Below are 540,840 nucleotides of genomic sequence, written 5' to 3' on the forward strand. Positions count from 1 at the left end.
CTTAACAGTAAGTTAATACCCACACATATCCTTCTTTAATACTGACATCCCTTAAAGTTTTTCATTGATATATAATATACCCTTTATTTTCTCAAATTACCAGGTAAAAAAAGGAGAGCTACACAAGCAAAGGGAAAAACCCGACTTGGGCTGCATTTAGCGTATGCATATTTAATATTTTCCCGGCAAGTTGCAGCCAAAACAACAACTGAAAGTCCAGAAACTCCATGGTTAAAGGGGAAAAAAGGAAGCAAAACAAAAAAGTGAACACAGCTCTCATACTCGTATATCATTTGACCCTGCTAGGAGTTACCCCTTAAGTCCTTTTTCCCCATTTTCCAGCTAACAAGAACCCAACAACAGGAAAACCAAAAGAGGGCGAAAAAAAAATATAAAGTTTTGAAATGAAAAAGCAGTCAGCATATGAAATGAGTTTATTACTCAAAATGTGTGTGTGTGTGTGTGTTTGTGGATGTGTGTGGCACGCTTTAAGTGGAATGCACCATGTGTGTGTGTGTGTGTGAGGGGAGCATAAAGAGGGGCGTGGCACATAAACAGGAAAGGGCTGACGTCCTTCTCCGCTGCAGGCAAATAGTTAACTAGATTTATTTATAAATAATTTCCAAGCATAAATCGCTACGCAGCTTAATCAAATTTTTGCAACAAAACAGTGAGAGGCAAAGGTATATGGCCAGGATGTAAAAGAAGAAATTTTAGATTGTTAAAATGTCTTGGAATTGCTTAGAATTATCTTAAGGATATTATATTATATAAAATGATATTATTATAATTAAAAATCTCTTTTAGTGAATTATTCCTTCTTGTTTAACTTATTTCCTTTTTATATTCCTGCTTAAATTTCTTTTTTCCTATATTAAATTTATAATAATTGTTTTATAATAATATGTAGAAATAATATTAGTATTTATTTCTACCTTAAAATGCTTAACTTTTACCCACAAAACCCTCAAATAAGAGCAGAAGTATGCTTATCCACCATTGCTATTCCCGCCTAAGCGAAACAATTTCCGGTCTAAAACGATTACAGCTTTGGCGCGCACTGTAACCCATTTCCCTTACTCTTTTTTCTTCTTGTTTGTCATGATATTCGTAATATGGCGGAAATACTTATAGCATCATCATCATCATGATCCTTTCGCATTCGGTTGTGCAGGAAAGGGAAATGCACTGGCGTAAAGGGAAATGCTCCAAAAACACCAAACTGCGTTAATTGAGCGCGACAGCAGTTGAAACAACGTCGAATTATATAATGTAATGTAATGCCGGGTCATTGCAACACTGCAACAGCAGGAAAGCGCAACGGAAATTGGCTTATAGATACCAGGTCATAGATAGTCAGTTCCGCCTTCCGTTCAACCAAATTGCAGATTGAAGATGCAAATTTGAACGTGCATTGCATATGCTCTATTGAAAGGTGTGCTGTCGAGTATCCCAAATTGCTTTTAGTGTAGAAAAGTATGCCGCCATCAAAAAAACATGTGACTTTCGGTAAAGGGAAACTCAATAAGAAGGAAAAGTAAAAAGAAGTATATCAATCGAATGCTAATTGTCTTCTATATTCTATTTAATTTTTAAATGAGTAGAAAAGCCAAAAATTTGAATATTTTAGGCTTTTCAGGATAGTTAAGAGATCTATTTTAAAGTATTTATGATTACCTATAATAATATTTTTCATTCTTTTTCAAATCTTCTTTGAATTTCCAAGTAATTTTAGTACCAAAATATTTTCCAATTAAAAAGAAACCCCATTATTAGATGTTCTCAATCGCCTCTCCTGTGTTTTTCAACCATTTGACTAAGCGCATTAGCTTTAGTTTTAGCATTTTTTTCCCTCCCAAAACTTCCGAGCCCAAAAATAGCTTTTAGTTGAGGGAAATAAAGGTGCAGAACATATATATATATATCTATATAGCCAGAGTGCTAGGAGAGATGGTAGAAAGACGCTCTTCTGCATTAGCTCGCTTGCAAGCGGCTCAAGTGCAAAATCGAATTTAGCTAACGGAATTTCGTCTTGCTTGCCAAGAATCCCGCAACCCCCTTCCTTCTTTCACCTGCAATGAGTACCTTTAACTCTTTAGCCCACACTTTCCCCTACCAAAAAAAAGGAAGGAAAGGAAAAACTGGAAAAATAAAAAGGAAAAAATTCCTCTAACCTCTTTTAGCAGAAGCCGACGATGCGACGATGGCGATAAGCGCTTGGAACATGCGTGCTAAAAACACATATAGGGGCAACCAATAGAATATCATACACTGTGAAAAAATATCTATAATTTTTTAATAATTTGTGATAATTTAGGGAGTGGAAAACAGCAAAGTTTCTCATTATTTAAGTTAAATGTAGCTGGTTTCCTTAAATAACATAAAGTTATATGGTTTTTAAATTAAATAGTTATTGAAATATATCTCCCTCTTTAACTAATTTATTTATTATGTTATTTTACTATATTATTTATTATTTACTGTACTAATGAATCATATTTCTCACTGCAATAAAATTAGCTTTTCAGGCTTAATTAAATCCATTATATTCTATAATTTAAAATTTTTATTATATCAAATAGATTTCTTCCAGTGCATGAGTGCACCTGTCTTTTCCCTAATGTTGGTCACAAGACCAAAAAAAAAAGTACCATAAAAAATACACCCGAAAAGGGTGATGCTTTGGGGTGACCGTGGGAAGGAGCTGCTTAGTTTGGGGCCAAAGGGTGCTGCAAATTCAGCTGCAACAGCAGCAGGAGCACCAGCAGCAGCATCAGCACCTTTGCCATTAACCTAACTCGGTTCGTTTTGGTTCGGTTTTTCCTGGCTGCTGCTGCTTCTTCTCCTCTTTTTTTGCTATTAGTTTTCGCCACATGTTTGTGTGCTCCACCTCCCCCCTTCCACCTTGTCCTGTTGAACAAGCTGCCCTGGAACACATACCTGAGCTCACCTGTTCGTTTTTTGTTTTTAAGTGCAACATGAAATGTGCATACCAAGGAGCAGGCCAAACTAGACACGGACCACGAGCCTGGACAGACTCAGAAGGCTTCCCCCTCTGACTTTGTCCTGCCCCCCGCTAGACACATCCTTAGATCCTGATACCTGCTACTTCACCGCAAACTAATACACTCCCAGTGGCTTGTACATGTAAGCAGGTATATGCGTTCAATGTTTTCATAGTCTTGTTCAGAGTCCAGAAACTAAGATATATGGCAGCTGCCAAAATATGCAAAACATGACTTCAATATATATATGGGTCTTTGGTAAGACCTTAGAGAACTCTAAGGAAATACTTAATTTGAAGCAAGAGTTCGTTAAGAATATTATATTTTAGTCGACACCAACATAAAACAAATCAAGGATATCAAAAGTAAGGTTTGTATTTTAGTTTTCTCCTTCTTCTATTACTGATTCCACTTGCGATATTTTTCTTATGAGGCGATTGTGCTCTAATCTCAGTTTCTGAATAACCTTTTGCTTGGCCTGAAGATGCTCCTTTGTGGCATCATAATCTCTTAGCATTTCCGGATAATGCATTAAGCTACCACGCCGGACATTTTCTATTTCCTTTTTAAGACTTTTTCTCCTGATCATTCCAGTATAGAGAAGATCTCGGAGTTCCTTTTGCCTTAGCCTCTTGGACTTTAGTTTCTCCTTCATCTCTTTCAGCTGATCTCGACTTGATCTCTTCTTTTCCTTCAAATGAGCCATTGTGTGGACATCATAGGTAACGCGATCCTTTAGACGGTTAAGCTCAGCGTCCCTTTCTTGAATTACTGAATTAATAAAAACATAATAAAAAATATAAAGAGTAAATTACCATTAATCTTGGCGCATATTTTTTGAATGACTGCCTGATTGGTCAAATATTCACTAACGCCAATGCCCTGGTCTTCCATTTTCTCAGATTTCTAAGATATATATATTATTATACTATAATAAATAAATAAAACTCACAATCTTAATGGTTGCCAGCTCATGTTGAACAAAGGCCAACTTCTGTCTCGATTTGGATACTTCATCGCGTACTTTGTTCATCTTTTTGAACTGATCTTTGATCACAAAACTCAGACGATCGTATCCATCCTTCAAGAGAGTTTTCCTAACTTTGGCCTCGAATTGCTCGACCTTTTCAACTTCAAATCTTTTGGCAAATTTCTCCTGATCTTTAAGTTCGCCCAAAAGTTTATCGGTGAATAATTTTGCCTCCTTTTCACGACCCAACTGAAAGTCTAGCTTCTTAATAGCTTCCATGAAACGAGGTCTCTGTATCTCATCATTTCCCCCATCCATATTGATATATGCAAAATCCTTTCGGAGTATAAAATACTCAAAAATTATGACATCGAGATTGTGATTTTGATGCAAAAACTCTTTATATTGATCTACAAGTTTTTTCAGTTCATCTATTAGTTTTTCAGTATCCAAAATTCGTTGCATACGAGGCCTAAAGGCCAACTTTGCAGCCTGTTCGAGTAATTCATCAAGGAATGCGTCCAACTTTTCGATTAATAGCAAACGATATTTTTGGTCTGCACTCGACGAAGAGCTCTCAAGGTCCACATTAATTTTTTGATCGCCAATGTTCTTCATAAGGACAGATATATCCTCCACTTGGGGTTCTTCTACATCACTAGGTTCTTTCACCGGTTCATCTTCACTTTCAATTAGATCATCCAAACTAATATCTGAACTTTGATAGCTTTTGGTCTTATGTATTCTATAAGTTTCAATTTCATCTAGAGAACTAATTGGTGCCTCTGATACATGGGATTCTTCGCTATAACGATCAACGGGTGTTACATACTCAAAGTCAGCTTCTGCATCGGCTAATTTCAATTTTTCCAGAGTTTCTGTACTGGAAATGGCTTCGATATCTGGCACACTACCAAAAATCCTTAGAAAAGCATTTCGTTCAGCTGTTTCATCTATCGATTGCTCCTCAGGTTCCCTACAAGGACTCTCTGCTTCGAGCATGTACTCTTCCTCATCGGAATTCGATAAAGGGATCAAATCATCTACTTTCGAAGGCTTCTTTGGCTCTGACTGTAATTGGGTTTTCCCTAATAGAACTTCAGAATCCTTTTTTTGAGCTTTCAGTTTGCGAATTTTGTTTGGACCCCATAATTTATTCTGCGATTTTTTACTTCCCTTCGAGAATGTAGACAATTGAGTTTTATTTGAAAATATAGTCAGGGCAGACCCTGAGGAGCTTAAGCCCGAACCCAGAGAGTAATTTCTAGAGATATCATCCCGATTGAAACTCCTTAGACTAACATTTCGAGTTGATATCTTTGAAATTACCGACAGTTGGGACTTGCTTTCAGAGAGTTTAAATGTTTTGCCTTTTGGTTTTTCAACCACTTTAAAGGTGGCTTTATTCAGGTTCCATTTATCGTTTCTGGCATATGAATTTGAAGAATCTCGTATTGTTCTAGTTTGAGTTTCCTTCTTTAAAATGGGTTTAATAGATTCTATTTGCTTTTTGGTTTCTTTCTTAGTGATCTTCGTCTTTTTATCAGTTGGAAAGGTTATAGGATACGATTTGAAATCTGTTTTTTTGGGCTTATCATCTTTGTTGGGCTTCTCAAATCGAAGTTTTTCCTCAGCACTTTGCTTAGTGGCCGAGCTGTCTAAGGATCCCGATGTTTTAGAATCCAATCCTGAAGTTGTGCCATAAGTAGACTGAGATGAGATTGTGGAAAACCTTATGGTATTTTCACTCATTGCGAAGTAAAATATTAAAATCCGCAAACAAAAACTCAACAAGAACAAAGAACAATCAGAAAATAAATAAGAGCAACAAACGAGTATGGTAATGAAACAAAAGTAAATGTATAATTGACATAAAACTGAAATGTCACCAGGTTTTTAGAAGAGAGTTTTGTATTTTTAAATTAGTAATTTGTGCGCATTTAATTTCTTTGGGATTTTATATTATTCCTCCCTCTTTTAGCTTTCACTTTTCAGCATTTCAAACTCCACTTTGCACTTCAATCATCAATCCAAACATCACCCATAGACAGTATGCCAAACACTTGGCAACTTCTTGTGGCTCCACACATTTACCTGCTCCCAAAACTACAAAAAAAGAAAGGAAACAAGGATGCTGGGAAGAATAAATCTCTCTCTTTCCAACCGATTCTTCCCTTTTTGGCTGACTAACTTGTCAGTGTCTCGTCTCCCCCCCTCCCCCCTTTTAGGCGCCTTTCCCCCGAAGGAAGCTGCCTGTTGTTGGTTAATATCATCACTCATGTATGCCGCATACTAAAGAGAATTTATCATGTCTGTAGCTGCTGCTGCTCCTGCTGTTGATGCAGGATATAAAAAATAGTGCAAGTTTGGGGGAAGGAAGGAAGGACCTGGAAGGACTGGAGGTTTCGGGTTCGAGGCTTTTGGGCTTTCGTCTGCATTGCTTAGCCCCGAGCTGTGGCGCCTGCCATTGTCGCTCAAGTGTTTCGGCAAACTGGCTTCCCATCTATAAGGAAAAGTGTTGGTGGAAGAGGAAAAAAAAATTGCAGGTGATGGAGGTGCAAAAGGAGGGGGAAGGATAGAAGGATTGTCGTATTCAGGGGTAGCAAACTTGTCAAAGGATCATGATAGACTAGACTGAGATAATTGAGGATTTTTATAATAAAAGATCTTGAAGAAGCTAGTTTTGATTGCTTAGAGAACTTTGCGTGTTGGGTTTTCTTTAAGGATAAGTTAATCAATTAATAAAATGATAATATTTAGTGAAATATATATAGAAAATTTGAGATTAACTTGTAAAATTATTTGTTGCTTTGTTTCTTCTTGTATTTTTTAGTTACTTTAAAAAAGTAACTCTGTTAGAGATATTCTAAATCAAAACTCTTTGAGTTTGCTTTAGAATAATACTTTATTATTGTACCTATATGTTGATACATAAGTTTTTGATTTATTTTTTAATGAATTGAAATAAGTATTTCTACCAGAAATATTTCAGATAAAATATCGTAGAGTGTGGTTAAAATAATACCTTCTTATTGAACCTATAGATAGGTTATCATAGTTCTTTTCTGTATTTTTTAATTAACTTAAATGAGTACCTCTATTTATATTTTAGATAGAATTTGGTAGATTTTGCCTTAAAAAAACACCATCTTTTTGAACCTTAATCCAAGGTGTTGATTTTTATAGAGTATTCTCACTTTCGATATCCTTTTTAGAGGCATTAAGTTTTTCGTTTGATGTTGTTGCCACGGCTGCTGCTGCATATTCGCAAATTCGTTTACGTTTACCTAGCCACCTAGCAGGGGCACCACGCCCCCCCTCAGTTACCTTTCCCCCTCCCCGCGGGCGACCACGCCATCAGCTAAGTAGATTTGGGCTACCTGCATGCAGCTATGCTGCAGGTGCAGCATTTGAGTGGGTTTATATATAGAAATATATAGTATATATCATGATAGTGGGAGAGTTAAAAGGGGTTTTCTCTCTTTCCCTGGCAAATTGCCTAAAACTTTCTTTATATTTGATGTAATGAATTCCTGTGAGAATGGCATGGAAAAGAGATTTGAGATAGAATGAGGTTGGTGCTGGTCTGCAGAGAACCATAGAAAAAAAACACACACACACAGACACTGGGGACTGAAGCATACACTGCGTATGCGTAATTTGTAACAGATATTCCACATACGCCATGTTGTACACTCTCTCTCTGTGTCTGTGTGTGTGTGCGAGTTCCGTTTCCGCAATTAAAATGTTGATTACATGAAGTACGACTGCCGCTTGTTTGTTTCCCTTTTGGCCACGCCCCGGCCTTCCCATCCGATGCTGTGTGTGAGCGCCTACAAAGGGAAAAAGCGGAAATTATATGTAGATGCGGGCGTTTTGGCGCTTAGCCGAGGCTTTTCATTCAAAAACAGAGCGGTAACAGCACAGTAACAATGAGCAAAACACATAAATTTCAAACATTTGGTTGGATAGCGATAAGCACTCCGAAGAGAGGGTGGGATGAGATGCTCAGCAAGTTTAATGACTTGCCACAGAGTTTAAGCCGAATCGAGCAATCATAAAAACAAGTCGCAGAAAAAAAGGTCTGAAAATAACCACAATACTCTCAAGAGTAATTCATAATTAACGAAATGATATTTTTAGACCACAGACAGTTCTCAGAGTAAAGCGAGTTCGACAAGCAGTTTGTTGAATAAATAAATTGTTTACAGAACTAAAGTGAATAATAATAATATAATATAAGAAAAATACAGGCAATTTAGACTAAGTAACAAAAAAATAAATACTTATTCAATTAAATTAATGGTTAAATGAACAGAAATGTACTATTTTTCCATAATTTCTTTCTATAATAAACATCCCAGTTAACGATTTACAAGTATACCCATTCAGTAAGGTAAACAATATATAAACAACCTGTTAGTGGATCCTTATAATACCTAAAAATAGGTTCCATTTGCACCTGTCTAACAAAAACCCAAAAGAGAGTGAAAGTTTAATGCTCCGAAGACTGACAAAAAACACGCCTTACACCGTAATTAAATCAATCATACGACCTGTTGGTAAGGAGGCCAAGACAGAAACAGAAGCGAAAGGAGCAGCCCAACAAAAAGAAAAGGTGGTGTGACGCGACAAAGGTAACACCCCCGCAGTACACCTGGAAAAATTCACGCTGCCCTTGTCCCCCAACCCCCTCCCCTCCTCCTTGGTTTTTCCCCAGCTTGCTTAGCATAAATGAATATTTATAATTCAAACGCCTTTTCCCCTCACCATCAATTTTCCTACAGTATGCAAAACAGCGGCGGCGACTGAAGATCCTGCAAAGTGCTTTCCTTGACGAAGGGGAGAGAGTGATGGCCAAGTGTGGAAAATGCGTGGGAAAAGAAAGAATAATTTTTTATGAATATTTATTTGTTTCTTTTACGAAATCGAAGTTATGCATTTGCTGCTCGCTCTGGAAATAATGCTCTGTTAGACCCCCATTTTCTTTGTGATTTTTCCGCACGCTCAAAGTGGCATCAAAGTTTTTTTCCTCCCTCTCTCTTCGACTGCTGAAAGGTGCGTAAGACAATTTAATTTATTTGATGCATTAAAGCAGAAATATTAACGCAATAAATCAATGAGCACAAAAGTTTTTCGTTATATATATATTACTTTTGTTCTGTTTTGCTGCTCTCTCCTGTTTAAGTGTATTTTGTATTAATTTATGTGTGCGGCTCCTTAACCCTACCCACATCCCTTGTTCCCTTTGGACCCGGTCGACACAAAAAAAATACGTTCGTTACGTTCTTCCTTTTTGCGCGTATTTTTTTTATGACAGCTGCGGGTAAAGTTATGGAAGTGAAAGTTGACTTTTGGTAAAAGGGGAGGTGATTTCTTTGGAAATGGAAAGCCACTTTGGAAACCTTCAATATGCGAAACAATAAGCTACAGTCCTATAAAAATGAATATCATAACAACTCTATCAATTCAATAGCAGAAGAGAGCTTAAAGATTATACTTATAATTAACTAATAAATTTACCTTTTCAATAATTTTCTAAATCTCCCTAACTAACCTTATCTATACATTCCTAAATAGTTTGCTTTATGGCTAAAATTAATCCAATTGCTTGGCAATTAGTAGGTACTTTCCATTTCGTTTGTATTTTTAATATTTAATTTTCATCTTTGTGTCTTTATTAGGCAGCATTACGATTTTGTTATTTTTACCGCAAAAATGTTTCTGGTTGGAAAGGCATCTTCTGCTGAAGAGCTACATAAGCCAGACTGAACCATTAGCTAAGCACACAAAAGTGGAGAAGAGCTCTAACCTCTCCTGCAGGCTCCTCTTAAATACCCCTCCTCTATATCCTTGAACCACGTAAGCTTAAAAATTTCAAGTGCTTCACCGATTTCAGTCCGGAACAGGATTTAAGTGACCACACAGACATTTGCAAATGAAAACGAGGAGCAAGAATAAGGATAGTGAGAGGGGAAAAATTGAGTTTAAATGATTAAATTGTTTAATATTTTTAAATGATTATAATTGTGTAAATATGGTTTTTTAAGAAAAGATTAATTAATGTTTACAATGAAGATAAGTTGTATTAAAGTGGCATTATTGTTATTGGTTTACAAAAGTGAAATCTAAGTTTAAATTTTGAAAGGCTTTCCAAAATTGTATAGATTTAAATATAAGTTCCAATAAATAAAGATTTATATTATTTTTCTTAGATAAGAAAGATAATTTTGCAATTTAAATTAATATAAGTTGCTGTATTACTTCCCAAAATCTTAACCCTGTCTAAGACATTCTTCTATTTTGTATTATTTCTATTATTTTACTCTACTCTTATAAAACCTTAAATAAAATGAACTCTTTGGTATTTGCATTTAATTTCATTTTCAATTTGATTTCCATTTTTAACTCATTGTCATTGCTGTTGGGCAAACAAAAAAAAGCCACTTATTCAGTTCTGTGTGTGCATCGCATAGATAAAGTCATATATCAGGGATAATTTTTAAAAGCCCTTCCAGGACCCCTTTCCCAGCATCCTTGTTGCACTGACGTCATCAGTTGGGAATTTGGCTTTCTGGTCTGTTGGTTCATTAAATATTGTGATAATTTTTCATATTTATTTTTAAGTGGTTTACAGTGACAGTTAAATTTACATTTTATTTCATTAAGCATAGCGTCCATTTATATTTGATTTTCGTATCTGCAGTCATTTGTGCTTGTATGGCTGTGTGTGTATATATATTTATGTATTTGCTCGATGCATTTTTATTATTTTTATATTTTTGTCCTTGCATTTAATGCCGCTTAATTGTGCAAAAAGTATTGTGAAAATAATTACAATTTATTTTTTGGTTTGCAATGCATTGGGCTTGCCTTGAAACTCTTGTTTGGTCAACGGGGCGTATGATTGATGTTGAACAGTTTATATATATAGTTGATCTGTATAAGAGATATTAACGATACTTTATCGTCAAGTATTTTTATTGTTATTTTTTTGTGTATATATTCAATTGTTTTTAATTAGTAGTGAGCGAGTAATTTTCGACTATATGAAGTATATATATTCTTGATCACCAGTCGTAAAGTCGATCTAGCCATATCCGTTTCTCAATTATGAGTTTTGTCTCTATCCCCCTCTCTATCTCTTTCATTCTCTCTCTCTTTCTCTCTCTCTCTCTATCTTTCTCTCTCTTTCTCTCTCTCTCTCTCTTTCTCTCTCTCACACACTCACTCTCTGTGTATTTCTATAAATATGCTTGTTACTCTAGCTTTCTCTGCCTATCCCTAGAGAAACCTCTCTCTCTCCCGCTCTCACTTTCTCTGTTCTCTTTCCTCTGGGACTATAAATAGAGGCACTTCTGCCGCACCGGCCTCAGTCTGTCCGTGGCCTCCCCACTGTTTACATCTATAGTGATAGTGTTTAGTGATAGTGATTGCTCTTCGACCCCAAAACTATTACTTGGCCAATGCAAAACATCTGGATAAGCAGATGAAGAAGATCACTTAGATGAAACCATGATCAGCATAATTAAAGTCGCCAGGAATATAGCTCTACACTGGCTGAAATTAGGCTATGGCAACAAAGGGATAACCACGTGTCCTCTACTGCGGTAATTCAATCATTCAGAGTATTATAAATTTAGTCAAAAGCTTGCAACTCAGTGAAGGAATCATTTCCGACCATATAAATCATATATATTCTTGATCAGCATTAAAAGGCGACGCAAACTAGGCATGTTAGAAGAAAAAATTTATTTCCAAAATTTTTTCAAAATTTTATAAGGGTTTCAACTCATATTTAAAATTGGAAAAAATGACAAATTTTAGACTTGTGAAAATTTGTAAATTTTTAACCTAATAAAATCTAGTAGAGAACTGTTTTCCTATTGGAAATTAATGCATTTTTAGCTTAGTTTCTACATCAGTGCGTATACGTAATTTTTATTAGGACTGTTATCGAAATTTTTGTACTACATTTTCTGGGTACTATAAATTCATTCAGAAGCTTGTAATGATGTGAAGAAGTCATTTCAGACTTTAAAAATCATATATATTAATGATCTGGATTAAAAACTGAATCGATCTAGCTATGTTCGAAAGCAAATTAAATTTTTAAAATTTTTGTGAACTTTTTATGGAGAGTTACATCGTTAAATTTGACAAAATTTGACAAAAATTTTAAATTTATTCAATTTTAAAATTCAGTATACAGATTTGTTAGCATTGTTGCAAGTAGCACAGAAAGACTCTCCCAATTAAAATTAACTTATTTTTGGCTTAGTTATGATGCATAAAAACTTTGATTAACCCAAAAAACTAGCGTATCGACTTTTACATAAAGTATACATAATTTATTTATTTAGAAGGCCAAAATGGTAATGATTCCAATAAATCATACTTATTTATATTTTCAATCAACGTATAGAACGTTAAAAACGTAACAGTTTTAACGCTGCTTATAACATAGCACAAATGTAAGGAAATATCCCTTTATTTTGAAAAACTGAAGCGAAGTATAACAGCTTCCTGGCATGTTAAATGCTCTGCTATGTTAACTTACATAGTCATGAATAGCTGTTAACATTTAAGTTAATAAATAGTAATTTATCATAGAAAATATATATTTCATTTCTATTAAATAGATTTTTTTTTGTTCATCAATTAAATAAATTAATTTTAAATTTGTATTAGCACCAATAATATAAAAGTTTGAAAATTATACCAGCAAACTCAGTAAACTCATTTTATAAAACTTAGAATGTTTTCTTTCTGAAATATGTTAAGCAAATCATAAATTTATTCAAAGTACTGTTTTAGTGCGAAGAGGTATGTAATTTTTCGCTTTAATTCGTATTTCAGTATCTAAACCATACTCTTCTTATTGAAGTATACTTTTTAGTGCCAGTAGATATTATTTAATGTTAGTTTGAACTTCACAACAAAACTCCTTCTGCTAACTGCTAACTGACCTACACTCTGTTAACAATTTGAAACACTTTGGAAATGAAACAAATCTAAAGAGAAATGTATCACTTCTCTCTTTCACCACTTTCCTTTGCTCTTTGTTAGCAAATAGAAAAGCTTTCTACTCTCGCTCTCCCTTTCAGGCCACGAAGGTCGCTCCATCTACTGAGGTTCCGCCGCTGGCCGTGTGATGGCGCCACTCCAGCACTTACCGCCAGCAAACTTGAGTTTTTTTTTATTCACAATTTCAACTTTGAGACGAACGCACGTCGTTTTTGTCGCGCGCGCGGAATTTCGAAGTCCTCATTTTTGTCGTTTTCGAAGCGAACCGAAAATTCAGACGAAACGCACAGAAACTGAAGCACGCACACCCGACCCGACCACTTGGTGTGTGTGCGAGTGTGAGTGTGCGAGTGTGAGTGTGCGAGTGTGAGTGTTGTGTGTAAGAGTGAGTGGCCACTAAAAGTAATTCCATGTTTACAACAACAACAGAAAAAATAAGAGAGAAAAAACGAAAAACAAAGTCAAAAGAGAAACGAAAAGTGCAAGTGTGACGGCAAAAGAAAAATAATAACAGAAAACGCAACATAGCAAAAAAAAATCATAAATAAAATCAGCGGCGAGGGGGGGAAAAATATGCAGTTACAAAAATATTAAATCTCTTTGCAGACTTTTCCTTTTGCTGGAAAATGCGGCATTTGTTGCGTGCCAAGAGCATTTGTCAAGCATTTGCTGTTATTATTGTAAAGAAAAGTGGGGGAAAATTGGAGAAAACTGAGGAAAACTAAGAAAAACGGGGGAAACCGAGTAATTCCTGAGGAAAACTCAGGAAAACTGAGCAAATCTGACGAGACTGTTGCGGTTAATTAAGGCGCGAAAGTGGAACACAAGAAAATAATTAAAAGGCAACCACTAAGTCACTGAAAACAGCTAAAAATATTTAAAAAATCTATTGAAAAAGAGCGAGAAGTAAATATTAAATACTTAATTTTAAAATGTAAGATAAATAAGATCAAATCAGCTGAGTTTAACAGAAGATTATTACTTGAAAGGTGACCACTAAGCCAGAAAATTTTTCTAAATAAAACTACTGAAAAAGCGGATAAAAAAAAAATATATATACTCAATTTTAAAATTTGAATTTAAGGTATAAATTTAATAACTTTGTAATGTTATTTTTATTGTAAAGTTTATTTTTAATTGCTAAATAAGCAAGACAAATATCAGTGAAAGCTATTGAGTGAGAATAACTTCAAAAATTATATAAAAAGAAATGTTTATAAATAAAATGTATCTATTTCTAAATATATTTTTATATATTGTACATATATATGCACAAGCCTTTGTTTTCAATTATCAATATTTTTACAAATTGAGGGCCCTTTTTATTAACTATTTTTAAAATTGTTATCATATCTTAAAACATAGCTTATTAAAGGAATAATAATAATTTAAGATTTTATTATTTTTTAATATATATAATATAATATAAATAATAATGTATTAAAATATATTATAATGTTTTAATCTAGTCTCATTTCATTTTGAAACTCTTCAGCAAAAGTTTTCATTACTTTCCTACTGCCTTCCGCTTTGCCATGTTTTAAGTAGCAAAAGAAATCCAGTTTTTTTTTAGTTAAAACAAAATCTGGAACACAGCACGGAATCCTAGCCAGAAAATTTGCCATCATAAATTCCACTTTCAGCCGGAGAACATTTTAATCTTTAATTATATTTTGTCATTTTTTCTTGTCTCGCCCGCGTTCCTCCTCGCTCCCCACTCTTACTAGCTTCTGCTTCAATTTAGGCTAATTATGTTGCTTGGGTGGATTGCTATATAGGATATATACAGTCTATATATATAAAAAATATATATATTTTTCATGGTGCATATTTCTAGGAGCTCCTTGTTCGCACTTCTATTGTTGTTGTAATTATATTAACAGCTCAGTCTTTTTGTTGCCTTTATTATCTGCACCTGACTTGTTGGCCATTTTATTTATGCCTTTTCCGCCATTGTTATTTGGTTTTAAAAAACAACTAAAAAAGGGGAAAGTTAAAAAATAACATGACCGTGGAGGTTGAATATTATTGTTAGCTGTCAGGCAATGACAATATATTTATATTTATAAATATTTATAAATATTTGTTAATTGCTCTTGTTGTCGCTAGATTTGTGAATGGCCATAAATAATGTCCAACGATGGCAGAATGCGGGGGAATATAATAAAAACATGTATATTTAAAATATATATTTGTTATTTGGTTAAAGGGACAGTTACACGGACGACTGGCAGGTGGCATGTGCAGGTGTCCTTTTAAATATTATCAAATATTTATAAAGATTTAATTTAAATAAAATAGAAAGCCTTGATTATGTTTTAATTATTTAGAATGAAATGATAATTATATATTTTAAAACTGTTATAAAATAGTTTCTTTGACTAGCTTAAATTATACTAGGTTTTAAAATTAATTTTCATTATAATACTAATCATTTTCTTTGCCAATTTATTACTCCAATTATTTGACTTATGTTTCTAGTGTCTAATTTCTGGCATAGTTTAAATAATTATTATGTGAAATAATTTTCTAAATATATGCATAAACCATAGCTTCAATCCTTTAGATGCGGCCATAATTTCAGCAATTTGATGTATGAATATTGCTTGAAACTAAAAACCAAAAATTCCGGAAAAAATATAAGCCACAATAAACAAATATTTTTAATTGCCTATCTGGGTGACCGGACTGCTTTTGCCATTATTTCCAGCACATGTATATTTTTTATTTAATCCTTCCGTTTATGGGCCATATTTTGTTATGTGATTTGCTTTATTGTTTTTTTATTTTTGCTCAGAGTTATGGAATTTGTTGTGGTTTTTGGAATTTACTGCATTCTTGAAAATAATTTGTATTTGTGGAATTGAATCGATTTTGGTGACACACATTTTTTGACTAGGCGTTAAATTACTTCCTTTCGATGGTTTTTGTGGATTTTTCTTTTCAAAGTTTCAAGTCCAACTTTGGACTTTATGTTAGCAACTCAATTGCCCGGCAAACGTTCTCCCGACGCACTAAATCAACCAAAAGGGGTTAAGAGGAGTTTTGGAATTTATGTGGCTTTCTTTTTCTCCAGTTTTTCACGCTTTTCCTCGCCGAGACACCGCCGCCGACTAAAGGCTGCTGTGTAATTAATCTTTGGCCAAAATGCTTGAAAATTTATGTCTTTAACTTGACTGCAGTGTTTGGGTGGGAGGCAGGAAGGACGTTTAATAGTTTTTGCCTTTAACTTTGCCGTTGTTTTCGTTCGCGTCGCGATTAAAAGTGATTAATAGCCAACATTTTATTACCGCACAGAGGCAGCACTAAAAAAGGGGAAACCCCCAAGAACACAACTTAATGTCCAAATGAAATAAGTGAAATTTTCACACCGAAATTAATAAAGACATTAGTGCGTGTGGGGGCGTGGCACGTTGTTTGGCCAAAATGTGTGCCCAGGATCCATTTATTCAGCACCAGCTGCCGCACCACCAACACCACCACCGTAATAAAACCGAGCACCACCATTGCCACCAGCAGCGAATGTCGGTTGCCGTTGAGCAACAGGCACCAGGGACAAGGAAATCGCTTACAGGATGCGTAGCAGGTCGAAGGACAACAGCCACAAGTCTACAGATTTGGTATATGCTACATGTGGTACTAGTCCTAATCGGTGAGTTATAAATCTCTCTCTTACTCTTACTCTCTACTAAATATATAAATAGGATACCCTTTTTTTATAACAGAATGCATCCTAAATGGTTCGTAATTAATGAAGGGTTTGCTGGTTTTTATTTTTTCCTGGGGTTATGTCTAAAACATTAATAGCAAACATGTGCGTAAGTTTGCTAGAGTCAAGTGTGCTGCTATTAATTTTAATTGGGGTTAATAATAGCGGAAAGTTCACTCAGGGGATTAACTTTAAGGTACGATTTTAGCTTGTGTTAAAAGGTCGTATAAATGAAACAAGAGTTTAACAATTGAAAAATGAATGAAAGTTAAACTCAGCTTAATATGAAATAAAATACTTCATATGACACTTTAAGCTAATGGAAAATGGGTAATTAACCATTTAATTAGTCATAATTTAACTTCAACTGCAGCTCTGATTTGTGCTTTTAGATTTTTGGGGAAGCAGTAACTAAACTTAGTAACTTTTGAGTTTAAAATTGTACATTAAAATATATTTTGCTGGTCAAAAGCTATTCCATTTCCAAACAAACAACACACGTTGTGCAATATATTAAAAAAGCGCTTTAAAAATCTACTCAAAAAAAGGAAACGATCAAGATTCTGCTTCTCTGTGTTACTTGTGCTTATTTAGATATAAAATAATGGGTGGCATTCCTCTAGAAAAGCAAGGAGATGAGAATGGCTTTGAGAATTTCAAACAAATGCAAAAGAGGAAATGGACCGAGCCTTTGCAGGTGATGAAAATAAAACGCGTTGCCTTAGGAAATTTAGAAAATCGTGATTTAAATCGATTCATTTCCATCAAGAATGCAGCCAAGAAAGAAACCAAATATCTTAAGCTAACAAATACTCTTAAAAATAACAAGACTGGCATGGAAACGTACTCTAAGAAGGAACCAGATGCTCCCAAAACCAAATTACTTATAAGCAAGAATTTAAAAGTCTTCAAAGATATCGATGCAAATGACAAAGATAACCTATTTCTTGTCTCTGAATATGTAAACGATATCTATGACTATCTTTACCAGTTAGAGGAGCAGCAACCCATCTTCAAGAATCATCTGTCAGGTCAAAAGGAAGTTTCACCCAAAATGAGAGCGGTGTTAATAGATTGGCTTAATGAAGTCCACTTGCAATTTGAGCTGATTCCAGAGACCTTTCAGCTGGCTGTGGCTATCATTGATCGTTACCTTCAAGTGATCAAGGACACTAAACGCACCCATTTCCAGTTGCTTGGAATTACAGCCCTTTTTATAGCCACCAAATATGAAGTGCAGTTACCATCTGCAATCGAAGATTTTGTTTCAATCACCGATAAAATCTACACAGCTCGCCAGATTTGTCAAATGGAGCTGCAGATCCTTAAGGCCATCGATTATAGCTTGTCGCGTCCTTTGCCAATTCAATTTTTGCGTCGGTATTCGAAAGCTGCCGAGGCAAAGGACAAACATCATTCCATGGCCAAGTATTTTATTGAACTGGCTGCCTTGGATTATGATCTCTGTAGCTACAAACCCTCGGAGATTGCCGCAGCCTCGCTGTTTTTGTCCCTGAATTTACTAAATGGAAACTATCGGAATAGAGAGGGGTTTAAGGATCACCACTGGTCGGATACATTGTCCTTTTATTCGCGATATTCGGCCATCCATTTGCGACCGATCTCTGGGAAAATTGCAATGCTGGCTCGGGATGCACCAAAGGCCAAGCTCATGGCTGTTTTTAACAAATACAAGGATAATAATTTCCAAAAGATTGCGCTGCGACCAGAGCTGAGAAGCCATTTGATGCACTCTATGATTGATAAGAGTCTGAGGAAGTTGTCTAAGGACGTCTAGAAACCATCAAAACATCAAAAGTTTATTTTAATTTATTTTTTATTGTTAAATTTGTAGCGTATTTCTTACTCTGTTTGTTTCGTTTTTGTTACAATTGTGAATTATATTTGTGCACATTTTATTTTCTAAACAACTGAATGTATTCGGAGTTTAATTTCAATGGGAAAATATTTGTTCTAAGTTTCAAGAATATAATCAAAACTAGTTCTCAATCAGGGAATGAAAATAATTAAATATACTTTAAAATCCTTCTCAATTTGAAATTCACTTGTTGGTAATTAGAAACTATTAGTTTATGATTTATCCAGTCCTAATCTCATAAAAATGTCCACTCTTCATATAAACCAAAATCTATAAATAAAAACTATACTCATATCGTCATCAAATATTAATATACAGAAGTGAAAGCATTGCAAATATTTAAAATGTTTTGTAAGAGATTCTCAGGAATCTGAAGACAAGCAACAAAAAGTTTACCCACTTCATAATCAAACATTTCTACAAACATAGAAGTTTGGGAAAAGAAAAATCCAGTGCCCCCCAAATCGAATTCCTGAGAAAATCCCAAGGAAAACAATCAACAAATTGAAAGCCAAAAAGGAAAACAATCGAACAAGTCCAATGGCCAGAGACAAAAGAGAGAGAAAGACGATAAGGACAAATTGCAAGACGCAAACGGAATAGAAATTAATAAATTGGACAAGAGGTTGCCACTTTTGGGATTCCAATGATTTTGTTATACTCTTATATTTTTGTATTTAAATGAAAAGGTATATAGGAAAATGGTAGATGAATGTTTTTAGGGAATTTCAAACACAGAATTCATCAAGAAAAAATAGTTTTCCAACCGAAAAACTCACTATTAACTCTCAATTTATATGTTACTTTTAAATTGTTTCAATACTTGTTTATTGGTATATTTATTCGAAGCCTTCTGGTTAAAATATCAATTAAATATAGATTTCTTTCCTTAACTTTATTATAGTGTGTTATTGGTTTTGTTTTCCCAATTTCCCAACATTTTCTTGATGTTTTTGACACAGTTTTTTGGGAGGGTTCAGGCAAGTTAAGTTGACATTTCCGCCAAGAGCGACACGTGAGAGTCCTGCTAATGTTTGTGGTGTTGGAAAAGTCATTGGGGGAAAGCCCGGAAAAGTGAGGGGGGGGGGAGAGAATAACTGTTACTGTCTTTTCATTATTTTCAAATCATATCACAAAAGGCAGAGCAGGACAGCCAAAGGAAGATAGAGAATGCTTAGCGGCGGAAGCGGATATGGAACCGAGTGAATGTTTGCACACCAGCAGGAGTCCTGCTCCCCTCTCTCTCTCTCTCTGTATCTTAGCCACCCACTGTTATCCTTCCTTCACTGTGGGTGTGTGTTGGTGTGTGTGCTTTGGCTTAATTCAACGTCTCATTTGCATACATTAAAATGTCACATTTTACATGTCGTTTGTGCGTCTCGCCTTAAGCCGTAACAGCAGTAACGTAACACAGCATCCGCAGCAGCAGAAGCCAACGTCAGTTTACGTTAAGGATACTGCCTCGGCAGGACCTTTCCCCCTCCGAGAGCCCCTCCCTAGACATAAACTACATTAGCAATTGGTGGCAGCCGAAGGCAGCCATGTAAAAATGGCTTAACGCGCAAATCTTTCAACTAAACATTAATCCTAATGGTTTTCAATTTTGTTGCGCCTTCTGTGGCAAGTCAAGTTCGCTTTTCTTATATATTTTCTGCTATTTTCCAAGCATTTTTTTTTTTTTTTTGTGTTTTTTGCATACCGAACTCCTCCACTTTTCATTTTTTTTTGCGCTTTGACTTCGACTCTGGTTGTGGGCCCTGCTTTGCATGTTAATACGCTCTTTGATATTGCCGAGTAGCGCCTGCAGCCTGATTGCTTCTGACAGCGTCTCCACATCAACCCCACAGTGCCACCGCCCCCCCTTTGAATTTCCCCCCAACACCACCCCCCCTGCTATGGCTTTCCTCAGGCTAACTGTAAATATGAAATTCGTTAAAATTTCATTGGAAATTCAGTACGTTTTCATTGAATTTTGTGGAGAAAAATAATGCTTAAGCAGCAGAGTCAAAATACAAATAAAATAGCTCCACCTGCTCTGACTTTTCTTCTACATATTTATATATATTATAATATGTATATATATCCATATCCATCAGTTGACCCCCTCTCATTAGCTGGTAACACAATTTCCCATTAATCAAGTCGTTCCTACAGTGGAAAGTGCCCTTGACTCACTTTACAAGGGAAAGCCAAGCGGTAGGGCTTTAACTAGAATGTCTTTTAAATATAAGGAAAATATTTAGAAATTATTTAATCATTACAGAGGCTTTCGTTTTTGGAAGGAATGCATTGTGAGAATGCATTTTAGGTTGTTATTTATGTATCCAAAATTAAATGAGTTTTAAGCTTGGATTTAAAATTGGAAAACCCTCTCAATGTGTCATTGAACACACATAAATTATAACATTTTCTATGCTATATATTATTTAATTTTATAAAAGAAAGGATTAATATTAAATGAATTTCAATAAATATATATTTAAATCAATATATCTTGCTAGCATTTCAACACTTTTACATATAGTACCCAATATCCATGCTTTGTCATTTATTCAGGACAAAAACAACCCAAGAGATTATGGCAGCCTTATGGCATACACATGTATGTACATTATGCACACTAATACCCATGCTATATGTATTTAGTTATCCTCCCACACACACACACACACACACACACACACACACAGATATATAAACATTGTCATTAAATTGTTGCTGCTGACAAACTGAGCAAAAGCTCAAGTAGGCTTTTGTTTAAATAAAACTGTGTCGCCACAATGGCCAAGAGCAACTGTGTGTGGGTGAGTGTTGTTGTTGTTCTATTTTTTTCTCTCCTCCCCTGTTGTGTGTGTGTTTGTTTTGATTATCCACCACACACACACACTCACACACAGAGAGATTGCAACATTAGATACAACCACACAAGGTGGTATCAATGTCCTGTGTTTGTTTGTTTGCCAGACAAAAACATTTTGAGCCACTAAGCTTTTGTTGAAGTTTATCTCCACATTTGGCCAATTGATGGAAGCTCCTCGATTGTTTCTATTTTTCCTTTTTATTTCACTTTTTGTTTCACTTTGCACTTGACACATAAGCAGCAGCAGGTAATAGTAAAGGTGTCTCAAACACAAATAAATCATAGGAAAATCGGTGGGAGGGAAGCGGAATGTTCATCAGCACAGAACTGTAATCCAAAACATTCGTACATATTTCATGGCACTTTTCGGTGACAGCAGTTTGGCGTAACAAATTGTATAAAATGTATTTGGTGTCCAAATTGCGTAAGCATTAAATATAAATATAACAATTTTGATGGCATCAGAATTGTTGTGTGTCAAAAGCATTAATATCTTCTATATATATAAAAATATACATCTGTTCGTTAGTCTCGCTAAAACTCGAGAATGGCTGAACGGATTTATCTTATCTTGGTCTTGAATTATTCGTGGAGGTCTAGGGAAGGTTTAAAAGGTGAGAAAAATTCGATTAATTGCCGGGAAAATCCTCAAAACAGTATTTTTCTATTTCCCATACAAACGTTTTCTAAATAAAATGTACAGGCAGACAGCTGAATCAAAGCATTTCCTGTCAAACATTCAAAACATATTGAAAGAAGAAATTTATCTTATCTTGGTCTTGAATTATTCGTGGAGGTCTAGGGAAGGTTTAAAAGGTGAGAAAAATTCGATTAATTGCCGGGAAAATCCTCAAAACAGTATTTTTCTATTTCCCATACAAACGTTTTCTAAATAAAACTACCTTACATCTACCGCCCTCTACAGGCAGCCAAAGCATTTCCTGTCAAACATTCAAAACATATTGAAATAAGGAATTGGAGATAAAAATTTTATTTTTTTGTTCAGGTTCAGTAAGAAACGAAGTCCTGCCACCCAAGAAGTAGAGTTTGGGTCGTCGTAAGCGTAATACAGAAGCAAAAAGACGTAAGATTACGAATATAACTGACGAAGAACGGGCCTCCATCCGAGAGACTGAGCGGCTGAGAGCAATGCAGATGCACAAGGAAGAATCAGCAGAAAGACGAGCAGATAGGCTTGAGAGAAAACGATTAAGATCGATTTGATTCACTCTCAAAATAACGCGACAGGGCAAGGGTAGCTGAAGCGCGTTTACAGCTTGCTGAAGATCAGATATAATCCAACTATTGATTACAGCTCGAATCGAATGTCGTTATTGGCCGGATGCATCAGGTCTGCCTCTTAGATTGAATCAGACGAAATTTCGGTCCGAGGAATATATCCATTTGCGGGATGCTGTGATGAATGCTGCAACTCTTTTGAAGGATGGCAAAACTGCTCATTCTACTTTTAAACTTCCACTATTCGTCAATCTTGAACAACAATCTACATGTTCAATACGCAAAAATGGACCTATTGGTAAATTACTACAAGAGGCATCATTGATTATGTGGGACATTGGGATTAAGGACAAATATGAGAGCTCATCTTCATGGAATCACTGATAGCGATTTCCCACAGCAACTGCTAAAACTTGGGGAAGGAATTTTTCCAACTGCAAATTTAAGCGGTCATTGTGACATTCTTCTGGATGAGTCTCTAGGCCAAATACTCCATAATTTGGAAAATTTAATAGATTCTGTATACCCTGATATCGAGAATTTGCACGAAAGAGACGTCCATTGGCTGTGTTCTCGGGCTATAGTATCACCTAAGAATGATACTGTCAATGAAATAAATAATCTGATTGTTCAAAAAGTCCCCGGCCAAACAAAAACATACAAATCGATCGACACTGTAACGAATATTGAAGATGCAGTCCATTATCCACAGGAATTTATAAATTCGTTGAACCCTTCTGGACTGCCACCCCATGAATTGACGTTAAAAATCTGAATCCCAATCATGCTTTTAAGAAATTTAAACCCTCCAAGCATGTGTAATGGGAGGAGGCTGCTTATTAAGGAGTTAAAGGACAATTTAATTGTAGCAACTATTATCACTGGTCAACTAGCTCATATACCGAGGATACCGATGATCCCAACTGATCTGCCAATCCCATTTAAACGGCTTCAATTTCCGGTAAAAACATCTTTCGCATTAACAATTAACAAGTCCCAAGGCCAAACTTTCGAATTAGTAGGGATCGATCTGCGAAATAAATGTTTTACTAATGGTCAACTGTATGTTGGTCTATCGCGAGTCGGAGCCCCTGAAAATCAATTTATTTTGCTGCCACAAAATAAAACAACATCAAATATTGTTTACAGAGAAGCACTAACTAAATAAATGTAATAAACTCAATAATTGAAAAAAAAGGATGAATATGTGTCATATTATTATTATTATTATGAATGTGTTAAAATTGACTAATCTAAATGTAATGGGATCAGTTGTCATCATGCTGCGTAACATTAATCAACCTCGACTATGCAATGGAACAAGACTGGCTGTGAAAAGACTGATGAATAACGTCATTGAGGCGACAATCATAAAAGGAAAATACAAAGGAGAGGATGTCTTGATCCCGCGGATACCGATGATTCCAACGGACTTACCATTCGATTTTAAACGGTTACAATTTCCAGTGCGTCTGGCCTTTGCGATGACCATAAATAAATTGCAAGGACAGTCGTTAGAAGTTTGTGGAATCAACTTGGAGTTTCCCTGTTTCGCGCATGGACAATTATACGTCGCGTGTTCGCGCGTCGGAAAACCGTCTTCTTTGTTTATTTACGCACCACAAAACAAAACAAAAAATATAGTTTATGAGAAAGCATTAAATTAATTAACAGACTGTATTTTAACAGTGTGTGTCTGTGAATATCAAATTTAAACCTTATAAATAGCCAGTATTTCAGGATGAGGCAGTACGAAGTCTGCCGGGTCAGCTAGTATATTATATAAATACGGATTTTATTTGGATAAAGTTAAGTTTTATGCTGGTAAATGCATTTATTTTTGACTATTTCGGTAGTTTTTGTAAACTAAACCGATTAAATTTTTACTTGTTTATGAGTAAATAAATTATTAAATTCCAAAATATAGTTTTAATTATTTAAAGGCATATTCTTGAAGCAAAATTAAATAAAATAAATGTTTCTAATATTAATTTCACTATCTAAACTTCTAATTAGATATGTACATAAGTATTTCAAAGTTTAGCAATTAAAATCATTACTACCAACTTCCTTTTCGACATTAGGGAAATTCTATCATTTCAATTAGCTGAAATGGCTAAAATTCCCGGAAAGAAGAGACAAAAAACAAATACAATCGCAGGACATGACAAACAGGACCCTGTTTTGTTCGGTTCACTTAGGTTCAATTCAGTCCGATCCGGTCAGAAAACGCCCCTAAGCAAATTGAAACAAAATAAAACGCTCACCCTCCGCTGAGTTCTTTTGGCCTTTTCCTTCCTTTTTTTTCGTATGGCTTTATTGAAATCATTAGAGCGTAGTAGAAGCCAAAAAAAGTAACGTATATTTCGGCCTTGGTAGCATTAATGTCTGACGAGGCTCAGACGTAAGGAACAACCGACTGACGCCTATTAATCATGCAGACTTTACGTTCCATTAGGCAGTCAACGAGTGAGAGGAAAAGGGGCTGGTGAAGAAAATGCCAGGGAAATGCCTAAAGAAGATGTGTGACTACATATAACCGAAAAATATTCGAAACATAATTCCTCAACTTGCTGGGATTAGGATTGGGTCAAGTTTTGGTTCAAGCCTAAATAAACTGGAAAAATCAGTAAAGAATAAAGTTTGGTCAAAGAGATACCCTGGATTGTGTTTGCAATATTAAATATTTAAATATTTACTTTACAACTCAAAAACCTAGACGATATAAAATTTACAGACTTTTAAAATGCAGATTAAAGAGTCTCTGATATGTAAATAATATCCCTGGATTTCCAAAATCCTCAAACTGTCGAATTGAAATGTTTTGCAATTTGTATTTTGTGTAAACTCAATATCCTGCAAAAGTCGTCCTTCTCAATTTCTCACAGCACCCACCACTTGCGGCATGTGCGAGGGTTCAAAGTGTAAATGAAGGAGCCAAAGGACGAAAAGGAGATGGAGCTGGGCAGTAACAGAGAAGCGCAAACATTGCGCAGCAAACAAAGTCAGTGGCCGCTGGCTGCCACTTGGCCATTTGCCTGGCTCCTAATGGCGAAAATATTGTATTACAACAAATTGTGTGCAGCTACCCCGACATAACAAAAAAAGAGCAAAGAAATCGGTGGGCAAAACACCCTTTAAAATGGAAAACCCCTGAAAAGGGTCCTGCTCCTGCTGCTAACGATATGGAAAATTTATCAAAAAATCCAAGGGGCCGGCAACAACATGACACCGTCTGACCGCTCGTCCAGGCATAAAATAATCAGCACACTCAAGGATACGCAGGATACCGTGGGCGGTGGTCGGAGGGGAGCAAAAAAAAGGCAAAATGTTGAGCTAAAAGCCTTTCCAGGTCAGGACCTGGCCAGGACAACCCACAATCTCAAGGGCGTTGATGGCCAGCAAATTGATTTGGATTCACAGTCAGAAATTATCAAATGTAAATCGACCTTAGAGATCTTCGAATAAAATCTAGATGGGAAAGGAAAGATTAATGTGGTGACATGATTTGAAATGGTACAGAAATTTATATAGAAGTGTTTCAATTTTAAGCTTTGACCTGTTTAATTAAGTCCGCCATAAATTTATGTAAAGCCCATAAACCTAATTAAAGTTGGGTTAAATAATGCTGAAAAATATTAAAACTTTGACTTGATTTTCTTTTTATTTTTAAGCAAAAGTTTTCCCTATACTTAAGTAGAACCTGACCTTCGTTGAGCTATTTTTACAGTTTTATGCACTCTGCGGAAGAGAGTACTTGATTAGGAGAAAGCGCAGGCAAGCGAAAGTAAAGGCTTCAGGACCTCCAAGGAAGAAGAAGATGGTGGTGTGTGTGTGTGTGTAAATAAGATACTCACACTTGCAATCAGAGCCTGGCTGAGTCCTGTAAGCCGCTCACCAAAGCGTAAAGACAATTCAATCGATGCTATACACTCACTCGGGCCAAGTTCCTTTTGCTCACTTTGGGCCAAAAGTGTTTGAAATATTTTCACTTGTGTCATTTCCTTGGACACATTCCCACGGAAAATGCCTCGGAAGTTCTTGTTCTTGGGATGGGCTCGTGTCTCTGGCCAAGGAAACATTACTTACATGTGCCTCACTGTCTCTCTCTCTCTCTCTCTATCTATCTCTATCTGCTTGCAACACGAGCTGATTTATTCACGCGTCATTTGCCACGCCCCCTGGCCCCATCATGCGCCCATCGAGACGCACTCGAGAGCGGCCCTGGAAAATGGCAAATGCCAACTCAATGTTGGTTTTTCTTCTCTATTTTTCTAAGCTTAGTTAAAGAAGTGTTCAGGGGTACATTAGGGAGAGGAAAGGAAGTGTAAACTAAGTTATTTAAATAGATATTTACTAGGCATACATTTTAGAAAGTATTTAAGTATTTAACTAGTGTTTTATGTAGTGATATTATACAAGAAATTAGAGTTAGGATTATAAATTCATTTTATTTATTCAAAGATGCTATAATTCATGGTGGATAAACTTGTAAAAATATGTTCATTAAATAAACTCAGTAATAACTATTAATAATTTATTATATTAAACATTTACAGTCACTCTAGAATGAAATTTTCAGGGTATCAATTCCCACTCTATCTCTGACTAGTCTCTCCTTTCTTGTGTTAGTTGCCTGCCGAGTATTTTTGGCAGTGACTGTTTGCCGCAAATAGAGCGTAAAAATTCCGCCTCCGGTGGCAGCTTTTCTGCATTTTTTTTTCTGCTCTTGGTACCCAAAAAAAAGGGAAAGTTTTCCCGGCGAAAGTTTGCCATTTGACTGGACCAGAACCGGCACTGAGTTCCCGTAATTTATTTGGGCCGCCGCCGCCGCCGCTGGTAATCAATGCCTCCAGTGAGTGTGCGGATGGGTTAAGCTTATCGCATCCGCTTTTCGTTTCGCCTAAAGTGGCCCAGAAGGGAGAGAGAGAGAGAGAGTGCTGAATGTGGGACAGTTTTATGGCCGCCAGTTGAAAGGTCACTGCAGATGGTCGATTTGTGTGCCTCAGCCCCCTTGCCATGCCTCCTCACCAGGATTTATGACGAACATGCTGCAACATCCTGTTAACATACCCATTTGCATATCCTCTTGCACAAGAGCATATTCAATGGTTTCTCTTCCCCAACAAACAAACAAAAAACACTCGTACAAATAAAAATGGTAGAAATACTGCCACATCCATAACAATAAAACCGCATTAGCAGCTGGCCCTGCAACAAAAAAAAAAAAAAAATACACACAATGCCAGAAAGCCAAATTGTTAGCTAAATTATAACCATCATTTTAATGGTTACTTTCATTTTATTTCGCTGTTGCGCAAAAACCAAAAGCTCAGCGCAAAAATCGCCACGCAAATGATGCTCAAGATGGCCAACAACAACAAAAATTTCAGATTGTCAAGCCAAATTCTTTTTTGGCACTAATCTTTAAATGTTCTATGTTCTCTTTAGTGTAAATATTACAGGAAATATATCTAGGATATTTCGTTTATACTATTTTTTATAATAATAAAAGATTTTAAAATAATAAATTCCCTTGAAAGTAAGGAATACTAACCTTTAGATCATTTTTAAGGTAAAGTAGATTGTTCTGTTTAGCTTCAAAAATGCAAAAACTTGTAACAAAATCCCCTTTAAATATTTATATATTATTAGTAACTCCAAAATTAACATATAATTAAAGAATTTACTAATTTTTTCTTGACTTCCTTTAACTTAAATCCTCTGTGAAACATTTTCCACACTCTTTAAATATATTATTCCACTTTAAATAATAATATATTATTAGTACCTCCAAAATTAAAGAATTTACTATTCATTTCGTGACTTCCCTTTACTGAAATCCTCTGTGGAACATTTTCCACACTCTTTATAAAGCTTCAACATTTTGTTAGGGTATTTTCCGATTAAAAAATAAAAATGCGCAGCACTTGTGTGCAGTTGTCGCGGCCACAAAGTAAAGAGAGAGATAGAGAGTGAGGAAAAATCGGGGGAAAAAGTGCTAAAAGGCAAGGAAAGGGAGTGGAAAACTGCCAATGGCCTCAATGAGCCTTTGAGAGCGTGTGTGCCCCGTGTATGTGCATTCGGCGCCTTTCATTATGACAGCGAAATTTCCACACACACTTTTCCACATACACCCCCCGCTTGCTTAACTTTCCTTTTCCTTTTCTACTTTTTATGCGCTTTTTTTGCTGCTTTGTGCATATCATAAAATTTTAATTGAATTCTGACATTTTTACCATGTGGGAATGGAAGTAGAGATTACACCAACTTTACAGCTGTCAATAACTTTGATGTCGCCGAAAGTCTCCCTCTTGCACTTCTCCATTTTTTGTATTTATGCGCCTCGTTTCGTTATTTTCCATGAAAATGGGCGAACTACTTTTCGGCTTTTGGGCGTTGTTAACATTTCATTTTTGCCGCATTTCACTCTGACGGCGATGCGTTTTATGAATTCATTTATTCTGTTGGCTGCATATTCAATTTTTTATATGCTCTCCCACCGCAGCATCTCTGCAGCCCCAAACCCCTTTTCCACTTTTCCCAACCTCCTCCCACCCCCATTGGGGGTTTTCCCCCGGATTAATTCGGCTCTGTGGGTAAACGAAGAAGAAGGAAAAAAAAACAGAAAAAGAAACATTTCAATGACATTTTTATTGCAATTTTAATATGCGCGCGCAGCTTTTTTAAATATTTAATATTTAATATTCTCGGTTCTTTTTTTTATTTCTGTCAGTCGTCGTCTCTCAGTGCTGGTTAAAAGTTAATTACCAACAATATTTGCGCTTCACTTAATAAATTCAATAAAAATGCATCGCGAATTTCCTTTTACTTGTACTGTCCACAGAGAGAGAGTACGTAATATTTAAATTTAATCTTTGAATGTCAAATGAACAAAAATAAGAAAATAAAGTAGTGACACATGAACCGAAACGGAGGTTATTTAAAAAATATATATTTTTTGGGGAAATGAAGCAGTTTTTTCCCTTGCTTTTCCTTAGATTTAATTAATAAATAAATGTTGTATTATTTCTTCATATAAAATATATTCATTTGAGATCTTTTAACCTTTAAAAATGTATTTAATATTTGCACATATTTTCCCATTTGTGAAAACCTATTCACACATGCGTTCAACCCCCGCCAATTCCTTAAACAAATATCTATTTTATTATGCATTTGGCGCCTAATTAAAATAACGCAAGAAGGGACACAAAAAACTCCGGAAGAAGTAATATAAAAATGTAAAATAAAAGCCAAGTAGGAGAAACAAAAATCATAAAAACAATAACAAAAAGTAATCAAAAAGTGGGGAGCACTTTACTTTACTTTTTTTTTTGTGTTTCTTTGCCTTTACCGCACAGGGGAAGATAAAGCAGGAGATATCGAGTTGAAAAGGAGGGGAAGGATGCTCCACAGAAAGATGGCAAAGTCCGTTTCGGGCAGATGTTTTTATAGCTCATAAATTCGTAAGATGCTGTGCGGAATTGCCAAAGAAAAGGAGAGTCGTGGCAGTGGGGAAAAGAATCGGAAAATCGGGAAAGGGAAAGGGAAAGGGAAAGGCAACAAAACATCAGAATTCATTGGCTTCTGCCAAGTTTTGTTTATCCTTTCGCTGCCTTGGCATATAAACGCCTCTCTCTTCCTTCCCTTGCCCCAAATCAATACAAAATTGATGAATACAAATGATCATAAAAAACAATAAAAAGCAATGCCAAAAACAAAACAAAAAAACCAGCTGTAGGGAGGTCTCTGTCCTGATTTGGTTATAAAAATCCCAGCCACGTACTTTGCTCTGTTTTCCTTTTGGCCCACCAACAATGTTGGCAAATATTGCCTTGGTTCCGAGCTTTTGGCCAAGATTTCCAGACAAATGCATTTTCATTTATTATTCATATATGAGTCTAGATAATGACAGTCAGCCACTCATTTGAAATTAATTTCGCGGAATAAAGCATCAACTCAAAGATGTACGATATACATTATTAGAATATCACAGAGGGTGAGCATTGAAAATTCAGAAAAATAAGGTGGAAATTCGTGTGGGAAATAAGGGATAACGATGCTTGTCTGCTCCTGGCATCTATGGCAACTGCCGAAGGAGAAAACGTTTAGAGAAACCGAGAGAAAGCAAAGGCAAGTCAGTCAGTCTCAGCTTGATTTCAAGCATATCGCTATCTAATGGTATTCCTGTATAGTCAAAGATACAAAACCCTAAACTACACTGGAAAATATATATATACCAATAGTTAAGAACATTTAAAAAAGTGTTTTTCTAGATTTATTTATGGGATTAATAGTAGTTTTTGTGTTAAATGTATCTAAACTTATTTATGACTTCTTATTTCTTATATCCAAGTTCTATAACAAGTATTTCTTTCATTGCTGTATTCCTGTATAGTTAAAGATATAAACACCTAAACTACACTGGAAAATATATATATTCCAACAATAAAATACATTGAAAGACCCCTTTTCCTGGATTTATTTATAAGATTAATAGCAGTTTTTTTATTAAATGTATTTGTTATCTCCAAGTTCTATAACAAGTATTTCTTTCACTGCTGAGACTAGAGCAAATATATGCATAAACACCCCAAAAAACACTCACACACACACACAACCCACAGATGTCTCTGACGGGAAATTGATTTCAATCAATCAAATGTTGTGATTACTTTGCTGGCGAACAACTCCCGATACCAAATGCCAGACGGTGAGTGTGTGTGTGTGTGTGTGTGGAGGCCATTAGCAATAATTTACTTAAAGGCTTAAAGGGAATCGAAGACACAAGTGTCAACTGGTAAATAGACGCCTTTTTTGGGGTCAGACTTTCCTAGCGGTTAATCATTAGGAATATGACAGTTGAAAATGTTTTGCTAGAAGTAGCAATTTCTGAATGCACTTGAAACATAATCTTAGCAAATATGAACCAATTACTGTGTTCTATATGACGTTTAAGTGTCTTAATAATTAATTTATGATAGTTCATTGAGAACCTTGTTTATGCAAACATCGTTTATAAGAGCTACAAATTAATTAGAAATAAATGTAAGTTTTGTTGCGTATACGTAATTATGTTACGTATACGCCATGTGGCCCTCGAAGGTCTTTAATTAAATTGATTCCAAATAAAGCATAATCGATTTAGATTTTAAATTCTTAAATTCAAAGTTAAAATCACAAGACTCACTGCAAGATTCACTGCATTTCCATTTTCAATTGCATTTTAGATGCCAGGCAGAGAAACTTCAACCTGCGAGCCAGCTGCAGGTTCACTTTTTTTTACTCCTTTTTGACTTGGCTTCTATGTTGACGCTGCCATTCCCTTTTATGATAAATTGATTGATATTTGAATTTAATGATAAGCCCGCCCTGAAGCTGCAGAGTTTGGTGAGGAGGAATGGGCCAGCCAGACGACCAGTTGGCAATTCAATTTTCCATGGCCTTTCCTGGCCATTTTTCAACTTCAACGACAGTGGCAGCCGCGTGTCTTTGGCTTCTATGCTGTGTGTCTTGTGGAATATGCAAATTTCTTGCCACATTTTTTCAACCTTTCTTGCTGTCCTGTTGCTGTTGTCGGAGTCATCTTTGATAAGCAAACTTTTGCACTGATAATGATATTTTTATAGTGCGTTGACGAGCTCGAAAGGCATTAGGCGGGGTAGATATTGAATGCCGTGAGGGAAATGTATTTTTAAAGTATTTTTGAAATAATTTAATCTTGAGAAGTAAGGAAAGAAAAATTAAGTAAATGTAGCAAGTGGTGTAATAGTTAAATTTCATAGAAAACTATTGAAATTAACTTTAATTTTATGTTATATATATTAATTGATTTAAATAAAAACCAAATTGAATGGTTTTACATAAAGGGAATGTCTATAATCGGATATGACCTACTTTTCTTTTCGCTTTTTGTCACCATTTCCCCTTGGAGTAAACTAACGGCAATTTGTGGCAATGCCGACGATTGGCAATCGATTTATAGGCCAATTTGCATAATCATTAAGTTCACATGCCGCCACACAAACACACACACACAGATGCTTACCTTACACACACGTGCACACTCATACCCTTCGATATTAGCAATAACTTTTACTTGAGTTCCAGCAAAAACAGGAGCTCTTTTTTGGAAAAAAAAATAAGAGAAAAAAGGTTGGCATACAATTTTTGCTTGAATTTTTTATGCGAAATTGATTTTCCCCAACGCATTGCGGCTGCTTACCCTTGTTTTTCCCTTCTTTGCCATAGAACTTCCGCCCCAGACGACGGGGGAACCGCCCACATTTGGATATGTCATGTATATTTACCTTTATCGACTGCCTCGCATTTTCCTCAGCAAAATCTGAAACTGACTTTTTCAATTGCACTAAGGGAAAACGCATTTTACTGTGCAACTTTCTGAACTATTTCTAATTACTATATAACTTTATTTCATTTAAATCACACCATAATAAAACCTCTCTCTTTTATGAAACATTTAATAATGTAATTTGAATGGATTAATGTGATTTTTTCTTTCTTTTCTCTAAAACTATTTAGTTCAAAAATTAACTTATTATTATTTTATATAATATTCCTAAACTCCCTACTATTCACTTTATTATACAAAAGTAACCCCCATTTTATCCAAGTGTAACCCGGTATAAATAAAAATGATATAAAAACAAGTAAAAAAAAAGAAGGAAAAGTTTAGCTGAGAGTTAAATTTTCATAAATTTTCTCTCAACCCTCACCTGGCTACGAAAATTGCTTAAACTCCTGATGGCCAAAGTCCGTTTTGGCCTCATTAAAGCGCCTCCGGTCTGAACGGGGCCACTGAATTATTTATAATACTCTCGTTCAGCCCAAGACATCGCATATCCCTCAGCATGGTAATGTGCCAGGGCAAAGTTGTCTTTTCAAGTATATACTATATATATATATATATATATATATATATAAATATATAGTATTTCTTACAAGTCTTTCGTCTGAGGTGTGTGCCCATCCCCTGGGGCTGGTCAGAGAAAGTTGAATAGGAAGTTCTTCAAATTATGCCAAAGGCAGTCAAAAATACAAAAAATACAAAAAAAAGAAGTCATGGAAGGAAAAGCTAAGGAAAATTGGTCGGTGCTTTTGGCCTTTTATTTCAAACTCTCGGCTATGTATTTAGGCTCATATTCCACGGCCAACTAGAGGCAGCCAATATTTTAGCTTAACTTTTGGTCTAGGCCTCAAGGCAAAAGGCAAATTTTTATTCGGGGCTAAATGTGCGCTTTCCTATTCGAAAGAAAGTGGAATTGGGAACGATACTCAAATATTAATGCCCATCTTTTAAGAAAGTAAGAGAAGAAAATGAAATGAATGTGATACAAGCTAGTGCAAACATTATGAGGGAATTCATGGGAATACTATGGTCAAGGCATGTGAATAAATCATCACAAGGGAAATATAATATAAGATTCAATTAACAAAAGTGCAAGAAGCTCGATTAAACATTTACTTTTTGAGGGAATTTCTAGAAATATTTATAGTAATATTTATTCTGTTTATCTTAAATTTAATTTAATAAAACTTCATACAATTTATAAGCTATAAAATATTATAATTTACTTATTGCCTAAGCAATAATCTTGAGTAGAAATATTCCCTAAAATTGTAAAGTCTATAATCCATAGTAATAAGATTAACTCATAATTTTGCTATTTTCCCCAGGAAAATCCAAATGAATTTCCCGCACATTATACACCTCTTTAAGGAATTAAACCGCTTTTCATCTTATGTTACTCCCGCATTCCTCCTTCCTCCTTGACTGCATAATTCATATGGCAAAAGGGCCCGGGCTCCAAAGTAAAAGTTGGCCCGCCTTGCAAGTTGGCTCAAAGGTTCTCCGTGCTTGGCATCGCCTTAAGCCGTCTTTTCAGAGCCGCAAATTGCATTTAACGCATTAATTTGGCGCCTTTGCCGCGCAGCGAGTGGATTTAGGGCCTAAGAGAAGGCAGAGTTAGCTCACAACCTCCTTAATTATAGAGCAAGATGATCTAGGGGCCTATTCCGGCATAATGTTTCTTTTCAATTTCCAAGAGTCGAGAAATACAATTGAAATATTACCATTTGATAGCTAAGTAAACTCCGGGGATGCGTTCGGGGGTCACCAATTGTGGCATCCGGCGACAGCACAGGAGATGCACTGGGAAAATTAGAAAGCATTTCTATATAGTTCTGTCTCTCTAGAGTTTATCCTTTACTTAAAAAGGAAACAAGAAGAGAAGGAAGATATTTCTATTATAAATTGCAATCCTCTGTAAGTAAATTTACTGCCAAATCTGATTTAATTTTTTTCCCTTTTGGTTTATATATTTTCTGCAAGTGTGACATTCCTATGGCCCTATGCCTTTGCTTTATTTCCCATTCCTCACCTGATTCGCGTTGACTTTTGGCCCTCAGTGTGCGCGCACTTTTGATGTCTTGCGGTGGCTTTTCCGCCCCGGAAAATCTCCTGGGAGGGTAGGCCTTTGCCTGACCCCCCAACCCCCCCCCCCCCCCCCAACCGCGCGCGGAAATTGTGCGCCGCAATCTCTTAAGACCGGCGACAAATATACTTGGCCTGACGTTCGTTCGAGAATCAGGATTTAGGGTTTGGGGTGGAGTTGGTGCCTGGGCCTGGGCTTTAGGCATTACCAAGATTTAACAACAACTTCTGGGCTTTTGTCGTCGACTGTCTACCGTCGGTTGTCTTCCTGTCTGTCTGCGGGTTAAACGATGCGAGTGAACCCAGGTAGAAGAGAGAGGAGGACACGGCGCTCGTAAATAATTAATCTGCCCGCAAAGTGCGATTATCAAAGTGTTGGAAAAATGTTAAATAGCTCCCCAGGGCCAATGATGCCGCCAACAACATTAAAATGTGGCGACAGTTTAGCCCAGAGCACACTTAAAAATTCACAGAGTCTAAATTAAGATTGTAGCTTTGAGCAAATTAAAAAATTAAGGGAAATGAAACAATGACAGATTAAAAATTTTAATATTTCTATATATGTTTTGCATGTTAGTAAAATAAAGAATTTGTATGTCAACCCTTTTTTTAAATAAGCTATATTTTCTACCTTTCTGTACCCATTATTCTATATTATTTCAACGATTATTTATAAACTTTTCCTCAGTGTAAGTCCTTGTTGCAAGGACATTTACCCGCTGGCCATTCGACTTGAAGTTCTTGATATTTTTCGACTGCTTCAGTTGATGTTTTTCAATTATGCAAATAAAGGGATTAATTTGTTTCGGCTCTCGGGGAAAAGGGACGAGAGGTGGGTGTGGTGGGTGGAGATGGCAAAAAAACCCCATGAAAATTGTTTTAAAGAATGCGCCTGGCGTCTGATAAAAGTTTTGTCTCAGCCGAGTTTTCACCCCAACTCTGGCACGTTTTTCTTTTTTCTCGGAGATAGCAAACTGTGCGACAACTATAAAAATTTCAATTACAAAAAGGGGGTAGAAGGGGTTTCTTTGGGAAGGCTGGATACTAAATATGGGAGAATGGGGGTAGCAACTTCCAAAATTGACTTCATTAAAGTTGAAACAATTTTTGCGTGCGGACAAGAAGTCGTCGTATTTGGACGTGTGAAAATGACAAGGAAATATTTGCGAACTTGTGGGGTACAAAAGAAAGTTCTTAAACTTATTGTGTTTTATAAGGAACTTTAATATAAAGAATATATTGAATATTAATAATATATATAAAAAGAACTATTAGCTTAGATATTTATTGATTAGTATTAAGAGCAGAACAATCTCTTATTCTGGTTTTCCCATATTCCAAAGAAGTCTTAGATATCCTACATGAAATACAAAACACTTTCAAAGTTTTGCTTCATATAATTTTATTTGTCTTCCAATTTCGTTGTTGGTGTCAATTTCAGCTGCGTGCGTTCTGTGTTTTTCTCTGGTTTTCCTAACATTTGTCTTACCCCTTTTTACCCCTCATTTTCATTTGCTGTTTCAATTGTCAGTTCAGCTGGAAGTGGCTGTTGAGTATTAGGTCTAAATGGCGAATTACAAACATTCTTCCGGCAGAAAAGGGAAGAAGTGCCATCAAGGAACTCTTTATGGTGATATGGTGAGAATGGCGGGAGTTCGTTGGAATGGAGAGGGTTATATACGGGGTGGGCGTTGCACAAATTAAACCCGAATGAAAATTAAACGATGCATGAAATTACTTTGCTTCTCCTTTTTTTTTAACTTTCCCCCTCACTGCTGCTGTTGGTTGTTGTAGGCAAAGTTCTTTTACATTCTACACCCCCCCAACCCCCCTGCCAATATTTTCCACGCCTCAGTTCCGGACCTCCTTCTCAGACTTTGGCTTTAGCTTTTGGCTTTTGCCTTTGAGGAGAGTCAGGCTCAGGTCCTATCCTTTTCCACAGTCATGAGCGTAGGAAGTCTAAAAATACCCCTCAGAATTGTACAATTTTTTCTTGTGAATAAATAGATGTAAATGAATTGGAAATGTTATATATTAACTACAAGAAATATATATTATTTTTATAATTTTAAGCCGAGGTTTACTAACCTTTTAAGCGATATTTATAAATATTATATTATATTATCTTATGACATTTTAGACAAATTAAAACACTTATAACTAAGCCAAAAAAGCATAAAAATTGATTCGGAAAGCTGTCCTATATTAGTTTTTATTTGGTTTATTAATCTGCATACTCAATATAAAATTTTAATTAATTTCAATTTTTGTCAATTTTTGAAAATTTAATAGATATAATTTACCCCTTAAAAATTGTTGAAAAAATTACTAATTTTTTTTTATCTTCCGAAAATAGCTAGATCGACTCGGCTTTAAATGCTGATCAAGAATATATATGATTTATAGGGTCGGAAATAATTTTTTCACAGTGTTTTAAGCTTCTGACTAAAATGAATGCAAGGGTATAATTAATTTTATTAAAGAAGTTACCTATTTAGTTTTTCTGGGATTTAATTTATGGAAAAACATTTTAAAATAAAATCAAATTATAAATCAGAGTATAAAATATACTAAAATCAAACTCCCAGAAACCCCCTTAATAAACTCCATGCACTCCACTGCTGTCACTCTCTTGCTGGCTGTCTCAAGTTCCCTTATCGTTTTGTTGGCTTTTTTAATTTTTAATGTGCAGTCAGTTGCTGTTACAGTAGTCTGCTGCAGAAAAAAGGACACACACCATTTACGCAGCCAGAGTTGCACTCGGAAAAAAGGAAAAAAGGCAAAAAGAAAAATAAAGGAAGGGTAAAGGGCAAGGAGTAATGTCCCAGGCCAATTTGCAAAGTCAAATGCCAGTCAACTGCAATTAAGGCGGTAAAAAAGGATGGGCGTTTTCTCTCTGGCAGGACATGAGAATGGTTGCCTTAAATTACTAGGATCTTGCAATGTTTTAGGAATTTGTTAATTAAATATTTAATGCAAATGGGAAAATATTGTATGACAGTAATTATAATATACAATTGAATAATGTACATTGTTTCAAGGATAAAAACCAGCTAAGAAAACCGAAGAGTTCGTATATTTTATAAAGTGCCACAGTCTATCTTAACTTCTTTATCTTGAAAGATATACTAATAATTTACTTTAATAAATGGCTGATGTTTGATTTTAATACAGCAACTCTATAATTTATACAACAACTTCTTCTTGATTTCATATTATCGCTTCGAGTGGCACAAATCCATAGCTTATTAGCACATTTTATGCCGTCATCTACTCCATTTATATGCCTTTTTCTTCTGTTGGGCTAACAAAAATATGCCGACACGGAAATGAATTTATAATGCATGACTTTTGTTGTTGTTTGTTGGGACTATAAAATATTCGAGCCCAAATGGTGGGGCAGCAAAAAGGCAAACAACTAACTCATTTTGTGGTTGCCAACGCCGTATCTTCTTCTTTTTTATGCCAATTGTCTGCCACCAAAACACACACATGACAAAAACTCACACACATGACACACACACGAGGACACCAACACACACACGTGCCAACAAACACGCTGAATGTATTCAACGTATTTTTTATTGAAGGCGCGACTGCGATTCTGATTCCGATTGCGATTTTCCACTTCCTTTCCCCGCTCTTCTTGGTTCTATCCCCTTTTTGTGACTGGATAATGCACTTGAACAAATTATTATTTATTCCTGGCAGAATTGTGAAAGTGGAAATTTCTGAATTTATAATATTTTGATTAATTGAAGTGCAAAAAAAGTAAAATTATTACTAAAGTCTACAATATTCTGGTTTACTAGGCGTATACGTAATTTTTTAAATAATGTTAATATTACACATACGCCAAGTTAGCCGGATTATTTGTATTTATATATTTTTTATGTAGTTCTTTTGCACTGTAAAATGCTTAAAAAACTATACAATATGCTGTCTTACTAGGCGTATGCGTAATGTTATACCTTATGATAATATTACGCATACGCCTAGTAAGCAAGATTGTATTCATTTAAATTTTTAAATGCAGTTTTTCTTTCACTGATTTTTATAGAAAATTAATCAGATTTTTTTTAACTTTTATGACCTGCAATTTCTTGCAATAATACTATGCGTATGCGTAATTTTATAAATAATGATAATATTACACATACGCCTAGTTGGCCAGATTCATTTTATTTAAATTTTTGAATGCAATTCGTTTTTCATCTCTGTTTAGATTTTTAGAAAACGTTAACAATATTTATTTCTTAGTTATAATCTATAGTAATTTATAATTATATTTTGTACTTTTTAAAAGTGATGTATTTCTCCAAGTGTCTTCGACCACCGATTTGTGTTCACATTGTTCAATATTACCGATGCCACTGAGTCACAGTTCCCTGTGTATGTATGCCTGTCTGTTTGTCTGCATAACCTCCGGCTTGGGTTTTTGAGTGGGCCCTGTGACAGCTCAATATATTCGCCATTTGTCGCTGTATAAACCACACACACTCTCTCTTTCTCTCTTTTTCTGTCTCTCTCTATCTATCTCTTTTTTGTCCCACTTAAGGTGTGGGTCTGCTTGCCTTATCCTTAGCCGCTAGTTGTCATATAAATGTGGCTTTGCTAAATGTCGCAAAACTGTTGAACGATGCTATACACAACAGCAGATCCTTTCTCTTTGCACCTCCCAGTCTACTTCTATGGAAAAGATGAAGGAAAGAAGTGAAAAGGTATTGATATGAGGCTAATATGAGACATTGGTTCTACGAGAAGTAAAATTCTTGGTAATAAACACAAATAAGTTTATTTATTGTTCAACTGAATGAATAATTAAAATGAACTTAATACCCTAAAAAGTATGCTATGAAAAATTGTGTAATAAAATGTCACATTTAAAAACTTAGGAAATATGAATTCAAATGGAAACATTTCTCTATTAATTATATTTAAATAAGATATGCAAACAATCAGGTGCTTAAAAATATAACTTCTTTCATAACTTCACTAATATTGCAATATATATATATGCTGTTAACGTAAATAAACTCAAATCTCCCTTCACTAAACACTACCAATTTGGCCTTCTTATTTTCGCATTTACTGCTCTTTAATTCAGCAATTTAACTGATCGTGTAAGTTACACATTTCCGTGTAGTAATTCATTTTCCTTATCGGGTAACCACTGTGCCCACTACTAGTTCCTTGTGCATGAGTCCTCCCATTCCTTTTTGCCACTTTTCTTTCGTCTTCCTTATTCGCAAATGCAGGAAAATCAATTTCGTTCTCCATTTGCAGTTGGCAATTTGCATAATAATGTCGTTTGGCGCAATTTGCATGTGAATGTGATAAATTCAATGGCGGCGCTGCACGTTACACCACACACATATGCATATGCGTCTGGCTTTTGCTGTGTGCTGTGTGTGTGTCTGTGTGTGATTCTGCGGTGGTGTGCGTGTGTATTTGTTTTTTTCCTGCTCTCTCAGTCTCCCTGTCTCTTTTTCCCACCGAAACGAACTCAGTTTTTCACGTTTGACGTTTGGAAAAATGAAAAGTGTAGCGGTATATTAAATAAGTGGGCGTATCGCCCACCCACAACGACGCCAAAGCAAATACAACGGCTTCTGTTGCGGGTCCCCGTTACGGGTACCGTTAGTCTCACTGGGACTGACCGAAAACCCGCCAAAATGTCGCAGAAAGGCAAATAAGGCGAGTGGCGGGGGGGGAAGGATATTTTCCAGAGTTTCACTGTTTGTGATTTAAAAGCTTTCAGCTGAGTTTGGCTTTGATTCACTTTCAAAGGGTAAATTGTTTATTTAATAAAGATAAATGTTAGAAAATATTACCAATATTTGCTAATTGAAGAATATGATAATTGCTATCATTAAATGTTTTACAAAGATATAATTACTTTAGTAAAATTAATGCCAAAAATTCATTAATATTAGTTGGGAAAGCTTTCCTATATTAGTTTTTTTTTGCTTAATAAATCTGCATACCCAGTTTAAAATGTAAAAAAAAAAATTTGTTTAATTTTTAAGAAGAAACCTCTTCAAAAATTTCGAAAATGGAAAAAATAAAATGTTTTTCTGCCGAAGATGTCTAAATCGACTCGACTTTTCAAGCTGAACATGAATATATATGATTTATACGGTCGGAAATGACTCTTTCATATAAATACTTTCTTCTTTCTAAAATTATAAACCTTGGAAACGTATAAAAATAGATTTCGAAAGCAGTCCCAAAATAATTACGTATAATAAATCTGCATACCCAGTTTAAAATGTAAAAAAAAAAAAATTTGTTTAATTTTTAAGAAGAAACCTCTTCAAAAATTTCGAAAATGGAAAAAATAAAATGTTTTTCTGCCGAAGATGTCTAAATCGACTCGACTTTTCAAGCTGAACATGAATATATATGATTTATACGGTCGGAAATGACTCTTTCATATAAATACTTTCTTCTTTCTAAAATTATAAACCTTGGAAACGTATAAAAATAGATTTCGAAAGCAGTCCCAAAATAATTACGTATACGCCATGGTGTAAATATTATTTGATCATAACTCAGCCAAAAAATCATTGATTTCAATTCGGAAAACTGTTCTGTCTTAGTTTAAAAAAGGATAAAAAATCCGCATACTTAGTTTACAAATTTAAACAAATTTTAAATTTGTCAATTTTTAAAAATGTTAACAATGTAATTTACGCCTATAAAATTAAGAAAAAAATTTTCAAATATTTGTTTCTGTCGGACAAGGCTAGATCGATTAAGCTGTTGATGCTGATTTATAGGGTCTAAAATGACTCCTTCACATCATTACAAGCTTCTGATTAATATTATAATACCCTGAAAGGCTATAATAACATATAAAATATAATTTAAACCTTCCTGAAAATTCCTTTGTTAGGGCATTCGACATTTCGCACTCTTACTTGCTGTTCTTATCATTTTTTTTAGCAAAATGTCGAGTTTTTGCTGGCGTATTTTCATTTAGCCTTACACGTGAATTGTGGACTGCAGTGACGTGCACTGGATTTGCCCGAATCTAAGTGCCCAGAGTCCTGCAGGACAAGTCAAAATTCATGTGACAGGGGCCAGCAAGAGGTTTTTTGTGTTTGCTTTCGGGCCAGTTTAGGGAGAAGATATGGCCAACTGGAATCATAACCGTTGAAATATGAATGTGAGCTAGCGCATAAGAACTAAGGGGATAAGTTGAACTGCAGTTTGCAATGGGAATGGGAATGGAAATGAAAATGGAAAATGGCACTGCCAAAGGGATGCCATTAAAAATAATTTCGCCACAATAAGAACCTTTCTCAATGCTCTTTTCCCGCTAATTGCAGACATTACCAGCTCGCTGACAATGACCGAGGTGAAGATACCTAATCACATAATGCGCCTGAAGAGTGCCACTCTGGGCTGTCGTTATGCCCTCGACGGGGAGTCCTTGTACTCGGTGAAATGGTATAAGGATGGCCATGAGATCTACCGCTATGTGCCGCGCGATAAGCCCCCGGGACAGGCGTTCCCTCTACCCGGAGTCAACATCGATGTAAGTGCACTGTAACAAATATCTAATACAATACAAATAATATATAGAAATATGTTTACATTTCCTACAATTTATTTTAAAACCAAAATACAATTATTTTATCCCAGTGTTTACAAAACACGGCAACAGGTGTTGCTTATTCAAAAAGAAACAAAAAATATCAAGGGGAAGCGGAAAAAATTTAATTTAAAATTTTATTACAATTTACGGTACTGATTTCAGAGTTGCCAAGGGAGAGGTTCCTTTAGGATTTAGTGTTACGACCCCGATCATAATGATTATTTTAAAACATGTAATTGCCGCAATGGAGAAGCGCAACCCAGCTCCCAGCTCCTCCCACCACATTTTTCCGCCCGAGTTTTCCCTCCCGATTTCGCTGCTTTCCTGCTTGTTGCTGATTACGTCGTCGCTGGAATGAAAATTGCTGCCACGTAGTTTTGCCATTTAACTTTAATTTAATGTGGATGTAACCTTTTCTTTGTTGCCCATAAAAATGTGTGTGTCTGTGTGTGGGTTGTTTTTCTTGCACCGCCCCTTCCCTTTCTTCTGGCTTAGCTAAGGTCACGTGTTGGTCTGCTTCTCTGGCGATTGAAAAGGTTAACGGAAATCACTTAAAGCTGTCAATATCCCAGACAAAGTTGATATCCTCTGCAACATCCCCTCACTTCACTTTTAGCCGTTCTCATAATAATAATTTGCCAAAAAGCACTTAAGTGCATCTACTTTGTTGGATGGCGAGTCAAAGCAAAGCAGGGCTAGAAAAAAGGACGGCGGATACACAGAGAGAAAATGGGTAAAATGTTATCTTTCATTAAATTGGAGAGCAAAGTTAACCTATTAAAAGTCGACCTAATAAAGAACCAAGTAATTTCATCACTTAAATTAACAAATTGGTCGATAAACTATATATTTGTACGTTTAAAGCATAATTTAAATATAATATTTAATACATTTTGTTTTAATTTTTCTACTAATTTCCCACTCGTTTCCCTCTGTGCAACGCAAAGTAAATCCCGTCAATTGTCGGGGCTAACGTGGCGTATGAGCAATGTGCCAGCGTATTTTATGGCCTGTGTGCGTGTGGCCAAGCGGTTGGAAAGCGGGGAGAGAAAAGCGAGAAAAGGCAAAAGGAAAAATTATGTGTGGGCGGGTTGGGGAAAAAGGGAAAAAGTGCCAGCTAAAGGGGAGTCCTTCAGTGGAAGCATAATGCGTAATGCGGCATAATTTTCGTTTTGGTTTCAATGTCTGCATTTTGGTCTCCGCCATTTCGAAAAGGGTTGAAGGCCACGTTGAGTGGAGGGAAATGATTAGAACAAAAGTGAGAAGGAGCCCCCCAAAGGGGAGAGAAAAGCTTGATAAAGTGGGAAAATTTTCATAGAGAGCACTAAACCAACAAATTACTTTATATAATTGAGGGATTACAAAGGAATATGGATTGTGTAATAGAATTTTATCCTGAATAATGTGCATTGAATAAGATTTACAGACTACAAGGAATAACTTTTGTTGCAGTTGATATAAGCTTATATAAAGAGATTTAAGTTTAGGAGATACAATGTCATTACTCTATTAAAACCCCCCATCTTTATTCCATTTCACAAACGAACTTCAGTTGTTGCAATCAGGGCAAAATAAACAAGGTTAGAGACCAGATTCCTTTCTTTGGCTAAAACCAAATTTGGAATTACAAATAACAACTTCAATCTGCGGTCATGGGCAAAATGGCCGCGCATGTTCCAGCCAAGCCATTGGCAACAGAGGGTTAAGGCGGCCAAACGAGAAAGCAATAAAGGGAGAGACTGCAATTTGAATTGTGGCTAGATTTGGTTTTTTGGCGAGACCAGTCAGTCCCCAGTCCCCCCTCGCATCCTTTCGGAGAGGAAATTTTTCAATGGGGGTGCTGACAAGTTGAGCGTGCCGAAAGAATTGGCAAAAAGACGAAGACATGGCCAGAGAAGAATCGGCTTAAGTACTGCCAAGAAGCCAACAAACAAAAGCCAGTCCCACAATCATTTTAAGGGGACAGAGAGATGGGTGCTGTGGCAAAAACGACAACAGAAAAACAAGCAACAAACCAAAAATAATGTTGAACGTGACTTTTGTGATTGTTTACGCTGGAGTAAGGCGAAGGGAAAAGCCGAGGAAAAGCATAAAGCGAGGGAAAGGCAAAGAATTTTCATAAAAATTTGCTCGAATCAAATGAAACTTTCTGCTGCATGTGGTGTGTGTTTGTGTGATAATAAAACTGCAACTTAAAGAACTTGACTTGACTGCAATTGTTGCCCAGGGAAAAACGAGAAAAAGGGAAAACTGGTTGGAGTGACTTTTACAACATTCCTCACATGCGTATCTCGCATCTTTTATTCAGACTCCTGTACGATTGTTTCTAGATATTTCATTTTCCGACTTTTGGCTTTATGACTTTTGTTTTCCGTTCTATTTTCTTTTTCAAGGATTTCTTATCCATGGTTCTTGAGAAAATTACATTCTTTGAGAGAGAGAGAGGATGAGGCTTGTCCAGCTAAACTAATAATAAACTGTGTTGGGTTTTCCCTGTGATCATCAATCTTCATTTTGTGGAGAGAGTTTGTGAATGTTAAAAATCATCCATAGAAAAATCTTCAACTCTAATTGCATTTGATTTTGTGTCGATTCATCTTTGGACAATTTATCTCGCCAAGTTCTTGCACTGGAAGAAAGTACATTTTGGATTTTGCTTTTTGAATAGATTATAAAATATAGAACAAACTGAGTTGTTTCCTGATTAGTGACCTTAAAAGCAACCTTACTCCCAAATCTAAATCTTATTACAAAAAAGTACATTTTGTTCTATGAATATTTAATTTGTCCTTTAACTACTTATTATAAATACTTAGAATCAAATTACTTGAATCTTATGCTTGATGTTTTATTCTTTTCCTTAGCTGCGTAACTCATCGGACACTCAGATTCTCCTGCGACGCGTTACATTACAAAGTTCCGGATTATATCGGTGCGAAGTATCCGGCGAGGCGCCTGCATTCAACACCGTTTCAGAGTCGGAGACCATGACCGTTGTGGGTGAGTTTAACTTAAGAAATATGCCAGATGAGGAGGAGTGGGTCAGATCCAAGGAAAGGGTAAAGAAAAAATATATAGAGGCGACAGCAGAAAATTTAATTAAAATGCTAATAGTGCCGGGCAGCAGCCAAACAATGTTGTGAATGACAGTGGCAAGTGGTGCAGGAACTCCAGGGTATTCTGTATCCGGAATGTGCAACATAATTGTTGGGAGTGGATAAAGAGCGGGGGCCAAATGGCAGCCCACTCAGATTGACGGTGGCAAGTTGAAGGAAAAACTACAGAGAGGACGAGGCAGAAGACTTCTGTCACCGGAATGAGGGGAAAAAAGCATTTAAAAACGCATGCGAAGCAACTGAAATCTGAGGCTGCTGAATGTAAATTGCATGCAGGTTGTCAGCTCCCTGTCAAGGACTCTTTGATGGCACATGGACTGTACAAGGACTTCCCCCCTCCATTGCATATGCGGGATGGAATATTGAGGGGTATTTTCTTTTCTTTTTGCAGATTGACAAGACAGAGATATCTTTAATTGGATACAAGAAATGCGGTAACGTATGAGGGGGATTTTCGGTTTAAGTTTAACTTTAAAATACTTTTTAATAAGACAAAATGTAAAAAGATGAGCTTGATATATTGCTTACAGTAAATATTTGGCATATTACACACATTATTATTATAGTTACTATCCGATATTCTTAAATATCTTTAGATTTTTAACCCTTTTCCTTAAGAATCTTTCCTTAAAAGTATCTCTATAAATCTCATCCCCTTAAGAGCGCATTAATCATCTTAATGAAATTTAATTCCTTGGGTTTTTCTCCCCATTCAACTGGCAAACTGCTACCGCAAATGGGTAACAACTTAAAGTGCACCTGGCGGCGAAGGTGTTTCACCTGGCCTCCGAGGTCTCCGTTCTCCGTTCTCTGGTCTCAGGTCTCTTGTCTCCAGTCCCCCAATCTCCGGTCGCCATTCTCAACTATACGTTCTCCAGTTTCAGTCGCAGTTGCAGAGTCCGTAAATGGAATTCATGCAACATGGCAATGCGTTGCAAATGGCATTGTCGAGTCGTCGTCTCAACTCCCAGGCTCCTTGTAAACTCACTAGGTTTCCCCTTGTTCGCTTGCTTTTTTTTAAAGGATTTCACTCGCATTTTCCTTCTTTTTTTTTTTTTTTGTTCCGCTTTTCTTTGCTTTTCGCCTTGGCAACCCTAGACTGTACAGTGTTCCCATCTCTCCTTTATATTTTTGTATTATTTTTTTGTGAACCACCCTACTGCTCTTAATACAACTGCATAATCCAAGCAAACAATTGAAATGGAATTTTTGCAGTCGACGTTCGCAGTTTTGAAGTCGGCGTAGCGCCAACAAAAGGCGCACATGTGGGTACAGTGAAGGGGCGTGGCTGGTGGGCGGCGATGGGCGGAGGTGGGCGGAGCTTGGCTGCCACTGTCATTGCAATTTTGAAGTAAAATTATGTTTTCATGTCCGACTCTCAAGTGGTAAAAAACTGGGCTAAGACAAAGGCACCATCTGGCAGAGGCTGACTAGAATAGAAAGAAGAATCCTTTTACCATTTACATACATTGAATGTGAAGGATAACGAATGCACTGAGAAAAGTCATGACTATTTACAACCAGTGAGATATTAATGATGCAGTATATATATATTTATTTTAAAAGATATATATAAAAGATAAATTTATGTTATATATACAAATCTTTTGTTGTTCTCTATTTATGTATTGAAAAATGTATCCTAGTTTCGATTATTCTTCCTTTTCCTGCATATAACTCCAGGCACTCTTTTCTACACTTCCTGTATCGAACTTTTCAAGCAAACCAAATCAAGTTTTCCAACTGCGCCTCAAGTTAATCAGAAATTTATAAACTCATAAAAGAATCAAACGGTTATCAATATGTGCAAGGGAAGCAGTAGAAGCAGGGAGGGGGAATCCCCCTGGGGACATACTGTGAAAGCATCACCGGTTACGTTCCTAAAACCAGCACCAGCATCATCAATGAAAGCCGCAGGCCCCCGAGGGCAGAAACCTGCATTAACTTATGGCAACAAGGAGCAGGACATCGCACAGAAAAGGACTGCCACTGCCACACCCACACCCTCGCCCACGCACTAAGCACATTTCATGCTGATTTTCCTTTTGGCCATTTCCCTTAGCGCTCGCTCACCCCTCGAAGGCGCATCGGAATGTTGGGGAAATGGGAAATGGTTTTGCATATTAAACAATGTGTCTGGGCAGCCAAATTGAACGATATTCGAACCAAAGTCGCAAAGGAAAAACAGGAAAAAAATGTAGGAAGAATAAAAGAGAGTTTGAAGGAATAGATACAGTGAGTCCTGGCACTCGAAAGTCATTCAGTTGCATTGAAAAATAATCTTTATTTAAAAAAATTAAGCTATTTTACTAACTAAATGCATAAGATTACTTTTATATATATATATATAGTTATGAGTAAAGTAGACTGTTTATCTATTTATAAATTTCCCTTTAAAATGCATATTGCATAAGTCTGGGTATTCACTGTATTGTGGGCATTGCAACTTGAACAAAATAAGGGGAAAAAATACAAAAGTTGAGTAGGATGAAGCATAATCATCAACAACTGTGTCAGCACCATCGGGGAAATGAGGATTTGGCGGGGGTTTTTCTCGTTCTGCTAATGCAAGTGAACCATAAAATATGCTCCAGTGAAAGCCGACTGTCCCCAAAGGCAGTTGCCAATGTTAATTTAGCGATCGTAAAGTGTCATGCGACAACATTTGTGATGACGAAGAAATTCCCAAAAGATGGGATTTTCGCGGCCTTAAATTATGATTTCTATTAAAATATTAACCAAAGTTAAATCTGACTAATAAATAAATATTAAATGGATCAAATTAAATATTTATAGTAATTTTCTAGCAACCTTAACTTCACTTTACAATCTCCTTTATTGTTTTCACAAATTCCTATGCCTTAAACTTTAGTAAAAGCTTTGCCTTTGACCTCCTTTTGGATAATTTACAGCTCATTAGTATGACCAGGCCAGGGAGCTACAATAAATATTATGGCAGAAGACCTCATTTCTCCCCCCTGTGAGGCCCACCCTCATAGCTCATAAAAATCACATTCAACTTTACTTGCCAGTGGGAGGTTTTGCTTGCTGTTGTAAGTAAGGGGTCCTTTATGCAGGCAATTGCTTTTTTATATTGTAAAATCGATAAGCGATCACATTATATGTGTGTCTGTCCGAGATGGAAAAAAAAGGAGAGAGAGATAGGTCGAGGAGCGAAGAAACTCAGCGGGAAAAGTGAGTTATATATGTGTTTGTCCCTTAAAGTGCACTTAACCATAAATTCAGGACCGGGATGAGAATCCAGAGAGACACACAGAAAACAGGGATGGGCAGAAAGAGGGAGCCAGTGGAGCACAGGACATGTGCCAGCCGCTGAGAGCCTTGCGTGCTCATTAATTATAAAACCAACGCGAGATACGCAACAGATGCACAAGAAATAATGTTCAAACTTTAATTAGTTAAAGATAATTTTGTAATATTAATATTTTACATTGATTATAATTCATTTGTTTGAAAAACATGCGAGTTTTGACTTAATTAAGCTGTATATTCGTTTTAATACGATTGATTAGAGGAAAAATACTTATTTCTATTAGATCCTTATTCAAAAATTCTTATTCCTATTATTAAGCTTTCTTGTCTTTAATCCCTTTCAAATATTGTATCAAGATTTATTTCAGTTATCGATGATAACTTCATGATATTCTGTTTACAATTAAATATTTGTAATCTAAATGTACAAGTAGTATCAAAATTTTTCTCTCTCTGTGAACATAAGCACACACAATGGGACAGTGGAGAGTTCGATGCAGATGAGGATATGGAAGAGCCGCGGAAGTAACGGTTACTGTAATGTTGTCTTAACTCAAACATGCCGCAACTCATGCGAAGGATCCATGCGGCAAGGGAAAAGGACCCTCTGTACTCGGTACTCGGTATCGTGCATTAAAAATCGTTGCCATATGCAAAATTAAAGATAACAAACGAGAAATGTCGTGGGGCAAGCGAGTGTCGATGCAGGGGGGAAAATGAAACGGAGTGCGAAAAGCAGGCTGGAGGGACAAGTGAAAACATGGAGAGAAAAATGTGGAAGTAAAATGTAAAAGTCGAGTGGCAACTGAAGTACATCTGGAGTGCTTCATTACTGAGGAAAACTGTCGCAGTTTTATACATTATCACTTACTTACAAATGATTAAAATCTGATGATTTCTTTATATTTAAGTACTTTTAATATAGTTTATCTTTAATTCAATATGTTTATTCGTTTAAGATCGAAAGACTTTTCACTTTTAAGTCAACATTCTTTATTTTCTTTTTCTAATCGAATCAATTTTGTTTATTTTCGTAATAGTTTCTTCTATTTTTCTTTATTCTTGAACTAAATATCTTTAATATATTATAGAAATGCAGGACTCACAGGACTTGATCATATTTTAAGCTAAAATAGTGTCATCTTCATGTGCATTATCTCTTTGTCTTCAAATGGCTCTTTTACATAATTTTATTATCACCATTAACATTTTCCTTTCTGCAACACCACTGGCATATACTATTGAGTTGCATAAATTTCATATAACAAAGTGTAAATCATGGTGGAAAATGTTTATTAAAACTTTTTTTGTTAGACAAATATAAAGACGGAAAATTAAAAAAGTAAAAAAGACAAGGGGGGTAGAACCACTTAAAAGACAAAGGCTCAACATGTGCATAATCCACACTTACTCACTCCGGCGGGAAGTCGTCTACAGTTGTTCTGCAAATAGAACAGGTGAATGCCTGGAGGGATGGGCCACATCTACCATCTACCAAAAGCCCTCATTGCCAAAATCCCAGCCACCTGACCTGGCTTATCACCTGCTAAGAAGAAGCTGCAAAGTGCGCTTCAAGCCAAAAAAAAAGGGGAGGTTTGACAGGTAACAACAAGAAAAAAAGAATATACCGCAGCATATTACAAGAAGACCACCAGCTGAGCAGGAAAAAAAAACATGAAATGACGCCCACTTACAGTACTCACTGTAGTTGTCCTCGTTCTGGTTGCTCCACTTATCATTGGGGGTATATTAGCTTGAATAAATATATTTATATACTTTTTAAAGAAAAGATGATTTAAGAACTTTTAAAATTGTAATAAATGTATTGAAAGTAGGGCTTATTTACAGCAATAAATAAATTGGTTAAGGGAACCCTACAATGTTTAGATACTTTTAACAGATTTCAAACAATAAACGATCATGTTTTGTTAACACTTTAAGGAAATATACATCAATAAATGTTTGTTTATGAAGCTTTACATGCTAAAAAATAAATCTGGGAATCTAGATTCCTAGGGTATCTCTATCTTCCATTTAGAATTTTAGATACTGTATCTCTTGGTTGTAAATACTGTTATTTTTGTTTTTCTATTCTTGTGCATGTTGTTGCTGTGAAGTGCTTCAGACATTTTTGTACTTATTTTTATTATCTGGCTACTGCACAAAAGGTGTAGTATATATCCCCAACCCCCTTTTATTTTTCCGCTCTCTTCGGCTGCAGAAACTGCTTAGTCATGGGAAAATGCTGAAAGTATACTTGAGGCATGTGGCCATTCGACATTCGGCCATTTCCCTCTTAGCTTTTAGTTTTCGGCTTATTGCAGGTCCTGTGCCCTGCGGCTTTTTTCACCCAAAAAGAACCCACAATTTTCCTCCCCATCTGCTCTGATTTTTCCCCCTTGTTCCCCGTGTGTGTGTCCTTTATCGTTGCGTGCTAAGTCTGGCCGAAATAAATTGCCAACTCATAGGGTCATACGTGTCCTTTTCCCTCCACCGTCGGCACTCTTTCTCTCTCCGCTGGCTTTGTCTTCACAGAATAAAATTTAAGTGCGACAATAAGGCGTTGACTTAAAAAATGCTTGGAAAAAATATATATAAACAATTATTCCAAAAATAATTCCAAGAAAGGTGAGCCAAGTTAAGGATTCTTTAAGCCAGGAGAAGGGTTTAACAGAATTCAGATAATTGATATGATAATCATATGATTTTGCTTATTAATTTACATAAAAATGAGCACTTGATTGATTTCTTTTTATCAGTATAAGTGAATTTTCTAACTACAACTTAGTTCTTAGAAAAGAAATGCCAACAAAGCGAAATGCGTTTATCAAAAATGCATTTCTTCAAGCCAAATTTTAAGGATTGCTTTCATTTTGCCTTAGTACAGAGTTCTTTTACTCTGTTCTCTCTCCCCCCTGGAAAAATGGTTTCCCTGAGAAAATTAAGTTTACATGGCAGAGTGGAGAACCAAAGCAGAGCCAAGCTTTACTTTATAAATTACAAATAAGCAAACGAAACAGAGAAATTCAATCCCGAATAAGGGCAACCTGCTCAGGCACTCAAAGAAAAATATTTCTCCTACCAATCAATTGATTTGAACCACAAATATTAACCTTTAAAAATAGTAATTAAATAAGTAAATATAATGATAATAATAGAGTCAGATATACCCTTTCTTTAGTCTCTCTATTAAAAGCAATAATGTTTTTAGTGTATAGACTGGACCTCACAAAATCCAGCTACAAACTGACCAAAAAACCCACAACAAAACAAAAGCAAACCCAACAAAAACACTCTGCACTTTCTAAGGAAAATTAATTTTTTGAAACCATTAAAAATTAATTTTATTTTATGGCATCCACACATATACACACAGCAGCAGCAGCAACAAATGTTATGAGGATGAAAATATCTCATCTCGATTTTTTTTTTTTTGGTTCATTTTTGGTATGAGGGAATATTTTTAATGCATACAGAAAACACACATTCGACTTGGAGGTGAAGGGAATGCAGGAATAAAGGGGACATGGGCAGCCCCCAGAGAAGAGAAGAGTCCTGATTCAGGTCCTGTTTTGCCACTTGACTTGGTTTTTATTTCTGTACATTCATGGACAAATCGTATGGAGAAGAATCAAGAGGTAGCTGTGGAAGACAATGCAAAAAATATGGTAGTAACTCAAGGAGAGTAATAATTTATATATTTTTTTTAAACTTATACATTTTTAGCATATTTACTTTTTGAAAGAAAAACAGTTTTAAGTTAAGTTTCAATTAAATTAAAAAAAGTTTAAACATTTATAAAATCCAAAGCAATCAGCGAAAGCTTTCCAATTGTAAAATTTCTGTAATTACTTTACATTAATTAAAATTAATATAGTTTTATTAATCGGTGAAGAATCTACTTTTAAAGATATCAAACCTATATTTTCAGAGTGTCTAGACATCGGCTTTAGTTCCAGCCATGTATTGTTATGTTAACTCATTTATGCTTAGGAAATATGGCCAAAAGGCGTTGGGCGTGGGTGATGGGCCCCTTCATCCCTTCCCCCCTCATCCCGTATAAATTTCCCAAAACACATTCACAGATACACTTACATGTGAGAAAACAAAAAAAAAAAAAAACGAACACCAACACAAAAGTGTGGGAAACCCTGCAGGTCAGGCTAACACACATGGCCAAATAAACTTTGAATAAGCATTTCATGTGCCCCCAAAACGAGAGTCCTTTTCTCCTCCTGATTCCTTGTTTTTCTGGCCACCACCCCCGCATCGCATTTCTGGCGAAAATCTCCACATAAATCTTCAGAATGTTTTGGCCAGCCTCCAGAAGGAAAACGGCCTTTTCCCCATCTCATCTTTTCCATTACACTTATGGGGCAGTGGGGCAACTAAGCGATGCTGGATATAAAATAATAAAAATATGAAGGGAAGGTAATTTTCGGAAACCGAAATCACTATACCCTTGCAAAGAAATTTACCCAAACCTAAGCCAAAAATGCATTTATTTAAGTTCGGAAAGCTTTCCTATGTTAGTTTTTATTGGGTTATTAAATCTGCATACTCAATTTAAAATATTTAAAAATTCAAATTTTTTCGTACATTTTTGTCAATTTTAAAATGATAAAACTATGAAAAAATTTATCAAAATTTTTTTCTTTAAAACTTGGCTAGATCGACTCAGTTTTTGATGCTGATCAAGAATATATATGATCTATAAGGTCGCAAATGACTCCTTACGAAGAAACAAGCTTCTGACTGAAATTAAAATACCTTTTCTAAGGGTATAAAAAGCCTAGGGTAGTGGAGAATGTGGAAAAGGGAACATACAGGACGTTGCCTGAAATGGCCAGCTAGTTCACGTCTAGGAAATATTCAATTTCCCCGGCTCATTAAAATTAAATAACTGAGCTCAGTCGAGACTGCCAAGGAGGAGATCAAGGTATAGCCGTGGGAGTACTAACATATAGGCGAAGAGGGAGCTCTGGAGTCCAGGGAAATTTAATTAAAGTGCAAAAAAATACTTAATTGAACAAAATAGTAAAAGCTGTGGAATTTATTAATGATGAAGATGTGGAATGTTTAGAAAAACGATTTAAAAACAATGAGCAACTTTTACTTCATGCTATTAACTTAAAATAATATGGGAGAAGACATATGAAATTATGTATGTTTTTATTATTGTTATAGTTACTTTTAATTCGTTTTTCATAGGAATTTTTTTTAAAGCCCCCTGGGCACTACTATAATAATAAAATATTACAAAAATGTAAAAAAATTAATTGACAATTAATACACCTTAATTACCCTTTCATTTTTTTCTGAAAAATTTGAGTAATTTAACGTTTTTATTTTATTTTAAATTTTTGAACATGATCCTGTGTTTAATTTTTAAAGAAATTAACTGAAGGAAAAAGCTCGTTTAGCTTTTCATTCCTGCCGCAAACCGTCAAGAGCTTTTGTGGAAAATGAATGGAAAATGTGAAAATGAAAGCTTTTCCTGCTGCGTCAGCAAAGGTGCAATGAAAAATTTGCTATTAAGAATACAATCCCCTTCTTTAAGATTTAAAATAAAGTTAAGGAATTATGAATGCTATGACTCTATGGGAATTATTAAATTATTCCAACTTCAGCTTTTTTATACTGCTTATTTAATTTAAGTTCGTCATAATTCCTTTTTAAATTTTTTAAAAATCGTTTTCCTTTTTTTGTTTTCAGTGACTCCTAATCACGGACCGAAGATAACTGGCGGACAGCCGCGTTACCAAATCGGTGACACCGTCCGCGTGAATTGCACCTCATCGCCGTCCAAGCCCGTCTGTCACCTGAGTTGGCTAATTAACGGAGAACCGGTGCAAAAGACGCACCTGCGCCAATACGACAAGGTCGTTGTAAATCGCGATGGGCTAGAAATGGCCCGACTCGGTCTGGAGTTTCGAGTAAGAGCCTATCACTTCAAGCACGGCGATATGAAGCTAAAGGTGAGATATATAATCACAATTTTAATTAATTAATAAATAAATTAATTAATTTTTAAATGAATTCCCACAGTGCGTGGCCAAGATCAGCTCACTATATCTGCAGAGCAATGAGGAGAGTGTGGAAAGTGATCGCCAGCAGAGGGCACCGGCCCTGGAATCTCGGGAAACTGTGGCCGCCAAGTCCAGTACAATTGGTACATCCTTAAATAATATATATAATTCCTTAAGAGAATTTAAATCTAATTAACCTTCTTTCTTTCAAACAGGTGGAGCATCTTCCCAGCTGCCTTCCCAAGTCGTTTCACTATTGCCTCCATTATTCCTGCTGCTGATTTTTCAAAACTACTGGACCTGGCCCCGAGACAGTTAACTATCCCAAGAATAAGGATCGCAAGGACTAAGACCCATTACGCTGGCAGAACAGTTTGAAAATAAAAGACATATCCTATGCCAAAAAAATCTTTGAGACAGAAACCAAAATTCATTACTTAAAACATATCCTTTTTTTTTGGTTAAAATTCGAAATTCAATCGATATGTGTATGTGTGCATGAAATATGTGGGAAATTAACCCAAATTAAAAGACAGATATTAGGCCGAAAGTATCGGGAATCGTAACTACTCAATGCGAGCATTTAAGCAGAGGCTAAGAAAATGTAAATATTTATTAGTAACTTTTAGGCCATTATCGATAGAATTAAGGAACTCGTTGTTTAGGCAGAAAATTCGTTGACCTTTTTGTGATATTTTCTTCATTTTGAAAAAAACGAAGGGAAGTAGAAGCATGGTAGAATTTCATTTTGAGTCAACTGTTTCCTTCCTTTCTCGCATTTTGTCAACCATATCAAGCGCAACAAAAAGCATTTTAATTGTAAAAAAATACATATTTGCACTTTAATCTAGACTCCAAAATCAAAGCTAAAACATTAACCAATGCAAAACTTTGCAAACAATTTAAAACAAGCGGCTAGGTTAAGAAAGTAAGCAAGTGTAAGAAAAATTGTAAAGCAAAAAAGGTCTTTAAAACTGAGAGAAAATTAGGAAAATAACCCATAATGTAATATCAATACTTAAATATAAGTTTAAACTAATAGTAAGCAAGACATACGTTTGCATTCCAACAAAATCCTCAAAGAGAAATATTTAAGAATAAGAAAAATTTAAAAGCTGTAAATAAACAGAGAAAAGGCCAAGGATTGAATAAGTTTAAAACTGCGAAATTTTTTTGGCAAAAGTCTCGAATCTAAATGTGTGTGTAACTGAATGTAATTATGCCACATCAATGTCAAGCTGGTAGATATGTTTTGGTAGTATTAACTAATAAAGCTCCAGGGAAAACTTAAGGCTCAAACTGAATTTAAAACAATCTGAAATAAATGGCACTTAATTCGTTCAAGGGAATGTAATATTGTTTATGTTAAAATAATTATTTTAATAATTATTATAACCTCATATCGTCTGCTTTCTGTTTCCTTTCAAACTTTACTTTGCTTTCATAATCATTTCCCAACTTAAAATCAATACAAATGACTATCTCAAGCCGTTAACACACTTCCAAAAACTAAAAGAAAAAAAACTAAAAATTAAATAAATATATAAAAAAAGGACAACACATATCAGCCGCAATCATGAAGATGAACGAGGAAGTTATATTCACTGATCAGCTGCTGCATCACAGGTGTGTTGGTAGCCAGATTGAGAAAACCCGGGACACCTGGGAAAAGCAATGCTCTTGGTTTGTGAATGCACAGAATTCATTTTATAATCGATATGCCGAGATCTATGCAGAGTGTTTGGATAAATATGGGAACGATAATTTCGAATACTATGCCAGGCGAAATCGTCTCAGGGAGGATTTTTTGATCTACACCGAGACAGAAATAGAGCGAAGGCGACGGGACTCGGAGATCTCAATGGAACACATGAAAAACTGCCGGGCATCTCGTACTACAAATGGGGAATACGGAAGGGTTAAACCTATGAAACTTGCCTATTGTTTTCCCTAAACTGAATAACACTTTCTTGTGGCTTTAATTCATTTTAACGGCATTTGAGAGAAGGAAAAAAATTCATTAAATTAGCATTATGCAAGGCTTACACTATAAAGTTCATTTCAGATTGATTTATAGAATTCAATTAAATTCAAATTTGAATCTGGGGAAATCTTTATAGTGAAAACCTGGAATAAAATCGAATAGAGTTGTAAATAAATTGTTTATTTCTTATTTAATGTTTTTATTAATTAATGTTTAATTCTTTAAAAGATTTAAACGCAGATACGAAATTGTCAAGAGCATTACTTTTATGGTTCAGCAATTTTCAGTAGCTTAAACATTCGTGTCTGTTGAGTCAGCCATTTGAAAAAACAGAGTCCTAAATTTTACCCCATGAGAAATTAGCCCCGTGCATGATACTAATCCTTTGGCTTATGCTAATTCGGCTTAAACTGAGTCAGAGCCAAGAAGGTGGAAATTGTGAGACATGCAAAAAGGTGGCAACAAACCACATTCGAATGCGCTCGATTCCAAATAAAAAGAAAGAGTTCATGACTCATGCAAGAAGGGCTTAATATATTGCATGTTTTGCCAACTCAAATGGGCGTGGGAAATGCAATACATTTGCATACAAAGGCCGTTCGATTGTGGGATCGAAAACTGTTTACAAAAGGCCAACCAAACAGCTGCAGGTCGCGGCTTAATTTGCACACATTTTAGACAATTTAGCCGCCCAGCTTGGCATTGATGGACGACTGGCCCCAGACGGGGGGAGGAGAGTAAAGATCCCCCCCTCAAACTTAGCCAAAAACGAGTGTTTCTTGTACATAGCCAGCAATGTTTGAACTCAAATTTACCTAGAATCTAAGCATAAAGAAATCCTCGGCAACTCTCTAAGCATAAACTCCACTTTAGATCTAAGCGAATCTCTTGTGCGTGTTGTAAATTTACAAATAATAATAAAAAATAACAACATGAAAACAATGACGAAAACAATGTCAACAAGTGGTGGTTACTTCAACTACCTGGTTGATTGTAGCAAAAGTCAGAGAACTAAACCTTCCTCCATTTACCTTCATTAGAGAATTTTGTTAACATTTCATTTACCCATAATTTTTTTTGTAAGTATTACTAACATTAAATGTTTAACGGAGAAATAAAAACAACCTAGTTTGTAAAACTAAACATGAAAATGAGAAATAAACTAAGTCAAAATAACAAGCAAAAAGGGAGTTTGAATTTTAAAATAAAGGAGAAATGCATTTTCGTTTCCGGTTGACTGGCAATCTTATTTTTCATTTATTTTCATTTTCATTGCTTCATTGAACTTTTTGGTAACCAATTTTTAAATTAGTACTTGTTTTGTTATGCTAATTATTACATTAAAAAAATATTTTGCGTTTTTAGAATTAGTTGTTGGAACAAAATATATTTTTATGCAGACATAGCAGGCAATTCATACATTTGTCATACCCTAAAAGAGACTACAATATTTTTACTTTAAGAAATAATCAAATAAACAACAAAATGAATAGAAAAACATGTAGGTATATATATTAATATGATTATATTTCGCTTTAGTGTAATTACTGGCTTCCCTTTTCTAGTAAACCCAGCAGATCCCGAGATCACATTTGTGGATCAGCTCTTGCAACACCGTGCGGTACGTAGTCAGATCGCACAAACCCGTTTCACCTGGAATAGACGCAGTGCCTGGTTTCCAGAAGCTCAGGCGATGGAGTACGCTCAAATATCCGTGGTATTTAACGATTGTATTGAGAAATACGGAGCAGAAATGTTCGAGTACTATGCGAAAAAGAATCGTCTTCATAAGAAATATACTAAGGATAATTTGACTCCTGCTAAAAAGGCAAAACGAAGGTCGGATCCTTCCATGGACCATTTAGCAGGGTACAAAGTTCCCAAGACGACCAATGGAATATATGGAAGTGTTCGGCCATCTCATCTATTCCACTGCATGGATTCACAAAATTAATTTTCTAAATGTTTTCTTATTATTTTGGTAAATGGGAAAAATATACACATCGAAAATTATAATTTCTAGATTATTTTCAACATGATTTATATGATTTTTATGTTATTTAACCGCTTTGGTTATTTATTTCCTGCTTTTAACTAACTCCTATTTGTTCTGGAAGTTCTCTAGAATTGGAAAACACTTTTTTGAAACCCTTCATTTTTTTTTAAATCATTCATTAAGCAATTGCCCCCGTTTATCCCGCTTTGCACACACACTCACACATTATCAACACTTGTGCGCATTATGCAGGAAATTTATGGCGGAAACATTTAGGCATTGGAACGACTACAAAGAGACACTAAAAACTGCAGTAAACCAGCGGAGATCCATGGAAATGGCTTTTCCGGGGGACGGGTGCGAAGGGTTTTTGTGGCGTGTTTTAAATTAATTTTATATATACATTATACGCGACCCAGGGTGGCACTTTGGTGCCTCGTAAATTGGTAATGTTTGTAAGTCTCGTTTTTATGGGACGGCGGTGGCCCACAGTCTGTTTACCATAATTACCTGTTTATAATTAATTAAAATGCAATAAGCGTAAATTTGATAAAAGTGCCACGCACATGCTTACCCGGTGGCGTTAATTTCGTGCAATACCCAATTTTAGCTACCTTTTTGCACAACCTCAGCAGTTTTTAAACCAATGCACATAGATATTTTAATTAGTTTATAATTATACTTATTGAAAAAAAAAGAAATATGTACTTTTACATTTGTCAAAAATAGTTTATTAAAAAAGTCATGAATAATTAAATAAAGTATCAGAGGAAATAAGAAATAAATAAAAATAAGGGATGTATAAAACATTTATAAATATGATATAATTAATTACTGTTGATCAAAGCATATAAAATATTACATGTTAAATGTAAATGTATATGTATAGTAAAATAGAGCTTTGTAAAAGAAAGCTCCGCTAGCCCGTCGGCATTTTTTCAAATTCGAAGATCTACCAACGGCCAAGAAATAAAAAGCTAATCCACCTGCCCACATGCCAAAATTGAGAGCCACAAGAGTGGATCCTATCCCGCTCTTAGGTTCCACCCTTCACCGCGAGAGCCAGATAAAGACAGAAGAAAAAGCTTGACGAGCGCATGGGCAGCGAACCTCGAGGATAAAGCAAATAAGAAAGTAGTGTTGTTTCACTCACCCACATAGATTGCGCATTGCGCTAGATCCCAACGGCGAATTTGTAAGCGAAACGCGGACAAAAAAATAGAACGAAAAAGACCTTTTACGTTTTCGACGGCGTTGCACACACTTAACACACACTCAACACACACATTTCCTTCATATTTCTTGCACTTGCACATCCAAAAAAACAACAAAAAGGAATCAGCCAACAAATAATTCACTGATCTTGGGCTTATAATGAATTAAAAAACAAAAACAAGAGTCCGGCTCCGCTGCTCCCACTTTACTTACCTTTTTTACTGTGGGGCTCGCTGTTTTCACGCACTTTTGGCACCTACCACTCTTTTTACTGTGCTGTTTTCTATTTATTTCACATTTTACCGGCGCGGAGGTCTTTTCGTTCTTTTTTTTGTCTTACTTTTACGTCTGTTCTGCCCGGCTGTAATAATTGTACTAATTTCGATTGCTAGTATCGATGGCTAGTAGACGATGGCTGAGTATCGATCTAGTATTCTGAGTATCGATATTGACCGAACTTTAACATCGGTAGGTGGAGCAACTAAGTTCAAAAAGCCACCGGGAGAGGGAGGTTTTGCTCCACGATTCTGGGGGCGGCGATGTTTTTGGGATGTTTTGTTTTGTGTTTTATGTTTTTCGGTGCTGCGATGTTGTGAATATCAGCTGGCTTCCTCCAATAACTTAAATTTTCGATCTGAACTGGAAAAATTAACCAATTTATATCTTTTTATATCTAATTGTGTCAAATAAATATAGAAAAAAAATAAATGATAAATAATGAATAAATAAATAATAATAAAATACTGATACAGCATGAAAATATATGAAAAAACAAGCGATATTATAATTATTTTCTACGATTTAGTCGATATAGGGTATGCCAACAAATATAATACCTGTAATTAGTTAATGCATTTTACTAATTTTCAATAAAATACAATTCAAATTTTAATAATATTATTAAAATAAAATATTAAACATTTTTTTGAAGTGAACTGCAACGTAATACTGCAAATGAAATTAAATTGATGAACTAAATTACAATCGGCGAGATAAAGCGCCATAATATGAGGCCGGAACAAATGCATAAATTATTCAATAGTCCTGCGAAGGAAAGGGAACCCCCTGCCTTTCGTGGTATTAGTTGGTGGAAAACCGCGTGAAATTGCAGCATAAACACATTGGTTAATGCAATAACAACTGTGTTTCGGTGTGTTTGTTGTTTTTCCTCCCCCCACCCTGTCTGAGCCACGCTTATTGACCATGAATAACTAACGGAAATGCAACACGAACTGCGGTCAAACCCCCCCCCCCCAAAATAAACCCCTTTTTCACCCACCAAAATCAATGATTCACTGGAGGTGTCTGCTGTGTGTGCTTTTTGGGGTGTGAATACGTGTGAAGTTTAATTGCGGTGACATTTTGATTTATGACGGCTAAAAGGGAAAGCTGCATGACGCATCCGACTTGTTTCGGGGGTAGTAATAATAATAGTTTTGAAATGCACCCTTTACTGCTATTAAATTATACATTTTAATTACTCTCCGGTTATAAAATACAAGTGAAATTGATGAAACAATTACAACGAAACCAAAAATACCACCAATAACCTTTATATATCTCCCATCTTATCTAGATATTTTGTTCGTGAATTAAATTTTCTGCTCGTCACAAACTAATTAACTTAACTGAAGGAGAAATATGGTTAGCTGGGTTAGTTTTCCGAAATGTTTCATTGGGTTCATTTGTTGCTCAAAGCTGCTTACTTTTACGGCCACTTTATTGGCGTTTCCAACTTCGAGTTGAACTGGCAGACAGGACGTGTTTTCTCAACTGCAAGGAGCACCCTTTATGCCATTTTTAACAATGGCTTTATAGTGATTTTCTTGGCCTTTTACCTGTACGAGGGTTCTGATTTCACTGCATTTGCCTCGGCAAATAAACTGAATGAATATGTTTTGGTAATTTTGACTGGACTGAGGATTGCTGCAGGTGAGTTATAGTTTCCTTAAATTAAGTTTACTTACTCTTGTATTATGTTTTTCAGGAAGTATTACGGTTCTTAGCCGTTGGACCCGGAGGTGTGACTTACAGAATCTGGTTAGAAATGTGATTGGTCTTGTTTTGGCCAACCCACAATTGATTCAAATGTCTCGCTGGGCTATTCTAATCAAGATCTTTACCAATTCCATGATAGACCTGCTGCATATGCTTATTACTTTGGATGGAATCAGTACTTTAGATTCTGGGGTTTTCATTACTTTATGTCTGCAGTTTTGGATGTCAGATCTATTGAATTTGGCACTTTCACATCACTTTCTGGTGATGCTTCTTGCTCGGGCACAATATCAACTGCTCAACATTGAACTCCAACAGGTGATCAACGAGAGCAAACACCTGAGTAATCATCGTCTGCGAAAGGGCACTTTTATGACCAAGTGTTGTAACCTTGCGGATAAGTTGGAAAATGTAGGAAAAGTTCACAGTAAACTTCAGGAAATTCTCACACAACTTTCAGAAATATTTGCCATTCAGGGCTTAATGGTTTATTCCGGTTACTATATATCCACGGTGAGCGCCTTTTATCTGACCTATAGTATCCTCAGGAATGGTACTGAGAAATTTGAACTGACTCATTGGAATATAATCACCTCGTTTATGTGGTTCTTTTTCTATTACCTGGATGCTATGATCAATCTCTTCATTGTCCTAAATGTCCAGGATGATCATAAAAAGATGATTCGTCTTTTGGATGAGCGAACTCTGTTTGCAAATGGATTGGATATTCGCCTAGAAGAGAGTGTAAGTTATCGTATGGGATTAACTATTATTATATTAATATTATTATTGTAACTATTTTAGTTTGAAAGCCTTCAGTTGCAGCTTATACGAAATCCCCTTAAAATGCAGGTCATGAAATTATTTCGCGTAAATCGGAGCTCGACCTTTGCCATGCTTGGATCCATAGTAACTCATACAATATTTTTATTTCAATATGATATGGAATATTATCAGCAATAAAAATATTAATAATTATGCTTTAAAATTAACGAAATTAAAATGCCATTTTTTTAAATACTTATATGTATATAACAAATAATAAGTTCAAACAACTATTAAACATAAGAGAGAAATTATTAGGATCGTTCCATAATATATTATACTTTTTATATAATATTATTTTATTTTTATTAACATTTTAATATGACAACTTTATCGACAAATCAAAGGCTTAAATGTGCATAGCTAAGCCAAAAATGCGGTAATTTTAATTCGGAATGCTTTCTCATGTTAGTTTTTATTTATTTAATAAATCTGCATACTCAATTTAAAATGTTAAAAAATTAAAATTTTAATCATAGTTTTTTGTTTTAAAATTTACCCCTTAAATATTTGGAGAAAATGTATAATTTTTTTTCTGTCTGAGATAGCTAGATCGATTCAGTTATTGATGCCGATCAAGAATATATATGACTTATAGGGTCGAAAATGATACCTTCACACAATTACAAGCTTCTGACTAACAATTAAATACTCTGCCAAGGTAAAAATGGCATCTTTGCGTATACGTAATTTTTTGTAACTATAAATACCTTAAATAAAATTTCAACCAAGAAGGAAGTTAACTTCGGAAGGGCAAAGTTTTATATACTCTTGCATATTATAGTTGGCTCATTAATAATTAATTCAATTTATATTATGATATATTTACCCGTTTTTAAACAAATTTTACAAAAAATTCTACATTAATATATAATGGCTATATACTAAATTTTATAAAAACCTGTTAAAAACTGGAGAGGTTATAATATTTTTTCTTCCAATTTTTCGATCGTTTCTATGGCAGCTATATATATGTATATATAGTCCACCGATTCGCCATGCTCCGACTTATATACTAGTAAAATTAAATAGACGAATAACTCAATAGTTTCATCAAATTAGCCTAAATTTGTTCCAAAACAAATCTCGCACATCTGTGCTTATGATTCCCAACTGGTTCTAACATCCCCGGAACGAAGTGACTGCTGCCGGCCAAGTATCAGAAATGTGTTGTGATACAAAAGTTGCAAGTCATTGTTTATTAGTGTTCAAATTTAGTAACTGATCATACATACTTACTGGTCATAGATACTTAGTGATCATAGTTTCTTAGTGGTCATAGATACTCATTGTTCAGGGTTACTCACTGCTCATAGTTACTTCCTTCTTATAGTTAATTACTGGCCATAGCTAATTACTGGTCATAGTCCAATAAATTGTCCTATTGTTCCTATGTCAGCTATATATATGTATATATATAGTCCACAGATTTGGCATGCTCCGATTTATAAACTTGTAAAAGTATATAGGAGATCAACTGCATAGTTTCATTCAAATAACTTGCTCTTAAATTTGTTCCAAAACAAATCTCGCACATCTGTGCTTATGATTCCCAACTGGTTCTAACATCCCCGGAACGAAGTGACTGCTGCCGGCCAAGTATCAGAAATGTGTTGTGTTACAAAAGTTGCAAGTCATTGTTTATTAGTGTTCAAAATGAGTAACTAATCATACATAATCACTGGTTATAGATACTTACTGATCGTCGTTACTTAATGTTCAGAGTTATCTAGCAATCTGAGTTACTTAATGTTCATTGATACTTACTGATCATAGATACCTACGGTTCAGAGTTACTTACTTGTCATAGATACTTAATGTTCAGAGTTACTTACTGGTCATAGATACTTACTGTTCAAAGTTAATCATCATATCATATGATTCCCAACTGGTTCTAACATCCCCGGAACGAAGTGACTTCTGCCGGCCAAGTCTCAGGAATGTGTTGTGTTACAAAAGTTGCAAGTCATTGTTAATTAGTGTTCAAAGTTAGTAACTGCTCATACATATGAACTCACTGGACATAGATACTTACTGTTGAGAGTTAGTTCCTGGTCATAGATACTTACAGTTCAGGGTTACTTACTGATCAGAGTTACTTGCTGATCAGAGTTACTTAATGTTCATTGATACTTACTGATCATTGGTACTTACTTGTCATAGATACTTACTGTTGAGAGTTACTTACTGGTCATAGATACTTACTGTTCAAAGTTAATCATCATATCATATGATTCCCAACTGGTTCTAACATCCCCGGAACGAAGTGACTTCTGCCGGCCAAGTCTCAGAAATGTGTTGTGTTACAAAAGTTGCAAGTCATTGTTTATTAGTGTTCATAGTGAGTAACTAATCATACATACTCACTGGTCATAGACACTTACTGGTCATTGATATTTACTGTTCAGAGTTACTTAATGATTATAGATACTTACTATTCAGAGTTACATAATATTCTTTGATACTTGCTGTTCAGAGTTACTTAATGGCCATAGCTAATTACAGCTCATAGATAATTACTGGTCATAGATACTTACTGATCATAGATACTTACTGATCAAAGTTACTTACTGATTATAGTTAGTTTCTGGTCATGGATACTTACTGGTCAGATATACTTACTGTTCAGTGTTAATTACTGCTCATAGTTACTTAATGTTAATTGATACTTAGTGAACATAGTTACTTAATTGTGTTTGTCTGTATGCATCTCTCTCTCTCTCTCTCTCTCTCTGTGTAGCTCTAGAGGCATCGCTTTCTCTCTATCTCTCTCTGCGTTTCTCAGAAGGTATCCCTTTCACTCTCGCTCTTACTTTCTCTATTCTCTTTACTGGGAGAGTATAAATAGAGCCGCTTCAGCCGCACCGGCTTCAGTCTGTCCGTGGCCTCCCCACTGTTTACATCTATAGTGATAGTGCGTAGTGATTGTGATTGCCCTTCGACCCAGAAAATATCACCTGAGAAGCTCACTACGTCATCGAAGCCATGTGGAGCCTAATTGAAGTCACCAAGAATATAACTCTACACTCGAAGGAATTCAGCAATGCCGACTGCAGTAAGTCTTAATCATGACAATATTATTATTTTCATATATACATAGGTGCTATAAGAGGGATCAGGCCTATGTAGATCTAGAATCAGCTATTTATATCTTTCTTTTTCAATTAATTAACTTATTTAAATTGATCGCATTACTTAATTATAATTTAAAGTGATACAGCAATTTGTATAAGAGAGAGCCTAACTTAAATAAAAATTATTCGCGAATATTGACTTCTTAACCCAACTATAGTTTCTGAACTGACCCTGACTTTGATGTTGATCAGGAATATATATATATTTTATAGAGTCGAAAATGACTTCTTTACTACATTACAAACTGCTGACTAAAATTTAAATACCCTGCCAGCTTATAATTATATTCTCACTTAATTTGAATTCAGGCTCAAATCAATTTCCCTATACTTTAATTTTGGAAGTAATCTCAGCAAATTTTACTTATAATCATCTTAATTTAATACAATACAATTTAATACATATTAATTCATATTATTCGATAGGTAAAGGATATCTTAAAGTGTAACACACACAACTCCAACTTGTTTTTTCCTTATCAATCTTCATATGTATCTTATCAAGATCTTATTGTTGGAAACAAATGAATTAAGCCTATGAAATTCATCGATTTGGAATAATTACCTTACCTTACTACTCTCGCTTCGATAGTTCTTCGAAATGGTTGACTGGGTCGGTTTGTTGCTGAGGACCGTCTACTTTTATAGCAAATTAATTGGAGTTAGCAATTTCGAGATTGATTGGAGTTCAGGTCGCGTATATACATCAACTTTGACTACGCTATATACCGCCACCGTTAACATATGTATTGTGATACTAATGTGTTTCCAGTTTACTGGAAGAGCTCGATTTTTTGCAAGTGTCAACCAACTGCACGAATATGTTGTTATAGTTTTGACTGTACTAAGGATTGCTGCAGGTTTGTTTAAGTTAAGTTTAGTTTAATTAAAAAGAGGATAAGAAGAGGAGGAAAAGGAATATATAAGATATATTTTGAACCAAAAATATCGGCTTTTATATTTTAACTCTCCGAATTTTAAGCCACTCATTTACATTTTTATCATATTGATTAATGCTTATAAAGTTTTAAGTTAATACTTGTATTTAATTTTTTTCAGGACTCCTCACATTGCTTAATAGATGGCGGCAACGGCGTAAACTAATGAAAATAACCAGAATGTTTATCCCACTTTTCCTGAGCAGACCGCAGGGGATATGGAATTCTCGTTGGAGGATCCTTGGCAAGTTCCTGGTCGCTTCTCTGACCGACTCCTTTCAAATGGCAATCTTCTTGGAAGCTATTGGCCGTGTGGATTCCACTTTATTCCTGGGCATGGCATTGCAGTTTTGGATGTCCAGTATTCTCAATCTGGCAATAGCTCAGCATTTTCTAGTGACACTATTTGTTAGAGCGGATTATCAGTTGCTTAATATTGAGTTGCGAGAAGTGATCGAGGAATCCAAGGACTTGAGCTATTATCAAAAACGAAGGGGAGCCTTTATGACCAGATGTTGTTACCTGGCGGATCAAGTGGAGGATATAGCCAGGGTTCAGGATGAGCTCCAGTTAATTCTGAAGCATTTGTATGAAGTCTTTGATATTCAGGGATTGATCGTTTATGTCGGCTATTACTTATCTTTTGTGGCCACAACTTACCTGACCTACAGTGCCTTTAAATATGGTTATACTGAGCTGGGAATGACCTTGAAATCGATTACCTTTGCCATAATATGGTGCACCTTTTACTACCTAGATGCCATCTATAATTTTTTCACAACTTTAAGTGTTCAGGATGGGCACAGGAAAATGATTCGTTTGTTGGAGGAACGAACTTTATTCGCCTCTGGTTTGGATGTACGCCTAGAGCAGTCTGTAAGTTTTTATTGACTTAAATTAAATAAAGAAAGCTATAGCTAAAATTTTATATATTTTTTTTTAGTTTGAAAGCCTACAGCTGCAATTTATAAGGAATCCTTTAAAAATGGAAATAATGAAATTGTTTACTGTAACACGAAGCGGAACCTTGGTCTTGTTTGGATCTCTTGTAACACATTCTATAATTTTAATTCAATATGATATGGAAAACTTTTGAATATTAATTAAATAAATGTTTTACTTCTTAAGAAAGGGTTAAAGTAATTGAATTTGATGAGTACCTATAATATATATGTTCTGGCCTAAACATGTTTTATTCATTTATAATCTTATATCTTATCAAGAACCTTTTGTTTGGGATCAGTGCAAGTCATAAATCGATTAATATAACCAGAGAGAAAAGCAAGGCGAATTTTTTGTTTAGTTCTCCAAAATGCTTGACTGGGCTGGTTTATTGCTGAAGGCTGTCTACTTTTATGGCCATTTAATTGGTCTCAGTAACTTTGAGTTCAATTGGAGAACTGGTCGTGTTTTCACAGCTGCCAGAAGTACTCTCTATGCAGTTGTGGCAAATGTCATTATAGTGATTCTTCTGGGTATCCTTATTACCAGGGATATTAATTTAAATGTGATCTTTGGAAACTCAAACAGACTGCACGAGTTGGTTATTATAACTATGACTTCGTTGAGACTCATTGGAGGTAAGATAAGTTAACTTTTAAGGACCTAATAATTCAAGAAATCTTAATTACAGAACTCGCATTGAAGATTTGTAAAGATATTAATATTTATTCTTTGAATATATTATTATATATCTTGGAAATCATTTAGTAATATATGCAATAGAACAAGTACTAATCATTAATTATAATTATACATTGTGAAAGGTCTTACAACAGTACTGAACCGATGGCGTCAGCGCTGCCAGATGAAATACTTGGCTGGAAAAATTCTACGTCTCTTTTTGGCCAGGCCGCAGGTGAAAAGGATGTCTCGTTGGAGGATTCTGATCAAATTTCTTACTGCCGGTGTCACCGATATAATTCAAATGGCAATCACTTTCGATGCCATTGGACGTGGAGATTCTACCTTCTTCCTGGGAATGGGTTTGCAATTCTGGATGTCGGGTATCCTTAATCTGGCCATATCGCAGCATTATCTCGTGATGCTCTTCGTAAGGGCACAGTATCAACTCCTTAATATGGAACTAAAAGAGGTGATCGATGAGAGCATAGACTTGAGCTATCATCCACCAAGGAAAGGAGCCTTTATGACCAGATGTTGCCATCTGGCCGATAGGCTTGAGGATATAGCTAAGATCCAAAGCCAGTTGCAGGATATTGTTACCAAATTGGGAGACGTTTTCGGCATTCAAGGGTTAATGGTTTACGGAGGATACTATATATCTTCGGTGACTACAAGTTACCTCACATATAGTATCTTTAAACATGGCCCCGAGAAATTTGCATTGAACTACACAACTACAGTCCTGATGTTTGCCTGGTGCTTCTTTTATTACTGGGATGCCATCCTAAATCTCTTCATTATGCTATATGTCCAAGATGATCACAAGGAAATGATTCGTCTATTGGAGCGGAGAACTATAGTCGCTTCGGGTCTGGATGTTCGCCTGGAGGAGTCTGTAAGTTGACTTTTAAATTAATTAAATTAAATTAAAATTAAATTTTTGAATTTAGTTTGAAAGCCTTCAACTGCAGCTATTGAGGAACCCTCTCAAAATTGAGGTGATGCAAATATTCAGTATTAATCGGGATTCAACCTCAGCAATGTTTGGATCTTTTATAACACACTCAATAGTTCTTATTCAATATGATATTCAATTCTTTTAATGTGAAATGTTTATTTAAAAAATGTGAATTGGTTTATAGAAAGAAAATAATGAAAATGACTTTATTTTTGGGAAATAATCAATGTGTTCTTATGCAATTTATCCACGCAAATAATATAATAACTGACTGTCATTTCCAAAAGTTTTTACAGCTCTGAGCTAAACATAAAGGCCTAACTCAGCTCTTGGAATATTGTGTTCCTGTGTTATATAGTTAATGTGCATACTAATTAAAAATAATTACCCATAATTTAGGCTCTAACATAATACTTAATTTTCGAATTACAAATTAATGTATGTTTTAGTTTAAGTAAGACTCCGACGGTCAAAAGAGAAACATGAAATTTGGTGGCACATTATACAGCAAAGGACAATCTCGACTCCTGCGATGGTTTCTATTATCCATCTGCTGGTCCACATATATCCTTTATCGCAGCATCGTTGTTGGACAAATGAAATATGATCGGAAAAGTGGACTGATGATTATTAAACCTCGGAATATATTTACTTTACGAATTGCTCTTTTCCTCAAAATAGTTATTTTTATCACATATTACTTGGGTATAAATTACCTAGTAGCAGCAGCATATCCATTTTTTCATGATGGTCTAGATCAAGACAGGGAAAAGCGATTTTTGGAAGTCTTATTGGAAGCTGTTTCCATTTATATAACAATTTGGAATATATATCGTTTATATTCCTGGCTACGTAACCTATCCTGGAATCGTAGCTTTGTGCGTTTGGTGAATAAAGTTATTCATTTGGCTTCATTAGTTGAGGGTAGTTTGGGACCCGTTTCCTTGGAAGAATATGTTTTGATAATTTTCTATGTGATTCAATTCAAGTTGACTTTGTTAGAGTTGATCAATTATATTTGCGGGGGAATTCAGTTATTTGTGATCAGTATTATTTTACTGGAATTGTTTTATAATGCCTATATAGCTTACCTTTTTTTGGTGTTATCCTGGATTGCCGCCTTTAACAACTTCCTTGAGGTGAGTATTTAAAATATCAAGAAACCATTCGTTTCAGTATCTTTCTTTTATCAGAACTATCGTATGATGGGCTTATCTATCCTGGAGCAGCGTAAGAAAATCCTTAAGCTACTTCACTTGTATTCAAGGATCATTAATGGGCATCAGGACATAGTTATCCTTTGGCTGCCAGTGGCCAGTGTTCTCATCTCCAGTGTGGTAACAATGGTTGGCCATTGGGCTGCCATCATCTATATTGCCTTATTTAATCACGATTTGGATACGATTGGAAAGTGGAAATGGGTTCTTCAGTGGCACTTGGGAGGTGGATTAGCTCCCCTGTTAAGGATTCTTCTCATTGGATTGTGCAATGATCGATTGGCTCAGTTGGATAGATATGTAAACTTGCAGCTCCTATTCATCGATTTAAGGCACTTGGACAGCGAGGAGAGAGCGCAGAGTTTCACCAAGGAGCTTAGAAAGCTGGTAAATACTTAACAAACTCTGATTTAATGACACATTTTCTGACTTATTTTCCGTTTAGCAAACTTGTTTCGATCTACAGCTGAGAAGTCAACCTATTAGAAATCCAATAATGTGTAAACATCAGATATGTGATAGCTCTTTCGTTTTGGAATTTGTTTTCTGTACACTGGTGAATGCTTTAAGTTATGTTCAATATGGATTTTCAAATGGAACAAGCCTTAACTTTCAAAATGGTAAATAGTTTGAGTATTTTGATTTACCTACTCCGAAGGCTGTAACTTTAAGACGGTTTTTCCGGGTATAAAAAAGAAAAGGAATTATTATCGATTATATATCGATATATATATATCGATTATTTTTTTTTTTTTTTAAATTAGTTTTTTAATATTTTTAGTAACAAAAGAAGAGAACAATAAAGCCTAGCTTGTGTACTATTGTATATTGCAGTTCGATCTTGTCTTTCCTAAAGTATAAACATTACTAAAAGACCAAAACACTTTTACATAAAACATTTAGAGTTTCTGACTATTATAATGATAAATTATAAATGAAAGGCTATAAGCATTTATGTTCGACCTAATTCAATTTACTCCTACCATTTCAATACATAATTTAGAATAATGTTGCTGATAATGCCACATAACAAATAACACATAACAATTAGTTTTCCATTTCCTCAATTTTTCCACCCCTTACTCCGGAAAAACCACATACATTCCATTTTAGTGGGTTTGAGAATGCCAGAAGAGAAGTATGGGTCAACTCGTAGACATTCGTGTGGCAAGTGGAGTTCCCGTTTGCTGAGATGGTCTATCTGTGGCATTGGCTGGACTACCTATATCCTTTATCGCAGTTTCGTTGTGGGACAAATAAAGTACGATCCCCATAGAGGAAAGATGATCCTTCAACCTCGCAATATGTGGACTAAGCGGATTACTTTGCTTCTTAAGCTAGCTGCATTGTCTGCGGATAACTTTGGCTTTCATTATTTATTTTTTGCAAGTTTTCCATTGTTTTCCATGGCTTATGGGACCTATCATCCTTCACGCACATTCAAGGACCTGGTGGAGTCTTTAGTTTTCCAAATAGCTTTTTGGAACATTGGACGATTATATTACTGCTTGAGTAGAGTGTCCTGGAACAGGTCCTTTGTACTTGTGGTCAATGAGGTGATTCACTTGATGTCCTTAATTGAGGACACCTTGGGACCTCTCTTATTGGAGGGAACTGTCCTCTTTATCATATTTGTAGTGCAACTGAAACTGACAATTCTGCAGATCGTTGACTATCTCTACGATAAGATTTTTATTTTTGCGCTTTTTGTGCTTTTGCTGTCTGTGTTTTATAATATGTATGTTGTCTATCAATTGATACTTTTATCTTGGATGGCAACATTCAATCGATTTCTGGAGGTGAGCTATTAATTACTAAATGAAATTTTAACTTTGAATTTAAATTAAACCTTTTTTAGGCCTATCACAAAGAGGGAATGCCATCTCGGGAGCAAAAGCATCAGCTTAAACAGCTTTTCCGACTTTACTCAAGGATCAGCAATGGACATCAGAATATAATGGTGTTGTGGCTTCCAGTGGCCACCATGCTCTTTTCCAACATTGTGGTCCTGGTGGCTCATTGGGCCACTGTTATTTATTGCATTCTGTTTATTGATCGAATGGATGCAGTGGAAAAGTGGCATGATTTTCTCAGGGAACACCTTGGCGGTAGTGTGGCACCTTTGCTGAGGATCCTGATCATCGGTTTGTGCAACGATCGCTTGGATCAGATGCAGAGATACTTGAGTTTGCAGCTCTTGATTATTGATTTGAGGTATTCAGGAGGTCAAGAAATGCGAACAGGGGAGGACTTAAATGGAGAGGTAAGTAAAATTGATTTAATTTGGAATTTTAATATATATACTTTTGTATAAATGCAGCAAACTTGCTTTGATCTACAACTAAGAGCTCAACCCATAAGGAATCAAATAATGAGCATACATCAAGTATGCGGCTGTCCTTTTGTCCTGGAATTCTTCTTTTGTACTTTGTTAAATGCTTTGAGCACTGTGCAATATGGTATTGCTAATGGAATAAATTTGTATAAACATTAAGTAAACACATTTATAAACTCTCAAAATATGTTTAAAGTTGCCAAAAATATTTCCCCTACACTCAAATAAATATAATTACTTTACAAAATAAATTTGACACTCTCTTTTGTTCAAAATGTTGCCAAAAATTTAATTTTCTCTGTCGAACATTTAAATTGCATATTTAATTTGTTACAACGACCCGAATTTTATTGGTCTTTTGGCAAAAACAGACCGAATGTAATTTGATTTTGATTTGTATATTTCGATTTAAATTATAATTCAGTTGTGTAATGAGAAAGGGGCGAAAATTCTATTATTTGCCTTGATGCGAGTGTCATGAAAAGTTTTCCACTATTTTCCATTGGCCATTTCCATTTTCTCCAAAAACAAAAAAACAGTTTCCTTTTTTGAGCTTGAGCTGGTGCGGTCATCGCACATAAATTTCAATTAACATAAATTTAATGCCAGCAGACAAAGTTAGCACACACACTCGCTGCACTGGCAGCATTTTCAATTATTGTCTGCTGGGGGAAAAGTTTGTTTTTCGGAATGGAATAGTGGCACCCTTCCGCCATTATTCCCCCTCCCTCCCTCCCTCCTTCGAGTGCAGCTTTTCCGACAAATCTAATGCACTTGACTCGAGTGAAGGCCGGTTGGCATGGCACTTTAAGCCGCATATAGCAAATGGTCAGAGGCAAAGCAAATTGCTGAAAGGCGCTTATGCAAAGCGATCAAAATGCGAGGCGACATAAACACACACAAAAGGCGGCAAAAGGCTGGAGGAGAAAATCCCGTCCTTGGGGCAGTAAAACCAATTTGAAATTGTTATTTTAAGCGAAAGTAAATCGCAGGGAAAAAGGATTCAATGCGGGAGTTGGGGAATCGTAAAAGAAGAGAAGAAAAATCAAACCCATTTTGTGGCCAGATAAGCGGAGAGCTGAGGAAACTTTCCCTTTGTTTAGATATATGAAAATTGCCACAACACATGGCCAAGGACCATAAAAAAAAAACAAAATTCCAGGTAACGAAATGTATTTTCTGATGAAATCAGCACGAGATGGGGTCACTTGTTTCTGAGAGTTGGGTCCGAGCTGCAAATCTTTGGAAGCCAATAAAAATGGCCAACATAATGAGCCGAACAGCAGCTCGATAAAATGTAAATTGGGAGAAAGGATTCGCCAAGCAACTGATTTTATGTGTTTTTGCCTACTTTTGGGTCTATTGGTAAAGTATTCGATTTTCAGGTTTTGAAGGCTTTAAAGGAAGAGCTTGAAATGTATAGAGAAAGCGCTTTAAGAAATGAATTCCAGTACTTAAGAAAGTATCAAATGTACAGAAGAGTAAATTTAGTAATTGTAGTTAGTTGTTTTACTAATAATCTTAGTTCAAATTTATATTAAATTTCTCTCTCTCGCTCTCTCAAATAAATTTAAACCCCTTAGCTGCAGTTGAATACTAAAATGTGTGCAATTCTATGTTGATATTTTCACAAAACATGTAACTGCAATGGCACGAAATCATCTCCATTTTCCCCCCGAACAAAATGCCTTTTAATGCGACTAGCCTGGCACCATTTATATTGTATATCCTGCATTTGGTAGAAGTATAGAAATTCCATCCAGAATCCATATAATTTACGGCCCAAATGATGTGCCAGAAATTGCAGGCCCAAACCCAACAGGAAGGCGGCAATTTTTTATTTATTTTTATGAGTAATTTTGTTACGCTGCCACGCATTTTTATTGCAATGCAAGAAATATGAATGTAGCTGTAGCGACATTCTATGTTTTGTTTGTGCTTAGTCTCTCTGGATTTTTCCGTACCACCAGGAGCGGATTTCTAAGGCGCTGGGGTTTCACAGGACTTTAAGGAAGCTTAAAGGAAATTGTTGGACTTTAAATTGGGATTTTTATATTTAGATAACCCTTATTAATTATTATGTTTATTATTATTAATTTAACCATATTTTCATATTTTAATTTATTTATTATATACAGGATATAGAATTTAAAGAAGAGGGCTTCTATTGGGATTCCCCCTTTCATACGTTACGCACCTGAAAAATGCGTAAAAAAGGCAATGGCTGTGAGAAGAGAAACCAGAGTAAACAAAAGGCAATTACGTGACAGCGGCAAGGACAATGCCAACTCGTCCAACATGGCCAGGATAAGCAATCCCAAGGCTAGGATGGACAGGATCTGAAGTGGCACGTAATCTGCCAATGGGGCGTGGCCAATGGACAGTGGCAGACACTTTTATTGCAAATCATTTCAAATGCTGCAAATGATAACAACAACAACACAAAAAAAACAACAAGACGACAATGGTGGCAACAAACGAGTGGCAACAAAAGAATGACAGCCGGGGCAACATGACATTGTGTGAAGGGAAAGCCAGCTCTACATACGAGTCTACTCCCAGGACTTTCCCCCCATTTTCCCGCTTTTCCCCCTAGTCGTAGGGAAATCGATTCAAGGTGCAATCATCCCAACTGTCTGGTCTGTCTCCAATAATTTGAACGACTCGGCTAATGGATAAACAAAGTGCAGAGCTATGGAAAAGATTGCTGATAATTTAAGGTGGCAACTTGAAATGGAATTTGCTTTTTGAAGGAGTGTTTCTTTATTCCATATGAATAATAATCAATTAGATCTCTGGAATCTACGCAGGCAGACCTTTAATATATTTATGGTCTTGTCTCAGGTATAAATTCATATCTTCTTCATGCTAATCACTTCAATCACCTTAAATACATAATCTTCTAAAGGATATACTCCCTTTCCTTTCTAACCAAGTGCCTTTCCTGACCAAAAACAAAATGTATCTCAAGCTAAAATACACCAAAATGCATATTCCTTCCGATTGAACGAGCTCAATTAAACTTTCGGGCATATCGCCATCAGTTTTTAACAGCTTTTCCCTGCCCACTTCAGTAACTTTCCGACCGCCCCACAAAATTTGGATGAGCAGCAGCTTAATGTGACATTGGCCAGGGGGGCGGGGGAGGAGGAAATGGCACCTGCCACACCAGGTGTGCGGGGCGGGGGGAGGCAATCAAAAAGTTTACCTGTGCCGCAAATTGATGCCGTCTTATCTGTGCGAAATCAAACATGAAACTTTTAAGCCCCAGACAATTGAGCTTAATATGCCGAAAGTATCTCTCAGATACAGATACCGGGCGATGACATCCCGAACTACAGATTAAGTGAAGCTGGAATGGAATTATGGCAACCAAAACGCTGGAATTAGCTCCTCTATTAGCTCTCACACGAAAAATTTCCCGGTAAATCTTGCTGTTGTTTTCATTAGATGGCAAAATCTGATTTATGTGACATTTGATGGCCCCAGATAGCGCAGGTGGGAAAACTGCTCTGCTGTCTGCTCATTTGTGGCCCATTTGTCGGCTAGCTAATAAATCTGTGGAGTCATCGCCTGGCATCCTTGTATCCTTGTTATAATTTGTTTGGCTTTGTCCTTGGTATTTATCAAATGTTCTTATTTTGCTGGCAGCTTATTAGCGAGGTCCAGCCGAGGTCCTTTGCGACTAAGGTGCGACTTAGGGATAAGCCCACAGATATTTTCTATTTATTTTCGAGCTTTTTGTGGATGTGTGGCTTTTGTCTTAGTTTTGGGAAGGAAAAAAATATAGCTACGGCTTCCAATATGGAATAGAAACTAGTCATAATACCTTTTATATATTATTATGGTTAATTAAGTATTTTTAAAGAGTATGTTTTGGAAGTATTATCTTACTTAAAGACTTTATATTATGTCTCTTCTTTATCTGACTTTTCTTCTACTAATTTCACATCCTATAAATAGAAAAAAAAAAAAACAATTTAATGTGCATTTTCACACCTTTTTATATAAATTTCATGTACGCATAGAACCTCCTGCATTGCTATCCTTCTTCTTATATTTGGAATTTCCTTTTTTTTGGGGGTAAATGCTTCCTTTTTTACTGCTAAATGTTTCGGGTGCTGCCCCCAATCTCTCAGTCTCGATTATTTCTTTTATTTGTCGCCAAAGGTTGTTGTCACGTTCGCCGAGAACATTTTCACGTATTTGAAATATTTTCTTAAAATTACCCAATTTTCTTTGGCGTTGCATCTAGCTAAAAAAAAAATATAAAAAAAAAGAAAGAAATACACACGGAAAAGTATCTCCTTTGCAGCTGGACAGGTTAACTTGGCCTGGCTTTTGCAATCTAATTGAAGGTGAATTTATTAGAATTTAAGAGAAATAATCAGATAGATTGGATTTTGAAACAAATATGTTTTATTAATGAATTTTCCACTCGTTTACTTCACAATTCGTTTTTGTTTCTGTTTCAGATCATCTGCGAATGAGGATCGCACATAGAATGATGCTTAAAGATATTTACAGAGAGTTCTCCCCTTCGTCTGACCCACTGGCTGGCAGTTAAATTCAGTTGAAGTTACTTTATGGCATTTGATTTGAGTTGAGTTTTTTGTAAATAATTCTTAATCGCCTACGATGCAGCTTTTAAGGTTTCACATAGAGTTTATCGTATAGATTCGAATGCATTCTTGGTTTTAATTCGCTCTTGTTTTTTTACGGTTTTCTCTTGGCTTTTCTTTCTTTTTTATACACCTAAAAGTTTGTTATTTAAATACACAAATAATTTACACTTACAATTACCACACATTTATGTTTTGTTTTTCGAATTAACTTTTATGCATAGTTCTGGTTTTTTTGTTATGTTTTTAGTTCTGTTGCATTTATTTTTAAGTTTTACGTTCTTAGTAATTTTCACGTTAATTGCAGTTAATGGCATCGATATTAAATAAGACTTAAAAAACAGTTACAGTTGACAACAATGCTGATTTATATATGTATTTTATGTATGAGTGTGTGTGTGTTTAATGTATTAATCTATGCTAAAAATTCACATTCACACAGTCACACATTCGAATGCACTCAATTAGCATTTGAATGTCCACTCATCGATATTTAAATGTATAATTTATATATTTTATCCTTTTTGTTTTTGCACTTATAGTTAAAATTGGCTCTCGTTTTTTTGCATAGTTTTTCTTTGTTTTGCTTTATATTCATTTCAGTGATTTTGTTGTTCTGCTGCTGACACAATCTTAACATTAATTTAGTTAGCTCATAATATTATTTACACACAGAATTTATAGAGACATCAAGGGGGAGGGAGAAATTCAAAGGACAAAGCGTTCTTCTATTTACACAATAAAATTAATTTCATTCCATTTGATTTCATTTCAATTCGTTCAATTTGTGAATTGATTTCCGCTTCGTTATTAAGGCTTCATCACAATCATTTTGCTATTGTTAAAAATTTGTTTGTTGTTTCATTACATCGAATTGCTCTTTTGACCTTTCGCTATTGTTTTCTAACATTTGGCTAACTAAATTGTTTACGTTTTCTGTGGATGATGGCGAAGTTGAATCCGGAATGTTATTAGTTTATTATTTTGAGGAGAATCAAACACACACGCACACACACAGAGACACGCTCTCACTCATTCGCTTTTTTTTTAGTTAATACCCATTAAGACTTTGGCAATTCATATAAATGTACGATATGTTTTTGTTAGTTTTAAGACTTTTTCCAACAGTCACCGAGTTGTAATTTCTAACTTTGATTAGTTCTTTTCATATTTTCTTCTTTAAATTTAAAATTAAGTGCGTTTTTGGTTTATTTTTTGTTTCTGTCATGTGATTTTTAAGCATTATTCTAGTTTAAATTATTACAAATCTTACATTATTTAATGCGAGCTCAAAGAAAAATGAAATCAACCATTTGGAAAACGACTTTTTTTGTAGTAATTTTGGATGAACTTGTGACACGATTGTACAGTAGGTAACGAAATTATAACTACACCTATATATATCCGCTTTTACCATCGATTTAACAATAATGTTCGGCTTAATTTGAGACACATATATATGAATAATTAATTTCTACATTAGTTACACTTTCGTTACGGACTGTACACCTCTCGTCCAAGTGTTTTACTTGAATTTCATTATTCAACTTTGCATATTTACTCCTATATCATTATTTGTATTTATGTTTTTGTTTTGTTAAACTCGTTATTTTGCCTTAAACGCCATTTGTTGAAGGATTTGAAATCAGTTCCTTAACCATTCATTTTTGTGATATTCACTCTGTTTTGCATGTGTGTGACAGACAGTTTAGCTTAAAATTTAATAACATACAGTTACATAAATATATTTATATATATTTATATTAAACATTAACTATTTACAGTTCTTTCGTTCGATTCGCATTTTCACGCTTTTTCATTTGCGTACGAATACATTTAAGTTTCATATTATTATAATTTATACTCTAAACATTTTGTTTTCTACTGATCTCACTTTGTTTTCTTCTTTTTTTACAAATTAAATTCATGAAAGCTTTTTGTTAACGGCATAAATAAATTAGCTGCATAATATATACTTTTCTTTTTTTGTATTTTGTTTGTAGTTTCCTGTTTTTGATTTCCAGTGTGTGTTTGTTTCTGTTTTGTTTTGATGTGTGTTCTTTGTTTTTTGTATGCAAAGCGAAGACGGAAAAATCGGTGAAAAGTGTGTGTACTGTGGAGGGAAAGTGCCACGTGTGGGCTTAATGCAGCTACCGTGCAGCCATTGTGATTTTTCCCTGAAGCGTCGCGGATTTTCCATGAGCTTGGCAGCACTGCTCGTCCTTGATATCATGCTCATCCTTATCCTCATCCTGCCGGCCATCCAGCAACTCACTCGACCCTCCTCCACCGCCGGCTGCCCTCCCATCTATCGATAGCTCGCTAATATCCTTTCTGCTCGCCAGGGTTGCCACCGCCACCGCCAGCGGAACCAGGAGCAGGACAATGGGCGCCGGAACCGCTAATGGCGGGGCCGCGGAGCTGGCTGCATTTGGATGGACGAACAAAAACGATAAGATTTTGGTCACAAATAGTTCCCGATAGGACGTACCTTGGACGGGATCGGCGCGTGAGTTGCTGGCATAGACCGTTTCCCTTGATTCGAGCACCGGCGCCTTCTGTGGGCGGTCACCCTCCACGGACTCCTCGTTGCTCCGCCAGTATAACGTTGACAACGAGGCGATACACTACAAATGGAATCAACAGATTTCGGGAGGGTTAGCTAGCTAAACAACTATGCCATTGGCACACAATCGAACTTTACTGACTCAAAGTGATAACAAAAGTTGAAAAAAAAAAAAAAAAATGAAAACGATCCCTATTCATTGTTCAAAACAAAACAAAACAGCAAATAAATGTTACTAGCGTCATGGAAAAATATAACAATGGGTCTTTTACATCTGTAGGAAATAAAAATATACAAAGTAATTCAAAATAATACAAAAGGTTTTATATTTATCTTATAAATAATAAAACAAAAAGTATCTTAAACCATAAATGATTTTCTTTATTTTTATGTAACTGTATGAAATTATAAACAGAAAAGAAAACTAACTTTGGTAAGCCAAAGTTTATATACCCTTGCAGTTTTCTATTGAATTATAAGATATAAATGAAAAATTTATCATAACCAAGCTTTAAACATTCACATTTTTTGCTTAGAAATTTAATGATAGTTTTATGACTATTTTTTTGACTAATCAAAGTTTGAAAAACCCAAAACTAAGCAAAAAATGCATTCATTTTAATTCGGAAAAATATCCTGTTTGCTTTGAAGTGGTTAATAAATCTGCATACCCAATTTAATTTTTAAAAAATTCGAATTTGTCCCAATTTTAACATTGTAATCCCTTATAAGATTTTCCAAATTTTGAAAAAAATTATATTTTTTCCGGAGATGTCTAGATAGATTCGCCTGTTAATGCTGATCAAGAATATATATGATATATAGGGTCGGAAATGACTCCTTCATATCATTACATTCTTGTGGCTAAAATTATAAGCCTTGGAAAAGTAGAAAAAATAGATTTCAAAAGCTGTCCCAAAAAAATTACGTATACGCCCTGGTGTAAATATTATTTTATCATAACTCAGCCAAAAAAATAATTAATTTCAATTCGGAAAACTGTTCTGTGCTAGGTTTTATTAGTTTAAAAAATCTGCATACTTAGTTTATAAATTTAAACAAATTTAAAATTTGTCAATTTTTAAAAATGTTAACAATGTAATTTACACCAATAAAATATTGAAAAAATTAAAAAAAAAAAAAATGTTTCTGGCGGACAAGGCTAGATCGATTCAGTTTTTGATGCTGATCAAGAATATATATGATTTATGGGGTCGGAAATGACTCTTTCAGTTCGTTTTAGGCTTTTTACTGAAAATATAATGTCTTGCATGGGTATAATTTGAGAAATATAAATAACGTTGCATTTCTCACATTAATAAAAGTATAAATTCATATAAGAATAATATAAAATAAATAAATAAAATTATATATCTACAAAACTGGGTTTATAAAAACGAAATAAAAATGGAAATTAAAAGTTTAGTCATACATAATTTTCTAAATTTTGTTCATCACTTTTTAAGAGTGCTAATTAAAGCCAAAGAAGTTCGACAGTGTTTTTCAGTAATTATTTAAGCACTTACCTTCAGTTTCATGTCGCCGTTGCGAAAGTGCCTCTGTTCCACCCGAAACTGAAGACCCAAAACAGAGGTCTCCAGTCCATCCCGTCCCGATACGATGGTGTCGTACTTCCGCAGGGTCTGCGGATCCACTGGCTCCTCATTCACCTTCCAACTCAACTCCACGGCGGGTTTCGACCGACCGGCGGTGCAATTGATACGTACATAGTCCCCAATCTGGTAACGCGGACGACCACCGCTGATTTTCGGTGGTCCTTGGTCCGGCAAAGCTGCAAATCGCATACAAAGAATACCAAAAATCATCAGTTTTGAGGTTGCAAACGAGGAAAAAGTGGGAAAAGCGGGGAAGAACGGGAAATGGTGGAAATGGGAAATTTCATTTACGGCCGCAGACATATGGCGGCGACTCTTCTGGTAGCCGGAGGCTAACTGAATTTCGTAATAAACCCAAGCCACCGCAGGAGCAACAAGGCAGTCAGAGGCTCCCCAAAGGGGACACCAGCGCCGAGTCAGCGAAGCGCAACCGGAAATTCAATAAAAGTTCCAGCCGCTGATGCACTGACAGCCATTGGATGGCAAAAGAAATACAAAAAAAAAAGGACAACAAAATAATAAAAAGAAAATGCAATAAAATTAAGGGACAACAAAAGGATGTCTAGCTGAAGTGTCAACACTCTGACCCAAGGGTTCAGTTGCTTTAGTTTTTACTGTACAAAAAACATTAAAGGTTTTGAAAAATCATAGAAAATAAACGGAGTTTGTTTTAAGAAATTTCAATTCCATCTAATCTAAACCATTCTTCTAAACTCTAGGAACTTTCCCATCTCGATTTATATGGACTCTGTCAGCGGAAACGGAAACGGTTTCGACTTGTTGGTGCTTTTGTGTTCTTGTTGTTTGCCCAAAAAAGGAGAGCCTTCTCCCCCCCCAGAAAAATGTGAAAACTGATGGTCGGTGGGTGGTGTGGGTGGTGCCGGGTGAGCTGTGGCATATGCCCCACTCGTTCTGTTGCCGAAGCTTTTAAAAACTTTGATTGAAAGCCAAACAGAAACAGCCCAGGACAGCCGCAGTATGAGCAGTATGAGCAAGCAGGATAACAACTGGGAGCCCGAAAACAAAAGCACAACAAAAGCCCCCGGTTAGAACAAAGACACAGTCCATAGCTAAACAATAAAAACAGAACAGCAAAAAAAAAAAAACAAAAAAATATAAATGGGAGTGAGCAGAGGCTGAGGTTGGGAGGGATAAAGTGGGAGTGTTGGCACGCCCACGCTAAAGTTTTATAATTGAACAAACGAAATGTCAACGCCAGTTCAAAGCGCTCCACAGTGCACGTGTATTTGTATTTGTTAAGGTTGCCAAGGGGAGAGAAGGTACATTGTTTTTTTGCTGAATTGGTATATCTATGGGTACAGTGTTTCCAGAGAAAAAAATTATATAGAAATTAGTAAAGAATTTAAAAGAAATAAAGAAGTAAACATTAATAATAAAAGCAAGAGATTTGGAGAAGTTAGGAAAGAGCTAAATTGAACTTTTATATTTATCTAATAACATAAGTTAAAGTATGTTAAAGACTACCATATTTCATACTGAAATATCACTAGAGCGTAGTTTTAAAATGTATTTTTATATAAATTATAATTTATATAATAAAGTTTTTAATAATTTTATTACAGTGTAAAACTGCGTGGATATTTACCCACACTTTAAAGCTGCAGCTGCCCCAATGTTTTAGTTGTTGATTTGTGTACGTTTTCAGTTTTGTGGCAGCATCTTGAGGATTTTTGGCATTAGCCTGCAGGATATTTGGTACAAGACAAGTGGTGTCCTGCGATGGAACCCCCAGGACAGAGACAGACAGACAGAGAAGTTCCAAAATTGAGTTAAACTGTTAAGCCCGACAAGTTTTGCCAGGGGCTCAAGTTCGTGGAAATCTTGGTGAACTTCACTAAGCTTGTTTTTGGCATTAGAAGGCATGGAATCAAATGAAGCCTGTCAAATGCAGTGCAAATGCTTTTTGACTAAGTAAACACAGTACCGTTCCGATTCAATAAAGCTGATTGGTTCAGGTGAAGCTACCAAAAACAGTGCCAGGCAAAAGTAAGTGAACGTCCGGTCAAGGCCAAAGTTAAATCAATGCCAGAGCCAGGGAAATCAGGCGACAAAGATTAACAGAGTTACGTGTGTTTACCTGATTAGTTTCTTTGCTTAAAACGAAACTTTTCGCATTTTCTTTGGAAATATATTGATGGTGTCTTTTCTGGTTAAGTTAATTATTAAAGAGGGTTTAAATATAGCTTTTTAATTGCTTAAAAGGAAACTTGTCTACTTTTTTAGGTTGATAGATTATTATAGAAGTTTTAAGTAAAGACTGAAAGGCCATTTAACTACTTCTGTGATCCAATTTGTTAAAAGCAGCTTTCACTTATTAGCTTTTCTTTTTGACTTGCAATTAAAAGTTAATTAAATGTTAATTTTTATTACTTTTATATACGAGTTTTGTAAGAATTAACCTTAAAGGGAAGATTATTATTTTGTTATAAAAATAACAAGAATCTGAACAAATTATGAATATGTATAAATGGTTTTTAAAACTTATTCAAAGCCAAACAAGAGGCTGAAAAAAATGTGAGGTATTTTAAATTACTTTCTGCAATGAATTTAATTAAATAAAATATTATATACATAAATAAAATATACATTAATTATTTCACAAACATGAAATTTTACCCCAATTTAGATACATTTAGAAAATTTTATATAAGCAAAACAAGTTTAGGGGTTTTTCTGCATTGAAACTGACCATTTTAGGGTTAATCCCATCGCCCGTGACAAGTTTCAAGAGTAAAAGTCAAAGTCAGCATCAGTTTTCCAACCAAAGACGGGAGTAACTACCATGTACCCCTCTCTTAGCCACAGCATCTGGGCTACCAGCAGTCAACGCCAAATGGCCACAATTTCTAATTAGAGTTATAAGTTTTCGCCCCGACTTTCAGTTTGCTAGCATATATATATTATGTGTATATATATACATAAACTGTAGGTCGGTGCTGGTAGGGATATATGCATGTATATATATGTGGTACTTACACACAACAACCATGTCGCCATGTTCAGTGACCGTCTGGAAGGAGGGCGCCTCGCCAGAAACCTCGCACCGGAAGCGGCCCGTCGACAGCAGATTGACGTTCCGCAGTGTAACAATCGCGTCGCTCGAGTTGTGCAACTGCAATTAAAAACGAGAGCAGAAAGGAAACGGTCAGAATGGAGAGGGAAAATTATTTAAAACGATCGAAGAAATTAATACCCTTCTTTTCACAATCAAAAGGGGAATGTATAGTATAGATAAGATCTGAATAAAATAAGGGATTTAAAATATAAATACATTTAAAACTTGTAAAAGAATTTTGGTCATGAATACTAGTTAAAATTAATTTCTATGCGATGAAAGTATCTTTCTTTAAAAACATTTTAAAATAAAAAACTTGTAAAAAGGTGATTAACTAATGATCTCATAACTTTATGAACAATTTATTACATTTTTCGACTTACATACAATAATTCTATTCAATTGAATACGTTAATCTTTTCTAAATAATTCTTCAATAAAGATTCTTTTTATTTCTTTTACAATTTTATAGTTAAATTTTAATAAGTAAACTTTTATAGGGCTTAATATTCAATTATTTATCATTTTTCAATGTATGTAATTTCTTTCACAATTTAATAGGTTTTGATACTCACAATATTTTATTTTATTTATAATTCTTTAATAAAAATGCATTGTATGTAACTTTTTTAATAAGCACATTCTTATAAGGTTTAGTATTCACAATATGTCATTTAATCCACCTTTAAAGTATTTATTTCTATACAAAAAGAGTGCCTTAAATAGCTTAATTCATATAAACAAATGTGGAAAATGGTTTCCCCGCCTTTGTGTAGCAATCATTCCCCTAATTAGGGTATTAAACCAGAAAGCGTCCCTCGGCAAAGTGAAATTGTTGAATGATGGCGACGCAGAAGATGGAAGATGGTTAAAATTAATGTAACGAAAAGTGGGGGAGAAGTTGCAGGGATCCCCTCCATTGCTGCTTAACTCCCTGGCGTTGTCATTGGCAGTTTCAATACCATCAACCAGAGACGGCGAAAAGGGGGAGTTGGAGGTTTTCACAGGAGCCATGCGGCCGTGGGTCCTGCAGCCACTTTGGACGTTAATGTAACGTAATTGCTTTTGAAAACTGCCGCTGCTTGGCTTGTTTTTCATGCTGCCGCCTTCCCTTTACTCAGTTTTCATGTTTTTCATGTTATTTTTTTTTTTTTTTTTTCGTAAATGCCTTTTAAATGTCCGAGATGTCCAACAAAAATAACAAAAAACCTGCTAGGGTCAACGCTGGGATGTCTGCTGACCAAAAAAAAAAGGGTTAGGCAAATATTTCACTTGAACTTTAAGCCATTAAATCCGGGTCTAAATGTGGGGTTGGGGAGAGATTCAACGCGGGGCTTAAGGAGATCGCCCCGGCTTGTTGTTTAAACCCCTCCCGCACTTAGTTATCTGGCCAAGCAGAAAAGTGCACTTTGTTATCTTTTATTGCGCATTCCTGGCCCCGTTGCTGTTGTTTCAACCTAATTTATAGTTTACCACACAAACACACGGTGAGCCCAGGTAGACCGCATGTCTAAGTCCAAGTTTGCCTAGAGCCCCAACTATTCCCCAACTGCAATAAAACAAGACGAAGTAGCAAGAGTACCCTCGTATCGTATATATATGCATTACCTCTCCCTCTCTCCAGTCACTCAAATCGATTATGCTAAAACAATATCCAGCCAATGGAGTATAGTATACACAAACATACCCTGTACATCCGCATCAATTGGTTATCGCTAACTGGCATCTTCTGTAACACCCATTGTACTCCTCCCCATCATCAAAAAAGTTTGCCGCGAAGCAGCGAAAGGAACAGCGCACAGTGGTTGTGTTAAGGGAAGTTAGAGATAATATTTTGGAGGTACTATTATCATAAAGATTTGTAGCAATTAAATAATAGACTATTATATATTTCTGCTTTAAAATTTATACTAATCTTAGGTATCGAGACTTGTTTTTCTTGTATTTTAATTCCTTTTATAAGTTATATTCAAGTACACATATCTTGACAAAGATAGTTAAGGTTCAGTCTAGTATCTGAAAGATTTATCGCTGTAGTTCTCTAATTCTAAGTCAGATAAGTCATTGATTGTATATAATTTTTATCCCCCTTTAATAATGAAATTAAAAAGAAACTATTGTATTCAGTATTATACAAATTTAATTTAATCCATTTTAAAAATATTTATTTATATTCAAAGTAAGGCCTAAAGATCAGTCCAGTATCTGTAAGATGTATCTATGTAGTTCTCTAATTCACAGTAAGATAAGTTAACACTTTTCTCTATAATTCTTCATATATAATTATTCAATATAGATTCATTGTATTTAGCTTTCATCACCATTAAACTAAATAAATTTAATACAGGGTTTAGTATCCCCAAAGTTTAATTTAATCCATTCTTAAAATTATTTTATTTTCATTCCAATGAAGGCCTCAAGATCATTCCAGTATCTTTAAGATTCAATCGCTGTAATTCTTTAATTCTATAGACCCTGAACCCATTTTGAACCCACTGCAAACCGAAACGGAAATCGTTTAGCGGTAATGTGAAGCTTGGATTGTGGAAAATAGTATGGAATTCGTTGCGGCCCTTATGGACACTCTTCCTGGGCCACGCCCACAGCCGCCGGGAAGCGCAAAAGCGCAACTTGAAATATTTATTGCACTTAACGAGCGACAGGGACGGACTGCGTTTGGAGCTGGAAACCAGATTTCACTTTTTCGGTAGCCGATTAGAGGGAGGAGGAGGAGGAGGAGGAGGAGGAGGAGGAGGAGGAGGAGGAGGAGGAGGAGGAGGAGGGGTCAAAATGAGGACGGAAAAGCGAGCGTGTGGCATGTCGAATGTAACCATCAACTGCGACTGCGATTGTCTGCTCACGTGCTTATCTAAAACTCGCTTTTCCCATGCTCCCCTCCCCCGAAAACAACCACCTAAAGCCATCCCTTTTCTGGAATGGGAGATTTTCCGGGTTTTCCGGGGGAAGGTTGACGTCTAGTGCATTGTTACGTGCCAAAGTTTTAGTGGCTAAAATAATGGAGCAACGCCACTCGAAGTGCTCAATACTCATTCTCGTTTTGCGGTCGATTAAACAGTTCGATCTGCGAATGTTTTATCTATCTTAGCATATGTTTGACATGCCATCTGTATCTGTTCCTAAAACTTAAAACCTTTTGGCTTGAAGCGTGCTATGAAGTTCATAAAAATAGGATAAAAATGTGGTCTTTAGAATTGTCTAAGACTAAGAATTTATAAACTGAAAACTTTGTCGAGTGTATTTTTTGAATTTGTGTTGTATATATAGTGTGAAATATAGTAAAAGGTCAGGAAAAAGACAAAGATAAGGGAAAGTTTTGGTTATACCAACTTCTAAAAGTTTAAGAAAGTATTAAATTGTGTAAGTCTTTTAAGAAAGATCACTTGAATATTTACCTAATTTTAATAGTTTTTTAATTAATATGAACTTTATAAAATATTAAAAAACTTTAGCTTTAGTTATGATTTTATAATTTATAACATTCTCTTAAACTTGTTCAAAGTCTTTTCCTTATTTTTAATCAACTGAAACCATCTTTTCATACATTTTTCCCCAAGACCCCTGACTGAGGTCAGTCCCAAGTCTCTTGGCGTGCCATCACAACATCCAAGTACGAGGGCGTTCTGCTAAGTCTAGAAGTTCTTTTGTCCTTTAGTTTCTGTGTCTCGCAGACTCTGCTCAAAAAGGTAGTGCATTGTCTAGAGAGACAAGGACTCACCTATACTTGCCATGGCCATTCCCTTCCTGCCACCAAAATCACCTTTCCACAACCTCATTCGGGGCTGCGATAAACAATTCTCTCTTTTTTTTCCCCCTAGCACACACACAAGACCATAAAAGAAGGAAGATGGAATAAAAACAAGCAGTCAGAAAAATTTATGTTACATTTTCAATAATATAGAAATTGAACTTAATGTTTATATTTACTTTTTAGTTTTTAACAAGAAAAATAACCAACTTTTTGAAGCTAAAAAAAAATTACGTATACGTATACTGGTGTACTTCGTATTTGATCATAGCTCAGCCAAAAAAGCATTAATTTCAATTCGAAAAACTGTACTGAGTTAGTTAGGTTAAAATACATGCATACTTAGTTAAATTTAAAAAAAAATTAATTTTTTTGTAAATTTGTTGACATTTTTAAAGAGAAGATTTATAGGGCAGGAAAAATTGATTCTCTGTAAATTATCTCTTCTGATAGTTTTCCCTCAGTGCATGGACACAAGGGGAACCTGGCGTACTGCATTGTTATTTCGGCAGGCACCGCAAAAGTATGCAACGTTGTTTTTAATGCTTAGTTTTAGTGCGACACCAACAGCAGCAGCTACAAACTTCTCCTTTGCGGGCAAAGATACGAATGTGTAAGGACATAAGGACATAAGGATATAAGGACATGGGCACGGGTACTCACATCAACGTTAACACCTGGCAGCAGGAAGGTCTGCGCGGGCGGCATATCCCTGGGCACATAGCGATAGAACTCGTTGCCATCCTTGTACCATTTCACCGAATAGAGAGCCTCACCATCCAGATCGTAGAGACACTCCAACTGCGTCGCGGAGCCCTTAACCACGTATTGCGGAATGCGAATCTCGGTCAGTTTGAGGCCATCAACGCTGAAATCTGCAATGAAATTCAAGAGTAAACGCATTAAAGTTGTATTTAACCAACTAATTACTTATGGTTTAAATGCCATGACAGTATAACAGATGGAAAATTATTTATTCCTGTGATGTGTGCACAGGCTGTACATGGAAATAAAACCCAAGATATATTCGAAGGATATATAAATATATTAACTTAATCTTAATCATTATTATATCAAAAGCCTCTTAAACATATATGTTCTCCATTCTTTTTTGTTAATTTTCTTCATTAGCTTAATTTTTAAATAGCTCAATTAAGTTTGAATTCCCTCAGGCTCATACTTAATAAAATAAAAATATTTCGATAATCTTGATAGCAATTTTACCATACTGATAATATTTTTTTTGCAGGTGCTTTAAACCCTTAATTGATGTTGGGTTGAGCTCGCCCGGCGCCTGATTGATTTATGTAGCTGGAAATTTTTAATTAATTACCAAAGTTTATTTTCACTAGAGCCTGTGTCAACTCACGAACAAAATGAGCGATGGACTTGGCCCCACAAAAACCCTTTAATACAATATGTATATTCGATATAATTTATAAAAAACATTTCACCATCAACTCATTCACGTTTAATTTGCCAGAGTGCTGCTGTATTTCGGTATGAGTATATGTGTTTTATATTAAATTATATAGATTAATAAGTCAATGCGTTGACAGGAAATGATGTTTTGCTTTGGCAACATGATTGAGGGCCCATACATACATATGTATGAGGTGAGGCGGGACCCAATAACTTTGGTTCTTTTTTTGCCTGACTTGGCTGAGAGTCTTGTAACATTTTATGGCAAACTTGTTTATTGTCAATATTGACAACGATACCATCACATACATACACGATATAGTAGGGAGAATCTGGGGATATATATATATATATCTACGCCCACCTACTTTTTTGGCGTGTCCCACATTATTACATCGCCAGTGGCTGTCACTCCAAGGATGACTGCTCTCTTGCCTGTCCGCCTCCGCTCCGCAATCGTTGCACATTACAAGTGTAATAAAATGTGAAAGGATATTATTGTATACATAGGCAAGGAGGAGAAGCCTTATCATCTGTGTCCTTTGCCCTTATCCATCGATATGACTTGCAATTGTTGTCGCTTCAGTTGAGCTGACTTCGAGTCGAATGCATTGTCATGTTTGCCCGAAGACAGCACACTTTCGGCAAAGGGAAAGATGTTTAAGCAATGAGTTTTTCACTGATTTGCAATTAACTGATGGAATAGCCAATTGAATTGATTGAATTACAATTGGAATTTAAAGGTCAACTTATCAATCGATAAAATGGTTAGTTTAGGTAGATTACGCTTAAGAATTTAATGATTCAATTATGGCAAAGCTAACTTTACAAATTATTACAAAACTGATATGGATGCTTTGCTAATGATAGTAAATCCAAACATTTCAAGTAATTGAAAAAGAGTTCAACATTGCATTTACCTGACTTTAAATCTATATCAAACATATTTCCCTTTAGATTTTTATAACTTAAGAGCAAGAGAATTCATTTTAAACATACCTCAGTCTAAATGTATACTTCAGGCTTCATTCAGAATTACACAAACTTAAAATCAAACTGCTCTTGACTGAATAATTTTGGGTATTTGTAAAACCTTGAGCTTACGGCCACAATAAAGCTGACAAGTGGTAAATCAAGATTGCCAATAAACTTGGCCTGATATTCAGACATATCTTTGCACACTGCAAAATGTGAATATATCTACATATACGCTCTGGAGTTGTAGCCATGGAAATGCATTTTCTCGCCCCCCCGAAAACCATCTTACCACATATAAATACATGAGCAGGTGAGACTGTGAGCAGTACTTTAAGGAGCCACTTGCTGCCAAGGACCTTGCCACAATTTTGCAGGAAAAGTTGCGTCAAATGACAGTGTCCTACGAAGCAGGAAGGAAAGTCGGGGTGACGGTAGCAAACAGGGGAAACATTAATGAGACTGCATGGGTGAAGTTTTTCGGTAAGGACTCTACCCACAGAGCATCATGTCCTTGCTCTATGTGTGTGCGGCATGTGAACTCTACTTGGCCAACTCGCTGGCCAGCATCCAAAAAAAAAAAAAAAAACAAAAAACAAAAGAAAAATGCGCATAAGAAAAGGTAAAACAAATACAGGAGAAGGGAAAAACGGAAAAACAAATAGAGAAAACTTTCATTTTATTTGGTTTTCAAGCGAATTTAGGTTACATGCTCCCATTCTCTGTCTGCTGCGCTCATTAATTCTGCTTAAGAGTCGAACTGCAAATGGAACTGTGACGCAAAGCCAGAAGGATAGCAAAAAAATAAATTAAAGAGGTACAGTGATCACTTACATGAGTTAAGTAGATGTTAGTTAATACCTATTAATTAGGAGAGAGAGATTTGATGAAGATTTATTAGTTCATTATGGGAAAGTATGCAACTTGAAGTTTAATTAATACAATATCATTCTAAATTGTATTTAAAGTAGTAATTATCTTGGGTCTAACCTGAGCTATTTGAATATCTGTCAGAAGAGGTCCTTAAACCCAAGTTTTCCCATTTCGAGTGATCACTGTGACAGCTGGAAAAGCATCACTACAGCTGAAGCATCAATAGAGGCAGCAGCAGTTTCAACGAAACTTTCTCTTTTGGGTAATTTCGGTAACTTTGTCATTTGGGCGCCTTGACACACTCCCCAGCACACTAAATATATACACTACCGCCCGTGCAGGATGCCAAAAAGGACATACAATAGCTGTTCCTTGTATGTTCTTCGTTTTGTTGTGCCGGAGTTGGAAGTTTCGGGGTTTGAGTGGAATTAATATGCTCAGGCTGTGACCTTTGCCAAGTGAAAAATCAATTTCCCCCTCAGCCACACAACGAGAAAGAAAAGTGCATTTCGATTTTATAAAAACCTAATAGGTATGGAAAATGTTTAAAGGTTTTTTTAAATTTTACATACAGAAATAAAGGATTTATTATTATTGCACAAGATTAAAAACCCAACTCAATATAAATTTCTTTCCGTGCACTTGCCAGAAAAGTGAATTTCCTTTTTCCTTTCTGTATTGCTCTTCTTCTGTCAACTTTTTCTGTGGGCGACAAAAGTTTTCTTTCATACTTCATTGGGGTTAAGTGATTAAATTTGCAAAGGGCACACAAATACCAAGAAATATTCGGCGACGAACTAAGTGAAAAGGAGGATGCCCGTTAAGGGAAAATTGCGAATAGAATGAAGCAAAAAGAAACTTTTAGCACATATGACATGAAAATTTATGCGTAACTCAACCCTCTGTTCACGAAATGGCACACGTGCATAATTGCTAACAAGTCGAAACTTTCTGAGTCAAATGATGATTTTCAGGCAGTGCCTTTTATGGCTTCGAGAGGAAGAGAGATGAAGTCTGTAGTTGACTTTTAATATTAACATTTTACCACGTTCTTTGGTAGTTTAATGTCTCTGTGAAGAGAGAAAGAAGTTTGAAATGATTCTCTATTCAAATTAAAGACTTTTTAAATGAGTTTTTACTATTGAAGCGATACAAAGTTATAAAATATTTGTTAACTTCTATTATTAACCAAAAATGAACTGCAGGAAATGATCCTGTCCTAACCCACTGTACATGTTAATAGGCGACAAATCACATTCGATTCGCTTCCATTTCGCCTGAGGGGTTTTCTTTTGGAAAATGTCCTGGCTCATCTGTTGCTGCCGAGCCCCATGGCGGCTTGGTTGTTAAAGCTGTCATCGGTTTTTGGGGTGGTCCTTTTATGGTTTTGGGGATGGAGGAATGTGAATCCTTGTATCAGGTCACTACTACATCGCGACACTATTGCCGGACATCTTTAATCTTTGGCAAAAAGTTGGACTCGTTAGGAAGTTGGTTTGCTTCCTTGCTGTGTTCCTGCCTCACCCAGGAGGCTGGCCATTTCTGTTCTTGCCCCAAAGGATCCTCTATTTTTTTTTGTTTTTCTCTTTTTTTTTGAGTCCTCGGGGCTCGGTTCAGGCTTAATATCCGCTGCCAGCTCTACTGCTGTTGTTGTTGGTCGTCTTTGGTTTATTAGTAGTTCGTGCCGGGACACCAAGGATGCCCGGGATAGCAGGGCAGGATCTCGGCAGGCAGCAGATGAAAGGAGCCAGAAGCCGGAGCTGTTTGCCTATGTAAATGTCTGCACATGAGCCAGAGTCCAGACCATTCGCATCCCCATTCTCATCCTGCCAAAGGACAAACAATGGCCTGTGCGTGTCCATGGTCCTGCCATCGCTTATACTTGGCCACTGCCCGAGGTTGCAATATTTGCTTTCTCCACTCTCATCATTTGCATATAATGGCTCTGTAAAAGTTCATAAGGATGTGCGGCGGGATCCAAAGACTGCAATTCGATTTTGGAATTTAATAAAAACCGGTTTGCAGGCAATGCATTCTATGCTGACGTTAAAAAGAACCAGAGAAAAAGGCTTCACAATTGCAAAATCATTTCCTTATGCGATGTTTTCTTTTTTGTTATTAGTTGTATGGGAGGTTTTATTAGATACGTAAAGAGCAGAAGAAATGATTTAAAATTATAAAAATACATCATGACAGCTTAAGGAAAAATTAAAGATTCGTACAAATTTAATGTTTAATTTTAAAACCAAGTATTTCTTTTATTTGAATGATTGCTTTACCCCAAATTTGATCTAAGCCAAACTATAAAAGGAAAGGGTTAAGCTTCAGCAACCAACAATTTTTTGAGTAAAAATATTTTCTAAACCCCCTCAGATTCTTTGCCACTCTCCCCATCTCTCTCTCTCTCTCTAACTATAGCTCGCTATCTCTTTCAGGACCCAATGGGATGAAAAAATATTCGCGATTCTCGCTTGCCCTGACTTTAATGCGTCTGGGGGCCGAGCGGCCACATTCTGCCCCGGGGGCGTGGCAGGCAGCGCAACAATTACTTCAGTCCTCCCCGGGGCAACATCAAAAAATGGTGGGCGGAAAAGCAGAGGGGCAAAAATTGTATGGAAAATGAAAAGAAAACAAGGCAAAATGATGATTAGGATGAGCGTGGGACGGAGACGGGAACTGGGGAACTGGAACTGGACCCGGAACCCGGGATTGGGATTCCGCAGGGTCTCGGTTCAAATGGAGGTTAAGCTGGACCATGACTGTAACTACAGGCCAATGCCCATTCCTCGACCTATTCCCCAACCCCGTCGGCAGCATAAATATTAAATTGCTGAGACAATAAGATAAGAACACGGCCTGGACTTGATTAGGGCCAGGAAAATAAAAGAAAAGAAAAGGGGCGTGCCATGATTAGGGGGGGAAGCCCCTTTAAAATTTGTGTGTGTGCATTTTTCCTGGCTTCTGTTTGTGATTGAGGAGGACGGCATGGGAGCCATAATTAGTTTTGGGAGGAGCTAAGTTTAATTCCTTGGAGCTTGCATATTTTATTTACATTTCCTACAGTTAAATGTGTATGAAAAATTAGGTGTTTTCATAAAGAAATCTAAGGAAATTTATTTATATAAGAAAAATGTTATCCAGTTTTATCTATTTCTGCATTCACCGCATGAATAGTTTTCTTTATAAAGTAAGGATACTTTTTATAGCCAAGCCCTGAAGCAAACTAATCTTTTTCCTTATATCCTTAGCCCTTAGCTTTTTCTATTTGGATATCCATAGTTTTCCATCATCATTTTTATGCACATCCTCTACCATGAATTTCAATAAACCTTTAGCCAACACATGAGCCAACATATATCCTAGCCTTTGTCCATATTTATCGATAAACCATGATTTACGCTCATTATTTGCTCTACACACACACACACATGCGTAAGCAAAGGACTATTGGTGCTAAGCAATTTTCCCACACATCAATGCCAACAACAAACTGAATGAGTAGAAGCAACAAACAGAATCAACAAGGATAACAACAAATACATAGAAGTGAAACTGGTTGGGCCGTCGTTTGAGTAACGCCATTATATTCATTAGCTTATACACTGAAAAAATTATAAATAAACTGGTAAAATAATAAGAATAATTTAAGGTAAAGGAAGTAGTTGAAATTACTAGAAAAAGCTAAGTAATTTTATTTAGATTAAGCTTCTATCCTTTGAAAATATAGTAGAAGTAGTATGTAGTTTCATTTGAACTTAATAATTTTATATACAAGATATTACTAAATTACTTTCTAAGCTCTTTCCTTCACCTATTTTCTTTGAGTGCATTTAGCAAGCAAATTGTTGCTATTGTCATGCACTGCACATTTATCCTTCACTCTCCGTCTTCCGTCTTGGCTGTCGCTTCCTCTCTGCGATTATATTTTTACACATGTGTGTGTCTGTGTGTGAGTGCGCTGGCTTTTCCTTCCTTTGACTGTGTTTATTTTGGGTGCTTTTCCTAGCCGGCCACCTCCCTTCCCCCACCAAAAAATTGTTCCTTCTATCCGACTTTGCCTCTGTTTACTTTACTGTTTTTCCTCTTTTTTTCTGCCGTTGTTGTGTTGTATTTTCGCTGACTGGCGTCAGTAATTTGCTCCTTATTGAGATGTTTGTTTATTTACCGAGCAATTTGTATTCATTGTGCAGCTCAAAGGGGGGTGGCGGCTTGTATCCCTCAAGTTTACGATGTGCTTCTGTGTTGGCCTTGGTAAGTTATAGTTTCCGCAACTCATTTGGCCGCTTTGGTTGGCTGGAATTGATTTTTATGCCGCCATCAGCTGGCCTATCCTTTGGCCAATTTAATTGTGTATTTTGGTGGTTTTCCTCTGGATCAAGGGAGACCTTAGCCTGGGCAGGACCATTAGCCAGGCAAGTTAATTTATTTGCAATTAGTGGGATCTTTTTCTTTTTTTTTTTTGCGAGGACCAAAAGGATCAACAAATGGTGGAGTGCCTTTAATTATTTGTTATAGGGTTTTTTTTATAGGGGTTTACTAGGGAATATATAAATTGTGGGTTTTACTTAGTTATTAGAGAGTTTAAATTTAAATTTGGAGTGGATTTAAAGAAATTTTTACTAACTTGCATTAAAGAAATCTTAATACTTTCTTAAAGTAAGATGCAATGTTTATAAAATAACAACACCAATTTGTTTTATCTAAAGAGAAGCAGCATTCATATATATGTTAATTTCCCTACAAATGGTAGACTTTTCTAAATTTTTCTTTTTTTATATTCTTCTCCCATCTCGAGATAGTTCTGTATTTTATGCAGTTTTCGCTTACTTCTTTTAATTTATATACAAATGAGCTTTGAGCCTTGAGGTAAGCCGAAAGTTTTCACTTGAAATTGTTGAACAAAATTGCAGCGACTGTGTCATGTAATATGCAATTCACATAATACAACACCGCCCCCCAAAAACTTTTGCTGCACTTGAACTTTAGTCGGAATAAAAGGACCTTCTGCAGGACGAACAGGCGGAAAAGGGGTTTTGCAGAGTTGCACACGTCGCCTCTGGGCTAAAGCTGAAACATTTTGCTAATGGAGCTTAAAATTTATGTAAGCTATTGTCGGGCTCTAGCCGGGCATCCCCCTTGTAGCCCAGCCCCCCTTTTTCTGGCCCCAACGTCCATGTCATGCATGCATAAGTGCAGTGGAGCAGTGAAGCGGCTGCAGAGGGGGCCAGCAAAAACATATTGCATACTTTTGTGCATGCAAGCTGAAAATTAAAAGCGCTTACGTTAGCACACAAAAAAAGAAAACAGGGAAAGGAAAAGCCAGGGGAAATGCAAAGAAAAAGATTAAACGAGTGCGTAGCCAATGCCCAGCCCCGAAAATTTTACCTCTGGAAACCAAATGATGCTGTCTTCCCATTGCCATTTTCCATTGTTTTATTTTTCTTAATCAAAGAGTAAGCAAATGGCCAAGAATAAAAATTAAAATCGATTCCCCGCTATGGCATTTTAATTCGGGGCATCATAATAACAGATGCGGAATCAATTTAATGAAAATCACAGAGGTACCTCGACAATTTTACAAATATTCCTTAAACTTATTAAAGGAATATTACATTTTAAGATTAAAGCAAGTTCTAGTACTAGTAAAAATTCAAAAACTAGTTGCTGTGCCCATACAACACAGGTCTTTCCAGCTACTTAAAACCTTTGGTTAAATTGTTTAGTTTAAGTGTAAGAATTGTTTTAAAATTTTAAAGGAATATTTGAATTAACTGGGATCGAAAATATATAAGTAAGCTCAAATGAAATTTAACAGGAAGGAAATTATCTTCGAAAATCGAAATTTCTATGCCCTTCCAGAGAAAATTCAACATAAATAGCTTATGCAAAAATGCATTAATTTTTAATCGGAAAACTAAACGATGTTTATTTTTATTAGGGTAATAAATCTATATGATAAGAAAGTATAAAACATTCACATTCTTTGATTAGATATTTATTTATATTTTATATGACAGTTTTGACTGTAAATCAAATTTAAAAAAACTCATAACTAAGCCAAAAATGCATTAATATTAATTCGGAAACCTTTCCTAAGCTAGTTTTTATTAGGGCAATAAAACTGCATACTCAATTTAAAATGTTAAAAAATTCAAATTTTTTGATTGATTTTTTGACATTTTTAAATGTGAAAAAATTCTCAAAATTTTAAAAATATTAAATTTTTCCCGACCAGAACGATCCAGATTTAAACGCTAATCATGAATATATATAATTTATAGGGTTGAAAATGATTCATTCATTGAATTATAGACTTCTGATTGAAATTAGAATACCCTTCAGGGTTATAATAAGGTAATACTTTCTTTTATTTTATTTTTCTAAAGTTCAGTATATTTATACAGCATATTTAAGTTTTTTTATCTTTTCAAAGAAAAGAAAAAACACAGGCTTATAACTGCTTTTGACACTGGCTTTTTCCCCTACTCTATTTTGCTTTTCTTATGACTTTTGGCACGAACTGCAGCTGTTGATGCTAACGATGATGATAATGATGAAAATGCTGATGCTGATGACGATGACGATGACTATGGGCGACGATAATGTCGACGATTTGCCACATGAATACAAATACAACAAAAGGCGCCGTGGAGAGACACTGAGCTCATCCAATTTTTCTATAAGGGCAGGAATAATTTAGTGCTTTGTAGAATAAATGTTTCAGTTAAAATTTAGCAATTCGTTGCAGAAACAGGGAAGAGCAAAGGGAGTCAGGGCAGCAGCAGCAGCAGCAGCAGTCCGGAACCAGGGAAAATTGTTGAATTTTTCATTCCACTTTCCCCAGCAAACGGAAGGAGAAGGACTCACAGACACATGGGAGCTTTATCTCTCCCTTTTCGTCCTGGCTTCTTGCGGTAATTACTCTCCGGATCTGGTTTAAGCCATTTGTTTGACTTGAAATTTATCTGGATATTTGCCTGTAAGTTTGTTTCTCTCTGTCACTTTCCTCTTTCTTATCTCTTTTTCAGGATTCGGATACAAAAACTTGCACCCAATTTTAGTTTGAAATACAATTAAATGAGGAGAGAAAGATAGACGAAAAACAATTATTAATCTATTGGAAGCAAATAATCTGGCAGTTGGTAATCGATAAACACTGGAGCAGAAAATTAAGAACATAAAGTTTTAGGGTTGGTAAATGATACAGAAACTATCGAGTATTAATTTATGAAATAATTGGATTGGAAATATGTAAATTTAAGATGCAAAACTATTGTCAATTACTACTTTACTAGAACGTTAAAATACTTATTCCTTTCTATTGGGATTCTTTCAAATAACTATTAAAACTATTAAACTAATTTAATTCAATTTGAATCCATTTGACTTTTCCTTGCTTCACTTTTATTAATCTTGATAAAAACTTGTTTGCTTCCATTACAACCCCATTGGAATTCTATTAAAGGCATATAAACCCAATCAGAATTGTTGATTCAAGTTGATGCGATTAAGATTCCTGTTGCTCAGTGTAAGCGGAGGGCACTTTGTGGTAACCTCAAGGCCCCATTCCCCCCTCTCAGATAGCCATCAGCCCATCCTTGAGGAAGTGCGTCTTGTCGCTGGCTGCTTATTGAGGCTTAGATCCGATTTGCCAAAAGACAAGCCGCCCATGAAATTGTTTGTTTATTGAAAAATGATTGTAAGGGGAGACGCACAGGACACATACATATAAATCGAAATGGCTGGAAAGGGGGTTCCCAAGGAGGAGGATTTTGTGGAAAGGCCAAAGACAAGAAGCCGAAACCTAAACCAAAACAGAGAACAAAGGCAACAGTAGCAGGAGTCGAGGCAACAACAAAACCATTGCTACAGTGAGAGAAATATAATTGATAATAAAGGTATGTAAATATCCTTAAATTCTATTAAAATTCGATGATATTTAAAATTTAAATTCAAGTTTCTTGGTATTAATTTGTACTTTATAGATATAAAATTCATCACGCTGTTAATAAGAACGAAAATACTTACAGAGATTGATCTCCGTATTTATGTTTTCTTAGCATTTAGCGTTCTGTTAACTTGAGTTCTGTATGAATTAAATATTTTTGAATATTTATATTTTTGTATTATTAATAATTTCTCCAAGTGCACGAAGCTGGGTGGCTGGCAAGCGATGCGATTAAGCGATAACCCGACAGCGAACCTTAAGCCGCCAAATGGTCTGTGAATGCTGGAATGCTGCCCAATCTCCTTGGATCCCCATCACCGCGCCCCCCCTCAAAGCTCTCTGCTCCGCCTGTGGTTTTTTTTTTGGCCCTTGGCTTTTGTCGGCTTTTGGGAGCCCATTATCATTTTTGAAATCAATCTGTTTACAAGGCATAAAATTTTATGCATACAGATGTATATTTCACTCTCTTTCGCTTACTTTCTGATTGTATTCTGATTGCTTTGTCGCTGTTTGAAAAATCGTTTGTTGATTTTTCCATTTCGGTCTTAGCTTCTTTTTTTGTGGTTTCTTTTTTCCCACTTTATCTGCCGCACTATAAATTTGTTGTATTTTTTCCAGCTGATGAGTGCTTTATGTGTGTGCGTGTGCGAGTATCTGTGTGTGCTTTTGATTCGAGTGTTTGTGCCACAAAAGGCGGCGACTCTTTTCTGTTTGTATTTGTGTGCATTGATTGAGTGCATTGAGTTGTTGAAGTTTGTTGCCAACAGTTTGGCAAACTCCCCTCGCTTCTCCGCCCCCTATAAACAACAGTTGGCCAAAAAGTTTTCTGCCTTTTTGCGGTTTTGTGATATGGCCAACAAACAAAAGCTGGGGGAAAAATAGAGGAAACCAGAAATCGAGAAGAGTGAGAAAAAAATGTTGACAACAGATTGCACTGGGCCATGTTTAAATGCCTCAAAAGAGTGCTAAAAGAAAGGCTGGGAAAGTGATGGAAAATCCGGGGAAACTGAAATGGAAAAGAGAACTTTTTGCCTGTTGAACATCTGTGCGGAAAACTTTAAGGGGTCGCTGGAGAAGTTATAACTAATAATTAATTTCAGCTACTTTATAGGGTATTTATAAAAGTAAACTAATATATAATATCATATATATAATGATATATATAATCTTTTAATAAACAACCTAGAGAAATGATTAATATTTCCTCCAAACATTTTATACATTTTATAGTAGTTTAACAATATTTTAATTCAAAATCCTTTTACCACCTCTCTCTCTGTTTAAAATTCTCTTCAAATAATAAAAACTAAATAAAAGAAAAGGCTCTTCAACATTTGAAAACGTTTCCGGAAGTGGCACTCCCATTTTTTTTTTTTTACTATGCTTTCATCCAGGTGAAGTGTTCAAAATGGTTCAATTGAAATGGTTTCCCAGTTAATTGAAGTTTTGCGTAAAATTGTGATAGAGAAAAGAAAGAGGCAGGAAGGGGAGGTGAACACCCACTGTGATGAGCGCACACACACACCCACTGCCATAAAACACAAAGGTCACACCCCAAGGCTCACCCACCCATTTCCACAATTTGCATCAAAAGTTGAAAAGTCGTGGAAAAGAAATCCCCCAAAGGGCGGAGACAGTGTCGGACATTAGGCTAAGAGTCTACGATTACCGCAACCCAACACGGCACACCTGACCTCTGCCCCGTCTCCTTGGAATGACACTTGCTCACCTTTTGACTAATTGTATTAGATAAATTGTGAAACCTTAATCATGTAGACGCCTCCACCATTACTTGGCTTTCATCTACACTCCTCCCCCCTGATTCCTGTCATCAAGAAAGTGCAATGGGGATATATATATAGGTAAGGAGATATATATATCGGGCAAAGACAAGGAGGGAGCTCTGAGTAAATGACATTGCTCCCTTGAGGTGTTTTGGCTGAAAATTTGCCGTGTGCATTGGAAATTATATGTCTTCGGGGCTCATCAGTCCATTTCAAGGGTGGAGTTCCCCTCTTTTTTTTTCTGGATAATATACTCTCATTTGCTTCTTGGCGGTGGGTGTATACTTTTACAGAACAGTGCAGGGTATTTTATTTCAGTTAGAAGTAAAAAATTCAGTGAAGGAGTCTTTTCCGACCCCATATTCTTGATCAGCATCAACAGGCGGATCTATCTAGCCATATACGGCAAAAATTAAATTTTTTTAATATTTTGAAAATTTTATAAGGGGTTACAACATTAAAATTTATGAAAAAAATTGATAAAAGTTTTAATTTTTCTAAATTTTATATTGAGTATGCGGATTTATTAAACTAAGAAACACAAGCATAGGAAAGCTTTCAGAATTAAAATTAATGATTTTTTGGGTTAGTTATGAAATTTTTAAACTTGGATTTGTCCAAAATACTTTCATATAAAAATTATGATGAATAACGTTTCAAAGAATAGTAATATTTTAAGCTAAGTTGTGATTGATTTTCGATTCAACCCCTTACATTATATTTAAATTGAGTATGTAAATTTATTATCCCAATAAAAACTAATATAAAAGAGTTTTTTGAATGCAAATTAATGAATTTTTGACTTAACCATAATGGATTTTCTCTGCAAGTGTATAAAAATTATGGTTTCCGGAAGTTAGCTTCCTTTTATATTATTATAATTAAATTATCAAATACGAATACGTTTCAAATGAAATATAAATTAAATGTTTCAATTGTATTTCTAGAAAATGTTAACCTCTTTTGTATTATCCATTCACTTGAATAAATAACATAGCCTTCATTATTTCTTAAGATTTATAGTCTTTTGTTTTAAGAGGTATCAATAAATTCATTATTGGTTTTAATGGCTGGCGGCAATTTCTCTTTCCTTAAAGCTTGTCTTGGTTTTATATTGCATTTGCCTTGCCTTTTGTCTTGGACCCCATTTTCAGTGTTTTCTTTATATTTTTTTGTGCGGCACCTGTCCTTGTCTCTGGCACACCCCATCTCATTTTCCGCCTTGTCTGTGGGCTTTATTTAATTTCAAGTTTCGTTTCACTGCTTTTCCTCTCTTCTTGCTCCCCATGTCGCTGGGGTTCTGTTCCTGGGTTTGTCTTTTCCTGTTTTATATTTAACTTCTCGGTTTACCTTTTTTCTTATTTAATTAATTTCACTGTCTGCTTCTGTGAGTGTTTCTGTGTTTCTGTATGTGTGTTTTGGACATGGTCAGAAGCCCTTTTGGCCTATGGCCTGAGAGCTCTTTGCTGCGGGTCAAAAGCGAAATGTATTTAAGCTTCCATCATTTCTCACTGTCCCAACTTTGAAATCTCCCTTTTGTTGGTCCCCCACCTCTGACAGTCCAGAAAAGTTTTTATTTTTCATAGTTTGCAATTATGTTTCTCCCACATGCGATAACATTTTAATTATGAAATAATATTGTCGTAAAATTACATGCAAATTTGTGATTCCCAACCCGCATTTATCATTTATCGTTAATCGCCATGCGTTTCGGGTGTTGGGGATACAATTTAATCTAATATTATTGCAAAAAGACACATAAATTATGGAGATTTTTAATGAGCAGCAGGAGAAGGATAATAGAGAGTATGGGGCGAGAGGGGCTCAACCTTTTCATTGCCAATTAGAGAGTGTCTCAAGGCTTCCGGCTGTCGCAGCTGTGTGGCATTCAACATCCGCCCGCCATTTTGGGGCCACAATTAAAACATAAAAGTCACTCATACGTCATGTAAGCCCAACTGAATTTCCTAGCCCAAGCGATGTGCGTGTGTGCGGGTGTGCCTGTGTGTGTGTGTGGGTTTGTTTTGTGAGCATTTATGGCATTTTGTGCACAGCATGAGCCACGCTGATATGCCACACACTCCCTATGCCACAGTCCCCTTCTCCCGTGGTTGTGGTCGCACGCAGCACAAAAATCGTAGCCTATTTTTGTGGGCGGCTTTCACCGTGGAAAAATCGCGTGAAATGCTGAAAACGCCCGAAAAACGCAACAAATGTCGAATGCAAATAACAAAAGGTGGAGGTGGAAAATTACACAAAATGTATGTAATTTATGTGTATTTGTCTGCAACAAATATTCATTTAACGTTTCTATTTTTGGTGCATTAAATTTACCAGAAATTCGAGCGGTAATAGCTAACAACAATAGCTAAAAATAAATGTTTACTTTGTTTACTTTGCGTAAGTATTTTTAATATTCAGTCATTTAATTAACCATTGAAATATTTATGCATTTAATTGTTCGCCAAAGGCAAAAGCATTGTTTAGAATTTGAAAATGTGTGGCATTTTAATTATATGGGTGAAGGATATATGGATGTTCATGAAAAGGGTACAAGTTTTTATTTCAAGTACTATTTAGTAATTAGATATTTATTAACATTTTTTTGTTACATAAATTCCATTGCCCTTGGGCTATTTTTATTTGATTATGAATGTTGTTTTGTTTGCTTAAAATAATTAATTTATTAGATTTTAAAGAAATATTTTTATTTTGAATGATTCTATATTTTTCTAGGCAATTTCCAGTTGTATTATTTTAGTCTCTTTTTTTATACCTTGCATCATTTTGAGCACCTGAAATATTTATTATTTATTTTTCTATTCTTCCCACACTCTGTCAGAATGTAAGCCATTTCAATTATCCATTTGGGTTTTGCGGGTTTTTAATGCATAATTTACGCAGTTCTCCCATGGTACCTGTCCCACATTACGATATTTTATTTATATGCCAACATTTTTTCGCCCACTTTTTTGTTTGTTTATTTGTAATAGCAGCACACGCATACAGCCCCTCCTCGGAGTTTTTCCAACCCCACCGCCCCTCTCAGTCCTTGTTTGCTTTACAACGAAATATAATTTGCGCATTTCACCTCCCACATATATATATTTTTTTCTTTCCTTCCTGGCTTTCTTTTCCTTTATTTTTTGTTGTTGTATATTTTGTGCTGGGGGGGGGGGAACGACAACTTCTTTCACTTCCGCTATGCGACGACACTTTTCCTTCGTGAGGGGTTAAGGGGGTTAAAGGGGGGTGTGTGTTTTACTATGTAAATGTGTGAAATTGCTACGCGCCGTATGAAAATTCCCACACGAGGCGCCACACGAGACTTGGCTGCCAGTCGTCTCAGTTCGCTCTGTTTGCCTTTTGTTATTATTATTTCCCTTTTGCCTTCAACCTTTTCACCTCCCTGAAAGCTAAGAACTTGGCTACACTTGGAAAACTTGGCTAAAAGCAGTCCTTAAGTGGGACCCAACTATGATTTAAAATTGTTTAAATTATGTATTCTATTTTAAAGAGAAAGATATGAGTTTAAGGAAGCCAATAAAGTCTTGGTGGAAATTTATTTACTTTTATTAGCTTATCTTTTATTTAATTATTATTTCCAGTGCCTTTGTTTTTAGCCTTGTTTTATATCCTTATATTTACTCCTTTGTTTCGCTACTATCTCGCTTCTTTACTTTATGATTATTATTGTTGGCGAAGCTTTCGCACAGAAGTAAATATGAACGTCTCGCCTCGGGCTAAATATGTTGTAACTATAAAAATACTCGTTGTTGTCTCATTGCTTGTTTATTTCTTTTTTTTTTTTGTGTGAATTATTACTAAGGTAAACTTTCTGCAGTCAGTGTGCCAAACGGAGTAAACATTGAAATGCGTTTAAGTCCGACTGCGCTTTGGCTCGGGGCTTCCTTCTTAACTGGTTCCCTTTTTTCCTGGCAGTTCCTGAAGCTTACTTTACTATCTCCTTTTTTTTGTTTTTGTAACCCCTTATTTAGTGACTTCTTCAAAGGGGAACCCTGCTCCTTTTTTACTCTGATCCTGTTGGCAATGGCAAAAGTCTAAGCGGTTTACCGGAGAAGGAACTAGCTGCCGAGGATTCAAATGAAAGCTGACAGCGACTCGCGACGAGTCAAAGTTCAACAGTCTATCTTGGGGTGGAGGAGTATATACTAGTGGCAGTATGACACATTTGCTTGCTCTTACATTACAGCAAAGTAAACAAAGGATATGGAGAGGGAGCTACAAAACAGACACTGCACAATCCCTCAGGAAAGTCTCACATAGACTGCGACTGCCACGCCCACTTGATATCCTTAAAAACAGTGCCTCAAATACTCGTCCTTTTATAACAATTCACTCAATGTGTGTGTGTGTGTGTGTGTGTTTGGAGCTCATCAAGTGTCTGAGGAGAGTGAAGTGAATGTGCAAAAGAAAAGCGAACTGGGAGCTCTAAAACGCTGCAGGGCGGCATGAAAATGTTCAAGTGTGTAAAATGTTGAAATTGCATAATATTTTTTCACCCACCCACACTTACACACACACACATACACTCGTAAAAACAAACGAAAGGATAGACAAGGATCTCACTGCCTTATTGTCGCCAGACGCTTATCGGGTTAAGAAAAGTAATCCTATTGTGGATAAAGTTTTCTAGCAAATGAACTATAGGGATACCCTTGAAAGAAGGAAGATTTTAAAAAGATGGAGATTTTTGTTTATAATTAATAAATCTTCCCTGGAAGTAACGACTCTATGACTGTATTAATTCATTGAATTTAAATATGACTTTTCATTAAAGAAGAAAAAAGAAGGAATAAAAAAAGCACTGATAAAGCTTCCTTTTCTAACAGCTTAGAAAATTCTTTAGAAATTTAACCAACCTTTATTAACTGATCTTTTTTTTAATATAACCTTAAACACTATTATATATTACTTATATTAGTTATTATTATTTTAATTAACCCTATACACCCCGGGTGGCACAATACACAATGGGTGGCAGAGAAGAAAGGAAAACAAGTACCGCTGCGAGCTGTGCGACATAATCAGAAGACAGCGACACCGCCAAAGGCAAACAAAAAAAGGGGTTCGGGAAAAACCGGGAGTCACTGGGAAAACCAGCTGGAAAACGGACTTGAGGAGAGCTGAAGAGCGAAATTGCAGTAAAAAAGGCAACTCAAGTGCGCAGCCCTTAAATGAGGAAAGTTTAATGCTTTCATAAGCACAACAAATCCTAAAACAAACCCCTCTACAGCCGCCTCTCATCCCCAGCCCCATAGGAAAACCCCCATTTCCACCTCCCTCCCTCCCACTCCCCTCAGTATCCTTTCATTTCTTCCATTTTTTTTCTCCTAGAAACCGACCAAGTGAAAAATAGACGAACGCTGCGTGGAGCCTTTTTCCTGGCATATCTTGGCGTTTTATGAGCCTGCCTGCTCTATCCTTTTCCCTTCAATTCCTTCTCCTCGTCCTCGCGGCACTTGTGCTGCGGCTGCTGCAGGTATAAAAATCAAGAGTTTGTTGTCTTTGGCTGCGGGGCAATAATTTTTCCAGCCATTTTTGCATTTCTTGCCTCCATCTTCATTTCGCTGCCACCCATCCCCCGCCCCCCCCATACATTTTGCAATGAAAGTGCACAAGTTTTGCGCTTAATGGGTCATTTGTCTTTTTTTATAGGGTTTACGGATGGGTATTTTGGTGGTGGCGGAAAATTAGGAGGTGGCTTGGGTTGATTTTCCAAGGTCCTCATCGAGAGTATATCGGTCTTTACATGTAAGCGAATTGTGCAGTGTTGTATTTAGAGATTGTTTTTGGGATTACAATTAATCATAATATTACAAAACAACAAGAAAAGAAACTAATTAGGGACAAATCGGAAGTCCATCATAACTAATCTTTAAATATTCGGATTCTTTGTATAGATATTTATAGGTATTTTTATATGACAATTTTATTGACAAAATCAAAATTTAAAAATCTCATAACTAAGCAAAAAATGTATTCATTTCAATTTGGAAAACTTTTCTTTGTTAGTTTTTAATAGGTAAATAAATCTGCACTCAATTAAAAATTTAATTTTTTACCAATTTTTTTAAAATTTTAAAGATAAAGCCCCTTATAATATTTTAAAATTTTAAAAAATTAAATTTTTTTCAATTAAAGCTATATTGACTCGGCTGTTGATGATGATCAAGAATTTATATGATTTATAGGGTCGGAAAGGCTTCTGACTAAAACTATAATACCTTAGAAAGGGTAAAAATATGAATAGTTATGATATTAATAAGTTCTAAAGTTCTTTAAAAAGCATCCAAAAACCTTCAGTATTTAGTTGAACCAGCTTTAAATATTTAAATAAAATAAGAGATGTTTCCATTATATAATTAACTCTGATACAAATTAAAAACCAAATCCAAAGTATTTTAATTTCTGAAACAAGCAAATATTCAGTTAGCCCATAGTTTTAAAATGTCAAAATGATCAACAGCTCTCCGATTTAAAAAATATCTTTTGCCATCCTAGAGAATTGACATTTCGAGTGATTTTTGATCCTTTTTTCCAAACTGCCATCGTTGCTCTTTATTTAGTTTTATTTTTGGATGCAAAGCAGAGAGAGTAAAATGCACACCGAAGCATTTTAAGCCAAATCAATTAGATGCCAGAACTGTACCGCCTAGCCGCAAACAATTTGGCCAGGCTTAATGACCAGCCAATGGACGGTGAGAGGGAACGAGGAGAGGGGAAGCGGAGTCTGAGGGGTTTTGGCCACAATTAAACGCACGCAAATTGTGGAGCGCACACACACATAAAACAAAGCAAAAAAAAAAAAAATGCTGAGCAGAAATTATGGTCTCGAGTAAAAATTAAAAGCGAGCTTAACGAGCTCCTGCAGCCGTGTCCTTCTGGCTCCTGCCAAGCTGAAAAATTGATGCAGCTGACAGGCAGACGAAGAAGCAGCAGCAGCAGCAGCAGCGGCAGGAAACGAAGACGCCATTAAAATGCAGGAAGGAGCTGGAAAGGCCGGAGGAAAAGTCTCGGAATGGAGAAGACCAAAGTGGATATTAAAAGTACACGCAGCAAAGAGCAAACGAAATAATCATAATTTCTGCTAATAAATTTTATATATTGCCAGCTTCCCTTATCCTCGATTTGGCCCCTAACTCACTGTTCCACTGACCACCATTACGGGTACATATATACATATATAGATATATATATATATATATATATATCCTGATTCTGCTGACTCGACTGGAATGCCGCTTATGTGGCCATAAAACTTGAAGAGTTTTTCCTCCTCAACATGTGTGTGTGTTGGTTGTGGAGAAAAAATGCTAACTGACGAGTAAAAATAAAATTTTTACATTTTCCTTTGCACAAAATTAACTGCCACCAAAGAAAAGCTAGACTGGGAAAGAGCGAAAAAACTACCATAATGAGTATTGCAGACAGGAAACAAAAAAATAATACAGTTTTAAAAATATATATTTAAAGCAAATTTAAGAAGGAAAAACCAACTTAAACAATGAACATATTTATGCTAAAAGGTGAAATGGTAAATAAAAAGATAAGATTTTAATCAATTAGATATGTTTTAGTTAATACAATTGAATCGGGAGATATTATCCTATCACTCAGGTATATTTTATTCTATACAATTCTGGCTAAAAATAAAGACAAATCTTATTTTGCAAATAAATCCTGTTTTCCCTTATAAAAATCCATAAAATATTGCTTTAGAATCAGAGTTTGAATATTTTTTAGCAAATAAACTATGGGATACCCTTGAAATAGATGTAATTTATAAGATATATAAATTATAAAAATAATACAGTCTAATTGAAACTCACTTTCAAGGTTAAAGAAAAAAGAAATGATTAGGAACAGTTGAAGCTCCCTATGCTATGAGATAAAAAATACATAATGTAAGAATAAAACCTCATCAAATAATACCTCACAATCATTGTAATATTAATTATACATTGCCTTGGTTAATGCCCTTTAAAATTTTTGACTTTACCATCTCAATGGTAAATGGTTAATGGTTAATGTACTGGCTATCCATTACCTACTCCAAACTCATTCCATCATCTGTGTTGATTTTTGAGCGTGCTCTGTGCCTGTTTTGGTGCACGCCGAAATGCAAAATGTTACGTTTCATAAATTCCGTTGCCTTAATTACAAAAATTTGACTTTGCCTGGCTGGCTGCTGCTGTTGCACAGACCTCTCCCCCGAAAACCTCCCATCATTAAGGTGGGGGGGAATCCCACCCACCCACGCACACTCACACACACAGAGAGAGAGAGAGGGAACCCCCTTGGCACTTGGCTGGGCATTCACTCTAACGGCATGTAATTAGTGTGGCTCTATTAAAAGGCACCGCCTGTGCAGCTGGAGGATACTGGAGGCACTGGAGCTTCGTTTTTGCTACGTTTCATGGAAATTAGTGTTTTAATGTATGCTAAATGCGACCATTATCCTGTCATGTCCTCCGCCAGCAACTCTCAACTTAACCGAACTCGACAACAATTGCCCCGGCAGATCCAATGGCATTAAGTCTGTGTCTGTGAGGAACAGGGATTTGGATCCTAGATTTGCAGTCCCAGAAATGGGCCTCTCCACTTATCCACTTGGTGTAGGATAGAACAGCATTAAACCCCAGCTCAGTGATTATAAATAATTTTCAATTAGCAGGTACTTCTCGCTGTCTTCATCTCGAAAGCAATTGCAGCTTGGCAATTGACTTAACCGCCCTCCCGGGGAGTGGGTGTGGCATTGGCTAATTAACCCGACCATTGTCATTGGCCGATTGTCAATTGATTAGGTCGCCTAAGTCAAGAAACAACGCGACTTGCGGCCAGATACCACAAATTGAAATTCTAAACAGCGGCATCGATGTTGGTCGGATATTAAGTTAGAGGGATATATAGTGTAAATATTTAGTATGTAATGTCTAGGAGTTTAAACCATATATATAATCGGGTTAGGTAATGAAGAAGCTGTAATTTAAATACTAAAAATGTGTTAATCAGATTTAACAAGACTTTTCTTATAACTTCAAAACATTAAGCTAAAGTTTTTATACTTTAATCATTCTTATATTATTTCAGGAACTAATTTAACACATAAATATAGATGCTTTGAAAATATTTACAGAAGTAGTTTGCACATAAAGCTGAAATAGCTGAAATAGAAATTAACAAATGTTTACCAAAAATATTCCTATTTTGACTCATTTTAAGAAGTAAATTTATATTAAAGAATTTAAAGAGTTATCAATATCGTATATTATTTAAATTTTATTGATTTCTAGTTATGCAGCATAAAGTAATATAATAATAATAATCACAAGAATTCCAATTAAATAATTCCACACATATTAATTTACTCATTGTCCCCCAAATGTTATTGTAATTCATTTCCTGCTAAAATATATATAAATGTTTACTTTATATAAATATGATACTCAATTGTCCTTTGTACATATTTCCTTTTATTTTTTTTTATAGAATAATCTGTTGAAAATCACAATGGAATTTTTCCCCCTGTTAGAATGCCAATGCACATTGAAAATTCAGTGAGTTCAGAATTATCTCACAGTCTGATGCTCTATGAAAATGACACAAAGGAATTTCCCAGCAAACATTTCGCCTCGTTTTTTCGCCCAATATATGACAAGTTGCGAACGAGCAACAAGCTGCAACAATTGGTGGAAGAATCCAGAGTGGAGCCAAGTCCACAAGGGGATACCGAAGCGGAGTGGCCGTTTCCATGGGTAAGGATGCGCTGTCTGGGGCTTGGAGAAGATGCCCAGCTACCGATAAGCCAGAAAAAAATCAACAGGAAAAGCAGGAAAATCGTGCAGCAGTACGACGAGTATAGCGCTAAATGAAATATTTATGGAAATAGCCAAAGGAGGAAAAGGAATCCAAGGAGTCGAGCAAAGGAAGCGGAGTACGTATGTGTCCAAAATCCAAATCGAGATATCCACTGCAATGTGCAGCTCTTCTCTATTTATGGGGGGAAAATATCACCATGCCACACAGATGCTGCTGCTACAACAAAATACGGAAAAACAATTTTATTTATGAGCCAAAAGTGCCAAACAAAATTATGGACACTTGGCAGAGAGCTTCTGAGACGAGGCAATTGGCCAATTCCTGTCAATATTTAAATGCCAGCGGGATTCGCGGGCGGCATGTATGAAATGCAGAGAAAATAAATGTTAAAAATTAAAGAGATAAGAAGGTATTATCATTTATATTTCTAATGAATATGTTGTAGATTTTTTAATTAATAATATTGAACGGAAGATGTCACTGAGGCCTAGAACTTGTTTTAGTATCAAACTAGTGAAGATACTTCTTTAGTTTTTAGTTAATTTAAATGGTTGCTCTTTGTATGTTCTTATGCTACATTTATATACATTTTTTTGAGTGTAGATATATTTTAAATGTATCTTTTTTTCGAGTGCACTAACAATGCAACTGCGACCCTGACTCTGCCACTGATTTAGACTCCTTCAACGATTCTCCGCACTTCTTCGCCGTTCATGCTTCGTTTCACTGCCTCGCTGTCTGCTGCAGATAAGATACCGCACACTCACAGATACTCTGCACACTCACAGATACACACACACTCTGCTCTGCGTTCTCTAAGTAGCAAAAAACTTTAGCTCGGATCATTGCCAGCTACTTCATTCATTAAGGGGAGAAATATATATACTTTTTGCGCTGTCTTTTGTCAGTTGAAGAATATCGAGAAGGGAATATTGGTATCTCTTTTTTTTGTGTTTTGTAAAATCAATTTTAATTGATTTATGGCTTAAAGTGTTTTTTTTTTCGACTTGGGTCAGAGTCAAGTGCTTGGAACCGCAACGGAGACTGCAACTGTGGTTCGGTTCCTTGATTGACAGGCTTCTCTGGTGGGGTCTCGTGGTCACTTCCCCTTCCGGGGGAACCCCCTTTTGCGTACAACCCTGACAGCTGGCTTCTACCGGAGATTAGTGACGCATAAAGTCGCCTCTTAATTGCATTCGAATATTATGGGTGTTGATACTTGACCCAGGAATAGAGTGGGTAAGGAAGATATGGAAAATGCAGTAGATATCGCTCAAGTGCTCATCACTTTCCATCGATCTCTTCAAGTTCAAAAGTGTAAAGTGTTCATTATGATAGAGATTCTGGTACTTAAAATGATAATCAATCAAATGATTTGAAAGAAAGCAGATTTATTTAAAAATACATGTATTTAAATAAGTAAATTTATATGTATTTTTTTTATTTATGCAAATTATCACGAGCATTTCCCTAATTACAACGTTTCAGAATTTATTCCCAACCTTCCTGTGACATAACTACACGTCCGTCGATAAAGAAAATCTTGAGAAATAACAATTTAATCCTTAACGAAATGCCAAGAAAAGAAAATCCATGAAATTCCTTGTACTTAGTTAGGAAAAATCTACCAGACTGGCCTTCATTTTCCACCTCCTTCTGGGATTAGTCCTTTCCTCTATAACTTGCCATTGTCGAAGCTGAATGAAAGGCAGTCGCAAAAACAAAAGATATAACATAGAGACTGGGAAGACAGTCGTCGTCCGACATTTCGTCGCATGTTAACTTTGTTGACAACACAAATTAACACTCATAAAAGTTTTTCTCAGCCTGTGCGAAAAACCAACATAAACAACAAGGAACAACGAGAGTTTATGTGAATACTTTTTTTTGTTTCTGGAAAAGAAAAGAAAAGCGTACAAAATAAAAATGAGAAAAGACGAGGAAAAGGCGTTGCAGCTCTTGCACTTTCCAACATTGCAATTTCGTCTAATTGACGCATTTCGTGGCCTGACAGCCATCCACAAGATACTCGCACACATACTGTCACGCAACTTGATTTGGGAAATGTCGGAAAAACTACAGGGAAAAGGGTGCCTGGGTAAAATGAAGGAAGCGTGAAGAGGGGTGGTTAGCGGTCATGCTGGCAACTGTAATTGAAAATGTCTTACGCTTGTCGAACCGCAAGACAGAATACGCATACACATACAGCAGCAGCGGAACGGATAAACACAGATACAAAATACACACACACAAGCACACAAAGCAGCTAAACACACACACACAGATACTCAGCCAAATACAGCTGCACGTACTTGTCTTGTATCCTCAGCCATTTGGGGCATTTGTCGTGAGCCAAAGCTCGAAAAAAGGTAACTGAAAAGCGCGAGAGGATTCAAGGATCGAATAAGGATACCCTAATCAAAGGGCAAAATTATATATTATATTATTTTGAAATACTTATAGGTAGTACTTGTGCTCAACTATTTTTTGTAGTTTTTTATTTCATTAAGAAATTAAATATTCAGCTTTAAAGTCATACCTATGTTTGAAAACAGTCTATGTTACTTTCCATCAATCAATCAAATAGTTCTTAAAAATAGTATAGTACCTAAAGATACTCAGCACTTACCGAAACCCATTTCGAGAGTAACAAATAATCACCCAAAAACTGACAACTAGCCCAACGAGGGAAAACTAAAATCGCTGGGAAAAGCGAATATGAGCGTAAAGCTTCTGAAATGACAGGTCAGAGGCGTAAGGAGGTAACTAGGTGAAAAAAAAGGGGGTACGGCCACATGCCACTCGCAGGACTGCGAGGACTTGTTTATCTGGCAAATGCACAGAGGTTACCAAAAACCGTAACCGAGAAGAACAGGAACAAGAAACAAAAAAAATTGGGTAACCTCTTGATGACCCAAACACGGACTCTCCGTCGCATTGTAATTGCCCCATGGTATGAGAGACAATCCCCAGGACACAGACTTGGAATCAGAAGCGGATGGGATACCCAGGAGCAGCTTTGGCAACTTCATTTGCAACGCTTCCTAAGACCCAACCCCTCATCCCCAGTCACGTCATTCTGCGATGTCTGCAACAGTTTCTCCTCTTTGCTGCTGGCATTTTTCTTTTTTTTTTCTTCTGTATCCAGCTTTCTAGTTTGGGGGATGCAGCTGCCTTCAGAGATGAGGTCAACTAGTTGACACTTTTTGCGCCTTCGCCTTGTGGCGTGTTTTGTGGCAATTTCCTGAATTAGAAGACTCACCAGAGTCAGAGGAGAATCGGGTCGCATCTTGACAGACTTGAGACCGTGCAAATATGCGGAACAGTCAGACCGAGACACCAAATTGATTTCTATCTTAACAAAGTTGAAAAGGAGAAAAAAGATAAATGTAGAAGAAGAAAAGCGCCAAGATATAAATTAAAGGGGCGTCGAATGCGAGAAATACAGAAAATGTTGCGGGGTTTAGTTGAGAAATTCTTTTCCAAATTAACTCAATAGCTTCGCTCCACCTACAGTTTTGTGGTTTAATTCTCAGAACAAAATCTAATCATGAATCAGCCCAAGCTCTTCAAATGAATCGAGTTATTGAAATAAATAAGGAATATCTATGGGAGTCTCTTGAATGATGAGCTATGAGCTATGCTAAACATCTTAAAATGATCATCTAAAAAAGGTACCTCCAAAAAAATAATAAACTACAAAATTATTTATAGAAAATATCTTGAATTTAATTCACAATTTTAATAAGTATTAGGAAATTCTTCATTTAGAAAGCCTCCTTTAGATCCCATCTTAAATATGATTAATGGCAGTCATATTTCCAATTCCGTACAGGGCATTTTCTGGGCCATAAACTTTAGCTTTTCTAAGTTTTCTTCCATTGAATTTCATAATTTATTATTAATTGGTTTTCGGGTGCTGACCCAACCAATGTCGATTCATGGGGGAGTTACATGACCGGCGAAAAACCAGCTCAATGGACATTTCAATTAACAGAAACAAATGAAACAAGGGAGGACAAGGGAAAACAAGTGGAACATATTGATCAAATCACAATCAAAAGCAAATAAAAATCGAAATTGCACATAAAATTTTATGCAATTTTATGGCCCAAAATGAAAGTCCCAGAGGAAATCGAAGGCGGAGAAGGAGGAGCAATCCGAGAGATTGGAATTATTGTTGCGTGTGAAAATGAAACAATGAAATGACCGCAAAAGGGACGAGAGAAAGTTTCGGGGGGTGGAAATGGAATAGAATTGACATTTACGCTAAATTCCAAAAATTGGGAAAAAGGGGCGCCGGCAAATGGGGTTGCTACGAGTTGTGGGCGATCGAAAACAAACACTGCATTATAGTTTGTAATCGTTTTTCGATTTAATAGCCAAAAGTCCGAAGCTCGAAATGGGAAACTGGGAATTGTAGACAACAGACAGCAGAAATATATGGACAAACAGGACTTCCAACTTCATTTACTAAGGGGGTTTAGCCAAGGGGATGGCAAATAGTGGCGGTAAATAGAAATGTCCGTTGCATGAGACAACTGAAAAAATAACATGTAGTTTACAAAAGGTTTTTGTTAGCAAGCGGAAATACTCTAACCGACTTAATTCACAAAGGACTTAATATGGGTTAACAAAATTTAATTAAATGCGAAGTGAAGTTGTATTAAAATATGATTTTAATCAACAAAAACGGAAACTAACTTCGTAAATCAACGCTTATTAACCCTTGTAGCTTTAAATCGATCATAACTAAGTTTTAAATATTCACAATCTTTGAATCAATATTTATTTATATTTTTATATGAACATTTTTGCGACAAAAAAAACATTGATTTAACTTTGAAAAGCTGTTGTATGTTAGTTTTTATTAGGTTTATAAAGCTGCTTACTTAATATACAATTTTTAAAAATGACAATTTTTTTCAAATTTTTTTTGACAATTTTAACGATGTAACCCCTGACAAAATTTTCAAAATTTTGAACCAGACATAGCTAGATCGATTCGGCTGTTGATGCTCATCAAGAATATATATGATTTATGGGGTCGAAAATGACTTCTTCACTATATTGTGTGCTTCTGACTGAAATAATAATACCTTCTAAGGGTATAAAAAGAGGTATTTCATTTCATTTATTCATTTTGAAAGCAACAAGTCTAAACTTATATCTCTAGAAAAAATAGTTAATTATCTGAAGATTCAATTGTTAATAGGTTTAAATTGTTAGGGAAGTAATGACTTCACTACCAAAATAATTTGTGTGTCTATAAAAATCTATACTTTGATATAACGTATTATTACTATTATGATAGAGATCAATAATTTTCCCATCAGAGTTACATAAATCAATATATTTTATTGATCAAACCCAATTCCGTTAATCCTATACCTTATTTACTTTCTTTTCGAAAGGGTATTCCAATGTTTTGCGTGGCCAAACCCGGCGTGCTGTTCAGTTGACATCCTTTGGGCCAGAAAAGCTCTTTGGGGGATTCCCATTTTGGGCCTTAAATGAGTTTGCGTGCGTCTGGCTTGTGTGTGTGGGTGGGTGTGGGTGCTGTTTTGGACACACAAGTGTGTGCGGTGTGTGCGTGTGTGTGTGGGGGGGCTAACAAGGTCCAAACGCTAATGTATTTCACGCTCGGCTGGACATCATTCAAAGTGGATGAAGGGGGGCATTCAAAGGGCGAGTGACGTGGTGCCCAAATAAAGAGAGCAATTAAAGCGTATTGACCATGAGGAATTTATAATTGAAACACAAAGGCAAAAGCCAAAAAAAAGGGAGAGGGGAACAGGCCCAAATCTGGTCGGAAGGTCGGTAGCAATTAAGGGAATTTGAGGGACAAGGGGGAATTCGATCTGCCTACGGATTTTCCTCCCCTTCCCCAAACCATTTTCCTCTTTTTTCCCGACCAGTGTCATCTTCTTTATCAGGGTCACGTGTTTGGTTTATTTAGTCAGACTTCAAATATGTTTTCGGTTATGGTCATTTCACCCACCCTCGACCCTCGACCCTGTGACCCCTGACCTCTCGGCAGAGCCTTTAATGCCCTTGGAACAGATGTTTTCAATTCGAATTCGATGCCTACCGTCCTCCTTTGTTCTTGTGCCGCATCAGCAGTTGTGGGAGGGTTGCAATCGGATGATATTTCCATTGGAAAATGTTTGGAAAATTAAAAGCAAATAACTTGATCCAAAAGGTTTACTTCTAAATTTAGATGTGAAGTAAATATAGTACAATTTTCTAGGCAAACTCAATAATTTGAGTTAAGTTTGTGTTTCTCTGATTAGGAGTACTTGCTTCGTCAAGTGGACGAGAAATTTAATTAGCAACCCTGGCTGGACTTTCATAAATATAAATAATTAAACCCAAGCCCAAGTTATAACCGAGAAACACAACAAACCGAACTGAACAAACACACAGGCAGAGGTAGACCAAATATTGAAGATATCTGCATGTATAATTGCTCAATCCAGAGTCAAACATCGGGCCAGCTGTTTGTATTCTCTGGACTTCGAAAACAGACACCTGGAGTAGTCTTCCAGGTAGGCAGAAGCGAACGTACATATATTAATAAACTAGGTAACTCCCTGTCCACTTTCATACATATCCTGCTGAGCTGGACAGGACAGTCAGTCCTAAAAGATGGACCCTAGGCCACGTGCTGATTAATTCATTAGGGATTAATGAGCAGGACGCAGGAACAGGTTCGATGCAGATGGAACCAGATGACTTCTGGCCGGCATATGCCGTTCACTCCAAATTGTGTAATGCTCAACTAAATTGTTATTTTATGTGGCATCATCATAATAAGCGCATTACCAAAAGGCAAAAGGGAATATTGTGTGTGCATTTAAGGATATATATTAGCAGGCGCACACGTCACAAAATTCCCAGAGCAGTCATATGGAAAACTACGCACGTCCAAACTCGGCAGAAAGGCAAAAAGGAAAAGGATGTAGGATGGAGGATGGAGGAAGGACCGAAGGATTCTCGCAGGTCTCGCAGTCATTGAGACGATACCTCGGGGACATTGAACCCTCCTCATGCCCATACCCCCTAGACAGGACTCTTCATCGTTAGTGTTGTTCAATAAAGATTAGGGAAAAGAACTGAACAGAACAATAAAATATCAAAAGAAGGGGAAGAGATCATAGTTTTTTTTATCTATTTTAGGGAATATATTATAAAATACTAATTAAAGTGACTCCTCATATACTTATTTCAATGGTTTTTAGGAAACACATGTAAAGCAGCTCTTAAAAGGTTTAAATAATCATAAGAATATCCTGATTAGCTTAATTTAAAGCCAAAAAACAAGCCACAAATCTTATATTTATACCATTTATAGACTCCTTATTTAGCTATAAAATATCCCTACTGACAGCACAAATTCTTAGAACTTCATCTCGACGCGTGCCGAGAGTTTCCAAGGCTCAAAGGTGCAGACGTGCGACTGAACCGAAAATAGATACTTGGATACATTTCGAAGTGAAAAGGCTAAGGCGAGGACGAACTTCGACCCTTCGCTAGTCGAGCATCAAAAAATTATAAACATTTTTGTAAAAAACACTTGCCAGGGAATTTATAGCCCCGGATACGTGCTGCGGTCACGCATCAATTTTCCACTAGCTCCATCATCATCCTGCGAAGACAGTTCACATTTAATAATAAACTCAGTGTCCTGTGCCAGTTTCAATAAGAGAGCGGTCAAAGTTCATCTTTCGTCTCCAAGTTCTGTGGGGTCAAGTGCCGAAGGTTCGCAGGAATTTCTGTTTACCAGAGGACTTGTCTTGCACTAATGAAGAGCCAGGGAAAATGTTTGTTTTGGGGGTGTGTTAAAAATAATACATAGCAAAATCCTAAGACAATATAATAGGGATAATTATGAGAAAGTTCTCCTTTAAAATGTTCTAATTTAAATAACACTTGAACTTAATTTCTTGCCTTGCTTATCTTAAGAGTTTTGAAAATACACCTCCTTCTTTATTTTACTAAAAATAACCATCGAGTACGTATCCCTGTCAAGACCCAATCGATTTAACAATTTCTTTTTCATATTTGCATTCTTTAAACCGGGTCAACCGGACTCTCCACAGATTACACATCATTACACGGAATCGATGGCTCAGAATGGATCACGTGGGGGGCCCTGCTCAGGTTTATTTACATTAAAACATCATCAACATGTTTATATCAACATCAAACTCATTTTACGCATCACCAAACTTTGCGTAATCCTTTGATCCTATGAGTCGCAAGGGCACCCACAAAAAAAAAAAAGGTCGCCGAAATAAAATCAGAGCCAATCCGAAGGCAAAAGGCTCATAAAGCGGCCAAGGACGAGAGAGGGACGGAAGGACGACTGCAAAAAAGGGTTTCATATGTCCTGACGAGCTCCGGTTGTTGTCACAAATCCGAAATAAATCAGTTAACTTCCCAGAGTCGAGGGCTTGTTAATTTGAAATTTATACGAAAAACAATTTAAGCATTTCAACCGAAAATGTAGCCCCGAAATTGGATATGAACTCCTCCCCCCAAAAACCCACAGCCGCCACATCTCGAACCTTTTTCTCAAGTTGCTTGGTCCTTGTGTGTGACCTTGAGGGGTGTGTAAAGTGTTGGGATAGGTTCAATTCTGATTGGTATCTAGTTCCTCTAGTGTGTTTTCACTGACACTCGAGATCTTTGATTAAAATGTAGGAACATTTTGCAGAGAATGGGTTGGAATTTGTCGGCTTATTGTGCTTGATTTGTTTAATTTTCGAAGAGGAATGCAAAAAGGTACATTTCCGGTTTGCTATTTTATTAAATTGTATTTGGAGTTCAATAAAACTAAACCAGATTGGTAAAGAAAAGTAAAGCTTACTCATCGATCATCTCTACAATTAAATTTCTGTTACTTTAGAGACTTGAAACAATTTCCGGAGTTTGACGTAAAAGTTGTGAAAACTTCTTGATGATTAAGGTAAAATATTTCACTGTACGTACGGAACCAAATTCTCGGAAAATGTCAAACTTTTGCTTAACCATTTATCTATAGCATTGCACTCAAAATTTGGGGGTATGTTCGTTTGGGGAAAACTCCCCCCACATTTCCCTAATGAACCGACCTCAAACCCTTTCGTGCAAATATTTATTTGTGTGATACACACACCCACTCTGGCACACACACACATGACTTGACATATGCTGTGGAGAAGAAGTTTTGAGGCACCTGAAACTGACTTGAGCCACAAGCAGAGCAAACTTGACAGTTTCAATTAGCTCACCCCCGCATCCTTTCGTCTTTCGAGGATATATACAATATATATATATATATACTATGTATATGTGTGAGGATTTTGCAGTCTCATTACGAAATATTTAATCATATTTCAGGGCATAGAACAAGGCAAACAAATGTGCAAAACCTCAGGCGCCAGATGCAGAGAACACATTCGAATGGTATAGTTTGAGTGTATTTGTCAGTTGGCAATAATATCAAATTGCACTCCACTCTTGGCCTGAGCCCCCAGGGGGAAAAGTGTATCCAGGGGATACACAAATATCTAGCAAATGCCAACAAATGTGCAAATATCTTCCTCACCCACTCACTCTCTCTCTCTCTCTCTCTATATCTGTGGCAAACATTATCCAAGTCTTTTTGCAGTCGGGTTAAGTCCTCCTCCAACCCCATATACAATATACATATGTAGCCTCCTCATCCTCTTCTGGCTCAGCATTTTTCTGCGCTCGTGTTGACAAAGTTTGTTTCTTGTTATTTGATATGCTGCGCGGTTATTTGATAATAACAGCTGTCTGCCGGGGGAAAAGCAGGAGAGGATGGATCCCTCCTCCTGAATAGCTGTCCCATAATATCAATCGAAGTCCTTCGTCTGCTGATGAGGCATTCAATTGTTTGCCAACTGATTGTGAGACTTTGACTGCGGAATTTCCACGAGAGAAAAATGCGAATGGAATGACACTGAGCAGGGAAAAATTGTTGGATGTGCAAAGCGAGAAAATGTAATTCACTTTTGTCTCTGCGAATATAAAAAAAGGAAAAGAAAAAGGTATCGGACAGATATTTCTTCTTTTCAGAGGGAAAAGATTCTGTAAGTAACAGGATATAACTAACAAAAGGGGACTTGTAGTTTTTTGTTTAATTTTAACATTACAAATTTTAAAAAATCTATAACAAAGTTGCTAGATTAAATTCAAGTCAAGATTAAAACTGTTGTGAAAACACCCTTTTAATTTCCTAATGGGAGCACCGTGGAAAACGACAATTAAGTTCAATTGAAAATAATTTCATTCCGTATTTCCACATAGTTTTCACATCTTTTCCCTCAAGCCAAAGACAAACTAGAGCCACTTAAAACCATCATCTCAAAACTTAGACCACATATAGAATCGAGGTTTTGAAATGGGGACAAAGACGATTCCGCAAAACCAAAATCAATAGGTCTGAGACAGCTTGACTTCGCTTGACCAACTGTTAAATACGATATATATTCGTTGATGTCCAATGACCGGCAGCAAATTCATTTGGCTCCAAGCTGTGAAAGCAAAATCTCATTTGCACTTTCTGTTTTGCAGTCGTCTGCGACATTAGAAATGCATTTGGGTGGCCTGGTATGTAAATAATTCATGGCTACCACAGGCCACCAGCATACATACATATGTGCTGTCAGCTTAGCATACTTTATGTTGTATGTCTAGAGACAGTGAGGTCTCCCATAAGTGGACACTTGATAAATCAATCATTTCTTGGGGGTATAGGGGAAAAACTAATGTCTTAAATAATGTATTAATTGTTGGGTTTCGTTAAAAGCAGCTTAAGAAATTAGACTATGATTCGTTTTCATACAACTTCAGTACTTTCCCTTTAATAAAATCAAACTCGGAAAATTTAAACCCAGTTTTCAAGTTAAAATTTTCCAAATTTCCACTGTTTTCCCCTGAACATTTCTATACAGTTTTACCCCAAAGCCTTCTTCTTACTCTTCGCCACTCAATGTTCTTTCTTTCTACCATCGATTGACATAGTTCCACTTCTAATGGATTTTTTCACGCCAACGACAACGACACAGTTGTTCACAGGGCACAAAGAAGTTGAGTGTTTTCCTTGTTTACCTTATTTCGGAAGATGGCAGACGGGCGGAAAACTTGGGTGGTTGCCGGTCGGGAAAAGTTCTCAGAGCGACTTACCTGAAAGACAAAGAATACGAGGGAAAAAAACGAATAAGAGAAATGTTGATTAAAGTTGCAGCTAAACTCAAAGTTAGAAATTACATTTAAACTTTAAGGGAAAGTTGAAGTACTTTCTTTATGTTACGTAAAATATATAGAAAAAAATGCTGGAGGGTAGAGTTGAAAAAATAATCAGAAATTAGTTGAGTTCGTTAGTTTTTTGTAAGTTCAACTAAGTCGGTAAATTAATCCTGCTCATAACTAGCAAGTAGATCATTTTAATAAAGTTAGCTAAGCTATCCAATTACCAGGGATTATCAAAAGGTCATGAGTTATACCTTGTCTTATCCCCAAAACTCACTATTTCTGTCTTCAAATAATTTATGAATATGAACGCAACATTTTGATATATTTATGGCCCAGTTGAAACAAGAAGAGTCAGAGTGAAGAACTTTTATCAGCAAATAGCTTTCGTTTTGAATAATAATTTCTAATTGAAAACGAAACACAATTAGAAATACTTGGGCCTTAGGAATATATACTCTATCGCAGCTGTAATCTATCAGATTTGAGGAGTCAAACTTGGGGTCGCCCCCAAGTTAAGTTCGGGATGGCTTTAGTTGCCATAAGAAGTGCATGGAAAAGTGGAGTGCCAGTGCACTCTCTATCTTTTCGGGTTTCCCCTGGTTGCTTGTTATTAAAACTGAAAGTTTTATTTGTCAGCATCCGAGTTTTCCATGCAGTGGGTTTTCCATCCTTATGACACTTTTTTCTTCCAGTTCGTATATATATTTTATTTTACATTTCCCCGCTCTGTCTGCTTTTGACACATGTCATGTGTTTGCTACGCCCTCGGGGTAAGAAAATATAAAAAAAAGGGTGTGGGGTCTGGCTGTGATGCACAAGTGTGTAAGACAATTGATTTTTTGTTGTCTGCCCTCAAATCTATAAAAATAAACTCCGATTTCGTTTCTGCGAGGGGGGAAAAGTGCATGGCGGGAAAAGAGCACGGTGGTTGCTCGGAAAAATCGGAGAAAAAGTGTTGAAAATTGAGTTGAAGTGTTTTTTGGTCGAGGGTTTGACATTGGCATTTCCAGGGGCTATCAATCTTTTAGCAAGGGGTTTTTTTACGGAAGAGTTTTCCGAAGTGAAAAGGAAATGAAAAGAAAAAGCATGTTTGTTTGAAAAAATGAATTCTTAAAATGAATTCTTTTAAAAAAAAATTACGGGGGTTGATTAGAATTCTTCAACTTGAGTTAAAATTCATTAAACAAATTGATTTTCAGAAATTAAAACTAGATGATATTATTGTATATTTCTTTTTATTTTATCTAATTTTCCAGTTACTGAAAATTATAAGAGTCTCGCTGCTGAAGTTTTTCTTAAGAATTATTCTTAGTGAATAATACATTAAACAACATATTTAATTTTACAGCTAAGCTTAGGGCCTTAGTTGCTATAGCTGCAATTTATAAGTTAAGCGCGAATTTATAATTTTCGTTTAACTGTGAATAATAATAATAAAATTTTACAATATTATAAAATTAATATAGATCCCAATGATTGTTAATATTTTTACGCCATAAATGTAAAATTTCTTCCAGTTAACAATAAAATTAAAACTTTTCTTTGACTTCTACTTTTTCCCTTTAAATGGTACCCAACATTTTCCTGACTTTCCTACAAATTCATTTTGCTCTTAATTAAAGTCATAGCTGTCATTGAGGGATTTTCCTTTGGAAATTTAAGAGAAAGAGAGAGTATAAGTGCATGAATCAGAAGCATTTCCCGAGCCCCTGCTCCCCCACTTAACGCTCACCCCCCTTTGTTTTTATTGTCAGTTTTATGAGCAAAGTCGGACGCCTCTGCAGCAGTTTTTAAATGCTCTCACCGATCAACGGTTAATGCCTCGGAGACATGGGGAAAAATCGGGGAAAATGTCTAAGAGAGGGGGAAACGGCACTTTTCTCACCTTCCCGTCTCGTTTGATTTTATATATTTGTTGTTTTTCCTACGTCTCGGTTCTTTTCTTCCATTTTTCTTTTCGTTTTTTTGGGGTCATTTCGGGGGCCTTTGCCTATTAACTTTTTGTGGTCGACGACATCCGTTGAACGTTGACAAAATTAGAAAGGCGTGGGCGGGGCTTGACTTTGTGTCAAATGAATTAATAACGTTAAAATGTCAAACCTTAATTATCATAAATAGACAAATGACAACAAATATTAGGCGACCCATTTGTTCCGTAAGGGAAAGTGCGAAAATGGAGGAAGATTTTCCCCCCGCCTCTCACACTCAGTTACATGCCTAATTATATATAGTATTTCTTTTAATAGTCTCTCATTAGTTCGAATGGACTTGACACTAATTCGCTGGCGTGACAATCAAATTTATGAAATTACAACGCCATTCTCCTACTTGGCTTTCCGCTCTCCTGATTCTTAATTAATTTGTTGGCGTTTCTATGAATTAATTAATAATGGAAAATCAAATGAGCCTGATTGTTGATTGTTGTTCTTCTTTTCTTTGGAGGAAGGTGTAACAAATGTAAATTGTTATTTATTTGGGACTTGGTACTGGATTGATATAAATGGAAAATTCTTGAATAAATTATTGGGTTTGGTTTAAAAATAGCAAGGTCGGGAATGAGGACACGTGTATTTATTGGGGGATTATTAGAAATAAAAATATTTGATGGCATTTGACCTATTTTGTACCGTATATATAATTTGTAGCTAATTTATTAGTCATAAATCTATATTAATTTCATAGTCATTTATTATAATAATAACTTAATAATAAAATAAACTTGAAAATATATTTTCAGTGCGTTTAACTTCTAAAAACTTTAATTCTTTGCCAAGTAAGTTTTTTAACTTTCTGGGTATTATAATTTCAGTCGAGAGCTTGAAAATCAGTGAAGGAATCATTTCCGACCCTATAAATCATATATATTCGTGATCAGCATCAACAGCCGAGTCGATCTAGCTATGTTTGGGAAAATTTAATTTTCAAATTTTTAAAAATTTTATAAGGGGTTAAATTTGTCAAAAATTAGCTAAAAAATTTAGTTTTTAAAAATTTTCTATTGAGTATGCAGATTTATTAACCTGATAAAAACTAACATGAGAAAACTTTCCGAATTGAAATTAATCCTATTTTGGCTTAGGTATGAGTTTTTAAAACTTTGAAAAATCGAAAAATAGAGTTATAAATTTTGAAAGCTTACTTATGATCGATTTCCGAGTTGATTGTATTAATCAATTGAAAACTGTAAGAGTATATGAACTTTAGCTTCTTGAAGTTAGTTTCCTCTATAGTTCATCGATTAAATTAAGCATGAAATCGAAAAAAACTATGGAAAAAACTAAAAGTGCTTCCCAGTTTTACGTTTCATGTGCCCGCCCAGAAGACTTATTCATTAAAATTCACTTTGCGCCTGCTTTAAAATCAAATTTTTGGAACCGTAACGAGGGGATTCCCATGGAGGGAGGGGTGATGCTACATATAGTTTGTGAGCATATGCTACCCGCTCCAGGAAAATTATGTGGCGCAAAATAATAAAAAGGAAACTAACGCAGGCAAATTTATGCGTTGTGAAAAGTTTTTTCCCTTGCAGTTTGGCTGCCATAAGACACAGCATACTTATGGCACCCACTGTCCAGCCTCTGAATGGAGTTTCTTTTTTTTTTGGTTCCATTTTTTTTGGGAGGCCGGCAAATAAATTTTTTCAGCTTCTCGCTGCCTGCTTTTCTTGCCTTTTTCTCCATGGCAAAATGAGGCGCAACGAAGCGTATGACAAACAGATTTTTCTCAAACACAAATCTGTGCTCCGAAAAGAAAAGAAGCGAAAAGAAAAGAAAAGAAAAGAAAAGGCGCTGGCAAAGGCAAGAAAAAGTGTAGGAATTTCCATAAAATTAGAATAACAGCAGCCGGCAGCAGTGATTCTTTACCGCCGACGACGGACAGCCCCAAAATTTATGAGCAGCGCCGAAAAAGAAAATATGCAAGGAGCAGAAACAACAACGACGACAACGACAAACGCGGAAAAACTGTGGAAAGCCTAAGCAGGACACTGATAAAAAATTGATAAGAAAAATTCACATTTGATTGAGTTATAATTGAGGTAGTAACAGAAATAAAGAAAAGTTTTAGAAGGAAAAATGATTTGCAAAAATATTTCAAACCACAAGAAACCCTATTTAACATATCTATCTAACAAATGTACAAAAATAAATTATAATAAATTAATTTATCAATTAGTTGCGATATATTTTTAAAATTAAAAAGAATAAGGTCGGTTATCTTGAGATAATAATAGAAAACTACAAAATTTTAGGTACAAAAAACGTTTTTTTTTAATATTTTAAAACTCAAGAAACCTAATTTCTTTATTATGTTAACAATACCTCAAAATATTTGTGTTTAATGATATTTTTATTTTTCTAAAAACATTAAATATTTCTTTCTATGCTATCACGTTTGGACAATAATAATATTTTTAATATTTTAATATTTAATGTATAAAAATAAGTTAATATTTTTATACATTTTTAAGAACTCATTCATCCAATTTAAAATATTTCTCTCTCTGCTCTTAAACTAGCACAATCACACACAACTAAAAATAAAAAAATAAAAAAGCGAGTTCAACGCCAAAAAAGAGACAGCGGGAATTGTGTAAAAAATAATTGAAGCCGAAGCAGCGACAGATTTTTACACACGCACAACTGTTCGCGGTGGAGTCCTGGTTGTGGGTTGGGTGACAAATAAAATATTAGGGCAAAAGAAAAAACCCTTTTTTGTCATGTCCGCCATTTTTGACCCCCCTTTTCAACATCTCCTCCCCCCTCCCCCACCCCCTCAACTAGTTTTGTTCCCCAGAGAATTTTTTTATTCGCGAAATTCTACCCTTTCATTTTTTTTTCAATTTGTCCTTTGCCAAGTTTTGTGGGAGAACTTACGGTAAGTAATTTATCTTGACAGTGGCTTTTGTGTGTGAATCTCTATCTTTTCTACGCAGAGTTTAATTTAATTTTAATTTCTTCGATTTTTGACTTTATCACTTTAAGAAATTTAAGTTTAATTTGGTCACTTTAAATATATTTAAAGCATACAATTTGCTAGAGCTATCTAACCTAAATGTTATTGGGTAAATCTTAAAGGCAATTAGTAAAGCAAAAAAATCTCAATAAATGAATGAAATATATTTTTATTTATAGAATTTGGTTAGCAACGAATTGCTTATCCCTAATTAGTATACAATTTCCTGCCCAATCATAAAGGACAATATAAAGAAAATAAAGGGAGAAAATTAAATCTTATTCAGTTGCCTAGAGATGATGGAAAAAAAAATGCATAAAGCAAAGAGCAAAAATAAAGATATTTCACTAATACATTTCTAGTAATTAATTATTGTCTCTTATTTTTTATACACAGTTATCATTAGTTATTTTAGGAATAGAATATATAGAATACTTTAATGTTTTGTTGATTTCTATTTAGATTTTTTCATTCCAATTTTGCACTATTTTTTCCCAAAGCTTGGCTTCTTTTTTGTTGGTTTATCCTATATATATTTTTTTATTTTTATTTTTTTGTTATATTGCAACGCCGTTTGTGGTATTTTTGTTGGTGATATTTGCTGTGGTGCAACTATTTTCCGTCGTTTTTCGTGCACTCTCTATCTCTATTTTTTGTGCTGAATTGGAATTACAAATTTTTTATTACTTTGCGGGCAACTTCTCCCCTTTTTTATATTTTTTTCTGCTGGTTTCTGGTTTGCACTAGAGAGAGTGTGTGTGTATTTTTTCATAAATCTCCAAATTGAGATTTATGTTAGTTTTGCATATTTTAGCCATGTCCAAAAGCGGTTGTGGCATGGCCAACCAAAAGGACGAGGCCAAAAAGCTTTAAAAACTTTTAATTTTTTGCCGTTAGGTGAAGTGGAAAGGGGATTAATAAATTAGTTTGCGGTCGAATTGTCGCTCTTCGGGCTCTTAACTTTTTGATTGCCGTTGGCGGTTAGCTGACAGATGGCCAGCAATTAGCTATTTAGGCGCCCAAAGTTGCTATCATTGTGCAATGCAAATTTGAATTGCATAAAAAGAAAAGAAGTAATATTATTTTTATACAGAAAATAAATGTAATTATAATGCAATTACGATTTGTAATTAATTGTGGGGAATGTTGGGCTAATAAATCAATTCAATTGTGATTCTCTGTATTAGTTATGTTAATGTTTAAACATAAAACAGGTGTATTTTTGAACCCCTCACCTTTCACCTTTCCCTTTAATAATTCCTGTTTCTTTCACTTGCTGATTTAGCTTTTCAAAATGTTTTCAATATTTATGCAAATGCCTAATCCACTGTCAGAACTTGAGCTCATCGCATAAACATAAGAATTTCTATTGGAATAGAGAGCCCTGGTCCCCATCCCCATCCCAAGAAATCCATAAAATCCTCGAAAATCTGCCAGATGTTTTCCCTGACGCAATGAAAAGCGAAAGAGAGTGAGAGAAAGGCCTAATAATCTGTACGATTTGGCTTTTCGCCTTTTTGCCAAGAGATTTATTACCGTCTCGTTGCGGATAAGAGGAGCAACAAAGTCAAGGAGGGGGGACGATAAGATAAGATATATATCCGATTCTGGGGACTTGTCTCCTTGTTTATGAATATCTTGTGTCGCATCCACTGCAATGAAGTCATTTCTGAGACACTTCTGTTTCGGCTGCTTGGTGATTTGGTTATTTATCATTATTTCTTTTATGATGCCATGTGATACAATATTTATGTGCTGCGAGGGCTGGCCAAAGAGTTATGGCCGGCATTTGACATTGACACAGTTGCATAACTCCCAACCCTTTGTCTGGGTGCTGGAGAAATGAAAAAATTCAATCTCATTATGAGCTGTCAGTTTCGGAGACCAATCAACGATGCCATTTTCCTCTAATTCGATAAGAAACCCACAATCAGTTATCTCTGCCCCTTCTATATATGTATATTCTGTGTAGATTGATTTAAATAATGGAGGAGGAGGAAAAGCACAAGACAGCTTGACAAATCTGTTGGAAGCTCGGAAAACTATTAGCATTCGGGGGCTTACATATGTGAGCTGGGAGCCCAATAAAAAGCAAAACCGACCGACCCCCCAAGGCGATGACAAAAAACTTTCAGACAAGTTAATCATTTGCGGGATATTATCAATCCATTTTTGGGTTTTACCAAAACGTTTTTCACTACTCTTAGACAATAAAAGGATAAGCTAAATTGTGATGGAATTGGAGCTTAGACTAAAGTATACAAAAAGAAGGGTAAGATAATGTGTAAAAGGTATTTAAGTCAGCTTAAATTGTCTCAGAATTTAAATTTTTATTTATATATTGTAAAGCTCTATAATTAGTTTAATAAATATTTCTAATGTCTAGAGCTTAAAATAAATGCTAAAAAATACTCTTGATATATTTAATAGACATTATTACGATCATTTATAATGATGCATTTAAAATGCATATCATTATTTGTTAATATACTCATTTATAATGACTTTCTATGACTTATATACTTTCTGTTTCTGTAAGTTAGAGCATTTCCTGATCGTTAAGAATTTTGAAGTTTTATCCAATTTCATTGTTTTATCCAGACTTCACTCCGATTTCCACCACCATCATTCCGGCAGATGGAATTCGGATTATAGTTTGCCTCTGCGTGTGTGGGATTTGGGCACATCATTACACAAAACTCCCAAAAGTAAGCTTCGGCTCGTGCTTGGGACCAAAACCTTTATTTCTATATCATCTGCTATATATACATACATTTTCTGGGGGGTGTGAATCCAGCAAAAAGAGGAAGGAAGTTGGGTTCAGGCAGATGCTATGGCAACCATAATAAAGCTTATAACACTTTGCATTTACTACACTAGTGCAAAATACAATAGAATAATGTGAGGTGGAACATTATTGCAGTATTAGAAATACTTCATAAAATTGTGTTAAAAATATATCAGAGACTTGAAGAACACTATTATTCATCTATCTAATAAGAATATAATAAGAACTTCAATTTTCCCACAGTGTAGAGGCAGCAAGCGTGTTGCCAGCATCCCATTTCGACTTCAATTATGCCCACATATGTCGGTTGAGGCACAAAATTTGTTTAAGCTTCACTTTGGGATTAAAATTTGCAACTCAACGGACCAGGGCACAGGATCAGGGCTATGGCCAGGACCCAAGGACCCGGAATCTGACCCAGGATGAAGGTCCAAGGACCCCCTGCTGTGCCGCTTTGGCTCAGATAGCCCCTCTCTCTCTCTCTCTCTCGGTTTTGAGCCATTTTTGGTTGCTGCGGTCTCAGAAGTTTACTGCGGTCTGACTCTGCCTGCTGGAGGGAGGGATAAATCGTAGCCAAAGAGCCAGGATTGCCTTCAAGGACCCGACCTCCTGCGATGAGAATTGAACTCATTACGGATAAAGGGATTGAGATTGAAATACAGGCTTGGGGGCCCGATATAATGCTTATTGGCTTATTGTCCTTGTCCAGATATCGAGTAACAGGTAAGAGAAGTAATTATCACAAGACAGTGGTGAATGGTTTAAAGAAATGGGAAAGACAGTGAAATTTAATTTTCTGTAAATACTAATAGGGCATTCTATAGACATTAGCACTTTGGGATCATAATGTACTTAAAGCACTATTTCAGCACAACAAATAAACTAAGTATACTGTTAAATTGTTATTACAATTTAATATAAAGATACCATTTTCTTTTACATACATTTAAATATTATATTAAACTTTGCAGTTTAAACGTAATTTTCCTAGCATATTCTTAAATTTGGAACTTGCTCGGCATAGCGTTTTATTTTGCATTTCCTGAACAACAAAAGCATGAAATATACAATAATGTGATTTGAATTTGCCGCCGTATGCTTGGCACATTTTTCTTTTGCCCTCTTGAATACGCTTCCCCTCCCCTCCCCTTTAACCCCTTGCAGACGGCGTTTTGTGCTGATTTAACACTTTAAGCCTTTTGCCACAGTGTGGCACTCAACAAGATGATTTATGGTCGGCAAACGCGAGAACAAGAAACGCAAAAGAGAACGGCAACTCGCAAAAGTATGCAACATACTGAAAAAATAAGTTATAAGTGGGTGAAAGTATGGCTGACAAGGGGGGATTGTACACTAAGAAAAAATATTTATAAAAATTGGAAAATATATACCAATGGTACAATATAATATAATATTTCTGTATAGTCCCAATGGAATCTTGTAAAACCTTTACACTGAATTATACCCCATTTTAAATTCGTATTTCTATTATTTATATTATTAAAAAATTCTCTTAGTGCTGCTTTCGGGAAAATGTCGACGGCAAGTCACTTAAAAATGGCTCAGCAAAAGGTGAACCCACACAGGCACACGGATGCGGACATGGCCGAAATGCACTTAAAATGCAATGCAGAAAGGCAGAATAAGAAGCAGGGAAAATGCAAGAGCAACAGCTACACTCACCAACACGACACAACAACAACAACATCAACAGAGAATGCAGCATCCACTGAAAAAATAGACGAAAATAACAGCAACATGGGAAAATAAATAGCACGAAAAAAATAAAATAAAAGGGAGTACAAAAATAAAACCAAAAGCAACAGAAAAACACAGAAGTTGCATCAATGTAAGTTCACATCAAGAAGCAGTCACTGAGAATGAGTAAAAAAAATAATAATTATAAAGAAATAACATTATTAAGGATACCCGCTCTTCAGTTCGCATAAATTATTGCATACTTTATGGCTGAACAAGTCTTTGGAATGTTGGAAAAATAACTCGATCTAGGTGAATTTAGGTATATTACTTGATTTTTAAGACAATAATTTAATAAATTAATTAAGACATATAAAATTTAAATTTATATCTTATTTTTTGTCTCTTCAAATACAAGATTGAACACCAAATATTCACCTCTTTAGAAGAAGCAATCGCCACAGGTGACAGCCAGGGACACACAAGTTTATTAACATATAGAGAAAAAAGAAATTACTTAAAAAACTTTGGCCAAACTAAAGTCAAGTGTTAATATATATATATATATATATATATATATATATATATAGATATATAGTGACATATTCACAAATTCTGTTATGTTCCAAGAAATATGAATCTGCAGCGTAGGCGATCCCACGCTGAACCAATGTAAACAATCCACATCCGGAGCAAGCAATGCTCCTTCTCAATAACATAAATAATTCTTCAATCAATATCCCAAGCGGGCGATCTCGCTCCCCAACTTTTGTAAACAAAGGGCAGTAGAAGTAAGATTTTTGTCACATTAATTTAGTCTTAAGCTGAGATCAATTGAATAAAGACGTGAAGCGGAATATTCGTTTGTTTTAATTCAACTTAGCGTTGTCCTTAGTCAACTGACGGGACATTAGTTCGACTCACAATATTAAAACACTTCACTGGCGCAGTCGGTAGGATACAAAAAGTATCCGAAAAAAAGAACCTCGAGTGAAAAATAAATTAAATTTTATAATTCAGTTCTCGAACAATAATTACGCAAAACGTTTTAAAACACTTCAACTTGGATTATAATTCCAATTCGGTTGTCCAACAAAAAGTGGAAGAACAAAACAAAACAAAAACACAATAAGTCCAACGGCACCTAAAAGTTAATAACAACAAATAAATTTTAAGAAAATTAATTTAAACAAACACTTCAACTTTAAAAAGTGAAATCAAAAATAAACTAAAATAAATTGTTATTTTACTATAACAACAAATTTACTGTAACAATGGCACAACCAGTTATCGCCGCACCCCAAATCGTTGCACTAAGCGACAACAACCTTGCTGAAGCTCGTCGGCAACTAAAAGACATCATGCCTTTTAAGGGTGATCCAGAAACTCTCTACACTTTCGTCAGCAGAGTGGACTATTTAATTTCACTCTACCAAACTAATGATGTGCGACAACAGAGGATTCTTCTTGGAGCCATCGAAAGAAACTTGGACGGACACGTAACGCGATCATTGGGCCTTCCGAACATTGAAGATTGGCCTACCCTTAGATCGAGACTAGTTGCAGAATTTAAACCCCAAACACCGAACTACAAACTACTGGAGAACTTCAGGGAGACACCTTACAAGGGAAATCTGAGAGCATTCTGCGAAGAAGCAGAAAGACGACGTCAAATACTAATTTCGAAATTGCATCTAGAAGGTAACCAGCCAGACTTTCTTATTTATCTTCAGGCGATTAAAGATTCCATTAAAATATTGATCAGAAAATTACCAATACAATTATTCACTATTTTGGCTCATCATAACATTGAAGACTTAAGATCATTAATCACTATCGCACAAAATGAGGGAATATATGAAGAACATGTTAATTTTGAATTAAATAAAATTCCAGAAAATCGTAATAAAAACTCAAACCCTAATCAAAATTCTAAACCACACAAATTCAATACAAATACACAAACCCAATATCGACCAAGTTACCCACAATATTCTCAACCATTCCAACCTAATTTTAATCAATACACACAATCGTTTAGACCCACCTATACACAACAGATACCTAACAACCAAACTATGTGGCCAAATCATTTCGGACCCAACCAATACATGAACACACAACCATTTACTCACAAAAATCCTTTTCCACAATATTCAAATAAAATTCAAAATCCTCAAACAGCATATTTTAAAGGAAATACATACCCCCAACAACAACAACCCTCTACATCAAAAAATACTAACTTTCCGGTTACCAAACGACTAAGACCATCGGACAGTGAACAAACCAAAATGTCTATTGACGAATTGAGATTTCAAGACGCACACGAACACGAATACGAAGAAATACAACCTAATTATTATGAACAACAGTATTATGACCACAATCAATACCATAGGTTGATTAATGAACAACAACAGCAACAACAGGTCCAATACACCCAAAATAAAGATGAACAAAATCTAAATAGCTCAGAACAAAACGAAAATTTTCGGTTAACAGCCCCGGACAACACCAATACATAGAAATAGCATACAAAGGTTGCACATACAATTGCCTTATAGACACAGGATCCACAATAAATATGATCAATAAAAATATATTTTGCCTTCCTATTCAAAATACTATATGCGAAGTTTTGACATCAAATGGCCCCATTACATTGAACAATTTAATTATGTTACCCAGCAATAGTATTTTTAAAACAAATGAACCATTTTATGTACACAATTTTTCTAATAATTATGATATACTAATTGGCTGAAAATTGTTGAAAAATGCACAATCAATTATAAATTACAAAAATAGTACAGTTACCCTTTTTGATAAAACATATAAATTAATAACTTCAAAGTCAGAAAAGAACCAAAATTTTTATATCCAAAAGCTAATAGAACCAATTAAAAAATCACCTCAGGCATCAACAAAAAAAATTGATTTCGGATTATTTCGATTAGATCACCTAAATCAGGAGGAAACTTCAAGGTTGAAAGGTTTATTAAATAAATTCAAAAATCTTCAATATGAAGAAGGAGACAATCTAACATTTACAAATACCATTAAACACGTACTAAATACAACACATAACTCCCCAATTTATTCAAAACAGTACCCACTTGCTCAAGCTCACGAAATTGAAGTTGATAACCAAGTACAGGAAATGCTTAATCAAGGATTAATTAGGGAAAGTAATTCACCATACAATAGTCCTACCTGGGTAGTACCCAAAAAACCTGATGCATCTGGAAAAATTAAGTATAGAGTAGTAATTGATTATAGAAAGCTAAATGAAATAACTATTCCCGACAGATATCCAATACCAAACATGGACGAAATCCTTGGTAAACTAGGTAAATGCCAATATTTTACAACTATCGATTTGGCAAAGGGATTTCATCAAATAGAAATGGACTCAGAATCAATACCTAAAACTGCATTCTCCACCAAAAGCGGTCATTACGAATACCTTCGAATGCCATTTGGCCTTAGAAATGCACCTGCTACTTTTCAAAGGTGTATGAATAATATCCTTCGACCGTTGCTTAATAAACACTGTTTAGTGTATTTAGATGACATAATAATTTTTTCCACATCCCTTACCGAACATTTAAATTCATTACAGCTAGTTTTTTCCAAACTTGCAGAAGCAAATTTAAAGTTACAGTTAGACAAATGTGAATTCTTAAAAAAGGAAGCTAGTTTTCTTGGTCACATCGTATCCCCCAATGGTATAAAACCAAACCCCCTTAAAGTTAAAGCCATAGTTTCATATCCAATTCCAACAAAAGTAAAAGAGATCAGAGCTTTCCTTGGATTAACCGGTTATTATCGTAAATTTATCCCAAACTACGCAGACATAGCAAAACCAATGACCAAATGTTTAAAAAAAGGAGCAAAAATAGATACACAAAATATCGACTACATAGAAGCATTCAAAAAACTTAAAACATTAATAATTAGAGAACCAATTCTCCAATTACCCGATTTCGAAAAAAAATTCACTTTAACCACAGATGCCAGTAATCTAGCCCTTGGAGCCGTACTTTCTCAAAATGGTCATCCTATATCCTTTATTAGCAGAACACTTAATGAACATGAATTAAATTACAGTGCTATCGAAAAGGAATTACTTGCCATTGTTTGGGCCACTAAAACTTTTCGACATTATTTACTAGGACGACATTTTCTCATTGCTAGTGACCATCAACCTCTTAGATGGCTGCATACTTTAAAAGAACCAAATGCCAAGTTACAAAGATGGAAAGCCAAGTTAAACGAATACCAATTTAAAATAGACTATATTAAAGGGAAAGAAAATTCAGTTGCCGATGCATTATCAAGAATTAAAATTGAAGAAAATCACCATAGTGAAGTTACTCAACATAGTGCAGAAGAAGATAATAGTAACCTAATTCATTTAACAGAAAAACCAATAAACTATTTCAAAAAACAAATAATTTTCATTAAATCCGATAACAATAAAGTAGAGCATTCAACAATATTCGGTAACTCTATTACAACAATTCAATATAATGTAATGACACTCGACAAAGCCAAACAAATTTTACTTGATCATTTTATTCATAGAAACATTACATCAGTTGCATTGACATTTATTCAAAATTCGCTACACTTGAACATATTAAATCAAAGGATTGGATAGAATGCAGGAACGCACTAATGCGCATTTTTAATCAGTTAGGTAAACCCAAATTACTAAAGGCAGACAGAGACGGAGCTTTCACCAGCTTGACTCTAAAGCGATGGCTTGAAGCAGAAGGAATTGAATTACAACTTAACACGGCAAAAACCGGTGTAGCAGACGTCGAAAGACTACATAAGACAATAAATGAAAAAATCCGAATAATCAACTCATCCGATGATGAAGAAGTAAAATTAAGCAAGATAGAGACAATTCTTTACACATACAATCATAAAATAAAACATGACACCACTGGACAAACACCTGCTCAAATATTCTTATATGCTGGACATCCAATATTAAACACTCAAAATATTAAAGAAAGGAAAATAGATAAAATAAATGAAGATCGACAGGAATTTGACATTGACACTAGATACAGAAAAGGTCCACTTCAAAAGGGAAAATTAGAAAATCCATTTAAAGCTAATAAAAATGTAAAAAAAATAGACGAAGACCATTACAAAATTATTAATCGAAATAGGGAAACCCAATACTACAAAACACAATTTAAGAAACAAAAGAAAACTAATGCCGTTAAACTTCCACAGGAATCTTCTGTACGATGATGTTATTTCTCTTATTCACCACGGGCCACACTCAACAAATTCAAATAACCAACACAGATTCCGACCTTGGCTATTTACTCTTCTCAAGCGTTCCAATTCAAATACCGGTAGTATATGAACATCACTGTTTAAGAATTAATCTAACAGAAATCAATATTATCACTGAATCTTTTGGTAACAAAATTAAAGACTCGCCCAGAATGAAATATTTATACAATAAACTACTAAAAGAATTAAATGGTATAACTATTCATCAGCAAAATAGGCAGAAACGTGGACTATTTGACATAATAGGTTCATCTTTTAAATTTCTTTTTGGCACACTTGATGAAAATGATAGGGTAAACATTAACAAAAAAAATTGACATAATTGCAGAAAATTCAATTCAACTTCATAAATTAAATGATGTTGTAAAGTTTGTGAATGAAGGACTGGAGAAACTGACTAACTACCAAAATAACCGCAATAGTATTGACACACTTGTTTATGAACTCATGCAATTTATTGAGTACATTGAAGACATCGAAATGGGCATGCAACTTTCACGTCTTGGACTTTTTAACCCAAAGTTATTCAATTACGACAAACTAGAACGCATTAACAGCCAAAATATACTTTTAATCAAAACATCTACGTGGATTGACTACAAAAATAACGAATTGTTACTTATTTCACATATCCCTATTAACCACAAAACCATTAACACCATTAAAATAATTCCTTATCCCGACCATAATGGATATCAGTTAGACTATTCAGATCAACAATCATATTTTGAAGATAAGAATAAAATTTATAATCAAGACAATAAAGAAGTTAATAATGAATGCATTAAAAATATAATTAAGCGTAAAAATCCAATTTGTAATTTTATACCAACTCCTACAAAGGAAATGATTCAATATGTAGAACCAAATATTATACTTACATGGAATCTAACTGAAACTACAATCGAACAAAATTGTCAAGAATTAAATGGCGATATTAAAATAAATGGAAGCAAAATTATTAGAATAAAACAATGTAGAGTTAAAATTGGAAATGTTATTTTAAGCGAAAATTCGTTAAGTCCAGAATTTGATTTAACAGCATTGTATTCACCGATTAATGTTACTAAGATAAAAATAGTAGAACATAATGACGTTTTAAAACTAATTTCAGAAAATAATACCACACTTTACGTAATTATAATATTAGTTGTTATCGTTCTTATTATTTTTGTTGTCCTATCAAAATTGTATACACAAAATCCACTTACCTTTTTATATACAAAATTTAGAAAACAAGCAAAAAATAATCAAGAACCACAACAAGAAATAGAACCGGCACAAAACCAATTGCCTGCATTGTACCCTGAAATGCCAGCCCAATCATAGGCAACCCTTTTAAGGGGAGGGAAGTGACATATTCACAAATTCTGTTATGTTCCAAGAAATATGAATCTGCAGCGTAGGCGATCCCACGCTGAACCAATGTAAACAATCCACATCCGGAGCAAGCAATGCTCCTTCTCAATAACATAAATAATTCTTCAATCAATATCCCAAGCGGGCGATCTCGCTCCCCAACTTTTGTAAACAAAGGGCAGTAGAAGTAAGATTTTTGTCACATTAATTTAGTCTTAAGCTGAGATCAATTGAATAAAGACGTGAAGCGGAATATTCGTTTGTTTTAATTCAACTTAGCGTTGTCCTTAGTCAACTGACGGGACATTAGTTCGACTCACAATATTAAAACACTTCACTATATATATATATGCTTTGCTACCCCAAGTGCGCCAGGGAGCGTGTGCAAGTGTGGAGTGCCATCAGCAAACACTTTCAAGTGCATTTAAAGTGAGGCACAAACAGCAACAGCAGCTACTTCAGCACTCTTCGAGCCACTACCTCGGCTTTTCCGACTTTTCCTACACCGTTCCACCCACAGCTGTTAAGCCCAGACACCCACTTGAGCCGCCCATTGTCAGCCTGCCACGCCCCGCACCCTTTTCCCTTTTCCATTTCCGCGCTCTGCCATTTTCAGCGTTTGTTGCCAATAATATTTACACTAAAAAATGTGCATCAACAAAAAAAACACACACAAAATACAAAAAAAAAAGAAAAGTGCAACAGTTTGCTTGGATAAATAGAGAAAAACGGTGTGTAAAGAAAAAAGTGGGGTTTCACTGGGCGAAAAATCCGGAAACGGATTCCGGCTGTGCCAAGTTTTGTGCCCAAGCAACAGTTTGCTGGCATTTTGTGCCTAAATATTTTCCAGCTAAAAGATTTCCGGAAAAGCTGTTACTATCTCGCACCCTCTCACTACTATATCCCTCTCGTTTTTTGGGGCTTATCCTGCTGCCATCCTGTTGCTGTTGAAAAACTCTCTCTCTCTACTTTTCGCAAAAGCTGGCTAATTTTGAGACCTAATTTGTGTCATCCTGTTTGGAAAAGTTCACTATCCCTAGCACCTATTACCCTTTCGCCTGTCTGTATATCGCAGGCTTTCCCCTGGTTGAGTGGATTTTTGTCTCATGTGGTTACCCAGGGGATAATTTTCCCATTGTGTGAGAGTGTGTGGGTGGAAATGGAAATGAAAACCAGTTGAGGAAGAAAGTAATTATCCTATCTAGTGGGAAGTATCAAAAAGGGATAAGTGGAAATGTGTGAGAAGTTGTATATGCACCGCAAAAGTTTAACCAATTAGAGTTGGATAGTTATTTTAATTTATCTGTTAAATTTAGAGGAAACTGGATATATTATTTAATATAATTAATATATTCTGTTCCGATTAAAATAATGATGATTGTCTTGTTATAATAATAAACTTTACTTTGTTTTTTTCTTTATAACAAGTATATATAATATGTGATTGGTTACCCTTGAAATATTTTTCCATTTATTCTCATTGCCCCATATATCAACTGACACATGTCCTCTATACATTTTTGCACATATTATTCATTTATTTTGATATATGTTTGCGATATGACTTGCTCCAATTTAATGGCAACTCATAACCCAAAAAAAAAGACACAAACTCCACCCAAAAAATTTTCACACGCCATTCGTTTTCAATAAGTTGCAGCTTCGAATTAGGGGAGCTCCAAGAACATTGCTGCACATGTGTGTAAGGCAATATATAATATTCTTTTTCGTTGTTTTTGTATAAATGTAAATACGTAGGAAAGTCATGCTGACTTTCACTACATATAACCTACCCGAAAAAAGAAAAGTTTTGGGAAATGCGAGGCGAAAATTGTTCACAGTCGGCTATGAATATCCAACATACTCGTTCCACTTTTTTTCCCCCCCCTGACCTAACGAATTGAACTACCAGACAACTCCACCTTTTTCGCGTTTCGGATTCCAGAGCAGCCTCAACAGATTGCGGCAACTTTGTGACGTTGCGGAAAGGCAAAAAAAAATAATAGGGAGTCAAAAAAAAATATAAGGAAGAAAAAGGAAAATCATGGGAGTTGGAAAACCCCCTGAGAGGGTGGGGCAAAAACAGTGAAGAATATGGGTAAAGTATTTCCCATATATGTAAGGCTCACCTTCCATGTGTGCTGGAAGACGCTGTGCTCTGCTATAAAAATTACTTTGTTTGCCAGCTCCTCCGTCGTGCAATTTTATTGAGCCCCAAACCAGTTGGCTGGCAAAAGTTTGCAATGCTCGGAAAAATCTCACTCAGTTTGGGGCACAGATTTCTCAGTTGTATTGGGCTAGTTTCCTCATATTATTTTTCTCTCTTTATTGCCATATATTCTTATATGTTGTATGTGTGTCTTTGTGCATATAAACCAAAATCGTAAAAGTGATTTTGTGACGATTCAGCGACTTTTTGGTACAGGTAAAAGTACAGTCCTTCCAGCAACCGAAGAAGTGTGAGGACATGTTAGTCGAAAGAAATGGTACAACTTCTTCCTAGAGGTGATTGAAGAGAAATGATGCTATTGGGGAATCGCAAGGAATGTTTTTCGTTACTCAAATAGTTTGGCTTAAAGAGTTGCCAGTTTGGATAAGAAATTGCCATCATAAAGGTGAGTTTGTTGGAGTTGGAAAAGTTTGGAGTACAACGATTACACATTTCGATTGGTGATGGTGTAGTAAAACTTAAAGATGAGGCTAGCTTATGAGGAACTTTACTTAAAGAAGACGTTATGAATGTTTCTAGGATATTTAATACATTTGAAGGTGTTTATTTCATTAAGAATCAATGCTTCCTGATATTTTTTGGTGGTTCTTTGTTCTCATTTTATTAGATCCTTGCAGAGTATTATAATTTTAGTCAGCAGCATGAAACGATGTGAAGGAGTCATTTCCGTCCCTATAAATCATATATATTCTTGATCAGCATCAAAAGCTGAATCGATCTAGCCATTTTCTAGGCAGAAAAATTTACTTAAATTTTTTCCCAAATTTTTTAAGGGGTTTAGCGTACAAATTGTCAAACAAAAAATTGGCGAAAAATTGATTTGTTTGAAATTTTAAATTGAGTATGCAGATTTATTAACCTAATAAAAACTAGCACAGAACCGCTTTCCGATTTAAAATTAAAGCTTTTTTGGCTTAGTTATACCATTTTTAAACTTTTATATATCGACAAAATTGTCCTTAGCTTTCCGAAGTCCGATTCCTCTCTTGTTTCATTTGCATACATATATTTCCTGATATTTTACACTTTTTTTTCCGTTCTCCCTTTATTTACTTGATTGTTTTCAGCATTTAGTTGACCTTGACTGGTTTCATTTTGAGTTGGCATTCACAATTTGACTCCACCACGGGTGTCTAATTAACCCGTTTGGGGTAAGTAACTTCACAGTCCTCGAACTGCCTTTTCCCCACTCTGCCCCCACAATTTTCTCTCGGTTTCAGTTTTCCTTTTTTCCTTCTCTTTGCAACCGTTGACTTGCCTTGGGTCATGGCACATATGTTTTTAATTATAACTTCTGCAGTCACTCTCCCCTTCGATCCGAACTCAAATATTGCAGAATTCTCCTTGTTGGACTTACTCGTTTTTTTTTATGGGGTCTCTGGGCCCGAGGCTTTGTTCTACTTTTCACTCTTTCTCCGGCTTGCTGTGCCATAATTTTCCCTTTTTTGTTTTTGCGAATTTATGTTGCGTTACATTTACAACAAACGAGACATTTTATAGCAGATCATCAATCAATTTGTCAGGCGCACCGGGGCAAGTCCCCTCTGTTCTCTGACAGTCTTGTTTGCCTTTTGACAATTATTTAGGCAGCAGGGTCTGGACCACGCCCTAAATATAATTAAACATTTGGCACTGCGGCCATGCGGCCATTAACTTATTTATAGTAGGGCTGGGAGCAGCAGCCGGAATATGCTATAAAGTATAATTTTATGGCAGTGAAAAACCACAGGCGCCCCACCAACCGGAAAAAAAGAAAGCAAGAAATGTCAAAAGTCTAGCAGTTTGAAGAGGAAAATATATACACAATGCAGTTGCTATGCGTTGGCAAAAACTTTTGCCACATTAATTTCAGACTGGGAAAAAAATACTCCTTGCTGACGGAGTCTGTCAATGTTTCTGCTGCGCATGCTGCATGTTGCACGCTGCATGCTGCATGTTGCCGCCGTGACAAAGCCAAATAAAGCGAGTTGCTGCTGCTGCTGCCACAAAATGAAGACAAATGGCAGCCTGCTGAAAGCTGTGTAAAGTGTGTGCCGAGTGTAATTAGACAAACATTTGGTTCGGGCCAAGAGCGAGGCCAATTGCTAATTGCTTCAATCAACAAAAGTTTTCATATTTACGCCGGCGACAAAACTTCACAAAAAGTGTTTTTTAATATTCAAAACAGAGAGAGAAAATGTTTGTAAGTAAATATATGTAATCTTCTTTCAAATTCATTGGGTTTAAGTGAAACAACTAACTCAAGTGCAATAAAATATTATTATAACATAAGTACAATAATATCTCTTTCTACAATGGCTTAAAAGGCTTGGTAGCTAGTCCATTCCTGCAGTTTCTGCATATATTAAAATATTGTTTCATTCATTATTTATTTATAATTTTCTATTATTCTTTAAATAATCAAATGAATTTTTTTCTGTGCACTTAAAATTGCACACTTGTCTCCTTGGCTCATTGTATGAGTTTTTGGTGCTGATCATTTTTGTCGCATTCTGCGTTAATGACAAGCGACGGAGCGCGGCTGTTTCTAATTGTTTTAGCACTTCGCCGCTGCTGGAAAAGCGGGGGAAATGGTAAGAAAATTCGGGGGGAAACAGCAGCCATTGTTAATGGATATTTTCCTCGTCGGCGGCAGGGCAAGTTCAATTTTTCGGTAAACTGTTAATTACACCAGCCAGCGACAAATTTTGAAAGATTCCAATGCCAGCTGACAAATCAAAAGTCAGGGGGAAATAAGGAAAATAGGGAAAATGGGGGATTTTGGGCATCGACCAGGTTTGGCTTTGGGGGTAGAGGCTGTGGCTAGCCACGTTTGACAAATATGGAACGGACATGAGGAGGAAAATCGAGAGAAACACAGGCCAGGAAAGAGGAAAATTGTAGTTGGTAAATGGGGTGAAAATGGGGCCCCGATGAGGAAGCAGTGGAAATGTACGCTTTGCTCTTGACTGAGCAATTTAATTGCTGCCTGCTGATGGAGATGTTGATGAGCTTGTTGCTAGTGTGCTAATGCCTCCTGATGTTGCAACTGTTGCTGCGGTGCGCATTGTTAATGCCAGAGGGGGTTAGGCGTCTGCTACTTGATGTATTTGCCAATGTTGCAGCTGTTTTAGGACAATGTCCTTAGATTAGCTGAAATTAATTGCTATGGCAAGGGATATAAAGTCATATGTCATGGCAGATTTATTTAATATTTACAGCTAAGATCTCACTCTTTAACTTCATGGTTTTCCTTTATATTTTCCTAGTGTTATATGTAACCATAACACACTGTTCTGTATAGTAGTTATTCACTCAACTCGGCCAACTTGAAGTGGCCTCAAATCGTAGTCACGTTGCCAACATTGCGATAATTGCCTCTAATAACTTTTGATGGCTGTAATTAATCCCCAGTGGCGACCTGCCCCTGTGTCGCCATCCATCAGATCCCCGCCATATCCATCACGACTCCTCTCTATCTCTGGATGGAGGAGGATGTCAACGATGAGGAGTAGCAGCGGCTCATCATCATCATCTCGGGCAATTCTGTCAGCCATGAAATTGACACGTCTTTGGTATTAAGTGGCACATTGAATAGTCCAAATTAATACCCATGCTTCATGGTTGTTATCCGCATAGCTCTGAGTTTCAGTTGGTCAACGGAATTAGATGGAAACCATGAAGTAAAGGGATTGAATAAGATAATGTCTTTTACAGAAGCGAAGGACATAATTTCGAGTAAGTAAATTGTTGATCTATACCTATTTACAGTCCTTATTTTAACCTCTATCAAACTGATCTAAAAATTTCTTAAATTACAAAAGAAATCATTTTGGAATCTATCATTTAAACAATGCCTTTATAACCCGAGAACCATCTTCAAAGGCTTTGCCACGCACATTTTCTCCCCATTGTCTTATCATTTTTTTGCACTTTCCAAAAGCAATCAAATCGAGGGCGTAACCCGCATGAGGTGAAAAAAGGGGGGAAAACTCGTAAAGGCATCTAAATGATGCCTAGATGGGTGGGTGTTGCCTTCAACTATGGGGCTGGAGTATGAAAATGAACATAAAGTGAGCAAATGTGCCATAAATTAAAACTAAATGCCGGCCGACGCTGTCAAAGGCAGAGAAAAAAGAAAAAACTGAAGACGAGCGGCGACTGCAGTCGCAGTTAAGATTAACGCAAAGGCACTCGCATACACTCATACGCATCTGCCACGCCCACTGAAGAGCGCGTTGGCACCCACACACACACATACATACACACAAAGATAGCACACAGAGAGAGTTTCTCATAGATGTCAAGCATTGGCCGTCATGATTTACGGCTTCGCATTGGGGGGAAAATTGCGCATACGACGCGTGGCCGCCGCGAAGAATTTGTTTGCCCATTTTTTCAGCCGCTTTTTCCACTGCTGCTGTTTGCTGCTGCGTAGCTCATAAATCCTACACAGGAAAAGTATTTCAATGCAAACGAGTGTTGACGGCTGACAGAGAAGTCGAGGCCTCAAATACCCTTTAAAAAAAATTCAAATTTTCACTTGAAAGAGAGTTTTTAAAGAAATATATGTTATATTATAATAAACATTAATTTCTTATAAGAAACAGTATATATTTACATTAAAAAATGTAGAAAAGATTGTATTATAAATATTATATATATCAAGAAGGAATAAATTCCACCTGACAATTAAAATTCATCATATTTCATGCAATTTTAAAGTAAAAGCAATATTAAACCCGGTACAACTTCCTTAGGTTTATTTATGTTTTTGCAAAAAAAGCAATTAAAACGTTTTCCCAGGAATTGTAAAATAATTGAAGGCAAAACAAGGAGCATGGGTAACAAAAAAAACAAAAAAAGGAAGACATATTGTTGTTTAGAATTAAACTCAGCCTACATGGAACAACTCCCTGGCACTTTGGGTGGTCGTCGACATTTTCGGTGGCGACACTTGGCAGACATTTGGTCATTTGTTGGCACAGCTTGTTGCGCGAGGAAAAGTGCGGAAAAGTGTGGTGGAAAAACCGGGGCAGACGGGGCTAACACAAGGAAAAAAAGTTTGCGCCACATCATCTTGTTAGCATTTTGTCAGCCAAGTTGTCACATTCGCTTCAGCGCGAGATCTTCACTTTTTTTCTTGTCTTTCTTGCCGGCAACAAGTTGACAATAACTACGTTGAAGGGTGAAAAACGGATGGAAAAGGGGGGGAAATTGGGTGGGCAGCAAGTGGGTGGCAAAGGGAGGGGGGAAGGTGAGACTGAGAGGCAATGGTTTCCTTTATATACTTTCACCCCTATCCCGTATGCACTTTACGCCTCACTTGACTTACATTTGGGCCAGTGACGACGACAACGAGTGATGATGACGCCTCCGCCTTGCCTTTTCCTCGCTTTTCCTCCTCTTTTTTTTTGCACTCATTTTTCACCCTTCAGAGACCCCGCCCCCCTTTCGGCTCTGTCGCGCAAAATCTTTAATTGTCGCGCAATTTTCCAGTTACTGCATTTGTCGCTTGCGCCCGCACATCTTACTTCTCACACTTGCTGGGCGTTCCCTTTCTTAAAATTGCCAAGGAATCCATGTATTCATTCATTTGTCCCACAGCACGCACAGTGGGATGAAATGGGAAAAATAAGGAATAAGAAGAAAGGAAGCCAGCTGTGGCAAGTCAAAGTTTATATATATATATATATATATATATATATATATATTTATATGACAAATTTTTCGGAAAATTAAAATTTTAAAATCTCATAACTTACTCTAAAATGTATTAATTTCAAATTGAAACCCGTTCCGATGTAAGTTTTTATTTAGATTTATTAATTTAAAATTAAAAACAAAGTTTTTTGGCAATTTTTGAAAATGTAACCCCTTATAAAATTTTTAAAATTTTGAAAAAATTTAGTTTATCTGGACATGGCTAGATCGATTCGGCTGTTGACGCTGATCAAGAATATATATGATTTATAGGGTCGGAAAAGATTGCTTCACTGCATATTAAGCTCTTGACTGAAATTGGAATACATAAAAATGCAAGACTACATTTCATACATCTTTAATACAAATTTCTAAATCCCCATCCCATAAATAATGATCTTTAAATTGTTCTAAATTTCACAATAATAAAATATAAATAGATTTATTTAAATCTGCTCAGAACATAAAATAACCATAATATTTTACCATATTTTAATGGCATTCACTGAGAGCTTCTTGGAATGCGGCTATCTAATCTTTATAGACTCGACAGTTTATGGTTAATTGGAATACGACATTCTTTTAAGGAAACGTAAAAAAGGTGAGTGGAAAGTCGGAGAGATTTTGATTATATTTCCTATACATTTCCACTGTGCCACTCGGAGGAGACTCGAACCATTCAGCCGTTCATTCATTCATTCACTGGGGGATTCTCATCTTTTGCAACTCGTTCTTCTCCTTTTGCAGCTGCTGGTTGACTGCCTGGTTGCATTCATTTGGGGCGCCACTTTCCGATGCAAGTGATATGCCCCCTGACCTCTCTCTCTCTCTCTCTCTCTCTGGTTGCTTGTCCCTTTGTGCCACGCCCACTGCAACTACCAATTAGGTGGGCAGAAGGCGGTTGCAATTTCAATTAAGAGAATTAATTGCGTGCACGCCAGTCGGCAGTTCAAGTGTCTCCGGGACAAAGAATGGGGAATTCTCAGCTGGATGGGCTAGATAAGTGACACTTATCTAAATACATATTTACCTGGGCTGGCAGCTGGGAAATGTGGGAAGGATAACTGCCGGATGGGAGGGAAAATCAAGACAGAAAAAAAGAAAACTTTGTATGCGGGCTGCATATTGTCAAAAGCGGAAATTGCAGGAAGCTGCAGATTTTTATCGATGCAAGTTGACAGGCGCCAGCAGCAGCAGCGGCAGCATCTATAGCACTCGAAGGAAGTTTAACAAACCACTATGAATATACAACCCACTCGATGGGGAAACCCACCTGCACCACTTGCACCACCCACAAATGGCCAGAGAAAAAACAAGAAAATCGTTCAAAGCCATTGCTTCCGTTGCTCTTCAAACGCGATGTCGAAACCGGAACAAAAATTCCCAGAGAATTCCAATTAGGGAAAGATCAAACGATCCAGAAATGGGGAAAATGCTACAACAAAAAAAAAAAAAGCGCCAGCATAAACATTATGCAAAAGAAAAGCCATAAAATTTAGTCAATCGATAAACGAAGTCACAAGTTTTTCATCATCAATGGTGCAACCAAAAGCGGCGAGGAACAATTCCTAAAAAGCCTTCCAACCATAAAAAATACATTTTACGATCCTCACGCAAACTACACTCTGTATAACCTAAGTCCGGGGCCCAAAGATACCATCGGTTTGTTGCAAGACAGAAAGAGAGGGGAATACTGAGTGGTGAAAGAGACGGGAGACAGGGAGACACAGTGCGGTGCGAGTGGCATTGCTGCTGATGTAAAGTGTCACTTAAAACGCGCTCAATATTTGATGGCCCAAAGACAAAATTGAGCCACCTCCGCAATGCAAATGAAAAAAAAAGATACTATATGTAGCGGTATACAGGTCCGTGACATAACAGTAAAAACCTGTTACACAAAATGGGAACTTTACCAAAAAGGGAGCTTTTAAGAACCTGCATACAAAGTTTAAACGCTTTTGAAAATATATTTTAATTTTCTGTCAACACAATTCTTTGTTGATAAGTTTGGGGGACAAAATAGTTAAAAATAACTCCCACTAAGAAAATGTTTTTAAATTATTTTAAACATTATAAGTAATTTAAATATTTGATAATTTTATAGACTGAGAGAAAAAAAGAAATAATAGAAACCTTTTATACAATTGTAACCTTTATCAAAGGGAACTTTTCAGAATCTAAATACAATTTTGAAATGTATTTGAATATTTATTGCATTTTCTTTGAATACAATTAATTGTTATTGTCATTGCGGAATAAAATATTAAGAATACCTCTCCTAAAAAATATTTTCAAAATTAATATGAATAATTTAAATATTATAAATACATTACAATACAATTTAAGAGATTAAAAGTATTTAAAAATCTAAGAAATTATTAAATTTAAATAAGCTTTTGTTTCTTTTTGTGATATTTAGCCTAGGTAAAACGCACTGTTTTTACTTCAACTTAAATGTGGGACAGACACCTCCCTGGAATAGAAGGGTCTCTTGCAAGTCCAGGAAAAACCTCTAAACGATCTTTGGGCAAACAACGTGAACGCATTATAAAAATGTTTTACGATGCTCAACCCAAAACGAGAGTGGAGAAAAACAAAGCAATGGAATAAATGCCCAGAAACCGATGCAGAGCGAGTTTTATTATGTCGTCGAGCGTACGGAGAGATAAGGCCAGTTCGTGGGGGGAGGGGTCTAAGGGGGAGTGGGAGGGGAGAGGGTAGAGGAGGAGAGAGAGAGAGGGATGGGGACAGAGGCCAAAGAGCAAGGGGCTCAGTGGATTGACCGCTTTGCATGTCGCGCGCTGCATTAAGCGAAACCAAAAAACAAAGCCGATGACAGAGCAGCTGAAAAGTGGGGGATATGTACACTGTAAGAAAATGTTAACTATATAAAATAGTTACTATATAAATATTTAATAAATAGTAAGAATAATTTTTTTTTTAAATAATGGTACAATAAAAAAGGAAAAAGATAATGTAACATCATTGAAAAATCACACCTTTTTAATATATTTTAAAATATGTAACCATATTTATATATAACCGAAATAATATAAAACCAATTTAATATATATCCAAAATAATATATAACTAAAATAATATATAACCAAAACATAATAATATATAACCAAATTAATACATAACAAAAATATATAAATAAAAAATATTTATAACCAAATATAAACCCAAAAATAATTAAATATTTACTAATTTATTTCACTGTTTCGTTGTAAAAGGGAATGAGAACTTTTGCGGGGAATAGTGGAGAACAGTGGGGAACTGTGGAGAATGCAGATGGAGAAGGAGAAGGAGAACAGAGAATGGAGAATGGAGAATGGAGAACAGAGGAGGAGCGACGTCTGGACATGAGCGTGAACATGAATCGCTGACGGCGGCAGCTTAATGGATATGGATATGTTGTATATGGATCTGTATTCCATGTGGATCTGCCGACAACTGCCAGCTAAAAATTAACCAAAGATCTATGAGCTGTGTTCTACACTATAAAGTACAAATTAACCAGAAATACACTAAGCTACACAACATAAGAAATATGTAAACATAATTAAGTTGAAACAGCAATGAAACCTAGTTATAATATAATTTATAAAATATTATATATTTTAATATATAATATGATATTTAATATAAGATACAAAATATGTGTATAAAACTGTTTATTTAAGTAATATCCACGTCTTTAATATATAAAGTTCTTCGAAAGTTAAGCTATAAAAAGAATAATAAATAAAAGAATAATAAATAATCTAACAAAAAAAAATATTAAAAGCCATTTTTGGTCTAAAACCTAGCTTTCTGAACCTTTTAAATTCATAAACTAAAAATAAGCAAAGTCATATAAAAGTTTCATAAAATTCAGCTCAAATGAATGCATGTAAAAGCCATAAATACACTGGGGGCTTTGGTTATGCAAAAATTGACTTCATAAATATTGCATATGCCTAATGCATTCAATGGAAAAATACAGCAGCAGCATATAAATATATTGTATTTAAATTTATTTGTAGCTGGCACTTTGAAGTTAAAGCAAACGAAATAAATTAAAATATTACTCTTGTTTTATTTATGTTGCTTGCTGGAAAATAATCGAGTGAGTACTAAACTGGGTTAGAAAATATATTTAAAATTGAAAACAATTTCTTAACTTTAAATCCTATTTATTTTTAAGTTATAGTGAATTTAATCTGTCTGTTCAACTCCATATTTCCCTTTTAAATTATTTTTTCTCTTATTTTTTAGCTCACTCTTTTTCCTATATATGTTTTTCAATTTCATTATCAAGTTTAATGCTTTTGGACCATCGGTTTTACTTAGAGCTCGGTCAGACGGGAATAAAAATAAAAAACATTGAGGCAAAGGTCTCGCAACGGCGGTGACCTTTCGAGGAGATACCACAGGCACACCCCTTCGGCAACCCGCATTATACGTATGTGAAGCGCCTTTTAGAGCATTTTCGTTATGGGATGTTGTGTGTTTGTTGTTTCAGTTGCTTTGTTGGCTTGATTCAATTGAATGTTTTGCGGCTGGACAACGACAACTGGCGACTCATCAATGCCACGTCATCATCATCCTTTTTTTCCCCCTCCAGAGGCGTAGGGTGAAATACACAAGGGATTGAAGAGGGGCGCGAATTGAGAATGCCAACAATTTAACGATGGCTGAACATATGAAGCAATAACAAAAAAAAAAAAAAAAACATCAGCAACCGCTGCAGAAATAACAAAAAAACAGCGACTTCCAACAGTGGCAAATTGAGTTGTTTGTTGTTTGCTGTTGTTGCTTAATGTTGTTATTATTCTTTGCTTTTGTTGTTGTTGTTGTTGTTGTTATTTTCACATTAAGAACGCCATGCAGCTGGCAAAGAAGGTTAATTGTTGTTGCCACACACTGCTGCCGTTGTCATCGATATTATGATATATATTTATAAATGAAAGTCTGAGACAGGAAGAGACCTCCCCCAAAGAGATGAAAGGAAAAGTTCAGAAACAATGAAGCAGAGATATATACAAACAAACATTTAATTATTCGATTGATAAATAATAAAATATTGATAAATCAGGCAGGCAAATTGTTTAAGAAATACAATTAAGTTCAGAGTGAAAGATAAAAGGGAAAGAAAAGTACAGTACACAAGGTCCACACAATTTAAAAAATAAAGGAAAATATTGACAGATTTATTTATCCTTATTCTGAAATGAATGAAAAACTTTTATTTTTCCTAAAATATGTGAGCATTTCTAACGTGTTTCTTTATATTAAAATTTTATTTATAACCATTTTATTATTAAAAAAAAAGAAATCCTTGGGTACTTATAAATTTTGAATGCCTTTACAGGTAGTAAAGTAAAGGTGAAGTAAAGGAGTCATTTCTATAAATTTTATATTTTCTTTATCAGCATCAAAAGCTGAATCTATCTATAAATTTATTAATTTTTTTCCCAAAAAAATTGTCAAAAATGGTCATATAAAAATATCAATAAATACCTATGGAAAGAATGCGAATATTTCAAGTTTAGTTGTGATTAATATCCGCATCTATCCCATAATTTAACTCCTTTCTAGCTTGTAATATTTTAAATTTAGTTAACAAGCTGAAAGCTACATTTAATGTTCTCTAAAATGTAAACCACATTTCCATTTAGTGTGGTATTTTTTGTAATTTAATCTCTGGCAACTTTCTAATTGTAAATATTTTGTAATAAAACAAGCTCTGATAAATCGTGTGCTAAATTTTATTACCTTTTTGTTCTATTGGCGCACTTTTAACCGCTCAACAAGCACTCAAAATGTTGCTCTGCCCCCCTGGAACCCCCTGGGCTATCCAGCATCCCTGCCCCTGCATCCTGGCTCCCCCTCGTCCCTGACACCCACCTCATTCCATTGACGGCAGCTGTAAGTGCACAACAATTCGCTGGCCAGCAACTTTTAACAACGGCAACGGCAACGGCAACGCACACAGACAAAGGCAGCGATAACAACGATAACATTTTAGCACATAAATTACAAATTCATGAAAAATTTTATGCTCGTGTTGTGAACTCTTTTTTTTTCAGGTTTCCTTTGGCATTTTGTGTTTTTCCGTTTTTTCCTTTTTGTTTTTTAGTTTTTCTGTTTTTGGCGGTAAACGCAACGAATGTTGCTGCTGCTGCTGCCATTTATGTTGCTGTTGTGCCAGCAACATGCAACGCAAAATGCAGGGACAAGGATCAAAGGCTGGGGGTGCGAGGGGTTGCCGGAGGGGTGGGGGTGGATAAAGTTGGACAGATATCGCACATATATATGTACATAGATATATATGCACCTGGAATGGTATTGAGGTTCACCCAGAATTGTCCGCAAAAGGTGGCGGCAAAGGTGCAGTGCGGTCAATGCGTTATTTGCAATTCATTGCAGCCATGGGAATCCAAATGGGAAAAGGCAGGCATTGTGGGAGGAGGTGCACTGAAGAAAATAATGCTTAATATGTGTTTATTTTCTCTAAAATCTAATGGTAGATTACTGATTGTTTACAGTTCATTTTAGGAAATAAATGCACTTGCAAAATGTGCTATATTTTGAGGTAATTCAAGTGGGAAAAACCAGGCATTGCCTTTCAAATGAGCTCATTTTTTCTAAAATCTTTTAGCAAGCTTACAATTTGCTTTAATTCTTCTTTAAGTAAATAGATTTAGTTGCAAAAAGCATAATATATTTATATTTAATTACATTTTTCCGAGTGTAATTTTTCACAAGGGGGTTTGGGGATGAAAAACAGATGGAGCTGGCCGGGCGACAGATGAACCAATGGCCAAGAGAGTGGGGGAGTGGTTGTTGGGCCAAAAGGAGACAGGGACACACACCGTTCATGGTCCGCTTTCGGCTTTATGGCTTCATTTTTGCTGCTCCTGCTGTTGCTGTCGCTGTCGCTGTTTGTGCCACACATTTCGCAAGCAATTTAAATGCTAATCAATTTGCCGCGTTTCACGCTCCGCTTGCAACATGGCAATGTGGCCCCACATGTGAGGAAATATGCACAAACCACCCACCCACCGAACTGCAACTGCAATTCAAACAAACAGAGTTGCCAAGAATTATGAAAAAGGTAGCGAATTCTGTGCAGGGCCACAGGCAGAAGCCAAATGAAATAATAATCACAGGCTAGGGAAATAAATATGGAAAGGAAAACTGACAAAATGATAACATAAATAGTCGTTGGTGGAATACCTTGGGAATGTGAGTCACGTAAAGTCTCTTTCTTAGATATTGTTAATAATAATTTAAAATTATTTAAAATTACTACAAGTTTATTCTAGAATTCTAGAATTTTATATAAACAAATATTTGTGATTAAAAGAAATATACTTTAAACTAAACCTTTATCTTGATTTTAATTATAGTATAAATGCAAATCTATTTATATTTTATAGATATCAGAATTCATATAACTCTTGGCCTTGTCTAACTCCAAGAAACCCTAAAATATATGCTTTCTAGGTATATCACATCTAAATCTAAATGAATATTCTAGACATAAATCGGTAATTTGATTTGCTAATTTTTTCGGGTAAATCATAGTTTTTCAAAAATCATAACTAAGCCAAAAATTCACTAATTTCAATTTGGAAAGTTGTTCCGAGTAAGTTTTTATAGCGCCAACAAATCTGCTTACTGAACTTTATAATTTTAAAAATTTTGACAATTATATATCCCCTTAAAAATTAAAAAAAAAAGTTGCAAAATTTAGAAAAATGTATTTTTTATCCAGATATTGCTATAAAGATTCCCCTGTTGATGCTGATCAAGAATATATATGATTTATAGGGTCGGAAATGACTCCTTCACTACATTCTAAGCTTCCGACTAGAATTATAATACCCTGCAAGGAAATAAAAATAAATTTTACAAAATGCGAATTTGCATTGGTTCCTGGTTATTTTTTTGCATAACTCCGTCTACTACTGTTTGCTTTTTCTAAAACCAGAGCAGAAACAGAACACATGAGAGGGGGGCAAGTCACGGGGAAAATACCGCCAAATGTTGAGAGAAAAGTTATGAGCGATGTGGCAGGTTGAAAAAATGCAACACGTAGCATTTGAATAAAATGTGCAAGGGAAATTCGAGTGGCCAGAAATCGGGAGGGATTCTCTGATAAGCAGAGATAGAAGAGAGAGAGAGATTCCTATCTCCCCTGAAAAAAAATATATAGAACAAAAGTTTGATTTATGATTCCGATTTGGAGATTTGTAGATGCGCACACAATCCAAAATCGAAATCGAACTCACACAAAATATACGAGCTTAGATTGTGATGGAAAATACTGCCCAAAAAAAAATTCTTTAACAAAGTGGTTTTGATTTTAAGCAATAATTTTATGTATTTAGTAAAGTATATACCTTCAGAAACTATTAAACTTTTCCACTGATTTTTAAAAACAGATTCCGTTTAACTTCCACTCCAAAAACAGAACTCAAAGAAAAAAGTGCACTCTAATAAAGATAATAAAAAAAGACCAGCAGCAGATGGAGTAGCGTAATAGAAAGCAAAAAAAAAACACACAACCAAGATGAAATTGCATTATGTCGATTTTGTGGATTTTCCTATGCAAAGAGAGGAAAATTCAGGCAAACAAAAAATGACGAAAAAAAAAACTGTGGGGCAAAGAAGGAAGGAAGCTCAACTGGCTGCAAGTGGCTCAAAAAAATGCCTCAAGATGTGGCAACATTGGTCCCCGGCCCCCAAAGTTACTTTGCATCCTTTAAGCACAGGTCCTTGGACGGTATACAGAGATGACAAAAAAAAAAGAAGCAAGTAAGAAAGAAAAATCCGATGCCAGCGGAATAATGGAAAATAAGGGGATAAAGAAGTTTTCATTGGTTTCGGCTGCAGGCTGATGAAGCTGAAGCAGCTATCCAGGTATCCTTCATCCTTTTGCAGTCAGTCTCATAAAAATCATTCATTTGCGAAAAGCCAAATCGCAAAATGAGCTAAAGATAGGGAATTTTTATGAGATATTTTCCTATATTTTCTGTTTAATAGAACTTGGTTTGGTAGATCACAAAATTAAATTTAAACCGCTGTTTGTATTCTTAATTAAAACCAACAAAATATTGCTTCTATTTTCCCTATGTTCAAAGATTTGTTTAATTTTCGTTTCCATTTTATTGATTTTCAAAATAGTTTATTTTCCTTGGTTTATTGCCTTTTTGATATGTTGCCCAATAAAAACGCTATTATAATGTCGAATAATTCTTTTGAAGTTGATGAATTGTGTCAGACGATTATAGAGTTTTTTTATTACCGCACCTCTGACATATTTCTAATCTTTGAGGAAGTAATAATTAATTAAAACTGTACAAGATTAAGTTGAATTTCATTCAAAGTTTTAATACCTAAACTTAGTAAAGTAGAAAATCTTAACAAACTCCTTAGATCAGCTTAGGCCTTAAGCCAAAATATTTGCTGTTTAATTTGCCAAGGACTAACCATGGCTTCTACCCCCACACAATCCCAGAAACCACACATTTTCACCCCTCAGGAAAATTATCCGCTTTAAATTTGTATTTGTATTATCCTAGGCACACGACACAAAGAGGGGAAGAAGAACTCATGGCTGGGCGTGTTTTTAATTGCCAAGGACAATTAAAAACAATTTTGCACAGGCACAAAAGAGTTGGCAATAAATTTAATTGGCCTTCTGCCGTTACGCCCATTGATTATTTTTCGTTGTGTGGGCGGCACTTCCGCACCTAGTCACAAGGTGTCTAAGGAAGCTTGTGGCAAATGGCTGGGATGGGTATCCTTTTGCTGTTCCAGGGTGGTGGTGCTTCTTTTAGCCGGAATCGAAGGGGGGGGGGGGGGTGGGGGGGGGGCAATTTATGCGGCTGTCAGTTGCAGGGGCAACTTGGATTTTTGTTGGCAACCGGCACGCAGCCAGAGAACTCGTTCAGCTTCCCTCTCAAGTAATTGCATCGAGCACATAAATCAATTGAATTGCATTTTCATGCGACAAGTTTGGCCAACCCCTAGGGATTGTTGTCTGCGAGTGAAGTGAAAGCCAAAAAGTAGTTTTTCACGCTGCCCTTGGCTGTCTCTCATCTTTTTAGCTCCCCCTCCTTCGATCGTGTTGGATAATCAATTGAAATTGCATGCCAGAACTAACCCCAAATCGAAAGAGAGAAGTACAAGTCCAAGTTGTAGTTTAAACCCCCACAAAAATAAGCGAATTTTTTCCAGTACACGTACACAGATTATCGGCGACTTCGTTTATGGCTTATCAAATTAAATGATTAATGTTTTTCTTTCACTCTGTTTCTGTCGTTCCTGGAAAATGTCACCGCACCCCCCTGACAACACTTTTCCTATTTTATTTTCTTTCTCAGCGAGTTCAAATGGTTTTCCGTGTTGCGGTTGTCGGTTTGGTTTAAGTTTCATTCAACATTTTATTGCGAAACTTTTGTTTTTAGTGTGGCGACCTTTAATGCCTAGCTGATTTGTGGCTGAGCAAAATTGTTTTGAAGCATTTAGTGTCAATAAGATCCAGGGAATTAGAAACTAACCATCGTAGGTGTCGTTTTAAATGTCTGGCTTAACTATTATAGAACTTAATGGTGGCTTACAAAGTTTCAGAGGTTTATGGAGGGGAAATAAAAGGTTGAATAATACGAGTTGCTAACTAAACTCTTAAGCATAGTTTAATATATTTATCTTTAGCACATTTAAAATATACTTCTTCAGTTCCTGTTAGTTTTATTCTATGTTTAGCAAGACCTGTGACTTGAGGCTTTAAAATCTTATAACTGCATTCCTTTTAATCACATGAAAACCATGCTTTTCCATTGCATTTTCCCAAACTCAAAATTCTGGAAATTCCATTTGCGAAAAGAAAAAAAGAAGGTCCTCATCATTCGCCAAGCCCATGATCCACACACATCGCATTAATCAGTCAGGGCATTGGGACAGACAGACAAATATACGCACTCGAAAGTATAACTCATCAGGGCGCAAATTACAAAGACAAACGATGACTGACAACCGCAAGGCTTTTTTGGGCTCACATGGAAAGTCGAGCTGGGTGGAAAGTTGGGTGTGGGGGTCACCACTTAGCACCCGCAAATCCATAGAGCTGCAGCTGAAGGGAGGAAAAGGGGAGTATCTGGCGGGGCAGGAGCGTTTTTGTTAATTAAACAAATGCCGCAGTGACATGTGCACATCACGAGAGATGTGATGACTTTGCCGGGGTTTTGGTTTGGCCCGCTGCGGTTTATGCATCTGCATTCGTTGGGTGCGTTGGGTGGTTTACATCCATACATATCTGTGGATGTACAGATAGTAGGGTATGCTGGGTATTCGGGCTCTTTTGGGTGGTTGGGTGGTTCACTGACAATTCCGAGTTGACAAAAGCATACACACAGTTACACACAAATAACAGGATGGGGGGTATGTCGCTGACAATGGCTCCGCATGCAATTTAATTTATTTCAATTGCAACGGAATTATTACGACAGACGACAAAGTGCCGTCGCAGAGCAATTTGCCCAGCACTCGCAGCATTGTTTTCCCCCCACCTCACATCTTTATCGTTTCTTGTATTTTCTTTTTTTTTTAGGGAATTGTTAATAAACAAATTCATGCGCGAAGAAAGTTAGCGCAGCGAGCGTCGATTTCAATTAAACAGACGCGTGGCTCCCGTTGCCCACTCAAGCTGATAATGACCACACCACAGTGGCGTGGCTGAAGGGGGTTTTATATATACCAGCTTCCGGGAGGGGGAAGAAGAGAGCCCCAGCCACAGCGGTCAGGAAGTTGAAGAAGTTTATTTCCCTTGGGGATGTTGCAATGCAATGCACAATGGTTAAAACAGCAGCAAAAAATTTCACAAAAATGGAGAGAAAAGGAATTTATGAATTTTTATGAAGCAATATGAAGGATTATGTACATTATTTAAGTGTTAAATTTAAAAGGGAAGGAAGAGGTATAAATATTAAAATAATTGTATTGATTATCTCAACTTATTAAGAGAATCAATTAACTTTGAAGCTTTGCAACTGTGTTTTAGGTTAAACATATATAATTAATTACATTATATATCTATTAATATATATATAATTAAAAAGCAGAAAGCTAATATTTTCTTGTCTCATCTTTCAAGGATTGAACGAAGATACCATTTTTATGGCTTTGTCGGGTATTATAATTTTATTTCGAAGCTTGCAACTCAGTGAAGGAGTAACTTCCGACCCTATAATTCGTATTCTTTATTGATCAGCATCAACAGCTGAATCTATATCCATATCCGATTAAAATAAAATTTTTTGAAAATTTTTTAAATTTTATAATTGTTTACATCGTTAAAATCTTAAAAAAAATTCAAGTTTTTTATATTTTAAAACTTAGTATGCAGTTTTTTTAGCCTTTTAAAAACTAGCAAATAAAGGCTTTCTGAATTGAAATTAATGCAGTTTTGGCTTAAGTATAATATTTAAAAAAATACGATTTACCCAAAAAAAGATCATATTAAAATATCGAATTAATACACCTAGGTAAAAAATATTTTAGATTTGATATTAATGAATTTTTGTCCTCAGTTATGATCCATTATAAATTCGAATTCATAATCCACATGGCTAACTGCAAGGGGAAGTCTCAAAGTTAATTTCAAGTTTATGTTATAAATAAAATCAATCTATTTCTTAACATTGATCTCTTCCTTAATGAAATAAACCTTAGTACCTCCTTTCTATTCGATCGTTGCCACTGTGAAAATGTTCAAAAGTTTCTGTTCAAGACACCCAATTCCCAGTGGCAATTCTCAGTTGCAATTTCGCAATTTTAACCCATTGTGGGTGGTCATTGGGGCATTCAATTTCGCCACTGTTGATTTCCTCGGCTTCTTGTTGCTTGTTGCTTTTGTGGCAAACAAAACACTTTTATTTTTTGCTGTTGTTGCCCAGTTTCAAGTGTAAATTAATTTATGAGGCACGCCATGGAGCCAGGCGCCAGGCTGGGGTCACAGACAGAGCTCCCCTTCATAACCAAAAATGGCAGGGGGAAATGTCAGTCAGAGTGTGAAATTTCATATTTGAATACGCGCCAAAACGTTGACAAATGAAGTCTGCATAATTGGCTAACATTTGGTCAGGGATATGGGAGAAGAGAGCCTTTGTCAAAATACAGACAGGGGAAAATATAGGTGAGTTTTAAAAGAAATTAAAAAAATATAATAGGGAAATCTATTGTATTAAAGACTACAATACAAGGTTAATCAAAGATGTTTAAAGTATTTTTTAGGTGCTTAAACATGTAACATAAATTTATTATTCTATATTTTTGACTCATTTTCTCTAGGTGCACTTTAAGTTGATTTAACTCACCTTTCAATGTGCCAATGAAAAACAGAGCGGCCAGCAAATTGAGATGGCCAAACATGTTGATTGTTGGTTTCTATTTCGGTTTTGTTTCAAATGGGTTTCCTCCTCCTGCTCCCCTTTGGGTATCTGCAATGGAAACAAGTTTGGTTTGAGTATGAAAATAAATAATTAAATAATTATTTCTAATATTATATTAGATACGACGATTGAGTCACTCGCTAGGCGACAGGACAGACGGCAGCAATTTATTGTACTTGTTTGGTCGAGCATAATAGAGATATATATTTTTTTCGGGGCGTGGGGCCCAACCCTGAAAATGAGACCCTGAAAAACAATAACGGAAGAGTGCCAGCTGTCACCTGTGTGAACTGTTACCTGTTACCTGTTACCCGGCTTGCTGTCATCATTCAAATGTCATTTTCCCCGAAAAGCGGGGGGCCAAGGGGAGGAGGCCACAAATTGCTGTTTGACACGGCACCTGACGCTAATCAAAACTACACATGCACTTTTGGGCAGGGGGGGGAAAAAGCCCCCCTTTTGTGCTCTGCCCTCGAAGCAATTAAGACCGGCTTTTGGGTTTTTGGGCTTGCTAAATTTTCATTACTGTGGCCCATTGTCCAAAAGAGAATTTGAATTCGATTGGGGAAGCTACTACCACCTCCCCCATCAATTGGAAAATCGTTCAATGATTGTCATCGTAGGTGTGACTAATTGTTGGTCATTTATCTTCTCTGCTTTCTTCTCGGATTGAATCTTTTTTTTCTATTGTTTGGTTCAATGTGTCCCTGGTCTCTATTGCTTTTTTGGGTTTTCCATAGAAGTCATGAATAATTTCCGTTCTAAATGGAAAGGTTGGGCCTTGTGTGTCCTCTCCTTCGGTATCTCTAATTGTTAGATAATTGAGGGCCTCTGAAGGGGCAACGGAGGTCTGGTGGATTGATCAATTGGCTGGAGATGAGGCAGCAGGATGATGAATGAATATGCCTGATTGAGTGAGGGATAAGACGGAACTCAAAACTGATAATGAATGGAAAATCCTGGGTTTTTGCCGAAGAATTATGTCATTTGGAAGAATATTTCCCTCAAGTTTTTATTAGAAAAGTGAATCTATCCATTTAAATTATTTTAATTTAATATAAAAGTATAGTTAAGCTAAATAAACTCCCACAGTGTATAACTAAACCATTTGCAATTAAGATTTACTCATCCATGCTGCTGACAATCGTATCAAATTGCAATTATATTAGAAAATTGCCATTCAATATATATTCTTTAACAAATTTATGTTATTTAAATTAAAAAATAAGTGCAATCACTACAAATTATACATAGTGACATGGGATTTCCAAGGCAACACAAAAAATCTCTGACATAAATATATATATATTTATTTTCCACATTTAGGTCACTTGAAACATTTTGATTGACAAATGTAGAAGACATTTTATGGTGCGGATGGAATAGAATCAAATAAATTAGAGCCTCGAATGACTGTCAGAAAACAGTTCGCAATCGCATGCAATCTGGGCTCAAAAGGCAGATGTAAACTTGGGCAATTCAACGTAACGAAGCTAAACTGATGGCTAAAACTAAAACTCCAAACCGACTATAATGTGACTTGCACATATCCTTGTATCTGGGTGGGATCCTTGTATCTGTTCGTTCGCTTTGTATCTGTTCGCTGGCACCGTAAACAACCAGTCAACAAGGACTACCGACTACCATGGGCAACACACCCGCTTTTCCACATCCCCCCCTTTTGTTGAGTTTTCCCTCCACCGCCACCTGGACAGGTGCACAAAACGGGGCCCTAACTTCGTCACACACACACACACGTCTCTCTCTCATTTTCCCCCTCGGCTTACGTTTTTCCTCCTTTTCCAATTTTTTTTTTACTTTCCTTGCTGGCAAACTAATTTCAAAGCAAATGCGATACAGTCACAAGTGACTGAGACGACGAGGACTCCCCAGTTGGTTGTTGGGTTTCCCCCAGGTGGTTCAGGTTCCCGGACTCTCCTTAAAAAACTCAAATATTGGTAGGAAGTTTCCGGTAATGGGTGGGTTTTTATTTGATTGTATTTATATGTTTTATACTACTTAAATGTGTATTTATTAATTTACAGGGTATTCTTTTAATTGGGGTTTATTTTTATGTTATTTTAAAATTTAATGAAACATATTATGTATGCCATGTATTATTTATCTATGAAGTTTGTAATAAGTTTCCTGTTGCATTTTCATTTATAAAATCTCTAAGCTGTATTATTTTTTAACTTTTTCTGTATTTATATGTTTTATACTACTAAAATATGTATATATTATTTTAAAAGGTATTATTTTAATTGGTGTTTCATTATTTATTACTTTAAAATTAAATGAAACATTATAAAATATACATTACATATCTTTAAAGTTTGTAATAAGTTTCCTGTTGCAAAGTTGTCAAAGTTGTCTTATTTTTTCACTTTTTCTTTTCTCAGTGCAGTTCTAAAAAAATCTCCTTTCTAAAACAGAAAGCTATCTTTTTGCGCGATTTTTTTCGGCAACTTCATTTGCATAATTCCGTCGTTAACTGGCGGAAAAGTGTAATCGAATGAACGAGTAGATAGTAGAGCCCAAGGGATCTCAGCTTCTCTTCTTATTTAAAAAAAAAAAACCGCACTAATTAGAATGTAAAATGTCAAAATTATAAATTACATTATAATTTTTGCACAAATGAAAATATCTGTTTAAAAGCAAAACCAAATGGTCATTAACGGTCAAATGTCAGCAGAAAAACAAAGCGAAAAAAAGCCCTAAAAGTGTGATATGTGGCATTGTAATAAGAGTATGTTATACGAAAAACTTTTACTTTTTCCCCATTGTGGTTCAGTGGGTTTTTTGTTTCCTTTTGTGAAATGTGTGAAAATTCGATAGAAAATGAAATGTTACCAAGGTCTCTCTCTCTCTCTGTTCCCATTTTTCCGCCCCTTCAGGCTATGGAAAATTGAAAAGTTATCAATTACAGCTCCTTTTTGGTGAGTGATTGACTTTCCCTCCTCCACGCCTGACTTTTCCCTCATTTCAAATGAAAGTCTAGCATATGCCAAAAAATGTTTTGTTCTTTTGGGTCCCCTTCCCCCCCACCATCACATTTTCCCCCTCCTTACCAAGGGCTCTCATTTCCCAGAGCTTCCCTCTGCTCAGGTTACATTTTCATGGCCCGAAGCGTATTGAGGTAATTGAATTTTGGTTTTTGGCCAAGCAGATGAGTGTGTGTGTGTGTGTGGGTTTTGAATAACTGAGGTAGCACAAAAATCTTCAAATTACCAAATGTAAAAATGCGCAGATATTCAGAGGTTAATTAAAGTCCAAATAAAGTAATTATTTCAGAATGATAAAGGTTCAAAAATTAAGAGAGTTACAGAGTTATTAACGAGGGGAAAACTAGTTTTATTTAACAAAAGAAATAATTAATATGTGCAATAAATTTACTCAACTAATTGGATTTGCCTTTAAAATTCCTTAATATTTATCACCCACACAAATATGAAAAACAAACCAGCTAAATCCAAATAAATTAGGGAATAGTATGTAATCTAAAACCCAATTTATAATTGCCCAATTAGTGCATAAACTAGCTTCTGTATTTAAATACAATTTCCACCAAATAGAAATTACCACAAATCACTTTCCATTTATTAAGCCACATCCCGGGAGCCCACCATCAAATAAATATATGAAAATTAACCCATAACACTACCACTTAATGCGATTCTAGCCCACTAAAGAACCACTTGACTTGATTGAAGGCAGATCAAATTGCCCAAATTAAAAAATGCTACAAAAAATAACGATGATGGGAAATAATTAATAAGTTCATGCAATAAATAACAAAAGATATATAAGTATAAATAGGATGAATCTAGGAAAGAAATTCCATTGCAAGACAAAATTAAGAGGAATGTGTTTCTATAGAATTTATTACGTTCGTGTGGGAGGGCCACTTGCCGCGTTGCCAAATCGATTTCAAAACTTCATAAACAATGCCGGCGAGGAATCCCCCCTCCGGGTTACGCATTTAAGAAAATCTCCGCTCCGGCCAATATAAACTGGGTACAACAAAAACAATACCAAAGTGATTTGATAATTTATAAACAACAAAAGCGAAGCAGTTTTGGGCGCTTTAATTTGTTTATTTTGTGCTAAAGAGCAACACGCATCGAGTGCCATAAAAAATCAACAGGCAGCTGGCCAAAGGAGGGTCTGCCTTTATATTGTATTGTATGTATATATATCGCATAAAAAAAGAGGGGAGTCGCTGGGGTAAACTTACAAAATTTATAAACTGTGCAAACTCTGGCCGAACCAGCGGCCATAAAAAAAAGGCAAACTGAGTCGGAATATTTATGCAAACGTCAATTGGTCTGCAATTGAATTGAGCCACGAGGCATGGCGCATGAGGAATGAAACATGAGGCATGAGGCACGTACTTTCAGATGCCCCCAGTCGAAAAAAAGCAGAGATCTTTGCAGGATACCCTAATGGAAAAAGGGGGTTGTTGAAGTCTGCTATGGAAAGATGCTGGGGAACAATAAAATATATTAGATATTAAGGTACGTCTAATAATTTAAATGCATAATGCAGAAACTAAAATCATTAAGAATGACGTTGTAAAATAAAAAATTGTAAGTATAGAATGTGGTTTATACTTTTAAAGTTTTACAAATTTCATTAATTGAGATCTTAAGGTAAACTAAGTGAAGCTTCGATTTAGTTTGATTCTTTTAATACGCATTTCATTATTCGTAGAAAGTAAATTTGTGATTCTTCAAAGTCACATTTAATTTTCACCCAAAAATCAAGTTTAAGAAACATAGGAAGTCACGGTATTTAATACAAGTATGACCCATTTTTATGCCCTTCCTTAGCATTCAGAAGTTTTTAAAATAGGGAAGGAATCATTTCCGATTATATATATCATATATTTTATTAATCAGCATTAAAAACTGAATCGATTTAGCCGTGTTGGACAGAAACACAAATTTTCGAAATTTTTTCAATTAAAAATAAAGTAATATAAAGTCATACATCGTTAAAAATGTCGAAATATTGAATTTTTTAAATGTGTTAACTAAGTATGCAGAATTGTTAACCTAATAAATTCCAAATGGAAATTAATGCATTTTTGGCTTAGTTATGATCAATTGACTCTAGACAAGGGAATGAAAACTTCAGATACATTTTCTTTTTCAGCTTTTGAGTTTAAAAAACCTTTGATATATTTATTCTCTTGGATAAGCAAACAACAAGAAAAATGTAATTACATTATTAAACAAATAAATCATTTACTATTTAGGTCACTGTGTTAATTGTTAAATAGTATTTGTATGAAAGAGAGAGCATTCCTCACATGACCCAATTTTGAGGTATTTCATCAACAAATCATTAAGGCTAAAGGGGGATTGGTATGTAAATCTCAAATTAAAATTCAAATAAAGAAACATTTTATTTAATAAACTTGAAAGTAGTTACATTTAATTTGGTCAAATCATGTTGCTTTTTTTCCTATATACAAGTCAAATTAGAAACTTAAAGAGCTAAATAGAAACATAATTAAAACCATGCCTAAATAGACCCTAATTTCCCATTCCTACCAAAGCTCTCTCTCCCTCTGCAGAGCATTTCTAATTCGTTCAAATCGATCAGCGATGAGTTTTCATTTGTATTTTTTATTAGACTCTCCCCCTCCTTTCCCTCGGCAGGCGCAGTTCGCCTAAAATTGATATACAAGTCAGACAACGTGACGTATGAGTGATGATGCGTGTGCGCCTCCTTTCGGGCCACCATCCCCACCCCCGCAGTCCGTGTAAACATGGAATTCGATGGCAAGAGCATATGATTGCCATATTTGCCATAGGCATAGAGCCGGTTCAGTTCAGTATCGTTCCGAAAAGTGTTCAATAGATGGGAAATTAGGTTGCAGCGACGCCGGCGCCAATTCTGAAGAGGGAGGAGTGAAAAAAAAAACTCGGGGAAAAAGTGTTTCCACTGGCTTGTTTATGCCCGTAGCGGCCACTTGAGGCTGTTTTGGAAAATGCCTCACACATTTTCCATCCACCTCCCCCTTGTCCCAGTAATGTGCACCGTTTGATTGACTGACGAGCGAGCGAAACGAGTTGAATGATTGTCTGTTGCACATATTGATTTGCATCCAGTAGATGATTGCCCATTTGCCGTAATTTGCCCTACACAATGCCATTATTTATTTGATTGATATGCCATATATATAACCAATTTGTAAGTACAATATATGTGTCATCCGTATATACTCGTATATCTGTAGCGTAGATGTTTTTAAAATTATTTGCCTTGGCTTCTCGCCATTTGTTTGCCGCTAATTTGACTGTCAATCAATCGAAAACCATGAGTTATTTTTTCTTTGCAGCGCTCCATAAATATTTTTGCTGGCTGTAAATACACACACATTTGCCATTTGTTTGATATAAAATTTGCTGACGTTCAATATTTGATTTCATTTATGCATAAATATTGGGTATTAAGAGAAATATTAACACTTTTTATAGTTGACCCTGGGATACACATACATGGAATAAATTCTGAATCACTTTGTAATTTATATATTTGTTTACTCATCAAATATTTATTGATTTGCACAGTATATATATCTCTCCTTTTTTTTAATAATTATAAATTAAATATATATACTCTAAGGCAGCATAAAACTGTTTAATGAATCAGAGGCAATTAAGTTAAGTAGTATTAACAGCTTTTCGCTAGACTTGATGCTTACATTTATATATTTTTATTAACTACTCGATCTCGCTCACCAAATAATTTGTAATAAAAGTAATATAAATATTTACATTAAGTATATTTCAATCAATTCCGGCCTAGCCACTTTAACCATACATTTTTCATTGAATTTTTGATTTCTTTTATATTTATAATAAATTCTATACACATTTTCCTTGGAGACTAAAAGGGCTCAAATTAATTGTCTACAAAAAAAAAAAAAAACACAAACTAAAGGATAGAGTGTATATTTCTTAACAAAATTTTGCTTGGAGCAGGGAAACAATGGTTTTATTTAACTTGGCCGAGACCATCTCAATTGGGAATATGCCATAAATTTCCAGGAATATGAAAACGAAGCCAAGAAGAATACAATTTTTGCTGTGTTAAATATATATATTTTCGTCTGTCTTCATTTTTTTTTTCTGGCATCGAAACATCGTCACCATAGTCATCATCGTCATCATCTTGGCCATCATTTATTCATGACAATTTTTGCTTTCTCGCAGCTCTGCAGCTCTGGAAATGAAAATTGGAGTCACAGCGAATGCTTTGAGGTGAATTTTCCTGCAAAATGAAAAGCCCTCACTCATCGATAATGCAGGCGAGAAACCACAGGAAAAGTGGGCTAGAGGAAATGTAAAGCAATTTTCAACCCATAAATGAATGAGGAATTTTCTATATTCACAACAGACAAATACCATTGGGGGAAACCCAAAAACTTAATGCGTATATTTTCCATAACCTGGCTCATTGTGAAGCGCGGGAAGCCCCCAAAGTTTAGACCTTGCAAATGAGTTGGCCACAAAATGTCAGTTTCAGAAACCTCGCCTGACTTTTTCCCCCTTTTTATTTTTCTGGAACCACAAAACGCGTTGAAAATGTATTTTTGGGGAAAAGGAAGCGAGCAAGAGTTGACTGAAGTTTTTCCCGTTTCCCTCCCTTTTTTTATTTTTTCATTTTGTGCAAATAAAATCAATCAATTTTGGGTCTGAAAGCAGCAGTCTAAGTGCTCGTCCGACACTGAAATCTATTTGCTGAGGTGTTGACAAAAAAAGTGTAGAACTAGGGGAGGAAAAATGGTAAAGTATTAAGGGGAATACGCACTAAAGGTTAGTCTTTGAATAGGTTTAAGTAATAGTTTAAGTATTTAAGTACTTGGTAGTTATATTGCCTTGCCCACAAATAAAGTTATTTCATTTGAAACTATCTCAGCAACTCAATAAACTTTTAAACTGTTGGTACAAGCTCTTGATATTCTTCTTAAATATTGAATTTGAATACATTCTTTCTTGAATTTTCTTGTTGAAAAAATAGAATATATTTATATAAAATGTCTCTTTCACCACAAGCCCCAAAGAACCACATTTCATAGAATTCAAAGCCAGACCCATTGAGACAAGGAGACTCCTTAATAAGTCATCGATTTCCAGACAGGACAAACCCACTTTCTGAGTTCGATTCCCTAATTAATAGAATCAACTGAAGAAGCAAGCCCTCTGAGTGCTGAATGATTTAGCAGCCGTTCGTTTCGATTTTACTTTTCTTTCTTTTTTTTGGGAAGGGGAAAATTTTCATTAACAGAAACCGCAGTGGGAATGGGAACACACAATTTTCAAGCAGTGTGTCGATTTTCTGTGTAATGCCCGAAAATAAAAATCAATCAACACGTTCGCTTAATAGACCATCGGCTCTCGTTCCGTCGCAGATGTAAATGTATCTGCAAGATACATTTTCGAAGCGTTTCCAAAGTATAAGTATTGCACAAAGACAAATTGCTTTTGTCTCTAATTTTAACACGACTCGTCTTCAACTTGATGTTTTTTTTTTTGTTTTTTGTTGCTGTTGTGCTTTAATTTGTTTGCCGTGGGAGTGAAAAAATGTTCACACGGTTAAGGGTTTTTTGGTCTACGCTTTTTTTTATCCTCCTTTGAGTTCTGTTTGGGAATTGATTGGCGCACGTTTTGCGCGTGGCTAAGCAAAAAATAAAAAACCATAAAAAATACATGAAAAAAAGAGCTAACCGAAAACCAGACAAATGGCAATGATTGAGGGATGCGACTAAAAGATATCTGGTAGTAAAAAATCATGTAAAGTTACAAAAGATTGCTTAAGTTTTTACCATTTTTAAAGAAAAAATATGTAATGAAAAAGACAAATCAGTAATTGCAGTTTTCTTTTTAATATAAGCTGCTAATTGTTTAACACACTCTAGAAATTACAATTAATTCTTAAAATTTCTTGGAATATATTACATGCAAGTAAGATACTTTAAGTAATCACAAAAATACCCTTCATGTCTACCTTTTTTCGGCCATAAAAAGTTTACCCAATAACCAAAACAACAAGCGAGAGGAAAAGTAAAAGATATTTTTTATGTAGAAGCCCCACGAAAAATGCATTTCACATTTACATTTGGGTTTTTCCCTGTTCTGCTTTATTTTCTTCGAGTTCCTATGTTTCTGGCTCAATCTTTATTGAAAGTCTGGCCGGCGTCTTCTACTTCTCCTTGTTATTATTATTATTATTTTCTTTCGGGTTTTTTCTGTTTTTTTTTTGGGGGGGGGGGGAAAGCAGCACTTTGCGGGTGCTTAAAACAGCTGACAGGCCCCACTGACAGATTGATGTATGTTGATGCTCCCTGCGTGCCTCCCCATTTTCCCTGCTGAATCTTTTCCACACTCTCTTAATGAAAATATTTCTGTTTTGTGCTATTTTCATTTGACTTTGCGGCCTGTTCGAAGATTTATGTCTTTGCTGGGATTTTTCGCCCATCTTTAACCTGAGTTAATTTTTATTGGAAGAGGCTAATAGGGCACGCACAGGGGCAGTCCCTTAAATCGTTGACAATTGGAGTCAGTTTTTGGGATGTTTTCTCTATTCTATGTTTAACGTAATTTTGGATTTGTTTTGCTTACAAAAAAAGGTCAGATTATGTGTTACAACATAGTTTTAAGTAGGTTTTAAGTGAGAGCAGAGGAGGATTTTCTCCTTAAAGTGCAGAGCGATCAATGTCAGCGGATTAAGCTATGTTTGTTTTATTTTCCAGCGAATATAAAAATGATATTACCAGTATATGCAGTAGTTTATAGGTGACAAAGATATTTTAAAACGATAGGAAAAAGAAGTAAAACTAACTCGGATACGCCGAAGTTTGTATACCCTTCCAGATAGTCATAGGATCATGGGTTCCAAACTAAAATCGGTCATAACTAAGCCAAAAATTCAAATCGGAAACCTTTCCCAAGTCAGTTTTTATTAGATTAAACTTCAAATGTAAAAAATGTCAAATTTTTGTGAATTTTTTTTAACGATGCATCCCCTTAAAAAATTATCAACATTTTTATAAAATTAAATTTTATCCGGACATAGCTAGATTTTCTCCGCTGTTGATGCTGATCGAGAATATATATGATTTATAGGATAGGAAATGACTCCTTCACTGATTTGAAAGCTTCTGATTAAAATTAGAATACCCTAAAAGGGCGCTTTTGATTTAATATATAATTAAAAAAAAAAAAAATTAAATGTATATTCTCGATGGTTCTTGTATGGTTCAGAAATTTATAACATAATATACTTAAAATTGAAAATTTCTTCTTCAGCTTGATTATCGCAAAGGAACATTTTACAAAATTACAAAATCTACACAATGCTACAAATCTTTTCCCAAAGATCATCGACTTATTTATATTTTCTTTCCCTACCAAACAAATAATAAAAACGATTTTAATTGGCAAATATTTTCCAAGAATCTCATACAGAACCCGTACTGTTGTCAAAACATTCTTATCTATAGGGAAATGTAAATTCGAATCCGATCCACTCGAAACTATTCCAATCACAGCTCAGCTCGCTGAGATTAAACCATTTGGACAGCTGTAAATTTATTCAAATCCGTTCGACAGTCCTTTGATATATTCCCGCCAAGGATTTGCCAAATTTTAAACCCATTTTTCGCTCACCCTTTTTGCGACTTGAAAAAACGAAAAGAAAGAAAAAACTTTGCCAGCGAATAAACAAATATGCCAAACGAAGCACACCGCAAAAAAATGTGTGGAAAATCTCACGCGGTCTCTCTGTGTCTCTCTCTATCTCTCTCTGAAAATGAAAAACAAAACAAAGGAAAAGGGGAGAAAAAAGAAGAATCAGATCCATTTGCTGACCCAAAAAAAAGGGGTCGAAAAAAGGATAACTCCCCGAGGTGGGATGCTGTATGAGTAGGCGTGGCGGCTTGCCTTATTGTGGGTATTCGTGTTTATCTTAGTACAAATATTTGTTTATTTATACAGGTGCTTTTTAGCGCACTTTTTTTTATCGTACTTTGTGCATAAATATTTCAGCCATAAATATTTGCCCAGGCAAAAATTCTTGGAACAGTGCACCCTAATTATAATGGTCAATTAAACGGAAAAAAATAAGCAATGTGATTTAAATGCTTGAAAAGTAGCAAGAGATTTAAAATGTATTTAAAACAGGTTTTCAGAGTATGATGTAAAATATTTTTTTTAACCATTTATATTGAAATATAATAATATTATATATAATATATATAATAGTTGAAAGATTATGGGAATGGTAAAAATTAAAAGTAATAGTGATAAAATATAGGAAATTCTAGATAGGATTTTAAAATGTATTTATTTTATCATTATTATTTATTATGTATTTAAAAATGTATTTAGAATTTTGTTATCTTAACACTGTTACTTTTATTTTATACCATTCCCAGTGATCTTCAGTTGTAAATGGGAAATCTTAGCCATTAAATTGGTATTATAATATAATAACTTTCTTTTTATTAATAATTTTCCTTACTTCAAGGAATTCCTATTCAGTTATATTCACTGTATTGTAAGATTGTCTTTTATAGTTTAATTAATCTAAGCTATCTTACACTTACTTTGTATACTGTGACTTTTCCGGGGTCTTAAGGTCCCCCTATTAAGATCCCTTTTTTTTATGAACGATGTTTGTTTAGGCTTCTGGATAAATGAGCGATTCGGATGGTAATTAATTGTTGGTAAACTAGAGCACTGTTTATTTTGTTTTAGTATTTTTGAGGGCTGTTTATCAGCTGTTTTCAATCATCTTTTGTTTGAGATTTGTTGAAGCATTTCGAAAGTGTTTCGAAAATTTGTCGCACCAAAGCACTTGATGTATTTACTTATTTAATTTATTTATATTCTTTGTATTTTTTGTTGACCGGTCACAACGCACATACACTCGCATCCAGCAACGCACACACACACACAACACACTCTCAGCTGTCAGTGGGGCAGTACCGTTAATCCAAGCATCCTTGACCTACGATTCGTTGTAATTTGCAAATATTTTGAGATGTTTTTGGAACGCTTTCGAAGCACTTATTAATTTTTGTATGTTTAGTATTTTTACGAATTAAATTTCAAGCTAATGCTATTTGTTTTTCAATCTTTAGTTATTATATTATAAATTATTTAAAAATTAGGTTTCAAATTTTTTTACTTCACTTTCTTCAGTTTTTTTTTTTAAATCTTTAAATTTCTTTGTTATTATTTTTTTCGCAAGTTTTGTAATTTTTCACTTTAAACCAATAATTTAGGCCAATTTTATTGTTTTTATTTTTTAATCCTCTTAAATTTTATTTGGTTTTTTTTTTTTTTGTGTAATTTATTTCTTCGATATTTTTATCACCGATTTCCGATTTTCGATTAAACGCGATTCAACCGCACTCAACGAAGAGCAGCAAATGGTTAGAAACGGCACGCCACGAGTTTTCCACAATGTGTTCTGTCGATTCTGCCGACGTCGAGGTAACTGAATGCGTTGCCAGCTGAGGCTCAGTGGTATCTTATAGTACAATTTGTCGGACAGTTTCATTTCCATCCGCAAGATACTCTGAACGAAGTTCCCTTGCCCCTTGAACATGTTCGACATCGAACACGAGAGCGAGCCGAACGCAAGAGCGAAGTCGAATGCTACCGAAACCTATAGAATCGTGGCGTTCCTTGCGTTATGAACTTGCAACTCGAACACCAAACGAAAGCCAACATGAACACGAAGCACTAAATGTGCACGAACTCACAAACGAAGAGCGTACGAAAGGGAAAACGAAGTCATACGAAGTCCGCCCACGAACAGTAAGACTAACGCCACCTGGCGGAATTTCCAGCAAAGTCTACTCTTATACTCAAGTTTGTTCTGGACGAGGTTCGAACAGGAGAAACAGATTCGAGGTTGCAGCAGGTTCGAAGCATTTTCAGGGAAAACCTTTACTTATAGTTTTTTTGTTTGCCTCAAATAATGCTTCAAAGGCAACAGGATACCTTCGAAATAAACAGAAGAAAAATCCTGGCAAATGATGGATTGCTAATATGCTAGGATAATGGCTGCAGTTCAATGGGACTGAAACGGATTGGCGGTTTGCGGGGAAAACTGAGTACGAGTAGGATTGGTGCAGGTCAGGAAAAATGGGGGAAAATGCATACAATTTACAGGGAAAATATTCGATACAACTGTGATAGTCAGTATTAGTTTTTTGTCAATAGGTTTCTAGATACATTAAATAGGAATGTGTAAAATTAAAAATGAATTGAATACCAGAAACTAGTGAATTTCAAGGAGAATATCTTTAGCTTTCACATAACATATTTAAGTTCCCTAAAATTATATAAATATAATGAGCAGTTAATATTAAACTCATACTTTTAATATTGAAATAAAATTCAGTGAAAAGTAAATGACACTTTTCTTATGTATAGTTCAAAAGAATTAATCAGAAAATTATAGTTTGTTTTGTATATATATTTTAATATGTTAATTTTGTTAAGTTAATCGAAGTTTGCAAATTGTATAACTAAGCCAAAAATTAATTCATTTTAATTCGGAAAACAGTTCTGTGATAGTTTTTATTGGGTTAACAAATCTGGATACTGGGTTTTTATATTTACAACATTTACATTTTTGTCAAATTTTGACAATTTTAATGATGTAAGTAACCCCTTCGAAAAACGGGAAAATTAAAAAAAAAAATTTTTTGCCTTAGATGGGTATATCGATTCAGCTGTAAATTCTGATCCATAATATACATGATTTATAGGGTCGGAAATGATTCCTTCACTGCATTTTAAGCTTCTGAATAAAATTATAATACCCTGCAATAGTATACAAAATACACAAATAGAAATATGTGTTAATTTAATAGTAAAACTAAACCTTTATCATCTACAATTTCTTTTCTAGTTAATTTTAAACAAGTCCTGCTATGTCCAAACATGTTCAAAAATCTTTTAAAATATCCTGCCGTTTTATGACCTCTAACTGATAAAGGTCAGCCCACGTTCAGGTAGAAAAATGTATGGTGTTGATTACCTGATAACACAATGTCAGAAAATAACAGAAAATATTTTGTTTCCTTCCTAAAAATTATCGAGATAAAATGGTTTTCGTTTATTTAATCTATAAATATTTAAACTACTATATATTATTAGACCAATTATAATATAGACTAATTAAATTATTTGCTTAATATCAATCCCACTTTTGACACCTTGTAAATGTTGTCTTATAAATACCCAAGACCCCAAATCTGAACATTAACTCGGTCACTTTATGGAGCACCTTAGCATCCTGTTCCCCAAGAAACTATGTAATGCGATTGCCATCTTGCCCTTCATTTGAGATTTAGCCGCAAGAAAATCTCCTAACCATATCTGCTTATAATGTAAATAGCGGCACGCCCATAAAACAATTTGCCCCGACTTACAAATAACCCAAGAAAGAGGCACCAACAAATTTAACACTTAATTGTATTAACAGGCCCCAGACCGAGGGCCCGAAGGATACGAGCAGGAGTGTGGGTAATCCTGGGCAAAACCAAATCCGGACGCGTGTCCAGTTTGTTGTTTGTTTGCTTAGACAGTTTAGGGCCCACACAAAGGACCAATACAAAAAAGAGAAAGGCCAAGAAAAACCCAAGGAAAACAACTGCGAGGGAGGAAGCATTTCCAAGGGGGAGTTTGATTGATGATTTTATGACATTGTTTACTCAAGTGATGATGAGAAGAGTAAGGAGATAGCCAGGCGTCCAGGCGACCTGCCGACCGGCCATCCTTTGTGTCCTTTCAAGCCGGTGTCGAGTGAGTCGCCCATCCTAATAATTCTCCCTTTTTTATGGCCCTTCCCCGGAATGCTATCAATCTTTTGCTTATTAGGGATAATATTACAATTACTTGTAAGTGAGATAAGCCCCGGGGGCAGTCCGACTGGGAACTGAGTCCAGAGTTAGGGCTTATCCTCCTCTGCCACCAGGGTTAAGTGTTCAAGTGGTTCCTGTCTTTTGATCTTGGGATCTGTGCGACTGCGAAGTCTGTTGTGTAAACAGATATCGGTTCAAGTGAAGAAGCCAAGTGATTGACAAGATAAAGAGAAAGGGAAGAGTCTTTTTAGAAAATGCAGGAAATTTTCAAGTTGAGGCGCCTCTGCCAAGTATATTTCCAACTAAAAGATGCAGCAGAGATCTAATTACTTTCTAGGACTCTAGAGTAATTATTATATTTATAATTAAGAAATAATAAAAGAGACTAGTACCATAACTAACAATTAATATAGAAAATCAAGAGATGTACTACAAAAAATTCTAGCTCTGTGTTTCTTAATTAATTCTTAAATTTTCTTTGCTTCCTTCTTGGCCAAAAATGAAATGAACTATCCCACCTTTTTGAGCTCTCTCTCGTCTCTCACCTGCTCCTGCTCAACCTGTTTCAATTTAGTCATAAACTTGGGCATATATATAGCGAATGAATGTATATATACTACCTGCAGTTTAGGAACTCCTACAGTTCAGTGTTGTGTTTTGTATTCCGTCGGTTTTGGTCGGGAAGCCAGCTGGTTCCATGGTCACTGCACCGCCGCATGTCCTTTATCCTTTTGTCCTGGCCTGGTTTGATGATAAATTAGGCAGCAGCAGAATGGAAGGAGTGTGGTGTGGTGTGGTGTGGATAGAGGGACAGACAGACATTTGCGGCTCTTTAGTTGGCCTCACCGGTATTTACCTTTTCCTTCGCCCGCTTTCTTTTGGCTTTCCTTTCCCTTCGGTTTCTTTTTTTATTGCTTTATTATGGCCTTCCAGCGAAAGTCCTGTCAAAGGATATGTGTGTGAATGTGTCTTGTCAGTCGATGAGTGTTTACATCACCAGTTAACCAGCTCGGTAATTGCTGCAGAAATTCGTCAGCCAAATGTTTGCCAAGACTGTGGTTATATTTAACTTTTGGGGTTTTAATTTGGGGGTTTTAAATGTAGAAATGTTTAATACTTGTTTTTTATCTGTAAAATTATTTCATCAAAGAAACATTGATCCCTTTGATCCCCCATTTTTCACCAGCTGCTCTTTTCCCCAAAACAATAAAAATATATAAAAACAAAATCAACCTTGAACCGCACAACAATAAAAATTAAAACACGTTTCCGAGCCGCTCCTTTTCCGACAAGAGGGATGGATTTGCTATTTGAACACATGTCAAGCTGTCAATGTTTATCTATTTCCGAGGGGGAGGGAGGAAAGGAAAGGTGCCTATCGCGGCTATCCTGTCGCGCCTCTCCTTGCACTCGCCACGTGAAGTGGCAGCCGTGAATTGGGATTATCGGGCGTCTTGTTGATTTATGGCCAACAAAACACACATACACAAAATGTACCAAAATTCGAGTCAAAATGTGATTGAAAACTGATAAGCTGTCCTCGGAGGGGAAGTGTGAGTGTGAGTAGATACAAGGACTCAAGGGGTTGCAAGGAAGGAAGGACATGTGGAAGGTGGGTGGGTTATTAGTGTAACTGTCAGTCGGGTGAAAGTGTTGAGTTTACGTCCATCAAAGCTGGGTTTGTGGTCAGTATGGGTTTGGGAGTGGGACTGGGGATTGGAAGTGAAACCGGGTTTTGGTTTGGGGATTTTGTAAGGGGGGAGACAGGGAGTGACATTTCCTTGAGTTTGTCATGTTTTGCTGGGACTGTACACTGGGGAAAAGGATATAGTAAAGAGGGAAATATAGTTTCTTAAGCTAAATACCTAAGTGTTTTATGGAATAAAGAAATTGTGGTCTAAAAGCTAAGCTTATGATCTTAGAAGTTATTATTAAATAACATTTATAAAATAAACTTTCTTCCTGTGATGAAGTATGTATGTGATTCTGTCTCCCTGTCCCGCACTGCTGATGCCTTAATTTACCACTAATTTGTGCCTATCTGAGTGCACTCCCCTGACAGCATTATGCCACACGTTACGCCCGACTTGGGCGGCGATTCGAGCTCAAACGCCGCCGTCCTGGGAATCCCCCTCATTTCGGGTCCAAGTTGCAACTTGCAAAACCGATGCAAATCGCTTTAGTGACGCCTGTTTATGGGAAATTGTTGCTCAGGCAAGCAAAACCTGAATGGAAACTGGACATCAGTCAAGCATTTATCAGGCATTTGTCCATTATGCAGGCAAAAGGAATTTTTTGTTCCCAGAATTCTTTGATTTCGAAAGGCTGCACCTTTGGAAAGTGACTGGGAAAATGCTGAAAGCTAGTTTACAATTGTAAGAGGAAAAGGAAATGATATTAATATACAGAAATATTTGTAAAGCAAAGAGAATGATTCTCTCTTAATTTATACTACTTAAAACATATTCACTTCTTAATAAACCTTTTCCGAAGTCAGTAATCTTCAAGTTATTTAATAAACTATTTTAAATAAGCTTTTAAAGCCTTTCATATTTCTTTTAATTCCACAAATCTTACCTTACTTCCTTATTTATAATAAAATGAATAGATTTAATTAGATTAATACCTTTTCATTATCAAAAATTACCAAAAACTTAAGTCATATATCAAAGAAATCAAGTTCCAATTAAGACAAACACAAAACACAGCTTAACAGCCATAGAAATATATATGAAGTCTTTAAGTGTCTTTTGTTTTTAGTTTTCTGTGTAAGCCTTTTAATCAACTTTATTAATATTAATAAGCCGGAGCACAGAGGAGGACTGAGAGGCGAGAAACAATGCTAAAACATTCGTCAACAATTATACAATTACACTCGAGGCCAAATTGCTCGGAGTGAAGCCGGGCAACGGAGAGCACTCTTAATGGTAATTCACTTAAATAATCATTAGTCAAACAATTTCATGGGCCAAAAGCAAGAATAAACCCGTTCCCATCTCTGACGACCGCAAAAAGTTAAATAATGTACAGAATAATGTATTTCTTTTTTGTGTTTTTCTTGCTGTGGTTCTTATTTATAGCTCAAAATTCAGCCAGGAATTGTGCTTTATGCTCTTAGGGGTTGGTTTCTGGGATTCTGTGGGATTCCTTGGGATGGAGTTGAAGGAGCCACTCAATTGAAATTCAAGTGCTCACTTCATTTCCACTTAATTTCTGACGCTGCGACGCTTCGGACTCAATCAAAATAATAATAAAAAATAACAGGGGGAAAGCGAGTCCTTTTTTTAAGCCTTTAATACCTTTCCTCTTTGAGAAGATGTGGTTTTGCTGGGTTAAGTGGTTTACAAATAAGAGTAAAATATATTAAAATGGAAGCTTTCTTAAAATAATAATCAAATATGCTTTTATCCTCTAAATAGTTCTTGTCTAGACATTTTACACATAATTAAAAACATAAAACATACAATTACAAGTAATCAGCAGATACCTCACCCATTTATTTTTTTGGGTGCAGCTTAAATCAAGGAACCAACTAATATGTTTTCCTCAATTTTATGCATTCGGCAATTATTCAATTATTTTGTAAAGTCATTACCAAGCAACCCCAGAGACCAAAAACCGAACTGAAACTCACCCAACAAAAGCTCCCTTTGTTCTCATTATCATCATCGACTGTGTGCGATTCCTCACAGCCAGACAAACACTTTTCCTTTCCTTTTACTGGCTTTTGTGTGTGCAATTCCACTTCCTGCTTTCCTCTGCCCCCTCCCACACTTTTCCTTTTTCCTGCTCAAGGACACACACACATGCAGGCTGACTAACCACAGGCACGCCCACAGCTGTAACCGCCCCCTCATCCTCATCCTTCTCTCCACCCGATTTTCCGGGGCGAAAGGCACGCGACAGGCCAAATGACTCAGCAATTGAAAAGTTCAACAAACCTGGGACTGACCATAAACCATAAAAATATAAAAAAATACAAAACAGGAGAGAGAGGGAGGAAACACAGGAGGTCGGCTTAGAAGAATGGCAAAAGCAGGAATCTAAATAGTGGCAAACATGCATTGGGAATTGACATTTATGACCCGGCATAAAAACCATATTTGAGCCGACCTGGCCATGTGTTGTATGAGCCACAGTTTTTGGCCTTATTGGGAGTCCCCGATCCCTCTCTCTCTCCCTCTCTCTCGTCCTGGTCACGCGTCTGTCCCTGCACATTCCTCCCTCGATTCTTGGCCAGAGCTGCCTTGGCAGCCAGACTTCGATAAAAGTGAACAAAAATTATGCCCAAGTATAAACAGCAAAGGCCACAGCCTAAAAGAGGTTTCAAAATTGGAATAAAATGTACCGAAAATAAAGAAAAACCTAAGAAAAATAACTAAGTATTTTTCTATAAGAAAATGTAAGTTACATTTATTATTTCTGTACAAAGTTCCAATTTCAAAACTTAAGACTTATAATGTTTATATTAATACCGAATAATATTTTAATCTTTTATGAATAATATTTTAATGGATATAAATAAAGAATGCATTGTAATTCTTTTTAAAACGCTTTCTAACGATCTTTAATATTTTGTATTCCTTAATAATCTTTTAGTAATATACAAAAATATATATCATTTTAAAACTTGCCCTCCATGTAACTAATTCACCCCAAAATTCATGAGACACCAAAAATAAGTTAAAACAAGAAATAAAGCTAATTTCGAGAAGTTCTTCGAAGTTTGTATACCCTTACAGTTAGCATTAGGATCAAAGGTTCGAATATACAATAGATCATAACTAAGACAATCATTAATTAGTTTCCCTTTAGAAAACTGTTCTATATAAATCAATATATATTACACTTTGGCAATGATGATTAGCTATTAAGGTAACCAAAAATATGTTTATTTTAGAATTATTCAATCAATATTTTTGTATGCTAATTTTCTGGCCAAATCAATGTTTTTCAAATCTCATAACTAAGCTAAAAAAGCATTAATTTCAATTCGGAAAGGAAAATTAAATTTTTTTTGTCAAATTTGACCATTTTGACGATGTAACCCCTTAAAAAAATTTCAAAAAATTTTTAAAAATTAATTTTTTCTCCAAACATATCTAGATCGATTCAGCTATTCAGCTATTGATGCTGATCAAGAATATATATGCTTTATAGGGTCGGAAACGACTCCTTCACTGCGTTTCAACCTTCTTACTTTAGGTATAATACCCAGGAAAGAGTATAACGAAAAACTGCAACACAATTCATATTTAAGCAGGGTCACAACAATGGAACAGACCTAAAAAAGCACACAAAAAAAGCGAAGGCAGACTAACTGCAAATTGTGTGGGTGAAATGTGGCAGGAGTCAGGAGGGGGGAGGCAGGGTAGGTGTGAGGAGGGGCCTTGTGGCAGCAAAAAGGAGGCAATGGCAGCATATGACGTGCCGACAGGGTGTGTTATGTCCCTGTTACTGTCTACGTCCCCCGCATCGCACCCTCTCCGCTGCTGCCGTTGTCATGGCATTGCAGACTTAATTAATTTCAGCACGCAAAAAGCTGCAACTGCCACTCAAAAGTTATTCATTATAATCCAAATGATTCATGACAATAAAATGCACAAATTGAACCGTACTTTTTTTATATATTCGCGGCCAGTTCTTGTTGTGGTTTCTCTGCTGAGGGTTAAGTGCAAGAGAATAAAAAGTGGTTAAAGTAAGTTAGCTGTTATTGTTTGGCTAGTAAAATATTTAAATAAGAATGAAAAGAATTTTAAATAAAAGTTGGGAATACTTTTGTATAAAAAATATAGGGCCTTAAAGAGCTAAAACCATAAGCGCTTAAATAAAATATGTGAGTGAATGGGCTTATTTCTTGTATTTTTTAAAGCCAGGCTTCAAACAAATAAATTTAAATATTAAAGAAAGGAATTATGAAAAGCTATAGTTTTTAAATCTGTTTAAACATTTTTGCTGCCTCTTTATGAAGTTAACCTATTTTAGATGTTAATTTCTTTAAAAATCGAAGACAGCTTCTATCTATATCTTCCCGTAAAATGATACTTTATTTTTGTAAACCTTATTTCGTATTACACAACATGTGCAAAATTATAAAAACAAAATAAATATATAAAAAAAAGGGAAGGAAGCTTCGTTTTTTTACGGCAATTTAGTGCGGAGCAGCTTGACCGGTGCCCAAAATAAAAAAAAATATAAAATAAAAAAGGTGTTCAACACCCAACATTTGTTCAGCTTCGGTAGCAACGGCAGCTGCCACTGAAATTAAATCCTCCAATCAATTTAAAACGCAACGAAAACAAGAGGAACAAAAAAATAAATAAGAAACATTTTAAATCCACGAGGGGAACCGGTTCTTATGCAAAGCAGTTTGCGTGTCGACGGTTCCCCGGGTTTTGCCTCCTTTTCGGAGCAAGTGTCTCCTTTATTTTACAGGGTATTTTTGGGGTAGGGTAAAGGGTCGGGAAATAAGTGGGTTAGAAAAATATATTCTGATTTACTTAGTTAAATGGTTTTATATATTTTTGAAGCTTTCGAAAAATATTTATATTTATTTTTAATATGTTTATTATTAGTATTACCAGTAATATTTAATAATAATTTACATTTTAATCTGCTATAAGCAGATTAGTTAATTTATTTCATTTAAATTTATTTGACTTCATTCTTTAAGGTACTCCCCATTCGACCCATTTCAAATACATCGTTCCTGTTCTCCACGTTTTCAAAGTTCCTGTCTCAATGTCTCTGTCCCAAAATGCAAAAGGTGTTCGTGTGTCGACAAACAGCAACAATAAAAACCAATCATGGACAACAACAACAACAACTGGCAGTTGGAGTTGAAATACATTTGTGCACCTGATGATCCGTGGCCAAGACGCGTGCCAAATGTGACAACAATGGATTTGAATGCACTTCGATGGGTCTGTGTCTGAAGGTGAAGTAAGGGGAATGGAAATGGAACCCAATAGAGGAGGTAAGTATCATAAAGTATTCAGGCGGAAGGGGATTCCCCTGAAAGTGGAGTGGTGTTTACGGAACATATGCATGTTCCTTGTCTGGCGGAAATCGAAAGTTGGTGTGTCCCCTGGAGCAGGTTTCCCCCCAAATTGCACAAAGAATAAAGGAAATAAACTAGACCAAAGTAGTTGCTGATGATTATTGCTTATGACAGCTATAACGATCGAAGATATGGAGTGCTTTATGTCTATTTTTTATAGTATACAAAAGAACTTGAAATACGATTTAACATGCACATGTTGATTGTTTTTTTTTAGATTTTCTGTAAACCGATTTAAACTATTTTATATATTTCTTTCGGCTTATATTTCCAACAAATAAGTTTACCCAATTTAATATATAAATTACTTCTCGATTCAATCATTTTTTATATTTTAAATTATAATGAATTGCACCAAATAAAGTAAACAAATACTTTGAGACGAAAAAAAAGTTAATGAGTTATAAAAACATTTGTTCATTTTGTAATTATAATTTGATAATTCAGTCAACCATTCGTATTAATTTTTTTCACATTCTGACTTGGCTTTCATCAATTTGAAATTCAAACCATATTTAATTTTCTATTTCTATATAATTACTTTCGATTGACTGCTTATCTGTTTGAATTAATGCCCTGAATTTACATAAAAAGTCTGTTTTTGTGAATAAAAAACACAAATTGTAAGCAATTAATACCGAAGCTTTTTTTACTAGCTTATTAGCTAAGCAATTCCAGATTAAATTGCTTTAATTCGGTGGCTAAACAACAGAAAAACCAGATGGTATAAGCATATTAGACTACGCAGTATCCTTCGGCTACATATTATATAAATAAAATGATTATAAATAATAAATAATATTAAAATAAAATAATCCTATAATAAATTACTGGTTTACATTCCTATAAGAAAAATATGAAATAATTACTTAAATTAGCTAAAGAACTGCACCTTAATATACTTAAGCTTAGAATATTATACAAATACCCTAATACTTAAGTTGAACAAAAGCATACCCAAATATTTCAATTTACAAAAGTTAATTATGGAATTTTTTCTTGACCATGACAAATATTTAATCTCCTTTGGCTTTCAATTAATTACGTTTTTTTTAGGGCTCACCTGGATAATGTTATAATATGAAAGCACATTATGTATGCAGGGACAGCAGCGATTTGGAGTGAAAAGTTCGCAACATTAACGAACCATTAACAAGTTGGGGCCAATAAATTTGTATTATGGCCAATTAAAAGCAAATAAAATTGGCAACAAGACGGCATAAAAAATGAGCGCAAATGCCCAACAAATTTCGATTAGGAGGGAAGTTTTTTCTTCCATTTCTTTTTTTGGGTTTGTCGTGTGGCTGGCCACGCCTCCTTTGCCACTGCCGCCCCTTGGTCACCCGCTCATCAACTCCACTTACACATTTGCGCCGCAAAATGTTGCCACTGTTTTCCGCTGCAGCACGTTGCATTGATTTATTGTGGCTGAATTAGAAGTCAGCAGATAACGAGCCACCAGCGGCGGCACGGCGGAGGAAGGGAAAGCGGCTGGGGGAAAGCGGGACAGCAGGACCAGGAGCCGGAACCGGACCAAGGACGGGGCAGGCAGAGAGCGGGCACCACCGAGAAGCCGAGGAGCATCATTGCAAAAGGCAATCCCATTGTTCTAGATACAAAATAGGCGGCAGTTTCCCAACTGCAGACAGTGGGGAAAACCGAAAATTAACAGGTAAATATTAAAAAAGTGGAATAACAAAATAAAATTTATAAGCTATTAAGATTTTATATAATTAATATTAACTATTAATAGATTTAACAAACTAATATTAGCATACAAAGTTACTTATAACCGAGCACAGGCTGCGGAGGCCTTCGAATTTACTACTTTACAAGACTGGAAATATGGTAATATTTACAATTAGGAATATATCACTTACAAAACCTAAAACCCTTTAAAATAATTTATTAATAAAATCATTCAAGCCAATTGTAGAAAGCTTTTATGCTGTTTAATTTGTGTCCTTTGAATTGCTTAATATTTAATAAAAAATAAAGAAAAAACCCTTTGTAAAAGAAATTGAGGTCTATGAATTATTCAGAAATGAATTTCCTAATTATAAAATAAGATAATAAAATATATAATATAATACATTATTCCATGTTATTTTTAGAAAGGCTTTATAAGATTAATTGAATATTAACAGACTATAAAAGATTTGTCAGAATATTATCAGAATATAAATATAAAGAACTACTTATATTTAAATAATTAAATATAAACACACTACAGCCTAATGCCACCCCTAATTTATATTAAATTAATATTGCCCTTTACAGGGTATTATAATGTTAGTCAAAAGCTTGTAACCCCGTAAGGAGTCATTTCCGACCCTATAAATCATATATATTCTGTATCAGGATCAAAAGCTGAATCGATCTAGCCATATTCGAATAAAATTTAATTTTTTCAAAATTTTGAAAATTTTATAAGGGGTTAACATTTAAAAAATGAGCAAAAATATATATTTTTTTAAATTTAAATTGAGTATGCAGATTTATTAATATAATAAAAACTAACTTACGAATGCTTTCCGATTTAAAATTAATGCTTTTTTGGCTTAGTTATGAGATTTTTAAATTGTCAAATTTAATATATTTTGCCAAAAAAAAATGTTCTTGTAAAAATATCAATAAGTATTGATTCATAAAAAGCGAATGTTTTAAGTTTAGTTACGATCGAATTTCAAATCGATCCCATAATTGATTACAAAACTGAAAAGGTATAGAAGCTTGAGCTAGCCGTAGATAGTTTATTTTATAATTTATATTTCTACCCAGAATTATTGAAACGACACCCACTGTTCTTGACCCGGGACTCGACTCGCTGGCATCGTTGGCCCGAAGCAACTTAATACGCACGCGTAATCGTATATTTATTTAAATTTATTGCCGCCAGCTAGAAAATTTAGCTACCGTACAGCTTGAACTCGCTCTGTGTCTGAGTGGAAAGCGGAAAGTGGAAAAGGGGAGGCCAGTGGAAACTTGGGGAAATCGGTGGAGGAGGGGGACCGAGAGCCAGCCGGAGAGCCAAGGGAGATCGTTGGCACTAAAGTGAATTTCTTTTGTGCGCTCTCGACGCGTCTACGTGCAGCATAAGAAATATTCAATTAATCACACTTTATGGTTTAGTTCAACATTTGTTGCAATTTTTCTAGCTTTGCTCTTGACGCTTTATTACAATTGTTATTTGCCACTCAGCTCAGCTCAGCAGCTCCTTCCCTTTCCTGATTTTGCAGCTTGTTTCGCCATGTTTCCAACTTGTAAGCAATTAAATTTGTGCGTATGTGAAAGGAGGGGGCGGGATGGGATTGTGAGCATGACTTTCAGCTTTGCTTAATTAATTGCACTCAGAGCAAAGCTCTAGCTAGTTGTTGCTTCGTTGCTCTCTCCTTTCTAGCCAGGATATCCTGGCCCCGGCCAGAGAGTCCCTGTCTCATCCACATGTCCACTCTGGTATTTATTCTGCTCGGTTTTAAGACATTAAGCATTTGCGAGAAATACGATTAGAGGAACTTGGCCAAAAGATGCGAACATGGACCACGGAATGGATAGGGGATTGAGTACAACTTATATATATACTGAAAGTTGTGGTAATTTTTGCCATTTCTTTTTGGCAATTGAATTTTCAGGGGGTTTAGGAAAAGAGTAAAAGAAAACTGTTTTGGATCTTTGAACTGCATTTAAATTAGTATATTTTTCCTGTATTTAAACTTTGCAAGAACCATTAAGTTATAAAAAATTTTATATATTACTTATAAACAAGAAAGGAAGCTAACTTCGGCACGCCGAAGTTTATATACCCTTGCAGATAGAACTTCTATGAATAAAAAACCATACAATACAAATTATATATCTTTGTGTTAAAAAACAATGAAGTAATACCTGCTTTAATTGTATTCACCTATACATATTATATTTGCAGTTTTACATTCACTGATTTGCATTTTTCCTCCACATCAAACGATCGTTTGTATGGAACCTATATGATATAGTCGTCCGATTTTCATGAAATTTACCACAAAATTTAAGACTTAAATTAAATGCCTATACCTAAAATTTGATGAAAATCAGTTGAAAACTGAAAAGGTTATAAATTTAATTGTATTAATTTCTCGATCGTTCCTATGGGAGCTGTATGATATAGTAGTCCGATTTTCATAAAATTGTATGCAAAATTGTAGAGTATAGTAAAATGGCTATATCTAAAATTTGATCCAATCCTATGGAAAACTGAAAAAGTTTAAAATTTTTTTGTAAAAATTTTCCGATCATTCCTATGGCAGCTATATGATATAGTCGTCCGACATATATACGAGTGAGAGTATATAGAAGGCTAACTACAAAGTTTCATTCAGATAGCTTCAAAACTGAGAGACTAGATTGCGTAGAAACGGACAGACGGACAGACGGACAGAAGGACAGACGGACAGACGGACAGACGGACAGACGGACATGGCTAGATCGACTCGGCTGTTGATCCTGATCAAGAATATATATACTTTATATAGTCGGAGGTGCCTCCTTCACTGCGTTGCAAACTTCTGACTGAAATTATAATACCCTGCAAGGGTATAAAAAGTATCCCAAGTGGTATACAGCATCTTGTGAAAATCTTAGATTCGTTTAACTGGAACTTTAGTTCATCCAAGAATTACCAGTTTACAATAAAGGAAACTATTTGCAATTGAATTATAGGATCGTATCAGAAATTAATTATATCTAAGCTTAAATTATTCGCATCAATATTTATAGTTGTTTTTACATGGAATTGTTTTTCCATAAATCAAAATTTAAAACTTTCATTACTAAGATAAAAAAAGCATTAATTTTAATTCGAAAAGCTTTCCTATGTTTATTTTTATCAGGTTAATAAATCTGTATTCTCAATTTAAAAGATACAAAAATTAAAGTTTTTGTAAATTTTTAAACATTTTAACAATGTAACCCCTTATAAAATTTTTAAAATTTTGAAAAAATTAAATTTTAACCAGACATAGCTAGATAGATTCGCCTGTTGATGCTGATCAAGAATTTATATGATTTATAGGGTCGGAAATGATTCCTTCACTTAGTTTTTAGCTTCTGCCTAAATTGATAATACCCTAGAAAAGGGTAAATAAAAAATAATATAAAATACTTTAAAAAGTATTTATAAACAATATTTTTTTTCTCACTATACCACCATATACTTCAATACTCTATATATTGCAGTTGCTGTTATATGGCTCTTATTTTTCTGCACAACTCATTGGCCCTCATAAAATTGAATGCATTTTCAGGGACCCCCATCGAACAATCAAATGGAAAAGTTTTCCCTCCTCCCAATGCCTGATTAGGTTGAGGTCAGTAGCAGGAGACTGGGCTGTCGGATAAAAGGGACTGCGATGTAGGGTGTGCCGCCTCGGGAGTTGAGTTCCTTTGGCCTGTAAAACTGTCGCGTGAATCACGCTAACGTGCTAATTTCCCCTCAGCTAATTTTCGCCAGCTGCCAGAGAGCTTAAGTCCCCTCACCCACCATTTCCTGATGATTTGCACATTTTTCATGCGATTTGCTATATATGTTTCTATAATTTTTTTGCGGGTTCTGCCAGACCGCGCCTAATTAGGCCCCCACTAATGGCGGGGAGTCGCGCAGACTCAGCTGCAAGTCACGAAACGCCTATTTAGGCCCAATCACTCCTCTCCTTGGGCCAGTTCCCCTTTATTTTTCCCTCAGCCTGAGTTGGCAATTTTTCTCTCTTTGCATCGTAATGTTAGATTTGCATGAAATTCGAGCTCAGAAAAAAAGAGGAGGAAGAACGGAAAATCACATGAACAAAAAGTGTGGCTAAAGTAAACACAAAAATTGAGTAATTTAAGTGGTAGATAAAGGAGGAAAATTAGGAAAAAGATGTGGAGGAGGTTGGTCCATTAAAATGTACACATTGCGTAGGATGTAGTCGGATTAATTTGCACCTCATTTTGTGCCAAACAACGAATGAGAGGTGTACTACAAGTCAAGGAAGTTAATACAATATATATATAAATGATATTAAAATGTATTTAAAATATTAAATATATAAAATAAAACGTATATATATATTAATTTAATAAAATTATTCGTTTAAAAGTTCTATAAATTTGTTTCAGTTTGAGAAATTAATGCAGAAATTACTAAAACATTTTTAAAATGGAGTAGACAAAAATTATAAAATTTGGAATATTTAAATTAAAATTAAAAGAAATATTTATTATATATAATATAATATAATTATAACGAAATATATATTATAATATAAAATTATATTAATACCAAAATACCTCTTCAATAAAGCTTAGGATTTAAAATCCATCATAATAACAATCAATTATCTACATTAAATATATATTTTTTGGGAAGGGTATTCTATTCTTTGCTTTCTAAAGTAACCATATCCTCCTTATTTATATATGTACATATATATATTTTTGTTGTTTTTTTCCTTTCTTAATTTATGCTTTTAATGCACTCTTAATGTGCGGCAAATGTGAAATAATTCAGGCGCTTATCATCGGTGATAATGATTAATATTGGTTGCACTTGCGCTCCTTTTGCCTTCGGACCAACTTATTTCTGGCTGTTGCGGATTTGTCAGTCGTAATTGCAAAATTAAAGCAACAAAAACAAAACTTTATAAAAATAAATGACAAATGAAAGTTGATATTTTCTGCAGCTTCATTTTGCTGTAGTTTGTTGCTTTTGTGTATATGGAAATATAATTTTGTAATTGTAATTGCCATGCATATTTAAAATGGAGGTCATGCATTGGGAAATTGATTCGGCGAGATTAATGATTGAAATACAGAGAAACGGAGACTCTCTTTCTCTCTGTGAAAAGGATATATATTTCGTTTGTTATTTTTTTTATCGCGTTTCATGCGCAATAAATGTTGAAATCGGGTTATGAAATATGCATTCTGATTAATATTGATGGGAAATGGTCAAAGGAAGAAGAGATTTTATGCATTTGCAAAAGTCCTTGATCGTAGCTGTAAAATGTTAACGTCATTTTAAAATAATTTTATGTATATTTAAACAGTTTGTTGATTGGATTTAAAAGTGTGCATATACTTTTGGTAAGTAAAAGTATTAAGTAAATAACTTATTTGAACTTCAAGAGATTTGGTTAAACCATGTAATTAGGCTTAGTTTTAAAAGATATTTAATACAAATATATTAATTATACAGTGTAAATACTAAGAAGATTGAAATATGAAATGTTTTTAAAAAATATTACCAGAGGTAACTCTAAAGTATTATATTTAAGCCCTTTTTATCGACGTATTTCATTCACAAATATCTCATACAAACACATACTCAGAGAAGGTATTCATCTGAAAAAGCTACAAATAAATATTTTAACGGATTACACAGTGTTGAACATTTCCGCAATTCTGAACTCCTGTGACGCCTTGTTTATTTTGTGGCTGCTACCTCGCTTCGATTGCGATGCCTCGCCAGGTTGAATAAATCAAATTACCGGTGGGGATCGGACTTTTAATTGCGCAACAAACATTTACAATTGTTGCCTGTCTTAACTTAACCGAAGGCCGAAGCCCCGAGAGGGAGAGGGAGGTGAGATTGGGAGCTGAAATTTCAGTCTGGGCAAAAGGAGATATGAAAAAGCCAAATGGCCAGACGCCGCATAAATTGCCATGAAGTGCAAAAGTTAAGGCTCATTAATCATAAATGTAAAGGCCTCCTGTAGCCGAGTGGGTGGTTTTTCGGTGGCTAGATGGCTTAATGGGTGGTTCAACCGGCAGACAAAAGTTGGCACAAAGACAGACTGGAACTGTAAATTGCTCGGCATTAATAGACATTCCACATTCTCCCCAACTCCCTTTACCCATCAAGTGCCAGACATTTCCATTTTTTTACAGGCTCAGCATTTTTTAAGGATTAAAAAGGCTGAAAAGTGGCTTACAATAAATGTAAATAAATAATATAATTAATGGCCTGATGAAAGTAAAAACATTTGCTGACAGATGAAGCTTTAAAAAGGGAGCTTGTTTTAAAGTCTTTGTAAAATAAGCACTCCTATAGATTTAGCAACATTTAAGCGAAATATTATTGTAATAAATTAGCACTATTTTAGAATTTGCTCACCCATCTACTTATTTTTCACTTAAGTATCCCATAACATCCCTTATTAACCTATTAATTTCAATTGCAGCTCATTTTCCACTTCAATTTTCCAGTAAATGAATAGTAGATTAAAGGAATGTCAACATCTTTTGGGTTCATATTCCACTCTGTGCAGAGGGGATGGGGTGGGTCACTCTCAAATTGAGTAACTTTATCAACTTTCCCTTTCCATCAAATGGCGGGAACTTTAACCACTCCAAAAAAGGACCCACACCCCCGCACACAGCCACACTTTTTACATGGCTTATTTAGCATAATTACAGTCCATTACCTGGTCACGCTGCCCCACACTCCGTGGCCCTTTTGCCAACCCCCCACCTCTCACCCTCACCCCTTGGAGGGTTAGGCAAATTGCCCGGCAGGCTTTCGGCCAGAGGTGCCATATGTTGTCAACTGAAAGTGGCATGTTGACCAAAATGGCCAGCCGACACCACCACCACCACCGACCAAACCCACCCCCCCCCTTGCACTGACGCCTCTGTATGACCCCCTCCTCGTTTGGCGTACTTTTTTAACCAAGGGGAAAATGTAAATTTAATGAGAGACTCGCAGCATTGCAACGGAAAATATTTAGCAAACATTATTTACATCAAAGTGCGGCAGCAGCTGCCACAAACAGCTACTGGAAAATCCTGGGCAAAATGGGGGGCCGGTCGACGTTAAATGCAGAGAAATGAATTCGATGTAGGCGTGTTCCAGATTAATCAAAAACAGAACAAATATGAACAGAGTGTTTACAAAAAAAATGCAATAGAATTAGTTGCATGGATTTATGGGTGTTATAATTGGATGGTTTCATTTTAAATTTAAAAATTTTATGGCTATCATTGTCATGGTAATAGAATAGCTTATTGTAAGTAAAGTTGTAGATATCTAAATAGGATTATAGATAATATATATCTTTGAAATTTTCTTTATATAATATATTTTGCATGACTTTCTGTATACTTTAATGCGGAAACAAAAGGTATAGGAAATACATTAATTTTTTCCGTATAAAGTACTTAAAAACTTTTAAAACTCAATTCATTTTTAGTAAATCAAGGAACATTTTCCCTGAACAATGGCAGCAACTCAATTGAATCCTTTTCAATTTGCTTAAAGTCAACCGCGGTCAGTTGGTCAATTAAAGAGTCGAATGCCCACATTACAGGCCATTGTTCGGGCCAAAAATAGGAAGGCAAAAAGTTTGGTCTAGCATTTGACATTGACTACGCTTTTTTAGCCAGTTTAATTAAAATGCAAGTAGGCAATTTATATACACTTCGTGTCCCACTGCGGAGTCAAGAGGGTGAAAAACAGAGAGGGTAAAACGGTAGGAAAAGGAGTGGAAAAATAGAGACAGAGTGGAAAAGAGAGGAAAACTCTATGTGTGTGTGTGTCCATTAGGCCGGTCCTTTTTGATTTATGTTTTTACACGCTTAAATGAACTGTGGTCGCAGCCCTCGACTGCCCCATTGAAAAGTTTCGCACATGAATGAGTTAAGCTCTCCAAAGAGCAGGAGGGAAAACCCAAAATGAAAAGCATACTGAACAGCGGAAAATATATATACATATGATATATATTTATTTGTTCCAGAAAGTTTAAAGATGCATGGGACATTCAATTTACCAATTAATTTGTTCAGTCCTCAGGATCCTTTTAAATTGATCTTATGCGAATTACTTTACAAAACGAACTAAAATTAGTTGTAGTTCAAGAAAAATGGGTATCATTTTTACATATTTTCTTTATAGTAAATATAGAATAATGGGAAAGCCTTGACTTATATTTGTCAAAACAATTTAATAGCTCAAAATAAAGCTGATTTCATTTGAACTCAATTAACCCTTCTTTAACTCTGATCAATACAATTTAAAACAATCATATGAAACCTAATTCACTTGTCTGTTTTTCCTTAAATTTATATTCATGCATTTAAGACATTAACCAGACGACTGATGCTATTTGAAATTCCTTGACCAAGTCACCCAAATAGACGATTATTTATACGGCATTTTAATGTTTTGCTTTATAGTTTCTTTTTTCCCTCTTTTTCCATCCTCGACACGCATTGCATGTGAAATGCCAACAGCTGCCTGACCTCTGACCCCCAAACCATTTCCAAATCGAATAGAAATCGATTGATAAAGCTAGACAATGCGGCGGGGGGGAGGGGAGTAGAAACGCAGTGAAACGAGCAAAAATGCATTGTCAAACTATCAAATTCTTAAATTGCAACTGACAATCAAGTCACGTGCAACACAGTGAGCCAAGTCACGGAAAAGAAGAGAAAAGTGTGGGTGGATGTGGCATCGGGAAAGTGGATTTTTTTTTGTTTTTGGTTGCTGTGGCAACCTCCAACTATCTTAAAAGAAGAATTATATTTTGTTTCTATTATGAAATGTAAGCTTAAATTGTGAAGTAACATCTCACAATGTAAATTGTATAAAAATGTGCAAGTTTAAGACTCAAATGTATACAGAAATAAAATAAAATATAGGCAAGTTTATGAAAAATTTCCCATGAAATCAGTAAGCAGGTTAAATATATATATTTATCCAATCAACTCTGTTTATTTCGGGTCATTCAAATTAGGATCGCTTGACCAAGAAAACAAAACCGAAACCAAAAGGTAAATGAGTAAAAACTTCGAAGGGCAGCGAAGCCACTTTCATTTTGCGGTCGAGCAAAGTTTCCAATTTGCACTGAGATATTTAAACTCTAATTAAAATGCAGAAACGGGAGCCAAGGAAACTGCGGGATGCTTTCGACCAACGACCAAAGCCTGCACTCATTCTTATTTAGATAAACAACTTTAACTCAATTTGCAGCAGCTGCCCCGAAAAAATATTTACACAGGTCTAATTGAATTTTCAATTAAGACGCGTTGCAAATGCCCGGCGCAGCCCCAAACGGGGAAAAATGGCAAGGAAACGAAAACGAAAATGAAAATGAAAATGAAAACGAATCCCGAAGCAAGCCAAATGAGGCATACAACAAATATTAAGCATACGCCGTGTGCAACCGCAAAAGTGCAAAAAGGGATGGATGTAAAAAATGAGTGTAGCAGCGAGTGGCAGTAAAGGAAATCCATTAGCCAAAGTGTGCAAATATAAAAGCGAGATATATCTACCTTTTTTCGGGCCTAGGCGCAAATGAAACCAACGACATGCAAATAAACAAGTTTTTCCTCCCCCACCCACACAAAAAAAATACACACACACCGAAATACATACGCAAAAAGTTAACAAAAAAAAGGAAGATGGGGAGTATGGAAAAATGAAAACCCGACGAAGCAAAATGCGCCATCAACAGTCAGATTTGCATGTTCCTGATAGGAAGGTGGGATTTTGGGTAGGTCCTGCGAAAAGGAGTAGTGTAGAGTGTGAAAACCAGGAAGTTGAGTGTGGAGCAGGAGGAGGTTTGCAATGGTGCTGTCCAGCTCCTCTAATATTATAGCTATTTATGTTGTGGAAAATTTCAGGGAAATTAGAAAAATTATAGAACATATACCATAACATAAAGAACATATACCATTTCTAATACCTAACAAAGGCTCTATTTAAACTTAAGGGTGAGCAATTTCTAACTTAAATATAAACTTCATTATCCCTATATTATAATAAACATATTCCGTTAAAATTCAAATCAAAACAAAAGCTTAAAACGATATAAAATACGAAGAACCCCCTAAATTTAAAATATATTTTAGGCAACTACGAAATAACTTAAAATTGTATATAAGTATTTGGATAAATATATTGAAAGGTTAAATAATACATATTTATTGCATATTAAACATTTTCCCTAACAATTATAGTAATTTACAATGCAAAACACATTCAAAATTTCCTCAAATTTATTCTAAACTGGCAACAATTCATCGTATACGTTATTGGAAAAATATATTAATCAATATCTATCTATATATTGCAAATTAAATCACCATAAATGTTATCTAAGACTTGTAATAATTTACATTGAATTAAACATATATTTTCCCCCAATTTTAGCTCTAAAATGGCTAAAATCCTGCGCATCTTTGGGCCGAAACACACACACACACACATGCTAGCCATAAAAGTTTACAAGTGCGAAATTGCATTTCATGAAAGTGTCCTTGGCTTTACTATGAGAACACAAATTCGTGTTCCTTTTTTTTCTCATATTCGTATTTGGTTTTTGTTGTTGTTGTTTGACCTTTTTTTTAATCTTATTCGTCGTTTTTTTTACCGGCTGCCTTAGTCGCCGCCAACGCTTTTTAAATTCACTTATTCAAATTTTCTTTTAGGCGGCCACACCGGCAAAGGCACATGCATTGTTTGGACATGTCACGTGCATAACGAATTTGTTACCGAAATCTGTTTTTGATTTAGTGAACAGCTTGCACTTTTTCAGCACTCACCGCCTTTGAGAATCCTTTTTTAGTTTTTTTATGCCTTTTTTTGTTCAATTTGTATACCCTTACAGGGTACTCTAAGTTTAGTCAGAAGATTAGAATGCATTTCCGACCCTATAAGTCATATATATTATTAATCAGTATTTAAAGCTGAATCGATCTAGCTATATCCGGCAGTTTTTAAGGGGTTGTTGCATCGTGAAAATTTGACAAAAAAAATTTTATTTTTAAAATTAAAGAAAGTATGCAGATTTGTTTGCCGTAAAAAAACTAGCCCATAACAATTCCATAACTTTCCAATTCGAAATTACCACATTTTTGTCTTATTTATGAGAGTTGAAAATCTTTGATTTAAACAAAAAATTATCATATTGAAGTACGAATTTAATATACCTAAAAAACACTTATATTAGGCTTGAGATTTATGCATGTTTGTCTGAAATATGATCCTACGGCTAACTTTAAGGGTATACCAACTTCGGCTTCTCGGAGTTATCTTCATTTATTGATTTGAGAACTTGAAATAAATTGAATTTGTCAATGTTTGGCCGAAAGCCCAAAGCAAAAATGGCGTACAGATATGGCAGCTAAAGGGTACCTTCCTAACCTTTAAGATTTATGAAACAAAAGTACATAAAATAATAGTATTCAGTTTGAAATAAGTTAATTTTAAGGAAGTCTAATCTATAGTCTAGATACAATAATAAAATGGTTTATATATATAACAACATTGTATTGATATTTTAAATACTAAATACAAACACTTTCATTAAACAATTGATGGCTAATTACAAATCAACTTTTAGCAACAAATTCTACTTAATGGCTTGTGCTACACTACTTAACTGGTAATCAAGGACTTTCTGCCAAAAATAAAACTTTTTTTCGCCAATGCTTCGACTTCGATCAAATCAGCATTTTTAGCTGGCCTGATTAATGGGCTTCTGTCCAGAAATCAATCAATTGGCCAAACAAAGTTTCATTGCCCACTCGTTTGCTTAGATTTTTATTGCTTTCGCCAGCAATCTCACTCTTTAATTTTAGCAGCCTTTGGCTGCTACCCTGTGCTGCTAGGTGTCAGGGGTATATTGGTTTTGTGATAAATATGTATATAAAGTTACAACTTAATCCTAAAAATACCACAGAAACAAGACAATTGAAAGTATCTTGTAAACCTTAGAATATTTTACCAAAAATCATTCTTTTGACTTTGCAACCGGTGCTTCTTCTACAGATTAATGGGTACTCAAGTGGTCTTAGAACTTGACTTGGCATTCTTTGCTGGTCCCTATTTTTACCAACAGAGTGGAGTGTAAATGCGGCACGAGTGGACCTAATTAACACGTCCATACATCAATCATCTGGCCAGCGAAGGAAGTTCAGCGATGCGGATTATTGTGCGTAAATTACTTAGCTAGATGTGTGTGTGTGTGTGTTTGAGGATTCTGATGAAAGAAAAAGGAGAAGAGAAATGGCACGTGACCTTTGACACCAACCTTAAAGCTAGCTTTAAGTTTCCCAACGCCCAACGTCATTGTCGCGGTCTGTCATGTTAAGTTTTCCGCTGCCCGAGAACTTGTTCCCATGCTAAACTGTCAGTTTGCATTTTGTTGCACGCAGCAACACACGGGGTGGTGGTGAGTGCGGGTTTTTCCAGATGGGGCAAGATGGGGATTTGGGGCGGTGGTGAAATGGAAGGGGCGTGGCATGGGGTCAGCCCGAAGCTGCTGCCGCTGCCGCTGCGTCGCTTATAAATGACATGACATCAAAGCGTAACAAGCGGCACTAAATCTAAACGATGCATGCGTATACAGACAGTACTTGAGATGTTTACACTGAAAGGAATTTAATTTTTATATATTTAAAATATATTTATAGTTTAAAATTTATTCAAACCATATATAACACATAATATAACAATTAAAGCCTTATTTATTTCTGCTTAAATAACATAAAACATGAGGAGACTTTTGTACCTTGCTCTTCTGTTGCTTTTAGAAAGATTTTCTATCTATGAAATTTCCCTTGGGTGTAACATTATTAATATTTATTTTTTATATCCAATTTTAATATATTTTTCTCAGTGTAGAACGCTCACACAAGCACGACTGCACACTCACAGACGGACAGCTGTCGAGCTGTTAAGTCTACGCTGGACAGAAAGGATGGCTCCGTTCCGTTTATGGGCCAAAAAGGGGATGTGGTCAGGAGCCGATTTTGTGGGGCTGCTTTTGGTTTCAGTTTTAGTTCCAAATTTGTTCTCCTATTCGCTTTTAAAAGGTCGTCAAAGTGTACGGAAATTCAATCAAATTTATCATCAGCCAGTAACTTTATAACTTTAAATATTAGAAGCGAGTTCTACCTTGCCAAGTAATGTTTAAAATTAATGCATAAATCAGTAAAAATAATAGTTAGATGAAATAGTTATATGAAACATTCAAACTAGAAAATAGTACATAGACTTCCTTTTAAAAATCTAATTTAAATATATCTCAAATCATCAAAACTGAAAATCAAATTCTCCTGCGATTTTCACAGCTTTAAACATTTTTCTGACCCACAAATAAAAATTAAGAAAAAGCGGTTATTTGAGAGCCGTTTGTCACGGGAAAAAATTGAAAATTTTAACGCCACAAAATCAAAGAAAATATTTATGCCAATAACCTTTTGACAGGTAAAAACATATAATTTCGTGTGCATATTTATTTTGGCTATCACGCATAAATTTAATCGCACAAGCTGGCCAAGAAAAAAATACCCTAAATTATAGTCATTTGTCAGGTTCATCTATATACTGAATTTGTGTATTTAATGTTATTTTTTAGCTCAACTCGCTTTCACAGAAGAGTTGTGCAAACAAAGGCTGACCAGCCTGGAATTTTCGGTATGTGAAATTCTCCTTTACTGTGAGCATAAAAAAAATCAACATCAATTGGATATATACAAAAAAAAAGAAAAACAAAAGTGGAAAAGTGGAAAACAAATCCAATCTATGACCAGGTTTCAGTCAGTCAGTCAGCCGGTTTTGCAAGTGCTGAAGAGAAATTCAAATATTGCAGAATAATTGTTGAAATGAAAGTATTTTCGATATTATTCTATTTTGTTTATTGTTTCGTGTTACATTGTTGCACAAACACACTCCGTTTCAAAGGGTTTTAGCTTCATATATCCCTGTATTCTATACAATTGAAAAACAAAAGATATGTGAACTCAATATGTATTTTCTCTGGAATAACAAAACCTACTGATGAATAAGTTTTAATAAATCCGAGATGTGCTCTTAGTTTTGAATATTTTACTAAGAACAAACTGTACCCTTAGTTAGATGAGAAGTCTTGTAATTTTAAGATTTATATGAAAAACAAAGAAAGGAAACTTACTTCTATACCCTTGAATTTGGCAACTTAATTATTAAGAATCAATCCATTTTGGTAAGAAGAAAATAAGAAGAGAAAACACATAAAATATTTGTTCATATGAAATAAATAATGCTGATCAAATTCAAAACAATTATTTCAAAACTATAAAAAACGTAATTATTAAATTTTTATAACTAATAATAGTAGAAATACAATATATATAGTAAAACGAGGTTTGAAAAAGATATTTGTAAAAGTAAAGTTTCGTTAATTTGTCATATCTAATTGGCCAGAAATAAAAAGGTAAACAAACGCGGTTTTCCAACTCTCCAAATATCAAAATTGAGAGCCCCAAGAGTGGATCGTGTTTAATTTGTGGCGCTCTCGCTCTTAGGTTCCACTTTCAACGCGGGAGCAAAACAATAACAGAGAAGAAAAAAATTCGCGCGCGCGAGCTCAGCAAAGTTCGAGGATAAGGAAAACAAGAAAATGTTGTTGCACTCACCCCCACATAGATTGCGCATTGCTATAGATCCCAACGGCGAATTAGCAAACGAATCGCGGACAAATAAAGAACGAAAAAGACCTTTTACATTATCGACGGTGTTGCACACACTTAACACACACATTTCCTACACATTTGTTGCACTTGCACATAAAAAAAACAACAAAAATGAATCAGCCAACAAATCACACACTGATCTTAACTCTAAATACATAAATAGAAAAAAGCGAAAACACGACTGCGTCCCAGCTGCCCCCACTTCACTTATACTTTACACTGTGGGGCTCACTGTTTTCCCGCACTTTTGGCACCTGCCACTGGTTTTTACGCTGTAATTTTCAAGTTATTTCACATTTTACCGGCGCGGAGGTCTTTTCGTTCTTTTTTGTCTTTTATTTTGAAGCTAGAGATGTAATACTATACGATGGCTAGTGTTCGATGGCGGAGTATCGATCTAGTACTTTGACTATCGATATTGTCCCCAATTTTACATCGACAGGTGGAGCAACTAAGTTCCAACAGCGACCGGGAGAGGGAGAGTTCGTTCAGCGATTTTGGAGCGCGGCGATGTTTTTACGATGTTTCGCGATGTTTGGGAGAGAGGAAATGCTTGCGATATTGTCAATATCAGCTGGCTACTTCCGGTTTCGACCTGGTCTGAAGAAATGAACCATTTTGTATGTGATGGATAGTTTCTAGCTTGTATCTAATTTTCCTAATTCGGTCAAAATGGGTCTATAAATAGATAATTGATAAATAAAAAATAAATGATCGGAAATTAAAAGAAAATATTTATAATATAATTATTATAATTATACTATAATTAAAATTACAATTATATTATATATATTATTATTATTAAAAATATATTGTATAATATTATATATTATTTAATTATATTAAAATATTAGGATATAATAAATAAAATAAAACCACTTGAATAAAAATAAAAAATAATCAAACGAATTGAAAAGAATTCTCAACTTTATTACCAACTTGTCTTTGGTAATTTAATATCTGCATTTCTTCAAGTGAATGTTTTTGCGCCCACTTCCGGTTCAAGTTGTGAATTATAACACCGTAGTGAAACAGATATATATATACGTATATAAGCATGATGTATATGTACTTTGGGGCTACAAAAGTTTTTCAACTGGGCAAAAAGTTGAGGCCGTGTTAAGCCAAACTAGTTTAGCCATGGGATTTTTGCACTTCTTGTAGCCAGGAAATGTTTACATATGCGCATAAAGATGCACCCTGTCCTTTTCCCTTCCTTTTCTCCCGGGTCTAAGCTTTGGCGAGGATATCCTGCAGGATTCTCCGAGTTCCGAAGAAAAGCGTCAAGTGTCGGCGGGTCGTGTGAAACTTTGTTCCATTTGTTATGCTCGTAAATTGTGGACACTGAGAGGCCAAGATAATCTCATTTGCGCCCAAGTAGGCAGTTTTCCAAACATATCAAGTATGTGCAAACAAACGAGGATAATTACACTTGTGAATATAATGCCAAAGTTGGATTATTATTAAAAAAAAAAAAAATACCTAAAGCAGTAATGAGTCTTTAGAAATTGTTTAGAGTAAAAGAAAAATCTTAATTGCATTCCAATGTGTAGTACAAATTAAAGGATCATAATTTCTTTTACTCTAATTAGATTAATATAATTTTTTACTGACCTTGTAAAAGGTTCATTGTCATGGCATTACCAAAATATTTTATATAAAATATTAAACGTTCTATTTCAATTCCAAAACTTAATAAATAAGCCGTGACTATCTCTAATCAATCAACAAAATTAAATTGCGGCTAACTAATGTGTTCATTTGGTAAATTTAGCTTGTCAGAAATAATTATTATAAATTTTCATGCATAATGAACACAAAAGTATAAAAATGGGGATGATAAAAAGCTGAATTCAGAGAGAGTTTTCCGTTAACAGCAAGCGTTTGAAAAAATGAATAATATTTTGTGGATATTTTTAATAATTGCAACTACAGCAAATGTTCAGGCATATAAAAGTCAGTACTTAATTCAGTATTTAATTGAAATAAATTAATTCATTTTTAAACAGAATACGGACGTGATTGTCGGGATATTTCGTGTGCGCCAGGAGACAGATGTGTTATATCAAAGGAGATCTGTACAGGATCAAAGCGTGAGGGCGATGAATGCGGAGAATATCCTACTTGTGAAGCAAAGGATCAATACTCTTCGAACTCAGGTTAACTTTATTTTCTTTTTAATTTAAGCAACTATTTATCTTAAATTAAAACAGATTCTGAGGATCGTACAAAACGCCAAGCAAATCAACAAGGATACGGAATGGGTGGAAGCGGAATGGGTAGAGGAAATGGAATGAATGGAGGTAATGGAAACGGTGGCAACGGAATGGGTGGCAACGGAATGAATGGAATGGGAGGACGTGGGGGAAATGGCATGGGTGGCAACATGGGTGGGGGATACACCGGAGGAATGGGCGGTGGAAATGGAATGGGTGGAAGAGGAGGATATGGCAACGGAATGGGTGGCAATGGAATGGGAGGTAATGGTAACGGAATGGGTGGCAATGGAATGGGTTCAGGTGGAATGGGTGGTAGAGGAGGCTATGGCAACGGAATGGGTGGAAACGGAATGGGTCCTGGCGGAATGGGTGGCAATGGTATGGGAGGACGTGGCGGAAACGGAATGGGTCCTGGCGGAATGGGTGGCAATGGAATGGGACCCGGAGGTATGGGAGGATATGGAATGGGACAAGGTGGAATGGGTAATCGCGGTGGCAACGGAATGGGTGGTCCAAATGGAATGGGTGGTCCAAATAGAATGGGAGGACCAAATGGAATGGGTGGACCAAATGGTATGGGTGGACCAAATGGTATGGGTGGACCAAATAGAATGGGAGGACCAAATGGAATGGGAGGATCTGGTAATTGGCAAGGCAATTATAATGGAAATGGATCAGGTTATAATGGTAATTATCGAAATGGCGGCGGAAACTACAATCAAAGCTATACCACTTCTTCTACCACAACAACAACGAGTGGATGGTGATCGTCAAATAAAATAATGGAATAGGTAAATGAAAATGTAAATGTAATTAAATTTAATTGCTGTAATGTTTCTCAAATAAATCGTGAGTTGAGCATTGAAAATCTAGTGTATCATATATGTATTCTTTCGGTGAACGAAAATGGTAAAAAATTGCAAATACTTAAACATATTTTATGAAATTTTGCAGTACCTTCTTTAAATCCATCTAAAATCACGTCGATCATGAAGATCAATTATTTAAATATTTATTGCCTTCATAATATGCCTTATTAGTGCCAAAATATTAATATATTCATGCGTGCTTAACTCAGCAATTAAGCAGACAAAAAATACGGTGGTGTGAGAAAGGTTAAACTTCCTTCAGCTGCTGTATATTACCCAAAACCAGTCACGCCATCATGATGGAGCGGACAGCTGGCTTTCTAATAGATTGCCTTATCCTTTAATTGATTACAAATAAACACAAATGGAGGGAGTAGTAGAAGGCGGGAGAGGACTAAGGACATTTTTCTGGTCTTTATCCTGGCTACGTGCTTGCCTCTGGCTTGCGTGCATTTCCATATTTGTTTAGGAGAAGTTGGTATAGAAAAAAGGGGTGACCTGCGTGACCCTGACCTCTGGCTCGAGCCACCCCCATTCCAGAATTCTAACTCCCGATCCTGAATCCTGACCAACCCCAAGTATTTGTTTTTTCTTTTTTTTTCTTTTTGTTTGACCAGGTGCATAACAAAATCGACCAACTTCAAACTATACAAATCTTTATTAGCTGGAAAAGGCGGGGAATATAATCAATTAAAAAATGTCACTAGCTTGATATACTAGCAATTTCCGTATTCAAAAAATAAAAATAAAAATATGAAGTCCTGTTAAATGATAATCAATAAATGAAGAAACGTTTAAGATTTAATGAGAACTGTATCATTCTTAATCATCTTCATATTCAAAGTTCAGAAAAAAACTCTATAATCAACTTTGTGATCATAACCATAAAATAAAGATTGTTAAAGTCCCCATTTCTAGCTAAAAAGTTGGACCATTAATTCAATAAACCACAGCGAAATTGCTTAAGAGCCCAATTGCCTTTACGATGATTGATATCTCGATAAAATCGCCATCGGAAGCTCTCCTCTTCTCCTAACTCATACCTCATTTATTTAAACATCTAAGGAAGGTTTTCCCCTTCAGCGTTTTTCCATCGACATTCAATTTTCAAGGCTGGTGCTGCTGTCATGGGTTAACGCCGTGGCCAGTGCCAGGCAATCCATTTAGCCTTCGGGGGAAAAGGATGTGTTCTGGGTGCCGGCTCTGGGCCATTTTATAATTTATCAAAATGAAAATTGATGCCGCAGTGTGGCAAGTGCAGCTCGTTTGCCATCTCTTGTGGAAATCCTTTGGGTTTTCCTTGCGTGCTGCCTTTGCAGCAGGGGTGGGGAGAGATGCCGCATGCCACACGAAATGCCATCGCAAATAGCGAAAATGCTTTCGCAAATATTTAGCCGAACTTTTTTAGCGACACGCGTTCAGGTCGAGGTCCACAGCCGGAAAGTATGCAGCAGCTTAAAGGCTGCATCGTATCCTTCTTGCCCTCGTCCTGTGTCTATACAGCTCCTTGTCCAGTTTTCTCTGGTTTTCTGTTGTTTCAATACCCAGTAAAGAGTTGGATTGAAGGAGAGTTATGGAACATGGAGAAGGTATATTGTCAGTTGGAGAGTTAAATAAAAAATGTAATAATATTGAAGAGGTATTTATTACTTAATAAAATAATTCTACAAATGATATTAGAACAGGAAATGGAAGCAAAACATAAGGAAACCGATGTTTGTATACCCTTAAAATTGGTTAAGAAAGTCCAATTTTAAGTTGATCATATCTAAGTCAAAAATATATTAATTTTAATTCTAAAAGCAGTTCCAAGCTAGTTTTTATAATGCTATGTTTCTGTAGCTGGGGCCGGCTGCTCAAGATCCGGGGGTTGAAAATTCGTGGTAAATTGTTCGCACAACAGGCCGTGGCAAGAAGTTGACTTTTGTTGGAGGTGGTGGTGAGACGCACGTCTGGTTTATTTGACTTCACATATGTAACTCTTAAACCTAGCTTATAGAAATAACTCCGCGCTCATGCTTACAGAGCTTTGGAAAAAACGAGAGCGGGAGTGCAGCGGCGACCGGCATATCGCGGTCCCGAACCTAGTTTAACAGAGCAGAGATAGGATTGCTAAGAGCGGTGCTCTTCGATCCGCTCTGCCCGGCGGCCGTATAGTGGCTCCTGACCTGAACATTCCGGCCCCCCTTGCAACCATACGGGTTGCAACTTGATCCGCTGCTCCTCATGACTGGTGGCAGGCTCCGGACAGGACCCAGCCAAACACTGTGCTTTGAGCTACCGGTAGTCCGTCCTGTGCCTTGAGGAAACCTGGCTGCATCACCTTCGGATACACGTCCGCACCAAGGACCACGGAGATTGTCGCCGGGAGATAAAAACGGTCATCCGCCAATGTGATGTCTCGAAATTGAGCCCGCAAGCTCTCGCTCAGCGCACGGATTGGAGTGCGGACCCGCACGTGCGGCTCAATTTTGAACAGGAGATTTAGCCGGAGATTGGCATCCACTTTCGACCCCACGACGGCCGAACAAATCTGCTCCCCACCAACGTTGGTCGTCGGCAGGCGGAAGCATCTAGCCAGCGAGGCGTCGATACAGCTCGTCGGTGTGCATGGGTCGATGAGAGCCGTAATATCGAAGACTCGCGTCCCGGTGTCGATCCGCACTGCCGCCGTCGGAAGGACGTTTACGCTGTGCCGCTGCAGCAGTGACGACAATGACGGCGCCATTGCCGGGTCGGCAGCGCTTTGCGAGGTGACCGCCGCGTCCCGAGGAACGCTAGGAGCAGACTCACGTGCGGTGAACGTTGGCCGGGGCGCGGTAGACGAACGCCGAGAGGACGGAGACGCCGGTCGATGTGACTGTCGGCGAGGTGCCGGACGCTCGCGCATGTGCAACAATGTATGGTGATCCTGCTGGCACACCTTGCAAAGATCACCCCGGCGGCACGCTCCATCGGAATGCTCGTGAGCCAGACAATTCGCACAGTAGCGGTTGGCGAGCACAGCGCGGAGCCTCTTCTCCACACTCAGCCGAAGAAAACGGCGACACTTCCGTAGCGGATGGACTCCATGGCAGACTCGGCAGCGGTAGGAATTTATCCCTCGAGTTCGTCTGCTCTCAAGAACGGCGGCACTGCGTGGACGTGGAGACATGTTGCTTTGATCTGCTTGACAGGATAATAAAAAACAAAATTAGTAGGAGGTAGCGGTAGGACTTAGACTAGGGGGCGCGGAGAACTATGGATTTAGGATGAGACTAGTCATTGCGGCCGATTGGCGGCTACCCATGGTAGCAGGACGACCTTTGCGACAGGGCGCTTAACGAAACCTCGAGCAGTGCGAATGGTCACTACTCTGACATGACCGTCTGGTCCGGGAGACACCGCATCGACCCTGCCGAGCCGCCACTCATTGGAAGGCAGGTTGTCGTCCTTGATGACAACCATATCGCCCACGGCCAGGTTCTCTGTGGGTGTTTGCCACTTATTGCGTTTATGGAGCTCCTTGAGGTACTCCTCTTTCCACCGCAGACGAAATTGCTGATGGATAGCCTTAAGGTGCTGCCACCGGTTGATTATAGAAGTCGTGGCACCCTTTATTTCAGGTTCTGCGATGGCGAGGAGGGGCCCCCCGACAAGAAAATGCCCCGGCGTGAGTGCCAGCAAATCGGTGGGGTCTTCGGACATTGGAGCGATTGGCCGCGAATTCAGGCAGGCCTCGACCTTGGCGAGAAGCGTGGAAAGCTCTTCGAAAGTGTATTTTCGAGTGGCTGTGGACTTATAAAACAGGGTTTTGAAGCTCTTGACTCCAGCTTCCCACAAACCCCCCATATGGGGCGCTCCCGGAGGAATAAACTGCCACAAAATCTGCTGGTGACTATAGGCACTCGTCACTGACTCCTTCAATGCCAGCAGAAATTCTCTGGACAACACCACGGCTGCCCCAACAAAGGTTTTCCCATTGTCCGACTGAACTTGGCGCGGACACCCTCTCCGGGACACAAAACGCGAGAAGGCTGCGAGAAATTTCTCGGTAGTCAGATCGGATGTGGGTTCCAGATGGATTGCCTTTGTAGAAAAACACACAAACACTAGCACATACCCTTTCGTAACGAGACAGGCTCGTCCGGTGTAGTTTTTAATATCGAAAGGGCCCGCATAATCCATGCCTGTATATGTAAATGGACGCGAAAAGGATGTCCGCTCCTTGGGCAATTCACCCATGAGTTGGGTCTGTAATTTCCTTTTGTGGATCACGCATACCTTGCAGGAGAAGATTACGGACTTGACCAGATTCTTTACCCGGGGTATCCAAAAATTCGCACGGATCAGCCGGACCATCAGTTGATTACCGCCATGCAGCGTTATCCGGTGCGTAAAATGTACGAGGAGACGTGCAAAATGACAATTGTACGGAAGAATGACCGGATGCCGTTCATCGTATTGGAGGACCTCGGAGGACGTCACCCGCCCGCAAGCTCTTATGAGACCATGATAATCCAGAAAGGGATTCATATTCTTGATGGAACTGGATGGTTGAACACGACACGCACCTTCGTCGTCGTGCTCTCGGGCTTGAAAACCGCATGGTGTGGGAGATAATAGCTGGCAACATGATTCGTGGCTGGAACTTCGATCATGTGCCCTAGATCCAGGTACTCTCGGATAACGGCCTCATAACGTGCCTTGAGTGACGGATCCTTCCTCAAGTGTTGTTCGTTCCGCAGGAACTGAGACAGCGCGAAGGATCTGGAATGTGCCAGCCCCGCTCCTACGTGATCAGGGTCACGAAATGGCAGTGTCACCACATATTTCCCGCAACTGCCTCTCTTCGTGGTCCGTAGGAAGTTCTTCTCACACGCCGAATCAGCTTCGGATACCAATTCAGCCGGCACCTCTTCCACCTCCCAGAACTTGGTAAGAAGTTTGTCGAGGGGGTCCTCGACCGACCGAGAAACCTGAGTGGAGAACGCGGCCACGCTGCGATGACCTGCAATGGGCACGGGCCCGGTAAGCACCCAGCCAAAAATAGACTCCTGTCCAAGGAGTGACCCGCAAAAGTTGGGCCTACAGCCGCCCAGGAGGATGGACGGAAGGATGTCGGCTCCGATTAAAACGTCTATCTGGGAGCTTTCGAAGAATTTAGGATCGGCTAAGGGGAGGTCCGGAAGGTCCTTTAGAAGATCCCTTGGCAGCGGATACGAGGGTAAGTTTCCGGCCAAATGCGGAAGGACATACGCTGCCGTTTCTACGTGCAGCCCGGGTTTGGAAGGTGAGCGAATCGAAAAGTGACAGAGCTTCTTGGATTGCGCGGCTACTGTCTGATTGAGACCCGAGACTTGGGCCTGGATCGTTTGAAATGGAGGTTTGATGAGGTTGAAAAGCCGCTCCGTGACGAAAGTCGCCTCAGACCCGGAGTCGATAAGCGCACGCGCTTGAAAATCACAGCCCAGATGACATATGTTTACGATGGCCGTGCCTAGTAGGACGGCCCTTGAACCGGACGCGAAACACACCTGTACATCCGAGGAATCTTCAAGGGGTACCGCACCTGCTGCAGAAGTGGTGGGTGGTAACCTCGACGGCCCCCGAGAACTTGAAGAACCTGTAAAAGGATTGCTGCGATGTAACAAGGAATGATGCCGGCTGTGGCACGTAAAACAGCTATGCGGACTGGTACACTCTCGCTGTTGATGGCCTCGAGCAAAGCAATTTAAGCAAAGCTGCTTCCTCTTTATGTAGTCTAACCGCCCATTAACGTCCATCTCTAAGAACCGTGGGCATATCCGCACAGGGTGATTTTCCCTTGAACACAGATCACACCCTTTGGGCGCCGAAGCCACCCGGGCTTCGTACGCGTTGAGCCGGCGTGAGGGTCCATTGGCATGTGACGGTCTCGACGGACCTGGCACGGGCCCATTGGGCCGGACATCGTCAATGGCTTCTAACGTACGATGGCGCTCTGTCAGAAAAGAGTCGAGTTCCTTCCAGGTAGGAATTTCCGCCTTGTTATGGATCGACTGCTCCCACATGGAAAGTGTGAGCTTGGGAAGTTTTGACGACACCATATACACCAGGAGACAGTCCCAAGCTTCGATATGGATGGATGACATCTCTAAAGCAGTCAGGCAACTCTGTATAGTGCCTTGTAGCTCCTTTAAAGCGCTTCCGGACTCTTGGGGCACACCCTGAATGTTAAAGAGAATTTTTAACTGACTATTGACAAGCAACCTCCTATTCTCGAAACGCGTCGAAAGATTTTGCCACGCTGAGCTGAAGCCTTCGTTGGTTAGTGGTGCCTTCGAAACAATGGCATGCGCATCACCACTCGTTTTGGACAACAAGTGGAACAACCGTTCCACCGGCGTAAGACGCGCATTGTTTATATAGATCGCCGTGAAAAGGTCCCTAAAGGTGGGCCACCGAAGATAGTCGCCTGTAAAGACTTCAGTGTCCACGGGTGGCAGACGACAGCCGGTAGAATTTGGGACGTGAATGTTTGCGGCCGCCTGAACGGCCTGAGGCGCGCTCTTATCGATCAACTCTTGGAGATTGGAAACACATCTTTCATAGATCGAGAAACAGTATTTATACTTGGACTGAAGAGTTAGCCCGATGGACGTACTCTCCTCGGATGCCGCTATAAGTTCAGAACAACTTTCATAATCCCTGTCCACCTTCTCCCAAAGTGACCGAATCTGGTCGCGACGCACTTGACACATGTACGGAGAGACCTGGGTAGTTTCAGGGGTTCCCGGAGTGTGGATATTAGCCTCAAATTGACTCACAAGGTCTGTTGTGGCAATAAACTTCCTTAACGCAGTGTCGATGGCGCTCTGAGCCATTTTCGTGGTCGATCGAGTGACCCTCGACGATGGACCTGGGCGAGTATCTAAAGCGTCGTTACTGTTCGTCCTTGATCGGGCAGCGGTGGACCCTGACCTAAGTGGAGAGCGGCGCGGAGAGACGGATTGGGATCTTTGCAAACGGATTGATGGAATCACCTGTGGTTTTTTGTCGTTTCCTACTGGCATACTCGACTACGGACGTTGCGATTGACCCAATAGTGTTGACACACTTGAATGAACCAATCGACTAGAAATGAATGCGGGCACCCTAGATCTCACGGAGTCGATGAGAACCCCAAATTCGAAGATAAGAAATCCAGCAGCAATTGGAGGAACCGAATCACGAAACCGACTCGGTGACCGATGGATATGCGCGCGTTGTGGCCCCTATCGACACAATATCCAACTCTTAAATTGTTATCCTTGGAATCACACGCCGTAGAATGGGGAACGAAATGTCGCACTGTTAGAGTGGGTGGCAAAAAATACCAAAAAATTATAATAATATTAGTAAATGAGCGGATATATAGCCTTTTCACTGGTTACGTGGGCGAAAACAAATACCAACCAATAATAATAATAATAGTAAATGAACGGATATATAGCTTTTTATTGCGTGGGGAAAAAAAATACCAACCAATAATAATAATTTAGTAAATGAACGGATATACAGCTTTTTCACTGGTTGCGTGGGTGAAAAATACCAACCAATAATAATAATAATAGTAAATGAACGGATATAGCTTTTGAACTGGTTGCGTGGGTGAAACAAATACCAACCAATAATAACAATAATAGTAATTTAATTAATGCACTTAATTCAACCAATTCAGTTCATTAATAATTTAAATAACTCAATTAATTAATTAAATAATAATCAATAATCAATTAATAATTATTAAGTAATAATTAATAATTATTAAATAATAAATAATAATTAATAATTATTAAATAACAATTAATAATTAATTAATATAATTGTTATTAATTAATAATAAAATAATAACAATTAAATCAGACTGATGGGAGTGAAGCACCAGGTATATTGGTTTATCAAGTGCCTGTTCAAGTACGATGCTAGCAACCCTCGCTGCTGTATAAATGTATGACAATTTGAAATATTGACACCGCGCTGCTACCTTTACATATGAATGCATGAAATGTTAAATGCCGAAAATGCGCTGTCATATGGATGTATAAGATGTTAACTGTTGTACAATGTATGTATGTATGTTGTATGAAATGTTAAAATTGTAGAGAGCTTCCGTCGATGTATTGGATATATGTATGTATGTCTTTATGTATGCCCAATCACGAATACTGATGGGCGGCTTTAGTTCTTCGTATAATGTATTTATTGTTGTATTAGTTTGGAATTAAATATATAATATATATATATATTAAACATATATTCAATGTATGTACCCAATCCCGAAAAATTTATAGTTGTAGTTTTCCGTGACCTTATAAATATTTTGTTGAGTAAAAAAAATATAAGTAATGTAAGCCAGTAATAATAACAGGGTAATTATGTGTGCGGATATGTGTATGGCGCTGGAGAGCCTTTAGTGGACTGTATTTGGGAATGTGTGTGTGTATATTGTAAATGTAACTTTTTGACAATCGAACAACGAATACGAATATGGACATATGTATGTAGGTATGTATGAACTGTGGAACTGCGGTAAAGACCGTTTGTCTGTTGATGTAAGAATATGTACCGAGGAAGAACGGAGTAAACGCAGACAGAAATAAAACGGAGTTGGAACTGAGGTAAAGACCGTTTGCCTTTTGATGTACGAATATATGTACCGAGGAATAACGGACTTAATGCAGACGGAAAGATAACGGAGTGGAATTTCGTACTTATCTTCTTTCTCGAAGGGTAATCCGGCTCGAAGGACCAAAATGTTTCTGTAGCTGGGGCCGGCTGCTCAAGATCCGGGGGTTGAAAATTCGTGGTAAATTGTTCGCACAACAGGCCGTGGCAAGAAGTTGACTTTTGTTGGAGGTGGTGGTGAGACGCACGTCTGGTTTATTTGACTTCACATATGTAACTCTTAAACCTAGCTTATAGAAATAACTCCGCGCTCATGCTTACAGAGCTTTGGAAAAAACGAGAGCGGGAGTGCAGCGGCGACCGGCATATCGCGGTCCCGAACCTAGTTTAACAGAGCAGAGATAGGATTGCTAAGAGCGGTGCTCTTCGATCCGCTCTGCCCGGCGGCCGTATAGTGGCTCCTGACCTGAACAGCTAAGAAATCTGTATACTACGTTTTAAAATTTAAAACACTAAATTTGTTGTTAATTTTAAATAATTTTCGACCCCTAATAACCTTTTCAAAATATTAAAAAAATTTCGAAAATATATTTTTTTAAAGGCACATATCTAGAAAGAATTTCCTATTGATGCTGATCAAGAATATATATGATTTATAGGGTCGGAATGATTCCTCTACTAATTTACAAGCTCCTTACAATAATTAGAATATCCAGCCAAAATACAATAAGGGTAAACTCTAAAAATAGAATTACAAAGATTATACCTTAAACCTTTAGTAACTAGAAACAAAATTTCAAGATAATGTATATAATATTTTGTATTTATTTATTATTCAAACTATTTCCAAATACTTTAAGAGGTACCTTTAGATTCCTTAACAAAAACTCTCCCGATTTCGTGTTTCTTCGGACAGTAGCATTTATGCCAGTTAAGTTGTTGGCCAGTTCGTGACTGCTGGCGGCCTTTATTTGCGCTTGCATTTTCATTTGTGAGTGTAAATAGCATTAAAAATAATTTTCCGGCTTAAAAACGCTCCGCACGAACTGAGGAAAGCGCAGGGAAGCGAACAAAACACAAAAAAAAAGAAAAAAGGACGAAGAGGGAAGCTCTGACAGCCGGACGGGCTTATGCACTTAATGAAATGTACACGGCAATTGTTACGGAGACCGAGACGGATCCGGAGATGGAGATGGATCCGGAGATGGCAGCAAGAGCTGGACTCGATTCCGGAGCCGGAGCCGGCGACTCCGACGGCGACAAAGATGCTGCGGCCATCAATTGGAGGCAACTTAAATTTCACTTTGGCCATCATTTCTGGCAAGCAAATGGCAAAGATCGCATTAAATGGCTTCAATGGGTTAAGTACAACTGCCAGCGGGTTAAGCCATCCGTGTTGTTTGTCCAATTTAAGTGTTTTCTTTCCCCCCAGTTTAAATGCTGTTAAGAGTCCTGGCGAAAAACGGATCAACAATTAAATGTCTGTGGCAAATGGAAAAGATTGCCAAACAAAAGAGGATTTCTACCCGATAATGTTATTAAATAAATTGTAAATATTGAATCAAGTTGTGAGTGATGCAAGTTAATTGTCTTTAAGTTTTTTTAATTAAAATTTATTTAAAATGCTTGAATTTTCAGTGCCATCTTATCGTCACCTTTAATTGCAAAGTATTTTGCAAATAAATCTAATTGAAATCCATTCATTGATAACATCACCTCTATAAATATTCATGAAGTTTTACCCACACTCTCTCTCTCTCTCTCTTATCCGGTTTTTGTGTTGTTCTTTCATTTGCAATCGCTCTAACCAAAAGCTTAATAATAATAAAACTTAAAACTCAACCGGATTTCAATGGCTAAATTAAACATTTTGCATAATAATATCAGGTCGTTGTTGTTGGGGCAGGTGTAATAGTCTTGGCGCACAATCTGATTCAAAATACAATTGAAATAGCTGAGACATTAAATCAAAATGAATTTGTTAACGACAATGGCCGTGTACCCGATTGGCCGGAAGGAAAACTCTAGACTGTCAAAAGGTATTTTCAATTACGAGGCAAAATGCCGAAACAAGTTATTAGGCAAACTTTGGCCTCCTTTTGGCATCCATTGTATCTGTTTCTCTCACCAAATGGTAATTACAGTCCGGTCTGGTTAGGCTGTAATTAAATATTCTCCAGCAAAATGAACTTGGACAGCCGGAGTGCCGATAAATGGAGAAACTGTAGGTGAATAAGAGATAATCATATCAGCAGCTCTACAATTAGCCAGGCCAAAACTAAGAGGTTTGGTCCTTAAGTTAAGCCAAGAACTTGGTTTGTGACAAACATACTCAAAGGCATTTTAATCGATTGGTTGGTTAAGCTTTGAGATGTTTCCATTCAATTTATGTAAATGCTTTGAATGCTGCTTCAAGATGTGAAAGTTTTCTAATAACCATTATTTTCTAAGAATTAATTTAGTAGAAGAAAGTGGAGAACTCTCCCAAATTTAAATTTAAATACATTTATGTTTAACTTAATAAATTTATTGAAATAAACACATCGACTTGGCGCTCTTATAAAGATCCTTTCTTTTTGCTTTGATCCTGGGAATCCACATTGGTGGTGGTGGTGCAAATACGGACTGGTGGTGGTTCATTCCTGACGGTGGATGTTGATGCCCTGGTGGGTAACCTATCCGTAGTAGTCACTCGAGTACTCGAATGCGGAACCCTGAGATATTGATGTGATTCCGATGTGATCGAGGGCATCCTTTGAAGGCGACTCAATGAGCTGAGTTTCGGTGATTCTGCCATCGGTTCATCAATCTCTGCCATTAATTTCAGATTACATGGTTGCGTGGGATCAAAGCCCAGCTCATTAAATCTATTTTCCTGAGCGGCAGTGCTATCCGTAGAGATACCCATGTAATAAGAGCTATCCACTTGAGTACGTTCACCGCATGGTGGAAACGATTCTCTAATATTTGCATTGCAGGATGTCTCCTGGGAAATGCTCATTTCGGAGCTACTTTGACAGCCAAATTCATCGAATATAAGACTTCGAGCCAAAGGTACCGAGTAGAACTCCCTGTAATGCAACTTGCGACGACGCTCAAAGTCCAATCGACGAACACTATCCTCCAGCGACTCTGGATACTCTTCCTCCTCCGATGATTCATCGGAGTCATCATCGAATCCAAATGCTGGCATTTGTGTTTTCGAAGTGACTTGCAACTTCTCAATCAAGGCATTCATGTCCAACTCCTCCGGAATGGCATCGTCGAAGACAAATGGTGTCTTTGGCTCATCGATAATCATGTGGCCATAGTCCTTGTTGGTGGGGTGAAATGTGGCCAGAATGTTCACCTCATCGAACTTGGCCGATCTTACAGGTAAATTTGTACTAATTGCACCTGAGGGTGCTTTTAAAATACCCTTTACTTCGTTTTTCTCCATTGTGTTCTGGAATGGGGTTATAAATTACACATCTTCTAAAAACTTAATTTAATTTTTCAAACTTACTTTACTGTAATAAACTGTGTGTGTTTGAATAAATGTAACTGCTTTGGGATGTAGAATTCAACTGACCAAATACATGTTAATTTGGTAAGGAAGTCAAACTCAATGACTACTTTTTGGACATAAGAAAAATTACTTCTATCAGATACAAAAAAAAAAAATACATTTTCGAAGGTACATATATTAACTTCTTTTGTTTTTTACTTCTTACTAATATTTAATCTTAATATCCAAATATTTTTACAAATATAATTAGATTATTAAAGGTTTTATCCCCTTGGTAATTTTATAGTGTTTTATAGGTATGGTATGGAAAATATAAACAAATAATTAGACATTTAGTTGCTTTTCTTCATAAGAGCTTTTTAGAGTAATTAATACAAGTACCCTTCTTTGTTTTGCCACCCATTTGCAATAATTTACTTATGCATTTCCCCTCAAAATTATCCTGTAATCATTTAGGGATAACAAAACAGAACTCCCAATTAGACGGCATAAGGAATCACTTTCACATGATATCAGGGATATATATCCCTGGAATAATCCTTGTTTATAAAACTGTTGGCCTTGTTGTTCTTGGATTGAGAATGTCAGATACTCAATGCTGGGTACTCAATACTCGAAGGTTCATACTCCACGAGAACTGTGTACAATCGCAGCCATCAGACCATAAAGTAAACTCATTTTGACGTGTTCCGGACTGACGGTGGGCGGGTGGAGGAAAACGATGACGAAAGGGAGTGGAAAATGCAGTCAGTGAGAGAGGGAGGTAGGTGGAAAATGCAGAGAGAGTGAGAGGAAGGTTTGGTGGAAAAGCGGAGTCAGAGCAACGCTTCATTATTGATGCTTCATACTGTAGTTTTTGTTATTGATGTAAACATATTCATCACAAACATGTTACCTACGGATATGAGATGGAAAAAGTGAGCGGGAAAAGCGAGAGGAAAATGATGGGGGGGAGGGTATTGATGGGGCTGTAATCGAATGGTGATGAGGGGGTGTACCAACCAATACAGTTGTGGCAGTTGCAGTTTGGTTCTGTGGCAGCTGCCACTCCAAAACACTTCACTGCACACACCATTTTTCCCCCTATTTCCTCTGTCCAGGGAGGGGGTGGAAAATGCGATTGGGGGGTGGTGGTAGTCATGGGGCAGGGGCTCCTCCATACTCAGTCAGCCGGCGGTGAAGGGATCAGAGGGCACTGTATTGGGAATTGATTGCTGCACATTATTTCACAATTTTGCCAGCAAATAAACAAGCCTTTTGCAGTGCCACTTTTAGACTTGAGCCCATGCACTGGAAAAAATTATAGGAATGTGTTTATAATATTTATAAAGTAAAGATTTTTAAGGGATATTAAAATGTCATAAAAAAATATACGTACTAATAGGTATCTGTTCCCTGGATAAAAAACAACATAACTAAACCATTAATTTTAACAATTAACAATTTAAGAAATCTGATCTGATAGAGAAGAAATTTCTAACTTTAAAATGTGATTCTTTAAAGTCAAAATACAGATGAATTAAAACTGATAAAAAATAGTTTTTAAAACATTTTCAAAGATTTTTTAGATACATATTATAAGTTGTGAGTAGTATCTATTTTTATATTAAAAATAAATACAAAACTTGAAATATTTCTTTTAAAATTAATCTCAAATTGTAATCTTTAATATTTAAATGATATATACTAAATTTATACAGAATATTTCCCAATGTCTTGCAATGCATTATATCATTCATATGAAGCTGCTTATAAGCTCAGTGAAGGCGACAAAACAGCACCATAAAAGTGACGATGACGAGGAGTGTGTGTGTCCTGTGAGTTGTTTTCCTCTCCTCTCGTTTTCCCAACTTGATGATGATGATGATGATGATGTTCCTCCGATGCCTGGCTTGGCAATGATCTCCAACTGGAATATAGAGGCAATGCCTGCAAACAGTCAACAACTGTTTTTCCCGTGTGCCTGGCATGAGTTTTGAGTTTTCCAGCCATGTTTGATTGCCACTCCTCCTCTTTTGCTAGAGATGTTGATGGGGGGCTGGGGTCTAGGAAATTTTTCCTTCGATTTACGGAATTGCAGTTGGCCCGATTGCATTTCTTATGTGGCAACAATGTGCAATGGTAGCAGGATGTGTGCATTGCGTATCTCTATCTGTATCTGTATCTGTATCTCGATCTGAAACCGTGCAAGTGCTACGTGCCACGTGCTACATACATACATATGTGCATAAGTAACGGCAGCGAGGTGCGAGAACCGAAAAAAGGATGGGGGGAAAATGTGGAAAATGAGGGGAGGGGAAGGAAAAACAGGCTTCCTTCCACATATCAACAGGATTTTATGGCAAAATCATAAATATTCCTCGATTCCTTCGGCTTTCGCCTTGCGTCTTCTTCCGCTTCGCTATGAAACATCCGTTTCCGCAAAGGAGTTGCATCCGATAACCCTCCACCATTTTTTGTGGAAAAACACGGGAGGTCTTGAAGAATACAGTGAACTTAAAATAAATATAAATATGTTAATTTTTAAGGTACAGAAAATAATACTTTATTTCCTTTTTTAATGCCTCTAAATTAAGCTTGAAATTACTGATAGTTCCTTTGCAAATTGGTTATGTTTTCTCCATGAATCCCTTAATTCCTTTTGGCATTAATTCGAGATACTTTTGAGTGTTTCATTCGACAAGATCACCCACTGTATTGCAATTGAACTGGCAAACGGTTATGCATATTTATTAAAAACTGTCTGCTGCGATTAAAAGCCAATCAGACCAATTGCAAATTCCTTTTATTGGCCTACCAACCATCCTTTTTGGACCTGCTCCATCATCTCCAGTCTCCATACCCTGTGACCATCCCAGTAGTTTATAAATATTTAAAATTTAATTTTGCATTTTCCCCCACATATACACTCTCCTTATCTTCATACTCAGTGTTTGCTTCATGTTGGTTGGCAAATTGGGGTTTTAATACCCGGGAAAATGTGAATATTAAAAAGGGTATATATCGTTTGGATTTTAATTGAAATAGTAATATATAACGGGTGATAAATTGAGTATATATATATTAAATATACATATTCATTATTTCATTATTAGTAAAAGGTAGTAGTCTTATAAAGTAATATGTATTTTACACCTACAACTCTTTAGTCTTTAAAATAAGTTATCATAATCTTAAGTATAAGGTATCTGCGGTTCCTTTAAAAAATCGTTTTTACCTGAAACCCTTTCCAGAAAGATTAAAATGAGTGGCTCCTGCACATCCTGAATTCCTCCTACTTTTCTGCCTTTGCCTGCGTTGCAATCGAAGCGTGAAGCGTTCCAAAAGGCAAACACGTTGAGCGCAAATGTTCCGCGTTTCCTTCTTCTTTTTTTTTTTTTTGGCTTTCCCACACACCCACCCACCCCCACAGCTGCATTCTCCTATTTTCCACCTATTTTCCATGCTCAACCCAGTGAAGTTCGCAGCCAAAACCAAACCAATACCTGGGATCACCTGGAATCCGCTTCGTGTGTGTGTATCTGAGTGTGTACTAGCAGTTAGGTAGCGCTTGACAGCTTGGCAAACAGTTAAATAAAGTTGGCATCTCTCCACCCCCAAAAACCCCACCACCCCCTTCCCGATTGTGTGTGTGAGAGAGAGTGTGTGTCATCCTGATTATTATACACTACACGTGGGCGAGGGTGTTCGCCATTTGGCTACGAAGTTTGTTTTGGAATTCAATTTGACTTCGGCAGAGGCTAAACTTACTGTTTTGGCTAAACTCTTCACTGACATAAATGGCTTTCTTTCAGGAAAAGCTAAGGGAAAGGAAAAGGGTATAGTTATATAAGAGGAAAAACTCTATTCCTTTGAGATGACTAATTAAAGTTAATTTTTTTAAATTGATAAATAGGTTATTCCATAATTAATAAATAAAATTTTTACAGAATCTGATTTCCTATTAATTTTATTTGTTAAAAAAAGAGAAACCTCTTTCCGCTCTTTCCTTTTAAAATTAAAAAATAAAACCCCTCATAACCTGTTGAAAAACTTTAACCATTTTCCTATGTCGTAAAAGTATTTACCTCTTCTCTGCTAATTTAATTAGATTTTCGCCAAATTTGACAAGTTTTGCACTTTCCGACTTGGCGTTGTTGTTTTGACATGCTTACCACTTGAAGCTAAAGCTGAAATTCAATTAAATTGATGTAAACAACAGCAAAAGAACTGACAAGGTTTAATAAGCAAATGCTCAATGAGCCATAGCTCAGAAAAAAATTAAATAAGCTACAAAAAGTACTACAAATAACAGACTAAATTCATATATCTAAAGAGATTATTAGTTCAAGTCAAACCGTATTCCCTTACTGGTTTATAGTTATCATAATTTAGTAATATGTCAGCACACAGCTCCTTCAACAAATGACCAACAACAAAGTTAATTATTAGCGCTTTCTGGTGAGAATTACAATTTCAGGACAATGACACAATGGAGCAACTAATGAATATGAATTACTCCCTCCAGAAGTGTGTGTGTGTGTTTGCCCAAGGAGCTGCGACAAGAGCAGCCAACAGACAAAGACTGCAAACAAACAACGAGCCGAACAAGACAACTGCAAACAAACATTGAGCTGATTGTGCCACAAGCTGCAAGCTGGAAGCTATGAGGCAGAGGCACTTATGTGAGGCAAGCAGCCAAAACTTATGCGACAAAGTTTCACCTACCAGAGGAGTCCGCTGTCTTTTCATATAAAACTTGTTGGTAGTTACTGCGACTTACTCTACTGTGTGTATTTTTTCCCTTCATCTCACACTTTCGCGCATTGTCCTCGGGCTAAAAGCAAACTTCACGGGCCAAAACTCACATAAATTACACGCGCACAAGCAGAAGTCACCAAATGTCAAATGCAGTAAAAACGACACAAAAAAAAAATAAAATTAAATACGCACAGACAAAAACTAAAACCTAAATTGCAGCCTCAATTGCAAAAAAAAAAATTACACAAGAAACAAAATCAATTCAAAACGAAAAAATAAGATTATTTTATGAATCGTTCTTTAGTGAATTTAATAGAAGGATTTTATAGAAAGTTTGGGTATTATTTTAGGGATAAAATAAATGTAAGGATATAGACATTAATTTTTTATTTCAAAAATGATTCAAAACGCTCTTTAGAACTTTATAAACATTATAAATATATTTTAGTATAAAAAGGAACTTGTTATGCTTGTTTAAATAGAATTTAAGGTTACAAATTTTGGGTTGTTTTAATAGAAATATTATTTATTATTGGTATGAATAGTTCAGTAAAGTAAGTATTACTTACGTCAATAAGATTTTATCTTAACTAAAACTAAATCATTCCGACTCCATTCCTAAACTTTTTATGTAATTAATACTTTTTTATATATAATTACAAATAAACTAAATAAGAAGAATTCAATTTTTCTAAATGAGTATGAATATATTTTTCTGGCTTCCTTGTTATTTGTAATTTTTTTTATTATTATACTATTTATTTATATTAAACTGCTCTTGCACCTTTTATACAAAAAACAAAATAAAATATAAAGGAGAGACCCCCTCTCAGAGTTGAGTCATCGTCATCAGCCAAGGTCCAGGAAAACTTTCCGTGAAAGGAAATTCAGCCAATTTGTTGGCGCTGCACTTTTTCTCCTCTTGACACCCCTACCCCCCCTGTTTCCCACCCAACCCTTTTGGCCATCGCGGCCTTCAAAAGTGACAGTCGCCGTGGGTACTACAAAAAAAAAAAAAGAGTAGAAAAAAAAGGACAAGGGCAGAAAAAAAGCGAAACAAAACACGAACAAACGTAAGGCGAATCATCATCACGCAAAAAATAAACAATAACTATGATTTATGACTCAATGGCACACGCAAGGGTTTTCCAACTCTGTTTTCCCTGTATAGGTTTCCTTTTCTATTTTCCCTTTTTTTTAATAAAAAAAAACTTTTGCATTGTTTGCCAATTAAAACATTGATAATAAATTTAAGAGGTGAGCGTACTTTAAAGAAGACAAAGAAAAGTTCATATTAATTGATTTAATGGGGACTTTTAAAAGGGATTTTATTTCAAGGGTTTTTAGTTTATTTAATTATTATTTAAAATGGTTCTAGTTTTAATTTTTCAATACATCAGGTTTGATTAAAAATTTCTATACATTCTATTCTGTATTCTAAAAATAATAAACTAGTGATTAATAAAGTTAAACGAAGCCAAGTTAAATTTAGTTTTAAAGCTTTATTTTACCAAATCGAAATCATTAACTAAAGTATCTTCCTTTGATATCATCACTTCTTTGGAGATTCTTTTGAAATTTCAGTTTTCAGATTCATTCTCTTCATTATTCGAGGAAATACTTTTTCGATGAAAAAGCTAATAGCTTTCATAGACCACTATTAAAACTCGACTTGACCACTTACTCTTATCCATTTGCCATCGAAATTAAAATCGACAAGATGATTGGAATTGGCCGAAAATGAGTGAAAATGCAAATGCCTAGGATGCTCATCTCGAATGCCTATTTGTTGGCTTGTGTAATAAAGATTCTGAATGGGAATGGGAATTTGGGGGCACTGAATCGAGGCGATTGAGGGAAGAGAGCCCTGGTCCTGCTGAAGATAGGGGCTCCGGTTCTGGCGAAAATGAAAAATCATGCAAATGAGTTTAGGGCCAAAATGTCTGTTGGCCCAAGAGCAAACAAAACAAGATGGAGCATTTTGGGTTGCATTCTGCACATTCAGCTTCACTCTTTTTTGAGAATCTTTCGTTGCCCCCTCAAAACCCATCTCAACTAGTAAAAGTTCCAAAATAATGGTCACGGAATGAACACGAATCAGGGCAAATCATTCTGTGGAGAGCAGAATAAGTTGGATACTCTTAAAATAAATTTAAAGGAAAAGTATGAATGTTATCTATATTATAGTATTAAATTTCCCTGTGTATTTATTTTTTAAGTATGTCAAAGTATTGCTATTTTAAACATATTAAAAATATTACAAATATAAATAAACTTAAGGATATATAAGACTCAATTATGAAAGCTATGAACATGGAAACCCCTCTGTAAATTTTAAATGAAATACGCTGCATCTGAACGCGAAAATGCAATTTACTTTTCCCTCTCCCCCTGCCCGCTACAGACACAAACGCGAATATTGAGGAAAACTGTTTGGATAACTGACGAATTATCTCCGGCCAGTTTTCCAACTGCAGCCTTTTTGCTGCAGATGCCTGCACTTCAACAGCTTTTTTTGGTAGCCAAACAGAAGCCCCAAGCAGACACGCCCTTCATTTCCGTCTTTCCCTTCATGCCGGAAAAGTTCAAGCTGGCCACAACAATTGTAATTAAAGCGAACGCTAACCGAAATAGACAAATATCTTGGATAAATAACAACTAAATTAAATAGAGCCATTTTTGTATAATAAAAAGTTACTTGAGTTGGAATTAAATGGGTGTTTTAAGAAGGACTGATAAATAAAATCTTAGATAGTAATATTTATACAAATATAATTGTAAAGGTATTAAAATTTCTTGATGATATTTGCATTGATATAAATAATAATTACAATTAAAAAACAAAACCAAGCTAGAAGACTCTATAAAGCTTGAATTTTATTTTATTTTAGTTGTTTTTAAATCTAGTTTTTATTCCATATTCCAATACCAGATTCTTATACATACATATATATCTCCATTCTACAACTCCTACAGCCCTGGACTAACCTTATGGAATGACCGACCAGGGAGCTGCCATAATACAATTTATACGACAACACTTTAGTGCAAAGTTTATGCGCAGTGTTTACAACATGCCATAAAAGCCGGACAATGCGTGGACCAAAAGGAGGTGGTGAAAGAGGAGTGAATCAGGGGTGAATGAGGGGTGAAAAGGTGAGGATTTGATGGTTAGGGGATGAGGTTGTTTGGGGGGGTGCGTAACAAGTGCAGTTCATATAAGTAGGACGATCTGAGATCAGAGTTCATTGCCATCAACACTAATACAAAAGTTGTGGTAAAAATACCTTTTAAGATGCAGTTTTTAATTTACTATTAATTAAATTATAATTTTAAAATTCACTTACATGACAAAAGAGTAACAAGTATTAGTTTAGTTTCTTAGAAAATATTTAGCTTTCCAAGAAACAATTAAATATTTATTTTAACCCATCTTTACTCCTTAGCAACTTAAGATTTTTGATGCATGCCTTCAAGTTTACTATATTTTTTTTAGACTGTATTTATTTCCCCTCTCTTTCCTCCACCCTTGACCCCCTTCTAGCCACAACCATGGCTCCATCTCTTTCACCACTGATGCCCTCTTGTTTGTCGCCTGAAATTGGCAGCTACTAAAAACGAAGTAATAAACTAACTTCAACATACAGAGTCTCTGGGATTTTTGCGGCTAAATACGGTTATGGCTTATGGGTTACGGTCCACCCCAAAAATATAACAAATATGGGGATTTTACAACAATACCCCCTAACCTCCCCTCCCCTGACATGACCCTCCGTCGCGTCGCTTTTAATGCCTCTGACAAGTGTGTGCTGTCATTGTCGTGTGTGTGTGTGTTTGTGTGTTCATGAGCGGGATTAAACTTCGTCTGGGGATTATTTAAACTCATATATAGTCCGAAATGAAATAAACTGAACCGAACTGATTTTCCGTCTAGCCAAAAGTTAGACAGGCCATAAAATGTAAACAAAAGTTGCAGAGAGGATCATCTGGAGGTAATTTTGGGGGTCATCCAATCTGTTTAGGTTGCGATTTATTGAGTGCAAAATGTGTGTTTTTCATTTATAATTTAGAGTGTCTGCTAGCAGTTGCTAGGAGATTAATTATTTTTAGACATTTTTTAAGGTGATTAAAGTGAAGTAAAAATCAAATTTTGTTTTATTATATATAAAAAAAGAAAGGAAGATATCTTCTTAAAGCCGAAGTTTATATATTGCATTGGATTAAATTGGAAATCAATCATAACTAAGCATTAAATATTCGTATTTGTTGATATCGATTTATTGATATTTTTATAAAGCTTAAAAAACTTATAACTAAGCCAAAAATATATTAATTTCAATTTGGAAAGTTTTCCACTGCTGGTTTTTATTAGGTTATAAAAGTTGTATACTCAAAAAAAATTTTAAAAACTAAAAAAAATTTGTCCAATTTTTTGACCATTTTAACCATGTAACCTCTTATAATATTTCGAAAATGTTGATACAAATTTTTTTTTCCCTGAGATAGCTTGATTAATTAATTAATTAATAATAGGGGAACTATTGATGCTGATCAAGAATATATATGATTTATAGGGTCGGAAATGACTCCTTAACTGCTTTACAAGTTTCTGACTAAAATTATAATAAGGGAATATTTACACCTGTGCGTATACGTAATTTTTTGGAAAAGATTAGAATAGGATCATTAAGAATAATTCTAATTTGAACAAATGAATGAAAATACAAACAAGAATTACATAAATATTTATACATATAATACAAATTCGGATATATATATATATATATTTAATATATTTATATATTTATAGATATTTAATATAGTATATAGTTTAAGAAAAATAAGATATTTTCTCTATCTAAACAAGTACAAATTTATTTCAAATAAAAGATTGTAATGTATTTCTATTTAAATAAATAAATACGTATAAATACATTACAGTTCACTGAACTATAGCTTGAAACAGATAAAGTACTCCAAATTTCCACCCTCCCTTCAAAAAAATTAAAAGCAGAAAACCCAGCCAGATCTGGTCATTGGATAAGAATATCAATTTATGTTGATAGATGAGTGGCTTCCACTCTTTTCCAACCCGAAAACCAGAAGCCAAACTAATTGAGATGACAAACGCCAAACACATCGTTCCATCAGTCAGTCAGTGCAGCCAGTTAGAAATTGCTTTTCTGCTTTCCCGCTTTTCTGCTTTTCCCGCTTTTCCCGCTTTCCTGCTTTTCCCATTTCTTGCTTGCTTTCCTGACTTTTCGCTGGATGTCTTGTGTTCGCTTTTGGTGCCATTTTTCGGGCACTGTTTTTCCCATTTTCCCCGGTTCGCGGTTGTCCTGAAAAGTTCCTCAACGGAAACGGACTGGCCGGGGAAAATTTGGGGGAGTGGCAGACTCATCGCGAGTGACTCGATTTCCACTTGAGTAAACATTAACGTGCCGGACGCTCCATTGAAATTCAAGCGAGCAATTCATTTCCACTTAATTTTCAACGCTTTTTTTTCCTCAGCAACAAAAAAGAATTTTCTGCTCCTTTTTTTCCGCTCATTCTTTTGGTTTTGGAACGGCTGCCTGATTTTTGTCATTTCCCTTTTGGCCCCAGTTGAATTTTCTGTTATTTTCATTCATTTTTTTGCGGTGGCAAAGTTTTTCCTGTTTTTTTTTTCTCTCATTTTGAGCGAAATGTGTCGCAAATTAGTCGAAAGTGTCTCTCTCCAAAGGCAAATTTATGAAAAACTTTGGAGGAGATCGTGTAATTTGTGGCACTTTGAGTGGCCAAATTGAAATCAATTAAGCGCGGTCCGGCACGTGTCCGTTTTTAGATTTGATTAGCTTCCGTTTCGCTTACGGTTTCGATTAAAATTGATGGCCATCAAAGGGAAAACTTGTTTGCCACATTTTCCCTCCCCCCCTTTCCCAAACATGGCCACATAAATTTCCCAATTGCAATTAAGAACGATTTTGGGCAGAAGGGGAGGCTCAATATTAATCGGTTCGCTCTGTTTGGTCAAGCGATTACACGAAGCCCAAATAACATCAACTCCAAATAGATGAAAATCATCTGTGGGATACATTTTCCCTCCGCATTTCAAAATAACCATTTTCATTGTTGATTTTCCCCCGCAATTGTTAGGCGACAAACAGCTAATTAGATTTCTTCTTCCACCAAGGCCTTGGGGCTCTTTTTCTCCTTTGGCTTAATTGTCACCTGGCCGGGAAAATTGATTAAGTGGAAGCTGTAAGTGAGTGAAGGGGAGGGAATGCCGCAGGACCTTTTCGGGTTTCGGTTTGATTAAATTTCCCAAATTTGTGGGAAATTAACAAATCATTTGAGTGACTCCTCGGGGGCTGTATAGGTCATAGCTTAAATGTTATTTCAGATTAAGGAATTGAATGCTGAGTATTGATTGGTATTGTTATAATTCGGTGGAAGGTATCTATTTGTAAACAATTTAAAATAAATTAATTAAATTTAAGTTCTTCATTTGTTGCTTCCAAAATTAATTCGAATATTGAGTACAAAAAATAGTTCTTCTACATAAATTTCTCCGCATCTCTCCTCTTCCCAACTAATGATATTTCCATTAAATCTAATTATTTTCGGTGCTAACAAAATTGTGAGAATTTGCACATAATATTTCGGACTAACTTTTGACCGCCAACAACAAGGAAAAGCATTCCCAAAAGCAGCCGGCACTTTAGAAATGTTGCAAAATGGGCTCGAAAAACTTTTGATTTACTGTAGGTAAATGTTATTGTTGCCTGCCACAGCTGCCACTGAAGTTGTGCCGATGGTGCTGGGTTCTGTTGCTTTGCTGTTGTTATTTAGGAAAAGTTTTCACAGCAAGTTGAGTTAATTTGTATCCACAACTCAATTGCAAAAGTTTAACCGAGCAAAAGATTTATAAAGTTTATATGCAATAACAAGTCAAAAGGTTCCTGCACTCTCTCTCACTCTCGTGGCAAGGAAAATCACTAGCAGTTGGAAAAGCCATGAAATAGCTGCAGAAACGTAAAATACATACCAGTTTCGAGGGAAAAACAATAAACAAAGATGACTGGCAGCCGGGTTGATTCCGAGGGCAATAAGTTTGCCAAAGAGCAAAAGAGAACAATATCGAAAGATATGGCACAGAAATATAAAGACTATGATGACTTAATAAGTACTCATTCTAAGTATAAGAATAATATATATAAATAAAACAATTTATAAGAGACTTATATTTAATTATTAGTTTGTTTAAAGTTCTAAAAGTCATATTTTTTGATACCTCTACAACTTAATACACATTCAAGTACCATAAGTGCTTATATACCCCGAAATAATGAGCATCGGGAGACCTAAGGAAGCCAATAAGAGCAGTAAGCAGAGAATGACCAGCTGCGGGCAGTTGCAATCAGCTTTTGATAAGCACCAAATGGCCAGTCAAATGATAACGATTCTGCTGCTTCTCATTCGGAATTCAGAGTCAGAGATATATAGAGAGGGAGAGAAATGATGCTCCATAACCAGGACTTTTCCACCCACTTCGAAGCGGAAAAGGAACAGCAGTTCGCGCAGCACTCTCGAAGCCATGGCAAAACGAGAAAACCGGCAAAATTAGTTTGGCCTGCGGCTAAAAAGTCAATTTTCATAACAATTTCCGACTCTCATAATGAAGCTTCAGTTTTGGTTTCGATTTTCCTAGCCACCGAATGCAAAAAAAAAATGGCTCTTGTTCTTCATCAAAGGAGTTGCGTTTCCTGTTTGAGTTTTATTTAAGGAGAGATTGGGGATCATCAGTCAGTCCTAAAAATGTAAAAAATATTCAAAAAAAAATATATAAACAAATATAAGAAATGATTAAATTAATAATAACAAAGAATTAGAGATAAAAATCTTGTTAAAAAAGGAGTTGCTATTCCTGTTTGAGTTTGAAATTAAGAATTCTAAGCCAGCTCTAAACCCGCAATATACAGTGGCTCACAGCTTATTTCGTGCAAGGGTTAACCTAAAATTCAAACTCGTATATTTAACGAACGGTAAGAGGTATCAACAAAATTTAAATGCAGTTTTGTTAAGTAGGATTTAGGCATTTATGAGGACACTTCATTATTTTTAAATACCATTAGATAACGCTTAAAACTAAAATACAAAAAAAATACTAACTTTTTTTATGTCACAGCTTATTTCGTGCAAACAACTTGATCTTAAATTATAATTATAATAATAAACTTAATATTTTGTGTGGCCTCCATATTGCTTAATTACATCCTTAAAACGAGTTTCCATTGAAAAAACAAATTTTTCCGTTGGTTTCTTTGGAATCTTGGGCCATTCTTCGAAGAGGCCTGTTTTGAGCTCATTTGGTTGGGTATCGACCTCTTGCCAGGATACCAGGATCTAAAATTGGCTACAAATTCTTAATGACGTTAAGGTCAGGAGACTAGGCAGGTGTATCCATTAAGTGAGGGCAGTTCCATTGCATCCAGGTCTGCAGAAAATCTGATTTTTGCTTTGGGTCATTATCCTGGTAAAATTGGTAGCTCCTCTATGTTCAATTTCTTGGCGTCCTGGTCAAAATTATCCTTCAACTGTTGAAGGTACTTATGTTTGTCCATAGTTCCATCGATTAACGCCAAAATTCCAACTCCGGATAACGCCATGCATCTCCAAGCCATGATTCTATCGCCACCATGCTTGACCGTAGGTATTAGATTTTTAGTGTGCAGCTCTGTATTTAGTTCATGTCAAGAATACTGCATTCCACCCTTCCTAATTTTGGCCCAAAATGTTGATCTTGGACTTGTCTATGAAAATAACATCATTCCAGATCGATAACGGATGAGTTACATGGTCGTTGGAAAATTTAAGCCTGCGCTTCTGATTCTTCGGCCTAATAAAAGGCCTTTTGCGGGCTACTCGGTCATTAAAGTTGTGTTTCCGCAAGTCGCGGCGGACGAAACCTTTTCCCATTTCATGTTCAATATCTACTTCATGTTTTGGTGCCCAATTTTAGCGATTAATTAATTTATTTAATTAATTTTTTAGTATAATTCGCCTTTTCTCCATACCTGAAAAAGTTTTATTCTGAGCATTTTGGCCTTTATCTGCTAATAGATTTTCTCGGTTGAAGCATTGGATGATATATTGGACAAGAATATAGCTCACGTTTACTATTTCAGCAAAATTAAGTTTAGTTTTTTCATTTTTAATGTGATTTAGGACCAGTTTGCTTTGCTCCATGGGTGTACGCGTGCTCATTTTGGTAAATCAAAGAAAACTTTTTTTTCAGTGTAACCAAACGTTAAAAAGTTATAAATATATAAGTTGATATCTTCTCTAATGGATTGCAACAAGAAAAAGTTATTTAAGATTAACGAATTACAAATTTAGTGTACTTAAAGTTCTTGCACGAAATAAGCTGTGACATTAAAAAATTCGTTATTTTTAGTTTGTTTTAGATTTTAGAGTTAACTAATAGTATTTAAAAATAAGAAAGTGTCTTAATAAATGCCTAACTCCTACTTAACAAAACTGCATTTAAATTTTGTTGATATCTCTTACCGTTTGTTAGCTATAAGAATTTGAATTTCAAGCTTACCTCTGCACGAAATAAGCTGTGAGCCACTGTATATTAACAAAAGTATATATGAACACATATACGAAATGATTCAATTATTAATAACAAAGAATTAGGGATAAAAATCTTTTTAATAATAAAACGGGAAACTTTTTCCAGCATTCCCTTGTTTTTCTTTTTTTCCTCATCAAGTGAAATTATCATGTATTTTCAATGAGACCCTGTAAAATATATAAATTCTGTTCCATTCCTCATTTGTTCGAGCATTATTCAAATGCAGAGGGCGTGGCACTGAGCTCCCCTTGATTTACCGTGCACCTGTGACTGCTGTCGCAAGGTTTTCCCCCCTAGTTTTTCACTATTTACACACTCTTTTTTTTTTTGTTTGTTTCGCTGCCATTATAAAATATGCATTTGCAGCATTATTAAAAATGAAAGGCACATTGTTAGTATCTCTGCTTATTGTTTATGTGTGTGCGTGTGTATGTAGGTGGCATTGAAAATGGCGGAGAAAAGTTTCGCGGGTGCAGTTTTGCCAGCGGCATACGGGGCGTATGGGTAATGCCTCTGCTCTGCTCTGCTCCTGCATATGCATAAAAGATTTGGGCATCCGCTTTCGAAATTGTTAGCACTGCTGCCAGTGTTGCATAATTCCGCATAAATTCCCGTTGACATTTTTTTAATCTATGTTGAAAGTTTTGCACACACAGAGTCAGCTAAATACAAGTCACATATACATATATATTAGAGCATTTGCATAAATCCCAATTGCATTGCACTTTTGCCTTCTTCGGTGTCTCAATGGCCAAATAAAATATCTTCGCTTTCGCTCCGCTCTCGGCTCTTAAGATGCTCAGCTGGCTGCACTTTGGTTCGCCCTTTAGAACCCCCCATCCTTTCCTTCCATCGCCTTTTGCTGGCTCTCAGGATTCATAAAATGTGTATGAAGCGTGCAAAATGTTTTAAATTTATTACAATAAGACGAGCTGGAGTCGCGTCTCGGGTCCTGGCGTACGCAAATGCGACATAAAACGCTAAAAGATAAAGCAAACTGAGCCAAGGAACAAGGCGGAATGTTAAACTTTGGTTTTTAGACAGAAATTTAAATACTCTATAGTATGAACAGGAAATATTATATGAAATACTATATATTATAGGAAATACTATTTTATATTATAGGAAATACTACATAAGGTATTTATATTAATACTAAATAATATATTAATACCAAAGGGTATTTCAGTCTCTTTACGATCTCTTCCTTTAAATGTTTTTTTAGTATTTAATGATTTCCCGAAATTAATTGTTTTCAAAATTTTAAAGGCGATTATGTGAAATGGAAATATAATAATTCAGATCATAATTTATAGCTCAACCTTTTATACAAATTACAGCTAATTTAATAGAATATAAACAAAACATTTCTTCCAATACATAATTATTTTAATTTTGTTGTTACTTGTGAAATATATTTGTTTTATCTCCAAATTTTCCTATAATTTCATTATAAAACTATGTAGAAAATATTATAAAATAAGTTAGGGTATTAAGAATCCTATACAAGATGTACTCTACAACACACTGAGGGGAGAGATCGCCATTCCGATTGGGTTTGGCCACTTTTTTATGCGCTCCTTAAAGTGCGTCCCATAAAAATGACGACGCATGAAGGAATGTGTGTGCTCAGGTGACCCCCAGTTATTCAGGCATCCACCTGAACGACCTTTCTACTTTTCTTTTCTCCGGAGCTGAATGCATTGCGAGTGACAACACACTCAAGGCGAGGTGGGTGGAAAAGCAAAAGAAGGGAAAGCTACATACATGAGGAGAAAGCTGATACATGTAGCTTGTTTCTGCGTTTATGGGCCAAAGGCAAAAGTGCGTGAATCTACCTTATAACAGTAAATACTTTAATTAAACAATTTTATTAAATTTTATTTAGAAACCATATTGATCAGAATAAGCTATTTTATTGTTTAGAAATTTGGGTTATTACCCAAAAGAGGGTTTTTGAACAAGAAGTATGTCAAAGTTATATAAATAATTCAATTAAAGGGTTGGGATTTTGTTTTCTTGAAACTTAATGTATTATATTTAAATTTTATTATTATACGTATTAAAAATATGGAAAAATAAGGAAAACCTCACCTTTCACTTGTTCTTATTGTCGTTACATCACTGTCCCCCCTGTATTTCCGCTTTTCTATCGCAAGAGCCTCGTTTTCAGTGGCCCTGTTTTCTCTGCGGCTGTTCATCAGTGGGCCGCTTTTCTTTCCAGTCAGACTTTCCATCGGCCCACCTCCATTTTTCCCCCCTCCACTTTCCCGTCAAACGCATTTATTACATTGCTTTTGAGCCAATTTTTTTCCGGCCTTTTAACTGAAAAATTGGCACAGCGCATCGCTTGGCATGCAAAGCAGCCGTTTTCAGTTTTTTCTTTACTTCCCAGTCTCAGCCCACCGCATGTTTTTCCGCACGCCCTGTGTTTGTTGGTATTGTTTTTCTTTTTTCTTTTCATTTTTTTTATTTTTTTTTTGCTGCTGGCATTGTCAGTTGGCCACGCGCTCATTCCGACATGGCTCAGTAGCCCAGGGGGGAAATCGTGGGTTAAGGTTCAAGGGTCGCGTCTCCAGCAGTGATGTGGTCTGCTTAGCAGCACAGGAATACTCATTGGAATGCCGCAAATCAGCTCAAAATTTCCAGAACATACCCTATACCATATGGGGTTGTATCTCAATCTGTTTGGGAAAGCTAAATTCAAAGAAAATCTGTACCTTATAGCTACTTTGTCTAATGCTTCTTGGAGACTTTTCAAATTAAATTAAAATATTTTTAAAATGCATAAATGACTTTTCTGGGATCTACCTTTTCTAGGAGCTATTTTTCTATTGTTTCGTTGTAATTTATTAGTAATTCCAATCCATTATTCTTTAATTTTAATAAAAAACCTTGCGGGCTTAGCATTTTTTCCAGGCATTATCTTGACGGGAAATATATCCAGGTCTAATTATCATAATTGCTAGCTTCAAGGAATTTTATACTCTAGTCAAATTCCTAAGTGAAAGAGAAGTTGTCTTTAGTCGGTATACTCCTGAGCACAACTTCTATTAATTTCGATATCGTTTTTTCGATCTGTCATTCATATGCAAGTGATATATGAGAGAATCATAGCTGTTATCACTGTAAAACACCAGCGATTCCATTGGTAAAGTGATAAGAAACTAATATGATTGAGTAATTCTACAACTACATACCAATATGACTAAGAACTTCTCCCCTTTAAAAAGCTGACTATAATATATTCTTAGAACTATAAACAGGGCATTCCCATCGTCGATCATTGAAGCTCACCCACTGACCACTCACTTTCATTCTTGAATGCCCATTGAAGTGTGTGGAAAATCAATTAATGGCTTGTCCTGCCTCTCGAAGTTTGGATTTTCTGCCGGGAGGAAAAAAGATTCACGCATGGCTTCCGAGTGTGTCAAGTGCAAAAAGCAAACACACAAACTGGGCAAGTCCGGAGACCAGTGACCCAAAAGGGGCAAATCAATTTGCAGATCCCTCGATGCCCTGATTTCGTCCTGATTTTCATTCACTTTGATAATGAGATCAAAACATCCCATACACGAATAGTTGATTCGCTTCCAGGTTAAGTCAATATTTGCCTCATTTCAGCTGACCACAACACACAATTTTTCATGCCGCATTGCCCGGTTGGGTCTTGAATTTTCCGTTTTCTTTATATATTTCGGGTTTGCCTCCCCAGCCCCTCCCACCACCCAAAGCATTGTTCCGTTGTTTGCTTTGGTTCACTGAGTAGCCGCAGAAATTTCATTAAGTTCCTCTGGCTGCCAGTGCAGATATGACAAAGGGAATGGGTTAACTAAAGGCTAAAAACAACCCCCCAAAAAGAAAGGATGCAAAACTGCAATGAGAATGGGAGTCTGACGAGATAGTGAGGGAAGAAAATAGAGAGAAGAATGCTTTAAAAAGAAATTATATAAAATATTTATATCAAGAAAGGAAGCCAACTTTAGGAAGAAAAAGTTTGGCTTAGGAAGTCCAACTTGTAATTGATCATTTCTAAGCCAAAAATTCATTAATTTCTATTCTGAAAGCTGTTCTGTGCTAGTTTTTATAATGCTAACAAATCTGTGTACTGAGTTTTTAAATTTAATAAACTAATTTTTTTGTCAAATTTTAATTATTTTAATGATGTAATACCGATTTCGAAGAGCAGTCCCAAAATTACGTATACGCACTGGTGTAAATATTATTTGATCATAACTTAGCCAAAAATTCATTAATTTCAATTCGGAAAACTGTTCTGTGTTAGTTTTTGTTAGGTTAATAAATCAGTTTACTAATTTATGAGACTTAAAATTTTGTCAATTTTTGAAAATTTTCACATTTAGCCTCATAAAAATTTGGAAAAAAACATTTGTAAAAAATATTGTTTCTCTTGCTTGGCTAGATAAGTTCGTCGTTTGATGCTGATCAAGAATATATACGATTTATAGGGTCGGAAACAATTCCTTCACTAAGTTTCAAGCTTCTAAGTGAACTTATACTCTGAATGGTGGAACACACGGTTATCCCTGTTTCATCATTGCATAATTCCTTTCAGTATAGAGATATATTCTTGGTGACTAGGCTTGTCATGGTTTAATCGAAGCGATCTTCCTCTTCTCCTGTTTATCCAGATGTATTGCATTGGCCAAGTGATCATTTTGGGATCGAAGTTTAATCACTATCACTACGCACTATCACTATAGATGTTAACAGTGGGAAGGCCATGAACAGACTGAGGCCGGAGCGGCAGCAGTGCCTCTATTTATAGTCCCAGAGGAAAGAGAACAGAGAAATTGAGAGCAAGAGAGTAAGAGATATCTCCAGAGATAGGCAGAGAGACATAGAGAGTAACAGAATGATAACAGAAAGAGAGCTGGAGGCAGAGAATTTTTCCATAACATTTAATGATCTTTTCTCTGTGAGCTATATGATACATACATGTATATAGTATTTATTTTCAATTTTTCTAAAACATCTCTCTACCTATAATTAACTCTCAACACTTTTAGACTCCCAAAATTTAATAAAACTCTTTTGATAGACAACACCATCTTTTGGAATCCCAAAGAAGTAACCTATTCCCTTGGCATATCTTTTTATGTCCCAAAAATTCGGGCGGCACTCATTAAACATGCCGAACTCGACACGGAATTGCTGCTGCTGCTGGAATCCAAATCCGGCTCTCAAATGCGGCCAACTGTTGCTGGGACTCAGCTGGGGACCTGCAGTTCGAGCAGGTCACAGTTTGGGCCAATTATACGGTTTGTTAACACACAAAACAGGCAAAATGTAATTACATTTTCAGCTGGTAACGGGGAAAGAAAGGCGATGCCGCCTTTTGAAATCCGATTTAATATTGTTAACTGTGTGCCAAACTTTGTCATTTCGTTTTGCAAATTCCACTGAAGTTTCGCTGCAGTGTTAAGGAAAAGAGAGGGAAAGCAGATCCCGCGAGATGGGGACCGAGCTTTGACTATATGCAACAAGATATGAGTATGCAAATGTCGGAGACGTTTGCCAAATGCAAATTGCAACAGCAGTCCCAGCAACTAATGCGATTCCATGTACACCGAATACTATAGCACTCCCCCGTTCGCAACACGAATTTGCCGCTCATAATGCCGCTTTAATGCCCTCCAACTAATGAGCCTACATTAAGGAAATTCGAGAACGCTGCAATTTCGGAGGCGCCACCTGCTGCTGTGGCCAATATACTGTGGAAAATTTATTATTATTTAGAGTACTGCAAGCTTAAGAGAATATAAATGTATTGTTTTAATTGTAATACAACTTAAATTCAGGATTTTATATCAATATTTCCCTTGTTATGACAACAAAAGGAGTACCTTACTTAAATTAGATTTTAATAATTATTTTTACTTATTTAAAAAGCAAGTGAGAAAGCTTCTTAAAGATATTAATTTAATGATATAATAAATAAATAAGCAAAACGCAAGTTTTAAATATAATATTGTATATTCCTCATAAAACTACAAACTTTATTCATTAAATCTTAATAATATATCTCATTTTATGACTTCTTTTGATAGTACTAAACTTTATGGAGGTACTGAATTAATGATATTATTACTTTCATAATTTCACAAGATTGGAAAGCCTTTTAAACATATTCTTTGTTATTTCATTTATCCCTTTGAATATATAATATTAAAAACATATTGTTTAAATAGTGTTACCAAAAGAAATTACCATTTTTTACTACCTTATATATATTTTATTCATTTAGAGTGATTTTCAGCAACGACTGGAATGTCTGGCATAATTTTTTTGTTCTTTTAATTATTCCAATTCTGACAAAAGGGTAAAACTTTACTAAATAATTTTATGTATAAAATAGTATTTAATATTACTTTTACTTAAATCGTTGAAAAGCTTCAAAATGAATATAAATTTCTTAATAAATTTATATAATATATCTGATCAAATTATAAATTAAATCCCATTACATTTCCAGTGTACATCTGTCAAAAGGTGGCTTTAGCGAGGTAGAGATATATAGTATTGCAGTTTGTCACGTAATTTATTAAAATGCTATACACACATATACACCAAAAAGGGGGCGTGGCCACAGGAGGAGTAGGGGGTGGACGGAGGAAGCTTAGAGGGACAATTGGCGTAATCATCGTTATGCCATCGTCATAATCAGCGATGCCATTGTATGCCTCAGTAGCAGCTCATTGATTTGCAATTATGGAACGTGCTACATTTGCCAAGGTAGTGCGAATATAACCCCGAACCCTTTCGACTCAAAGGGGTTGCCTTCATGTCCTTTACATATAAGAATTCAACTTAAAGCCGTTTGTTCGTATTTATTGAGCATTAAATCCCATGAAATTGAGGCATTTGTGTCACTAATTGAATTAAATATGAACTGTTTGGCGAAGATTTTGATTTGAAACATAAGTTTCTTGTAACGATTGATGTAATCTTGGCTTTGATTGATGTAACTTATTAGCTTCTCTTTTCTTCAAAAATTCTTTATGTAATCTTGTTGTACAAAAATACTTCAACTTTAATTCTGTAAAATTCATTTTGCTTCTTGTGGCTTTTTGTCGCCATATTACAATGCTTAATTTTATTGCTCGCTTTTATTGTTGTAATTTTGTGAAATCTTCGCCAGTTCTTTGAGCTTTTTTTTGTGTCTTTCTTGAGTTGCTCTTGTTTTCTTATGTTAAAAAACTTTTGCAATTGTGTGCGACTTGCTATCTCTTTCGCCATTGTTGCGTCTGTCTGACTGTGTGTGTGTGTGTGCGAGTGTAAAAATTAGCCTCATTTTGTTTGGCTTTTGTGCTGCCTGCCATTTCGTGTGGGTGGTATGGGTGTGGGAGTGGGAGTGGGAGCCCTGCAGTAAATCAAAAGTTGAAAATTATAATAAAGTCACTTTTGCTGTTGCTATATCATGTACCACCCACCCCCAGCATCCCAGCTTTTCTCCCCATTCCCCATCTCCATCTGTCTCTGCTCAAGTTTTATCAAGTTCGGTTGCAGCAGCCACAAAAAACTTATTTCCTCTTTGCTGGTGCGGCTAATAAAAAGCCAAAACAATTTAGATTAACTGTAAATTGTGTTATTTTGTTTAGCCAGTGAGTGGATTTGTTGTCCTTGTCGTTCGTTCGTTCGTACTCGTTGTTAATGCCCTTTGAGCTGGTAATTTATAAATGCCCTGCAAAGTAGGCAACACTTTTGTAAGGCAAGCAGAAAGGAAGTCCAGGAGTAGGTTCCATAAAACAGAACTAAAACAGGAAAGAGGGTAGGAGGTGAGCAGCTGGCTTTGCAATAAATAATGCTTGAATAATTACAAGGAACATGTAAAAGCTGATTTTGAAAGGAATGTCGACAAATATGATTCTAGGAAAGGCAGAGAGAGGGTAGGTTTAAAAATATAGCAGAGGCCTTGAAGGTTTTTTAATATTATTTTTAAGTTTGAAATAGCCTTAAATTATTTTAAAACTAGTTTAATGATAAAGTGAAATTTGATTATTTTAATTGCTGCAATAACTCATTTAGAAATGAGTAATTTACTGATTTTAAAATTTTAAAAAGAATTTTAGAATTAAAAAAGCATATTAACTGCTTTTTCAATTTTGTTACATTTATATTTATTATAAAATGCTTTGATAGACTTCTTAACCATTTTAAATCAACTTAGCAAATTAACTTTTGAAACCACCCCCGTTAGTTTTTGCATTTAGAAAGAGAGGTCTCGACTTCCGTCAATTTCTTGTGCCGCCTTCACCCGAGTCTCCACTACCTCTGGGTCCTTTTCTCATCGTCCTGCGACATTTGACTTACGGAGGCGGGGGGCCGGGTATCCTTTGTCTCCGAAATCGGGTGAAATGGCCACTCAATGCGCTCTGTTAATTTTGCTCCACAAATGAAACTGGAACTCTGCACAAGGGCTTAGGCCGAGCTATCACTAAATGCGCTTGAATTATTTATAAAAGGCATATTCATGAGAACTACCAGCAAAAGGTAAGTGGGCGATGCTGAAACTGTGATGGCTTTGGGAAAACGGAAATGTTAACTAGTTCCAGCAGCGAAGCAAAGAAGCAGCTTGACAATGGCATTAGAATGTCGAAAAGTTTTAGCCAACCGGCAACCGCTTACTCACTCAATTAGCACGGTCAGCTTCGCCAGCTTTTTATGCAAATCTCAGCGGGGGTGAGGATTGGGATGGGAAGGATAACCAAATGAGGGCGTGGCAATGAGAACCATTAGATGGTACATCAACTGTACATTAACTTGTCTGTTTTTGTTTCATTAGCAAGGACAGCAAAGGACTACACTCAACAAAAGGAAATCTAGAACTTAGAAATCATATCAAGCATACAAGATTGAATTAAAAATGTTTTTAATATTATAAAATACTAAGCAACTCATAAATAACTTCTATAAAAAGTAGGTAAACCCATGCATAGTTCAGTTTTAAAGGACCTAATATGATTTCTCAAATAAATCCTTTTGTAAAGTGTAAAATTTAGAGGATACGGTCCAGTATCCTGCGGCTTCTCAAGTCTCTAGTCCCAGCGACTTGACGGTGGCAGCATCAACTGAAGTTGCAACAGCAGGAGTCGACCCACAAGCCTTTAACAAAAGCTGACAGAGACCAAACGATGGTAGGGAAATGAAAACCGGAGACGGCAGAAAATACAGTGGAAAATGGAGGAAAACCAAGAATGTTATTTGGCTTTTGCATATGGAAGGAATGATGATGGCACTTTCAGTGAATTGCCTGAATATCGAGTGCGTATGAAAGATGAAACGCACAGGGCAGAAAAAAGCAATAAAATAACAAGAAATATGGCCAATCGATGAATGTTTCTAGGTGCACCGAAAGATGCAAGGTAAATGAAAAAGAAAATGTGAAACAAGAAGCAAGAACTTTAAGGAATCTTCAAGCAATATTCAAAGTTTAAAGTGAATACTTTAAACAGCTTCTGAGCAGATAACCATTTTGCATTTAAATAATTAATTTATTTTCATTATGTTACCTGCCAATTTGCCATATCACTGGCAAAAGTCACTTTAAATGCTGTAATTTGTTGATCAATCAAACATTGATATTCCGACACAAAAAAATAAACGCATGTTTCTGGTGGACATCACTCAAACTGTGTGAGGCTTCCACGCCCTCTTTGGCTTTGTGCTTGTGACATATGCAAATATTTATCCAACGCTCCTTTGCCATTGCCTTCCTCCAGGACCACGCAATGTCACTCATTTTCCCTCTGGTACAGTTGTGCATGAAATTATGCAAATTTGACGCGTGCAATGTGGTGGTCAAATTAATAGGAATAGGAATTATTGTTTCAAATGTTAATTTAGCTAATTACTTACAACTATAGAGATGAAGTAGTGATATAACTAAGAACTGCTTATTAAACTAAATTATATATCATAAAAAACTTTCTATATAATCGGAAATGATCATAATTATAATAGGTTTTAGTATATTTAATAATAATATAAAGATACTGCAATCCACAGCACAATTCTTAACTTGTTTATTTATTAAAGAACTCTTAAAATACCTTGATCACTTTATAAGAACTTATTTATAGAATTATAAATAAAATTTTCAAGATAAAATAATGATATTTTCTAGTCCTAGAATCGTATACCCTGCTGTATGGGTGTATTAAACAAATACACTTGCGTTGTGGTAAATGCAGGGCCCATGAAAGTTAAGTAAATATATAAACAGGCATTGGCTTACGCTTGCCTGCCTGTCAGCCTCTTTATTATTGTTGTTTGCACTTGTTGTTGCCAGCTGCTATTGATATATGTACATATACATACAGATGCATTACACACACATATATACATACATATGTGCAGTACACACACACGCACGTAAATCAAAAGGCATGTAAGTTGAGTAAACAACATTGAAAATCAGTTATATTTTACTGCATTATAAACTACCCAATAACAAGGCATCCTTGCACACTCTCCCTTAACCGAAAGGGTTAAAAAAAAGAGTGAATAATGAATCGTTGGCGCTTTTTTTTGCACTGACCTTATGCGTAATTCTTTCGATAAATTGCGCGTGAATGATGCATAAATCAAATAAAGTTAAAAATTATTATATACGAGGGGAGAGAGGAAGAGAGGTGAGTCACATCAAATATATCGACCGAGTTGGAAGTGGCATAGCATACTTTTTGGGGCAAGTCAAGTCCTAGGATATATACAAAGGGGAGACCCTATATATATGTTCAGATTTATCCAGGAATTAAGAAGAAATTTCAGAAAAGTTAAGCGGATGCATAAAAAAATAAATAAAAATTGATGGAGTAAACAGTTCTTAGAAAGCAAGGTATTCGTACTTTAAATTTAACTGAGGAAGATATAAAAAAAATCATAAACTGTTACTTTTAGTACTTTTAACTATAAATTCTTACATTATATTTCCCCAAAACCATATTATTAATAAAATAAATAAAAAAAATATGAAATAATAAAAAAAAGCTGAAAATGTACCGGCTCAAATATCATTTTATTGATCTCCCTATCCGTACAAGTTTTATTTCCAATCTATGGCGTTCATCCCATTTGATTTATTCGATCTCTGTTCATATGGAAATAGGCCAGAAAACAGCAAAAGGCAGCCAATGCGATAAGGCCACTCCAGAAGGAAAAGGATCCGAAATTGAAGCCATCGCGATAGACATCACAAATGCCGCCGCCAACAATTATGTTCAGTTTTTCCTTAACTCCAGGTGCTCTCGCCATATCATAATTTCCAAGGGACCTGAATTTGAGCCACTAATTTTGAAACATTCCAAATAACCAAAAATAAATAAAACAAAAATTGCTGTGAGTGATGTTTGGGCCAGGGGCTCCTGGGATGTTAACAAACCGACAAAAAAAGTTGCCTAACAATGATGAATCATCGGATGCGAGTACCGCGCGCATCCTGCGTCCTGCGACATAATTGAATTTAGTGCTAATGATGGCATTGACGATGGCACATAATATTCAAACATTAATTCAGGCAGACATTAATTGATTGATTATTTGATTGCATTATTGTCAATATCACAATTGCAATTTGGTCGCTCCGCTCCAGCGGCTTCCATACACACAAACATATCTGTATCCGCGTTGTCAGTCGAGCCTGACACATTCGCGATATTGAATGTTTGTCATCGAGGGCAACAGCATTGATAATAATAATTTAGCGCAATTTACATGCTGACAGCCATAATTAATCGATGCGTTGAGGCCTCCAAAATAGGACTCGAATTTACAGCCTTGAAATGAAAGCTTAATCAATTCGATGGCAATAGAGTGTGCTAGCAATAGATTCTATAGAAAATGAATATATTATATAGTATAGGAAATAATCTAAAGGATGTCTTAAGAGCTTCCACTAACGCCCTATTTTTCCGCTTCCTTGCCTTTACCAGCATATTAATTCACTTTGGTTCTGTTGTAGCAGGTGAATATTTAACTTAAGAATAAGATAAAAACTTACATTTTACTCCAGTAAAGAAAAAGGAAAGTGCTTAATTTACATTTAACTTTTCGTTGTCCTCTCCCCCCTCCCCCCCATTTTCTCCCACGGCAATTATCTGGGCCCGGGGAGAAAAAGAGAGAGATTCTAAGCGAAATTTGTGCGCCCTGCAATTATACAAAAATTCATCTCGGTCCCCGGGTTCTTTTGTACTGCATTATTCATGGGGCATGGGGCTAAGCAAATTAAAAGCCAGCCCCAGCTGGGCAAATAATTGTTTGAAGTTCGCTTTTGGCCTCCTGGCCTGTAATCTGCCACAGTTCTGGCCACTAATTTCGCCTTGAGACACAAAAAACCGCCTACCAGAGAGCGTACTCCACGAGCACTAAGCTCAATTGAAATTGCTTCTGGAATACTGAAAAGAGGCTCCTCTACGATGCTGTAGAGTAATTGAAATATCGGCAGCGAGTTTAACTCGTAAATTATGCAGAAACACGAGAGAAATTAAAAAAAAAAATAAAAAAAAAACTCTAGCGGAACCCCCAAAAACTGTTGGCTCTGTAAACTAAAGATAGAGATGAAGGGGGCAACAACTTCTCCCAGAGATTCTCTTTAATTTATAATTTATCAGTTTTGTGCTTTTGAAGCTGTTCGTTCTTGGCCAACGAGGCAACTTTGATTGCGGTAATTAGCAAATTGTGCAACTCCCACTAGAGACACGCCCCCTTTACCAACTTACCTTAGGGGCGGGCCAACTAATTGAGAGCAGGAATTACTTTTTGGGAGTATAAAAAAATTACTAAATATTGGGTTTTCAAGAAAGTGATAATATAATATATTATATTATTATATTATAAATATTATATTATTATATTATATTATTTATTATTATATTATATTATATATTAAAAATTGCTTCTAAGAACATATTTTCAGCTCAAGTTGTAGAAAATAAAAGTAGTTCTCGAACTACAACTTGTACATTTTTTTTTCTCTGTGTTTGAGGCCAACTAAAATCCCGTGAAAAGGGTAAACCAATTTGCCAAGGGTCCCCAGGAATATCTGTCTGAATATATACACATATATATATATCGCACAATGAAATTGCCTATGTGGCAATATATATAGTTTCCTGCCACAGGTCGGTCGACTTTTTTCTTCCTGGCTTTTATTATCGTTACTTTGAGGCTGCCACAATTCAACCCCTGATGCTTTTTTTTTGTCAGGTGAAAAACCTAAGCTAAGCAAACATACAAAAAAGTGTTAGTATGCTCAACGCGACACTCGCCAACGAGGGGTTCCCCTTCATCCTTACTCCCCCATTTTCTGGCCGTCACAAAATGTCCTTTTAGCAGAGGACACGACACCCACATACATGCGTATGTAAAAATTTCCGACGTGATGTAAATTTCTATTGAATGCTGAATGGGCAGAAAAAATATTTTTAATGGTCTTTTGGCCAGCCAAAGCGAATGGGTATACAAAAGGACCAGAAAATCCAGGAGGAACCCCAAGCGCATCAGAATTGTCTGTCGAATAGGATGGTTTCGATGGGACAGATGTTATCCTGTGGCCAGGAGTACCAAAAACTACTCAACATAGGCCAGCTTCTTTGCTTATTTTCGTGGAATAATAATCAGGATACGAAGTGAAAGCTTGCATTTTGGAGATGAAGGTGTGAAAAAGGAATATAAACAAACAAATAAATTTTGACTTTTTCGGTTAGATTGTGTAATTGCATTAGGGAAAGTTTTTGGAAAGATAATTTAAAGAAAGGGTTAGGATTCCTTAGACAGTCAAGTTTCTTCCTTTTTTTTATTAATTAAACATTAAAATACCAGCAATATAAATAAAGCAAACGATCAACTTTAATCTTAGTTTAAACTTTTATATTTAGATTAAAATTTCTCAACAGTATCTTATACCTTCCCCTGAAATGTTTGCTTTAGCCTTTCACTCAAATATGTGCCATTCCGGTTTTCCATTGAAAATGTGATAGAAAAACCACATGACGCAAATCTATCAATGCCAATATGCAGACCCAATCAATTTATCCGATTTGCCAGGCGCCACTTTTCCCCATTTTCCTCAATTCCATCACTCAAAAAATACTTTAAACCATTTACGTTTTGTCATAATTGCAAATTCCGTTATCAGATCATCGGAAATAAACACAGAGAGAGGAGAAAGTGGAGAAATGGACACAGAACATGACCTTTATCAAATCAAACTTAATTCCCATGAAATCCACATCAACTGTGTGCAACACCGTTGACCTTGTACCCCATGCAAAATAGCGTCAGCTGAAAAACCAGTGAAAATTCCGCAAAATAACAGCATAAATAAATCGACAGGCTGAGAGAGAGGTAAGAGGAGAGAAAAAGGGAAAACAGCGTGACATGTCATTATTGGACTTTGACAGGCAAATTCTAAAAATTCAAATATTCCAAATCGATGGGAAATGGGGAAAGAGAGTGGGAAAGCCGAACAAGTAAGAGGGGATCAATGTCTGTGTATTTATGGAACTTTCCGAAAAGTATTTGAATATGTATGGCGTATTGTATTTTTGCATAATTTGGCATGTAAAACATTTACAACAATGCACAGCGAACTGATGGAAAAACGTGCTGTTTGGTCGGTGAAGGGAAAATTATGGAAATATTGCATCATGTGCCGCATGCCAGAGAAAATTGTGCGGCTTTTCTATTTTGATTGCAGTTGATTGTTGTTCCTAGATATGTATAGAGATACCCTGGCTATGGGTGGAACGGGTGTATTGGACTTGGCGTGAAATTGGATTGGAAATTGGTTTTGATCAAAGTGAAAGTGAGATATTAAAAGTGTCCTTGAAAGAAATGGTAAAATAATAGAGAGGGAAATACATGTAGTATTTAATATAATTGATAAATTATAAATATTATATTATCATAATTATCTCACAACTATTTCTTAGCTTTTAAAAAACATTGAACAAAAATATATCTACTCTTTATGCCCCATATTCCATTTATTTTCTATTGTTTCACCTCACTTTAAAAGCCATTGTCCTCGAATATCGGTGATGTAAGAGGCTTTTGCACGTACTTCTTGTTCTCTGGCTGCATTATAATTATGTTTATATGCATGCAAAAATATGAAATATCAAATACGAATCGCATCTGCAATCTCACACAAATGTGCCTCAATTTTTTACCTGTCCCATGGGCGAGCTTGTTGTTTATGTTTCGGTGTCAGGGAGCAAAGTGCAGTTCAGTTCTTTATGCAAATATGCCAAGTTTAGAATGCGATTTCGAGGCTTTTGTCTTCTTGGCTTTTGGTAAGGTATTGGAAGTAAGTTTATACACAAAATACACTTAAATCATAATATACATCATAATACAAATTTGGACTTTGTATACCATTAAGAAAACCTATGATATGTGTATCCTAGTTATAAGAAATCGATATTTTTAGGAGTTTATTTTTAGGGTAAATCAATATTTTTTTAAATTTCATAACTAAGGTAAAAATGCTTTGATTTCATTTCGGATAACTTTTCTGTGCTAGTTTTTATATGGCAAATAAATCTGTATACTGAGTTTTTGAATTTCAAACAATCAATTTTTTTGTCAAATTTTAACAATTTTAAATGTTAAAAAAATATTGAAAAAATTTCAAAAATGTATTTTTTTCTCGGGACAAGGCTGATCAATAATATATATGGTTTTAAGGGTCAAAAATGAATCCTTCTCTAAAAAAATAATCAAATTCAAGCCTAAATTGCTGAATTTATTTCCCTTCAAGAAATTATAATTTATCATATGTTACTATACTTGACATTTAATTTCCAATCTCTTTCCGACTTATCCCTTATGGTAAGCACTGTATAAGCCTTCGTTACCTCAGTTCGTTGTCGTCTTTGCACACACATTTATCTTGGGCGAACGTTTTGTTGTCATATTTATTTATCAACAGGCAAAATGGAATGCGGCAAACTTCTTTGGCGACGCCTCCAAATGGCGTAACAAAATAATTCTCTTCTTTCGAAATTTATGTCAGCTTAGATATGTACATACTGCGGATATAGCCAAATGCGAGTAATCTTTATGTAATCTCTGAAGAAGTTTCCTCAGCTCGTATTATTCTTTTGCCAAGCGAAAATTCAAGGTGAGCACTTCAGCTTAAAGCTGTCGCCTGGCTTTTGTTTATTTCAATAAAAAAGCAATTTATAAAAAAAACCCGCTGAATTTCCCTTTCCCCATTACTTTTCTACCTGCTGATGCTGATACCTTCAAAGTTATGCAAATATCTATGGAATACCGTCTGTCATATGGGTCATAAAAGACACTTTTTATTGCTCATTTGACGATATGGCTGCAGCCCACCGCGGCGCCTCTTTTGATGCCAAATCTAAATAATTTGGCAATTTCGTGCTGATTTTATTACAAGCCACAAAAGGGCAGACATTAAAAGGTAGCAAAAAATATAACAGCAAAGCTTAAAAAATAAAAGGAAAAGGTATTCCAGAGAGATGTCTGGGGCTTGATGATAAGACTTGATTAAAAATGTACCCCAACATACATGGCGTGTACGCAATATCTTTCTCAAGTGCAGGAAATACAAGCTGAATCTTAAAAATATGAGTAATTTAATAAGTAATTTAACCATTGTAAAAGTCACAGGGTTGCTATTAAAAATATTTACTGTTGCTAAGATATAGTCATTAATTATAAGTTTATGTTTAATATATTGGTTTCTTTTAACGTTCATAGCACTTCTAAGTTTACTACCTATAAAACATTAAAAACGTTTCCTTTAATGTTGATTTTTGAATTTAAATTTAATATACAATCAAGAGTAAAGCTCACATTAGTATTAGAGAAGCTTAAATCAATAAAAAAAAAGCTATTAAAATCGTATTTATTTCTAGCTAAACGATTAATTTGAATATATCAAGAATTATTACCAAAATCACGCCCAAGTAGAAATGTTTTATCTCTCTCTTTCATTGATTAAAGTACTAAAATGTTGAGTATTTCCCAGCTAGATAAAATAATTTTCCTACATTTTGACTGTTTAATCACTTGAATATTTTGTTCAAAACTTATTCCCAGCCTTCTGATTAAACTTTGCCACTGCACTTCACTCTGCAGCGCAGAACTGGTAGCTGGAATAAAAACTGAGTGCGGTTGACTTAATTGCAGACATAAATTTATGCCGGTGGGCTTTTCGGAACCCTAAGGGAAAATACGTCAAATTTTACTCACAGAATGAGAGAGACTGAAAATGTAATTTTAGCTGAAACTTTCAAAAAGGCAATTTCTTAATATTTTATATCTTTTTTAGTTGTAGTTTTCCTGCAATTAAACTTGCCAAGGTCCAACAAATTGTATGCACAAAAGAAGCTCTCTTTTCTGGCCTTCTCTTTTTAATTATAAAATAACTTTTGGCCATGTGTTTTTCTCTTTTTTTTCGCCAACAGCCTGGACAGGAATAACAAGTGGCATTGTTGCTGCACTCGGTATCCGTATCTGGTTGCAATTGATGGCAATGCCGTGTAATTAGCCACAAATTGTTTAGGCCTAGTTGAACAGGACACATGGACGGGGGGCTATGGACATGCAGGGGGGGGGGGGGGGATAAGGGGGATAATGGAGTAGCAAGTGTGTGAGAGAGAGAGAGGCTGACAAGAGTCCAGCGGAAACCGAAATTTGTGTGCGCAAAACCAAAAGATGACACAATTTTGGGTTACAGTAAAGTGCCTAGTTGTACACTGAGAATATAGATTAATGAGTACCATTTATAGTTGTATTAGTACTTTTTAAGTACTTTTTATTAAAAATTCTTAGAAGAAATATTTGAGATTATATTATAATTTCATTCAAAGCTAAAAACGAAGTGAAGGAGTCATTTCCGACCCTATAAATCATATATATTCTTGATCAGTATAAAAATGCGAATCTATTTAGCGATGTCAGGAAAAAAAATTTTTTTTTCGAAATTTAAAATTCAATTTCAATTAAAAAAAAAAAGATAAGAAGTTAAAACATATTTGACAACACAAAATAATTTTTTTTAATTTTAAATTTAGTTTGCAGATTTATTAATCTAATAAAAACTAACATATTAAAGCTTTCCGAATTAAGATCAATGCATTTTTGACTTAATTGTAAGTTTTTTAGGATTTGATTTTTCCACAAAATTATGTAAAATAAGATAAGAAACTAACTTCGGCACGCTAAAGTTTTTAAACCCTTGTAGTTTGCAATTAGATTAAATTAATTTTGGTTACAAAAAAATAAGGAGAGAAGATATAGAATATATTTATACATATGATGTAATTAATTTATGTTGGTCAACTTCAAAACAATTATTTTAAGGTCATATATGTACATATGTAATTTCAATTTTAATATATAATAAAAATAATAATAATAACAATAATAATAATAATAATAATAATATAATATATATAGTTAAATAAGGCTTAAAGGAGATATTTGCAGAAGTAGAGTTTCATTAAGTTTTGCTAGCCCGTAGTATTGACAATAAATAAAAAGGTAAACAAACGCTGTCTTCCACCTCTCCAAATCTCTAAATTGAGAGCCCCAAGAGTGGATCGTATTTAATTAGTGGCGCTCGCGCTCTTAGGTTCCACTTTCATTGCGGGAGCAAAACAATAACAGAGAAGAAAAAAATTCTAGCGCGCGAGCTCAGCGAAGTTCGAGGATAAGGAAAACAAGAAAATGTTGTTGTTGCACTCACCCCCACATAGATTGCGCATTGCTATAGATCCCAACGGCGAATTAGTAAACGAATCGCGGACAAATAAAGAACGAAAAAGACCTTTAACATTATCGACGGTGTTGCACACACTTAAGACACACATTTCCTACACATTTGTTGCACTTGCACATCAAAAAAACAACAAAAAGAAACTATCCATCAAATCACACACTGATCTTGGTTCTAAATGAATTAAAAAGCGAAAACACGGCTCCAGCTCAGCTGCCCCCACTTCACTTATACTTTACACTGTGGGGATCGCTGTTCTCCCGCACTTTTGGCACCTGCCACTGGTTTTTAAGCTGTAATTTTCTATTTATTTCACATTTTACCGGCGCGGAGGTCTTTTCGTTCTTTTTTGTCTTTTATTTTGGAGCTAGAGATGTAATACTATACGATGGCTATGTTCGATGGCGGAGTATCGATCTAGTACTTTGACTATCGATATTGTCCCCAATTTTACATCGCCAGGTGGAGCAACTAAGTTCCAACAGCGACCGAGAGAGGGAGAGTTCGTTCAGCGGTATGTAGGGCGGCGATGTTTTTGCGATGTTTCACGATGTTTAGGCTTGTTTGGGAGAGAGGAAATGCTTGCGATGTTGTGAATATCAGCTGGTTACTTCCGGTTTAGACCTGGACTGAAGAAATTAAGCATTTTGTATCTAATCGATAGTAACTAAACATTTTGTCAAAGAATTGAATATTAAATATTAATATTACTTGCAAATTACTTCAAGGGTAAATAAATATCGGCTTCTTCTAGTTATTTCCTTTCTTTTTTGATATTTGTACGCATATATTAAATTAAATCAAATCGCTTTTCAATTAATATATTTTGTGTATTTTTTTCTCTCAGTGCAAGTGTGTATATGAAACCTTTAGCCGTATCCACTACCAACTCTCCTCTACTCCGTCCCTTTTGCCGCCGCAATTAAGTAGGCTACCCATGTCCACGCAAATTAAAATAAAATTTCTCTTCCATTTTTATTTGGTTGGCTCTTTCGGGCTTAGTCAGACCAACAAAATAATTTGTGTGTGGCCGGGTTTGAGTGTGCGTGTGTGGCTATATATCTATGTGTGTGTGTGTGTCTGGTATGTGTGTGTGGGACTTGCAACTTGTCGCCGCAAAATGAATTGAACTTTTATGGCTAATGACGTTGCACGTTGCATGCGGCATGCTGCATGGCGCACGTGTCGTATACGCAATTACATAACATTTTCCGGGGACTTGTACAGCTCGTAATGCACAGCGATGTTCTATCGATAGGAAATGGAGAGTATAACCAATTTTTCGAGTGGCTAAATTTCGAGAGGATTATAGGAAATGTGTACAGGAAAATATGTGTTAAAGGTTACTAAGTACTTACAGCAATAAATATTATTATGAGTTGTAATTATAGCAATAATTTTACAACCTTTATAGACTCTTTCTCAAAATATTTGTAAACGTTTTTACTTTAGAAAGATATGAAAATGTAAAATCTTCCCATAAATATCCTTTTCTTTAATTTTAGCTTTTTCCTTGCATATTCATTACTTAAAGCTCTTACCAGATTACTATCCATAATTTCCACATGTCTCTGACATTATACTAAATATGAAAAATTTTTTTGACTTTCAATGAAAATATTTGTTGGTCTTGAGCTCTTGTAAAGAAGCAAAAGAGAAAATTGCTAATAAATTGCATTGAAATGTTGCGCATACGCAACGTGGCACAACCGAAAGACAAACAACTTTTGCTGTGCAGCCATTTCTGTCTCTTTTCTTGTTGTGCTTTCTATCCTTCTCTCTGGATGCGTAACAGGTGCAGAAGATAGAAGAGATAGAAGCTGAATTTTGTTGCTGTCTCGACTGCTGCTGCTGCTGCTGCTGCTTTTGCTGTTGATGTTGCCACAACTCAATTTATTTCAACATGTACTTTTGCAACAATGAATTTCACTTTAGTTGCTAATGGATTTCGCATAGAAGGCAGTCAGGCTGCAGTAGCAATAGCAGCAAAGGCAAGAGACACTGAGAGAAAAGTCATCAAAAATGAGGCAGCTAAAATGTAGAAATTACTGGGATATTAACTATAGTTGTTTTGGTTAATGTTTCATGACTAAAAATTCAACGAAAAGAGTTTCCTGTGTAAATTAAATATATAAATAATACTTTAACATTTTTCTATCTTTAAATTATATCTATATTTAGTTAGTATTTATATTAAACTCTAAAATATCCTTGGTTTATTTCTGCGTGTCCTTTAGTGGGCGTTCTCAGTGGCTGCCTTAGAAGTAGCTCCTGTACCAGTTTGTCTGCCCGTTAAGGGGTTGAGGGTTGCCTTTTTTTCGGGTCAGCTGCTAAGGAACTGCGTCGAGTCCTTGTCCTTTCGCTCCTGTCTTCGGTGTCCTCGGTGTCCTTGTGTCTGTGGTAATGCATTTTGTTTGCTTGGCTGCAGCAACGCACCCACAATGACAAATGAAAGTTGACGCGCTGCCTTATTGAGACAAACGAGGATGGACTTTTGGGGTCTAAGGGACTGGATGAAATTGCTGCCTTTTTGTGGTCAGGGCTATAATCATGCAAATGACCGAAAGGTTGCTGCTGCATAAGCACCCAAGGACTTCCCAGCACTTCTCCATGCCATGTAATTAGAAATGCACCGAAAGGAATAAAAATACGCTCGAGGCGGCTGCTCCCTTACTTATTGCCAATTTCTGTTGCTATTCAACTAGTCTTTTTTGTCTGATTTTCAGTTCTTCTCGGAACACTTAATTAATTTTCTTTTAAATTACATTTGCCTGGACACTTGTATCAACATTGTCGTCCTGCCATTGTCCTGGCAGATGCTCATTTTGAAGCTGCTAGAGCCGGCTTTCAATTCATTGTTGACTCGATAGAGTAAACGCAGCTCACGCTTCTGTTTCTGGTCCTAGTCCTGCTTTCTACTGTGCTGAAACTGCAACATTTCCATTGCCATTGCCATTGCCATTTCCATTTCCATTTCCATTTCCATGGGCTGCAGGACATTGTTCCCCTGCAACTGAGCACACTTTGAGTTGTCTTAGACCATGTTTCCAGCTTTCGCCCATGGCCCATAATGTCAGCTATTTGCCTCGAAATACAGTTAACAATTGCGTATTACATGCCTGCAAAATTGTGTCCAACAATTCGTTTCACTTGGTTTGGGTCTCAGGTCGAAAATGGAAAATGGGGGATGTAAATTCAACTGGAAATTTAAATGTTTTCTTTGAATTGCTCGAATAACCCGGGGGAAGATTTTCAATGAAAGCAACAAGGTTCTATAGAATTAAATGAGTATTGTTGGAGGAAATGGTTCTTAATCACTTAGATATTCTTTGTTTTTAATTTAAACTTTTAAAGCAAGTCTTGGAACTTCTTGAATAAATTAAAGTAGTAGTAATCTTTAATTATATTACAAAATTATATGTATAAACTTCTTAGCTTCTTCATTCCCTTGCTAAATTTCCCAATTTAAGTACACCAATTAATCAATGCAAACTTGCAATTAATTGAATTAACTTTAATTTCTGTAATTCTCTCCTGGTAGATGCATTTAATTCCTCACATTTCATTTGATCACCTTGGCAGGACGTCTCTAGGACGGAGTGCATCTCTCGACGGGGAATCCATTCAGACCGCAGTTTCCGCTTGTTGCTCTTTGGGGTGATTTTCCTCCCAATCTTTCCCCTTCATTTTCCTTCCTCCGACAGGTTGTCCTTGCTGCTCCTTCTGCTCCTTGCTGCTCCTGCTGGCTGTGTTGGTGGCGACTTCTTAGTTACACATGACATGTGTCAGTTGCAATCAAATACGGTTTCAAAGCATAAACGCTTTTGGCGCAATGCGTGAGAATTTCAAACGGGGTTTTCGGTTGCCCCAGCAGCAGTCTTCGCTGAATTTGTAGGCTCAACCTCCTCCTCCTCACAGGACAAACATTTTCCTCCCTCCGACTCAGTTTGTCATCAGTATTTACTTTTGTGGCATTGCGTACTAATTGAATTTATGTACGCAATTCCCCAACAAAAGTTTCTTTGGGCGCTGAAAGAGGGGAGACCTGACGATGGCTGAGGTCGGAAAATGCGACACATGTGCGCGATTGAAATCAGTTTTGGCAGTCATTTTCCTTCTCTGTTTCCCTGAATTTTCATCTGCCCTTTTCGAACCATCTCTTTTGGGGGTTTCCCCCTCACCACAAAAGGAAATTTTAAAACAATTTGCTCGCTTAATGCCGAGACACGTAAAGTTTTTTAATTGTCTACAAATTGGCAACATTTGTCGAGGAACAAAAAAAAAGGATACTAAGCCTACTAAATACCCTTTAATATTGATTTTAAATAATAGAAAAAATTGATTTTAAATAATTTTAAATAGTTGAAAATCAATATTTATTAAAAACATTTATTGATATTTTTATACTGTTTTGAAGAGCTTAAAACGATCCTAGATAAAGTTTTTAGATATTTGATAAACCCAAAACTCTTTATAAATTAATAATTCAACAACTCAGCCTATTTATAATATCTTCTTTAAGAATAAACCCCTTATATTTTAAACAACATTTAATATTCAGTTTAAATTCCCTCACAAAACCAATACACCCTTCAATATATACTAAAAAGGGACATCGAAACCAGAGACATTGAAAAGTCGTCGCCAAAGTTGGCGTCACATGTTGCACTTCTCAGCCTGCCATAATTGCTTCTAATTGAAATGCGAAACCCGCAACGAAATTGAACTGAAATGCCATCCATGAAATTCAAGGGAAATTTCCCCCAATTTAGATGGAATTATTTGTGGGCACAAACATTACGTGTGTGTGTGTGCTTAATGTAAATTTATGTTCGAGCTACGTAACCAAGAAAAAACTAATTTGCACTTGGGAAATGTGTGTATATGTGTGTGTGTGAGGGAAAACCGCAGGACCAAAAGGAGGGACTGGGTTTTGTCTCCTGCTAAAATGGTATTTTTATGCAACACCAAGCTGACCACAAGATGCAACTCGCACACACACACACTCACACACACATCAGCTAACAGATTGTGGTTGCAACACTTGACTCTGGAAGGATTTTATTGCTTTAGTTTGGTGCCGCATAAAGCTCATTATGGGCACTGGGAAATTGCATCCCAACGCTTAATTAATGCTCGGCTTACAACATGCGTCATCAGGCATCAAAAACATTATTTTCCAACTGACATTGTTATGGCTGCTACACTAAGGGAAAATTTTGGGCTTAAAATAAAGTTTAAAATAAATTCTCTTTTCACTTTACTATTAGAATTTTATTATAAATATACCTTTTTAAATAAGCAAACATGTAGAACCTCTTTTGTAGCAACTTCCTGTAAATTTGCAAAGGTTTCTTCTCCGAGTGCATATCCTTCTTACCTCAATTTTCCCCCATTTCCTACATGTGTGTGTGTGTGTGTGTTTATCCATTACATTTTCCACACTATTGCCAATTGTAAACACTGGCAAAGAGTCAACTTTTGTGGCTTGACGTGTTTGCGAATGCGTTTAGATTAAGCTCGACTGAACCTGAGAAAAGAGCAAAACAAATATGAAGTGGGTGTTGCCAACGCGTTGGGTAACTGGCAAAATAAATTACAAACTTTAGCAAGTGGAATTGTTCCCAGGCTGGATATAAATTAGCATTACCAAGGGCAATTCAATATAGAAGGGGGAGAACCCTTGTAAGCAATGGTTCTGTATATATATTATTTCTAGTTATTTTGTAAATTAAAGAAGACTGCAAAATATTAAGAGAAAAATTACTATTTTCTTTCTGCAATTTGAAAATTTAATAAAGATTATTAAAGGCGAATAAATGTGTACCAAGGATTGGTTATAGTTTCGTGAAAATTAAAAGCCATAATGAAATGTGAATTTTTTAGTGATGCTGCTGCCTTAAGAGACTGTGTCCTTGTGATGTCCTCTTAACGATGACGATGATTACGGTGACTTGGACTTGGCTGCGGTGACTTGATGACTGCTTTTGCACTTAAACTTAGCGTAGAAGTCGGCCTCGTAACTGGAAGCTTGGGGGCTTTGGATGCCAAAAGGGGGTTCCCTCTAAGAGTGTGTCATTGAGGCCAAAGGATTGGGTGGAGAAGGTGGAGGGGGAGACATGTCCTTGCTATCGCATGAACTTTTAATTTACAACTGCGTCGAGTTCGCCTTCTCCCTCTCTGTCTATTTCTTCTCTCTAACTCTCTCCCTCCCTCTCTCTCTATATAGCTCTCTTTTTTTCCTCTATTTTTCTCCGTTGATTTAATTTATTATGCAAATGTTTGTGCAACGGCGGGAGACGGCGGGTTGCTCCCTCTAGCCTTTTCTCCTCATATCATCATTATTTAAGGAGAGAGCAACTTGGGGAAAAAAATGTGAAAAGAAAAATGAACTTTCAAAGTGGACTTTTAAATACTCTGTACATGTATTTTACATTTAAATTGTTAAAATAATTTCAGGGACTAATAATAATATATATTAGATACAATTTTAATTAACTTTGTGATCTTTTTTCGTTGGTGTGGAAAATATAATAAATATATAATAAATACAATTACTCTTAATATTCTTATTATATTTATTACTATATTACCTATATTATTTGTTATAGTTTTCTTATTTATAAATTGCAAAATAGTCCATATACTCTTCTGGTAAAGGGTATCCAAAGCTGCCGCCTAAGTGAGCGCCACAACAAATGACGGCAATGTCAAAATTTTCTCACCTCGATTTTTCATCTCATTTAGGAGCAGCCTTAAGAAGGAAGGATACGAGTGTGTGTGTGTATTTGTGCATACACTTGTGTTTGTGTTTGGGTTTATCAGTCACATAATGCCGGCATGCTGACATCATAACTTATAACTTGATAAATAACTATATGTGTGTTATCCCTCTTATCCCTTTTTTTCGGTGGCTCCTTGGCAGACAAATGACTTGACTGAAAGCGAGAAAAGGGGGGAAAGGATATTGAGGAGGGGATGAAATATTTATCCCTCTGTCAGAGAATGTGTGTGCTTAGCTTTTGTCTGATGCAATTTTTTGTCAGCTTCTTTTGTTGTCTGTGTTTTTTTGGAAAGGATGTTTTAGCAATTTTTTGGTGCCTCCACTTAATTTACTTTAAGAAACTTAATATTTCTACTGAAAATAAATACTACTCTTTAGTATTTACCTTGGAAATTTCCTCATTGAGGTGCGGTGGAAAAAGTTCAGGCCTGGCCAACGTGACGTATGATCGTTGCCATGAAATGTGGTCACAATGAACTCAACCTTGCCCCAACCCCCCTCTCAGCTGCACATGCCACGAATGTGAATAAAGTTTTGAAAAATATTTCACCCATCAGGCTGGAAACAGGTTGCACATGTAGTTAAAGCCCTCGTGCATCCTTCAGAACAGAAAGGAAAAAAAAACACACGCGGCCAACACGTACGCACACTTGCCTCCAGTTTACGGCAATTGTATGTATATATGAGTGTGTGTGTGTGTGTGTGTGTTTTTGCGTTTGTCTATGTTAGCCAAGTGGAAATATAAATGCAAGGCAGTGCATTACATTCGTTTCGAGTTGGAGAGTAAAATACTCTTACGAAAAAAAGGGAGAAGATAAGCTCCATTGAGAAAATCCCATGTATGTCTGAGTGTTGAAGTTGAATGGATAATAAAGTATATTTCGTTAAATAATTAAAACTAGTACTGATGAACCTTTAAACTGATTAAATTCACAGAATTTAACAATTATTATATACAGAGAACTATCTCCAAGGTACCTTCTAGAAATGTTAATACTTAAACGTAAAGTATAAATCGAAAAGGTTTATAATACATATAAAAGTAGTTCGTGATTTTTTAGATCAATATATAAAAAAACATTAGGATTAAATTGTAACTCTCTTTTAAGAAAAATAAATACATTTATTTAAGAACTTTACAGCTTTTACAATGAAACATTTCGGTAACAATGGCAACAGGATGTAAAGGTTGGGATTAGTAGTTCATACTTTTTGGAAAGTAAACTGAAAATAATGAACAATACTTTGGCTTACGGAAAGCAATGTACATGTGGTTCCACTGGAAAACCGAGTGAAAGTCTCCTGGTAAAGAAGTTTTAATGAGCCCAGGGCTGAGATTTGACCTGGCCAACTTTAAATCCGTCTACTATGGGGAACTACTACACTGCACCAACGAGTTATGAAATATTTACAAACATTAAAATGTTTTTTACTACTTTCCAGGGAAAAACTAATGAAATGAGTTAGATATGCACGGGGAGTGTTGCATTTTCCGAGGCTATTTTTCATAATTGCCCCGTTCAAAAGCAATGGAATTTGCTGAACAACAGGAAAGTTTTCCTTTAAACCCCACTGGATATTACGATACTTTCCAATAGAGGGAGAGAGAGGTGCAGCTAAATAAACAGTATTAAAAAGTTTCCCTTCTCGCTCAGTCAGTCGCACTCACTCTCAGTAAAATCCACTTAAATGTGTTTTTCCAATTAAAAAACTTTCTCCTACACTTGAAAATTTTCGAGCATGTGCGAAAATCTTTTATGCGAATTGCATGCGGCAAAAGGCAACAGTCACAGCTTGGGAAAAGCTAGATGAGGGGGGAAAACTGGTGCAGGAGTGAAGTTCGAGCAAGGCAGCCACAGAAACCTAATGAAAAGTGATTACAAACATGATAGATAAATGCTGACTGGCCACAGTCTCGGTCTCAGAGTCTCAGGCTCTATTCTCTGCCCCTTCTTCCATTATCTCAGTACTTTTCATCTACTTTCTTGAGTAATACATCTCTCTTTGGCTTGGCATTTGCCACTAAATGGTCAAATAAACTTTTTGGCACTGCTATCGCAGTAATGAACTTCTTAAGAGCTTTTCCATTCAACTTCTTTGCCCGTTCTCCTCATCTGGCTTTAAACTTAATGAAAATCCATTAAAAAGTCTCACATTGTTGTGGCATTATCACACTTTTCCCCGAGTCCGGCTCGAAATTTCTTCACTTTCCATCGCTTTTCTCTCCTACTTGTCGCGCACGTGTTCAACGTGACGTATGCGTAATGTGCTTCTGCTTGACTTGAGTTGTGCGCTGGAGGTCCTGTGCCTCGCAGCGGGCCATTTGCCAGCCATCAACCGAAAATAGCAAAGCAAAATAAACCAAAGGTAAGCGATTCCTATGGGCAATATACATATATATTAAGGTAAGTCAAAGCAGATTTACGAGTGGGTAGAATGTACAGCAAAAATCAAAGAACTCAAATCAAAATACGCCCATTTTTGGCATTTTCAAATGAGTTCCAGGAATAATTAAATTGTAAAGTTTGCTAAGGATGTATTATCTTAATTGTGGGTTCATTTCTTCGAACTGGTATGAGCAATAAATTATTATATTAGAGTTGCTAAGTTATCTCTGAAAATATTTGTAGATTATCAAGATATTTTTCTCTCTTCACAAGTTTACTATTTCCATTAAAACCCACACAGTACTACTAGGGGTAGGTCTAGAAAAATACATCTTTTGTTCTCAGAAATCTACGAAATTCAATTGAAACACACAAAGTTTCTTCTGGCCACGCCTCTTGAAACAAGTTTCCTTTTCAAAATCATAAAACAAATAGGAAATTCCCAAGAAGTCAAGTGAATTTATGTCCAAATGCTTGAAAGGCAATCCCACCATTTTTTTACGCACCATTTCAATATTTTTGTGCCGCTTTCATAGGCATTCACTTACACTCCTCATCCCTGCTGTCAAAACCTTTGGCATACACCTTCAGCAAGGATTCAAGGATCAAAAACAAAGGCAAAGGCATTCACTTTGAAGCGACTGTAAGCACCCAGAAGTGTCCTTTTTTGTTGGCCATTTTTTTATTTTTATTATTGGTGTGGGACTCGCAGGCGAGGCAAACAAATCAATGAAATACACATAAAACCAATAAAAAACTTTAAAGACCTAAAAATGTCAAATGCATTTGGTTTTCAATGTTTGAAATATGAAATTGTTTTTCCCAAGAACTCAATAGAAGGAATATTTGAGGAAAAAAGGGCAAACAACAAAATCGTAAACTACAATTCATTGAAAATGAAGCGAAGAAAAGTTTTCTATCTCAAGGACTCATTTACAACTTTTGGGCCCTGGATATTGGTAAATATTTCATATTTGTCAAGTAAATATTGGCCAGAAATTCACTCGAGGTAAGAGCTGTAATAAATGCGATTTGCAACTTTTCCAAGAACCCTTTAAATTGAGCAAAAAGTTAAATTTAAGAGGCAAACTTTTGAAATGGAATTCTGCTGCAGGATGTATCTTCTTGGCAAACATACTGATTTTGCTTTGGCATCACTCACTAATACCCAATCTCATTTTGGCATAATCGAAGCACCTGCCAGGTATATCCCCGCCCCTTGTGTCAATATTGATGCTGATGCATTGCCAAATACCGCCGAAGATGTCGCTAAACTGTTGCACTAAGGGATGGATAGGGGGTGGTTTTTGGGGTGGTTGGGTTGTAATGGGGTGGTTGTAAGACCGAGACAAGCGGAAATGACAAACAGTGCAGCGAACAAGGACAGCAGAGCAACTGCATTGCCAAAGGCATTTTGAAACCCTGAAGGTGGCAAAGGACACTGAAGAAAATGAAGAGATCTTTGTTAAAAGGATTTCTTCATGTTTAAGATTTTATTAAATATATTTAATAAAGGTAGAAGTGTAGATTATGATTTACTCTACAACAGGACTAAAAAAAAGGAGATCACCAGTGCTATTAAAATTTCTAAAAGTATCCTGTAGTAAACCTATATTTTACTCCTCTATATCTTAGATTCGTATCACTTTATTTAACTTTAAATAAAGTTTATTTTGTAGTAGTGTAGTTTAGTACAACCTCGGTGAAATGTGACCCCGAGACAATGACAAAAGGAGGGAGCTATCCCCCGTGGACACCCTTTTCACCGTATCCCTTTGTCACCCCCTCGCGGAACCGCAGATGCTGCTCTTCTTTGGCTAACCCGAGACAGGTACAACACTCTCACCGTCAAACATCCAACACCTGTACACACACACACGCATACACAGGAGGCTCAAGAGTTTCAGGTAAATTTACTTTAATCACTGTTAAGTACAAAGAAGAGGGGAGAGAAACTGGTAGGGGGACGACAGTGAGCGGGCAGTGAAGAGAGCAAAACACTTCAAAGAGCGGACGGGCTTTTGTGTTATGTTAATTACTGGTGTCACAACACCAGCAATAACACAAAGAAACACTGGGAAAAAATACTGAAAGATGCCAATAAATCTAATAAAAAATAAATAAATAATAAGGCTTTATTGTACAAATACAAATTTTGTAAAAATAACTATATTTAAAAGTAAATGTAGATGTAGGTAAAATAAGTATATAAACGATGCCCTCAAAAATCAATATACAAACAAATAATCAAACTTAATTAAAATTAATTCCCTTGATAAAACAAAATTCCATTATTCTACCAAAAATAAACAATTATTTTCTTTCATAAAAAACTTCCAATTGATGAATTTTCCACGCAGTGTACAGTAACAGCCATTAGAGTTGTGGGATGAAAAAAAAAAGAGTCGCAACTTTGAGTGCACACTCGTATATCCTTTGAGCTGCTTCCGCTCACCTGCCACGCCCACGCTTCGCACCCATGAGCCGCCCACTAAGCCCCATTGCCTTGGCTTGCCTTAACTTGAAATTAAAAACCAACAGTGGCCAAGGCCCAGTGGAAAGTGGAAAGTCTCAGTGCCCGCTTAACCTACAATAACAAGCAAAGTCCTGTTGACATTTTCTCCATAATTACCCGTTTCGTAAAGTGAAGCAAAATTGTTGATTTTATTTTGCATTATGCGAGGCGCAGTTTTTTTTCCCCACCCCCTCACCATCATCCCCATTTTTAAATTATATGCCGGAGCTTACTGCAGTTCTTTGATATTCAGAAAGCTGCTGAAATTTCATTTATTCTGTTTGTGAGAGGCAGTTAACTGTACAGTGCCTGTGTTGCATGGAATAACAGTGGTGTTAGGGGGTTGCGACAGCAACAGCCACTGGAAGTGCTACCCCTACGTAGCCAGAGTTCATTCTGTAACAGGGGATGTTAACTGGAATGTTGATGTTACTTCTAGGACTCTGGAGGTAACAGAGGTCTTAGCAGAGCAAGTTTCTGTTAATAAAGCTTCTCCTTTTTTCAAAAGAAGCTGCTGTTGGGAATCCTGCTGTTAGTTAAATCTCTTAGCCATGTTAAAAGTCTGTTCATTTTCTGGAAATTTTTTAAGCATTAATGAGTGAGTGTTTTATTTTAATAATGATCAATTAAAATGAACGAAATATTGCCTAATAAATCCAAGCAATACAAAATTTAGTTGAACTAAAGAACTATTTACTCAAATCATAAAAAGAAAATTAATACGGCTGTAATACATTAACAATTGTTTCCTCCTAAATGTATAAATATTAACATGCTTAATGCTTAAGATCCAAGAATTCAATTGACACTAATTTTCGTGTAATCTTTTTATCTAAAATACCAAAATGCATTAGCTTTTGTATACTCATATAAATTCAATTTAAATAAATTCTAGACAGTTTCCAATATCTCCCAAATCGAATTTCGAACTTAAGCTTACCTCTTCCTGTTCCAAATGATATTGTTTAGTTTTTGCTTCAGCTTATCGAGATAAAACAAGGCTCTGCATTCAGCAGAGATAAATATATACATATATATATTTAAACAAAAGACTGTTGGGGCAAAACTTTATAAGCCAATTTCATTTGCGGCCGACGACTCTTGACGCTGGCGGAAATGCATTTAAAAATTATGCGAAAACTCGGCAACAAATGAAAGTATGTGTGGCGCCCAGACACCCCGTCCGGAAAAATGTTAAGGGGGTTGTTCGGGGGGATGCCACGGTGGAGGCCATTCATACCAAGGGTGGACCGCCCGCTGCCGTATGCATATTTGCATAATGGCTGCGCTGTTTCAAAAACTTGCTAAACACTCTTGATAGACAAGATAAAACACTGTGCTCGCTATTTTTGTGCATAATTTATGTCGGGCGGAACGCCCTCCGCAGGACATCATGGCGGCGAGAAGGATACTGAAGCAGATTCTTTCCACATCGCGCATATTTTCTTTTTTTGTGCCAGCTCTGTGGGAGATTCCAGACTCCAGGTGTGTGTGGAAGAATCCTTCTCTGGCTGTTGCCGTGAAATGATTTCAATTATTTTAATTAGTCCGAACGCCGAGATTTTTGCGGCTTACGCTAAGAACTTGCTATTTATGATGTACTCATTAATTTAGTGCTAGGGTTAGTGCGGTAATTAGAGCTGTTTGCATATGAAATTCCAGCAAGTTATCAAAGTGAGCGAATAACTTGCTTAATCAACTATTTAGTTTAACAAAAAATAACTTAAATAAATATTGAATGTGTATAATATTGATTTTAAAAGAGAAGAAAGGAAAGAAAGAACTATTACTTAAAATAGTTTTTGTTTACTTTATGAAGTATATTAAATATTGTACATATTTATATAAATATAAATATATTTTATCTTGCCCTAAGCACAAATTTCAATAACGTTTCTTTCCCCTATTTGCCTATTTAATATTATTTTATTTGGTTTTTATACTGTGTCAAGTTCAGTTCACCGTCAAGTCTCTGTGAGCGGCGAGGGAATATTTATTTTGATTGAAAAATAAATTGAATTGATGAATTTATTATGAAAACATAAACGGGCGACACAATGGCAATGGGAACGCTTCCTATATCCTATATCCTATACGCCAGCCATTGCCAGGCAGCTCAAATTTTGTGCAGTGAACATTTACAATATTATTTCACCCCTCGAGCTGTCTCGGGGAAAACTCCTCCTTTGACACTTGCACAAAGCAAACTTGAAATTTGATGATTTCGCCTCCTTTTGTTGCTCGTGGCTCTATTCAAGCTGAAGTAGGGCCAATGAATATTTACTTTAAGCATCATATATGATGCTTTTTATATGCAGATTCGTGTTTACATTCCCTCCCAGTCGAGTGAACTTTCCACTGGGCAAAGCACGTGTAATTCCATCGAGTTTATTTGCCTAATCACAAATTCAATATAGCAAAGTGTATTGGAACAAATGTTAAGTACTAAACACATTTTTTTCGGTGACAATTTCTTCTTCTCCGTGAATTCTGTTTATGATTATTACGCAAACAACTTTCGCAGACGAAATGGGTAATTGGATCGCGAATTTTAAATAAGACAATTTAATGGTTATTTTATTATATGCTTAGTATCTGGTAGTCTTGTAGTAAATTATTTAACTAAATAAGTGTACAGTCTTTTATATAGCTTAACAAATCTACAAATTTCACTTGTCAAGAGTCTAGGTCATAAAGATTATTGTATTATCCTCCTAAAATTGGATTCAAATTCGATTTCAGATTCTCTTAAGTAACCTAATAAAAATCCATATGAATTCCCTTAAATATTTAAGTGAAAAATATGAAAAGTCTCCCAGCACATACACTTTATTGACTCTAAAACCACTTAAGCACCCAACATGGTTTTTATTGAATTTTTCGAATTTTCCAACCAGTTATTATGCATGCAACTACTAAAAGACCTCCAGCAAACTGTAAATTGTTGCATTTCAAAGGATCCAACAGCTGCAACAACAATAACTATTTCAAGTACATCCCTGGAAGCTTGACCTGAAATAGTTGTTGACATTCTCTGTTTTGCTTTATAGTACGCAAATATATGTAGATATAAATGTGAATTTATACTTGTTCATATTTATTGCCATGTCAACAGAAAGCATTAAATTGTATTCTCAAAGTGAAACTTAAATTTATATCTGTAGTATATGTAGATATATAAATGGAAGACATAAACATGCAACTTCTTTGGTTTGTTTCAAGGAAAAATAACCAAAAACTAAAATCAGAAGATATAATTGACTCAGAGACCTCTTAAAGTGACTTATTTTAGAAAACAGTTTGTTCTTTTATTTAAAGACCAAGTGTCATTCAAGTTTTCCTTTAAAGAAATGCTTAACAATTTATTATTTAATTTACTTATCAAATAGTAAATTAAGCAACTTATGACTTGGAAAATATAAACAATTTCCCTAAGATTTCCCTCCCCAACCAAACTATTTTCATTTGTTAAATGTAGCTTAACTCAAATATGTTGACTATTTAATTTAATTCCATTTGTTTTCCCAGCCAGCTTTGGCTCCCGCTTTTTAATTTCAAGTCAGTCTATTTTGGTCTTCAATCTGTAAAACAGATTCTTTGTTTTTTTTTTTTGTTGAAACTTACTTGTAAGTAAATAATTGTTGCGGTTAAGTGAATTAAAATTGTTCCGGCCATTTTCGTATTTACAGAACCGAAATAAAATATTTGAAAAATGTTCTTCCGTTTTATGTTTTCATTTTAAATTGTTAACTTTGATCCTTGAATTGAAAGGACTGCAAGAATGTGACAACAACAAACGCAAAACTGTAGCAAAAAGGATGCAGCCAAAAATGTTTGTTGTAATAACATTTGTGCTTCCTTCTCTTCAGTTGGCCAGACAGCTTTTGTTGCTGCAGCTTTGTGGATGTTGAATTTTGCAAGGAAAATGCGCTTAAAATCTTTACTTATGGTTTCCCAAGGCAAACACGAGGGCGGTGGTGGAGAAATCTCAGCAAGATGGAGGCGGAGGATGGTGGGTGGGTTGGGTGGCGATGGGTTTTGTGCAAACATATTGCGCATACGCCATGTTAACCAAAAGCTTGGCTTCATTGTCAACAGCTGTTTGCTGTCTTAGTCCTGGTCATGGCTCCCCTGATCCTCGTGCTATACCTCTTGTTACCCTCTCTAACCTCTGTCTGTCTCTTTCACTTTAGCTTGGTCCTGTCTCTTTCTGTCCAAGTTTTTAATGACAAATGACATGGACTGTGGACGACACTTCTTCAATGTTGAGTATTACTTAGAGAAAAATTATTAAAAATAGTTTTAAACGCATCTCTTGAGTAGTGAAGAAACTTCAGAGATTGGTAAACATTTTGAAATGTGTTAGTTATTTTTTATTTTTTAAATTTGTAGTCAAGAATTGTTTATTTGCAGAAAACCTGCTTTTTATACCAAGTATAGTTAGAAAAACTTCTTGATAAAATAGGGTTTTAAAATTTCCGACTACAAAATGTAGTCTAAAAATATTTTAAATTTTTTTTCTCACTGTAGCATCCTTCTCTCTGCTGCTCTTGGCCTTCTCTGCTGATGTTTCTCTTCGTCATTTGCTTGCTTTGCTCTTTTCCTGGTTTCATATGCATAGATGAATAACCCTTCCTCAACCCGCAACACAAAAAAAATGTAATGAAACATAAGAGACACCAACAATAGCAACAACAACAAAAGCAACAGCAGTCAGTTTTGAAGATGTCTTGTCCTTCATCCTGGCTAGTGTACATGTGTGTGTGTGTGAGGGTCCTGTGGCAGTATGCATAAATTGTCTACAGGAAGACAGCTGAGATTGATTTGCAGGCGACAGTTGCTGGTTTCTTGTTGATGTTTCTGTTGTTGCTGCTGTTAATGTTGATGTTGTGTGTGATGTTGTTGCTGCTTTGCAGTTGCAGAGGCTGCTCCTAATAGCAAAACACTGAAAAAAATGTGTCATGACAAAGAAATTGAATTGAAAACTATAGTTTAAATATGGAATGGGTAATTGATTATTTTACAATTTGCTAGATTTGAAAACTCTCATTTATCCCTATATTAAATTATTAAATAAATGAATTTAAATAAATCTGTACATATATTTAATTTGTATCCCATTTATTATTCTCAGCTTACCCTTAATTTAGTTGTTTCTTTTGTTTTTCTAATTTCGTTTGCTTTAGGTTATTCCAGTTATTGTTGCCTATTTTTCTTGCCCCCTTCACTTCTGGCCAACAAATGAAATTAAAAACCAAAAAAAAAATGTAAATTCCATATGGATGTGTTTTCCGTAGACGCCTGAAATTGTTTTCATTTCATTTTATTCATTCCTCACTCAAGTTATTTTAAGCAACACAAGAGGCAAAGCTAAAAACCGAAAGGGAGAAGCAAAATTTGCATTTACCCAGCAATTTCAATGGAATTTGGCTTGGACAAGACATGGAAATGACCGGATAAAAATGGGAATAAAATTGATTAAATTGTTTGCAGTTTAGCCAGTAAATTCAATAGACGCCTTAACCCTTTCTTTTCCCCCCATCCATTCTCCGTCCACTTTCCGCCGGGAAAATTATTAAAAAACGATTTTGTGGCAAGAGCTTCGGGGCGAGGCATCAAATAGGGCTCTTGCCACATCGTTGGTTTTTATGGTTTCGCGCACGCACAAAACTTTTGCCAACAGGCTGCTAAAGCAGCAATACAACACCAACAAAAGGGAGGAGCAACAATAACAATGAAAGCAACAACCAAACAAAAAAAAAAGCAAGGAAAATAAGCAACATCAGAAACAACATTGCAACTTTTAAGGAGAGATGAGGAAGCTGCCAGCTTAGTTGCTAGAAAGACTTGGCAGTCTTTTAATACAGAATACTCAAATTCTTACCTTTGAAATAATATATTAAAATATTTAATTTAATTTTTAATCTATATCTGTTCTATACAATTTCAAAAACTAGAGAGGAATCTATCTTCGAGATGCCAAAGTGTGTATACCCTTGAAAGGCACACCTAGGATTATGGGCTTGAATGTGGAACTGATCATAACTATGTTAAACAATCATTCATCTCAATTTAAAAAGCTTATTTGGGTTGGTATTTAATAAAATACCAGCATTTTGGACCTTAATATTTACAAAAATTAAACAATTTATGAAGTTATGAACATTTTACATATGTAAATAAAAAATTACGTATACGCACTGGTGTAAATTTGATTTGATCATAACTAAGCCAAAAATTGCTTTAATTTTAATTCGGAAAACTGTTCTGTGTTAGTTTTTATTAGGTTAATAAATCTGCATATTCAGTTTATTAATTTAAGAGAATTAAAATTTTGTCAATTTTTGAAAATTTTAATGATAAGATTTGGCCTCATAAAATTTTGAAAAATAAATTGTAAAAAAATTTGTTCTCTTACATGGCTAGAAAGATTTGCCTTTTGGTGCTGATCAAGAATATATATGATTTATAGGGTCGGAAACAATTCCTTCACTGCGTTTTAAGCTTTTGATAGTACTTATTATATTCTGAATGGTTAATACTCACCGCAGTAGAGGGCACAAAGTGATCCTTATTTCTCATTGCACATTTCCTTCCAATATGGAGATATATTTTTGGTGACTTCAATTAGGTTCCTCATGGTTTAATCGAAGTGATCTTCCTCTTCTCCTATTTATCCAGATGTATTGCATTGGCCGAGGGAGAATTTTGGGATCGAAGTTTAATCAATATCACTACGCACTATCACTATAGATGCAAACAGGTGGGAGGCCACGGACAGACTGAGGCCGGAGCGGCAGCAGTGCCTCTATTTATAGTTCCAGAGGAAGGAGAATAACAAAGAGAGTAACAGGGAGAGGGTAAGAGATATCACTAGAGAGAGAGAGACAGATAGAGAGTAAGACTGCATTCGTAGAGCTTCTAGTTTTTGTAGAAGCGGAGCGGGTGGACAAACAAAGATGGCTAGATCGATGAAATATATAGAGAATCAAGAATATATATCCCTTGTAATATCGGAAATGACTCCGTTAATGCCTTACAAACTTTTCAGTAAAATTATTATACCCTGCAATGAATAACTTTAATTTACAAAAACGCACACATTTAAGATGCAAATTTTATAAATATAATTAATATTATTAATACATTTTACGTTAAATTAATGTGACCTACAAAATAAACCCTATTTGTTAACTTATTACTTCAATCGTTTACTTTAACACATTGTTATAAGTGTTATTCTTAAATATTAATCATTCGAAGAAGGTAATAACGATCCTACTAAATCGAAGTTTATCTTGGTATGTTGCACCTGCAACACCAGCAGCAACATCAGAAGCCTCCATTTAATTTGGGGTTTCCCCTTGCCTCTCGAAAACAGCCAGAGAAAACTTTCCATTCAGAGTTTAGGCGAGGGGACAAAGTGCACCACAGACTGGCCCAATCTAATTGGTGGTTAAACCCCAGAACAAGCAAATGGAAATTTATGCAAGCCAAATCAGAAAATGAAAATGACTGCAAGTTAAGGGGGCAATGAGGCAGTGCGGCGCTGAAGGGGAAGGCCGAGTGCAACATTAAGTGGCACATAATTGCTTAATCTCTGCGGCTCTTACACGACATTGTAATAATTTATTTGACAGCCTCCGAGCCTCCCTTTTTTGCGACTCCCAGAGACATGAAAATTAAAACGAAAATTTTTCCCAGACAAGCGTCTGAAGGGAGAGAGTTCGGATTGCGGAGACAGCGACAACGACAACGTCAAGGCAAATTATGCAGTCAGCATGTCCCTCGGCAGGACTGCGTAAAGGGGTTAACAATACAAGGACTTTTTTTTCTCTCTTCCTCCTTTTTTTTTGTGGGTCAGTAGAGGATTTATAGTTAGCCCAGGAGCGTCTGCCAGGCGGTATGAATCAAAATGGAGCTCTGGGCCAGTTTCAGATTCCAACTCGCAGCAGATAGAGAGTATTTTTTCCATAAGAAAAGCTAACTAGCTGAATCAATTTGGTTATGGATGAATATTAATTCCAGATCAGACGAATAACTTGGGTAAGTAGAACTTGAAATTTTAATTTTATTTGAACAGAATTTACAATTTAAGACAGTTGACAGGAGTTTAAAAGACAGAATATAATCATATATAAGATGTTTTTATAATATTTAAATTAACTGCGAAACATTTCGTTTATTTCATTTATACCCACTTTAAGAGATATACTCATTGCATCCCTTTATTAATAATTATCAAAACTTTGCCATAATAATCCGCTAATCAACCAGATTGTCAGACAAATCAAGCTCTAAACCTCAATGTGCTTGTCAATTTTAGGCATCTACTCTAATTATGCATATGCATAAATGTATATATCCATCAGAAACTATAACAATAATGTTATATACATCTATACAGAAGCATCAGAGTGAATAAATTTACACCTAATCAATGTAATATTGAAATGAAGTTGACACACACGCACACTGGGGAGGCAAGACAGGATATTCCAAAGTTTGCAGTAATATGCATGTGTAAGTGCTGCACAAATATGTTGCATAATTACGGACGCCTTTAGAAAGATTAATGGATTTTAATTAGAAAATGAGCAAATAGCCCATCTGAAATTCTTGGCATTCTCGACCATAAAACCAACCCAATGGAATGATTGATTGATTGGCCGATGCTCCATCATCATAATGCTAAATAAATGCTACTTAAAGACGACCGACCACCATTACCGCTCTGTTAAATTTTGGCTTGAGGTGAAATGAGAAATTAAACTGGTTTCCATCTTTCGTTGTCCTGCAGTTGAGTTGTTTACCATTCCCATGTCCATCATTGCTTATTTATAACGTCATTTAATTACAAAATCATAAGCTGTCAACACACACGCACGATTGTGTTGTGATAAAAAATACACAGGAGACACTGATAGAAAATTTAACAAAATGGTATGCCAGGTATAAATTGGGGAAATATATTTAAAATTAAATTAAATTATTATAAAAGCTTTAAATTTGCGTTTAACACTCCAATGATGTGTAAAAGAAATCCTGCAAATAAATATAAACTTTATATATAAATTATTATGATATGTTCTTCTAAACTTATTAAAATGCAGGAGTTTTTAATCGTTTTAAAAATGTTGAAAATATATATTCCAAAAACACATCGTTGCTTTATATTTCTTTAATCTATTTATCTGATTTTCAATTAGTTTATTTATTTTTTTCTCAGTGCCCTCTCGTTGGCATGCCACCCACAATATCCTTTTAAACGCATTTTCCGGTACTCTGCGTGTGACAGCCGCCTGCCTAAGGCGTTTATCTGTGTAACATGATGATATCGCTTTTTTGCCTTTTCCCTTTTTTTGACGTGGGGCGTGGCACAACATACACACACCAAGTAACAACACACTCGCAGAGGCAGAGGCAGCAAGTGCGGACAGGAGCATAAAATATGCAACCGACGCTGCCGTTGCACTTTTGATATATCGCTTCGTGTGTGTCGCATTTATTTACCAAAACCCAAACTCCCAATGGAGATGGGAAAATGTGTTTCCCCCAAACCCAAAGAAGCGTGAAAAAAGGAGGTTTAAAAAAAATAAAGCAACAACTTTGTTCATATTTTCAATATGATGTCGTGTCAATAACAGTTACGAGTATATTGCCCAGAGTTATCACAGTCTGGCCCACACTCCCCTGTGTGTACCTGAGCGGCATCAAATGGTTGTGCGGTGTGAGTGGTGGGGATGATAGATTTTCCCAGGAGTTTTCACTCGGCTTCTGCTGCAATACGCTTCCAATTGGTGGAATTTTCAGTTGCCAGTTAGCAACCGAGAAGGGAATATTGTAGACAAGTATTTTTCATATATTTCATACCTGATGAGTTCGGGGAATTTCATCTGTGAACGACTAAATCTCTCCCTAATTGATCAGTCGATGGGGAATGAAAAATAAGTCTGGAAGTAATGGTAGAAAAATATAGCTTACGAGTTCTGCGAACTCTTATGGAAATAGTTCGATTTCAATTGATTTTAAATGATGAAAAACTATATTTTTTCGTTCAGTGCTGTCCACAATTGACAACAATCAACAGGACTCAAAGGAGGAGAATCGCCTACCAAGAAGTGAGGTAAACAGTTGAGCAACAGCCGCAGGTTTTGGTTTCCGTGAGAACTTCCAAGCCAGGTTTTTTTGCAAAGCCTTGCCAAGGATACTTCCTAACCAACTATCCTTGCCGAAAAGACCGCCGCTTGTCAGCCACAAAGTGAAAAACGCTACAAGCGCCAAATATTTCATGGGAAAACTGCAAACAGCAACGAACACCCAAAGAAGTAAAGTGTGTGTGTGTGTGGGAGAGAGTGAAAGCAATAGTTGAGCAAACTTACATCGTTACACAAGGAACAATAAAGTATTATGGTTTAATAGTTTAAAAATAGTTTAATTAGTTATATAAAAGATATTCCAAAGGAAAGCCAAACCGCTTAGACAATAAAAAACCTCAACATCTGCTCCACTTTTGGACATTTCAATAACTAAAAGAAAATTATAAATACTATCTAAATAATGTACTTCTTTTAAAATCAAACTATCAGATCAATATTTTAAATATTTATACAATATTCTCATAGTTTCTTACCTTCAATAAATCAACCTGCATCCTTGTTACCCTATTTTCCCCTTAGTGTATGTTTGTTTATTTGCATCGCCTAAACAGTTCTCTCCAAGGAGTGCAAACAGGCAAAAGGGATCTAGGGGAGTGGCAAGATTTTTTGGATGGTAGCCAAAAGAAAAGCGCAACACAAATACGCATATCAAATTTCTCGCCAGCGCAAATAGAATACGGAGAAAATCCTGCTACTACCAAAGCCGGCAGGGAAAGTGTGTAAAGGCACAGGACATGCTACAAAAAAAGGACACACAAAAAAATGGGAGACTCTTCTCCGCACACGAACAAACACGAGCTGTATTTAAAAGTGTGTGCGAGTATGGGTGTCGCACTCAAAAGGACTTTTGACTTTGCGTGCAACTGAGCATATGAGCGTGATTTCTGCATTTGAGCTTTGCTGGGCATAAATAAAAGTGTGCAGAGGAGGGAGAGAGAGAGAGCGGGGAAAGCCGAGGATGTGAGGATGTTGCCCAGGGCTTGCCAGGACTGTCCAGTTTTTGGGCTCAGTCCCCCACTTTTGCTCTCCTTTCCGGGCAGCAGCAGAAAAAGCCTGCTGAAATTTCAAGCACTTTTGACACTTTTCCATACCCAGAAGGAGAGATAAAATTTTGTCATGTTCTGGGATACCTTTTCTCTGGAGATTTGGAATTTGTTTTCATTACTTTTTTTTAGGTAAGAGAATTAATAATTACTATTATTCATTTCGTTATTTAGTTTCAACTTTATAAAGCGATTTTAAAGTCTTAAAATGAGTAGCCAAAAAGGATAAATTTTCCAACTCAAGCAATCATTACATTACACTTTAAATTGTCCAAATATATTCAGTAACGAATATGTAAATGGGAATTATGTAATCCAATAAAATGGTAAATCAAAGGGATTGGGCAACTGGAACACCTCTGATCCCAGAGCCACAACGTTTGGCATAGTCTTACACAAAGATTTACGTACAAAATGTTGACATAAAGTGCGCCAAAGTGGAATTGCATTTCGTATGTAACTTGAGTATGCCCTTTTGTTAACACGATGACGATGCTGATGATTCGGGCGATGATGAAAACGAAAATGAAAATGATGATGCCACGCCCAGGCATTTTCCACATGCCCTTCTCTCTCTCCTGAACGCCCCCAAAATCCCACTTTAACACTCTTTTGGGCATTTTTAACAAGGCATAACTCTATGATCCACCCACACATTTTGCACACAGAGAGTGGCACACAAGAGGTTCAACCCGATACTCCAAATACGGTTGATTGTTGCATCCGTTGGTGGTAAGTATCAAAGAACATTTTTGCACTCCTAAAGTGCATAGGGGAAGAATCCAGAGAAATACCAATTGTCCGAATGCCAGAAACATGAAAAATTCTTTGGGAAAAGGCAATTATGAAAGAAATTTCCAAACCGTATCTGTTAAAAATATGTGAATATTTTTGCAATGGCAAGAAAATGAATAAAGTGTTTACCTGGCTGGTGTTGTGTTGGAATTTCGAAAGAATATCTTAAATGCTTAATTGGAGAATGTTTAGGAAAAGTTAATTGAAACTCATAAAAGACTTCAAATACAATCACGGCACTTATCAACATATTTATGACTTTAAATGTGTAACTATTTATATTTGAACAGTAATGCTTTTAATCTAGAATACATATTTAACAACTACTTCATTTTAGTTTTACAAATGCTACTAAAATAATGCTGTAGTCTAGACTATCCTTCAAAACTTAAGCTCCACATTCGCCACTGTCTCTCGACCCTGCACTTTTCTCCTTGTTTGTGCATTAACCCTTGGTCTTAGCAGACTCCTCAGGACACCTTGGCATTTTCTGGCTCTCCACTTGCTAGGATTCCTTTTCTTTTATTTTATTTTTGTATATTTTTTCTCTGGTTTATATGTGAGTTTGCATGGAGATGGCGACGTAATTACGGCTAACGGACACCAGTGGGTACTACTTGCGGGCATTTACAGCATCACACCCACTCCTGCTTTTCCTGCATTTTCCCGCCCACTCTTACATTTTTCAGCACTTAAGTGGCCTTTAACACCTGCTGATGCTGCTTGTTGCAGGTGCAACATTGTTGTTGTTCTTGTCATGTACCTCCGTTTCTGTCCTGTTTTGTTGCAGCCATTAGAAATGCACTGAAACAAATTAAATGGTTAATTGGTTTTCATAATAATTATAAAACAAATTGATGACCTGAGGCATACACAAAGTACTTTAATTATTAAGAACTGTTCATGATTATGAGAACACAAAAATAAAAATGGAAATACTATTTGTAAATGTTGAAATAAATCGATAAATATTTTCCAACTGCCTTGCAAAACTATTTTAATAAAAATACAAACCTAAATACAAAAAAAATCATTACAAAAGTTAATAATTACCATAGTTTTCCTTACATAAAACTAAGACAAATAACAACATAAATACAAATTATTTTCAGTGCATATGCTAAAACACGACGTGACCATAAATAAAATTGACAAATGTGGTTTTGGTTATTTTATTCTAGTTTTTCCGTTGGTTACATTTCCAGGATTTCCAACCGCAGTTTTGTTTCAAATTCGCTAAATTAAATTTCCACCCAAAAAAAGGGACACAAAAAATTCTTATGCAAATTGTGGAAGAGAATATTTTTGAGCAAATTATGTATTCTATATCGTGATTAGCCCAAGGCAACTCAATTAGTTGAAATGCAAATCGCTCGAAAGGAAAACTCTAAATTGAGAGAAGAAAGATCGAGCAAAGATAATGATTGGATTATCATTTTCATTATCGTTACTTTCCTTTATTTTTTTTCGAAGAGCCAAAGTGAGTGGAATTTTTGATTTTGCCGCCGGCAAGATGTGTAAGTACATTCGATAATCGCACAGCTTTTGTTTTAAAGCTTACATAACATTTAATTTGATTGCTGCATACGCTCAGACGCTCAAATGGCCATGAAAACATATTGAGCAGCAGCAACAAAGGCAACGAGAGCCATAGCAGCAGCAGCATTGGCCCATAAAAGCCTGTTTTATTAACTTCCACACGAAATACAAAACGAACTGGGAGTTTCTGTGGGTGGAATATGGCAGAAGGATCTGAAGGGTGGAACTGTGAGCCTCTGGCAATACAACAAACGGCAGGAAACAAAGTGGCCTATAAGCACATCAGCCAACAGAAGCAAAACCCTCGAAGGGGAACTCGTTCAGGTGACACAGGTTTCAAAGTAAAGAAAGAATTGTTTGGCAGGTGGGTTAAATACTAGGTTAAGATATCAATCAATCTCTTAAATTAAGCATAACTAAGATCAAAATATTCCCATTCTTTAAATCAATGTATATCAATATTTTTATATGAGAAAACAAATAATATATATGATTTACAGAGTCTGAAATTACTCCATGACATTATTCCATTTTTCTGACTAAATTTATAAACATTGCAAAGGTTAAAAAAATTGATTTTGAATAGAAGTAAAATAAAAAAATACGTATACGCAATTTCGTATAAAGTTCAGAAAAAAATTACGTATACGTACTGGTGTAAAAATTATTCGATCATAACTAAGCCAAAAATGCATTAATTTCAATTCGGAAAACTGTTCTGAGTTAGGTTGTGTTAGGATAACAAATCTGCATACTAAATTTACAAATTTAAAAAAATTAAAAATTTGTCAATTTTTAAGTATTGTAACTTTATAAAATTACCTTATAAAATTTAGAAAAAATGTTGAAAAAAAAAATATTTCCTCTAACATGGCTAAATTCGCCTTTTAATGCTGATCAAAAATATATTTGATTTATAGGGTCGGAAACGATTCCTTCACAGGTTTTAAAGCTTCCAACTAAAATTACAATCCCCTGCAAGGGTATAAAGATCTGAACTTAATATTTAATTTATAATCATAACTCTTTAAGTAAAAATAATTCCTAAATATTATTTACCACAATTTAGGAATGCTTTTATTTTCTTAAATATAAATATGATCAGTTTCTTAACTTTTCGTCGGCTGTACAAGTATCCTTCGCATGGACGACAATCAAACAGTTGCACACATTTTCACACACACACACACACACACAACACAGTCGCACACGCAGATAGGTCTGAGCACATACAATTCAATTTCCTCAAAATGTTGTATTTATTATTTCCTCATTGCATTTGGCGATGACGTCGCCGTCGGAGTTAGTCCGTAAATCGGAACAGTTAAACAAGCGAGTGGCGGAAAATGGGGATGGGGTAAGGTAAGAAGATATATGTGGCAAGGATAAGCAAGTACAGCCAAAGTAATCTATATAGTATTGATATAAAATAAACAAGCACTTTAAAAGTTACATCATAAATAAAGTTCTAAACCATCTGCAAATTGTATGAGAAATAAAATAGATAAATATATATTTCAATAATTTCCAATCATATCATTCATTAATATCTATAGTTCTTGATAGCTGCAATTCTTGACTTTAGATGTCCTTATAAAATGAGCTAATTTATAATAATTTAAATGAAAAATATTTATTTTAATTATTACAATTACTTTATAAGCTTTATTTCCTTGCTATTTACTTAACCGCAATTGTTTTTTATGAAATTCGACAATATTGTTGGCATACAAAAGGCAACATCCGAGCAGGTAAGGAAGACAGGACATATTCTGATGACAGAGGCGGCGGCAGCGACGGAAAGGAGTGCTCAAAAGGATCGGAGGGGGGAGGGGAGAAGAATGAAGCAGATGGGGCTAAGGAAGGAGAAAGAGATCCTGTGTGCAAGGCTTTCATGCTTTAAACAATGCGATAAAATGGTATTAGTCACGTTAAATTGAATTTATTTAAGCGCGCTTTTAGGCGCACCAGCAGGCAAGGCTCCCTTAAGCTCCGTCTCTCTTTCTCTCTGTCTTGCTCTCTCTATCTCCCTCGCACAGCCACATCCTTTATGACTTTGTCTGTGTGTGAGCTGTGGTGTTTGTTTCGTATTTGTGTGTGCGAGTTAAGCCTCATTGTCAGCATATCCTTTGAGTGTTTTATGTTGCAACCGAGAGCTCGCTGGCTTCAATTGCTACCTGAGTTTATCTCCCTTTCCTGTCCCCCCATGCCTTTCTCTCTCTATTAAATACGAAAATTATGCAAATTATGCGGCCTTATTAGATTTATTTGTGGCATTCTGGAATATGTGGGTGCCGGAGCTGCTGTGCTGTACGTTTTTCTGTTTTAAGTAACTCCCACGAGGAAGAGTAGGTGTGCGGAACGCAAGAGATGGTGGCTTTTTGCTGGTTATTGGATAGCCGGAAAATGATTTACGCGCTCCGGCTGCGGCCAACAACGCTTATGAGACAGTGAATTATGGTTTGCCGGTGGCGGTGACATTCTTTTCGGGGGCGTGGCATAATAGCACAAAAGCCCAACCAGAAAATAGCAGAGGGAGCGGTAAACAAAAGACCAAGGCCATTAACGTGCGGCGAATTTAACTATTTAATAGTGTCCCTATGGGATCATTAAGCTAAAGATGATATCGATCGAAAGTTTGGGGAGCTGTTCAAAATTAATGTGGAATTATGCTTTAATTAATTATAAATTTAATCAATCAAGTTTTTAAACTTAAATCGATATACTAGCAAGTAACCCTGGCTTTACCCGTTCTTTATTTATTATTATTATACCCTTGCAGGGTATTATAATTTCAGTCAGAAGTTTGCAACGCAGTGAAGGAGGCACCTCCGACCATGTCCATCTGTCCATGTCCGTCTGTCCGTCTGTCCGTCTGTCCGTCTGTCCGTCTGTCCGTCTGTCCTTCTGTCCGTCTGTCCGTCTGTCCGTTTCTACGCAAACTAGTCTCTCAGTTTTGAAGCTATCTGAATGAAACTTTGTAGTTAGCCTTCTATATACTCTCACTCGTATATATGTCGAAACGGGCCGGATCGGACGACTATATCATATAGCTGCCATAGGAATGATCGGATAATTTTTACAAAAAAAATTATAACAATTTCAGTTTTAAACAGAATTTGATAAAATTTAAGATATAGCCATTTTACTATACTCTACAATTTTGTATAAAATTTAATGAAAATCGGAGAACTATATCATATAGCTCCCATAGGAACAATCGAGAAATTAAGACAATTAAAAATTATAGCATTTTCAGTTTTCAACAGATTTTCATCAAATTTGAGGTATAACCATTTTATATCAGTCTTAAATTTTGTGTAAAACTTTATGAAAATCGGACTACTATATTATATAGGTGCCATACAAACGATCGTTAGATGTGGAGAAAAATGCACATCTGTGACTGTAAAACTGCAAATATAATATGTAAAGGTGAATGAAATGAAAGCAGGTATTACTTCATTGTTTTTTAACACAAATAAATATAATTTATATTGTTGGGATTCTAAGTCATAGAAGTTCTATCTGCAAGGGTATATAAACTTCGGCGTGCCGAAGTTAGCTTCCTTTCTTGTTTTTATATTTAATTCTAAATATAACCCTCTGATATTTTTACTATATTTGTAGACTAGGAAATAAAAGATAGTACTGATAATCTATTTTAAAATTAAAAAAAAAAAAACACAATCCCAGAAAAACTCTGCTGTTATCCACTTACATTTAGGTGAGGATAATTGTATCGAAATTTATGCAACTCCAACAACGGAACATTCCAAATGAAAATCCCACAAAAGGAAAAACCTTGTGTTGATCAAGTGTAAATGCCCAACACAGCCACTAAACCATGCCAACACACACACTGTGAATATGTATCCTGTGTGTATATTTTTGGAAGTGGAAAATGCAATTGAATGTGGGATGGAAAAGCGGAAACAGCCCTAAAAAAGGATTAAGCCATGTTGTAATTGTTTTGGTCTGCAATGGCTTTGCCCTCTGTATCTATCTCTCTCGGAGGCTGTCTCCCTTTCTCTCACTCTGTCTGTGTCTGTCTGTCGCTGGCATAGCTGTTCTAGCATAAATATTTAAAATTTAATTGAAATTGCGTTTGCAGTAAGCAATCGCCGGTTTGTAGGTGTAGGCAGGAAGTCCGGTGGAGTTCTGGTTCTTTTTTTGGGGGGGTTTGGGTGGAGATCAAAAGACAAGCGTTTGGCAGCTGTGGAAATCAACGCCCGAGAGCGTGCCATACACTGAAGGAAATAAAGATGCATTTTGTTGCCCATCGGCGCAATGGTGAATAAAGGTCTTTTTCCGATAAAGCGACCGGCTAGCAGCATTTCCTGTTTGTTTACTCTTTGTCTGTACCTTTGCCAAAAAAGAGCTCATACCTGGATATTTCTACAGTAAAGACTCTAAAGATGAACCATAAAAACAAACACTTAATTAAGCGTGTAATGTACCAAACACTACAAACACTTCTCTTTTAAAAACTCTTAAAACTTCTTGTGATTTTCTTAATTATTTAATTTATTCAGGACAGACTGTACTCAGCCTCTGTGGGCGTGGTCCTGCCCCCCAAATGCGCTTCCTTTTTAGCACCAAGGCAAAGGCAAACTGTGCTGCGTTGTTGCTGCCGCTTCTGGTCTTGTTTTTGCTGTTGATGCTGCACCAAAGGAGGTCGCTTGGGCACACAGTGCGTATGCGTTATATGGCTTGTTATTTATCCTTAGCTCATTGCTCTTGGGGCCATCCTGGCTGTCCTAGGTCCATGGCCAGGCACTAACACTGGCGCTGGCACTGGCACTGGCATGCCAATAAACTGAGCCCAAAGAGACGTAAAGGCGGACCGGAGCAGGGCAGGGGGGCGTGGCTGTGTGGCGGCACTCAAGGGCGTTTAATTGAATGTACGTGACACGACACGAGACCGAGGAATGGATCGGCTTCGAATGGAATGCCGCCGTAGACGCATTAACAGTGGGCCAGTCCTGCTCTGACCCACCTTGACATCGTTGCAGTTGCTGCTGCTGCAGTGTTGCACAGTTGCAGGTTGCAGGTTGCAGGTTGGCCGCCATGTATGCTCCACGTTGCTCCTTCATCTGCGGGTCGTAAATCAATGCAAATTACACTTGACAGTGTTCCTTTATCCTGCGCAGGTTTGTGACATCGCTGGAAGCTTAACACATGCTTCTTTGGGGAGTCCAGCGGTTAAACGAGATGATGGTGTGAGCAATAAGTAAGGATTCAAAGAATTCTGGAGAATAAGGAGCAAGGATTTTAAGGCTAATAAAGTTACTGAGAATTACAGGATTTTTTTGATAGTTCCAAACATCTTTTTTGTATAATACTTTAGTAAAAAAGATCAAGTATTTAAATACTTCTACAATCCCTTAGATATTTCACAACACACAAGGTTATCCTTACCTTACTCTGAAGGATTTCCTTTATTTATTAAACCTCCCTCGCTGGGACCTCTGCCCTGACTTGGCCTGGCTTGTGACAATTTTTCAACACAACTCGCACAATTTTGCATTTTAATCACTCACTCAAAGAATGCTTACAATGATATAATCTTTTCGGTTGCCCTCGTCCTTGGTATCCCTCTTTTTTCGGTTTCGGGGTTTTGCTCTTTACGACCGTGTGCATATGAATGCGCATGCATATGCTGGATGCAAAATATGCAGATGTTTGTGTGCGAGAGTGTGCAATTCCCATGCATGTTCAACATGATTAATTTCTGTAATAACTCGATTGGAATCACGCGCCAGCAGCAACTTTTCCATCACGCATTCCACAAACACACACACACATAGCAACACAGATACCAATGCGGCATTTATTCATGAGTGTGTGTGTGTGTGTGAGTGGAGGTCCTTGGTGGCCATGCACGTTCCGTTTTTCGCAGGATACGTGAGGTTGGCCGCTGGCCAAGGGCATACCACGAATTCTTTTTAAAGGGGTTTGAATCTTTTGTTAACCTATGCTAAATATATATTAATTTATATTAATTTAAATCTGTTAAATATTAAAATATAAATTTATATTTACCCCTTTTTATTTACTATAAACCTACGCCTCTGAAAAAAGCTAACCACTAGAGCAGCAGCAGCTTCCGCCTCACCATCGATAGTCCTGTGCCTTTCCATCGTCCTGTGGCGGCATTTAGCATTTGACTGCAGCCACCGAAGCGAGGTGGGTTGAAGGGAGAAGGTTACCCACGCTCCAGTTAAATCATTTGCATTCCACTCCACCCCCTCCATCATGCAGTTCAATAAGTTTTAATGCACTTAATTAATTCCCTCTGCGTCGGGACGAGACGAGGACGACGATGGACCACGAAAGAGACAGCAACGTTTACCATTTCAAATTGGATTTGAAGAATATTTTTTACTTTTTTTTTACTCCTCCTGCTGGCGGAGTTTGTCAATAACATTAGCATTCCCGTACTCTCTCAGCCAAAGTCGTCGCCACTCTCTGACTGTTTACCTAATTTAAGTTATTCTAATTCAATTAGTTCATCGTCTAATTAATCGCATTCGGCAGGGTTTGCATCCTTGCTTCCTTTTCCTCGTGTTCAAGTCAAATGGAAAATGCAATTTAGTTGAGTAAATATCGAATTTCATGTCGACAAGGATGCTTATGTAGATTCAGACATTTTCTAGAATATTTGTTCACCGGATAATGCATGTGTGTTAAAATGGAAGAACTAGAACTGAAATTGGCAAAAGACTGTAATTGCATTCAACAAATGAAACGTTTTTGGATTAGTTTTAAAAATAAAAGAACCCTTGATTTTTTAACTAAAAAAATATATACTTTTAGAACATATTAAAATAAATATAAAATTAATTTGTATAAATATGTAATAAATATAATATTAAAATCATTTCGCCAAGTGACATTACTTTTGTACTAATCACCCTTTTCGGGGGGTATTTTAGTTAGAAGGAATGATTTCCGACCCTATAAATCATATATATTCTTGATCAGCATCAGCAGCAAAGTCGATCCAGCTATGCCATGCAAAAATTTAAATTTTTCACAATTTTTAAAATTTTATAAGGGGTTTTATTGTTAAAATTGTCGAAAATTAAAAAATTTTAATTTCTTTTAAATAAAAAAAATGGTATGCAAATTTATTAAGCTTCTAAAAACTAACACAAAACACTTTTCAAATTTGAAATTAATGCTTTTTTGGCCTAGTTATGATCAAATACTATTTACACCTGTGCGTATACGTAATTTTAATGGCAGAGTATTATATTTTTATTCGAGCCATATCCGTCTGTCCACCCGTTTCGCTTCTACGAAAACTAGCCTCTCAGTTTTGAAGCTCTATGAATGCAGTCCTACTCTCTATCTCTCTCTCTCTCTCTCTCTCTAGTGATATCGCTTACTCTCGCTCATACTCTCAGTGTTCTTCTCTTTCCTCTGGGACTATAAATAGAGGCACTGCTGCCGCTCCGGCCTCAGTCTGTCCGTGGCCTCCCCACTGTTAACATCTATAGTGATAGTGCGTAGTGATATTGATTAAACTTCGACTTTTGACAAAGCAAACTATGTGTCCTCTACTGGGGTAAGTCTTAACCATTTAGAGTATTATAAGTTTAATCGTTTCCGACCTTGTAAATATTCTCGATCAGTATCAAAAGGCGACTCTATCTAGCCAATCTTTTCTTTTCTGATTTCCGCTCTTATGATTTTTGTTTCATTATGGTATTCATTTTATATTTCATAATTTCATGGTATTGTTTTAAAATTTTATTATTAACAATGCAAATGTTGTTTATTTATTGTAGTTATATTTTAAGGTAAATTTCCTCCCAATCTGTTAAATTGTTATATCCTTTAAAAGGCTAACTTGTGGTTCATTGGAGGCTGGGATTTAATATTGGCCTGCCTCTGCCTTTGTCTACTTGCCACCACTTTCAAAAAAAAAAGGATAGTAGAGCCCGGAGTCTGGCCAAATCTCATCGTGCAATTCAATTCCCCGAGCTCTCGGCCGGCTTTGCTTAAATTAAAAGCAAAGTCAGTCTCGGCTGCGAGTACAAATTGCAGGAGAAGCGTTTATTTGTCATAGGATTTGGCCAGCCAGCCAAGCAGCGGCTGAAAGCCGAGTGCCAGGCTGGTGGAAAAGCGGAAAAGCGGGAAAGCGTAGCGCCAGCAAAGCAACAATACAAACAAGCGCATTGACAGCCGCTCCCGAAAGAAACAACTAAAGCAGCATCAGAGCAACGCAAAAAAGAAAAACAAAAAGGAAAGGTGATGGGGGTGGAAAATCCTGGGAAAACCCGATATCCAACGATGGCCACAGCGGTTAGTAGTGGCGATGACTTAACGGATTTTCAATCTCAGTCGCTGCCACCAGTTTTTCCCTTTTTCCCCGCATTTCTGCAGAACGTGCAGCTGGGACACGAGCAGGGTGTCTTGGGTTTAATGCAGAATTGGTTAAGTTTTAAATAAGGAAATACCTTTTAAAATATTTAAAATGAAAAAAAAGTGTTATATATATATACTAATATGAATGTATTTCATTTACTTTGCTAAATGTTATTTAATTTTTCCTGAATTTATCTTTTAGTATACTCAAAGATATCCCAGGGTAGTTACATTTTTAAACCCAAAGTAAATCTCGATCTGTTACAGTAACGGCTACTGCTGTTGGCCACTTTGCAGCCGATATTTATATTTATTTTATTTTCTTTCTCCCCCTGATGCCTCCACCTCACCACCCCCCCTTTTTTTTTGTTGTATTTACAGTGGACAAGCGCTTGTTTGTTTGTTTGTTTGTTTGCCAGCTCGTCTGTCGCTTTCCCTGTTTGCTGGCAACTTTTACTACGGATGGCTGGGTAAAAGGCGTGGGGATTGGCGGGGCGTTACATCCGCAATGCATTTCCTTGCGGAGTTAAAATAAATTGCGAATAGTAAAAACCACCAATAAATTGTCATTTCCGTAAGAGGGATATTACATTTTTTAAATTTATGAGCTTGTGTGGACTTTTAACAGCAACAACAAAAAATACATACATATATATATATATACAATAAAATAAGGAAAAATAAAACGAAGGAAAATGCAGTTTAACCAATGTTTGCATGTCCAGACTTTCCCCCAAAAAAGTTAAATCGAAACGGATGCTGGGGAAAAACAAGGGGTCTACAATAAACTTTCAACGTTTTCCGCTCGGACAACAATTGGGGGAAAACTTCAATCCGCCAAAAATTCTAATTAACTGATAAACAAAAAGTTGTCTGTGAACCGCCCGCCAATCTTCGTGGCCTTCTCTTTGGTGGGCGGGGCAGGGGGGTGTGGGAAAAATGAAATATTATTCACACGCATTGACACTGTGAAAATTGCCAAAAATTCTGCAGCAGACAGGCTCGCTGGTTCAGACATTGAAAAAAGGCCGGATAACGTGGCGTATGTGTAATATGCAACAAACACACTCTACACACACAGAAGTATATATAGTACACACGAAAAAGCCAAATGCCACTATAACGAATTATAATAAAGTTTATCGATTAATGTGTAAAACACGACTATTCCTCTGCCAGTTTTAACCTCGCATCCCGCAATCCGAAACGGTCGGTGTGTTCATGTAATATGTTTCAATATGTTCACCTCACCTCACCTTGCATCGCTTATATTTCAACCTCGAAACCCCTTCCCCCGCTCTATCAGTGGTTTTCATGCCAAATTTATGTTTGCCCAATAACAATTTTTCCAACACACACACTTTACGGGTATTATGGAAATAAAGTCATTTAAGATATTTAATGAGATTTGAAATTTTTTAGTGATCAAATATATTTTCATTTCTCTCGGGAAGTAATATAATTTTGTATTATATAGTTAATATTAGTTAGGAATTTTAAAAGAATTTATTGAAATATTTTAATAATAAGTGCTGGAAAAATAAGTAGCAACGTTCCTTAAGTTTGGAAGATAAAAAAGAGCACTTATGGATCATTTAAATATAAATTCAGATTATTCCTTTGTAGAAAAGCAGTTAAGGAATCATTTCCGACCCTATAAACCATATATATTCTTGATCAGCATAAAAAGCTGGATCAATCTAGCCAGGTCCGGTGAAAAAATAAATTTTTCAAAATTTTTTCTATTTTTTGTTAAAAAATTTTAAGAAGTTACATCGTCAAAATTTGACAAAAATTTTAGTTATTTAAATTTGAAAACTTAGTATGTAGATTTGTAAGCGCTATAAAAACAAGCATAGAACAGCTTTCCGCGTTGAAATTAATGGATTTTTGGCTTAGTTATGATATTTTCAAATCTCTGATTAAGTCCATAAAATCAGCATATAAGAAAAGTAGCATAAAGAAAATGTATTTAATATACCTAAAATACTCAAATATAAGGTTTTTATTAGAAGTATACGAAGATCAAGGACCCATCATACTATGGCCATCTGGTTTTATTATTGAATAAGCAAATTATATACATATTTATAATTAATTATTTAAAATAGTAAATTCTTGTAATTGTATGGATAATTAATTAAAACCAATTTCCAAAGTTAATATTACTATTTTTTTGGTATCAAAGATATTAAGGGTATCTTCTGAAATCACACACACACATACCCTTTTACACATTTTGTTTACTATTTTGTGTACTTTTTGCGGTTTCTGCAGCAATTTCAGTTTTGACATCTCTTTTGCCCCGCACACACATCCCTTTACACTCTGTTTTTTTATTTTTTTTTCGCTGGCAAGCTCGTAGATTATTATTTGCACATTTACCAATGCATTCGGAGGGGGTGTAGGTGGATGTGTGTGTGTTCTGGTTATTTGTATGCGCTGATGGTGAGCTCCTATTGTTGTTATTGCTTTTATTGTTGTTATTGCTGTTTGTGGCTTGGCAATTTGCATGTGGTTATGCGCAAATTTCATTGTTAAGCGCCGAAGCCAAAGCCATGCAAAGGGTAACAGCAAATGCACCTGAGATACGGTGCAGTGCAGGTGTTCGCTGGCTGGAAAAGCAAACAACTCTAGGAACCGATGACGACAACAAAAGAAATTATGAGAGACAAATTTTGTACTAGCCAAGGTAGAAGCTATAAGTACCCTTCGAAATATATATTTTACTATATTATTAGACCCTTTGAATACATATTTTTATACAGGGAAATATTGAGCAGACTCTATAAATATATATTTGTGCAAGAAAAACATTTAAAGTTTATTACAAAATTTATTTAAGAAAGGCATTATTTAAACTTAATTGAAATTCATTGAATTTATTTGTAATTTTTAATAAAATTACCCTGTAAAAAAGATTCTTCAATATTTCAAATAATTTAATTCTTACTTAAAATAAGTGAAATGCCTTAAAGGAATTCAATTATAATAACAATCATGTTAAAGATCAAGCTCCACTCTCTGAGATTCCATAGAGATTACAATATAGTGTTCTCTCCTTTAATACTTAAACTTGTTAAATTTTAAAGAAATGAAATACCTAAATGGAATTAAGATTCCATTGAGATTACAATATATTTTCCTCCATCTAAAGAAGAGCATTTAGCATTGGTTAATTGCACTTATCTTTTCCATACTTTACAGGAAACCGAAAAGCAACAACATCGGGTCGGAAAATAATGAAAAACTACCGGCTTTCATTTGCAATAAGCTGTGGCTATGATTCCAAATACCGCCAAAAGTTTTCCCAACTCCCGTTTTCCAAGCCAAACCTTACCCGTTCTGCACGAAATATGAATATTCATTCTGTAATTTGTGCATTAGTTCTTGCTGCAGGTGTTGTTATTGCTTCTGTGGTAATTAGGTGCTAATGCCTGCCAGAGAGAGAGAGAGACAGGGAGACAGCAGAGAAAGAGAAAGGGTATACAAACGTAGAGAGGGAGGGCCATAGAGTGCGTGTAATTGGATGCGTCAGATTGCAAGCTAATTATAGGCAATGCAAATACAAATACAAGCCAAAACCACCAAAACTCATCTGATTAAGCCTCTACATCCGCAGTCCAGTCCGATTTTCCCCCTAATTTTCTATTTTCCCACCCCCCCTTGACATCAAGGATGGTTTTCTCTGGGTTTTTATTTTGGGAGGTTGCTGTATATATATATATATTTATATCCAAACTAATAGCGGGTTATAAATCTGGTGGAGCGTACCGCCTTAAGCCAAAGAATAAAAGCATAAAACTTTTCACGATAAATTTCACAAACAAACACCTGAGATACATCATTAGATTAAACACAAAAGATACAACGGCAATGGAGACAAAAAAGGGAGATGGGGGTAGAGGAAAACAAAACACACACACAAAGATGTTGGCGTTGGAAAATCTTGACGAGGGAGGTGGATTAGCTTTTCCGAACAGTAGGACGAGAGTAAAGAGTAATAAGGGTAGAAAGTTATGAAAGAAATATAGACAACTAATTATTTATTATAATTATTTTTCAAGTTATTTAAATACAAACTTAAATCCAAAATATCATAAAATATAGCATGCAAATATGTACTTATATTTGGAAATTAGCATTTCTACAATTACCCAAACTTAACTCAAATATTCTTCCTCACAAATATATTTTCCCTAATCCCCAATCTCACACCAAATAAATCCCTTTAGTGCCACTGTACCTGCGCTAATGTTTCCGTATTTCCCTGCCATTTCCTCCGCTATTTTCCGCCACTACCTGGCAAGCTCATTAGTGAAAAATTACTTTCGCGGTGACTTATGTCATTTTGCATGAATTTGTATTTCTGCTTTTGTTTTCCGCCCAGCTTTCAGTGTACAATTTTATTTCGGTTTGGCTTTTACGCGTTGTCTGCTTTGCATTTGTGGCTTCTGCTTGGTTTTAGCAAAGAAATTGCTGGCCATGAATCATCATCTGCATCATTTGGCTCACAAAAATGCGAAAAAACAGTCACAGAGACAGAGAGCTGACAGTGCTAAAGGGAAAATCCCTTGCCCTTTTCTCTGTTTTTATTCCTTTAAAGCCAGCCAATTTTCCCCTGGCATTACGTGCTGCAATTGCAAAGATGTCAAGGAAAACTTTGTTTGACTTTGGCATGCAAATCATTAAACGGAATGTCAGCGGAAGAGTCACGGGGATAGCTCAACAATTTCCTGGATTTTTCCAGGTTGAGCAGCAGGTTGAGCTGGAATGTTCGTTTAATGAAGCCCGTTAAATACGCACACACACACACACACACACGCGTCATGAAATATTATTAACGCTTGCGCTGCTCCTCCTGCGGTTGGTAATTAAAAAATGGCTCATACGTCACGTGAGGCAATCTCTCTTGTTTTAATGTGTGTGTGTGTGTGTGTGTGTGTATGTTTTTTATTTTTCATAAATGTTACGCATACGTTGCGCCGCGGGTGGCTGAAGTCAGCACTCAAATGTCAACAGTAAATGTTAAAATTTAATAAAGCAACAAGGAAACAAGGAAAAAAAAGCAAACGAGCTGAATGAAAAATTAAAAATTATAAAATACAATGCTGACGCAAGCGGAAAAAATATTATTTATCAGGTGCTTAAATACATTTATGACAGTTGAAGCTTAAAGACGAGTGAAAAATGTGTTGAGATCAATTCTTTAGCTCGTTAATTTGTCGAGGGAAATGTTGCGATATATTTAAAAGGGATTTTTCGGCGCTTTTCTATGAAAAAATATTAATTAATGAAGACTATAAATAAAAATCTGTTCCAATTGACTTGTAATACTTTTCTTACTATACACTTTTTAAGGAAATATTAAATATTATCATCTCTAAATTAAGTTCTTATCAAAGAACCTTCAGAGTTAATTTTCCCAGCACAAAACACTGCACTTGACAGTTTTGCATTCAAGTTTGGATTTAAGAAATTAATCACAAGGAAATAAAATCATACAAATAAAAACAAGAGACTTTTGACCAAATGTTCCATCAATGAAATATTTTCTGTGTGTGCAAATTAAATTAAAATGCCAACGCGCAAAAATGCTGCCAAAAGAAAATGTATTTTCCTTCTAGGTTTTTCTTGTTGCTATTTGATATGTGTGCAATGTGTGTTGGTGAGACTGTGCATCTCTGTGTGTGGCTGCTGCTTTCGTCAGCCCCTAAAAAAAAATAACAAGAATTATTACAGTGAAAATAGTTTTTCACATATTAGTTTTTCTTTTAAATTTCATTTAACTTAAAGTTAGATTGTTTAAAAGGTGCTATTATAATGGCATGTAGAATTTTATGCATAATTTTTCTTAAATATAGTTTTCTATTATTTATTAATATTTCAAAAATTCTGGCTTTATTTTTCCTCTGTGCTGTGAAAATGAGAATAGTTGTAGTGGCCATAGTAGCCTCAGCACGCTTCATATTGCTTACGCGCTCCGCTTCGCTTCTATTCAAGCAAAAGGACGAAGGACGAAGGCAGCCCTGGGAACTGCTGTAGCCACCATCTTTACAGCATTTTCATCAGCGCAGCGCACACCGCGTTGTCATTTATCAAAAAAGCTAAAAGAATATATTTGCATTCTGAAATATGGCATTTTTATGCATTGGTGTGTTGCATTTTGCAAAACGGCAACAACATTCAACCCGTCTTTCCATCCTTCTGGAATGAAAAAAATTTTTTTATATGAAATACGAATTCATAAGGCGAGAAAATATTCGTATGTGTGTGAGTTTTTGTGGTGTTCGTTGTGTATACGCCACGTTGGTTGCAATTTATGCACACATTCACTTACATATAATCACATAAACACACACCAGCACAGGATACTTACACTATATACTTGTATATTTGCTTAATACTTGTTGAAAAGAAAGTTTGGTCGTAAGTGCATTGGCCAGTACTTTTCAAAACATAAGACTTTTCCGAGATGCTTCGAACTCTAAATGGTTTTATGTGCAGCACAGTTGAGATCTACAGTGCGCAACACGGTTGTAAAATCAATAAAATAGCACATTTTCTACCACTTTTATTTTTGCATTGAAGTACAGATATTTTTCCTTATGTTTATGTTAATTTTTACATAATTTTACAAACCAAAACCTGGCGAAAAATTGTAGTTTCTAAATTAAATAGTATTTTACATTTAACAATTTATATTTATTCTTTGTTTACTATATTATGTTAACTCTACTTAAATTATCCTCTCAAAGGATACTACACACTAAACTATCCACATTTTTCTCAACAATTTCCCGAACACAAATTAACGTTTTTGCCCAAAAAAACAAACTATTTCAATATTATTGTAGATGAAGTTGTACGTATCCTGCCTCTGTCCAGTATCTCCGCCCATAAAGACACAAATGGCTGGCATAAAATACAAGCCTTAATGCTTTAATAAAATGCCTCATGGGCTTACACACTCACACACATGTTATTCAATTGCCTGCAGGTCCTGCCAATGGAATGAAGAGGTCCTGGCTACACCAACAAATTAAGCATTGACTACAGTGTCCGGTGAATGTGAATGGAAACCATGGTGGCCAGTGAGGAAGGAAGGCAGCCCCCTGGCATATACAATAGCACTTTAAGCACAGTTCAGGCTCAACACTCTCTGCCCTGAAGTCTCCTTGCCCCTAACCACCTGCCAATGTTACATTTTACTTGGCCAACAGTTTTTGTATTTACTGGCTTAATACCCAGTAGCAGGAAAGTTGTTAAGAAAATAGAGGAATTATATGTTAAAGGAGAATGAAATCTTGTGTAAAATTTCTTGATCAATTTTGACATATTTTATAAATATGGGATTATATAAAACATTACAAAATGTTTACACATGTTAATCTCAAACTTATCAAGTAGAAATCGATGCCTTTTAATAATGATTTGATTCATGTTCGTATTATAACAAATACCCATACAATGATCACTTCCGCTTCTTTTCCTTTTCATGATACATTTCACTTCCTTTTCCTGTTGTTACCTCCTTTTACTATTTTATGCTTGTTCGTTTGCCCTTCATCTGCTGCCCTCGCATCTGTTCTGCACTATTTTCTTGTATTTTTTTTTTTGGGATGTTTACTAATTAACCGAAACATGCGCTCCTTGTAGTTACGCCTTACTTTGGCACTTCCTTTGTTCCACACACACATACACAGCAGTGGGGTGTCCTTCGGCAGGCATTGATGAAAGGTCTGGGCTTTGTGTGTGTGTGTATTATTTTGCAATTAACAATCTGCGCCTCAAAAGCAACGCCCAAGCACTTTTGGCTTTAGGAAAATAAAGGAAAACTAAAAGACAGCAGTAACTTTTCGGCTTAAAGGCTTCTTTTGGTATACGAATTTTTGTCTCACTTTAATTGCAAATTTGCTAGTTGCGCATACGCCCCGTGTGTCCGCTGTTAATGAGCTGATAATGAATTTATTAAATTTACCACTCGTTTGCATTTTATAGCCCAGTTGAGTCCATTCCATAGATAAATTAACTTCTCGTTTATACATATATATATTTTTTTAGTGGCACTGCAACTATTGTAATGAGCCAGCGAAATAATTTATTTATTATTTATGCAAAGACGAGCCATGTAAATTGATCCGAATGTTGTTTCACATTTGCTCCCATTCCTTTATCGTTGTTAATTTATGCACTTTGTTTAATAACTTTAATGGCGGCTGGAAATGTGGGCCATAATAAATCAGCATTTATACGAATGAACTAACCACTGCAGTTGAAGCAAAAAGAGTAAAGAAAATGAAAATTAAAAGTTAAAAACTAAAGCAATCATTAGTCGAAGTTGTTGACTCCCTTTCGGAAAGTTATAAAACAAAATAATATAATTTTTTTGAATTCCCATTAATGTTTATAATATTAATATTTAAAAATATCAATACTATTTAATTTTATTAAACAGTAATAAATATTTTCCATTGAGCTTAATCAGAAGATGTGTACTTTTTATCCAATTTTCATTGCACACTTATAAACAAATTAATATAGATCCCATTTGCGGTTGCCGTTTCAGCCATAAATAAAATAAAGTGAAAACAAAGCATTAAGCGAAATACAAATTAGGTGAATTATATATAGATATATATATATATATATAAACATGGATGTGTGTCCTTTCTCTGCCCACATTTAATGTTTAATTCTCTGCCATTTCCCCCATTCCCCTGACCACCGTTGATTACCCTCTATAATGCCACAAAATTTGTAAACATTTACTGCTAATTAAATTTAAATGCAATTAACTCGAGTGCTTGATTTGATACCCACTAAAAACACATAGTTTTTTGCTGAAATAAATATACACATATATATATATATCAAATTAAATATAAATATATCCTTTTAAATGGTCGTTTTATTAGGCTAAGCCCTAAACATAGTAATTAACAGCATGATGGGCTTGAAAATTCATGTTTGGCCTACCAAATTGTTGTTTAAACGTTGATTTAAATGGTTCAATGAACCAAAATGTGATGTTTGAACCCAAAATAGTTGTGGCATTTTATACAAACTGATTTAATTTATTTGTTTACAATGGCGAGATTGCTTGTAGATCTTGACTATCAAAAATAAATATATATATTCCATTTAAAAGCATTTATTCAAATGGTTAGACCTACAAGAATATAGCTATACAATGTATTTGTTTAGCTAATTTAGTTGATTTCATTATGATGCATTCTTAGTCCCTAGAATGAGAAACGATGCCTAATAATTATTAAAAAAAATATAACTAACTTACTATATGCAGTATATTTTCTTTTAATATTTTATACTTTGACCTTTATATTTTGTAAAGGATTTTGCAGGCATTGATACCACCGTTCCTTTCGAATATTGTAGTGCTGGAAAATAGCATTATCCCTTTTGTTGGCCAGCAAGGACAATGGGGCAATTGTCTCATTCAAGGTATCAACATTATCTGCCGCATAATAAGCAGTGGAATAGCCGCACCCAACTACCATTCGCTCTGCGTTTATTATTTATTTATTTAAAAATTTCCGCCTAGTCGCCTAGTCTTTCTATTTTCCTTCCCCCTACCCCCGATACCCGCTTTTGTGGTCCAACCTTTTTAGCCACTTTCGTTTTAATGTAATCAAATGAACGTGCCTCGCATTATACTGTTGCCAATAAATTTCACGAGGCAAATAGATGAGAATTGGATACCGACTCCCCCCTAGGTTGGTTTGGCTACTACTTCTGGTCCTTGCCGCCCACGGGAAAACCTCCACCTTCTACACTGTTAGGAAAATTCGGAAGCTTAAATTCAGATGTATCTTCTAAGGTTATACTATAAGACTACTATTTTAATTCTAGTTACTATATTTCTCTTGGGATACATTTTAAACTCTTTGTAAGTCTCTAAATTTTCTTCAAGTGCACTTTCCCCAATTCTTAGCCAACTCCCACGAACAATAACAATGAAGCTGGCTTCGATTCTCTCAGTTGCTATTGTGGAAACGCCTTTTTCTTTCGACCAACGTGTAAAATTGAAAAATTCTCTCGAGTGGCCAGGAGAAGAAAGAAAAAAAATATATACAAGAAACAACCGCAGAGTCCTTGAGGAGGCTGTCATGGGGTACGAGGTTTTTTTTTCATAGGGAGCTCTGGCCTCTAGGGGTCCTGGAGGGGTGGCAGCCTCTCATATAATTGAAAGGGACAACACGTCGAGGCGAGGCTATTAGGTTTCTCCGCCCCCTTATCATGGCTCTTGAGACTCGGCGGCTAATGGATTTCGCACTGGATACAAATATATATCTCTATATATATACATATTGTATTTATGTATTTTTCGTTATAAATTTATGTATTTATTTTCACTTACAGTCCAAGTACTCGGAAAGCAGAGTGTAAACAATGCCGCACAACATTTCACTTCACATATCCCGAAAGCGGTTCGACGGCTTCCTTCCCCTCTCTTAACTGCAAAGAACTGGCCATGGACAATATGCAAAATAGCTGAGTGGGAAATATTTCTATTATTTATTTACTCACACACTCACCATTTGCATTCGTCTGTTCCACACACACACACACAGAGAGAGATTCCCTGGAACGCGGGGGGCGAGAGTTGGGGCACAATGAAGCGTGCGGAATGTGTTTAGAGGGAGTTTTCCCTTTTTTTTCTGTGATGTTTTTTATTTTTGTGTCCCTTGTATATTTTTCATATTTTACACTTAGCCAGAGTCCAGCGGCAGGATCAAGCAGCGTCCCTTTTGTCAAAAAAAAGTGAGGTATAATATATTTTATGGGGCGTGCAAAAACTAAAGATTTCAATAAAAAAAATGTTCATTCTATTTTAAATGAAATTATACAAGTTTTTAAAGTTTCAAAAATTAAGAGATTTTACTAATTACTCGTTTTGTGGCACATTTTATTGGATCTGATTATTAAAATTATATACTTTACCTTTTAAACATATATAAAATCTATGTTTATATATTTATTTATATATTTACCCATCAATATTGTTAATTTATATTATTTTATTTATTTTATTTTATTTATTTATATTATTCATATTATTCAAATCTTAATATTTTCATACATTTTATTGTTACAAAAGTGATTCCCCTGAGGCGCAACAAAGTATGCTACGAAAAACTCAAATACTCCATGCACGCGCACACTCGAAAAAAAAGAGGGGAACGAGGCGGCACAACAGGCAACATTGTAGAGCAGTTTTCATTTTTTTTTTTTTGCGTTTAGGAACTCTCAATTGAATCTTGATGCACGTGCCCTGGCACTGGGCCCAAATATAATTCCGGGGCGGACATAGCATAGAGATGGCATCGCATTCAGGCCATGGCACGGGCATCCCCCTGGGGTCCCAAAGGGTGCTGGATACCAGCTCTCTGGCCTCATTCCCTTTACACTCCACGCATCCCAATTTATTCCATGGAACGAGAGGGTAACTGAGGATGAGGCCCAATGGGTTTTTTGCTTCTGCTTCTTCTTGTTTCATTCATAATAATTTTTATTATTGTTTAACGCTATCCACACATAGGAGAAGGGGTGTGCTCTTAAGTGGGGGCTATCCCATATAGATATAGCCCAGGGGCTCAGGACCATTTCATTCAGTCCATCTATTAGACCAAATGTATCCTGCGTCCATTTTCTCCCCTTTTGTCCTTATTGTTGCTCTTGCTGTTCTTCAATATTTATTTTTTTTTATTTTCTTTATTTTGCATATTTTCGTATTATTTGTTTTATTTATGGGCCCATGACTCTGATAAATGGCCGCAACTTCATCCTTCGTCCTGCCCACCTATCAACGTGTTGATGTGATTTCTTTCTTTCCTTCGGTTACCCCTTAAAGTTTTGTCCAAGAAGGGTTGTTTAGGATTTTGGGTAGGTTTGTTGGTAGATGCGACTTTAAATTAATTTTTAAAATAATATGTACCAATTTAAGAATCTCAAGAAGCTGTTTCTACTATATAAACGGATCTAACTGAAAAGAATGACTTTAACTGTATTCTTTGTATTTTAATGAAATTGTATTTTTCAAGCTATTGTTTCAAATTTATTTAATCACTATTAATTCATCCTTGAACTATGTTTTATTTGCTTTATTTTATTCACTCCATAATTATACATTATTCCATCTTCTATATTTTCATTAACTTCCACTGCACAGTATCTCCGAGGTGCACCCCTAAACTTAAACATTCCTTTCGCACATTTTTTTTCCTCTGCAAATTATTTAAATTTCTTATGCAGGCCCTCGTTCAAAAGTGAGTGGTAGAATGGCACAGGATAACAAAAAAAAAAGACAGAAAGAAGAAGGATGCGAAATATGTGTGGGTCGTCAGGAGCAAATTGATAGATGTCCTGTCCGTCCTGCTCGTCCGTTTTCGAGGACCCAAAAGTGGCAGCTGCTCCGTTGTCTACAAAAGAATTATGATGGCTAATAACAGGTCTAAGTGGTTGCTCTCTGCGGTGTTCCATCAAAAATCGCATACAGCTGCTAACCGAAAAATGCAATTGATTCTACATTTGATGATGGTATTTGGTGGAGAGGCACCCAAAAATATAAATCAAATATAAAAGTGCAATGCAGAAATGAGTGACAGCGAGATGATTTATCATGTTTTGCAGCAATAGACCCACCGCTGTTTACATTTTGGCATAGATTACTTTTGGTCAGATGCAATTAACTAGGAGTCTCTGTCTCGACTTTATGTGATGCATATTTTGTTAGTGATTGTTCGGGGGTGCCAATGTCAGGACATCCTGGTACCCATTTCCTTTCGTCCTGTGCAGTCTCCTCCTGCTCTCCCATTTGCATCCTGCCATGGCTCATCACGCTCGGCTACGTTTTCATTTTGGTTCAGTGTGCAGCGAAAAAGTTTTCCCTATGACAAAGTTTTGTATCTGCGGATACTCTCGTCCTAACATCCCTTCGTTGCGAGTGTTTTATTTAATTTCCAGCACGCGGCCATTCGCGATTGCAATTCAAATTCACATTGCAGCGGCATTTGGAAAAAGGATGGAGTTAGGATGTGGGAGTGAGTGGCTTTGCTTTGGCTTACTAACTTTACACCCCCACAATTTTTGTGTCCATCAAAGCCACTGGTGGTGCTTAAATTGAATAACTATGACTGCCTTTTCGTTGAATACATCCAGCAAGTTTTAAGTTAACCATAGATTATTTATAAATTACTTCATCGATTGATGGAGTTGAAATGGTTGAAGATGCTAAAGAAATCTGGGAAAATTGAAAGTTATTGATGATTGAGTTTAATTGTAACTTTTGCTTAAGTATGAAAAAGTTTTGATGGGGTTTCTGTATGACTTCATTTGAATATATTTTGGAAAGAACTAATAGAAGTTTAGCCTGTTGAAAAGTTTTATATTATTTGGTATAAAAAAATATATATCTTTCCTTTTAAAGCTAAAAGGATTTTATCAAGCCTTTTTTAAGAGCGTTACGTTTCTTTAATTTTTAAATTAACCAAACCTTATTTTACCTTATAACTTAGACGTTTAATCGAATCTTGAAAGAATTTGTTAGAATTATTTAAATTATTATCATGTAATTAAATGTTTCTATTATTTAACGTGATGTCTAACATTTCACTTGGACAATTTGCATTTGTCTAGCTAAGCGACAGCCGGCAATTAAGCTCAATCCACTCGCGAGACAGAGAGAGATGGAGAAACCTGTTAAGAGAGAGATGGGGAGATGTGCTAAGTGAGAGAGAGGGGAAAACTCGACAGGCTTTTGAGCCATGGCACATAGTGTCTTGTGTTCTGCTGTGGCAATACCACTAAATGTCCGCATTCAGCCCACAATCTGTTTGTCTATATAAACTTGACGTTACTTCGCTTTTCCTCACGAATTTCCCGCTCCTTACTGCATTTTCCGCCCCTGCACTGTGGACTGTGTGTGTGTTTGTGTGTGTTGGTAAATATGCCCTGCGTCTGTTTGCTCATGTTGCGCTTTAATTTATGCCATCCAGTAGCAGTGGCAGCCTCCTGTGCTCCTGTATCGTTATTCCCATTTTCCTCCAGCATTTTCCCACTTGTTTTCCACCCCCTCCTCCCCCACCGATCCCTCAGTGTCTGTTTGGTGAAGCAAAACCTATTTTCTTTGCAGCTGATTGCATTTTATAGCATTGCAACCTGTCAGGCTAACAGCTTCAAACTCTCAACTCCTTTGGCCCAGGAATTTTCAGCTGCACAGCATCCCGCTTTTCCACGTTCCCCTCTCTCTCTCTCTCATAGGAAAGCATCTCCCCATTCCCCTTTTCTTTCCCCCTACCCAATGCTCTATGAATTTTTTAGCACACCTCGCGTGCTCCTCCTGAACAGGAGTGAAGAAGGGAGAGGGGAGTAAAAGCGTGGCAGCAGTAGAATAAATAAAAATTTATTTAGTGGAAAACCTACGAGTTTCGGTGCACTGGGAAAAAAAAGGGAATCTTTTAGTTACTTTTGATTTTGTTAAGAAAAAAATGTAGATAAAAAAATAAGAAATTAGTTTAATTATTTGTTATGTAACAAACTTCTTTTTTTATTTGTTTAAAAGCATTTACTAAAAATAATATAAAAGACTTTATCTGTAACCCATAAAATAAGATTAGATCTAATAAAATATTATATTTTATTCCATATTATATATATCTTATTCTATTTTATATTATTACACATAATTTTCAATTTATGTAATGCTTTATATAACAATTTTAAGCTGAGGGTTCTCCGGATTAAAAAACAATTACAAACAACCAAATTAAAAATTCTTTTAAATTTCCATACATTCTAATTAAAAACTGTATTTTTCACCTCATTAAAAATTTGTTTTAATTTCTTACTTTACTCTTAATTTTCCACTCTGTATTTTATGAATGTATATTTGTTTACCTGCCATTGGTTTGGCTTCAAAATTTATTGGCGCAAATCAGCTAACAATAAGCGTGGAAGTTTTTCCGCCCTTAGCCATAATTTGACTGGAATTGTTAGGGGTTTCCCCCTCTGCGCATTTTCCTGTTACCCCATCCCCCCCCCCCTTTTTAAATGCCCGCCGGCCACTTTTGCTGACACCAATTTTCTATTTGTTTGTGTTTCGGCCCCCATTCCCCCCATTCCCCCCTTGGAACCCCTTCTGAATTCAGTCTGTTTGTGTGCCCAGCACCGTTATGCGATTCAAGTTGCGTTTAATAGTTAATGCAAAGCTTTTAAGCACCCAACAGTCGACAACAACTGCAAGTCGTTGAGCGGGGGGGAGAGGAGAGAACATAAAAAACATACACAAAAACAAATACAAAAGTATATAAAAAAATGTAAGGAAAAGCGAGGGCAAGAAATGCAAACGAATTTTAGGGGAAAACCCTTAGCTTATACTCTGTACACTAAGAATGGTTTAAATGTGTAAAGGAAGTTATTAATTCTAAAGGGTATTATGTTAGCTAATTAATTAAATTATGAACTAATAAGAACCACCTATTACCTTAAAAATTAACTAGATCAGAAAGGTTTTAAATAAACCTATTTATAATGAAAGTAAAACAATTATTGATATTAAAACTTAATTCATTTAAATACCTTTAAAATAACACATTCTATTCTACTACAATTTATTTAAATTTAACCCTAATCAAATAATTCAATTTATTACTACTGAGTTCATTAAATACCTTTACAGCATCTGCATTTTCCCCTCTGTTTTCTGCATTGTAAAATATATATTTTTTTAAAGACATTCCCATTAACCGAAACCTTTTCTTAATTCCTAAATACCCATTCCAACTCACCTTCTTTTGTGCCGCTCAACTGGCTCTAACTGTGGAATTAAATTTTTAGTATTTTCACTTGCAGCAATGGAAGAGACGGAAATTCTCGTACTTTTGCACTGCAACAAGGCGAGGCAAGTGCGGCATGTAATTACATTAGCTTTTATTTCTATTATGCGCTCATAACGTATTTTTTATTAATGCAGCATTCCATTAGAGGAATTAATGGCGAAAAAAAAAAACTAAAGGAGGGAAACAGAAGCCAGCGTGGACGGGTAATTAAAAATGATCGGAAAGTTGAGCCAACATAATGATGTGCTTTAGTGGAACTCGAGAGCAGCTGGGCAGTGCCAAGTCCCAAGTCCCGTGTCCATTGCCCGGTGAAAAGCCGGACCAGAAACACTTCTGCTCATTGGGCAGAAGGGATGACCCAACAAGTTGTTGAGTGCTCAAGGACCTGTAACTATATTTGGGTCAACGATGTCGGGATACCGTTGCCAGGACAAGTACAAAACCTATATGCTAAAGCAATTAAAAGGATGATCTAAACAAGGGTAAAGTTATATAGATAAACACCTTAGCAGATAATTAATTTAAACTTTCATTAGTCTGATTATTATTCCCAAAACAAATAAAAACAAATCCAATGAAAGGGAAAAAATCTCTTCGCAAAAATTCGTTTACAATAACCATTGCGTTAGCATTAAAATTTCATTTCATTTATTTTTTCATGCCACTGATAAAATATTGAAAACGAAAAATGACAAAGGCCCCAAAAGTCAACCTGAACCCCAATGCAATCAAAGCCAAAACGCACAATAGAATATTTTTTTTTTAGGAAAAACGCAATTCGACCAACTATTAATGTATAAAAAATGCAATTCTATGGGAACTATTGCCGCATTGATAAACCAAAAGATTTTTGATGAACTTGCCAAAGTTTATTAAAAAAACGACAATGACTCTCTCCCTCTCTCTGTCCCCAGTTAGCCACCTAATATTTTATTCATTTCATTTTGACACACAAAAAATCCATCTAAAAACGGAGTGTGAAAGTGCGGTGATAGAATGAATTGTTCAATTTCGTTTATTGTCAACGATCGGCCAAGTGTGAAAATGGTTTTGAGTTCCAGTTTGGAATTTTATTAAATTCTTGTGTCTTTCGTTTTATTATTCTTATGAAATCACAAAGTCAGAGTATGCATATTTTTGATAGACAAAACAGAAAGTTTTGGAAAGAAAGAAAATAATGGAAATAAACTTAATTTGATAAACTAAAAAAGAAAAATGGGTTTATCTTCTGGAAAAAAAATATATTAAAGAAAACTAGTGCAAATTAATAAACGAATTGATGAAAGTCTCTTACTGAAATCATGGCCTCTCAAAATGCCTAAAATTATACCCTAGCTTGGTATTATCATTTTAGTCAGAAGCTTGTAACGCTGTGAAAAAGTCATATTCGACCATATATAGTATATATATTCCTGATCAGCATCAATAACATCATCATCGATATGGCTATCTCTCTCTCAATGTGTATCTTTTTCTCCCTATCTCTCTATGCAAAACTCTAGTGGTACCTCTCTCCCTAGCTCTCTCTGCCTCTTTCTAAAGATCTGTTTCTCTTTCACTCTCACTTTCTCTTTCCTCTGGGACTATAAATAGAGGCACTACTGCCGCTCCGGCCTCAGTCTGTCCGTGGCCTCCCACCTGTTAACATCTATAGTGATAGTGCGTAGTGATAGTGATTGCCCTTCGACCCGAAAATTATCACGTGGCCAATGCAATACATCTGGATAAACAGCAGAAGAAGAAGATCACCATGACCATGAGGAGTCCTATTGGAGTCATCAAGAATATATCTCTACACTGGAAAGAATTACGCAATGACGATGGAAAGATAACCGAGTGTCCTCTACTGGGGTAAGTTTTAACCATTCAAAGTATTATAAGTTCACTCAGAAGCTTGCAAAGATTTATTAACCTGACAAAAATGAACACAAAACAGTTTTCCGAATTGAAATTAATGCATTTCTAGCTTAGTTATGATCAAATAATATTTACACCAGTGCGTATAAGTAATTTTTTGACTATATTTTAATATAATTATAATATAATTTTAGTCAGAAGCTTATAGCAATGTGAAGGAATCGTTTCCCATAAATCATATATATTCTTGATCAGCATCAAAAGGCAAATCTATCTGGCCATGTAAGAAAGAAAAAAAAATTCAAAATTTTTTAAAAATTTTATAAGGCTAAATTACATTGTTAAAATATTCAAAAATTTTCAAAATTGTATTCATTTTTTTAAATTAGTTAAATGAATATGCAAATTTGCTATACTAAGAAAAACTAACACAGAACAGTTTTCCGAATTGAAATTTATTCATTTTTAGCTTAGTTATGATCGAATAATATTTACACCAGTGCGTATACGTAATTTTTTGGGACTGCTGTAAAAAATCCATTTTTTAATAATATTATATTAGTCAGAATATGACTAATGATGTGAAGGAGTCATTTTCGATCCTATAAATCTTAATTAAAATCAACAACCGAGTCGATCTATCCATCTTAGGCAGAAATGTTTAACTTTGATTTGATTTCTTGAATAACTTCTAATTACAAATTAAATTGGTATACTTACAGACATAACTTTCTCAAGAGACCGCTTAGCCGTGGCACTTGTGTTAATCAGCCCAACTAACTTAAGCTTATTTGCTATTGAGAAATCCGCTTTAGATTGGTGGGAAATTGTCTGGGAAAAGGCGGACCTCTGCAAATGGCAGCTGGCAACTTGGCCCGGAGCAACTTGGGCCCGTCAAAAGTTTTTGGCCAGAGCGTCAATGCTATCGTCATTTTGCTTTGACTGTGCACATGATTATTACACGCGCTCGTACGCACAGACACACACACACCTTACACACAACCCACACACACACACACACACACACCCCATACACACACACTGTCAGCCCGGCAGGCTGATAGACAGACACATGCAAAGTTTGAACCGAAAAACTTGCCGCAAAAAGTTTTTTAAGTAAACGAAGAGAGAAAGAGAGAGAGAAAGGGAAGCCGCAAAGGGTAAGAAAAAATTAAACTAAAAAGCAAACTTTAACTTAATGAAAATGCAATATTTGCCAGGCTAAAAGAAGATCGAGGGAAAAGTTTTTCCAGCCTGCCGGCAATTTATGCACCAACGTAGGCCAAGTCATGGAAATCAAAGACGACGAATCGAGTTTCAGTTTTCGGTCACTGATTTATGTCTTACAAAATCAAAATCGGAAGTAAAATAATATTGTTTAAAGCAAAATTGAAACTCTGTTGATTATGGCAGGAAGAAGTATTAAGAAAAAACTCCGAATCATTGAATGTCCCCAAAACCAGAGAAGCTATTCGGATTTAAGCCAAAGTGAGATGGATCGAGTGAATTCAGCTTTATGTGAAGCTGCCAACTTTGGGAGAAAACGAAATGGTACAAAAGAACGTGATTTAGGGGAAAGCTGTCCAAATACCTTTGAATCAGAACGCTCTGTTAGCTTTAACCCGGAAAAATATGAAGAATCTGAAACGAATTCGAATTCTGAAACCTCAAGAAGCGAGAATAGCGACTGTTCTACCATCGATTCAGAACCATATGAGAAATCCGCAATGGAATCAAATTTAGAACCATCAAAAAGAAAATATTGCAACTGGTTTACCCTAACCATCGATCGGGAAAATCGTCATCGGTTGGAAAAGGCCTTGAAGTTACTTGAATTCGTTGAGGGAGAATACAGTAACAATGACAGCGAATGTTCTCTGAGCTCAGAATCATCATCTTTAAGTCTGAATAATAATAATTATAAGAAATGTAATAAAAAGACCAGTACTCCAAGAATTCAAGCCTTGAAAGATCAAGCATGTAAAATACATAAAAAGACCTATCTACAACAATTTCAATTTGCGAGAAAAAAGTTTTAAGAATCATATATGAAGAAGAAACTGAGTTGGCCCTAAGAAAAAAATGCTTATAGAAACAGAAACATATATGAAATAATAAATATTTAACATTTTATAAAGAGGAATGTATTGTATTGATCTTAAAAACAAATTTTATGGAATTTTAATCAGATAATCAGTAAATATTTATTTATTTCATTTTTTTGTTAATTTAAAACAGAAATGTTACCTTTCCTCATTTAATGCGTTTCGTTTAATTTCTTTTCATTTGAGTTCCTTAAAGTTTTACCTTAACCACAAAAACTCACTGTGTTCATAATTTAATCATTATTTTTGGTAGCAAAAATATGAAATCCCTTTTGTGATAATTTCTTGTCACATGTAACACTTTTATGCATTTTTTATGCGTCTTCTCATAGTAATCAGTTGCTTTTTTCATGTGTCTACCCAGTGGGGGGAGTTGGTAGAAAAAAAGGGGTGCCGCGATAATCCAAATCTCATTACGCGCAAGTCGTACTTAAGATTAAAAATAATTATTTCAATTTCTGTGCCAGGCCATCGTCACGTAGTCGCACAGGTGAGCGCGAGGGAAAGCGGAAAATCCTGGAGGAGAGAGAAAAAAAAAGTGAAAATTCAATTAGAATGCGCCAACTTCATGTGAAACAGGCAGCCAGGCGAGTCTAACTGTCTGGCTCTGGAGTCGGCGTCTCTCTGTCTGGCTGCTCCAAACCGAAAATGCAATGCCGGCAGGTTGGATTACAGGTGGAAAATGGGGTGGAGGTTGGGTGGAAAATGTGGGGTGGGGGTGGGTGGTACTGGAAAGGCGCCACCATAGCGTAATCCTTTTGCCAGCCTGCGAGCAACCACAATAATTTGATTTTACCTTGCTTTAACTTCATGAAAAAGTTTCAAGTTTTTTTCTCCAACACACACATACACACACCCATCGTGCTGCTGATAAAGTTTTTAATTTTGCAGCTGAAACTCATTTAGCGCAACGAAAGTGCGAAGCTGCGGCAGCATCAGAGGATGATACGTGTTTTAGGATCGTCTGCTGCATATTTAATGGCATCGTTCTGGCCCCAAAAAACACGCAAGCACACAAAAAGAAAAAGAAATCTTAAAGAGCTGCTGTGTATATATATTATATACCAGATTCTTCTTTCATTATATAAATTTCACCTACACTGCCTGCCTACGGCATTATAAAAGCCGAAAAATCAACTCGGTGGGGAGAACTATGGGAAAAACAAAAATTTTTTGGCAAGAAATTGCTACACGAACTGGAAAAATACACAATCTACAAAAATTCATCTTTATTATGATGTTGGCGGCGGAGTTTCACTTGGGTAGAAATGCATTTAAATGAGGCTTTTGGCCGGGGGCACAAATTAAATTAAAATACTCACATATTTAGATTGTATAAAAATAAAAGGGGAAGTCTGTTTTTAAAGGCATAAAAGATACTTGCTTATTCATACAGAAAAGGTTTAAGATTTAATATACATTTTTGAAAATGATTTCTCTAGTTATTTTAATGATATATTATTACCTAAGTTTTTACATGAATTTTTTTATGATTTATTTATTTAATTTTAGCTCTCACTCCTTAAAATTCCATCACTCCTTGCAGGAACCCTGAATGCCATTGCTATTAATTGAAATCAAACACTCAACAGTCAGTTACAAAAAAGCTGTCGCTGTGATTGGATTTTCTAGTTTGGCTTTTTGATATTGATTGCACCAGGTGGCTGCGTTCGTCCTTGTCCAAAGGATACCGCTTTAAGGAGAAAAAAAATATCCATTCGCAATCCAAAATATATATTTTCTGGGCGCAAGACAATGCAATTCAATTTTTTCTACGCCACACAAAATGAACAGCCAAACACTCGGCTGCCTCCCTTTCGGAAAGCAATTCTATTTGATGGTGTAAAACTGTTTGAATGTGAATTAATAGGATTAGAATGAAATGACTTTCAAATGGGGTTGGTTGTGGGGGAAGTAAATAAATTAAAGTGCTTTTTGCCATCGAATCGAATGCAAATGTTGATACACAAAAGGACTCCAGAAGGAGCACACAGAGCTGACAGAGTTGATATAGGAGCAATCAGATTAGTTGCCTTTAAAAAATATTTCCGCATGTAGCGGCAGCAGCAGAAGCATTTTAATTATCGCAATTCCCCAGGGCGCAGTTCAACTAATTGCCCTCCCCAGAGGGTGAGATTTCTGGAATGGGTGTGCTTTTTCGGGGGGTTGTGTTGTTCCAATGTCACAATTAAACTATGGCCCCAGCCAAAGGGCCCGAAAATTTCCACCCAAAGCAGTGACAGAAATTTGTTTGGCTAAAATAATTGGAAACACTTTAATGTACATAAAAATACTTTTGAATTTGGAATGCTAGAATCAATATCAATATTTTTTTTGTGACTATATATGAAGCAATCTATATTTAAGCAATGCCATACACATATTACGTTTGATATATCGGATAAGTTTCGGTCTATAAAAAACCCATAATATTGTAGTTTTAAAGGTTACCAATGATCAAGTATATGAAATATATTTTTACAGTATTTGTTTAAAATATTTAATAACTTTAACGATAACTGCATCATTCTTGAAATTTCAGTAGATCCAATCTAACAATATTTTCAATATAATAATGAAAGCGATATTTATTTCTATATATCATATATTTTTAAGCTTTCAATATATTTTTAAAATATTTCAAAAGCTATCTTAGAATTTCTACAATTAATTCTATACATTTAAACCAAATACCTTGATAAATTTATCCCTTTTCCTTAATAAATTGCATTAACAATAGAATAACAACATATATTTCCCAGTGTATAGACACACTTTTTGGGCCATGGCTTTCGTTGTCCTTATCAGTAACTCAAATTGGCAAAAACTGCCTCGGTACCCCTAATAAGAATCCACAGAAAAGAAACAAAAAAAAACATACCACAAAGCGATGTACAAACTGAAAGCCAGAAAGAGGCGCGTGTTGGCTTTGTCCTGGGAAAAAATTAGGCATTCCGTGCGAAATGTAGATACGAGATAATCATTTTAATAAATTTCACAGTGACAAATGACTCGGTCCCTCTCTATTTATCTAATCGTCCTTCGCCTGTAGTTCCGTCTCTATATATTAGTCCTTTGTCGTTGTTGCCGGAGGCGTGAATTAGTAATAAGTGATGCTATGGCTATGTCTTGACTAATTGATGTGGTTACTTATTTTTCCAGGCTGTTGGGTAAAAACATGTCTTTGAACTTTTAGTTGTATTTAATGATATAGAGCGATAAATTAAGAAAATAACACCACATTTATATTCCAGTCTTTTAAACTACCTAAACAAATATATAAAATGTAAAAAGTACCAAGTACGTAAATCTAACATCATTTTAAAGGAATTCGGACCACATCAGGAGGGAACCCCGTTTAGGAAAACTAACAGAAATTAAATTATTTCTCATATCTCCTCCTAAAATACTTCCTCTGTTCCGTTTTTTAATAATTCCGGTATTCCCCCTTATTTACTGGCGTTTATCAGTCGAATTCGTTTGGAGAGAATATAATGATAAGGTCAGTTATTACTACCTTTACTAAATATATTAGTACAGGTCTTTGCAAAATTCCTGCTAAACTGTCTTCATTTTTACGACTAAGGGCAGATAATGATTATTATTTATGAGATGACACAAGTACGTCTTCACGTGTATACAAAATCTGTCTCAGATTAGATAAATACGATAAGATACGAAAATTGAAAACAAGCAATACCATTTGTCTGTTAAAGAAAATGTTGTTTCAGTCTTGAAAGTCTCATAGACCAGTCAAGATGCTTCTCCCTCTTTTGTTTGCTTTATTAATTTCAAATTGTTCTGCCATCCAAAAAATAAACGAAGTATGTTCTGTTTTGGCAATATGTGACAATATTGCATTAATAAGATCACAAGTGGCGGATATTCGGTAAGTTTTTAGTGTGATTTAATTTTAAGAAAAAAAAATCAAATTCCAATTATAGCGAGGAGCAAGAACGTCAGGCAAATATTTTGGAAGGTTCTGCTCTATCTCTTGAGTCTGCAAAAGTACCAAAGAAATTTATCACCAAAACAAATGACGAAGTGTGTTCTATTTTATCAATATGCAACAATCTAGCAGCTTTAAGCTCGGAGCTGGCTGCAGTGCGGTAAAGATTTCAACACATTTAACAATTTTATAAAAATATATTTGTTATTTATTACCCATTGTAGGGCAGAACAAGAACGTCAAGCAGATCTTTTAGAGAAGTCCTGTAAGGCGGACAAAAATCCTCATTCTGCAAATTGTCATGAAGCCTTAAAGGAAACTCCTAAAAGTGGCGTTACTGAGATCCTTGTGCCAGAGTACAGTAAAAACCCCTTTAAGGTGGCCTGCGATCAGGAGACTCATGGCGGGGGATGGACAATAATCTTAAGGCGAACTGATGGCAGCGAGGACTTCTTCCGCGAATGGAAGGACTATGAAGAGGGCTTTGGCAGAGCGGACGGTGAATACTTCGTGGGATTGGCCAAGCTGCATGCATTGACCTCTTCAGTTCGCCAGGAACTTCTGGTCATCGTTAAAGATGATGCTGGAGAGCGTTACGCTATGTACGACAATGTCAGGATCGGCGGAGAGTCCAACAATTACACCTTGGAATCGCTGGGATTTTATTCTGGCACCGCCGGTGACGCTCTCAAATATCACGAGGGAATGCAATTTTCCACCAAAAATCGCGACAATGACATTCACGAAACCCGTCACTGTGCCGTAGAATATACGGGTGCCTGGTGGTACCGTTCTTGCTATGATAGGTAACTGTCAAGTACTACTTTCATTTCTTATTTAATTTCTTATGTGTTGTTATTTAGCAATTTGGCTGGTCTCTATAGTAAATCGAGTTATGGTGGCACCATACGCTGGTATACCTCTTCACATATTGAAGCGCTAAAAAATGCAATAATGATGATAAGGCCAAGAGCCGGAGAACCTCAAGGGGTAACAACTGGAACTCATCCTATATGACTCGATATTATTCGGAGAAGTTCTACACTATTGCCATCGGAATATATATACTCAAATGATTATCCATATATGTTTATAGGCATTTAAAATTGGTATTTCTGTAAATAAAAAAATACATTTACTAAGAAGAAAATAATTATTATATAATATCTGATAAAAAATATGATGGCTACTAAATAGGGTTTTTAGCTTCAAGATACTAAAATTGTTGTAACATTTTGTAGTTACTTAAAGTGCTATAAATATGAAATGGGACAATCTCCTTATTTTGAATTAAAAATAATAAAAATAATATTTTTTTAGAATACCTTTTAAGTCTTAGCTTCATTCTAGTAAGTGACTGTCTCGTACACATTTTCAGGTTTCTGCCCTACCGGAGGTTAGCATTCAGTCAAAACAGCTTCACATTGCAAAAGGTGTGTGAATCCTGGGATTTGGAGACCGCATAGGGAAAGGAAATGCTCCTGTTGGCCAGAAGCTGCTCCATGCACGATAGGGGCTCTGGGGATTTAGGCGCATTCAAGTCGGCACAATTGGCCAGGAGGAGGAGAGGGTCCTCTCCAAACAATACAGCTTAAAGGAGCTGCCATTGCAAAACAGCAGACGGGCATCCATTTCGAATTGGGTTTCCAAATTGAAGGTGTTCGTATACCGATACCGGCACCTGAGAGACGGAACAGCTGCTGAGTAAGGAACTTAAAGCAAATGGCGGCCATGGCGATTTCCGGTATGGGTAACACTGTGTCATAGTCGCTGTGTCGCTCGCTGATCATAAAAATGTAAAACGTAGAAAACATACGTAAAATCTTCTAGAAATGTGTAAAACATCGATGCATCGATAAAGATATATCTCAGTGTTATCGGCTTATCGATAGTTATTGAAAATTGTGGCTACCGGCGACAGCTTTTTTCAACACTGACAGTTCCTTGCCACGTGCGTGCGACGTAAAGATATTATTTCAACTTGAGCTTACTTTCATAATTTTTGGGTATGTCTGACGTGAATCCAAAAAAAATTAAGCTAGAAACTGAACCGGAGGCACCACAACCTTCTGGTAAGATGGATTTTGAGAAACCCAGCATTCTCAAAATGCGACGCGCCGATCTAATCAAAGAAGTTCAAGATGAACGCCAAAAGAAAGAGCAGCTGATGGCGGACTTCAAACGTGATCTGGATGTGGTCAACAAGAAAAATGAGGTGTTGACCGCCGAGAGGGATTCCTTGCTGCAGCAAATGTCCAAGAATGAGGCTCAGAACCAGCAACTGCTTGAGCCCAATCCGTCGCAGCCATCCGGAGTAAAGAATGACGACGGGCCGACCACCGAGATGGATTCCTTGCGGCAGCAGTTGCAGCAGGAGATCGCCAAGAGCGAGGCACTGCGTCAGCAAATGCTGAAGCACGAAGAGTTGCAGAAGTCCATGGAGCAAAATACCATTCAGATGCAGGAGATGTCGGAGAAGATCGAGGAGCTAACCCGTCAGTGCAAAGTTTCTGAAGATGGGATGAAAGCTTTGGACCTACAGCTGGAGAAAATCAACTATGAGAACTCCTGCGCCATTTGCTTGTTGCCGTGGGAGGCGCAGGGAGACCATCGCATTATCTCACTGCACTGCGGCCATGTCTTTGGAGAATATTGCATCCTGCAGCACTTGGAGCGTAATTCACGGTGCCCATTGTGCAAGCAGAACGTTATGCTTGGTGACATGCGATATCTCTTTGGATCCCGCCTTATGCCGGTAGGACGTTCGGCTTCTCAAGCATTAGTGAATGCCCCAGCAGTACACAATGCTCCAGCAACTCAAGATGCTCCAGTAGGACAGAATGCTTCTGCCCCTCCAGTTCTTCAGGTTCAGGTTACTCCAGTACAACCGTTTCGACGTCACTCAGCCCGTTTACAACAACAGGCAGCTCAGTTGACTTCACAACAGCAATTGCAGCCGGCTCTTCCAGGACAGCTTGGTCCACGTCCAGTACAGCGGATTCTAGCAGCCCTTCCACCGACTCCAGCTTTAGGCTTGGATCATGCTGCAGGAGGGCAATTGGTACCACAAGCTTCAGGATCACAGATGAATCCACGTCCAGTACGTGTCCAGTATCTTCCAGGATATCAGGATGGTCAAGATCTTATTGTGCTGGTAGATTATTGACACCTTGGTTTATTCAAATGTAAAACAATGTTGAGCTTTTTGTTCAAATTTTTCTCCCTTCTTTTGAATTATTTAACTTTCACATGAAATTATCCATCAACATCATTTCATTATCAATGTAATCAATATTTTGGCATTTCCGCTTTCTGAATAACAAAAAAAAACTGGATGGTAACAATTGATTTATAAAAAGGCTTTTCACTCCTATAACTACAAGTGATCTTAAAGAAAAAATCTCTAAAACGATTTAAACAAAAAAGAAGTAATAATGAATCAAGGAGCAAGATAAATGGCATAGAAATGTTAATCAAAGGGAAAAGTTCTGTACTATAAACTTTGATACGTAGAAATTGGAACAAACTCAAAAAGAAACATTTAAAATTTAAATATTGATACTATCGACAAACTCATTGAAATGTTATTTAATTTTGGCCTGTATCCTTTCCGAATACAAGAGAACATTATATTACAATTTATGCCTTGTAATTCCAAATAAAATCTATAATAATCTAAATAAAATAATAATTTATCTTCTATTTTTATAAATAGATATTAGGCTACATTTAGCAAAGTGTATAAAAAAGACAAGTTCGTTTATAGCTGTATAATAACGCGATTAGATACTCAGTCTTCAGCCTCATTACTTTAAAGCATTTCATTGTTTGAGATATAATTTTGACTGTTATTCATAAATCCGACATCAAACACACTCAACACACGCAGCTTGGCACATGTACATATCTTTCTGACTCAATAATGGAAATGAACTGTAGACTTTAGTTCAATTTCCGATGCAAGCCGATATATTTTAGTTACCACATAGCTATGAAATAATATTCTTAATCATGCTAAAAAAAACATATTCTATTAAAGCGAATTCGGGTACTTCCCTTGCAAAGAGTTTTATGGATTTAACAGATTATCATCTGCGGTGATATAAAATAATGATTAAATCCGTTTCTAAGAAGGCTATATAATATGCGATTAGATAAGAACAAAACGAGTATTTAAATGGCAGTTAGCAGAAACGATGTTAGTCTTCAAACTCATTTAAAGAAGTCAAGATGCTTCTAGGTGTATTATTTTTATTTTTAATTTCAAACTGTTATGCAGTTCAAAATTTAAACGAAGTATGTTCTATTTTGTCAATTTGTGACAATATTGCATTAATAAGATCACAAGTGGCGGATATTCGGTAAGTTTTTAGTGTGATTTAATTTATAAAAATTAATTGAATTCCAATTATAGCGAGGAGCAAGAACGTCAGGCAAATATTTTGGAAGGTTCTGCTCTATCTCTTGAGTCTGCAAAAGTACCAAAGAATTTAATCACCAAAACTAATGACGAAGTGTGTTCTATTTTATCAATATGCAACAATCTAGCAGCTTTAAGCTCGGAGCTGGCTGCAGTGCGGTAAATACTTAAACAGATTTAAAGATTTAAAATTGATTTATCTGTTTTTTTAATAACAATTGTAGGGCGGAGCAAGAGCGTCAGGGAGATCTTTTGGAGGAGTCTTGTAAAACAGAAACCGATTCCGTTCCCGCAAATTGTTACGAGGCGTTGAAAGACTCTCAGAGAAGCGGCGTTACTGAGATCCTTGTACCAGAGTACAGTAAGAACTCCTTTGAGGTGGCCTGCGATCAGGAGAGTCATGGCGGAGGATGGACAATCATCTTAAGGCGAACTGATGGCAGCGAGGACTTCTTCCGTGAATGGAAGGACTACGAAGAGGGCTTTGGTCATGTGCACAATGAATACTTCGTGGGATTGGCCAAGCTGCATGCATTGACCTCTTCGGTTCGCCAGGAACTTCTGGTCATCGTAGAGGACGAAGCAGGAGAACGCTACGAGATATACGACAATTTCAGAATCGGGGGAGAGGCCAACAATTACACCTTGGAATCGCTGGGATATTATTCTGGCACCGCCGGTGACGCTCTCAAATATCACGAGGGAATGCAATTTTCCACCAAAGACCGCGATAACGACATGGCTATAGATTTGAACTGTGCGGAAGGATTTTCTGGTGCCTGGTGGTACCATTATTGCTTTAATAGGTAGGTTTATCAAGTCCAATATTATGTTCGTATTTCATTCGAATTTCCTATTATTTAGCAACTTGGCTGGTCTTTACGACAACAAGTATCGCCTAGGATACTTACGTTGGAATACCCAGAACTTCAATAAAGCATTAAAGACGGCAATTATGATGATAAGGCCCAAAGCTAGTACCCTCTGAGGATACCACCTCTGTGTGTACCCTGAAAGAGTATAATAAATAATATATTCTTTACAGTTTTTTATTTAGATTGATTGCTTTATCTCGATCATTGAGAATTTCCAGTAAATTGTTATTTCAAAATATTGGCATAGAATTTCTAGGGCTCAGTTAATTATTTTTTTGGGTTACAGAATTAAATTAAGCGATTAGATAATATGAATGAATTCAAAACAAAATTCTGTCCGATTTAGGAACTGACTTGCCACAAATTAATATCATTCAATAAATAATACAAGCACTTGTTATAATGGTAAAACATATTCTAATTATATGAGTAAAACACCCATTTTAATCATAAACAAAAAATATACATAATTTACAATATATTAAGGTTTTTATGTATGTTAAGGTATAATTGTACTTAGCAATGTGCAATTTAGAAGCTACCCAAGAGATGCATTTAAATTTGAAACACCGATGGCGTTTTTAACAAGATATAAAAACCATATAAATACTTATTGATTAAGCATACATAAATTCAATAATAATAGTACCCTCTGCAAGGGTAGTTAATAAAAATATAGATAATTTTAAAGGGATAAGATAAGAATTTCGCAGCATAAGCCGTTCCATGTGATTTTGACGTTTAATTAATGAAATGTTGCTCAGTCTCTAAAGACTTTTAGACAAGTCAAAATGTTGCTCGCTCTAATTTTTGCTTTATTAATTTTAAATGGCTTTGCCATCGAAACTAAAAACGAAGTATGTAGTCTTCAGTCGATTTGTGACAATATTGCAGAAATAAGATCGCAAGTGGCGGATATTCGGTAAATATTTAATAATTACGATTAAATGTATATCATTTTAAAACGATTTAAATTCCAATAATAGCGAGGAACAAGAGCGTCAAGCTAATATTTTGGAGGGCTTCTCCTTATCTAAGACAGGGCTTGAACCAACGGCTTTTACCAGCAAAAATAATAAAGAATTGTGTACTATGCAATCGATATGCAACAATCTAGCAGCTTTAAGCTCGGAGCTGGATGCACTTCGGTAAATATTCAATCAATTTAATTATAAAGTGTTACAAATGTCTTTCTTATGCACATTTAGCGATGAGCAAGAGCGTCAGGGAGATCTTTTGGAGGAGTCTTGTAAAACAGAAACCGATTCCGTTCCCGCAAATTGTTACGAAGCATTGAAAGACTCTCAAATGAGCGGCGTTACTAAGATCCTTGTACCAGAGTACAGTAAGAACTCCTTTGAGGTGGCCAGCGATCAGGAGACTCATGGCGGGGGATGGACAATAATCTTAAGGCGAATTGATGGCAGCGAGGACTTCTTCCGTGAATGGAAGGACTATGAAGAGGGCTTTGGCAGAGCGGACGGTGAATACTTCGTGGGATTGGCCAAGCTGCATGCATTGACCTCTTCAGTTCGCCAGGAACTTCTGGTCATCGTAGAGGACGAAGCAGGAGAACGCTACGAGATCTACGACGATTTCAGGATCGGGGGAGCATATAACAATTACACCTTGGAATCGGTGGGATCATTTTCCGGTACCGCCAGTGAAGCTCTGAAATATCATGAGGGAATGCAATTTTCCACCAAAGACCGCGATAACGACCTTTCCATGAATTTAAACTGCGCAGTTTACTTTGAAGGTGCCTGGTGGTACAAGTCTTGCTTTCAGAGGTAGGTTTACCAAGTCCCATATTTTGTTCAAAATTAAATTGAATATCTTATTATTTAGCAACTTAGCTGGTCGCTATAATAGGTATCGGCAAGGACCCTTACGCTGGAACAACCCTCAATATAGAAATCCATTAATGACTGCAATTATGATGATAAGGCCAAGAGCTAGTGCCCTCAGGGGATAACACCTTTGAAGGAGTAAAAAAAAAACATTTTTAATATAAAACCAATCATCTGTAATGAAAACCCTGGAATTATATATCTAAAAATTTGAATCACAGATGACATTATATCACAGATATAAATACATTTTAAAAACGAACTATTTAAATATATATAAATTCATTTCATATAACTCAATACTAATAATAATTGTACCCTCTGCAAGGGTATACGAAATAATAAAGATAAGATTGAGGGGATTAGATAAGAATTTTGCAGCATAAAGCATTCTAGAGGATTTTGGAGTTTCATTATAGAATTGTGGCTCATTCTCTTAAGACTTTCAGAGAAGTCAAAATGCTGTTCGCTGTATTTTTTGCTTTATTAATTTCAAATGGTTTTGCCATTGAAACTAAAAACGAAGTATGTACTCTTCTGTCGATTTGTGACAATATTGCATTAATAAGATCGCAAGTGGCAGATGTCCGGTAAATATATAATAATTATGATTAAATGTATATAATTTTAAAACGATTTAAATTCCAATAATAGTGAAGAGCAAGAGCGTCAAGCTAATATTTTGGAGGGCTTAACCTTGTCAAAGACAGCGCTGGAACCAAAGGCTTTAATGAACGAATTGTGTACTATGCAATCCATATGCACTAATCTAGCAGATTTAAGTTCAGAATTGGCTGCTGTTCGGTAAATATGTAACCTTTATTAAACTTTTTATAATTAATCGTATTTGAATGCTAATTCCAGGGCGGAGCAAGAGCGTCAGGCAGATCTTCTAGAGGAGTCCTGTGAGACGGACACAGGTCCTCGTCCCGCTAATTGTTATGAAGCTCTGGAGGAGTCGCAGAAAAGCGGCGTTACTGTGATCCGTGTGCCCGAGTACAGCCAGAAGTCATTTAAGGTCGCTTGTGATCAGGACACCAATGGCGGAGGATGGACAATAATCTTAAGGCGAACGGATGGCAGCGAGGACTTCTACCGCGAATGGGAGGACTACGAAAAGGGATTTGGCCTAGCTGATGGTGAATACTTCGTGGGATTGGGCAGGTTGCATGCATTGACCTCTTCGGTTCGTCAGGAACTTCTGATCCTTATGGAGGATTATGAAGGAGAGCAGCGCTACGAATTGTACAATAATTTCAGGGTCGGTAGTGAGGCCAAGAACTACACTCTAGAATCGGTGGGATCTTTCTCGGGCACCGCCGGCGACTCATTGACATATCACAAGGGAATGCAATTTTCCACAAAGGATCGCGATAATGACATTCACGAAACCATTCACTGTGCTCAACATTTTAAAGGTGCATGGTGGTATCGTTATTGTCAACTTAGGTGGGTATCTAGTCTCCTCTTCTGTTATTAATTTATAACAATTCCCCCCTTATTTAGCAACTTGGCTGGCGTATATGAAGAAACTAATTTTGGAAAAAGCGTACACTGGTATAGCTTTAACGGATTTGATGATTCACTGAAAACTGCAATTATGATGATACGTCCAAGAGCTACATAGTTCGCTAAAGAAGTAACACCTCTGTGTACAAGAAAATAATTTTTGTTGATAAAAAGCTTACACTGGTTCATGTCATTGGACCTCAGTAAGAGATTATAAAGTATTTAAACAGCTTATTTTATAATAAAAAAAAAAAAAAGTACATACTTTAATAAAAAACATAGTGGTTTCTTTCGAAAAAGTATTGTAGTGATAGTAATTTTTAATTGATTTTTATTACCTATTTGTGTGATTTCCGCAGAACGTTTTAATAGTCACTAAATTAATAAGATTAGATACTGGAATATGCCACTTCGTAGCCACCAGATTAATATTTATGGCCATACTAATTAAGCACTTTAATTTAAGGCATGTTGCTGCTTGGGATCTTAAATTAAATGTTATCAATTAATCGTCTTGACATTTAAAGTGAAAAACTATGATTCCTACCATATAATATATATTATATATATATACCTGATCAGCCTCAGCAGCATCTTTCTAGATATGGCTACCCCTCTCTCTCACTCTCTCTGTGTATCTCTTTCCCTCTATCCCTCTATGCCTAGCTCTAGAGATACCTCTTTCTCTCTAGCTCTCTCTGTGTCTCTCTTAACTCGGAGAGTATAAATAGAGCCGCTTCAGCCGCATCGACCTCAGTCTGTCCGTGGCCTTCCCAGTGCTTACATATATTGTGATAGTGCGTAGTGATAGTGATTAGTGATAGTGATTACCCCAGCAATACCCGCTGACCAATGCAACCAGGAAGAAGCTCACTACGATGACACCATGGACAAGCCTCATTGAAGTCACCAGGAATCTCTACACTGTAAGAAATTAATCAACGACGAATAAGGATAACCACGTGACCTCTACTGCGGTAAATCTTAATTATTCAAAACATTTAAAGTTCAGTCAGAAGCTCGAAACTCAATGAAGAGGTCGTTTCCGACCCTATAAGTCATATATATTCTTGATCAGCATCAAAAGGCGAATCTATCTAAACATGTAAGAAGAAAAAAATTGTCGGAATTTTTTGTCAAAATGTTATAAGGGTTTTTAACATTTTTAAAATTTAAAAAAATTGACAAAATTTTAATCCTTTTAAATTAGTAAACACAGTATCCAGATTTATTATCCTAACAAAAACTAACACAGAGCAGTTTTCCGAATTGAAATTAATGCTTTTTTGGCTTAGATATGCTCAAAATATATTTACACCGCTGCGTATACGTAATTTTTTTTTACTTGTACGAAATCTATTTCATATAATATAATTTTAGTCAGAAGCCTAAAGCGATGTAAAGGAATTGTTTCCGACCCTATAAATCATATATGTTCTTAATCAGCATCAAAAGGCGAATCTATCTAGGCTAAGTTAGAAGAAAAAAAAAAATTCGAAATTTTTTTCAACATTTTATAGAGGGTTTTAAGATCTTTAAAATTTAAAAAAACTGACAAAATTTTAATTCTTTTAAATTAGTAAACACAGTATGCAGATTTATTAACCTAACAAAAACTAACACAGAGCAGTTTTCCGAATTGAAATTTAGGCTTTTTTGGCTTAGTTATGATAAAATACTATTTACACCAGGGCGTATACGTGATTGTTTATCTTTGGCTTTGTGATGATTGATTTCACATGATCCTATGGGTTATTTTTTAATAAAATCATAACTTTAAAAATATGTTTTAGTTATTCCATAGCATAGTTTTCTTTCCTTCTCCTTGAGTATCATCGGCTGTTAGCTTGCCGCACATTTCAGCAACCGAAAATGAGTGCCGAAGGATAGAGAGCAGCTGCTGGAAAGAATTGCCGGATGTGTGTCGAGTGTTTTTAATTTTCGCTTGAACAGTTTTACTTCCGCTTGCCGCGCTCAGCACACCCCCTTGGACCCCTTAAAAGTCAATTGTTTGCTTGGCGCATTATGCAAATTATGGAACTACAGAAGGAAAACTTTTAGTTGTTTTGCCACAGCTGTTGACAGTTGCCTGCCATTTTTTTTCTGTTACGAAATATGAAAAAATATATATAATAAAAAAACAAATAGCTATACGTATGACAATATTTCTCAGCTTTTATTTGATATATATATAATGGTTTGTATAATCATAGACTTAGGGTCTAAATACAATTCGATTCGATTCGTAGAAATGATGCAGCGCCGCGGCGGTTGAAAAGTTGTTACCACAGTTAATCGTAGATCTACACCTAAGCTACATAATAAATATGCCATAATAATTATTAATAGTTACCGTATATATGCTCGAAATAAATCTATATTTTTGGATGCTCTCATGTGTGATTCATACTTAAAACAGTATTCAATATGCAATCAATCGCTAGTCGAAATTTTGGCCCGATCAATTCGCTCGTTTTTGGATGTGACAATGAAAAATACATAATAACAAATAAACAAACTGGCGATTATAGCACACATAAATACATATACATACATATATCTAGGTTCTAACAAATTCGTTGCACAAAACAAATAATATAAAATATCGCATAAATAATTCGTGACTTCTGTGTGTATGTGGACTGTAATTGCAATTAAATCGAAATGTGCTCGATTGCTTTGTGTACTTTGTATTTTGGTTTCTTTGAGTGTATCTGTGTATTTACATAAATGAACTACAAACCTAGAAAAATGAGTGTGTGTTTGTGAGTAAGGAAATATCAACAAATCATACATTTCTCATGTATTTGATGCAAGTGCGTGTGTGTGTTGGGGAAACCCAAACATTTTTGGCCAGGATTATCCAGGAAGAGTCCCGAGTCCAGGTTCTTCTACAATTTTAAGCCAATGGCGTCGGGGACATTGTGGCACGTGTCGTTCTGGTCGGCGATTTGGTGGGCGTGGCAGCTCCGCTGCTATTTCCACTGCCACAGCCGCCATTTCCATGGAGTCGGAAAAGTTCACCCACTGTGATGGCCACCTGAACGGCACCTTTTCCTTCCAGCACGTCGGCAGCACAGCAAATTAGATTCTACAAAAATAAGATTTACAAATGGATTGGGTTTTAATTTTAAATTCGGTCCACACAATGGATTTTATGTCCTTACAGCGGAAGATCAAAAGAGAAAAATTCAGTTTAAATGAAAATTTAAAAAGTAATCTATGAAAAACTTTTAAATTCTAAAAGTATTCTCGCGATTTATTCTTCTTTGGTGAAATATGAGAACTATTTATATTTAAAATGTTTTTTAAAGCGTATTCAAATATCCCTTATTACTTGAGTTATTGTAACGAAATACAGAACATATTTAAACCCAAACTAATATTAACAATTCAAATAACTTTTTAAAATATATTTATATACTTATTTAAGTCAATATTTTTCTCTTTTGATCATTTTTAATTTATTTTCATATTTTTTCGACTTTAATTTCCCAGCAAAGCACAGTTTTGAAGTCAGTGGTAGGTGTCTTGGCTACAAAGAAATTTCCCTGTTTACCAACTTAGCAAAGTCACAATTACTCTCAAACTTTGACTGCTAAGATAAGCAAATTACAACTTAAGCGAAACATACATTTTGGTATATATCCCATATATTTTTCTCATTGATTTCACTTGTATATATATAGCGTTTAGTTGACAGTTTGTGCTTAAATTTAAATGCAACAGTTTCCGTTTATTTTAATATTTTCATTTGGTTTTGGAAGTAAATGCATGGAAAATTCGGACAAAGTTTTGTTTTTTTTTTGGCTTTAAACTTCATTTGAGAGATTTCATTAATATGTATTCTTTCTGTATAGATTTATGTAATTAAATACTTGTTTCATATAAAAATTAATGACTGATTATATAGATGTCTCAATACAATTTCGTTTTTGACTTTAATAATTTTGTTAGACAAAATATATATTTCTGATTTTAGATAAATATATTTATATATGTTTATCGTATTTCTTTTCTGAGAGTTTGAGATTGTGCTTCTTGGAGAAATTTGATTAGCTTTCGTTTAATTTCGTTTAAGTACAATTTTTGGGGCCTTAAGTTAGTTAAATAAAGTTTGATTACAATATATCATAATATTAGGAATGTTGTTAGCACAAATTGAAGTTTAACTTAGTAAACTTAATTGTAAATGAAAAGCGAAGAGAATAGCGTTCAGTTTTTGGAAATGTATCAGTGACAAATTATTGCTTGAGAGAAGAGTAAGTGTAGATACGATATAAGCAGCTGTAGGTTATAGGCAGGCTGGACTGTAGTCGATCCTCCAGTCAAAGGCACTATTTTGTGATTTCTTCATATTCGTTTAAGAGGTCTTTCTCATGTAAGATTGTGTGAAATTGTTACAAATAGTGTGTGATGTGATTTTTTTTTTAAGTCTTGTGCATTTTTTTCTTTGACACATTTATTTGTACATCAAAAATGCATTAAGAAAGATAAATAATACAAAATGAATAAGGGTTTCGATTGAACAAGTTGTGTGTTTAGTTATTTCATAACTTGACTTGGAATATTCCCTTTGAAATTGGTACATTGGTTGGCTTTTATTAATATTTGTTTCCTCATCATTTCTATTAACTATTTCACGCTTTTCTACAACTATTTAGAGTGTCCCTGCCTTCAAGTAAAACCATACAACATCAACTTCCTCCAATAGCATCCTATCGGAATTCATTGCCCCTCAAACTGTAACAATTCTCTTTGCCATTTTTCCTGTGTTTTAAGCAACTTATATATATATATATTGTATCATCTACCTATGACTATAAGTAATATAATTTACTTTTATTTTGGGGTTTCATTTGTCTTCCTTGTTAAAATGGGAACTTAAATCGTTTAGTTTCGTTGTAACTTAAGTTGTATGAATATAATGAAATAAAGCGTATTGTTAAGGTATTTTATGTTTTTCAGTTCAGTTCACGAGCAAATGAAAATGTCGTCGAAAGATCCTTAATCCAATTTAGAGTTCAATATATCTTGAACTAGGAATATGTGATTAATTGGGGGTGTATAGTATAAAAATACTCTTCTTAAGAAATTACTGTCTTAGGGGTAAGCACAACTGCAGGCGATTAAAGGTAACTAAGTTGATAGTCAAGTAAATAATAGTTGATATTTAATATTATATTCTTTTTAAGATGATAAGCTATAGCTAAAAAATGAAGTTGAAGCAGTAAACATAAATAAGTATATCGACACTTAAATATAAATATAAATAAAGTCATTATAGGATAATCAAAAGTAGTGTAAATTAATATAGAAATTATTGTTTCAAAGGAACTTCAGATTGACTTTTCTTGTATTTTTGTTCTTTATAAAGATATAGTAAGATAGTAAGACTTCTTATCCTCAATTGTGCTTACCCCTAAAACCAACCAAAAGGTGTAACTTGACTGCTTTACAATTTCAAAGTCTTTGGGTTGTCTCTCAATTTAAATGCCTCAAAAGTTGCCTGGGTTTCCTCTTAGTTTAACATTTTTGGGTATACAGAATACATCATAAATACGGGTTTTATAAGCCTAGGAAAGCAGTAAATAAAAAGCAGCCTCAAAAACTCACTACCAAAGTGAAAAGAGAAGCGCAAAAGCGACTCTAACTCTCTCTATTTTTCGATCTTAAAACACTAATGGCAAGCCAAAGGCGATTATATAGATTATCCGGGGAGCGGGAAAAAGACCAGCCAAAGGAAGGTCGCTATGAAAACGCACGACAGGATTACGGTCAGGGTGTGGGAATCGTGCTTTAATAATATTGAAGTTCCAGCTTCGTTTTCCTTGGCTTTTAACTTATGATCCAGCTGCTGCTTATCCTTATCCTTGGGTAAATAGATGCTGAAGACCTCCAGCTTCTGTTTGCCGTTTCTTTGCTGCTCAAAGAACTCGATGCGTTTGCTGATTGCCTCCTTGGTTGACTCGGTACTAGCTTCTTGGTTCTTTAAGTCCTCCGATTCCTCCTTCGGCTGCTGCAGTTGTTGCTTCTCATCGATTATTTGATAATGTCCTGCCGGTCCAGCGGCGGCCACATCGTGCTCATTTTCCACAATCGTGTGCAGCATCCGATTGTTGTTGTTCGCTTGAAAATTGTGCTGACCATGGGCACTCAGTAGATTGTGCTTAATCTTCTCATAGGTCTTTTGCTTGGCCTTGAGCAGCATTTGGCCCACTGTAGCCAGTTGCTGTTGCCGTCTGCTGACGCTGCCATCGCGATCCTCAACCCCATCATCATTTTCAGCCATCGGCTGGCCATTCTCATACAAAACATGCTCTAACTGCAACATCTGTTCATGCTGTTGGCTGCAGGTTATGGTTGGCTCAGTGAATTGCTCTTGCTCGTGCTCTTGCTCAAAGTGCTGAAGAAGATGATGATGTTGATGGAGCGGATTCGCATCCAGGGCAATCAGAGCGGACACTGTGCGCAGTAGGGCCAATGCATTGGGCACTCTATTATCACAATTGTTGTGATTATTTTTGCTGTTGCTGCTGCTGTTGCATTGCATGTTGCTGCTGCTGCTGTTGTCGCGGTCATCATCATTTACATATACATCAGCATCATAGTCATCGTCAGCGCGTGGCAATTGCGGCTCATTTTCTGGCACAACATCTTCACAGGAGCAAATCAACTCCTGCAACCAACACCAATAACAGATGCATCAGTTTCTTGTTTGTATTTTTGTGTGAGAAGTGTGTTTAAGATAGTGTAGCGTGTGTGTGTGGTTTAGAGTGTGTATTCTTGTGCGGGGGACTTTGGGATTTTAACGCTTAAAACTAAACTACATTTGTCTAAGACAGAGAAGCAAACGCAAAGAAAGCACACAGCTTGTAAAAGTATTTGCCAAAACCACATTAAACCCTATGAAGCTACACTATAACCATAAAAAGGATATACTTTTTAGAGTACAGCACGTTTTAGAATTTTATGAATATTGGTTTATCAATAAATCTTATACTTTTAATCGACAATAAATTCATTTTTTAAGGTTTTACACTCATTTACTCTAAATAAAATAAATTTTACAGCAATTTCTATCTTAGTTTTCTTTGCTCAAGCAACATTTAAATTTTAAAACACGCTGTACTTCTTTAAAAAGGGTTTAATTGAATGAATTGTCCCATTTACTCACCTCATCTACGCCAATGCGACGACATGCCTCCAAAAAATTATCCACATTCCGACGACATCTGGCCATGGTCAACTTGTTCTGAAACACAAATGAAAGAGATTAGTAATGTCACTATCACTATCAATGTATATCCCTAAAACATTCCTAAATCACACTTACCACACCAGGCGATGGCACATGTATGCTGGCCACTGAACGCGGACGCACATAGTTGGCCAAATGGCAGAGTATAACACCGTCGGTCAGAGCTGAAGCAATATCTACAGGCAGGGTCATTTTCAAACGCGTTTCAATGATCTATTGAAGAATATATATGACATTAATAAACGTTCTTCATGTAATTCTAAATAGCATTCAATAGCACGTTCAAAATAGAACTTGAACAGGAAGGAAGGTTATGAAATCCCTTAGGCATCCCTTAACACTTACACTCCTCAGCTGCGACATCAGTTCAGTTTCCTCCCGCTGGCGATCAAACTCCCGCCGCATGGTGAAGCTCAGCTTCTCCGCGGGAATGTCATGGTTCCAGGTTACCGATCGGTGCGTCTTCACTGTACCCAGCTTTGTGGTGGAGCTAACTGGCGATTTAATGGTGGTGCTGGTGACAATACCCACAGTTGATGCCACGCCGCCACCACCATTGGACGTATTGAACTTGTTGGCGCCATTCTTCAGGGGACTGTGCGGCTTCACATAGCCCAAACAATCGGATGGAATGGCCGAGGGTATGCCAGACGAGGTAGCCGGCTTTATTTCCGTATTGCGAGAGGGTATCACCTTTTGGATGGGTTTCTTTGGTATGATAACATCATCGACTCCATTTCCGTTCCCGGTTCCATTCCCGTTCCCATTGTGGCCATTTTGGTTGCTGTTCTGATTCAGACTCGATTGTTTCATTATGGACTTTGGCAGTGTGTTGGATGACGCCGATCCGTTCGAGAGACTTGACGGCGGCGGAGAGAGATCCTCGTCATCGTTGGGACTATGATTGGCATTCGGATGTTTTTGTTTGTAGACGCTCATCTCCTGGTTGCGCTGCTGCTTCAGGGCTTCCTTGTACTCCCTGCGGGAAAGGTAAATTATAATTATTTAAATACCTTATCTATACTCTTTAATATCTTCACTTACTTGTAGGTCTGAATATTGCCCAGATTCTTGTTGGACTTCCCGTTGGTGGAGTGCACAGTACGCTCCTGATGATCCAGCATAATATCCTCATCTTGATCCGGCGAGGATCCATTACTGGAGCTGTTGGAGTGCACATAGCTTAGCTTGCAGGGCGATGCCGTGGGACTCAGGGTTAGACTCTCATCCACAATTGTGCTGGTGCTGGAGGTTAATGAGGCATCCATCAGATCCGCGTGCGAATGTACCGCACTCGGCAGAGTCCTGGGCAAAGTGGCAGCCGCCGAAGTTGAGACGCAGTGCAAAGGTGAATCTGTCTTGGACTTGGCTGGAACATCATGCGACCAGCGCTTGTCCAGGCCATCGCTCGTGCTATAACCCGAGTCGACCTGATGCCTCCGCTGGTTATTACTACCCGTGGTGCTGGCCTCGAGAACATTGCCGCTCGAATTGTGGCGAGGAGCTCGCCGCAGTGTGGTGTACCCATCGTAGTTGCCACCCGAACGCGAACCCTTCTCATCCTTGGTGGCCTGCGTCTCCAGAAACTTGAAAACGTGCACCAGGCCACGCATGCAAAGCTGTAAAAAGCATTTAAGACAATTAGTTATGGATTTTCACTTATAAAAATGTTTACTCACACTAGCTGGCGGCGATGTTAGAGGATTATTCTCCAGCTGCAGCTCCACCAAGGTGGCCATGTGTCGAATCTCCAACGGCAGACTAGCTATTCTATTGTTGCTCACATCGAGCGAGACCAGACTCAGGCAGGTTAGCTCCCTGGGCAGATACATCAAGTGATTGCTCCGCAGCGAGAGCGAGCGCAGTGATCTCAACTCCCCCAGACGGACAGGCAAGTTGGCCAGTTGATTGTACGATGCATCCAGATCGGTTAACGTTTGATCCAAACGTCCCATCTCATCCGGCAGGGTAGACAACCGATTGTTGGACACGAGCAGCACCTGGAGGGGCAGGAAACATATCTCACGGGGCAGCGAGGATAACTGATTGCTACGGAGATCCAAGTAAGTCAGCGATGATAACTGCTTCACCGACTCCGGAATGCTGCGTATCGTATTGTGATAAAGTAGCAAAGTCTCCAGAAAGGCAAATGTCGTCACTTCTTCGGGCAGCTCACAGAATCGATTTCGGGAAAGATCTGTAAACGGAAGCAGAGGGTATAAATATTATATAAGTGGTGAATACAGCAGGGGGTATATTTGTAGTCTAAGTGAACTCGAATCGAAACCCTTGCACCATTTGACACGCACTTTTATTCCCATTCCAATTAGATTTCCACTCCACGCCACAGTGGAGCGCCTGACCTCAATCTCCGGCAATTTGATTCGGCCCATTCCGAAGCACCAGTTCAAAAAGAACGTACTTAACAAGGGAATCGAATTGCTGATACCCTCTACATAAAGCTTTATTTTACAAAATGTGTACAGTATTAAAAAATAGCATTCCATATGTATTTAGTTGATGGTTTAAGGAGTTTCAACGTTTAATGCGATATTGTTTGATATTTAAAATACTGTCAAACCCAACATTAATATATATTAATATCCAATATTACCACTCGATAAAAATCCCTTGTCTAGCATTTTCATTAAACTCTTCCGCATGAATTTTAATAAATAAACAAATGCTAATAAACACACAACACACAGTTTACTTAAATTTATCTGAAGAAGACTCCAATATACCCCAATTCTGGGAATCCCCTCGAGTATTCCAAAAACTGGGCAAGTAAGTGCGTGTGGAGTGAGCAATTAATTTACTAAATGAATTTGCATGCAAAATGAGCGCAAACAGAACGAAAACTGTGGCTTGGTGGGGGCGTGATCACACTGCGGGTTATGCATAAACCATTCAAACACAACAGGAAGAGAGATACACTGAAAACAATTACATTTTCTTTGATATTATACCTATCCCTATGACATTATTGTTTTTAAAAGGAAATTACATACATTAAACATCTTTATCTGAAGTTTTTCTATTCTCTTCTCAATAAATATATATCTTAAATTTTAATTTCTCTGTATCAACACAAAGATGGCAATTAACATTAAACTGTGCGTAAAGTTTTGGGGAAAACGCTTGGAAAATGCAACATTAAGAATTTTTTCGTAAATTGTGTAGATCGAGGTGCGATAAGAGTGTAGAACGAAAGAGATTTAAGTTCGTTAAGGAATTTCTGTAGGTTGCTAAAGAATTAAGCCTTCAAGATATACATACGTTTTTGTTGCTATATAGAAGAATGACATAATACTTGAGCTTTGTTCTTAATAATCAAGAAAATGTTAAACTTTTCTTCATTTGAATTCAAATTCTTTAATAATAATGCTCTTTATTATGATACACAATTTTTCATCTCCGATTGCCTAGCATCGTCAGCATCTTTATCTTCTGTCAACCATTGAATGCCATCGTGTGGCAATGGACTGGAAATAAATGCCGAGATCCAAGTCCACTTCATTCGAGTGCCCAAAATCATTTGAAAGTTCAAGCTCAGACCACGATCATATGTAAATATATTTTTCTTTAACTCGTAATAGGTTGCACCCCTTATCAGGATGGGCAAAAATCTATACAAAAAGTACATACTCAAGAAGAGAAGTAGCGTATTTAAGCCAAAGAGTATTGCAAATATAATCTCAAAATTGCCGGGTATCAAGCTTTTAAAGATCTCCAACAGATTTAATTTTCCATCTTCATTTAAATTTTGAATATCATAAACTGCATTGGCAAATGGTAACAACACAAACTTGTGGCTGCCTCCTCTTAGGGCATGGATAAAGACAAGATTGGCTATAAAGGCAATTAGTGAGGAGATCACCGAATAGATGATAAAAAAGAAAAAGTATCTATAGTTTGCATGACCGATGCAGGAACCGATGAAAGTGCAGTGATGATCCCGCTTAAGAACACACACATGACAAATCTTGCAATGATGGGATCGTGGTGGAGCCCAGATATCGCACTTGTCGCATTCATGCCAGTTTATAGGCTTTTTATTTTCACGTTCCAGTTGCAAGCTCATTATCCAGGGATCAATGGAGGTATCCGCTAGCATGCACATAAAGAAATTGGACATCAGATTGGAGAAGAGGAACATACCCAGCAACTGGAGTAATATGTAGCCGGGAGTGCCATAATCCAGCAATTCTGGCAGGACTTTTGTCATGAGAATATAGTAAGCTATAGGTATAAGTCCTATAATGGCAGACATTTGCATACACTCATTAAAGTCATTTGGCCAAATCTTGTCCACTGGGCGAAGCTTCATTGTAGGTAAAATCTGTGTTTATAAGTTTAAATAGTACAATTTTGGTATATGATTTAAATCGTAATATGGATATTGTAACAATACTCATAACTCATAAACTCTTGGGTTACTGATTCTGTTTTGAATGTCTCAATTATAATATTTCGTTTCTTAATAACTGACATCAAACTTAGGCATACAAAAAGAATGAACTTGAATCTCTACCTTAACTCCCAGTCATTAAATAAGATTACCTTCGAACTATAATTAACATTATAGTTTATAGAGTTAACCAGTTCAAAAATATTCCCCTGCCCTATCAGAGTAAACCTTTATGATTTCACCTCAGATTTTCTTAAAATAAAAATCAAGGAACTACAAAAAACTGTAAGCACATGCTAAAACTTTTTGAAGCCAAATGATTTTACTTCAAGTTTGTGAAGTAGTTCAAGCACTTTGGCAAACAGTGCGTATGAATTTGGGGAATCTTAATGGCCGTATCGTAAAAATTTACGAACCGCGGGACCAGTCTGGGCTTTCGCTCTACACCTCTTTACAATTTTACGCAACTTTTGCCAAGTTTGCACAGTGAAAAACCAGAAATGAGCAGAAAAACTGGCTAAGCTGATTGACTGACTGACTGACTATCTGGCGGCAGACTGGCGACAGCCGGGATGTGATTTACGCACAGAGAGATGGTGAGATGGGGATGGCTTCCAGACCAGTCATTGTATCATTTTATATACATAAGTTATATTCCTAGGGAGTCCAGGACAAAGGCGTTGCATGAATGGGAACTTGACTTCGGTAGCTTCTAGACATTAACCTGCCACATGGAGAGTTTGCTGCTGATGATGTTGCATACTATATGAGCTTACAATGATGCAACATATACAATGGAGACGGGGGCTATACACTATGAGAAAATATTTACACATTCTGGTTTTAATTTAAATATGTAAAGATATATATTTATAAAGAAAAATTGCAAGACTATTCCCTTTTAGAACAATACCTTTCGCTTCTTGAAAAAGATTCCTTTTGTCATATGCAATTTTCCAGAGTGCAAGAGTCCTTTTTTTATCCTTGCATCCTGACAAGTTGAATAAACCCTAGGCGGCCAATGACGTTGGGTGTGAGGCGGTATAGAGTTGAAAAGTTGTCCTCGAGGATCCGGATGCGGATGCGGAAATTGGATTTCCCCGAGGCGGAGCCATCAATATAGGACAAAATGGGATAAGCAGCGACTTTGTACTTTGAACCTGTTCCGTGACGAATGAATATTTTCATCTCTAGCCACACACACCTGCTCGGTTCTGCTCTACTCTGCATTTTCTCTCACTGGCAATTTTCCAAGAGTTTCCACTCTATTTCCCCGCATCCTTCCTTCTCTCTTCTTTCCCCAGCTGGCTTTTGGCCAACTTCAACGCAATGCGACAGGCGAAAATGTGTTTTTTACGTCTCGCCAAATAAATCAAATTGTTTGACGCCGAAAAAAACCAAAGTGCCATCACTTCACTGCCTTTTTGTTTTGACTTTTTTAATTTTCTGTTTATTTTTCCCCACCTGAGGCCCCGCATAAGGTCATAAATATTGCAGAAATTGTCCTCAAACTGAAAATGCCGGCATTTAACCAAAAAACCAGCCTGTCAAAAGGGTGCGGCTGGGGATTTGAAGCCGACAAGGATTGTAGCAACGCCCAAAAATCCAACATTTTGGATTCAGACGACACGCATGACAATGGATCGAGATTATGATGTAAGTGAAACAGAGAAAAAGATAGGGATCGACCTAACTATGAACTCCCGTGAAGTAATATATGTAAGACAAACACGCCATAATTAAGGCAATCATATTAATTAAAGCCGAGATTAAAATCTGTCTTTAGGGCATTGAATTAATTCAAGGTTTCAATTTAAAGTTCAAAGTTGGGATCGAAAAATAAAGGTTTCTAGCTTTGATTACCATCTAGCTAAGATCTAGGCAAATCATATTTTTAATAATACTTTTAGATCTTAAATAGAAAGTTATTAGGACTAGAAATAGCTTATGAGTCCATATTGCAATAGTTGCTAAGCTGCAGTTACCTTTTATCATACATTTTAACACAATCATATAATATTGATAAGAATTTATTTTATCAAAATGGTGGAGGTATAATTTATGATAAGATATTCAGAAAGTATACAGCATTTATGGGCCATAAACATAGATAAAGATTTTATCGAAAAATGCAGGTAAAAATGCAGTACAGAAAACCTTTAGAAATTCTTCCTACCAATACACACATTTAAATAACTCTTTAAATATGTATAATTAAAACAAATATAATTTTGTATAAATATGATATTTTATAAAGTTCATATGCTCCCTGCATACCTATATCAGGTAAGGTTTAAAAAAAGGGACACATGTGGCAGACATTGACTCTGGCATTTGGGGACTTTGAAGGGCGTGGGCCCAGTCCGGAAGCAAACGAAAAATTAAATTGATGGCAAATGGAGGTTTTGCTCTTTTCCTACCGCCATTTCCCTCCTCCTCTATCTCCCAGAGCTCTCTGGTCTAGCCATGTGGGCGATGGCTTCTCTAGCGATAGACCATGGAGCACGTGCCCATAGAGACAGCGACCCCAACCAGTCCATACTTTATTTGGCTTCGGGTCTTTAATTTTTTTTTTTTTTTGCTTTGCCGAATATGAGTGGCAATGTGGAAGGCACTACATGTCCGTTCATTAATATTGACTGACCATTAGGCAAACGAAGGGGCAGGCCATTGGGGCTACAGTGAATTCCATTGATGGATTTATTGAAATTAATTTCTTTCAGTTTTATTACTGAAATTTGTAGGCCTAGTAGAGTGGGGTGTCGACATTGTGAGTCATTAAGAAAAAGGAGGAAATATATTGAATTACAAATATTAAAAAAGGGAAAATATGCAAGAAAAGTTGTTTCATATCTGCTTAGTTTTTGTTTAAGGAATGTAAGTTAGTAAACAAGCAGCAGGTTAATGAAATGAAATGAAATCATTGCAAAAAGTAATAGCTTTCAGTTATCAAGTAAGGGATTTATCAACAGAAATTTGTATATCTTTCAAAGCTTATTTTGAAGCACCAAATATACCAAAGCAAACATCCTTAATTTTTGTATAAATAACAAAATTCAACTTAGTTTTCTTGAAACCGAAACCCAATCCCTTCAAATGTTTCCAAGAATCTTTTCTGGCCGTCAAAACATTTCGAGTTCTCGAAGATCGTAAATTTGTATTTATTTATTTATGTATTTAACTTGATTATATTATACTGAAAACCACATGAGATCACTTTCATATATAGGGCAATGTCCCAACTATGTGCGCACTTCGTCCAACTAATCAAAATAAATAATATGGAAAATTGTGCTTGGTTCTTTGCTGCCATCGATTGATTGCTTTCTGATATTGAAAGCTGGAAGCAATCAAACATATACTCACACACTCAGTATGATGGTATCAGTCTGATTCAGATTTTAATTTCGAATACAAACACTCACATTTGCTCTTTTCTCTTCCGGCAAAAGTCTGCTCTACTTATTGTTTATTTAAGACAATGCAGTTTCGCGTAGAAATTCTTTTTCTCTGCCATCCTGTTCTTCAGACTCGTTTAATCACAAGGCAAACACAGAACATTCTTTGCCCGGCCAAGTGTAAACATTTAAGAAAACAAATATTGAAAATATTTGGAAGCAGATTAACAAATTTTTCGTTATGTTTGCTCTGCTGCTGATGAATGTTTTTCTTTCTAATTCAATGTGTAACAGCTGTGATTTTTAAGCTACACATTTTCAAAGTAAATACAAACAAAGGCCAGAAGAGAGATCAAAACAAGGAAATGAAGAGTCGGGTTTTTCTTACAGTAGTAAGTCGATAAGTAACCTATAAATATTAATATTTCTATCAACAAACCCATATTTAAAGTTGGTAAAATGAGAATGAATATAGAATATAGAAAAAAAAGCAAAGCCTTTTTAAAATTCTAAGGAACACACAATTTTTATTGATGTATCTTGAACAAATATCTTTACCTATAGATGTGTAACGCAGTCCAATGGCTTTATTAAATTGAATATAATTTGAAGTACATTGAAGTAGAATTCTATCCATCATAAAGCTACCAGTTTTAAATGTTCTTCAACACATTTTTACAAAATTCCACCTATAGAGTATCTACTGTATCTACTGTATCTGAAGTGGTTGTAATCTGATCTAACTTTTTTGTTGTCTCCGTCTCTTTTCACGAGCGCGTGCTGTGCACAGCAATTAAGCAACTGGCACAATAACAATTTAAACAGCTAGAAGAATTGACCGGCTGTTGGTTTGTTAAATAATGCTTAGACTTATAAATTAATGAAAATGACTCAATGCATAATTTGTCTTAATGTGTGTCAAGTTTGCATTGCCCTCGATATTTCCAAGATATGTACATACATATATGTGCACATAAATAAATGTACATATTGGTGTGGCTATATCTAATTGCACAAGTCGTTCGTTCAACTCACGATAAGCAAGTGGAGAAGGCAAGGAAAATTGCATTTTATCGCTGAAATAATTTTTATTTTGTTATTTTTAACCCCCAATGGGCACAATGAGGATGCATTTAGGAACGGAATATAATATAAGGGGCACGTAAACTACAAATATTCTCTGGCTGTCTGGCGTTTTTGTGTATATGGTATTCACCCTCATTGAATAATTTGTTTACCAAAACGCAGTCTATAAGAAAATACATTATTGTGGAAATATCAAAACAGAGTGTCGGTTGAATTAATTTTTTGAACAAATAATATGTTATTTTGAAGGTCACCAAGTCTTCTCAATTATATTTAAAATTATTATTAGAATCATAAATCAAAATGTTGATGTTTTCTAGGCTATACAGTTTTTTCTTAGTATTTATGTTATATTTTTAGATGGTTTAAACTTGAGTATATTTTTTATTTGTATTCATTTAATCATAACTAAGCTTAGAACCCTTATTTATTCATTCTTTTAATCAATATTTATCAATATTTTTATATAACAATTTTTTCGACAAATCAAAAATTAAAAATCTCATAACTCCGGCCAAAAAGTTTTAATTTTAATTCGGAAAGCTTTCCCATGTTAGTTTTCATTCAGTTAATAAATCTACATACTCAATATAAAATTTTTTTAAATTAAAATTTTTACCATTTTTTTTAATTTTAACAATGCAAAAATATGTAACAATTTTTGAAAAATTTATAAGAATTAGTTTTTTTCTGACATGCCTAGAAAGATTCGCCTGTTGATGCTGATCAAGAATATATATAATTTATAGGGTCGGAAATGACTCCTTCACAGCGTTACAAGCTGCTGACTGAAATTATATTACCCTCAGCAAGGGTATAAAAAAAAATAGGTAATTAGTTTAACTTCCTCAAGTACCAAGTCTGTCTTTCACTTAGTTCTGCTTTTTAAGCGGCTTATGGAAGGATTAGCAGACCATTTATTTCCACAGATGTATCAGTTTCTTCTGTAATTCTATTCTACTATCGATCTTTCCTGGAAAACACTTAATCACGATACCATCTCCATACCCAATGCACTTTGTATTCAGTTTGTATTTTTTGTTGTTGTTTTTTTTTACAGCATTGCGCATTCAAGCCATGAACCGTGCAGTTTGAGAGGCACTGGAGATAAGCGACGTGCTGCGGCGCTCGCATTTCCTCTTTTGTCTGCTGGCAGACAGAGAATAAATAGTAATAAAAGTACAAAAATGCAGACTAGCTGTCTTTTTATGCTCCATCATATTTACAATGCAAACAACAAAAATATATATGTTACATATATATACGCGTCAGATACACACGACAAAAGCATTTCCCCTCCGCACATCATGTTTGTTGTTGATGTTGTTTTGTTTGTTGGGACTTTGACTTCCCGAAAACATAAAAGATTTCTTCTTCCCGGTCACTTGGCAGACATTTCACTCAGCCACAATAAAAAAAAGTATCAAAGCGATGTAAAGTGGTATTAAAAAAAGGAGTTTAAAATCTTGAAATCTAGAATGGAAAGCCCTTTAATTAAACTTTTATGATCTATCTTCGTATATTGCATTTACATATATAATATCTGGTTTCCAAGTGTTAGGTTTAAAAAATAAAGTTGTTGTTAAAAAACAGGTATTAACCATAGAAACCCTATTAGTTTAATAGCGATAATTGCATTTAGGTTAAAAAAGGATTCTACTTTCAACTGTAACTTACAAAAACTTAAAACAAATTTTAGGAAAATTAAGAAAAAATATATCTTTCTCTCCTATAACAGAAATTTAAAGGAGCCAAGTTTCCAGCACTTATAATCAGCTGCTGCTATCTGTGCGCAGCTGCTGTGTTGCTGTTGCTGCTGCGGCTGTTGCTGCTACTGCTGTTGCTGCTGATGTTGCTGCTGTTGCTGCTGCTGCTACCTTCTTATATTGACTTCGGCTTCTTTTCCCACAATTTATGCCTGAGAGGCAGCTGCAATTTTTATCCGTTTTTAGCTTTTTTCCCTCTTCGTTGCAATTATTTTAAACAATTTCCTGCCGCAGTGTTGTTGTCATGTTGATTTTTCGCTCTTCTTGATCGGCTCTTTTTTATAGGTCTTTGTCTAGGTTTTTGTATATGGTTCTGTTTGATTTACGTGACACGCGTCTTAATTAAATGCCCCAAAGGAATGCACTGTTTAAATTAAGGGGAAAGGGTAGTAAAAGTGGGAGTGGAAATGGGGGGGAGGTGAAGTGCCAGCCGCAACAACAAATGATTTTGGGAAATGCTGACAGGCGAGGCGCCTCTCTTTCCCTTTTTGTACAAAGTTTGCTTTCACATTTTGGGGGTTGCAAAGCATGCGTGCGAATAAAGAAAAGAAAAATGGTTGTATTTCACATTCTTTTTATTTTCTTCTTCGACTTTCCTTTCCTGACAGACTCATTGATTTCTTGGAAACTCGAAACCCTTGCAACTTGGCTCGTGTGTGGCACATTGTGGTTGCAGCCATTAGGGCTAAGAGCTGTTGCCACCTCTCAAAAGTCTACGTACATACCTCCCCCAAGTATTTCACAGAGGGTGGCTTTATTGTTCTCGAAAAGGCAATTTGTAGAGGTTCTTTCACTTGGCCGTATTTACAAATATTTTCCCCCCAAAGATTAACCCTTACAGAGAGGTTCAACATATCTATATTACCCCCTATTTCTACCGCATTCGTTCACACCAAATCCAGCTTTTTAATTACTAATTAGTCACGCCCTCGCAGCTTATGACTCAATTTGGAGTGAGAAAACACAAGAAACTTCATCGAAAAATAAACCAAAAACCGGAAGCACTTTGAGCCTCGATTTGGGGGAAGGGTTTTTCCCAAAAAGGCAAAGAGTTTTCCCCATTTCAAGCTGATAGTGCGTGACCAGAAGCGATATACTGACGCAGGGATTGTCGCAGACAGAGTCACGTACTTGAAGGAAACGAAACGGAATTTTAAAGGAAATCGAAAATGTTTTTCCTAGGTTAAGGAAGGATCTGGTGATTTATTAGTATTTTTTATTATTTTAATATAGAACATTTCGTAAGTAACCCATGTTTCCAATTCATTCAATCTTATTTATCTGTTTTCTTCTTCATTTTCCAATTCAATTTTATCTCAGCAATTGAATACATTTCAATCAAATTGAGAAATATTATCAAAATTTGTGGTTTGTTTATTTTTGTTAATTAACAATTGAGGGATGATTGATTAACTCACCAAACAGAAAAGTATTTTTATAGCATTCTCTGCATTCAATTTTACCAAATTAGTTTTCAATTTATGACACAATTTATTTTTAACTTCCGCTTGTGCTACAATTAATCTTTGGCATCCAAAAATAAATAATTCCCTTCAATAACTTCATATTCTGATAGTTCCACCAAACATATACAGATATAAATAAATATAGTGAACGCCTGATACAGTGTTTTTTACTCATTTGTTTTGAATTTAAATAGATTGTAACTCTAATAATTTATGATTTCATGGAAACTGAATAGAGTGTATTTGATTGTTTTGAAAACGGTATACAATTTTCATATTTCCACCTTAAACAGGGCTCACTGTGTGTGTATACAACAAACCCAAGTGAAAATCGATGAGAGACATGTCCCGATGCGAGAACATCTGTTCGAGGGTAGCAGCAGCTGTAACAGGGGGCGGGGTTCGCCTGTGGGCGGTTGGGTTTGGGCGGGGGTGGTTCGGTTTTGGTATTTCCCTTTTCCCATTTCCCATTTCACGTTTTTCCCCGCTGGTGCATATCTTTTTTGGCCCTAACAAAAACGAAAGTTGGTTGAACTTCGACGAAATTTTCGTGCCGGCTGCAGCACAAAGTAAAAATGAGGAAAACCAGGATAGTGCAAAGTGGAAGAGAGCGAAAATGGCGATAATTATTATTGTCCTTGAGCGCAGGCGAATGAAGAGAGACAGCGGGAGGGGTGATGGGAGCGACTAGGAGGAAGAGAGAAAGAGAGCGACTGGTGGAAAAGAGGGAGAACCTCAGCGGTTGCTGCTGCAGCAGCAGATTATTGATTTTCATCTCGCAGTAAAAGGAAAATTCGCAATTGCATTTGTAAGATAAGAAAACTTGGTTAGCACACACACACACCGGGAAACACACCTCTTTTTCAGAGCCGCACCCTAAGAGAGAAATACCTGTATAAAGTTTCCCCCAGGTTGAGTTTTTTGTAATGTCAACTAAATTGAGAGTTTAGTAATTTAAATACCTAATGGGTTTTAAATTGCATATTTTATAGCTCGAATTACTTTTCAAATATAGGTAAAAGTATGTCTGTTCTTGTTGTTGTTTAATTAATCTACTTCTAAACACACTCTTAACTTTAAATTAACTTTCTTTCTTTCCTCAGAATATATACAACTTTTAAAATAACGAAACCTCCAGATGTTCCCCACCAACACCTGTGTGTTAATTGTATTTTCCCCTCGTTCACCCCGCAGGGACTTCTACTGTAAAATTAAGGTACACACCTGCTATAACGGTATCCGTGAGCGCGTACTTGGTGCCCGTTTTGGGAAAGTCCTTTAGCTTGCGGTTCGTGAGGATCAGCTCGCCGCTAAAATGCGCCTCTTCCAGGATGCGTTCCAGCGACCGCGTCAGCTGGGAGTGGCTGAGCAGGGCGGAGGAGGAGGGGTTGCCCGCCGATCCAGTCATTGCAGCTCCGGGGGCCGCTCCTCCTGGAAAGGAGGCCGACGCGCTGCCGCCGCCACCGCTGTGGAGGCGTTGGTAAACCGTTGCTGCCATTCCTTGTGCGTGTAGGCGTGGTGACACTCACACACACACAAACAGCAGCAGCACAGCAGCACTCACACCAACACACGCACCGATTAGAAGAGCGGACAGAAGTGCCGAAAGAAAACTAAAAACTAAATTTGGTCTATTGAAACACACGCATCTTGATATTTTTCTTCACGTAGTTCTTTCTGGCTCATTGATAAGATTTCTTAGAATTGGCTTCTCCTTTTGCGGCTTCCTTCTTGCCCGTCTTGCTGCTTCTTCTGCGCCTCCTCACACACACACACAATGGCGTTCACGCGCGTCCCGCAACAAACCAACTGCACAGAACGAAATCAAAAAAAATACAGAAGCGAATAATCAAAAACTGCGGAAAACAGAAAAGCGATAACTGCTTAGAGATGTGTAATCGATACTTTCTACCGCCAACAGTGTTGTCAGATTCTAGCTAGATTTTCGGTAAAATTAAAACAAATTATTATATGTTAAAAATCTTAATAATTTTAATTGAAAATTCGAAACTATTCTTCATTCTAAAAATATTTATCTTTTTACTAATAATAAGCACAAGGAATATTATTTGGCCAATTTGATGTGTGACAACATTCTCCTAGCCTGCGCATTCCAAAGAAATATGTATATACAAAATTTGTGTAAACAACAAAATTCCAATTAAAAAAATAATATAAAAGTAAGAATCAACAGGTTTTTCTATTGTACAAATAAAAAATAGTTAAATTTTTTAGCCAAAAATCACCGTGTAATTGTCTATACAACATTTTGTAGTTTTGGTGGCACTATCGAATAGAAATAAATTCACGACCAATAAAATGCTTTTAATATTTTGTAAATGTAAAATGTCTAATTAAATAGCATTTAAATTTAATAATTTATAGTTCTTTTTATTGTACAAATAAAAAAATAATTTAATTTTCTGAGCCAGAAATCACCGTGTAATTGTCTATACAACATTTTGTAGTTTTGGTGGCACTATCGAATAGACAAAAATTCACTACCATTAAAATGCATGTAATCAACGGCGAATATAAAAACACGTTAGAAAATAAAAAATAAAACATAATAAATTATATTATTATTATTAAAAACGCGATACTTAAGCCTATAAAAAATTTTTGAATATTGTAAATTTCAAATAAAAATATATGTAATTTAGTAAATATAAAATGTCTTAAATCAGCATATAAAATTAAGATTTGCCAGTTTTTCTATTGTACAAATAAAAAAATAATTTAAGTTTTTGAGCCAAAAATCACCGAGTAATTGTCTATACAACATTTTGTAGTTTTGGTGACACTATCGAATAGAAATAAATTCACGACCAATAAAATGCTTTTAATTTTTTGTTAATGTTAAATAACGAATAAAACAGCATATAAAATTAAGAACTTGCAGGTTTTTCTATCGTACACATAAAAAAATAGTTTAATTTTTTGAACAGAACATCACCGTGTAATTGTCTATAGAACATTTTGTAGTTTTTGTGACACTATCGAATAGAAATAAATTCACATCCACATAACCATCGGAAAATATAAAAACACGCTTGAAAATATTTCTATGCCGACAAACATTTTAATTTATAATTTGTTATTATTAAAAAATGGAAAACTTAAGCCTATAAGCAATTTATAAAAAATTTGTATTATTAAATTATCCCAAATATATGATGAAGTTATCCAAAGTACCAAAAGAGTCGCTTATTTTATGGAGTAATATTTTATTATTTTAAAATTTTTATATTAGAAAGAATCTAAAACAAAATCCACTGTGTATATCGTCAACTGACAAAATAATTTTAGTGTGACCGATTCCGTCCAACCAAATAAATACCAACCCTAAGCTCATATATCGATACCTTCAGCTACCGATATGCTCACTGCAGCGCCAGCAGCTGACTTCCATCCCTATCCAACTGCAACAACAAAATTCCAACGCAACACAAGTTGTGCGAAAAAGTGTTTTAAAATTCGTGCTAAAGTGTAACTAAAACCCACGCGTTGTCTTTCAAATCGTTTCCCGCAGCTCGGTGCATTGAATTCGTAAGCTTATCTTATCTGTGTGTGCAGTTAACTACACACGATTACCGCGGCACCCTTACGTTCTTTCGCGTCCCTTTCTCCCACTCTTCTTCTTCAAAAACTGTGTCAAATCAGCAACAACAACAACCACAACCAAATAGAACAGTGTTGAGTGCGTGTGTGTGTGTGTGTTTTGAATGCACAAATTGATAAGCAATTTTATTCAATTTAATCTAATTTAAATCGCGTTAAATCAGTGCAAGCGACAACCCCCAAAATAAATATAAATAATAAATTAGTAATCGGTATAAATAGAATACCCTTGAGCGTGATTTTAGTGTGTGCATAATTAATTCAAAAGTTCGGTTCCGCATTTTTCGGCAATCGTAACGAAGCCGCAACGAATAAAGCAACAACAAAAAGCGGTTTTTGTTTATTTTTCAAGCTCAAGCGAATGAAGAAACAAATCGGCTTCCAATCAGCTGTTTCTAGCGGCCGCCAAGAGCGAGCGAGCGAGACAGCCGGCGTGCGCGCCAAAATATAAAGAGACAACAACAAGAACAACAACACCGGCGCAGTGGTTCGAAACCTAGCAAAAATTGTATACAAATAATTTATATAGGAAAAGGAAATATAAACTAATCTACATTTTACATACACTTGTTAAGGTAAGTAATCAGCATTTAAGCTTGCAAAGTATTTTAATTTTTACTACATTTGACCCATATTTTCTCAAGTTTTTTTTTAAATCGTTTACATTTAATACGCGTGTGTCCAAGCAAACAGTGCAAAATTTAGTGCAAATTAAGTAAATAATACAAATAGTGAAAAATGAGTGATGAAACGGGTGATTTGGGTGAGGCAGCTGCTGCTCCTCCACCCCCGCAACCCGCCACCAATACGGAAGGATCAATGGAGGCGCCACCGGCCTCAAAAATACCTGCACCTTCAAGATCAAATATTCCCACGCCGGCATCATCAGTCACTGGAATTCCAGCCGCCAGCAAAATGAAGGCACCATCCAATTTCGGGTCAACGGGTTCCGTGTCCAAAATTGGAAGACCTTGCTGCAATAATACAACCCCAAAGACGGGCCCACCACCCAGAGGTGAGTTTTTTTAAATGGGTCTTATAACTGGTAAGGGTATTAAAGGTAAATTTATGTATTTTCTCTATATTGTAAATAGATTTTTAAAAGCAATGCCCATTGAATGATATTACTGCTTTGTTAAACTGCTTTGTTGTAACAAAGTGAAAGTAAAAGAATTTTCTTAGATAATAACTTCAAATATTGATTACCTTAGGGGGCCTCGAGAATTTTCTTCTTTCTCCTATCGTCACCCTTGAAACAAATGTCACAAAATGTATTCGTTGTTCAAACTTTAAATAGTTCAAATATTCTAACATATACTGCAACATATACAACAGTCTATACATTTTGATTTTAAAGACTCTGTTGGTAATTCAAGATGGTTCAGAAGAAAGAAAAAAGGATTAAAGATAAGAAACATAAAAGTGAGTTAATCAGTCTTGTTTAACACTTGCTATTATTGCTATTATTTTAATAAGATTAAGCTATATTTTTTATTGAAAGAACCACACAAGTATTCATAAATTTATAATCGTACAAGAATATATTCTTACGTTCTTCTACATCCCAAAACTTTCTTATTTTGAAAATGTACACAAATTCGACTTACATTCTTCTCTATTTCCAAACTTTCTGCTTGTAAAAATGCACAAAAATTCGTTTTTACATCTTGGTCTGAAATAAGTCGTCAGTAATTCCGGTTTGAACCAACTGCAAGCAATTTGAGAGACACCCACACAATTTTGCTATATAGTATATCTGTACTAACCGACTGCAATGATCTAATGGCAGCGATGGGGCACCCACACAGTCTTGCTTAAAAAATATATAAAAAACTGACCCCACCCACTTTAAAGTGCACTTTTTGCACTACATTGAACTTTTGTTTTTAAACTCTGTCGGCAAAGCAAATTCCACTGAAAAAAGAACCAAATTCTTATTCTCATTATTCAAAAAGAAATCAACATCATTTGAATTAAACTGTACACTAAACTTGTAATTCCAATCGTCAACCGTTTTGTTTTGTAAACAAATGCTTCAGTCACTCACTTATTTAATTATTTTGGAACACCAACGCGTTGGACGAAAATAAACAAAACAAATTGCCGCCCACTCTCTATCATAATTATAGCTGCCCCGAAAAGTGTTTTTTTGGGTAGGAGAATTATGGCCAATTAGGCAAGTGCTGCTACCATTTAATTGATCCGCCCATTGTCTCACATTATTCAGGCACGTAACCGCAGCCGTCAAACAACCGGCGACCCACTAGCCCATATAGCAAACGATCTGCCAAATGATCCATCGATCGATGGATCGATCGAGGGGTTTACCATTTCGCAGACACACGTTCCATATCCGATTGACGAGTCTCAATGCAACCGCAAAAGCGTAGAAAACCTAACATAAAGGGAAAGAGTTACCCAAAATAAACACAATAATAGCGATGTAATATTGTTGTAGATTAAAATTGAGTCACGAGGTGCAAATGCGTACAGTGGGCGTGAAAATGATAGCAATCATGGGAAAAATTCACACGGACCATTGTAATATTATTATTGTGTTAATTATGCAATTATTTATTATAGTTTTCATTAGGTATTTACTGTATTAGCTTGGCAATCATTGTTGAAACGTAATCAATTTGATATAACATATTTGAGTAATTTTACCATTGATGATTATGGTATTATAATTTTATTTGTTCAGTTAACCCAGTTTAACCCAACTATTATTATAAAAGCCTAGTTTTATTGGCAACCATTGAAATGGCTAATTATATAGTATAGAAATTAATAATGCTTGACCTAAACTATGAAACTGAAAGTGAATTAATACATAATAATTATTAACTAAGCAGTTTAGCCCAGCTTTGACTCGTGGAATTGTTAATTTGACTGAAGAATATGTTTTATCCATGTCTAAAATAATTTTTGCTAATCAAGCAATAAGCTTATGAGGCTGTTATTAATTAGGGAAAAGAATTGGACATTACAAAAGATAGCAGAAATGTATAATCATGTCAGAAATGTGCTTGGTGCTTCTCTAGGAATTCTACTTTTTTTTATAGTCTTTCCACTTAACTCTACTAGCTATAAAGATTAAGCTAAGTGAACGCTTTAATCCCCTTGCCAAATCCACTTTCTAAAAAATCTCTCGCTAACATTCTGAAACGGACTGTTTGAGTCGCTGCCAAGACCTGTCATTTATTATCTCGCAAAACACTCAATGTCACACGACCGAGAATTCTCCCCGAGAAAACCTGACAACCGGCCGGCAATCTCTCTTTCTCCGTCCTCTAATTGAATTTGTTCTATGCGATGACACAGAAAAACAATATATACACCGAAATGATGCTGTAGGTATGCCTCTGTGTGTTTCAGATACTTTGTGATGTTTTTCTGTGCTGCGCATTTGATGCCTTGTTCCGTTCTGAACCGATCTGATATGATCGTTGCGGTCGATGGTGAAACGGCGCCCGTGGATGAGCTTATGTCACTTTTATTGATTTCGATCGGAAACAAAAGTGGAGCCTCTCTCCCACCTTTTAAACGGAAAGCTCATTTGTCTTGGCATTAAGATAGAATCGGGTCCGGGATCGAGGTCTAATGGATGAGCTCTGTCTCGCAGGGGGATTACTCCATTCGATTCTAGAGCCAGATTGAGACAGTCTGGCTTTTGTTTTGTTTACATCACCAATTTGCTCAGTGGGAGAGTCAATATTGATGTTATGATTAACCACTTTTTGTTTTACTTATTTGACTTACCTCCATTAAGTCGTTAAGATCGGTTTAATTGGCGACACGTGTTGAATATTTCAATGGAAAGAGTCTCTGGTTTCCCCTTAAGAATATCCATAGATGGATTGAAAGGTATATAATGCTATAAATTATATTTCGCAAAAATTGCTTTAAATGTGAGTTGAAAGTATAAGTTGTTACTTTTATTTCAGCTTCCACAAGTACGGAAATTATTTGATCCTTTAAATCATGCTTTCTTTTGTATATATTTTCTGTTAAGAATTGTAGTTACTTTTCTCTGCTTTTTAAATAACTTTTTGAGAAAGCATTTCCGCATGCACCTTTCTTAGATTTATTTTTTAAGCTGTTACACGAAAAATCTAAAAATAATTGACGTAGATTAGCCTGAAAAGCTGTCAGGAATTCAGTAGTTTTAGCTCACCAAACAAGTGTGTATGAAAGTCTGCAATTTCATTTAGTTTTTTACTACTTGAAAACTTGAAAAAATAATTAGGCACGCATCGTCGGGCAAACCTGTGAGTCAGTTCTTATTAAAGCCACTTGAAAAATTAATTTAATTCAAGTGGCTTACGATTGTGGTCTAGTTTTTCTTTAATTATCCATTTAGAAGCTCCTTGATTTACTGCAGAATTGTTTTAATTATATTGAAGTTATTTATATAGATTTCATACAATTTATATAATATACTAGCTGTACCCTGCCACGTTTCTCTGTGGCATATTGTGGTTAAGAGGGCACTTCTGAATACATCAATGTTCCGGCAAAATCATCTTCCTGGCATTAGGTGAAGAAGGCAGTCAGAGTTGTCGCTGGCGGATTCAGGACTCTTTCTTGCACATTTCTTTCTGTGAAATAGATACGTTGACCATTCTCCAAATGGACTGCCAAGTGAACTAAAGCTGGATAGCGTTCATGAATGGGGAACGAACAAATTCTCCATGCAACCTCGTTGCTGCTTTTGTATCTTCCAGCCTGGTATTGAGATATTTCATCGACAACTCGTACTGCATTGCTGTCACCATTTTCTGCCTGAACACCAAAAACTGTCATATCGCTGCCTTTATTCACGTACTTGCAGATATATTTAATCGATTTCACGGAATTGCAATATTCTACGTTGATGTGCGCTTTGTATGATTTTGACAATAGTGGTGAGTATGGAACCACCCAACGATTGTCTACCTCAATATCACCAATTCTCATGTTTAAAGTTGCTGAAGTCCCTCCATCTTCAGTTGACCGTCTCCTATACAGAGGATATCCATCTTCCCCTGTTACGGTGTTGGCTGTAAATGTTCGAGGATATCGCTTGAAACACTTCCCGTCTACCATGCTTGGTGAACTTCGGTTGAGGGTACCACATGGGCCATGGATCATGTTCTTGATGACAACTGCATGCAAATCTGTATCAACCTCTGCCCGTGGAATCTCAGCGCATATCACATTGTCAATTTCGTCTGGAGTAATTTTATCATACAGCCAAATCAGTATGTGCGCATGCGGCAATCCTCTCTTCTGCCATTCTACTGAATACATCCAGCACCGCACAGATCCAAAAACTCCATGTTTCACAATGAAATCCATCAGTGACTTGAGCTTTTGTCTAAAAACACGGGCTGTGATGTCATGCCTATCCCTATATGATTGTCCAGGAAATAACTGCTGTACTATCTCGTCCCAAGCTGGATTGCATGTGAAGGTGATAAATAAATCTGGTCGGTCGTAGCAACGAACATATCCTATGGCATCTTGAGCATATTCATGCATGTGGCGTGGACTACCTATGTATGAGGATGGCAAAATCGTGAGCTTTCCAACGTTGGTTGTATTACGGTCATTCATCACAGCATCCCGCAAATGGATATATTCCTCGGACCGAAGTTTCTTCTGATTCAATCGGAGGAACAGCAAACGTTGTTTCAATTTTTGCATACATATCGACAATGTACTGATGAAACAACTGACGACATTTCAATATATGATTGCAATCGGTCCTCCGAACCATTAACCTGTATGAGTAAAAGTTCATCGCGCAGCCGCGTCTCTCGGATGGAGGCCCGTTCTTCGTCAGTCATATTCGTAATCTTACGTCTTTTTGCTTCTGTATTGCGAATACGACGACCCAATCTCGACTTCTTTGGTGGCATGACTTCGTTTCTTACTGAACCTGAACAAAAAATAAAATTTGTATCTCCAATTTCTTCTTTCAATATGTTTTTAATGTTTGACAGGAAATGCTTTGATTTGCTTGTAGAGGGCGCAGTAGTAGGGGCACGGGAAACGCTAAAAAAATAGATATATTCGCAACCGCAGATAAGCTATCAACATCAAAAGTAGTCAATAACCGAGCTGGAACCTCAACGCATGTTCTCTAAAAATTTGGGCATAAACGGTTCAGAACTTTTCAAGTTTCTTCTTTCAATATGGTTTGAATGTTTGACAGGAAATGCTTTGATTCAGCTAGCTGCCTGTAGATGGCGCAGCAGTAGGGGCACTTGGAATCGCAAAAAAAATAGATATATTCGCCACCGCAGATAAGCTATCAACATCAAAAGTAGTCAATAACCGAGCTGGAACCTCAACGCATGTTGTGCCAAAATTTGGGCTTAAACGGTTCAGAACTTTTCGAGTCTATGAAGGATGTAGACACGAACAGAGCATTTTTATATATATAGATTCATTAAAAGTGTTTCTTTACCTAAAAAACTCTCTATAATTAGGCTCGATTTATTCATAAACAAAACATTCAGAGACACCCAATTTATGCTTACAAAACCTAGCCAAAAACAATCTATAAATTTCAAAGTCTTAACATATCTTTTTAATGATTTGCCTGATGCGTTTGCTGCACTTATTGAATAAAGTGCTAAAAGCCATAAGCTTTTGAAAGCCAGACACAACTGATAGATAGAGCGATCAATCAATATCGAATCGAAAAAAAATTGAGTATATAAAATGTAGCCATGTGGCAACACTTTCTGTTTTGCAAAAATTTATGAAACGTACACGTATCCGTGTAAAAGTAAAAAATAAAAGCAATTTTTTAACGGCTCTCAAAAAATAAAAACAAACGAAAGCGCAGAGGCATTGCCACAGTGTCTGCTCGTAAACACTGGCCAACAAAGCTGGGGTTTCGGATCGTTCGCTCTCCGCCAACTTTGAGATACTTCAGAGCGAGCGAGAGAGCTGCAAAAGTATCTGAGAAGTTCGCTACGCGACTGCCGCTCGCCATTCGGTTAATTTCAATTCAGTTACTTGAACGACTTTTCGCGAGGCGGACGTGCTCCACGCTCCACGGGATCGCAGCTCAGATGGCAACCAATTGAACTTGATCGGCTCTATACTATAGATTATAGTGAACACGCAAACAAAATTGAAAAATCCCCCCAAAAAATAATAAAAGCGAGCTTTAACAGAGACTAAAATTCATTGTTATAAAACACACAAAAGGTGAAAATGAAAATACAAATTCTGAATATATAAATTCTAAATAAAACAATACAAAATCAGGCTGCCAAAAGAACTGTAAAAGCAAAAGTTGTGTGACCCTTTTTATGTCCTTGCAAGTGCCCTAAAAGGAACATTTATTTCCGATACCTTATGTTTGTGTTTTTGAAGATATTTTTGGAAACTTTTATTTTGACAGTCTTTAACCTTGGTCTTGTCTGTGCGATTCACTTATAATATTTCCATTTGGTAATCAAATTTATTCTTTTGTCACTCTGTGAAAATGATTGCCAGACTGTGATTTTGCTTTCAACATTCAACGTGGCCGCTCATCAATATTTATTTACTTACTTCTTTTTGTGTTAGCCAAGCCTAGAATTATTAAAGTTCTTTTGTTTAATTAGTTTTTATTGCATTTAGCGATAAGATATTTAGTTGGTGTTTTCAGTTATCTTTCTTTTAAATTAGACCATTTTTAGTTACTTATCATTTTGGTGATTTATTTATTCGTGTATCTCAGGGCTTGGCCCATTTTATGTTGCTTTTGTGAGTGTCAATTTAATGGCCAAGATAATTTGGCTAACGGAAAAAGGGTCAATAAATAATATTCTGAAATTTCCATGACTTTTATTATCATGTGACTAAGTTTCAATACAATTTGAATGGGATATTTGACAATTGAATAAGGCCTGTGACAGGTGTTGTGAAGGGAAAATTGTGCAGATAATTGAATGCTGTGATAATAGAATTTAAATGTATTTTAACTTGAAAACAATAGATAATTATAGTATAGTCAATTGTGACATTTAAAGCTTGAATTTATAAAAAGATTTTTAGTTCGGAAATCATAGCAAAAATTTAATACAGCAAGCTTGTATTCATTGTAACATATTATATATTCAAACGTGATGCATTTCATAAGATATTTTTCCTTAGAAAAAGTTTCTTTTGTTTGGTTTGTTGAAATAGGGGAACTTACAACTAAGTAAAGTAATAAACAATAAATTCCCAAGACAACATGGCCTTTGGCATTTACTTCACTATGTACTTTCAGGCCCTTTTCAATTAGCCAATATCTATATACAGAGAACGTTACTAATTACAGATTTTCCGCTTACATCCGTTGGACTTGTGTACTTACAAAAGTAAATTGACGCACACAAAAATAAAAAAACATGTAAATGGGTTAAACACGCGTCCCCACTCTCATTGAAATGTCGGCTAAATGGCCGCGATAACCTTAAGGCATTCTATATCTACAATAAACTTTAAACAACAACAAAAGTTGATTTGCCGAAACAGCAATAACAATGTTCGGTTGCGGATTGTATTGAAAATTTGCGGTTAACCGCTAATTAGATCTAAAAATTTGTTTATTGCTGATCGGATATATATTTTTTTTTGACTTGAATGAGATGCAGACAAAGTCTATGCGAAAATCTATAAATAAATGTATAGAAAATGGGATGACTATCACAGCAGAAATATTTGCATATTGCCCAAGACTTTGAATTTTGATGCAATTTTGTTAGGGTTGGGTGTTTTTTTATACTCTTTGCAAGGGTATTATAATTTTAGTCAGAAGCTTGTAATGAAGTGAAGGAGTCATTTCCGACCCCATAAATCATATATATTATTGATCAGCATTAACAGCCGAATCAATCTAGCTATGCCCGGCTTAAATTTAATTATTTCAAAATTTTGAAAATTTAAAAAAAAAATCGTTAAAATTTGCAAAACAAAAATGACAAAAAATTGAATTTTTTTTAATTTTTAATTGAGTATGCAGATTTGTTAACCTAATGAAGACTAACATAGATCCGCTTTCCGAACTAAAATTAATGCTTTTTTGGCTTAGTTATGACTTTCTTAAACTTTGGTTTTACTTGAAAAATTGCCTTACAAAAAGATTGATAAATATTTAATAAAAAAAATTGAAATATATTAAGATTAGTTATGATCAATTTCCGATACAAACTAAAAGTGTATATAAACTTCTGCTTCCCGGCCTTAGTTTCCTTTCTTGTTTATTGTTGATTTTTTCGCTTTTATTGGTGGGCCCGGCATTGACGTCTTATTGCCAAATCAAGTTGGCTTCCACCGGCTAACGCTTTATGCAAATTTCAATTTTATTTAATTTTTTTTTTAGTTGTTTGCGGCTGACTTTCTTTCCGTGCGGCTTTCTTTTCACTGACACGTTCCGTTCGCATAACGCACACTTTTGTCTGACGATTGTCTAAGCATTTTAGACCAGGCCAAAAGTGTTTTCATTTCATTTTGCTTTGGCTTTGACATTGTTATTGTTAACTGGTATTTTATCAGCTCTAAATTTTTGTGTGTGTTACTGTTTTTTTTTTTGCTTCTATCAGAACCGGCACAATAACAACACGGTGGAGCAGCGATAAGAGCAGGAATCGTGTAGGAAAATACATTTTTATTTCGATTTCGCACTCTCTCTAGGCGACATTGCCAGACCAAAAATTGTTATAACTTTTGCTGTTGCCAAGACTCTATCTCTGAGTTAGAAATGAGAGTGAGAGATCTACAAATATTTCGCATGTCTGTGGAATTCTTACTCATCTTGGAAGCTGATTAGTTTATTGATTGTAGATGATCATTTTGGGAGAATATGATAAAAGATGTCGGTATTTTGCATTGATTGCCACATTTTTTTGGAAAATATAACTGATATTAAAAATAAAAAAGAAAATAAACAAGCTACCAAAGTAAAGTTGAAGATTTTAAACCGTGATTAACCATATAACACTCATGGAAAATTTTAAGTTGTATTATTACAGAGCTATCCAGTTAAATATTACTTAAAATATCACATTTTCCTAAGGAAAATATTGTGTATTTTAATATGTTTTGCATCTGCTAAATAAATGCCTTAAGTTTCATAGTTAAAAACTGGATATAACCTTAATAAAATGCACAAAAATGTAAATTTTGAAACGCAAAAGCTGTGTTATATATAAGGAATCTTAAAAAAGGTTTCAAGGCTACAGATGCTTACACAACTGGAAGCGAATTGTTGAAATATGGTGACATTGTATATAGAACTATATATATATTTATATGTCTGAAGATTACACAATCCACCTGTACAAACTGGTGGGCGTGTGGGAGCGTTGCCATAAAGCCATTTGGAGACAACACCTCGACAGTCGGATCTTCCCGATATATTTCGCACCAACAACCGGAGCTTCTGAATACATTTCTATATACTTTTTATACTCTTTATATATTTACTGTGGATCCCGCCACCGGCATTAATGATCTGTCGTCATTCCACTCAATTTAGTCGGTTTGTTTACACAATTTTATGGTTGCTGTTTGTGGTTCGTTATATTTGATTTATATAGTATGTATTTCTTTTTTTCAAGCTCCCGAGTGAGCTCAGCTTGGTGTTTGTTCTAGAATCGTTAGCATAGAGCTCAGCCTCAGAGTCTCGTGGGTGGTGTTGGTGGCGTATGAGTAATATTTGCTGTTCGATCACGTATACGCACCTTTGTCCCCGGCTAATTTGCATTGCATATTTGTTTGCCATTCATTTATGGATATATAATTGCGGTAAATGCTTTTCTTCGGCTAATTGCGTTTCACACGCCTTTGAAAATGATTTTTATTTTATATTTATTGTTTGCCACTTTCATAGTTCCTTTGCTCTTCCGCCGGTGCCTTTTACTTTTTACTTATTTTTTTGTTCACTATTTTCCATGGCAGTTTAATTACAGTTTCTTTGGCTAAACACAAATCGGTAATGAAAGGAGAAAAAGCAAATTGAAAAAGGTGTAACCACCTTTGGCTAATTAATTTGTACGCTCTCCGTACCGGCTTTTCTTTTCATTTGCCGATTATGAAATGATATTTCAGTTGGCACCTGTTTTGCTTTGAACATCACTTGGAAATGATTTGTTGTCACAACTGAGGTGGACCCCGAAGTCGGAGCCGGAGCCTAAATGCAATCCGGAGTCTTTCTCTTTCGGGTTCATTTTTTACTTGGTTTTTTCGTGTAAACAAACCCATTATTGCCTTCATTTTGATCCAAGCTCTCTTTTGGCCAGCCTTCTTTTTCGGCAGCAAAATTTTGGCTAGCCTGTTTTTTTTATTTGTTTTCTTTTTGTTATGTAGATACTTTTCCGCTTCTAATGAATTATTGCCCCTGGAGTTTGTCATGAGCTTAATGGAAGAGTTCATTAGGAAGTGACTTGAGACCGCACAAGATGGGTTTAGGTTCTAGTTTTTGAGAGAATTCTGAAATTGTTATGACCGTTTTTTTTAATAGTTTTAAGTCGACTTGACCATTATGGCTTTTCGAACCTTATGTATTGCAGAATTGTTCAGGGTTTAATAGGATTACGATACTTGTTCCTATATTTTTCCAGATTTATTAAACTCTAGATATCGAGGTAACCCTTTCATAAATCATTGTTCCGGGTATATAACCTCTCTCTTTTTGTTTCACTTTTTGACCATTTTTATGCATCAAACAAAATCAACCAAGTTCAGCTCGAATGCTTAGCGTTCAACAATTAAACAACAATTTTAATCACTTTTTTCACTCACTTTTTGGTCATTTTTCTCGTACTCTATTGTTTTGCTTACACTTCAGTGGTTTTAATTATTTCGTATGCAATAAAGCTCTAAGCGAGAACAGCAAAAGCAAAAGTCAAATAAATTAACACGTCACTTACACAATTCTCGGGGCGAAACACTTAAGACTCTCTTGAAATAGCCTCAGGTGCTAAGTTAAAATGTTCAACAGAAATAAGTACTCAAAAAAGGATTGTTGGGGTATTTTGTATTACAAAAAATCTAAGAAATTATTTAATAAAAGTGAAGAGAAAATTATACTTATAACAATTATCTGAAGTAAATCTAAGAGCTGACAAATCGACAATTTTAACTTCTCAAGAACCTAACTATTATAAATAATTACTGAAAAGTAAATTAAACATATATTATAACAAATATGCTTGAGAAATACAGAATGTACCCTCTAAAAATGTTTTTGCAAACTTAATATTTAGACGTTCCTCAGAAAAAATCCAATCTAAACCAACAGTTAACCTCTTAAATGACTTCCATTAGTTTTGATGATCGATGGATGAATTCCCATTTAATGATGACATTAATGTCCATTTCGGGTGAACTCCTCCTTCTTCTCCGTCTTCGTTAACTCTAAATAATAAAAACAGTTATAAATTGCGACACGCCCACATTTTATGTCTGCAAATCGAACGATCCATCGAAATGAATTCCAAAACCCAATTGCGTGTGGGTTGCACAACCGAATTGTTTATGGCAACTGACCAAATATAAAGCAAATTACTTTCAGTCAGCATTCTTTGCTGGCTTTTTAGCCAAAAGTTTTGAAAAGTTTTTTTGTTTAATAATTTGACATCATAAACAAATAAATAATTAAGTTGTTTTTTTCTGCTTATCCGAAGATCGAGATACACGCGTCTCTCAAAATATTAATTATTCATAAATAAATACCGAAAAAAAAGGAAAAACACTTTTGGACAAAAATATTATATGAAGCTGTCTTCTCTTGAGTTTTGCTTATTTGTTTAACTTCTCTCATTTGATTGTTAATTATGGGTAAGGTAAACAAATATTGATTGCTGGTGGGAAAAGTTAAATGTCAATTCGAAGTCTCTGGGTTCTATTATTAAAAGTGTGCTTTTATTTTTCTTATTTTTTTTATAGGTCATTAAAAGGTGTCTAGTTTCGTTCTATGAGTGGAACTTGTTTTTTAATGTTCTTGTATAATATTGATGGATTGCTGCTTTGCTATGAATATTGAATATGCTAATTTATTTTGTCTCTAAAATTTGTTACCCAAGGGAATCGAAGTGACATCAATTTTATACTCAACGAATTTAGTGTTTCACCTGAATATGTATCTAGTATCTCTAGATCGATATCTTGTTAGCAACTTCTTTCTTCATTAGTTGCCTTTACCCTATTATAAAGAATTAATTGCTGTCTTTCACATTAACTAACAAAATAAAGGCAATGAAATTCGGCAAAATATCATATGCCAAGCTAATGTGTGTCAAGTTCAAATTGGAAATAAAGAACAAGCTCTTAATTTTATTCTTTGATAAAAAGAATTCATTGAAATGGAAATTCATATTATCTATGCCATTTCTTGCATTTCCCAAGAATTATAAAATTTTCCAGAATTCGGTTCTCCACTTAATTCTTGACACTTGAGTCTGCGGAAAAAGTCTGTTTAGTTGTTTATATATATCTCTATATATCTCTTTTTTATATTACCCAACGAAAAAACCTTCACCCAAACCTTCACACTCCCAGTTATCTAATCTCTTTCAAATGGAATGTGACTCTTTTTGGGTGGAAAGGTTGATCTGCCAGGCCGACCCATAACTAATTGCCACTTTGTAGCTTACTTTTTTTAAGTTTTTCTTTTCCTGCGTTTTATTTTACCAACATTTTTCTTGGCCGCGCTTTCTTGCCCCGTTACCATGGCCTGAATTCGCTTAGCTGTAATTATATTTTAATTTTTTACTTAACTTTTGTTGCTGTTTTGTTAAATTTTGTTATGCTCACTTTGGCGTTTTTTGCGCTCGTTTCTTTTTTTGGCTTTTGATTTTATTTTTAGATACCGCCAGCATGAGTCGTGAAAGCGATGACAATTTAAGTTCGATCAATTCGGCTTATACAGGTAATTATAATTTTTACGTTTTACTTATAATTTATTGATTGCATTTACTTGTTAAATTTACACCTGTTATGGCTGGGCTTTTGCTGAATGCGTTACATTTAATCTATCCTTCCATGACATTATTAATATTTAATTAATTTTTCGTGTAATTGCTTGCTGATGTGGGCGAAATTAACACATCTGTGTTAACATCTCTTTTTTGGGCATAAACATTAATCGATACGGAATTGAATGGGAAATATATAAAAAAAAAACAAGACAGTAAGCTACCTTCGGCTTAATTCGATCACTAGGAATTAATACAATATTAATTATATCTATATTTATGTTAAAAAACATTCATTTCATTCACCTATACATTTTATTTTTACAGTTTTACATTCACAGTTTTGCATTTTGCTCTATTTTTAACCATCGTTTGTATGGCAGCTATTATTTTACACAACATTATAGATAAATATTTAATGGCTATATATTAAATTTGATGACAATCAGTTGAAAACTATATAAGTTCTAATTTTTTTTTTCTTATAATTGTCTGATCGTTCCTATGGCACTTACATATATATGTACATGAATATATAGTCCACCGATTCCCCATGCTCCGATTTATATATTAGTAAAATTATATAGAAGAATACCTCAATACTTTTCAAATAGTTTGCTCTTTAATTTGTTCAAAAACATCTCGCACATCTGTGCATATGATTCCCAACAGGTTCTAACATCCCCGGAACGAAGTGACTTCTACCGGCCAAGTATCAGAAATGTGTTCTTACAAAAGTTGCAAGTCATTGTTTATTAGTGTTCAAAGTTAGTAACTGATCATACATACTTATTGGTCATACATACTTACTGGTCATAGACACTTACTGATCATAGGCCATAGGTAATTACTGATCATAGTTACTTACTGGTTATAGATACTTATTGTTCAGAGTTACTTACTGCTCATAGTTAATTACTGATCATATTTACTTACTGGTCATAGATATTAGCTATTAGCTAAATTAGCCATTTACACAGAATAGCAAAAAGGAAATTGAGTAGTAGTAGCTTTCTCAGATGTCTCATATCTTATCTGGATTGTTTACTTTCATTGACCTGGTAATTAATTTTCATTTCATTCACAGTTTGTATACACCTCAATGCAATTGATGTTAACCCTGAAATCCAGACAGTTTCTCCCTCACTCCCCCAACTTTTAGTTCAGTGATCTTAAATACAAAACCGACCTTATCTACTTGTGTATGCAACATCTTTCCTCGATCAAGTATAATGTCAAAACAATCCCACGATCTACGATAGCTTACTGATTAGATCTCTGTTTCCATTCATAGAGCCCAATCAAAGGCCTATCAAAGTCCGCTATGATCCGTCATAATTTTAATAGCTTTTTACCTTAGCCGTAGGGGAAATCCATTAGGCTAAAATCGTTTTTTATAGACGACTAGAAACATCCCAGAGTGTTCATGGAATGTTCATTCAACTGATTGCCCTTCTGGCACATGTGTGTTTTTTAATTTCACATTCGAAACACGTTCTAAACTTAAACAAATTTTAATTGTAATGCGAAATACGCGAGTCGAAACTGAGGCCCAACCGGTTGGAAATATATATATTTTTTGGGTATTTAGTATATAGTATATATCTATAATTATAATATATGGGACACGCCTTTAAGCGATCAGCGCCAGTCACGTAAGCATCTTCATCTCTGGAAAACCAGTTTTCTATTTGGTGAAATTCTAGTTTGTCGCCCCAAGATTCCTGTTGAAAACATTTAGCATTTCCAACAAAGGCGGCCAATAAATATTTATACAAAAGCTATTGCCAATGCAATTATTGTCTGTTCAGAACAATGAGCAGAAATTAAATCAATTGCGATAAAAAATTGCATGTTCAAATTGGTACAGTAAAGCTTACAAAAGTTAATTTTATAGCATCAGGAAATGTGAAAAAGATTAAAGTGGGCTTCGTAACAGCCACACCCCCTTACAAATATATATTTTTAACTGAGATATTTTTACTTGGGAGAGTGCTCATTAAAATCTTTACTGTAATGTAATTCCCCGGAGCTTGAAGCAGCCCACAATGATCAGGAATCAGAGATCAGCAATCAGCAGCGAGAGCTGCAACCGCAATAGCTAATAATCGGTTTTTGTCGGCATTTCCCAAGAGAGACTCGGAGATAGATTTGCATTTTACATGCCAAAAAGTCATGTAAGTCATGCACAGTCCAAGCTGTGAGTTAGTACAGAAACTACTCGATTATAATGTGGGTATCCAAAGCGGCGTTAAAAACTGGACAGAAATTGCTACATGGGATAGGAAAATACACTCAGAAATATATATTAAAGTTACTTGTATAATTGAATTCTTGGAATAATGGGAATATATAGGATTAGGAATACAAATAGGTTCCACGACCATTAAATGCCCGGCTCTCTATTTGTTGCTGAAGGTCTTAGTACGGATTACTATCTGAGATACAGATTCTTTAACTATTTCAACAGTTTCACTACATTTTTACCTTCTATATATTATATTTTGATATTAGCTTAGATAACAAGATCATCAAGTGTTATAAAGGAATTAAAATAGTTACATCCAGAGATAAGATAGTAAGTAAATTAAGACAATTGAAGACCAGAGTTAAGATAATGATTAAATTTAGAACATTGACTCAGGTTCATGTTAAATAAAAGCTTTTCATGTATTTTCGTTTATCATTTTAGATAATAAACTTAAGTATAAATAATGAAAACAAAAGATTACTCTTACACATTAGTAAGACTATATTATTTTATAGTATACTACTTTCAAGTATTTAAAGAATGTTTAAAGAACCATTACATTTTTACTTAAAATTTGGCAAACATCAAACTCATCCCCAAGTAATTTATTTAGTAAAATTCTTAAAATTTTGTTCACTGCTTAAACCCACATCCATTCGAAATGCAAACCGATCAGAACTGCGATGACAACCCACACAGAAAGAAGCTGGTGGAGATCTCAGGGAATCAAGGGGCAGACGGTCCAGGGAGACCTGCACACAGTTTAGTTTAATTAAATGTTGTTTAATCATTTCAAAAGATAATAAGCTATTGACATGGCCAGCGCTGTTGGCTGATTTATCACCGGTCAGCGCGCGATCGATCCGCCATAAATGGCTGGCGAAATATTTGTTTTCGTCTATCTATCTCTCTTGGCCAGAAAAAGCTTCGATTTGGCCAGAATCAGAGTCGTGAGCAAAGTGGGTCGTAGCCGGCCACCGGCCGCCAGCTGCCTTTTGGCCAAATCAACATTGGCAACTGGCAACTGGAAACTGGCAACTGGCAGCGCAACGTCAGCGTCGGCGCCACACTCCACTTGGCCCGAACGGGCAGCGGTGCGCTTTGATGATTCATCTGCGTATCTGTCAGATACACGAGTTCATTAGCTGCGACACTGAATGTCAACTGCAAGGAAATTGTTTGTCATCTATGTATGTGCGTGCGTGTTTATTTTTAGAAGCCAGAAGCCCCCCCCCCCTTGATGACGACTTTTCACAGTTAAATGTTGAAAAATATTCACGGTTTAAGGGGGAGAGGCTAAGGGGTCCTCTACTAGCGAAGGTAAAGTCAAGACCAGTCAAGTCGAGTGTGATTTATTGGCTGGCATTGGGCATTACATAAAGCCAGGCCAGACAATCGCCACAATTTTGAGTTACAGATACATCAATGAGATACAGAACGCCAAGAGCCAGAGAAAACATTAGTGAAAGTTTGTTGGCAAAAAATGATAGTAAAAGAAAAGGAAATCCCTGACAAAGGTTTACATACACTGAACTAAGTTACCACAAAAAGAGTATCCAGCATGTTACGGAAATATATCTAATTGATACTTGTTTCTCTGCGTGTAGAAACTGTTACAACGCCCAATTGTGATAATTAAAAAAAATATATAGTTACAAACATACAATATATATGATACAAAATAAATTGCTACCGTCATGATGTATAATGGCAAATAATAACAAATTGTCTTGCACGAATGCCGCCAGTATCTGGCAGATACAATTGAACCTTGAAGTTGGCTACCAGCTCTCATGTCTTGGCAATCGGTTGATTAGCCAAAAAAAAAAAACAGTAGCCAAAGTTGCAAACATCTTCAAGCTGCGAGAGCATGTATTATGTCTGGCGTGAATTACAAATATGAGCAAAAATTAAAAAAATAATAATAAAAGCAATTTCAACTGACAGAAAACACAATTAACTACATGACGTATGTGTATGGGGGCTTTCACAGATGAAAAGTAAACGGAAACCGAGAGATCGTGCAATTGAAAAACCAAAATCTTTTCTCGATCTCCTTGCTTTTGTGCAGAGCCATCTCTTTCTTTTGTGTTTTGTGATTTTAAAGCTCCTGTTGTCTGTTATTCAGTGGCTTTTGAAAAAATAAAGTTACCAAACTGTCGACAATTTAATTGATTTATGCCTATTTGTGTTTTGTGTTGCTCTGCTTTGTGGAGTTTTTTTTTTTTTTGGCAAAAGCGTAAATTGATTTTGAAAGTTGCAATTGGAAAAGAAAGAATATGGACAGATCAATATCAATAAACATGTTGACACAATAAGTTTTGGTTGTATAAGATATATATTTTAATCTGCTTTGGGTGGACTTAAAGTGTAAATAAAACATGTTGAGTGCAATGATTTTCGTATTATACAGCTGTTGTTCGTTTTTTTTTTATTGATTTATGCTTTTATTTACTATTTTTTGAGATTGTCAATTCATTTTAGATTTTTTTTTATCCTTGGGGTCAGTCAGAAGCTTGTAACACAATGAAGGAGTCATTTGCTACCCTATAAACTATATATATTTTTGATCAGCATTACAATTAAATTAATCATTAAAATTTGTAAAAAATGGAACAAAAAAATTTAAATTTTTAAAAATATGAACTGGGTACGCAAAATTTTTGAACCTAATAAAAACTAACATATGAAAACTTTCCAAACTAAAATTATTTAATTTTTAGGTTAGTTATGAGATTTTTAAACGTCAATTTTTCATATAAAAATAACAATAAATATCTATTTAAAGAATGCGAATGTTTTAAGCTTAATTATGGTAGATTTTGATACGATCCTATAAACTAAAAAATTAATTTCCTTTCTTTATAAAAAATAGTTTTTTTTTTAGCTTTGGTGGGTTTAAAAGATAGTTGGTATTTATGACTTTGGCAGGGAACTCTTTTACAAAAATATATAGTAATTACTTTGTAGTTAATAGAATATTTATTCAAGTAGATTTTTAAAGAATAAGAAATTTATTTAGCAAGAAAATGTTGACCTACTTCAGAAGAGAATGTATAAAGATACTTTAATAAATCAAATTACACGTTATAATCATATTACCAAGCACACTCCAATCTCTCTCTCCAAGTCAGATCCATCTATATATATATATATATATATCCATATACATAATCAGCTTTAATAACAGATCTCCGATTACCGTTCGTTGTATTATTATTTTTTATTCGCTGCCATCTAACCTTTACCACAACTGCTTGCGGCCAAGATCTTATTAAAAAAAACCAAGAAATCAAGCACACAAGCGAATACTACTCACGAGCTGCCAAAAAACTTTCACAACCCAAAAGAGCAAATTGGGCTTAACACAAATGCGCTAATTTTTTAACCAATACCAATATGTATAATATAACAAAAAAGGGGGAAATGTCAGTGGCCAAAAAATAAAAAAGAAAAAATGGCTGGAAAAACTTGCTTGCACAGTTAACACCCAAAAAAACTCGGCTGAAAATGCTAAATGTTAAACAACAATTGCAATTGCATTTTATGGTTATCGACTTTAACTGACTACAAATATATATAAATATAAATATATATATATTTAGATCTCTATCAAGAGACTGTCAGACGCTTTACGCGATCCTCGCTCTCACCCACATCCGATTGGGACCGCTTTTCGCCCGCTCGACGATCGCTTAAATCGGAGGCTGGAAGTCGCACATCTTGTAAGTTCGCTCGCCCGCCATCGCCAGCCAGCCAGCATGTATCTTTTATCTGTTTGTCGTATCTGTATCTGTTTCTATTTGTTTTGTTTTCGTCTCTGTTTTTGTTTTTCCAACGCCAAAGATGATTATTATCTAGAGGCCACTGGGCGACGTCGCAGTTCAGGTAAGCATTCGGCATCCAAGATTGTGGGTGGATGCACACAGCGAGAAATAATATGTTTACAACAATTTAAAAGATGGTTTAAGGAAGTTATGAAATTAAAGAAAGTTTGAAAAGATTGTAGGTTTAACTATGATATTAAAATCAAAGATTCAAGTGCTTTAAACATATCTTCTATAAATAGAGATCAGAACAATAGACACTTTTCTTTATGTGTTACAAAACTATCTAAATATTTGTTGCCAACTATTCTGTATCTTGTATCTGCAGAGCACGTTTGGTTCTAGCCAGTTTGCGCAGGTGGTTAATATTTCTATGCATCTAGGCCAGTTGCTCGCTCCTTAAATAGTCATTTGGCAGAAACATTAAAAGCACTAATTTATGGCCACAACTGTCAAATATTTTTGCCATGTTAAGGAGCCTGCAAGAAGGCATATCTCTTTGGCATCTTCGGTAGCCCAGAGTATTGTCAAGTTAGCAAAGCTTAATGAGCCACTGGAAACGTGTTCAAATTTACCTCTCACTGTGGGTGTAATTGCGTCTCTAATGAGCCCAGATATTGCTGTGACAATATATACTTTTTGCTGACTCAACTTGGTGGAAGTCAAGGACGGCACTCTAGGGTTAACTATGCTGATTTTATTATATATTATTTTTTTATATCAAATTAAATTGGCCAAGTCAATGGATTAATGAATTTGGGGCGAAATCGTTACGGCTTTAATGAAAAATAAATTGAATGGAGAAACTTAAGCCATTATAATTAATTAGGAAATATTAGATCAAGGTAAGGGATTTATAATAAAAGTTAAGCTGGAATGATTTCCTTTGAGTTTAGTGAATGCATTTATCTGGCTTATGTTGGAAATCTTAAATTAATTATCACTAAGCAAGCTAATTTTAAAAGAAATACAAGTTGTACATAGTATATTTTCTAAAATAACTTACATTGATTAATGAGCTCAAGGAAAATTAAAATAAATATTATTCCCTACTAAATAAATATGCAAATAAACCACAGCAATAAGGGGTTTTATAAATATTCATAATAAAAACTTGATATTTACTTTAAAACTTTTAAAAATAAATCCCTATGATGCAATGCCATATCATTTCAATAGAAAAGTGATTAAACTTTATCTTTAAATTAAAAAAAAGTTACATTTTCCTATTTTAATTGCAATATGGAAGAGGAAAAAGTCCCACAAAATTGCAATTTTCAGCGCCTATCAATTTTAACAACAACAGAAAAATAGGAAAATAATGTACAACTTGCCATATCTAATGGTTGTGGGTGGATGCAGTCAACAGCAAAATTAAATTAACTGACACGACAGCCAAACTTGGCAAAATGTTGTTATGACTTCATTGAGCTGCATGCAATTTTTATTTCGCCGTTTTTTTCTTCTTATAATGCGCTTGTTTCCTGTAATTTTCCACTTAATGGTTTTCCAACCAAGACTCGTAAAAACCGCTTTTAAAGAATACGAAATCTGAGAGTTCTTGGGTTTTAAATAGTGGAATATTAAACAGATTGCAAATGTCAAGTTTACACAGAGCTTAAATCCGTTTAAAGATATTCATTATATGCGGGGGTATCGGTCTATGGGGATCGTTCTCAATGGCTTTCCATTGAGCATGCGATATGCAAATTACCAAATGACATCATATTCCTCCAACTGGAACACATGAAAAATGAACCGTATTTGAGATAAATGAAAACGCAGTTCAAGCCAATTTTAGTAGTTTGTCTATTGTATATATTGATTGATGACTTAACGGCTGAAGTACTAATGGGGACCCCCCAACTTGATGTTTATTTCCCGCCACAACACAGATCACAACAGCACTGTGCTGACAGCAAACACCGAGCAGTTCATCATTGGCCAACGGGTGTGGGTCGGAGGCCTTCGTTCCGGACAGATTGCATATATTGGAGAGACACATTTTGCCCCCGGCGACTGGGCAGGCATTGTCCTCGATGAGCCCAATGGTAAGCAGTGAATATCTATTAGATCTCTTACAGATTATATTAATATTTGTGTCTTTTCTTTAGGTAAAAACGATGGTTGTGTATCGGGCAAAAGATACTTCCAGTGCGAGCCGAAACGTGGCATTTTCTCGCGACTCACGCGTCTCACCACATATCCCATGTCCGGAGCTCATACTCCGACATCGCCTTTGGGCAAGAACTCGCCAGACAGATCACGCACAGTTTCCCCAACAGCGAGTATTCGCAGCTCCATGCTACGTAGTCCCGGAGTAGGCGGCAGTAAGTCTACGTCTAAGGAAAAGAGTCCTTCAAAGATACAATATCGTTCCTTTCTTTTAGAAAATGGTCTAACCGTTGGCGATCGTGTGATTGTCTCTTCTGGCTTTGGCAGCCGTCCTGGCATCTTGCGTTACCTGGGGGAGACACAGTTTGCTCCTGGCAACTGGTGCGGCGTTGAATTGGACGAAGCAAGTGGCAAGAACGATGGTGCAGTAGATGGCATAAGGTACAAACTCGATGGAAAGCTTCTCCACAGCAATAATCACGTTAAAACCCTTGCAGATACTTCGAATGCAAACCCAAGTATGGTGTTTTTGTGCCCATTGCCAAGGTCACCTTGTCGCCGTCGTCCAAGAAGACGCGTCTATCGAGGACAGGATCAAGAGAGTCGCTTACATCAATTGGCACCATGAATAGCATTGCCACCACAAATACGTCGCGCATGCGCATGAATGCTCAGGTATAAGCGGTGACCCCCTCTACAGCTACAGCTATCCCCCCCCCAAAACACACACAAAATACCGTTTGCAGTTGGTTCTGTTATTTGTTGTTTTTAATTTTTTTAAATCTGACCCATTAACTTATTTTGCTAATTTATATCCCGAGCCCAATACCCCCCATGGTACTAACGCGTTCCAATTCTAATCGCAATCCCACACCTTCGTTCCGTTCCTAGCAGCGCAAGTCGATCACGCCAGCTAAGCCCATAATAACGACGCCGAAAAGCCAATTTTCCATGCAGGTATGCTAAAAAAAAGTACACAAAAAATGTATGGTATTCGCTGTTGGTTTTTTCCTTTTTTTTTGGTTTAAAGAGCTCTATATGTAATGAGAGCTGCATTTGCTGTTAGCTTGTCCAATCTATTAACGTTGAAAGTTATCTAAAACTATTTACAATATGATTAATTGGTGAAAGAAGTTGAGATATATATTTGTATTTCGATTTGGTCTTAACAAGAATTGAAAATATTTTAAAATTTAAGAAAATATGTAGGTGAATGGTTTTTAAATTTTATTCTTATGAATCTATTAAATATTTTTAAAATTGTTCAATTTATATTAGCTTTCTGTATTATATTAAGGAAATACCCACCAACTTTCAACGTTAATTTGGAAACACTTGCAGTAAATTTGTGAATTAATCCTTAGATTGTAAGCGTACAACTAACATAAGAAACTAACCCACACACAAAACATACACACAACACACACACACACCCAAAACAACCCCACCAAAACAGAATATGTAAATTAATAATAAATGTATGCCTACGAACTCTTGATGCAATTTATGCCATGTGTTTGAGTTGGTTTACTTTTACTCTTTATATTTCACAATGTAAAATAATAAATATATTTCAATATTTCCTGCACGCTTTTGGCTGTTTAAATGTTGATTGTTAAATGTTTTTATTGTTACTGCTATTATTTTTATTTGCATGTTTGTTCGCTGTCAACGGTATATTCTATATATATGAGTGTAATGAGTGTCCCTTATGCTACACCCTGCCGCACCCTGTTTTTTGTACATACACCTATCTACACATCTCTATATCTTCTATATGTATATTCATATATGTACATATATGAATTATCTTCCTGTACACTGTATATCGTATTGTCTTAACTCTGTGTGTCCAGGCATTTCATATAAGCTTGCTTTGTGCTCTCTGTGCTCGATCTTTTGATCGATTTTATAGGACCTGCTGCGCGAGAAGCAAAACCATGTGGAGCAGTTGATGGTGGAGCGGGAGTTGGACCGCGAGGACGCACAGAACCAGGCGCTGCAGCTGCAGAAGAACATCAACGAGGTAATTATCTTCACCGATACCATGTACGCACCGCTGCCCTATGCGGACAGATCGCGACCCTATCGACCGCCCAGCGGCAAAAAGGGTACGATGAGGGTTAAGCAGCAGCAGCAGCAGCAGCATCTCTGGGTGCCCACCACCCTGAGCAGCTGCATCACCACACGTACAAAACCAACAATTGTATCAGCAAATCCAACAGCAACGGGCAGGCAACCTTTGCAGCAGCAACAGCAACAGCAGCAGCAGCAACATCAGCAACAGCAGCAGGCCAAGCCAAAGAAAGTTTGGTTTTGCGATAAAAAGAAACTCTTTCCAGTTGGCTGAGGGCCAGTCAATGTTTGCTCAGTCATTTGTGCAGTTTCGGTTTCGATTAATTGTGTTTTGTTTTGTTATATGTTTTTTATTTTAATTTTTTGCATTGCACTTTTGCTGGCTGCTGTTCAAGCAAAACACGCAACACCTCGACTTCCCCTGCGAAAGCAACACATTTTTCATTTGTGCTAAACTTTTCTTTATTTTGTTCATCGTTATGTCTTTATTATTTTGATCATTGTCTTGTGTTTGATTTGGGTTTCGAAAAGTGGCTCAGATGTTACAAGATTTAAAAGTGTGTGAAAAAGTATTAACAAATGTACTTTACAACCTTTACAACAAAAGTACATAATTGTAATATTGTTTAATACATTTTGAGTCACCTTTCGAAGACCTGGTGTTATTGTGTTGTTGATTTAACTCAAACTCACTTAATTTTTGCCACTTTTTATTTATTTATTATGATTTCTTTCGTTAACCACAGTAAAGCAAACAAGTCATCCCCAAATTGTCAGAAATGATTCATCAAATTAACTTTTGAACGCTGAGAAGAGTACAAATTTCATAAGTTTAACTAGGCATGAAAGGTTTTGTGGGGGGTTCAACAGCATTTAACTCGGTCAAAATTCGTCTAACAATGGGTTAAGGTTATTATTATTGGATATGCCATATTCTGAAATGTATAACAAGTTACATACATTTCTTGTCCTACTTTAATATTTCCATTTTGTGCTGGCACAAAACTTAAATTAAATCAATTTTAGCATGATTAACTCAAAACTTTAATTTAATTATTGCATTCAAAGCTCATCTCTATTCAGACACAATTTTGTACTTTTCAAGTATCATTGAACACTACATAGAAATTCTAAAAATCTCAATTATAAATAAACTATATTATGTAGCACCTTTTGCACTATGGCTTTCTATATAGTAAAATAGAAATATAGTAAAGTTTACTAGGCACTTACATGATTTTTTCTGCAACTGCTTTTCCATATTATTTGTGGGGCTATTCTAGAAGATGACTTAGTTTTGTGCTTTCTGTTTGGTTTCGTTTCTGAATAAATTGTTTGTGTTTGCAATTATATGCGGATATGTGTTAGACTTTTCTATTTGTCCAGCGCACTTTGAGTTTGAGTGTTAAATTAGCAACAAAATTATCACCCCAATGCTCTCTCCCTACCTTCAACCATTCCTATATATACAATCTATCTCTCATCTATTGATCCATCTCAATCCTTTTTAACGCAAAACCAAAAATTTGACAACAAATTTGAAAAATTATGCCGGCCGCCTGCCTGGCTCATAGAAAAGAAATCCTGTTTGCACAAAACTATTCTTGTATGATTCTTATAGCAAATACTGATCGAGGCGGATCGATGGAGGCGCCTGATCGCAAGGCACAGCATAAGGTTATCCGATCTGCGACGCGAGTTCCGCGGCTGGTCGGGCAAGCATGAGAGGCACTGCATCCTGCACAGTGTCCTCACACCGCTCCGCATCAAGTAGAAGCGAACATCTGGAAGAGATGATGGAATGGATGAGTGCTCAAACTATTCGATTGGATGATTTTTTTGAATTGATTTAACCTTCTTCGCATCGAGAAAGGGACAACTGAAGACAATGTTGAAGTCTGCACAGCGTTTTAAGCTGATACAACCAAATAAGAAATATCTACGAGATCTTTTTAAAACTAAAAGAAAATCCTTAAACAAAAAAAATAATAATTACGAAAGCCAACAAAAAAAGAACCACACGAATAAAGCTCTATTAAATGGCTTATATTTGGCTTAAAAAAAATATGAAACGAAATATGAATGGAAAAAATAATGGAAAATGGAAAAGTTGTTTAACAATTTTGAATTATTTTGTACGAAAGCGAATTTTTCTTGCTGTTGGTTTAGTTGATACGAAATATACGATATACCTACTATATATGATGAAAAATTAAAACATTAACACTATGCAAAAAATACCCTTTAACCCCTCCAAATGTTGTTTTATTTAATGGTTTTTAATTCGATTGCTAACCTTTAAATCTTTCGATCCCCAGCTTAAGGCCAGAATTATCGAATTGCAGTCGGAATTGGGCGATGAGCGCAAGAAATCGGAAGAGTTGCAATTTTGTGGCGATGAAATGAATGTAAGGAATAGTCATTCTCGTATTAGTTGCTATTTTAGACATTGACTTGATCTGTAGAGAAGTAGAGGCTAGATAGATGCTAAGCTAATTGATTTTTAATGTGCCTGAAGCTTTAATAAATTAGTTTAGTTTAGTTTAGGCCACAAGTCTTTGACAATAGTAATGTAATTTTTTGGCTTATTTAGATACCTCCTCTATGTCATAATAATTTATCCCTTAATCTTTTAATTGATAGAAAAAGCAAGAAGAGATCACTTTGGATTGCTGTACTTCCGAAGGTCTTTTAATGAATTTGTGTGTCCATATTGAAGAACTAGGATATTTATTTAAGGAGGATAGCAAATTCAATTTTTCGGTTTGTTGGCCCACAAAAAGTTCATTTTTAAAACAGAAAAATACATTATACCCATAAACAAGAAATGAGTTTAATTAGCTGAACCCAAAACTATAGTTTTGAAATCGTTTTCTGAACGATAGAAATATTATAATATTTACCTTTACCGGGTAATATAAATTCAATCAAATCAGGGAAGGAGTCATTTCCGACCCTATAAATCATATATATTCTTGATCAGCATCAAAAGGTGAATCGGTTGAGCCATGTCCGGTAGAAAATTTTTTTTTTTAATTTTTTCAATTTTTTTTTTGCAAATTTTATCTTTTCAAAAATTGAAAAAAAAAAAATGATTTTTTTTAAATTTTAAATTGATTATGCATATTTATTAACCTAACAAAAACTAACCAAGAATAGCTTTCCGAATTAGAATTATTGAATTTTTGGCTTAGTTATGACCGATCAAAGATGCAAGGGTATTTAATTTTTGGTTTTCCATAGAAAACTTCTCTTATCGTTTCTAATAATTTTCTGATGACAGCTCAATTACTATATACAATTCTGCAGGTTCAAAGTTTTATACTTATAATACGCATAATATCTGCAAATACAATCCTCAAGTTAAGACTAGATTCCGAAGAAACTAAAGCATGGCTAGATTGAATCGACTGTAGATGTTTATCAAGAATCTGTCAAAAATGTTTTAAATCTTATGACTAATATTATTATACCATTTGCAAGGGTAAAACAAAATTTTGGTTTAGAAAAAAGATTACTTTGTTTGAACTGAAAGTATGCTATAGAAATATTGATTGTTCGAAGCCAATATTTAGAGCCCAGAGTCAGAAACGACCACTATTAGTTAATTTAATATTAAATTTAAAATACAAATATATTAGTTTTAAAAATTCAGTATTTAAGGATCGTGTTATTAAACCTATTTAAAGCTTAAATCTTGATTAACAGCATTTAGTACATTCAAAGAAAGCAACAGTAATAAACCAGTTTGAAATAATTTACTTTGAAATTAATTTATTACATTATTCAGACCTCTCAGACTCAAGTCAAGGTTTAAAATACAATTTGATCAGACGTTTTAGTAATTATGCATTCTACTTTATAATAGGCGCAGTCCCAAGTGTACAAGGAAAAGATACACGATCTGGAGTCAAAGGTCATCCTACTAGAGTCCGGTAAAGAAATATGCTAAATTGAATTTTAAGAGAAGTATTTCTAAACATATATTATTTTTCACAGCCTCACCCAGTCTGCAAAGTGTTCCACCGCCTGTTTCGCCCCCGGAGGACACTGGCCTCAAGGAGGAGATTGCTCAGCTGCAGGAAAAATTGAGCGTTCAACAGAAGGAGACGGAAGCCCGAATAGCTGAGCAGCTGGAGGAAGAGCAGCGATTAAGGGAGAACGTAAAGTACCTGCAGGAACAGAATGCAACGCTGCAGGCGGAATTGGTGTCCAAAGATGAGTCGCTGGAGAAGTTCTCCCTCTCTCAGAGTGGAATCGAGAATCTGCGCAGGGAACTGGCACTGCTCAAGGAGGAGAACGAGAAGCAGGCCCAGGAGGCACAAGCGGACTTCTCCCAAAAGCTGGCAGCCAAGGCCGAGGAGCTGGAAAAGGTTACCACCGAATTGTTGAGCCAGAAGGCTGCCTCCGATTCCCTGGAAAGCGAGCGGGTCAACAAAACCGATGAGTGCGAAATACTCCAGACCGAAGTCCGAATGCGGGATGAGCAGATCAAGGATCTAAATCAACAGCTTGATGAACTTACAACGCAGTTAAATGTACAAAAGGCCGACAGTTCTGCTCTGGATGACATGCTTCGACAACAGCAGGCTGGAAGTGACGAAAAGTCCACAATTCTTGAGCAAAACCAAAAGGAACTGATCCAAGTCAAAGAAGAAGCTGCGAAAAAGCAGGAGGAACGAGATCAACTAGAAAAGCTATTGACTGAAGCTAAGCAAGTCGCGGATCAGGAAAAACTAATCAGGGAAAAGGCTGAACAGGAAATTAGTAAAATTAAATTAGAAAAAGAATCCGTGGATCAGCTACTGGCATCCAAGCAATCCGAACTTGAAGCTTGCCAAAAGGAACAGACTGAAACAAAGAGTCAACTTGATCTTAACAAGGATATTAATGCCCAGAAGGATATTAATTTGGTTGAAGCCAACGAAACACTGCAAAAACTGCAGCAGCAACTGGAAGAAAACAGTAAAACTCAGGAAAAATTACTTGCTGACCTCGAAGCACAGAAAAAAGATCAAGAGGCAATCATTAAAACCAAAGAACAGGAACTCCAGAAACTCCAAGCCAAGTCATCTGAAACTGAAGCAATTCTCAAATCCACACAAATGCAGTTGGAGCAATTCCAGCAACAGGCAGCCGCTTCTGGCGAGGAAGGGGCCAAGAACTTGGCCAAACTGCAGGAGGAGATCAGCCAGCTAAAGTCCCAGGCAGGGAAAACTGAATTGGACTTGAAAACCAGTCAATCTGAGGCGGAAATCAAGGCCAAACAGCTGGAGACGGCGAATGAAGCGATTGAGGAAAAAGCCCAGAAGCTGGCTTATTTCCAAGAACAGCTTATCGAATTGAAATCGGAGGTGAATCAAACTAAATCAGCTCTAAGCTCAAGCCAGACAGATGTAGAGTCCAGGACTAAGCAACTTGAGGCAGCCAATGCAGCCCTCGAGAAGGTCAACAAGGTAGAGTAATGTCATTAATTAAATCAAACAACTATTAAATACATATTTTTACCTTCAGGAATACGCTGAATCCCGAGCGGAAGCCTCACATCTGGAGGATCAGATCAAGGAGATCACCGAAAAGCTACATGCCGAGCTCCTGGCAGAGAGATCCTCGGCAAGCGACCTGCACACCAAGCTATCCAAATTCTCTGAGGAATTGGCTACCGGCAAGAAGGAGCTGAACAGCAAGGCGGATGTCTGGAGTCAAGAGATGTTGCAGAAGGAGAAGGAACTCTTGGAGCTCCGTCAGCAACTCCAATACAGTGAAGATTCCCAAACAAAGCTCAAGGCAGAGGCCGAAAGAAAAGAAGCATCGTTGAAGGAAACCATTAAAACACTTCAGGATCAAGTCACCAAAGCTAAGGAGGAGAATCAAGAGCTAAACAATGGTTCCCAAGAGACAATAAGGGATCTGCAGGAGCGGCTGGAAATCACCAATGCTGAGATCCAGCACAAGGAGAAAATGGCTGCTGAAGATGCTCAAAAGATAGCCGACCTTAAAACCCTCGTTGAAGCCATCCAGGTGGCCAACGCCAACATATCAGCCACCAATGCGGAGCTCTCCACTGTTCTAGAGGTCCTTCAAGCAGAGAAAAGCGAAACCAATCACATATTTGAGCTTTTCGAAATGGAGGCTGACATGAACGCCGAGCGTTTGATTGAAAAACTCACTGCTATGAAGAATGAGCTGAAGGATACTCATACCAAACTGGATGAGGGGCAGAAAAAGTACCAGGAGCTAGATAAATGTTTAGAGCAAGTGACCCAGAGTGAGCAGAGCCTGCAGCAGGAGTCGTTAAACTCAAAGGAGCAACTCAAAGAGCTCCAACAGTCATTAGGAGAACTTCAGGACACACTCAAACAAAAAGATGAACTTTTCCTGAACATGGAGGGTAAACTAAGAGATGTCAGTTCCGAATTTGAAGGCATGATAAGCTCCTCCAAGGAAATCCAAGAGAAACTACACGAAGCTGTAAAGAAGGAGAACCATTTACAAGAACAGAGTGCCAAATTGAGCCAGCAACTCCAGCAGCTTCAGGAAACCGAAGCTAAGCATCTTGAGTTACTGAAGAAGAAGGATGAACTTGTACAGAATTTAGAGGAGAGACTAAGAGAAAGCAATACTCATTTGGAAATACACAGCTCCACATCGAAGGAAACTCAAGAAAAGCTAGAAGACGCACAAAAGCGGGAGAAGGCTCTGCAGGAAGAAGCTGCTAAATTATCGGAGCAACTGCAGCAAGTACAGCAGGCAAATAGCGAAGTCAACGATTCACTGGTGAAAGTAGAGGGACTGGTTAAGGACTTCGAACAGAAACTGGAGGCAGCCCGGCAGCAATTGGAAGCCCAGCAGGCCGCCAACAAGGAGCTGCAGGAGCAGCTCAAGAAAGCTTTGGAAAACGAGGGAAACCTGCAAGGCGAGTCCCTGGCAGCTTCGGAGCATCTATGTCAGCTGCAGCAGGCTAATGGCGAACTCCAGGAAATGTTGACCAGAAAAGAAGAGACACTGAAAAGCTTAGAGGAAAAACTTGAAGAAAGTAATTCCCAACTCAAAACTCAAATGGGAAGCCATAACGAACTACAGGATAAGCTGGAAAAGGCACAGCAAAAGGAGAGGAATCTTCAAGAGGAAACATCCAAATTATTGGATCAGCTGGAACAACTGAAGCTAGCCAACGAGGAGCTCCAGAAATCACTGAAGCAGAAGCAAATTCTTTTGGAAAAGGGCAATGAGTTCGATACCCAGCTGGCGGAGTACCAGAAAGTCATCGATGAAATGGATGAAACGGCCTCCACCAAGTCCAAGCTGCTGGAACAGCTTCAAAACAGAGTGGTGGAGCTCGAGGCGGCTCTCCATCAAGCCAAAGAAGCCCAAAAGACTGCCAATTTGGAAACCAAGGAGCTAAGGCGTCAACTGGAATCGCTCGAGTTGGAGAAGTCAAGAGAGATTCTAACCCTGAGGACCCAGATGAATGGAGCGGGTAGCACCCCGTCAGGCAAGGGCGATGAACTGGAGGTAATACTAAGGGGTACCAAACTATCCTTTTTTCCTATATTTATTGTTTTTTCTTTAATTATAGACACTAGATACTGAGACCAGCCTGGCGAAGATCAACTTCCTCAACTCAATCATTGCAGACATGCAGCAAAAGAATGATGCCCTCAAGGCCAAAGTCCAGACCCTAGAGACCTTGCCCATGGACTTTACCAAGTGAGCTAGTTTTTAATTTTAAATTTGAGCTTATTTATTTATTAAATTTACTAATTTCCTCAGACCTCATGCCTTTGATGCCCTGACCAAGCGCAAACCAGCTCCCAGACTTTTCTGTGACATTTGCGATGAGTTCGATAAGCACGAGACGGAGGACTGTCCCATCCAGGGTGGTGATGATCGGGACTACTCGCCTCCACCCACCGCTGAGGCCAATAACAATGAAAAGAAGGAACGCAAGTTGCCCGCACCCAGAAAATACTGCGAGTCCTGCGAGGGTAAGTTGATGGTTAGGAACCTATTCTTTAAGATGAGCTAATCACATTTTCCTTTTCAGTCTTTGGCCACGATACAAGCGAATGTGCAGATGATGAGACCTATTAGCTTTAGAACAATTTTTTAAAAATGTATTGTACTTTGTTGATTAGAACTTTTACCTCGAGCGCTGAGCTTCACTCACACTATTTCGAAAAACATTCTATTATTTTAAATTGTGATTTTGCGTTTATCCTCGCTTGTGTACATCGTGGATAATAGTCTATTTCAAATTGTTTTTATTTATTTAATTCGATATAATGCCAACGTTTCGTAAATTATTGTAAAAAAAGTGTAAAAATAAAATTCATAAAGTGAAGTAAGACGCTTTATTCGGGGTTTTTACATGAGACTAAAATGCTACAATGAAAATGCTAAATTAATCGCCACCCTCCTTCTTTTCCTTGATAGCGTCCTGAAAAAATAATATAAATGTTTGTATTAGACAAGGAAATTCATTAAATTACTTGAATTACAAATTAGCGGATTGGGCTGCAGATTAAGGCAGCGATGTTTTCCTTGGACTGCAAGTAGGCTTCTCTTGTATGCCTTTGGTTTTAAACCCTTGAAAGCATAACAGAGAGGCCTCTTGCATCTAAGGGATTCATTAATGCCCCCCATCCACAATATTTATCAACACAAACCATGTCAAATTCTTATATCTTACTTTGAATCGCTCTTCGAAGAGTGATAATTCGGCCAACAGATCGGTGATGGCGTTCATGAATGCCTCCTGGGGCGAGTAGTCCGCCGTAGTCTGAATCCGGATAACAAACTTATGCTCCAGGGGATGGGGAACCTTGTAACCGGCAAACAAAACATTGGGATCCTTCAACAGTTGGCTGCATGGGTTAAAGAGTGATTTATTTCTGTAATTTTAGTAAATAATTAACCAGCTTACTTGCGGATCATGTTGCCCAGAGTATGATCCTCTTTGTTTATCGTAAATATCGCCGCATTTGTTACTTTTGTGTCCAATTCCTTTATGATTCTGCCACCGCGCCAAAACAAAACAAATTCGGTTAAATGAGTTCATTTTGTGGAACAAATATGGTTTACTCACTTCTTCTCGCCTTCATACAGCAGGAATGATTCGAAGGTCGGTGGCGCATTCATAATTAATGGCTTATATTAGTTTTTATTTTGAGAAAATTGCAATTGTTTATAAAAATCAGCCGCACGCTCAGAAAATTTGCTGCGTTAGTGTTGGAAAATGTGTAAATATGCTAGCTAGCTATTTTATGGCTGGAAACAAGCATTTTAATAAACGCAGCCTAAGCAAATATTTCGTGTAAAATCATTTAAAATAAATAAAAAATAAAATAAATCCCTATTTAAGTAAGCGTTTTTAAATGCCAACCATGCAAATTCGGTCTGGCACCAGAAGTTTTTATTTACATTAAAATAAAAAGGAAAGCAAACTGACTTTAGGATCCGAAGTTTGTATAGTATTGCAGTTTGCATTTTGATCAATGTGTAGATTAAAATTATCATAAAATATACAATAACTAAGCTTACAATGAATCAATTTCAATTCAGAATGTTGTTTTATGTTAGTTTTTATGAGATATATAAATCTGCATACTTTATTTAAAATTTAATGAAATATTACATTTTTTGTAAATTTTTTAAAATTTTAACGATGTAACCCCTTATAAAATTTTTTAATTCTGAAAAATTTTAATTTTTGCAATACATAGCTAGTTCTACTCGTCTGTTGATCCTGATCAAATATATATGTATATGATTTATAGGGTCGAAAATTACTCTTTCTTTGTTTTTTAAGCTTCTGACCAAAATCTCAAATCTGCAATGGTATAAATGAATTAGTTGACATATTTGGCAATTAAATAATGATTACTTTGTTTTTATAAAAGACTTTAAAATAATTAAATTATATATTCTGCTGTTGAATTCATTTGAAAGAATCTAGCTATTTTTAAGATGCAATGTCTGGTATATTTGAAGCGGTAAATCTTAGTATTTTTGAGATTCTACTGGTATTTTTGCACCGCCCCGGTGACGGTCACACTGTTTCCAATTATTTGCAATTTTCGTCCGCGTCCAAATCGCGCCAAACAATTGGTATTCCTACACTTCCACGAAATTCAGACCTTTGAACAACAGTTAGACACCATTTTGATCCGACCACCAGTGAGATGAGCGAGTTAAATGCGAGTGTTGCCGGCCCAGAGGGCGAGGATGGAAATCCGCACGAGCAATCGACCATCACAATGGTGGATGTGCTCGAGCAGGAGAAGGAATTGGAGGACGAGTACGCCGCGGTGCTGGGCGCCTCCGACGAGAAGTCCTGCACCTATGCAAAGGGACCCATCGCCCGGCAGGCCCTGTACTCCTGCCTCACTTGCTGCCCGGAGGCACGCACTGACCTTACCAAAGCCGCCGGCTGTTGCTTGGCCTGTTCCTACCGCTGCCACGAGAACCACGAACTGGTGGAGCTCTATACTAAGCGGAACTTCCGCTGCGACTGTCCCACAAGCAAGCTGGGCAAGTGCTCCCTGAATTCGCAACTGCAAGGCGCTCAGGAAGTCAATAAGGGAAATCTGTACAACCAGAATTTCCAAGGGCTCTACTGCCGCTGCAAGCGTCCTTATCCTGATCCCGAACGCACCGTCGAAGAGGTGATGCTGCAGTGCGCCATCTGCGAGGACTGGTACCATCTGCCGCACATGAAGGCTCCGGGCGCCAGCGAGAAGTGGCTGGATGCCTGCAGTGAAATGATCTGCGATGGCTGTATGGATGCTGTACCATTCCTTAAGGACTATACCGGATTGGCCTTGCAGCCCGTTGAGGGTGATGAGGAAAAGAAGCCCAAGGAGGACTTAAAGCCAAAGCAGGATGAAGGTCAACTAAAGTCGGAGCTAGATCGTAGCATCTGCGATATAATTAACGTTTCGGAGAAGAAAGGCGATGCAGCAGCGGCAGAGGTTGGCGAACCCAGCCAGAAGCGTGCCAAGCTGGATAATTGCAGTCGTCCCACGCCTCTCAAGGAGCATCAGGGTGAGTTTTATGGCAAATTATTAACTAAACTTAAGTACATGCAGGAAACAACCATAATTATTAAGCAAAATCAATACATGAAGAGCAAATCAAAGTTCTTCTTGCCATCTCCCAAGTAGAGGAATCCATGCTTATGGGAATCCATCTTGTGGAAGAAGGTCATGCCCATCCAAAGGCAAGACTTGATCACCACCAGTCGTTCGTTCCGTTGCAAATTCAAGGCAAAGGCCTGACCTAGTGGAATAACGCTATCAATGGTGTCCAGGAAGTCGATAGCATAGTTATAGTCGCTCCTCTTGGCCAAATTCACTTTGAGATCGTTACGGGGCAGACGGTATAGTTGATAATAAGACTGGTTATCCATTTGCAGACTGTTTAGGCCCCTGAACATCGGATTGGGTATCACGCGGCTATCGGTCATCTTGTAGAACGCACCACGGGGACAAATGGCACACTCTTCGGTGATAATAAAGACAATGGCCGCCAGGCGCTCCTCCTCCTTGAGCTTGACCACTTCAGGGCGACTAATGCCTGCCACCTGATTTCCTACAATATCGAAAGTGGGATCCTAAAAGCCATTGTCTTTCATTTAGTTCTTGTATATCGTAAATCTTTGTAAAGCTATCTTACCAACTTAACGTAGGTTTGAATGCTGGGATCTCCTATAAATGGCTCCCTTGCCAATATAGTTGCCTGAAAGATATTAGGGCTTTGCACAAAAGGCAATAGCTGCCACTGAAACTGATCCAGACTGTAAAAGTATTTGCGATCCTTTAGGCAATCGTTCGTGAAGCCAAATGCAATATAGTAATCGTTTTTGGTGGCCGTGATGCGGCCCCACAAATACATGCCCGAAAAGCGGTTGTCATTCTGCAAGGCAATCAGTGAGTTCTCAATCAGGATACGCTGCTCCGGCGACAGTTTCATGCCGCAGTACATCAGGCAGTCGAGGCCCTCGCTAAAGTACTCCAGATTCATGATGCAGTCTTTTTTTATAATTTAAATGTGTTGTGTTTGAGGGTTTGCTTATACCTGGGAATATTTTTGAATGGAAAATCGAAGGTAGATTTGTAGTTATACCTCACAAGTAGGTTTATTTCGAGAGGCGGAAAATTCTATATAATTCTAAATTTAGTTTTCAACCGGACATGGCTAAATCAACTCGGCTGTCGATACTGATCAAGAATATATATGATTTATAGGGTCGGAAATGCTTTCTTCACTCCATTTTATGTTTCTGACTTAAATTATAATACCCAGCAAGGGTTATGTTTTCATAGTACTGTAACAAAATATTAAATAACATTTGCACAATGTCTTGCTTAACTTTCACTTATTTAATCAAACAACATTCCTTAAAGTCGGGCAATTAATCAAATCAACTTCATTCGTTAGGAGTTTGACCTCAAATGCCAGCGGCCCTTTCAACCACCTTTGCTCTTCCCATTCCTTCCTCTTTTAAGGAGCCGCTTTCTGGACTAATGACTGGCGCAAATCGCTTTGCCAGTGCTCCGAATGCCTACCGCTCTACAAGGAGCTTGGCGTGGAGTTTCTGCTGGACACCGAGGACTCGGCCAAGACGTACGAGGAGCGCGGCATGAAGCGTGCGGAAGAAAATTCCAGCTATGAGCAGGGCATCCGGGCTTTGGCCTCCATTGACCGGACACAGCAAATCGATGCGATTACCGAATACAATCGTATGAAGGACAAGCTAAAGGAGTATTTGCAGTCCTTCGCCGAAAGCAAGAAGGTGGTGACCGAGGAGGATATCAATCGCTTCTTTGCCGGCATGCGTAACGAGAATAATGATAAGCTGGGTCAACCATACTTTTGTCGCTGAAATCGGTCATCGGGGGTCGGGTTAGAAGATTTTCCTCACCTTTTCAAATTGAGTAATTCTATGAAGACAAATTATAAGTATTGAGCCAAAAGAAATCATTCTAAACAAAATTATAGCATAGCATAGGTGAGGAAAGTCATACAAATTTAAAGTTTAAAATTTCTGCATGTCGATTATTTAAAATCTTTGGTTATAACCACACATTCCCTCCTCATCACAGAGCACACATAAATCCATGTAAAATCTTAAGTCGTACTTTATTATAAATCATTATAATTACGGAATTCACTCCATTTACATAACAAAGAAAAGTCGTAACAAGGCATCGGGGCAATGAGATTCGCATGACCCTCTTCTATACGCTATCTAGCCAAAATATCTATGTACAATGTATGGCAAAGTAGAGTTATGTAATGTGTGGCTCTTGGCTGAAGGGAAATGATAACCTGTCCTTGAGACCGTTTTTTTACATAACTCTAATTTGGTTAATCTTGTGGTATATTTATGAATATATAAATGTATACGCGTACATTTAGTAATTTGCAAAATTGTTGTTCATTTGGGCGGCTCCACCGATTGTTCCTCCTGCCAGTCCTAAGCTGCTGAGAGTTTCGTCAATTCCTTGGATTAACTCGTTGGTGTCAATGGTTCCAAGATCCATTAATGTGCTGGACAGGATAAGATCGCTGAATGATTGCTGCTGGCCATCTGTCTGTTGCTGTTGATGCTGTTGATGTTGCTGCTGTTGCTGCTGTTGCTGCGGGTACTGGATCTGTTCTGGCTGGGATTGTGGAATATATTGATGCTGCTCTGGCTGCTGTGGAGGCAGGTACTGCTGTGGCTGCTGGAATACCTGCTTCATGTCCTGAGTCGGTGAGTTCATGGCATTCAATTTTAGGCTTACAAAGCCATTGTTATTATTATTGTTATTCATCATCATGTTACTGTTGTTATTATTATTGTTTATTGGCGTCATGGTGCCACCATTAAAACGTGACGGACTGTTGCCAGGATTTGTTGGAAAGTTTGAGGCATCGGGAAGATATAGATGATTAGTGGTCTGTCCGATTTGCATGGGTGGAATGCTGTCCACGGTGCTGTTAGAACGTGGCGATGGGAAATTGTAGTCCACCGAGGGACAGTGGCTGCTCCGGCTGTCCACATCCATGAAAGCCTGCTCCACCTTGATCTCGTGCATAAAGTGGGGACTTCCACCGCCGGGATACATTATGGACATGCCCGGCGATAGCTGTGTCTGCGTCTGCGGCGCTGTTGTGGTCGCCATTTGTGGCGGTTGGACTGCGGTAAATGGGCCTAAAAAAAACAAACACAACCTCGTTAGAGCCATATGTTTCCAATGACAACGAAAACGTAAACGAAAGGTTAATGAACGAAAGGTTATAGACCACAAAAAAATGATATACATAGCATTTACATAATTGCGGCGAAACTGAGGTGAAACTAAAGCAATTTGCAAAAACTCAAAAAGGACAACGGAAACCACAACATCAACTTTGTCGCTGTAGGCAGGCAATATCAACTTACTCTCATTTGATGTCCAACTTTGGTGGCTTGGGGGGAAACTAGACAAAATACAGAGGGGAAAGGAGTCCTCGGTGGTCCGAGGCTTGAAATATCCTTGCATTCAAATTAAGTTCATTTTTAAGTTTTGCTTTGAAAGTAGAAAGTTGCAAAATTCAAATTAATTTAAATTGATGGTGGGAGTAGCAGAAATTTTAAAAAATATTGATACTATAATAGATAATAGGCACTAAAATCAATATGTAAATTAATATTTTAACTATGTATATGTGGCGTAAATGTATCGGACCAATGAATTAAACAGAGGCTATGGGATAATCCTTAACAATTTCGATAAGTTAAAATGAACTACAATATTTTAATAATTTTAGTAATAATACTATCTAAGCATTAAATCTGAAAAACTTGTTGGTTTCAACACAGCAAGAATATTTCAACTAATTTTCAAAAATCAAAATGAAAAATGTAAAGTTTTTCAAAAAGTAATAACTTTTAAAAGTGAAAATTTTCTCTAGTAAACTCCAATGATTTTTTTTTTATTGAAAATTCCTTTATTCATAATTTTTTTTCAATACATCAAGAATTTGTAGAACACTAAAACTTTCAATTCGAAACCTCGCTCAACAAACTGTTCCCTAAAAAAAGCCATCATAGGCTATATCTTCTATCCGACTTTCAACAATTCCTGGGAGGGGGTTGGACAACATTTGCACCCCATTGGTCCACAAGGTATTATAAACTCCGGTTCTATATGTGTTTGCAAATATATATATATAGTGAATCAATTCTCGCTACTTCTTAATGTTAATTGAAATATGAATTTATGTGTATATGTGAGGAGGGGATGTGTGTATATGGTTTTCTAGGAACTACTTAAAACCGGAACCCAATCCCAGCACCAGTAATAAATGCAGAATATGCTCGAGAACTTACTGGACGTTTTCACGTGCTTGGTTGGATAGAAATCGGTGGTCATGAGACCGCGTTTAAGGCTTTCAACCGCTTTGCGGGTCTCCGAACGATTGTGCTGGGTGAGGGTTTCTAAAAAGACATTCGGAGGAGGTTCATGTGATTAGAAACGAATTATTCTGGTTTTTTCGGTGAGATATTTCTCAGGTATTTCTAAGCTAGAAATTAATTTGTGCATTATATATATATATTTTTTTTTGGTAATTAATACTGAAAGAGAGAAAAGACGACTAGAAAAGATATAGTTTGTATAGTTGTGTGCATTTTTTTGTGTGTGTAATAAACTAGCTAGTGCTGGGGGGTCTCTCAGGTAACTGATTTTTGGTGGATTAGGGAATATTCCAAATTAAACTTTAAATGCAGCTTAAAAAAGAGCCTAAACCCTTTAAGAAGTTAAATTTTGTAGCTACATTTAATAGTTTTTATTTATGCTTCCTCTCCACAAATCAGTTACCCTTTAACCCCTTTAATTTTTCACTCCATTTCTACTGCAATCCATTGGCCTCCGCCAGCCGTCGAGCAATTTCATCTGCACTAAGGAAGTCAGTGGCTTCAGCTCCATCGCCACCGCCACCTGCTCCTCCACCATCTCCACCCATCTCACCGCCGAAAGGTGGCTCTGGACTCTTGCTGGTGTACAGCGCAAAGTGCTCAGCCTCGGAGAGATCCACACTGGGATCCAGTACCACACCATAGGCACCTTCGCACAAATTCCTTATGCTCTGACGATCGGCAATGGCCACCAGTTCCATATTACCATCACTGATGGGAATATCCGCCAATTGTAGGGTGCTGAGGGTCCTCCGGTCTAGAGGTCGTCCATAGCTCAAGGTACTGGCATTCGAGTAGCTCTCCGGACGGAGCAAGCTGTTCTCGCTGTCGCCACCCTTCAGGGGAATATGAATCACATCCGCGTCCAGATGTGCTGGCCTCTTGCCGGACACACTGCTCGAACTCCGACCCACTGGCTTTCCATTCCGACCTTCGCTCTTGCCCAGAGGTTGCATGGATTTCGTGGAGCTGCGATTGGGATCGCCTAGGGAGAAATGTGCCACACTTGGCTCCCTACTGCCGGTGGGTGTGGTGGCTTTCGATCTGCCAGAGGATTGCTTACTAGGACTTGCACCCGGTGTCAAGGACTCTTCGTCCTCGGCCCTACTCTTGCGGCGGGAAAAGAATCGAGAGAAGAATCCCTGGCGCTTCTTCGGGGACTCACTTGGTGTGGGCTGCCTTTTGGTGGGACTTTGGTCGGGAGTTCGCATTATGATAATGGGTGAGGGTGTGGTTCTGGCGGAGCTAAGGCTACCATTTCGGGAGCGGCTTATCGAGATGGAGTCACTGACAATGCTCAGATCCTGTGAGTTTCTCTGGGGCTTTGGTGGCAACGGCGGCAATCTGTGCTCGGGATCTGGCGAAGGTGTACGCGGTGGCAGCGGCAGGGGAGGCGAATCTGGTGGCGTGGCTGGGGTCTGGGCGGCATTCACTTTAATCCTGGGTGCCGGTGGATTCGTAAGAACCACTAATTCAGCATCATCCAGAGAGCCAAACGGATTTGTGGGTGGATAGATCTGTATACCACCACCCTGCCTGCTCTCCTTGGGTGCAGCTATATCTATGGGATTGTTGAAAGCTATCTGAAGGCTTGTGTAAGTGGCCGTCTCATCGAAGTTCTCGTCCAGATCAACGGAGGCCTGGGCACTGGCTGTCACCGTTTCTGGCTCCTTGTCAGCCTCCGGTAGTTCCTTTACTGCAGGATTTTCAAGGGTATCCCTGCGGGATCCGTTGGCCAGATGGGCTTCCTCCTCCAGCTGATTCGTTATGGTCGTATTGGCCGTCAGGCTGCTGACATTGGTGAAGGCTGTCTGAGCGGTGCTATTCGACAGGGATTGGGTGTCCCCATTCTCCACGGTCAGGCTATCCGTTCGCTCAAATTCGCTGCTCTTCATCCATTCGGTGATCTTGTCCACATTGGTCAGCGGACGTGACTGCAGCTGTGGATGCTGCAGTATCTCCTCCATGGGCGTAGAGGTCTGAGTGCAATCGTCCGCCAATTGGGGCAGTAACTGCGGCACCTCCAGTTCGATCTCCATGTCAGGTTCGTTATCGTTATCCGTATACTCGGTGACGGTTCCACCATCCATTTCGTGGGACTCTCCTCGCTGTTGCATCTGCAGTTTCTTTACCATTATCTCGAACTCATTGAGCGTTCCCGAACTCTGCTGATCATCCGATGACACCGTGTTGTTCTCCTCCTCAAGATCCAACGGTGGACACGAGTACTTTGTGGCGGATTCACTGTCAAGGGAGAGGATCTGCTGGAACACATCCAGCTCCTGGCGACGCTTCAGCTTTCGCTGGAGCCTGGCAAAGGTTACCGTACCTGGATTCGGGTAGTACTCGAACTTCAGCGGGGCACTCGTCGCTCCATCCGAGGGTCGCACTAGTTTTAGTTCCACCTGCAATGGAACAAGGTCTTTATGATCCTATCCTATCCTATTAAAGTGTTTTCCACTCACATGTACACTCTGTGTAATCTCTGGGTTTCTGTAGCGCGGCGTCTTGAAGGCAATGGCCATTTGTTTGAAGACATCCGTTGGCAGGAACTCTGCATTGGCATGCCAGGTCTCTCGTCCATCTCCATCCGTCTCATAGAATCGCACCTCGATGTCATCCTTGGCTACCCTTTCGCACAGCATAATGATCTCATTGCCGCCAGTGACCGGTGCCGAGCAGCTACACAGCCGGGTGATGGTGAGCTCGTTGCTCTTGCCATAGATTGGCGAGGAGACAATGGGATCCAGGGCCACCCGTGTGTGACCCACTGTGATAAAGGCCTGATAGCACAGTCGCAACTCGTACCTATTGATCTTGTCAATCTGGTCTTTGTGATCGAATTTGGCTAGGAAATATAAGGGAAGAACCTTTTAGATATTAAGGATTAATTAGATGGAGGAGATACTCACCTCCAAAGGGATCCACATTCTTGCGTTCCCTCTCCAGCAACGAGTCTCTCATCTCCAGCTTCTTGGCACACTGGATGCCCACCTTTTGGAGCACCAAACGGCGCTCCTCCGGAGGCAAACGCTTAGAGTAAACACCCGACTTGCAGGCATCCGCCTCCTCCTTGCTGACCAGCCAGTGGGGATGCTGCCGGTAGGGTTCATCGCTGGTCACGCAGGACACCACGATGACAACGGGGCCATCATAGTTGCATACCTCAATCGTGGGAAAGGTCTTCCCATTCTCCGAGTTCGAGTTCATGCCGGGTATGGAGCCGGCAGTGCGTCCCTCGCACTTGTAGCGAAAGCGGATTATATTGTTCGTCGGCTCCTCCACGATGCGCAAGTGGGGTCCACTCTTTGCACTTGGCTTTGGCGGCGGCGTCTGGCTCTGATTCAGCAAGTGGAGCGGCAGGTGTGACGGCATCACCGGCAACGAAGTCGACTGCGATAGTATGTGATGACCTCCACCGCCTCCTCCTCCTGAGGCTCCTCCATTTCCGCCTCCGTTCACTCCCATGCTGGCATTGATAATCTCCTCTAGGATTGGCAAGGGGCAAAATGGAAAAAAAAGTTGAGTAATACGCAAAAAATCAATAAGTCAGAGTGCCAGAAACAATTTAGCTTAGGTTATAAGGGAAAAGGGGAAACCCATAATGGGAGCTAGAAAAGAAGGTATTCAATAGTTGAAGGGGGAGTTGAGGTTCTTCAGAAATTGTTTTTCATATTCATATATTATAGAAATTGGAAAAGAAAGATTATTAATGAAAATATCTCTACATTTTCTAAAATATACAAGAGGAGCCTTCCAAATAAGACATTTTTCGTTAAGAATTTAAGTTATAAAGTTATAGTCATTTGAATGTAGTTTAAAGTGAGTTTAAGCTCTTCTGTTTATAATTTATTCAAAATTTAGTAGGAGCTTTAACTTATTATGAAGAAAAACCCTTGAAGAAAGTATATTTATAACAAGTTAATATCACAAAAACTACACAATAAATATGGATTTACTTTCCTATTAAAATAATATTATATTTTGAGTTAAAAAATTCCAAATTTCGTAAAACACAAAGACAATGCGTGTGTGCGGATAATTTGGTATCCATCAGATACGCGATAACTACTGTGCACATATATGAAAGGCATTGGTAAAAGGTTGAATGAAAGGCTTCCTCCTTCTATTCCATTTGGACTTTGCTATTGCCAGATGTCGACTTGTAGTACGATGATGACGAACTCTGACGTCAAAAGTTGGACAGCAATTTGCCAGACTTATTATGCCACTTTGTTACTATATATATATTCCATTTTTTCTTCTGCCTGACTGGCTTCGGATGGCAGCAGCAATAACAATGTTCAATTAGCCACTAAAAATTCCCCCACAAATCTGATGCCTTTGCGTGGCCTAATTAAGCGCATTGTCGATTGACTTATGGCAACAGATTATTCATTAACCGGAGCAGGGATCTCTTTCAGGGGGTTATGGTATGCTCTGGGATTATGTTTATATTAATTAGGGCTAGTATGTGCCATAAATTGATGGCTGTTTATACATATGTACGTACCTAAATCGCCCAAGTACTCCTCCTCAGCCATTGGATTTCACTGTTGATTGCCTGCGAATTAAAGCAATGATAGATTGTCATTAACATTCTGCATACATGTATGGTAAATGTATTTTATGATAGATTAGCCTTTTTTCGGTTCCTATATTGCTTTAGCCCAAGTCAGGAAAATTTCAATTGATTGTTTTTCTTTTTGCTGTTCGGTTTGACGTCTTCCATCATCGATTGTTTTGAATAGAACATATGCAGGAATAAATATAAATTGTTTCGAGTACTTTGGTAATTGATTACAATCACTGAGAATTTTGTAAAAGTATAAATATATTTTAAAGAAGAAGAAGAAAAATATCAAGGTAAATATCAAGACCTATTTTTCATTCTCTAAACACTCGACTTAATAAATTCCAATCATTTGAAATGGGGAAAAAATCCAGTTATGACGTGAATATGATTAGATGCATAATCTTAGTTCCGATTCACTTAGACTATTAAGTACTTTTTATTAGCTTTAAGTTTATGGTGCTTGGTAAAATCCCACACATTTTGCAAGAGCTTAAAGTACATTGTGATATTCAAACCGAAATCATTAACTGATTTATAGAGTAGGAATAACCATTTTCATCGGTCAAGGTGTTTCTTTATCTTTGTGATTTTGAATTTCCCAAAAAAAATTGTATTGATAACGAAATCTGTTCTGGTTTGGCGATAATCAAAAAAGAGGTGTTTCTGGGGAATCTCTGACTATGTCGTTATACGCCGTCTTATCAATAAACTATACACTTTGACTTCCAGGAAAATTATCAACAAATATTTAAGGGCATTTATATATTATATACATGAATCATTATTATTTTAATAAGTTGTAAGTAAATAAAAGTTTATATTTCGCTATCATTTCATAAAATCTATTTTTTATAATGGCAAAATATAGTAACAAAATATATAAATACCCGGAATGTAAATAAATCTATTAGAAACCCTTAATAGTACGCAAATTGATTCTTTAACATACTAAACATTTTAACAGTGTTTATTTTTCCTTTTTTGTAATGCCATTTAAAATTGATAAACTGACATAAATATTTGTTCAAGCCTTGTAAGCATATTTTCTTTATTTCCCTGCAAACATATGGCTGAAACTCTTAACGATATCCTTTTGGGCCCAGAGTCTTGTTTTTTTATCTTCTTATGTAAGCATTAAAATACCGGCTTCTGCCGCATCGATCAAGGTTATCATTGTTATTCACTTGTATATGGGATAATAACATTGTCGGTATAATGTGTATTTAATAGTCGTAGCCATAAAAAAGGCCAAACAAGTCACTCTCCACGCCACTTGCTCCGAATTTTCCTCCATTTTCCCTGACTTTTCTCTCTTTCCCGCAACTGCAGCCAGCAATATGCCAAGCGTATTTTGCATTTTCTGCACATAACTCAACTTTTCAACAAAAGAAGGAGAAGGAGAGCACACACAATACACACACACACACATATACAACACACACACACACAGACAGAGAGGCACTGAGAGATAAAATCCAGCAAGAAGTCAACGCCTCAGACAGCCTATTTGTCTAAATGCCAAACGTTGGCGTCGAGATCTTACAAAACATACAAGTAAATACACTGGGAAATAATTGATAAAAAATATATATTAAAATAATAAAGAATTAATAATGATTGTAATTACTTATGGAGCCATCTTTGGAAATTTTGAAATCATTATAAATGCTCATAAATAAAGGGAATGGTCCTTTCATTTTGGAGTTCTTTTCAATTGTAAACCTCTTTTTATATGTTTTATTTATATTTCCATGATGCTCTTGACAAAATTATTTACTAAAGAATTCATAAAATCAATGTAAAATATTATTTTCTAGTCCTTTTCAAAAATAAAATGGCAAATATAAATTCTTATTCTTTTAAATTTAAAAAGTCTTTTAATAAAAAAACCTTCTAAATTTATATAAATAGCTTGAATAAATTTCTCAGTGTACCCAACACACCCATACGATTGCAGAAAGACATTCGCTCACACGTGGGGGCTTGAAAAATTTGCATATGTTAATTTTGTTTACATTTATAGCCTTGCAAAAACAATTTGTCCGCCACTGGATTTGCCTGTTGTTGTAGTTGTAGTCATTGTTTTTTTCTTCTGTTGTTTTTGTTTTCTTTTTTTGCAATTCACACCACACTCGCTTACAGGCGCACGGCGAAGACACACATCCTTCGGTTTTGTTTACGAACCACATGACGCTTTATGGCACCCGTACTCCACCCTTAAAAGTGGCCTCCATCCTCCTCCCCCCCACCTGAAGAACCCCCCTTCACGTGTGTCGAACATCTGAGCTGTGTAATAAGCGAATGTGGGTCGAAGTGGGTTTTGGTGGCAGCAGCAGTAGCAGCAACAGAGGAGCACTCAAATAAAAACTATTCCGAACTTGAATTACTTATAAACAATTTTTATATTAAGATAATAAAATAGAGTAAGCTGTCACGGTCTCTTAAAGTTCATAATAATTGTCAATATTGAAAGAGTAATACTGAGCAAGGGATTATAAACGCTCTTAAAGGTTGGATGAGATCAAAGAAATGAGTGCAACATAACGTATACGTAATATGCAAAGTGTAAATTAGTTGATTATTAAATATTAAAATGGTTAGTTAACCCTTATTTATATATTTTTTATTTTTGTTATATCTATATTTTAGCAAGGGGATATAAAAACTCTTAAATCAAATCAAATGAGATCAAAGAAATGAGTGCAACATAACGTATACGTAATATGCAAAGTGTAAATTGGTTGATTATTAAGAATTAAAATGGTTAACCCTTATTTATATATCTATTATTTTTGTTATATTTATATTTTGGCAAGGGGATATAAAAACTCTTAAATCAAATCAAATGAGATCAAAGAAATGAGTGCAACATAACGTATACGTAATATGCAAAGTGTAAATTGGTTGATTATTAAGAATTAAAATGGTTAACCCTTATTTATATATTTTTTATTTTTGTTATATTTATATTTTAGCAAGGGGATATAAAAACTCTTAAAGGTTGGATGAGATCAAAGAAATGAGTGCAACATAACGTATACGTAATATGCAAAGTGTAAATTGGTTGATTATTAAGAATTAAAATGGTTAACCCTTATTTATATATTTTTAATTATATATTTTATTATATATATATTTATATATTTTTATTTTATTTAGTGTTATTTATTTTTTAAAATAAAATACATTTAATTAATGTTTAGCCATTTTAATTCTTAATAATTAATTAATTGCTTATTTACAATTTGCATATTACGTATACGAGTGTATTATAATTTTAATCAAAATCATCAAATTAAGTAAAGGAGTAATTTTTAATCATATAAAGTTGAAATATTTTTAATATCTCTGTTTCTCAATTTTTCTGCCACTCACCCTCTCCCTCTTTCTCTACTACTCTCCATTTCTCTAGCGCTCTATGAGTTTCTCTAAGTATGCCTGTTTCGCTCTCTCTTTCTGTGCTAAACTCTGGAGAAAGCAAGAGTTACTCTCTCGCTCCCACAGTCTCTGTTCTCTTCACCTGGAGAGTATAAATACAGGCGCTGCTGGCCCGCGCGCCTCAGTCTGTCCGGGGCCCCCCACCTGTTAACATCTAGAGTGATAGTGATAGTGATTAGTGATTCGACCCCAAAAATATGACGTGGCCTATGCAATACATCTGGATAACCAGGAGGATGATCAACTCGATGATACCAGGGTAACCGTGTGTCCTCTACTGGGGTAAGTCTTAAGCATGACAATTATATCATATATATAGATTATATAGGAGAGATCAGCTAGAATCAGGTCTGCATTTATTTCCTTATTGCCATAGATTATATTTTGTATTAAGATTACCTAACACCTAAACCTAATTACCTAAACACAAAGTTAATAGCCTAACTTAATTATAAATTATTTATCCATATTGATTACCCTTTGCGATAGTTTCAAAACTACATTTTTATAGTCTTGTCATGGGTAATATAATTTCTGTCAAAAGATAAAACCTCACTGAAGTAGTCATTTCCGACCCTATAAATCATATATATTTTTGATCAGCATCAACAACCGAGTCGATCTAGGCATGTCCCGTGGAAAAATAAATTTTGAAAATAAAATTTAAAAATTTAAATTAATAAAAATAAATTAATTTAAAAACTAACATGGGAAAGCTTTCCGAATTGGAATTAAGGCTTTTTTTGCTTAGTTATGTGATTTTGAAACTTTTGATTTCTCGACAAAATATTGATGCAAAGAATGCAAATATTTTAAGTTCGGTTTTGATCGATTATATTGTATTTGGAAATTCTTAACCCTTTAAAATGTATTAATTATTTAAAATAAATTCAATTAAGTATTTTGCCTGAGTGCATCGAGAACCATTGACGACGACAAACGACAGGGGGTGCAATGACATCAGGAAACTTTTAAGTAAATTTCGCTAGCTGCTGCTTAACTGCCTCTGACAGCAGCTTCGCTTTACCCTTAACCCGCTAATCTCTCATACACACTGAATTACACACACCAACCCGGTGTGTACACCCACTCGCAGGGACACACACCCATTCACCGTCTCACATCCTGGGCAACAGGACCGGCATTAAGGATATCCTGGCGCTGGGAGAAGGGAGGTCATTTTCTGCGGCATCGTTTAAATTTTTATGCAAAGGGGTCACAAAAAGTGGAACCACACCACACCACACACACACACACCATATCGATTGTCCTGCTCATGGGCATAAATAATAAAGTAACTCAAGTGTAATACACACAGTATAAAGGGAAACTTCTACCACATTGTGTCTGCCAGAGACAGGCACTATATAACATACAAAGAAGTTAAGTCTTATATGTAAGCGAGTTGATTACTCAATGAAAAGTTATGCATTTAAATTATTATAACTTAATCAGTTGATAGGTAATTGTATGAATGATAGACATTCTATGATTAATCAAGTTATTTCACCTCAAAATATATTACATTCCACAATTGAGAGGGCCAAATGTTCCCTAAATAGCTAAGGAGACTAATGAGCCAACTAATTGGCTGAAATCCGTTTGAATTTGATCCGCATGTGTAGGTATTTTAGGATGTGGATAAATGATATAATTATAGAACTTTGAGTGTGTTAATTAGTCTGTTTAAGGGAATTTGGAAGTGGTTATTTTGGTAATGGATTTATGTCACATTAACACAAGATGCCTCCCATTAAACACAAGTATTTCAAATTTAAGCATATATTTCATATCCGAATTTGGTAAACAAAAAAGGAAAAATTATAAGTTAACCATAACCTTTTCTATTTTTAAACCCAATTTATATTTACATTCATACAAAAATATTCAATTCTTAGCTTTAATTTTTAATGCGAAACATTGGTATTTAGTCAAAGAGAATTCTCAAACTAAACCTCTTTTATATTCCTTTTCCCTAATTTAAAAGTTTCCATCAAAATATCAATATTCTCTTCGCATTTCTCCTGCCTTTCAGTTTAATTTTTAGATTTCCTTAAGCGCCTGGGCAAAGAGCTTTCTTATAATTTTCCTAAAAAGCGTAATTGCGTGGTTCATCTCCCTCCCAGCTCTCGCTTCCCTGTGGACTAGAGGAGGTCCTGTTCCCATCATCTAGCCCCAAGTTACTTCCCCACTGCCAGAGCTCCTTAAGCTGAATAATACTTTAAGACAGGCCGGGCTACCAACTCTCGAAAAAAAAGAAAGCAAAAAAACACCACGCTCCAATTTAATTCGCATTTAGTCCACAAGTTTCGGTGGTTGGAGGACGAAGGGATGGAAAAATTCTGGCGACATAAATCAGAGCTACAAATTGATGCATAAATAAAGCAAACAAAAAGGATGTCGCCCACAGAATAAAAAGTGAGTTAGGTAAAAGAACAAAATACAAAAATAAGAACGAAAAACGAACGTTAATTAAATATTTTCAAAAATAGATGGCATTGCGAATGAAGATATCCGAACTGGGGATGGACATAGAGTGGGAAAATTGTGGGTTTCAAATTACGCTGGTCCTTTTTGCATCAAGGGATCCTTGCCGAACGTGTGTGTGTGTCTTACATACATATTTCAGTAGCTAGAACCTTGTCACATGCTCAATCGATTGGAAAATCGCGTTCTGAACCGAAAATAAACACACTGCTAAATAGGAGAGAGAGTAATGGATTGGAGTGGGAATGTGATGGTGGAGTATTAGTGCACTTCAAGAAAATTTTGTAATTAAAAGGAAGAGTCCTTGGACAGTAACTTAAGAAAACTCCATAGAGATTGCTTTACAAATTCTTAATATTTGAGGAAGATTTCATGATGAAATTGGAATTATTAGGGAGTATAAACCATTTTCTTTGAAAGTGCTATTTTAGTTTATTGTAAACAGAAATAGAGAATTTCCTGATAATAACAATCATCACTGTTCTTAAATTTAAGCATGTCCTGGGTTACCATACTTTTAAGGATATAATTTAGAATAAATGCTAAATGATCTTTCAAGTAATCGAGTTCTATTTGCTTAGCCCAGTCTTCGGATGTATTTTCCAAGCTAGAATTGCAAAAATTCTTTTATTTGTAGTAGATAAATTAATCGAACTTAGTACAATTTTTGGCAGTGCCAAATATGAAAACCGGAATGGCTAGAAGCCCAAAATGCTCTCACTCTGTGATGGCCTAATCACACTCAGTCACACACACCCAGGGTCGGTGCTACATCAAACACAGACAACATCCGACTCCCCCGATCCTTGCCCCCTCCTTTTCCCATTGGCACCTCAAGCGCTTAAGCCCACATATATACATATATACACACACATAAATATGTGTGTGTGCGAGTGCGTGACAGGTCCTGTGAGTGTCCTAGCTTGGGTGCCGAGTGCCCTGCATTATATCCTGTTGTCGTATGTGTATGCCTCTACGAAAAATTAAATTCAAATAAAAAGTTTTTCCGTACCAATTTCGCCTGTCACCAAAAAGTACAAAAAAAAATATATGAAATCGTCTTAGGCGAGGAAAAATTCTCGTCGGCGTCGGAAAAATCAATAAGCGTTGAAAATTATGATTTTCCTCTAGTTCTTTGACAGTGTCCTTCGACGGGCCATGCCCCGCTGTCATTTGCAGGAAATCCATTTGGCTTTCCACCATATATATAGATACTATATATGCAATGCATACATATATAAATAACTAATGTTTGTTTACTCCTTCGATCCGAAGTTGGCTGAGGTCACAATCGATTGAATTTGTTGCTAATACAAACAAAAACACTGTGCTGGGAATGCTATTTATATTGCACTTAAAACCATCTGTTAAAATACATTTTAAAATGTGTGATTTAGTAAAAGAAAACCATTTGACTAAATTGGTTTTTAGAAAGGTTATCAGATAGAAATAGTTATCTATATTTCGAAACAAGAAAGGAAACTAACAAACTAACTATTTATTATTATTTTTATTTCATTTATACATTTTACCCTTGGTTATTTATTTTTTAATTCCAAAAATATAGTTAAATGTTTTAGCAATGGACCTAATTAACAATATTTAAGAAGCTACTAAAAGTTTCTTATTTATCGATTTCCTCTTCCCTTTTTCCGCATTTTCATTGTTCCGCTCGTAATTTAATCATCCGTTATTTCAGCTTTTCCCGGGTATATATTTTCTGTGCTGATTGCTTTAACATTTTCATACAGAAGATGGTTATTTAATTTGTTCAGACAGCAGCTCAAATGGATTTCCATTCGCTGCGAGCACGTGCCCTCCAATGAATAACACTCTTAGCTCCCAGTGGCTAAAGCCGCTTTTGATAAGAGTTTTCCGCAAGCCTATCAATGGGTAATCCCACGAAGACTTCCCCAGCTAATTAGAAGGGAAATGAGAGCAAGTGAGAGAGATTAAGGCAAGGAGTAGACTTTCTGTCACACTGATAACCTTTTCATTTGTTCGAGTCTTCCCTTTTTTTTTGTATACAAATTGTTTCAGACCTTCGTGACTGAAATTATTGCATTTGGCCTACATTTAAGCCATAAAGTGGAAGCCTTACATGGTATATCATACCTTATTCTTATTTCATAAATAAGAAAATTATGAATTTAGGAAAGATCACAAAAGAGGAAATAAATGTATATATTTTCTTTGCTCTGGATGCTTTTCCCATTTTCCAACTCGTATGCATTTTATTCCTTAAATTTCCGTCTGACATGCCCACCTGAAAACGTGTTATGGTGTACAACTAATTAAAAAGCAATTAATTCGCAAAACATTTTCCGGTTACATTTGGCTTGTTGCTCGACTTTCCTCATCACATCATTAAAGCGGCAAAAAAAAAAGAGAGCAAAAACCGGGGGCCAAAGTTAAATTATACAGCCAATCGATTTTCATGGTCTTTCAAGCAAATCAAAGGGAGGCATTTTTGCAGTCAAGTAAATAATGCCCGAGTAACCGAGTAAAGCATTCCCAGAATGCCGAACCAGACCAGACCACACCACACCAGAATAGCCTCCCAAAAAGAAAAGCATGGCCCGGAAAAGCGGCAGCAAAGCAACCAGAGAAGCGAAGCGTTTGAGCAATTTCCATTCTAATGGCCAAGACAAAACGCTAACACACACACACACATATCGGAAAGGAAAATCGAAATAGCGACCGACACGCGATGCCCGAAAATTGAAGAAACCACAGCATTTAATTATTTTGCTATAAAACTTTTCACGATTCAATCAATTCAAATTCGGTCCAACATGGCGTATGCGTAATGGGATTCAGCTTTTCGCATTGTTCTCCTCCACAAAAGTGCGGAGTGTGAATTGTTTTCGGCGAAAAGTTTCAATGCTTTTGGGGGAGAATTTCCCAAGGGGGCGGAGGAGCACCCTCTGGGTGTGTTAATGTGAATGACAGATCAATGTAAAGTCTAGATGGTTTTTCTTCATGCGGAAAAATCAAATTATTCAAAATATAAGGAAAAATGGAATTGAAAATATAAATGCAAGAAATATTTTCCTCGGGTTATCAGGGACTTTTTTGGGTTCACCAGATAAGGCATGGAATTGCCGCTGAACCGAAGAAACAAATGCTCAAGACCAGTGGGAATTTTCACTAGCTGATAACACTAACAGCTTTAATCAGTTGATTTTGAAATGAATATAGTATATATAAAAGTGCTAATATAAAAGTAATAATTAATATACTTGAATCCTATTATAACAAAAATATTCAGAAGAAGGTATAAAATAATGTACATTGATAACGTAAGACACTCGTTTATATATTATAAATTACATGCTACCTTTTTCTTTATTTTGTTTTTTGTCAATACAAATATTATTCAATCTAAAATCACTTGAAAAAATTCACAAAATTGAAAAGAAACTTCTTTGGCCACCCTCGCACCTTCCTTCTGGCATTTGGCAATTAATTTACAATAAGTTTTGATTTGAAAACAAGTCTGTTTAATGCAAATGGAAAAGTTATAGCCATGTACATGGCTCAGACTCTATATTGTATGTAAGCAGGCACAGACGGAAAGACAGACAGACACACATGGACCAAAAGGTGTGAAAATTGTGGATTTTTGTTTGTGTTTTGCATGTTTTGGCTTTCAACAATTGCCGAAAACAATTCCGCTGCCTTTTTGGCCCAATGAATGCGAATAAGATAGCTTCTGGCTTTCTGGACGTACAGATAAATCGATATTTAAGTAAGTTTTGACCATGACTGTTCCGTTTCATTCTATTTTTATGGGTTCCCTCCATCCGTGTCTGCGTGTGTGTGGAAAAGTCTTTAAAAGACTTTACGGCATTTCGTGTCTTTCGATTGCAGTTCCATTTTCACAGTCCGCAGGTTGTGCGTGTGTGTGTGTGTGTGTGTGTGTTTCTTTGATTACAAATGAAATAAACGAAATCTTCCAGATGCCGTGGCAAATTTTTATAAACTTTTTTTCACTTGTAAAAACATTTACATTTCGTTAATACAAATATTTGCATTTCGATTTGTTTTTTCTTTACTATGGTTTCTCTTCCTAATTGAAAATTCTTTTCTGATCTCGAAATGTGATAGGAAAATATCTACAAATTCGAATTGAGTTGCATTTGCCAGCGATTCTTATCAACGGAGAAATAATGAAAATAATATATAGTTAATATATATGTTGTTTATAGAAAGAAGGGAGGGATTTATTCATCAAATACTTATTTAATATCTAAAGTAATAAGGGAATAAAGGCGCCATTTTAAGGCAATTTCTGCGATAAGCAAGCATTAATGGCTGCTTTATTGTATATTTAATGCAATTCTAGAGGAAATGTCTACTCTGGGGAGCAGTTCCGGCATTTGTTATGTACGAAGGAGTACGAATTCTGGACCAGTATGTAAATGGCTTTTTGCAATCTTGACAAATCATACGGGAAAGCAATAGTCGGTTCACCAATAAATACCAACTGAGTATTATATTTTTTAATAAATCGCCGTCAGCCACTTGCATTGTATTGGATTTTATTTGCATATATTATAGGATGTTGTGTTAGAAAACCGCAGTTACACTTACAAAAACGAATACAGGGAACAAGAAGTCTAAAAACAAATAAATGTAAATAGGTTCATAGAAATAAATGTACTTTTCCTATGATCAAAATATATTAAACCTTGAAATTTAACACCTAAAGAACTCTAAGATACATTTTTATTGAAAATTCTTCGTTTAAAGTCAATAATTTTCCAGATAATAAATAATAAAAAGAAGACTAATTGTTTATTCCAAGATCATTGCCATATTACGAAACCTATCTTCTACCTGTGTTTAATATTTAAATATTTATAAATAAAAATTAGCATTGCACGTGGCACTTGGTGAATTTATTGCCCCCTCGATCAGGGATATATATGTCTGTCGGATTATAATTTGCGAATTGTTGTTGATTTCTTGCAGTGTCACTGCGATCGAACTTAATACGGGAAGCCGTCTGAGCCCACGTCTCCGCTGGATGAGTGAAGGGAGGGGCGAGGTAATAGACATGGGGACTTTACAAACTGCGCCTTAGATTTGCTAAATCTGTTGTTTTTTAGTTAATTTATTATTGCTAACCTTTTAGGGGAGTTTATGCTGTTTGCAAAAACAACTTTATTAGTTTTAATTTGCGATTCGCTTGAATTTATTTTGACTTCGTTTCGAATGCACTTTGCGGGCGAATTATCTCTTTGTTTCGCTGACACGTGTAATTGATTAATATTTTTAATTTTATTATTACACACTTGCTTTTATTTTTGTTTGTCTGCGCGATAAGCATGAAGCTTAATCACAAACAGCGCGCCAAATTGTGAAAAAATTGAAAAACAAAAACAAGAGTTGCCAAAGCTAACGCCGTAGCTGTTTTATTGTTTCTTTCTGTTTTTGTTTTTTATTTCTATTTATTTTATGATTGGCACTGCAGCCGCAGCAGTTAGGAGCGGACATTGATTTATACACACATCTGTAGTTCACTTTGTAGTTGTCGTGTCGCGTATAATTAACTAATACACAGGCGGCTATATAGTCGCGTGCGACTTGCTCAATATGCGATATGCGAGGCGATTAAATCAACTAAATCGGCGTTATAAATGGTGAGGCGAAACCCACGTCCGTCGGCGGCCAAGTTCAGATTAAACTGAACGCTCGGGCTCTGCCAGCTATTGCAGGAGAGCTTCGGTTTCGACTTCGACTGAACTTCACTCACCGCTCTCCCACTCTCCAGTCTCCACTCTCCGCTCTCAGAGATCGCGCGCTCTCGGCTGCACTCGGTGCGTATACGTGATAAACTGTACTGCCGCTGATATGAGTATCGCTACGCCTGGGGCCACTCTTGTTTTCATCTCCAGCCATCCATTGATTGCCTGTGTTTTTATATTTGCTTCCCCCCTGTCTTACACACGAAGAAAAATGTTGGTAAATAAAGCATGACGTGGCCAAGATCAGTAAATGAATGCACGATTGCCATAGTGGTTACATTTTAACTAGTGTATTAACTTAGAAAGTATTTTAAAACAATTATGAAGTAAATTATTTTGTAAATTTTGGAATATTTTGCTCAGAAAACATAATTTTAAATCATTTTAAAACAAAAATATTACAATAAATAAGTATTTTTGGGGTAAAAATAATACTTCCTAAACCATTTCCAATTATTCTTCAAATATTCCCTTGAAAAAAAAGCAAAATTTGATAACAAAATTTAATTAATATCTAAAACCCATGAGAACTCCATTTACATTGTTTTTTGTGTACGCGTGTTTAATTTGTTTATTGATTTTCGTTGTGCGTATTCTTCGATTTTTGTTTTCTTTTACTTTTTCTATTCAAGTGCGTTCCTATGACGTAACAAAGCGCAGAAAATGTTATAGATTTTTAAGTGGATTTGGCAAAAGTGTTGAGATTTTTATAATACACTGCAGGTGTTCCCATTTTCTATTGTTTTTTTGCTATAAATAAACAGTGATTACCAAAAGGTGAATTTTTTGCAGGAAAAAAAGTTTATTGTTTTAAATGTATCGGAAATGCCGTAAAAATGGAATCCCTAAAATGTTATTTCAGATGAACTCTATTCACAGTAAAAGGTGTCTGGTATTTTGAAAAAAGAATGCTTAGAAAATTATATAATTAAGAACTTAAGACATTAAGTCAAATCAATAATGAAAGATCAATGAAAATTGTTACTGTGTGAGTTCAATGAATCACACATTTTTCTAGACTCTGATAATATATAGTTAAATATACATTAGATTCTTCCACATCTGTACTGCCAGATGCATAACAAAAGAAATATTTGTTAGATATTGACAGCTGAATATCTTTATTGATTTTCCCAGGAATTGACAGACCTAAAACTAGCGCTGACCCTCGGCAAATGTAAATTATAAAATCCATATAACGTTGCTAATTCACGCCAGCGAAATTCCCTCCAAAAATAAACCAAAATTAAAGACTCGACGTCTTCCGTCTAAGGTCAGACTGAGTTATTAACTCAATTTTTGGCTTCTGTTCCATCGACAGATTTTGGTCATTTAAATAAACACACAAGTGCAGGCAGTGCAAACACGTAGGGGCAAATATTTGTAGTTAACATTGCATATCGGGCGAAAATATTTCAATATTGTTGCGCCTGTATGCATATTTGTATAATTTATTTTCTGTTTGGCCGAAAAGATTTCCGAAATAAAAACAAACTTGCCACGAAGCGTGGGCATCAAAATGCATTCTGTGGTATAATATTGGCCAATATAGTTTTGCATCTATATAGAAGTACAACAACAATGCTTTATTTATGTCTGTATGGGATTAAAACAATGGCAATATAAACTAAATGAATAAATTGGTTAGAGGAATATTTTATTTTATTTTTCAATCAATAATTTGTGGATTAAAATAGATTGTTACCAATCTTACCTAACATTGTAGTTCTAAATAATAGAATATTAACTTGAAATTCATATTTATTTTAATTCAATTAATAATTTATATGCAGAAATTACTAGATTTATTAAATAAAGGTCATTTCTGTGGCAGATTATTGAAATATTTAAAAAGGGTTAAAAATATGTAACTTTATATTTTTTAACAATCTCCTTTCCCTGTTAATCAAGGGACTACTGTACTATAAATAGAAAATGAGTAAGCTGCATTCCAGACTTTCCATTCTACTCCAAATTTCTTCTCCTTCTCAATTCACATCCTATGACGTAGCAATCGCAGCTGTCGCTACGTCACAAAATCACGAACTCATTATTGGAGCTTGTTTCTCCGCTCGACATAGCCGAGATAAACAAAAGAAGATGGAAAAAAGGGAGCTAGCGAAAGAGAGACGGTTATAAAGGAGTCCAAAGCACAACGACCAATTCAACCGGCACCACCCCTCCCAAACCATAACCCCCCCTGCAATTCTGGCACATGTGCCATTCAAGGTCACACGCGTAAGCGGGACACTCACGCCAAGCGCCAGAGAGGGAGAATGAGAGAGGGGGTCATTCGCAAGCCACCGAATGCAGACAAACAAAGCCAAGCCCCAAAGAAAGAGGGACCTCAGAGAGGAGAACAGAGAAAGAGAGAGTGAGAGATTGAGAGGTGAAGAGGCAAAAGCCTGAGCAGGGGCTCAAGGGGGTTGAGGTGGCTTAACAGTGGAGCGCATAGTTGAGCAACCACTTGTTGTTGCTGTCTTTTATTGCTCCTCTTCATTTCAGCGCCACTTTGAGGCCAGTTTTGATACACTGAACAAATTAATGAGCTAATTAAAATATGCATATTATTAATATGTGTAATATTAACAAATATTAAAAGAAATAATAGATAAAGCCTACTGATGCTGACTTAAAATCAAAAAAATAAATTAGTATAATAACTTTAAATCCAGTTAATAAGTTTTATATAAATTTTTGTTTAGTGTAAACATCTCTTGCAATAACAGAGTCAATCCAAAAGGTCGCCGACGCCCTCGAAAGAGGCATCGAAACAAAGAGCGCAGAGCATTAACATTCAAGACATTCGGCCGGATAATAATGATGATAAGGGGAAGGGAAGCGGATGCCGGGGCTGTGTATCAATAACACGATGAGCAAAAATTACCAACCAGCTCCAAAATGTTTGCCCAGCAGCTAAAACATGATAAAGGTCGTTCTGAAAAAATGCGCTTAATTTTACTGCGTCGAACTTAGAATGCCCTCTAGTACCCCTTTGGGAGCAATTTATTCATGATTTTAATGGTTAGCTGGTGGTATGCAATACGTCAATGAATTAAATACTCCAAGTCTTAAAATATAATTTTCTTTAGAAGTTGATGAAGTAAAATATATAGCTTAAGGCAACAATTTAATTTTAAGTTCCGGTTCAACTGTTTCTTTTTTTTTTTGATAAAATGGTAAATTATTGAGGTTGTATGTACTTATTTAATTTCCGTTGGGAAAAGAGATGAATTTATGCTATTTCTGGGAATCACTATATTTATCAATTGTTCGATGTATCATAAATATTTACTTTTTTATGTATATTTTTAAAATTTTTATTTATTTATTATTCATTTAATTAATATACTTTTCCAAATAACTACCATATGTATTTTAATGTTAAAATAGTCATATTTTCTTTTTTAAAACTTTTAAGATAGTCACAAAAGAAACTTTTTAAAGCAATTTAAAAAGGTTTAAAGATTTTTAAAATAAGATTTCGTTCATGCTGCTCGAATTAATCGAGTGTAAAGAAAATACTCTTGGGGAATGGCCACAAACTTTTGGCGTGACATACTAAAATAAAATAAAACGAGAAGGTGAAACAAAAACCTGTCCGTCTGCCTTGTCTTGGTTTTTCGCTTAACGTATTTTTTTAGGTTTTGGTTTGCGGCACTTGATTGGCTTTGGATTCCCCGAATCGAGGATGAATCATCCAACGAGCGCACTCACACACATCCGCTATTTCAGCGGCTCTCCAAACACCACAATTGTGTTCAATTTGAGGCCCCAATAGTATATATATTGATATATATGTGTATAAATATATGATACCAATACTATATCATTGTGTGTTTGCCCATGCGGAAATCTGCTGAGAGCTGAAAAGCCGAGAGCTCCGAGAGGAGAGCTCACCGATCGTAAAGTCTGGTCTCTGGAGAGTGGGAAATTTCGGTTTCAGCCATTCCAGTTTCCAGTCACTTTGCATTGGCCACATTACATAATTGGTAACTGCAGTTGAAGACAGAAAAAAAAACAACAACGTTGGAGTTCCGCATCCAACGCAAAGGTGTTGCTATCCATGATTGTGGTCTTTGGTGTATTTTCTACACTGGAAACATTTGGGTTTTAATTTATGTAAACTCCTTAATATAAATTAGGGTTTGATAGCATAGAACAGTTTTCCGAATTAAAATAACTGCTTTTTTGGCTTAGTTATGATCAAATAATATTTACAACAGTGCGTATACGTATTTTTTTTGGGACTGCTATAAATTATATAGTTTAAGTCCTCATTTAAGCTTTAAATTTAGCATAAAGTGATTTGAAACTACGATTTACTCTTACAAATAATAGCATAGGTTAAATTGTGCTATAAGTGAAGAGTATTAATCACTTTATTATAAAGTATTATTGTAAAGTAGTACAAGCTATTAACACCCTTCCAAGAGTATTACTATTAAAATGCAGTGAAGAAGTCATTTCCAACCCTATAAACCATATATATTCTTGATCAGAATCAACAGCCAAATCGATCTAGCTATGTGCGGTTTAAAAATAAAATTTTCTAAATTTTTAAAGGTAATAATAACATCGTTAAAATTGTCAAAAAATTTATTTTTTTTTAAATCTTTAAATTGAGTATGCAGATTTATTAATCAAATAAAAACTAACATAGGAAAAGTAATTTCCGATTTGAAATTATGCTTTTTTGGCTTATTTATGCAATTTTTTTAACTTTGATCTAAGCTGAAGAAATTATTGTATAAATATAATGCAACTTTTCTTAGTGTTTTTAACGGTTGATTTAAGTGAAAGAATATAAAATTAGACATGTTTTTCTCGCTGTCTACGTTCCGTTTAAGTGACCATATCAAGGTTGTCTGATCCAAAGTCTTGGAGACACTGACTCCATCATTTCACAAGTTCAGGTTAGTCAGACACAAATGGAGATAGTCGCAGCTTTTTATTTGCTTTAACTTTATAGAGAATGCAAAAAAATATAAAAAGAATAACAATATCGAGCAAGCAGCACACACAAATGTCAATTAATTAATTTCGCAGTCAAGTGAATGCATTTCAGTGGCGGGGATTAAGACTCATACCTAATGGCATTATTCTCTAGAACTGGAACTGGCAACGAATCCTCAATTGCAAATGCTATTGCACTGTTTTATTATAATTATTATTATAAGCTTTTTGTGCAAGTATGTTTGTTGTTTTTTATGAATAGGAATGTAGAATTATTGATCAAAGGTCAGCTGGATAGGAGATGGCGTTTAATAATCTAATTGTGTGAAACTATTAGGAAAATTAATATTAAGAGTTCCTTTGAACTTGATGTAAAAAACTATTAAATGAGGAAACATTTTTAAGGCCTGCAAATTTTAAGGTCTGAAGGTAGTAAACATTTTATTGATATCAAAATGCCAAAGCATGAACTTAAACTTAATTGATAACCAAACATGTAGCCCTATTTATAAGTTTTGTAGATTCTCTTAAGGGGGTAGACCACCCTGAACGCATGAAATTTGGAGGGTTTTTCAAAAATTCATTTTGACTAAGTTATTGGGAATACAACTTTTTATTTATTAGTACATCAAAGTACATATGTTAAACTAAAAAATACTTATTGAAAGAAAAAAAATATTTACGAACCTCGGAGATATAGCCAGTCAAAAAACGAATTTTTTTTAGGGAATGGTCGGATGGTGTACATGCTGTACACCACATTTGTTATCCGAAATTCAAAAACAAAAATTTTTTATAAGCTATATAAGTATGGCTATAGCATGACGTAGCCGTTTTTGGAAATAATTTTTTTTGAGCAAATGGGAGCACTTTGAAAAAAAAAATTTTTTTTTTTAACAAAATTTTTGATTTAAAAATTTATAACTTTAAAACAAAAAAACATATCGAAAAAATCCTACGTCATGCCATAGAGGGCATTATAGAGAAGCTGTGTAAAAAATTTGAAGAGAATCGGTCCGGCGGTTTTTGAGAAATCATGTACACCGTTTTAAAAAACGTTGTTTTGAGAAAAACGCAAAAGAAGATAAAGAAAGTACTCTACGGTATACCGGCAGCGCTCACTTCTAATGGCTGTAGAATCCACAAGTAACGAGATATTTTTAAGCCCGATGTCTTAAAATGACCGTAAGAATATCAGCATCAAGATTGATTAAAAAAAAAAAATTACATTTTTAAAAAATGTCAGGGTGGTCTACCCCCTTAAAAGAAAGATTATTTTTGAAACAAAGTATTAATTAAAACACTTTATTCTGGAACTTGGTTAACAAAGTCACATAATTCCATAAAAAACTTAACGTCGTTAAATTGATTTACCTTTAACACATTTAAAAAAGAAAATTATTTTAACGGATTTAAATGTCATAGAGTAGCAACTGAAATTGTAAACTTGGTCACTTTCTAGCCCGCTAAGTAAATGCATTTACTTTCCAGGAATAATAATTATAATAAGCCACACAAATTCTCGGAAAGTGAGGCGCGCGCCGATTCAAGCCACTTTTGATTCCAGTTAACACGTCAGTACCAGTTGATGGGGCTTTGATATAGTATGTAGCACCCGCGTTCCAATCTTGACCACAAAAAACAGGTCATCCGTAGGCGGCGGCTCTGTCCCTCTCTATGTGACGTTAACTTAGTTAGCGAATGAGTTAGATCAAGGGATGATTTAATTTCAACTAACTTTTTCCCCAAGACGTAAGCATACGGGAATAAAGATCGCGAATCGTCAGAGCTGGTGATTAAGACACCTGTTTAATATTTAATTGATCCGTTTGGGAGAAACCGAATTTCATTGATGTTCTTTTCGCTGGCTTATTAGACTCGAAGCGAGTTCGTTTGAATACGCAACAGATATTAACAAACAAATTGGAATTTTGTAATTTCGCAGCAGCGGCAGGCGCTGTTATTTATGGTCGGAATTCAGAACTCACCTAAATCAGAATTTCCAGACAATAATTCAAAAAGTGTTTTATTTTGAATTTTCTTTTTCGATTTTTACTGTTCGTTTTTGGAATTTTCGTAAACGCACTGGAACACACAAAACACACACGCACAATCCACTTTTAACGAGTCGATTTTATACGTAAATTAATTAATCAATCGTTTTATGGGCATATTTCAAATTGATTTAAACACTTTTAACACACGTTTTTATATGTTAATTAATTTATCAATGATCGCAACACATAATCCAAATTGATTTCAATTTTGCCGTTTCGTTTTTCGAACTCGAAATTTTGAATTTTTTGGCTTTGAAAAAGGAGAAGGTGTGCTGCCACGGAGGCGAAGAACCGTTTGCCAGCAGCGACGAAACGTTAATGAAGCCGCCAGCGCCTTTTGGCCACCACACAGACAGAGTGGTCGTTCCACCCCCTCCCCCACTTCCACCCACAACCCCCCAGAAACAACAAGAAAAACAATAACAATAGGAGGAAAAGTTGTCCTAGGGCCGGCCATTCGAAAGCAGCGACGCCGACTGAGCCATGGGTGAGCTTTCGCTGCTTGCGCACACGCACAAGCACACTTAGGAAAATAAGTATTTATTATTCTTCTTTCTTGGTAAAATTGTTTTTTATCTGGAAATACGTATCTTTAAAAATTTGTAATCCTATCTCCCTTGAGATACACACACGGCGTATACTTAATTTAAGGGTTCTCACATTAAGTATACGTCATGCAAGGTAACCATCTGATAATTTATTTAGTAACAAAGAAAATGTTACATTTTAAAAACATTAGCATTTCACTCAAAAATTGCCCTCTCCCTCTCTCTGTCCCTCTCTATTACACTCTCTATCCATATGCTCCTATTTGCATCTCTAGACGTACTCCTTTCACTCGCTCTTTCTCTGCTAAACTCTAGAGATAGCAAGAGTTACTCTCTCGCTCCCACTTTCTCTGTTCTCTTCACTTGGAGAGTATAAATACAGGCGCTGCTGGCCCGCGCGCCTCAGTCTGTCCGGGGCCCCCCACCTGTTAACATCTAGAGTGATAGTGATAGTGATTAGTGATTCGACCTCAAAAATATGACGTGGCCTATGCAATACATCTGGATAACCAGGAGGATGATCAACTCGATGATACATGACATGCATGACAGTTAAATCATATACATATAAAGATTATATAGGAGCGATCAGCTAGAATCTGCTGTACCAGCTATTTATTTATTTGCCAATTAACTTAACTTATTGCCATTATTATTATTTTTGTATTTTGTGTTATGTATATTTTTATACGTATGCTTAAAGTTAACACCCTTACTTATATATTATTCACCCATATTGATTTCATACCCTTTACAATAGATTCAAAACTACATTTTTATACTTATTTAATTGCGCTCTGAAGCTTTAAACGCAGTGAAGTAGTTAGTAATTTCTGGCCCTATGAATCATCTATATTCTTGATTAGTATCAGTAGCTGAGTCGATCTAGTAATTTAAGATATAGCTTCCTGATCCAATAATAACATGCAAGGGTATAACTCGGCTTCCAGAAGTATGCTTTCTCTCTTGTTTTATAAATTAAATTAAACAGATATAAGATTTATCATCGTTTTCTTTTTAATTCTAACGGCATAATAATTTTTCCAAGTGCACTCGTTTTGGTGAATTTCTCGGCGACAGAGAGCTTTTTCGTAGCCTCAGCGCTGTCAGCGGTGGTGGGGAACCACATTCGAATGAACATTTGGCGCCCAATCTAGCGGAAATTGCGCCCCCGGGGAAAATGAGCCGCAAAATGGGAAAGAAAGAAAGCGGATGCTGCCACCGCATCAAGTTACTTACGATGTGTGTGAACCTGGCCGGATGTGCTGACTGAACTGCGGGGAGGGAAATCGCACAGCAGGATATCTTTGCCGCTTTGAACTCGCTGTTTATTCGGCGGCCTCAAATTTGTCATCCGCCAGTTGAAAAGATTTCAAATAAATGGGGACACATCCTAAAGATAAACGGTTTAATAGGAAATTTTAAATACAATTTGAGTAATTAGGTGGATAAGTGTTCAGAATCTTGTTTGGGCTCAAAGAGATTTAATTGGGAACTATTAAACATTTACTTTTATTTCTCAGTAAGCTTTCTTTGTGACTTCAAGCATTCAGCTGTCTTGCTAGTTTCCTTCTCAGAACTTAGTTATCTGCCTGACTCCAATACGTTTTGAACAAAATAAAATCAATTTATTATTGCATTCGCAGTTCCTTTTCAAGTTAGAACAATAATTAATTTCAAACATAATGTGGCCCAAGAGTCCACGTATTCGCCAGAACAATCCATCTGGTTTTACTACAATCCAGCAGAAGGCATCTCCTAGGGCTTTATATTCTAAGACTCTAATCGCTAACCAGTTGAAAAAACGTCATAGCTATGGACAACGTAATGTAAAGAAGAATGTGCTGTGAGTTAAGATCAATGAACAAATTTTTTAAAATCATTTCATACAACTTTAATCCACCACGATATATATTTTTATCTATTTTATGTATCTCTCTATGTTTATATATCTTTATAGCTTAGCCCATAAGGACATCAATAAGCAGCAGCTGGACAAAAAGACCGAGACGGGGCTCCTGACACCCTCGTCCTCGGACAACTCGCTGACCACCAGTGCCACCAGTTCGGAACAGTCCTCGGACATGGTAGCCAAGTTGCCAAAAACCCGTTTGTTCCGGGAACCAAGCTCCCTAACTCCCTACTTAACCATCAAACGTCAGAATACAGCTTCGATGATTAACTTCCGGGTCCGTAAGTCGGTGTCCCAAATGGATTTCAAGGAGGCCCGACGCACAGGAAACTATCAACTGGTGGCTCATGTACCATCGCCAAGAAAAGTAATCGCAGAACAGCCGCTCTTGGAAAATGCAAGCGAGGAATTGAAAGCTGATCTGGGCAAACTAACTCTCCAAGATGCTGATACACTCATAAAGTCGGGTGACGGACAGGTTAGTTTCCTGGTTGGCCCAGAACAGGATGCACGTGTGGCCAGTCTGAGGATCTTTAACACCATCATGCTGCATGCCTGGCGCAAGCGTCGCCACGAGGTGGGACAGCTCAAAGATCAGGTGGATGATCTCAAGAAGAATGTGAGTCTAAGCTCAATAACCTACCTGACTTGCTTCATAATTCGTAATTTATATCCTGGATTCCATTACCTTTTCAGCTAGTGAAGAATCGCAATCAGTTGCATGTTTACAACTCACTTTTCTGTGTGGAGCAGCGTCGCAATGCCACTCTTAATGATCAGCTACGGCAATCGTATCGAGACAATGCCCAAATTAAGCTCTCCTATGAGGATCTCAGCCTAGTCCTGGTGGAGGTCAGGACCGAAAAGGAGAAACTGTCGGCAGAAGTGGCCGCCAAGAATGAAAACATTGAAAACCTGGAGGAAGAGCAAAAGTCGCTCAAGAACGAACTCTTGGAGTTGCAGAGTCAGCAGCGGGAGCAAATGGAGCAGCTGACCCGCCTTCAGCTTGATTTCCAGGAGAGCCAGTGCGTCCGTAAAGAGCTAACCCAGCAGCAGGAACTGCTGCTCATTGATGTCACCCTCAAGCAGGATTTCATAGAGAAGCTGCGCGAAAGTACAGCCAAGTTGGAGGAGCTCAAAAAGGCAGCCGATGAGCAATACAGGTGGGTACATTATAAATAGTATATAAAAAATGAAATATAAATAAAATTTTCATTGTTTTCGTATAGCAAACTACTCGAACACACCTTACAATTGGAAACTTCCATTCAGGAAAAAGATGATCAATTGGTTAATCTGCAGAATTGCTTGGCCGCCACTTTGGGTCAAAGGATCCGTCAGTGTTTTGCCCACAGCCAGAATTATCAACATGCCACATATCGGATGCTCCACTTTGTGGCTCACTACATGCTCCCGGGAACACCACCACCATCCACACCACCTTTGATCCCAGTGGCTGTCACTCGACTAAAGAGACTCTTTTCCCGCTCACACATCGAGATTGATATCCAGGCCGATGGTAACTATGTTAATGATAAGATCAAGAAAGACCAAATTCAAGAATCCTCCATTTAGCAAATATGAGTTTTACGTTCTAGTTCTATTGTTATATTTATTGAGTTTATACTGCTTTGATCTTTTCTTCTATTGATAGTTGAAATTGCATTTAAAATCGTTGTTGATAATGTCAGAAAATATTAAAGTAAAGCAGCCAAAATTACTGGAAAATATTCATTACATTGAATAAATATTTTAGAAGTGTTATATGGTTTATATTAAACCACCCATAAAACAAAAAATATAAATTCATAATCAAATGTTAAACAATAATTCTCTATAATTAAATAAACACCTTTATCACATATTACGTATACGACATGTGCACCAGTCATAAAGTAAAAAAATATTAAAGTAAACCGGTCAAAATTATTTTTATAAAAACGAATTAAATATTAAACCACCCGTAAAAAATAAAACAATTATCAAAATCCAGTATTTAATAGAAAATTCTTTATATTTAACAAACACCCTCCACATATCACGTATACGACATGTGCACCAGATGAAGTCAGAAAATAATAAAGTAAAGCAGACAAAATTATTTTTTTAAAAACCAATCGCATATTAAACCCATAAAAAGTTAATTACAATTAAGTTACAATATTTAAAAATAATTTTTATATATCGACATACACATTCCATTCAAATCACGTATACGTCACGTGCACCCTCACATTGGCACGATTTATGCCGTAAGCAATCCAATTGCTGGAAAAAACATAGTCTCCCTCGGGAAATGGTATAAAGGAGTTAAACTTCTGAAAAACAAACTGAGCTGGCAGCTTGTCCACTATTATATCATGCTAAAAAATATAGGGAATTTTTGTTAACATACTTAAAAAGTTTATATATAACTTATTTAAACTTACATCAAAAGGGCACGAATGATTCAGGTTTGAGTGCTCTGTAAAGAGGCTGAAATGGAATTTTACCCATGGAATTTTTTGGCCAGCTAAAGCTTTACAGCCATCAACAGTCAAGTTAGAGCTCATCGGCCTCAAACCATTGGATCGTTTATATAGAGCGATATTTACCTAGAGTAAATGGTAGTAAATATCAATAAATATATCAATAAATGTATATACATATAAATATATCAACAAATATCGGCAAGCCGTAGTTTGAAATTCTTTCACTAGGAATTTATACAATATTAATTATAATATAGTTACTTTTATGGCAGCTATATAAATGTAGTAATCCGATTTTCATAAAATTTAACACCATATTCTATATTAATTATTATATTATTATTATTATATTATTATAATGGCTATATATCAAATTTGATGAAAATTTATTGAAAACTGGAAAAGTTATAATTTATTTTTCTTAAAATTTTCCGATCGTTCCTATGGGAGCTATATATATGTATATATAGTCCACCGATTTGCCATGCTCCGATATATATACAAGTAAAATTTTATAGAAGAATAACTCCATAGTTTTCACTCTACTTGCTCTTAAATTTGTTACAAAACATCTTCACATGTGTGCATATGATTCCCAACTGGTTCTAACATCCCCGGAACGAAGTGACTTCTACCGGCCATGTCTCAGAAATGTGTTGTGTTACAAAAGTTGCAAGTCATTGTTTATTAGTGTTTAAAGTTAGTAACTGATCGTAGTTACTTACTGGTCATAGATACTTACTGATCACAGTTACTTAATGTTCATTAAAACTGCAAGGGTATAAATATAATTACACATAATATAAGCCATACGCACCTTAAAATTCTTAACTGGTATTTTGTAGAGATTAACCCTAAGGGACAAATGCTTATAAGTTCGATTTTCCGCTTTCAAATAGCAATAATTAAAGTCACAGAATGTTTTATCCAGGGAAGTGCAGTTTAAATTTGTAAAATCTAATCCACGACTTTCGAACTAAAAAAAAAAATTATATTTTATATCACGAATATGTGGTATTATATATATTGTCCTACTAATTTAATTTGGCATAAAACCATTATAACCACCAGCTCAAGGTACTGAAATTTCATTTTAACTTCCGTAGAACTCCTCAGATCTATGTTCCAACTAACAATGGAACCCTAAAATATTGTTGGATCATTAGGCGACCTTTATAAATACTTTACACTTCGCTACCTCTAGTTGATCAGCAATTAGGGTTAAATATTAATAATACCCAAATTAGAATATAATAATAGCAAAAAATATAATTATTTAAAAAGCTCTAAACTGAAGAAGAACTTTATCATTTGCTTTTCATACTGCTAAAACGATTAATTTATTCATATTTAAAAACATTATTATATCCTACAAAACACACATTTTTGCATTTAAAACTAGTTATTACAACACTAAAACAATCAATTATGAAGACGACCAGGTCGGATTAGGTTTAATGCTATATCATCATCATCCTCCTCCTCCTTATATTTGTGCTCTTTGCATCTGTGATTGGCTTTCGGTTCGTTTCGATAAGGTATTACGTAGATATGGATAGGTTTGATATCTGCAGATCTTCGGAGTTGAGGCGCAGTATCTGCTGATCCTCTGAGTTGATTCGCACCAGCTGCTCGCTGTCGAAGCTAAGCAGATTGCTGATCGTGGGACCATTATCCGCCTGGCTGCCCCCATTATTATTGTTATTATTATTATTGTTATTGTTGGGATTATTGTTGCTAGGTGCATTATTATCATACTGATGCATGGGCGGGACATGTTGCTGCTGCTGCTGCTGTTGCAGTTGCTGCTGCTGCTGGAGCGTATGCTGATTATGCTGCAAAATGAATTTGAGACAAGTTTTAGGATATTTGAATGATAATTTTGGTGTTATTTGTTCAACCCACCAGATGGTTGGTGCTCAGGTTCCATTGCGGACCTCCACCTGATGTGAGCAGGTTGTGCATGGTGAAGGGATTGTTGAGATTGCTGAGATTGTTGCTGTTGTTTGTGTTGCCATTGGCATTTGTTGCTCCCGCTGCTACGGCTGCTGCTGCTGCCACTGCAGCTGCCGAGAACTTGCTCTCCCAGTGACTTCCACCTGGATTTCCAAAGGGATTGGCTTGAAATTGCAGATCTTGCTGTTGCTGCTGCTGCTGCTGCTGTTGTTGATGTTGTTGATGTTGCTGCTGTTGGTGTTGCTGTTGCTGTTGGTGTTGCTGCTGCTGTGCGAGTACTTGCTGAGCAAACGGATTGTAGTTGTTGCCCAGAACTGTTCCCCCAAATTGCTGATGTTGCTGTTGCTGCTGTTGCTGCTGCTGGGGATGATTGGGCGACATCAGCTGCTGTTGCTGCTGGTTGTTGGTGGGCGTGGCCGCAGAGGCCATGTTGTAGGGAGAGGGCGTGCTGTTGTGATTGTAGTTGCTCGACGGTGACAGCGGCTGCGGCGATGGCGTGAGCTCGGGCGGAGCTCTATAGGACAGGCCAAAGGGCTGCGGTGAGGTATCTTTGGGGGGATAGGATTTCAATTAGAAATGTATATCGAAAGGAAAATCCTTATATTACATATCTCGCAATATACGTTTTCATATAGTATCGAAAAAACCTCAATATTAATAACTCACCTCTGGGTTCCGTTTTGATTGGCGGTATGTTTTGCGCATTCCAGCAATTCATATTAGTTTGTCCTAAGAAAGCAGCAAAGCAAGTACAAATTAGTGCATAAAAAACAAACAATAAAAAATAATTATTAATAACCAAACAATAAAATTAATACGAAACAAACAGCAAACAAAGACAACTAAAGCACAATCCAATTAATGTTGAAGGAAAACAAAATAAATATTCCCTTGCAAAACAAACATGCAGAAAAACATTTCCAAATGAAATAAATAAATTAAAAAAAATAATTTAAGCCAGAAACTAATCTTTTAAAAACGTGGCAAAACCAAAATTAAGAAACTTACTCAGAACTATATTTTTTTAAGAGCAAAACTTACTTTAACCTATTAAAATTCCCTTTGAATAAGAAGGTCAACAATATATTTTTGTTTTTTCTTTCATTTCAACTTCATTTCATTCTGTTTTATTAAGCTACAATATTTTATACAAAATATTTTTACCAAACTTGTAATTTTTTTATTATATATATAAAAATATCAAATATTTTTCGCATGTAAACGAGTAGAAAAAGCGACAAAATTTCGTTTTTGATTTCAAATCAACTTCCCTCTCAATAACCTTCTTTAAACCCTTGACTCCCGATAATATTGCTATAATTTCAACTACGATATATGTAAATCAATATATAAATATATAGTAGGAGGAGGGCTTTCCCCAAATATATATAGTTTCCTCTTTGGTTGTGGTTGCTTTTTGGTGATTGGCTGAGTGCATTTTGAGTGAGTGTGACATCTAATAGTTGCTAAGAGTCTATTCGATTAATACATCATCGGAAACGATGATTTTGTTACTGTAAGTCTTTGGTATACACCGAAAAAGGTGTCGAACGACAAAGGCATTCGACCAGGTAGGATCTCGGATCAGCACCAGATGGCTTTAGCATCTCACAAAACAAACAAAGGCACCCCAAGTGGATCCGTACACAGGGGAGCAGGGAGATTATTCAAATTGACAAATCTTTAGAGGACAAAGGACAGTGAACCGCCACCAGAGTTTATAGCTAAGAGATAGAAGAGATTCTCAACAGCTGACTTACTGCCATCCTGATGGTCATTCTGTAATTGCTGTTTCTGCTGCTGCTGGAGCAGCAGGTGCATGGGATCACCGCCAGTCTTCTGACGTTTCCGCCTCAGGTGCGCTGGATCTATAAGACAAAATATACACACACAACGTTGTACATCGATTCGGTTTTCTTTGGTTTCAATTAAAAAAACAATATTCGATTTCACTGTGGAAATCTTATGCTACTCTGAAAATTGAGTGATTTCGCTTAAATACAATTAATGGGAGGTCATGCAGCCTTCTTTAGAAGGTGCGACCTGGACAATAACAAATCTCTTGCAAGTCCATTTCTCTGGACTTTCGTTGCCTTTGGTATCTCTTACAAAATACATATTTCGGGGGATACTTTTTAGGACAATTATCAAATCTAAAAAGAAAAACAAATACAATTTTCGGAGGGCCTAAAAAAGGTGTTCCTCCCACAAGAGGACCTCCACCAGAGGTGTTTGTCCCTTCTTAATGGAAAGGGTTTATATTTCCCTCTGGCTTTCCGTACGCAACTTGCTTCGTTTTTTGGAGTTTCGTAGGTTATAATCTTAACCTCTTTTCGTTTTGCCTAAACAATATTTAAATTTAACAATTTTCCAAGGCCTAATTCAGGCCATTAGCCGCTGCCAATCGCTTGGCCACCTCATCGGGTGTAAGGATCTCGCCGGCATCCACTGGAGCATAGTAGGCGGAGGTCTCATCAAATTCACTGGCCGCCGCCAGCGGCGGAATACTCGTGTACAAGGCAAAGTGTTCGGCTTCGGTCAGATCCAAATTGGGATCCAGTTGGACATTAAAGTGACCCTCGATGGAGCTAACCAAATTGTGTAGACTCTGGCGATCGGCAATGGCCACCAGTTCCATGCCTCCCTCGCTTATTGGTATATCAGCCAGCTGCAAAGCGGATGCAGTGCGTCGATCCAGACCTGCTCCCACCGACACAGTGCTGGATTGAGAATAAGCCTCAGTTCGGGGATGTTGTGGCAAACTATTGGCACTGTCACCCTTCAGGGGTATGTGCACCACATCCGCGTTCAAATAAGCTGGTCTCTTTCCCGAAACACTGCTCACACTTCGGCCCACAGGCTTGGTCAGTTTCGATCCAGGCTTCTTGGCCTTCACAGGACTACTTTTCGTTGCGGTTGTAGCGCCCGACTGATTGGTGCTAGAGAGGAAGGGAGCCGCCGACTTGGAGGAGCGAAGTGAAGCTCTCATCGGATCCTGCATATTAAAGTGTCCTATACTTGGTTCCCGACTATTCATCTTGGAGTCTAGCAAAGAGCCGCCATCCTGACCTGATCCCTGGGCCAATTCCGCTTTACTCTTACGACGCGAAAAGAGTTTCGAAAAGAAGCCCGGCTTCTTCTGTCTCGGCAGAGTATTGAAATTCGGGTTCTTGGTATGTGAAGGAGCGGGTGGTAATCTCTTGTTGAGGGGAGACTCGGCGGTGGATGGCCTGGCCTGAACCGTATTGGCCTCGATGGAACGATTCTCCGCATTGCTGTCCTGCTTGCGAATCCTTTTCGGTGGCAAAGGCGGCAGTTTCTCCTCCTCGGGTGGAAAGGGAACCCTAAGAATCGCTGGCATTTGCAGTGGCACTTGCACTGGCACTGGTGGAGCTGGACGGGACGGAGTCTCCGGCTTCCTAGCCTGTGAATTAACCTCCACGGGATCATAGTGCTGGTGGGCATCTTCCGGTGCACATTGCGACATGGGTGGAGTTGGTGGCATAATGTCATCCATGGGTATTAACACGGGATTCCTAAAGGCAATCTGCAAGCTTGTATAGGTCGCCGCATCATCGAAACTCTCTTCGACCTGCAATGGTGGATGTCCCTCCATTGCAGCCAGCTCGTTCTTCATGGTGTTGTTATAGGTGTCCCTTTGAACCTTGTAATCTGTATAAATCTCATCCAGCTCTGCCACCTGCTCCAAGAGTTCATTGAGCGTCTTATCCTCCTCGGTTATATGCGTCTCAAAGGCCGCATCCAAGACATCCCCTTCGACTATGGGGCTGGGTTCATGGACCATCTGTTCAATCTCGCTGGACTTCATCCATTCGGTGACTTTGTCATCAGCGGTCAGTGGTCGCGGTTCAAGATGTTGACCCAATTCCAGTTGCTCCAGTTCTCGCACCTTCTCATCAATAATGGTGTCAATTTCCTTCTCCTGTTCGGAACGCAGGCGATGGGCCTCAGCCTCTGCCTGGGCATCGGCTGCCTCCATATCCTCGGGTATATGATCGGAAGTGTGATCCGTCAAGTGCTCCGAAGGCTGGTCTAGGGATTGTTGAGTTACAAGTTCCCTTTGGAGAGGCTGTTCCTGCTCATGCTGCTGAGTTTGCTCCTGCTGTAAATATTGCTCCTGCTGTGAATCCTGTTCGTGTTCTTGATGGAATATCACATCTAAAGGTTGCTCACGCTGCACCTCTATCTTTGGTGTATCCAAATCAATGACCTCAATCGTGGGCGCCTCCCGTTTGGCATCCAACTTGAGGATCTGCTGAAAGATATCTTCGTCCGGCTTCCGCTTGAGGTGCCGATGAAGGTTCCAGAATGTGTGTTTACCTGAATCCAATGGCACGTACTCGAAGGGCAAGGCCTCGCTGGTGACTCCGTCCGATGGGCGTCGCAGTTGGATGAAGACCTGCAAACAGAAAAAGAACAAATTAGAAAAGTCTTTAAAACATTTCTGAGTTACTTAGTAGACCTACCTTGGCGGGTTCTGTGATATCCAGCGTTTGATACCGCGGCGTCTTAAAGGTAATGGCAGTCTGCTTGTGGACATCGGTGTGTTGGAAGTCCCCAAAGGCCTCCCACACGGTCTGACCGTTCTTCTCCTCAAAGAAACGCACCGATATATCCTCCTTGGCCACCTTCTCGCACAGCAGAATGATCTGGGTATTGCCGAGCACAGTGGCCGAGCAGCTGCACAGCCGGCAGATGACCAGGTCAGACATGGCTTTCTTGTCGAAAATGGGTTCCGAGACAACCGGCGGCAGGGGTGATGTGAAGCGACCCTTCTGTTCACTCTCCATAAATACTTGAAAGCAAAGTCGCACCGAGTTCAGGTCAATGCTCGAGGGCTGGAAACGATGCGAGAAGCCAGCTGGAAAGAGGTATAAGTGACATTTTTATTAAAGAAAAGTTGAAAGAAAAATATTTCCATTTACTCACTCTTAAAGGGATCCACGCGAATCTCCTCACGCGCCTTGAGTGCCGCCTCAATATCCTTCTTCTTGACACACTGAATACCCAAGTTGCTAAAGACAGCTCTCATGGTTTCACTGTTGATCTCCAATGTGCAGACGCCCTTCTTGCAGCCCTCCTTGCCCACCAAATTATGGGGATGAGGACTGGTATATATAATGAAATATATTACAAATAACCAAGTTGAGATATAAGTTTAAATCACTCACCGATATGGCGTATCCTTGGTCACACAGGAGACCACCACCACGGCACGTCCCTTGTAACCCACAATCTCGATCGTTGGATAGGTCTTGTTCTCCGGCGTGGAGTTCACACCTGGAATGGAGCCCGCCGAGCGTCCTTCGCATTCGTAGCGGAATCGGAGGGCCTTGCCTGCCGGCTGCTCCGTGATCTTCACATAGGGTTTCTTTCGCACATTCTTTGTGGACTGTGACAACTGTTGCTGCTGCTGCTGCTGAGCCGGCAGTCCATTGTAGTTGAGGCTCTGTTGGCCATCAGGCGCCGGACCCGGCCCAGTAGCGGCTACGTTGTTCTGGTTGGGAAACATTTCGTGGCCAAAATATTAACTGCAAGGGAGAGGTAAATAATTAGAAATACATCAAATTCATGGGATATAAATTAACTACCAAAAGGCAATACAATTCCTTGGCAAGCACATCAAAAGACAAAGCCAGACGATGACAATGTTAACCAAAAATAAGAAACTGTGTACTTGTTTAAACTATTAGCTATTTGGCGCTAGTTACATCTGATCCGGCGATCTGTTTATATGTATATTCTAAAACACATATGACGAACTGAACCGTGAAGCATCTGGCAAAGAACTGAAAAGAAATCTCTACCGGAGCCAGGTTTCTAATATTTTTATTTATTTATCCTCACCCTCTTCTGGGTGGGTGGCTTTTTGTCTACATTAAACAAACATTAATTGAACTATTTAGGGGTCATTAAGAGAGCTGTATATTTTCATAATTCTGTTCCAAATGCGATGCAGCTGCTGCAATAGATGCGTTGGTGGTAATACCCAGCAATAGAGGGGTATGTTGGGAAGAGGTATTTGTAGGAAATACTACAAAGAAAGCATTTCCAAAATATAAGTATTTGAATCTTATGATCATATAGAATGGCCACAACAATCCCTTCTAATTAGGCTATATTTGCAACCATCTAACCCTTATGCAGGGTAATTCTTTAGCCAGGTAAATCATATTTGTTTTGTGTTTTTGGTATCCGGGGATTGGGATCCGTGTACGGGTCTAGTCCGGTGTAGTCCGGCTAAAGCTCCGGACGCCTTGTTTAAAAATAACATTTTGCGTAACGCGGCCACAAAGCGACACAGACTCTGTGAGGTGGCGGTGCCTCCGCAGTCTTTGCTCCCATATATCGGATAGTATATATAGGTGGATAGTATATATAGTCTGCCTCGCAGACTGGCCTCCCCGGCGATGCTTGAGCTTTATATTTTTTGTTGTTGTATTCTTGTTTTTTGGCGAGTTTGGAGCAATCCAAACAAAACATTTTATCAATGATGGCGCATTGTCAACGCAGCGCTTCTTTTGCCGATCGGTGTGAATACGTACATGTTAGATATAGACAGACAATATATATCGAGGAAGACTAAGTAGCTGTATGACCTCAGAGTTTATTCTCTGATCGTGTCGTCTAGACATCGGTCTGCCGTGGGTAATATGTACATACGTCAATGGCTGGCAAAACTAATGCCCATGCATTGGTCCGATCTCCAACGATCCAATCATCGGTGGGGTATAGGAGCGGAAACCAGAAAACGTGTGCCAATTTTTGTATTTATTTTTATACCCTATAATATTCTCAGGAGCCTGTAATTATGTGAAGGAGTCATTTCCGACACCATAAATCATATATATTCTTGATCAGAATCAACTGCCGAGTCGATCTAGCCATATCCGGTTGAAAAATACATTTTGAAATAAAAAAAAAATAAGGGTTACATAGTTCAAATTTTTAAAAATTTAAAAAATGTTGGATTTTTTTACATTTTAAATTGAGTTTTCAGATTAATGAACCTAATAAAAACTAACATGGGAAAGCTTTCCGAATTAAAATTAATGCAATTTTGGCTTAGTTATGAGTTTTTTAATCTTTCAATAGTGGAAAATTTTTGCATATAAAAATATAGATCTAAGAATGCGAATATTTTCAGCTTAGTTATGATAAGATTAAATTCAATCTTTTAATTCAATTGGAAGCTAAAAAGGTGTATAAACTTAGGCTTCCCGAAATAAGTTTCCCTTCTTGTTGTATCTTAAAGATACTTCCCATCTCCCAACAAGTGCAGAAAGTAGAATGTAACGTTCCAAGAAAGCTTATATCTAGGCTTACATTTTAATACACAATAAGTGAGTCATCATCTATATCAATATATATTTACATTTATCTAATTTTAACTATATATCCTTTCAAACAATATATATACAACCCTTATTAATAACTTTGATTTTTTAAATTTATATGCTATTTTTTTGAAACCGTTGCTCTATCGAAAAACATATTAATATGTATATACTTAGGAAAAATGTGTTTTTCGAGGAGAATTCGATTTCTCAATTAAAGTTTTCACAGCTGTCAAATGCTTTTTGTGCGTCAACTAGAAATATTTGCGACTATAAATCACAGAGAACAAATATTCATAATTTAGTTTAATTAAAGAAACCAGCAATCAAAGGACACCAAAGTCCAATAACCTTTAAAATAGCTTAAATAACAATAAATCAAAAGAAATAACCCACGTGCTGTCATTCTACAATATATGTTTTTAAAATTGTCAAAAAAGAAAACACTCTTTTAGGTTTGTAAATTCAAATTGTCGAAACTGATCAAAATTTTCATAACACTGAGAATATTCGCGGAAGGATTACGTCATTAAATTATTTGCATTTTGGGCAAAATATGAAAAGACAATTGGATAAGAGCCAAGATGTGTAATACGAATGTGATTTAGTTACTATATATTACTCATACGTATTGTTTTGCATATAGAGATTGATCGATTAATCACCTTTCACTTATCACGGCCAAACTTTGATGGAAAGTCGTTCACAACACACACAGAGATAAAGCTGGAGATATTCGAATATTTAGCAGATCCTTTTGGTTAATCAATTACAATATTGACAGGACAATATATATATATTTTATATATATTTTTTGTGGATTTTTATTCGATTTGATTTGTTCAATAACCGCACACAGAGTGACCTCCTCTGAAATCTGTCGTTTTTGGTCTTGAACTAAGTTTCTATATGCACACAAACGTCTCTCTATATATTTTCGTATCTATAGGTATTTCAGAGAGGAGAATATTTCTGTATAGTTGACCGAACCGACGAATAAACACAACTCGGCAAAAACGTCTTGAGTACTCGCCTAATGTCTGAACACTGATCCGAGCAAAATGTTTTTAAGACAAAAAAACACAAAATTCTTTATGCACGCTTGCCGCCCAGCGAAAGTTTCGTCGCCCGAGCAGAGCTTTCTGCTATTTTTATTTTATTTAATATGTTAAAAATTTATTTCCTTTAAATTGCACATTGTGTATATATATATATTTATATCTGTCTGTATTTATTGCTTTTGCTTTTCAAGGAATTTTCTCTCTTTTCGCCGAGGCAGTTGTCCCAATTTTTCAGGAATGAAAGATATATATGATATATATAGGAATATAGGAACGACATTTCCCATATTTGTAGCAGGTATTAAGAAAATGAAAATGAAAACTTAATAACCGATGTCAATAAACTTTAGCTTGGCAATTGTATAAACAATTAAATCAATTGCGATCACACACGTGTTTTATCGATTTAACAAACAATTAATAACTATAAATGAATAAGTTTTAAAATGTAGGAGTATAAAAGAAACGTTTATTATTTCGTTAATATTAAATAGGCAAACATCTAGTATTTCTTTGATACATAAAAAGCATTTACCAATTACCGAAACACAAAAAAAATCATATAAAAATTCCAAAACAAAATACATTCATATTTATATTGAATTTTATACCTTACTATATATATTTATGAACCTTGTTAGAAATGAGTCACACAAGCATTATTTTGGGGGGAAAAAACAAAATTCAAATCGCACAAAATGCGCCTTTTAATCTAAGCAAAAGATGCAAAGGTATCTTACAAATTACCATAAAATGCATCAACAGAGGCTTGTTTGTTTTTGCAGTGAATATAAACACATTATTCAAGTACATTTGTATACCTAGGGGGTATCTATCTAATATATACGGATAGGCATATGGTTTTTGGGTTATATTGGCATTTCCGTTTCATTATCCACGGTAAAAAAAAAAAAACTCTCGACACTTGTCAGCGTTCAATCTGCCTTGGGCAGTTGGCGCCAGTTCAGAAACCTAGAAAATGACTTTTGCCTGAATACAATTTATATATTACGGATCTATGCTGGGCAGAGGAGGATATATAGGATATATCTACCCCGAAAAATGAATGGGATGCATTATATTCTCGGACCATCTGAATTGTTAATAACAAAATACATTTCAATTTTCCAAGAAAACCGAAATGAGTCACAATACAAAATGTTTTCTATAGATTGAAAAATGCGAGGAATTTGCTCGTGTGCCACCCACTGTTGGCCAAAGAATCATTCACTAACTACGTGATATTTCTATATAATAAAGCGGGAATAGGTCAGTTACCTTCTGGACGATACAAATCTCCTTATTTGCGGATATACAAGTCAGGAAATTCCCACAAACCAATTGAAAATGTCACTCAGAAAACAAACAACTCTGCAAGTAATTAAGCAACCAAATACCAACGATTTTGCTTACGATTTTCGATTATATCATCCGTAACTATAGTGAGATATTAGAGAAGCAAACAAAAAACAAATCGCTACCGTTTACGCCCATCAGATAGCACCTGCAGAGCGTTCCGTTCAGACTGATAATACTCAGGTGTGGAGCGTATAAATAACGCACCAAATACTCCAAGATAACCGAAAATAAGATTACAGGTGTATAAATAGAAACCAATGGAAAAAAAGCTAAATAGTTTGTCAAACTTTTGCAAGGTTTAGTAAACTTTATTTGCCATTTTTTGGCAAAATTTCCACTTGGTAAAAGTTAACTACCAACAGCAGAAAAAAACCCCATTGAACGTAAAAAGTTTTTGGCAAACCATAAAATTGATTAATAAAAAGCCTGATCGCCGTCGCTTATCTGCCCAGTTATGACTATATATATAAAAAAGGTAAATAAACAAAATAAAATAAAAACATTTCGTTTCAATCATTTACGATGCTAATTTTATGCAATTTCCAATAGCAAAGGCACACCAGAAAAAAGTTCTTTTGGCGCCAGCACCACAAATTAAGATTAAGATCAACATCAAAGCAGCAGAAGCAGCCAAAAATTCCTCAAGAAAACGGGTTCCGCAAAACCTCCAGACAGCCAAATGTTTTTTAACGATCATTGGCGTCAAGCAATTTACAGCTCAAATAAAAATAAATAACCGATATGCTGACAAATCGATAGAACTAGTTCCCAAACTATACAAATAGTTCTTCCTCGAAAATTGGGAGAGGTTACATTATGGCAAATAGGAAGAAAATATTATATCGAATATATTTAAATGAATATTTTATGAAACTATTTAATTTTTGTATTTTGAAATCACAAGAATAATAATTTACTTTGGCCAAATTTTATATACCCTTTCAGGTTGCAATTAAATTATAGAATCGAATGGGATATCAATCATAAACAAAGCTTAAAATATTCCAATTCTTTAAATTTATATTTTTATATGACAATTTTACCAACAAATCAAAGTTTAAAAATCTCATAACTATTATAAAAAACATTAATTTTAATTCGGAAAGCGGTTCTGTGCTAGTTTTTATTAGGTTGAAAATTTTACGATGTAACCTCTAGTCTTTTTTTGAATTTTTGATAAATTTAAAAAATAAATTAATTTTATTCTTCACAAGATACTGACTTAAATTACACTGCTAAATAAAAAAAAAACTATAAAATATACACGAAACTTTAAACATTCTTTATTCTATTTTAATAGTGAAATATATAAAAACAAAGAGGAATAAGATATTATTTAAGTTTTTCTATTAGGTTACAGCTGGTAAAATTACTTTTATATATTCCTTCTATAAGAAATTTACTCAAGAAATAACAAAGTTCCAATCAAAAAAACACTTAAATATTTTTTAACACAATCAACAGCTTAATTTTTGGAAATTATCATTCACATGTGACTCTCACAAAGCCAATATATATGTAAACATATATTTCATACCTATATCTTATCCATCAACCCAATTACAATGCTCACGCCTCGTATTATATCGTAGAAACAGAGAATTCCTATTGATTGATGATTTGCATAGGGGGCCTTACCCACCTAGAGATCGTATCAATCATGACTCCGGGTTTAGCATATGGGGAAACTACCACTAGATATACGGAATATCATCTATTTACTTGGCCTTAGATCTCTGTCAGCACTCGAGCTTTGTGTAGATCGTAGATGACTTGCTAAAATAATGCGACTTTACGATTTTATTTTTCTTTATTACCTACGCTCGGCACTCGCGAAGTGAGTCAGCAGCCGGTTTGCATTTAGCTTGGCTGCAGTTTATTTTGTTTAATTTTATATTTTTAGTACTTCAAAAATTACACTGAATTAGCTAAGAGGCTTTTGTTTTCTTCATAATTACCTGCGAATTAAACCAAGGACCAGTTAAGACACATGACTAACTCATTTCCTAAGCACACTCATCCCGCACAGCCGAAGAAGCACAATAACCGCTCTTTGTGTTTGATAAATATTGTATGTTTTATATATTTTTCACCGGAAAATTAAACCGAACGAAATAAAAATAAAAGAAATGAAACGCGAACACACGACCGCAAAGGCATAGAGTCGATCTTAGAATGAAACGAATGAAAACCTCTCCGGCGTATTTGAATGCCCGCGAAATAAAAAAAAATAACTAACAAATGCAGGCGGAAAGCTTTTCCCATCTACCCCCCATTTCCCACCCCTTCCACTCACTAATACAGTCAAAGAAACACTACTACTATTACGAATACTACACACACGTGCGCGCCTCGTAAGAAACTTTCGTTTGTCGGCAACGCAGAAGCAGGCAGAAGCCTCTGCGACTGCGCTGCCATGTACACAGGTGTTTTGGCCATTATTTCAGTTTATCGTTTGCATTCACAGTGGATTATTTAATACGCAAGTAGATAATTGCCACCCAAAAAGAGCTTTAGGTTACACTGCAAGTAGTCCATGAACCTATTAATTAAGGGGATCAAAAAAATACCCAATCTTAGTTCTTATTTTAGAATTCTTCAAGAACTTCAATTGATGTTTATAGGATAATATCAAACTACTCTTAACATATCCCAAAAGATAATATTTTTGATACTATATTGTAAGTGGCTAAAACTTATTTCTACTATATATATTTTGAACCTTGTTACGATATTTAAAAGGAAATATATATTTTAAATTTGAGAGAAAAATTACCAATTTATTTCGTAGAACTTTTATTCCCAACAGGATCAGTTCTACGCATTAGTTAAATGTAATTTTGTATAACTCTAAAGTTGTATGGGAAAATTAATAATAACTTTCCTAGAAACCGATAAATTCTGTATTGTATGGGTCATTGATGTAGGAAATAAATATTATATGGCTATATTTGGAAATTAAAAAAAACATTATGATAAACCCATAATGTCCGATTTTCTATGCAAGGGTTTAGCAATTTCAGACTACTGAAGTTAGCTTTCATTCTTCCCTAAAATATTAATAGTCCAGTATAGGAAGAATATGTGATATTTACATTTATATCAAAATACTCAATTTTAGTTAATTTTTTCTAACCTATTACAATTATAACACTTCATTTGCAAAACTGAAAAATTAAACATATACAACCCAAACCCTTAAATAGATTACAAGTAATATTCAAATATTGTATATAGACTCTTTTCAAAGATCCCGCCCATTAGGATTTTCCCTTGCATCTATCAAGATCACACCGAATCGAAGGTCATAATAAATAATTAACTAAGTAAAGCTAGGCTTTCGGGGACTCACCTAAGTCAAGAAGTGATCTGAAAACTTGTTATATGCATTGATCACTGATCGTTGGTATTAATTGCGGGCACCTGAAAATTTAACGCGAATTAGTACACTCTCTTTTTTTTATATTTATCAATTTCTTTGTTAATTTTTGTAAATCTTTATTAATTTGCTGGAAAATTGTCCCGTTATGCAAATTAAATGCAAAAAGCAATTTATTTATAGTTGAAAAATTGCCATTTTAATGCTAAGACACACAAACACACACACAGGGGAGCACAACCTATCACAGAAACCGGTTTGCTTATTATTTATATATATAAATAATGTTTTCTTCTCTTTCTTTTTTTACTTTTTTTTTAATTTTTGCGCGGGCACAAAAGCGGGTGCGATAATATCGGGGGAGCAACAACAAAACAACAAAAGCCTCACGGGAGAACAGTTTTGAAAACAGAAACTAATGAAAAGTTAAGAAATCGAAGATCCGACGAAAGCGAGAGCGCGATGGGGGCCAGAGCGCAGAAGAAGAAAGAGCCAGAGAAAGAGCCACGGGGGCCAGAGAGCGGACAGCGTGAGCAAGTGTCTGTGTGTGTGGGAGAGCGTGCGCTTTAATATGACGTCGTTTTCTTCTAGGGAATTCCGGGCTTTATGCTTATGCGATCATCGTTTAGCTTTTGTTTTTGTTTTTCGCCCCAAGTGGCGGCGGATTTTAATTTTTGGTAATTTGTTTTCGCGCTCTCTCTCTCTCTTTTTTTGCTTTTAGTTTGGTGTTTTTTTGTTTTTTGTATTTTTATTGGTAATGCCTGCGATGTCTCCTGGTTCAATTGTCGATGTGCCGTGTAATCTAATCGGTAAAACGCTCAATTTTAATCGAAATTATCAATACGTGCGCCGCGGTATGTCTGCCGTTATAAAGGTACGCGCCATGCTGTACGTTTTTGTTGTTGTTATTGTTGTTTTCTTTGCTGCTCTTTCGTTTCGTGGCCTGCAAGTGAAACTTGCGCTGCGCCGTTCAATTGAATTCATATACAGTTTTCATGCATCTCTTTTACTTGTCATTTTATTTTTATCTACAAAACTGAGCACAGGTTTTCTGGTATTTCAACCTGCCTTTGGATTGGGATTCGGAGTCGGACTCGAATTTCGGAGACCGAGAGCGCGAAACAGAGACGGAGACGGAGATCGCGAGAGCTTAAAAAGCTTGAAGAAAAGGTAAATAACGCACGGAGCTAACAAAATGCGGATAAAAAACACGTAGTCGATACGCACAACCGATCGCGACGCCAGCCAACTGAGAATTGAAGACCGAACCGCTCAACGTCAAGAAGAGGAGCCGAGGAGGCGATAACTTTCAATACAGCAACAGTTGTGGCGGGAGCCCGAGCCCCCCAAGAGCTTTTGCGGAGTTGTTGTCACACACAAGCACACGTAAGAAGCAACAATAACAGCAACAGCAACCACAGGCTAAGATCGAAGCTAAGCTTCAAAGAGAGTCGACCAAAGAGAGTCCCGAGAGCGAGAGCTTCTGTTTCTTCCCCAGCTGTGCTGAGTCACGTAAGCGCTCCCCGAGCGGAATGCCAAAAGCAAAACCAAAACAATCCAAACTATCCATACAAGTTTTCCTCTAATCAACCTCTATTTGTAGCCACTCAAGAAATCTAGATCTTCAGATCTGGTCGTCAGGGAAATTCCTGAAAAGTGAGTCGTACTTGCAGTTGCAAACTCAAGCTTAAATGTTATTACAGTTGATCATAAATACAAAATGAGACATTTCAAGCAACAGCTCTTTGTGATTTATTGTTTTAGTTAAGAACTCTTGTATTCTTATCAAAGCCAGTATGTATTTTTAATACTTAGTCATCCGCGCGTCACGTTTTTATTATCTATTCAATGGAAACTTCAATTAAAAAATTACACACTCTTAGTCAAACTAATGGAGATTTTTATTCTATTCCTCTTCTCTTAAAATAAATTACAATTTTCATTTAAAATATAACTAAAATTTTATGATTTGTACACAAAGTAATGTTCAACCAGGCGGATACGTAATATGGGATAGGCGTATACGTAATATAATAATACGGCATATTACGGAGGAATAAATGTTATTTTATTTTTAATAATTATTATTATTATCAGTTGTTAGGTAAAAATAAGTTTTAACTATTTTATTTGAATTTTTTGTAACTAAGGATTGTTCAACTAGTCGGATACGTAATATTTCTTGCCATCTTAATGAGTACTTTTGGAGCATTCTTAGTTGCAGTTTGCAATTAAATTAAAGGATGGGATAATAATTAAGCTTAAAATACTCTCAATATTTAAATAGATATTTTATTCAATAAAATCAAAGTTTAAAAATCCATAAGGATGCCAAAAATGCATTAATTTTATTTCGGAAAACCGTCTATATTTTTTATTATGTTTATAAATCTACATACTTAAATTGAAATTTAAAAAAAAAATAAAATTTTTGCCAATTTTTACAAATTTTTACGATATAACTACTTAACTTTTTTTGAAAAAATGTTGATAAATTTTTTTTTTAAGTTTTACTTTCACCGTTTTGCATTTTCTCTACTTTTAACGATCGTTTATGGCAGATGGCAGATATATAATATATATTAGTCCGATTTCTATAAAATCTATCACAAAATTTTAGATTAATATATAATGGCTATATATCAAATTTGATAAAAATCTGTTGAAAACTGGAAAAATTAAAATTTTTTTTTACTTATAATTTTTCCGATCATTCCTATGGCAGCTATATGTATGTATATACATATATAGTCCACCGGTTCGCCATGCTCCGACTTATATACTAGTAAAATTATTTAGAAGAATAACTCCATAGTTTCATTCAAATAGCTTAAATTTGTTCCAAAACAAATCTCGCACATCTGTACATATGATTCCCAACTTGTTCTAACATCCCCGGAACGAAGTGACTTCTGCGGGCCAAGTCTCAGAAATGTGTTGTTTTACAAAGTAACTGATCATACAAACTTACTGGTAATAGATATTTATTGATCGTAGTTACTTACTGTTCATAGATACTTAGTGTTCAGAGTTACTTACTGCTCATAGTTACTGGTCATAGATACTTACTGACTATAGTTACATAATGCTCAAAGATTCTTAGTGTTCCGAGTTAATTACTGGTTATAGATAGTTAAAAAAGAACAAAAACCAAGGGTCAGTATGTTATAGTTTTGATCAATTTTACGGATTTATCACATATTTTTTACTTGCTCAAATTCTCATTATTCCAAAATAAACAGTGAGACCTTTCCTACGCTTCTCAAAAAACCAAATTTTGTTTGCCTTTCTTTAACTCTCTCTTAAAAATAATACTTTCCTCGCATTTACTATCTCTCAAAAACGTGCCCTCCTCTGCGCTTCTCAACCAGTGTACTTAAGCACCGTAGCAAACACAATTATTTTTGTTCTTCTTCTTGAAACTATAAGTTTCTAATAATATTTGAGTTTAAATCCAACCTTTGGCTATTATAAAATCTGTGTTAAATCAAAGTTTCCTATCACAATAACTACTTAATAAAATCCCGCAAAAACAGATGCCAACTCCGTGGCCTTGTTTCTTGTACTCCACCAAGCCTGCAGAGAGACCGTAAGTAACAACTCATTTAACTCCTTTGGGGTTACATGATGATCTTGAGATTAAAGAGGCTGTTTATGTGGGAATATTTAAAGGGAAGTTTGCTTTAGACAAATCATGAAATTAAAGATTATTTGTAAACAGAGAACGGTCTTTTGTATGGCAGCTTTATAATATAGAAGTGCGGTTTTCATAAAACTTTGCACAAAATTCTACATTAATTATATATCAAACTTGATGAAAGTTAAACTGGAAAAGTTTTCAAAGTTAGAAACTGATCATACATAAATACTTACTGGTCTTATAAACTTACTGAATATAGTTACTTACTGATCATAGATACTTACTGATCATAGTTAATTACTGATCATAGTTACTTACAGGTCAAAGATATTAGCTGTTAGCTAAATTAGGTGCAAGTCATTGTTTATAAGTGTTCACAGTTAGTAACTGATCATATATAATTACTGGTAATAGATACTTACTGATCATGGGTATGAAAACATGAAAACGCGAATTGAAATATTTTTATTTGATTGTAGATCTTTCTCTTAATCTTTTTTTTGCCGGTGCTTCCAATTGTGACTCATCCTCACAAGCGGTCGCTTGGGAAAAGCTTTTCTGACGTTTATGAATGAAAATGCACGAAGCATCGAGTATCTACAAATGTGTGTGACTTTAGTGTTCCCGCTTTGCCCCCTCTCAGACTTGGAGGCCTGATTCAGCGTACGATTCCTGGAAAAAGGATATTATCCTGCGCCGGCATTTGTTTTGACATTAATTTCCACTCTCGCAGTGGCCTCGTGCCGTGACTCACTTGCTGCATGTTCAGAATTCCGGAGCAGCTTTCACTTTCCGGGCGGACGAACTCTGACATTCGGGATGCCAATTTCCATGGAATTTGTTAAGTTGCTGATTCACTGTCATTAAAGGGGCTAAAACTACATGTATTGACATAATATATTGAATACTTGATAGTGGAATTACTCATTAGGGGTTAACAGGAGAGATAGGGCTTCTTTTAAGTTTCTCAAACTATTATTTTATATACTTTTCATGAAGTGAAAGCAAGAAATGTTGAATAAAAAGTTTTAATGTTATCGATTCTTTAGAAATGAATTCAAAAATTACAATGAAAAACTTGTACAATTTTCCATGACCCATTAATCAAAAATAAAGTATTCTTTGATATGCTTAATAAGAAAGCAACTTGTTATTTGCAACATTAAATGCAGTAAAGAATGAGAACTAAAACTCCCCAAACCAAAACAACTGATATGTTAAAGTTCGAAATTCCCCGCATATCGTATATATGTACATATGTATATATATTAATCACTTTATCAGAAATCGTAACCCCCCAAAGTCATGCAAGACTCTGCAAAATTTCCAAATTTCCCCTTGTTGGCAACTTTCCCCATGTATGCACATGAGCTAATTCCAAATAAATAGGAATTATGTCAAATGTTAGTATTGAAATTCCACAACAATAAATAAAATCGGAAGTGTGGGTATAAGTAGGACCTAAGTCAACTCACAATGCCTTGATAGCACGAACGAAAAACAACAAGTATTACGCCCAGTTAATGGAGTCCAGACATCGATCAAACAACGATGGAGAAACACTCTTACTCCCTAGAATTCGCCAACCAATTGCAGAGGGTTTTCCATGAAAATCACGCGATACTTGTCCACTCACCGCTTGGTTATATTTCATTGGGAAGGGATATCCCCATCCTTAAAGCCTGACACGTGCTCAGGGAGTTGCCTTCGTGTTCACATGTACACTGGCTATACGACATTATTGATTTTTCCGGTTGTCGGCTCTTTGAACTTCCTGCGACACGTGTCCTTGACGGCGGGAGGCCAACTAACCCTACAATCTGGCTGTCCCCGGTCAATGTGAAGGTGAATAATGCGATTACCTCAGTGGCACAGATTGTACAAAGGTGTGGAAAGTTTCAAATCAAAATTTAAGAACTATCATTTTAGGAACATCAGAAGTTTTTAAACTTAGAACAGTTATTAATTGATACGTATACATATAGTGCTAGTTTCAATATCCTTCTACTTTTTAGTATACTGCGCCTCTGCTTTAAGGACCTTGCCTAGTTTTCGCAGCCATTAAGTCTCGTCTTTCAGTCAAAGTCTGGGTCAAAGACGAATTTAAATGAACATTTGACAGAATTGAAAAATTTATTAGCTTTTCTCAAAATTAACAGTTCTCTTCAAATTGAAAAATGTTCATCAGAATTACATATGTATATGGGTATATACGTCACAAAATATTTATAGCTTAAGAAAACATTGATAAAGAATTCTAAGAATAAAAATGTGTAATATTATTTATATATATATTGAAACTATATCAATACGTAAATAATTTTTCCAAAGAATTTATATTAATTATAATCACTGATGAATTACATAAAAACATCAAGTAGTTGGTGAGTTATTATTAATATTAATAATGCAGAATAATGCCAATAAATTATGAGTTATAGATTCATGAACTTTAAAAAATTACTAACATTTTATTAAAACGATTCTTAAAGTCGTTAATTAATTTCCTTAAAGAGTATGTAAACCTGCGAATCCTTGAAACCTTGCAAGGTCTAGTAGAGTGTGCCGGGTGTGCGTGCAAATCGCTAGTTAACCTCTTTTGGCCTTGGCCAATTCCGGGTATTTGTTGTGAAATAACCTGGCCTGAGGCTTACCGGGTTTATTTGGGAGTGAGAGAGGGCAAGAAACATTTAAAAGATTTAATTTTCAACTATAGGCCGTCCTTTATTGCGACTTAATAACAGTTAATGTGAAGAATGTTAAAAATCGTCTAGTTTCATTTATAATTTGGCATACTTTAATGTGGTTTTTGATTATAACATACCTAGGAATAGCTGCCCCTATATTTTTATAACGATTGCTATAATGTTAAATATTAAAGCCTATAATGGAACCGAACTGTACCATCATTTATAATAATCCTATTAATATTATTTTAATTCTTTGAATAATAATCGGTTCAAATGCATACTCCATCATGTTCATAATACTAATTAAATTTGTAGGAAATAGCTTACAACTATTCTCCTTCTAAAATTTAAAAACTTTAAGCACTTAATTTTTATAACGATTGATAAAATGTTAAATATCAAAGCCTATAATAGAACCGCACTGTACCATCATTTATAATAAGCCCATTAATATTGTTTTAAATCTTTGAATAAAAATCTAATCTGTGTTCAAATGCATACTCTATCAAGTTCTTAGCTTACAACTATTCTCCTTCTAAAATTTAAAAACTTTAAGCACTTAATGCTCAAAAACACGGGATTTCATTTTCCTCCTTTTGTCCTAAACAGTAAAAAAAATCCCTGCAGCAAAAGAATGGGCAAATTGCTCGGCAATGCCGCGTACATGGAAGTGTTCTGAACAGCAAATTTTATTACGAAAATCCGAAGCTAAGCTACAAAGTTACTTAACCAAGAAATTTTGAAAGTGGCTGACTCGGGCAACGTCGTCGGCTTCAGCACCGGCACCGCCGCCCGTCCCCGCCCATACGTGTTCCCGGCCGAGACCAAGATCCCGCGGGGCGGAGGGGGCGACGGATGACAAGCGCACGACCGTGCGTCAAACCGCCGGACAACCCGTCGTTGACCGGCGGAAGGCAGCGGAAAGCCGAACCGAACGTGTTGCCACAGCAATGCCAGGCAGAATTACTGGGAAACAAAGTGTGACGGAGGGTCGGCACTGAGCAGATCTGATAAACAGATATGGCTATCTATATATCGATCGATGCACAGAACAATCACAGAATACACTTCCAACCCAAGAGTTCGCGATGCGCTATTTATACTTACCAGTCGTGGAATACGTACTTGGGAATCACAAGAGCACAACCGATGCAGTGCGCCAGTCACTGGCCACTGCTGGGGGTGGGTTTTGTTTTGTGTAAAGTCTGGGAACAGGATAGCTGAAAATACCTGTTAAACGCTTGTTAAAAATTTTAAAAATATGCCAAAAGTTGTAAAATAATTTTAAAAAAATTGAAAAATGAAAAAAATGATTTTAAAATGTATATAAATTATTATTTTTCCCACCGGGGTTCGAACCACCGTCCTTTGGTTACAAAATGAAGTGAGTGGCAGCGCTAACTCACAGAAGCTGCCTTGTATGAGTGTCAGAGCAGCGAGCATTTGACAAGGTCAGATTTAAATATTGAGCTCTTTAGAGAAGTATTATTTATTAAAGCAAAAAGAGAAATTTTAAATGTAAATAATAAAATGAATAGCACTTTACAAATATATAAGTAAGTGGAAGTCCAAAATAAAAAAAATTTAACTCAATAGGCACCAAATGTATTACAACCCCAGGTCATATTTGCTAATTTCTTTATTTTTCACATATTTTGCAATAAGTATTTTTTGTATAATTTATATTCCTCTCTGGGTTTATCCCTTGCACACTCTGTTGCATTTTTCATATGTCCACAGTTACCACATGCAAAGTTAATGCAGTTTGCCGGCAAATTATCGTAAAACTTACATTAAATATCCTTCAAATCTTAAATTCAATTGCTTTTTCTCTTTGTCATATTTATTTTTATATTATTAATTTTTTGGGAAATAGAAAACTATTTATTTGTTCTTGTCTTTTACTTTTCTCTGTTCTGCGGTTATCAATAGTCTCTCTAATTGAAGTTATTCTCTTGAGTTATTTATACGATTTATGTATGTAGTTTGCATATTGGCTAATCAATACTTTGGCCAGTTGGATCGATATCGATGTATGAGTTATATGTGATTTCTCGGACTTTTGCTTGGACACGAAACTTAAGGTGAAGTGCATCTTGTTCGTTCGTTATTGGTTCAGTGAGTTGCGTAAATAGACTTTGTATTTTTGTTCGTTCGCAAAAAGGGACGGTAAAAATTACAATAAAATCATTTTGAAATATGTATGCAATTTGTTTTGTTCGCTTTGTTTCTCTCGCCACCATATATGTATCTACTAACTGCCATATTTATGTATATATAAATATATTTACAATTGTTTAGAGCTGTTCGTTCTCCATTAAATAATTGCTATAGGCAACTCCAAGGAGTTTATCTGTGAATGCATGAATGGACGTTGTGGTTGTGTGTGTGTGTGTGTGTGTCTGTGTTTATTAAATATAAATTCAATTTAATGGCTCGGTAATTTACACAATATACGATCTTGTATACATATATAAAATTTCATGTAGAACATCGATCGATCTCTCCCGATTGACAACGAAAACATCGAAAACACAAAAAGAAGCAACAAAGATAGTTAGTTTCTGTTTCTTGGATGGGTTCGGGGTTGAGTAATTAAAGTACTACTACAGAAAGTGCTCTGGCTGCTGTCACTACTTTCGATTCGTGTTCAATTCGCTACATAATAATATCCTCTATTTAAACTTTAACGCGTTGTCTCGTTATTTTGTATTTTGTTGGCTAAGCTGCTTGGTTAGTTAGTTCTTATTTAAACAATACATCGTCTTAAGGCTGTTTGACTTCGACAGGCAAACCATAATAATTGAGTGTGTTGCTGAGGGTGTCTTCAGCAACTTCTTAAATAATAAAGAAATAAAAACAAATCAGCATTTACTGGCTAATATTTTTGTATTTTTTTTTTTGCAATTTATTAATTGAATTAAATAATAATGCACAAATCATAAGGTATGTCTGCATAATTAACGCTAAATAATCCACAAAAAACTAAGTTTTTCTTCATTGCAAATAATAATTAATTTCCTACAACTTCTTCATTTGAGGACGGTCACAATACCGCTCGATAAATACAAAAATCTTTATCATCGTCATTCAGAATCGTCTTTGAGACGAGTAGCCTGGTTGTTGCTACTCTTAGTTCAATGGCTGAAGACCATCGGTTACATACATATAGGTTATATTACGACCCAGATCGGCCTCTGGTTCTTTACGTACATTAACGGTCTTGGGCCTTGTGAAAATACTCTCGGTTATCGGGGCAGGCAGGCCAATTAATACGTGGTTCAGTTGCCAATATCATCAATATCATGCTAGTTTAACATCTCAACTTATTTATCGTTTTTAGGTTTGTCAATTTTATCGCTTGCGCACAGCGTTGATAACAAAAATCGAAACAATCAACGCGAAAGTTAACAAAACTTGAATCGAACCAAACGTAAGACGTATTTAAAATGCACGTCATTTGAATATATAGAAAAATACAATTCGTTACGTTATCATTTAATCTTTTGCTCCTAATCTTGCCATCTTTTTGTTTAATTAAATTAATTGGACGTTTAAGTAACTAACCGTGTTAATAACCATTCTAATCGGCTTCCTCGTCTAACACAAACCTTTCATCTAACTAAACTTTCAATAAATACAAATACAATACAAACAAACGTAGTTATAGTAGAGCTGGATAGTTGGATAGAGCCTGGACATGTAGGATATCGCGTGTATCTCCCTCTTTCGCTCCGCAGGAACTCCAACGAATTTACAACTTAAGCAAAGTATAAACCAAAGCTAAAAGTTTACGCTGCACGCTGATCTTATGTTAGAAGGGATTGGTGTTTCCGCTCGCTGGATTCCTGCTCGAAGGACGCGTACTGAACGAGGACTTGCCGCTAGTGCCCCGCTGGGCGGGCATAGGGCGACGCACGTGACGCATTTCACTGTTTTAAAGGGGGAATTGAAATATTTGTTAGTCGTGGATAAGGAAATTTTAAGTTTTTCGATCAAATTTGGTCAGTGAATACTTTAAACAAAACAAATTTGATCGAGTTAACTCAGATTTATAAATTTCCAATGATTAATCAGCGCAATCAGCGGGATTTTTATTATTTAGTTAGGCGGATTCCAGCAGCAGGTTAGCGCATGCAAACTCATTTGGCAGGCATATATGCAGGTGCTTACCGATCGCTGGAGTCTCTGAGGGTTTGGGGGTATAACAGGGGAGATGAGAAGAGGAACTAAATGGTGCGGTAGGGATGTGAAAGTGTATGTTTTTGTTTGGGGAAGGGAGGGATTCTTGATGGTGCAGCTGACTTTTAACGACCCAAGTGCACCCACCGATCCATTTCCATCTCCTCGAGACGCTGGGTGAGGGCCAGCTTTTGCTGGACAGCCAAGCGTAGCAGCTGGTTGAGCGTTTTCTTCTCCTCCTCGGCAGCCTCCAGCTGGCGATTGAGATCATCCACCTGAGTAACGTACTCCTCGCAGCGAGCGGCAAACATGGCACGCAGACCTACGAATAATTAATCATTTTAAATGTAATTCGCACGAATAGACACCTTCCACTTACTGGAGAAGGTGGCCGCATCTTCCTTGAGCAGTCTAAGCTCATTACGCAGCTTGGACATGGTATCGCTGACGATAATCTTCTCGTTCTCGTACTTGGACTTGAGATTGGTGAGAGCCACCTCGGCGGTTTGCTTGTTTGACTTGAGCACGTTGCGCAGCGTTCCGATTTGCTCGCGCTTTACGGACAGCAGGCTCTTCAACTTGACTATCTGCTCCTGCAGCTCCTCCATCTCCTCGGTGTTGACCTTCTCCAAGGCTGCAATTGGATTTAAATGTGATATTAAATAATAAACAATAAGTAATCGTAAATTACTTACCATCGCCACCCTCGGAGCGCACTTTGTGCTTGTTCATATCTATGGTATGCTCCACGGCTGTCTTCAGGTGTTTGATCTGATCGCTGACCGTGTCTACGTACTTCTTGATCTCCACGGAATCTGCCAGGCCCTGCAAATCCTCCACGATCTGTGGCTTGGCAATAAAGACATCAGATTTGAACTGCGATTGGATGGCAGTCAGTGAGTCGTTCTCGAAGCTGTAATGAAACATATAAGTTAAGATCAGAAAAACTTTCATATTCTTTCCGTGAAAAGGCGTACCTCATATCGTCGCTCTTGTGATCCAGCAGGACACGTGTTGGAGTTTCCCCGTTGACTGTGCACACCAGATGGTACAGCTGGGCCAGATCGTCGCTTAGAGCCACCAGAGTACTGCGAGCTGAGCCCAGGCTTTGTCCAGCATTTTGTGAGATGTGGGTTAGGGTCTGCACATCACTCTGTAGATCCAAGGACTTTTGTTCCGTGGCGAGGAGTTTGTTCTTCAGATTGGTCACCTCGTTGCGCAGCGTGGTTGTGGCATCCGTGTAGTTGAGACCCTTCTGCAGCTCGGCAATGTCAGTCTTGAGGCCATCGATTTCCTTGGCGGAAAGCGTGAACCAGTTGGCATACTGCGAAATCAAAGCTCGGAGCTGCTGTTCCAGTTCCTCCTTCTTCTGCTCGCTCTCCTTGCCGCCCTGCTCCTTCACATCGATCTGCTTCTTGAGCTGGACGAGGGCATCCACATGGGCTGCCAAAAGGGCCAGGCGGGACATGAAGTTCTGCAACTCGTTTTGAGACTTGTCCAGGCTCGTCTGTGCCTCACGTAAATTGGCCGTCAGATGGGTCTTCTCACTCTCCATGCTCTCCAGCTGCTTCTCCAGCTTCTTCAGCTCGTTCAGATGGATCTCTGAGAACAGATCGCACTTGGTGCCGTCGGGTGACTTCAGTTCGGTGCTAAGGTCAGCCTCCAGACGCTTGAGTGCCAGGTTCTCCTCCTCGCCATCGGAGTTGTTGCTGGCGTTGTCCTCCATGTTGCTACGTATGCTGTAGGCCAGGTTGCTGATGTGGTACATGGACTCGCGGTTCAGGTGCCCATCCAGCTCCTTTTTCAGCGCATACTTCGCCTCGCGCTCACCCTGCAGAGCCTCAAGCGCCTCCTCCATTTGCTTCTCGGCAATCTTCTTGAGGTTCCCCAGCTCATCGACCTGTTGATTCAGAATCTCAACTTCCTCGGTGAGGCGACGAATCTCATGTTTGGCACCTTCAAATTCCACCTGGAAAATGGTAAAAATGTTAACTCTAAGACCTGGATTGGGATGGATTCTATCCTGACAAACCTGAGAGCTGCGCAGGTTAGAGACCTGCTTTTGCAGCGATATGTTTTCCTCCTCCAGCTCCGAATACTCGCTCAGCATGCGCGTCTCTCGGAACTTCAGGTCCTTCAGCTCGGACTTGAGACGCAGTCGCTCCGCCTCGTTGTCGCTCTTGTCCCGGCCAAAGTCTGAGTTCTCCTGGAGCATTCTGTCGCGCTCGTTGCGCACCCGCTCCAGCTCATGGCGCAGCTGCTTGATCTCATTTTCCAGATCAAAGATCTGCAAATTGAGAGATGTCTCCCTGGCAGCGGACTCATTTAACAGGGCGTCCTCCTGTTCGATGCCCGTCTTGTTGGTCACCTTCTGTGAGGTCTGGAACTTGGTCAGCGCCTGTAATAATCAAACGATACAGAACGTAAAGCACGTGTCAGATGAGGGGCGTGGGAGAAGAGTGCGCTGGGCCAAAGCAAAGTAATCATAAAAGTTTCCTGCCTGCCCACCGCGAATGCCAGCGACTTTATTGCAGCCATTTGCATGTCCCACACAATCACTGGGGAGGGAATCTGGAGGATTGGAGTGGATTGGCACAGGAGGGGCGTTGGCCACTTGGGAGCTCTTCTGCCGCCGGCCTGGTCTGATGCTGATGACGCCCCCTGCCTTTCACTGGCTTTTTATACCCTTGCAGGGTATTATCATTTTAGTCATGAGGTATGCAACACAGTAAAGAAGTCATATTCGACCATATAAAGATATATATTCTTGATCAGTATCAACATCAGCATTTTCGGCATTTCTGCCTATTTCTAGAGATACTAATAAATTATTTATATATTTAATTTTCGTTATATTTTTTAAAATAATATATAAACAAATAATGGGTAACCATTTTAATTATTAATAATCAACTAATTGCTTATTTACAATTTGCATATTACGTATAAGTGAATTTTATATTTTAGTCAAAAGCATACAATTAAGTAAAATAGTAATTTTTTATCATAAAAAGTTTATATATTATTATATCCCTATAGCTAAAATTTTTTTCCACTCGCCCTTTCCCTCTCTCTCTACTACTCTCCATTTCTCTAGCGCTCTGTGCGTTTCTCTAGGCATGCCTCTTTCGCTCGCTCTTTCTCTGCTTAGCTCTAGAGATAGCAAGAGTTACTCTCTCGCTCCCACTTTCTCTGTTCTCTTCACTTGGAGAGTATAAATACAGGCGCTGCTGGCCCGCGCGCCTCAGTCTGTCCGGGGCCCCCCACCTGTTAACATCTAGAGTGATAGTGATAGTGATTAGTGATTCGACCCCAAAAATATGACGTGGCCTATGCAATACATCTGGATAATCAGAAGGATGATCAACTGATGATGATACCAGGGTAACCGTGTGTCCTCTACTGAGGTAAGTCTAAGCCATGACAATTATATCATATATATAGATTGTATAGGAGAGATCAGCTGTGCTAGGTATGCATTTATTTACCAATTAACTTCCTTATTGTCATGGATTCTATTTTGTATTTAGGATATCTAATACGTATGCTTAGTATCAACAGCCTAACTTAATTATAATTTATTCACCCAAATTGATTTCTTAATCTTTAGGATAGTTTCAAAACTACATTTTCATAGTATTATACATTTAGTCAGAAGCTTAAAATGCAGTGAAGGAGTCATTTCTGGCCCTATAAAGTATATATATTCTTGATCAGCATCAACAGCTAAGTCGATCTTGTCATTTCCGGTGCAAAATTAAATTTTCGAAATTTGTTTAAAATTTTCAAAAAATTTTTTTTTTTTTTTAAATGTTAAATTGAGTAATTGAAGTAAGCTTGGCACAATTATCATTCTGAATCCACCTGTAATTATTTATCAGTCCAGTGGGGAAAAATGCATGACGGGCAGCAATGGGCGGGCGAAAGGAGACTCGGACTCGGACTCGTTGGTCTGCAATTATTGGATTTTGTTAATTGCGACTGGCTTTCATTCCCTGACAGTGTTGGAAATCGCATTAAAGACGCAAGAGAGCACATAAAGGTTAACGGTGGCCAGGGACACGCCCAGGATTAAAAGCAGGAGCGCAAAGGTAAACACGAATGCGGGATGTTTATGGGGCCAGGCCAAGCCCTTAACTGGGCGCTGGAGACCGACCACGTCCGTATGGTGGTCATCCAGTGGGAGTGTAGCCGCCCGTGGAAATGGAAAGGTAGAGCAGGGTTAAATGTATGGCTCATATATTTAATCCTGTGGCGGCTTTAATTGAAATCTCAACCCCTAACGTCTCCGCTCATCGCTCGTCAGGCATATTTTGAATGGGGACCATTTGGAGTACGTGCTTCACGAGTGCCACGCTGACGATGATGATCATCATCATCGTAATCGTCATAAAAACTGTGCCTCAAACAAAATTCTCAAGTGGTAGCAAGTGGAATGACCACGTTTCAGGGATTTGGTAAAACGGAAACTGCATCAAGTTCTAGGAGAAACTTTCCTCCTTTTGGCGGTTCTCCCCTAAAAGCCATGTAATTAGCATTGCCTCCTTAACCCCTTTTATTTTGCCAACCTCCTCTACTCCCCTCCTCAACCAACACTCTTTTCATTCCCAGCTTGGTTTTTCTGGCCATATAATTATCGCTGAGCTACGTCAGCCCCTGATGTACTTGTTGTTTTTTGACAATCCCACACCCACAACACAAACCCAGAAGCTTCTACACATCTCTCCTCCTACCTACTTTAAGCCAAGTGCATTTCGTTAATTAGTGTAATCCGAAGAAGAGGAGGGAGGAGGCGGAGGCGGAGGCGGTGGCGGAGAAAGCAAACAAAAGGCCAAGGCGGATCCAAAGAGTCTCGGATGGAATTTCAGTTGCCTAAAGCTGTCACACATTCATGGAACTAAATTGCAAGGCGCCTCTTAAATGAGACTCAACTAGACAACGACCTACAAGAAAGATAAATTAAGGAAGTCGAAAGTTTAATACACTTATTTTTACAGGATATACTTTGTTCAATCGGAGGTGTTACAGAAATCATCAGGGTACTAAAATCCCTCAAAAGGTCTTTTAAAAAATGTAGTAAATTATTTTACATACCAATTTTAGTCTATATATTAAAAGGCATCATCTATATAAAATATATTACAATTTCTGCTTAATCCCAAATAATCTTTATAGAGTTTATATTAGCATCCGTTGTAAACTTTAAACTTAAACTATAATACCCACTGAGGGTAGGGACAGCTTTAGAGATACAAAGAAAATGTTTTCCTGTCCCCGGTTAGTGGAAGATAATTATCAAAGGCTCTGGCAATGCAGGCGGTTTATAAAAGCATTCCTTAGCTTGATGACATTACCAAAGATATGACATTACCATTAGATTTCAGTTTTACTTAATAAAAATGGTTTAATAAAAACTTGTGCAGTCAATCAACAATCATATAATTCTACCTAAATGTGAAGTCATGTCAGTATTTAGTAATAAATAATGCTATCCAATTAGTTCAACTGTAAACACACCTTTTTAATCAAAATTACTTTCTCAAAAGAACATAATAGAATAACCACGTTTTTTGTCACAGTGAACGCCTTTATTTAGTGACGCCATCGAGCGAGCAACAGGCCGCAAACAAATGACGGCATAAACTTTATGCAAATTAGAAAAGATTTTTAATTAACTCGAGCAAATATTAGCACAGTTCACAAGGGCCAGACAAGAGCAGAGCAAAGCCACAGCTACTACTATGTACTTGGTTGGTGGCATAGGCCAGACGCCGCACCGGGTCTGAAGCACTGCCTCTGCCCCTTAATGATAACCGCTCCCATCCTTCCTACCCCCACTTTATATCTGCTGGATTGTTTCACAATCCATGCCATGGCTGGGATTAGAATGCGAGAGATGCCATCTAAATGGTCTAAACACTATGAGAAAGGGGGACGATGTGGGGTAGGTGCATTAGGGCACAGAGAGAAATAGTTTACTCACACCAAATGAAATTTCTTCCTATCAGAAACTTAATTTGTTAATATAAAATATCTCAAACGTTATATACTAAATGAGATTAATTAGTATACCATGTTATGTACGTTTTACATCATTTTTCTAGGTGTAGGAACAGATATGGAGGTGGTACTTCCCCGGACCAGCAGCTGTAGCAGCTGTTGCCATCAGCTATCAGCTAGCCGGATGACTGCAATGAAACTCCTCCTGACCGAGGTGGACCACTAAAAATAGAGCAGATTGCCCACATTATGACGGCGATGAGCAGAATTTTGGAGTGCACACACCAATGTCTCTGAGTGTGTGTGTGTTTGAGTTTGGGGCACTTAGGTGGCCAAACAGCAGCATAAACAAGGGGCGACTATAACAATTTCCTCCTGGTCAGAGAGGAGTTGGGATTGGGTGGTTCAGTGGGTTTGGAATTGGTATGGAGAGTGTGGGTTTGTCTGCTCCCAAACGTTGATAAAGTATGCCATGAATGGCTGAACAGATTGCACAGGGCGACACCACGCCCAGTTCGTTAACTGCTCCTCCTTCTTCCCGGTTCCAGTCCCAGTCCCAGTCCCAGCTTCATTCTCTTGGAACGCATGGAAATTTAAATACAAAACCGCCTGCAAATGCAACAATAAACAAATACACACGGGGCAAAATATGGATTGAAAAATCAATGGAAAACAAAACAAGGAAACTAACTTCGGGAAGCTCAAGTTAATATACTCATGCAGCTTGCTAAATAATTATAAGACTGAATCGGATCGATCGATCATAACTAAGCTTAGAATTATTGACATTTCTTGAAACGATATTTATAGACATTTTTAAATGACAATTTTTGCGACAAATCAAAGCTTCACAAACTCATAACTAAGCCAAACAAATTTATTTTGATTCGGTAGGCAGTCCTATGTTACTTTTTGCTAGGTTAATAAATCTGCATACTCAATTTAAAATTTAAACAAATTTTTGCAAGGATATAAAAATGTGACTCCAAAGTGCATTAGAAATTCTATAAAGAATTCCCTTTGATTCTAAATATATTCTTTCAGTGCACGCTTATTGTAGGCCCTGCAATTTTTAACCCACACACGAACAATAAGAGCCAGAGAACCAGGGAATATGGGGGAAAATGGGAAATGGGAAATGAAAAATGGAGAATCGTCGCATTTGTGGCCATCATGTCAATGCTCGAGCTTGACACTCTCTCTTTCTCTCTGTGAATTTGAAATGTCGCCAAAAACGACAAAGGAAAACGACAATCCGAAAAGCGACTAAAACTGCAGCCGGAAAATTGCAAAGAACCACCGAGAGTGTGTGCGAATGTGCGTTGACGGTGTGGGAATTTTTTGTTTTTTATTTGAGCTGACACAAAAGAACTCAAATTACGCTCTCAACGAAATGCGAATTCGTGAAAAATATGCCAAATGCAGGAACATAAAGGAAACTGCGGGAAATACCCTTTGCTTTTCGCACTCAAAGGATGTGGCAGGAATCTTGTTAAACTTAACCACACCCATGAGTGTGCTAACAATGGATCTGCATTTTAAAAGGACTTTAATGTGGTGTAGTTTGAAGAAGGATAATGAAACAAATTTCCCAAGATTGTGTTGTAATATAAGAATTCAATTATTTCTTTTGGGAAGGTTATATATTTCCTACTTTAAGGAAATATTTATTTGTTTAATGAGAGAGTTAAACCAAGCTCTAAGGGAATAAAATAAATGCTTTCAAAGCTGGTTAATCTATTGAAATATTTAAGTAGTCTGTCTCATTAGCAAAATCCCAAAATGGAATGCTAATGTGAAACACACACGAATCCTTTCACCAGCTCGAGTTTTTCAACTGCGTAATAAGCCACACAAAAACGAATGAACTGAGACTCTCTATATAAAAAACGCTTGCAACCATCAGCAAGATATACGGAATGGACACAGCGGGCCATGCGAAATCCTTGAGCGAGAACGCCACTATAAAAAGAGAAATAATAACGATTCCCTCCAGCTGCGAATGCTGTGCGATGTCTGTGGATGGGTTGCATAATGCACCACCGCGCATCCATTCCGTGTCCTGTGCAAATATCCCGAGCACATTTAACAGGCAATAGTCAGGAACACATGCAGTGCCATGAAATGGATATTCCTCGGATGCGCATCCCAGAAAGAACGTGTTAAGAGCCAGCTTCCCTCTCCCCATTTCTGGCAGAGTTCCAATCCCGGCCAATTGGCGAAGCAGGGCCAAAAAGTTTACGCAAATAAATTGCACCGTCATTATGCAGGACAATCGCCGGGTCTCCAACCTCTGGGTCCTCTGCTGGAAAACTGCAATTGTCACAACAGTTGCCATCCTCCTCAGCCGCGCATCCTTGCCCAGATTTTTCGCTCATCATCGTCACAAGTCTGTGTACTTTACATTTTCATTGCTTGCAATTCATTGGGGAAAACTGGGCGTGCCAAGGGGGGGAGAGATGGCTTCAGTTGGCGGGAAATACTACACTTTTCCCCCACCAACCATTTCCTTACGGCCGAGACAGACAAACAAAAACAGTGCCTGCACTTGGAGCAAAAGTCTGTGGGATATATGGAAAACATTTCAGTACTATTTTAAAATATAAATTTCTATCCAAAATGCATAGCTACTTGTATTCCCAGTGTATCTGAGCCGAAACCGTAGACGGAAACATGTTTTGTCAGTGCTCAAGCGCCACATTTAACCCTTTGCCAACTTAACCCGCCCATGGCCCCCATTGCGGCTGTTGCAGTTGCTCCTGCTCCTGCTCCTGGCTTCTGGCTCCTGCTCCTCCTATTGCTCCTGCTGCCAGTTTGATTGCCGTAGAATTGCAATTTGCGCCAAAAGAACACAACATCAGTGTCAAATCATTATAATTTTTTCCTTCTCGTCGGTTGGGTTTTATTTTCCCTGTTGCTCCTCCTGCTCTACATCCTTTATCCTGTGGCTTTCATGTTGCTGCTGTTATTCTAATTGTTATTGTCTGGCATGGATTCGGCAAGGATAAACATTTGGCAGGATGTACAAGGACAGTAAATTGAGAGAAGGAAGGAATTCCAACCGAGAGTTTTTAGGGGATTTAGATATAGACTTTGGATTAATGGATAATTATAGAAGGGTTTAATTATAAGTCTTTCAATATATAAATTGCGGATTTTGTTATATATCTATCTTTCCAACATTTTAAAATGTATTAAAAATAGTTCTTCTTTGAGGTCAAGATTTAATTATAAAAAATGCTTGAACTTCAAAGCCAATAACAAATTGTGAAACTTTCATTCATTTTCCAACTTTTCCTTACATTTTTAATAGCTTTGCTGTCGTATATTAAATGCCACACAGCCAGGACAAATAACGTAATTAATTATTAAATTTTGTGTTAAAAACTTTTGTGGGGGGGCGAAAAGTAGCAAAGTCAGGCAACCGCACGGAGCGCACAAAACTACGCTGGACACGGGAATGTTCCTGCCAATGGACGGAATGTCCTTGATGGTGGTGGCGCGATGCGATGCGATGCAATGTAAGCCATAAAATATGGCGCTCACCCGCACCCGCACCCGAAACCGAAGCCCACAGGACATGGCATATATATTGGGGCGTACAAGTGTTGGGCACTGCGTCCATCGTACGTTTTATGGCCCTTGTTTTGGGCCCTTTTAATTGCCGCAGTTACAATCGTCCGAACAACAACGTGTTTTCCTCTACCCCTCGACTATGCTGTTGCACTAACTCTGATTCAGCTAACTGAATAAATTGCCAAATGTGGCTGACAGTTCGCAGGATTCCCATGCCGTCCCTCTCTGACATCCCAAAAACTGGGTAAATATTTGTTTTGCGGTCCTGCAGCTGCCAATTTGCAGTTACAGTGATGGTTCCGAAATTAGCAGTTACAGGATATTCAGGATTTCCCAGCAACCAGAAGCTTTAGTGGTGTCTAGCTAGCAAGCTCAGATTTAACTGTACTCCTTAGGGGTGTGACTAAAATGATCGAAAATATGGGATTACAGTCATTTTAATTAATTGCAAATTAGTTTAAAATTATTTGTTTCAAGTTAATTAATGTTTCCTGACCAAGCTGTAGAGTTTGACTCATTTCTTTATACTAAAAACTCTCTTCTACGGATACTATTTGAAGAGTAGAGATTGGCAAGATTCCACAATAATTATTGGATTAAGTTAATAATCAATCAACCAAAGCAGTAATTGTGTAAAATGTACTGAGACTCCCTAGATCTGACCCTCGACATAATCGAAAGGCTATTGCATTAATGTCAAGTGGATGAAAAATTCTTCGTGCCTTGGGCACTTTGGAAAATATCCGATTAATTTTAGTAAGCTAATTTCACACCATGGCCCGAAGACGGAAACACTGCTCCGCCTTGCTGCCGTCGCCTCTGATTTATGTCACTTCATGGTGGGGTCGCCCACGGCTGATATCTTGATTACAAGTGGAAATATGTCTCCCTGCTCTCACCCCTTTACGCTCTGCAATTTTCCCCCCTGAGTTTCCGAGTTGGAGAGGAAAAATGCCCGCAGTGACGTTGTCGTCGACGTTGCGAAAATTTTTAATTTTAAGCATCCATTAAAAATGTGCAATTGTGTGGGGGTGTGTGAGGGGAAAAAGGGCTGCCTGAGGGGGTGTTGGTTTTCCTCTAGCACTTTTTGTGTTCTCGTAAAAGTTCAGTTGAGTTCAAATCCAACAAGCTGGAAACTATCAAGCAAGGTAAGAGTGCACCACCTGTCGTACAATTAATTGGCATGCTTTTTGTTCTATAAGCACAGAGATTCATGAATGTTTCTGAATAAAAAGGGAAGGTGTTTCTGGTGCTGATGTTAATGCCCCCTGTTTCATGACAGATCTTTTCACCTGCATAATTATGACATATTTTATACTCAGGCAAAAACATACATTTAATTTACTTTCGTTCATTGTTTTTTAATTAAAGAGCCTTTGCTTTTCTGTTCTTTAAACTTGGACAACAAATGGATTACCCGCAGTTGGTATATAAACATTGTTAAAGTCTTGATATTATATAAATTCTAAGAAAATAATATAGAATGGTTTCTTGTCTTAAAATTAGATAGAGAATTTTCAGATACAATGTCAAAAAAAGAAAAAAAAAATACAACTTGTTCAATAAGAAGTCACCTCAATCTTTTGTTTCTGATCGTAAGAGATATTCAAGTTTAAGTTAAATATAACATATCAAAAAAAAAACATCATAAGTGCGCTTGGAAAACTCAATTTTTATTTCCTATTTTTGAATTTTCCACTAAACAAAGGGCGGCTCTCTTTCTTGTTCCCAAATAGCACCGAGTGGACTACATCCAGATCCACTTGGACGTCGGACGATTGGGTATTGATGAGTACACAATGCATCGGCTGACCATCAAAGTTGCGACGATGATGCTTGCTCACGGCCTTTTTAGCATCCTCCAGGGACTTGTAGATAACTTCGGCAGTGCCGGGACGAATCACTTTAGCTTGCTCCAACGGCCCAATTTCAGAGAAGACCTCGTGAATATCAGAAGTGGTCACGTATGGATCCAGATTGCTGACCAGCAGGCGAAAACCCAGTTTATTCATTGACTGGCGGCGACTATCAATAGGATTGTCATCAGTGGGTTTCAGAATTTTTAGTGGCCCGTGATCCTTGCGATATTGTGCCTTCTTCGGAGGAGAAGGAGAAGCAGGGGACTTTGTCGAGTCGTCATCCGTGTCCAAATTGATGAAGATTGTTGGTGATTGTGGTTTCTTCTTCTTCCTTTTTACGCCCGATTGGAGGGCACGAATGACCTCCTCATCCTCCAGTTCCTGCATATTGTCAAGGTCAACATAGCCACTGTGGTATTTATACGGGCGACGCGGGAGCCACGAAGTGTCGGCTTCCCAAGCAGCCTTATATTTTCCCCTGTTCATGGTGCGGCTCCTGCCATAATACTTCTGTCGCTGCGGTGCAGGCCTCCATTTGATACTCCTGGCTTCTTTTACCGATGACGACGAGGACGACGACGACAGTCGCCGCTTCCTCTGGTTAGAGGGGCTGGGAGCGTCGTTTCTTTTTCGCGGTGTTTTCTGGTGGTTCCTATTACGGTGATCAATGTAGTCTGCCGACTTGTTGGTGACATCGCGAGCAAAGTCCGGATCGCGCCTTCTACGCAGCTCAATGATCTCGTCCAGACTCAAATTTTCGTCCATTATTACAAAAAATATTTTCTAATTCAATATTTTGACGCCGATGGAGGACAGGAAATAAAGCATGGCAATCGAAGCCAAGTTAACTTTATCCGATACATCTATCGTCGATACTATCGATAGCTTGCGGTGTGGTGAATATGTATCAAGTTCCTTTCCCAGATTCCTACACAAACCCAAACTTTTGAATAGTTAAGTAACTTGGAAAAACATATGATGGCTGAAGATGGTAGTTTGATATGATAATACGTAAAAAAAAAAAAAATAAGAAACAGACTAAATTAAGCGAATATTTATTGAAGAATTTTAGAGTATCAACTCTTTTCTTTGTATTATTCCTTAATAATGCAAATTTGCATACAATTAAGTTCTAGTAAAGACAGACCCTTAAATAAAAGCAGCATATATGTATATATCTTCAGTAATTACAACAATTCCATGTACGATTTTTAGCAACAATGTACATATGTATTTTGCATTCTATTTACTAAAATAGAAATGTTGAAACATTTCCACCAACTTGCTTTATTAACCGTTTTTACCTCTTTCCCCTTAAGCACCAATCTGGCCTAAACCAACTTTTGTTTTAGCAACCGCTTTAATTACCAGAATAACAAAGCCAAAAAATAAAGTTGGGAAAAGGCCACAAATAAAAAGGAAAGAGAAAAACAAAACAGACAGCAGAGGAATGATAATAGACGGCAGAATGATTATTGTTTGTTTCCCCCATTTGATTTTCACTGCCGCAAAAAAAGGACGAAACTTTTCCCCTTTGCCTGGCAATGCAGTTCTAGTCCTGTAATCCGCTGCCGGTGAAAATTCCAGCGGAAATACCTTCCGATGGCGAAGACTAATTGGAAAGGAAGGCTGGTTGAATGGGAAGTGGAAGCAGGACACAGGTGCAACGTGAAATGACAAAAATGGATTGACCGTGTTGACAGGGACTAACAAAAAGTTCCAGTGGCTTTTTAAGCTTCCAAAAAATATGCCTAAACCTGAGTTTGAGGCAAATTGAGCGAGATCGTTCGGAGCAAAGAAAAAAAATATGAAGAACAAAGAGATTGTTGAACAGGGGAGTTTCAGAGTGAGTGCGTTCACTGAGCCGGCTAAGAGTACCGCAAGCCCCTCTTTTACCATATGAATACAGAGGAAATTCAATAAACCAAACCTTAGAATAGCTATTTAACCATCTGATTAAGCCAAACAAAAAAAAAGAAAGGATGATAACGTTGGAGTACTCATGCACTTCGCAAATGAATTATAGGATCGAATCGAGAATCGATCATACTTAAGCTTAAAATATTCGCATTCTTTGAATCCTTGACTTGTGATTCAGGACTTGAAATGGAGACACCTCCACCACCTTAATCTACAAACCCATTCACGGAACACCTGTTCCACTTAGCGAAGCTTCTCTGTGCATATAATACCAGCACGTGACCATATGGTCGATTTCATGATCAGCGAGTTGATCGCAATTATTTCTGCTAGACCAAACACAGACAGAGGCAGAGACACAACAAAAATACAGAGAGAAAGAGAACGGAAGAGGCGTTTAGAGAGAGCGACTGGCCGGCCAACAGGTGAGCGAGTTAATTTGCCAGCAAGACAAATTGATGGCGATTGTGGAAAGGTTTTCTTTGTGTGTGCTCTCACAGGTAAAATAGTGCTGGTCAGTGTGTGTGTGCTAGTTGGGCGAGCAGATAAGCGGCGACTGCTTGGAATCGGATCAGAAACGTAACCACAGTAAAGTCTAGTTGGGAATGTATTAACGAATCGATCCAGCCAAAGTTAAGAAGAAATCGAAGAATGAAGCACCATTATCCATAAAAGTAAATTATGGGTATATTCTACATAATAATATTTGAACATTTTCATTTCAAAACAAATGTGATAATTATTTTGTATAAATGTAATGAGGGATATGGTTTTCTTGTGGATAAAGCCTAAGTAAGACGTTGAGTATTTTAAACATTTTAAGAGAAACTAAGCATTTAAAATAAATCTTTTAAATAAGATACTTTTTCCCGTATGAAACCACATTAAAAGCTCTACTCTCTACATGTTCCATCACAAAATCTAACAGGTGTAACCTTCACACAAACCCTATCGAATTTATGAGCTCTGCAAGTGTACAATTTGATATGGAAAAATTCTGATAAATAAATGGCTTAAACTCACCTCCTGTGTGATATCCAGTTCGTGGCGTGTGTTGTCGTAAAGTGTCTCCAGCTCCTCGCACTTGTGCTGCAGGGCGGACTTTTCCTCCAGCAGGGATAAGCCATATTGGGCGGACTGGGCGCTGGCAGAGGAGACCTGGTCAAGTTCCCGCGTCAGCCGCTCCACCTCCATGCGCAGATCCTGCAGCGTTTGGCTTTGGCCCTCCGATGAGCCACTATCCGGGGCATTGGGAGTGGACATGATGATGGATCACCTGGTGGGGAATTGGGGACTGGGAAGGGAGGATTCCGGAGGCGAATGGACGGTACAGCTGCCCGTGGGCGTGGCAGGTGTTTAACTCTCGTTGTTCCTGTTGTTTTCCTGGGCGGAATCTTGGATTTCTCCTGTGCTTAGCTTCGTAACTTCTCTGGTGTTTTAAAGTTATTTGTTTTGGAGGGAAATCGATAAAATTCCGATAAAAGTTTCTATTGTGTTTTTGTTTATGCCGCCGGACTTGGGGAGTGAGTTTTTTCTTGTTGTTGGGTGTGAAACCCCACTCAACTCCACTCGCGGTGTGGTTCGTTGGTATGCGTGCGTTTCACCTTTTCTCTTTTCAGTGTGTGTGTGTGTGTGTGTGAGTGGGTTCTCTGCTTCCCCTCCTTCTCCCGCAAAATAAAAGCGAAGCAAATGTGTGGGGCACTTAATGACCAATTATCCGTGTGCTTTTAACGGCGAATAATTCAGCACAACTGGCAATATCCAAATGCAAATACCAGCACGCGTGTTGCACTCACTCACACTCGCACTCACTCCCACACGCACAGTGGCGCTAAAAAACAGTTGGCAGCAGAAAATCAGCAGCAGCACAGGAAGTTGTTTCAATTAACTCGAAGGCAGCCAGCGAACAACACAGTCAAAATGACATCACACAATTTCCACTTTCGTGGGAGTTACTGCCCATTTCCACGGGCGCTTTCCCTCCGCTCCTTCTTTGTGAGTGTTTTCGCGTTGCACAAGTGGGGAATGCTTTGGCCTAAACGGTTTCAATTTCCGACGGAGTCCGAATTTCCAAGCAAGTGCAAAAACAAAAATTTAACGTCCGATGTTTTGTGACGGAATCTGCGGCAACAACAACACACAAAAACAGTGTGGCTGCTTCTCGTTTTCCATTTATTAACGAAAATTACCCGGAAAATGGTCGTGTCATTTGGTCACATTTAAATCAAAAACGTAAGCAAACAAAAACGTAACCGTGTTCTGCGTAAAAGAACAAAACGTGTTTTTAAGTAAATTAGGCTATTATAAATTATCTTTGGCAATGTTTGTGAACAAATTTAGTTAACCGTCAAACACATTATTGGAATTCGCCAAAACTCCCGAAAATTAACTATAAGAAAATATGCGAAACCTTGCTACTAAGTTAATACACTCTTAAAACATACGCTTTTTGCCACATCTATTTCAAACAATTTATTTTGGCACAATTTTTAAAGAAGTTTAAAATCTTTCGTAGCTTTTCTAATATAGTATTAACCAAATATTCTGTATTTTATTTCCGAAATGCCCATAAACCTTTAATATTGGTTCAATAATATAATGAATATATAAATGAATATTTACGGCTGTCTCGAATTCGCCCAAACAAAAATAAAACTAAAGATAGCGTAGACTTGCGAGAATCAATGATTTATTACCGTAAATAACTCAAAAAACGTAAAAGGCTTAATAACGCTCATAAAACAGTGCTATAGGCATTTTAAAATTGAGTCGGCTAAACTAATCGAATATTCGATAATAATGGAAATCGACGAGGAGAAACCGCATGTTGTTATTAAATATTATTTTTTAATAAATAAAAGCCTTTTAACACATTGTCCCTTCCGCAGGCTGCCATTGCGGAGAACCCCAATGAGAACGTGATACGTGAACGCAACGCGGAGATCGTCTCCGGCGGCAACGTCTTCTACAATCCTGTCCAGGAATTCAACCGGGATCTGAGCATTGCCGTCCTGAACATCTACTACCGGAGATTGGCCAAGGAAAGAAGCGAAAAGGCTCTCAAAAAGCAGCGAAAGAGGGTCAAAGAGAACGAGGGGGAGGAGAAACCCGAAACTGGCGTTCCAGAAGATCCCCCTGTCTATGTGGCAGGCACACGCTATGAGGATGGATTGCGGATCCTGGAGGCTCTGGCGGCCACCGGTCTGCGAAGCATCCGCTACGCCCAGGAGATCGCTGGTGTCCGCCAGATCGTAGCCAACGATTTGTCCCGCCAGGCGGTGGCGTCCATCAACACGAATGTGCGGCACAATAAGGTTGAGGAGCTAATCGAGGCCAGCCACGCGGATGCCATGTAAGTGTTGAAATACTATCCAATAAATGTTAGTTAACAACTATATCCTATAGGACTGTTATGTACCTTTCGACTGCCCCCGAGAAGCGCTTCGATGCCGTAGACCTGGATCCGTATGGTTGTCCGAATCGCTTTTTAGATGGCGCTATGCAGTGCCTTGTGGACGGCGGCCTGCTGCTGGTGACCGCCACCGATATGGCCGTGCTGGCCGGCAATGCTCCGGAAGCGTGCTATGTGAAGTATGGATCGGTGCCGCTGCGCATGAAGTGCTGTCATGAGATGGCATTGCGCATACTGCTGCACTGCATCGAAAGCCATGCGAATAGGCATGGCAAGTACATCGAGCCGCTGCTAAGCATTTCGGCGGACTTCTACATTCGCATCTTTGTTCGAGTGTACGTTGGACAGGCTCAGTGCAAGCTCTCGATGAGCAAGCAGTCGTGGATGTACCAGTGCACCGGCTGCGAAACCTTCACTCTGCAACCTCTGGGCATAACCAAGCCCAATCCCACTACGGGGAATCCGCAGCAGCTGAAATTTGGCATACCCACTGGTCCGGCGGTCAACTCGCAGTGCGAGCACTGCGGCCACAGGCACCACTTAGGAGGGCCAATCTGGTCAGCTCCACTGCACAACCCGGAATTCGTTCAGGATCTTCTAAAGGCAGTACAGGAACCACCGCTTGAATCCCTAGGCACCCAGCGGCGGATCGTGGGAGTGCTGTCCATGGTACAGGAGGAGTTGCAGGACGTCCCGCTTTACTACACACCGGACAAGCTCTGTTGCGTGCTCAAGCTGGAGATTGTACCCATGCTGAAGTTCCGCTCCGCCATTCTGCACGCTGGCTACCGGGTCTCCTACTCGCATGCCTCAAAGAACTCCTTGAAGACGGACGCTCCGCCAGCCGTGCTGTGGGATATCCTGCGTAGCTGGAGCAAGCGGCACCCGGTTAATCCAGACCGCATGATTCCTGGCACTCCATTACAGGCCATACTGTCAAAGCCTTGCACCAAGGACTACGAGTTTGATGAACTCCACCCGGCCGCTAATCCGAAGAGCCGTAAATCGGCCTTATCGCGCTTCCAGGAAAATCCAACGCCACATTGGGGACCGGGCACCAGGGCTACCATTATGTAAGCTTGGGAATCTTAATATAGTTTGTCTAACTTACTTTATCCTACCCCCTTTCCAGGATTGGTGACAACAAACTGCCCAAGAGTTATCGGAACCAGAACAAGAAGCAGCGTCACAAAACGACGCAACAGCAGCCGGGCAATGGAGATCAAATGGATGCCCCACCACAACCAGATGGTGAGGAACACTTGGCCAAGCAGCCAAAGCTGGAGGCGACTGCGTGACAACTGCTCCTAGCCACAAATTTATTCATGAATCCAAAATTAAAATCAACTAAAGTAAAGTAAGGCAAAAGTGTGCCTAGTAGCGGAAGAAGTTGCCGTCGGAGGTCTGTCGCGAGAACCCATTGTTGACCAACTGGTTGTGGACGCCACTGCATATTAGCTTGGTGCTGTGCGGATGAATCTTCTCCTTGCAACCACCTAGGAGTAGTAGAAGAGATCGGATAATTGAATCAATTTGTGTTCATACTTATTGTTTTACTTTTAGAAGGTTTACATTAAAGTAATAATTTTGTAAATTATATAAGAACAAAGTAGCCTTACCAATGCGTAATGGATGACCTAAAGCGTCCTCCTGCATACGGCGAATCATACGTGTGTTCCGTAGCACCCGGAACGACTTGTGTTGCGCACCTATCTCCTTGGCTGCTCCAGGTGCCGACCAACTAGTAATTGCCCGGCACGTCTCCCGCTGCATCACATAGTCAACCTTATCCGGAAAGGCCTCACGGGTATGGTCGTAACGTGACTGCAACTGAAAGTCCAGCGTATCCTTTGGGATGGTTGGATTAGCACGATAGCGCTTGCTGGCACGCACAGAGTTCATAGTCTGATGGTAGAAGAGCCGCTGGTATGGCTCCAGATGGCCGTGCCAGTTGCCCGCCCGCAGATCGGGCTCTGGCATCGGTGGCTCCGGAAAGGGGCACACATAGGTGCCCTCCGTATGGAGGTCCGGCTGCCTAAGGATTCCATTCAAATACCAAGTCGTTTAAGAAGAGTATATACAGCTTACCAGGACACATTCTTAACCACAACCGTATCATACTGGATCATCTTGCTGGCCGAGAAGAACCTCCGTTCCTCGTTTATCAATCGAATTTGGTGCTGAAGTGTGTAAGGTCCGATAGGGGAATACAAACAGGTCGTGTTTGATATACAAAATATGTGTAGGACTTGACTTTGGTATCCCAGCAAATGTTTTGTCAATAAAAAACTCGCCTGCTGGGTTACGGATGTCAAGGGAAACGGACCAGGAACCGAACTAAATTAATGAAGCCCAAAATGTAATAGAAAAAGATCATATTCATAATATCCATCGGATATGCCAAAAGAGAAACCATTTCCATTATTCGTTCCACATAAAGTCAATATTTATGTTTTTAATTAGAAAAAAATTAAATCTTTATTGAATTTTTCTTTTGACTGAAAGAAAGCGTGGTTAGTAGTCAAAACTCACCCTCTTTTTTTGAGACCATTTAGAAAACCCCATCGAATAGTCGCAGAACGGTGGATCCTCTCCAGCTTTAATTGCGATTGTCCTTGCCCTCCAGCTGGAAATGTTTTTTTGTTTTCTCCTAAAGTCAAAAGATACGCCCACCAAGAGACAGGAAACCACCAAGAACGCCAACCAGCAACAAACGACGAGATGAGACGAGACGAGACGAGAGAAGAGGTGACGGAACACGACGGCAAACTGGAAACTACGATCAATAGCTCTGCTCCCAGAGCTCCCAAGCTCAGCTCCAACAACAGCAGCAGCGGCATCAGGAGTGTGACTGTGGCAGCGGCTAACCGGAAACGGGAAACTGCAACGGCAACAACATCGGCGGCAACAGCAACAGCAGCAGCATCAGCAACAGCAACAGCGGCTAAGCGATGTCCGCTCCCGGGTAGTTAGGAGTTGTAGCTACGATGGTGCGCGCTGCTGCTGATCCTCCCTCTCGCGATTTAACCACAATCTTATCTGAACCGCAACAACTGCCACACACCATTGCCTGCATGTATAATAATAAACGTGTGGGAGAAGCTTGTTAATAAGTTTTGTCGTTAAAAGGTACACAGAACGGAAATCGAACGGAACGAAACAAACAGAGAGCTGTCCTAATATCACTCATCCCCTTCTTCATTCTTTCTTCTCATCTTTCTCCTTCTCCTCCTTTAGCTGTCACCTTTCTTCGATAAGTACGCCATGGTATATTGAGTTTATTGTTTTGTTTTGTTTCTGTTTTTGTTCAAGGATCGCTGCTACTAGCTACTAAGTATATCAAAAGCCTAATCTGAAAGAACATCGATGCATTGAATCGGCCATAGAATAGGGCCGGGCATCGAGTTCGAAACATAATATTTGCATGTTCTCTACTTAATTTTTTCTCTGCCGAAACTTAAAATAGTTCGCTATATATAGTTGTGTAAAGTGTAAGACTGTTCAATGGTTTGTATACCTGCTGTTCGGGTACAGCATGACACAGGATGAGAAGCCCATCGTATCCGGTTGTTGGATCGGAATCAAGAAACGGGCCTTGTCAGCGAGCCATATCTGAAGGGGGGGAAAGTTAACTAGTAATAAATATAGCCAACGTGACAGACTAAAACCCACCTCGCACTCTCCACAAGTTGGAACGTAATATTTCTGCATTTAGGAGCGGCTGCGGCTACGGGAGCCAGCCGCACCTACACCTCCTCCGGCACCTCCTATCCCATTGCGGCTATCACCGCGCACCGGACTGCGCGAAAACTTGGAGCGGCGCTCCGGAGAATGGCTGGTGGCCGAGCGAGACCTAGAGCGCGGCGAATAGGAGCGACGACGTGGACTGCGTGAACGACGGCGGCTCATCGGAGAGCGGGAGCGAGAGCGGCGACGTGCTCCGCCTCCAGATCCTCCACCGCCAGCACCTCCTCCACCACGACGGCTGCCGGTGCTGCGTGTGGGCGACGACGGGCGGCCATAACGGGCCATCTGCACACGGAGCTCCCTGCCGTCCAACATGCGACCATCCATGGCGTCGAGTGCGTCCTCGGCATCGCGTTTGTCATAGAAGCTGAAAAAAGAGGAATTGTAAGGCTTTACAAAGACGAAAATAAGTAAACGTAGGATCCTAAATTACTATAAATTCAATTGTAGGGTTTCACAGTATGTTGGCTAGCAGGGTTTTGGTAGGCAACAGTTGCAAGTGAACACAGTCGCTCTGGCATCGTTTTGCTAGGAATATACACAGACTACAAGCTGATATATATTCAAGGAGTGCAAATAATGCGAATCTAACACCTGGGCGGTTAATTTCGTTTGATTTGTTATCAAAACTATTATTATATTAGGTTATTTTTACAATTATCTGTCGTATTCTCAGTATGTTGGCTAGTAAAGGTTGAGTAGGCAACAGTTGCAAGTGAACACAGTCGCTCTGGCGCATTTTTGCTAAACAAAACGTACAGATTGATAGCTGAAACATTTTCAATGGTCAGCAAATAATGTGCGCATGGAATAAGAAAGCATTACATATGATAATATCCCTATACAATATTATTAACTTGAATTTAATCATGGTATTGTCGTATTCTCAGTATGTTGGCTAGTAAAGGTTGAGTAGGCAACAGTTGCAAGTGAACACATTTAATCTGGCACGTCTTGCTGAGGAAAATGTTCAGAGATTGAGCTAAACACCTTCAAAATAAGCAAAAAGTGCAGATTTAATAACAGTGTACAAGAAAAACGTGAAAAATTTAAGATGGTGAAAGGTGCTTTGAATATTGTGCAGTTGTTTTTACACATTTACCAAGTTATCTCTCAGAATAATTCTCAGAATCCCCCCTTCCCGAAACTTACCGCACGAAGGCGAATCCTCGACTCTCACGTGTGTAGCGATCCCGCGGTATGTAGATGTCGCCAACCTCGCCGCAGCGCTCGAACACGCGACGCAGATCCTCCGGTGTGGTGCGGTATGTGAGATTGTCGACCTGCCGGATATAGATAGATATTTTTAAACCCTGATATTTGCTTGCATGCCGGAAAAAATAGGTTATCTAACAACGTCGCAAGCCGGTCGCCATTTTGGAAGCCGTTCCCACACTTTTTTTCTGCTCGGTACTTGCCTTCAGCGACACCATGCCGTCGATCCTGGGGGGCGGCCGAGCTCCGCCCAAGCCCCCGCCACTGCCACCGTTGCTCATATCAATCGTGAAATCTTTTTACAACTCGAAATACACGAGTTGCTAATTCAAGTAAGTTCTTTCTTTTTTCTTCTCCTAAACGGCGTCTGACACGTATAGTGGTGGCAAAACTTAAAGCTCCTGCTGCCAGTTTAGCTATTTCTGACGTTTATGGAAAAGCTTTTGAAGTTTGCAACTAGCCACTTTATAGCCACTTTTTGTTTCGTTTTTGTCGTTTTATTTTGAAATTTTGGGTGGGTAAACGTGAAAAACGTAAGGACGCGCAACCGATCAATTTATGTATTCAAGATACAAAAGTATCTGCAGTCGAAACTAAATGAAACCCTGTTAAATCCTCTCAGTCTGTAAAATGTACCGCACTTGTCTGTTAACTCCTCTCTTTTTTTCAATTCACCCCTCAATTTTCTGTTAATCGCTCTGGTTTTTTACATTCACTAGCATTTTTCTGTTAACGTTTTGCTGGGAAACATCGGAGCACTGTTGATTCTCGATACTATCGATATTCAAAGCAAGGTTCCCATTTTTAAATATCGAGTTCCCGATAATATTGTCCACGTGTGACAACCCTGTTTCGTGGCTTGGAAAAAAATTGTAAATTTCTAAATTTAGAGGCATTCACAACGAAGCGACTCCAAACGACCGCGTGTGTGTGTGAGTGCGGGAGCAGCAAGAAGAAGCAGCGCAGCAGCAAAAAAGTGTGTCGCGTGAAAAAAGCGAGAGATTTTCAACGGTCGAAAAAGGAAAACAGCACCACAGGGAATGGCCGCGCAGGAAAACACGGAGATCAGCACAAAGTTCTCCACGCTGAACGTGAACGCTGTCGAGTTCGTGCCCAGTTTCAGCTACAGCGTGGCCGCCGCGGCAGCGACGGTGGCAGAGGCGGACGCGCCGCCTCCACCGCCACCCGTGGCCACTGATCCGGCCTCTGGATCCGGATCTGCCACACCAGCCACCACACCCGATTCCACCGGTAGCGGCGGATCCACAAATGCCCTGCCAGCAGCTGCGGCAGCAGCAGCACCTCCTCCTGCGCCGGCGGCGGCAGCGGCAGCGGTCACCTCCTCCAACTCTGCATCGCCAGCGCCGGGCTCGCCAGCAGCAACGGCGGCAGCGACGCCCGTGGAGAGCCTCAACGCAAACAATGGTAAATAGCACTCAGTCCCAAATGTATCAGGCAGCCCGACACACCCCCTCCCAATCCCCACGCCCGCCGTCCATTGAACTCTTCCTCTGTGACGTCAACAAAGCAGCGTGTTATTGTTGCTACCTGCTGGCACCCAGCGAGTGCTGGGAGGTTAGAGGTCGAAGGTCTAGAGGATGGGTGATCGGGAGGAGATGAAACAAAGCGCAGTGGCAGGCGAAAGAAAGGAATTGCTGTGTGCTTAGGTGATTATCGGCAGCACATAACCTCAATCTGCGTCGACGCAGCAGTCGGCGTAGCATGTGTTGCTCGCCCCATTCTCGCGTTCGTGTCCATATCATTCTGCAGTTAGTCTCCCGGCGACGTTGACGAGCAGCTGTTTTCACTGCCATTTTACTGCCTGTACGCTTTGTGTCCACGTTTATTTGTCCATTTGCCTCACACACACACAATTCCACTGCTTTCCCCTCATTGGTGTGTTTTTGACACGTTTGCGTTTTTGCTCGACGTTTATTGGAGCCTATGCTGCGCCCAGCTTCGGTGTGCGGACTGGACTGTTGGCGTTCAGCTGACGGTGGCTCTGGTTCACTCGCTATCGCAGCGACTCCACCGTACAGTTGTTGGTAATGTTTTTCTGTTTGGCCCGAATGGAAGCGCTTAGTGCAGCTCGTCGGCGGTTGAAACCGCTTCAAACTTGATTCTAACGACGAAAATAGCGAAAAGAGCTTGTCGTCGATTTGGCACTGTTGGCTTTTACATTTCCGCTCGTTCGCAGCACGCTCTCCCATTGGCTCCTTGTTGATGCCAAAAATATATTCTTCAATCCTAGTTAAATATCTGTAAACATGAGTACTAAGATCGTCGGGTCTCGCTGTGCGTACTCCAAGAAGCCATGAAATTCCTCGTGCAGAACAAGTTAGTAGACAACTGAGCTCGGAATAAGTTCCTACGCGAGCAGTTCAAACCTCGCCAACAGTGTCCAGTAAAAGGTTCGGCATCCAGTCCACTTGACAACTACATAGCAATCTCCACCAGAAACCGAGCACGCACGTTGTCACCCGGCACGGCACACCAATCTTGTCAACAGGCACATGACTCATCCGTCACCTAACTGCCTGGCTGGCTGGTTGTCCGGAGTCGGTAATTAGCAATTAGCATGTGGCTGCCAGGTCAACAGAGCAAGTGCATGTGCCAGTAACTAGCTAATCCAACCTGTATAGCTCCAAGTAGTTAAAAGCAAGAACTAGAAAGGAAAATAACTTCGGGAAGCCCAAGTTTCTATACCCTTACAGTTTTCAAATGAATCACATGATCGATTTCCGAGATCAAAATAAAATCTTAAAACATACGTATTCTTTGAATCGTAATTTATCTATATTTTTTCAGTTTTTCGAATGCTTAAAAATCTCATAACTATGTCAAAAAAGCTTTAATTTCAAATAAGAAAGCTTTTCTATGCTAGTTTCTGTTAGGTTAACAAATCTGGATACTCAATAAAAAATTAAAAAAAATAATCATTTTTATCAATTTATCAAAACTTTAACGATGTAACCCCTGCAAGGGTATAAAAACAGGTTACCCGGAAGAATGATTGCAACTTGACAACTCACATAGAAATCCCACAAGGCTAATAAATTAAAATTCGCCACAAGTATTGAGTTTCGATTCAATACAAGTCGACCCAAATTTATAGCCCGAAAGCCAGATATTTGAAAAGTGGTCTATACATGTGTTACAATTATATACGTATTACAAATCTCAGGAATACATTTGAATTTCTAACAACCTTCTTCTTCGAAGTGTTTTCCTGGGAATTTTTACCCTAATAATTCCTCGGAAATGTGTTATTTATGCAATAATTGTTATTATCATTACCGATCATAAGATAAACGAGTTTGTTTGTCTATTTGGAAAAGCTATTTTGTATTTAAACAAGCAGATCAGATTTGGATGCTTTCGAATTGCTATGGTCTTCGACACTCTTTTCTTTACACCTTCTCCAATGGCATTTACTTACGCAATCACCTTGGAACTCCCCATTGTAAATATTTAAACTAAAGTCCATATATTTCCTTGTAATATAGAAACCGATCCCGCTGACAGCTGGGATGTGGAGGAAGATGCAGTGATCACACCCGAGGACGAGGAGGCAGAGGATGCCGAGTTCGCGGAGGGTGAGGCCACGCCCAAGGTGTCCAAGAAGAAGGTGGTCAAGGTGGAGGAAAACAGAAGCAAGCGAGAACATGTAAACGTTGTGTTCATCGGTCATGTTGGTAAGTTAACGCAGAATATTAATTACAAATTGTGGTTAATTGACACATTCCCCGCTCTTAGATGCTGGCAAATCAACAATTGGCGGACAGATCATGTCTCTCACCGGCATGGTGGACAAGCGAACGCTGGAGAAATACGAGAGGGAGGCTCGCGAGAAGTCTCGCGAGAGCTGGTACCTGTCCTGGGCGCTGGACACCAATCAGGAGGAACGCGACAAGGGCAAAACCGTTGAGGTAGGACGCGCCTTCTTCGAGACTGACCGCAAGCACTTTACCATCCTGGACGCGCCCGGCCACAAGAGCTTCGTGCCGAACATGATCGGAGGGGCGGCGCAGGCTGATCTCGCCGTGCTGGTCATCTCGGCGCGAAAGGGAGAGTTCGAGACGGGTTTCGATCGCGGTGGACAGACCCGCGAGCACGCCATGTTGGCCAAAACAGCAGGCGTCAAGCACCTGGTCGTGCTGGTGAACAAAATGGATGATCCCACGGTCAGTTGGGATCAGACGCGCTACAACGAATGCAAAGACAAGATACTACCATACCTCAAGAAGCTGGGCTTCAACCCGGCAAAGGACCTTACCTTTATGCCTTGCTCGGGCCTCAGCGGCTACGGCCTTAAGGACCAGATCCCGGAGACACTGTGCCCCTGGTACCGGGGGCCAGCATTCATTCCGTTCATCGACGAACTGCCCTCGCTCAACCGCAAATCGGACGGGCCTTTTATCATGCCCATTGTGGACAAGTACAAGGACATGGGCACCGTTGTGATGGGCAAGGTAGAGTCCGGAACGGCGCGAAAGGGCCAGAATTTACTGGTCATGCCCAATAGGGTAAGTTATTTGCTTTTATATTAGTATAGTAAATTTTTGGTATTAATTTGATCTCTATTTTCAGACGCAAGTGGCGGTGGATCAATTGTTCTCGGACGATTTTGAAGTCACATCTGTTGGACCTGGCGAGAATGTCAAGATCAAGCTGAAAGTGAGTACAGACCTTTATTTACCATTATGTGAATGTTTATATTTATATTTATCTCTTATTAGGGCATCGAGGAGGAGGATGTCTCGCCTGGTTTTGTGCTCTGCGATGCCACTAATCCCATTAAGACGGGAAAAATCTTCGATGCTCAGGTCGTAATCTTAGAACACAAATCAATTATCTGTGCGGGTTACTCGGCTGTGATGCATATACACTGCGCTGCCGAGGAGGTCACCGTTAAGGTAAGATTACCTAAGATTTTCAATAATTTAGGCAGAAACTAATCGCTTCTAATTGCTCTTTGGTTTAGGCCCTCATCTGTTTGGTCGACAAAAAGACTGGGGATAAATCAAAAACACGTCCACGGTTTGTTAAGCAGGATCAGGTGGCAATTATGCGCATCGAGTGCTCCGGAATGATTTGCCTTGAACAGTTTAAGCTATTCCCTCAAATGGGCCGTTTCACGCTCCGAGATGAAAGTGAGTGTTTGCCTTGTCTTGATTAGAAATGTCTCTCAACTAAATATCACTTTACTTGCAGACAAAACCATTGCCATTGGCAAGGTGCTGAAGGTGGTCGAATAAATTGAGCCAAGCTAAATTCGAGCGCCCGCCTTTCACTGCGATTTTTTGAAATAGCATTGCACGCCCGAGGAGAGACAACAACAGCAGCCACGCCACGCTTTCTTTATATTTGACAAACTCCAACACACCCACACGCAGCACACAACACACAGTACTCTCACTTACCTATAGTTACTTTACTTTCTATCAACAATAGCTATTGATTATATATTGATTAGAGGAAACGGATCGAAGCTGAAGGCAATGTGAAGTGCATTATATAGAAGGGCAAGCGAAAAGTTAATTTACAAGCTGGACGAACTGACGGACGGACAGAACGAAGTTAAGAGATAGAAACAGAAATGCATTATATACGAAATATAAACTATATTATGTGTAAAACTAAACGGAAAGTTCGGCAGCAACCAAATGCGAAACAAGATGTACTATTTATATGAATACACGACAAAAAACCACTCAAGCATATGCGAGAGAGCGCGATAGAGAGGAGCATTAATAGGTTCTTAATACGATTTTTTTTGGTTGAGGAGGCCCCACACTCAAGGATATTGAGCGATTTATTTTGGTTTACTACCTTTTTGTATAAACTGTAAGCATAAAATTAAATAGCGTACACACAAACATGCCTAAATCGCGCGTAGAGTCGTGACAATTTTTTAAAAAACTAAAGCTGCAAGCTAAACCAATTTTTGTATTTGTACAAGCGAAAAAACCCAACCCTCCCTTTCCCCATTCAGCTTCAATTGTAGCGCCTTTAAATTGCAAATTTGTTAAATATTCTGCTAAATAGTAGAATGCGATATTTTTGTATTCTTTTCTTTTTTTAAACGATATAATATAAATGCTTTAATTTAAGTTTAAGCTTAAAATTCACGGATTAAAAGTTGCTTTTGATTGCAAGTTGTTTGGAAAAATGTAACAAACACACCACGACAGCACACACATCATCATTCAGCGAGAAATGTAAGCATATAATTGTTAACTTTTAATCCAAATTCGATGTTCTCTGGAAAAAATCCCCATTTTATTTGCGACAAGAAACAAAATATCTTGGTTATTCTTATAATTTAGTTAATTGAAGAATTCGTGCGTGTCAAACGCAGGGCACGAAACCCATTTATGAAAGAATAAAAATGCCTTTTGCTATTAAGCAGAAACAAAAATCCAAAAGCGATCTAACATTTTTTAATTTTTCATTTTGTTCATAATCCCCCCATCATGATCCAGGACCAAGGCGGTTTCAACACATTCACAACTCCAATCATTCAGAGTTTTCCCCAACCAATTTCCTGTTCCCCTATTTATTACCGATTTGTTGGCAGAAAAGTTGAAATCAAAAGTTGTTGCTTTTTAAAAGAAAACAGAGAGAGAGAGAGGGGTGTCAGATAAATAAGTAAATCAATAAATAATATCAATTAACATAACACGTTGAACAGTCTCCCCTGTCTGAGTTAATTCAATTAACCGAGTAATTTAACGAGAAGGATATGAACCTGCTTTTAACGCTTTTCGCAGCAGCCTCCTACAAATCGAACTCGAAAGATACTTAATTCATATTATTGTAATAGTAAGTGCGATATAACATTGTTGACAACGCGGAAACTTATTTAAATGTTTCACACACACACACACCACAGCCCCCGACACTGACATTCGTACACACGCAAACACCTGACGAAAGTCAAAAACTAAGCCACTGAGGAATATATAGGAGAGATCGGAATAATAGAAATTATATAGACAAACCGGGAATATTTATACAAAAAATAAAAAACGAAATTTCAATGTATTATTATTATACATATACGTATGAAATGAAATCAAGAAAACCATAAAAAAGGATTCGCATAAATTTGAACATTTTTTATCAATAAAAGTGAGAAGAAAAAATAAAAATAAAAACAAAAAAAACTGATGAAAACCAAACGAACCAAATTCAGTATGTTAATTTATTTCATTGGGTGTATTTTCTGATATTTCCCTTTCAATTTAAATCTGGTGATTTTATGTAACATTAATAAGCTGATCTCTTTTGTTTTATATTCAAATAAATTCTTTTAATTTTGTTGTTTATTATAAAACTAGACAAGATACATAACATTAATACATCTTAGTGTATAATACAAATAATTACACGTTGTACACTGAATACACTGAGCAAATATCCTATCGAAGAGCGGGAGGTTTGTACATATGGCTGTGTAATATTGGCATTGCCCCGATCTCTGTAATTCCGTACAGAAGCTTATACTATTGCTGAATGAAACATGAAACTACTCCTTAGAATTGAGTATCACGAATGGTATTCCTTCCCTAATAGTCCTCCTTGTCGGACTTCTTGGCCAGAAGTGGAGTAATTGGTCTGTCCTTTCGGTTGGCACGCTCCTCTTCCTTGGCCTCCTGGTCGCCATAAATGTCCAGATCGCGTCCATAATACCAAACCAGGTAGTCGAAGAACATTCCAAGGAAGGTGAGAACTGAAATAAAAATAATTCGAAATTTTCCACACAACTTTCTTTATAGAGAAACTCACCGCAGGACAAGAAGTTCAGAGAGTATCGGAACCGCGTCTGATCATACAGCTGGCAGTTGCCATTGCCATTGCAGGTCTTGGTCCACACCAGGCAGGTGGAATCGATGAGTCGTCCAAACATAATGGGACCCGGAATCAGAGCGAACAAACTGATCATCATCAGTGCCAATCCCTGGGCAAAGGACTTGTCCTCATGAGCCACAGCACGGTAGTTGACCAGGACATTGCCCACACGACCGGACGAGCCGAACCAGTTGACCACCATCGATGTGAGGGAGAAGACCCAGAAGCTCCAGTTGCAGTTCTGGGTGCAGATACCCGGACGGAGCACTTGGTCCGGAGCTGATCTCTTGGACCTAGACAACAGCCTATCCTCGTCAAAGTCTCCCTCGGCGTTGAGCAATGGCACCCCACTCAGGAAGTAGTCCGTGGTGGTCTCCATGTCCATATCGGGCTCTATAGTAGTGACGGGCTCCATGAGCTTCAGGAACCGCTGGGCTGCACTGGACGGCGGTGTCAAGTCGGCCAAGCAGCTGCAGTCCTCATAAACCTTGGAAGTGGTATTAAATCCCCGACAGCCGGCATGGCAGGCGGAGAAGAAGGTGGTGTCCGATAGTTCGTGGCAGACAGGTGTGTAGCTGATTCCTTCGCAGGAGCAGTTTGTATTACATGTTTTTGTAAGATTTAACCTTTAGGAAATGAAAAGGATTACAGGGTTTTAATATAAAGAAAGATAAGAATAAGGATTCCTTTAGAAAGTCATATGTTGGGCACTTACTCTCCCACATGGGTCATGGAGAAGGTATCCGGGCAGTAGAGGAAGGCATACGAGATCTGTCCCAAGATGTAGATGCCACCCACAATCACATTCCACATGAGCACCTTACTCACATGTGGCTTCTTCTTGGAGATGACCAGACCGGAGCCAATCAGACCCACAACCATGCCTAAAATAGAGACAGGACCAACAACCTGAAATTCAAGAATTAATTTAATTAATAACAAATGGTATGCAGCCTTCAACCGCTTCAAAAATTCTACTTACAACGGTGGCACCTTGGGCACTCTTGTGGAACTGCACCTCCATGTACTTGGTGAGGAAGGTCATGAAACCAGAGGCTCCCAGTATATAAAAGACGCCCGAGGTGATGTTAAAGATCAGTAGCTTGTTGCGCAGGAGTCGCATCAGAGCCCGAGGGAAGTCTTTCAGCTTGGGTAGCTCCGTGGTGGCTCCCGCCGCTCCAATATTGTCCAGGGCAGCATTCGAGGAGAAGCGACTGCTCAGCGACAGGTTCTCCTCGCGCTTCAGCTCCTCCTTTGTCTGACGCAGTGCCAGCGGCAAATGGGAGTTGGGTCTGCCCTGATCGCTGGCCTTGGGCAGCTGCTTGGGGAAGAGTCCGATGAGGCCTGAAAAGAGGCACATGAGAGTGCCAAGGATGACCCAACCCAGCCACCAGGCGCCCAGCCAGCGGGGATCCTTGTTGTCGATCAGCGGCGTCTTGCTGGGATCGATGAAGGTGTTCAGCGATATGAAGCCTTGGATGGGGTAGGTTGGAATTGATTAATTATATATTCATAATTTCATGAACATAACAATCTTACCAAACAGGAAACCCACGATGGGACCTATCATTCTCAGGGCCATGGCCACTGCCAACATCAGCGGAGTATTGGTCTTCTTGGTGTTGTCATCCAAGTAGGTCTGTCCCAGGGAGTAGTACATGGTGTTGCCCACACCCAGCACAAACTGGGAGAGAAAGATCAGCACCAGAGGCACATAGGTGAAGAGATCATCGCAACCCTCTTCCGTTTTGCCCACGCCGCACAGCTGCTCGGTTTGTGCAGCAGTGGTATTCTACAAGGGATTCAGGATCAAGTTGAGTAAGATTTCCACTAGAATATATAATATAATAATCACCAGTAGGGGCAGTCCCTCGCCAGAGGTGCCATTCAGCAGGCTATCCTGGTACTCTTTGGTCAACATCAGCACTTCCTGTCCAGCTCCGTAGATAACGTGCGGCAGGACGAGAATGTAGCAGGACAAGCCGCAGAAGACAATGCCCCAGGCTATCCAGCGAGGACGATTTCGCTGACCTCCGATGTAGGACAGGATGAGGGAAAGCATTATCTGCGAGATTTCATTGCCGCTAAGTATGATTCCTAAAAGTTATGATTATTTTTTAATTACAATAATAATACAATAACAGGTATATTTTACCAGTGGTCTGACTGGGAATCTTAAAGCGTTTCTCCAGCGTGGTGAGTGTGACAATGAAATACATGTAGGACATGGCCTGGATTGTGCCCAATAACCCATAGACGGCCATGAACATCTTGGTGGTGGCATATTTCTGCAGCCATTGTGGATGCCAGTTGGCCATGCCGCACATGTAGTGACCAGGCGGCGGGTTCGAGCCCCTGCGCTTCGTTTCCGGCATTTTGGATTCCTTATCTTGAAAGGTGAAGATGCTATTGTCTTGTCTGGAGTCCACAGCCAATCATCGGCGATGGCAAGCGATAAGATTGTGTCAGATAGCTGAAGGCACTCTGTCTGCAAAAGGGTTTGAACGAACACTACAGTAAATCATTGGATGCACCCCGGAGTATGAGGAAAAGCCATCTCCATTCCCAAAATCGAATGAATTTCGCCATGCTCTCTGCTAATTGAAAATCACTCCCGTAATCGTGACTCTAGGAATCTGGAAATCTTGGGACATCGTTTAGGGCTTATAAAAGCCGTTCAATTGCGGAGATAGGGAAATTCGGAGTATTATTGATTAAGTAACGATAATGCCGCCTTCTCAAGATCACACACATTGGGTCTAGGCCGGAGCGATTAGATAAACATGTTTTGCGGCTGCCAAATATACTGCGATATCTATATGGTCATTGGGGAGCAACAATAACTGGCTATTTTAACCGCATAACGATGACCACTGGGACACATCTCTTCCTAATTGATCATGCCATGGTAAAATCATCGGAATCATTCTCTTACCTTCAAAGATATCTTATCGGAAGGTAGAGAGTTTCTGGATCAACAACTGGTAATCCATCCACCTGCTTATCATATTGATAGGTTGCTTAAAGCCAAGAAATCTGACCCAGAACAACTTTGCTCAGGCAAAAAACATTTTGGTAAACAAGGTTAAAAAATAATAATAATAATAATTCTATGGAACTCTTTTTTGATATTGTATCAGTTAGAATTCACCCCGACAAAATCAGTTTAACGAACCTACTGACTGATAGATTTCAAGCCCACAATTTTAAATTCCGTAATGTAATTCCAGGCTTATCATGTTATTGATTTGAGGCTGATTAATTACAGCATGAAACCACGTTTTGTTGTGACTCAGAAGAACTCATGGTTACCCTATAAGCTGTCTGCTTTCCATCTATTTTGATTGTGTCAAAACAACAACAAAATTCGGACATTTCGATAGTAGCCCTAGGTTTATGTTTATCACCAATCATAATTTAAAACACTGAAGCTAGTGATTAGTTAAAAAATATACAAGTTGTGAGGCTCTTCAGTTGTAAGTATGGTTGATCTGGTTGTGGAAAATAAAGGAAATAATATTCTTTTATACATAACCATTAAATATTGAAACTGATAACTAAAAACAACATTAAATTATTCCACTTCAATTCGTATATTTGTTATTTTTCTTAAAGCTTTTTATTATATTCTAGAGGTCTCAAAATTTGTTCCTAATCAAATTTCCTAGTATTGATATTATGACCATCATAATAAGTATATTTGTAAGATTAAGAAAAGGGGGAAAAAAAAACATTTATGTAATTTATATATAATTAATCTCTTTAATAATTAGAAAATAAGCTTTCAATTGTACTTAAACCTAATAATTACAACTAAATATCATTTAATGAAATCGTCAGCTACATAAGCCTTTAAATGGTTCTTCGGATCTAGAAAAATGTTAAAAAAGGCACTCCATTTTAAATTAATTAATGTATTTACACGAAGGCATTTTATTTTCTTTATCAAATTATAGTGTTTGCACTTTGATAGATACTTAAGTTAAAGACTCTATTAAGGACCCCTTATAAAATTGCTTACAAAGACTTCCTTGTGACAAAAATACACCAATTTCCTATTTTTCTCCGTAATCACTTCACTTTAAATTAATTAATTAAACAAAATAAATCGCAAATGAATCAATACTGCAAGCACTTCAATAGTTCTTTTAAGAAATCCCCTGAGGATTGCTTATTTCTGCCTGGCAAAACTACAGCAATATCTTGCAATTGTTTGTTTTTTCACTTTATATTAAATTTATTTGAGTTCCTAACTAATTAATACCTAAAGAGAGCTCTTCAAAGCTTAGACATCTTAAGATCTCTCACCCAAGGACCTCTTATGAAACAGCTGACTGAGACTCCTTCCGCATGGCGAAACTACCCCAATGTCGATCGGCGAATGCCCAGCAAAAAACTCACAATTATTGGATTTGATTACCAGACAGGTGTACGTACGTTACTTGACTCAACTGGAGGGTTGCCGTTGCCTATATAACGCGCATATTATCGAATGCCGAATAATAGTCACACTCGTCTAGTTTGCAGCACAATCTAATCGGTGGCGGCGGCGGCACTCGTACGATTAATTCAATTGCCGTTTGTTCGAGTTCCTTTCCCAAGGAACCAGTAGGTGGGCAACCGGTCCGAATCGAGGCGCGAGCAAAACTGAGAAGTAAAATTCGAAATTCCGAGCCAGCTGGCCGTGTCCGCTTGCCGCTTGCGGCTGTCCAATCGAAGCCTGATAAAGCTTTATCAGAGCCATAAAGCCTCGGTGGGAGTCGGCTATCGTTGGGATCGAAGGGAGCACTCTCTCACTCTCGCTCCTCTCCAGCGATGGCCCACGTGCCAAACTGAGTTTTGGACATCATCTCTCAAAGAACTCACACCTCGCGCCTTATCGGATACCTCTTTGTTTTGCTGCCCCGCGAGTGGGATAGTACGTACGTTCGGAATCGTTATGACAATACAAAACAGAGAATAAAGGAACGCGACAATGACATTATTATTACGATCTGTGACCCCCAGCGGCCCCACCGACCCCAACCGTGTCCACCAAGCGATTAGAATTGTAAGCAAGTGAATTAGCAGAATGTGTGTGGAGAGTATGTCGCATGTGCCTCAAAGAGCGTCCGCGAGGGTTGCCCTTAGAGTACGGAGGAATTCCATTCCCTCTACCGATCCGTTTTGATGTACAGATCTGGTTCGGCAGCCACCTGCACCAACTTATTCCGTCCAATGCTGGTAATGAATGACAAGCCGATACTTAGGATCGCCGTGAAGAGGAACATGACGACCAGGGTCTGGGTCAGGGTCGGTGATAAAAACTTAGAGCAACTCCAACATGGCTTCGCCTTGTACGTCAACAGCATTCCACTCTCGTCGACTGTGGAAGAAAAGGTGGTCAACATTTAATATACATGTATCCACATATCCTAAATCCTATCCTATATCATAAATCTCTGGCTGGCCTCTGGTGGCTTAAAATAAGGAAAATACATAAATTTATAAGTATTTATTATTAAAATGTATATGATATCGTTCTTATTTTATAGACTTCTTCCGGGAGAAACATTATTCATTGTTGATGATTCAATTTGTTGGTAAAAATATAGACAACATAAGGTGTTACTGTATAGTTATACCAATGATAAAAGTCAGAAACGAAAGAGCTGGTTCCCCAATTTTCCTCATAACTCAGCCAAAAATGCACTAATCAATTCGGAAAACTGTTCTGTGTTACTTATGATTGGGCTAATAAATCTGCATACTTAGTTTAGAAAATTCGATTTTATGCCAATTTTTGACAATTTTAATGATGGTACTACCCCTTATGATTTTTTCAGAAAATGGACAAAATCCGAAAAATTTATTTTTCAACCAGACTTGGCTTAATCGATTCAGCTTTTGATGCTGATCAAGAATATATATGATTTATAGGGTCGGAAATGACTCCTCATTTTTTAAGCTTCTGACTGAAATTATGATATCCTATGTATTTATACTATAAAAACGAAATATTCAAATACACCTCAGCAGATACTCACACGAACTGATGATATCCAAGTAAAAGTCGAACAGACTCAGCAGCAACCTGTCTTTGGAAAAGAAGGACACATCACTGCAGCACAGACTGAAATCGGAGCTAAAAAAGATAAGATCCGTCGGATAGAAGGTTGTCTCGTCGAGGATGACGCGGGTAAGGTGCCAATTTCCCTTCACCGGCAACACCTCTATAATCAGTGGGCCGTTTTTCATGTCCAGTACGAGAATCAAGCCTTCGTCCAAATCAGCCAGCTTGTTGTAAATGCCCACCTGCATGCTATAGCTACTCTCTAAGAGGGTCACGTGCGTGCGGATGATCGGAGCCGCTTTCCCAGTCGATCCCTTGGTCGCTACCATGATGTGGCTATAGGCGAGGATGGCCTGCTCGCAGCGCAGGATGGTCAATCCACTTGTTCCATTGGTCCCATTGGCATGAGTGAAGCTAAGATGGGGAGCATAGTCCTTGCTAGCATCACTACGATGCCGGCGGCCAATGTCTTGTTTCCGAGTTCTGATAATAATGGAATGATTTATGCGACGTAGATATGACTGTTTCTCCTCCGTGAGGGCGGTGTAAGCATGGACCACAGGACAGTTTTTCAACTGCAAGTTTGACACTCCCATGGCATAGTCTGGAAAATGTTAAGGAAAATATTTAAATATTTAAGAAGGTGTAGGTAAAGAAGGTTTCCTAATCACCATGAACTATTAGGTTGCGATCGTTGAAATTGAAAGCATGAATTTGACCCGCCTGACATGGTATCTTCATTTTCGTGGGAACTTGAGATTGGTTAATGATCATGGGCTTATGCCAGACGATTTTAGTGGTTTTCGCACTGACTTTTTGCAATGCCTTCAAGGGTTCCTCCACCTGACTGTAATAGTTCATGGGTTTGATGAGCTTCAAGTGGGAAAAACACTGCGCACAGTTGATGTCCCTGGCAGATAGCTTAAATTAAAAAAAAATATAATAATATAATGCATACAGTTAAGAGCACTGGATGTTTAATATAAATACCTCGGATGCGAAATACATCACAATCATGTGATCCTTTTGTATTTTCTTCATCAGTGAGTAAAAGTGTTTATTCGTAACAGAACGAAAAATTGTCCTAGCTTTAGGACTGCAAAATATACACATAGCTAGGGAAAATATAGTATTTTTTATAATACAAGAGTTACTCACGTCTTGATTCCCCAGATCAGAACTGGAGGCGAACTTGAAATGTGAGCGGAAACCGTAAAGATATTCAAGGTCCAAATCAGCCATAATAAGAAAAGCATTTTTAATAGTTTAAGCTCTTTAAATTAATTTGATTATCAGGTCTTATGTGCTTATTTAAACATCAGTCAACTGATTTTTGAAATTTACTGCTAGACTGCTTAGGTTTATCTGGATACTGTCGTATTAGTTTTGGAGAGCCATCATATATAGGAAATATGGATTTTAAATATGCGTTCATTTATAGGGATTTATTGCATATATATCACAATTGTGCAATGTTTGCTTATTTATTAACCTTCGCTTCAAAGATCGATACAGTCTTGATATAAAGATGTTTCCTGAAATCCTCAAGAACCTCTTTCCATTCTCCGAAATTCTCAAGATCTGCTCCCTTTCACAAATGTATAGCAACTTGTTGCTGCAACATGCTGCCGCGATCCAAGAGCATGCGTAAGCAGCGGCAATAAAGTTGCTATTAAAGACATGAATACCAAAGAAACAAAAGAAAGGAGAAAAATAAATAGTGATAAGATAACAGTTGGCTGCTTATCAATCCCGAGAGAGCGAGTAAGAGGGGATGGTGGTTCTGGCCAGGCCAGAGCTCCACAGTTCTCGCTCGTTCCTCCTTTCGAATAGACGTTGGTGCGTTTGGTCTTAGCCCGGCAAAGATGCCATAGCCCCAGGGCCACTGAAAACCAATATATATATCAATAAATCAATACGACATACGAGTAAAGTGAATATAATCGAAACCCCAACCCAAATCGAATAAGAATATGGCGCAAAATACCCGCAACTCCGATTTATCGCAGATAGCGGTCAATGCCAACAATATACCCGATGGTGCGTGACCCAAATCTTGACGATCATCAGCCTCGATTTCGTGCTATTAATAGTGAATTTTCTATATCACACAGATAGTGTAGATTGCGGCATCAAGGGCCTGGGCTGGTGCCGTGGACCAGGATGCCAGAAGTTCGCCCGCTTGCGTACATTTGTCCTGGTTTTGGCCATTTCCGGTACCTTTCAGGGCGTTTGTGAGTCCTACTTCCGGGTTTCGGCCAAACAGGCAGCACTCGAATTCGGATACAGTACATTGCTAGTCGGTGAGTAAGGCCCAAAATACCTTAGAGGTTATTATCGCAAAAATAAACGAGAATGAAAATGCTAACACGGAGGGAATTTGAGGTGTTGGCCGGGTTCTACGTGGAGATTTCTGTTCAGTTATCAGTTTTGCGATATAGTGTTCATGATTGTGAGTGGGTCTGGGTCTGCTCTATTTTGGTGTCAGGTATTTCTAATTGAACTGAATGAAGGTATTAATATTCCAATTGTAAAGGAAATCAGTTTTATAGGAAATAATATGGATATTTTGTACAGGTTACTCCTATTTTTTAACTTCTACCAGAAATTATTAGAGGAAAAGGTATATTGTTACGAAAAAAAACATTCTGAATTGTAGTTAAGGTTAATATATTTTAAACTATAACTTTGTATTTATTTACTTACGTGAAAGGGTGAAATTAACAACTAATTGGTTTTAATCTTTACAATACAAATTTATCGAGCTATCTTGTGCCTATTAAATATAAGCCACATAGTTCTTATCTATTAAACTATAATCTATTATTAGGCATATTACAATCAACTCCAAGAAAAGGGTATTTGATAGTTTATAAAGCAAATCATAAACTGTTTTAACTTGCTTGTAATGTTATGACTGTGTGGACATTTGTATGCGTCATCACCAGGCACAGGGATTCGCAATTCATAATCGTAGCAAAAGTTAATACGTATTTTCCTCCTTTTTTCTCTCCCCTCCTGAAGAAATGCTCTCTTTCGTAAGGCAGTCCCATACCCAACGGAAGTGGTTTTCCCTCAATAAAAGTCTGACAGCAGTTATAGAATGCCTTTTGTCCGTTTTTGTTGCGTTACTCATACGTCATATCGCCTGGTTAGATAAGGTTGCGAATAACAGGGGTTCACAAAACACACTAACAACAAAATAGGAAAAACACCTGCACACGCTGTAATAATACCTTTTTCATCTTTTTCTATCAAGACTGGCTGCTGGTGACCAGTGGTCTCGTCCAGGCAGTCTTTGCCCTGGCCTTTGCCTACTGGGCGGATGTCTATCATCCCATCAAATGGCTGGTTGGAACTCTGATGCTGCAGGCAGTCACCTGCGTGGTGGCCGTGATTCCCTCCATTATGAACTTGTGAGTATCAATGAAGCTGAGAAAATCAACAAGCTAATTGAATCTAAATTAATACCATTTCAGTGCAGAGGGTGCCAAGCCCAAGGATGCCCTGCTGGATGCCAATTTGTGTGCCACCTCGCTGGCCCAGTTCCAGAAGCTAACGCTAACCGAGGCCCAGAGCAGCACCCTCACCCTGGCCATGCTCTTTGTACTGCAGCTGGCTCTGGGCATGGGAAGTCTGGCTTATTATACGCTGGGCGTGAGCTACATCGATGACAACTCTCTGTCACAGGACAGTCCGGCGGTGATAGCAGCCGCTCTGGCTGCCCGCGTTTTTGGCCAGCAAATGGGCTCGCTCTTGGTCCTGGGAGTCGGCTTGACCCATGTGGGCTGGTGGCTTGGCTGGGTGATCATAGCTCCCTTTATATTCGTGGGAGCCGTGATCCTGGGATTGTTCCCCAAACGACTGCCCAAGACGGTGATCCATCAGGCCGCCCAGCGGATCATGGAACAGTCCAATATGCGAGCCTTTGGCAGTCAGTTTTCCACCTACTTGGATGACTCTGATTTCTGGCCATCGCTAAAGCGGTTGTTCAACAACCGCCTGCTCATGTTCAACCTGCTGAGCATTATGTGTGTGCAGAGTGCGGTGGTTAACTTTGGCATCCAGGAAGAGAGTTATCTGCAGAGTCGCTTCTTCCTGCCCTACAACGAGCAAGATGGCCTCACCGAGGAGTGGACCTCGGCATTTGTATCCTACTTCCTCAAGCCACCAGTTATGGCTGTTGGAATGCTCATCAGCGGACTGATTATCTCCAAGGCAAGGCTTTCCGCTCGAACCATTACTGGAATTAATATCGGCTTGAGTTTGCATTTGGTGGCCATATTCGTGGGCTTGGTCTTTGTCAAGTGCGATGTTGGTGCCATCGCTGGCATTGTGGGAGGCAAGCTGAGCCAACCCTATTGCTCCAGCCAGTGCCTGTGCACGCCCACCGCCTTCATGCCGGTCTGTCCGGAAAATGGCTCGGTTACTTACTTCTCGCCCTGCTATGCCGGCTGCTCCAAACAGACCTCGATCAACAGCTTCCAGTTGTTCGAGGGATGCAGCTGCAGCGGGGATCAGACTATGAACTCCACTGGCCAGATGAGGGCCACCGCTGGAGCATGTAGTGCCGACAGCTGCCAGTCGGCCATTATCATCTTCCAGATTATGAGTATCTCGGTGGCCTTCCTTATGGGCATTGGAGCCATTGGCAAGACGTTGATTACATTGAGAGCTGTCCTGCCACAGGACAAGACCTTGGCCTTGGCATTTGAGCTTATGATTGTGGGACTTTTCGCCTATGTTCCAGTACATCTAAGCTACGACCTGGTGACACGTGAGTATTTGTTATGGAAAAATGTTTGCTAATTGTTATTACTTACTTAATTTGCCTAACCTTTTCCCAGGTTCCACTTGTGTCTACTGGGCTCCCAACTATGAGCGTTGCCTGCTGCGGGAGACGCCCAAGCATGGCAACATAATAGATATTCTAACCGCCTCGCTTATACTGGCCAGCATCTTCTTCGACATCTTTGTCTATGTCTTTGCCAAGGGCTTGAACTTGTACAACTGCAAGGTGACGGATAACAATTACACCCCCAGTCTGTATGCGCCAATTCCGCACGAGGACACAACAACAGTTTCGGGAACTGCTCCCCGAGGCGGTAGTCCTGTTACTACCATGACCACATCTTTGGCGCAGGCCTCGCCTATGCAACGACGGGATGCTCCCCAGGTGTCGGAAGACCATCAAGGAACAATATCGGTTTTCAGGAACCCCAGCTCGGTGACCACCTCGTCGGGCGGAGCTCAGAGCATTGTGGAGCCGATTGGCAGTGGTGTTACCTACGCACAGGTTGTGTTCCCACCAGACAGACGCAAGCCGGACGATGGCAGCACCAGTCCCAAACGATTGGCAGTGCCTGCCAATGTCCCCCTGCATCTCCTGTCCGAGTCGGACGTTCGCAGCCAGTTGGGAAATCTGAAGTCCTTCAACGCTCCCAAGCAGGAGGCAGACCGAGGTCAGGATACCGTTGACACCGATCACGACGATCATGTGGTGGTCACCCAGCCACAAGTTCAACCACAAGTTCCGCCCCAGGCATATGTGCTGCCACAGACTCACCATCAGGAAGTAGCTCCTATAAGCTCGGATCTTCCAAGACCAGCAGAAACCCAGCACCAAAGGCTGTCGGATGACACCAGGCCACAAAGCCCAGAAACGGATTTCTGAGGAGGCCACAAAAAGTATTCTAAAGAGTTATACATAGAGTTACAAATAGATTCCTAAGCTTAAGCCAGATTCAATGTGTAAAGATAAATCATTTGAACAAATAAAGTTATTTTTCATTTCATACAAAATCAATGCCATAACTCTGGCAGGGTACTATTATTTTAGTCTGAAGCTTGAAAAGCAGTGAAGGAGTCATTTCTGACCCTACAAATCATATATATTCTTGATCAGCATCAAAAGCTGAATCGATTATGCCATGTTTGGTTGAAAAATATTTAATTATCCCAATCATAACTAACACAGAACAACTTTCCGAATTGAAATTAATGCGTTTTTGGCCGAGTTATGAGATTTTTAAATTTTGATTTGTGGAAAAATTTCAAATAAAAATATTGTTAAAATCGGTTCAAAAATGGTAATGCACCTTCAGTCAGAAGCTTAAAAATAAGTGAAGAAGCCATTTCCGACCCCATAAATCATATATATTCTTGATCAGCATCTACAGGCCTTTCTTTCTAGCTTTATCCGGCCGAAAAAAATTTTGTTCAGAAATTTCCCATTTTTCGGAAAAAAGGAAAGGGGTTACATCATGAAAATTTTCAAAAATCGGCCAAAAATTCACATTTTAAATGGAGTATGCAGTTTTGTTAACCTGCTAAAAATTAACATACTGCCGCTTTCCGAATTGAAATTAATGCGTTTTTGGCTGAGTTATGAGATTTTTAAATTTTGATTTGTGGAAAATTTTCAAATAAAAATATTGTTAATATCGGTTCAAAAATGGTAATGCACCTTCAGTCAGAAGCGTAAAAATAAGTGAAGGAGCCATTTCCGACCCCATAAATCATATATATTCTTGATCAGCATCTACAGGCCTTTCTTTCTAGCTTTATCCGGCCGAAAAAAATTTTGTTCAGAAATTTCCCATTTTTCGGAAAAAAGGAAAGGGGTTACATCATGAAAATTTGCAAAAATCGGCCAAAAATTCACATTTTAAATGGAGTATGCAGTTTTGTTAACCTGCTAAAAATTAACATACTGCCGCTTTCCGAATTGAAATTAATGCGTTTTTGGCTGAGTTATGAGATTTTTAAATTTTGATTTGTGGAAAATTTTCAAATAAAAATATTGTTAATATCGGTTCAAAAATGGTAATGCACCTTCAGTCAGAAGCGTAAAAATAAGTGAAGGAGCCATTTCCGACCCCATAAATCATATATATTCTTGATCAGCATCTACAGGCCTTTCTTTCTAGCTTTATCCGGCCGAAAAAAATTTTGTTCAGAAATTTCCCATTTTTCGGAAAAAAGGAAAGGGGTTACATCATGAAAATTTGCAAAAATCGGCCAAAAATTCACATTTTAAATGGAGTATGCAGTTTTGTTAACCTGCTAAAAATTAACATACTGCCGCTTTCCGAATTGAAATTAATGCGTTTTTGGCTGAGTTATGAGATTTTTAAATTTTGATTTGTGGAAAAATTTCAAATAAAAATATTGTTAATATCGGTTCAAAAATGGTAATGCACCTTCAGTCAGAAGCTTAAAAATAAGTGAAGGAGCCATTTCCGACCCCATAAATCATATATATTCTTGATCAGCATCTACAGGCCTTTCTTTCTAGCTTTATCCGGCCGAAAAAATTTTGTTCAGAAATTTCCCATTTTTCGGAAAAAAGGAAAGGGGTTACATCATGAAAATTTGCAAAAATCGGCCAAAAATTCACATTTTAAATGGAGTATGCAGTTTTGTTAACCTGCTAAAAATTAACATACTGCCGCTTTCCGAATTGAAATTAATGCGTTTTTGGCTGAGTTATGAGATTTTTAAATTTTGATTTGTGGAAAAATTTCAAATAAAAATATTGTTAATATCGGTTCAAAAATGGTAATGCACCTTCAGTCAGAAGCGTAAAAATAAGTGAAGGAGCCATTTCCGACCCCATAAATCATATATATTCTTGATCAGCATCTACAGGCCTTTCTTTCTAGCTTTATCCGGCCGAAAAAAAATTTGTTCAGAAATTTCCCATTTTTCGGAAAAAAGGAAAGGGGTTACATCATGAAAATTTGCAAAAATCGGCCAAAAATTCACATTTTAAATGGAGTATGCAGTTTTGTTAACCTGCTAAAAATTAACATACTGCCGCTTTCCGAATTGAAATTAATGCGTTTTTGGCTGAGTTATGAGATTTTTAAATTTTGATTTGTGGAAAATTTTCAAATAAAAATATTGTTAATATCGGTTCAAAAATGGTAATGCACCTTCAGTCAGAAGCGTAAAAATAAGTGAAGGAGCCATTTCCGACCCCATAAATCATATATATTCTTGATCAGCATCTACAGGCCTTTCTTTCTAGCTTTATCCGGCCGAAAAAAATTTTGTTCAGAAATTTCCCATTTTTCGGAAAAAAGGAAAGGGGTTACATCATGAAAATTTGCAAAAATCGGCCAAAAATTCACATTTTAAATGGAGTATGCAGTTTTGTTAACCTGCTAAAAATTAACATACTGCCGCTTTCCGAATTGAAATTAATGCGTTTTTGGCTGAGTTATGAGATTTTTAAATTTTGATTTGTGGAAAATTTTCAAATAAAAATATTGTTAATATCGGTTCAAAAATGGTAATGCACCTTCAGTCAGAAGCGTAAAAATAAGTGAAGGAGCCATTTCCGACCCCATAAATCATATATATTCTTGATCAGCATCTACAGGCCTTTCTTTCTAGCTTTATCCGGCCGAAAAAAATTTTGTTCAGAAATTTCCCATTTTTCGGAAAAAAGGAAAGGGGTTACATCATGAAAATTTGCAAAAATCGGCCAAAAATTCACATTTTAAATGGAGTATGCAGTTTTATTAACCTGCTAAAAATTAACATACTGCCGCTTTCCGAATTGAAATTAATGCGTTTTTGGCTGAGTTATGAGATTTTTAAATTTTGATTTGTGGAAAAATTTCAAATAAAAATATTGTTAATATCGGTTCAAAAATGGTAATGCACCTTCAGTCAGAAGCTTAAAAATAAGTGAAGGAGCCATTTCCGACCCCATAAATCATATATATTCTTGATCAGCATCTACAGGCCTTTCTTTCTAGCTTTATCCGGCCGAAAAAATTTTGTTCAGAAATTTCCCATTTTTCGGAAAAAAGGAAAGGGGTTACATCATGAAAATTTGCAAAAATCGGCCAAAAATTCACATTTTAAATGGAGTATGCAGTTTTGTTAACCTGCTAAAAATTAACATACTGCCGCTTTCCGAATTGAAATTAATGCGTTTTTGGCTGAGTTATGAGATTTTTAAATTTTGATTTGTGGAAAAATTTCAAATAAAAATATTGTTAATATCGGTTCAAAAATGGTAATGCACCTTCAGTCAGAAGCGTAAAAATAAGTGAAGGAGCCATTTCCGACCCCATAAATCATATATATTCTTGATCAGCATCTACAGGCCTTTCTTTCTAGCTTTATCCGGCCGAAAAAAAATTTGTTCAGAAATTTCCCATTTTTCGGAAAAAAGGAAAGGGGTTACATCATGAAAATTTGCAAAAATCGGCCAAAAATTCACATTTTAAATGGAGTATGCAGTTTTGTTAACCTGCTAAAAATTAACATACTGCCGCTTTCCGAATTGAAATTAATGCGTTTTTGGCTGAGTTATGAGATTTTTAAATTTTGATTTGTGGAAAAATTTCAAATAAAAATATTGTTAATATCGGTTCAAAAATGGTAATGCACCTTCAGTCAGAAGCTTAAAAATAAGTGAAGGAGCCATTTCCGACCCCATAAATCATATATATTCTTGATCAGCATCTACAGGCCTTTCTTTCTAGCTTTATCCGGCCGAAAAAAATTTTGTTCAGAAATTTCCCATTTTTCGGAAAAAAGGAAAGGGGTTACATCATGAAAATTTTCAAAAATCGGCCAAAAATTCACATTTTAAATGGAGTATGCAGTTTTATTAACCTGCTAAAAATTAACATACTGCCGCTTTCCGAATTGAAATTAATGCGTTTTTGGCTGAGTTATGAGATTTTTAAATTTTGATTTGTGGAAAAATTTCAAATAAAAATATTGTTAATATCGGTTCAAAAATGGTAATGCACCTTCAGTCAGAAGCTTAAAAATAAGTGAAGGAGCCATTTCCGACCCCATAAATCATATATATTCTTGATCAGCATCTACAGGCCTTTCTTTCTAGCTTTATCCGGCCGAAAAAATTTTGTTCAGAAATTTCCCATTTTTCGGAAAAAAGGAAAGGGGTTACATCATGAAAATTTGCAAAAATCGGCCAAAAATTCACATTTTAAATGGAGTATGCAGTTTTGTTAACCTGCTAAAAATTAACATACTGCCGCTTTCCGAATTGAAATTAATGCGTTTTTGGCTGAGTTATGAGATTTTTAAATTTTGATTTGTGGAAAAATTTCAAATAAAAATATTGTTAATATCGGTTCAAAAATGGTAATGCACCTTCAGTCAGAAGCGTAAAAATAAGTGAAGGAGCCATTTCCGACCCCATAAATCATATATATTCTTGATCAGCATCTACAGGCCTTTCTTTCTAGCTTTATCCGGCCGAAAAAAAATTTGTTCAGAAATTTCCCATTTTTCGGAAAAAAGGAAAGGGGTTACATCATGAAAATTTGCAAAAATCGGCCAAAAATTCACATTTTAAATGGAGTATGCAGTTTTGTTAACCTGCTAAAAATTAACATACTGCCGCTTTCCGAATTGAAATTAATGCGTTTTTGGCTGAGTTATGAGATTTTTAAATTTTGATTTGTGGAAAAATTTCAAATAAAAATATTGTTAATATCGGTTCAAAAATGGTAATGCACCTTCAGTCAGAAGCTTAAAAATAAGTGAAGGAGCCATTTCCGACCCCATAAATCATATATATTCTTGATCAGCATCTACAGGCCTTTCTTTCTAGCTTTATCCGGCCGAAAAAAATTTTGTTCAGAAATTTCCCATTTTTCGGAAAAAAGGAAAGGGGTTACATCATGAAAATTTTCAAAAATCGGCCAAAAACTCACATTTTAAATGGAGTATGCAGTTTTGTTAACCTGCTAAAAATTAACATACTGCCGCTTTCCGAATTGAAATTAATGCGTTTTTGGCTGAGTTATGAGATTTTTAAATTTTGATTTGTGAAAAAATTTCAAATAAAAATATTGTTAATATCGGTTCAAAAATGGTAATGCACCTTCAGTCAGAAGCGTAAAAATAAGTGAAGGAGCCATTTCCGACCCCATAAATCATATATATTCTTGATCAGCATCTACAGGCCTTTCTTTCTAGCTTTATCCGGCCGAATAAAATTTTGTTCAGAAATTTCCCATTTTTCGGAAAAAAGGAAAGGGGTTACATCATGAAAATTTGCAAAAATCGGCAAAAAATTCACATTTTAAATGGAGTATGCAGTTTTGTTAACCTGCTAAAAATTAACATACTACCGCTTTCCGAATTGAAAAAAAAAAAAGGAAAGGGTTACATCATGAAAATTTGCAAAAATCGGCCAAAAATTCACATTTTAAATGGAGTATGCAGTTTTGTTAACCTGCTAAAAATTAACATACTGCCGCTTTCCGAATTGAAATTAATGCGTTTTTGGCTGAGTTATGAGATTTTTAAATTTTGATTTGTGGAAAAATTTCAAATAAAAATATTGTTAATATCGGTTCAAAAATGGTAATGCACCTTCAGTCAGAAGCTTAAAAATAAGTGAAGGAGCCATTTCCGACCCCATAAATCATATATATTCTTGATCAGCATCTACAGGCCTTTCTTTCTAGCTTTATCCGGCCGAAAAAAATTTTGTTCAGAAATTTCCCATTTTTCGGAAAAAAGGAAAGGGGTTACATCATGAAAATTTGCAAAAATCGGCCAAAAATTCACATTTTAAATGGAGTATGCAGTTTTGTTAACCTGCTAAAAATTAACATACTGCCGCTTTCCGAATTGAAATTAATGCGTTTTTGGCTGAGTTATGAGATTTTTAAATTTTGATTTGTGGAAAAATTTCAAATAAAAATATTGTTAATATCGGTTCAAAAATGGTAATGCACCTTCAGTCAGAAGCGTAAAAATAAGTGAAGGAGCCATTTCCGACCCCATAAATCATATATATTCTTGATCAGCATCTACAGGCCTTTCTTTCTAGCTTTATCCGGCCGAAAAAAATTTTGTTCAGAAATTTCCCATTTTTCGGAAAAAAGGAAAGGGGTTACATCATGAAAATTTGCAAAAATCGGCCAAAAATTCACATTTTAAATGGAGTATGCAGTTTTGTTAACCTGCTAAAAATTAACATACTGTCGCTTTCCGAATTGAAATTAATGCGTTTTTGGCTGAGTTATGAGATTTTTAAATTTTGATTTGTGGAAAAATTTCAAATAAAAATATTGTTAATATCGGTTCAAAAATGGTAATGCACCTTCAGTCAGAAGCGTAAAAATAAGTGAAGGAGCCATTTCCGACATAAATCATATATATTCTTGATCAGCATCTACAGGCCTTTCTTTCTAGCTTTATCCGGCCGAAAAAAATTTTGTTCAGAAATTTCCCATTTTTCGGAAAAAAGGAAAGGGGTTACATCATGAAAATTTACAAAAATCGGCCAAAAATTCACATTTTAAATGAAGTATGCAGTTTTGTTAACCTGCTAAAAATTAACATACTGCCGCTTTCCGAGTTTAAATTAATGCGTTTTTGGCTGAGTTATGCGATTTTTAAATTTTGATTTGTGGAAAAATTTCAAATAAAAATATTGTTAATATCGGTTCAAAAATGGTAATGCACCTTCAGTCAGAAGCTTAAAAATAAGTGAAGGAGCCATTTCCGACCCCATAAATCATATATATTCTTGATCAGCATCTACAGGCCTTTCTTTCTAGCTTTATCCGGCCGAAAAAAATTTTGTTCAGAAATTTCCCATTTTTCGGAAAAAAGGAAAGGGGTTACATCATGAAAATTTGCAAAAATCGGCCAAAAATTCACATTTTAAATGGAGTATGCAGTTTTGTTAACCTGCTAAAAATTAACATACTGCCGCTTTCCGAATTGAAATTAATGCGTTTTTGGCTGAGTTATGAGATTTTTAAATTTTGATTTGTGGAAAAATTTCAAATAAAAATATTGTTAATATCGGTTCAAAAATGGTAATGCACCTTCAGTCAGAAGCGTAAAAATAAGTGAAGGAGCCATTTCCGACCCCATAAATCATATATATTCTTGATCAGCATCTACAGGCCTTTCTTTCTAGCTTTATCCGGCCGAAAAAAATTTTGTTCAGAAATTTCCCATTTTTCGGAAAAAAGGAAAGGGGTTACATCATGAAAATTTGCAAAAATCGGCCAAAAATTCACATTTTAAATGGAGTATGCAGTTTTGTTAACCTGCTAAAAATTAACATACTGCCGCTTTCCGAATTGAAATTAATGCGTTTTTGGCTGAGTTATGAGATTTTTAAATTTTGATTTGTGGAAAAATTTCAAATAAAAATATTGTTAATATCGGTTCAAAAATGGTAATGCACCTTCAGTCAGAAGCGTAAAAATAAGTGAAGAAGCCATTTCCGACCCCATAAATCATATATATTCTTGATCAGCATCTACAGGCCTTTCTTTCTAGCTTTATCCGGCCGAAAAAAATTTTGTTCAGAAATTTCCCATTTTTCGGAAAAAAGGAAAGGGGTTACATCATGAAAATTTGCAAAAATCGGCCAAAAATTCACATTTTAAATGGAGTATGCAGTTTTGTTAACCTGCTAAAAATTAACATACTGCCGCTTTCCGAATTTAAATTAATGCGTTTTTGGCTGAGTTATGAGATTTTTAAATTTTGATTTGTGGAAAAATTTCAAATAAAAATATTGTTAATATCGGTTCAAAAATGGTAATGCACCTTCAGTCAGAAGCTTAAAAATAAGTGAAGGAGCCATTTCCGACCCCATAAATCATATATATTCTTGATCAGCATCTACAGGCCTTTCTTTCTAGCTTTATCCGGCCGAAAAAAATTTTGTTCAGAAATTTCCCATTTTTCGGAAAAAAGGAAAGGGGTTACATCATGAAAATTTGCAAAAATCGGCCAAAAATTCACATTTTAAATGGAGTATGCAGTTTTGTTAACCTGCTAAAAATTAACATACTGCCGCTTTCCGAATTGAAATTAATGCGTTTTTGGCTGAGTTATGAGATTTTTAAATTTTGATTTGTGGAAAAATTTCAAATAAAAATATTGTTAATATCGGTTCAAAAATGGTAATGCACCTTCAGTTAGAAGCGTAAAAATAAGTGAAGGAGCCATTTCCGACCCCATAAATCATATATATTCTTGATCAGCATCTACAGGCCTTTCTTTCTAGCTTTATCCGGCCGAAAAAAATTTTGTTCAGAAATTTCCCATTTTTCGGAAAAAAGGAAAGGGGTTACATCATGAAAATTTGCAAAAATCGGCCAAAAATTCACATTTTAAATGGAGTATGCAGTTTTGTTAACCTGCTAAAAATTAACATACTGCCGCTTTCCGAATTGAAATTAATGCGTTTTTGGCTGAGTAATGAGATTTTTAAATTTTGATTTGTGGAAAAATTTCAAATAAAAATATTGTTAATATCGGTTCAAAAATGGTAATGCACCTTCAGTCAGAAGCTTAAAAATAAGTGAAGGAGCCATTTCCGACCCCATAAATCATATATATTCTTGATCAGCATCTACAGGCCTTTCTTTGTAGCTTTATCCGGCCGAAAAAAATTTTGTTCAGAAATTTCCCATTTTTCGGAAAAAAGGAAAGGGGTTACATCATGAAAATTTACAAAAATCGGCCAAAAATTCACATTTTAAATGGAGTATGCAGTTTTGTTAACCTGCTAAAAATTAACATACTGCCGCTTTCCGAATTTAAATTAATGCGTTTTTGGCTGAGTTATGAGATTTTTAAATTTTGATTTGTGGAAAATTTTCAAATAAAAATATTGTTAATATCGGTTCAAAAATGGTAATGCACCTTCAGTCAGAAGCTTAAAAATAAGTGAAGGAGCCATTTCCGACCCCATAAATCATATATATTCTTGATCAGCATCTACAGGCCTTTCTTTCTAGCTTTATCCGGCCGAAAAAAATTTTGTTCAGAAATTTCCCATTTTTCGGAAAAAAGGAAAGGGGTTACATCATGAAAATTTACAAAAATCGGCCAAAAATTCACATTTTAAATGAAGTATGCAGTTTTGTTAACCTGCTAAAAATTAACATACTACCGCTTTCCGAATTGAAAAAAAAAAAAGGAAAGGGTTACATCATGAAAATTTGCAAAAATCGGCCAAAAATTCACATTTTAAATGGAGTATGCAGTTTTGTTAACCTGCTAAAAATTAACATACTGCCGCTTTCCGAATTGAAATTAATGCGTTTTTGGCTGAGTTATGAGATTTTTAAATTTTGATTTGTGGAAAAATTTCAAATAAAAATATTGTTAATATCGGTTCAAAAATGGTAATGCACCTTCAGTCAGAAGCGTAAAAATAAGTGAAGAAGCCATTTCCGACCCCATAAATCATATATATTCTTGATCAGCATCTACAGGCCTTTCTTTCTAGCTTTATCCGGCCGAAAAAAATTTTGTTCAGAAATTTCCCATTTTTCGGAAAAAAGGAAAGGGGTTACATCATGAAAATTTGCAAAAATCGGCCAAAAATTCACATTTTAAATGGAGTATGCAGTTTTGTTAACCTGCTAAAAATTAACATACTGCCGCTTTCCGAATTTAAATTAATGCGTTTTTGGCTGAGTTATGAGATTTTAAAATTTTGATTTGTGGAAAAATTTCAAATAAAAATATTGTTAATATCGGTTCAAAAATGGTAATGCACCTTCAGTCAGAAGCTTAAAAATAAGTGAAGGAGCCATTTCCGACCCCATAAATCATATATATTCTTGATCAGCATCTACAGGCCTTTCTTTCTAGCTTTATCCGGCCGAAAAAAATTTTGTTCAGAAATTTCCCATTTTTCGGAAAAAAGGAAAGGGGTTACATCATGAAAATTTGCAAAAATCGGCCAAAAATTCACATTTTAAATGGAGTATGCAGTTTTGTTAACCTGCTAAAAATTAACATACTGCCGCTTTCCGAATTGAAATTAATGCGTTTTTGGCTGAGTTATGAGATTTTTAAATTTTGATTTGTGGAAAAATTTCAAATAAAAATATTGTTAATATCGGTTCAAAAATGGTAATGCACCTTCAGTTAGAAGCGTAAAAATAAGTGAAGGAGCCATTTCCGACCCCATAAATCATATATATTCTTGATCAGCATCTACAGGCCTTTCTTTCTAGCTTTATCCGGCCGAAAAAAATTTTGTTCAGAAATTTCCCATTTTTCGGAAAAAAGGAAAGGGGTTACATCATGAAAATTTGCAAAAATCGGCCAAAAATTCACATTTTAAATGGAGTATGCAGTTTTGTTAACCTGCTAAAAATTAACATACTGCCGCTTTCCGAATTGAAATTAATGCGTTTTTGGCTGAGTAATGAGATTTTTAAATTTTGATTTGTGGAAAAATTTCAAATAAAAATATTGTTAATATCGGTTCAAAAATGGTAATGCACCTTCAGTCAGAAGCTTAAAAATAAGTGAAGGAGCCATTTCCGACCCCATAAATCATATATATTCTTGATCAGCATCTACAGGCCTTTCTTTCTAGCTTTATCCGGCCGAAAAAAATTTTGTTCAGAAATTTCCCATTTTTCGGAAAAAAGGAAAGGGGTTACATCATGAAAATTTACAAAAATCGGCCAAAAATTCACATTTTAAATGGAGTATGCAGTTTTGTTAACCTGCTAAAAATTAACATACTGCCGCTTTCCGAATTTAAATTAATGCGTTTTTGGCTGAGTTATGAGATTTTTAAATTTTGATTTGTGGAAAATTTTCAAATAAAAATATTGTTAATATCGGTTCAAAAATGGTAATGCACCTTCAGTCAGAAGCTTAAAAATAAGTGAAGGAGCCATTTCCGACCCCATAAATCATATATATTCTTGATCAGCATCTACAGGCCTTTCTTTCTAGCTTTATCCGGCCGAAAAAAATTTTGTTCAGAAATTTCCCATTTTTCGGAAAAAAGGAAAGGGGTTACATCATGAAAATTTACAAAAATCGGCCAAAAATTCACATTTTAAATGAAGTATGCAGTTTTGTTAACCTGCTAAAAATTAACATACTGCCGCTTTCCGAGTTTAAATTAATGCGTTTTTGGCTGAGTTATGAGATTTTTAAATTTTGATTTGTGGAAAAATTTCAAATAAAAATATTGTTAATATCGGTTCAAAAATGGTAATGCACCTTCAGTCAGAAGCTTAAAAATAAGTGAAGGAGCCATTTCCGACCCCATAAATCATATATATTCTTGATCAGCATCTACAGGCCTTTCTTTCTAGCTTTATCCGGCCGAAAAAAATTTTGTTCAGAAATTTCCCATTTTTCGGAAAAAAGGAAAGGGGTTACATCATGAAAATTTACAAAAATCGGCCAAAAATTCACATTTTAAATGGAGTATGCAGTTTTGTTAACCTGCTAAAAATTAACATACTGCCGCTTTCCGAATTTAAATTAATGCGTTTTTGGCTGAGTTATGAGATTTTTAAATTTTGATTTGTGGAAAATTTTCAAATAAAAATATTGTTAATATCGGTTCAAAAATGGTAATGCACCTTCAGTCAGAAGCTTAAAAATAAGTGAAGGAGCCATTTCCGACCCCATAAATCATATATATTCTTGATCAGCATCTACAGGCCTTTCTTTCTAGCTTTATCCGGCCGAAAAAAATTTTGTTCAGAAATTTCCCATTTTTCGGAAAAAAGGAAAGGGGTTACATCATGAAAATTTACAAAAATCGGCCAAAAATTCACATTTTAAATGGAGTATGCAGTTTTGTTAACCTGCTAAAAATTAACATACTGCCGCTTTCCGAGTTTAAATTAATGCGTTTTTGGCTGAGTTATGCGATTTTTAAATTTTGATTTGTGGAAAAATTTCAAATAAAAATATTGTTAATATCGGTTCAAAAATGGTAATGCACCTTCAGTCAGAAGCTTAAAAATAAGTGAAGGAGCCATTTCCGACCCCATAAATCATATATATTCTTGATCAGCATCTACAGGCCTTTCTTTCTAGCTTTATCCGGCCGAAAAAAATTTTGTTCAGAAATTTCCCATTTTTCGGAAAAAAGGAAAGGGGTTACATCATGAAAATTTACAAAAATCGGCCAAAAATTCACATTTTAAATGGAGTATGCAGTTTTGTTAACCTGCTAAAAATTAACATACTGCCGCTTTCCGAATTTAAATTAATGCGTTTTTGGCTGAGTTATGAGATTTTTAAATTTTGATTTGTGGAAAATTTTCAAATAAAAATATTGTTAATATCGGTTCAAAAATGGTAATGCACCTTCAGTCAGAAGCTTAAAAATAAGTGAAGGAGCCATTTCCGACCCCATAAATCATATATATTCTTGATCAGCATCTACAGGCCTTTCTTTCTAGCTTTATCCGGCCGAAAAAAATTTTGTTCAGAAATTTCCCATTTTTCGGAAAAAAGGAAAGGGGTTACATCATGAAAATTTACAAAAATCGGCCAAAAATTCACATTTTAAATGAAGTATGCAGTTTTGTTAACCTGCTAAAAATTAACATACTGCCGCTTTCCGAGTTTAAATTAATGCGTTTTTGGCTGAGTTATGAGATTTTTAAATTTTGATTTGTGGAAAAATTTCAAATAAAAATATTGTTAATATCGGTTCAAAAATGGTAATGCACCTTCAGTCAGAAGCTTAAAAATAAGTGAAGGAGCCATTTCCGACCCCATAAATCATATATATTCTTGATCAGCATCTACAGGCCTTTCTTTCTAGCTTTATCCGGCCGAAAAAAATTTTGTTCAGAAATTTCCCATTTTTCGGAAAAAAGGAAAGGGGTTACATCATGAAAATTTACAAAAATCGGCCAAAAATTCACATTTTAAATGGAGTATGCAGTTTTGTTAACCTGCTAAAAATTAACATACTGCCGCTTTCCGAATTTAAATTAATGCGTTTTTGGCTGAGTTATGAGATTTTTAAATTTTGATTTGTGGAAAATTTTCAAATAAAAATATTGTTAATATCGGTTCAAAAATGGTAATGCACCTTCAGTCAGAAGCTTAAAAATAAGTGAAGGAGCCATTTCCGACCCCATAAATCATATATATTCTTGATCAGCATCTACAGGCCTTTCTTTCTAGCTTTATCCGGCCGAAAAAAATTTTGTTCAGAAATTTCCCATTTTTCGGAAAAAAGGAAAGGAAAATGAAAATTTGCAAAAATCGGCCAAAAATTCACATTTTAAATGGAGTATGCAGTTTTGTTAACCTGCTAAAAATTAACATACTGCCGCTTTCCGAATTGAAATTAATGCGTTTTTGGCTGAGTAATGAGATTTTTAAATTTTGATTTGTGGAAAAATTTCAAATAAAAATATTGTTAATATCGGTTCAAAAATGGTAATGCACCTTCAGTCAGAAGCTTAAAAATAAGTGAAGGAGCCATTTCCGACCCCATAAATCATATATATTCTTGATCAGCATCTACAGGCCTTTCTTTCTAGCTTTATCCGGCCGAAAAAAATTTTGTTCAGAAATTTCCCATTTTTCGGAAAAAAGGAAAGGGGTTACATCATGAAAATTTACAAAAATCGGCCAAAAATTCACATTTTAAATGGAGTATGCAGTTTTGTTAACCTGCTAAAAATTAACATACTGCCGCTTTCCGAATTTAAATTAATGCGTTTTTGGCTGAGTTATGAGATTTTTAAATTTTGATTTGTGGAAAATTTTCAAATAAAAATATTGTTAATATCGGTTCAAATATGGTAATGCACCTTCAGTCAGAAGCTTAAAAATAAGTGAAGGAGCCATTTCCGACCCCATAAATCATATATATTCTTGATCAGCATCTACAGGCCTTTCTTTCTAGCTTTATCCGGCCGAAAAAAATTTTGTTCAGAAATTTCCCATTTTTCGGAAAAAAGGAAAGGGGTTACATCATGAAAATTTGCAAAAATCGGCCAAAAATTCACATTTTAAATGGAGTATGCAGTTTTGTTAACCTGCTAAAAATTAACATACTGCCGCTTTGAAATTAATTGAAATTAATGCGTTTTTGGCTGAGTTATGAGATTTTTAAATTTTGATTTGTGGAAAAATTTCAAATAAAAATATTGTTAATATCGGTTCAAAAATGGTAATGCACCTTCAGTCAGAAGCTTAAAAATAAGTGAAGAAGCCATTTCCGCCCCATAAATCATATATATTCTTGATCAGCATCTACAGGCCTTTCTTTCTAGCTTTATCCGGCCGAAAAAAATTTTGTTCAGAAATTTCCCATTTTTCGGAAAAAAGGAAAGGGGTTACATCATGAAAATTTGCAAAAATCGGCCAAAAATTCACATTTTAAATGGAGTATGCAGTTTTGTTAACCTGCTAAAAATTAACATACTGCCGCTTTCCGAATTGAAATTAATGCGTTTTTGGCTGAGTTATGAGATTTTTAAATTTTGATTTGTGGAAAAATTTCAAATAAAAATATTGTTAATATCGGTTCAAAAATGGTAATGCACCTTCAGTCAGAAGCTTAAAAATAAGTGAAGGAGCCATTTCCGACCCGATAAATCATATATATTCTTGATCAGCATCTACAGGCCTTTCTTTCTAGCTTTATCCGGCCGAAAAAAATTTTGTTCAGAAATTTCCCATTTTTCGGAAAAAAGGAAAGGGGTTACATCATGAAAATTTGCAAAAATCGGCCAAAAATTCACATTTTAAATGGAGTATGCAGTTTTGTTAACCTGCTAAAAATTAACATACTGCCGCTTTCCGAATTGAAATTAATGCGTTTTTGGCTGAGTTATGAGATTTTTAAATTTTGATTTGTGGAAAAATTTCAAATAAAAATATTGTTAATATCGGTTCAAAAATGGTAATGCACCTTCAGTCAGAAGCGTAAAAATAAGTGAAGGAGCCATTTCCGACCCCATAAATCATATATATTCTTGATCAGCATCTACAGGCCTTTCTTTCTAGCTTTATCCGGCCGAAAAAAATTTTGTTCAGAAATTTCCAATTTTTCGGAAAAAAGGAAAGGGGTTACATCATGAAAATTTGCAAAAATCGGCCAAAAATTCACATTTTAAATGGAGTATGCAGTTTTGTTAACCTGCTAAAAATTAACATACTGCCGCTTTCCGAATTGAAATTAATGCGTTTTTGGCTGAGTAATGAGATTTTTAAATTTTGATTTGTGGAAAAATTTCAAATAAAAATATTGTTAATATCGGTTCAAAAATGGTAATGCACCTTCAGTCAGAAGCTTAAAAATAAGTGAAGGAGCCATTTCCGACCCCATAAATCATATATATTCTTGATCAGCATCTACAGGCCTTTCTTTCTAGCTTTATCCGGCCGAAAAAAATTTTGTTCAGAAATTTCCCATTTTTCGGAAATCGGCCAAAAATTCACATTTTAAATGGAGTATGCAGTTTTGTTAACCTGCTAAAAATTAACATACTGCCGCTTTCCGAATTGAAATTAATGCGTTTTTGGCTGAGTTATGAGATTTTTAAATTTTGATTTGTGGAAAAATTTCAAATAAAAATATTGTTAATATCGGTTCAAAAATGGTAATGCACCTTCAGTCAGAAGCTTAAAAATAAGTGAAGGAGCCATTTCCGACCCGATAAATCATATATATTCTTGATCAGCATCTACAGGCCTTTCTTTCTAGCTTTATCCGGCCGAAAAAAATTTTGTTCAGAAATTTCCCATTTTTCGGAAAAAAGGAAAGGGGTTACATCATGAAAATTTACAAAAATCGGCCAAAAATTCACATTTTAAATGGAGTATGCAGTTTTGTTAACCTGCTAAAAATTAACATACTGCCGCTTTGAAATTAATTGAAATTAATGCGTTTTTGGCTGAGTTATGAGATTTTTAAATTTTGATTTGTGGAAAAAATTCAAAAAAAAATATTGTTAATATCGGTTCAAAAATGGTAATGCACCTTCAGTCAGAAGCTTAAAAATAAGTGAAGGAGCCATTTCCGACCCCATAAATCATATATATTCTTGATCAGCATCTACAGGCCTTTCTTTCTAGCTTTATCCGGCCGAAAAAAATTTTGTTCAGAAATTTCCCATTTTTCGGAAAAAAGGAAAGGGGTTACATCATGAAAATTTGCAAAAATCGGCCAAAAATTCACATTTTAAATGGAGTATGCAGTTTTGTTAACCTGCTAAAAATTAACATACTGCCGCTTTGAAATTAATTGAAATTAATGCGTTTTTGGCTGAGTTATGAGATTTTTAAATTTTGATTTGTGGAAAAATTTCAAATAAAAATATTGTTAATATCGGTTCAAAAATGGTAATGCACCTTCAGTCAGAAGCTTAAAAATAAGTGAAGAAGCCATTTCCGACCCCATAAATCATATATATTCTTGATCAGCATCTACAGGCCTTTCTTTCTAGCTTTATCCGGCCGAAAAAAATTTTGTTCAGAAATTTCCCATTTTTCGGAAAAAAGGAAAGGGGTTACATCATGAAAATTTGCAAAAATCGGCCAAAAATTCACATTTTAAATGGAGTATGCAGTTTTGTTAACCTGCTAAAAATTAACATACTGCCGCTTTCCGAATTGAAATTAATGCGTTTTTGGCTGAGTTATGAGATTTTTAAATTTTGATTTGTGGAAAAATTTCAAATAAAAATATTGTTAATATCGGTTCAAAAATGGTAATGCACCTTCAGTCAGAAGCTTAAAAATAAGTGAAGGAGCCATTTCCGACCCGATAAATCATATATATTCTTGATCAGCATCTACAGGCCTTTCTTTCTAGCTTTATCCGGCCGAAAAAAATTTTGTTCAGAAATTTCCCATTTTTCGGAAAAAAGGAAAGGGGTTACATCATGAAAATTTGCAAAAATCGGCCAAAAATTCACATTTTAAATGGAGTATGCAGTTTTGTTAACCTGCTAAAAATTAACATACTGCCGCTTTCCGAATTGAAATTAATGCGTTTTTGGCTGAGTTATGAGATTTTTAAATTTTGATTTGTGGAAAAATTTCAAATAAAAATATTGTTAATATCGGTTCAAAAATGGTAATGCACCTTCAGTCAGAAGCGTAAAAATAAGTGAAGGAGCCATTTCCGACCCCATAAATCATATATATTCTTGATCAGCATCTACAGGCCTTTCTTTCTAGCTTTATCCGGCCGAAAAAAATTTTGTTCAGAAATTTCCAATTTTTCGGAAAAAAGGAAAGGGGTTACATCATGAAAATTTGCAAAAATCGGCCAAAAATTCACATTTTAAATGGAGTATGCAGTTTTGTTAACCTGCTAAAAATTAACATACTGCCGCTTTCCGAATTGAAATTAATGCGTTTTTGGCTGAGTAATGAGATTTTTAAATTTTGATTTGTGGAAAAATTTCAAATAAAAATATTGTTAATATCGGTTCAAAAATGGTAATGCACCTTCAGTCAGAAGCTTAAAAATAAGTGAAGGAGCCATTTCCGACCCCATAAATCATATATATTCTTGATCAGCATCTACAGGCCTTTCTTTCTAGCTTTATCCGGCCGAAAAAAATTTTGTTCAGAAATTTCCCATTTTTCGGAAATCGGCCAAAAATTCACATTTTAAATGGAGTATGCAGTTTTGTTAACCTGCTAAAAATTAACATACTGCCGCTTTCCGAATTGAAATTAATGCGTTTTTGGCTGAGTTATGAGATTTTTAAATTTTGATTTGTGGAAAAATTTCAAATAAAAATATTGTTAATATCGGTTCAAAAATGGTAATGCACCTTCAGTCAGAAGCTTAAAAATAAGTGAAGGAGCCATTTCCGACCCGATAAATCATATATATTCTTGATCAGCATCTACAGGCCTTTCTTTCTAGCTTTATCCGGCCGAAAAAAATTTTGTTCAGAAATTTCCCATTTTTCGGAAAAAAGGAAAGGGGTTACATCATGAAAATTTACAAAAATCGGCCAAAAATTCACATTTTAAATGGAGTATGCAGTTTTGTTAACCTGCTAAAAATTAACATACTGCCGCTTTGAAATTAATTGAAATTAATGCGTTTTTGGCTGAGTTATGAGATTTTTAAATTTTGATTTGTGGAAAAAATTCAAAAAAAAATATTGTTAATATCGGTTCAAAAATGGTAATGCACCTTCAGTCAGAAGCTTAAAAATAAGTGAAGGAGCCATTTCCGACCCCATAAATCATATATATTCTTGATCAGCATCTACAGGCCTTTCTTTCTAGCTTTATCCGGCCGAAAAAAATTTTGTTCAGAAATTTCCCATTTTTCGGAAAAAAGGAAAGGGGTTACATCATGAAAATTTGCAAAAATCGGCCAAAAATTCACATTTTAAATGGAGTATGCAGTTTTGTTAACCTGCTAAAAATTAACATACTGCCGCTTTGAAATTAATTGAAATTAATGCGTTTTTGGCTGAGTTATGAGATTTTTAAATTTTGATTTGTGGAAAAATTTCAAATAAAAATATTGTTAATATCGGTTCAAAAATGGTAATGCACCTTCAGTCAGAAGCTTAAAAATAAGTGAAGAAGCCATTTCCGACCCCATAAATCATATATATTCTTGATCAGCATCTACAGGCCTTTCTTTCTAGCTTTATCCGGCCGAAAAAAATTTTGTTCAGAAATTTCCCATTTTTCGGAAAAAAGGAAAGGGGTTACATCATGAAAATTTGCAAAAATCGGCCGAAAAAAATTTTGTTCAGAAATTTCCAATTTTTCGGAAAAAAGGAAAGGGGTTACATCATGAAAATTTGCAAAAATCGGCCAAAAATTCACATTTTAAATGGAGTATGCAGTTTTGTTAACCTGCTAAAAATTAACATACTGCCGCTTTCCGAATTGAAATTAATGCGTTTTTGGCTGAGTAATGAGATTTTTAAATTTTGATTTGTGGAAAAATTTCAAATAAAAATATTGTTAATATCGGTTCAAAAATGGTAATGCACCTTCAGTCAGAAGCTTAAAAATAAGTGAAGGAGCCATTTCCGACCCCATAAATCATATATATTCTTGATCAGCATCTACAGGCCTTTCTTTCTAGCTTTATCCGGCCGAAAAAAATTTTGTTCAGAAATTTCCCATTTTTCGGAAATCGGCCAAAAATTCACATTTTAAATGGAGTATGCAGTTTTGTTAACCTGCTAAAAATTAACATACTGCCGCTTTCCGAATTGAAATTAATGCGTTTTTGGCTGAGTTATGAGATTTTTAAATTTTGATTTGTGGAAAAATTTCAAATAAAAATATTGTTAATATCGGTTCAAAAATGGTAATGCACCTTCAGTCAGAAGCTTAAAAATAAGTGAAGGAGCCATTTCCGACCCCATAAATCATATATATTCTTGATCAGCATCTACAGGCCTTTCTTTCTAGCTTTATCCGGCCGAAAAAAATTTTGTTCAGAAATTTCCCATTTTTCGGAAAAAAGGAAAGGGGTTACATCATGAAAATTTACAAAAATCGGCCAAAAATTCACATTTTAAATGGAGTATGCAGTTTTGTTAACCTGCTAAAAATTAACATACTGCCGCTTTCCGAATTTAAATTAATGCGTTTTTGGCTGAGTTATGAGATTTTTAAATTTTGATTTGTGGAAAAATTTCAAATAAAAATATTGTTAATATCGGTTCAAAAATGGTAATGCACCTTCAGTCAGAAGCTTAAAAATAAGTGAAGGAGCCATTTCCGACCCCATAAATCATATATATTCTTGATCAGCATCTACAGGCCTTTCTTTCTAGCTTTATCCGGCCGAAAAAAATTTTGTTCAGAAATTTCCCATTTTTCGGAAAAAAGGAAAGGGGTTACATCATGAAAATTTACAAAAATCGGCCAAAAATTCACATTTTAAATGGAGTATGCAGTTTTGTTAACCTGCTAAAAATTAACATACTGCCGCTTTCCGAATTGAAATTAATGCGTTTTTGGCTGAGTAACGAGATTTTTAAATTTTGATTTGTGGAAAAATTTCAAATAAAAATATTGTTAATATCGGTTCAAAAATGGTAATGCACCTTCAGTCAGAAGCTTAAAAATAAGTGAAGAAGCCATTTCCGACCCCATAAATCATATATATTCTTGATCAGCATCTACAGGCCTTTCTTTCTAGCTTTATCCGGCCGAAAAAAATTTTGTTCAGATATTTCCCATTTTTCGGAAAAAAGGAAAGGGGTTACATCATGAAAATTTGCAAAAATCGGCCAAAAATTCACATTTTAAATAGAGTATGCAGTTTTGTTAACCTGCTAAAAATTAACATACTGCCGCTTTCCGAATTTAAATTAATGCGTTTTTGGCTGAGTTATGAGATTTTTAAATTTTGATTTGTGGAAAAATTTCAAATAAAAATATTGTTAATATCGGTTCAAAAATGGTAATGCACCTTCAGTCAGAAGCTTAAAAATAAGTGAAGGAGCCATTTCCGACCCCATAAATCATATATATTCTTGATCAGCATCTACAGGCCTTTCTTTCTAGCTTTATCCGGCCGAAAAAAATTTTGTTCAGAAATTTCCCATTTTTCGGAAAAAAGGAAAGGGGTTACATCATGAAAATTTGCAAAAATCGGCCAAAAATTCACATTTTAAATGGAGTATGCAGTTTTGTTAACCTGCTAAAAATTAACATACTGCCGCTTTGAAATTAATTGAAATTAATGCGTTTTTGGCTGAGTTATGAGATTTTTAAATTTTGATTTGTGGAAAAATTTCAAATAAAAATATTGTTAATATCGGTTCAAAAATGGTAATGCACCTTCAGTCAGAAGCTTAAAAATAAGTGAAGGAGCCATTTCCGACCCCATAAATCATATATATTCTTGATCAGCATCTACAGGCCTTTCTTTCTAGCTTTATCCGGCCGAAAAAAATTTTGTTCAGAAATTTCCCATTTTTCGGAAAAAAGGAAAGGGGTTACATCATGAAAATTTACAAAAATCGGCCAAAAATTCACATTTTAAATGGAGTATGCAGTTTTGTTAACCTGCTAAAAATTAACATACTGCCGCTTTCCGAATTGAAATTAATGCGTTTTTGGCTGAGTAACGAGATTTTTAAATTTTGATTTGTGGAAAAATTTCAAATAAAAATATTGTTAATATCGGTTCAAAAATGGTAATGCACCTTCAGTCAGAAGCTTAAAAATAAGTGAAGGAGCCATTTCCGACCCCATAAATCATATATATTCTTGATCAGCATCTACAGGCCTTTCTTTCTAGCTTTATCCGGCCGAAAAAAATTTTGTTCAGAAATTTCCCATTTTTCGGAAATCGGCCAAAAATTCACATTTTAAATGGAGTATGCAGTTTTGTTAACCTGCTAAAAATTAACATACCGCCGCTTTCCGAATTTAAATTAATGCGTTTTTGGCTGAGTTATGAGATTTTTAAATTTTGATTTGTGGAAAATTTTCAAATAAAAATATTGTTAATATCGGTTCAAAAATGGTAATGCACCTTCAGTCAGAAGCTTAAAAATAAGTGAAGGAGCCATTTCCGACCCCATAAATCATATATATTCTTGATCAGCATCTACAGGCCTTTCTTTCTAGCTTTATCCGGCCGAAAAAAATTTTGTTCAGAAATTTCCCATTTTTCGGAAAAAAGGAAAGGGGTTACATCATGAAAATTTGCAAAAATCGGCCAAAAATTCACATTTTAAATGGAGTATGCAGTTTTGTTAACCTGCTAAAAATTAACATACTGCCGCTTTGAAATTAATTGAAATTAATGCGTTTTTGGCTGAGTTATGAGATTTTTAAATTTTGATTTGTGGAAAAATTTCAAATAAAAATATTGTTAATATCAGTTCAAAAATGGTAATGCACCTTCAGTCAGAAGCTTAAAAATAAGTGAAGAAGCCATTTCCGACCCCATAAATCATATATATTCTTGATCAGCATCTACAGGCCTTTCTTTCTAGCTTTATCCGGCCGAAAAAAATTTTGTTCAGAAATTTCCCATTTTTCGGAAAAAAGGAAAGGGGTTACATCATGAAAATTTTCAAAAATCGGCCAAAAATTCACATTTTAAATGGAGTATGCAGTTTTGTTAACCTGCTAAAAATTAACATACTGCCGCTTTCCGAATTTAAATTAATGCGTTTTTGGCTGAGTTATGAGATTTTTAAATTTTGATTTGTGGAAAAATTTCAAATAAAAATATTGTTAATATCAGTTCAAAAATGGTAATGCACCTTCAGTCAGAAGCTTAAAAATAAGTGAAGAAGCCATTTCCGACCCCATAAATCATATATATTCTTGATCAGCATCTACAGGCCTTTCTTTCTAGCTTTATCCGGCCTAAAAAAATTTTGTTCCGAAATTTCCCATTTTTCGGAAAAAAGGAAAGGGGTTACATCATGAAAATTTTCAAAAATCGGCCAAAAATTCACATTTTAAATGGAGTATGCAGTTTTGTTAACCTGCTAAAAATTAACATACTGCCGCTTTCCGAATTGAAATTAATGCGTTTTTGGCTGAGTTATGAGATTTTTAAATTTTGATTTGTGGAAAAATTTCAAATAAAAATATTGTTAATATCGGTTCAAAAATGGTAATGCACCTTCAGTCAGAAGCTTAAAAATAAGTGAAGGAGCCATTTCCGACCCCATAAATCATATATATTCTTGATCAGCATCTACAGGCCTTTCTTTGTAGCTTTATCCGGCCGAAAAAAATTTTGTTCAGAAATTTCCCATTTTTCGGAAAAAAGGAAAGGGGTTACATCATGAAAATTTACAAAAATCGGCCAAAAATTCACATTTTAAATGGAGTATGCAGTTTTGTTAACCTGCTAAAAATTAACATACTGCCGCTTTCCGAATTGAAATTAATGCGTTTTTGGCTGAGTTATGAGATTTTTAAATTTTGATTTGTGGAAAAATTTCAAATAAAAATATTGTTAATATCGGTTCAAAAATGGTAATGCACCTTCAGTCAGAAGCGTAAAAATAAGTGAAGGAGCCATTTCCGACCCCATAAATCATATATATTCTTGATCAGCATCTACAGGCCTTTCTTTCTAGCTTTATCCGGCCGAAAAAAATTTTGTTCAGAAATTTCCAATTTTTCGGAAAAAAGGAAAGGGGTTACATCATGAAAATTTGCAAAAATCGGCCAAAAATTCACATTTTAAATGGAGTATGCAGTTTTGTTAACCTGCTAAAAATTAACATACTGCCGCTTTCCGAATTGAAATTAATGCGTTTTTGGCTGAGTAATGAGATTTTTAAATTTTGATTTGTGGAAAAATTTCAAATAAAAATATTGTTAATATCGGTTCAAAAATGGTAATGCACCTTCAGTCAGAAGCTTAAAAATAAGTGAAGGAGCCATTTCCGACCCCATAAATCATATATATTCTTGATCAGCATCTACAGGCCTTTCTTTCTAGCTTTATCCGGCCGAAAAAAATTTTGTTCAGAAATTTCCCATTTTTCGGAAATCGGCCAAAAATTCACATTTTAAATGGAGTATGCAGTTTTGTTAACCTGCTAAAAATTAACATACTGCCGCTTTCCGAATTTAAATTAATGCGTTTTTGGCTGAGTTATGAGATTTTTAAATTTTGATTTGTGGAAAAATTTCAAATAAAAATATTGTTAATATCGGTTCAAAAATGGTAATGCACCTTCAGTCAGAAGCTTAAAAATAAGTGAAGGAGCCATTTCCGACCCCATAAATCATATATATTCTTGATCAGCATCTACAGGCCTTTCTTTCTAGCTTTATCCGGCCGAAAAAAATTTTGTTCAGAAATTTCCCATTTTTCGGAAAAAAGGAAAGGGGTTACATCATGAAAATTTACAAAAATCGGCCAAAAATTCACATTTTAAATGGAGTATGCAGTTTTGTTAACCTGCTAAAAATTAACATACTGCCGCTTTCCGAATTGAAATTAATGCGTTTTTGGCTGAGTAACGAGATTTTTAAATTTTGATTTGTGGAAAAATTTCAAATAAAAATATTGTTAATATCGGTTCAAAAATGGTAATGCACCTTCAGTCAGAAGCTTAAAAATAAGTGAAGAAGCCATTTCCGACCCCATAAATCATATATATTCTTGATCAGCATCTACAGGCCTTTCTTTCTAGCTTTATCCGGCCGAAAAAAATTTTGTTCAGATATTTCCCATTTTTCGGAAAAAAGGAAAGGGGTTACATCATGAAAATTTGCAAAAATCGGCCAAAAATTCACATTTTAAATAGAGTATGCAGTTTTGTTAACCTGCTAAAAATTAACATACTGCCGCTTTCCGAATTTAAATTAATGCGTTTTTGGCTGAGTTATGAGATTTTTAAATTTTGATTTGTGGAAAAATTTCAAATAAAAATATTGTTAATATCGGTTCAAAAATGGTAATGCACCTTCAGTCAGAAGCTTAAAAATAAGTGAAGGAGCCATTTCCGACCCCATAAATCATATATATTCTTGATCAGCATCTACAGGCCTTTCTTTCTAGCTTTATCCGGCCGAAAAAAATTTTGTTCAGAAATTTCCCATTTTTCGGAAAAAAGGAAAGGGGTTACATCATGAAAATTTGCAAAAATCGGCCAAAAATTCACATTTTAAATGGAGTATGCAGTTTTGTTAACCTGCTAAAAATTAACATACTGCCGCTTTGAAATTAATTGAAATTAATGCGTTTTTGGCTGAGTTATGAGATTTTTAAATTTTGATTTGTGGAAAAATTTCAAATAAAAATATTGTTAATATCGGTTCAAAAATGGTAATGCACCTTCAGTCAGAAGCTTAAAAATAAGTGAAGGAGCCATTTCCGACCCCATAAATCATATATATTCTTGATCAGCATCTACAGGCCTTTCTTTCTAGCTTTATCCGGCCGAAAAAAATTTTGTTCAGAAATTTCCCATTTTTCGGAAAAAAGGAAAGGGGTTACATCATGAAAATTTACAAAAATCGGCCAAAAATTCACATTTTAAATGGAGTATGCAGTTTTGTTAACCTGCTAAAAATTAACATACTGCCGCTTTCCGAATTGAAATTAATGCGTTTTTGGCTGAGTAACGAGATTTTTAAATTTTGATTTGTGGAAAAATTTCAAATAAAAATATTGTTAATATCGGTTCAAAAATGGTAATGCACCTTCAGTCAGAAGCTTAAAAATAAGTGAAGGAGCCATTTCCGACCCCATAAATCATATATATTCTTGATCAGCATCTACAGGCCTTTCTTTCTAGCTTTATCCGGCCGAAAAAAATTTTGTTCAGAAATTTCCCATTTTTCGGAAATCGGCCAAAAATTCACATTTTAAATGGAGTATGCAGTTTTGTTAACCTGCTAAAAATTAACATACTGCCGCTTTCCGAATTGAAATTAATGCGTTTTTGGCTGAGTAATGAGATTTTTAAATTTTGATTTGTGGAAAATTTTCAAATAAAAATATTGTTAATATCGGTTCAAAAATGGTAATGCACCTTCAGTCAGAAGCTTAAAAATAAGTGAAGGAGCCATTTCCGACCCCATAAATCATATATATTCTTGATCAGCATATACAGGCCTTTCTTTCTAGCTTTATCCGGCCGAAAAAAATTTTGTTCAGAAATTTCCCATTTTTCGGAAAAAAGGAAAGGGGTTACATCATGAAAATTTGCAAAAATCGGCCAAAAATTCACATTTTAAATGGAGTATGCAGTTTTGTTAACCTGCTAAAAATTAACATACTGCCGCTTTGAAATTAATTGAAATTAATGCGTTTTTGGCTGAGTTATGAGATTTTTAAATTTTGATTTGTGGAAAAATTTCAAATAAAAATATTGTTAATATCAGTTCAAAAATGGTAATGCACCTTCAGTCAGAAGCTTAAAAATAAGTGAAGAAGCCATTTCCGACCCCATAAATCATATATATTCTTGATCAGCATCTACAGGCCTTTCTTTGTAGCTTTATCCGGCCGAAAAAAATTTTGTTCAGAAATTTCCCATTTTTCGGAAAAAAGGAAAGGGGTTACATCATGAAAATTTACAAAAATCGGCCAAAAATTCACATTTTAAATGGAGTATGCAGTTTTGTTAACCTGCTAAAAATTAACATACTGCCGCTTTCCGAATTGAAATTAATGCGTTTTTGGCTGAGTAACGAGATTTTTAAATTTTGATTTGTGGAAAAATTTCAAATAAAAATATTGTTAATATCGGTTCAAAAATGGTAATGCACCTTCAGTCAGAAGCTTAAAAATAAGTGAAGAAGCCATTTCCGACCCCATAAATCATATATATTCTTGATCAGCATCTACAGGCCTTTCTTTCTAGCTTTATCCGGCCGAAAAAAATTTTGTTCAGAAATTTCCCATTTTTCGGAAAAAAGGAAAGGGGTTACATCATGAAAATTTACAAAAATCGGCCAAAAATTCACATTTTAAATGGAGTATGCAGTTTTGTTAACCTGCTAAAAATTAACATACTGCCGCTTTCCGAATTGAAATTAATGCGTTTTTGGCTGAGTAATGAGATTTTTAAATTTTGATTTGTGGAAAAATTTCAAATAAAAATATTGTTAATATCGGTTCAAAAATGGTAATGCACCTTCAGTCAGAAGCTTAAAAATAAGTGAAGGAGCCATTTCCGACCCCATAAATCATATATATTCTTGATCAGCATCTACAGGCCTTTCTTTCTAGCTTTATCCGGCCGAAAAAAATTTTGTTCAGAAATTTCCCATTTTTCGGAAATCGGCCAAAAATTCACATTTTAAATGGAGTATGCAGTTTTGTTAACCTGCTAAAAATTAACATACTGCCGCTTTCCGAATTTAAATTAATGCGTTTTTGGCTGAGTTATGAGATTTTTAAATTTTGATTTGTGGAAAAATTTCAAATAAAAATATTGTTAATATCGGTTCAAAAATGGTAATGCACCTTCAGTCAGAAGCTTAAAAATAAGTGAAGGAGCCATTTCCGACCCCATAAATCATATATATTCTTGATCAACATCTACAGGCCTTTCTTTCTAGCTTTATCCGGCCGAAAAAAATTTTGTTCAGAAATTTCCCATTTTTCGGAAAAAAGGAAAGGGGTTACATCATGAAAATTTACAAAAATCGGCCAAAAATTCACATTTTAAATGGAGTATGCAGTTTTGTTAACCTGCTAAAAATTAACATACTGCCGCTTTCCGAATTTAAATTAATGCGTTTTTGGCTGAGTTATGAGATTTTTAAATTTTGATTTGTGGAAAAATTTCAAATAAAAATATTGTTAATATCGGTTCAAAAATGGTAATGCACCTTCAGTCAGAAGCTTAAAAATAAGTGAAGGAGCCATTTCCGACCCCATAAATCATATATATTCTTGATCAGCATCTACAGGCCTTTCTTTCTAGCTTTATCCGGCCTAAAAAAATTTTGTTCCGAAATTTCCCATTTTTCGGAAAAAAGGAAAGGGGTTACATCATGAAAATTTGCAAAAATCGGCCAAAAATTCACATTTTAAATGGAGTATGCAGTTTTGTTAACCTGCTAAAAATTAACATACTGCCGCTTTCCGAATTGAAATTAATGCGTTTTTGGCTGAGTAATGAGATTTTTAAATTTTGATTTGTGGAAAAATTTCAAATAAAAATATTGTTAATATCGGTTCAAAAATGGTAATGCACCTTCAGTCAGAAGCTTAAAAATAAGTGAAGGAGCCATTTCCGACCCCATAAATCATATATATTCTTGATCAGCATCTACAGGCCTTTCTTTGTAGCTTTATCCGGCCGAAAAAAATTTTGTTCAGAAATTTCCCATTTTTCGGAAAAAAGGAAAGGGGTTACATCATGAAAATTTACAAAAATCGGCCAAAAATTCACATTTTAAATGGAGTATGCAGTTTTGTTAACCTGCTAAAAATTAACATACTGCCGCTTTCCGAATTGAAATTAATGCGTTTTTGGCTGAGTTATGAGATTTTTAAATTTTGATTTGTGGAAAAATTTCAAATAAAAATATTGTTAATATCGGTTCAAAAATGGTAATGCACCTTCAGTCAGAAGCGTAAAAATAAGTGAAGGAGCCATTTCCGACCCCATAAATCATATATATTCTTGATCAGCATCTACAGGCCTTTCTTTCTAGCTTTATCCGGCCGAAAAAAAATTTGTTCAGAAATTTCCCATTTTTCGGAAAAAAGGAAAGGGGTTACATCATGAAAATTTGCAAAAATCGGCCAAAAATTCACATTTTAAATGGAGTATGCAGTTTTGTTAACCTGCTAAAAATTAACATACTGCCGCTTTCCGAATTTAAATTAATGCGTTTTTGGCTGAGTTATGAGATTTTTAAATTTTGATTTGTGGAAAAATTTCAAATAAAAATATTGTTAATATCGGTTCAAAAATGGTAATGCACCTTCAGTCAGAAGCTTAAAAATAAGTGAAGGAGCCATTTCCGACCCCATAAATCATATATATTCTTGATCAACATCTACAGGCCTTTCTTTCTAGCTTTATCCGGCCGAAAAAAATTTTGTTCACAAATTTCCCATTTTTCGGAAAAAAGGAAAGGGGTTACATCATGAAAATTTACAAAAATCGGCCAAAAATTCACATTTTAAATGGAGTATGCAGTTTTGTTAACCTGCTAAAAATTAACATACTGCCGCTTTCCGAATTTAAATTAATGCGTTTTTGGCTGAGTTATGAGATTTTTAAATTTTGATTTGTGGAAAAATTTCAAATAAAAATATTGTTAATATCGGTTCAAAAATGGTAATGCACCTTCAGTCAGAAGCTTAAAAATAAGTGAAGGAGCCATTTCCGACCCCATAAATCATATATATTCTTGATCAGCATCTACAGGCCTTTCTTTCTAGCTTTATCCGGCCTAAAAAAATTTTGTTCCGAAATTTCCCATTTTTCGGAAAAAAGGAAAGGGGTTACATCATGAAAATTTGCAAAAATCGGCCAAAAATTCACATTTTAAATGGAGTATGCAGTTTTGTTAACCTGCTAAAAATTAACATACTGCCGCTTTCCGAATTGAAATTAATGCGTTTTTGGCTGAGTAATGAGATTTTTAAATTTTGATTTGTGGAAAAATTTCAAATAAAAATATTGTTAATATCGGTTCAAAAATGGTAATGCACCTTCAGTCAGAAGCTTAAAAATAAGTGAAGGAGCCATTTCCGACCCCATAAATCATATATATTCTTGATCAGCATCTACAGGCCTTTCTTTCTAGCTTTATCCGGCCGAAAAAAATTTTGTTCAGAAATTTCCCATTTTTCGGAAAAAAGGAAAGGGGTTACATCATGAAAATTTGCAAAAATCGGCCAAAAATTCACATTTTAAATGGAGTATGCAGTTTTGTTAACCTGCTAAAAATTAACATACTGCCGCTTTCCGAATTGAAATTAATGCGTTTTTGGCTGAGTAATGAGATTTTTAAATTTTGATTTGTGGAAAAATTTCAAATAAAAATATTGTTAATATCGGTTCAAAAATGGTAATGCACCTTCAGTCAGAAGCTTAAAAATAAGTGAAGGAGCCATTTCCGACCCCATAAATCATATATATTCTTGATCAGCATCTACAGGCCTTTCTTTCTAGCTTTATCCGGCCGAAAAAAATTTTGTTCAGAAATTTCCCATTTTTCGGAAAAAAGGAAAGGGGTTACATCATGAAAATTTGCAAAAATCGGCCAAAAATTCACATTTTAAATGGAGTATGCAGTTTTGTTAACCTGCTAAAAATTAACATACTGCCGCTTTCCGAATTTAAATTAATGCGTTTTTGGCTGAGTTATGAGATTTTTAAATTTTGATTTGTGGAAAAATTTCAAATAAAAATATTGTTAATATCGGTTCAAAAATGGTAATGCACCTTCAGTCAGAAGCTTAAAAATAAGTGAAGGAGCCATTTCCGACCCCATAAATCATATATATTCTTGATCAGCATCTACAGGCCTTTCTTTCTAGCTTTATCCGGCCGAAAAAAATTTTGTTCCGAAATTTCCCATTTTTCGGAAAAAAGGAAAGGGGTTACATCATGAAAATTTGCAAAAATCGGCCAAAAATTCACATTTTAAATGGAGTATGCAGTTTTGTTAACCTGCTAAAAATTAACATACTGCCGCTTTCCGAATTGAAATTAATGCGTTTTTGGCTGAGTAATGAGATTTTTAAATTTTGATTTGTGGAAAAATTTCAAATAAAAATATTGTTAATATCGGTTCAAAAATGGTAATGCGCCTTCAGTCAGAAGCTTAAAAATAAGTGAAGGAGCCATTTCCGACCCCATAAATCATATATATTCTTGATCAGCATCTACAGGCCTTTCTTTCTAGCTTTATCCGGCCGAAAAAAATTTTGTTCAGAAATTTCCCATTTTTCGGAAAAAAGGAAAGGGGTTACATCATGAAAATTTGCAAAAATCGGCCAAAAATTCACATTTTAAATGGAGTATGCAGTTTTGTTAACCTGCTAAAAATTAACATACTGCCGCTTTCCGAATTGAAATTAATGCGTTTTTGGCTGAGTAATGAGATTTTTAAATTTTGATTTGTGGAAAAATTTCAAATAAAAATATTGTTAATATCGGTTCAAAAATGGTAATGCACCTTCAGTCAGAAGCTTAAAAATAAGTGAAGGAGCCATTTCCGACCCCATAAATCATATATATTCTTGATCAGCATCTACAGGCCTTTCTTTCTAGCTTTATCCGGCCGAAAAAAATTTTGTTCAGAAATTTCCCATTTTTCGGAAAAAAGGAAAGGGGTTACATCATGAAAATTTGCAAAAATCGGCCAAAAATTCACATTTTAAATGGAGTATGCAGTTTTGTTAACCTGCTAAAAATTAACATACTGCCGCTTTCCGAATTGAAATTAATGCGTTTTTGGCTGAGTAATGAGATTTTTAAATTTTGATTTGTGGAAAAATTTCAAATAAAAATATTGTTAATATCGGTTCAAAAATGGTAATGCACCTTCAGTCAGAAGCTTAAAAATAAGTGAAGGAGCCATTTCCGACCCCATAAATCATATATATTCTTGATCAGCATCTACAGGCCTTTCTTTCTAGCTTTATCCGGCCGAAAAAAATTTTGTTCAGAAATTTCCCATTTTTCGGAAAAAAGGAAAGGGGTTACATCATGAAAATTTGCAAAAATCGGCCAAAAATTCACATTTTAAATGGAGTATGCAGTTTTGTTAACCTGCTAAAAATTAACATACTGCCGCTTTCCGAATTGAAATTAATGCGTTTTTGGCTGAGTAATGAGATTTTTAAATTTTGATTTGTGGAAAAATTTCAAATAAAAATATTGTTAATATCGGTTCAAAAATGGTAATGCACCTTCAGTCAGAAGCTTAAAAATAAGTGAAGGAGCCATTTCCGACCCCATAAATCATATATATTCTTGATCAGCATCTACAGGCCTTTCTTTCTAGCTTTATCCGGCCGAAAAAAATTTTGTTCAGAAATTTCCCATTTTTCGGAAAAAAGGAAAGGGGTTACATCATGAAAATTTGCAAAAATCGGCCAAAAATTCACATTTTAAATGGAGTATGCAGTTTTGTTAACCTGCTAAAAATTAACATACTGCCGCTTTCCGAATTGAAATTAATGCGTTTTTGGCTGAGTAATGAGATTTTTAAATTTTGATTTGTGGAAAAATTTCAAATAAAAATATTGTTAATATCGGTTCAAAAATGGTAATGCACCTTCAGTCAGAAGCTTAAAAATAAGTGAAGGAGCCATTTCCGACCCCATAAATCATATATATTCTTGATCAGCATCTACAGGCCTTTCTTTCTAGCTTTATCCGGCCGAAAAAAATTTTGTTCAGAAATTTCCCATTTTTCGGAAATCGGCCAAAAATTCACATTTTAAATGGAGTATGCAGTTTTGTTAACCTGCTAAAAATTAACATACTGCCGCTTTCCGAATTTAAATTAATGCGTTTTTGGCTGAGTAATGAGATTTTTAAATTTTGATTTGTGGAAAAATTTCAAATAAAAATATTGTTAATATCGGTTCAAAAATGGTAATGCACCTTCAGTCAGAAGCTTAAAAATAAGTGAAGGAGCCATTTCCGACCCCATAAATCATATATATTCTTGATCAGCATCTACAGGCCTTTCTTTCTAGCTTTATCCGGCCGAAAAAAATTTTGTTCAGAAATTTCCCATTTTTCGGAAAAAAGGAAAGGGGTTACATCATGAAAATTTGCAAAAATCGGCCAAAAATTCACATTTTAAATGGAGTATGCAGTTTTGTTAACCTGCTAAAAATTAACATACTGCCGCTTTCCGAATTGAAATTAATGCGTTTTTGGCTGAGTAATGAGATTTTTAAATTTTGATTTGTGGAAAAATTTCAAATAAAAATATTGTTAATATCGGTTCAAAAATGGTAATGCACCTTCAGTCAGAAGCTTAAAAATAAGTGAAGGAGCCATTTCCGACCCCATAAATCATATATATTCTTGATCAGCATCTACAGGCCTTTCTTTCTAGCTTTATCCGGCCGAAAAAAATTTTGTTCAGAAATTTCCCATTTTTCGGAAATCGGCCAAAAATTCACATTTTAAATGGAGTATGCAGTTTTGTTAACCTGCTAAAAATTAACATACTGCCGCTTTCCGAATTTAAATTAATGCGTTTTTGGCTGAGTTATGAGATTTTTAAATTTTGATTTGTGGAAAAATTTCAAATAAAAATATTGTTAATATCGGTTCAAAAATGGTAATGCACCTTCAGTCAGAAGCTTAAAAATAAGTGAAGGAGCCATTTCCGACCCCATAAATCATATATATTCTTGATCAACATCTACAGGCCTTTCTTTCTAGCTTTATCAGGCCGAAAAAAATTTTGTTCAGAAATTTCCCATTTTTCGGAAAAAAGGAAAGGGGTTACATCATGAAAATTTACAAAAATCGGCCAAAAATTCACATTTTAAATGGAGTATGCAGTTTTGTTAACCTGCTAAAAATTAACATACTGCCGCTTTCCGAATTGAAATTAATGCGTTTTTGGCTGAGTAATGAGATTTTTAAATTTTGATTTGTGGAAAAATTTCAAATAAAAATATTGTTAATATCGGTTCAAAAATGGTAATGCACCTTCAGTCAGAAGCTTAAAAATAAGTGAAGGAGCCATTTCCGACCCCATAAATCATATATATTCTTGATCAGCATCTACAGGCCTTTCTTTCTAGCTTTATCCGGCCGAAAAAAATTTTGTTCAGAAATTTCCCATTTTTCGGAAAAAAGGAAAGGGGTTACATCATGAAAATTTGCAAAAATCGGCCAAAAATTCACATTTTAAATGGAGTATGCAGTTTTGTTAACCTGCTAAAAATTAACATACTGCCGCTTTCCGAATTGAAATTAATGCGTTTTTGGCTGAGTAATGAGATTTTTAAATTTTGATTTGTGGAAAAATTTCAAATAAAAATATTGTTAATATCGGTTCAAAAATGGTAATGCACCTTCAGTCAGAAGCTTAAAAATAAGTGAAGGAGCCATTTCCGACCCCATAAATCATATATATTCTTGATCAGCATCTACAGGCCTTTCTTTGTAGCTTTATCCGGCCGAAAAAAATTTTGTTCAGAAATTTCCCATTTTTCGGAAAAAAGGAAAGGGGTTACATCATGAAAATTTACAAAAATCGGCCAAAAATTCACATTTTAAATGGAGTATGCAGTTTTGTTAACCTGCTAAAAATTAACATACTGCCGCTTTCCGAATTGAAATTAATGCGTTTTTGGCTGAGTAATGAGATTTTTAAATTTTGATTTGTAGAAAAATTTCAAATAAAAATATTGTTAATATCGGTTCAAAAATGGTAATGCACCTTCAGTCAGAAGCTTAAAAATAAGTGAAGGAGCCATTTCCGACCCCATAAATCATATATATTCTTGATCAGCATCTACAGGCCTTTCTTTGTAGCTTTATCCGGCCGAAAAAAATTTTGTTCAGAAATTTCCCATTTTTCGGAAAAAAGGAAAGGGGTTACATCATGAAAATTTGCAAAAATCGGCCAAAAATTCACATTTTAAATGGAGTATGCAGTTTTGTTAACCTGCTAAAAATTAACATACTGCCGCTTTCCGAATTGAAATTAATGCGTTTTTGGCTGAGTAATGAGATTTTTAAATTTTGATTTGTGGAAAAATTTCAAATAAAAATATTGTTAATATCGGTTCAAAAATGGTAATGCACCTTCAGTCAGAAGCTTAAAAATAAGTGAAGGAGCCATTTCCGACCCCATAAATCATATATATTCTTGATCAGCATCTACAGGCCTTTCTTTCTAGCTTTATCCGGCCGAAAAAAATTTTGTTCAGAAATTTCCCAGTTTTCGGAAATCGGCCAAAAATTCACATTTTAAATGGAGTATGCAGTTTTGTTAACCTGCTAAAAATTAACATACTGCCGCTTTCCGAATTTAAATTAATGCGTTTTTGGCTGAGTTATGAGATTTTTAAATTTTGATTTGTGGAAAAATTTCAAATAAAAATATTGTTAATATCGGTTCAAAAATGGTAATGCACCTTCAGTCAGAAGCTTAAAAATAAGTGAAGGAGCCATTTCCGACCCCATAAATCATATATATTCTTGATCAACATCTACAGGCCTTTCTTTCTAGCTTTATCCGGCCGAAAAAAATTTTGTTCACAAATTTCCCATTTTTCGGAAAAAAGGAAAGGGGTTACATCATGAAAATTTACAAAAATCGGCCAAAAATTCACATTTTAAATGGAGTATGCAGTTTTGTTAACCTGCTAAAAATTAACATACTGCCGCTTTCCGAATTTAAATTAATGCGTTTTTGGCTGAGTTATGAGATTTTTAAATTTTGATTTGTGGAAAAATTTCAAATAAAAATATTGTTAATATCGGTTCAAAAATGGTAATGCACCTTCAGTCAGAAGCTTAAAAATAAGTGAAGGAGCCATTTCCGACCCCATAAATCATATATATTCTTGATCAGCATCTACAGGCCTTTCTTTCTAGCTTTATCCGGCCTAAAAAAATTTTGTTCCGAAATTTCCCATTTTTCGGAAAAAAGGAAAGGGGTTACATCATGAAAATTTGCAAAAATCGGCCAAAAATTCACATTTTAAATGGAGTATGCAGTTTTGTTAACCTGCTAAAAATTAACATACTGCCGCTTTCCGAATTGAAATTAATGCGTTTTTGGCTGAGTAATGAGATTTTTAAATTTTGATTTGTGGAAAAATTTCAAATAAAAATATTGTTAATATCGGTTCAAAAATGGTAATGCACCTTCAGTCAGAAGCTTAAAAATAAGTGAAGGAGCCATTTCCGACCCCATAAATCATATATATTCTTGATCAGCATCTACAGGCCTTTCTTTCTAGCTTTATCCGGCCGAAAAAAATTTTGTTCAGAAATTTCCCAGTTTTCGGAAATCAGCCAAAAATTCACATTTTAAATGGAGTATGCAGTTTTGTTAACCTGCTAAAAATTAACATACTGCCGCTTTCCGAATTTAAATTAATGCGTTTTTGGCTGAGTTATGAGATTTTTAAATTTTGATTTGTGGAAAAATTTCAAATAAAAATATTGTTAATATCGGTTCAAAAATGGTAATGCACCTTCAGTCAGAAGCTTAAAAATAAGTGAAGGAGCCATTTCCGACCCCATAAATCATATATATTCTTGATCAACATCTACAGGCCTTTCTTTCTAGCTTTATCCGGCCGAAAAAAATTTTGTTCACAAATTTCCCATTTTTCGGAAAAAAGGAAAGGGGTTACATCATGAAAATTTACAAAAATCGGCCAAAAATTCACATTTTAAATGGAGTATGCAGTTTTGTTAACCTGCTAAAAATTAACATACTGCCGCTTTCCGAATTTAAATTAATGCGTTTTTGGCTGAGTTATGAGATTTTTAAATTTTGATTTGTGGAAAAATTTCAAATAAAAATATTGTTAATATCGGTTCAAAAATGGTAATGCACCTTCAGTCAGAAGCTTAAAAATAAGTGAAGGAGCCATTTCCGACCCCATAAATCATATATATTCTTGATCAGCATCTACAGGCCTTTCTTTCTAGCTTTATCCGGCCTAAAAAAATTTTGTTCCGAAATTTCCCATTTTTCGGAAAAAAGGAAAGGGGTTACATCATGAAAATTTGCAAAAATCGGCCAAAAATTCACATTTTAAATGGAGTATGCAGTTTTGTTAACCTGCTAAAAATTAACATACTGCCGCTTTCCGAATTGAAATTAATGCGTTTTTGGCTGAGTAATGAGATTTTTAAATTTTGATTTGTGGAAAAATTTCAAATAAAAATATTGTTAATATCGGTTCAAAAATGGTAATGCACCTTCAGTCAGAAGCTTAAAAATAAGTGAAGGAGCCATTTCCGACCCCATAAATCATATATATTCTTGATCAGCATCTACAGGCCTTTCTTTCTAGCTTTATCCGGCCGAAAAAAATTTTGTTCAGAAATTTCCCATTTTTCGGAAAAAAGGAAAGGGGTTACATCATGAAAATTTGCAAAAATCGGCCAAAAATTCACATTTTAAATGGAGTATGCAGTTTTGTTAACCTGCTAAAAATTAACATACTGCCGCTTTCCGAATTGAAATTAATGCGTTTTTGGCTGAGTAATGAGATTTTTAAATTTTTATTTGTGGAAAAATTTCAAATAAAAATATTGTTAATATCGGTTCAAAAATGGTAATGCACCTTCAGTCAGAAGCTTAAAAATAAGTGAAGGAGCCATTTCCGACCCCATAAATCATATATATTCTTGATCAGCATCTACAGGCCTTTCTTTCTAGCTTTATCCGGCCGAAAAAAATTTTGTTCAGAAATTTCCCATTTTTCGGAAAAAAGGAAAGGGGTTACATCATGAAAATTTGCAAAAATCGGCCAAAAATTCACATTTTAAATGGAGTATGCAGTTTTGTTAACCTGCTAAAAATTAACATACTGCCGCTTTCCGAATTGAAATTAATGCGTTTTTGGCTGAGTAATGAGATTTTTAAATTTTGATTTGTGGAAAAATTTCAAATAAAAATATTGTTAATATCGGTTCAAAAATGGTAATGCACCTTCAGTCAGAAGCTTAAAAATAAGTGAAGGAGCCATTTCCGACCCCATAAATCATATATATTCTTGATCAGCATCTACAGGCCTTTCTTTCTAGCTTTATCCGGCCGAAAAAAATTTTGTTCAGAAATTTCCCATTTTTCGGAAAAAAGGAAAGGGGTTACATCATGAAAATTTACAAAAATCGGCCAAAAATTCACATTTTAAATGGAGTATGCAGTTTTGTTAACCTGCTAAAAATTAACATACTGCCGCTTTCCGAATTTAAATTAATGCGTTTTTGGCTGAGTTATGAGATTTTTAAATTTTGATTTGTGGAAAAATTTCAAATAAAAATATTGTTAATATCGGTTCAAAAATGGTAATGCACCTTCAGTCAGAAGCTTAAAAATAAGTGAAGGAGCCATTTCCGACCCCATAAATCATATATATTCTTGATCAGCATCTACAGGCCTTTCTTTCTAGCTTTATCCGGCCGAAAAAAATTTTGTTCAGAAATTTCCCATTTTTCGGAAAAAAGGAAAGGGGTTACATCATGAAAATTTACAAAAATCGGCCAAAAATTCACATTTTAAATGGAGTATGCAGTTTTGTTAACCTGCTAAAAATTAACATACTGCCGCTTTCCGAATTGAAATTAATGCGTTTTTGGCTGAGTAATGAGATTTTTAAATTTTGATTTGTGGAAAAATTTCAAATAAAAATATTGTTAATATCGGTTCAAAAATGGTAATGCACCTTCAGTCAGAAGCTTAAAAATAAGTGAAGGAGCCATTTCCGACCCCATAAATCATATATATTCTTGATCAGCATCTACAGGCCTTTCTTTCTAGCTTTATCCGGCCGAAAAAAATTTTGTTCAGAAATTTCCCATTTTTCGGAAAAAAGGAAAGGGGTTACATCATGAAAATTTGCAAAAATCGGCCAAAAATTCACATTTTAAATGGAGTATGCAGTTTTGTTAACCTGCTAAAAATTAACATACTGCCGCTTTCCGAATTGAAATTAATGCGTTTTTGGCTGAGTAATGAGATTTTTAAATTTTGATTTGTGGAAAAATTTCAAATAAAAATATTGTTAATATCGGTTCAAAAATGGTAATGCACCTTCAGTCAGAAGCTTAAAAATAAGTGAAGGAGCCATTTCCGACCCCATAAATCATATATATTCTTGATCAGCATCTACAGGCCTTTCTTTCTAGCTTTATCCGGCCGAAAAAAATTTTGTTCAGAAATTTCCCATTTTTCGGAAAAAAGGAAAGGGGTTACATCATGAAAATTTACAAAAATCGGCCAAAAATTCACATTTTAAATGGAGTATGCAGTTTTGTTAACCTGCTAAAAATTAACATACTGCCGCTTTCCGAATTTAAATTAATGCGTTTTTGGCTGAGTTATGAGATTTTTAAATTTTGATTTGTGGAAAAATTTCAAATAAAAATATTGTTAATATCGGTTCAAAAATGGTAATGCACCTTCAGTCAGAAGCTTAAAAATAAGTGAAGGAGCCATTTCCGACCCCATAAATCATATATATTCTTGATCAGCATCTACAGGCCTTTCTTTCTAGCTTTATCCGGCCGAAAAAAATTTTGTTCAGAAATTTCCCATTTTTCGGAAAAAAGGAAAGGGGTTACATCATGAAAATTTGCAAAAATCGGCCAAAAATTCACATTTTAAATGGAGTATGCAGTTTTGTTAACCTGCTAAAAATTAACATACTGCCGCTTTCCGAATTGAAATTAATGCGTTTTTGGCTGAGTAATGAGATTTTTAAATTTTGATTTGTGGAAAAATTTCAAATAAAAATATTGTTAATATCGGTTCAAAAATGGTAATGCACCTTCAGTCAGAAGCTTAAAAATAAGTGAAGGAGCCATTTCCGACCCCATAAATCATATATATTCTTGATCAGCATCTACAGGCCTTTCTTTGTAGCTTTATCCGGCCGAAAAAAATTTTGTTCAGAAATTTCCCATTTTTCGGAAAAAAGGAAAGGGGTTACATCATGAAAATTTACAAAAATCGGCCAAAAATTCACATTTTAAATAGAGTATGCAGTTTTGTTAACCTGCTAAAAATTAACATACTGCCGCTTTCCGAATTTAAATTAATGCGTTTTTGGCTGAGTTATGAGATTTTTAAATTTTGATTTGTGGAAAAATTTCAAATAAAAATATTGTTAATATCGGTTCAAAAATGGTAATGCACCTTCAGTCAGAAGCTTAAAAATAAGTGAAGGAGCCATTTCCGACCCCATAAATCATATATATTCTTGATCAGCATCTACAGGCCTTTCTTTCTAGCTTTATCCGGCCGAAAAAAATTTTGTTCAGAAATTTCCCATTTTTCGGAAATCGGCCAAAAATTCACATTTTAAATGGAGTATGCAGTTTTGTTAACCTGCTAAAAATTAACATACTGCCGCTTTCCGAATTTAAATTAATGCGTTTTTGGCTGAGTTATGAGATTTTTAAATTTTGATTTGTGGAAAAATTTCAAATAAAAATATTGTTAATATCGGTTCAAAAATGGTAATGCACCTTCAGTCAGAAGCTTAAAAATAAGTGAAGGAGCCATTTCCGACCCCATAAATCATATATATTCTTGATCAGCATCTACAGGCCTTTCTTTCTAGCTTTATCCGGCCGAAAAAAATTTTGTTCAGAAATTTCCCATTTTTCGGAAAAAAGGAAAGGGGTTACATCATGAAAATTTGCAAAAATCGGCCAAAAATTCACATTTTAAATGGAGTATGCAGTTTTGTTAACCTGCTAAAAATTAACATACTGCCGCTTTCCGAATTGAAATTAATGCGTTTTTGGCTGAGTAATGAGATTTTTAAATTTTGATTTGTGGAAAAATTTCAAATAAAAATATTGTTAATATCGGTTCAAAAATGGTAATGCACCTTCAGTCAGAAGCTTAAAAATAAGTGAAGGAGCCATTTCCGACCCCATAAATCATATATATTCTTGATCAGCATCTACAGGCCTTTCTTTGTAGCTTTATCCGGCCGAAAAAAATTTTGTTCAGAAATTTCCCATTTTTCGGAAAAAAGGAAAGGGGTTACATCATGAAAATTTACAAAAATCGGCCAAAAATTCACATTTTAAATAGAGTATGCAGTTTTGTTAACCTGCTAAAAATTAACATACTGCCGCTTTCCGAATTTAAATTAATGCGTTTTTGGCTGAGTTATGAGATTTTTAAATTTTGATTTGTGGAAAAATTTCAAATAAAAATATTGTTAATATCGGTTCAAAAATGGTAATGCACCTTCAGTCAGAAGCTTAAAAATAAGTGAAGGAGCCATTTCCGACCCCATAAATCATATATATTCTTGATCAGCATCTACAGGCCTTTCTTTCTAGCTTTATCCGGCCGAAAAAAATTTTGTTCAGAAATTTCCCATTTTTCGGAAATCGGCCAAAAATTCACATTTTAAATGGAGTATGCAGTTTTGTTAACCTGCTAAAAATTAACATACTGCCGCTTTCCGAATTTAAATTAATGCGTTTTTGGCTGAGTTATGAGATTTTTAAATTTTGATTTGTGGAAAAATTTCAAATAAAAATATTGTTAATATCGGTTCAAAAATGGTAATGCACCTTCAGTCAGAAGCTTAAAAATAAGTGAAGGAGCCATTTCCGACCCCATAAATCATATATATTCTTGATCAGCATCTACAGGCCTTTCTTTCTAGCTTTATCCGGCCGAAAAAAATTTTGTTCAGAAATTTCCCATTTTTCGGAAAAAAGGAAAGGGGTTACATCATGAAAATTTGCAAAAATCGGCCAAAAATTCACATTTTAAATGGAGTATGCAGTTTTGTTAACCTGCTAAAAATTAACATACTGCCGCTTTCCGAATTGAAATTAATGCGTTTTTGGCTGAGTAATGAGATTTTTAAATTTTGATTTGTGGAAAAATTTCAAATAAAAATATTGTTAATATCGGTTCAAAAATGGTAATGCACCTTCAGTCAGAAGCTTAAAAATAAGTGAAGGAGCCATTTCCGACCCCATAAATCATATATATTCTTGATCAACATCTACAGGCCTTTCTTTGTAGCTTTATCCGGCCGAAAAAAATTTTGTTCAGAAATTTCCCATTTTTCGGAAAAAAGGAAAGGGGTTACATCATGAAAATTTACAAAAATCGGCCAAAAATTCACATTTTAAATGGAGTATGCAGTTTTGTTAACCTGCTAAAAATTAACATACTGCCGCTTTCCGAATTGAAATTAATGCGTTTTTGGCTGAGTAATGAGATTTTTAAATTTTGATTTGTGGAAAAATTGCAAATAAAAATATTGTTAATATCGGTTCAAAAATGGTAATGCACCTTCAGTCAGAAGCTTAAAAATAAGTGAAGGAGCCATTTCCGACCCCATAAATCATATATATTCTTGATCAGCATCTACAGGCCTTTCTTTCTAGCTTTATCCGGCCGAAAAAAATTTTGTTCAGAAATTTCCCATTTTTCGGAAAAAAGGAAAGGGGTTACATCATGAAAATTTGCAAAAATCGGCCAAAAATTCACATTTTAAATGGAGTATGCAGTTTTGTTAACCTGCTAAAAATTAACATACTGCCGCTTTCCGAATTGAAATTAATGCGTTTTTGGCTGAGTAATGAGATTTTTAAATTTTGATTTGTGGAAAAATTTCAAATAAAAATATTGTTAATATCGGTTCAAAAATGGTAATGCACCTTCAGTCAGAAGCTTAAAAATAAGTGAAGGAGCCATTTCCGACCCCATAAATCATATATATTCTTGATCAGCATCTACAGGCCTTTCTTTCTAGCTTTATCCGGCCGAAAAAAATTTTGTTCAGAAATTTCCCATTTTTCGGAAATCGGCCAAAAATTCACATTTTAAATGGAGTATGCAGTTTTGTTAACCTGCTAAAAATTAACATACTGCCGCTTTCCGAATTTAAATTAATGCGTTTTTGGCTGAGTTATGAGATTTTTAAATTTTGATTTGTGGAAAAATTTCAAATAAAAATATTGTTAATATCGGTTCAAAAATGGTAATGCACCTTCAGTCAGAAGCTTAAAAATAAGTGAAGGAGCCATTTCCGACCCCATAAATCATATATATTCTTGATCAACATCTACAGGCCTTTCTTTCTAGCTTTATCCGGCCGAAAAAAATTTTGTTCAGAAATTTCCCATTTTTCGGAAAAAAGGAAAGGGGTTACATCATGAAAATTTACAAAAATCGGCCAAAAATTCACATTTTAAATGGAGTATGCAGTTTTGTTAACCTGCTAAAAATTAACATACTGCCGCTTTGAAATTAATTGAAATTAATGCGTTTTTGGCTGAGTTATGAGATTTTTAAATTTTGATTTGTGGAAAAATTTCAAATAAAAATATTGTTAATATCGGTTCAAAAATGGTAATGCACCTTCAGTCAGAAGCTTAAAAATAAGTGAAGGAGCCATTTCCGACCCCATAAATCATATATATTCTTGATCAGCATCTACAGGCCTTTCTTTCTAGCTTTATCCGGCCGAAAAAAATTTTGTTCAGAAATTTCCCATTTTTCGGAAATCGGCCAAAATTCACATTTTAAATGGAGTATGCAGTTTTGTTAACCTGCTAAAAATTAACATACTGCCGCTTTCCGAATTTAAATTAATGCGTTTTTGGCTGAGTTATGAGATTTTTAAATTTTGATTTGTGGAAAAATTTCAAATAAAAATATTGTTAATATCGGTTCAAAAATGGTAATGCACCTTCAGTCAGAAGCTTAAAAATAAGTGAAGGAGCCATTTCCGACCCCATAAATCATATATATTCTTGATCAACATCTACAGGCCTTTCTTTCTAGCTTTATCCGGCCGAAAAAAATTTTGTTCAGAAATTTCCCATTTTTCGGAAAAAAGGAAAGGGGTTACATCATGAAAATTTACAAAAATCGGCCAAAAATTCACATTTTAAATGGAGTATGCAGTTTTGTTAACCTGCTAAAAATTAACATACTGCCGCTTTCCGAATTTAAATTAATGCGTTTTTGGCTGAGTTATGAGATTTTTAAATTTTGATTTGTGGAAAAATTTCAAATAAAAATATTGTTAATATCGGTTCAAAAATGGTAATGCACCTTCAGTCAGAAGCTTAAAAATAAGTGAAGGAGCCATTTCCGACCCCATAAATCATATATATTCTTGATCAGCATCTACAGGCCTTTCTTTCTAGCTTTATCCGGCCGAAAAAAATTTTGTTCAGAAATTTCCCATTTTTCGGAAAAAAGGAAAGGGGTTACATCATGAAAATTTGCAAAAATCGGCCAAAAATTCACATTTTAAATGGAGTATGCAGTTTTGTTAACCTGCTAAAAATTAACATACTGCCGCTTTCCGAATTTAAATTAATGCGTTTTTGGCTGAGTTATGAGATTTTTAAATTTTGATTTGTGGAAAAATTTCAAATAAAAATATTGTTAATATCGGTTCAAAAATGGTAATGCACCTTCAGTCAGAAGCTTAAAAATAAGTGAAGGAGCCATTTCCGACCCCATAAATCATATATATTCTTGATCAGCATCTACAGGCCTTTCTTTCTAGCTTTATCCGGCCGAAAAAAATTTTGTTCAGAAATTTCCCATTTTTCGGAAAAAAGGAAAGGGGTTACATCATGAAAATTTGCAAAAATCGGCCAAAAATTCACATTTTAAATGGAGTATGCAGTTTTGTTAACCTGCTAAAAATTAACATACTGCCGCTTTCCGAATTGAAATTAATGCGTTTTTGGCTGAGTAATGAGATTTTTAAATTTTGATTTGTGGAAAAATTTCAAATAAAAATATTGTTAATATCGGTTCAAAAATGGTAATGCACCTTCAGTCAGAAGCTTAAAAATAAGTGAAGGAGCCATTTCCGACCCCATAAATCATATATATTCTTGATCAGCATCTACAGGCCTTTCTTTCTAGCTTTATCCGGCCGAAAAAAATTTTGTTCAGAAATTTCCCATTTTTCGGAAATCGGTCAAAAATTCACATTTTAAATGGAGTATGCAGTTTTGTTAACCTGCTAAAAATTAACATACTGCCGCTTTCCGAATTTAAATTAATGCGTTTTTGGCTGAGTTATGAGATTTTTAAATTTTGATTTGTGGAAAAATTTCAAATAAAAATATTGTTAATATCGGTTCAAAAATGGTAATGCACCTTCAGTCAGAAGTTTAAAAATAAGTGAAGGAGCCATTTCCGACCCCATAAATCATATATATTCTTGATCAACATCTACAGGCCTTTCTTTCTAGCTTTATCCGGCCGAAAAAAATTTTGTTCAGAAATTTCCCATTTTTCGGAAAAAAGGAAAGGGGTTACATCATGAAAATTTACAAAAATCGGCCAAAAATTCACATTTTAAATGGAGTATGCAGTTTTGTTAACCTGCTAAAAATTAACATACTGCCGCTTTCCGAATTTAAATTAATGCGTTTTTGGCTGAGTTATGAGATTTTTAAATTTTGATTTGTGGAAAAATTTCAAATAAAAATATTGTTAATATCGGTTCAAAAATGGTAATGCACCTTCAGTCAGAAGCTTAAAAATAAGTGAAGGAGCCATTTCCGACCCCATAAATCATATATATTCTTGATCAGCATCTACAGGCCTTTCTTTCTAGCTTTATCCGGCCGAAAAAAATTTTGTTCAGAAATTTCCCATTTTTCGGAAAAAAGGAAAGGGGTTACATCATGAAAATTTGCAAAAATCGGCCAAAAATTCACATTTTAAATGGAGTATGCAGTTTTGTTAACCTGCTAAAAATTAACATACTGCCGCTTTCCGAATTGAAATTAATGCGTTTTTGGCTGAGTAATGAGATTTTTAAATTTTGATTTGTGGAAAAATTTCAAATAAAAATATTGTTAATATCGGTTCAAAAATGGTAATGCACCTTCAGTCAGAAGCTTAAAAATAAGTGAAGGAGCCATTTCCGACCCCATAAATCATATATATTCTTGATCAGCATCTACAGGCCTTTCTTTGTAGCTTTATCCGGCCGAAAAAAATTTTGTTCAGAAATTTCCCATTTTTCGGAAAAAAGGAAAGGGGTTACATCATGAAAATTTACAAAAATCGGCCAAAAATTCACATTTTAAATGGAGTATGCAGTTTTGTTAACCTGCTAAAAATTAACATACTGCCGCTTTCCGAATTGAAATTAATGCGTTTTTGGCTGAGTAATGAGATTTTTAAATTTTGATTTGTGGAAAAATTGCAAATAAAAATATTGTTAATATCGGTTCAAAAATGGTAATGCACCTTCAGTCAGAAGCTTAAAAATAAGTGAAGGAGCCATTTCCGACCCCATAAATCATATATATTCTTGATCAGCATCTACAGGCCTTTCTTTCTAGCTTTATCCGGCCGAAAAAAATTTTGTTCAGAAATTTCCCATTTTTCGGAAAAAAGGAAAGGGGTTACATCATGAAAATTTGCAAAAATCGGCCAAAAATTCACATTTTAAATGGAGTATGCAGTTTTGTTAACCTGCTAAAAATTAACATACTGCCGCTTTCCGAATTGAAATTAATGCGTTTTTGGCTGAGTAATGAGATTTTTAAATTTTGATTTGTGGAAAAATTTCAAATAAAAATATTGTTAATATCGGTTCAAAAATGGTAATGCACCTTCAGTCAGAAGCTTAAAAATAAGTGAAGGAGCCATTTCCGACCCCATAAATCATATATATTCTTGATCAGCATCTACAGGCCTTTCTTTCTAGCTTTATCCGGCCGAAAAAAATTTTGTTCAGAAATTTCCCATTTTTCGGAAATCGGTCAAAAATTCACATTTTAAATGGAGTATGCAGTTTTGTTAACCTGCTAAAAATTAACATACTGCCGCTTTCCGAATTTAAATTAATGCGTTTTTGGCTGAGTTATGAGATTTTTAAATTTTGATTTGTGGAAAAATTTCAAATAAAAATATTGTTAATATCGGTTCAAAAATGGTAATGCACCTTCAGTCAGAAGTTTAAAAATAAGTGAAGGAGCCATTTCCGACCCCATAAATCATATATATTCTTGATCAACATCTACAGGCCTTTCTTTCTAGCTTTATCCGGCCGAAAAAAATTTTGTTCAGAAATTTCCCATTTTTCGGAAAAAAGGAAAGGGGTTACATCATGAAAATTTACAAAAATCGGCCAAAAATTCACATTTTAAATGGAGTATGCAGTTTTGTTAACCTGCTAAAAATTAACATACTGCCGCTTTCCGAATTTAAATTAATGCGTTTTTGGCTGAGTTATGAGATTTTTAAATTTTGATTTGTGGAAAAATTTCAAATAAAAATATTGTTAATATCGGTTCAAAAATGGTAATGCACCTTCAGTCAGAAGCTTAAAAATAAGTGAAGGAGCCATTTCCGACCCCATAAATCATATATATTCTTGATCAGCATCTACAGGCCTTTCTTTCTAGCTTTATCCGGCCGAAAAAAATTTTGTTCAGAAATTTCCCATTTTTCGGAAAAAAGGAAAGGGGTTACATCATGAAAATTTGCAAAAATCGGCCAAAAATTCACATTTTAAATGGAGTATGCAGTTTTGTTAACCTGCTAAAAATTAACATACTGCCGCTTTCCGAATTGAAATTAATGCGTTTTTGGCTGAGTAATGAGATTTTTAAATTTTGATTTGTGGAAAAATTTCAAATAAAAATATTGTTAATATCGGTTCAAAAATGGTAATGCACCTTCAGTCAGAAGCTTAAAAATAAGTGAAGGAGCCATTTCCGACCCCATAAATCATATATATTCTTGATCAGCATCTACAGGCCTTTCTTTCTAGCTTTATCCGGCCGAAAAAAATTTTGTTCAGAAATTTCCCATTTTTCGGAAATCGGCCAAAAATTCACATTTTAAATGGAGTATGCAGTTTTGTTAACCTGCTAAAAATTAACATACTGCCGCTTTCCGAATTTAAATTAATGCGTTTTTGGCTGAGTTATGAGATTTTTAAATTTTGATTTGTGGAAAAATTTCAAATAAAAATATTGTTAATATCGGTTCAAAAATGGTAATGCACCTTCAGTCAGAAGCTTAAAAATAAGTGAAGGAGCCATTTCCGACCCCATAAATCATATATATTCTTGATCAGCATCTACAGGCCTTTCTTTCTAGCTTTATCCGGCCGAAAAAAATTTTGTTCAGAAATTTCCCATTTTTCGGAAAAAAGGAAAGGGGTTACATCATGAAAATTTGCAAAAATCGGCCAAAAATTCACATTTTAAATGGAGTATGCAGTTTTGTTAACCTGCTAAAAATTAACATACTGCCGCTTTCCGAATTGAAATTAATGCGTTTTTGGCTGAGTAATGAGATTTTTAAATTTTGATTTGTGGAAAAATTTCAAATAAAAATATTGTTAATATCGGTTCAAAAATGGTAATGCACCTTCAGTCAGAAGCTTAAAAATAAGTGAAGGAGCCATTTCCGACCCCATAAATCATATATATTCTTGATCAGCATCTACAGGCCTTTCTTTCTAGCTTTATCCGGCCGAAAAAAATTTTGTTCAGAAATTTCCCATTTTTCGGAAATCGGCCAAAAATTCACATTTTAAATGGAGTATGCAGTTTTGTTAACCTGCTAAAAATTAACATACTGCCGCTTTCCGAATTTAAATTAATGCGTTTTTGGCTGAGTTATGAGATTTTTAAATTTTGATTTGTGGAAAAATTTCAAATAAAAATATTGTTAATATCGGTTCAAAAATGGTAATGCACCTTCAGTCAGAAGCTTAAAAATAAGTGAAGGAGCCATTTCCGACCCCATAAATCATATATATTCTTGATCAGCATCTACAGGCCTTTCTTTCTAGCTTTATCCGGCCGAAAAAAAATTTTGTTCAGAAATTTCCCATTTTTCGGAAAAAAGGAAAAGGGGTTACATCATGAAAATTTGCAAAAATCGGCCAAAAATTCACATTTTAAATGGAGTATGCAGTTTTGTTAACCTGCTAAAAATTAACATACTGCCGCTTTCCGAATTGAAATTAATGCGTTTTTGGCTGAGTAATGAGATTTTTAAATTTTGATTTGTGGAAAAATTTCAAATAAAAATATTGTTAATATCGGTTCAAAAATGGTAATGCACCTTCAGTCAGAAGCTTAAAAATAAGTGAAGGAGCCATTTCCGACCCCATAAATCATATATATTCTTGATCAGCATCTACAGGCCTTTCTTTCTAGCTTTATCCGGCCGAAAAAAATTTTGTTCAGAAATTTCCCATTTTTCGGAAATCGGCCAAAAATTCACATTTTAAATGGAGTATGCAGTTTTGTTAACCTGCTAAAAATTAACATACTGCCGCTTTCCGAATTTAAATTAATGCGTTTTTTGGCTGAGTTATGAGATTTTTAAATTTTGATTTGTGGAAAAATTTCAAATAAAAATATTGTTAATATCGGTTCAAAAATGGTAATGCACCTTCAGTCAGAAGCTTAAAAATAAGTGAAGGAGCCATTTCCGACCCCATAAATCATATATATTCTTGATCAACATCTACAGGCCTTTCTTTCTAGCTTTATCCGGCCGAAAAAAATTTTGTTCAGAAATTTCCCATTTTTCGGAAAAAAGGAAAGGGGTTACATCATGAAAATTTACAAAAATCGGCCAAAAATTCACATTTTAAATGGAGTATGCAGTTTTGTTAACCTGCTAAAAATTAACATACTGCCGCTTTCCGAATTGAAATTAATGCGTTTTTGGCTGAGTAATGAGATTTTTAAATTTTGATTTGTGGAAAAATTTCAAATAAAAATATTGTTAATATCGGTTCAAAAATGGTAATGCACCTTCAGTCAGAAGCTTAAAAATAAGTGAAGGAGCCATTTCCGACCCCATAAATCATATATATTCTTGATCAGCATCTACAGGCCTTTCTTTCTAGCTTTATCCGGCCGAAAAAAATTTTGTTCTGAAATTTCCCATTTTTCGGAAATCGGCCAAAAATTCACATTTTAAATGGAGTATGCAGTTTTGTTAACCTGCTAAAAATTAACATACTGCCGCTTTCCGAATTTAAATTAATGCGTTTTTTGGCTGAGTTATGAGATTTTTAAATTTTGATTTGTGGAAAAATTTCAAATAAAAATATTGTTAATATCGGTTCAAAAATGGTAATGCACCTTCAGTCAGAAGCTTAAAAATAAGTGAAGGAGCCATTTCCGACCCCATAAATCATATATATTCTTGATCAACATCTACAGGCCTTTCTTTCTAGCTTTATCCGGCCGAAAAAAATTTTGTTCAGAAATTTCCCATTTTTCGGAAAAAAGGAAAGGGGTTACATCATGAAAATTTACAAAAATCGGCCAAAAATTCACATTTTAAATGGAGTATGCAGTTTTGTTAACCTGCTAAAAATTAACATACTGCCGCTTTCCGAATTTAAATTAATGCGTTTTTGGCTGAGTTATGAGATTTTTAAATTTTGATTTGTGGAAAAATTTCAAATAAAAATATTGTTAATATCGGTTCAAAAATGGTAATGCACCTTCAGTCAGAAGCTTAAAAATAAGTGAAGGAGCCATTTCCGACCCCATAAATCATATATATTCTTGATCAGCATCTACAGGCCTTTCTTTCTAGCTTTATCCGGCCGAAAAAAATTTTGTTCAGAAATTTCCCATTTTTCGGAAAAAAGGAAAGGGGTTACATCATGAAAATTTGCAAAAATCGGCCAAAAATTCACATTTTAAATGGAGTATGCAGTTTTGTTAACCTGCTAAAAATTAACATACTGCCGCTTTCCGAATTGAAATTAATGCGTTTTTGGCTGAGTAATGAGATTTTTAAATTTTGATTTGTGGAAAAATTTCAAATAAAAATATTGTTAATATCGGTTCAAAAATGGTAATGCACCTTCAGTCAGAAGCTTAAAAATAAGTGAAGGAGCCATTTCCGACCCCATAAATCATATATATTCTTGATCAGCATCTACAGGCCTTTCTTTCTAGCTTTATCCGGCCGAAAAAAATTTTGTTCAGAAATTTCCCATTTTTCGGAAATCGGCCAAAAATTCACATTTTAAATGGAGTATGCAGTTTTGTTAACCTGCTAAAAATTAACATACTGCCGCTTTCCGAATTTAAATTAATGCGTTTTTTGGCTGAGTTATGAGATTTTTAAATTTTGATTTGTGGAAAAATTTCAAATAAAAATATTGTTAATATCGGTTCAAAAATGGTAATGCACCTTCAGTCAGAAGCTTAAAAATAAGTGAAGGAGCCATTTCCGACCCCATAAATCATATATATTCTTGATCAACATCTACAGGCCTTTCTTTCTAGCTTTATCCGGCCGAAAAAAATTTTGTTCAGAAATTTCCCATTTTTCGGAAAAAAGGAAAGGGGTTACATCATGAAAATTTACAAAAATCGGCCAAAAATTCACATTTTAAATGGAGTATGCAGTTTTGTTAACCTGCTAAAAATTAACATACTGCCGCTTTCCGAATTGAAATTAATGCGTTTTTGGCTGAGTAATGAGATTTTTAAATTTTGATTTGTGGAAAAATTTCAAATAAAAATATTGTTAATATCGGTTCAAAAATGGTAATGCACCTTCAGTCAGAAGCTTAAAAATAAGTGAAGGAGCCATTTCCGACCCCATAAATCATATATATTCTTGATCAGCATCTACAGGCCTTTCTTTCTAGCTTTATCCGGCCGAAAAAAATTTTGTTCTGAAATTTCCCATTTTTCGGAAATCGGCCAAAAATTCACATTTTAAATGGAGTATGCAGTTTTGTTAACCTGCTAAAAATTAACATACTGCCGCTTTCCGAATTTAAATTAATGCGTTTTTTGGCTGAGTTATGAGATTTTTAAATTTTGATTTGTGGAAAAATTTCAAATAAAAATATTGTTAATATCGGTTCAAAAATGGTAATGCACCTTCAGTCAGAAGCTTAAAAATAAGTGAAGGAGCCATTTCCGACCCCATAAATCATATATATTCTTGATCAACATCTACAGGCCTTTCTTTCTAGCTTTATCCGGCCGAAAAAAATTTTGTTCAGAAATTTCCCATTTTTCGGAAAAAAGGAAAGGGGTTACATCATGAAAATTTACAAAAATCGGCCAAAAATTCACATTTTAAATGGAGTATGCAGTTTTGTTAACCTGCTAAAAATTAACATACTGCCGCTTTCCGAATTTAAATTAATGCGTTTTTGGCTGAGTTATGAGATTTTTAAATTTTGATTTGTGGAAAAATTTCAAATAAAAATATTGTTAATATCGGTTCAAAAATGGTAATGCACCTTCAGTCAGAAGCTTAAAAATAAGTGAAGGAGCCATTTCCGACCCCATAAATCATATATATTCTTGATCAGCATCTACAGGCCTTTCTTTCTAGCTTTATCCGGCCGAAAAAAATTTTGTTCAGAAATTTCCCATTTTTCGGAAAAAAGGAAAGGGGTTACATCATGAAAATTTACAAAAATCGGCCAAAAATTCACATTTTAAATGGAGTATGCAGTTTTGTTAACCTGCTAAAAATTAACATACTGCCGCTTTCCGAATTGAAATTAATGCGTTTTTGGCTGAGTAATGAGATTTTTAAATTTTGATTTGTGGAAAAATTTCAAATAAAAATATTGTTAATATCGGTTCAAAAATGGTAATGCACCTTCAGTCAGAAGCTTAAAAATAAGTGAAGGAGCCATTTCCGACCCCAGAAATCATATATATTCTTGATCAGCATCTACAGGCCTTTCTTTCTAGCTTTATCCGGCCGAAAAAAATTTTGTTCAGAAATTTCCCATTTTTCGGAAATCGGCCAAAAATTCACATTTTAAATGGAGTATGCAGTTTTGTTAACCTGCTAAAAATTAACATACTGCCGCTTTCCGAATTTAAATTAATGCGTTTTTTGGCTGAGTTATGAGATTTTTAAATTTTGATTTGTGGAAAAATTTCAAATAAAAATATTGTTAATATCGGTTCAAAAATGGTAATGCACCTTCAGTCAGAAGCTTAAAAATAAGTGAAGGAGCCATTTCCGACCCCATAAATCATATATATTCTTGATCAACATCTACAGGCCTTTCTTTCTAGCTTTATCCGGCCGAAAAAAATTTTGTTCAGAAATTTCCCATTTTTCGGAAAAAAGGAAAGGGGTTACATCATGAAAATTTACAAAAATCGGCCAAAAATTCACATTTTAAATGGAGTATGCAGTTTTGTTAACCTGCTAAAAATTAACATACTGCCGCTTTCCGAATTTAAATTAATGCGTTTTTGGCTGAGTTATGAGATTTTTAAATTTTGATTTGTGGAAAAATTTCAAATAAAAATATTGTTAATATCGGTTCAAAAATGGTAATGCACCTTCAGTCAGAAGCTTAAAAATAAGTGAAGGAGCCATTTCCGACCCCATAAATCATATATATTCTTGATCAGCATCTACAGGCCTTTCTTTCTAGCTTTATCCGGCCGAAAAAAATTTTGTTCAGAAATTTCCCATTTTTCGGAAAAAAGGAAAGGGGTTACATCATGAAAATTTACAAAAATCGGCCAAAAATTCACATTTTAAATGGAGTATGCAGTTTTGTTAACCTGCTAAAAATTAACATACTGCCGCTTTCCGAATTGAAATTAATGCGTTTTTGGCTGAGTAATGAGATTTTTAAATTTTGATTTGTGGAAAAATTTCAAATAAAAATATTGTTAATATCGGTTCAAAAATGGTAATGCACCTTCAGTCAGAAGCTTAAAAATAAGTGAAGGAGCCATTTCCGACCCCATAAATCATATATATTCTTGATCAGCATCTACAGGCCTTTCTTTCTAGCTTTATCCGGCCGAAAAAAATTTTGTTCAGAAATTTCCCATTTTTCGGAAAAAAGGAAAGGGGTTACATCATGAAAATTTGCAAAAATCGGCCAAAAATTCACATTTTAAATGGAGTATGCAGTTTTGTTAACCTGCTAAAAATTAACATACTGCCGCTTTCCGAATTTAAATTAATGCGTTTTTGGCTGAGTTATGAGATTTTTAAATTTTGATTTGTGGAAAAATTTCAAATAAAAATATTGTTAATATCGGTTCAAAAATGGTAATGCACCTTCAGTCAGAAGCTTAAAAATAAGTGAAGGAGCCATTTCCGACCCCATAAATCATATATATTCTTGATCAACATCTACAGGCCTTTCTTTCTAGCTTTATCCGGCCGAAAAAAATTTTGTTCAGAAATTTCCCATTTTTCGGAAAAAAGGAAAGGGGTTACATCATGAAAATTTACAAAAATCGGCCAAAAATTCACATTTTAAATAGAGTATGCAGTTTTGTTAACCTGCTAAAAATTAACATACTGCCGCTTTCCGAATTTAAATTAATGCGATTTTGGCTGAGTGATGAGATTTTTAAATTTTGATTTGTGGAAAAATTTCAAATAAAAATATTGTTAATATCGGTTCAAAAATGGTAATGCACCTTCAGTCAGAAGCTTAAAAATAAGTGAAGGAGCCATTTCCGACCCCATAAATCATATATATTCTTGATCAGCATCTACAGGCCTTTCTTTCTAGCTTTATCCGGCCGAAAAAAATTTTGTTCAGAAATTTCCCATTTTTCGGAAAAAAGGAAAGGGGTTACATCATGAAAATTTACAAAAATCGGCCAAAAATTCACATTTTAAATGGAGTATGCAGTTTTGTTAACCTGCTAAAAATTAACATACTGCCGCTTTCCGAATTGAAATTAATGCGTTTTTGGCTGAGTAATGAGATTTTTAAATTTTGATTTGTGGAAAAATTTCAAATAAAAATATTGTTAATATCGGTTCAAAAATGGTAATGCACCTTCAGTCAGAAGCTTAAAAATAAGTGAAGGAGCCATTTCCGACCCCATAAATCATATATATTCTTGATCAGCATCTACAGGCCTTTCTTTCTAGCTTTATCCGGCCGAAAAAAATTTTGTTCAGAAATTTCCCATTTTTCGGAAAAAAGGAAAGGGGTTACATCATGAAAATTTGCAAAAATCGGCCAAAAATTCACATTTTAAATGGAGTATGCAGTTTTGTTAACCTGCTAAAAATTAACATACTGCCGCTTTCCGAATTGAAATTAATGCGTTTTTGGCTGAGTAATGAGATTTTTAAATTTTGATTTGTGGAAAAATTTCAAATAAAAATATTGTTAATATCGGTTCAAAAATGGTAATGCACCTTCAGTCAGAAGCTTAAAAATAAGTGAAGGAGCCATTTCCGACCCCAGAAATCATATATATTCTTGATCAGCATCTACAGGCCTTTCTTTCTAGCTTTATCCGGCCGAAAAAAATTTTGTTCAGAAATTTCCCATTTTTCGGAAATCGGCCAAAAATTCACATTTTAAATGGAGTATGCAGTTTTGTTAACCTGCTAAAAATTAACATACTGCCGCTTTCCGAATTTAAATTAATGCGTTTTTTGGCTGAGTTATGAGATTTTTAAATTTTGATTTGTGGAAAAATTTCAAATAAAAATATTGTTAATATCGGTTCAAAAATGGTAATGCACCTTCAGTCAGAAGCTTAAAAATAAGTGAAGGAGCCATTTCCGACCCCATAAATCATATATATTCTTGATCAACATCTACAGGCCTTTCTTTCTAGCTTTATCCGGCCGAAAAAAATTTTGTTCAGAAATTTCCCATTTTTCGGAAAAAAGGAAAGGGGTTACATCATGAAAATTTACAAAAATCGGCCAAAAATTCACATTTTAAATGGAGTATGCAGTTTTGTTAACCTGCTAAAAATTAACATACTGCCGCTTTCCGAATTTAAATTAATGCGTTTTTGGCTGAGTTATGAGATTTTTAAATTTTGATTTGTGGAAAAATTTCAAATAAAAATATTGTTAATATCGGTTCAAAAATGGTAATGCACCTTCAGTCAGAAGCTTAAAAATAAGTGAAGGAGCCATTTCCGACCCCATAAATCATATATATTCTTGATCAGCATCTACAGGCCTTTCTTTCTAGCTTTATCCGGCCGAAAAAAATTTTGTTCAGAAATTTCCCATTTTTCGGAAAAAAGGAAAGGGGTTACATCATGAAAATTTACAAAAATCGGCCAAAAATTCACATTTTAAATGGAGTATGCAGTTTTGTTAACCTGCTAAAAATTAACATACTGCCGCTTTCCGAATTGAAATTAATGCGTTTTTGGCTGAGTAATGAGATTTTTAAATTTTGATTTGTGGAAAAATTTCAAATAAAAATATTGTTAATATCGGTTCAAAAATGGTAATGCACCTTCAGTCAGAAGCTTAAAAATAAGTGAAGGAGCCATTTCCGACCCCATAAATCATATATATTCTTGATCAGCATCTACAGGCCTTTCTTTCTAGCTTTATCCGGCCGAAAAAAATTTTGTTCAGAAATTTCCCATTTTTCGGAAAAAAGGAAAGGGGTTACATCATGAAAATTTGCAAAAATCGGCCAAAAATTCACATTTTAAATGGAGTATGCAGTTTTGTTAACCTGCTAAAAATTAACATACTGCCGCTTTCCGAATTTAAATTAATGCGTTTTTGGCTGAGTTATGAGATTTTTAAATTTTGATTTGTGGAAAAATTTCAAATAAAAATATTGTTAATATCGGTTCAAAAATGGTAATGCACCTTCAGTCAGAAGCTTAAAAATAAGTGAAGGAGCCATTTCCGACCCCATAAATCATATATATTCTTGATCAACATCTACAGGCCTTTCTTTCTAGCTTTATCCGGCCGAAAAAAATTTTGTTCAGAAATTTCCCATTTTTCGGAAAAAAGGAAAGGGGTTACATCATGAAAATTTACAAAAATCGGCCAAAAATTCACATTTTAAATAGAGTATGCAGTTTTGTTAACCTGCTAAAAATTAACATACTGCCGCTTTCCGAATTTAAATTAATGCGATTTTGGCTGAGTTATGAGATTTTTAAATTTTGATTTGTGGAAAAATTTCAAATAAAAATATTGTTAATATCGGTTCAAAAATGGTAATGCACCTTCAGTCAGAAGCTTAAAAATAAGTGAAGGAGCCATTTCCGACCCCATAAATCATATATATTCTTGATCAGCATCTACAGGCCTTTCTTTCTAGCTTTATCCGGCCGAAAAAAATTTTGTTCAGAAATTTCCCATTTTTCGGAAAAAAGGAAAGGGGTTACATCATGAAAATTTGCAAAAATCGGCCAAAAATTCACATTTTAAATGGAGTATGCAGTTTTGTTAACCTGCTAAAAATTAACATACTGCCGCTTTCCGAATTTAAATTAATGCGTTTTTGGCTGAGTTATGAGATTTTTAAATTTTGATTTGTGGAAAAATTTCAAATAAAAATATTGTTAATATCGGTTCAAAAATGGTAATGCACCTTCAGTCAGAAGCTTAAAAATAAGTGAAGGAGCCATTTCCGACCCCATAAATCATATATATTCTTGATCAACATCTACAGGCCTTTCTTTCTAGCTTTATCCGGCCGAAAAAAATTTTGTTCAGAAATTTCCCATTTTTCGGAAAAAAGGAAAGGGGTTACATCATGAAAATTTACAAAAATCGGCCAAAAATTCACATTTTAAATGGAGTATGCAGTTTTGTTAACCTGCTAAAAATTAACATACTGCCGCTTTCCGAATTTAAATTAATGCGTTTTTGGCTGAGTTATGAGATTTTTAAATTTTGATTTGTGGAAAAATTTCAAATAAAAATATTGTTAATATCGGTTCAAAAATGGTAATGCACCTTCAGTCAGAAGCTTAAAAATAAGTGAAGGAGCCATTTCCGACCCCATAAATCATATATATTCTTGATCAGCATCTACAGGCCTTTCTTTCTAGCTTTATCCGGCCGAAAAAAATTTTGTTCAGAAATTTCCCATTTTTCGGAAAAAAGGAAAGGGGTTACATCATGAAAATTTACAAAAATCGGCCAAAAATTCACATTTTAAATGGAGTATGCAGTTTTGTTAACCTGCTAAAAATTAACATACTGCCGCTTTCCGAATTGAAATTAATGCGTTTTTGGCTGAGTAATGAGATTTTTAAATTTTGATTTGTGGAAAAATTTCAAATAAAAATATTGTTAATATCGGTTCAAAAATGGTAATGCACCTTCAGTCAGAAGCTTAAAAATAAGTGAAGGAGCCATTTCCGACCCCATAAATCATATATATTCTTGATCAGCATCTACAGGCCTTTCTTTCTAGCTTTATCCGGCCGAAAAAAATTTTGTTCAGAAATTTCCCATTTTTCGGAAAAAAGGAAAGGGGTTACATCATGAAAATTTGCAAAAATCGGCCAAAAATTCACATTTTAAATGGAGTATGCAGTTTTGTTAACCTGCTAAAAATTAACATACTGCCGCTTTCCGAATTTAAATTAATGCGTTTTTGGCTGAGTTATGAGATTTTTAAATTTTGATTTGTGGAAAAATTTCAAATAAAAATATTGTTAATATCGGTTCAAAAATGGTAATGCACCTTCAGTCAGAAGCTTAAAAATAAGTGAAGGAGCCATTTCCGACCCCATAAATCATATATATTCTTGATCAACATCTACAGGCCTTTCTTTCTAGCTTTATCCGGCCGAAAAAAATTTTGTTCAGAAATTTCCCATTTTTCGGAAAAAAGGAAAGGGGTTACATCATGAAAATTTACAAAAATCGGCCAAAAATTCACATTTTAAATAGAGTATGCAGTTTTGTTAACCTGCTAAAAATTAACATACTGCCGCTTTCCGAATTTAAATTAATGCGATTTTGGCTGAGTTATGAGATTTTTAAATTTTGATTTGTGGAAAAATTTCAAATAAAAATATTGTTAATATCGGTTCAAAAATGGTAATGCACCTTCAGTCAGAAGCTTAAAAATAAGTGAAGGAGCCATTTCCGACCCCATAAATCATATATATTCTTGATCAGCATCTACAGGCCTTTCTTTCTAGCTTTATCCGGCCGAAAAAAATTTTGTTCAGAAATTTCCCATTTTTCGGAAATCGGCCAAAAATTCACATTTTAAATGGAGTATGCAGTTTTGTTAACATACTGCCGCTTTCCGAATTTAAATTAATGCGTTTTTGGCTGAGTTATGAGATTTTTAAATTTTGATTTGTGGAAAAATTTCAAATAAAAATATTGTTAATATCGGTTCAAAAATGGTAATGCACCTTCAGTCAGAAGCTTAAAAATAAGTGAAGGAGCCATTTCCGACCCCATAAATCATATATATTCTTGATCAACATCTACAGGCCTTTCTTTCTAGCTTTATCCGGCCGAAAAAAATTTTGTTCAGAAATTTCCCATTTTTCGGAAAAAAGGAAAGGGGTTACATCATGAAAATTTACAAAAATCGGCCAAAAATTCACATTTTAAATGGAGTATGCAGTTTTGTTAACCTGCTAAAAATTAACATACTGCCGCTTTCCGAATTGAAATTAATGCGTTTTTGGCTGAGTAATGAGATTTTTAAATTTTGATTTGTGGAAAAATTTCAAATAAAAATATTGTTAATATCGGTTCAAAAATGGTAATGCACCTTCAGTCAGAAGCTTAAAAATAAGTGAAGGAGCCATTTCCGACCCCATAAATCATATATATTCTTGATCAGCATCTACAGGCCTTTCTTTCTAGCTTTATCCGGCCGAAAAAAATTTTGTTCAGAAATTTCCCATTTTTCGGAAATCGGCCAAAAATTCACATTTTAAATGGAGTATGCAGTTTTGTTAACCTGCTAAAAATTAACATACTGCCGCTTTCCGAATTTAAATTAATGCGTTTTTGGCTGAGTTATGAGATTTTTAAATTTTGATTTGTGGAAAAATTTCAAATAAAAATATTGTTAATATCGGTTCAAAAATGGTAATGCACCTTCAGTCAGAAGCTTAAAAATAAGTGAAGGAGCCATTTCCGACCCCATAAATCATATATATTCTTGATCAGCATCTACAGGCCTTTCTTTCTAGCTTTATCCGGCCGAAAAAAATTTTGTTCAGAAATTTCCCATTTTTCGGAAAAAAGGAAAGGGGTTACATCATGAAAATTTACAAAAATCGGCCAAAAATTCACATTTTAAATGGAGTATGCAGTTTTGTTAACCTGCTAAAAATTAACATACTGCCGCTTTCCGAATTGAAATTAATGCGTTTTTGGCTGAGTAATGAGATTTTTAAATTTTGATTTGTGGAAAAATTTCAAATAAAAATATTGTTAATATCGGTTCAAAAATGGTAATGCACCTTCAGTCAGAAGCTTAAAAATAAGTGAAGGAGCCATTTCCGACCCCATAAATCATATATATTCTTGATCAGCATCTACAGGCCTTTCTTTGTAGCTTTATCCGGCCGAAAAAAATTTTGTTCAGAAATTTCCCATTTTTCGGAAAAAAGGAAAGGGGTTACATCATGAAAATTTACAAAAATCGGCCAAAAATTCACATTTTAAATGGAGTATGCAGTTTTGTTAACCTGCTAAAAATTAACATACTGCCGCTTTCCGAATTGAAATTAATGCGTTTTTGGCTGAGTAATGAGATTTTTAAATTTTGATTTGTGGAAAAATTTCAAATAAAAATATTGTTAATATCGGTTCAAAAATGGTAATGCACCTTCAGTCAGAAGCTTAAAAATAAGTGAAGGAGCCATTTCCGACCCCATAAATCATATATATTCTTGATCAACATCTACAGGCCTTTCTTTCTAGCTTTATCCGGCCGAAAAAAATTTTGTTCAGAAATTTCCCATTTTTCGGAAAAAAGGAAAGGGGTTACATCATGAAAATTTACAAAAATCGGCCAAAAATTCACATTTTAAATGGAGTATGCAGTTTTGTTAACCTGCTAAAAATTAACATACTGCCGCTTTCCGAATTGAAATTAATGCGTTTTTGGCTGAGTAATGAGATTTTTAAATTTTGATTTGTGGAAAAATTTCAAATAAAAATATTGTTAATATCGGTTCAAAAATGGTAATGCACCTTCAGTCAGAAGCTTAAAAATAAGTGAAGGAGCCATTTCCGACCCCATAAATCATATATATTCTTGATCAGCATCTACAGGCCTTTCTTTCTAGCTTTATCCGGCCGAAAAAAATTTTGTTCAGAAATTTCCCATTTTTCGGAAATCGGCCAAAAATTCACATTTTAAATGGAGTATGCAGTTTTGTTAACCTGCTAAAAATTAACATACTGCCGCTTTCCGAATTGAAATTAATGCGTTTTTGGCTGAGTAATGAGATTTTTAAATTTTGATTTGTGGAAAAATTTCAAATAAAAATATTGTTAATATCGGTTCAAAAATGGTAATGCACCTTCAGTCAGAAGCTTAAAAATAAGTGAAGGAGCCATTTCCGACCCCATAAATCATATATATTCTTGATCAGCATCTACAGGCCTTTCTTTCTAGCTTTATCCGGCCGAAAAAAATTTTGTTCAGAAATTTCCCATTTTTCGGAAAAAAGGAAAGGGGTTACATCATGAAAATTTACAAAAATCGGCCAAAAATTCACATTTTAAATGGAGTATGCAGTTTTGTTAACCTGCTAAAAATTAACATACTGCCGCTTTCCGAATTGAAATTAATGCGTTTTTGGCTGAGTAATGAGATTTTTAAATTTTGATTTGTGGAAAAATTTCAAATAAAAATATTGTTAATATCGGTTCAAAAATGGTAATGCACCTTCAGTCAGAAGCTTAAAAATAAGTGAAGGAGCCATTTCCGACCCCATAAATCATATATATTCTTGATCAACATCTACAGGCCTTTCTTTCTAGCTTTATCCGGCCGAAAAAAATTTTGTTCAGAAATTTCCCATTTTTCGGAAAAAAGGAAAGGGGTTACATCATGAAAATTTACAAAAATCGGCCAAAAATTCACATTTTAAATGGAGTATGCAGTTTTGTTAACCTGCTAAAAATTAACATACTGCCGCTTTCCGAATTGAAATTAATGCGTTTTTGGCTGAGTAATGAGATTTTTAAATTTTGATTTGTGGAAAAATTTCAAATAAAAATATTGTTAATATCGGTTCAAAAATGGTAATGCACCTTCAGTCAGAAGCTTAAAAATAAGTGAAGGAGCCATTTCCGACCCCATAAATCATATATATTCTTGATCAGCATCTACAGGCCTTTCTTTGTAGCTTTATCCGGCCGAAAAAAATTTTGTTCAGAAATTTCCCATTTTTCGGAAAAAAGGAAAGGGGTTACATCATGAAAATTTACAAAAATCGGCCAAAAATTCACATTTTAAATCGAGTATGCAGTTTTGTTAACCTGCTAAAAATTAACATACTGCCGCTTTCCGAATTGAAATTAATGCGTTTTTGGCTGAGTAATGAGATTTTTAAATTTTGATTTGTGGAAAAATTTCAAATAAAAATATTGTTAATATCGGTTCAAAAATGGTAATGCACCTTCAGTCAGAAGCTTAAAAATAAGTGAAGGAGCCATTTCCGACCCCATAAATCATATATATTCTTGATCAGCATCTACAGGCCTTTCTTTCTAGCTTTATCCGGCCGAAAAAAATTTTGTTCAGAAATTTCCCATTTTTCGGAAAAAAGGAAAGGGGTTACATCATGAAAATTTACAAAAATCGGCCAAAAATTCACATTTTAAATGGAGTATGCAGTTTTGTTAACCTGCTAAAAATTAACATACTGCCGCTTTCCGAATTGAAATTAATGCGTTTTTGGCTGAGTAATGAGATTTTTAAATTTTGATTTGTGGAAAAATTTCAAATAAAAATATTGTTAATATCGGTTCAAAAATGGTAATGCACCTTCAGTCAGAAGCTTAAAAATAAGTGAAGGAGCCATTTCCGACCCCATAAATCATATATATTCTTGATCAGCATCTACAGGCCTTTCTTTCTAGCTTTATCCGGCCGAAAAAAATTTTGTTCAGAAATTTCCCATTTTTCGGAAATCGGCCAAAAATTCACATTTTAAATGGAGTATGCAGTTTTGTTAACCTGCTAAAAATTAACATACTGCCGCTTTCCGAATTGAAATTAATGCGTTTTTGGCTGAGTTATGAGATTTTTAAATTTTGATTTGTGGAAAAATTTCAAATAAAAATATTGTTAATATCGGTTCAAAAATGGTAATGCACCTTCAGTCAGAAGCTTAAAAATAAGTGAAGGAGCCATTTCCGACCCCATAAATCATATATATTCTTGATCAACATCTACAGGCCTTTCTTTCTAGCTTTATCCGGCCGAAAAAAATTTTGTTCAGAAATTTCCCATTTTTCGGAAAAAAGGAAAGGGGTTACATCATGAAAATTTACAAAAATCGGCCAAAAATTCACATTTTAAATAGAGTATGCAGTTTTGTTAACCTGCTAAAAATTAACATACTGCCGCTTTCCGAATTTAAATTAATGCGTTTTTGGCTGAGTTATGAGATTTTTAAATTTTGATTTGTGGAAAAATTTCAAATAAAAATATTGTTAATATCGGTTCAAAAATGGTAATGCACCTTCAGTCAGAAGCTTAAAAATAAGTGAAGGAGCCATTTCCGACCCCATAAATCATATATATTCTTGATCAACATCTACAGGCCTTTCTTTCTAGCTTTATCCGGCCGAAAAAAATTTTGTTCAGAAATTTCCCATTTTTCGGAAAAAAGGAAAGGGGTTACATCATGAAAATTTACAAAAATCGGCCAAAAATTCACATTTTAAATGGAGTATGCAGTTTTGTTAACCTGCTAAAAATTAACATACTGCCGCTTTCCGAATTTAAATTAATGCGTTTTTGGCTGAGTTATGAGATTTTTAAATTTTGATTTGTGGAAAAATTTCAAATAAAAATATTGTTAATATCGGTTCAAAAATGGTAATGCACCTTCAGTCAGAACCTTAAAAATAAGTGAAGGAGCCATTTCCGACCCCATAAATCATATATATTCTTGATCAGCATCTACAGGCCTTTCTTTCTAGCTTTATCCGGCCGAAAAAAATTTTGTTCAGAAATTTCAAATTTTTCGGAAAAAAGGAAAGGGGTTACATCATGAAAATTTGCAAAAATCGGCCAAAAATTCACATTTTAAATAGAGTATGCAGTTTTGTTAACCTGCTAAAAATTAACATACTGCCGCTTTGAAATTAATTGAAATTAATGCGTTTTTGGCTGAGTTATGAGATTTTTAAATTTTGATTTGTGGAAAAATTTCAAATAAAAATATTGTTAATATCGGTTCAAAAATGGTAATGCACCTTCAGTCAGAAGCTTAAAAATAAGTGAAGGAGCCATTTCCGACCCCATAAATCATATATATTCTTGATCAGCATCTACAGGCCTTTCTTTCTAGCTTTATCCGGCCGAAAAAAATTTTGTTCAGAAATTTCCCATTTTTCGGAAAAAAGGAAAGGGGTTACATCATGAAAATTTGCAAAAATCGGCCAAAAATTCACATTTTAAATGGAGTATGCAGTTTTGTTAACCTGCTAAAAATTAACATACTGCCGCTTTCCGAATTGAAATTAATGCGTTGTTGGCTGAGTAATGAGATTTTTAAATTTTGATTTGTGGAAAAATTTCAAATAAAAATATTGTTAATATCGGTTCAAAAATGGTAATGCACCTTCAGTCAGAAGCTTAAAAATAAGTGAAGGAGCCATTTCCGACCCCATAAATCATATATATTCTTGATCAGCATCTACAGGCCTTTCTTTCTAGCTTTATCCGGCCGAAAAAAATTTTGTTCAGAAATTTCCCATTTTTCGGAAAAAAGGAAAGGGGTTACATCATGAAAATTTGCAAAAATCGGCCAAAAATTCACATTTTAAATGGAGTATGCAGTTTTGTTAACCTGCTAAAAATTAACATACTGCCGCTTTCCGAATTGAAATTAATGCGTTTTTGGCTGAGTTATGCGATTTTTAAATTTTGATTTGTGGAAAAATTTCAAATAAAAATATTGTTAATATCGGTTCAAAAATGGTAATGCACCTTCAGTCAGAAGCTTAAAAATAAGTGAAGGAGCCATTTCCGACCCCATAAATCATATATATTCTTGATCAGCATCTACAGGCCTTTCTTTGTAGCTTTATCCGGCCGAAAAAAATTTTGTTCAGAAATTTCCCATTTTTCGGAAAAAAGGAAAGGGGTTACATCATGAAAATTTACAAAAATCGGCCAAAAATTCACATTTTAAATGGAGTATGCAGTTTTGTTAACCTGCTAAAAATTAACATACTGCCGCTTTCCGAATTTAAATTAATGCGTTTTTGGCTGAGTTATGAGATTTTTAAATTTTGATTTGTGGAAAAATTTCAAATAAAAATATTGTTAATATCGGTTCAAAAATGGTAATGCACCTTCAGTCAGAAGCTTAAAAATAAGTGAAGAAGCAATTTCCGACCCCATAAATCATATATATTCTTGATCAGCATCTACAGGCCTTTCTTTCTAGCTTTATCCGGCCGAAAAAAATTTTGTTCAGAAATTTCCCATTTTTCGGAAAAAAGGAAAGGGGTTATAAGTGAAGAAGCCATTTCCGACCCCATAAATCATATATATTCTTGATCAGCATCTACAGGCCTTTCTTTCTAGCTTTATCCGGCCGAAAAAAATTTTGTTCAGAAATTTCCCATTTTTCGGAAAAAAGGAAAGGGGTTACATCATGAAAATTTGCAAAAATCGGCCAAAAATTCACATTTTAAATGGAGTATGCAGTTTTGTTAACCTGCTAAAAATTAACATACTGCCGCTTTCCGAATTGAAATTAATGCGTTTTTGGCTGAGTAATGAGATTTTTAAATTTTGATTTGTGGAAAAATTTCAAATAAAAATATTGTTAATATCGGTTCAAAAATGGTAATGCACCTTCAGTCAGAAGCTTAAAAATAAGTGAAGGAGCCATTTCCGACCCCATAAATCATATATATTCTTGATCAGCATCTACAGGCCTTTCTTTGTAGCTTTATCCGGCCGAAAAAAATTTTGTTCAGAAATTTCCCATTTTTCGGAAAAAAGGAAAGGGGTTACATCATGAAAATTTACAAAAATCGGCCAAAAATTCACATTTTTAATGGAGTATGCAGTTTTGTTAACCTGCTAAAAATTAACATACTGCCGCTTTCCGAATTGAAATTAATTCGTTTTTGGCTGAGTAATGAGATTTTTAAATTTTGATTTGTGGAAAAATTTCAAATAAAAATATTGTTAATATCGGTTCAAAAATGGTAATGCACCTTCAGTCAGAAGCTTAAAAATAAGTGAAGGAGCCATTTCCGACCCCATAAATCATATATATTCTTGATCAGCATCTACAGGCCTTTCTTTGTAGCTTTATCCGGCCGAAAAAAATTTTGTTCAGAAATTTCCCATTTTTCGGAAAAAAGGAAAGGGGTTACATCATGAAAATTTACAAAAATCGGCCAAAAATTCACATTTTAAATGGAGTATGCAGTTTTGTTAACCTGCTAAAAATTAACATACTGCCGCTTTCCGAATTGAAATTAATGCGTTTTTGGCTGAGTTATGAGATTTTTAAATTTTGATTTGTGGAAAAATTTCAAATAAAAATATTGTTAATATCGGTTCAAAAATGGTAATGCACCTTCAGTCAGAAGCTTAAAAATAAGTGAAGAAGCCATTTCCGACCCCATAAATCATATATATTCTTGATCAGCATCTACAGGCCTTTCTTTCTAGCTTTATCCGGCCGAAAAAAATTTTGTTCAGAAATTTCCCATTTTTCGGAAAAAAGGAAAGGAAAATGAAAATTTGCAAAAATCGGCCAAAAATTCACATTTTAAATGGAGTATGCAGTTTTGTTAACCTGCTAAAAATTAACATACTGTTCAGAAATTTCCCATTTTTCGGAAAAAAGGAAAGGGGTTACATCATGAAAATTTGCAAAAATCGGCCAAAAATTCACATTTTAAATGGAGTATGCAGTTTTGTTAACCTGCTAAAAATTAACATACTGCCGCTTTCCGAATTGAAATTAATGCGTTTTTGGCTGAGTTATGAGATTTTTAAATTTTGATTTGTGGAAAAATTTCAAATAAAAATATTGTTAATATCGGTTCAAAAATGGTAATGCACCTTCAGTCAGAAGCTTAAAAATAAGTGAAGGAGCCATTTCCGACCCCATAAATCATATATCTTCTTGATCAGCATCTACAGGCCTTTCTTTCTAGCTTTATCCGGCCGAAAAAAATTTTGTTCAGATATTTCCCATTTTTCGGAAAAAAGGAAAGGGGTTACATCATGAAAATTTACAAAATTCGGCCAAAAATTCACATTTTAAATGGAGTATGCAGTTTTGTTAACCTGCTAAAAATTAACATACTGCCGCTTTCCGAATTGAAATTAATGCGTTTTTGGCTGAGTTATGAGATTTTTAAATTTTGATTTGTGGAAAAATTTCAAATAAAAATATTGTTAATATCGGTTCAAAAATGGTAATGCACCTTCAGTCAGAAGCTTAAAAATAAGTGAAGGAGGAAAGGGGTTACATCATGAAAATTGACAAAAATCGGCCAAAAATTCACATTTTAAATGGAGTATGCAGTTTTGTTAACCTGCTAAAAATTAACATACTGCCGCTTTCCGAATTTAAATTAATGCGTTTTTGGCTGAGTAATGAGATTTTTAAATTTTGATTTGTGGAAAAATTTCAATGCGTTTTTGGCTGAGTTATGAGATTTTTAAATTTTGATTTGTGGAAAAATTTCAAATAAAAATATTGTTAATATCGGTTCAAAAATGGTAATGCACCTTCAGTCAGAAGCTTAAAAATAAGTGAAGGAGGAAAGGGGTTACATCATGAAAATTTACAAAAATCGGCCAAAAATTCACATTTTAAATGGAGTATGCAGTTTTGTTAACCTGCTAAAAATTAACATACTGCCGCTTTCCGAATTTAAATTAATGCGTTTTTGGCTGAGTAATGAGATTTTTAAATTTTGATTTGTGGAAAAATTTCAAATAAAAATATTGTTAATATCGGTTCAAAAATGGTAATGCACCTTCAGTCAGAAGCTTAAAAATAAGTGAAGGAGGAAAGGGGTTACATCATGAAAATTTACAAAAATCGGCCAAAAATTCACATTTTAAATGGAGTATGCAGTTTTGTTAACCTGCTAAAAATTAACATACTGCCGCTTTCCGAATTTAAATTAATGCGTTTTTGGCTGAGTTATGAGATTTTTAAATTTTGATTTGTGGAAAAATTTCAAATAAAAATATTGTTAATATCGGTTCAAAAATGGTAATGCACCTTCAGTCAGAAGCTTAAAAATAAGTGAAGAAGCCATTTCCGACCCCATAAATCATATATATTCTTGATCAGCATCTACAGGCCTTTCTTTCTAGCTTTATCCGGCCGAAAAAAATTTTGTTCAGAAATTTCCCATTTTTCGGAAAAAAGGAAAGGGGTTATAAGTGAAGAAGCCATTTCCGACCCCATAAATCATATATATTCTTGATCAGCATCTACAGGCCTTTCTTTCTAGCTTTATCCGGCCGAAAAAAATTTTGTTCAGAAATTTCCCATTTTTCGGAAAAAAGGAAAGGGGTTACATCATGTAAATTTGCAAAAATCGGCCAAAAATTCACATTTTAAATGGAGTATGCAGTTTTGTTAACCTGCTAAAAATTAACATACTGCCGCTTTCCGAATTTAAATTAATGCGTTTTTGGCTGAGTAATGAGATTTTTAAATTTTGATTTGTGGAAAAATTTCAAATAAAAATATTGTTAATATCGGTTCAAAAATGGTAATGCACCTTCAGTCAGAAGCTTAAAAATAAGTGAAGGAGCCATTTCCGACCCCATAAATCATATATATTCTTGATCAGCATCTACAGGCCTTTCTTTCTAGCTTTATCCGGCCGAAAAAAATTTTGTTCAGAAATTTCCCATTTTTCGGAAAAAAGGAAAGGGGTTACATCATGAAAATTTGCAAAAATCGGCCAAAAATTCACATTTTAAATGGAGTATGCAGTTTTGTTAACCTGCTAAAAATTAACATACTGCCGCTTTCCGAATTGAAATTAATGCGTTTTTGGCTGAGTAATGAGATTTTTAAATTTTGATTTGTGGAAAAATTTCAAATAAAAATATTGTTAATATCGGTTCAAAAATGGTAATGCACCTTCAGTCAGAAGCTTAAAAATAAGTGAAGGAGCCATTTCCGACCCCATAAATCATATATATTCTTGATCAGCATCTACAGGCCTTTCTTTGTAGCTTTATCCGGCCGAAAAAAATTTTGTTCAGAAATTTCCCATTTTTCGGAAAAAAGGAAAGGGGTTACATCATGAAAATTTACAAAAATCGGCCAAAAATTCACATTTTTAATGGAGTATGCAGTTTTGTTAACCTGCTAAAAATTAACATACTGCCGCTTTCCGAATTGAAATTAATTCGTTTTTGGCTGAGTAATGAGATTTTTAAATTTTGATTTGTGGAAAAATTTCAAATAAAAATATTGTTAATATCGGTTCAAAAATGGTAATGCACCTTCAGTCAGAAGCTTAAAAATAAGTGAAGGAGCCATTTCCGACCCCATAAATCATATATATTCTTGATCAGCATCTACAGGCCTTTCTTTGTAGCTTTATCCGGCCGAAAAAAATTTTGTTCAGAAATTTCCCATTTTTCGGAAAAAAGGAAAGGGGTTACATCATGAAAATTTACAAAAATCGGCCAAAAATTCACATTTTAAATGGAGTATGCAGTTTTGTTAACCTGCTAAAAATTAACATACTGCCGCTTTCCGAATTGAAATTAATGCGTTTTTGGCTGAGTTATGAGATTTTTAAATTTTGATTTGTGGAAAAATTTCAAATAAAAATATTGTTAATATCGGTTCAAAAATGGTAATGCACCTTCAGTCAGAAGCTTAAAAATAAGTGAAGAAGCCATTTCCGACCCCATAAATCATATATATTCTTGATCAGCATCTACAGGCCTTTCTTTCTAGCTTTATCCGGCCGAAAAAAATTTTGTTCAGAAATTTCCCATTTTTCGGAAAAAAGGAAAGGAAAATGAAAATTTGCAAAAATCGGCCAAAAATTCACATTTTAAATGGAGTATGCAGTTTTGTTAACCTGCTAAAAATTAACATACTGTTCAGAAATTTCCCATTTTTCGGAAAAAATGAAAGGGGTTACATCATGAAAATTTGCAAAAATCGGCCAAAAATTCACATTTTAAATGGAGTATGCAGTTTTGTTAACCTGCTAAAAATTAACATACTGCCGCTTTCCGAATTGAAATTAATGCGTTTTTGGCTGAGTTATGAGATTTTTAAATTTTGATTTGTGGAAAAATTTCAAATAAAAATATTGTTAATATCGGTTCAAAAATGGTAATGCACCTTCAGTCAGAAGCTTAAAAATAAGTGAAGGAGCCATTTCCGACCCCATAAATCATATATCTTCTTGATCAGCATCTACAGGCCTTTCTTTCTA

General features: G+C 36.2%; 37 protein-coding genes, 2 long non-coding RNA genes and 2 pseudogenes across 101 annotated transcripts; 22 read left to right on the forward strand and 19 right to left on the reverse strand.

The window, feature by feature from the left end:
* Positions 1-3,310: 3,310 nt before the first annotated feature.
* Positions 3,311-5,840, reverse strand: LOC110184892 (uncharacterized). Its single transcript, XM_020953538.2, has 3 exons — positions 3,958-5,840; positions 3,821-3,911; positions 3,311-3,767 (listed from the first exon to the last, which is right to left on the reverse strand). The coding sequence occupies exons 1-3, from the start codon at positions 5,725-5,727 to the stop codon at positions 3,385-3,387; spliced, it is 2,244 nt and encodes a 747-aa protein (XP_020809197.2). The 5' UTR covers positions 5,728-5,840; the 3' UTR covers positions 3,311-3,384.
* A 7,327-nt stretch (positions 5,841-13,167) lies between these two features.
* Positions 13,168-58,337, forward strand: beat-IIIa (beaten path IIIa). 3 transcript variants are annotated; one of them, XM_086835122.1, is made up of 7 exons: positions 13,168-13,354; positions 16,300-16,654; positions 42,481-42,689; positions 45,614-45,749; positions 54,854-55,116; positions 55,187-55,310; positions 55,383-58,337. In XM_086835122.1, the coding sequence occupies exons 2-7, from the start codon at positions 16,429-16,431 to the stop codon at positions 55,484-55,486; spliced, it is 1,062 nt and encodes a 353-aa protein (XP_086691248.1). In that variant the 5' UTR covers positions 13,168-13,354; positions 16,300-16,428; the 3' UTR covers positions 55,487-58,337. The 3 variants fall into 3 exon arrangements, with proteins under 3 accessions (XP_086691248.1, XP_020809158.2, XP_086691249.1); XM_020953499.2 differs by having other exon boundaries at positions 13,169-13,387; XM_086835123.1 differs by having other exon boundaries at positions 13,177-13,340.
* On the forward strand, positions 16,769-19,748 carry LOC110184934 (G2/mitotic-specific cyclin-B pseudogene; annotated as a pseudogene). The gene has a single exon (XR_015272195.1). The product of XR_015272195.1 is annotated as a G2/mitotic-specific cyclin-B pseudogene (transcript).
* LOC147643399 (uncharacterized) lies at positions 22,227-23,331 on the forward strand. The gene is made up of 2 exons (XR_015272161.1): positions 22,227-22,705; positions 22,766-23,331. It is a non-coding gene; the product is annotated as an uncharacterized LOC147643399 (long non-coding RNA).
* Positions 56,744-57,340, forward strand: LOC110184930 (uncharacterized). Its single transcript, XM_020953574.2, has one exon. The coding sequence runs from the start codon at positions 56,744-56,746 to the stop codon at positions 57,119-57,121; it is 378 nt and encodes a 125-aa protein (XP_020809233.2). The 3' UTR covers positions 57,122-57,340.
* Positions 58,332-59,167, forward strand: LOC110184931 (uncharacterized). Its single transcript, XM_020953576.2, has 2 exons — positions 58,332-58,652; positions 58,717-59,167. The coding sequence occupies exons 1-2, from the start codon at positions 58,637-58,639 to the stop codon at positions 59,103-59,105; spliced, it is 405 nt and encodes a 134-aa protein (XP_020809235.2). The 5' UTR covers positions 58,332-58,636; the 3' UTR covers positions 59,106-59,167.
* A 2,862-nt stretch (positions 59,168-62,029) lies between these two features.
* Positions 62,030-67,423, forward strand: LOC110184876 (putative gustatory receptor 36a pseudogene; annotated as a pseudogene).
* On the forward strand, positions 67,131-68,398 carry LOC110179784 (putative gustatory receptor 36c). The gene is made up of 3 exons (XM_020947397.2): positions 67,131-67,179; positions 67,379-68,133; positions 68,201-68,398. Exons 2-3 carry the CDS (start codon positions 67,423-67,425, stop codon positions 68,351-68,353), a joined length of 864 nt encoding a protein of 287 aa, XP_020803056.2. The 5' UTR covers positions 67,131-67,179; positions 67,379-67,422; the 3' UTR covers positions 68,354-68,398.
* Positions 68,399-68,569: 171 nt separating this feature from the next.
* LOC110184933 (putative gustatory receptor 36a) lies at positions 68,570-69,986 on the forward strand. Its single transcript, XM_020953578.2, has 3 exons — positions 68,570-68,837; positions 69,024-69,778; positions 69,834-69,986. The coding sequence occupies exons 1-3, from the start codon at positions 68,570-68,572 to the stop codon at positions 69,984-69,986; spliced, it is 1,176 nt and encodes a 391-aa protein (XP_020809237.2).
* Positions 69,987-72,182: 2,196 nt separating this feature from the next.
* Grl36a (Gustatory receptor-like 36a) lies at positions 72,183-73,552 on the forward strand. Its single transcript, XM_020953520.2, is given in 2 exon segments — positions 72,183-72,857; positions 72,917-73,552. Coding segments are annotated over 2 exon segments (1,311 nt in total).
* Positions 73,553-77,789: 4,237 nt separating this feature from the next.
* Positions 77,790-199,730, reverse strand: beat-IIIc (beaten path IIIc). Of its 4 annotated transcripts, none has more exons than XM_086835127.1 (7): positions 198,996-199,730; positions 160,552-160,674; positions 89,703-89,914; positions 85,195-85,330; positions 82,108-82,373; positions 80,507-80,642; positions 77,790-80,440 (listed from the first exon to the last, which is right to left on the reverse strand). In XM_086835127.1, exons 2-7 carry the CDS (start codon positions 160,604-160,606, stop codon positions 80,166-80,168), a joined length of 1,080 nt encoding a protein of 359 aa, XP_086691253.1. In that variant the 5' UTR covers positions 160,607-160,674; positions 198,996-199,730; the 3' UTR covers positions 77,790-80,165. The 4 variants fall into 4 exon arrangements, with proteins under 4 accessions (XP_086691253.1, XP_086691252.1, XP_086691251.1 ...); XM_086835126.1 differs by lacking the exon at positions 198,996-199,730 and adding an exon at positions 172,247-174,391; XM_086835125.1 differs by having other exon boundaries at positions 77,790-80,642.
* LOC110184844 (uncharacterized) lies at positions 182,382-202,139 on the forward strand. Its single transcript, XM_086835128.1, has 3 exons — positions 182,382-182,498; positions 201,062-201,211; positions 201,266-202,139. The coding sequence occupies exons 1-3, from the start codon at positions 182,432-182,434 to the stop codon at positions 202,036-202,038; spliced, it is 990 nt and encodes a 329-aa protein (XP_086691254.1). The 5' UTR covers positions 182,382-182,431; the 3' UTR covers positions 202,039-202,139.
* Positions 202,140-204,062: 1,923 nt separating this feature from the next.
* Positions 204,063-205,344, reverse strand: LOC147643400 (uncharacterized). Its single transcript, XM_086835129.1, has one exon. The coding sequence runs from the start codon at positions 205,292-205,294 to the stop codon at positions 204,365-204,367; it is 930 nt and encodes a 309-aa protein (XP_086691255.1). The 5' UTR covers positions 205,295-205,344; the 3' UTR covers positions 204,063-204,364.
* A 57-nt stretch (positions 205,345-205,401) lies between these two features.
* On the reverse strand, positions 205,402-206,655 carry LOC147643401 (uncharacterized). The gene has a single exon (XM_086834892.1). It carries the CDS (start codon positions 206,653-206,655, stop codon positions 205,402-205,404), a length of 1,254 nt encoding a protein of 417 aa, XP_086691018.1.
* Positions 206,652-211,274, reverse strand: LOC147643402 (uncharacterized). The gene has a single exon (XM_086834893.1). The coding sequence runs from the start codon at positions 209,172-209,174 to the stop codon at positions 206,652-206,654; it is 2,523 nt and encodes an 840-aa protein (XP_086691019.1). The 5' UTR covers positions 209,175-211,274.
* A 2,005-nt stretch (positions 211,275-213,279) lies between these two features.
* LOC110184845 (protein phosphatase inhibitor 2) lies at positions 213,280-214,409 on the reverse strand. Its single transcript, XM_020953487.2, has 2 exons — positions 214,274-214,409; positions 213,280-214,213 (listed from the first exon to the last, which is right to left on the reverse strand). Exon 2 carries the CDS (start codon positions 214,205-214,207, stop codon positions 213,326-213,328), a length of 882 nt encoding a protein of 293 aa, XP_020809146.2. The 5' UTR covers positions 214,208-214,213; positions 214,274-214,409; the 3' UTR covers positions 213,280-213,325.
* A 25,248-nt stretch (positions 214,410-239,657) lies between these two features.
* LOC110179765 (uncharacterized) lies at positions 239,658-241,158 on the reverse strand. The gene has a single exon (XM_020947382.2). The coding sequence runs from the start codon at positions 239,910-239,912 to the stop codon at positions 239,724-239,726; it is 189 nt and encodes a 62-aa protein (XP_020803041.1). The 5' UTR covers positions 239,913-241,158; the 3' UTR covers positions 239,658-239,723.
* Positions 241,159-299,542: 58,384 nt separating this feature from the next.
* LOC147643403 (uncharacterized) lies at positions 299,543-300,866 on the forward strand. Its single transcript, XR_015272196.1, has 2 exons — positions 299,543-299,886; positions 299,947-300,866. It is a non-coding gene; the product is annotated as an uncharacterized LOC147643403 (long non-coding RNA).
* A 3,694-nt stretch (positions 300,867-304,560) lies between these two features.
* Positions 304,561-305,958, forward strand: LOC110184843 (microfibril-associated glycoprotein 4-like). Its single transcript, XM_020953485.2, has 4 exons — positions 304,561-304,720; positions 304,776-304,940; positions 305,005-305,586; positions 305,644-305,958. The coding sequence occupies exons 1-4, from the start codon at positions 304,590-304,592 to the stop codon at positions 305,795-305,797; spliced, it is 1,032 nt and encodes a 343-aa protein (XP_020809144.2). The 5' UTR covers positions 304,561-304,589; the 3' UTR covers positions 305,798-305,958.
* A 728-nt stretch (positions 305,959-306,686) lies between these two features.
* On the forward strand, positions 306,687-308,465 carry LOC110179769 (uncharacterized). The gene has a single exon (XM_020947386.2). The coding sequence runs from the start codon at positions 306,789-306,791 to the stop codon at positions 307,944-307,946; it is 1,158 nt and encodes a 385-aa protein (XP_020803045.2). The 5' UTR covers positions 306,687-306,788; the 3' UTR covers positions 307,947-308,465.
* Positions 308,466-308,863: 398 nt separating this feature from the next.
* LOC110179771 (fibrinogen C domain-containing protein 1-like) lies at positions 308,864-310,244 on the forward strand. The gene is made up of 4 exons (XM_020947389.2): positions 308,864-309,141; positions 309,195-309,359; positions 309,425-310,006; positions 310,065-310,244. Exons 1-4 carry the CDS (start codon positions 309,011-309,013, stop codon positions 310,186-310,188), a joined length of 1,002 nt encoding a protein of 333 aa, XP_020803048.2. The 5' UTR covers positions 308,864-309,010; the 3' UTR covers positions 310,189-310,244.
* Positions 310,245-310,704: 460 nt separating this feature from the next.
* On the forward strand, positions 310,705-312,050 carry LOC110179791 (microfibril-associated glycoprotein 4-like). Its single transcript, XM_020947403.2, has 4 exons — positions 310,705-310,997; positions 311,062-311,223; positions 311,284-311,865; positions 311,924-312,050. Exons 1-4 carry the CDS (start codon positions 310,867-310,869, stop codon positions 312,048-312,050), a joined length of 1,002 nt encoding a protein of 333 aa, XP_020803062.2. The 5' UTR covers positions 310,705-310,866.
* Positions 312,051-312,361: 311 nt separating this feature from the next.
* Positions 312,362-313,612, forward strand: LOC110179768 (fibrinogen-like protein A). Its single transcript, XM_086835187.1, has 4 exons — positions 312,362-312,515; positions 312,580-312,729; positions 312,790-313,374; positions 313,432-313,612. The coding sequence occupies exons 1-4, from the start codon at positions 312,385-312,387 to the stop codon at positions 313,550-313,552; spliced, it is 987 nt and encodes a 328-aa protein (XP_086691313.1). The 5' UTR covers positions 312,362-312,384; the 3' UTR covers positions 313,553-313,612.
* Positions 313,613-315,585: 1,973 nt separating this feature from the next.
* Lrch (Leucine-rich-repeats and calponin homology domain protein) lies at positions 315,586-334,871 on the reverse strand. Of its 3 annotated transcripts, XM_020953476.2 has the most exons (8): positions 334,047-334,871; positions 322,375-322,892; positions 321,740-322,314; positions 321,041-321,674; positions 320,771-320,908; positions 320,612-320,689; positions 319,169-320,113; positions 315,586-316,525 (listed from the first exon to the last, which is right to left on the reverse strand). In XM_020953476.2, the coding sequence occupies exons 1-8, from the start codon at positions 334,318-334,320 to the stop codon at positions 316,334-316,336; spliced, it is 3,354 nt and encodes a 1,117-aa protein (XP_020809135.2). In that variant the 5' UTR covers positions 334,321-334,871; the 3' UTR covers positions 315,586-316,333. The 3 variants fall into 3 exon arrangements, with proteins under 3 accessions (XP_020809135.2, XP_020809134.2, XP_086691257.1); XM_020953475.2 differs by lacking the exon at positions 319,169-320,113 and having other exon boundaries at positions 334,047-334,868; XM_086835131.1 differs by lacking the exon at positions 315,586-316,525 and having other exon boundaries at positions 318,967-320,113.
* On the reverse strand, positions 322,761-328,780 carry LOC110179773 (putative palmitoyltransferase ZDHHC24). The gene is made up of 2 exons (XM_020947391.2): positions 323,975-328,780; positions 322,761-322,892 (listed from the first exon to the last, which is right to left on the reverse strand). The coding sequence occupies exon 1, from the start codon at positions 325,023-325,025 to the stop codon at positions 324,090-324,092; it is 936 nt and encodes a 311-aa protein (XP_020803050.2). The 5' UTR covers positions 325,026-328,780; the 3' UTR covers positions 322,761-322,892; positions 323,975-324,089.
* Positions 334,872-336,170: 1,299 nt separating the features above from the next.
* CLIP-190 (Cytoplasmic linker protein 190) lies at positions 336,171-369,002 on the forward strand. Of its 42 annotated transcripts, XM_086835133.1 has the most exons (20): positions 336,241-336,371; positions 336,796-337,018; positions 337,088-337,458; positions 350,281-350,343; positions 356,246-356,365; positions 356,487-356,528; positions 358,363-358,518; positions 358,582-358,797; positions 358,858-359,023; positions 359,080-359,257; positions 359,474-359,539; positions 360,498-360,608; positions 362,977-363,066; positions 363,302-363,421; positions 364,527-364,593; positions 364,658-366,114; positions 366,173-368,173; positions 368,238-368,368; positions 368,432-368,646; positions 368,706-369,002. In XM_086835133.1, the coding sequence occupies exons 3-20, from the start codon at positions 337,182-337,184 to the stop codon at positions 368,750-368,752; spliced, it is 5,523 nt and encodes a 1,840-aa protein (XP_086691259.1). In that variant the 5' UTR covers positions 336,241-336,371; positions 336,796-337,018; positions 337,088-337,181; the 3' UTR covers positions 368,753-369,002. The 42 variants fall into 42 exon arrangements, with proteins under 42 accessions (XP_086691258.1, XP_086691260.1, XP_086691263.1 ...); XM_086835132.1 differs by having other exon boundaries at positions 336,171-337,018; XM_086835134.1 differs by having other exon boundaries at positions 336,171-337,018; positions 359,477-359,539.
* On the reverse strand, positions 368,994-369,910 carry Polr2J (DNA-directed RNA polymerase II subunit RPB11). The gene is made up of 4 exons (XM_020953481.2): positions 369,747-369,910; positions 369,585-369,674; positions 369,351-369,525; positions 368,994-369,098 (listed from the first exon to the last, which is right to left on the reverse strand). The coding sequence occupies exons 1-4, from the start codon at positions 369,797-369,799 to the stop codon at positions 369,063-369,065; spliced, it is 354 nt and encodes a 117-aa protein (XP_020809140.1). The 5' UTR covers positions 369,800-369,910; the 3' UTR covers positions 368,994-369,062.
* Positions 369,911-370,662: 752 nt separating this feature from the next.
* LOC110184834 (putative E3 ubiquitin-protein ligase UBR7) lies at positions 370,663-374,083 on the forward strand. Its single transcript, XM_020953478.2, has 2 exons — positions 370,663-371,704; positions 373,168-374,083. The coding sequence occupies exons 1-2, from the start codon at positions 370,843-370,845 to the stop codon at positions 373,542-373,544; spliced, it is 1,239 nt and encodes a 412-aa protein (XP_020809137.2). The 5' UTR covers positions 370,663-370,842; the 3' UTR covers positions 373,545-374,083.
* Rsph9 (Radial spoke head protein 9) lies at positions 370,728-372,781 on the reverse strand. Its single transcript, XM_020947414.2, has 2 exons — positions 372,335-372,781; positions 370,728-372,272 (listed from the first exon to the last, which is right to left on the reverse strand). The coding sequence occupies exons 1-2, from the start codon at positions 372,680-372,682 to the stop codon at positions 371,775-371,777; spliced, it is 846 nt and encodes a 281-aa protein (XP_020803073.2). The 5' UTR covers positions 372,683-372,781; the 3' UTR covers positions 370,728-371,774.
* On the reverse strand, positions 373,783-399,851 carry Dif (Dorsal-related immunity factor). 4 transcript variants are annotated; one of them, XM_086835178.1, is made up of 7 exons: positions 399,305-399,851; positions 380,620-380,670; positions 379,019-379,594; positions 378,572-378,954; positions 378,436-378,511; positions 376,020-376,127; positions 373,783-374,858 (listed from the first exon to the last, which is right to left on the reverse strand). In XM_086835178.1, the coding sequence occupies exons 2-7, from the start codon at positions 380,648-380,650 to the stop codon at positions 374,077-374,079; spliced, it is 1,956 nt and encodes a 651-aa protein (XP_086691304.1). In that variant the 5' UTR covers positions 380,651-380,670; positions 399,305-399,851; the 3' UTR covers positions 373,783-374,076. The 4 variants fall into 4 exon arrangements, with proteins under 4 accessions (XP_086691304.1, XP_020803071.2, XP_086691303.1 ...); XM_020947412.2 differs by lacking the exon at positions 399,305-399,851 and adding an exon at positions 391,741-392,457; XM_086835177.1 differs by having other exon boundaries at positions 376,020-378,511; positions 399,305-399,699.
* A 351-nt stretch (positions 399,852-400,202) lies between these two features.
* On the forward strand, positions 400,203-403,568 carry LOC110179807 (uncharacterized). The gene is made up of 4 exons (XM_086835182.1): positions 400,203-401,767; positions 401,882-402,452; positions 402,530-402,996; positions 403,063-403,568. Exons 1-4 carry the CDS (start codon positions 401,607-401,609, stop codon positions 403,406-403,408), a joined length of 1,545 nt encoding a protein of 514 aa, XP_086691308.1. The 5' UTR covers positions 400,203-401,606; the 3' UTR covers positions 403,409-403,568.
* Positions 403,569-404,040: 472 nt separating this feature from the next.
* Positions 404,041-405,396, reverse strand: LOC110184825 (uncharacterized). Its single transcript, XM_020953469.2, has 4 exons — positions 405,361-405,396; positions 405,122-405,280; positions 404,263-404,427; positions 404,041-404,196 (listed from the first exon to the last, which is right to left on the reverse strand). Exons 1-4 carry the CDS (start codon positions 405,394-405,396, stop codon positions 404,041-404,043), a joined length of 516 nt encoding a protein of 171 aa, XP_020809128.2.
* A 218-nt stretch (positions 405,397-405,614) lies between these two features.
* On the reverse strand, positions 405,615-420,838 carry dl (REL proto-oncogene, NF-kB subunit dorsal). Of its 7 annotated transcripts, XM_086835179.1 has the most exons (10): positions 420,486-420,838; positions 419,391-419,461; positions 411,453-411,812; positions 411,211-411,389; positions 410,748-411,142; positions 410,602-410,680; positions 408,021-408,128; positions 406,927-406,989; positions 406,210-406,808; positions 405,615-406,139 (listed from the first exon to the last, which is right to left on the reverse strand). In XM_086835179.1, the coding sequence occupies exons 3-10, from the start codon at positions 411,791-411,793 to the stop codon at positions 405,846-405,848; spliced, it is 2,058 nt and encodes a 685-aa protein (XP_086691305.1). In that variant the 5' UTR covers positions 411,794-411,812; positions 419,391-419,461; positions 420,486-420,838; the 3' UTR covers positions 405,615-405,845. The 7 variants fall into 7 exon arrangements, 4 of the variants coding, with proteins under 4 accessions (XP_086691305.1, XP_086691306.1, XP_086691307.1 ...); XR_015272197.1 differs by having other exon boundaries at positions 408,021-410,680; positions 420,486-420,728; XM_086835180.1 differs by lacking the exons at positions 419,391-419,461; positions 420,486-420,838 and adding an exon at positions 417,997-418,274.
* Positions 420,839-427,368: 6,530 nt separating this feature from the next.
* BicD (Microtubule-associated protein Bicaudal D) lies at positions 427,369-445,462 on the reverse strand. Its single transcript, XM_020953472.2, has 7 exons — positions 444,308-445,462; positions 431,962-432,327; positions 430,907-431,898; positions 430,625-430,842; positions 430,309-430,563; positions 430,077-430,251; positions 427,369-429,679 (listed from the first exon to the last, which is right to left on the reverse strand). Exons 1-7 carry the CDS (start codon positions 444,545-444,547, stop codon positions 429,562-429,564), a joined length of 2,364 nt encoding a protein of 787 aa, XP_020809131.2. The 5' UTR covers positions 444,548-445,462; the 3' UTR covers positions 427,369-429,561.
* A 517-nt stretch (positions 445,463-445,979) lies between these two features.
* On the forward strand, positions 445,980-448,305 carry Trm1 (tRNA methyltransferase 1). The gene is made up of 4 exons (XM_020953473.2): positions 445,980-446,110; positions 446,173-446,636; positions 446,690-447,769; positions 447,829-448,305. Exons 1-4 carry the CDS (start codon positions 446,084-446,086, stop codon positions 447,992-447,994), a joined length of 1,737 nt encoding a protein of 578 aa, XP_020809132.2. The 5' UTR covers positions 445,980-446,083; the 3' UTR covers positions 447,995-448,305.
* On the reverse strand, positions 447,856-449,026 carry LOC110184829 (protein CFAP276). Its single transcript, XM_020953474.2, has 3 exons — positions 448,785-449,026; positions 448,316-448,731; positions 447,856-448,192 (listed from the first exon to the last, which is right to left on the reverse strand). The coding sequence occupies exons 1-3, from the start codon at positions 448,823-448,825 to the stop codon at positions 448,071-448,073; spliced, it is 579 nt and encodes a 192-aa protein (XP_020809133.1). The 5' UTR covers positions 448,826-449,026; the 3' UTR covers positions 447,856-448,070.
* A 116-nt stretch (positions 449,027-449,142) lies between these two features.
* SC35 (SR family splicing factor SC35) lies at positions 449,143-452,331 on the reverse strand. The gene is made up of 5 exons (XM_086835186.1): positions 451,862-452,331; positions 451,596-451,726; positions 450,369-450,810; positions 450,214-450,308; positions 449,143-449,766 (listed from the first exon to the last, which is right to left on the reverse strand). Exons 1-3 carry the CDS (start codon positions 451,937-451,939, stop codon positions 450,408-450,410), a joined length of 612 nt encoding a protein of 203 aa, XP_086691312.1. The 5' UTR covers positions 451,940-452,331; the 3' UTR covers positions 449,143-449,766; positions 450,214-450,308; positions 450,369-450,407.
* Positions 452,332-452,346: 15 nt separating this feature from the next.
* Positions 452,347-458,086, forward strand: eRF3 (eukaryotic translation release factor 3). Of its 2 annotated transcripts, none has more exons than XM_020953457.2 (7): positions 452,347-453,083; positions 455,165-455,353; positions 455,415-456,184; positions 456,249-456,335; positions 456,398-456,574; positions 456,643-456,811; positions 456,873-458,086. In XM_020953457.2, exons 1-7 carry the CDS (start codon positions 452,699-452,701, stop codon positions 456,914-456,916), a joined length of 1,821 nt encoding a protein of 606 aa, XP_020809116.1. In that variant the 5' UTR covers positions 452,347-452,698; the 3' UTR covers positions 456,917-458,086. The 2 variants fall into 2 exon arrangements, with proteins under 2 accessions (XP_020809116.1, XP_086691310.1); XM_086835184.1 differs by lacking the exon at positions 452,347-453,083 and adding an exon at positions 453,376-453,482.
* Positions 458,087-458,946: 860 nt separating this feature from the next.
* Oatp33Ea (Organic anion transporting polypeptide 33Ea) lies at positions 458,947-464,556 on the reverse strand. 4 transcript variants are annotated; one of them, XM_020953465.2, is made up of 8 exons: positions 463,950-464,556; positions 461,668-462,000; positions 461,368-461,609; positions 461,052-461,304; positions 460,495-460,985; positions 460,228-460,421; positions 459,450-460,138; positions 458,947-459,393 (listed from the first exon to the last, which is right to left on the reverse strand). In XM_020953465.2, the coding sequence occupies exons 2-8, from the start codon at positions 461,885-461,887 to the stop codon at positions 459,230-459,232; spliced, it is 2,253 nt and encodes a 750-aa protein (XP_020809124.2). In that variant the 5' UTR covers positions 461,888-462,000; positions 463,950-464,556; the 3' UTR covers positions 458,947-459,229. The 4 variants fall into 4 exon arrangements, with proteins under 4 accessions (XP_020809124.2, XP_020809125.2, XP_020809126.2 ...); XM_020953466.2 differs by having other exon boundaries at positions 461,668-461,996; positions 463,950-464,168; XM_020953467.2 differs by having other exon boundaries at positions 463,914-464,161.
* LOC110184824 (V-type proton ATPase subunit S1) lies at positions 464,477-466,880 on the reverse strand. The gene is made up of 5 exons (XM_086835185.1): positions 466,723-466,880; positions 466,555-466,660; positions 466,236-466,485; positions 465,539-466,168; positions 464,477-464,877 (listed from the first exon to the last, which is right to left on the reverse strand). The coding sequence occupies exons 1-5, from the start codon at positions 466,818-466,820 to the stop codon at positions 464,666-464,668; spliced, it is 1,296 nt and encodes a 431-aa protein (XP_086691311.1). The 5' UTR covers positions 466,821-466,880; the 3' UTR covers positions 464,477-464,665.
* Positions 466,881-467,393: 513 nt separating this feature from the next.
* Positions 467,394-471,366, forward strand: Oatp33Eb (Organic anion transporting polypeptide 33Eb). Its single transcript, XM_020953464.2, has 5 exons — positions 467,394-467,604; positions 467,679-467,867; positions 468,824-468,980; positions 469,044-470,341; positions 470,412-471,366. The coding sequence occupies exons 1-5, from the start codon at positions 467,538-467,540 to the stop codon at positions 471,236-471,238; spliced, it is 2,538 nt and encodes an 845-aa protein (XP_020809123.2). The 5' UTR covers positions 467,394-467,537; the 3' UTR covers positions 471,239-471,366.
* Positions 471,367-540,840: the final 69,474 nt, after the last annotated feature.

This window comes from Drosophila serrata, unplaced genomic scaffold (genome assembly GCF_035046125.1).
Source record: "Drosophila serrata isolate PLE 108 unplaced genomic scaffold, ASM3504612v1 contig_275, whole genome shotgun sequence".
NCBI classification, from domain to species: Eukaryota; Metazoa; Arthropoda; class Insecta; order Diptera; family Drosophilidae; genus Drosophila; species Drosophila serrata.

Coding starts and splice junctions, on each gene's coding strand:
- LOC110184892 (XM_020953538.2), bottom strand. CDS start 5,727: ATGAGTGAAAATACCATAAGGTTTTCCACAATCTCATCTCAGTCTACT. Junction 3,912..3,957: donor AGCTGGCAACCATTAAGATT/GTGAGTTTTATT, acceptor TATATATCTTAG/AAATCTGAGAAAATGGAAGA. Junction 3,768..3,820: donor AATATGCGCCAAGATTAATG/GTAATTTACTCT, acceptor CAGTAATTCAAG/AAAGGGACGCTGAGCTTAAC.
- beat-IIIa (XM_086835122.1), top strand. CDS start 16,429: ATGTGTGCCCAGGATCCATTTATTCAGCACCAGCTGCCGCACCACCAA. Junction 42,690..45,613: donor TACCCGGAGTCAACATCGAT/GTAAGTGCACTG, acceptor TCTTTTCCTTAG/CTGCGTAACTCATCGGACAC. Junction 45,750..54,853: donor GGAGACCATGACCGTTGTGG/GTGAGTTTAACT, acceptor TTTTGTTTTCAG/TGACTCCTAATCACGGACCG.
- LOC110184930 (XM_020953574.2), top strand. CDS start 56,744: ATGAAGATGAACGAGGAAGTTATATTCACTGATCAGCTGCTGCATCAC.
- LOC110179784 (XM_020947397.2), top strand. CDS start 67,423: ATGAAAATAACCAGAATGTTTATCCCACTTTTCCTGAGCAGACCGCAG. Junction 68,134..68,200: donor ATGTACGCCTAGAGCAGTCT/GTAAGTTTTTAT, acceptor ATTTTTTTTTAG/TTTGAAAGCCTACAGCTGCA.
- LOC110184933 (XM_020953578.2), top strand. CDS start 68,570: ATGCTTGACTGGGCTGGTTTATTGCTGAAGGCTGTCTACTTTTATGGC. Junction 68,838..69,023: donor TTCGTTGAGACTCATTGGAG/GTAAGATAAGTT, acceptor ACATTGTGAAAG/GTCTTACAACAGTACTGAAC. Junction 69,779..69,833: donor ATGTTCGCCTGGAGGAGTCT/GTAAGTTGACTT, acceptor TTTTGAATTTAG/TTTGAAAGCCTTCAACTGCA.
- beat-IIIc (XM_086835125.1), bottom strand. CDS start 160,606: ATGTTTGGCCATCTCAATTTGCTGGCCGCTCTGTTTTTCATTGGCACA. Junction 85,331..89,702: donor TGCCAGGTGTTAACGTTGAT/GTGAGTACCCGT, acceptor TTTTAATTGCAG/TTGCACAACTCGAGCGACGC. Junction 82,374..85,194: donor TGGCGACATGGTTGTTGTGT/GTAAGTACCACA, acceptor TGCGATTTGCAG/CTTTGCCGGACCAAGGACCA.
- LOC110184844 (XM_086835128.1), top strand. CDS start 182,432: ATGCACTTCGATGGGTCTGTGTCTGAAGGTGAAGTAAGGGGAATGGAA. Junction 182,499..201,061: donor AATGGAACCCAATAGAGGAG/GTAAGTATCATA, acceptor ATTTTTAAACAG/AATACGGACGTGATTGTCGG. Junction 201,212..201,265: donor TCAATACTCTTCGAACTCAG/GTTAACTTTATT, acceptor AAATTAAAACAG/ATTCTGAGGATCGTACAAAA.
- LOC147643400 (XM_086835129.1), bottom strand. CDS start 205,294: ATGTCTCCACGTCCACGCAGTGCCGCCGTTCTTGAGAGCAGACGAACT.
- LOC147643401 (XM_086834892.1), bottom strand. CDS start 206,655: ATGAATCCCTTTCTGGATTATCATGGTCTCATAAGAGCTTGCGGGCGG.
- LOC147643402 (XM_086834893.1), bottom strand. CDS start 209,174: ATGCCAGTAGGAAACGACAAAAAACCACAGGTGATTCCATCAATCCGT.
- LOC110184845 (XM_020953487.2), bottom strand. CDS start 214,207: ATGGAGAAAAACGAAGTAAAGGGTATTTTAAAAGCACCCTCAGGTGCA.
- LOC110179765 (XM_020947382.2), bottom strand. CDS start 239,912: ATGGCGAGAGCACCTGGAGTTAAGGAAAAACTGAACATAATTGTTGGC.
- LOC110184843 (XM_020953485.2), top strand. CDS start 304,590: ATGCTTCTCCCTCTTTTGTTTGCTTTATTAATTTCAAATTGTTCTGCC. Junction 304,721..304,775: donor TCACAAGTGGCGGATATTCG/GTAAGTTTTTAG, acceptor TTCCAATTATAG/CGAGGAGCAAGAACGTCAGG. Junction 305,587..305,643: donor TACCGTTCTTGCTATGATAG/GTAACTGTCAAG, acceptor GTTGTTATTTAG/CAATTTGGCTGGTCTCTATA.
- LOC110179769 (XM_020947386.2), top strand. CDS start 306,789: ATGTCTGACGTGAATCCAAAAAAAATTAAGCTAGAAACTGAACCGGAG.
- LOC110179771 (XM_020947389.2), top strand. CDS start 309,011: ATGCTTCTAGGTGTATTATTTTTATTTTTAATTTCAAACTGTTATGCA. Junction 309,142..309,194: donor TCACAAGTGGCGGATATTCG/GTAAGTTTTTAG, acceptor TTCCAATTATAG/CGAGGAGCAAGAACGTCAGG. Junction 309,360..309,424: donor TCGGAGCTGGCTGCAGTGCG/GTAAATACTTAA, acceptor TAACAATTGTAG/GGCGGAGCAAGAGCGTCAGG.
- LOC110179791 (XM_020947403.2), top strand. CDS start 310,867: ATGTTGCTCGCTCTAATTTTTGCTTTATTAATTTTAAATGGCTTTGCC. Junction 311,224..311,283: donor TCGGAGCTGGATGCACTTCG/GTAAATATTCAA, acceptor ATGCACATTTAG/CGATGAGCAAGAGCGTCAGG. Junction 311,866..311,923: donor TACAAGTCTTGCTTTCAGAG/GTAGGTTTACCA, acceptor CTTATTATTTAG/CAACTTAGCTGGTCGCTATA.
- LOC110179768 (XM_086835187.1), top strand. CDS start 312,385: ATGCTGTTCGCTGTATTTTTTGCTTTATTAATTTCAAATGGTTTTGCC. Junction 312,516..312,579: donor TCGCAAGTGGCAGATGTCCG/GTAAATATATAA, acceptor TTCCAATAATAG/TGAAGAGCAAGAGCGTCAAG. Junction 312,730..312,789: donor TCAGAATTGGCTGCTGTTCG/GTAAATATGTAA, acceptor TGCTAATTCCAG/GGCGGAGCAAGAGCGTCAGG.
- LOC110179773 (XM_020947391.2), bottom strand. CDS start 325,025: ATGAAGCTTCGCCCAGTGGACAAGATTTGGCCAAATGACTTTAATGAG.
- Lrch (XM_020953476.2), bottom strand. CDS start 334,320: ATGGCAGCAACGGTTTACCAACGCCTCCACAGCGGTGGCGGCGGCAGC. Junction 321,675..321,739: donor GGCAATATTCAGACCTACAA/GTAAGTGAAGAT, acceptor CCTTTCCCGCAG/GGAGTACAAGGAAGCCCTGA. Junction 316,526..319,168: donor TAGCGACCTTCCTTTGGCTG/GTCTTTTTCCCG, acceptor TTATTTTTGTAG/AATCTAATTTGCTGTGCTGC.
- CLIP-190 (XM_086835132.1), top strand. CDS start 337,182: ATGAGTGATGAAACGGGTGATTTGGGTGAGGCAGCTGCTGCTCCTCCA. Junction 356,529..358,362: donor TGGGCGACGTCGCAGTTCAG/GTAAGCATTCGG, acceptor GCCACAACACAG/ATCACAACAGCACTGTGCTG. Junction 363,422..364,526: donor ATAGCAAATTCAATTTTTCG/GTTTGTTGGCCC, acceptor ACTTTATAATAG/GCGCAGTCCCAAGTGTACAA.
- Polr2J (XM_020953481.2), bottom strand. CDS start 369,799: ATGAATGCGCCACCGACCTTCGAATCATTCCTGCTGTATGAAGGCGAG. Junction 369,675..369,746: donor CTGTATGAAGGCGAGAAGAA/GTGAGTAAACCA, acceptor GCGCGGTGGCAG/AATCATAAAGGAATTGGACA. Junction 369,526..369,584: donor CTGGGCAACATGATCCGCAA/GTAAGCTGGTTA, acceptor TAACCCATGCAG/CCAACTGTTGAAGGATCCCA.
- LOC110184834 (XM_020953478.2), top strand. CDS start 370,843: ATGAGCGAGTTAAATGCGAGTGTTGCCGGCCCAGAGGGCGAGGATGGA. Junction 371,705..373,167: donor GCCTCTCAAGGAGCATCAGG/GTGAGTTTTATG, acceptor TCCTCTTTTAAG/GAGCCGCTTTCTGGACTAAT.
- Rsph9 (XM_020947414.2), bottom strand. CDS start 372,682: ATGAATCTGGAGTACTTTAGCGAGGGCCTCGACTGCCTGATGTACTGC. Junction 372,273..372,334: donor TTCAAACCTACGTTAAGTTG/GTAAGATAGCTT, acceptor AATGGCTTTTAG/GATCCCACTTTCGATATTGT.
- Dif (XM_086835177.1), bottom strand. CDS start 380,650: ATGGCTGAGGAGGAGTACTTGGGCGATTTAG. Junction 379,595..380,619: donor GGAGTACTTGGGCGATTTAG/GTACGTACATAT, acceptor TGCCAATCCTAG/AGGAGATTATCAATGCCAGC. Junction 378,955..379,018: donor GAATGTGGATCCCTTTGGAG/GTGAGTATCTCC, acceptor TATATTTCCTAG/CCAAATTCGATCACAAAGAC.
- LOC110179807 (XM_086835182.1), top strand. CDS start 401,607: ATGTGGCCCAAGAGTCCACGTATTCGCCAGAACAATCCATCTGGTTTT. Junction 401,768..401,881: donor AATGTAAAGAAGAATGTGCT/GTGAGTTAAGAT, acceptor ATATCTTTATAG/CTTAGCCCATAAGGACATCA. Junction 402,997..403,062: donor GCAGCCGATGAGCAATACAG/GTGGGTACATTA, acceptor GTTTTCGTATAG/CAAACTACTCGAACACACCT.
- LOC110184825 (XM_020953469.2), bottom strand. CDS start 405,396: ATGAAATTTCAGTACCTTGAGCTGGTGGTTATAATG. Junction 405,281..405,360: donor TTGAGCTGGTGGTTATAATG/GTTTTATGCCAA, acceptor TTTTTTTTTTAG/TTCGAAAGTCGTGGATTAGA. Junction 404,197..404,262: donor ATCATTCGTGCCCTTTTGAT/GTAAGTTTAAAT, acceptor TATATTTTTTAG/CATGATATAATAGTGGACAA.
- dl (XM_020953460.2), bottom strand. CDS start 411,793: ATGTTTCCCAACCAGAACAACGTAGCCGCTACTGGGCCGGGTCCGGCG. Junction 411,390..411,452: donor ACCAAGGATACGCCATATCG/GTGAGTGATTTA, acceptor TATATATACCAG/TCCTCATCCCCATAATTTGG. Junction 410,681..410,747: donor ATATCACAGAACCCGCCAAG/GTAGGTCTACTA, acceptor TTCTGTTTGCAG/GTCTTCATCCAACTGCGACG.
- BicD (XM_020953472.2), bottom strand. CDS start 444,547: ATGTCCACTCCCAATGCCCCGGATAGTGGCTCATCGGAGGGCCAAAGC. Junction 431,899..431,961: donor CTAACCTGCGCAGCTCTCAG/GTTTGTCAGGAT, acceptor ACCATTTTCCAG/GTGGAATTTGAAGGTGCCAA. Junction 430,564..430,624: donor GCGCTCCGAGGGTGGCGATG/GTAAGTAATTTA, acceptor ATCCAATTGCAG/CCTTGGAGAAGGTCAACACC.
- Trm1 (XM_020953473.2), top strand. CDS start 446,084: ATGGAAATCGACGAGGAGAAACCGCAT. Junction 446,637..446,689: donor GCCAGCCACGCGGATGCCAT/GTAAGTGTTGAA, acceptor TATATCCTATAG/GACTGTTATGTACCTTTCGA. Junction 447,770..447,828: donor GGCACCAGGGCTACCATTAT/GTAAGCTTGGGA, acceptor CCCCCTTTCCAG/GATTGGTGACAACAAACTGC.
- LOC110184829 (XM_020953474.2), bottom strand. CDS start 448,825: ATGATCCAGTATGATACGGTTGTGGTTAAGAATGTGTCCTG. Junction 448,732..448,784: donor GTGGTTAAGAATGTGTCCTG/GTAAGCTGTATA, acceptor TGGAATCCTTAG/GCAGCCGGACCTCCATACGG. Junction 448,193..448,315: donor AGGTCATCCATTACGCATTG/GTAAGGCTACTT, acceptor TACTACTCCTAG/GTGGTTGCAAGGAGAAGATT.
- SC35 (XM_086835186.1), bottom strand. CDS start 451,939: ATGAGCAACGGTGGCAGTGGCGGGGGCTTGGGCGGAGCTCGGCCGCCC. Junction 451,727..451,861: donor ACGGCATGGTGTCGCTGAAG/GCAAGTACCGAG, acceptor TATATCCGGCAG/GTCGACAATCTCACATACCG. Junction 450,811..451,595: donor CGAGGATTCGCCTTCGTGCG/GTAAGTTTCGGG, acceptor CTCTTTTTTCAG/CTTCTATGACAAACGCGATG.
- eRF3 (XM_020953457.2), top strand. CDS start 452,699: ATGGCCGCGCAGGAAAACACGGAGATCAGCACAAAGTTCTCCACGCTG. Junction 455,354..455,414: donor TGTGTTCATCGGTCATGTTG/GTAAGTTAACGC, acceptor CCCCGCTCTTAG/ATGCTGGCAAATCAACAATT. Junction 456,575..456,642: donor CCGAGGAGGTCACCGTTAAG/GTAAGATTACCT, acceptor TCTTTGGTTTAG/GCCCTCATCTGTTTGGTCGA.
- Oatp33Ea (XM_020953465.2), bottom strand. CDS start 461,887: ATGCCGGAAACGAAGCGCAGGGGCTCGAACCCGCCGCCTGGTCACTAC. Junction 460,139..460,227: donor TCCATGACCCATGTGGGAGA/GTAAGTGCCCAA, acceptor CATTTCCTAAAG/GTTAAATCTTACAAAAACAT. Junction 459,394..459,449: donor TCTGAACTTCTTGTCCTGCG/GTGAGTTTCTCT, acceptor TTTTTATTTCAG/TTCTCACCTTCCTTGGAATG.
- LOC110184824 (XM_086835185.1), bottom strand. CDS start 466,820: ATGCTTTTCTTATTATGGCTGATTTGGACCTTGAATATCTTTACGGTT. Junction 466,661..466,722: donor CTGATCTGGGGAATCAAGAC/GTGAGTAACTCT, acceptor TATATTTTGCAG/TCCTAAAGCTAGGACAATTT. Junction 466,169..466,235: donor TCGCAACCTAATAGTTCATG/GTGATTAGGAAA, acceptor AACATTTTCCAG/ACTATGCCATGGGAGTGTCA.
- Oatp33Eb (XM_020953464.2), top strand. CDS start 467,538: ATGGCGCAAAATACCCGCAACTCCGATTTATCGCAGATAGCGGTCAAT. Junction 467,868..468,823: donor ATACAGTACATTGCTAGTCG/GTGAGTAAGGCC, acceptor TTTTCTATCAAG/ACTGGCTGCTGGTGACCAGT. Junction 470,342..470,411: donor AAGCTACGACCTGGTGACAC/GTGAGTATTTGT, acceptor ACCTTTTCCCAG/GTTCCACTTGTGTCTACTGG.